The sequence below is a fragment of the Canis lupus genome, chromosome 14, assembly GCF_003254725.2.
Source record: "Canis lupus dingo isolate Sandy chromosome 14, ASM325472v2, whole genome shotgun sequence".
NCBI lineage: Eukaryota > Metazoa > Chordata > Mammalia > Carnivora > Canidae > Canis > Canis lupus.
In genome coordinates this window covers 40,658,176-41,145,762 of record NC_064256.1, presented here as the reverse complement: position 1 = coordinate 41,145,762, position 487,587 = coordinate 40,658,176, and the positions used below count along the sequence as shown (strand labels likewise).

The 487,587-nt window shown below is 40.9% G+C and overlaps 2 protein-coding genes and 1 non-coding gene across 12 annotated transcripts; 2 read left to right on the top strand and 1 right to left on the bottom strand.

Annotated features, from left to right (window-relative positions):
* The first annotated feature begins 550 nt into the window (after positions 1 to 550).
* On the top strand, positions 551 to 337,112 carry JAZF1 (JAZF zinc finger 1). 2 transcript variants are annotated; one of them, XM_025464472.3, is made up of 5 exons: positions 551 to 918; positions 192,830 to 192,902; positions 287,020 to 287,216; positions 327,171 to 327,340; positions 334,724 to 337,112. In XM_025464472.3, the coding sequence occupies exons 1-5, from the start codon at positions 804 to 806 to the stop codon at positions 334,898 to 334,900; spliced, it is 732 nt and encodes a 243-aa protein (XP_025320257.1). In that variant the 5' UTR covers positions 551 to 803; the 3' UTR covers positions 334,901 to 337,112. The 2 variants fall into 2 exon arrangements, with proteins under 2 accessions (XP_025320257.1, XP_035554548.1); XM_035698655.2 differs by lacking the exon at positions 551 to 918 and adding an exon at positions 73,953 to 73,989.
* On the top strand, positions 63,543 to 63,650 carry LOC112670930 (U6 spliceosomal RNA). The gene has a single exon (XR_003143308.1). It is a non-coding gene; the product is annotated as a U6 spliceosomal RNA (small nuclear RNA).
* Positions 337,113 to 337,619: 507 nt separating the features above from the next.
* TAX1BP1 (Tax1 binding protein 1) lies at positions 337,620 to 430,005 on the bottom strand. Of its 9 annotated transcripts, none has more exons than XM_035698648.2 (18): positions 429,801 to 430,005; positions 421,820 to 421,988; positions 409,642 to 409,744; positions 404,380 to 404,567; positions 400,337 to 400,495; positions 388,497 to 388,645; positions 388,319 to 388,409; positions 384,697 to 384,882; positions 378,588 to 378,812; positions 377,840 to 377,986; positions 376,773 to 376,893; positions 375,472 to 375,575; positions 371,920 to 372,045; positions 368,629 to 368,700; positions 353,571 to 353,754; positions 353,095 to 353,243; positions 339,349 to 339,431; positions 337,620 to 338,729 (listed from the first exon to the last, which is right to left on the bottom strand). In XM_035698648.2, the coding sequence occupies exons 2-18, from the start codon at positions 421,979 to 421,981 to the stop codon at positions 338,528 to 338,530; spliced, it is 2,451 nt and encodes an 816-aa protein (XP_035554541.2). In that variant the 5' UTR covers positions 421,982 to 421,988; positions 429,801 to 430,005; the 3' UTR covers positions 337,620 to 338,527. The 9 variants fall into 9 exon arrangements, 7 of the variants coding, with proteins under 7 accessions (XP_035554541.2, XP_035554544.2, XP_035554545.2 ...); XM_035698651.2 differs by having other exon boundaries at positions 353,095 to 353,255; positions 353,709 to 353,754; XM_035698652.2 differs by having other exon boundaries at positions 353,709 to 353,754.
* Positions 430,006 to 487,587: the final 57,582 nt, after the last annotated feature.

The following is a 487,587-nucleotide window of genomic DNA, read 5'->3' as shown; positions in this document are numbered from 1 at the left end:
TTTAAATAAAGCTAAGATTTTCTTTTGGCCTAGAGGGAAATTTCATTAAAATCAATTAGTTAGTACTAAACCTCCAGAGAAAATGACTAAAAAAAAAAAAAAAAAAAAAAAAAAAAAAAAAGAAAAGGTTTAAAGAGTAAGGTGCACACAATCACCTTTCCTGGGTCCCCTGTGAATGTCAGTGTCACACCTAGACAGGTGGCCAAGTGCAAACAAATGTCCCCGAGTGGTGCCCGGGTGACTCCCGGAGTTCTCAGGGCGGGATGCGCGTGTAATGAATAGATGTGTATGTATCACGAGTGTCATAGACAAGCGAGGGAGCTCCAAGCAGCTCGCATGTATCGCCAACTGTGGAGGGCAGGCCGAGGGGGATAAAGTTGGTGGCAGGAGCTCGCAGGTGAGGCCTCGGTCCGGGAGCCGCGGTCGGGGCCGCACAGCTGTTGCCGCGCGCCCTGGTCCCTCCTCCCAGCTGCGGCGGCCTCCCCGCCCGCGCCCGCGCCCGCGCCCGCCCCCGCCCCCGCGCTCCCGCCGCCGCCGCCGCCGCCGCCGCCGCCGCCCTCGCCCTCCGCCTCCCGCCTCCCGCCGCTCCCGGTCTCTCCTCGCTCTCCGCCGCCGCGCCGGCCCCTCTCCCTCCGTCCCGCTCTCTCCGCTCCCCTCACCCCGCCTCTCTCCCCCTCCCCCAGCCCCTCCTCTCCTCACCCCACCCTGCCTCCCTCCCTCCTCCCTCCTCCTCCTCCTCCTCCCTCCGCCCGCCGGCCCGGCGCTCGCAGAGCCGACACCAGGGGGGCTCTCGATGTAGCACCATGACAGGCATCGCCGCCGCCTCCTTCTTCTCCAATACCTGCCGATTCGGGGGCTGCGGACTCCACTTCCCCACCCTGGCCGACCTCATCGAGCACATCGAGGACAACCACATCGGTAAACGGCCCGGGGGTGGGCGGGGGTGCCCGGCGCGCGGAAACTCCTGCCCAGGCGAGAACCCCAGAATGGCCAGGGGCGGCGGGGAGGGAGGGCGTGTGCGGGCGCGGGGCGCGGGGCGCGGGGTGCGGGGGCGCCCCGAGGTGCGGGGCCGGCGGCCGGCGGGGCTGCGGGGTCCCGGGGGGCGTGCGCGCCGGCGGCGGCCAAGTGGTGGGAGCGGGGCTGCGCGGCGGCGGGGGCGGCGGGGGCGGCGGGGGGCTGCGGCGGGGCGGGGGCGCGGGGCGCGGGGCGCAGGGCGCGGCGGCCGGGCGCCGGGCGGGGGCGCGGAGTTAGTTGGCCCGGGGGGCGGGGGCGGGGGCGGGGGTCGGGGGTCGGGGGCGGGGGGGCGGGCGCTGCACGCCGCCCGCTGCTTCCGCCCGGGCTCGAGCTGTCAGGGCTCGGCGGCGGCTGCAGCGGCCGGGAGGTGGGAGCGGGGCGGGGGGCGGGGGTGGCTCCACCGCGGCAGCCATTCCGCTTCCTCCTCCCGCCGCCGCCGCCACTGCGTCCTGTCAGCGCGGGTTGCTAGGTGTGGTGCGTCGGGAGGGGGCGGGAGCCCGGGCCGCGGGCGGAGGACGCGGCTGCAGCCCCGTCTCCCCGCGCCGCGGGCTCGCTGGGCGCGGCGGGGGACGCCGGCCTGGGCAGCCGGGCACCCGCGCACCCTCCCCGGCCTGGCGCGGACGCCGGGGCGCGGCGGGCGGAGGTCCCGGGGGCGCCCGCGGGCCGCGCCCAACGCCCCGGGCCGGGCGTCCGCGGAGGCCCCCGCGGCTGTGTCTGCTGGAGAGCGATCCCCGGGGGCGGGGGCGGGGGCCGGGGCCGGGGCCGGGCATCCAGAGGCGCCCCGCTCGGAGATTTGCCTTTCAAATGGTGCTAGGCCCGAGGGGCGCCGGCTGCGCCCGGGAGCGGCGGCGGCGGCCTGCGCGGAGCCCGGGGCGCGGGGGACTCGCGGGCCGCGGGGGAGGGGCGCCGCCGCCTCCTCGCCCGGCCCGGGACCCCCCCCCGCCCCGCCCCGCCCCGCCCCGCCCGGGGCAGGGGGGCTTTCAACAAGTCCCTGAATTCTCTCGAGTCCCGGCACGCATTTACAGACTCCTCCTACCCGGAGTCCCTGCGAGGGGAGAGGGGTCGGGCTCCGCTGGCTCCGGCGGTCCAGCCACCTGCAGAAGGTGTGGCTGGCGCCCCCGAGTCGACTGTGCGGGCTGCAAGGTGCGGGGGCCGCGCGGTGCCCCATCGGGCCCGTCCGATCCCGAGGACCTGTAGATTAACCCCAGAAATTCATTCCCAAACGAATGCTGGGGAATTCATCCATGTGGATGCAACTCACGTTTCTGCAAAGTTGTGAGAATAAATCACGACTGCTGTGTATTTATGCAGGAATAAAATGAGGCCGAGCCTCCTGCCCCTTTGCTTAGGATAATGCTTTCTCTTTGCACACAGTGGGTGCCTAATAAGCGTTGATTGCTAGTTTAGCATAGGATAATGAAGGGCGGGGGCATCCGGAATGGGAAGGAATCATTGAAAATGTCTACCGAATGCCTTTCAACTGATAATCCTGATGAGTAAATTGTCCAGGTTTTGAGACCTAAAAAGTTTTAAGACGTCCGTACCCTCCATCTCCTCTGATAGAGGTGTGAGGGAAAACGAGGCAAGTTTTGGTCGTCTTGAAAGCAGGAATTTAATGGAGTAACAAATTTGCTGATTCATATCATCATTGAATAGCTGGAACCGAAGGTACTTACAGGATAAATCAGATTTTTCATGATGGGCAGTTTGAAGTAATACTAAAACCCCCGTAATGCAAAGCTCCAATGGAAATTTTGTCAGTTCAAGTTCCTTTCCTTTCAATAATAAATAGAAAATAATAAATACAAGCAAATAAATATGTCATTATATAAATATATAAATAAATAATGTTTCCCGACTTTGAGAGGGCTGCTATTGCATACCTCATTATTCACTTTCACTAAGAGTTACTTCAGGATAAACTATAATTAATGTAAGGTGAGTTCATAGTTTTTCCACATTGCCTGCCTACTTGGATGGGTGGTTAAAAGAAAATATCAGTTATATTTATTAAAATGTGTTAAAGGCAGTTATCCTTCTTGAGGATTTAGTTTGTAATCAATTAGATGATTTTAAATGGTTGGTGGTTCGAAAGAGCTTTTTAAGCTCGCAGGAATTGTCTTTAGCATTGGGTAAACATTTTTAAAGAGGGTTAAAGGTTCTGTAAATTTTCTGAAACTCAGCTTTTAAGTAATGGTCATCCCCAAAGGGCTACTCTTTTCTCTTAATTAAAATATTGAAGAATTAAGTTTATAACAATAGTTATGACTTCGGCACACTGTGTGGCAAGGCTAACAATGACTGTACTTTGGAATTAGTTTAAAACCAGCCAGCTTTATGGAAAATAAATGCTAAAATGGACAAGCACTTGAAATTCCCAGAGTGAAGAGACGAACTTAAAACTATTGAGCGCCTCTGCTGAGCAGAGGCCCTTTGCTTTTTAAAGATAGCCCCGAATGCACAAATAAGAATTGACCTCAAGAAGAGTAAAAACATCCTGATTAGTAGGCAGTGACACATAAATAAACTTGCTGAGGGGCATATGAGTGCAGATATATCAGACCAAGCATTTAGTGAAAGTTCTTTATGTGTGTTGTTAAGCGGTATTTATTGTTTGTGGTTCAGTCTGTAAAGTTTTGGAGGCAGATGGTTATTTTTCAGGTGTCCGTGTTATTGAGTGACCACATTAAAAAGGTGCATGCAAGGACCACTGAAAGATTTATTTTAATATTATCTTTGATTTTTTTCACAGAGCTTGTTATTTAGCAATCATAAAAGTATTAGAAATAATGCTTAGGTGGAAGTTCCATCTTGAGGACCATTCTGAGTTATTGCAACTTAACCACTAGTCAAAATCCTTAAGCCAGCAGTGACATGAAGGTCTGTGGGACTATGGCCTGTTTCTTGCTTGACAGATTTTTCAAGGCCTTTGGTGTGCAAGGCCCATAGTTTTCATTATAATTGTAAAGCTTAGTGCAGATTAATTAAGAACATCAAGTGGCAAATAGCTGCTGTCTGTTCTGTTAAAATGTGCATTTAGCTGTTTTTTACCTGTACCCATAGGAACAAGGATTTGGGGCTGTGGAGCCAAGGGAAGTGTGATTTTTTTTTTTTTACCCCTATTCTCTGTCTTTGCTCACTTCCTCCTAGAAGAGCACAGCACTTGCATTTCCGTGTTGGTCCTTGCCTTTCTTCTCTGGTCTAGTACTGGAGCACCTGTCTCCATGTACAACCCTGGTATCCCAGCTGAAGCCGTCCCCTCAACTTGAATTACCTAGAAATCCCATAGCCCTGCAATTGTGAAGTGTTTCTCAGTCAGCTTTGCTCTCCATTCATTCATAGCCCAGCTCCGTTTCCTGGAGACGGGAAAAGCTGATCAAGATTTGTTTGCTTCTTACTGTGAGTAGATACTTGAGTTTGTAGAAACACTCTTGACATGCACATCCTAGATAGGTAAAGCTAAACTGGTAACTAGGCATCACAGAAACACCAAGGGCACTAAATTTAGCACTGAAGGTCAATGTCACAGACTCATGAAATGCCTGCTCTGTCTGTGCATCTCAGTGCTGGGAAATCTTTTTTGGCTTTTGGTCTCAGAAAGGGAAGGATTCCTGGTAGATTTGATTGTCTGGTACATTTGTAAAAGTACCTCTGCTTATTAAGTTTATTTATGTAATAATACATATTTAAATACATATTTATCTGTTTTGTGCTAGGCATAGTTCTAGGCCCTTGGTATTTTTTGGTGAACAAAGATCCCAACTTTGGAGAATTTATGTTCTAGTGGTGGGAGATAGTAAATAATCACCATAAAAATAAATAGGATATTGAAAGGTGGTTATGGAAATAGATTAGAGCAAGGCTAAGGTGGATTGAGAGGAGGAAGTGTTACAATTTTTAATTGGTTGATCAGGGTATGGTCACTAATCCAAAGAAGCTAATCCAAAGGTGATCCAAAACTTTCACAGAAGGAAGTTATCCATAAGGACATACAGGGAACATCAGGATCCAGGTAGAGGGAACAGACAGCACAAAGGCCTGGAGGCAGACCACACCTCTTAAACTGAAACAGAGAATCTGACCTAATTCAGTTATTCTTGTGATGGTACTGAACTAAAAGGTCATATAGAACATTCCACAGATGTTGGGAGCCTCAGCTTTGCTATCATTGTCTCAGATTTTCCTGTAGAGGCCACGTTAGGAGATGAAATATTGTTGACCTACTATCTTGCAGTAGCTAAGACTTGGGTTTTGTTTTGCTTTTTGTTTTAAAATATTTTATTTATTTATTCATGAGAGACACAGAGAGCAGAGACACAGGCAGAGAGAGAAGCAGGCTCCCTGCGGGGAGCCCAATGGGGGGACTTGATCCCACTATCCTGGGATCACAACCTGAGCCAAAGGCAGACACTCAACCACTTAGCCACCCGGATGCCCCGATTTGGTGGTTTTTGACCTTGAACGTCAGCAGGTTTCTTGTGAGTTTCTATTCCTTAGTTTCCTCATTTCCAAAACCAAGGTGATAAATCCATGCAGCTTCATTTCAGAGGGTAGGTTTGTAAACCACCTAATTAGTAAAGATCAAATTCCCTGGGAAGAAAAGTAAGGTAGTTACTGTACTGCCAATAATGTAGAATTTGGCTCTAACAATAGTTTAGTAAATATTTGCATTATCTTCTTAAAGTAGCACCATAGTGTGCTAAATAGATGGCTATATATATAATAAGTAGCAGGTCCTTTTTATTCCCACTTTATAGGTGAGCAAACGGAGGCATAGAAAGGTTATCAAACTTGCTTTAAGTTTGGCCATGGCTGGCCAACTGTGGACTGGAATTTGGATTTCAGACTGGTAGCAGAGCTGGGCCTATGCCAAATTGCCAAATGAGTGATGAACTCTACTCTTCCTCTAGACACAATTGGTCTGTATTTCCACCTTCAGAAAGTAGCTCTGAGCTCTTGAAGTGAGGATCACCTGAGAGGCAGCATAGTGAACACAGCATGTTTGGGTTTGAATATACACCTCGGATAATTGCCGGTCATTTGACCAGGGACAAATGGCGTAACAACACTGTGCCTCAGTTTCTGCCTCTGTACAATGAGGATGGTAATAGCACCTCCCCCATGCAGTGGCTAGGAGGATTAAGTGAGCTAATAAGTGTAAAGTACTCAATTACAGTACAATCACCCAATTTATTGCCATTTTGTGTATTTACCTAATAAGTATGTTTGTAATCCTGCTATGAAAGTCTACAGTAGAGGTTAACAGAATGTGTGTTGTGTCCATCTACCGCTATGTGAAACCATCAGGCCCTTCCCAGGAAAGGTTGAGAATAGGAAATGAGAAACCCTTCTGCAGCATTGGGGTTGCAGACTCTGGTCACTTTCTGTTCTCTGTGGCCACAGGTACTTCAGATGCTGGCGGAGGCCTTTGCCACTGTGGACTGGAAAGTGGTGTCAGGGCCAGTGGCTTCCAACATGGCCTTTCCTGGTAGCCTGTATTTATTTGGAAAAACCCAGGATTAGAAAGAAGCACTGTGCTTTGAGCTTGTGGGCACATTCTTTATGAGGACATTTCCTGTGGGGAGAAGGAATGACTGAATGAGTAAATGAATGAATGAAAGGCTTGTCACTGCCTGCCCAGCTCTTTGCCTGCACCCTGTGGCTTGCCGGCAAGATGCCCTGCTGCTCCCTCCCACGGTTCACAAGAAGGGCCCAGGTACACAGCCACGCGAGGTTTCAAGTGCATGTGTGTGTGTGAGTGCATGTACAGACCATCCACGATGTGGGGGAACCCGAAATCTAAAACTTCGTAGCCTTCTCCAAAACAGTTTTCCATTTAGCCAGTTCTCAGCCGTAAACAGTCCTGTCCCCCTTTATGGAACATTGCTGGTGAACGTTCTGTCTCATAGATTTCACAAGCCTCTGATTTTTTTTTTCTTGTGATAGTGTCCATGTTTTCTGATGTGTGACTGAGATGCACAGACAGAAAAACTGCCTGCAACTGACTGACTGGGTTGGCCAAAGCCTCCATATTTGGAAAATAGCTTCCTTTAGATGGCTTGTACTTTGGAGACCTCTCCCACCGTGACAATACTAGAGATGCAAACTGATGGGCTGTTTGCAGGAAGCCTGATTCTTCCCCACTGATGACAGTGAAGAAGCCTCAAGGCTGGAGCAGGCTGGTGACACTTGATGAGAGGGCCTTTCCTAGCATTGTCTCGAAGCCAGAGGCCTTGTGTTTTAGACTGAGATCTGAGAGACAGGACAATGCTATCAACCCCCTTAAATATCCTCCCTTTTTTCCTGGCTTTTGCTTTTAGAACAAGAACCGTACCCCACATTTCTTTACATTTCTCTCCCTCCATCCCATCCTTACTCCTGCCTGCAGATTTTGACTGTGCTGACATGGACTGGATGCTTCTGAACTTGCTGGATTTAAAAGAACACATTTTGTTTCATGATGAAGTAATACATTTGTTCCATGTTGATCTTGCTCAAGTGTTGAATAGCACATGTTGTTTATTTAAAATCTGAAAATCAGAAACTGCAAATGTCAGAAATTTATTGAATGTTTGTTTGGAAATGAGCAAGCCTTTCAATTGTAAGATGCTAAATCGATTTAAAGAAAATTCTCTCTTCCCCCTTGCACTAAATGCTGCAATGTTGCAGTGGTTTTCACCTATTATTTATTTATTTTTTAAAGGCCAGCTGCAAGCAGGGACTGCATTAATGGATGTTCTCTTTGAGGATGAAGTCTTCCCAGTAGCTCTCTCTCCACTCTGGCAGGAGTCAAAGCGACTGTTCTTGGGTCACTAACTCCAGACTCTCTGTCCAGCATTGATAGTCTCCTAATGGCAGAGTGGCCCTTGCCTGGTTCAGCCGCTGGCCTCCCAAAGAAAGCCCTGTTCATTGTCTGCCAGGCTATAATGGTGACTTTCTTCTGAGATGGACCTCTTTGAAGGGACAAGATCCAGATGCCATGTTCTAATTATTAACATGGCACATCTCACTGTTTTGTTTTTTTTTTTTTGGTATTATATAGAGAATTAATATATAGATAACTACAGATAAATGACATATACAGTATATAAAATACATATGTGTGTATAATACATATCTAAATAATCTATTTTTACATGTATGAATATCTCTACACCCACATGGATATATGTGTGTACATATATGTGTGTGTGTGTATTTATATGTGTGTTTATAATACATATATACATTTATATCTTTACTTACTCTGTGTCCCCACTGAGCAGGGAGCCTGATGTAGGACTCTATCCCAGGACCCTGGGATCATGACCTGAGAAAAGGACAGACCCTTAACTGAATGAACCACCCGGTGCCCCTACCATACACATTTTTGAGTGTTTACTATATGCTAGTTCTTAAGACACTACTTCCTTGTTTCCAAGGAATTGAAATGTATTTGGAAAGATCAGATATATACAGACTGAGATAAATGATGAGTAATAGAGACCATAGAGGCAGATTTATTGTGAAGCTAATGAAGCTCAAGCCCTGAGGCCCCACACTTGTATAATCCATGTTTCACCATTGATGAATACTCGCCTAGGACCCACAGAGTCCTTTCCAAGGTCCTGGAGGAGCCCTAGCAGTATGTGCAGTCCTGTGTTCTTAAGATCATAACGTGTTGTAAAATTTGAAAAAGCAAGATTAACAGCAGTTGGCTAACAGTTTTCTTTTCTACTCTGACTTCCCTTCTGTATCATATCTCTTTGAGTTCAGTGACTTGGGAGTTGAGAGTATTTTTGAGATATAGCTAGGGAGAAGTTGAATTTGGGACATACTTAGTTTGGGTTTAGTGGTATACATTTCTATGATTCATGTCATTTCTGTGTCTGAGTTATTCATAGCCATCCAAATATGGGAATCACTTCCCAGGAACACCTGTCCACTGTGCTGGCTCACCTGGGGCCCTTACACAAAGGGGTGGGGCCGAGGTGGTATTGTAGTATAAATGTGTACTATATCTATCAGTAGGAATTAGTTTGAAATGTATGGAAGAAGCTAGTCTGGAAAATTCTTTTGTTTGTTAAATGTGTAAAATTCTAAGTAGGGAGTTCAGTTCTTATCTAAGTTACCACGGAAGTTCCTTCTGTTAGGAATATACTCAGTAATGCAATATAACATGTAATATATAATATCACATATTATATATTATGTTATTTATATATTATAAAATTATATATAATTATATACAATACAATGTGAGATATTAGTATACATTTATAAATGCACTATTGTTTTTCATAGAAATTCTGCTTTTAAGTTTCTTGCTCATTTGATACAAGTGTGTGTGTATCAACAACAAAAAATATTGGCAACAAAGTGGTTAATGAATGTCTTTATGTTGATAAAGAATATCTGAAGTCAGTCAAGTCTTTCATTTACAAGAAAGCTTGAAAATGCCCTGAATTCTTGTGGTTCATATATAAAAGAAAGTTAATAAAGGTGTTTACAAGTTTGCCAGTGATCCTAAAAACGTATACGGCTTTACCAAAAAGGAGCTGTGAGGCTAAAAGTAACTTTTCTGAATTATCAATAATTAAAAATAAGTACTGATCACCCACACTTGGGGAAAGACTGATTTATGTTTGCACCTTATAGAAAATTATATTAATAAAAATCATTGTCATATGAGAAGTAACCAAAGAATATGAAGCCCAAAAGAAGTATTTATAGCAGTGTATCAGGTGGTTAATTCACATACTGGTTTCTTATTCTGGATATTGATTTTGTGATGTTTTGGTAATGTTAGCTTTTAAAATTTTGTATTTTGTTGTGATTTCTTAATCTAAATAAATGATAATTGTTGTAATCATTTTGTATTTGTAACTTTTTTTTTTTTTTCCCATATAAAGTCTAAAGCTGCAGGCCTCACAAAACATGGATCCATTTCTTGGTACCAGTTAGGGAGTCACTACCTTGTGCTAGAGATTGTATTAACCAATTTTCATACAATATTTAATTCACCCTCATTTTAGTCTATGAAATAAACATTACCCTATCCTAGAAGTACTTCCAGTTTGGAGTTAAATATACTACTATAGTAGTTAAATACATTATCTAGTGAAATATGAACCAGAATGTTTATTTTGGTAAGGTTATAAAACAGAAATTTTTTCCTTCAGAACAAAAAGCCTCTCTTACCTCAGAAAATAGCATTATTATCATTGGCCCTTCCATGTTTGTCCTGTGGCACCTGCTCACCATACTTCCATGTAATCACTTGTATACTTTGCCTCCCACCAAAGTACAGCCCCTTCCTGGAGGATGGGCCTGGTCATGTTCATAGCCTCTTCCTCAAGAAATGTTTTCAGAAATGAAATGAAAATAAAAATTGAGAAATGCTTTGGATGTTGAGAACAGTAAGTTCCAAGGTAACTTTGGGTGGTGAAAAACATCTTTGAAGCTAATCTTCTTTGGAAGTGTGTATGTATATATATGAGGAATAATATGTTTATGTGCTCAGATGTATATATGTATGGCAGACACAAATAACAGTTATGCAGCTGGCCCAGGGGGTTTATATTAAGGGAATTTGAAGAAGACTTTCTTTTTTTTAGGGAGATATGAAAAAGAAATCCATGTCTTTATTTTCACAGTTGGGAATTGAACTTGTTTAGGCTTGTTCCATGTTGAGGATATTATAAAGCTTAAGTTAAATGATTTCTTGCCTTACCTACCATATGTGGTTGCCTAGAACATTCTAGGACTTAATGCTAGGACAAAAGCATATGTTGCTTCCTCTTCCCCTTTTTCCTGGGGCAGTTTGGTATAAAGGAGGCTGGGGGCTGGGGTCAGGAGAAGCTTGGACTGTGAAGCAGGACAGAACCAGATTTTTTTTTTAAGATTTTATTTATTCATGAAAAAGAGAGAGAGAGACAGAGAGAGAGAGAGGCAGGCAAAGACACAGGCAAAGGGAGAAGCAGGCTCCATGCAGGGAGCATGATGTGGGACTCGATCCCGGGTCCCCAGGGTCACACCCTGGGCAGAAGGCGGCACCAAACCGCTGAGCTATCTGGCTGCCCCAGAACCAGCTTTTTTTAAAAAAAAATTATTTACTTATTCATGAGAGACACAGAGGCAGAGGGAGAGGCAGGCTCTGTGCAGGGAGCCCAGTACAGGACTCCATCCCAGGAACCTGGGCTCACGCCGTGAACCGAAAGCAGACGCTCAACCACTGAGCCACCCAGGTGCCCCCAGAACTGGATTTTGAATCTTGAATCCAACTACCTTTTAGCTTTTTTAATTTGGACAGTTCTGACAGTCTTCTTGTTTGTATAGAATAGTAACAACAGCTACTGTTTATTAAGCACCTACTAGTGAGGTACAGGCAAATTGCTTTTTATGCATTGCTTAAGAATGCCACATTTGTCCCATTTGACATGAGACATAGGCTAAGACATAGAGCAAATAATGTAGCTTATAGTACACAGCCAGTAAAATGCTCAGGGAAGTAGGCTTTGCTCTCAAGTGTCCTCCTGTGCCTTAGTACCTGCTTATACAGCCTTAGTTGTGCCCCAGTACAAGATATTTACATTTTAATAAAAGGCTCTTGTATGCCTGAGTGTTACTCATACAGAAGAAACGTTGGATTTCCAAAGGCAGCAATTTGGATTGTTGGGGAGATACTTTGATGTGTTCTGGTAGAAATAGAAATGTTTACAAGGGCACTGGGCTGGCTCAGTCAGTTAAGCGCCTTTTGGATTTGGCTCAGGTCATGATCTCATGGTCATGAGATCGAGCCCCATTTCAGGCTCTGTGCTGAGCTGAGCTTTGGGATTGTCTCTCTTCTCCTTCTGCTGCTCCCTGCCCTCCCTCCCCCACCCTGCACATGCACATGCTCTCTCTCTCTCTCAAAAAAAAAAAAAAAAAAAAAAAAAAAGAAAGAAAGGAAGGAAAGAATGAAAGAAAGAAAAAATAGAAATGTTTCCAGACTACTGAAGAAGAGGTTTATGGTGATTGGGAGGGTCCATGAACATCCATCATCAATAACAGCAATGGAAAGAATAATTTGGCAGTTTTAAAGTGGTTGTAATTATCGAATTGTCTAAAGGTGCTAACTAGTTTTCCCTCCCTCCCGGATACTTAATTATCTGGGGATGGGAGACTCACCTCACGCTATCCCACACAAACTTCTCTTTTACTTTAGATTTCCAAATGAAAGTATTAGCATTATGTTTAGGTATGTTAATTAGAAAATTTGTTTGGACCAATGATAACTACCAGGACCCAGCTATAAGCAGTGTGACTGAAGAGCTGAAACCCGGACACTTCCCTAGTGTCCTTCATAGAAAGAGCATTTTTCAGGTCATAATACTTCATCACCAAGCCTTAAACAACTGGTGCAGGAGCACATCTGGACTTAAATTGAAGCACCATTTTTCTTACCTAAATCATTCAGCAAGAGTCTCTTGAATGCTAATTCAGCTGTCTGATTGTCAGTACAGGGTGTAATTATATAAGTAATGGCAAAAGCAGAGAAATCTGTAAAGACATTTGTACAGCTTACCATTAAGTAAACTGAACACCATGGTAAGAAGCATCAATGAGCATAAATTATTAAGCCCATGCTTCTTCAAGTATCAAACATCAAATGAAGGAAATGGGGTATTGAAGTTTCTTCATAAGCTAAGTACATATTACAGAAAGCCTTTACCCCAGAAATTCTAGATGAACTTCTCTAGGCCTCTCCTTTCTTCAGTTAATCTTACTTTATTGAGCCCACTGACAGGCCGGTGGACTGTGAACTAAAATTCTTCTTCAGGGCTCAGCAGATATTTCACAGGCATTTCATAGGCTCCAAGCAATCTATGGACAGTTTCAATTTTAAATCTGTACTGAGTAGATCTTTTGATAGGATATTTCTGACACTAGACATCTGGAGTTTGGCACCAACTCATTGGTTGACAGTGTATGCTTTAAATAATGTCTCAATGGTCTGCCTGAGTTGGAAACTCCCTTTTGTATGTTGGCCTCACTTCAGCCCTGAGCACTTTCAGCGGCCCACACCAAAATATCTGTTGTTTAAAGGGAACACCAGACAAGAAATTTGGTTAAGAGACATTAGATGTACATTTCACATCAGATGTTAGAATAAATAATATTTTGTCAAACCTGTAAAGATAATGGTACCTTAAGTACCATTTAATGTAATAAATATTGTAAAGTAATGAGGATTATTCTTATCTGTGGCTTGTGGCAGTCAGTCTTATTGATTTATAGGTCCCTGTATGGCAGTAGCTGACAACATGAGTTGTCATCAGAATCGCATGGGGGAGCCTGGAAAAGAGTAGGGTTACCTGGCTCCACCCCCAGAATTTATGATGTGATTGACCTGGGGTGGTCTGGGTCCAAGCACCTGTCAACGTTGATGCTAATTTGTTGTCAAAGTTGGGAACCCATTGGTTTACACTAATGGAATAACTAGTGGTGCAAAGATTATGGATTTTTTTTAAAAAGGGAATAATGCTTTTAAAAGTGTGTGACCTTTTTTTGGGTTTCAGTTCTGTAGGTGTTGTTTTTAGTTTTACTGGAGGCAAGTGTTCAGTGTAGAACAGTTTTGAAGATGTGATACTATCTCAGGTATGCACTCAGAGCAGAAATGCCCAAACTGGGAAACCTCTTTCCTAAACTTCTCAAAGTTGATGTACTCAGGATACAGTGTTTGTTTGTTAAAGATTTTATTTATTTATTCATGAGAGAGAGAGGCAGAGACATAGGCAGAGGGCGAAGCAGGCTCCCTGTGGGGAGCCCAATGTGGGACTTGATCCTGAGACCTCGGGATCACACCCTGAGCCGAAGGCAGATGGTCAACCACTGAGCCACCCAGGTGCCCCAGTGTTTTGAATGAAATGACCGTATTCATTCGATGTAATTGGGAGTGCTGGGGACTCTGGCAAACCAGAAAGAGACCTTGCTTTGCTTACAAAGGCAGCTGCTACTCACCTGCAGTCCAGTGTTATTAGGTTTGGAGTATAGGCATCTGTTAGCATATCCTTGTCCTTATTTGGGAGAGAGAAGCTAGGAACTAAGATTTTTACATAAAATCTAGCTTATAATTTTGTTTTGTTTTTATTTTTATTATTATTATTTTTTTAATTTTTATTTATTTATGGTAGTCACACAGAGAGAGAGAGAGAGAGAGGCAGAGACACAGGCAGAGGGAGAAGCAGGCTCCATGCACCGGGAGCCTGACGTGGGACTCGATCCCGGGTCTCCAGGATCGCGCCCTGGGCCAAAGGCAGGCGCCAAACCGCTGCGCCACCCAGGGTTCCCTTTGTTTTGTTTTTAAATTTCCACTTCTTTTCAGGAAATGATTAACTGTTTTTTTAAAATGAAAACTTTGTGATTTCAAACTCTTCCTTTATACAAAATTCTAAAAAATGAGCCTTAATCCTAAAAATATATTAGGATCATTATTGGGTACATTTTCTTCTGCTGAGGAAAAGAAACAGGACCATCCTGCAAGTGTTCTTCGTGGCAAATAGGTGATTTCGAACAGATGGATTTGAGCACTGTATCACTGAAAAGTCAGAAGGAAACTTCAAGGTGATCTAGTCGAACTAGCTAATTCCATAGAAGAGGCCAAGGAGGTTAAAGTCATGAATGGGTAAGAGTGCTTGGCCAAGAGGAGCAGAGAGAGCCACAGTAGAACAGGGATCCAGCCTGTGGCTGTTGGAGCCAACTTACCTCACTTGGGATCCTGGCTTTGATCCTTCTGTCGAGTTTATAACCTCTCTGTGCCCCCTCCTTTTTTTTCATCTCTAAAATGGGAATACTAGTATGTATCTCAAGGTTTTGTGAGACACCATATTTATTTGGTGTGTTGGCTTTTGGAACTCTGGTGAATTCTGAAGGGAAGAAAGCTTTCCAGTGGGGCCCCCTTCATTGCCTTCTGGAGGAAGCTGTGTGGGAGGCTTTCCTGTGGAGTGAGTAGCTGTACTGCCCTGAACCCTGCTGGCTGTGTGACCTTGGCCAATGTTATTTAACTCATCTGGACCTCAACTTCTGTCAGATGAAGATAGTATTTATCTCAGAGTGTTCTTATGAGAATTAAATACAAACATGCATATGAGGGGCCTGGCGGCTAAGGAAGCATCCTGTAAATATTAACGCTAATATTGTTGTACCATCTTCCTGTATCCGTGATGATGCTGCCAGTGCCACATTCCGCAGATTCTTGTCCTCTTTATGTTTCCATAATATGATGGAAGTAGAAGAATCAACATAACATTACACATTTCTGTTTTTTGTTAAGCATTTTTACTTTGAGATATTTGATGAAATTTGATTTTGCTGGTAAGAGTTTTGGTTTGTATTTGTATAAGTCATACTGAGTGGTCATAGGAATCCATGAGCTGTTAAAACATTCCACACGCAAATTCTTGCTGTTTCAAAATATACCAGCCTTAATTTAGTATTGTTTATCCAGATTTAAGTTTTTGAGATGTTAGATCATGTGATTAGAAAAATGACTTCCATATTTGATAAATACAATTTTCCATTTGGGATAAAAGGCATTTTAAGAGTCTAGAGAGGTTTATTAAACTATATAAACAGAAAACATAATTTTTTCACGTTGTACCAAGTAAGCAATGGAAAGACAGGAGATGACTTTGTATGTATTGTTTGTAAAGATTTATTGTGAATCATTCGAAAGGATTTGTGGGGCTTTTATATAGCAGTCCAAAAATATGCCTATAGGAACCTAACCAGATGCCATGCTCTCCTGGTTAAGTGGCTGTGCATCTCTTTAATAACAGTCCTTGCAATGTCACATACTCAAATGCTGGGAGCTTCTCTGGGAAGTTCCAGACTAGGCCTTGTTTTAGAAGGTCGAGTGGCAATAGTTGAGTTGTGTACTGATTGCAGAGAATATTGAACTTCTTTGTTTCTAAATGGTATTTGACAATGACTGAAATCATTTTCAGTCCTACAGAATATGCTGCCAGTGGTTTTCCCCCTTTAAGAGTGTGCTGAGATCTGATAGAGTTCACCAGCTGGTCCAGGCTTCTGGGACTTATCTGTAGTTGAATAAGAAAAGAGTTTTCAACTCTATCATTCAGGGTTCCTTTAGTTATTTTCTTTCTCCCTCCCTGTGGATTTTATGCATTGAAAGATTTTTTTTTTTTCTGACAATCTGATTTAATAAGTAAATGCTTTCTTTTTCTGTTTTTTTTTTTTCTTCCATGAAGCAATTTCTAAGACTCCCCTTTATATATTTAGTAAATATTTATTGAGTGCAAACTATGCAGACACTGTCCAGGAGCTGGGGTACTGTAGTGAACCATACAGAATCTGTGCTCAGGGAGCAGTAAGAAAAAACACAAATCCATAAGATAACTTCAGAGTCATAAGGTGAGGATGGGAAGACATGTTGAGAGGCCTATTTGAGAGGTTTGGGATGGCCTCTGAGAGGAAGGCATCTCTGAAGGGACCTGAACAAAGTAGGGGCATGAAGGAGCCATTTGGGTCTCAGAGGGAAGAGTGTTCCAGGCAGAAGGACCAGCAAGGACAAAGGGTCAGAGCAAGAGTGTCTGGTGTGTTTGAGGACCAGCAACAAGGCTGGCTGGTGTAGTGGGAGGAGATGGAGAAAGGAGGAAGTGGTAGGGGACAGAATGGGAGCCACCATCAGGGCCTCCACATGAAGACCTGTCAGCCAGAGTCACCAAATGGAGTTAAAATAATTCCAGCCACGGGGAGCCTGGCTTGTACAGTCTTGGAATATGTGACTCTTGATCTTGGGGGGGTGAGTTCAAGCCCCACATTGGGGGTAGATTGTACTTAAAATTTTAAAAATCTTTAAAAAATTAATTCCAGCCTCAATAATGATGTAAGATGTTGTACAGGTTTATTATGGTTATAGTTTCCACTATACTTTCTGTAACATTTAGGTCACTCAGGGACTCCATTACTTCCTGCAAAGCTCCTTAGGGATCTGAGAAATTAACCAGCTCTAGATTTCTTCAAATCCAGTTCACTTTTTGTTCAATCCTAATATTTCAAAATCTATACTGAAATATAAATTTTTGACTAATATAATTCATGAAGCATTTGCTATTTTATTTTGGAGTAAAGTGAAAACAAGGATTATCAATAATCATGATATGTTAGACAATAATGTTTGGTACAGTTCCTAAACTCTGGTCACCTATAGATTTCTTTAAAAATATTTTTCAGTAGCTTCATGAAATCTTGCATAGATTTTAGTGATGGGGGTATTGGCAGAATTGTTGGTGAGGGTAAGCTATGGGGAGAAGAGAGGAGAGGATGATCTTGGCAATAGTAACTTAAAACATATTCACAGAAGGGCAGAAAGGTTACTGAGGGAGATTATAGGGACCATGAGCCTAAAGGTATTATTTCACCATCAGTACCTTTTCTATTCTGAAATTTTAGTATTTTATAGGTCTCTTCCATGAAAAATAGATCCTGGTTTCTCTCCCACATCTGTATCATATGGGGAGACATTAGCATAAACATTTCACTGTCAAAATGAGCTTTTGTATTTATTGAGGATCTATGATCCTGTTCTCTACATTCTAACCTGCCAGTATCTTTTTTCAAGTAATTGAGAAATGGTGTGTTTTTGGTGACAGGATGCCAGTGCAGTCTGAGGGAATAATCACAGTGTGCTTTACCCAGAAATATATAGATTTGTACCTGTAATTTAGCCTTTTCCAGTTGATAGGAAATGATGATGCCATTAGTCAGCTATTGCCGCAGTAATATAGTATAACAAATTATCCCAAAACTCATTGGCTGTCAACAATAAGCAATTATTCCCATGTTCTATGGCCTACAGAGTGATTCAGCTGGGTGGCTCTGTCAACTTATCTATGCAGGTTGGGCACAAGCCAGCTGACATGTGTTCATTTTGGGGACCAGGCTGAAGGGCCAGCAGCTACTAGGGGCATGTTCTCATGGTGGACCACTGGAGCACAAGTGCAATACCAAACCAAGGAAGCTCAATAAAAGGCCTCTATTCATGTCATGTCCATAATGTTCCTTTAGCCAAATCAAGTCATGTGGCCAAGCCCAGAATTGATAGAGCAAGGGAGGGGGAGAGATGTGAGCAAACAGTAATCCATTATCACAGATACCGCTTATTAGAAATAGAAAAAGTCCAAAAGGATTTGAAATTTAATACAGAAATATAAATTTCCCCTTAAATGATTATAATACTGTGTAAACATTAGATTACTGTCCCTACACCTTCCTAGAGAATGTGGGAAGCATATATTGGGATTTCCCAGTAAGGAATGAATAAGCATTTCACACAGGGAAAGTAAGACTTAAAGAAAGTAACAACAAGGGTGCCTGCCTGGCTCAGTTGATAGACCATGTGACTCTTAATCTCAGGGTTGTGAGTTCAAGCCCCACAGTGAGTGTGGAGCCTACTTAAAAAAAATTTTTTTTAAAAGAAATTAAAAAGAAAAGTAACAAGCAGTTAAAATTATTTTTCCTTAGTCATAAAAAAACGGGGAATCTCCTCTGGTTAGGGATGAACCTTTTCCATTCTGAGGTTATGTAAGAATCCAAAGACTTAGGGTGACTTAGTCAGTTAAGTGTCTGCTTTCGGCTCAGGTCATGATCTCAGGGTCTCCTGGGATCCAGCCCCACATCGGGCTCCCAGTTCAGTGGGGAGCCTGCTTCTTCTTCTCCCTCTGCTGCTTCCTCTGCTTGTGCTCTCTCTATTGCTCTCAAATAAAATCTTAAAAAAAAAGAATCTAAAGACTTTAGGGGTGCTTGGGTGGCTTAGTTGGTTAAATCCAACCCTTGATTTCAGTTCAGGTCATGATCTCAGGGTGTGAGATTGAGCTTGTGTGGGGGCTCTGCACTGGGTGCGGAGTCTGCTGAAGATTTTCTCTCTCCCTCTGCCCTCCCCCCATCCCAGCACCTCCTCACCCTTCCCCCTGCTCTCTCTCTGTCTCTAAAAAAAAAGGAACGAATGAACAAAAGAATTCAAAGACTTTAATTTGGGTGGCCCCATATGCCTGTCTTCTAAGTTCCTGAGCTGTTTGGCAAGGCTGACCCTAACTATAATGCCTTTTCCCAGCACAGAATGCTTCAGAGAAGCTTTGGAACTGCCTTGTGGGCTGGATCTTAGGACACTTCTGTTCCCCAGTTCCAAACCATTGTCCCAGAGGATGGGAAAGGGCTGACCTGCCAGTCTGAGACCTTTCCAACTTTACTGTACATCACACCTTCTGGTGGCTGAGGGAATGGTCACTGGTATCAGACACTCCAGGTTCTGGGTGGGCTGCTCTGTGACATTGGGCAACTTACTAAAGTATAATTTTCTCATTTACAAAATGAGAAATGTGATACCTACCATAGAGGGCTGTTATGAGAGCTAAGTAAGTGGTGAGTCCTAGCACAGTGTCTGGCACATGTTAAACATTTAATAAATAATGAGCTGATGCTGTTAATGCTTTATTATTATGTGGTGTAACAGGTACTACAGACGACATTCCATTATTCTTTAAGTATGTCTGTGTTTCCTTACTGGATTGTAAGCCTCCAAAAGGCATGATTCATGGCTCTGTGTTTCATCTCCGTGTCCTCATTCTGCAATAGCACCAAGTTTATGATGTAGGAACGTAAACTGATATTGACTGAATTGTATCCAGACAAGTATCCTCTACCATAAAGCCTTTAGCTCCAAGGACTAGATTAGATTATTCCTAAAAACAGAGTTAGTCATTCTTTTTTTTTTTTTTTCCACTTTCACATTTTGCTTAGAAATAAAGAGTTCTGAAGCCATAGGAATGTAAAGGTTTTGAGTTAGTTCCATTCTTTGCCTTTAATCAGACACTTTGTACACACTAAAGGAAGCTGTGGCTTCTTTGTTATAACAGAGCAGTTGAAAACAGTATGGAGGCTGATCTTCATGGTGTGTCTACAAGATTTAAAGGGCATTTAAAGAATAGTGTGTTCTCCTAGTCTAACTCCTGTCCTAACCCCTGAATTGGCTCTCAAATTGCGTCTGTGATTTTTTTATCATCAACTTGTTCAAAAGTATTATAAATTTTCAGCTTAGTCATTTCTCCCAAGGAGTGGACATGCCAGGTTAAAGACTCAGCTATTGTTAGCAAATAGGCCTGACATTACATAGATGAAAGGTCCAGGGAATTTATTTTTCTTTCCCATAAGGATCTGGGCTTATGGATCTAGCTGGCAGGCCACTCAGCTCCATATAATCTTTAAGGGCTTCAAGTTCATTCCATCTTGTTTCTCTGCTCTCCTAAAGTCTACTCCTCTGCTATATGGTAAAAGCTGAGTTCTCTAGGGTCCTTCCCTGAGGATGAACCTTTGTATTCATTTTAGGAGAAAGGAAAAGAAGGTGGAGGATTGCACTTAAACAATGTGTTATGGACAGGGGCTTCGATGGTAACCCGTCATTCCACCCCTGTTCCATTGGTGAGAACTTAATCGCATGGCTGCTTGTAGCTGCAGAGACACTGGTGCTGTAGCCCCCAGTGAGGCCTAATGAGAATGGTTTACTGTGGGGAATGGAAGGGCCTAATTTGGGTTCCCACCTGAGACCAACAAGTAAGTTTGCTTTTGAGAATTTTGCTTTTGTTGATTAGCTAATATATATTCTAGTAGTTGAATGCAGAAAGAGGGCAGCCCCGGTGGCTCAGCAGTTTAAGCGCTGCCTTCAGTCCAGGGCGTGATCCTGGAGACCCGGGATCAAGTCCCACATCGGGCTCCCTGCATGGAGCCTGCTTCTCCCTCTGTGTCCCTGCTTCTCTCTCTTTCTCTGTGTCTCTCATGAATAAATAAATAAAATCTTAAAAAAAAAAAATGAATGCAGTAAGAGTGGGTGTTTATAATAATAATAGGATTTACAATACATTGAGCTCCAAATATAGGACTCACAATTGAATGTATTCTCTCATTTGACTCCCTCAGGAAGGCCTTGAGGGGTGTTCTGTTGTTAGCTGCATTTTTAGGTCAAGACATTAAACCTTGAGGAGGGTGAGTAACTGTCAGCATTACACAGCCAGGCCTGCTTAACTCCAAAGCCTTCATCATACCGTTCTGGCAATGGTAGAGTCCTTAGGAATAGAGGGTAGCTATATACTGCTTCTAATTCTGGCTGCTATAGCTAATCAGTAGCAAAGGCTATCAGGAAAGGCAGTGGGTTCTCTGGAAATATTCAAGCCAGCGGCTGTATTACCCTCTGTTAGGGATTCCACAGAAGGACTTTGCCTTGCACTGTGGGTCGTGGTGAACTTCCGTGATTCTCCGTGAATGTCAAGTGCACTGCTTTCTGCGCTCGGTTTCTGCATGTCACCCATGCTCCTTCATTCCTATGACAGCGGTGAAGTCCTGTTAGCACACACATTGTGTACTTAATTAATAATGAGGAGGCACCTGGTAGCATGACACAAGAGGGGTCAGTAGTTGAGATTGGAGTTCTAGTGTGATTTAGAACGGTCGCATCAATCTTGAGTCTCCATTTCCTGGGGAGTAAAATATTTGTATTGAGCTTAATTACAGGTTTCCCAGGAGTGCTTCTTGGGGCTCTAGGATTTCTATAGAACTAGATAGTAGTTCTAATCCCTTCCATCCAGAGATTTGGGGTGTTCTTTTCTTAGATTAAAAATTTTTCAAGTTTAAAAGAAGTAAAAACCAAAGTGCTAATTATAGTGATGGTGGCTAATATTGAATGCCTATAGTATACTAGGTATTACTATGATTCCAAGTCCTTTACATGAATTAATTCACATATAAGGGTAGACCTATTACTATTCCTAGTTTACAGATGAAAGAGATGAGCTACGCCATAGATAAATAACTTGCCCTCTGTCACTCACTAAACGTAACCAGTTACTTTGAGATCTACAGTTTGAGATCTACAGCTACACTCTCAAGCAAGAATGAATGCTTTCTGAGGTTTCCTTTAGGTTTAAAGATGCTGTGTTGCATACAGACAACTCAGGAATTTGTCTTCTCCAAGAAAGACTCCTAAACCCACTCCCTCCCCTTCACTTGATCATAGTCAAAAGGCCAAGAAGCCATCCTACCTCCCTCTTGATAGTTAGAAGCTGAGTGTGAGTCCGAAAGGTCCATATCTTGCTGATAATTTCAGAAATCCTCCTATCTGCTCATCACCACCTGATGCAGTGTGAGGTTCTGTTACAATGAAGTTTCTGCATGGAGCTGCTTTGATAAATACACCAAAGTCTTCCTAAAACACAGCTGGCCCTGGGTGGGGGTGGGGGTGTCACTGCCACCTTCTCATGAGATGCTTTTGGTATGCAAGGAATGGCCTCCTGGGATGGATCAAAAATGATACTTTGTGGCTGACATTGCTATTAAGGGCATCTTAGAATCACAGAACTTGACAGCAGGAGGAGCCTTTGAGGACATGTAAGCCAACAGCCTACTTTCACACAAGCAATGTGCCTGCACCACCCCGTGCCTGCACTGTTCTAACTGCTGCAGACACAGCGGTGAACAAAGCCTTGACTGTCATGAAGCCTGCCTTCTAGATGGGGGACCTAGATAAGCAGCAGCAACAAAATGGTTATGTCGGGTAGTGGTAAGTGCTGGAAAGAACAGGAAAGCAGAAGGGGGTAGAGAATAACGGTGGGAGTTCAGGCTGTTAAGTCTTAGATGAGGTATTTATGTAAATCAGTGTTGCTCAGCCCTTTCTTCATGAAGCCCCTCCCCAGGAACTACTGTAGACATTGTTCCGTATCTTCCCCCTACCCCCGTGAAATTGTAATACTACACATGTCCTGTGTGGTTTTGGACTGTATGTCTATCTGTGCTTTGTGTATAAAGAGAGAGAGATTCCACCTCAGAACGTTTTCACCACCTTGGAGGCAGTATCACCCCATCTTTGTTAAGTTCTTTTTGCTATGGTAAACAAAACTGAAGTAGCTGCTTTTAAAAGATCACAGTCTACGCTAAAAGAACATCTAAATCCTCCAATTAATTATGTTTTTATGAATGAGGAATATCAGGGCAAAAATTTGGGTAAAAATTTTTAAAAATTGTTTAGGCCTTAGGCGTGAAGTCTAATTCACTAGACTCCAGTTTGCATGCAATATCCATGATAACAGGCTCTATCTACACTTGGAAGGATGACATGGGCTCACAGGGCTCACCACCCGCACCCCTGCCTGTCACCCTTGATGGGCTCCTTGTCCTCCACCTCAGCTAACTGAGCAGCCTGCACTCCCTCCTCATGCTGTCATGTTACCCCGTTATATCTCTGCCTAGGACTGGCCTCTACTGGAACCGTATTACTTACATATTTGTTCAACTGTTCTCTGTCTCCCTCACCGGGTGTGAGTTCCTTGAAGCAGAGACTCGGTCAAGTGTACTATCATTTCCTGGGCCCAGGTTAGTACATTGGGATGCTCTGACCAGCTGGCTGTCAGCCATTAGTGGAGAGCCAAAATGAGGAGTGAAGTTCCTTGACATCTCTTTGAGGGCTTGACATCACTAGGCCTAATTCCAAGTGCACATCAAATTGAATGCTTAGCTGCAGTCACTGTAGGGCTGCAGGTATAGAGGAACAGTTGGGAGGTATAATAGGACCCGGGTAAGCCCATGGTGAGAGGACCTGCAGGCAAAACTGGCCTTCCCAGAATCCCCCCTTACAGGACATCATCTTGAGCCTGTGATTGTTGCTCCATTATAGCTGAGAATTCTGTCTCTTGAGTTATGCACTGTACTGATGCAGCTGTTATCTTTATTTAATTGTGCAAATAGGATCTAATCTGGGGCCACTTGATTCTTTTAGCTTAGGTTAAAGAATTCTGGCTTTAGCTTGTGGTTCTTCTGCAGTGACCCAGGATATTCATGCCAACTGAGATCCCTACCGTTCTCTTCCTCTTTACCTCAGGATCACGGGGGCTCTTAGTTGAGGCTCCTTGATTTCCAAGCTTAGAGGAAGACCAAAAGGGCTTTCTAGGAATCCTTGTGCTATGCCTACATTACGTTGGCTGCCAGTGGGAGGTAGACAATAGATCTGGATGGGGAGGGAGAGGCCTGAGCAGTATTAGGAAGTGTGTGTGTTGTGTGTGTGTGTGTGTGTATACACGCGCACGCGCTTGCACGTGCATGAGCATGTGCACACATGCACATGCACACATGTGTTCATTGTGGCCTCCTTTCTCCTAGGCCCAGGGATCCCACTCCCAACTAAGCTTGGGGAGGCTAAGAAGTGTTATCTTTAGGATCTATTGTCCGGGTTTAGTTATGCAATAATAATGAGAGAGTAGACAGACGTTAGGCAGTCTCTGTTTGCAGCAACCAAGATTGATGTTGACCTCTGTGGGTTCTGCTGCCTTAGAAGGTTAGCAAGAAACATGGGTTTGAAGCTTACATCAGAGATTTTAAAAAAGGACTCTTCCATTTCTTTACTTTTTGTTCATTTTGAACATTCCTAATATCTCAGACTATCTCACACCAAAATGTTAATTCATATATGTAGCTGCATGGTCTGTAGTTACACTGTAAGCTTTCTTCATAGGGACCCTGAAATGCCATTACTCAGAGTAGAAGCTTCTTTCTGCGTTGTTAACAGAAGCAGACTGTGGTTTGGGTGGATAGTACCTCTGTTCCATGAGGCTCTTTAAGGACAGCTTCCTTCTCTGTTGTTGCTCCATCATCCTCTAGGCCATGGTTGGCAAATTATGGCCCATGGGCCAAATTTGGCCTGTACTCTGTTTTTGTGTGGCTCACATACTAAGATTGGTTTTTACATTTTTAAATGGTTGGGAAAATATTTTCTAACATGTGAAAATTATATGCAACTCCAATTCTATGTCCATAAATAAAGTTTTATTGGAACACAGCCATACTCATTTATTTTCATCTTGTTTGTGGTTGCTTTTGTGCTACAATGGAAGAGTTGAATAGTTGCAACAGAGACCATATGGCCTGCAAAGCCAAAAAATGTGCTGTCTGACCCTTTACAGAAGTTTGCCAACCTTTGCTTTAGAGTATGGTCCTAGATTCTGGAATGATGCTGGCCTCCTCTTGCCTTGGGTAATCTTCAGCCTAGGACAAGAGGGACTTTGTTGTCATTGGGCACACGTGGCTACAGGGAGGTGGAGAAATCTAGTTTGCAAACAGGCAACCATTAACCATTTCTGTTAAAAGGAAGGAGAGTATAGATGTTGGGGAACATTTAGCAGATCATCACAGGATGTGTGTATGTGATATGATCTTTTTTCTGTTTAAAATCCACTGTGGTTGAAGGATAGTGATGACCATCTTGATTTATATACAGTGTTCAGTAGCTTTGATATAAATAAATGCAGGAAATGTATTGATGGAAGAGGACTTACTCATGTGCTTGTTTACTTGTACATTCATTCAACAAATATCTGATGAGAATGGTAACTCCTTCTTTACTTGGTAGTATACTCTGTTCTGGGATCTGAACTTAACTTTATTATAGCGAGTAGGTCTTCCTACTTATGCAGTGGTTCTCAAAAATGCAGTGATCCCCAGACCAGCAGCATCATTGTCTCTGGGTACTGTACAAGAATTGCAAATTCTCAGCACCAAGTCCCTTGTCCCAGACCTATTAAAGCAGAAACTATGGGAGTGGGACCCAGCAACTTATGTTTCAGCATTTGGAAACCACTGCTGTAGAAGATATAGCCTTAATCCATAATTATAATGAGCAAATGGCTTCCCTCCCTTCACTGAATGAACATTTTGTGCTTTCAGGGGAATCAACAAACATTTTTTCCTCTTACTTAGATTCCTTATCAATAGTCTCTTGTACTCAGAAAATGTACACAAGTCAAAATAGACAAATCATATTTTGGCTCCAGATTGATTCCAGCAGACAGTGGCAGGCTCTGCCAAAGCCACGAAGTGACTCCCCATGAAATTGGCCAGGCGACCACCACCACCACCACCACGACTGCACAGAGCGTTCTCAGTCTTTGACTGATTGCTCTGTGTGAAAAGGGGCCTTGACAGCCTTGACCCAGTGACTTTCAGATTCTGAGGAAAACAGACGCTTGATGCCTGGAAAGGAGACAGAGCCAACAGAACCTTTCGCAAGCAATACTTGGTTAAGGACTAATGGCTGTGGCTGAACAATTTAGGTGATTTGGTATTTAAGCATATGGTTGCATAGCTCCTGGCTGCCACAAAACGCCAGTGTGCTAGAGTGAGTGACAATTTGGGCTGAATGAATACTGTGTATACTAGGTACTGTACTTTGGACATTACCTGTATTAGCCTGTATAACTTCCCAGCCACTCTATGAGGTAGGTATCTTGTATTGTCACTTTACAGAGCAAAAGGCTGAGGCATCGCGAAGTTATTGTGCACAAGATCTTCTACCCAGTAAACGTCAGGGTGAGAATTTGAACCCAGGTAGTTGGGTTCTAGGGACTATATTCTTTACTGCCATAAAGCACAATCTCTAAAAGTAGTACTTGTGTTTGTACTTCTGTCGTTACACACATAAGTGCACGTGTACATGATACACATACTAGGCTATCCCAACCTGGATGTGGTTGTTTCTCCTGGTCTCCTTTGCTTGGGTCAGTGTGATAATTCAGAATTTGGGTGGAGGTTCTACTTGCTGCATGGCCACGAGTGGCCAAGCCCTGCTTTCTGTGTTCAGCACTTTTGCTGATTGACTCTGAAAGAGGAAGAAAGGATTACTTACTGCAGGCCAGAGAGCTGTAAGAGGTTCCCAAATTGCTCATTTCCCATCTGAATTTCTCCTCTTGCCTCATAACTAAAACACACTTTATTGGGGAAGGATGAAGACTGTATGACTCTTGGTGGCTTAGTTTGGTAATTAGTGAACTCGCACCTCTATCAGAAGAGTGATGCATTATTCCAGAGTCCTACAGAATGAGTTAAACCCAGAATGAATTATTTGGTTTGACTGATGTGTACAGTAACTGAAGACAGTTTATTACTAGGGTGGGATTTAATCTTCTTCCAAAATGAGTTCTCCTGGTATTCCGCACAAATACCCAGTCCCTTTAATGGGCCTGAAATTGAGTAAAATGAGAAGGTGCTAAAATAGTTGAAACAAGAAGTGATTCTGTTTCATCATCCATTCCAGAAAATATGCAGTATATTTTTACTATAGCCTCTCTTCCATCCCCCTCCCAGTCATTTTTATTAGTGATTGATGTGATTGCAGAGTGGTTTGGTGGGAAAAGCACTTGCAACCAAATTTAGTAAACCACAGGCCAATTTTATTTTTAGTTTTCTTGAACAAGGGCAGATAGCAGTTGCAAATAGATTACTGTATCTGCTTCTAAGCTCTTTCTTTCTTTCTTTTTTTTTTTTTTTTTTAATGTTTTGGCTCTTGTTCTCCTTAGTATGTTTTGTCTATCTTGAATATAATTTCCTTCGAGGAGAAAAGGCCATTCTTTTCTATCATAGGAACACAGGTTTTTATTTCAGTATGTAGATGTCACCTTAGTAATACTAGAAATTGAATACATTTGTAGTCATTGGTGTTACAGAAATTTTGAAATTGATTGTTAAGTACTGTAACTAGTAAATGATAGTTGGGAATGACAGATCATTAAATAATGGTTTAATATTGTCATCAGTATCCTAAAGCTGCCCAGTGATAGACTAATAAGGTACAAGCAGAATAATAAAGGATACAGTTTCACCTGGATAGACAATGACAGGCATCTAGGAAATAGTAAATGTGGTTTGGGTTGTTGGTTGATTATTAAGTGAATATTTGAATCCTGCATTTATTCTAGGGCGCCAGAATATTGGAAATGAGATTAAGTTTGCTCAGGGATCTTGAGGAGGCTCTATAATTATCAAATTTTAAATACTGGAAGGGTCCTAAGGTCTCAAACTCATCCAGCAATCTCACACAAGATTTCTTCTGTAAGAATCCTAACAAATGGCTCACTGCCATGCTTAAACATTGTGATGATTTTTTTTTTAAGATTTTTATTTTTAAGTAATCTTTACACATGGAGCTCAAACTTGAAACCCCAAGATCAGGAGTCACATGCTCCTCCAACTGAGCCAGCCAGGTGCCCCTAAACATTGTGATGATTAAGGGCACGTTAATTCTTTTCAGCTCCATTCTGGTCCATTCTATTGTTAGCTCTGATTGTGGGATTTTAGCAAAAACTGATCTGTGCTATGCAGGTTCTTCCTTATACAAGCCAGATATCCTCCTGAGTGGAGGGAAGTCAAGCAGGATAACAATCCCCCAAACCTTGGAAGCCAGTGTTAGGGACTGTCATTCATATACTTCCTTCATCCCATTATGAAAGGCCCAGATGCTCAGAATTCTCAGCATTTCCCAATGTTTTCCCTGGATTTTTCATTGTGAAGTTTTGACGGGGACTACTTTTAGATTCTCATGTTGACTGTTCCAGGGAAAATATGGGGTGGGGGTGGGGCAGAAGAGGATCTATGCTATGCAAAAAAAGTTATGGGTTTTCAGTTCCTCAAAAACTGAAAAGGCCCACAGGCCTCCAAAAGCCGACTTAGTAGAGGTATCATCATATCCTGACTATGGTGAGTGGTCACCCCACCATGGGCATTGCTAGACCACATCAATTCTGGTTGTGACATTTAGTGAAATAGGTATCTAGGGAAGGGCTGTCAAAAAATAAAAGCTCTGGAAACCTTGAACGAGGAAGAGTCCTATTGTCATAATGCTTAGCTTCATGAAGAGAACATAGCTACACATATGAGGAAGCCTGTCAAGGAAGAGAAAATTGATTTGTTCAATGTGGTCATGGAGGGTGAAGACAGACTCAGAATGGAAATTATGATGGCCCAAGTTTGCCTTAGACAGAATTTCCTGGTATCATCATCTGGAATGGACTCTTTCTCTTTCTTTCTTTCTTTCTTTCTTTCTTTCTTTCTTTCTTTCTTTCTTTCTTTCTTTCTTTCTTTCTTTCTCTTTCTTTCTTTCTTTCTTTCTTTCTTTCTTTCTTTCTTTCTTTCTTCTTTCTTTCTTCTTTCTTTCCCCTTGCCTTTTATTATGATTGAAAAAAAAGCTACAATCTGGATACTACTATTATTTTTTTAAAGATTTTATATATTTATTCATGAGAGACACAGAGAGAGAGAGAGAGAGAGGCAGAGACACAGGCAGAGGAAGAAGCAGGCTCCTCATAGGGAGCCTGATGTGGGACTCGATCCTGGAACTGGGATCATGCCCTGAGCCCAAGGAAGACACTCAACTGAACTGCTGAGCCACCCAGATGTCCCTACAATCTGGACATTAAATGAAAATTTCCCAACAGAAAAATTAAAACCATTTCTTTCTTACTTTTTTCTTTCTTTTTTAGATCACGATCTGAATGTAGAGTTTAGAAAAAAAGAGACTTTAAATAAATTGTTCTTTTTTTTTTTTAAGTGTAAAAGTGATGCTTTTAGTCTAGGCTTAATTCGTTTACAGAAGAGACAGATGCTTCCATTTAATTAATTTTTTTTCAGCAAACATTTTCTAAGAGGCTATTCCCTGGCCAACATTGTGTTGGGAACTGTGCTCAAACATGAGCCTACCAAGGTCTCTTTGGGGTTACTGGTGGCCCCACACTGCCCACACAGCTTCAGAGGAGGTGAGTGGGAGGGGCTGGAGCATGGGTATAAGGTAGTTACTGGAAGAAGGCCAAACTTAAGGGTGACCCTGGAACAGGGTCTAGGAGGAAGAGGGGTCTGAAGGTGAAGGGCAGATGTTTCCGAGCCGGTGACTGTGTGTGGGAAGGCATGGGTGGGGGAAGAGCAGGCTGCACTTGGCTCCCAGGGACTAGTGCTGTGTGGGACTCGGGGACCATGGGACAGGGAAGCGGAGAAGGGGAGCTAAGGCTTGTGTAGTTTTGGTTTTTCCTTCTCTTTTGTTAAACTAGAAAGTGGGGGTGGAGCTGCTGGCCTGGCAGTCCCAGGCTGTGTCCCAGGCTGTGTTGTTTGGTTGGAGACAATCCCAGGCTGTTCTCTGCCCAAGCATTTTTCTCTGTCTTTTCTTTTGAATCAAAGGGAAAATTGTCATAAACTGGAAATTGGCCCTTGGAAGTGGGAAGTTAGCCATAGCTCAACAAACCTTTATATGATACACATTTTTAATGTTCTGCGTAGAACTACCTATCCTCCTACATGCCTGTGGTTGTGAAAATGCAACACAGATTTACACAGGTTTAAAAAACTTTGTCATGATAGTTCTAAAAAACTTTTTATTTTAGTCATCTTTGCGTATCTCTATTTGTTTATCTGTGTATCTTCTTTGTGCTTCCTTGGTGTCATTTTTTCTCACGGTCTCTCCCCTTTTCACACCTTTGACCTTCCAGATACTTTTCCTGTATCTGTAACCCCTTCTCCAGTCACTGCTTCCCCAACTATTGTTCTTCATTAACTCAACATGTTACTCTTGTTCTTATTTCCTGAGTAGAATTTATTTTTATCTTTCTCTTCTTTAAAGGAAGACCAAATCAAGATTTATTTTACTTATGTGGCCTTTGATTTTTTTCCCCCTCTCTCTGAGTCAGTGGGAGGTAGACGAAATTAATATAATGTCTTACATGGAGTGTTTAATGTGCTGACAGGTGGTTAGTATAGTGGGTAATTGGTGAATGGGTTATTGGTGGGTCAGAGGGTCAACTTTTTTTTTTTTAAGATTTTATTTACTTATTCATGAGAGACACAGAGAGGCAGAGACATAGGCAGAGGGAGAAGCAATCTCTTTGTGGAGAGCCTGATGTGGGACTTGATCCCAGGACCCCAGGATTATATCCTGAGCCAAAGGCAGATGCTCAACCACTGAGCCACCCAGGTGCTCCAGAGGGTCAACTTATATCAGGAACTAGACTCAAGGTTTCATGAGTAATAAAGCAAGCCATTTTGGGATTCATACTTGTGGAATTTTATACTAAGTATAGAACTTTAGGGTACTTGAGTGGATCTTAGTAACTTGTTGGAGAGACGTGGTCAAATGTGGGAAAATTCTACACAGAAGAGATATGACAACTCTGTCATGACTTCATCAAAGCTACTTCATTTCCTTTTAAATCTATTTATCAGTAGCTGACCTGTAGCCTTTTTGTGTGTGAGTGGAAGAGAACATCATTAATCAATAGATCTGGCTAGATGTCACCTCTAGGTGATGAAATAATTAAGTCAAATTGAAACTCCTACTTCATGTCAGAATGGAACTTCATAAAGACATGAACCTGCTGATTTGTTTTGAGAAATTGGTGAGTTAAATGATAATGTGATAAATATTCTAAACAGAAATAAAAATAATAAGTGTATGTCAACATGAGCCGCAACTCTGTTTTTTACTGGTAATGAGTGTTACTGCGAAACTTTCACTGAATTGTGGCAAATTTATAACAATTTCAAAATGCAGAATTTTTAAAAATTTAAGTTTGACCCTCATGCTTGTAAAAGTAAACATATTTTATCCTCTGGTTTTATTTTTATTTATTTTTAAAGATTTTATTTATTTATTTGAGAGTAAGAAAGCAAGAGGAGAGAGCACGAGCAGAGTAAGGGGCAGAGGGAGAAGCAGACTCCGCGCTGAGCAAGGAGCCGGATGTGGGGCTCAATCCCAGGACCCCAGGATCCTGATCTGAGCTGAAGGCAGATGCCTAACCCACTGAGCCACCCACATGCCCCATCCTCTGGTTTTAAAAGTATTGTAGAAAATGAAGAAGATAAAGAAAAATATGAACATAAATTATAGAAACTTTAGAGAATATACAAAAAGCACATTCATAATATCTCCTCCCAGGGCCATGGCTGTAAACATTTGCAAGTATTTCTTTTCAGTCTTTATTTGCACAATTCGTTAAGTTACTATGTGTAATATATATCATACTTTTTCCATTAACCTTACAATGTAAACATTTTTACTTTTAGTACAAATTCTTTGTACATGAAAATTTTAACAGTCCCTTATATTGAATCTGTGCACTTGTGTTTTAAAACAGTTGATGAGTACACTTCACACACTTCAGGGTTCAGGGGCCTGCAACAAGAGAAGTATGTGCCCTTCCAGCCACATAGGCCTCCTTCCTGTCCCTTCCTGAGCACCTCCTGATCTCACTCCACTCTGAACCTTGAGAAAGCTTATTTGCCTCTTAGGAGAGAGAAGGTCCACCTAAGCTCTGTAGTAATCTGACTCAAATGTGTAGTACTCTCACTCAAATCTCACACCCATTTCCATTGGTCTGCAGCCAAGTGACAAAAAATACAGAGACACTGTCTCTTCAAGTTAGTACGTCATTTGCGTTCTTTATTCTGAGATGATGCCCTTTGGTGAGAGTGGGCACTAACCTGTGTTTCTTTTATGATAGGAAGATGATAGTAGTAAATAACTTTCTGGGCTCTTCTTTGGCACTTCACTTGTCTTTAAAGTCCTGCTTTCTGAAATCCTAGTCTGGGAGCAACTCTTGCCAGCCAGCTGTGCCAAATTGGTTGGCAGTTCCTCAGCTGTGCCTGACTATCTTTGCTCACCTCTCTTGCTCTTCCTGGGGTGCTCGTCCAACCATTGACAGGACAGAAAGTCTGGTAGGGTCCCTGTAAGGACCACCCTCTAAAGTCTCCAGACATGCTCTTCTGTCAGGTGGAGTGATCATCTCCTCTTTGTGTAATCCTCATTCTGCTTCCTCAGTTCTTTGACTGCTTTCTGGAAGAGTCTAGATGTTCCTTGAGACAGCTGAAAGACCTTTCTGAAGGAGCCAGGGAACATTCCTCGGGCTCTGGCCTGGGCACGGAGGTGCACAGCCAACAGCGCAGGGTCTCTCGTGAACATGTGCGTGCTCCATTTGCTCTGGTGTGAGTGTTGAGGGTGTTGCAGTCAAATTCAGACTGCTACAGTGTGCTTATTTCACCAGAGGAGGAGCATGGCAGGAGGAGAGTGGAAGAAGAAAATTAACAGTGTGAAGAAAACAAGATGATTCTGAAAAACAAGTGAATAATCTAGTAATTATTTAGCTCCTTGCCATATCAGATGCTTTTCAGCAAATACATTTGTTGAGGCAAATGTTGGGTTTAAAGACAAGTGAACTTTTTCTTTCCCACTGATTCAAATGGAAAAAAAAAATGTCACTTGTGTAGGAATTTATTTGAACTCACCGGTTTGGGCTTTCCCATTAGTTCTTTATTTCTGCTCTTACAACTAGATTCTCCTCCCAGTTTCTTACACTGAGAAATTCTCCAATAAGGGAGGCATGCCCAGGAGGGCTTGCCATAGACCACGAAAACAAGGCCCCATATGTCTGAGAGACTTGGGTGGGGTGGGGACCTGTGAACCCCCCTGTTCACATTTGATCTTCAGAGAAAAAGATAGATGAACCACTGCCCTTTCTTTCTCCGTAGACATTTTTCCTGACCCTGGTGACACACCTCTTTGGTACTGTTTCCAGTTTGAAGAGGCATGAAGAAAAAAAAAAGGCTTTTCATGCATTTGTTGACAGAGCAGGAGAGGGGATATGGTTGTCTGGTTCAGGTGGCTTAAATTGAGAGCTTGACCTGGGGAGCGGAGGCTGTTCATAGGCAACACAGCCTAGCTCATGTGTGAATGCTCCCTGACATCATAAGGTCTTGATTCCTTCACACAAATGGCAATTAATGTCAAGAAAGAAAACATTATCATTTTTGCTATGCATGACTTTGGATTGGAGAAAAGACTTGGATCTCATCTTTTCATTAATATTAGAACAGTATTGTACATGAAGCTGGTGTAAGTGGATGGGACAACCTTACCTATACTAAAGGCCCCTCACCTACCCCTCTCTGACCACATTAGCCAAGGAAGGTTTATCCTCCCACAGACTCCGAGATGCATGTATCATCAGTACAGTGCAGCTTAGCAGCAAATCTGTGACTCATGCCTGTTCCTTTGTTGCTCTAATTGTTCAAGTGCAACAAGTTTGTCCCCACAGCCAACTTGTGAACTTAGGGAGGGCAGGGAGTGTGTCTGACTCTTTTTAACTAAAAAAGATCTCTAACATCAACTGGGAACTTGGTTAAGTGTATTTTTTTTCTCATTAAACTTTTAATGGGTCTCAAAATTCTGTGACAAATTTTTGGTCAAGTTGTTTCCATTAAAAAGTACTGATTTTAAAAACTAATAGCTTAAAACTGACACACACACACCACATACACACACAAAACAAATGGTCCATGAAACATCCTCCTTTCCTTCTGAAGGTTTTATGATGCATTGTTATTAACCAGTCTTTTACTATTAAACTTAAATAACCAACTGACACAAACCGTTCATTTTTTTTTTTAAGATTTATTTATTTGAGAGACATAGCACGAGCTGAAGGGGCAGAAGGAGGTGGGAGAGAATCTCAAGCAGAGTCCACACTAAGCACAGAGCCTAATGTGGGGCTCAGTCTTGTGACCCTGAGATCATGACCTGAGCCAAAACCAAGAATTGGACGCTTAACTGACTGTGCCACCCAGGCGCCCCACAAACAGTCCTGAGACTATTGTTCCATCACTGATTAAGACCCAGGTGGCAGGTATCAGGAGTAATATTCATTTGCCATGGTGAGTGTTTGTTAAAAGAATGAATAGGTGAATGGATGAGTTAATGAGTGAAACCATTTCTTAGACTTCACCTTGATGATACCAAGGAGTTACTCTCAAGTCATATAATGCTCAGGTATGCTTTCTGAGAAGATTAAACATCAGGAAGTTAGACTTCTTGATGTGTAAAATGTTCTCTGAAGTCTATGTACAGCAGCAGGAAATTGGAAATATCCTAAATGACTAATGATGAGATAGGACTGGCCCTATTGCTGGTAGCCTCCAAAAAATGGTGGTTATGTAGCAAATTCAAGAAACGCATTTGGTAAGATGTGGTCCTAGGAGTGGCCAAATTATTGTATCCAAATTATATGTATCCTCCAAATATTTGGGAAACCCAGTTGCACAGGAAGAAAGAAAAGGAAATTCACCAAAATATGAAGACTGGTTGTTCAGATAGTATTTTATGAGGGATTTCTTTTTTCTGTTCTCCTTATGCCTCGGGAGGTAGCCAAACTGGTTTTAGAATGTAAAAAATTATATATATATTTTACTAGTAGAAAAAAATCTGAAAGAAATAGATCAGCTGTGAACAGTTTCTAAGTAAGTATCTATTTGGATACTTTCTAAACTTTTCTGAATCATGGGAATGTTTTTTGATTAATTTTTAAAGGGTAAACAGTAGTAGGTTAGCAGCAAGAACATAATAGTATCAAGACTGCAAGGTAATATTTTTGGAAGAAGACTGAAACTTCTACTTAAAAATGACGATTGTTGAGTTGCCTCAGTGGCTCAGTCAGTTAAGGGTCTGCTTTCAACTCAGGTCATGATCTTGGGGTCTTGGGATCAAGCCTTGCATCGGGCTCCCTGCTCAGTGGAGAGTCTACTTCTCCCTCTGCCCCTCCCCTGCTTGTGCTCTCTCTCTCTCTCTTTCTCTCTCTCTCTTCTCAAATAAATAAAATCTTTAAAAAAATAAATGAATAAATAAGAATGGCAATTGTTTTGGGCTATTTTGAATAGGAAGATACAAGTCTGCCAAACTTGATAAGCCCTGAGACCATCTCTGTTTAAGCGCTCAGCACAATAGCTAGACTGTTTGTAATGATGATTCTGCATCATCAAGTAAACGTTTAATTATGTTCAGTAGACTCTGTTTAATAAGGCATGGAATTAGTACCTTTTTAGTACTTAATTAGTACTTAACAGCATTTAATAAGATAAATTTCAGTTATCTGAAAACTCACTCATGCAAAACACCTGAAGACCCTGAATCATCAGGTATCATGGGGGTACCCCTCACACTGGATGGGTGGCAATCCGTCCAATATATGAATATTCTCTATAATGTAGAAATACTGTTCAATCAATAAGTGGGGGGAACGGCCTTCTCTAACTTAGTGTTGGTCTAATCTTTTATACATAAGTGATTTCATCAGCATGTTGGCTTCTTATTCTGGCTTTGTTTCCTCAGCTTACGTAGTCATTTCCAACTCTTTGCTTAAGTTCTTATTGACTTGCCCAGCATGACCCTCCCAAGAGGAGTCAAGTGACCAGCTAAAGCCATGTTGACATTTCTTTGGAGGACGGACTCAAGGAAAGTGAAGAAATAGCCTTTGGAGTGTTAGCACACTGTTCCACTAGGGCTTCTGTTAGGGCTTCTAGGAAGAATGTACACGTGACGTGAAGGAACAGAATACTACCCAGCAATGAAAAAGAAGGAACTCCTGAACCACTCGGCGACTTGCCTAAGTCTCAGAACCATTAAGTGAAAGACACAGGCTTTTACGGTGTGATTCTACTTATACGACATTCTAGAAAAGGCAAAGCTACAGGGGCAGAAAAATAGATGAGTGATTGCCTTGGGTCCTGGGATGGAGGAATGGGGTTTGGCTACATAATAGGCACCAGGGAATTTTTGGGGCTGATGCAAATGTTCTCTCTCTTTATTGTGGTGGGTTACACACTGTATACATTTGCCCAAACTCATCAAACTGTATACTCAAAAAATGGATGACTTTTATTTTGTACAAATTCTATCTCATTAAAGTGGTTTTAAAAAGTGAATACGGAGAGAGCTTCAGATCAGAGAGCTTCAGATCACTTTTTGTGCTCCTTTGAAGATGAATTCTTAGGAAACCATTTTCAGTATTGTTAACGTTTCTTGGGCGTCTACAAGAAACTCCTGTGCTCAGTGTTTAAAAATGCTTCACCAGGGACGCCTGGATGTCAGTTGAGCATCTGCCTTTGGCTCAGGTCCTGATCCCGGGATCCAGGATCGAGTCCCTCATTGGGCTCCCTGCAGGGAGCCTGCTTTTCCTCTGCCTATGTCTCTGCCTCTGTGTGTGTGTGTCTCTCATGAATAAATAAATAAAATCTTAAAAAAAAAAAAATGCTTCACCTGACATTACTTAGGGTTGAGTTTGAGTGATTGATTAAACTGCAAGGTCAGGGTAGAATTTATCCTCAGCTTTGAGTTTTCCTTGTCTCCATTTCAATATGTGCTCAGATGTGCTTTCATATTTGCTGGTAATGTGGACTAGGCTTGAGGAAGATGTCAAGGATGGGAGCTATCTTGTTTCGTGACACTCTTGGGTCCTTCATTCCCCACATGACACTACAGACTCACTATGGCCTCTGGCCTTCTTGTAATATTGAGTGTGTTGGTGTCTTTTAGTGGAAAATAATTTTTAAATCAGAAGAGAGGTGATTGGTCTCATTTCCCAAGCTCAATAAAAAGTGAATTGAAAAAGACCAATCAAAATTAATTTCTAGGTTTCATCAAAATTTATGTTTTATTCTCCCTTCTTGAAATTGAGTAATAATGTGGGGAAAGCAAGTATAATTTTTCAGCAAATTTAATTTTGATTTTAAAAACCTGAAGTAAATTAGGACTCTTTACATCTGTCCATTTTCCTTTATTTGGGGAGTATAATTTAAAGTCTCATTTGTAATATAAATGAGCATATTTCCTGCTAGATGATTATACTGTGACTAAACTGTGATTATATATATTTATTTTTGATGTTAATCCTATTGTTTGATTTAACTCTTTTCTTCTCTCTCTCTCTCTCTTTCTCTCTCTCTCTTTAAGGTAGGTGTTTTATTCTGTCTCCTTCCCGGCCATCCTCTGTAAGCTTGTCCCAGCCCGGGTGAGAGCCAGCCCCAAGCGCCCAGTGACAGTGGTGTCACTGCTGATTGGCAGGCTGGGCCTGAGACTCAAAGCGAGACTGCAGCTCCCATTGTTTCCTGCAAATGTCTGCCTCTCAGGGCCATGGAAATTGATGACTGAATAATGCAGTGTACACACACTGAGAACTTACGATTCCAGACAGAACAGTCTGTTTTTCTTTTGATGCAGTGTGTTGAGAATATGTGCAAATCGTTCTTGGTCCCATGCCTTCCGCTGTTTTATTTCCTCTAATATTTCAACCTTTTACAAATCAGCAGTATCTTTAATCTTGTTCTTATTACCAGCTAGGGGCTAAGCATTGAACTTGAAGCTGATTTGCCGCGTGACCTTGGGTTTGAATTCCCTTATCTTAAACTTGGGAGGATAGTACTGCCTGCATCCAAAGGGATGTGGTTTAGAAAAGCTAATTAGTGATTATAAAGCAATTTGTAAACATGCTTAGCAGTGCACAAGCTGTTCCAAGTTCTTTCCTTTCTCTTAGTCCTCCTACTCGGAACTTTATCTTCAGAGGTTCATTTGTTAGTTTGTTCATTCATTCATTCTTTCCTTCAACAGCTTTTTTTTTTTTTTTTTTAACAGAGCACCTTCTCCAGGTACTTTTTCTTTCTTTTTTTTTTTTTTTTTTTTTCTTTTTGGTAACAAGCCCATATAATGCTACACAACCACCCACCAAACTGCATGCCCATGGACTGTGCTCCCAGCCCACTGACCTGTGCCCACAAAGCCCAGGGCCACCCAGGGGGCCTGTCGGTCACCAGGCTGCACGCGGACTGCCTGGGACCATCTGCTGCATCCCCACCTGAGCTACAGCCTTAGGAACCCGACCCGAGCCACAGACCGCAACCATGTTGTGCAAACGGCCAGCTCCTCCTCGCACCTCTTAAGACCCTCGAAGGTTTCAAGCCAGTGTGACCCTAGGCAACCCTGAAATCCCCTCACTGCAAGGGTGGGCGGCGGCGCACCTCTGCGCTGGCACCCGGACCAAGAGCCCAGGAAGGCAGCTCCGCAGACCGACTCTGACCCAAACCACAAGGCACGTCCCTCTCCTCGCAGGTCTGCACACTGACCAGACCTGCAGAGTAAGAAAGCACGCTCGTCAGCATCCACCGGGCTCCATGCCCTGCAAACACCTGTGGAAGCACAGCCACCGGCATCTGCATTGAGGGGCCGAGAGCAGCCCCGCCCCGGGCTGGCTTTCACTGTGCGGGGTGCGTCGTGACCCCAACAGGGGCCTCATAGCATCCTTTCAGAGCACGAGGAAGCGTGAGGCCAGGGCCGCAAGGGCTAACATGCTTCTTTGGTGGTGGTCCTGCTGGAAGCCCCTCGTGCCTGCCTGGGCCCCACGTGTCCCACACACGTAGCCGTCGGGCTCCAGGTCTGGGGACACCGGCCACAGGAGAAGGCGGGCTGCCCGGGAGCCGCGGCCCTCCTACTGGAGGCCTGTGTTGTGTTTTCGGCCCTGGGGGGATTCAGCAGTGAATGAAGATGACTTTGCCCTTCTGGAGCTTTACATTTTAGCAGGAAAAGACAGATAATAGAATAATAAATAAGCTATGGCTTATGTCCTTAAGGGACCACTCTGGCCTCATTGATGAAACTGTACCATAGGTTCCTTTTACGGATGCTATCTTTTTCTCTCATACTTGGAGGATCCTTCTATAGTTCTTAAGACTGGGAGTAGGTAATGTTTCTTCTTGAAGCAGATGGGGGATCTTCAGTAATTGCTAGAGGGTAGAAGAAAGAGATCATCCACGCATTAGTTCCTTCAGTAAATAACAGCAAGTGACACACCTAGTACCTTGTGGTGAGTGGAGTATCATCATCAAAGGATGTGGTCTCTACCTGTTAACAGAGAGACAGACACGCTTGCCAAAATTTACGGTTCAGCAAGACACTTGTTCAAGATGTAATAGGTAGAAGCTGTACCTGGGGGAGTCGGGGAAGGCTGAACCAGAGAAATACATAGCCTTGAACTGGAACTAGAAGGATATGGATGAGTTAACGACATACACAAGGGTTGCTAGGGACTTTCCAAGCAAGAAACAGCACTGCAAAGGCCTAAGGCATCACAGAGCCTTGGCCTATGCCTGCTTATAATGAAGCCTCCAGTTCCTAAGGCATTCTTTGTTGGAAAAGTCTAGTTGGATCCTGGGACTGTAGATAACATAACAACATAAAAGTTAAATTGAGAGTCTTGTTGGAATTAATGTGATACTGCTCTAAATACAGCCCTTTTACCTAGGAAACTGGCCTGCTTTGAGTAGTGTTGGCTTCTTCCCAACACCTTACAGGAATTTTCTGGCATGCCATCACTGTGTACCTAAAGAACATAGGGTAAGTTCTTTGACTCCAACTCTACAGCTCAGAAAGCTGAGCCTTTAAAAAATTCTTTTCTTAAACCTTCTTTTCTGGTTGTCAGGCTATGTAGGAGCTGCTTGTTCATTTTGTTTGTTAACTTAAACTTTCTAGAAGTCACGTGTCTCCGAGTTGTGTCTAGATCAACTTTCTATTTAACATTTGGCTTGGGATTTCACTGGAACAGGATTCAGGCTGTGGCTGCATCTTCTGAGCCTGTGAATTTTTGTTCTACCTCAAATTAGAAGCTGGGATAACATAACCAACTGAGAGCTTCCTAAAACTACATGCTGGGAGTGGGTTTCACATGTGCTACCACATATCCATGGCTATAAAGTTCTTACTGTGGTAAAACATTTAATATTTCCTACAACCATTCAAAAAGCTATACCAATTCAAATCATATTTGAACCTCACTTGTATAGTTCCCTTTGTAAACTTCTTGCATTTAGCTATTTCAAAAGATTGTATTTGGAATATTTATCAAAACCCATTGTTTAATATCTTCCCTAGCATTTTATCATAATAATGTAATATAATAATCATAATAATGTAACATAATATCTTATAATAATGTAATAATTATTCTTATAATAGTGTAATTTAAAGAAAGAAAACTGATTTTTTTTCCTACCAGTCCGTACATAGGTGTTGCCAGTCACCTCTACGTTAATTCAATGGGTTATATAAATGTTATTGTTTGTATGTGCTTCTAGAAATATTGGAAGAACCAACAGAATCTGTTGGGGTTTGTATATTAAATATCTGTAGAACCTTTTAAGGGCATACATGTTCTCTCCCCACCTCAGGTCCTCTGAATCAGAATCTTGCTGGGGTTTGGGATGAGGGGCAGGCAGACAGGTTTCCCAGACTGCAGTAAAAATACCATAATAGCTATTTTTATCTCTCTTAGAGCTCCCTATTTTGACATCTCAGCACATTGCTGTCTGTGTATTTTCTGGGCAACTGGGGCTTATAGTGACATCATTCAGGCTTTTTTAGGGGTGCCCTTCCACTATTCCTAGTCTTGCTCCCCACCTCCTCCTCTTTTCCTGAAAGAACCATGGCTTCTATCTCTACCCTCCCCCACCCCCCTCAATTGCCAGCAGGCTCTCAGTACACCCGGGTTTACCCACAAGGCTGTTGCCTCCAGCTCCACAATAAGCTCCTGTCTTATCCTTGTGTCCAGGGCCTAGTCCCATAGTGAGTCCTCAGCAAATACATTGAATGAATGAGTAACTGAGTTCAGGGCAACAGAAGGAGTGATTGCTAAGTATTTCCTGGCCCTCCAGCAGGTGCATGGGATGGAATGAGCCTTTGCTCAGGATTTCCTCTGGTCTTTTCCTTGGAAGGGTTTGGCCCCTTCAGGGGCAGGCCCATGACCCTTCATGTCCTCAAAATGCTGACAGGGACAAACAAAAGCAGTACTTGTGGCAGAATGTGAATCAGAATGAGGTGTTACTCTAGTAACAGTGGAAATTTGCCTCTGATAGAGGTCATCAGACCTGGGCCACAGGGTAGTAATAACTCAGCCCTTCCACTTGAGGTTTACTAGGACCTAATTAATTAGTCAGTTAACTACTGAACTAGTCAATTATCTAGTCAACAAATTAGTTATCAGTGAATCAATTCACGCTTGTGTGGTTTATAGCTTGCAAACAACCTTCACGTGGGTTATCTCCTTTGCATCTCCTGCCGACCCTGGGAAGAAGTGTGGGTGCCTCTGTGTCATAGACATAGAGACTGAGGGCAGATTCACAGAGCCCCTAAGGAGTGAGCCTAGGCCTTTGCAATGCCAATCCAGTGCCCCTTTCCCTGTTCCCTTGAGGGATCCCTGTTCCCTTGGGATGTCCACAGTTCCCTTGAGGCCTGTCAGTCCCAACAGGTGTATGTATACTCAGCACAGCAATGAGACCCAGGACACTTCGGAGAAAACTGGAAACAAATATTCTTCAAAGACCAAGTTTGGATCAGAAGCCTGGTAGGATTTACGAATCAGATTTCCTTGTTCTCTTTGAAAAATGTCTTTAGTCTAGTCTAATCTGAAAGCTGTCATGCCTGTCAAAAGAAGCTACAGGTGAATGGTAAAGCATTCTGAGAATGAGAATAAAGGGGTTTTTTTTATTAGGGAAGGAAGGCATAGCAACTTAATAATTACTGTTGAAATAGTCACAGCAATGCTGAAGCTTCTCCATAATTTAATCTAACTTAATACTAACTGCCTCCTCCCTAGTGGCAATACATAAATTAATTAATAGTAGGTTGGATTTGAAGCTATGCTTTTGTATTTAGGCCATTATTAACTTGTTCTCTGTGCCTTTCTGAGTTGGCTGGATCTGTTCATAGAGTTGTAGAAATGAGAGTACCTTCTGGCTCTATTTCCATTAGGATGTCTTACCAGCATCAGGATTTTCAAAATGTATGCTGTTCTATTTGTATTTTACTCTCTCCTTTTAATAAACACGTAAACCCTACAGAAAGGCTACATCTACTTGCTTTGTGACATGAACTAGGTATGATTCTGGAATACGGATCTCCCCTCTTTAGTTTTCCTCCTAAGAGGTGGTTAGTCGAGGATAGTTGTTAGAACTGTGGCTCTGAGCAAGATCACCTAGAATTGAGTTTTGGCTCTACGACTTACCTACTGTGTGGCCTTAGGCAAGTTGTGTAACCTGCCTGTGCCTCAGTCTCCCTATCAGGAGAATGGGTAATAATTGTATCCACCCTATAAGGTTGTCATGACGGTTAGATGACTTGATACATGTAAAGTTCTTAGAAGAGTGCTCAATATGTTCTGAGTACCAGGAAATGTTAGCACTAGAAATGGTATCCCAGTTGCTCTTCATTTTAAAAATACTGCCATAGTATTCTTTTGCTTGTTACCAAGTCATTCCATTTGCCAGATGGTCTAAAAGGATCCAAGTTGGCCACTCTGAGTTCCTGGCTCTACTGCAGACACCACTCTCGCGATGAGTACTGAGAAACAGCACCTGTGGAGAGGGGGAGGTGCCATTCAGAAAGCACTGCCATCTACATCCTGGGGATGCACAAAGGCAAGTTATACATAATTCATCTGAGAGCTTACCATTCAGGGGCAGGAAAGGGACTTGCAAGGAAGTATTCCTGATGCTTGTGATAAATGCTGTGGAGGAGCTCAGAGCAGTGGGGAAAGGGGTATTTCTGGTTTACTGCAGATCAGTTTCCCCATGTAAATTTGACCCTCCTGTTTGGGAATGCCACAGCTTTGTGAAGAGCGGCTGGCAGTGGCACAGAGAAGATACCAATAAGGTGGAGAAGTTTGGCTGCAGAGAAAATGCTGCGTCTTAGCTTTGATTGGCCTTGTGCCTCTAGCCCACCTCTTTGCCCCTACTTTTCATATAGCTGGAAGAGTGGTTTTCTGAGTCACTCCCCTGTGTAAACCCCTCCTGCCCTCAAGAGCTTACTGGGCCCGAAAGGCCACATAGCACAGGGTCCACTGTGGGCTTTGGGATGGGATGTCCCAAGTTTCATTTCCAGCCCCACTGTTTTGCTGAGTCACTTAGTGCTAGGCGCTGCCCTCCTCTATGCCTTCGCTGCCTCCCTAGTAAAATGCATCAGGATGCCTAGTGGGGCACCTGGCTGGCTAAGCTGGAAGAGCATGCGACTCTCTTGATCTCAGGGCTGTGAGTTCAAGCCCCATATTGGGTGCAGAGATTACTTAAAAATAAAGTTTTTTTTTTTAAAGGGTACCCAACTTATAGGGTTGTTGTGCAGTTGAATGCTTTTGCACAGGACCTGGAACAGGGTCAGCATGCAGTATTCGTCATTGTTATTTTCCAGCTTTTGGCCTCACTCCTGCAGACTGCTGGTGTGGAGGGCCCATCCTAGCCTCTGGCCCTCCAGATAGCCTACTTCATTCTGTTGGCTCCCTCATGGCTTATCTCATGGCCCAGCGCCTCTGGGAGACCTTCCTGGTGGTCCCTCTGTCCTCCTCACCTGAAGGGATAACCCTGTGCCTGAATAATTGGTACTTACATCAGCATTGGGTCTGATCATGTGTTGTAACTGCTACTCCTGCTGGTCTTTCCCTCTAACTAGACTGCAAATCCGTGAAGACAAGGTCTCTGACCTCAGAAATTCTGGCATGGGTTGACGTGGTTGGTGTGGCTGGTGTGTGGCTGGTGCTCACCAAACACTAGTGGATTTGGGCTGTGCAGTCCTACCACAACTGGACTGCCTGCTTAAGGCCTCCAGCCTCCCCCACCTCAACTGAGGTGTGGTGCTCTGTCTCAATTCTAAACACACTACTGTTTCTGGTTTCATCTTTCTTGGAAAACACAGGCCATATCCTTGTCTGTATTCAAATTACTTCTCCTTACCCCCTGCCCCCTTTAGAGAGGCTGCCTTCCCACCTAAGAAATTCCAAGAGCAGACAAGAGTGAGTGTGGCAGATAAGGACTTGAGTTTAGAGTTAGAAAAACTGGGTTTGAATCCCAGTTCAGCCATGTGTTCTTAGCGGTACTACCTCACACGAGTCACTTAAACTGGCTGTGCCTCAGTTTCTTCACCGGTCAGATAAGAAGTGTATACCTCTTCACGGAGCTGGAAGGGTTATGTGTTATGTGACTGAGTAAATGCAGAAGGCCCAGCACGAGTCCTGCCCCTTGTGAACTTTCAATAATTAGTCCCTGCTATGATTGTCATCATCATTGTTGTTATGTTTTTGGCTTCCATAGCAGCATTATAGATTGGCAGTGCTACCCATACATTTCCGAAAAAAAGAGTATTTTTCCTGAGGTGAAACAGGGAGAATGGAAAAAAGGTATTTGTACGGTTGCCAATCTCAGCAGCTTGCAGAAACTTCATTACATGGTGTTGCTTACAAGAAGAGAGCCGGTCCAATAGCTCAAGACGCCAGTGCAGGAAGAGGACTAGAGATGAATCTGTTGATAACCTCCTTCTACCTAGATACATAGATACAAACAGAATTTTGTGCTGGTGCCACCTACTTAGCCAGAATAGCACCGAGTTGTTTAGAAGTGTTTTGTTCTCGCTGTTGCTGTAAATGTCACTTCGCCTCACCCTGAAAAGAGTTCAGAGGCGTTTAACAGTACATGTGCCTCACTATTGATCAGACTTAAAAAGGAAATTGCTTCTTTTGAAGCTCTCTCTTGCCCTTCGAAACCTCTCCTCCGTGTTCTCTCAGAGCAGTGCCTCAAAATGCCGTCCCCAGATGTCCACGTGTGGGGGGCGTTTATCAAGATAAGATTTTGGCAGAAAGTCCTAAGTAAAGTTATTTTGCTATAAATCCAAACCATTTCTTATGAAAATAGCCAAAGAGCATGTAGTTATGAGCACGAGGCAGGGTGCTGTTTGCTCTTAGAAGCAATTAACTGACAGAAGAACAATTGTAAAACTCATAGCATGTAGCAACCCCTACATCTTCAACAGTGTATTTTGTACCACATGGTGAAAGCTCTGTCTCACATCTGCCTTTTAGTTCATGTTTGTAGTAGCAACACAGTTCTGTTGTTAGGCACATAGCCTGTTGAGGAGAAAGGGCTCTCTGGTTTGGGGGAACACAAACATTAGGACTAGAATTTTCCATGCTTAATTTTCACTCGAGCCTGTGTCTCTGGGTGCATGCAGTGTAACATGTGCATGTTTGTGTTTCAAATAATCTGTTTCTCAAGTAATTGATGATGCTACTATATAGGGAATATATTAGTCATCCTCCCCCCTCCACCCCACTTACCTAGTTATCACTTAGGAAAGCTGCTGCTTGCAGGCAGGATAACTCAGAGTTTGCTTGCTTCATTTTGAATAATAGTGGGAATATCATCCATGCATTTATTTGGTGTTCATTAAGGGCCTGTCATATAGAAAGCGCAATGCTAGGGTGAATTCTGGGTCCTGAAAGTAAGTTGCTGCTAGATAAACAAAAATGGAGAATTTTCTTCCTTGGACCCTTCTGGCAGATTTTAAAAAGTAAACACAGCTTGTACATTGTCGTCTTCTCTCTTTATCTATGTCCTTTTATCGAGGCAGCAGGTGTTCTTATGATTCTTTAATTTTATTTCTCCATTGTGGTATCCTTTTCCTGCCATATCCCTATGGTACTTCATTTCCTAAACTTAATTTTACCTTTCTTCCCCATTTAACCCTTGCAATTCAAAATTCTCATTTCTTCAAGGCAGCCAATGTTAGCTGGTGGTAGGAAAGCAAATCTGATTCATGGTCTGAATAACTGACATGGTCTGGTCTGCTTATAAAATTATTTGCATTTTTAAGGGTATGAAGCCTCATGAATTTGCCATTTTAATGAATAAATGGTAAACTAGAGATGAGTGAACCATATGAGTCGTCTGGAGGATGATCTTTTTTGGACAGGGGAGATTCTTGCTTGGGAGTTTGCCTCTGGGGTTAAAGTAGTGTCTGCTTTTTATGGCTTCTTTCTTCCCTCTACTCACAGATCCTCTCAAGAGTTCCATGTATATCTTTAAAGATTCTTGTGTGGCATCAGCAGGAAGTTCCATGTTTGGGTGTAGTGTGAAGGATCAGAAATGGGTTGGGGTTGAGAGTGGGAGAGAGGGCTGGCTCTCTGGGCTCATTAATTGTTTGTAAATTAAATATAAATTGAAAGCTGACTGTATTCGGGTATTTTATTTGGAAAATTTCACCTGCAGTTGGAGGATTAAAAAAATTGATATAGTTGACCTTTCTTCCACGTCTATGTTTCATTTCCACGCTATGTTTATGCATGTAGAGGCAGGGTAATTCTGAATAATGGTAATGATGAAGGGCCATCATTACAAAGAAGATCATTCTGTGCTCCTAATTAAAATTATGGCTGGAAATTGCTTCCTTATGTGTGGCTCAAATTGCATTTGCAATAATTTCACTTTATAACTTCTAGTTAATCCTCTCCTTACCACCCTTAAGAATCTTTCCTTGTCCTTGAAGTTGACTCCTTTGAAAGCTTTATGGGGAGTCTTGGTTTCCCCTAAGCAATGAATATCCTGATCTTTGTTCCCACAAGTCTTCTAGCTTGTGGGCAAAACAGTCTTTACTCTCTTCTCTCCCATTGCACTGTTAATGAGTTCTGGTTCTGGAACACAAGTTGATTTCATGTTGTGGTCAATATTATAAGTTAGCTGAGCCTTGCTGATCCTCTGTCTCCCTAATGAATTCATTGCTGACGATCTTTCAGGCCAAGACTGCCACATACTGTTTACCCTAATTAGTATTCTCTAATGGTAATCAAGTGACCAATAACTTACATGTTTTCAAAATAAGCACTTATTACATTCCATTCCATCAGTTATAGCAGGAAAATTGCATATAATGATATTCTCCTTGGGATTTCAACTAAGAAATATTTTAGCCAAGAAACATCTGATCATGGGCCCAGTGTGATCAAAGAGTTTTTCATTTTAATCAATATTTTATGTAGTCAGTCTCTGACCTACATGTTGCAGGTGAGATTTTTGAATACACTTTTTTTTTAATCCCACTGGATTTCAAGAATCGCACCTAACAATAGTAAACAGAGAGAGCTGTGCTGTTGCTTTTCCCACAAAAGAGGAAAAGCTTTTGAGAAAGAATGCCCGTGGCAACATGACAGCCTGGTTTTCCAAGCCAGAGGTTAGAAAAATCAGGCAATATTTGACTCACTAAAAGAATGGTAACCGAACTTGATGCAAATTGTAGGATATGCCTCTGGAATAAGCTCTGCAGATTTGTGGTTGGTGCTGAGGAATGCTGGTTTTGGTCATTTGTTGAATGAATAAAAGAATGTTGTGTCCAGAGCTTTGTCAGTATGTTCAAAGAGCAGGTTGGAGGGGCCAAATGTCTGTCCCTTTTGTTTGTTTATAGGAAGAGATATGATAATTATGATTTTGAAGATATTTTTAAAATATCTACTCTTCTAGTGCACATTGTGGTTTATTTTTGTATGGAGAAAAGGTTGTGGTAAAATAAAAAATGTTTTGGAAGGGGATTGGCAGTCTTTTGCTATTGTCCTCTGTTAGATAGATAATAAGGGGAAAGTTCATTGCAGACCTTCAGGTGGTCATTTATATTAGTTTTTGTTGAAGTGACGGAGCACAGTTCTGAGGGCCTTCTGGCCTCGCAAATATACAAGTCACTGACATGCGGTTCAGTATGTTATCCATAGGGTTCCCAGTCTTCTGGAAACTAATGAGCAATTTTTAAAAAAGATTTATTCATTTATGATAGACAGAGAGAGAGAGAGAGAGAGAGGCAGAGACACAGGAGGAGGGTGAAGCAGGCTCCATGCCGGGAGCCCGACGTGGGACTCGATCTCGGGACTCCAGGATCGCGCCCTGGGCCAAAGGCAGGTGCTAAACCGCTGAGCCACCCAGGGATCCCCTAATGAGCAATTTTTAATGTCAGGAATAATTGACTGTGAAAGGTCAGGGCATCTTAAAATTTCATATGTAGTTTTGTTAAACACTCACCAGAATCTCTGATGTGGGGTCTGAGAGTCTTTGTTTCTAAATGCTCCCCAAGTACTGATGATGATAAGCCTGGGGTAGGACCATGCCCATAACTCTCAGAGAACAGTTGCTATGAAGAATATATCACTTGGACTTTTCGTGGTCATAGTATGGGACTGTTGGGTCTGATTTCATTGTAAGGCAGTTCTCAGGCCAAGTATTAAAAGGTTAAATTATTCCTGTTCTTTGGGCTAACACACGTAGATTTTGCATTCTATCTAATCTCTTGTTGTGTTTGAGAGATTGAAGGGTATGTTAGTAGGCTAAGAAATGGTGGATGAGCAGTATTTCAGAGAGCTAGATCCCAGCTAGACTCCAGGTAACACTGGCATAGTACTTTAGAACCTCACTTGTATTATCCCACTTGGTCCTCAGAAAACCCTTGGGAAACCAGTAACAGATATTATGTATTAGCATCCTCATTTTCCAGACAAGGACTGGAAGCACAGAAAAATCTAGTGGCTTACTTAAGTTCCCATATCTGAGTGTTAAATCCATTACAAGCGTTCTGCTACCAAGTGTTGCAGGAGAGTGTGAATGTGAGCTAGTCATACAAACTCCCATTCTTTCTGCCCTGTTTATAAAACATGCAAGAATTTACCTTTCAAGTTATGATGAGTGTATTCTGTGAAATGCATTCATGTTTTGGCCACTTCCCGGTTGAATAGAATTAAAGTTTATAGACTCCCAGGGCATGTTAAAAAAAAATTATTTATTTTCTTGGATTTCAATTTTGTTCCAGTAGAGTCTTTTGGCTCCTTTTGAATTTAATGAGAAAAACCTTGGTCTAATAAGTTTCATTAAAGTGAATACTTGTTGTGTTAATATATTATATATATATATATGTCTAGAGGCCTTTAAGTAATGTGTACACATTCATTAAAGTGAACTAAGGAGCTAATAAAAATTGCTAATAAACTCTATCAATGCTAAATCACTTAAAACGATGAGATTTCTAACATTCTTGTACAAATGACACAAATATTTGTATTTATGTGTTCATTGTGCATATTTATGTACTGGCCACAGAGAATATTAATTCCTTGACTATTTTTTTAAAAACTCATAACCAGTAGAGAGTTGATATTTAGACATTCTGTTCTATCTGAAAGAATCAAGGAGTGGTAGAAAGATGTTGACAGTGTTGTTAGATGTAAAAAAACATATAATAACTATACTCTGATCCTACTACTATAAATATACTCTGATCCTATTACTTTTTTTGAAAGATTATTTTATTCATTATTTGAGAGAGAGAGAGAGAGAGAGAGAGAACACAAGTGAAGGGGTAAGGGGAGAGGGAGAGGGAGAAGCAGACGCCTCGCTGAGCAGGGAGCCCGATGCAGGGCTCCATCCCAGGACCCCGGGATCATGACCTGAGCCAAAGGCAGATGCTTAACCAACTGAGCCACCCAAATGCCCCTGACCCTACTATTTTAAAAAAAAAGAGAGAGAGAGAGAAACGGAAAGTGTGTGTGTGTGTGTGTGTGTGTGTGTGTGTAGAACAAGTTATTTGGAAGACTATTAATATACCAAGTTATCTCAGAGGTGAGGTTATAACAAGTATTTTTGCTTTCTCCCTTTTGCTTTTTTAATATCTTTTTTACAATGAACATGAATAACTTTTGTAATCAGAAAAAAGTTACTTGCTAAAAAGTTACCTTAATGACAGATACATACAAACTTTTTCTCAGCTACAATTTTCCAACATTGGCACCCCCAGAGAGAAAAAAGGAATTTGTAGTTCTTTTGCTGTAGAACTGCTTTATTTTCCAAAAAACAAAAATCCCCTTTCTCAGTCCCCTTATTAATACCCCTTGCAAATTGGAGAAGTTATCATGCCAGTAATTTTTAAAATTTATTTTATTTTATTTTATTTTTATTTAAAGACATTTATTTCAGAGAGCAAGAGAGAACGGGGGTGGGTTGGGAGTAGGGGCAGAGGGAGAGAAAGACAGAACCTCAGGCAGAGTTCCCTTGAGCACAGAGCCTGCAGGGAGGTTGGTGTCAGCCTGATTTCAGGACCCTGAGATCCTGACCTGAGCTAAAACCAAGAGTGGGACACTCAACCGACTAAGCCTAAGCCTAAGCCATACAGGTGCCCCTCCATGTCAGTAATTTAAATACAAATCCCTGCATCAAAATCACCTGGGCAAAAAAAAAAAAAAAAAATCACCTGGGCATGCTTATTCAAAAGGCAGAATGCTGGACACCATCTCAAGTAAATTTGCTAATGGGGCCCAGAAGTCTGCATTTTTATCAGGCATTGCAAGTGATTCTGATGCACAATTAAATTTGAGATTCACCCTTCTGATTGTAGGCTTCCTCATGTATATTTACAATGATTAAAACATCTTCTAGGTTATTTTTCATCTTCAGTGTTTTTGATAAACATTTGCTGCATAACATCCATTTTATTGTCAGGAACCCTAAAAGGTTGAGTATTCTCTCTAAAATATAAGGATGAGAGGGAGTCCTCCATTCAGCAAGGGCTTTTGGAGTATTTACAGTGAGTCCTCCTGTAAGACTCTCTGTACCCCTAGGGAGCTCCCATTGTTGACGATGGAGCCCAGACAGTGTGTTGGGTCTGGAAAGGGAGGGGAGACAAGCATTAGATCAGAGAACTCAGTGATCATCAGAGATTCTCCCAGAAGCCTACACCAAACTTGGAGTTTCCTAAATAATAACTTTCTTTTTTTTCCATTTCTCTCTTTGCCAGAAAAATCGGTTATCTTTAAGAAATCAGTAAATCAGCATCTTGTGTTCTGAGTGGTACATTCTTTGGAAAAAGTTACTGTGTCAGGAATTCACACAATTAGTGTGTTTATTTTGAATGCATGCCACGTGCTGAAGGTACAGTGCAGCTATCCTTGGTTTCCTGTTGATTGAAATAATTTGCAGCAAGATGGTGCTAAGCATAAACTCAGAGACACGCCATCCTGCTGAACTGCCCTGGGAAACTGGATCTCAAATTTAGCATGCATAGAATCACCTGGAGGGCTTGTTACAAAGGATTTCTGGGCCCACTGCCAGATTGCTAATTCAGTAAGTATGGGGCTAGACCTGTGAATATGCATTTCTAATAAGGGCCCAGGCACTGCTCGTGCTGCTTCAAGAACCACTGGCCTAAAAGAAACAGCTCAGTGACCAGGACTACAGTCACATGTACAACCTGTTTGATCTGTCACTCAAAATTTATTATGGCCTCCTTGAACTGTCATTAGAAGTTGCAAATAGAGGGCTATCCTCCTAATTTTTCTTGCTTTTTGACGTTTAGCTCCACTTGGATGAAACTAAACTGCTCCCTTTTTTACCTCCTTTCTAGACTCCAGGCTAAATGAAGCACTAGTGGTGTTTCTTGTTAAGGCTCAACATGGATTAAGGCAAGACTGGTACAATGTTTGTATTGTACAGACCTGTATGGCATCTGGCAAACCATGCTGTTGACACCATTCCCAGAGCAAGTCCATTCTCTACCAACCAGGTAGATTAAGCCTCATCCCAGTTGTAGGTTCCTCTGGGGCATCTAGATGCTCAGCCTAAGCTCTTAGCCCACCCACTCTCAGGTGAACTGCAGGTAAGCTTTCACAAGTTTCTCTTAAGGTCATTTGCATTTAATACTAACTCTTAAAGCCTTCAAAGACTTAAGGCATGACCTATAAGGCCAGAGGGTGATGTGTTGGAAGAAGAATCTGCCCACCCTTAGCCCAACACTCCTAAGGTTAGTCTGGGGATCCTAGACTTGGTATGGAGCTATCCGTATCATCTTTGTCAATTCTCCTTATAAGGAAGCTTCAGGACTTGTAATATATGTCCTGAGTTTCTGACCACTGATTGGCTGGCATATCCTGGAGTCCTAACTGGGTGTCTGGAACGAACTTTCTAGCACCTAACCTTTGAAGGCTTGCAGGCAGAGGGCTTTGGCCAGAAAAACCCAACCCACTTCATCTAGGGGACATCAGTTCAAGATTGTACTTTCCAGTTGGCTCAGAAATTTCTCAGGGATCAGGAGAGCACTGAGACTTGACCCAGAGAGGAGAGACCTTTAGGGTTCAGGGGGACAGACCCTCCTTTAGCAGACTTAGGCTCTTTCAGTCCTGAAGAAAACTCCTAAGATGAACCTAGAGACAGCAGCATCCTGGAAATACTGTAAGGCTGGGGCTTAGGGATGCAGTCTTGTTGGAAGGTGGTCTAGGAACTTAGCTCAAAGCTGCACTTGTCACATCTCTCTCTCTCTCTGTCCTTGGCATTAACCACCTCAGCCTTCCTGTTGTTCCCAGCTCATTTCTGCTCCAGGAAGCATGCTTACTTACCCCCTCCTGGGCCTGGGTCCTCACTTTTCTTCTAAATCTGTACAGAAGTCACCTTGTGAAAGGCTACTGTGCTGTGGTCTGCTGAACCCTCCCTTCTCCCCTCCCCTCCTTAGCCAACTTTACTTCTCTGTTTTGTTTTGTGTTTTACCTGAAATGTTACTGTTTATGTGTTTCTTGATTTATCTGTGTCTCCCTGCACCAAGATAAGTGAAGATAAGGATTTTTTCCTATTCACTGCTGTCTCTCTAGCACGTAGATGACAAATTGTAATTATGTAATAAATATTTGTTGCATGAATAAATGAAAGCATGACAAGCACATTGCTTTAGCTTGAGTGATGTGTCATTGAGGTGGTGAGGACAGGGCTAGAGGCACCCCTTCTTGATGCCTATTGCTGGTGGAACGTGGTTGTTCCCAGGTGGCTCTTGAATGGCAGGACCAGGCTGAAGTCAAGAGCACCTCACTTGGCAGTTTTGAAAGGAATTTTACTCTGCAGACTCTGAAAGAGTCATCTGAAGGTCTGATTTTGTGTGCAAACCAAACTTTTGACCAATCTTGATCTTGGGTTGGCAAGCCCTTGTGTCACCTGATTGAACTGTATACTGAGAGCCTCGTCCACCCATCATTGAGCGCTGTGAGAAATCTCTGCAGTGTCACTCAGTAAGGCCCAGCAATATTTTGTCATTTCTAATACCAGTGGTAGGAGGAGGGCACCAGTAAGGTGAGATGGTGGGTAGGGAAGATGGTGTCCCAAGCTGCTTGCAGCCCTTCCAAAGGGAAAATCCTGAACTCTGGTGCTTTGAACACCAGAATGATGTTAATCAGGGCATTTTTTTTGGTCAGCATTGTCAACATTTACAGTCACTTTACACATTGGATTTGCATTTGAAAAGACCAACTATAATCAACATTTAAGGGATAACACTCATATTTGCATATGATTGAGCAGACATGTTAAGTCATTTTACCCTGGCTGTTGCTAGGAAACCAATTAATAATGCTCTACATTTCATTAAAAACTGGGTTCTATCTTTGCTTTCATTTAACTTCACAATTCAGCTGCTTGTGCTGCATTTTTTTCTTTCTTAGTAAATTGTGACAGAGAAATTATCGTTTTACTGAATTTATTTCTGTGATTACAGTTGTTAGTCACATCTGTCAATACAACTTCAAAGCTTTTTTTTTTTTAAATTCTGGGGAGCGGGTGGGGACTGAATTTTAACTGTAATCATTTTTCCCTTTATAAGACGGTGGGAACTTAAATCATATTTTCATGCAGGCCTCACAAATTGTGGGTTAACGACAACAACAAAAATTAAAGCAATCGTCCCTGTCTTCTAATTGCCCCTTCCCAGTGTGGTGACTAATAATTAGAATATTAGTCACTATTCAGAAAGTGACAGACAGCTGATGAAGCATTCAGCTGCATTTTGTTTCTTTTTGTTTTTCCATGGTTTGTGGGCTAGACCAGGTTCTGTCCTTGATGCAGTGAAATTAAAATTTTCATGACTTTATTTTACATAATAGACTCCTGCTCTTAAGAGGAGAAAATACAGTTTTAGCTGCTGTAAGTGCCTCAATCAACCGGGCAGGTGTATTTAAATTGTAATGACATTTTGCCGTTCAGCATTTTGTAGTATTGATCTGGTCAAAATGCTCATTAAAGAGCAAAATTAGTTCCTATTCACATCTGTTTCATAGTATTTCAATCGCTTTATTTGGGTGATGCATACAAATGCATCTGGTTCCTCAGCTTAGCTAAAATCGTGATCTTGCCCATTTTCTTCAAGCTAAATTAAGCAAACCAGGATCTGCTTTCATAAACTCCACTTTGGTCCTTTGGGTCTGAAGGTCTAGTGCAAAAAAGGATATGGAATTTGGAAGCAGATAGCCCTGGAGTCAAAATATGGCTCAGCCTCCTTTGTGACTCTGCCTCAGTGTCCTCATTTGTCAAATAAGAAGGAAGTACAGCAGCAGTGGGGAGAAGATGACCCATCACCTCAGATTGCCAAAGTTGAGGTGGGGAAGTAGATAACATTCTACTGACATGGCAAACATTCCTTCCCTTTCTCTCAAGGACTGCTGGGGCACTGTATTGGTTACCTCAGACTTCAACAATAGAAATGTATTTCCTCACAGCTCTGGAGGCTGGATGTACCAGATCAAGGTGTGGACAGGGTTGGTTTCTTCTGAGGCTGCTCACCTGGGCTTTGCAGATGGCCACATGCTCTTCCTTCTGTGTGTGTCTATGTCCCAATCTCCTCTTCTGTGATAAGGTCACTGTTGGATTACAGCCCACTGTAAGGGCCTCATTTAACATAAACACCTCTTTAAAAGCCCTGTCTCCAGATATAGTCATATTCTGAGGCACTGGGGGTTAGCACTTCAACATATGAATTTGTAGGGGGATGGGACACAATTTAGCTCATCACGGACACTAACCAAGAAGCTGCATATGGCATGTTGCTGTCTCCAGTTGCTCGGTTTGGGTCCTACTCAGTGGTCAAAACAGCTAAGACATCTACTGAAAAGGAGTCAGAAAGTGAGTTCTTTGGTTATGACTTTTCTGGTTAGATCAGAGTTGATCAGAAACACTCGATAATATTTAACACCCCCATCCATTCATTTTTGGTTCTAATATCAACCTTCAACCAAAAAGAATATATTCTTTTTTTTTTAATGTAAGTTCTACCCAACTCAAGTTGTTTTGTTTTGTTTTTTCCAACTCAAGTTGCAAGCTTGAACTCACAACCCTGAGTTTAAGAGTCACATGCTCTACCAACCAAGCCAGCCAGGCACCCCTTTTTTGGATATATTCTATGCCTGTTTTCATGATCTCAGTATACATGAGGATCTTCAACCTTAGGATCTTAAGATCCTAATTTTTATCTCCATTGTTGCTAAATGTGGATATACAAGGTGTAAGTGATAGGAATAAATGTTCATTTCCCTGGATAAATGTCCATTTAAAAAGGACATTGTAGAAAAGTATTTGGTTCTGGGGTGGCTGGCAGGAGCCTGGTTTTAGGGCCAATACACAAACAGGCAATTGGAATTCAGTGACACAAGTAGAGAAAGTCTCTCGTTCATTCAGCTAATACTCCCACCTATTATGTGCCACTGTGGTTACAGTGATGAATGAAAATAGTCATGGTCCCTGCTCTTATGGAATTTATAGTCTAATGAGGAAATAGACTTTAACCAAAGAGTATCAAAATTCTAACAATACAGCTCTGATTAGTGCATGTGAGGAAAGGCATTTGAGACTATGAGGGTGAATAATGGTGGGGCTCAGGGATGGCTTTCCTGATTCAACTGAGATCTGAAGGGTGGGGAGGCTTACTTAGATAAAGGTAGGGGAGCAGTAAGGACTGTGGTGCTGGGGGTTATGAGTTGGAATATGGACAAAAATATTTCAGCATCACAGACTGCATATGCAAAGGCCCTGGAACATAAAAGGAGTTAACATGATATTTCAGCATCACAGACTGCATATGCAAAGGCCCTGGGACATAAAAGGACTTAACATGGAAGGCAGGAAGTGAGAAAGCATCAGTATAGCTAGGAGAGTGAAGGAAAATGTGGTGGGAGATGTACCTGGAAGCCTTCTAAGAAGACCAGAAGAGTTGGGAAAGGCTTTCTAGGGAAGTGACATCTGTATCTTTCAGTATAAATATAGCTGAGTTCTTCTGGTAGAGAAGAGGGAGAGTTATTTTTAGACACACTATCAGTGACTTGGTATGTTCAGTGTGACTTGAATGTCGCTTCTATGAAGGAAACCCATCATTCCAGTTAATGGAAGTTCATACTTCAGTGGGTTCAGGCTAACTACTAATTTACTAGATTTGCAATTTTGAGATGTATCTTCCTACATCTATGCAGGGACTCATTAAATAGTGAAAGAATAAAGGAAGGAATGAATGAATAAACACATGCGGTGTACTGAGTAGGTGGTGCCAAGGTTGATATAACCTTAGAGGCAAGGATACACTGGTGTTTCACCTGCTTGAGTCTGGCTGATAGAAGTCTGGCTGCATTGACATGTCAGGCCCCCATCCTCTGTCTCTTCCTCCTCTGCAAGACCTGGGAAGACCTCTTGAATACTGATCACTGGCCCATCATCACCCTCATTGCCTGAATCAGTCCCAGCTTGAGACGGGAGACCAGAAAGACTTCCAACCCACGGTCTGGGTCAGCAGTTAATGTTAGGCCGACCTGGGTCATGGTGGCCCAGTTTTGGTAAGCGAGGTTCAGATAATCACATCAGCTGAGCTGCAGAGCATGTTCCGGATATGGTGGGCAGTCCAAACTGGATGGAAGATGTCCTGCCTGCAGAGGAGGAGTGGGAGGAAAAGCTGCAACAGGAAAGAGAAGAGGGGGCACATGAGTGAAAACTCTGGCAGCTGTATCTCTGATGGATTGATGTCATGTGGTCTGGGTTTAGGCATGAATCTTTGTTTCTTTCCCCCCAAGAAGCTAAAATCAGATAGAAGATGATTTTGGAGCTTAGAATATTTTTCTTTGTCAATTTTTAACAATTCATTTACATAGATAGAAACAAACAATGCTACTTGCTAGCTGTTGTTAGGTAGGTACCTCTATAGTTCAGAGGTTTGCATAAAGGTAAGGAATGTTCTTTGATCTTGAAAACCAGGACTTTCTTCCCACCAAACTATCCTTCCAGGTCCAGAGATAACTTGAGAAAGAACTATTGGTGACTTTCAAGGTTACGGGATTTGGCAATACCAAAAGACCGTGACATCGAGGGATTATTATAAATTGAGGGCACAGATTTTTACTTCTGAATAAAGGAACAGCTGCCTAAAACAACACGTGAAGGGCAATTACCTCCAGTCTAATTTGATGAACGTGGGCTTCATAATCTGTGGCCAATTAAGTACTGTCAGTCCTTCTGGGCCCCCAGAGAACATACAAACATGAGCCGTTCTTATCTACATTGGCCACATGTGCATGACTGCTTCTGTTAAATTTGACTTTTTTCAGCTCAAGCAAAGGGTAGATTTCACTTGTGGGAGATTCAGGAAACGTTATTGAGCACCATTGTCATTTCAGTAGGTAGGAGGAGTAGGAGAGGACCACACATGTCTCTGAATTCCGTATGAAGAGTGCAGAGGGAATGACCAGGTGATAGGGAATAGGAATGGGGCTCATGCTAAAAATCCTGGCATTTCTACATTATGCTACATCTCATTGTGCTTTGTAGATGACACCTGGACTCTACTAGCCCATTCCAAATTGTACTTCCCACAGGGCTACGCTGATTTTGCACCTGTAGATACTTTTAATTATGGCTCCATTAACCTCTCTCTGTGCGCTCCTGCTGTTACTAGCTCTCTCCTTCAGAGAGCTCTGGCTCCCAGCCGGGGCAGCCCCTGGCCAGTGCAGAAAGGTGAAGCATGATATGGCAGGCTAAAGGAAGCCTTGGATTTCATGGGTGCAGAGAGGGAGAGCAGTCTAGAATCTGGAAAATCTGTGTGCTTAGGGCCTCATTGTTTATCATCACTGAGATCTCCAGCTACCTGCTTGCAGTTAGATAATTGGAAAGAGGGCAACTGTATAGAACTAGGCAAATCCACCAGGGTGAGGTTAGTTAGGCCTCAGCTGGGCAGTAGCTCTCAGCAACTTGTCAGACAGCTTGGGAGCACATGTGTGGATTCCAGGAGGAAAGAACTGCACACAACCAGCAGTTCAGCCAGCTTCCCCCATCTCTAGGGACAAAGAAAAAGATGCCTGCCAGTCTGCAATTAATATTTATTCACTTTTTTTTTAAACACTTGATACTATGACTTAACCTCCCTAGGCCTCAGCTTTCTCAAGGGGCAAGATGGGTTTGATGAACTGGTGTCAGACATTTCTTTTGGCAGTAATGTTCTGTGATTAAGGAATCCTACTAGGAAGTGCAAAGAAGGGAAAAGTATCTAGTCTTCAGAGACCTCTGTTCTAATTAAAGAGTTTCGTTAAACCTATGAAAAGAAAACCCACACCCACATCCCAGAAGCACTGTATGAGATAAAGATGTCTCACACACACACACACAAAAGATGTCACACAAAGTACTAAGGACCCTTGCTGTGGGTGTAGGTGCCCAGGAAAAGCTTTAGGGAAGTTAGAGGGTTTGGATTGAGTGTTTGGGGGTGGGCAGGAGTTAGAGGGCAGGGAAAGGAGAAGGCATTCAGAGCAGAAAAGTGAAAAGAGGCCAGAGTGGGACATACAGAAAAGGCTGCTCTTGCTCATGACTGGATCCAACACGTAGTAGGGTTTTTTAAGGTATCATTGAATGTATAATTATGCCAGAATATAACTTCTGGTATAGATTTATTTATAGATAATGTTTATAATTATCTAGGAGGCTAGTGAGATGAAAGGCTGGAAAAAAATAGGTTAAAGTAAGATTAAATAGAAGTTTTATCTGTTCAATGATATGCCCCAAATGCCTAGAATTGTGCCTGGCCAAAAGGGGGATTCAGTAAATATTTGTCAAATGAATGAAATGATCAGTGATATGGTTCCAGGCTATCATGTAAGTAATGGGGAACACTGAAGGTTTTGGTACTATTTAAGAAAGGTACATGGCAATTGTTTGTAGAATTGTTTATAAATGGGGAGTGAAGCAAGAAGGAAATCAGTTAAAAGTATATGAGTTAGAAAAGACTGTCTTTTTTCTATTGGATATTCTTTCCTGCTTAGTCAAAGATTCGTTGACCATAGAGTTGAGGGTCCATTTCTTTGTTCTCTGTTCCTTGATCTGTGTGTCTGTTTTTGTGCCATTACCATACTGTCTTGATGAGTACAGCTTTGTAATAGAGGGTAAAGTCTGGAATTGTGATGCCCCCAGCTTTGGTTTTCTTTTACAACATTCCTTTGGCTATTTGGGGTCTTTTCTGGTTCCATACAAATTTTAGGATTATTTGTTCCAACTCTGTGAAATAAGTTGATGGTATTTTGATAGGGGTTACATTGAATGTATAGATTACTCTAGGTAGCATAGACATTTTAATAATATTTGTTCTTCCAATCCATGAGAATGGAACATTTTTCCATTTCTTTGTGTCTTCCCCAATTTCTCTCATGAGTGTTCTGTAGTTTTCGGAGTACAGATCTTTTGCCTCTTTGGTTAGGTCTATTCCTAAGTATTTTATGGTTTTGAGTGCAATTGTAAATGGGGTTAACTCCTTAATTTCTCTTTTTCCTATCTCATTGTTAGTGTTTAGAAATGCAACTTATTTCTGTGCATTGATTTTTTATATCCTGCCACTTTGCTGATTTCCTGTATGAGTTCTAGCAATTTTGGAGTCGAGTCTTTGGGGTTTTCCATATAGAGTATCATGTCATCTGCCAAGAGTGAGAATTTGACTTCTTTACTGATTCAGATGCCTTTTATTTCTTTTTGTTGTCTGATTGCTGAGTCTAGGACTTCTAAACTATGTTGAACAACAGTGGTGAGAGTGGACATCCCTGCTGTGTTCCTGACCTTAGGGAAAAAGCTCTCAGTTTTTCTCCATTGAGAATGGTATTCACTGTGGGCTTTTCATGTATGGCTTTTATGATATCAAGGTATATTCCCTCTATCCCTACACTGTGAAGAGTTTTAATCAGGAAAGGATGCTGTACTTTGTCAAATGCTTTTTCTGCATCTATTGAGAGGATCATATGGTTTTTGTCCTTTGTATTATTAACGTAGTATATCACATTGATTGATTTGCAGTTGTTGAACCACCCTTACATCCCAGGAATAAATCCCACTTGGTCTTGGTGAATAATCCGTTTAATGTACTGTTGGATTCTATTGGCCAGTATCTTTGTGAGAATTTTTATATCCATGTTCATCAGGGATATTGGTCTGTAAGTCTTCTTTTTTTTGGGGGGGGGGTGGTCTTTGTCTGGTTTTAAGATCAAGATAATGCTGGCCTCCTAGAAAGAGGACAACCACATGTAGAAGAATGAAACTGGACCATTTCCTCACATCATACATAAAAATAGACTCAAAATTGATGAAAGACCTACATGTGAGATAGGAATCCATCAGAATCCTTGAGGAGAACACAAGCAGAAACCTCTTTGACTTTGGCTGCAGCAACTTCTCATGAGACACGTCTCCAAAGGCAAAAATGAACTATTGGGACTTCATCAAGATAAAAAGCTTTTGCACAGCAAAGGAAACAGTTGACAAAACCAAAAGGCAGCCTACCGAATGGGAGATGATATTTGCAAATGACACATCAGATAAAGGCTACTATCCAAAATCCTATAAAGAACTCAAACTCAACACCCAGAGAACAAATAATCCAGTCAAGAAATAGGCAGAAGAAATGAACAGACATTTCTCAAAAAAAAAAAAAAAAAAGGCATACAAATGGCCAACAAACACATGAAAAATGCTCAACATCACTTGGCATCAGGGAAATACAAATCAAAACCGTAATGAGATACCACCTCACACCAGTCGGAATGGTTAAAATGAACACATCAGGCAATGATAGATGTTCGCGAGGATGCAGGGAAAGGGGAATCCTCTTACACTGTTGGTGGGAATGCAAACGGGTGCAGCTACTCTGGAAAACAGTATGGAAGTTCCTCAAGAAGTTGAAAATAGAGCTACCCTATGACCCAGCAATTGCACTACTGGGTATTTACCCCAAAGATATAAATGCAGTGACCCAAAGGGGTGCCTGCACCCCAATGTTTATAGCAGCAATGTCCACAATAGTCACACACACACACACACACACACACACACAATGGACTGCTACTTAGCCATCAAAAAAGTGAAATCTGGGCAGCCCGGCGGGAGGGGGGTGGGTGGAACTCAGCGGTTTAGCGCTGCCTTCAGCCCAGGGTGTGATCCTGGAGACCTGGGATCCAGTCGCATGTCAGGCTCCCTACATGGGAGCTAAAACCTACTCACCCTCTGCCTGTCTGTCTCTCTCTCTCTCTCTCTCATGAATAAATAAATATTTAAAAAAGAAAAAAAGTGAAATCTTGCTATTTGCAATTATGTGGATAGAACTAGAGGGTATTATGCTAGGCAAAATAAGTCAATCCGAGAAAGACAATTATCATATGATCTCACTTATATGTGGAATTTAAGAAACAAAACAGAAGATCATAGGGGAAGAAAGGAAAAAAATAAAAGAAGACGAAATCAGAGAGGGAGGCAAACCATAAGAGACTCTTAATCATAAGAAACAAATAGGGTTGCTGGAGGGGAGAAGGAGGAGGGGGGATGAGGTAACTGGGTGATGAGCATTAAGGAGGGCATGTGATATAAGGAACACTGGGCCTTATATAAGACTAATGAATCACTGACCTTTACCTCTGAAATCAATAATACATTATATGTTAATTAATTGAATGTAAGTAAAATTAAAAAAGCAAACAAACAGAGTATATGAAGTAGGCACAGACCTGGTCATGAAGACGGTCTGAAATTGGAAACAAAAGGGAAGGGCAAGATGGGGGATATCACAAAGAAATACTAGATAGGTGGCTGTCATAGGGTATGAAAAGAATCAGAGGATGCCTAAGGTGTAAGGTGGTATGAAGAAGGAGTTTGACTAAATTGGAATATAACAATATTATTGATACCGATAGGAAACAGAATTTTGTTGGGGGGGAGGACGATAGGCATTAATGGTTAGTTTTAAGTACTTAGGTATGATATGCGGGTGAATTGCCTTCACTAGACATTTGCGAATTAAAAAAAGTCGAAATTCAAGAACATCATCTCGGGGACAGAGATCAGGTTTGTGAGCCTTTCTCAAGAGTCTGCAGGCTGACGTGGGAAACAACAGCTTGAGGGGAGGAGGATATAGGGAGACAGGGAGGCCACCTCAGAAATATCAGGAGTACAGCCTCTGTGTTCACAGGTCTGTTGGCCTCTACTTCAGCTCTGTGTGTTTTAGAAGCATCACAGAGGTCAAGGTGCCTGGTGGCACAGTAGGTTAAGCACCCAACTCTTGGTTTTAGCTCAAGTCATGGGATCAAGCACCGCATCAGCCTCTGTGCTCCACTCAGAATCTGCTTAAGATTCTCTTTCCCTCTCCCTCAACTCCTACCTCCCCACTGCCCACCCCCTCAAATAAATAATTTTTTTTTTAAAAGAAACATCACAGAGCTCTCAGAAGCTATGTGTCGTTCCTGTCTGGGGAAGCTTTTACTCCATAGGATCCTCCTGACCCACTTCCTCAGCATTTCCTTTATTTCCTATGTGGGATCATTTTGTTGCTGTCATTATTTTCCTGGTACTATTATCCCCTATGTAAGATTTTATAGTTCATGTCTAATACATGAGCATCCCTGTAGGAACTGATCCTCTTGCTATTTTTGAAGGTTATGCTGCTTATAACTCTGTGTGTGTGTGTGTGTGTATGTGTGTGTGTGAATAAATCTCTTAGAAACTGAACTGTAATAACTAATTTTACAACCTCGAGAGGCAGGGAAATATGTGCAGTATGCATTGATTGGATAAAACTTGAAGGCTGGTGTACATGATATGAATTAATATTGGAGAAGGACTATAAATACATAAAATACTATACTTTTCTCATTTTACCTTAAAAATTCCAGTTTATTGGAAACTTTTGAATAGAAATAATTGGGACTGTTAAGTCTTTATTAAAGAATATTATTTGTCATGTTCATTTCAGTAGCACATATGCTAAAATTGGAACATTTCAGAGAAGATAAAATTACATGGCCCTTTGCAAGGATGACATGCAAATTTGTGAAGCATTCCGTATTTCTATTTACCTTTATGAAAACACACACACTTATATATATATAAAATCACTTTTCACTTTTCCAGATGAGGTGAATCAGATATTTTCTGAATTGCCTTTCTGGGTTTTTTTTCTCCTTTCTTTCTTTTTCATAAATCTTTTGGATGTCACATTGGTGAGCATATAAATGAACTTGGATAAACCAGAATTCTGTCATTGATGGCAGTTTTGTCAAACCTTTTAGAGATTTTAAGTTATCTCTACACACAATGTGGGGTGTCAGACTTAACACCCTGAGATCAAAAGTTACATGCTCTACCAAATGAGCCAGCCAGGCATCCTGAAAAATCTGATATTATATTGTTTTTACTTACTTACTAAGCTTTATACTCAGCATGGGGCTTGAACTCATAACCCTGAGATCAAGAGATACAGAGTTTTGCCAAACTTTAATTTTGGTGTACTACTTGCCTTTTAAACAAATTATTGTGAAAAATAATTTAGCAACTTCCAAATTGTAAACTTCTCAATGACAGTCTGCATCTGTATATCTCTTCAAGTCAAGCATCTGTTGAAAAGATACTGATGATGGGGGAGGAAGGATAGTGCTGTATAAGTGCAGTTTCATGAAACTTGGCAGTTTTCATAAATAAATTGAATAACATAAATTGTATTTACCTCTTTGGTGTCTAGACTAAAGAATTAGAACCATGAATTTATAAAAATTCAGGTTGCTATCTATACAAATAGAAAAGTATTTAAAAATTATGTTTCCAATGGGATGATGATGAAATATTTAGTATATGGTATTGGGCCAAGTGGGTAGGTATCTGGAGAAAGATGCATTTGGGGCAGTTCAGGTAGCTCAGCGGGTTAGCACTGCCTTCAGCCCCGGGTGTGATCCTGGAGACCTGGGATCAAGTCCCATGTCGGGCTCCCTGCATGGAGCCTGCTTCTCCCTCTGCCTGTGTCTATGTCTCTCATTAAATAAATAAAATCTTAAAAAAAAAAAAGAAAAAAGAAAGATGCAGTTGTTCTATATCTCATACCATTCAAATAAATTCCATCTTGATTTAGTTCATTTTATATGATGATTAATGTGGTATTCAAAAGAATGATGACAGAGAAAGGAACAAGAAATCAGGAAGGCAATTTATAAATTGTCTGGTCTACCTCAGTTGGAAAAAGTGAAAAATGATGTTTCTAATAAATATTTCAAAATATGAGTATATATTCATATCTGCTTAAAATCATAAAAGGATTAGAGGGGTGCCTGGGTGATTCAGTTGGTTAAGCATCTGACTCTTGATTTCAGTTCAGGTCACGATCTCAGGATTGTGAGATTGAGCCCTGTGTTGGTCTCTGCACTCAGTAAGCAATCTGCTTGAGATTCTCTCTCTCCCTTGTGTCCCCTTCTGGAGGTCATGCATGCTCTTTCCCCCTCAAATAAATAAATCTTTTTTAAAAAATCATAAAATGACTAGAAAAAACATAGGTAAATTCCTTTGTAACCTTAAATAAGGCCCTTTAACTATGACTTAAAATTCAGAAACCATTAAAGAAAACAATTGATAAATTTGGGTAAAAACTTTATCTGGTAAAAACCACAATAAGAACATTCAAAAGACAAATGACAGGGAAAAAAAAACATTTATAGTGGGCAAAAGACTAATCTGTATATAAAGAGTTCCTACAAATGAATAAGAAAATGACTGTCAGACCAATAGAAAAATGGGCATAGGACATGTTCACAGAACATGAAACATAGGTTGTCTTTAGACCAAAGAAAATATCTTCAAACTCCAACATAAGAGAAATGCAAATTTAGACTGTGTTGAAGTAGTACTTTTCACTTCATCAGATTGGCAAAAATTCTAAAGTGTGATAATTATATATTATTGACTAGATGTGGAAAAATTGTCAGTGTACTTCTCGTAAGATTACAAAATAGCACAGCCTTTATGAAGGCCAGTTTGGCAGTATCTATCGAGATTACAAATGCAATTACCCTTTGACCCAGCAGTTTGGCTCTGGTAATTTCTCCCTGCAGGTACATCTGAATACATATAAAGTGACGTATGTAGGAGGTTTTCATTAGACCATTGTTTGTAATAGAAGAGATTGGAAACAATTCAAATATCCATTAGTGGAAGGCTGGTGAAATAAACTGTGACCCATTCATACAATTGAATATTGTGTAGCATTTAAAGAAAACTTGGAAACTCTTTATGCAGTAATATGGAAAAATCTTCAAGATTGTGATTAAATGAAAAAAGCAAGGTACAGAACATTTTATGTAGTATGCTACCTTTGGTGTAGAAAGGGGATAAAATCGGAGTCTACAGTCATATCTGCTTGTATCTGCATGAAGAAACATTGAAAGGATAAACAAAGTCCATAGAAATGATTGCCTTTAATGGGTTGGTGGCAAATGAGGTGGACAGAAAAAGGGTGGGAACGGTATTATTTGTTAGATACCTGGTTGTGTTATTTTTACTTGTGAACCATGTGAATTATTGCCTATTCAAAACAAAAAGTGGGGCGCCTGGGTGGCTCAGTCGGTTGAGCAGCCAACTCTTAGTTCATGATCTTGGGATCCTGGAGCTCTTGGGATTGAGCTTGGTGTCAGGCTCTGCACTGAGTGGGAGTCTGCTTAAGGGTTCTCTCTCCCTTTGCCTCTCCCCCACTTAAATAAATAAATCTTTAAAAACAAAACAAAAAGTAAGTTTCATATTTGCAAAATGTCATTTCAGTGGCAGTTTACCTATGTTCAGGGACTGGAAATATCTGCTCAGAGCTTTATTACAAGTCCCTTGTTTGGACTCCTGGCTGCAGTATCCTCAGTGGGTCTTGCATTTTGGTTTATCTAGAGCTGTCTGTCTAAAATGGTAACCACTGGCCAGTTCTGGCTTCTGAGTACTTGAAGTGTGGCTCATTCAAATTGAGGTATCCTGTTAAGCCTGCCAGATCTAGAAGGCTTAGTACAAGAAAAAAAGAATGTAAACTATGTCATTAATAATTTTTAAATATACTGATTACATGTTAAATGATAGTAATTTGGATTTGGGGGTTAAAATATATTATTAAGTTAATTTCACTTTTTTTTCTTACCTTAGATGTGGCTGCTAAAAAAATTAAAATTATATATGTGGCCTGGCTCTGTGGCTTGCATTTTATTATTATTTTTTGCACAGCACTGACATAGACTCCTGTCTACACTTGGCATGTCTGCCAGAATTACTTTCTTAAAGAAAGAAAAACAAAAACAAAAAACCAACTGAACATGGTTTAAAACTTTCATTGACTCTGAGATGCCTATAGAGACCCTTTGTAATGATCTCTGAGATGCTTCCTTTACCAGCTCGCCACACATAAACACTGCTTCTCTTCACTGCTTGGACTGCAGGCTCCTTCATAAATGTGAGTCTTTGAATGCTCTGTCTCTTCTGCTTGCAATGTTCCCAAATCTCTAAATTCTTTGCTTTAAAATCTCAAAATCTTTAATTTTTTTTATTTGCTTTAAAATCTCAAAAATTCTTTGCTTTAAAAACTCTCTACTCATTTTGTAATGCTAGTTCACATGGCCCCTTCTTCTTTTTTTTTTAAGTTTGTTTATTTATTTATTTATTCATGAGAGATGCAGAGAGAAAGAGAGGCAGAAAAAGAAGCAGGCTCCATGCAGGGAGCTGGACGTGGGACTCGATCCCGGGTCTCCAGGATCAGGCCCTGGGCTGAAGGCAGCACTAAACTGCTGAGCCACTGGGACTGCCCCACATGGCCCCTTCTTTAATGAAATCTCCCCCTGGTTCCTCTCTCCTGTTTCCTTCTAACACTTGTCCTTCTGTGTTCTCACACCTATCACCTAATACTGCCATTAATTTTTTCAAGGTATTGTCTCCCTCACCAGACTTGTGAGCTCCTTAGGGACAGAACCCATCATCTCTGTATTCCCGGAACCTGAAACTGCCAGGAAATAAACTTCAAAAAATCACTAGGATAATGAGGTTGGTTGTGTTTCGTTGAGAGCACCCCATGCCCCGTTTGCCTGGCTGGTGCTTCTGTTTGTCTGGTCTGTATATTAACAAAATCAAGTTCAAACCTCGTTGGTCTTCTCTTAGTTAAGAATAGGCCTCTTTGGAATATTCTAGTTTTGAATTAACAGTCCAGCCTACCTATAGGCAGAAGATTACAAATTGCAGAGACATCAGTAGCACCAAACTCATAGTCAGTCTTGGTCTTCAGGGTTGTGTTCAGACTGGAAGCTGAGAGGTGTTTGTGTTCAGTCAGAGAGCAGAAATCTCCAGCCTGGCGGCATGCCCGTGTTTCCAGAAGGTAAAGGTAGCAGGTGGTTGCCAGGAGGTGAAAGCACTGGTGGAGCCTTGCCAGCCACAAGAAGGCTGCGAGCTGGGATAATGTTCTCCACGGTCTTGTCCACGGGCTCTTCAGTGACCATCTCTGTTCAAAGTCATTCCTGCTTGTCAAGATTTCCATTGTCTTTCTCTTCTACTTGTGGGGACTTGAGCTTTGGCCTGAAAGAGAAAAGAAGAGTAATAAATGGACTATTCAGGATCTGGGAAGCAAAGAGTTTTTAGAAGGAAAAAACTTTGCAAGAAACTTCTCTCCTTAGTGAAATACCTGAAAGGGCTCATGTTTACACCCAGATTTTAGAAGCTTCCTTCTCATTGTTCAGAATGTTTATTTCCTATATAATGATTCAGATATTTTCACTAGGCAGAGCTTCTTGTGCAGCTCTCATAAATCAGTTGAATGAGGAGTTCTTTCTTTTGCAAAACTTTGAGGGCTGGTAGGGTAGTAGAAAGCACAGTGTCTTCAAGGGACTAGGAAAACATGTCTGAACCCAGGATTGCCACTTACCTAGTGGTGTGAGCATAAGCAAGTTACGTCACCTCTTTTAGATGCATTTCCCGTAGAATGAGGTTATCAACACCTCCTGAGTTGTGAACATTACAAGAGGCGAATGAATGCTGGTGCCTAACGGGGTGTCTGGCCCAAAGTGCATTTTGGTAAATAGGATTTACAATTCCAATATGAATATAGATTTTTCTCTTGCTACTTGTCTGGTGTTGAGTGAGCACATGAGCATGCCCGAGGCAGAAGAAGACTGTATCTGTTCGTAACTGTGCCAGAATGCAGTGACCACTCCAAAGTGGCAGTCCTCACTAGCTGCTCTTCAGAGCCTCTCCATCACCTCAGGGAGTGAGCAGGTGGGTAAGGAGTCCTGGCTTTGCCGTTAGTTAGTCCCACAAGATTGCTGTCTATCTCCTTGGCCTTGAGTCTCTGTTTGTAAAATGAAGGTGTTGATCTTCTCCATGTCTAAAATGTTCCAGCCCTGTCTCCATAAAGCAATAGAAACGGGCAGCTCGTGGTTCTATCTACTACATTGTTTTTAGGGTAGCAGTTTACTGCATTGGACTCCATCCACGAACCTAGAAACTGCCCAGCAAGCTCTGACACTTCCCAACAGCCCCATACCGGAGGGTCATTCCCCTTTGTCTTCAGTTTGTATCTCAAGGCCACAGTCTTCTGGCTGGGCTCCGTTCCCCACAGTCTGCTCTCATCTTCTCCTGGGATCCACCTGGCTACAGACACTCACTTTTTTCCGGGGATGAGATCTGTTCCTCGTCATTCTTCTGACAACGGAAAGATTAATCTTTTCTAAGAGGAAGATCATCATCAGGCTTTTTTTCTAAAAAGTAACTTTTGTGCTTAGTAAACATTTTTATGAGCCTTCTGCTTTCTGTTTGGCGCTTACCAAACAGAGGTTGGCCTCCTCTGCTTTCTTCCCTGCCTCCCCATCTTATCTGACTGCACACCTTGAGGGGCCTATCCTTCATTCTTGCTTGAGATAGATGAACACAGCACTTTTTATGCCTAATGACCAGATGATTCGAGCTGGCAGTAATCAAGATTTGTGGCTGATTATCATTAAAGGGTAATTTCGTTGCTGTTCACAATTGGTCTTGCTTAAACTCACTATTGCATTTCTTTTGTCGTATGATTAAAAAAGACAAAAATGCTCTTGGCAATAAACTTTGGCAAACAGGCTTCCTACATTCAGTTCTTTTTCAGACCAACTTTACAAATTTCAAGTGTGCCTTTCTTAAAGTAATGATTTGCCTGCTTTATATTACATATTCAAAATAAAAGAGAATTGAAACAGTTCATCATGGAGATGAATATTACAAAAACAGCATCTGGTTTGAATAATGAATTTTTTTGTCCAAGTTGCGCTTCATTGAATGAAACTAATAAAACTGCCCTCAATTGTTGTATCATTGACTTCTCTGTCACTAGCATTTGGTTCTTTTCAGTTGCCCACTTGGAGGCCAGTAAGGTTTCTTTCAGAAAGTTTGTTCCTAGTGGTACTTGTTTTAAATAACTCTCAGACAGCCACTATTTCTGTCACCAGCTGGGTGGAGGTGATGATACACCAGGATCACAAAATCATAGGTTTGGGACATTTCAAGTATCTTCTCCACCAGTCAAGCTTTTGGAACAAGAGCAAAGTGGCAAAAAGGAGCTCTAGAGTTAGAATGATGAAAGATTAGATGTTGGCATAGCACCATGATTTCCATACAATTCATGGTTAGGTAGGCAGCTGTACCCAACTTGTTTCTACCTTGAATCCTAATGCTTGCAGAAATGTAGTGGTACCTGGTAATGATAATACTATGTGGAGGGTACAAAGCCACTATTGCTACTCTTACTGATAACACACAAGCATATAACATGCACAGAGACAAGCCTGGGAAGTCTCTGGAAAGCCAATACATTTTTTTAAAGATTTTATTTATTTATTCATGAAAGAGAGGCAGAGACACAGGTAGAGGAAGAAACAGGCTCCATGCAGGGAGCCTGATGTGGGACTCAATCCCTGAACTCCAGGATCACGCCCTGAGCTGAAGGCAGACACTCAACTGCTGAGCCACCCAGGCGTCCCAGCCAATACATTTTTTTTGCTACTAGGTTTTCTGATCCACGGGTATCAATGCTGAGTATATTTATAGAGCACTTTCAGATTCATCATTTGATTTGACTTTCAGAAAACCACTTTAAGATGGATAGGGTAGATCCTGTTATCCTTCTTTTACAAGTGAGGAACCTCCTCAAAGAAGTTCTGTGGCTGAGTCAAAACCTACAGCTGTCATATGGTAGGAAGAAATGATATTTTATAAAGGCCTAGTTTTACATTTTATCACAAAGCCTGTATGACATGTAAGGATAATCCTGTACTACACCTGCTTTTTAAAATTTTTAAAATTCAGTTTAATTAACATATAGTGTATTATTAGGTTCAGAGGTAATTTAGTGATTAATCAGTTGCATATAATACCCAGTGCTCATTACTTCATGTGCCCTCCTTAATGTCCATCCCCCAGTTACCCCATCCCCCACCCACTGCCCCTCTAGCAGCCCTCAGTTTGTTCCTTGTAGTTAAGTCTCTTAATGGTTTGTCTCCCTCACTGTACTACACATTCTACTTTAATAAAAAGCTGAATGAATGAGCGAATGAATGAACAAATGAAGAAACAAAATAAAATCCTAGCAAATAAAACACTAAAGAGAAATATCCTCAGGAGTCAGGTAGTAAAAACATGGAAGCAAAAAAGTATTTTTTCCTGTGTATTACTTCTTTGCCTGTATTTGGAGTTGGCAAGGATGCAGACAGGCTTGCAGTAGATTTGAAAGATATAATTGAATTTCATTGAATTGGCATTATTAGCTAAATAGAAAAGTAGGAGAATATTCTTTTACATAGGTAAATACTTTGTTACATGGATTGTTACCAAATATGAAACCAGTGGAGACAACCAATTTCCTACTTTCTTCAACCAGGTGTAGGTCCCTAGCAAGAGAGCCTTTGGGAAGCTGCTGGCAAAATCATGGTGGTTGTACCTCATGTCAAATAGATCTCAAGCATTCTCCCCACTCAGCTTTAGAAACAACAACGTATTACCAGTTGTGTTTCCATCTGTACTCTTTACAAGAATAAAGGGAAGACAGAAATTTGGGGTGGAACTGAAAGGCCCTGTGAGGCAAGGCTCATAGGTGAGGGAATGATCTCAGGTAGCTGTCTGGTAACCCTGTGGCCTGGCATGTGGGGGAACACCATCAAATATGAATCTTTCAGGATAGTGGGACAAAAACAAAAAGTACATCCCTTTCTCAACAGAATGCCACCTTTGAGAAATCCTGGAACCCTTGCTCTTAATTTTCTCTGAAGCTTTCTAATTATAGTTCCTTGTAGTTGGTTGTGCTTTCCTCTTGATCATGCTTTTTAAAATTCTAGCTCTTCAGGAGCCAAATGGATGTTTGCCTTTTTACTAATTAATGTGTGTAATATGCAAGAGTCCTTAAAAAGTATCTAGTATACTTTGTGATTTAACCTTTGTGGGCTTCATCTGAGGTTCTTTCCTGATGACACTTTGTTGGATCCTACTTGTAAAATTCACTTAGGACACTTAAGTTTCCAGACCTCAAACCCCTCTTTTGGGTTGGCCCATTCCTTCTTCACCTTTTGGCCCGGTTTGGCCATCAACAGATGATGCAAGGTAAGTACCCTCCCTCCCATGTTTCTCATGGCTGATTCCTAAGCAGGGCTTGGCAGAGACAGACTAATGAATGGAAAAGGTTCTGATTTAGTAGCTGATGGACAAGGTTTGGGTCCCAGTTCAGCCACTCGCTTGCTGTATTCTCTAGGACAAGTTGGTTAATTCGTACACACCTTGGTTTCCTTGTATGTAAAGTGAGTTAAGATCTATTTCATAGTGTTGTTGAGGATTGATTGAGATGGAATCGTTGGAAGTGCTTTACAACATATTTACTACTATTATTGCAGATGCTCTTTCAAGAAGAGTGGCTGATATACAAAGAAGGTGCTTAGATTATTATCAGATGAATCATGCAGGAAAGGTAGGATTTCAAGATTTGCCTGAATGAGGAAAGGAATAAGCCATTCCCTATCAAGGCACCTCGTGGGATGATCAGACCAATGAGCGGCTGAGTAAGTGCATGTTACAGGAACAAAGAGAACTGGCAAGAAAGAGGGAAGACATAGAACATGAGCTGGTTTGTTGATATCAGGGTGATGAGAGATGAGCTCCAAAACCAACAGTGCAGGCTCTCTTGTCACAAAATGTAAGAAAAAGGAGCATCATGGGCAGGCTCCTAGTTTGAAAGTAGGATGCTGGTGACCTTGGAGACTGAATGTATTTGGCATTGCTGGAAAGGTAAACATGAAGAGAGGTTGGAAAGTTAATCCAACCAAGAAATGAATTGGGCCCGGGTACAACTGTGTGCGCTAGGAGAAAAGCAAAGCTCAGAGCACAGTACCTGGCACAGAGTAAGTGCTGAGTAAATATTTGTCGAATTAGTAAAAGGGCACAATAAAGGTGGTATAGAGAACCAGTTGCAGAATTGAGGTGTAATCTCAGATTAACCTTCCCACTGCCTTCTGAAAAAGCCCTAAAGGAAGGAGTCCTTGCATCCCACCCGAGGGAGCCTCTATAGCCCAGGGAGGGCATTGTTTACCCTCTACAGAGCACATGGTTTGTTTTTTTGTTTTTGTTTTTTTTTCTCAGCCTAGTGAAGTGAGATGTGCTGGGGTAAGATGTGATATATAAGCCTTTAGTCTTATGTCTCTCTGTTTTAATTTGCAGGCCACTGTTCGCTAATAAATCATCCCTATGAAATTGTTTTAGTTCTATTTTAGGATCTGAAAAGTGGAGCTTTGTGTGCATCCTTTGACGGTAAACTTAGCATGTGTGTCCAGTGCTGGTAATGGTGACTTTGTATTCCTTCCTTTGAATCACTGTTGTAGTGGCATTTTGCTCTGATGGTGTCATAACCCCTGAGGTCATTCACGTCTGCCGTTCCTCCGTAGGGTTGCCTATGTTTTACTGAATCTTGTGTCTTGTCTTATTCCTGCTGGTCTGCCCTGGCAGCCTCTGGCTTCAACTCTACACTGGAATTTTTGGATTGAGAGGCTAGTCAAGCCCTAGATCCCCATATTCCTGGCTCCTTTGTGCTACACCTGACAAACCACATCTTCCAGTGAGGGTCTCATCAATCTGGAGTGAGGAGCACCGTGACTACAGGTATCCAGAACATTCTCTGCCCTCCACAGCTCTTTTCTTTCCTCTGGGTCATCTGGCACAAAGAGGACCACTATTCTTGGTTGCATTCTCGGCAGGTGACTCGGCTCGACTCCACTACAGTCTAACATAGTCTGTTAAATTAGACTGTGTAGTGTGTCTGTGGCTTTTAAAATATACAGAAGCGCTTCAAGAGACCGGTTGAAGAACTCAGCACATGAGGAGATATGCCTCAAGAGGCCTCACTCAGTAAGAGCTGGAAGCGTACTCTCCTGGGAGGGAGGTTTGTGGTTTCGTTGGTATTTAAGGGACAGATAAAAAAGCACACCTGTAAGACTGGGAGATTTAGGTGACAGATTAATTTGATGTTTGTAGCTTGAGTCATTTGGAATTGCTTCAGTTTAGATGCTTCTGCCGCAGTTAGAGATTTGTAGTCTCCTTTCCTGAGACAAAACAACTGGGGTATAATTTAAATGACTTTGCTAAACCCGAAACCCTATAACCCTCAGATTTCTCCAGTCCCAGTCTGTGCTAGCCCACTAGACCACTGGGCCTCTGCGGAAAATGGAAGTGCAAACATGTGTACTTGTATTTCCTGGGTTCGGGATAATTTTGTATCTCCTGCTCACATGGAGTACAGTATTTCATAATGGTATGTATAGTGTTCTGAGCTGAAAGAAGTATTTATATGGAGCCTCTCAGAGGTATGCCTGGTATGAAAACCATAAGTGATTTGCCTCACTGGTTTGTTTAAAATTTTCAAGCATAATGCTGAACTAACATGGATTTTATTCACTGGCTCTCTTTACAGTGGAGAGAAAATGACCATGTGGTAAATGAAATAAATATACTGGACTTGATCCTCATAGCAAGAGAGGCCTGTAATGTTTATGTTAAAAGGTGATCCTCTGTTCCTTCTGCTTGGCAGAGGGCCTGGATGTATAATGAGGTATTAACATGTGTCAGATCTTGTTTCTCCCTAGAAACTGGTGTTGTCTTATAACACTTGGGTTCTATTTATTGAAATGATGACACACTGCCATGGGTGCACCGATGCATACCTAGCCAGGTGCAAGTCTCCGTGAGAGGCTGATAAAGGGAGTGGCCATTGGAACATTAAGTCCAGATTTCCTGACTTGTGTGTGATGAAAATTTCAAATCCAGTGTGGAGTCAAAAGCAAGTGAGAAAAAAAAAATCATTGCTCTTTGGAAGAAAAACATGTCATGTCAGCAATATTAGAGGATTTCTGTGTGCTGATATAGATTCATTCATTTTCTCTAGTTTCACTATAATAAATAAAGTATTTCATATGCTGAAGTAGACTCTAAGACACCATCCAAGTGAAGATTATTCTTGATACCTGCTGAAAACCTCCACATATGCTTGGATTGGATCCTAGCAGAATGGATCATAGGCTTGCCTGTGTGTCCTTAAACATGTCCTTAAAACAATACTTCTGATTCTTCTTGGGAATGCATTGTTTGCCCTGGAAGAGAGTCCAGATGCAAAATAATTTGATTTTTTGTTTTGTGTCTAATGAAGAAGAAAAAGCCAAGCTTGATGAGGATGAGATAGTATTGTCAACTAATTAGTCACTTACATAAAGTGAGAAATGAAAGCTTTTTCTCTAGAAACTTGTTTAATTCTTTTTGGTTGAAACTATCTTCATCCTGCTTCTTAGGTAATGCAGTCTCAACATGATGAGAGGAGAGGAGCAAGTCAGGCTTGGTATGTTCCTGACAAGCAAAATCTTACAATTAAGCTGATTAAGTATTTAATTGGTCAGCTTTGAGGATAGGGTCTTTAATGGGATATAATTTTATAAGTTGCTTCTTTCTAAAAGGGGCTGGAGAGAAGATGATGGAAATCCTTTTCTAAAAGTCAAAGATGGAATGTGATGGAACTGCTTTACTTCATCTCTGTGCATTCCCTAACTGGAGCAGGCATTGTTGCTGGGCTCAGGTGTCCCAGAATGCAGTTTTACTCGCTTGAAAACCCTCACACGTTCAGCTCAATTAGATTAATTGCCTTCCTCACCAGAATTCACAATGCTTTGCAGTTTAGCTGCAGTAACTGTTAGTTCTGCAAGTAGAAGTTACTATTACTGGCCTCTAACAGGCCATGGTTTCTTTAGAACTCATGTAGAGGAATTTTTAACAGCCATTCTACCCAAGACAGAGTAGAGGTTAGTAAATCTGTCCTCAAGCTGAGTTTTCTACTGGCTGTGAAACATCTGCATGGAGAAGAGAGGTCTAACTCTGTATCATTTCTGTGTGGCACCACCATGAGTAATTAAGTAATTCCAGGGGTGTTATAATGAAACATGCTATTGTCTGTATCTCCTAGAGTTCATAGAGTATGTTCTATATTCTTGATTTCCTGATGGAGACCACTGAGCTGAACCCAGACTTTTGTCCATTGAGAATTTACACAGAAACTTACCATGGGTGAAATCTGATTATATCATCAAGGCCAAGCAAAAGTCAAGGACAGAGTCCTGTCCCCTTGAGTTGTGTTCAGCAGTATTTCTGACACAAAAGAGGGGGATTGGGCACTCTTAGTTTTTTTCCTCCTATTCCCCAAGGGAAGGCAAAAATCCCAGCCTATAAGATCATCATTTGTAGGGTTAGACATTGAGTGGATTTCTGAACCGAATTCTTTCCAGAATCCTAGCATTGTGGGAATTCTCAGTTACTAATCTCTGTCCTTGAAATAGATAAGTAAAAAGGGAGTTGGGGAAGCATTGTTCAAGCATGCCTAATTCAGGTCATTCTGATAGGATTGGGGTGTGTCTTCAACATAACAGTGATGATAATAACACCATTTACTTAGTTATCAAAGGGTCAAATTATTTTTTTAAGATTTCATTTATTTTTGAGAGAGAGAGCACGAATGGTGGGAGGGACAGAGGGAGAAGCAAACTCCCCACTGAGCAGGGAGCCTGATGCAGGGCTCGATCCCAGGACTCAGATAATGAACTGAGCTGAAGGTTGATACTTAACCAACTGAGTCACCCAGGCACCTGTTAAAGTGTCAGATTATTTAGTAGTTAGTTTGACATGCTTTAGTTCATGTGTTCCTCACATAACCCTGATGGAGGTGAGGATAGGAACCCTTTAATACTGCTTATTTATTCAAAAATATTTATTCAGTGCCTACTATGTGCCAGGCTCTGTTTTAGGTATTGAGGATACAATTAGGAGCAAAACAATAAAACAAATTCCCACTTTTGTGGAACTTCTATCCTCACTGTAGGGAGACCAAAAAATAAAGGAAGTTATGTTGGGCAATGGAAGTGCTATGGAGAAAGGTAAGACAGGACAGGGGGTTAGGGCATGTGTGGAGGCAGGGGGAGCTTTGTCACCAGACTTATATAGCCTGGTTGGGAAATCACTTTGGTGAGAAGACATTGAGGTAATGGCCTGAAGGAGATAAGAAGGTAGGGAGGGAGATCTGCAGGAAGGCCAGGGGGGTTGGAGTGAATGAAGAAGAAGGAAGTGGGAGACGAGGTGGGGGTGTGCACATGTGGGCCAGCGCAAGGATTCTGGCATTTTGTCTGTGGGAGATGGAGAGCCTTTGGGAGTTTGGGCAAGAGAATGACATGATGGACAGACACTTTAATAGCATTATTCCAGCTACTGGGTTCAGAATAGATTGGAGGGGACAAGGGTGGATGCAGGAGACTGACTGGGGAGGCGGGTGGCCGTTGCCATAACAGAACAAAGGTACTGGTTCTGGACTAGGATGGTAGCTTTGAAGGTGGTGTGGAGTGGTAAGGTTCTGGGTATATTTTAGAGGTAGAGTCAAAAGGTTTGGGTTTAAGGCATGAGACAAAGAAAGAAGTCAAGGATGACTCCAGGGTTTTTGACCTGAGCAACTGGAAGGACTTGGTTACCATTAATGTTGAGAGGGTGACTAGGAAATAGGTTGAGGGCTAGAGAGGCAGATGATGACCTTCATTTGGGCCATGCTATTGCATTTGCAATGCCCATGAGTCCTCTAAATGATTACCTCCAGTGGGCAGTTATTGATACTCCAGTCTGGAATTCAGGGGAAAGGTTGGAACTAAAGATAGACATTTAGGAATAGTTGGGGGTATAGGTGGAACTGAAACCACAGGGTGAACAGAGCTCCTCGGAGGTGAGACTCAACAGAATGGAGAAGAGGTCAGGGGTCGAATCCCAGATACTGGGACAGTAAGGAGCCAAGACTCTGGCTGAACCAGTAATGGAGACAGAGAAGGAGCAGCCAGGGAAGTGGGAGGAAAGCAAGAGGGGACCAGCTGGAAGCCAAGCCAGAGTGTTGCAAGGAGGAGGGATGATCATCCCCTGTCAGAGTTACTGCAGGTCAGATCTGATTCCATCTATCAGTCATAAACGGAGACCACAATAAATGACTCACCAGGGGCCATGGTGGGGAGACAGCTGGGCTAGGGCTCAAAGTCAAGTCCAGTTTCTTTCTGCCAGGAGAGGCCTCTGGCTGTACCTGACCTTTGTGTGCTTATTTGAGGTCATCATGCACTTGGTGTGTTGTATTGTCAACCCTGCACTAGTCCTGCACAGTTCTTTCGGCGCTGTAACCCAGGCTTAATATGAATATTCTGTTCTCTCAAATCTTTTATATAAATATGGAATGGATGTTCATTGTAGGAAGATTGGAAAAACAGATAAGCAAAAGGAAAAAAAAAGTTAATATAATTAATAATAATTGCACCACTCAGAAGTGACCATACTCACAAATTGGTGTATGTCCTTCTGTGCTTTTTTCCAGCCATAGATTGTGGACATACATGTTCTTTTCAAAGGATTGATTCTGTGCTAAATATATTACCTTTTTTAGAAGCTTTTAGAAACCCATAGTCTGTCATGAGTATCCATCATGGTATACATATTGTGTAGTTGTTTTATATCTTTTTTTAGTATCGTGGGGTGCTTGAGTGGCTCAGTCAGTTAAGTGTCTGCCTTTGGCTCAGTCATGATCCCAAGGTCCTGGGATGGAGCCCCGTGTCATGCTCTCCGCTCAGTGGAGAGTCTGCTTCTCCCTTTCCTTCTGTGATCTCTCCGGCTCTCTGTCAAATAAATTAATTAATTTAATTTTATATATATTTTGTGCCTAGATATCTATTATAGTTTGCCAGGGCTGTGGTGTTAAGATATGATCTAGATGTGATCTAGAGATCACCTATAGGAATTATTCAACCCAGATATGGGAAATGATGATCATGGGAATGCTCAGTGAGCCCTACCATGTGTTAGGCACTGCTACCAACCATTTTATTTGTAATGTGTCACTTATTTCTGACAACAGTCCTCTGAGGGGGAGATACTTTTATCTCTGTTACTGTAGTTGAGACACCAAGTGCGAGACCCTTGGTCATGGTTGGGATGCAGCAAGGATTGGAGCTGAGATGGGCTTGGGCCCAGTCCATCCAGCTCTAGGGCCTACAGCATTCTGCACTATCCATCTCTCATCCCTCACTGCATTTTCATATTTGACCCCCTGCTCAGCTAGGCCATTAGCTGCCTGCCTCTCTATTGCCTTCTCAGGGGAGCTGTGTAGGCAGGAGGGTTGGAGGAAGCACCTGCTGGAAGTGGGTTTGGTGACACCCGCTTCCCACCCAGAGTGGCACCACTGCCCACCCCAGTCACTGAGATATGTCTGCTGAGGTGCTGTTTGTCCATCTGTGGTTCATAAGACAGCATGTAGTAAATTAGGATTTTATCCCTTGAGGTTTACTATGCTAAAAAGTTCTATGTCTTGCAGCATCCCTAGTCTGTTGATTCCCTTAGGCCTTAAAAAAAAAGTGACATTTCATCTCATTAGTTAAATATGTGTTTGGTTTTTTTGCAGATTGTCAAATATACCAGGCACACACTTTGAGCGGGCTTGAACTTAAATTATGTCAATATCTTCTGTGATTTCTTTTTCAAACCTTCTTGTGCATCTCAATTTTGTTAGATATCCTTGTGGTGAAATAAACATAATATATAACATGTAATCTATGTAAATAAGTAATGCATAGGGTATGGATGGCATATAACCCTGTGTCTGTGATACAGATGTGATTCATATAGCATATAGCAGTAGTTAAAATGTTGACAAGCTGCAGTGGCAGGCATATCAGATTAATTGTGTTTGAAATCACAGTTCTGGTATTATTTGCAAAATTAATGTGGTACAGTGAGAATAAAAGGGGAACTCCTGTATTTCCAGTACCCCTGTTGTTACTTGCAAAATTGGGGGACTTGATTGTTCAGTTCATTAAGTCATTAAACATCACACTTCAAAGCAATACTGAAAATGCAAAATTTCATACAGATTACTTCAGTATTATTCTCTTTTTAGGTGCTCAGAATCTCTAAGGAACTACTACCACCAACTCTTATGGGTTCAGTTCATCCATTCCAGTTTTTCACCCAGCAGAGAACACAGTGCTTCCACACAGATGCCCCATACATACCTGCTTATTGGTGTACCTCTGATCACTTTGCACAAACTTGGTCTAGTTATTCTCGTAATTCTTCACTTCCAGGCAGACCTTTGCTTTTCAGAATATTGGCAGGATATTTTAAAAGGAGTCATGTTTGTGATGATCTTGTGACCCTGTTTTCTTTTCCATTCTCCTACTCCCTTAGGTTTGTGACCAGAGTGGTCAGAGAATAAAGGCACCTCTGTGGTGGATTTTTTTCTCTCTCTTTTTTTCTCTGTGGCAGATTAAGCTAAATTGAGCTCTTTGCTAGGAAACTAGTCATGCTGCTTATAGAACCTAACATGCCATCCCTAAAATATGGGCCAATAAATGAAAGTAAACTTGCAGAGTCATCCTTTGCATTTGGGTACTGAATGAGACCTAACTTCAATGCCTCTGAATGTTCATAAACCAGAAACCTCCTCATTCAGTAAGAAATATATCTTGCTAGTTACATGTACATGAGTTCCACTTTGACAATCAATAGTTTCAGAAAGAAAACATTTTTAATGTGGATTTGTAGAGTTTACTTTACAGAAGTTTTCAGCGAGCCCAAGATGCTAATCTAAAACCCAGAGTTCATGTAGGGATTGTAGTTTATAGCAGTGCTCTCATGTGTTGTTTTATAAGTCCTGGTTTATAGTTTATTTTGAACTTGATTTATGAACAGAAGTATTAACTCTCAGTTACTAATGCTGATGGGCTTCTCCACTCATCCTCTCTTTAGAACTTGACTTTCTCCCTTTTAGTAAATTGGGAGTATGGAACATACTGTCTATTTCTCTTCCTTCCAACATTGGATTTCAGACTAATTAACAGAATGAAGCAAACATCTTTCAAAAACTTGACTTTAAGTACTTGGATATATATCATCAGAACTATTAAAAAGAACAGGATGTTTAGTGTGCTTCTCCTCCCTTAGGGAGCACAGAAACTTCTCTTGGCTGTTCCCAATATTAAGGCCGGCCAAGTAGAGTTCTAAGCACCAAAATCTTGGAGACTAAAAAGCCGAGTCTCTTTGTAGGAAAGTGAAGACCCCTTTCTTATTCATCAGTTCTGTTTTTGTCACTGGGTGGCTTTTGAAAATATGTTAAAAAGCTGTTCCATCTTGTATACTCCCTCTCCCCCATTTTGGTACGATTCCAAAGCCTAGAAAATTTAACCTTTCTAAACTGGAATTTATTAGCTGTAAAAAATGCTTTTTAGTCTTGCTGAGGTTGTGAATAGACAGTGAAAATTACATAGAACTTTTTTCAGTCAGTCCAAATACAGGTTTTCTTTTTTTAAGTCCCAAATCTTTTAGCATTGAAATTTGGGTGTGAAGGTGTGTTGGCTGAATATAGGATAAAAACAAGATATTGGGGGCACCTGGGTGGCTCAGTCAGTTAAGCATCCAACTCTTGGTTTTAGCTCAGGTCCTGGTCTCATGGGTCATGGGATTGAGCCCTGCATTGGGCTCCATGCCCAGTGGGGAATCTGCGTGAGATTCTCTCTCTCTCTCTTCCTCTGCCCCTCCCCATGCTCATGAATGTATGCTCTCTCTCTCTCTCAAATAAATAAATCTTTAGGAAAAAAGAAATAAGACATTGGACATTGGACATTTGGATAAAGTATATAGTGTACTTTTTGAATAGAAGAGGAGAATTTCAGTTCCATCAATGCAGATAATTCCCATGTTATTCTAAGTCGTGTTGGCCAACATGTCAGCAGTAACCAAATCAGGGGAAAGTGGGGCTAGCAGCCCTCAGTTCTGGTCCTAACTTTGCCCTATTGCTTATTAGGAAAAGTTAGAGTGGTTCATGGCTGCTTACCATGGCCAAGACAGACAGAGCAAGAGTGAGATGGAGAGAGAGAGTCAGAGATTGGACATTTAGTTAAGAACATTTAGCTCTGGTTTGTGAACAATATCAAGAAAGGAATCTGGGCATGACTAGGGGATTTTCCTTTATGGACCTTCCAGAAGCACTGGGAACAGTAAGTGCTGCCCTCAGAGTTTCCTGATGATTAGGTGAAGTACTGTGTGGTATGCTTAGCATGATGGTGCTGGACGGGACGTAAATATGTAGTGTTAGCTTTTGCCAGGATCATCATCATTTTTTTACCATCAAATGCTATATCGTGAATCCTGGCATTTCCTTATCCAGTGGGACATAGTGTGAAGCATTCCCACGTTCAAAGGAACTAGAATCTAGGTAGAATCTAGGTATGCTTTAGTTAAAAGGGATCTTGAAATAAAAAGTGAACTCTGTTTTGTTACAAAATGGAATTTACATTCTACTAGAGAGATTATGGTTAGTGGAATTCATTTATTAATGTCAGTTGGTAATTCCCGAGAACCTTTTACAGGGCCGACATGTAGCTAAGTGCTCAACATAGGAAAATGAAGAAGATAGATCTGGTCCCACACTCAGGGAGCTTAGATTTGCCTGGCACTAAAGGTAGTAAAGAGGCAGTTGCAATTGCTGAGTAATTGCAAGGTACAGCATCCTCTGGTGCCTAATGGGTGCATTTAACTCAGTCTCAGAAAGTCAGGGAAAGCTTGCTGGACCTTTGGCTTTGACCTGAAGGAGGAAGCAGGAGAGAGGAGGAGGGTGGAATAGTCTAGCACAGAGGCAAGCGAGCTTTGGCCTACAGCTGAGAGAGCACAGTACATTGGAGGAATTAAAGGACCTCAGTAAGGCTGGAGTGTAAGGTCAGGGGCAGGGAGAGGTAGGAGAGGAGGGAGCACAGGAGTCTGGGAGCCTTTCTAAGGAGAGGGGAAGGTAAATACCTGTAAGTAGAGCCGTGCCACATTTAGGGTTGCATTTCAGAAAGATCATTTTGGCCACCCTGTGGAGGCTGGGTTGAAGGGAGGCAAACTGGAGGCAGAGAGACCAGTCAGAAGGTGTTTGAGTGCCTAGGTGAGAGGTTGATGAGAGCTTGAGCCAGGTGGGTGATGAATGATGAACACAGTAACCTCCAGGGTATCATCTGCCCTACATAGCATTTACTGTGCAGGCGTTGTTCTGAGTGCTCATATATATATTAACTCATTTCATCCTCCCAACTATCTTTGGGGGTGTGTACTATGAATATATAAAATATTTTATTCTATTGGGCAGATAGAAAACTGAGGGCCAGGAACTTGCCCAGTCACATAATTGGAAATAGCAAGAGACTGTTCTTGATTGGATTGGAGACACATTGGGAGGAAGAATGAATAGGGCTTGATGATCCTGACATGAAGATTGAGGGTGAACAAAAGTGATGCCTGGTCTCTGGCCTGGGCATCCAGGTAGATGGTGATGGCCTTGACTAAAATGGGGAATATACGATAGAGCAAACTTGTGATTGGAAATAATGAGAGATCATGTGGATTGTGACTTTCCAGTAGAATCCAAGCATAGCTTTGAGCAACAGCATCACACTGGTGGGAACTGACACTGTAGGAGCATATAAACTTGCCCAAAGGGAGAATCTGTGCACTCAGAAGAGCAGAGCCAACAGCTGAAAACCAGGAAGAAGAGGAAGGATACTGAGGAAGATGGCGGAGCTGAAGGGTGAAATGGTGGAGCATATGCACGAAGCTGAGGATAAATGGGGTTTCAGGACGGGTTGATGGATTCTCAGTGTACTGCACTCTGCTGAGAAGTTTAGTAAAAATGAGGTCATTTGGTGTCTTCCACTAGAGCACATTCAGTGGACTTGGAATCTGAAGTAGAAGGTGCAGTGGGTGTGGGGAGGACTGGGAGGCAGGCAGCCGTGTAGACCGTGCTCTCTGGAATTGAGGCTGGGAAGTAGAGAGATAGGGAAGGTTTTTGTTTGCTTATTTAAAGATGAGCTAGTAGGTGGGTTTAAATATGGATGGGAAAAGATGCTGATGGGGCCTCACCGCCCCCGAGGAAGTGGAAGGAGATGAGCATCTGAAGGACAGCAGGAAGAAGGAAGGCAGGGTGTAGATGCTGGAATGGTGCAAGCGTAGGGCAAAGAACTGAGGAACGTGCCATCTAGTGGCTTACTCTTCATGGTTGGTAGGCAGCAAGGTTGTCTGCTGAAGATAGAGTGAGGTCAGATTTTCGGGAGTGGAAGAGATTGCTAATACCTGCTGCCTAGAATGGGAAGCGGATCCAACCAAGAAGTGGAGGGATGTGGGCAGTATTATTAGAAGGAAGGCAACCTGATGGAACTACTTTAAACTAAGGTAGAGTTGATTGATTTGTTAACCCTTAAAAACCCCAAGGTTCTCCAGCCAATAAGGTATTATTGAACTTTACTTTCTTTAATTTCTATTATTAAAAGCATACCAAACAAAAAAATCCAGATTTATTAAAAATATAGGTTTTTTTTTTTAAACTGCTCCCCTTCCCTGAAGATTTTTTGTTTGTGTGTTTGTTTGTTTTTTTGTTTGTTTGAGAGAAAGAGAGGATGTACATGGCAGAGGGAGAGGGAGAGAATCTCAAGCAGTCTCCATACCCAGCACAGAGCCCGATGCAGGGCTTGGGGCTCAGGGCTCTTTGTTTGTTCTCACCACCCTGAGATCATGACCTGAGCCTAAACCAGGAGTTGAATGCTTAACCAACTAAGCCACAGGTGAGCTTCCCTGCAGATTCTTAAATACTTCCCTAAGAAACCTTGCCTGCCAGCCTCTATTCAGTATCTAACTGGTGCAGTATCACCCAGTACAAAGAAAATATTTTAGACAGGGAACCTGTAACTACCCAGAGAAGAAGTATATTCAGAAATAGAACTGGCTGCACGTGTACCCCTGAATTTTTGCCCCTTTAGCACTTCTCGTTTGCATAGGTCCCCATCCCAACACAGCTGATATCATGTCATGATTAAAAAAAACGAAAGCTAAAAAAAAAAAAAAAAAGAAAGAAAGAATTGCCATCTCCACTGTAACTCTGGGTTCCAGCTTAAAACCTTCATCTCTTTGCTCCCTCCACCTCTGCCAGGTGGGTGGTAACTCACCAGCTTGCCTTGACTTTGGTCTTCACTCAAAAGCCTTATCCCCAGACGCATTCCAGGAGGTATCCCATTTAGCCACAGACTCCCATCTCTGCAGGATTCTAAACTCCGAATCCCAAAGCTCAGACCCCTGCCCCACTCACTCCAACCTTTGGGGCATGTCAATGAGGAGAGAAGCTAGAAGGGGCAACACCCAGTGTATTTCTCACAGGCTTTCCTTAACTGAATCCTCTCGCAACTTGTTTGCGCATAAAACCAGTGTTTTACTTAAATGACAGTAAAAGATAGTTGTTCATGGCCTGTGAGTCTTGGGCAAAGGCTATAACAAGGAAAATTAGTCTGTATTTGGCAAATGAAAATGCAGCCTACGTAAATACGTATGCCATCTTATTTTAAAAAGAAAAAATACCATTGGTTGTGACCTGCTAACTTGATTGACCTAGTATTTGAAAAACACTAGCTTACCCTTGGTTTTTAACCTAATTGTTAAATGACACAATAGAAAATTTATGTTTTCTTGATACAAGAGGATTTAAAATAGAAGACACATAGTGGTCATTCCCACTCGTGCAAAATCTGGGGTTGTCAACACTTTTTTTTTTTAAAGATTTTATTTATTTATTCATAGAGACAGAGAGAGAGAGAGAGAAAGAAAGAGAGAGAGGCAGAGACACAGGCAGAGGGAGAAGCAGGCTCCATGCAGGGAGCCTGATGTGGGACTCGATCCAGGGTCTCCAGGATCACACCCTGGGCTGCAGGCAGCGCCAAACCGCTGTACCACCGGGGCTGCCCAGGTTGTCAACACTTTTGAAGTCAGCTTTGTCACATGTTTATTCACATTTACTGCCACCATTTAAGGTCACACTTAAGTTTACTTGGGAATAGTTGCATAATAGAGGAAAAAGCATAGAGCTAGTAATCAGGGGAGCTGGGTGCAAGTCCCCTCTGGTTCCGAATGAGCTGTGTGGCCTTGAACAGGTAAATTTTACCTCTCTGTGTTCACATTTTTCTCTAAGCTGTGTCCAGACTAGATTTTTGGTTTATATATATATATATTTTTAGTTACAGGATTCTTCAATTTATAAAATAGCTCAGAGACTTAAAGAAAAAAAAATGTCTACAAACCTAGCACTGCTCAAATATAAATATTTTTTTCCAAAATCTGAACCTTTCTGTGCTGGTTCTTTTCTAGTATGTGTTAAAATACATACTAGAAATTTTCTAGTTAAAAATTCAAATTTCATAATCAACTTTGAAAGGAGGCGGGGGGGGAATTTAATCTCCTATGGCAATATGATTTTATTTCATATTCAAGTGTCCAACATATTTCGTGAATTGACACATTGTTTCGTGAAAGCTTCCTTTTCAGGCAGCAGTTGTTGCATTTCACCAGTAAGTAGGTCAGTAGGTTGGTCGGTCTTAATGAAAACCTAAAAGGTTGAGGTTTAGTCCCAACTCTGTTAATTCAGTATTTTATAACATGGTGCTGGTGAGACAAGTTCATGAGACTAGCAGCCTTCATGTTGGCTTCTTTATTTCTCCAGCCATAGGGACACCATTTCTGAACAGTGCTCTCTCTAGGGAATGTTCTCTGCTCTAGGCCTACCAGCCAGCCTCTTTCTCCCTGCTCAGATGTTTGTCTGTGGTTCTGGGTTTCCATCATAAAAGCTGCATAAAGACTTATTTCCTTCAAAATGCATATTTCTTTCTGATTACTAATCTTTTCCCATGTGTGCATTATCTGTATTCAGTTAGAATCCTTATATGTTTGTTTGCTGTTATTATCAAGTGTTTGCACACTGTGTACATGTGGGCTTTCCCAGCAAGACTGAGTAGTACCACTTGGTAACTGCTTTTGGAATAGATGAGTGAATGTGTGAATGAGCTGATGTTGCTTGATTGGATGCCTAACTCCATGCAAATCCATTACTGGAAGTAGAAAAATGATTTGACATTTATGAGTGGGCGAATGATATCATCTTTGTTTACCAGAAATGTGACATTACTCTTGAAGTTGTCACTTGTTTTAGGGTAGTCTTTTATAGTAGTTTGCTCAATATTTCCATTTCTGTCTCCTTCTGGGCACATAGTAGGAACACACTTGGCTGGGATTGTATTATATGATTAGTTGAATCAAGGTGGCTGGGTTGGTATGATTGGTCCCAGCCAGTGAGTTAGGAAATGATGTGTACCCCATCTAGGCAAGAGCATATAATCACCAATATGAGGTTCTGTGGGGTCCCCTTCTCTCTCTTGTCTGGTAACTGACAACTCTCAGTGGTCAAGTAACGTGAGCAAGAAATAGCTAACCCTTGTGGGTTTGGGGATTGTTTCTTTGCCAAAACTTCTCCTGACTGTGCAGTATTCTTTTTTCTACTTGGAGATTATAACGTGTATTATGTTACATGACACAGCACAGTAGTTAAGAGCCCAAACACAGAATCAGAATCAGAGTGCCTGGGTTTGATTCTTGGCTCCACCATGTACTAATTGTGTGAACTGGGGGTAAAGCATTAACTGCTGTGTGCCTCAGTTTTCTCATATGTAAAATTGGGAATTTATTAATAATGCCTATAGTATGGAATGGTTATGAAATGTGATGTGTTAATGTTTGTAAAGAGGCTTGGGCTATGGTGAGTCGTTTGTTGAGTAAAACAAATTAATGTATCAGAGAGTCGTGGGAGAATGTAAGGAATTTGCCTATTTGCATGAAGGAAGGTTTAAACTTCCTTCAAAGATGGCCTGTAGGAGTATCTGGCTGGCTCAGTCAATAGAGCAGAGGACTCTTGATCTCAGGGTTGTGAGTTCAAGCTTTACATTGGGCTTAGAGCTTACTTTAAAAAAAAAAAGAAGGCCTGTAAAGCAGGTCAGTGACTAAGTCAGGCTTGTGACTTGGGACCAACTTTGCACCTGCATCTGGAACTCTGAACGCTTTGGAGCCCATGGCAGACTGGGGAGCCCATCATGCCTGTGCAGAAGCATTTGGTGCCCCAGCTCAGTTAAGGAAAGTTGCTATGTGGCCACTGGGGGGCATAGCATTTCTAAGCTTTACTTCCTTCATGTCATTGTCCCAGTCCTCTGGCCAGGAGACCTCTCAGACTTGTTCCCATCTCCCCACACCTTGCCTTCCTCCCTTTTCATTCAAGGTACCTGGAATTCCCCCCTCCTTCCAGAGCCATTCCTGTGCAAATTTTGGATACCTGTGATTTTCTCTGGCTCTATTCTCTATAAACATCCAGCTCACAGAACTCTCCCATTTTTTACTTCAGAACAAAATGTAGGTACATGCATGTAAGTTCATGTACCTGTGCTGTTTGTTCCATTGTGTCCATGTGCTTTAGTTCATCTATTTTAGGCAACAAGCTCTGAGGCAAGGATTTGGCTTAACTCATTTATACAGAGCTTAGTAAAATGCTCTGTGGAATGAGAGACACCTAATAAATGCTTTAGACTTTTGAATGATGCTGTAATCATTTTAATGGAGGCTGATGTGTGTGTGTTTAAACAAATGGCATGTTTTCCAGCAACATTCTGGCAAATTAGCAGCTTCTAAATGAAAAAAAAAGTCTATACTTAGAAAATGAATTTTGTAAACTGCAGTAACATGCAGTTATTTATTGCTAAGCTGATTTAAGCAGAGGCTGAAATGCGGTGGTGAAGCCAACATTTAATTTTTTTACTGACTTTGTTTTCTGAAGAGTTGGTTGGCATGACAGGGGTAGGTAGGAAAGCGGGGCAATTTAAAGGCGTTATTGTGAGTTTAATACATATTTTAAAGAGTTGGTTAAAAAAAACCCTTTATATTAGGTTAGCAGATGTGATTTGGCACCACCTCTTCCCACACATGTGCCCTTTTCATTAGGAATGTGTGCCTGATGTGGTGCAGATGGTATTTAAGCCACTTAGTAATATTTTCCACAACCTGTTTTTAGTAATTAGGCTTGAATTTGCTGGTTCAAAATACTGCAGTGCCTTTTGATAACTTTGTCAACTAAGGAACTTGAAATGTGGTCATCGTACCAGCAGAGGGCAGTGTAAGTCAGTGTTTTATTCGTAGTCCCCAACCTGCTGCTTGGTTTCCACACTGGAGAGCTAGAATGATCCGAATCTATTTGAGAGATGTGACTTGAGGATTTTTTTAAATGACTGATAATGACAAAGTTTTAAAAGTCTTTTGTTGACTGTCCTCTAGTAAGAAAATAAGTTGTCTAGAGCAGATGTGAGCTGTAATTTTATGAATTTAATTTTTTCCTGATTCTTCCATCAGCCAGTATGTGTGACTACGTGGAAGGTATAGTCCTTCTAGGGATCATTTCATTCATGCACTTAGAAAACATAATATTTGGTTTGATGAGAGTTTTTCTTCAGCAGACCGTTGGCTGACTGAGCCACCCAGACGCCTGTTCCACTGTTTTTATGACAAGGGAATAAAGTTAAAGGTCATTTTTGAGTTTTTTGGATAGACTTCTTCCTTCCTGGGACTTCAGATATATTTCTGGGTTTTTATTCCCTTCTGCCTTCTTTAGTCAATAGCAGTGGAGGAAACAGGGCTTTGTTAGAAGACCGTGAACAGAAACATGAAGAAAGGGAGGGTGGACGTGGTGTCCTTGCATGGAAGGAAAGGCTTTGGATCTGCTTGTCTCGATTTCCTTCTTCCAGAAAGTGCTCTGCGCTGAATGGTTCATTCTTCCCACATGGCTGTTAGGTGACTGCTTTTTAGCAGATGGTAATCTAGAAAGAGTTTATTAACATGTGTAGGCTCACAAACAAGGTAGCTATGTTTCTAGGACAGAACCCCAGGCCCAGGCCCAGCCTCTTCAGGCCTTTCAAGCTGCAGTGTTGTCTCTAGAGACAGTGGGCTAAGAGATGGGGCCTGGAAAGAGCGTGACCGCTGTGTTTGGCAACCTGGTCCTTCAGTTTCTGCCCTGCTGGTTACCAGCTAGGGAACCTTGAGACAAATGTGGCCTTTATTCTGGGCAAACATTAGGGATCTGTGTTAATGGAGAAAGGGCGGGATGGATAGTGAGTAACCAGACAGCTATTAGCTTTTAGATTCTTTCTTGATGAAAAAAGAAAAACATGAACATCTATTGCCACAATAGATGCAAATAAAAGTTTGACTTCTATTTCAAAGGACTATGGGCTGACTTTCACGTATCATCGTGTTTTCTCTTCTTGCCACATTTTGGATATTTACACAATTTTCCTACCTCCACAATGTGAGGACATTTATCATTGTCTGACATGATCTTATTTATGTGTTTACATGGTCTCCTGCTTTCATTGCACAAGAATGTAAGTTCCAGTAGGGAGGGGACCTTGGTTGGCCTTGCAGGTGTCTCCACATTTGTGACGTGTTTGTCGTGCTTGATAAATATTTGCGAATGAACGGATGGCATAGTGAAGAGGAAGGAGCAAGTTTTACTGGACACTGAATTCAATCTTTCCTCTCCTGCTTCTGCCACCCACTCCTTGCTGTGTTGTCAGGAACCCATTCTAAAAGGCGTCAGTGTTATTGGCTTCCTTGTAGGCATGACCATGGGGGCAAGAGGGGCATGGGGTGGGGTTACAGCACCCAAAAAGAAGGGAGCAGCATCTGTCGTTGGGGGTGTGCTCTGGGCTCAGAGAGAAGTAGAATATGCCACTGAGCTCCTCCATTTCCCCTGGAATATACTGGGGCCTGCTGACTTAACAACTCGCCAGCAAAACAACCCATGAACTCACAGCCTGGTAGACCTGATTGGATTTTAGCCATGTGAAAGGGTCATACACCAGGAGAAATTTTTAGCCAATTGGAAAGAAGATAGCTAAGTGATGACCAATAAAGAATCAGTTAAAAAAAAAAAAAAAAAGAAGAATCAGTTTTTTTCAAAGAGTTAGGTTTGAAGTTATTTAATCAGTTATTTAATCAGTTTTTTGTTTGCAACACCACCACCACTGATTCTAACTAGTGGTGGGAGCTGGGGGATAGGGGGCGGTGGTGATGTCAGATATCGAAACATCACATTAAAGAATGTTTTTGAAAGGATGTGCCCTTCTATCTTCCTCCTCAAATACATGTGGTAACTAGAACTAGAGCTACCTGGAACTAAAACATCCTATAGAAATCCTTCAAGAGACATTTTTTAATAAAGGGGTTAAAATGATGTGAATAAACATCGATTATTGGCCTAAGAATGGAAGTTTCCAGAGAGAAATTTCTTTTTTCTTTTTTTCTTTCTTTCTTTTTTTAAGATTTTATTTATTCATTCATGAGAGACACAGAGAAAGAGGCAGAGACATAGGCAGAGGAAGAAGCAGGCTGCATGCAGGGAGCCCGATGTGGAACTCGATCCCAGAACTCTCTGATCACGCCCCGAGCCAAAGGCAGATGCTCAACCACTGAGCCACCCAGGTGTCCCCAGAGAGAAATTTCTAAAAAAAAAGTTCTATGAGCTATTTTAAGTTGTCCCCCCACCTTTTATAATATTTTAATACACTTTCTGAACACACAATAGAATGGCAAAGTTCAAACTCCATATATTAACTAAGTGAAAGCTTAAATCAGCAGAATCATTTTTGAAAATGAGATCTTTTCATTTCCTTTTTTTCCTACTTTGGCAATGGTTGGTAGACTCAGCTTTCTTTTCCATAAAATGGGATATTAGAATTTATTTTTTTAAAGATTTGTTTAGTTCCTTTAGAATTTAGAGTATTGTTGCCAGATTAAAAAATATATATATTAGAAACTAAAATTGAGGGGTACCTGGGTGCTCAGCTGGTTAAGCATCTGCCTTCAGCTCAGGTCATGATCCCAGGGTCCTGAGATTGAGCCCCTTGTCTGGCTCTCTGCTCAGTGGGGAGCCTGCTTCTCCCTCTCCCTCTGCCTGCTTGTGCACTCTCTCAATCTCTCTCTCTCTCTCTCTCTCTCTGTCACATAAACAAATAAATTTTTTTTAAAAAGAAACTGAAGTTGATAGTTTAAATATTAACTCCAATCCACTGGATGTCCTTTATATGTGTGTAACTCAATATTTACTTATATACATAGGGCCACATAAAACACTCCACATATGCCCCTGAGGAGAGGACAAAGAAGTTCCTAAAATCTTAACTCCTTCTAACTGGAAATTGCATGTTGCTGTGTGTTCTTGTGTAATGAAGGCATTCTGGCAAAAAATTTCTTTCTTGCAGCAACAGCACTTGAACTTCATGAAACATTATTTTGCTAAACTGATTTTACAAGCTTTTTGCCTACTGGCATGCTGAGGTAAAAGATGAGTCCTTTCAAGTCCATCATCTAGGATCCAAGGACCCTTATAATCTAAAACAAGAGAATATTTTCTTGGTTGGGCCACACACACGCTGACAGATGTGGATGTTGCAGTATATTTCTGAATTTTAAAACCCCTTTTAAAATAAATTTTATATTAAGTGTATTTCCCTTTGATCTTATTATACGTGTGTTAAATCTTCATTTGGGATTCATTTTTTTCAGGTTAATATTACGATTTTAAGAGCATACAAGAAATTAAAACTTTATTTCCTTGTCTCTAAAAGTGGATTTAATGGGAATAATACCTACATTTAAAAAAAAATCTAAACTATTTTAAGAATGCTCTGAGTGGTGAAACTTGTTATGGTAGTACATTTGGGGCAAGGGAAAACGCTTCACGAATACCTCGTTTAACAACTGTGGTTTTTAATAATCGGGAAAAATAACATGACTGTTAGAGGGAAACATTAAATATTCATGGAAATATGGACTTGTGTTTGAGACATAATGAAAACTTAAAGTTTAGGGAGAGGGAATAAAGTACAACTCTCATAAGTATATATGAATACTAACTGTTATTTCACCTGATAAAATTAGAAAAATAATTCAAATTAATTTTTTTTCAAATTAATTTTTAAATAAAACAGATAAACATGCACACAAAAATCCATGAAATAGGAAAAAAAGAATGGCTTGAATAGGAAAAGAGGAAGACAAATAGGAGATGAGGAGGCGTGGTGAAAAGTCAGGCAACTTGGCTTCATTCCAGTTCCATCAGTGACTAGCCTTGTAGCCTTGGGTCCTAGGCCTTGTCTTCTCCTCTGTGGGAAGGGAGTAATAATACTTGTTTCAAAGGGTATTGTGATGCTCAGATGGGGTGATTCACATCTAGAGTTTTTATTAGTCTTTGCCTACATAGAATAGAAAATGTAAATGTTAAGAGTGCATTGCAACCCTGAAATAACCTTCCTTTTGGCGAGTAAATTGGCTTAGAATTTACATTAAAAGTCAACCGTAGATTCTTATGTCTTGATTTGGCAGTGTTTAAAGTCTGAACAATAAAATAAAGAATGGGCAAGTAAAGTAATTGTAGAAGAAACTAATTTGAGGAAACCCCAGTATTCACATTGCATTCCTATTGGACATAAGCATCTTTGATAAGTAGAGCAGTTTGTTTTCATCATGATGTAGATGATGGTGACATTGAAGGTCCACTGAGTTCATAAGGTGTGCTAGGCCCTGTAACCATATAGAGGCAGTGTCTTACTTAGTACTCACTAAAGCCTGATGAAGAAGGTTTCATCATTAAACGCACTGACAGTTGAGAGGTTGGGTAATTTACTCAGTATCCACAATGAATGTTGGACCTGAAGCCCTGGCAGGCTTACTTTGGAGCCCTAACTTATTTTATTTATTTTATTTTATTTTATTTTATTTTATTTTATTTTATTTTTATTTTTATTTTTATTTTTATCTTTATCTTTATTTTATTCTATTCTATTCTATTCTATTCTATTCTATTCTTTCTATTCTATTGATTCATGAGAGACACAGAGAGAGAAGCAGAGACATAGGCAGAGAGAGAAGCAAGCTCCACGCAGGGAGCCCAATATGGTACTCGATCCCAGGACCCCAGGATCATGACCTGAACCAAAGGCAGACACTCAACCGCTGAGCCACCCAGGTGTCCCCGGAGCCCTAACTCTTGATTGGCATTGGCACCACAATGGATTTGGGGGTGCCTGCCTGTGGTTATATTCTTGGGGACCCAAATCTAAAATGGGCTTTTTGGTCTGAATAGTATAATTAGAACATTGAATTTGTTTCTTTTACTACTATTTCTCCTCCTTCTCCTCGTTCTTCTTTTTCTTCGTCTTTTATAGGAGCATAGTTTTGACAACTGGTTGGTATGCGTGTAAGGAAGAGGCTGTAGCTGCTTAAATATGTGTTAAGCTTCCGTAAATATCCAATACTATTATTGCTTTAGTGTCTGTATTATTTTCTTCTCCACTGTTGCTCCCTGTAATGTATCCAAATGGGATCTATATCATGGATAGCATTTTCATTCTTGTTGAAAATTGGTGGTTGTTGACAACATGATGAATATACATAGTGCTAATAATTTGACAGATTTCCTAGTTCAGAGATGTTAAATTAAAATGACCTAAGAGAAAGGGATTAATATGGGAATCAAGCCCCTTAGTAGTTTAAGAAGGAGTTTGTCTGTAGATTATATAAACTCACGTAAACAACCATCCCTGCTAACAAAAGAAACACATGAGGCAAGAGGATGCAAATAGTGATTTAGTGGAATAATGATGGTCTGGCAGATGAAAATAACTGAGTGTTCCAGCAGAGGAGGATCAGAGGACCATTCCTCAGAAATAGGCCTTTAAGGGATGGTAGGGTAGGGTTCGGAAGTAGAGGGAAGAGACTCCCTTAAACAAATCTAGCTAGACTTCATCACACTCACCTCCAGCTTTGATCTCTGCAGCAGGAAGCACTCCTATTAAAACTGGGACTTGCTGAGGCTTCCTCGTGTAATTAGAGAACAGAAATACATGTTCCACAATGAAGCCTCCGCTCTAATTACTCACAACCTAGCTGTACCTTGATGGCAAGAGGTGAGCCACCAATAGCATTTCTTAACGAATTGCTGAATTTCCTTACAAGACATGGGGAAACTAGTTCCTAACAGAAAAATATCTCAGCATCATCAACAGCAACAACAACAAGATTTAGCAAGATGGAAGAGAGGTTTGTAGAAAAATGAAGAAATTGGGCTTTAAGAAGTGATGAAACTTTTGGAACACCATTTCATTTGGAGCTGCTCTTGGCTGCCGTGCTCCCACATTATTGCTCCTTGCACAGCAAATTGCAGCCCCTTTTGTAGCAAAGGATACCCTGTGTGTCCCTAAAAGTTCCATTAATGGGCACGTTTTGAACCCCCTCCTGGTTTTAAGGCTCTGTCTGTCACCATAAGGCATCTAACTTGTCTGAGGGGCTCTGGATAAAGTTCCACAGGTGGCAGGAAGATAGCTATCTGGAAACGAGCTTGTCGGGGTAACTGCCTGAATGGAGCAGAGATCTCCCTCCAATCCTCTGTTTACCTCCTCCATTCCCACTAGGAAAAAAATCAGGGAGGAGCAAAAGAATAGTTGAGAATACTGTTGATTTTTTTTTTCTTTTAAAACTGGCATTTTAAAAGTTCTTCCATGGGGGAGTAGTAGTTGATCAAGGAAAAGAAAAGAAAGGAAACATGACAAAGACATACTTCTTTTAAAAAAAATTTATTTATTTATTCATGAGAGACACAGAGAGAGAGGCAGAGACCTAGGCAGAGAGAGAAGCCAACCCCTTCCAGGGAGCCTGATGTGGGACTCAATCCCAGGACCCTGGGATCATGACCTGAGCTGAAGGCAGATGCTTAACCACTGAGCCACCAGGTGCCCCAAGACAAACTTCTTGTTTCGTGTAAACAATTGGCCTTCTCTCTGTTGGTAAGTTTTAAAAAACATGTAAGATGATTGCATTCTGAAACTTAATATCCTAAGTAAACAAGTCCTTGGTAAAATTTTCTCAGTTAAGAAGCAAGAAATGGTTAAATGTATGCAGAGGGTCTTCATTTTTTGTGGCTTTTCCCCCCCAGAAAATAGGGAAATGGGACATTAATGCCAACTAACTACAGTTCTGAGCCATGTTATTTTTTGAAATGGTGCTGAACTACTTTTTTTTACCCTGTTCTGGTAAATGTGGATTTTTCAAAAAAAACAATAAAACCAAACAAAAAAGAAAACCTGCAAAAAAGCCAAGAAAGGAAATTAGGGATCAGTTTATTTTTTATTATTAGTTTTTAAAGATTTATTTATTTGAGAGAGAGTGCACGAGCCCACATGTGCGCAGGAGCACCAGTGGAGGAGGGGGCAGAGGGAGAGGGTGAGAAGTAGACTCCCTGCTGAGTGCCCAGTGCCATGCCAGGCTTGATCCCACAATCCTGAGATCACGACCTGAGCCAGAATCAAGAATCTGCCCACTTAACCAACTGAGCACCTAAGAGCCCCTGGGATCACTTTTGAAGACTGTTCTTGTTCAGATTTGAGCATATCCATTTTGCCTTCTGAAATTAAATGGAATCTGATTGTATTTTGAAGGGGGGCCTTGGGACCAAGTCATCCCTCCAAGTTTGCTTCCTAGGATGGTTCTGGCTAGCGTATTCTTAAAATCAAAGCAAGACCCTGTCTCATTGTCAATAACAGGATTTATGCAGCTTTTCAGGATAATGTTGGTCCTTGGATTAACACAGCTGATACACAGTTACTTTCGTCCATTTGATCATTAACATATAACATATAGAAGATGCATGTAACTTGTTGAAACACAAAAGACAAAACCTCATTAAATCAAACATTTGGTGTCATAAACTGTTTATAACATTCAAGTATTTTTTTAAATGAATTAAATCAAACGGACTACTATGAATTACAGAGTAAAGAGAAGGAAATCATAAAAGGTTAGATGAAGAAATCTGTGTTTTCTACATGTCACACTGGCAGGCACATTTCCAAGGTCACATCACCCTTATAATAGGACCATGGGTAAGTTGTTAACTCTTTAAAATTCTACTTCTAAGGATAGTTGTCATCATCAGAGGTAACCTTTTCTCTTGCTTCAGATGTGTTAAGTCTTTACACTTATTAATTCTTTTATGTAGTGTTTGTAGTTTGTAGAAGGAAATTGATTTTCTTGTAATGGGAAAATCATCGCTCCTATTATGACATAAAACTTTAATTTGATGTCTCCTTCACTGACCCAAGCTAATTACAACAAAAACATGTTAACAAAGTGAGTAAAGTTCTTTCTTTCATGCATCAATTTTACTACATAGGGCTGCCCCAGAAAGTCTTAAAGGAAGGTGCTGCTCTGTTACCCTGGGACCGTGTGTGTGCGCGCGTGTAACCGCTCTGACAGGCTGTGAAATATTGATGCTCTGGGTGGAACCTGAACTCCTAAGATCATCGGCTTCTCAGAAGCAAAGAAATATTAAAGGGAGTTATCCGTCAGAACACACAACAGCTGAAAGCATGGCCGTAGCTTCCTCTTTAATTTGGGCAGATTGGAATGCACTCCCCTAAAATCAAACGGAAATAGTAAAATTTAAAAACTTTTATGAGTACCCAGCTCAGCTGCACCTGGCTTCCCTAATTGCCTTCAACCAAGTCATTACTGGGGAGGCAAGATGTTTAGCCACTAACAGCCCTTATTAATGTATAATAGGAATTTACTTGTAAAACAGAATTATTGGGATGGCATGATGTCATAAAGACAGAGTGCTGACATTTTAGATTGTTTTATATAGGAATGTTGAATTAGAATTTAGGAGTGGAATATTCCTTTGGTAATTAATCACAATTTGGTGTGGCCTCAGTGTAGGTTAGGCGCATGGCTGCTGAAAATTCATGATTGTAACAGCCCTGCATTAAAGGCCATGTTTGTGCATATGCATATCATTCTCATGAATTATCTATGGGAAAGAGAAGTGTTCTCCACTAGTTTGCAGATGTGCAAAAACTGACCATTGCAGGTGTAAATACAATGAAATGTTTCATCAAGGCTGCTTCTCTGATTTCTGTAAAAATGTCAGAGCCTTACAATTATAAAAATGCCTACCTATTTTCATCTTGGTCTCGATGATGCAAGAAAGGGATTACACTAATTTTGCTGGACCTCAAACTTAGAATCTGTCAATATGGCCCTGTGATTAATGGGCACAGACTTTTACCTGCCTCATAAATATAATGTGCCTTGATTACCGGGCTCTGTTTGCAGAGCAATAGTTAACATGATGTCAACACTTCCATTGTAAACCCTGTTTTTGGAGGGGTTTATAACGTGGTCATAAAAAATCACTCGGGATGACACTTTGAATATGAGGTCTTAGTCCTGGGGGATGAAGATATATAAAAGGATAGGTTTAAGTGTTCCATTTACCTAATTTTATAGGTTTATGAAGACCTAAGCTGCATATACAAATTTCAAGTTTTATATTCTTTAAAGAGAAAATATTTAAATAACAAAGAGGATTTCTTATTGCTCATTTTGTTCAATGTTTTCCTAAGGGAATAACTCCATACCTAGCTGTTGGGTCATTTATTTTGAACCAGGAAGGAATATTTTAAGCATGGTTATGACACATATCAGAAGACATTTAAAAATCATTCAGTATTGATGTCTTCAGGATTTCATGCCAGTTAGCCACATAAAGTCATAGTTTAGGTCAAAATCAATTAGAATTCCAAGACAAAGCTTGAACTGGGTGAGCCTTGGAAGGTATAGGATGAACTGGGTCACTTTGTGTAAGATTCAAACATCTCTCCTGAATTGGAACATACGTTTTCTCTTGTGTTAAAGTGAGAGGAAATTGCCAAGACCTGGTCCAAGGCCAGCCCCTTTTCACCTCCTGAAGCATGGTGATTGCATGGTGATGTTTACCCAGTATCATGAGGAGTGGGGTCACTCTCAGAAGTTCAGGATTTCTTTTTTTTTTTTTTTTTTAAGATTTTTACTTATCTATCTATCTATCATCTATTTATTTAAGAGATAATCTTAAATCTCTTAGAGAATCTCAAGCAGGCTGTGCTGAGTGCAGAGCCCAGTGTGGAACTCAGTCTCAGGACCCTAAGATCGTGACCTGAGCTGAAACCAAGAGTCCACACTTAACCGACTGAGCCACCAGGTGCCCCAGGAATTCAGGATTTCTTATGTCATATCAAGGAAGGACCAAAGGAGCCCTCTGGCTGTTACTGTGCCATACTTCTCTTCTAGTTTGTGAGTGCAGGCCAGGAAGCCAAGATTAACTTTGCTGGAATTTGGTGGTGAGGGGGGAGCGGTGGCGGAGGGTTGGATGGGAGGCTGTGGTTAGAATCCAAACTTTTGAAGTGGGTGTTCAGCTACCACAATGTACTTGACTTATTGGACAGCTTAAGAGTTTTAATTTAAAAAGTCATCTTACAGAATTTGTGATTGGTTCCAAATCCACTAGTTGACCTGACCAAAAGGGTTTTTTGTTGTTGTTGTTGTTAATTTGTTTTGTCTTGGGGCTTGGGGGAGGAGGATAGAAAGGCTTGGTTGTGCCATAAAGTCAGTAAAACAAGACTGTTGAATTCACAATGATGGGCAAGTTTTAGGTTTTCTTCCTGCCTCCCTTCTCTTCCCCATTCTCCCTCCTTCCTCCCACTTCTTCCCACCTTTCCTTTCTCCATTCCTCTTTCCCTCCTTTGGAAAATAGGATATGCCCTTTAAGGCATCAGTACCAAACCGTTAAAAGGACAAAAAGATCTTGTAGCCTGGAGCAGCAGGGGGCTTTTCCAGAATCTGGAACAGGCAGCGGAGAGGGTTGCAGTGTGGTGCTTATAGGACTGGCATGTGTTTCAGCACTCTGTGTAGTGCCCAATTTATTTTTCAGAATATGCTCTTGATTCTGCTCTCATTCGGTCATCCTGGGCAGGAACGAATCATTCTCTTTATATTTTTAGTCTTACTACTGTAACATGTAAAGTATAGACGCATTAGCATCATTCTTAGGCTCACAGGTGTTAGACTTAGTGGTTTGCTTGAGTTATAATGCAGGGCGCTGAATGAATGTACTGGGCCACTGGGCAAGCCTTACTGCTTGGAATAAGTGTAAATGTTCACATAAAGGCACTGGCAGCCTAAAGGTTAAGGCAGCAATAGTGTTAATTGATACAGTGATAAGTTGGTAGCACTGAGTTTTGGGAACAACATAATATGCTGCACTTGTTGCTTTATGTGATTGGTGTATTTAAATCCTCACAACAACCCTATGAAGTAAGTGGTTTATTCTGTCTCTGCAGGTTTGGATACTGGGCCTTAGAAGGCCCCTTTACACTTTCTAAGATCACATAACTTTTGTGAGCTGTGGAGCTAGATGGAAACCCAGGTCTGTCCCATTCTGAAGCTCATGGTGTTACCATTTTGCACAAACAACTCAGAGATCAAGTTCTCACGAGTGAAATAGGAACAAGTATTCATGAATTCATCGGTAAATATTGGTTGTACACCTCTCCTGAGATAAATAAACCTTGTGCTGCAGTCCAGGGGCATGATGTGAACAAGACAGCCTTAGAGAATTTAGAGCCTTCCAGAGTTTATAAACAAATGAGGTGGGGGTACGAAGGAGTAAATGAGGAGATTGCAGATTAGGCATAGGGCAACACTAAGGAAGCCCCTCCAAAGGGTACCTGATGTAGATTTAGGGCTTCAGGCAAAACTTCCCCAGAACCACAAAGCTGCAGGAGGGGTTGACATTAGCCAGATGGCAGGGATGTGGGAGAGGGGGGCAGAGAGATAGGGAAAGCATTTTAATCTGGGAGGACAGTAAATGCAAAGTAGGTAAGAAACATATTTAATTGGGGGAAAGGTTGGAACCCTCAGCAATAGTCAGGCCCTGAAGGGCCTATGAACAGAGTTTAAGGAAGTTTGACTCTCTTAAGAGCTATGGGAAGGAAGGCATTGGAGGGTTTTGAGCCAGGATTAGGTGATCACATTAGCATCTAGGAAGCTGGCCCTGACTGCCTTATAGAGCATGGAGTAGATTTGAGAGCACTGGAGCCAGAGCCCCAGTCACAATTGCTATGACTGAGATCTGGCACAGATGCCAGGGGTCCTCAGTGATTGGTGGGCAATGAGACCCTGATGGGCGGCTGGGTGGACAGCCATGCTTTTCACCAGAGAAAATCAGAGCCAGCAGCCGGGTGCAAGGGAGCAGGTGATGCCTACAATTTTGAACCTGTTGCAGCCTGGGGAGTCTCCAAGTACACACCTCTGATAGGCAGTTGAGGCTAGAGAAAGAGATGTGAGAGCCATTATTATACAGATACTAACTAAAACTATAGGAGAGGAAAGAATGGTGGAGTGAGAGGAGCACATGGGAAGATCCTCTAGGACAAGGACCCTCCAAGGTTGGACAAAGAAAGGGGAGCCTGCATAAGAACAAAACGAATGGCCAGAGGTCAGAGAATAATGGTGCTGTGGTCTGAATATTTGTGTCTCCCCTACCCAATTCATATGTTGAAATCCTCACCTTCAACATGATGGTATTAGGAGGTGGGAACTTTGAGGGTGATTAGGTCATGAGGGTGGAGCCCTCTATGTGAGATTAGTAGATTAGTGCCCTAATAAGAGGCCTACAGAGCTCCCTAGTCCCCTTTTGCCTTGTGAGGTGCTGGCTATCAACCAGGAAGTGGGCTCTCACCAGACACCAAGTCTGTTGGCACCTTGATCTGGGACTTCCCAGCCTCCAGATGGTGAGGAGTAAATTTCTCATGTTCGTAAGTCACCCAGCATGGCATTTTGTTAGAGCAACCCAAATGGACTAAGACAGATGGGGAAATCCAGAAAAAAGGACTTCAATGAGAAATGTTGGCTGGTGCAGTTGAATGCTGCAGAGAAGCCGAGAGTCCAAGGGCTGCCAAGGTGAGTGACATCTGCCACCTTCCCGCACACATCCACATGTGCACTTGTCTTGAAGGAGGCAGTCCTTTGGCATGCTTTTTTTTAAAAAAAAAGATTTTACCTATTTGACAGCACAATCAAGGGGAGCTGTCGGCTGAAGGAGAGGGTGAAGCAGCTCTCCACTGAGCAGGGAGCCTGATGTGATGTGGGACTCAATTCCAGGACCCTGAGATCATGACCTGAGCCAAAGGCAGATGCTTAACCATCTGAGCCACCCAGGTGCCCCCAGGATGCTTTTTCTGAAAAAATTCTATCATCTCATTTCATTTCGTCAGAGACCTAAAGAATACGTTAGTGGTACTTTAAGTTTTAGGTTTCCATATACTTTCTTATAATTATCAAACATACTCTATTCTAAAATAGCATAGGGACTTGTAAATAATAAACATATCTGCTATCTCAAAACGTACCATTTTTAGGTTGAAGGTAATTTCTAAAAAAAATTTTTTTAAGATTTTATTTGGGCAGCCCTGGTGGCTTGGCGGTTTAGTGCCACCTTCAGCCCAGGGCATGATCCTGGAGACCCGCGATTGAGTCCCATGTTGGGCTCCCTGCAGGGAGCCTGCTTCTCCCTCTGCCTGTGTCTCTGCCTCTCTCTCTCTCTCTCTCTCTCTCTCTCTGTGTCTCTCTCATGAATAGATAAATAAAATCTTTAAAAATTTAAAATAAAGATTTTATTTATTTATTTGAGAGAGAGCATGAGCAGGGGTGGGGTGGGGGTACAGAGGGAGAAGCAGGCTTCCTGCCTGACGTGGGGCTCGATTCCAGGACCCCAGGATCATGATCTGAGCTGAAAGCAGGCACTTAAACAACTGAGCCGTCTAGGTGCCCCTAAGGTTGAAAGTAATTTTTGAGATCAACTTGTCTAGGACCTTAATATTACCTTTAGTCATTGGTTTATTCAGTAAACATTTATTAAACTCTATTATTAGCCAGGTATATAGATTAATAGGAGTTTTACTGTACTGATTTTGTTAAGAAAGTATAGGAGTGCAGAGTTTTGTCATAGTAAGAATGTTATGTAAATGCATAGAAATACAAAAAGTTCGATCTGTGTTAAACTTTTGTTGTTTTGTTGTTTTTTTTTTGTTGTTGTTGTTTCCTTTTTGGGAAGAAGGAAAGACAAAATATAAATGCATATTGAATCTTTCTCTGTGGGGTTTTGATGAGTACCTCTCACTCCTTGACCTTTACGTTTTACCAAATTCCTGCATGTCACTGATGCCTCAGTTTATCCCACATCCCTCTCCAGGTGGGGTCAGGCTCCTGACCAAGTCTTGGGGGGTAGAGCAGAGGCCATGATAGTGCTCCAGGCCACACCAGTTTACCAAAGAGCATGGGCACTGCACTCTCCAGACTCAGGTCCCTTCTTACTCCCTAAAACCAACCACCATGGGCCAGTGTGGATGGGTAGTGACTTGCCTTGTTGGTGCTGGTTATGACCGGAGCTGTTGACTCTTCTCTTCATGCTCATCCTCTGCAGGTGTTGGCCACTCCCCCAAACTCCTTCCCTGACCTTCCTTTAAGTTGGAGCTAGACAACTTGCTCTGTCTTCTAGTTACTATTTATCCACATGCATCTTCTCTCATCATAAAGCCATTCTCATGTTCCAGGTTTACTGATGAGTGGGGACTCTCAGCTTAGTCTGTCCCCAAAACCTTAACCTGATCACATTCCAGCTGGTGTTCTCTACTGCATTGAGGTAAGAGGAATGCAAAGCATCCTTTAGCGCTTCTCGTTATTTCTCCATATGCTGCTCTCCACAGGGTTTGCTTGACTTTTCCCCCAATTACCAACTTACTCACAATTTCTTCTTGACATCTTCCTCCTCATTAATAGGTCATTTCTCTGATCTATGGTGCTCACTGTGGTTTGTAAACTGATGCTGTAGTTAATAAAGGTTGTTAACAGCATGCTGAGTGTTATGATGAGATTATAAGGAGCAAAGCATTTGAAGCTCAGGGCCTGCTGCATAGTGAGTATAATTAAATATTTCTTAATTAAACATTTTAGCGAGTAACTAGGTTCTCGAGTGCTCACTCCACCCATCCACAAGCATTTATTGATTTGCTTGTGAGCTGACTGTCCGTCGTCGGTGTTATTTTAATATTTGCTAACTCACAGATGAACTCTGAGGCAGTTTTTTTGTTTGGAGACTTGATACTTCCATGATTTCGCATAATGAGTTCTTTTAAATGATAGTATCGATATTTGATTTTGCTCCCTTTGGCTTAGTTTTTTCAGTATTTTTCAGTGTTTCTCGTTGCTCTATACCAGCATCACAGGAAAATGGGAATGAGGTGGTTTTTGAGCTGTGAATGAAGAGGTGATACACATGGCTCTGCCGTGGTTGGATTCAGCAGTCAGCCCAAGTGAGGCTGGTCTTTTAAATGATCTGGATCTTAGGTTCCTTAACTGTAGAGAAAGAAAGTGGAATGACATGGCATCTTAGGTCCCTACCATTTTGAAAAGTCGATTTTTCTAGTTCTAGAGTCCAGGCAAATGTGTGGTTGGCATTTTGGTCCTATAATTTGCAAATCATTCCACTGGCTTTTGAATATCTATGTTCAAGGAGGGAGGAGGGCAAGGCTTCCCACCAATGCTCAGCAGACCTCCTGAGACAAGCTCTCTTCTCATTCAGTGCTTTCTACTTCCCACAATTTTTTTATCATTATCTAATGGTTCCCAAAAAGTGGGTAGGAGCGCTGTATCTGGATTTACTGTTCACAGATTTAGGATTCTTTCCTTAAACTCTCTCCATCCTGTCACTGAAATTCAGGCTCGGTTATGGCATCAAGGTAAAAAAATAAATAAAACAGCTTGAATTTTATATTCCATATCAAGTGCCCCTTTGTCCACTAGCCTCACAATCAGGAGTTAGCTACATAAAAATAATCCAGCAGTCATATAATCATATCCTCCTTGGTTCACGAAATAACTTTACCTTTTGAGTAGCATTGTAGCTTTCTTACCACAAGAGGGCAGTGCAGGTGACTGAATGAAGGAAATGGCTCGTGCACCAGTAAGGACAGTGTTTGCTGTACTAGCATCCATTTTACAAAGCATCTTCGTGTGTGTGTGTGTGTGTGTGTGTGTGTGTGTGTGTGTGTGTGTGTGTGTGACGGTCTTAGTGGTTCTCTGTGATAGGGAAAGTAGGCATAATTATTCCCATTTAACAGATGGAGAAACAAGCCAGAAAGGCTTAGAGCATACAGTTGTACAGCTAATAGTATCCTCTAGAGCTTGAATCCAGCCAAGTCCTACCTGAATCTAGGTCTCTTTCCACCACACCTCTCTGCCCACAAATGGTCATTATCATCATCCCAGTGACCTCCTAAAGTAGAGCTGAGAGGTTGTCCAAAAGCTAGAAAACCATCTGTTCTGTGGCAGCGGTTCTCAGATTTTTTCCAGTGGACACAGCATCTTGTGGGAGACTTTCCAGACCCCTACGTGTCCTGCTGTCCCAGAAAGATGGGAAAGGCTGGGAATGTTAGCCTCGTGAGTACCGCCACGAGCAGCCGTCATTGCAGTGCCAGCTCTTTTGATCTATACTAGAAAGAGGGTCTTAACTAGATAGAAGATGGAGAGGATAATGAGAGAGGTCGAAGTGAAGGACAAACTGGGACCCGGATGTGCATGATCCAAATGACTGCTCAGTTTCCATGGTGAACTTGGAAATTCCCTTTGGACTCCCTGAGCTCCACCCCCTTAAGTAGTTTCAAAGGAGACAGCGGAACACAGGAAAGGCACAAGCCAGGCTAAATCAGCACTAAACCAAACACCCCATTATTGAACATGCAGATGAAGATTTTTCTAAGCTCCCAAATTCCAAAGCCTAATACTGAAGGGCCAGCAGGCAGTTACCCAAGTGGTCGCTTTGCTGGGCAGCTTACATACAGAATTTATCCTAAAGGGATTTTGCCTTTTTTTTTTTTTTTTTTTTTTTGGTAGTTAGAGTGATTCTATCAGGTAATTAATTTCAAGTGCATTTATTCATTTGTTGAAAAAAATAAAAGGCTCACATAGCAGCCTATGGTTATTCTAGTTGCCCGATGATTCATGCATTCAGATCTAAAACCTGGAGTAGGTATAATCAATATGTGAAAAATAGGTGCTGCCTAATTGCCTTTTTAAATCAGTAAAATAATTAAAGCCTTTATAGCCTGGCCAATTAATGTTTGCACATCTGTATGGTTGGCTTAATAAGGAAAAGCTTGAGAAAGATAAAATTACAATACCAAAAGCATCTAATAGCTGAAAAACATTTCCAAGTGTAGTTGATTAATTATCCTCCTCTCTTCCTCTTTTTTTCCTCCTCTTTTTCTCTTAACAGACTAAACATTCAGTAAATCCGAGAGTTCCAGTTAAGTCAGCATTCCTATTGTAAAATGCCAGTGTTATAATTTTTCCTTCATCATTTTCTTAGATTCCAATATGAGTGTCATTGTTGTGTTTAGTAAAAGAACACAAATATTTATTTTAAACATTTCTTTAAACAGATTCTTAGTGGAGGGTAGAGCTCACTAATGCTATGCAGCTGGGTTTTGGGGCTTTAAAATTGGTTGTCGTCTGCATACCAAGTCCTCTGCAAGTACTCAGCCGCAGAGAGCAAAATCCCACTTGACAAGAAGCCTCTAGATATGGATTTATGCAATAGGATGCAATGTTTACTTTGGACCCGCCGTGATCTACCTGGGAAATTTTTCCTATGATATTTTATTAAAAAGTTCTAAATACATATTTGCACAATATTTTCTTATGGAAAGATCTGTGTAAGGAATCTTTAACTTATTTCCAAAAGGGAATTTTTTTTTAAATGCAGAAATGCAGCAATTGTGTCAGCAAATCACAGAAAAAAAAGGTATGGACATAATACGTTTAGAACTAACACTCACTTCTGGCAGAATTTCCATTCCTTCTCATGTCGGTGCAGATAGACGAAGTGATTATTATCCTAACCAGAATCCAGAATCCAAATCTCATTCTGAAGTCCTTAAATTAAACATACGATCAGTCTTTTTAGCAAAGCCTGTCATGGGAGGAGTTGGGTATTGGCTTTTCTTCTTTTTCTTTCTGTTTAGCCTGCATTGAACCTTTGGCCTTACCCCAAGTGTATGGGTGGTATATGGTTTAAAATTGATATATTAATGTTGAATTTTTATTGTCACAGTTTCTGTTCGTGCTCCTTTCAAACCTTTCATTTATTTGTTTCTGAACCTTGGATATCTCATAAAAATGTCACCATTGTGGTTGAACATTAAGCACCTTCCCATTTTGCCCTGGGCCGTTGAAATAAATTTGGACCAGGTGCTCTGCTCATAATGGAGCCTCTTGAAGTGCTCTGATAATGAGCCGGGAGCGGAAGCTGTCAGCCTTCAGCTGGCTTGAAGAATGCAATTAGAGCAGTTTTAATACTGCGGAGGGACCCCATCCAATCAAGGCCATTTGAGTTAAACCAAGTCTAGAATCCTAAACATGTACATTTAAGCACGTGAGCTTTGTCTCTGCACTGCGTATAGGGAGAAGGCATTCCTCTACAATGGATCCATTTTGAGTCAAAGAGGGAAAAAAAAGCCCCGAATGCCGGTGGAAGTTCTCTATCTTTCATCCCTCCTGTTATGTTATTGTGACCTTATTTATGGTCTGATGTCATTGGGCTCATGATAGCTAGCATCAAATTAAACTTCACATCAGTCAAGGACTTAGTAAGACCACTTAGCTCAACTTCTGTTTAATAGCAAAGAAAAATTGGATTCTCCAAGACACCCATGAGTATGGGGAGTGCTAAAGTAAAGTATACTCACTATAGGAAACCATTAAAAGGAATAGTATTGTCTATATATATTACTGAGTAAAGTAAATCCTGCTTGGGGGAGGTGGGGGACCAACCAACTATAATATACATGTATAGGTACGTAGGAAAGATTTAGAAGAACACATACCAAATCAATAAGGGGAAGTGGGGCTGGGAAGATAGGTTAAGATTTTGACATTCTCGGGATCCCTGGGTGGCGCAGTGGTTTGGCGCCTGCCTTTGGCCCAGGGCGCGATCCTGGAGACCCGGGATCGAATCCCACATCGGGCTCCCGGTGCATGGAGCCTGCTTCTCCCTCTGCCTGTGTCTCTGCCTCTCTCTCTCTCTCTCTCTCTCTGTGACTGTCATGAATAAATAAATAAAATCTTTTAAAAAAAAAAAAAAAAAAAAAAGATTTTGACATTCTCTATATATGTATTTTTAAAATTATTTTCTCTTTTATTTAACCAATAATTTTTATATTCTTGGGGTAGCTCAGTTCACTATCAAGCCAATGGCTTATTGTAAGCAAATAAATTAGCTTCTGTGGAGTAGGAAGTTCTGTGAGGGAGAAGCACCCACTTCTCCTACTACTTGAGATGCTGGGTTATAGTAATGAGAGAAGGTATTTACCAAATAGCTTTACATTTGTCATTTCAAATACTCATTCCTCCACAGATACTCATTTGATACCTGAGGACATGCAGGTTTAAGGAGATTTCCGTGATTTGCCAGGCCACAAGTTTGAAGAGAGGTTTCAGGATTTGAACCCTTATCAGCCTGGCTCCAAAGGCTATATGCTCTTAATCCTCTCTCTTCCCTGCGCTTGGTTTCTGAGAAGAGTTTTTAAAAGCAGATTTTATTTCCAGGGTCACGCTATCCCTTCAGATTTGATTTCTTTTCAGAAAATGAAGACCTACTTCAGGAGTAGACGTTGTTGTATGGTAGTATTGTTGTTAATGGAAGACATTTCTGTAAACACTTGAACCAGTCATTAAAAAGTCATTCCGGGCCCATGGAATTCACAGTGGATACTCTAGTGAGTGGAAGCCTTTGCCCTAACATGATGCTGTGATAATAACATCAGTTCAATTGCAGCTGAAAAGTAAATAATTTCACAGAGTGGGCGAGGTGGGCGATGTCCTCATTAATAGCAAATAGTATGCATAATGTAAGGATTGTAGTAATTAAGTATTCTTTTATTAGCTCCTGATTGCTGAACAGTAGCTTACTTAGTCATTTCTTCTAACATTTATTATTTAATAAGCCATGAATCTTTTGTATTCCATAAAAATATGAAGCTTATTCCATAGGGTACAAATCTTTCTCTTTGAGTGTGTGTAGATAGGTGTATATGTACATATACGTATTTCCATTTCTTTTTTTTTCTTGTGAGCCCTACAAATTTTGGAATTACTCATTTAAAAGAAATAATCACTCTAAGATCGAAAGTAGAATGGTGGTTGCCAGAGGCTGGGGGAGTTATTGTTTAATGGGAATAGAGTTTCGGTTTACAAGATGAAAAGAGACCTGGAGGTGGATGGTGGTGATATTTGTCCAACATTATGAATGTATTTAGTATCACTAAACTGTACGCTTAAAAATGGTTAAGATGGTAAATTTTATGTTTTGTGTATTTCACCACAATAAAAAACACTGGAAAAAAATTACTAAATTTAGCCGCAAGTGAGCCTCATCCGGTGAACTAACATTTAATGGCCCTTCTTTTGACATCGTGACACTGCTTGTTAACTTATCTGGGGCAAAGTAATGTATTTAGGCCAAATAATTTAAACATCCTCTCCCAGAACCTGAGAAAAATATCACTGCATAGGTAAACATGAGGCACTTTGAAATGTTGCAGTGACACCTGTATAATACCATTACTTAACTATATTTTTATAAAGCATAGGAAATGATAGAATACATTGGAGGGGAAAAGCCTCACCTCTGATTTTTTTTTTTTTAACTGAAGAAATAACTATTCTTTTTGAGCATCTTTTCCAACTGAAGTGATTTTATTTGGCATTTGGGTTCCTTTCTCATACAATTTCTTCCCAATTGTGATTATTTTATCTGATTATGTTTCGTACCTTGCCAACCCCTTTGACCATGTACGTTGCCTTTCAACTTTTCTCCCTTTGTGGTTGAGAAGAATTCACCGACCTGGGCGACCTGGGCACTTCTGCTTGTGGAAGGTTAGTTACTTTGAAACCAGCCACAGCACAGCAGTTATCCCTCCTGGGGTTGCAGGCAGGGAGAATGATGCAGACATGAAGTCAGGGACATAAACAGGTATATTGTATATTCAGCGTGATGAGGCGTGAGGATTCGGTGTTCCTCAAAAGGGAGTAGACTTTGGTGGTTTTCAGGGCACCTTGTAAAATTGTCCACTGTGGAGGGGAGAATGCTTTAGGCAAAACCATCAAGAGACTGAGCCCAAATAAACTCCTTTGATTGGAAATGAAAATAAAGCAAAATGCAAAGATTCAGGCCCAAAGAGCCTTGTGGGGAGAATGTTTGTGACTTCAATTTGCAAACCTTGGGCGTTGCTACATTGCAAGGTGGGTATGGAGGCAGCCCAGAGTCACCACACTGTGGGGCACATCTGAGGACTGACCCTCCATCTCACAAATGAAACTGCATATATAAAAGCCCTACAACAGACAGCCACGCTGGAATAGGGTAGAGGGTGGGACACCAGGTCCCCAGCCCGGCTCTGGCATGACCAGCTCTGCGTACGTAACCTTTGTGGATACTGGTTGCTTGTTTAGAAATCTGGAGGACCCAACAGATCCTCTCTAACCCCTGTGAGTGAAATCTAGAAGACAATAGTGTTGGATTTTGTGTGAAAGAAGGATTGCAGATCCCATATTTCCCCTACCCCCAAAACAAACTACAGATAATGCCAATTATAAAAGTCATATTTCATACTGGGACAGAGCTAGAATTTCTTTTTCCCTGAGGTTGGGAAGGCGTGGGGAACAAGGTGAGAAAGGTTGTCTTTCTGTTTTTCTGAAATATAATTTTTTTTCTGTCATTTGCACAGCGCAATTGCCTTTTTAGCATATATATATATATATATATATATATATATATATATCCGCAGAGAAAAGTCTGGAAGGTATGTGCATGTGCATATAAACTAGTTTCAAAAAATTAAAATCATAATACATGCGTGTGATAAAATAATTTAGATGATACAAAGAAAGGTAAGTTCATCCTTCTGTGATCCCCGAACCCATTCCAACTTTGTCAAACAGGTTCTGTTAAAAGAGTTTATATCTTTACTTCTTAAACATTACCATTAGGTTTTCTGTGGGGTGGAAGGGAACTGAATGATGAGTGATATATATTTTTTCTTTGTTTTGTTTGTCTTTATTTTCTTGTTTCTACAAATTATTTCTGGGCTTTTTTTTCTTAAAGTTATATGCAAAAGTTTGTATGTTTGGGGATATTTCTCTCAAAGGTGAAGCAATGCCAATTTACATTGAAGACCAGACTGTAGGAGTGGTTTTATGCTATTTAATCATGGAGTTGCATATAGTCATATCCATAAGGAAATATGGTAACAATTATTTTAAATGAACTTTATTCTTCAGCTTGAACAGATTAAATTCTATAGTGGGCTCATGCCATTTCTTTAATTGCATTAATTATTTATTACATACTACCACGCATACAGTTCAGTTGGTCTGGGGGAAGTTGATTATAGCAGTTTGTTTCAAGTCAGTTTTACACCCTGGGTGGACAACATTATCGCACTTTCTCGCTGAAATGAAAGAGCCGGGATAGTGCTCCAGGGCAGTTATCACAGATGCAGGGTTAAGGTGCAAACTGTGTTTGAAGTGTATCCACCATATTCATAGTGGAACTCAGTTTTGCAAGCAATATGGATTTCCTTCATGCGTCTTCTCCGAAGTTCTTCATTTTGGCAGATTTTAGAACAGGAGACGTGTTTAATGCAGGTACTGTGTTCTCTCGTGATTTCAGATTGTTATGTTAAGGTTACAGGATCACTAATTCCTTCTTTAACGTACTCTGTCTTCTGACAAGAGAAAAGGTTGAAATCTGCTCCATTTTATTATTGGTGGTTCTGTTCTGTATTTTTGGAATGAGAACTGCTAAAAGCATATTAGGACACTGTGCCATGTGAGCATCTGGAACAGCCAGCCTCTCCTTTTGAAACCGGCGGTCAGAATGCAAATCGAAAGCAGCTTCCTCTGCAAACTTGTGCTGTTTCTGATCACAGATGTGCCCTTCCTTGCTGCCTGTTGTTGTCAACCACACGTATTTTTGTCATCACCTCCAAACCCTTTAATCAGCTCTAAGTGCCGTCCCTGGATGGAAGGTCCGTCTGGGGGGCTGCACGTGGGTGGCAAATTGTAAGTGAAAAGTTTGGCAGAAATCTTGGCAGGTTGGGAGCTGGGTTAAAAATACATTTATGGAAAGTATTAACATTTGTGTATTAATACGTTTATTGAAAAACCAAAAACCTTTCCAAATGGTCCAATTTGAAAGAAATGGACATTTAATTGTCAGAGTTTGGGAGGAGGATTAAAGATTTTTTCCGGGACAGTTGAGGCAGGATTTTTAGAATTTGAACTTAGTGATGAAACCATAGACTCTCCTGGTTGTGGTTGATCAAGGCATATTAGCTAGGAATTGTAGCTTTGTCCTGGTCATAAAAGCTGAAAAGAAGTATGCTGTGTGGGGCACCCGGGTGGCTCAGGCAGTTGAGTGTCCCACTCTTGATCTCAGCTCAGGTCGCGATCTCAGGGCCCTGGGATTGAGCCCTGCATTGGGCTCTGTGCTCAGCGGGGAGTCAGCTTGAGATTCTCTCTCTCTCCCTCCCCCTCTACCCCTCCCCCTACCTGCACGCTAGTGCTCTCTCTTTCTCTCTCTCGTGTGCTTGCTCTTCTCTAAAAAATAAATAAATCTTAAGAAGAAAGAAGAAGAATGCTGTGATTTGAACTTCTCAGAACATTTCAAAGGCCTTTCCTGCACCTTGTAACACACTTTGAGTCTCCTTGGTGTCAGGCCTTACCTGTGCACTCAAGTGCTTGATTTTGCAGGTCACTTGGAACCTGTAGTGTCATGGTGCTTTGCTTGTTGACATTGAGGATATTTCACTGCAGATGAGGAGGCTGGCTCTTCATACGCTGGGAAAACCAATTCCATATTAGACGACCGCATTTACCATGTAGGAATTCTCTGTTCATCTCACTTTTAGCTGGCAGCCAGTTGTGGCTAGGGTGCCTGCTGGTCATGGCCCTGTTCCCACAAAGCTATTCATAGCTTTAATTCTGGTTCATCAGATCTCTTGAGTGTCAGCTGTGTGTGTGCAGTATGCAAGTGTGCTGAGTGTGCAGAGATGGATAGAAAAACAGGTCTGTGCCCTCAAGGAGCTCATACTTTAACATGAGTTTGGGATGTCCTGTAAGAAGTAAGCATCGTACTTGTGAAATTTTAGGCTTTGCTGATGACTGCTGTGGAGAGAATCTGGTGTCTTGCTGTGTTGCCCCCACGCACTGCTCTGGCCTCCCGCTGTGGGAATGCCAGAGCCGCTCTCACCAGACAAGAGAAACAACGGGCTGGGAGGGGAAAGAGGCTTGTTCTAAACGTAAGAAAGGCAAGGTGATTTGGGACACTTCAGTTCCATTGCCACCGAGAGCTGGCCCAGGGGCTCTACATGGGGCAAAATCACACGGGGTGTGGGGGGCGGGGTGCAGCGACTGGACCGATGGAAAATTTTGCAAAAACATCTGTTCTGTTTGGATGGTCCAAATATTTTCAAAACCATCAGCTTAGCCAAAGCTCATATTTCATAAAACCTTTGCAAATATCTACAGTTTTTCTTCTTTTCCACATGGACATGGAAGCAAAGGAGAGGAAAAATGTGGCCACATGTATGTTTCCAACTTCTCATTTCCAAATGTTTGGCCTTTTCAGGCATGAACACCCATGGTATCATTTTCCTGAGGTGCGCAATGCCCTCTAGACTTTTCTCTTTCAGATAGATAGCCTGAATCTTTGAGGACAAAGCCCCCTAGATGCGATGTAGAGAGATGACGATAATGATACCAAGCTGTAGTTTTAATTGCTTGAAAATAAACGAAGAGAAAGGTTCACAGCTGTTTGAGGGTGAGGATCGGACAAGGACAGAGCAACAGAAAAGCTCCCCTTTCCCGGGATTACTGCCAGGGCTCCGCGCTCCACCTCCGAGCAGAGGGTCTCCCTGTGCAGTGAGCAGGGAGGGGGAAAGGCGCCCCGGGGAGGTGGCGCGGGGGTGTCTGTAGGTGAGAAGCCTCAGTGCTGGCTTCACTCCAGGCTTGCGGGCCTCAGGCTTAGGCCAGACAGACGGGGCCAGTGGGGACTTCTTTTGGGACCTGAGTGAGTTTGTTAAAATTTGAGGGGGATGAGGTTTCGAGCAAACCACTCGACTCCTAGCCCTGTGCATGCTGTGAACCCGGCGTCAAGCCGCTGCCCAGAGAAGACGGTGCCCCAATCTAAGGCCACAGGCCTCTGCACATGATTATCAGTGAACCAGCTGGGTTGAAAATAAGTTCATTTCCCTCTGTTTGTGTAGTTATGTACAGAAAGACGAAAACAATGCCTTGGAAAAGCCCCCAGGGATTTAAATTGGAAATTAATTGTAAGAGCATGTAGCTTTGGTTCCCTTGATTGGTTTGAGTTTAGATGCGATCCAGACGCCCAGGACTTGGGCCCCCTCTGTGGCGGCGTCATCAAAGGTGGTTGGGTCATCTGCAAGGTGGGTGGAACCGTGAGGTTTACAGTCTCCATAAGCCCTACGTCTGAGAGGAGACACCGAGGCACAGTTTTATTTCCTCCGTGATTCCAGTTCGGGCATGGAGAGAAGCTTTTTAGGTATTTTGAATGTGATCCAGACACAGGAAACCAGGCCTCTCCTGCAGTATAGGTCTCACCTTAGGTACATGGCTCAGGCTCCTCAACAACGCCACTACACTTTCCTTTGTTTTGTTAACACTACTTAGCAGGCGGGGAGCTAGAGGACCGGGGGGATGAGGCACTCGTCCTCAGCACCATCTTTGGGCAAGTGGAAAGTGGGATCCGCGGTGCTTCATGTCTCCTTAAAACAAGAAAACAATCCTGACTCAGCTCCTCCAGAAAAAAAAAATTTTTTTTTATTTAAAAGGTTAAAAATCAACAAGACAAAAAATCCATGTGACGCAGATATCCAATTTATGTGCAGTACTCAGGTCTCCAGATGAAAAAATAACGTAGTCATGAAGCATGAGTCTCCTTGTGAAAACAGCTGAGTGGTGAGCAATTTCAGTTTTCACTAAAACTGGAAAGATTGGGCAGGGAGAGGAGGGGGAAGGCGCTGAGCCAAGGAACCCCGAGAGCCCGGTTCTGTTCTCTGCTCCAACACTGACTGCGCTGGTGCCTCAGTTGCTGGGACTCTGTCCCCCACGTCTGCCTCGTACAAAAGCAGGTTGGGTGGTGGATAAGTTTACCCTGTTCTGAGAATCTGTGAGCTGAGGACCGGATTTCCAGAGCCCTGGAAACATCTTAGCAATGGAGTAAATCCCATGGGACTTCCCCAATGGAGGCCTTGATCACATTTTGTGCGACATTCATTGGTGTGCAGTTGCCATGATATCAGGCAGCATTTTGAAACCATATACAGGGATGACTCAGTTAATAGCTTGGGCCATCTGTCTTTGCTACCAGAGCCAGCTTCTCTGCAATTCCAAGGGAAAATATGGGCAATTGTTAATACCCCAAAACGCTTTGTATGGTTTAAAACAGAATTGTCAACAGATTGTTTATCGATGACTCATGTTTTCTTTTTCTCTCCACCTCTTTTTTTCTTAAAGTGACATTTCCTAGGCCTGCTTCTCTCTTTTACGTTGAGTAAATGTATAGATATCTTGAAACCTACATTTTCTGTACTTACCTTGTTCATGAGAATTTCATGTGGCCCTGGTTATAGTCAAGTTAAATCTCATTAATGGCATTGTAACAGTTGGGCACTGGGATCATTGGCAAAGCCTGTGGGGGAGGTTTGCCTTTATGTAATTTAGGAAAGATTTTATTAGTGAGGTAAATAGTATAATTAATATAAGAGGAATGTTTAACTTAAGCCAATTCATTTTGCATACATCACAAAATGTATAGGTGTTTACTGATCATCTGCATGCTGTTTAGAGAGCCTTCTTTTTTTTTTAGAATTTATTTATTTATTTATTTATTTATTTATTATTTATTTATTTATGAGAGAGAGAGAGAGAGAGAGAGGCAGAGACACAGGCAGAGGGAGAAGCAGGCTCCATGCAGGGAGCCTGACGTGGGACCCGATCCCGGGTCTCCACGGTCACACCCTGGACGGAAGGCGGCACTAAACCACTGAGCCACCCGGGCCATCCAGAGCCTTCTTTTTTTTAATGGAAGAACAGCCCATACCATTTATCTCCTAGCCCAGTTTCTAGCATACTTGAAAGTAATAGAGTGTGTCTTTAAGTAACAGAGGCAGAGTGAGGCAGGGGAGGGGCCGCTAGACTGGGCCACTGAGGCCAAAGCTGACCAGCAGGTGACAGAACGTCTCTTATCCCATCTGTGAAGTTTGTAGATTGGATAGAGCACTTCTAAATCCCTTCCAGCCCTTTTCCACACTGAGATTTCACCAATTGAAACTGATTTCCCCACTTGATTCCAATTCATTATGTTTGTCTAAGTGACCAAACTCCAATTTCCCTTTTTATTTTTTTCCATTTTGTTAAGCTAGGCAGAAAACAAAAGTTTGCTTGACCCATTCTCCATCACCTGTCCTCCAGAGTTCCCCAGGGAGCTAATGCCTGGCATAGTATGGGCAGCCCCCGCTGAGTTGCTGGCTGGTAGTCTCGGTGTTGAGGTCCCTAGGATTATGGGGAGGCCGAGGTGCCCCCCGGGAAAGGGCAGAAGCAGCAAGGGATTGTTTGGGGGATGTGAGCACAGCAGCATCTGTCATGTGAGGGAGCAGGGGTCCACAAGTTCAACGACCAGTAACAGTGGCATTCAGTCCTGTTCATGCCCAGGTCACCATCCCCTGGAAGCTTCCCTCCAGACAACACTAAAGGGGCAGGGAAACATTTTTAGTGACGACTCTCCCAATTCAATTTTGTCTGAACCCAGCCTTTTCTACCTCCCTCTGCCGTGGGCCTCATCCGTGATAAAGCTCTGCTTCGTTCGCTGAAGGGGACACAGACTCCAGCCTGTGATTATGTCTGGGTGGTCCCACCAGCTGAGGACGGATGGCAGCCGCTTGTCAGAGGCCCTCGTGTTCAAGGGTGAGGAGGCACAAAGGAGTTAACTGGCAGAAGTATGGGCCTGGAACGTGGTCTGGAGCCCTGCCAAGATTCTGTAGGTACTTGCTGCTTCTCTTGGCTCTGGATGAGTGGAGGCATCATTCGGATGGATTCTGTAGGGTTTGGGGGGAAAGCCTTTCGTAAAAAGGCCATTCATCTCTTCGGGTCATAAAATGGAATCACAAACTGGTTTTCCCAATTAGAATCTTAAAACAACAAGAGCAGAATCAGCCAAGCTCGGCCATCCTCTGGAGAGTATTGCGTGTGTGCTCAGAGAGTTAAGGACGGAAGAGCACAGGAATCCCGCAGGACTTTAAGGGGAGCAATCTTCTGCGGTCTGACATTTCCCATCATTTGCTGTCGATGCTTTCGCACTCCCAGCCCTGACCCAGCCTGTGTCAGAGCCTTTTTAGCATTCTTTTAGAAAGTATCCAGTCTGGGAAATACCTCTGGTGAAATTCTGTAGCCTCCGAAATTTGTTTCTGTAACTGTTTGTGTTAGAATACCACGCATCCAAGGTGTTAACACTTAGGTAATGTGCTAAGCAAGAGACTGAAGCTGCCTGGGGGTAATTTCCTCAGCATCGCTAAGCCCTTGGTTCTTGGCGGAATAAAAACAAAAACAGAGATAGAAGAACTAGCATGTTCTATGCTTATGCTAGCAGTCCTCCTGTGAACACTTAACTGTGCTCTTGGCAAGTGTGCAATCCATCTGGTCCAGTATTTTTTGTCACAAGTTAAAATTTGCCTGATGGAGCTCAACTTTTTTTCCCCCTTTCCGTCTTATTGTGTCAGATCTAAAAGGTACACTGTTTGGAAAGAACAGGAAAGAAAAAATAGCCCCAGGCTGTATAGCTAACACAAAAATAAAACATGTTGTAGTTTTATTTTCTCTGCTTTTTCCCCCCCATTTAAAAAGAGGGACAAATAAGAAGACCTATAAAATACAATTTCTTAGAAAAGAAAAGTCATGAGATGTTTTGGTGATTCTCCTTTTTCTTTCAGCTATCACATTAAACTGTTGTGATTTTACTAACCTAGTTAACAAGATTTTAAGAATTAAAACATCTTTGGTAATCTTTTTAACATAGTTGGAACATTTTTAAGTCATCTTGCACTGACTTAACAGCACATGTTGGGACAGGATAGTGACATTTACGGTCTGGCAGGGGAGGTCTGGGAAACATTGTGCAATAAACAAAGCGTGTTTCTTCCATTCCCTCATTTCACCTTCCAGAATGCTCTCTTGAGGGGCTTTCCCAGCTTCCCTCGCCCCTCCTCTACCTGGAGCTTTCACTCTGCTTACATTTGTGAGAATTCTAAGCTATGTCTCTTGAGGTTCCCTTCTAGTCCCTCCTACTATTAAAAACCACCTCTCCATACTCCTATTCCCAGAGGATTCTAAGTCAGTGCTCAGGGAGAAAGGCATCTGACCGATTCTTTGGCCATTTTCACCAACACTATAATCAATTTGTGCATTATTACAGTCTGCCAGGCTCTCTGGAGTTACAGAGGCCAAAGAACACAGTCATTTCCCTGAAAGAACTTGACCTAAATGTAATTCAGATAATGCTTCTTGAATGAGCTTAGACCAGTGATCTATACAGATGCCCTCATAACCTCTAGATTCTTAGATCTGACACATAATCCAGTAGAAGGAATCTTTAATGGGACCATTTCAGATATCCCATTAGGCTGGTCAAGAAATTGGAAAGGTACGGTCATCTCCTAGGTGGCCTAAGTAGGATGCCTCTCAAATGGCACTCTATTTCTTCCACCTGCGCATAAACCCAGTAACAGAGCAGTTTTTAGGAGAAAAAAACTATTTATTTGGTCTTTGATTTCATAATTTGTCAAAGGAGACTGAATTAGATGATAAGATCTCTTTCTGTTTTATCCCACATTTATGATATTTTGTTTGGCAAACATGAGGTATGGAGAAGCTCTGTGTGACTAGAGTGTTGCCGACAGTTTGTTTTCTCAACTGTCATTAGGTTTGTTTGAAAATTTACAGAATTTCCTTTGCAACCACTTTTTGGAATGCATTGCTTTATTTTTTCATTTTAAAGACTAGTTCTTTACCAAGTGGATGATGAGTAGGACTGTATCTCTTTTCATTCTTTTCTAGTTAATAATCGCTTACAGAAATGTTGCTTTCTGCTCACATGGTGGGATATGAATTGAAAAAGCATTTGCTTATATAATATTTTTTTATTATTTTAAAATTTCAGAGAGAGAGAGAGCATGAATGGAGGGAGACGGGGAGGGAAAGGGAGAGAGAAGCAGGCTCCCTGCTGAGCCCAGAGCCCAATGTGGGGCTTGATCCCAGGACCCCAAGATCATGACTTGACCCGAAGTCAGACACATAACCGACTGAGCCACCCAGGCGCCTTGCTTATACAGTATTTTTTACATAGTTTCCTTCTTTTAAATTTTATGTTGGTTTCCTGCTGGCTGTTTAAGGTAGAAAATGCTGCTGGTTGAAATATATTTATATTTTTGTGGGAAATAAAGTGACTTAAAAGATGGAAATAAGTGAATATATTGGCCAGATTTTTCTAGTCATTGAGGGGTGTTAGCTCTGTATCTTTAGTTTTTCTTGATGCATATAAATTTTGCTTGCCTCAGTCATTTCTATTTTTTAAAAATTATAATTTATAAGATTTCCTAATTTTAAAAAATTGTTGGCAGTTACTTATCACCATTAGACTGGTATGACCTTTGAGAATTATTTTTGGGGAGAAATAATAGAACATTTCTTGCAGCCCTGTTGAAGCTCTCTACATAGACACAAGATGCAGCTCATTACATTTGAAATTCCATTGTGATGACTTTCAGACGGTGGCATTTCTTGAGGCCTCCTTCACATGTCAAGGAGAGGCATATAGATTGGAAACTATTTACTGAGGGAATCTCAAATGTTACTGAAAATACAGCTGTAAAATGTCAAGTTATTTGCATGCTGGTGAATTGAGTGTCCTAAAAAATTTCGTAATCCTTAATATCTGCTTGTTTTCCTTACCAAGGAATATGGAGAAATACCACAAATGAAACACTTTTTTCCTTTTCCGTTTGTGTACAGTAACTGCTATGTTATAGGCAGTTTGTTGTTGTTGGTTTTTTTTTTAGTTTAATTCAGCTTCTTCATTTAAGAATCTGATTCCCAATGGATATGGTATAGAACTTTAAAATTTTCACTCTTGAAGATATTTGATCCTTTTCCCCCCTGAATATATGAGTATTCAGTAATACTTAAGAGGGATTTAATACTGTTTAACAGTGGGATTGCAAGGGTGATTCTTTGGGAGTACTTTTTAATCTTTCATTGTTATATCTCTCCTCTTTTTCATTCTCTTTTTCACCTATATTCTTTTTTTAAAAAAATTGATTTTTAAGTAATCTCTACACCCAATGTGGGGCTCACACCTACAACCCTGAGATCAAGAGTCATGTGCTCCACTGACTGAGCCAGTCGGGTGCCCCTTTGCACCATCTATGTTTTGGTCCTATTCCCATGAACACAAGGGACTGTGCCTCATTCATCTTTTTATGCCATAGTACCTGGTTTAGGACCTGTCTCATATTGGACCTTCAAAGAATGCTAAATAAATGGACAAATAGCCTGTACTTTTCAATAACTTTTAGTATCTTAGTTGCTTGTTGTTAGTTGCCCAGGAAGTGATTAGGATCTGCAAATTTCTGTCAAAATAAGATGCTTTAGAATAAGGCATGGTGTAATCTTCTATTTGTTATCTTGAAATTATGAACAAAAGACCATCCCTTCTTTGTGAGAGGAAGACCAGGGTGTATAAAGAGGATGAAATAAATAATTGGACTTGAAATCCTTGGGTAGGTGAGGTGCTAAGCTTGGAATTCTTTCATATGATATTAGAAAAGAATGAAATAAGCTTGGAAGATATTTCCTGTCATTATGCAGGGATTTTCAGAACATATAAGGAGTATGGGTGGCCCACATTTTAACTGTAATGCATATGAAAAGACAGTTTTTTGAATTGATAGAGGAAGTGGTATATGTTGAGAAAAGAATACATGACTATACAAATTTAGAAATGCAGTGTCAAGCACTGTATCAGTTTGGATCAACCAGGGACAGAAACCACACCATCATTCAAATAGGGAACGTTTAAAATAAAGAAATATTGGGGTGATTGGCTGGCTCAATCTGTAGAACATGCAACTCTTAGGGGATGAACTCTTGGGATCGTGAGTTTGAGTCCCACATCGGGTGTAGAGATCACTTTTTTAAAAAATCTAAAATAAAGAATTATTAAGCTAAGATAGGTGAGTGACCATAGGATATAAAGAGAACACCAAAGGATCCTTGGAAGCTAAAGAAGAGTACCTAAGGAAGGACAGGCTTGGAAGGGAGCCCTTCCTTATGACTAGGGTTCAGAGCTCACTGGCAAGGATGCAGACAAGCCCACTAGGATGGCAGGTTTATAGGTTACATGGGCCACTGCTCCACAGTTGCTGGACTAGCAGGAAAAAAACATTCTGAGCATGGGCAGGCTGAGGCTGATGGGCCAACATGCAAAGGGAGTTGGAGTACGGCTGTGGGTGGAACAGCTACAGTGTGCAGGGTGTAGCAGGGCTGTGAAGAGGTGGTTACTGGGCCCAGAACAGTCCTGCATGGTCACTGAGAGACTGCGTGCCCTGGACTCCTGCCTGGAGCACAGAACATCACCAGATGTTTTCTTATGCGTGCAGTGCTAAGGGACCAAGATGCAAAAACTGTACGCCGGAACCACTGCAGTGTCCCTGCAGTGCCCTCTACTGACAAAGCCTAATATTGAATTCCCTGCAAAGAAGAAATGCTGAGTCTGGTTCATTATCACAGAGCAGGTGTTAAAGGGTGAATTTGGAATTGAGCCATGATAAACTGATAATGGCACAGCCTCAAATTCCAATTTAGTCAAGGATGTTTTGTTTTGTTGTCGTTAAGAACAGTGATAAATCAAAAGTAGCTGATTTCTGTTTGAGGACTCTCTGTACTTTGTAACTGAAAGAACCCATCAATGCTGGCAGTGTAATAAGCTGGGTACTCAATTAAAAATTGAACTTATGATAGATTGATTTTGACACTTTATGTTCAAAATTAGCACCTACTAAAATCATGAAATATTTGTCTTATAAAATGATCTCTCTGATTATTAAAAGATCAAAGATTGCATAGTATGTGCCTTTTACATAATTTGTAATATAGTAGCTTTCCACCTCTAAACACAGTCACTCAGGGCCCCAAAACTCTTGTGACTCTTATTTGGGTATCTATATCTCATGAGGCTTAAGAAGAGCAAAGGATAACCATATTTAACAAGCTCCAGGCCACACTCATATCAACATAGCGTAGTTGCTCACCTTTACAGCTGATGGCAACAGCTGGCTCCATCCATTAGACACCATGAACATTACCCTTTAGGTATTTAAAATTTATGCCTTTTAATTTCATTGTGCTCTCTCTTTGTCTTAAATTACAAGAGTGGCTAAGTAGAAATGTTCAGTGAAATGTGTCTGCCATTCATTATTATATGTATTATATATTTTCTTAAATAGCAGTTTCATAAAAATGAAAGCATTGGCAAAAATGTTAATATAAAGTTACATTTTACAGAACTTGATTTTTTAAAGTGGTAGTATAAGGGAACAGTATTATGGAGTAGGAAGTCAGTATCTGTATTGTAGTGTCTCAGTATGGCACTAGCATGTAACCATAATGATAATGATAGCAATATTTCTCTTTTGAGTGCTGGTTCTGACCAGGCATTGTTGTAAGTGCTTTATATGTATTAATTCATTTAATCCTCATAAAAACCCTCATATGAGGCAAATACTGTTCTTATGCCCATTTAACAGGTGGGGCTACTAAGGCAAAGAACTGAAAAAACTTCCCAAGACTACCTATTTAATAAGTACTGTGCAGAAATTTGAATCTAGGCAGTTTGGTTTCAGAACTCTCATTCTGAACCCGTGTATATAATACTGCCCACAGGGCTGATGGAAGGGATTAGTTTTCAGTACGCTGCTGACCTGACAAGATAGGAAGACATGCTCAGATGTTAAATACCAAGTGAAATTTGGAAACCCAGAAAGTTAAGCTGAACACGGCAGGCTGACTTACCTTAAACCTGCTCTTAGGTTTTCATAACCTCCAGGGCCACAGAAGGCAAAAGCCTGGACCCACCCAAGTTCGTTGATGTTATTAGCAAAGGCTCCTCCTCTCTTTATGGAGCTAGAACCCTAAAGCTACATTCTCTTGGTAATGGTGAGCTAGGATAACAAAAGCCCAGGTTCTTCCAAGGAAAATTTTCTGTCTTGAACCTTAGAACTATGTGGTGGAGCAAACATAAAACCAGAAAATTTGTCACCTCAAGACAGTTCCTGGATTTACAGCTAGAATTTATACTAGCTGGATGGTCAGAAAAACATTAAACTAAAAATTAAAATGGTAGTAGGTTGGTAGTCCCTCCCAGCACTCAGTAGGAGCAAATAAAGATTCTTTGTGGAGGAACTCATGTTAATTTGATCATAAAAAACCCTTACAGAGTTCCTAAAATATGTTAACTCCCATTAAAAAGAAAAAAAATCACACAACACAAGAAAATACATCATCATGAAGGAGTCAGCAAAATCAAACGGCAAGGTTAGATATTGAATTTATCAGACACATATATAAAATAAGTATGTTTTCTGTGTTTAAAAATGGAAGAAGAGGGACGCCTGGGTGGCTCAGTGGTTGAGCCTCTGCCTTCGGCCCAGGGTGTGATCCTGGAGTCCTGGGATCAAGTTCCCATATCCGGCTCCCTGCACGGAGCATGCTTCTCCCTCTGCCTGTGTCTCTGTTTCTCTCCCTCTGTGTCTCTGATGAATAAATAAATAAAATCTTTAAAAAAAACGGAAGAAGAGATTGAAAGTATGTCTAAGGAGCAAGACTATTACTATGACAAAATTTGAGAAAGAGGCAAATATAATTTATATAAATAAAAAACACATAACTGAAATTAAAAGCCTAAAAGGCAGTTTATGATAAATTAGAATTGAAGAGAGAATTAATAAATTTGAAAAGAAGATTGAATTAGTGTTCAGAATATAGTACTATGGGCAAAGGAGAGAAAATACAGAAGAAAGGCTAAGAGACAAGGAGAACAGTGAACTTTGCAGAAATGAAAGAGATCAGGCCACAGATTGAGGACACCCAGCAAATTCCAAGCAAGATTAAACTTCTTAAAAAGAGGTCCATACCTGGATATGACATAGTAAAATTGCACAATGCCATGATAAAGATCTCAAGTAAGTCAGAAGTGATAGCTTTCAAAGGAACAATTCAGTTTAACAATGATAGAAGCATGAAATAGTGGAGCAATGTTTTCAGCATGCTATGAGAAAATCACGTCAATCTGTGATTCTCCCCAGCTAAATCTATTTCTCAAAAAGGAGGTGAAACAGCAATATTTAGATTGAGAAAAAAAAAAGTGAGAAAAGATCTGTCATCATCAGATCCTCACAAAAGGAATTTCTAAATTAGAGTATGAACTCTGCAAAAAAGGAAAGAGCTCCCAAATAAAAATATCAGAATCTTAAAAAGGAGCAAAACCAAAGAAAGTGGTAAATGTATGAGTAAATCTGAACCAACATTAACTGTCTTATGTTATGAGCTTAAAAATAAACGAAATATGTGTCAATATAGCGCTATCAGTTTTGAAGTGATTAAACATAACCTGTTATCTTGGAGGAAGGTAAAATAATGGATAAAATTTGAGTTTTAAATTTTGAAATTAGATTTAAAATTTAGATACATTATGTATACATTTCACGAATAATCAATAAATAAAGTGTTTAGCTTTCAAACCAGTAGAGGAAGCAAAAAGGAAATAAAAGAGTTGATCAATCCAAAACTTTTTAAAAACATAGTAATAGATAAAATAAATAGCACAAAATAAGATGGTAGAAGCAAATACAAATATAATCGTAATTATGTCGTGTAAATGGACAAATTATTATAGCCAAGGGATAAAGATTATGAGATTTTTAGAAACTCTAGCAATATGCTGTTTACTAAAAGAATCACATCTACATACATCGTAAAAGTATGTAAAATTATACACCAGATAGAATCCTATTAAAAGAAAGCTAGAAAAAAAAAAGAAAAAAGCTGGTATATTAGTAATAGAATTTAAGGCAAAAGTATTATTAGTGATAAAGACAGTCATAATAGGTACAATTTATTAGAAACATAAAACAATTCTAAACTTTTATACACTTAATACCCTAATATGATGATTTCAAAATATACAAAGTAGGGGATCCCTGGGTGGCTCAGTGGTTTAGCACCTGCCTTAGGCCCAGGGCGCCATCCTGAAGTCCTGGGATCGAGTCCCGCGTCGGGCTCCTGGCATGGAGCCTGCTTCTCCCTCTGCCTGTGTCTCTGCCTCTCTCTCTTTCTCTCTATGTCTATCATGAATAAATAAATAAAATCTTTAAAAATATATATACAAAGTAAAAGTAATTGAAACTAAAAAGGAAGAATAAAACAGTTCTTTATCATAAGGAGAGATTTTAACATGTTCTCTCTCTCTCACTTATTGGTAGATGAGGAGGCAAAAAATGGGAACACAATGAACACAGTATGTAGCTTGATGCAAAAGACATATAAAGAATCCCATGTCCAACATCTGAAGAGTACATACTTTTAAAGGACACATAAAATATTTAAGAAAATTGCACCAATTTACAACAAATTAAAAGGACTGGCATCATACAAACCAAATAGTCTGCAATACATTTAGAACCCAGTAACAAAAGTTAACTAGAAAAAAGCCTCGTGTTTGGAAATTATGAAACACGCATTCAAATACGTCACAGAACAAAGCAGGGAGCTCAGAAATTATAAAAGATTTAGAAATAACAATGAAAATATTTACATACCAAAACTTGTGGGATGCAGCTGAATGACACTTAGAAATGCGTAGCCTTACTTGCTTACTTAGAATTGAGAAAGGGCTGGAAATTCATGAGATGAAAGCATCTGTTCTACTTTGGTCTGTTGTCAGCTTGAGCTGCATTTCCTGAGTATCCTTCCTTGTATAGTTCTAGGTCAGTTGGCCCAAAGAAGAACTTGTGTGAGCCTGGGAGATGGAGTGAGGGAAGCAGGGGCCTTTATTCTCTACAGGCCTTCTGCTGAGACACAGTGGCAGGCAGAGGAGTGCTTCCTCTGTGCATCCAGTTCCTCTTCTCCTTGGGTGGCCACCTCCAGATTCTTCACTCTGGACCCACAGGGATCCAGAGGCCATGCCCCGTATTTTCCCCCACGTAGGTCCATGTGGGTGCAGAGTGAGCCTGGCCTCTGAGTTCTCTGCCCTCAGACTCAGGCTGGTCCTCCCACTCTGGGGCTTCAGAGGGAGGAGTGATGGCCGCCTTCACTTCCCCCAGCACCTTCCCCACTAGGAAGATCTACTTCTTTAAAAAAAAAAAAAAAAGATTTTATTTATTTATTCATGAGAGACAGAGAGAGAGAGAGGCAGAGGGAGAAGCAGGCCCTACGCAGGGAGACTCAATCCCGGGTCTCCACAGTCAGGCCCTGGGCCGAAGGTGGCACTAAACCACTGAGCCACCCGGGCTTCCCGGAAGATCTACTTCTTGTAGTGTATTCCTTCTCTCGTGGCTTTGAGCTTCTGTTTCCCTGACTGATAAGCATCCAATGTAAGTTAGGAAAAGAACCACATGTTAAACTCACAGAAAATAGAAGGAAGGAGATAGTGAAAGAAATTCAAGGATTAAGAGGAAATTTTAAAAATTTGTACACTAAACAGGATCAAGAAAGTAAAAAGTTGGTGGTGTTTTGGGGTTTTGTTTGTTTTTTTAAGATTTTATTTATTTATTCATGAGAGACACAGAGAGAGAGAGAGAGAGAGAGGCAGAGACACAGGCAGAGGGAGAAGCAGGCTCCATGCAGGGAGCCCAATGTGGGACTCCATCCCTGGTCTCCAGGATCAGGCCCTGGGCTGAAGGCAGCACTAAACCGCTAAGCCACCTGGGCTGCCCTGTTTGTTTGTTTTTAAGGTTGGTTCTTTAAAGAGATTCATAGAGTTGATAATCCTCTCCCAAGACTGATCAAGAAAAAACAAGAGAAAAGCCATAAACAGACACAGTGAAGGAAAAACTGCCTGTCTGCAGTTAGGCCAGAGCCTTAAATCTAATAAAAGAATATTTTGAACAAATTTGAAGCCAGTCAGTACATTTAAAAATCTTAGGTGAAATAGACAAATCCTTAACTTACTAAAACTAATTCAGGAAGCTACAAAAAACCTGAATAGCCTGTAAAGAGTAAAAACAGAAGTCTAAATCTTTTCATAGCAAACATACTAGACCAAGATGTTTTTACACCTAGGATGGCTAAGGAGTAAATGAGATAATACACATCGAGTGCTTTGATAGTACTTGGCACAGTGGTGCCAAGTGCTTAGCAAATGTTAGCTGTTGTCATTGTTACCAGCTTATCCAGAGGATCTCTGCTTAGCTTGGACTGAGGTCTAAAGGTAAAGTGTAGGGCAGCCTGGGTGGCTCAGTGGTTTAGCGCTACCTTCAGCCCAGGGCTTGATCCTGGGGCCCCGGGATCGAGTCCCACGTCGAGCTCCCTGCATGGAGCCTGCTTCTCCCTCTGCCTGTGTCTCTGCTGCGCTCTCTCTCTCTTTCTCTCTCTCTCTCTGATGAATAAATAAAATCTTTTTAAAATAAATAATAATAAATAAATAAATAAATAAATAAATAAATAAATAAATAAATAAAGGTAAAATGTAAAAATGTCCTAAAACCTCATAGAGCCAGACACGTAGGTTAAAGTCAAACATTTTTCTCTGCTGTACTTATGTAATAGGCTAAAAATCTCCTTATACTACCCATTCATTTATCTAGTGAAGTTTTCACCAAACCCTTGGTCACCAATAAAATTCACTGTCTCCCCACCAGAGGCAAACCCCTCTCTGATGTATGATAATCCCTGGACTTGAGGGTTACCTCAGTGGTGAGAGGCACAGCGCGGCGGTTTAATCTTACTTTCTACTGTTGAGAAATTGAGAAAAATGGCCAAATTAGTGTGATTTTTTTTTTTTTTCTTCAAGTGCTCCGGAATGAATTTAGTGTCTTAACATTTTGGCGTGTTCTAGAAGAGCAGCCTAAAATCTTATCCCTTTAAAGGCACAAAACTTTTTGTATACGTATTTTTTAATAGAGGGTGGTACAGGCACCACCACCCCCCCCCCCAAATTAGAGACAAGTGTGCTCCACAGTATCCTCGTAGGTGGGTTCCTGAGTCGTGGAGACGAGGGGGCCGCAGGCGGGAGAAGGGGCTTCAGGGCCTGGGAGGCAGGAGTGCGCAGCCCCGCGGGTCATGGCCACAAGGTAACCCGAGCCCCATCTGAGGCCAAAGCGGGAGAACGTCCTTGACTTCCTAAGCTGTGTTGGCTTTCAGTCTAATCCACTAGTTTAGCCCTTGTGATACGGTAGATGTGGTTCTTTACGGAGTGAAACGTTTGGAATGACTTTTTCTTCGGTGAAATTTCATGCTTACATTCAGATAATACTTTCAGTCCAGCCTAAACAGGTTTTTTTTTTTTTTTTTTCCAAAATAGTACAAGAAAATAAGCTGCCTTCAATGTACCGTTGCCCTTTGAGCCTTGCGGTTCACTTTTATACACGAAAGCTTTGCAGCCCCAGGAGCCCCATCCAACTCAGAGCTGTTCTCTGCTGTCCTGTCCACGTGCTGTGAACGGCCTCCTCTCCCTCATTAACTTCCTCCTTGTACTAATGAGTGCTCATGTAGGTGTTTGGTGAGCTCCCGCTTTTGAAAACAGTTTTTTTTTTTTTTTTTTTTTTTAGGGAGACTGTCTAAATCATACTCTCTCCACCCCCTTTATCATCTGCCATTCAGTGACTCACTGGGTATTTCTGGAGCCCCCTCCTTCATTATGGAGCTCCAGGCTGGGTGCGTCGGAGGAGCCTGGGATTGGTAAACCCTCCCTCTGCTCATAAAGCTTGGACACTTGCAGGAGAGGACAGGTTCTTCCGTAAATGCAGTCTCAGGCAGGGGATGCACACCACGGTGGGGGTACATCGTTTTCTGAGAATTCGAAGAAAGAGGATATCAAATCCAGACTGTTCTGAGCTGGGAGGCCTCAGGCAAGTTCATTGCCGTCTCTGAGCATTTAGTTCCCTCATCTAGATTGGAGGGTTTGTACTATATATATTGCAAGGGTGTTTTCAGGAATAGAACTATGTGTAAAGCACCATGTATGGGAAACAGGCTCTTATTCGTGAAAGTTATTATTAATAAAACAGTAAACAATTGTTTGTTATTATTATCAAATTGGTAAACATTTGTGCACCTACTACATGCCAGCCACTGTTCCAAGCCCACAGGATACACAAGTAGAAAAATGAGTCTTGTCTTTGTGGAGCTTATATCCTATGTGATAAAAAGTATTAAAGCGTTATTGACTAACAAACATAGTAAACAAGTATTTGTCGCTGTTACTTTTTTTTTTTTTTTTAAAGAATTTACTTATTTATTCACGAGAGACACACAGAGAGAGAGGCAGAGACACAGGCAGAGGGAGAAGCAGGCTCCATGCAGGGAGCCCGATGTGGGACCGGATCCCGGGACTCCAGAATCACACCCTGAGCCCAAGGCAGGTGCTTAAACCGCTGAGCCACCCAGGGATTCCCCCTGGTACTATTATTTTATCCATTTGGAGAAATCTGGAAAGAAATGGAGTTTTAACAGTCCAAGATGGAAATCTGGACAGGGATGGAAGTATGGGAGAAGGAATAACATGCACCAAAGTGTATGTTTGTGGAAAATTTGCAGAGGATATAGGCTCAGTGACAACCTCTGGGGAGTGTGTTGGGCCAGCACACCTGGCTGACCCTGGGTGAAGAGTGGGCAGCCTGAGTACCAGGCTGAGGAGTTTATAGACTGGAAGTAACCGAAATCAACAAAACAGGGATTTTTTTTTTTTTAAAAGCAAGTATGGAATTTGACCAGACCAGATCTGGACTTTAGGAAGTTTTAATATTTTAGTGCTGCATGAAGGATATTGGAAGGGAGAGAGACTGGAAGTGGAAAGGTCAGGTCACTGCAAAAGCTTTGTGAAGAAAAAACCCACAGGGAATGAATTGGTGCCATCCCTTGTTATTTATTAAGCCTATGTTGGGAACTTAGAAACCTTAATTTTCCCAAGTCTTATTGACATAAAATACAGAAATCCTAAGTGTACCCAATTAATTTTTTACAAATGTTTATTGCATATAGACTCATGTGGATTCCATGTATATTGAGATACAGAACATTGCCAGCACCTATAATAGGGACTATTAACTCAGAAGGCAGCGTGGGCACCATGTGCTGTAGCCAGTTTCAGGGAGGGATGGTGGGTGAGTCTGTGGGGTAAATCCTACCTCTAGCCAGCCAGCAGTCTTTTGGGCTCTGCTGTCCATCTCCCTCCCCTTCCTTCCTGAGCAGCCAGTTGCTACATTAACCAGACAGCAGGAAGAAAGGCAGACTGTGTCTACCCGAGTCTGCACCTCTTCCTGAGTTAACTTTTTTAGTGGGATACACGAAGCACGTTTACCCTAATGGCCCCAAGCATGAGAGAATCACATTTTATACCAAGCTTTGGGTTTCCCTAAAGGGAAACAGTAGAAATATTTACAGCTAGTTTTAGTGTGGCCAGAACATACCCAAACAAACCACAAATAGAGATCCTGTCAGCAGTGCGCTAAGGGGAGGGGTCCCAGAAGCTCAGGTGCGACCAAGGGACAGGGGGGCCCTCACCTCAGAGCCTTTGGCCATTCTTCCTCTCCAGGTGGGAGTACAGCCTTCTCTTTACCCACAGGAAGGAACCCATTTTTGTTCCATTGATGATTATGACATTGCAACTTAATAGTTAAAAAGCTTTGTATCAGTTGTTACAAAAGACACCCACCACCACCACCACCACCACCACCACCACCCTCACCCCCACCGCCACCCCCCCACCACCGAGTTTGGTCAAATTTTAAAGGATAGATTCTTTTAAATTGTAGTTCTTCAACTTTTATAACTATGATGTGGTCAGTTTTATGTCATTCTAGATAAATAGTATTGGTTATCAAAGTTGTATTTTGTGTGTTGAAGTATATTTAGGAATATCTACTTGAGGTAGATAGTATTTGAAACTTTTGTTTTCCCTTACTAACCAGTTGATGGCACGTATGCTTTTCACAATGGATTTGGGAAGGGGTGCCTGGCTGGCTCAGTTGGTAGAGCATGCGACTTTTGATCTCTGGGATTGTGAGTTCAAGCCCCACATGGGGTGTAGAGATTTTACTTAAAATCTTAAAAAAAAAAGGGATCCCTGGGAGGCACAGCGGTTTGGCGCCTGTCTTTGGCCCAGGGCGCAATCCTGGAGACCCGGGATCGAATCCCACGTCAGGCTCCCGGTGCATGGAGCCTGCTTCTCCCTCTGCCTGTGTCTCTGCCTCTCTCTCTCTCTGTGTGTGTGACTATCATAAATAAATAAAAATTTAAAAAAAAATCTTAAAAAAAAAAAGAACTCAAAATAGACTTGGCAAATTATTCTTGAGAAGGCATAATGAAAAGTTAGAGAAGAGCAGACAAAGAATTATATTGGTTCCTCTCTTAATTGAAGAAATTGAATTTTAATGCTGGGAGGGTCTCAAACATGAGTGATTTTCCTTTGTCCTTTTATTTCTACTTGATTCAATAGATTAAAAAACACTCTCCAGTTCTTTCCACTCCATTCTGCTCCTTTGCTTAAAACTCAGTTGGTAGTGTGATGAAAGTTAAAAAGCTGTTTGATTTCAAACTCTTATCTGTTACAATCTGTCATTTAGGGTTATAGCATATTTTGGATCTTTGGAATACTTTTGCCATTGATAGGAGATATGAAAGTACTGTTTTATGTACTATTTTATTTTGTTAGCTAGCAGAATGAACTTCTTTGATTATTTCCTGAATGCACCCCTGAAAAAGAGTGTTTTTTCCTAACTATAATTGTCATAGTCTTACCACATCAGTCCATCTAATTTAGAAACCTAGACCTGAAAGCATAATGAATGTCAGATGTAGTGAATTGATTCTCTCAGGAATGTGTTCTGATATCAGACAACATAATTTTTAGAGTTCCTTGTCTACCTTTAAAAATAACTCAAGTGTATTGAAGACCTAAAACTCCTAGAAGAAAACATAGGGAAAAGCTTTAAGATATTGGATTGGCAATGATTTCTTGGATATGACACCAAAGGTATAGGCCACAAAAGCAAAAATAGACAAGTGGGATTGCGTCAAACTTAAAAACTTCTGTATGTCAAAGGAAACAATCAACAGAATGAAAAGGCAGCCTATGGAATGGGAGAAAATAATTGCAAATTCAATAACAACAAAACCAAATAACCTGATTAATAGACAAAGGATTTGAATAGCCAGTTCCCCAAGAAGATATATTTACAGAAGGCCAATAAGCATCTGAAAAGATGCTCAATATCGCTAATCACTAATGAAAGAAATGTAAATCAGAACCACAGTGAGATGTCACCTCACACCCATTAGGATGGCAACGAAAGAAAGGAAAGAAAGAAAGAAAGAGAGAGAGAGAGAAAGAGAAAGAAAAGAAAGAAAGAAAGAAAGAAAGAAAGAAAGAAAGAAAGAAAGAAAGAAGGAAAGAAGGAAGAAAAGAAAGAAAAGAAAGAAAAGAAAGAAAAGAAAGAAAAGAAAGAAAGAAAGAAAGAAAGAAAGAAAGAAAGAAAGAAAGAAAGAAAGAAAGAAAGAAAGAAAGAAAGAAAGAAGAAAGCAACAAATGTTTGATGAGGGTGTGGAAAATTGGAACCATTGTACATTGTTGGTGGAAATGAAAAATGGTGCAGCCATTATGGAAAATAGTATGAATTTTCCTTAAAAACCTGCAAGTAGAATTTAACCACATGATCCAGCACTTCCATTCCTAGGAGAAAGAGTTGAAAGCTGGATTTTGAAGAGATGTTTGCACACCCATGTTCACTGGAGCATTATTCACAATAACCTAAAAGTAGAAGTAACCCAAATGTTCATTGACAGATGAATGGATAAAGCAAATGTGATTTATACATACAATGGAATATTATTAGGCCTTTCAAAATAAGGAATTCCAACATATGCTACAACATGGGTGAACTTTGAGGACATTATGCTAATGAAATAAACCAGTCACAAGTGGACAAAGATTGTGTCATTCAGGTGAGCTTCAGAAGTATTTAAAGTAACCAAAATCAGAGGCACCTGGGTGGCTCAGTGGTTGAGCATCTACTTTTGGCTCAGGTCATGATCCTGGGGTCCTGGGATCTGAGTCCTGCATCGGGCTCCCCGCTGGGAGCCTGCTTCTCCCTCTTGCCTATGTCTCTGCCTCTTTCTCTGTGTCTCTCATGAATAAATAAAATATTTAAAAATAAATAAGTAAATAAAGTAACCAAAAATCATAGAATCTGTTGCACAGCAATGGGAATATGCTTAACACAACTAAATGTACACTTAAAAATGGTTAAGATGATAAATTTAACGCTACATATTTTTTTACCACAATAAAAAGAAAATAGTCTCCATACTTGTTCTTTTCTCTTTGGATAAAAAATGATTTCTGATCTTTGTGAGTTTCCTTTATTCTAAGACTGGAAGCCTTAGCATGACTTTTGCAGGTTTGATTTTAACATCCTGACTGATCAGCATTTCAAGTAATCTCAAGTAACACAAAGCAAAGGTTACTTTGCTCCCCTTGTGAAATTGGAGAGATGACCGGGGAGTTTTTTCTTTGTATTTTTTTGTTAAAATACTTCTACGGTTCTTACTGGGCCAAATGGTTTCATCATTTTCAAACTAAAGAAGCTAAAGAAACTGCTTGTATGGTGAGGGCCTGGAGAGTAGATTACAAATCCGTGCAACACTCACCTCTCCTTTGCACTGATGTAAAGTGACAGTGTCAGTAGAAATTGTTTTCTTCCAAAAGTTTTTATGGTAGATTTTTATGCCTGTATTAAAATTATCAAATTATCAAATTGATTCCAGAAACTCAAGGAAAATGAAAATGATGCAGAGACAAAAAGGTACACAGTTTCCTTGGTGCTATTCATTTTAGGAGGGGGGGGGCACCCAATTTTTAATACGAGCAGTTTACAACCACTCATGGTTAAATGGTTTATAGGATTCTTTGTAACAAAAGGTGGTCTAATTACTAAGGAGGAGAGAATGATATAGCCAGGTTATTTACAATGTGTGACTTACTTAAATTATGATCCTGTTAACTATACAAAAATGACAGAAAGCAGAAACATCAGAGCAAATTAAACATTCTGGCTTTTCATTAATGATCTTGAATATAGGAGGTGTGCAGAAGGTTAATTTTTTTCCCCTTTAAACATCACATGAGGCCTGCCCTCAGAGTGAACCTGCAGTTTCAAAGATTCAGTACATCAGCTCCCACACGGGGAAAAAAAAAAAAAAATGACAGTAGTTTTTCTTTTCTACTAGGCCACACTAGAATGTTTAGTTTCTGTCACTAAATCACATGGTAGGGTTTCTAAATGCCCATCTGGATCAATTTTAGGTGTAATTTCTTTCCTTGTGGTTTTTGTTTTACTCTGAGTTACTTGTTGTTTTTAATTGTTCTTATTTGCAATCTTTAAATATTGATTGACTGTGCCACTTAAAACACTCTTTTGTGGCACTGATCTTTGTAGGGAGTTTGCATATGAATCTCAGGACATTTTTCTCCAGCAATAGTGTGAGGAGGGCCTTGTCAGGAAGATGTATTCCTTGGAAGTGGAACAGATGAAAAGTATACAAAAGGAGCTGGAAAAATTAGTATTCAGAAGCCGGTTTGCAGGAGAATATGTAGAATTTTACTATATTAGTGACTTTATTTATCCTAAGTAAATTATACTCATTTAAAATATTTCAGTAAGACTTGTAACTATAGAGAACAAACTGATGGTCATCAGAGGGGAGGTGGGGAGTGTGGGTGAAATTGGTGATGGTGATTAAGGTGCTCAACCAGTGATGAGCACCTGGTGTTGTATGGAAGTGTTGAATCACTCACTATACTGTACACCTGCAACTAATATTACACTGTATGTTAACTGATTGGAATTTAAATAAAAACATAAAAATAATAAAATATTACAGTAGTTTTTAAAAACATAGTCATAATGTCTCTCTCAGTATTTGTCCAGAGACTCAATAAGAAAAGAAAGTATATAGAAAATACTAGTAACTCAATTAATAAACTTGATTTAATGACACTAGTAATTCCAAACAGAAGGAAAGCACATACTCTTTCAAGGTACTCATGTGACACAAAAATTGAGTGGACCAGACCACCAAGAAGATTTGCACACATTATGAAAGTTGGATTCCGTGCATAGTTCAGGTTTTTTAAATGAGATATGCTAATACTGGATGTCAGCAACGAGGACAGCCTTCCCCCCATCTAACAACTTGGAAATTTAAAAATACTATTTTTTTTAACTATTGCTGTTATTTGAGATACAACTCATCTACCATAAAATTCACCCTTTTGAAGTATATAATTCTGTGGGGTTTTTTGTTTTGTTTTGTTTTATTTTGTTTTATGTAGGCTCCAGGTATGGGACTTGAACTCACGAACCTGAGATCAAGACCTGAGCTGAGATTTTAAAGAGTTGATGTTTAGCTGACTCAGCCACATAGGTGCCCCCAATTCAGTGTTTGTTTGTTTGTTTTTTTTTTAATAGCATATTCACAGAATTAGGCAACCATAAACACTGTATAATTTCAGGACATGTTTATCACCTCTAAAAGAGCCCTGAACCCACTAGGCCTCCCTTTCCATTCACTTCTGTCCCCAGCCCTTGGCAATAGCTAACCTATTTCCCTTCTTCATATATTTGCCTGTTGTTGACATTTCACATAAATGGAAGCATAGAATGCATGTCCTTTTGTATCTGGCTTCTTTCACTTAGCTTGTTTTCATGGTTCATACATGTTGTAACATGAATCAATATTTGATTTATTTTTATGGCTCAGTAATATTCCATCATGTAATGATGACACTTTCTCAAATCCATTCATCCATCAATCTACATTTGGGTTGTTGCCACCTTCTGGCCATCATGATCATAATGCTGCGAACATCCAGTTTTTTGTATGAACATCTTTCAAACTCTGAGTTAAAGAATAAAATCATAATTTAAATAAAGTCATAATTAGAATGAAAGACAATTTAGAAGTCACTGGGAATGAGAACACTTCACATAGAAACCTATAAGCTGTGGCCAAGGCAGCCCTTAAAGTATAAATGATGGTCTAAAGATTTTTATAAGAAACTTCGAATTGCTGAAAATAGATTAAGTACTTAAATCAATATTTGAGGAAAAAGAACAACAGAATTAACCCCAAATGTCAAACAACATAAGTAATAACTATAAATTCAGAAATTATATGAAACAAGAGTAAAGGAAAAAACCTAACAGATTTGATAAATAAAATTGAAAAAACTTTTCTTTGAAACCATTGATAAAATAAGGACACCTCTGGCAAGCTTAATCGGAGAAAGGAAGAAGACAACCAAAGGTTCACAAGCATTTTTATGCATCTCTATTTTTAACAATGAATTTGAAAAAATTCAAACAATTATTAAATTATCAAAATTGACTCAAGAGAGAGCACATGAATAGAAAACAACTGCAGGTGAAAATTACTCTTCTGGCCATCCATCTATATCCATTCTTTCATTTCCATCCTAGCCAACCATTCAGTTCCTTTATAAAAGTAGCCAGTCTCCTTCCTCCTAAATACCAGATGATACATTTTGAGATTGGCAGAGAGAAATGCCAAAGCATAAAGAAAGATAGTAAGCATCCAGGTTCATTCTACAGATCAGTGTAAGTCTCATTAAGTAAACCAGACGAGAATATGACCAAGAATATGTGGAATCCTCTCACCTGTTAGTACGATACACATCATTATCAGAATAATACTCCATGATTTTGTATGCTTAGTGTGGGAAGGTAAGGATAGTCCAATATTAGGAAACCAGTGTAATTTGCACTAAGTTAATAGGATAAAATACTAAAGCTCACATAATTCTCTATGTGTGATATACGTATCAGAAAAGAAAGATAGCTTCAACAAGATTGTTTCATCATTAGAATATGAATCAACAAGGACAGCCCAGGTGGTGCTGCGGTTTAGCGACGCCTGCAGCCCAGGGCGTGATCCTGGAGACCCTGGATCTAGTCCCATGTCAGGCTCTCTGTATGATGCCTGCTTCTCCCTCTGCCTGTGTCTCTGCCTCTCTCTCTCTCTGTTTCTATGAATAAATAAATAAAATCTTTAAAAAAAAAAGAATATGAATCAACAAAAATGAGTATTTTTCCTGTATGATGGCATTAACTACATCTACAGTATTATGGGGGAAAAAATGACACCTCTCACAATGATATCACAATCTGTAAAAAGAGGAAGATACAATTACCAAAAAAATGTATAAGAAACAAATGAAAACTTCACTGAAATGTATGAAGAGATGCTAATAAATGGATATATGTTCCACTTCTGACTAGGAATTATTACAAAGCAGGTTTTCTCCAAATTGATGGAATACTTATATGCAATTCCAATAAAACCCCAATAGAATTTTTTTAAAGCTTGACAAATTGCTTATAACGTTCATATAAAAGAATAAGCAAAAATCGCAAGGAAATATATCTAAAAAATCATTGTGGGCATTTGCCCTATGAGATTTTACAATATGCTAGGGAGAATCTACAAATAGGTCTGTGTGTACATAAGAATTTAGTATATGATAAAAATAAAACTTTCCAATCAGTAGGAAAGGATGGGCTATTTAACATCTATAGTTGACCCTTGAACAATATGGAGCTTAGGGGTGCCAACCTCTCTGCACAGTCAAAAATCTGCATATAACTTTTGATTCTCCCTATTAGCTTAACTACTAATAGGGAGAACCATGAGAGATCACTTTTTACTCTGATATGCAACTTGCTAGAGAGATGAACTGCTCACAGGGAGATGATTAGTATCACACAGTTTGAGGTTTTTCAAATTGTTGCAAATCTTTAAATACATTTACTGAAAAATCTGTGTATAAGTGAATCCATGCAGTTCAAACCCATGTTATCCAAGGGTCAACCCTTTCTTTGGGGAAATATGTATTTAGATCCCTATTTCATGCCACATACTACATTTCAAATCTATAAAATTCTAGAAGAAAATAAATCAATATATTTTTATAATTGTGGAGAAGGTCTATAGAAGCATGACAAGGGGCCCCGAAGTCTTAAAATGTTTAACAAATTCAGTTTCATGAAATTATGGTGAAAGAAAGTATAAACAAAATGAAAGTATAGATAGCCAAGTGGGAGAAAGTATATGAAACATAGCTAACAGGTGTAGTGTTGTATACAGAGCTCGCACGAATCAGTAAGGAAAGGTGGAATAGAAAAGTGTGGGGAGGGGATCCCTGGATGGCTCAGCAGCTTAGCGTCTGCCTTTGGCCCAGGGTGCGATCCTGGAGTCCTGGAATCGAGTTCCACATCAGGCTCCCGGCATGGAGCCTGCTTCTCCCTCAGCCTGTGTCTCTGCCTGCCCCTCTCTCTCCCTCTCTCTCTCTCTCTCTCTCTCTCTCATGAATTAAAAAAAATTATAGAAAAGTGTGGGGAGGTTATGAACAATCACGTAAGAAATACAAATGACTAATAAACATCAAAATGCCTCCATTTACCATCAAGGAAAGTGACTCTTGGATTCAATTTTCATCTATCAGATAGCCAAAAATTAAAATGACCGAGAATGTCTGAAATTAAAGTAACTGATCATGTCTTATTTTTTGGAAGGTATGGTGGGAAGAGCTTTCTCTTACACTCTTACTGAAAGTTTAGATTTATGCAGTCACACCTCTCCTAATGTAAAACATACCTACTTTTGACCCTTGACAGGTCCATCTGCTGCTATACTACAGAAATTCATCAGAGCAATATTTATGTACAGAAAACCTGGGGGCAGCTTAAGTTCCCTCAGTAAGGGAACAGGTGAAATAAAATTTGGAGGATTCATTATGTGTAATGCCATGCAGCCATTAAAAAGAACAAGCCAGTGGGCCACGTGGGTGGCTCAGTGGTTGAGCGCCTGTTCTTGGCTCAGGTCGTGATTCCAGGGTACCAGGAGTACCAGGATCGGGTCCCACATTGGGCTCCCTGCAGGGAGCCTGCTTCCCTCTGCCTGTGTCTCTGCCTCTCTCTCTCTGTGTCTTTCATGAATAAATTAATAAAATCTTTAAAATAAAACACAATAAGAACAACAAGCGAGTTTTCTATAATTTGACATGGATAGATGCCATATGTCAGCATAATGGTGAAGAGCCCAGGTCTGGAGCAGACTGGGTATCTACAAGGCTGAGTGACTGAGCAAGTTACTTAACTTCTCTAAGCATTAGTTTCCTCTCTGCATAAATGAGGCTCTTTATGATACCTCCTAAGAGTTTTGTGGGAGGTAATTGGGATACAATACCCCATGCATCATGCTGGGCACAGTAGTAAGCACTCACTAAAAAGTAGATATAAAATGTTTAGTACAAGCAATTTTGTATTTGATTGTGTGTTTGTTAGAAAAATTGGGGAAGGATAGCTGTCCCAGTGGTTGTAAGTAATTAATGTGGTGGGGAGGTGAATAAAATGGTAAAAAACAAACAAAAAACCCCACACACCTACTGCAAAGTGTTCCTGACAGCATCAGCCTCACCACTGGTTCTCATTCTATGTAACAATCCGTCTACACTGTGGTCACTACACTTACCGCTATTTCTTATTCTGAATGTAATCCCTTTCTGCACCCCTGAGTTTGGAATAGTCCAGAATGCAGGAGGAGGAGGAGGAGAGAAATCATTTAATCTCAGTTCAGCAGAGCTTTTCTTCAAAGAGTCCCTTAGGAAGTCTCTCCTTTCCTGGCAGTTCCCCTTCATCTCTTACACAGTATGGGTCTACTGAGGAAGAAAGGAAGCAGTGCAGATAGTGTCAGAAGAAAACATTTTAAATTTTAGGGAAGACGTGTTCTGAGGCACTTAGCCATCTAGAGGCACTTCTATGGACACACTCCTGCCACCCCCAGCCCCCCCTTCTTTGAGGAAGTGAAGCCAATTTCTTTTTTGCTTCCCTAATTTTCACCTTCTGTGTCCTCCTCCCAGCCTTTCTTCTTTCCTTCCTTCCTACTTACTCACCCCATGGGGGGAGACATCCATCTCACCTCATTCAGAGTTAAAGAGGCTGGGGACCCTTGGTGTCAAAATTTCATCTCTTTTGGACAGTTGAACTCCCTCCCCCTTGCTTTTCTGGTTGTTGGAAGCATTAAAGGAAAAACTGACACTAAAATTCCGAGAATTCCAAAATGGGTTTCAAATAAGGTTGGGTCAGCCCTTTGCTTGAGTGTGATTATAATGTCTCTCAATCTGTATCCCTCCCTACCAGCCCTCGCCCCAACAATTAGATGGTATGTAGAGACCTAGGAATTCTATGATGATTATAACCTTTTTCACTGTACTGCCACACTGTTAGTATCACCAGTAAATGACATCGTTTTTCATTACTATAGCTGCCTCAAGCCATAGATTCAGAAAGGTCAATTTTAATTAAAAACCAAAGAAAAATACGTTTTGTGGATTTTTTTTTTTACCTTAGAAGAATAGGTTATTAGCTTTCTTTATAACTACTGCTATCTTGCAGAACTTTGAGAGAACATGGACAGACTCTTAAAATTCTTTAGCACATCACCTCATCAGGTAGGATAGTGCAAACACTTCAGCAGAGGAAGGGGGACTCTCATTGCTGTGCCCACTCTCTGCTAGGGGCATCCCACACGCATAGGACCTACATCATTCCAATAAATTGTCCTTCAAACATTAGAGCAGGAAAAAATTGTACGACGATTGGGTTCATGCAAATCCCATTTTGCAGATGACATTGAGGACTGCAAGGTTTGCTTGACTTTGTCCAAAGTCCCTAGTAAGGTGAGAATAAAGAGAAGGAGGTGTGGGAAGGGGTGTGGGAGTAGAGGGAGGAAGGAAGGACAGATGGACACTCACACAGGCTTAGAAGGTTCGCTTATTTGGGTTAGGTGTGAGATTAAATTTACAAAGATGAAATTGTTTGAATTGAGGTAAAATTCACGTGACATAAAATTCACTGTTTTAACCACTTTAGAGTGTCTAATGCAGTGGTTTTTAGTGCATTCACGACATTGTACAACTATCAACGCTATCTAATTTTAGAACGTTTCATCAGTCCAGAAAGAAACCCCATCCAACTGCTTTAAGCAGCGCCTCCCAATTCCTCCTTCTTCCCGCCCCTGGAAACCACCTGTCTGCTTTCTGCGTCTATGGGTCTACTTAGTCTGGATATTTCAAGTAAGTGGAATCCTACAATATCTGGCCTTCTGTGACTGGCTTCTTTCACCTAACAATATTTTCGAGGTTCATTCGTGTTGTAGCATGTATCAGGACTTCATTCTTTTTCATGGGCAAATTGTAATCTGTTGTATGACTGTACCGCATTTTGTTTGTTCATCAGTTGAAGGACGTGTAGGTTGTTTCCACCTTTGGCTGTTATGGATAAGGCTGCTTTGAACATTTGTGTACAAGTTTTTGTTTGAACACTTGATTTCAGTTCTCTTGGGTATGTACTTAGGAGTGGAATTGCCAGTCATACAGTAAGTCTGTGGGTAACTTCTTGAGGGCCTGCCAGACTTTTTTATAGTGGCTGTGCAACATTTTTAAAGCAATGTTTAACTGACAGTGTTTCTTAAAGTAAACACTATGTTATGTGCCAGGCAGTGAGAACACAAAGATGAATAAAAAGCAGCCCTCCTCCATAAGCAAAGACGTGCATGGAAATATTGTTGGGCTGACCTGCTGAAGGTGGGCGGTGTGGGGCTGACGAGAGAGCAGTTCAAGCTCTGGCTCTCGGAGGAGGTGCCACGAGGTGCAAGTCAGAGGTGTTAGGTCACATGGGAAGAGATGCACTCACAACACTTGGATTCTTGCATGGAAAGAGCACATCTTCTGGGGGTAAGGACAGTCATGGTCTGCCATTAACAGCAGCCATCTTTTATAGAAGCCCATCTGCTGGCCAGATTGTTGGTTCCCTAATTTTATTCTTCACTGCCTTCGTTACCAAGTTAGCTCCCCTTCTTAGTGTGAACCTTCATTCACTGTTCCAGGCTACTTCCCAGTGGTACTCAGGGCCTTTGCAGCAGTTACACATGGATCTTATGTTCTTGCAGGATCATAGGACCCCAGGAGCCCCTGCCAGCTAAACAAACAGATATACTTAATAGTAGAATATGGTACAGGACACATGAACCAAGCAGGAAGAGTGTTAGCCAAGGAGGACCCCTGCCAAGCACAGGTGAAAGGGTGGTTGGTTTTTGTTTCTTTGTTTTTTACATAAATTAGTTACTTTGAGGCACCTGGGTGGCCCAGTCAGTTGCGTGTCTGCCTTCAGCTTGGGTCATGATCTAGATCTAGGGTCCTGGGATTGAGCCAGGTGTCAGGCTCCCTGCTCAGTGGAGAGCTTGCTTCTCCTCCCTCTCCCTCAACCCCTCCCCCGGGCTCATGTGCTCTCTTGTCTCTCTCTCTCTCCTCTCAAATAAATAAAATCATCTTTAAAAAAAATAAACAGGGACCCCTGGGTGGCTCAGTGGTTGAGCGTTTGCCTTAGGCTCAGGGCGTGATCCCAGGATTCGGGATCGAGTCCCACATCAGACTCCCTGCAGGGAGACTGCTTCTCCCTCTGCCAATGTCTCTGTCTCTCTGTCTCTGTCTCTGTGTGTGTGTGTGTGTGTGTGTGTCTCATGAATACATAAATCTTAAAAAATGAAAATAAATAAAGCAATTAGTTACTTTATCTTTGTTACTGTGTCTTGCCAGTCTTGGCATACTCCCAGCCCCCAGCCTTACCCAGATCCGTTCTCTAGCTCCTCCCAGGGCTATTTCTAAAATGTAAATTTGATCATGTCACACACTCTAAACTCATAATTCTTCAGTGTGTCGTTGTTTCCTTCTGGGTAATCATCACATTCTAGCAGGATCCCCTAAGGCTCCCTGGGAGTATGGCACTGACAGCAGTGTCTTCTCCAGCCTCAGTCTGTCCTCTCCCCTACCCCTCCCCTATGCTGTAATCCCAGGGGGCACCTTGTTCCCCAAATGTCACACTCCATCTTGCCTCCTACCGACACACTGTCAGCTCCTTCTCTGAGATGTTCTCGCCAACTCGCAACCCTCTTAACCTAACTCCTATTCATTCTTCAGAATCCATCCTGTGTGCCTTCAACACGCTCTTCTTCTTGACTGTAAAGGTTTACTTCTCTGCCCCCCAAGAGGACAATCTTTTTCATTCACCCAGGACCTTTTTTATTTTCATGGGGTGACCCCATCGTCTTTGACTGGACCAGTAAACATGATTAAAGGCAGCACTTCTAGGATGATCTAGATTTTTGAACCTAATTAGAGAGGCTTCATCTCCTATAGCACGGGAAAGGAGCCATTCCTTGAAAGTCCAACAGCTGTTAAAATTTCTCCTTAGCAGTTTCTCAGAGAACACAATCATTAGTAGCACTAGTCAGTATGAGAAATACTATTTCTGAGATGCTTATGAGTTTTTAGGCCCTATCCGTTGCCAGACAGCTATGTTACAGGGAAATTCACTCTTCTGAGGATTTGTTAATAAAGAGTAAGGCGGCCTTTTCCTAATTGTTGGCAAGGACACTCAGAATGAAAACTTTTGGCCCTTGTGTGTATGATAGTCATAATCTCTAAATTCAAATAATCTGAAGTATGTAGGTCTTGCCCTCAGACTGATGAAGCTCAGACACAAAAATGTCTTGGACTGTGGAGAGGCACGATGCAGTGAGATTTTACTGGCTCTGGAGAGCTGAGGCTTGGGAAGTAGATGTGGTCATGGAATTCTGTGCTGCCTCATAATTTGGTACTTTAGTGAGATGTCTAGTTTCATTTTTCCCATGTCTGTGTCACCTTTTTTTTTTTATAGATTATACCAAATCCATCTACATTCAAGCTCCTAGAATCCCAAGTAAGGAAGTATAATCATTTGGGACAGTCTGGCTTGGAAAGGAGGTGAATTTTCCTTCCTTCCACGGTCAGCCAACATCGACTCACCCTTGCAAACACACACGAACATGCTCTCACGCTGACGTGATCAGCAGAAACTTGTTCTTGGCATGTGAACCACAACCACATCTTCTACCTCTGTTTTCTACTACACAACTTCTGTTGCACGCATTTTCATTAAAAAAAAAAAAATTGCCACCTGGTCACTTTTCATTCTATAAAAGAATTTGTGGCTTTGAGAACATACTCTAGCTATAAAATAGAAACAATCTGTGTGGGGAATGCATGGGTGGCACAGTTGGTTCAGTGACTGACTCTTGGTTCAGGTCGTGATCTCGGGGTTGTGAGATCGAGACTTGTGTCCAGCTCTGAGTCCAGTGTGGAGTCAGCTTAAGTCTCTCTGTCCCTCTGCCCCCCACCAGAATAAGTAAAATCTTCAAAAAAAAGAAAAAAGAAGTAATCTGCGTGCTTTCTAAATAGTTGTTATGACCTATTGTATAGAATTTGGGGCATATGAAATTAAATATCACTTAATTAAAATGAGTATCTAAAGCAACTCATGGAATGGAACAAAGCTTACTAGAGAGCCACAGTCTTTTACCCAATGTGGCCATAAAAAGTGGCATCCGTTCCAAATTCTCCCTTGATGCTGGGTGATCGTGTAATTGCTATAATTTATTGTTTAATTAGAACCATTCTCTTAGGTGGGCATTTAAAACATTACATGTTCAAAATAAAACTCTTGATCCTCTTCCCCTGTACACACTCTCTCGCACACAGAGGCACTCATACACTCTCTCCCTCCCCCCCCCCCCTCTCTCTCTCACACACACACACACACACACACACACACACACCTGTTCTTCTCCCAGGCTTCCCTCTCAGTAGGTGACACCATCCCCTGCCTTGTGGCTCAGTCATTGTGACCTTCCAGCCCCTCACACCTGCCCAGCTAAGTCTGGCCTTCCCACAGTGGCAGCAGACATCTCTGTGTCTGAGCTGTTTTCCCCTAGATCCTTGTGTGGCAACTTAAGACTCAACATAAATGCTTGCTCCTCAGAGAAGGCCCTCCCCGCACTCTTGACCCTATTGCCCTTTTACTTTCATTATTGTTCTAACACTCTTAAAAACTGTTTTGTTCATTTGTTGTTTGTCATTTTCCCACCTAGACTGTAAGCAGCATGAAAACAGGACCTTCTTAGCCCCACTCAGAACAGTACCTGCCTGGTGTGTACTTGGCACTCAGTAGATATTTGTTTTGTTTTGTTTTGTTTTAAGAAATCACTTACTACATAACTTTATTTATTTATTTTTTAATTATTTTTAAGATTTTATTTATTTATTCATGAGAGACACAGAGAAAGAGAGAGAGAGAGAGGCAGAGACACAGGCAGAGGGAGAAGCAGGCTCCATGCAGGGAGCCCAATGTGGGACTCGATCCCCGGACTCCAGGATCATGCCCTGGGCTGAAGGCAGGCCCCAAGCCACTGAGCCGCCCAGGGATCCCTCAGTAGATATTTGAATGAGTGAATGAATAAAGGGAATGAAACTGTCTTTAGATTTTTCTTCAGAGGAGTTTGAAGAGCCCGGGTGGTATATAAAATGGAAGCTAAAAGTTAACATTCATTTTTAATGAAATTAAAGTTTTTCTTTCATGTGTAAAGAATACCCTTTAATAATACTTTAGATTTGCATTATCTGGACTCTCAGCATTTTTTTAATGTGTTAGAGGCTTCAGTTCGAGCACTTTCTGAAAGGCTAACTTTAATAACATCAGACCTGCCATTTCTACAGGGCTTAGAATAGATTCCAAAATGCCAGAGAAAATTAAATGCAAAAAAGCTCCAGTTAATTAATGTTTCAGAATAAATTAATGTTTTAGGTCTGACTTTAACTGACAAGATTGGTGAATTTCAAAGTTAAAACTGCCACCTTTTTCCCATGTCTGGATTTTGTGCAGGATTTAGTCTTTCTAGTTATTTATCTCCTTGGAGAAAAGGGGGAGACATGTACTTATTAAATTTTAAGTTAAAATAAAAAACACAATTGAACTCATTATTCTTAGGAGAATGGGTTTTAGCATTCTTCATAACTCTCTTTAGTATGTGATAATTACTGAATTTGCAAAGTTGGGAGCAGATCCCAAATACCTATGTTGATGCAGTGCTATAACATCCTGAGAGGAAGCTCACATGTATCACATGTATGTGTATAGTGTGTTCCAGGAGGGGCTGGCTTGGCTTACTACATATTTCTTAGTAAATTAGTTATGAAATGTTGGTGTGTGCAGTTGGCCACAGGGGAGGGGAGGCACATTTTCATCTTCTCTCATTTTTTCTGATTTATTTCTTATTTATCCTTGACTCTTAGGTCATCGGAAAAAAATTGGCAAAAACTTGTGACACTTTTTCTGATTTTCCTTCTGCTTCCTCATCTTCTTCTTTATTTTCTGAGCCTCAGTTTCCCTGTTTGCAAGATGTCTTCCTCATAAGAATATTCTGAGGTAATAAGGTGATTGTGTGTGTGTGTGTCCAGTATAGTGCTGGATACCAAACTATTTTTTTTAATATTGGAATGTTCTTGGAGGATTTCTGCACTAAGGAGGGCTAGATTGAGCTCTAAGTTCTCTTTAAACCTTAAGATTCTTCAGTCTTACATTCTTATACTGTACAATCATGAATCTTTTAAAATGTAATATGTCCTGCCTCCAATTCACCACTATTTATCCATTTGTTGGCGCAGATATTTCACTATGGAATTGTAATCAGTGTGCTAAGCAGTAGAGTTACAGAGATAAAAGATTTATATCCTATTTTGTTCCACAAAAGGATTTAAAGTAGACGTAGATGTTCATCATGAACATTTGTTCTTCTTGCACAATAAATACTTTAAGTGTATCAAGTAAAGACAGGGTAGGTATAAACTGACCTGTAAAATGTTCAAGAAGTCTTTTGTTTTAAATATGTATATGTATTTAAATATATATATATTTATTATTTATATATTTTTTGTAGTTTCCTGCTTTTTTTTTTTTAAGATTTTTTTTATTATTATTTATTCATGAGAGACACAGAGAGAGAGGCAGAGACACAGGCCGAGGGAGGAGCAGGCTCCATGCAGGGAGCCCGACGTGGGACTCGATCCTGGGTCTCCAGGATCATGCCCGGGCTGAAGGCGGCGCTAAACCGCTGAGCCACCAGGGCTGCCCAGTTTCCTGCTTTCTTATAAAATCATGTGCCAGGACAAGCTCCAGGAAATCTGGAATTCTGTGGTTGGGCTAGGGCTTTCAGTTAATCAAGAATTTATTGAACTTAGAGGTGTGCACATGTTTCTTTTTTTGGAATTTTAGTTGATATTTGCAAGTAATTCTTGGAAACAAGAATTTCAAACAGAGTTTCACAAGAAATAACAATATTATAAAAAGCAGATGTTAAACAGTTATGTTTTAAAAAATGAAGATTATCTACATTATTTATAAATGTTTGAAAGAAGCTAACAAATTCAATAGTACAGTTTTTATCTTTTCCTCTTTTCCTTCCTTCATCTAGTCCAGTTATGCAAATAAAATTTTATGAATCATTTGCTTAACAAGTTCAAATCTACATAGATTTCTCATGTTGGAACCATAAGTCCCTGAAAAATGTGTGTTTATCTATGAGTTATGTTAATTAACACAAGCACGTTAAGAAGTCCTCTGCTGGGAATTGTGTAGCCAGGGTGCTTCCCTTAAACTAGGCTGTTGATCTGGTGTTTAAAAGGACAGCTGCCAACCTCATTGGTGAGCCTATTTTTGGCCAGTGAAGTGAACATGGACACTAATAATATAGGAGTAGGTCAGTTGAAAGAAAACCTATAGCATATAAACTTGGGGGGTGGGGAATGATTATGGTCTTGAATTATCAATTTGGACAGTCCCACTGCATGGAAATTCCCATTCTCCCCACACTGTGTGTGACATTGACCTGATGGATCATTTCTGGTTGAGTTTTTTTTCCCCTGCTGTGTGGGGTACAATGTGTAAGGATTAGCTGAGTTTCAGGGTTTTTTCCACCGGAAGAAAAGAGCTTTTTTTTTTTTTTTTTTTTAGATTTTATTTATTTATTCATGGAAACAGAAAGAGAGAGGCAGGGACACAGGCAGAGGGAGAAGCAGACTCCACGCAGGGAGCCTGATGTAGGACTCAATCCCAGGTCTCCAGGATCAGGCCCTGGGCTGAAGGCAGGCACCAAACCACTGAGCCACCCAGGGATCCCCTTTTTTTTCTTTTTCTATTTAAGATTGTGACATCGTGATGTTGGAAGTTAAAATTCCCAAATCTCTGTCCATTCCTAGTCAAGCATCATAGATATGCATGTGCATGGAGGAGAGGGGAGGGAGGGACAGGCAGAGGTTACAGGGAGGCATATCATCAGAAGACCTCGGTGATAATTACGCTATCCAAAAAGGGAGTGAATTAGCTGGCAGAAAAGTTCTGCATTGCTGGAGGTGTCCTGGAGTTTGGGGAGTTCATTATTAATAAGAATTGAATTGAAGAAACCTCTTCATCCCACATAACTGTACACTCAAGCAGCCTGTGAATCAAAGTGTAGAAAGAGGATTCAGTTTGACCAAGTGTGTTTGACCAAGTGTGTTTGACTGACCTGAGCTCAGTCTCTAATGAAATTAAGATGCAAGGAATAGACACATGCCAACAAAAATGGAGAATTCCTTCCCTGTCTCTCAGATAAAGAAAATGAGCCCCCGAGAAGTGAAGCAACCTGTCCAAAGCCACATGACTAGTTCCTGAATTTGATAATAAGACTCTGATCTCATTCACGACCCTTCTTCCATTTTTATCTCACTGTGTCCCCCTTCTTTCCCTGAATCATTTTCAGAACACTTTACATAAATCACAAAACCCCACTGAGGTTAAAACGTGGAGGAGCTCTTGCAATGTTGCGCAGATCAATCAGGAAAGAACTGCTTGAGAATTAAATTAAAATTGGCTTCATTAGTCCTGCCTAGAAAACTGAAAAACAAAGTCACCAATTTTTTTCTAAGCAGATCTTTCAGGTATTTTCTTTAAATTCCTCAGCTTCTGTATCTCATTGTAGAGTTCACTTGCAAGAAAACATAATATTTGTTGCATCTGAGTACATCGAGTCTTGGTGCTTTATCTTTCCTTACGGTCATAATTACGTTGTAATTAATCTTAAGCAAGGTCTGCGTGTACCCAAATTAAATTCTCAGAAGACTGATTTTCTCTGTACCCTGCTAAGGATATACTCAGCTGTGTGCTCTTGTCTCACAAGTCTAGACTCTTCTTGAAGTCACATGAGCCACTGAACTGTGCACCTAGGCGAGTCAAAAGGAAGCTGTGTCTGTTGGTTTCCACTACACATAAAGAGAGTGTGTTCTTTAGGTATAGATGATCTGTTACGGGAGCTGCCAAAATGTTTGTTGTCTTTCATAGAGCTATGTATATTCTTTCCAGATGCTTCTCTCTACTCCTGACTCTACTGCCTTCCCCTCTCTGGGAGCATAGCCTCACCTCCAAAATTCCATAGTCCAGAGTGCCAAAGCAGAGTGAGAAACCTCTAGGTGTCTAATAAAGGAGAAAAGCCACTGGCCCACATTGGGAAGACAGTTCTCCTTCCTTCCCCCCGATTTGGGCAGGCCTTAGAATAAACTTGTATACCAAGAGAAAAGCAGAATGATCCTATTGTCTCTAAGCGACGGAGCCTTCCTCAAGGTGCCCTCAGAGTCCAAAGTCAACTTGCAGAGAGGGGTGCATTAATTTACTGCTTAGATTTGTATCCTGGTTGTTCCCCCCAAAATGAACCAGGACTGTGATAGCAGATGAGAAGTGAGCAAGAAGGAAAACTTTCAGTTACTAATATTCTTTAAAAAAAAAAAAAAAAAAAGATTTTATTTATTTATTCTTGAGAGACACAGAGAGAGAGGCAGAGACACAGGCAGAGGGAGAAGCAAGCTCCATGCAGGGAGCCCGACGCGGAACTCGATCCCAGGACTCCAGGATCGTGTCCTGGGCTTCTGAAGGCAGGTGCCAAACCGCTGAGCCACCCAGGGATCCCACTGATATTCTTTTAATAATATGAATGTCCCTGATAACAGTAGGAACCTTAAGAAGGTTAGATCTCTGTTTCAGTCTGTTACCATGTCAGTGGCCTGTTAATAAATATTTATCAAGTGGACTCTAATCTGCAGTTCATTCTGGGCTGGGCTGCTCTCCCAGTGAACTTAGTGTATAATGGAATTGTAATTATTGGCAAAGAGCAACATGTTAAAACGACTGGTTTGGGGAAGGTTTGATTGACTTTTTATTTTCCCTCACGTTTTACACACTAATGCGCATGGAGACAAAGAAAGGATTGTAATTTACTGAACGAAGTTGCAAAGGTCCTTAGTGATCATCTCACATATATTTACTTATAAGGAGGCTAGAGGGACTCTATTGGACTCTGAATGTTACACTGTTAGAAGAAAAGATGGTCTTCCTGCCAAATTGTTACATATACACCTCCACCTGGTTCAAGATGTGAGGTTTGACAACCACCTTTTTAAATTTTCCCATTTTTCTTTATTTTTATGTATTTTCTGTTGCATGTCTTTGGTCTTTTCTCAGAGTTTCAGTTGCTGTTACTTTAGAGTTGAATTCAAGCATTGCTCAGAACAATATTTGAAAGCTTCGGTAGAGTCTAAAACCCTGAAGGAAAGTGTATCCAGTTACATATTTTCTGACTTACATGTTGTCATTCTGTGGACTGTCTAATGAGCACATGCTAATGATGTCTAAGCAGCCAGTCATAATTTCTGCCTCTGTACTTTATCTTCTATTTTTTTCTTCCTGTACCCTCCTTCCCAAAGAGGAAACAAGAAACAAAATCAACAATTAGGGAAGAGGAACTCTATGCCTTAACTGAACAGCTCATTTGCTTTAAAGAGTTTATTTATTTTTTTTCTCAGAAAATGTTTTCTAAAAAAGTTTTGATGATGCTCTTTTTAATCTCTTAAATTTCTTGTTTCTTTCTTTTTTTCTGATTTCTTACTTTACTTGAGATTAATACCACCCTGATCTTTTTCAATTGTTTAACAGATAAATTGGGCCTGTCTCTTTTTTTAGATACATATATGTCTATGAGGACAGTAATTGTTCAGCCTTCACGTCGTCTGCTTCTTGTTGCATTGTTCCCGTCTTACTAGCTATGATATTTCATTAATACGCAGGCTAGTAAAAAAATCATTCTTTGTTTGCAGAGGCCATGGCATGTTTACCTTTTATTCAATAACAAATTCCTTTCTGAGTGAGTAGGGGAAGGACGATTTCTCTTTTGGTATTTCATCCAGTTCCGTGTTTCTGTTAAAGGGGCTATGGTGTCATTTGTGTACTGTTCTAGAAAGATGATGGCATTTGAATTCAGAAGCCTTGGGTCCAGATTCCCACTTGGCCATACACCTGGGCATGTGAGCAGAGGCAAATCACTTTCAAGGTTTGGCCTCAATTTTTTTTATCTGTGAAGTAAAGGCAAGAAGCCTGTCTCTTTTGTAAGTCTTTTTTGGAATTGGGCAAGATTAGGTATAATGAGAATATCTTCCTACAAGGATGTTGTGATTATTACATGCTACATTACATAAATCATAAATCACTGTGTATATGTTAGTTATCTTCTTTCAAATTCAGTTTTCAGTTGTAACTGACCACCCTCAAAGGCTGCCTACTAATATTAAAAATATCAAGCAGGGAGGCATACTTATTTGGTCACAAAAGAAACTGAAAGTATTTCTTTGTGCTTCAAAATGTTCTTCCCCCTGCTGTTTGTTTTAAAGGCAGTTGGGACCCTTGTGTGCAAAGGTCTTGGCTGAAAGGAGCAAAATCCCCCTTTAACCCAGAAGAGAATTCATCAACATTGCTCTGGGAGTGGACTTGGCTTTAGATGCTTTTTTAGTAAAAACAGAATTACAGTTTCTCAGTTCATGGAATCAGTCACTTAAAAAAGATCTATATCAACTTCGACTGCGTGTGTGGTTTGTTGGCTTGTGTTTTGCCATGAAACGATAGCACACAAACCAATTTGAAATTTATATAGTCATGTTTTATTTCAGAAAATTAAGTGAAAGAGAATCCTTTTATAGTGGGAGAGATACTGGTATTTTTTTATGTGTCAAGACTAGCTGATTTTAAAAAGAATTAAAAGTCCCTACAGAGCACCATAATTATAAATTCAGAAATCAGGACGATTTCAAAATCAGGAAGAAACGAGGGTAAATTACTGCAGTATGGCATTTGAACGAATTCCACCAAGCCCTGGGGACAGCATTAACCACGGAGCTGGTGTATTCTTGACTTCATCAGCTAAGTGGGTGGGGAGGAGGGGTGCCCTGTGGTCACATTACAGCACTTCTCCCCGTCTCAGTGCTCTAAACCCTCAGTGCTCGTTAGTAGGACACCCTCTTTTTTTCCAAGGCTTCTGCTCCCCTGCTAACTCTGTGAATGCCTGGCACGGCTTAATGTGTGTAGCCTTGTTGTCACCAACGCCAAGTCAGGTCTGGGTCCTAGGGTGTCTCGTAAATAATCAGAGCCCCCAGCTGCTCCTCCTCTGCCCCAGCATCTGCTGCTGCTACCAGCCCTCTTGCCACTGTCCTCTGCCATTTTGCGAGGTTTCATTCCCCACCGCACAGCAGTCTCCAAATCCAGAGTTTTTCTCCTCGGCTCTTTGGAAATGTTTTCAATTTTGTGAACTTTGATCCCATATTAGAAGTTCAGGGCAGCCTGGGTGGCTCAGCAGTTTAGCGCCACCTTTGGCCCAGGGTGTGATCCTGGAGTCCCGGGATCAAGTCCCACATCGGGCTCCCTGCATGGAGCCTGCTTCTCCCTCTGCCTGTGTCTCTGCCTCTCTCTCTGTGTCTCTCATGAATAAAATATTTTTTAAAAAGTTCAGTCAGTCTTTTCACTTCAGTCAACGTTTTATCAACTGCGTGCCAAGTACTTTCCTATGTTCTGGGGGTTAAGACTCCTAACTCTGGGAAATAAACAAGGGGTAGTGGAAGGGGAGGTGGGCAGGGGGTTGGGGTGACTGGGTGATGGGCAATGAGGGGGGCACTTGGCGGGATGAGCACTGGGTGTTATGCTATATGTTGACAAATTGAACTCCAATTAAAAATTAAAAAAAAAAAAAAGCAGGTGAGCTAGAAGCTCATCGTCTAGTGTGCTCAAGTGACTGTAATCAGGTGAGGGGCTGACGAGAGGTGCCAGGCATGGGGTGGGATGACACAGGGACATAGTAAGGACATACGTTTGGGTTGCAGAGAGTCAAAGAATAGGCCCTTTATGATGACCCTGCATCCTTACCTGGTAATGACACTTGCCAGGTCGTGGAGTCTCACCTTCATCAGAATTATCTTAACTCCAGTAAAGTTTCCATCTCCTTGAGTTGGCTCTTGGACCTCGCTTGAAATGCATGAAGTACAGAGACAGTTATGTTGCTCCAGGGATAGCCTTACCTCATGTTCTAAACATATCAGACAGATTCTCGTTAAAGCAAAGATCGGGTTTCACTTATCACAAACAGAAGAGGAAACCTGATCAGTGAATGAGGTAGTGGGTCAGACTCTCAAGCTGTGGCTCACTCGCACTAGCAAAGGAAAACGTGCTATTTACAAACACACCAGAGCAGAGAATGCTTTCAGCAGGGCACCCCAGAGCTTCATTTTTCCTTGCTCTTTCATCAGTTCCCAAACTTACGTGTTTATTTTCTGTGGTTCTTAACAAAGAATGCCCAATAACATTTTTTTTTTAATTTTCAAATTGCAGGCCTATGTATTTAGTTCCTATCTCGTTCTCTCAAGGAATACGTTTTCTTTCTTTGGTTTCTATCCAAAACGTGGAGACTCTTTATTGATTCTTACAGGGAATTCCCTGTGCCCATGTACAGGTTAAAGAAGACAGAAAGGAGAAGATAAACGTGTAAGCAAAGAGGTATGATCACACTGTAAATGATAGGTTTCACATAGTTTATTTTTACCGATCGAGGATAAACGTTGACATAGGCCAGCCCCAGAGCTTACTTTTAGATATGTTGTAAAGATTAGTTAGAGAACTAGCCCCCAGTCTTCACTTCTGGATATGTGAGATACTCAGAGCCTTCCCACATGCAGAACATCCTCCTGCTCCCCCTGAAAGCTCCCCCCATGTAACAAAGCTAAGTGCCTGCCTCTCCCCAGAAGATCTTTATCAGAGAAAAGAAGCCCAGGTCTAAATGGAAAAATTATGCACATGCAAACACACACACATAAATGGCAGACTCTACAGTACAGTGCTTGTGACCAGAGTAAGGTCTTACCTGGGTCACTATTCATCCAGCCCTCTGCTTCCCATCCTTAGAAGCTGTCAGGAGCTGACGGGTGGGGCATGGGGAGGGTGGGGCTGTCTTCCTGCAAAATGCCTTCTGTGGTCTTTCACTGTACGTGTGGCAGAGAAAGGCCATCACCAGGATTTTCCCCTCTTGCCCCTTTCAGCTTCTAAAGACTTCAGAAAGTGTGACTGACTTCAGCTTTAGGATCTAATGAATGAAGTTGCCATCAAGAGGGAAAGGATAGAAAGGAAAGTGGACCTGGGATGGGTGTCTTTATAGCTCTCGAAGGCTTCATACCTTATCCATTGGAGGAATTTTAGGAGATATTTATGGACTTGGTAGATGTAAATACCCTTCACATACAGTAGCCAAGCTCTACGAAGAATAGGTACCTTGGGTTATTAAAGAGGTGCCAGTCTGGAGCACCTGTGTGGTGCTGTCAGTTAAGTGTCTGACTCTTGGTTTCAGCTCAGCTCATGATCTCAGGATCCAGGGGTAGAGTCCCATGTCGGGCTCTGCACTCGATGGGGAGCTTGCTGGAGATTTTCTCTCCCTGCCTCTCTGCCCCTCCAGCTTGTGCTCTCTTTCTCTCAAATAAATCAATAGGTTGTTAAGAAAAAAAAAAAAAAGAGGTGTCAGTGAACTCTTGGTCACTTTTAATGATAACTTGCCCTTCTTGGTATGACTCATAAGACAAAAATGAAAATGACTAATACGTTCATCTGAATGTATTATAAGAAGGTTCGTATCTTTATCATGCGAGCAGTTTAGGTCAGATTTGACAGTCTTCTTAGTAAATATTTATGAAATACTTTTGGTCAAGACCAAAATAGAAATCAAAACTTTTGTTCTCTTCTCCCCCACCACCCCCCCAACCAGAAGAGAGGGAGACATTATTTAAAGTTAAAGTTTTAAAACCAGCACAAAGAGAAACAAGAACTATTTTAAAGTCAAGATGGTAACTGACGACCTGTACTTTACATTATAAATAGCAGAAAGGTTCATAGTAACTCATGCACTTTTTTTTAGCAGCGCAAGTCTCAAACTGACAAATAGACAATGTGAAATTTACAAGACCTCCCTAACCCCCTTCCAAAAAGAATGAAAGCCAGACCTTGCGAGTGTTACCAGCGTTGCCCTACTTAGGCAGCGCTGTCCGAGACCATCCACTCACCTTGGACATTTACCTGCACGAGGGCATCATTGCTTGTCTCAGGAAGGCACCGCTGTATCTCGTGTGGTGTCATAAAGCCCCGCTAACTGCAACAGCCAGACCTGAAATTATCCAAGTCTCTCCCTTTGGCAGCAAACCTGGCTGCAGAAACATCTTAGTTGTACAAGACCTTTAAAACTGTTTATCTCTCACTCCTGTCCGCATCGATTTGTTTGTGCTCCATGCCTGCCTTCCACAAGCCTGTGAAATTTCGGCTGTTGCACGAGTCAGCGCTGAGGCTGCACTCTGTGTATGTATATTTAAACTGATCACTCCTCCTCAGTTCTTTAAAAACATTCTCCACCCCTGCACCAACCGCTCAGAGGGATCTTGTTCTTCTGGTTTGCTCAGATCTGAATCTAGAGATGCAAACCCCCAAGGAGTCCTTGTCTAGTTTCTCCGAATCTCATGCTTTTACATCCTTTTGTAATGCAGCCAAGCTGCATTATGGTCTTGCTATTTGTTAGCTCTTGAAAGTAAAGGTGCTTGGCATCCCTGTGTGGCTCAGCGGTTTGGCACCTGCCTTTGGCCCAGGGCGTGATCCTGGAGTCCCAGGATCAGGCTCCCTGCATGGGGCCTGCTTCTCCTCTGTCTGTGTCTCTGCCTCTCTCTCTCTCTCTCTCTCTCTGGGTCTCTCATGAATAAACAAATAGAATCTGAAAGAAAGAAAGAAAGAAAGAAAGAAAGAAAGAAAGAAAGAAGGAAGGAAGGAAGGAAGGAAGGAAGGAAGGAAGGAAGGAAGGAAGGAAGGAAGAAAGAAAGAAAGAAAGAAAGAAAGAAAGAAAGAAAGAAAGAAAGAAAGAAAAAAGGAAAGGAAGGAAAGGAAGGAAAGGAAGAAAGAAAAGAAAAAAAGAAAGTAAAGGTGCTTTAAACTAGATAGAACCGGAGGTCGGCACTTCCACCAGGAAAGGCTCTGTCCCATTGCCACTATCCAACTTGCAAGGAACATGTGCTTTACTTAAGGATGAATCTTCCAACTGATTTTTATGATCTGCTCTCCACTTAGAAATGAACTCCAGTCAGTACTTGTGTAATCATATAAATCTTCACTTTGCCGGCAAATAAATAAATCTTCACCTGGCCAGCAAATTGATTACTTCAAAGTAATAATAATAATACTTGAAAATAATTACATATATAATAATAGTATTTGAAAATAAAAATAATTACTTGAAAATAATAAAAGTGACACTGCTTTCTGTTTTTTTAAGCATTTTCACAATTAGCTTGTAAAATGTAAGGAAAGATCTCAATGCAAGTTGAAAAATATTTTCTTTATGCCTCAAATTTTAAAAATGAGCTTCATTTCATATAGCAACTTACTTCCATGGAATTTCATGGATTTCCCCTCTGAAGCCTTTACTTAGGTGTTACCATGGTCTGCAGCCTTTTTTATCCACCAGGCGTCTGTTTGGGGTAATGAAAGTTACAGCTGCCTTTGTAGTGACTTCCCAGATGATCCCAGTACACTCTGTTGCATGTATGTGATAGATGATTATTTAAGAGGGGATTTTTAGAGGACTGACTTTTCATCTGTTAGCAATTCCTAACAACAAAAGAAGTATCGTGTATCATACACTCACTCTTGATTGTATTGCCTCATCGTCACTCTTTTGCCTTCATTCTTAGAATATTTCATAAGTTTCTGGGGTGTTTGGGTGGCTCAGTCAGTTGGGCGTCTAACTCTTGGTTTCGGCTCAGGTCATGATCTCATGGGTCATGGGATAGAGCCCTGTGTTGGGCCCCATGCTCAGCAGGGAGTCTGCTTGTGGATTCTCTCCCTCAGCCCCTCCTCCTACTCACACACGCACTCTCTCCTTCTCTAAAAATAAATAAATCTTATAAAAAAGGAATATTTCATAAGTTTCTGCCAAAGTTTTCTGAATAAGGCATTGCCATGTTATTTAACAGTCAAGCGTCAAAAAGAATGGTTAGTGTTATACGCATAACTTTGGCTTGGCAGGACATTGCAAGAGAGTCCTATGCTGGGAACTATTTTCCTCCGTGTAGCCATCCTCTCTCTAAAAGAATGCAGTAGGGGGGGAAAAAAAAAAAAAGAAAGAGAGAAAAAGAAAGAAAGAAAGAAAGAAAGAAAGAAAGAAAGAAAGAAAGAAAGAAAGAAAGAAAGAAAGAAAAAAAAAAATTAAAAATAAAAGGATTCAGCAATATCCCTTGAATCACTCCACTCCCCAGAAGTGAAAAAATGCAAGGAGGGTATTTCAGGAACATGGATATTAAGAGAAGATGTCTGCATTGATTGGCTTCAAGTTGGGTATATTGTTTAAAAATCCTTTGCAAAATAATTTTTTCTCTTAGTATGAAGAAATAAATTTGAGAGTCTGGCTCAGTCAGAAGGTCGTGACTCTTGATCCGGGTTGTGAGTCCGAGCCTCACAATGGATGTGGAGATTACTTAAATACGTAAACTTACCAAAGAAAAATAAAGAAATTTGAGCAACTCATACGGGTTTCTGTGTTACAGCTTGTTTTAAATTAAATTCTTGTTTTAAATTAAAATTTTCCCTTTTATTTTCAAGCAGTACAGTTTTCACAGTTTGTCATCATTCGCCTCCCTACTAGAACACAAAGTCCATAATGGCACAGATTTTTGTCTGTGTTTTAATTCACCTCTGCATCCTGTCGCCATGAACAATGGCTAGCATTTAATAGACACTCTACATATTTGTTGTAGGAATGAGTGCCAAGTATTATTCACCAACATTTGATACAGTTAAGGCAAAGGAGATTTTCCAAATGAGATGCCAAATCCCATCATTATTTGTGACCACAATGATATTCACTGAGGCTATTACACTAATACCAAATACTATATGAACCTTAAGAATGAAGCTATAGTGTGATTCCTACCATTTTGGAAAAGCAAACACATGGTTAAATTAAATCCACAGATAATATTCAAGTGAACCCTTTGGTCCTCATATTTGCAAAATCCTTCCACTTAAACTCGAATAGTTTAAAGGAACAATCATTTGAGCCCACCCTAGCCTTTTTTCTTTTCTTTTTCTATTTATTTATTTATTTATTTATTTATTTGTTTGTTTGTTTTTATTTATTTATTTATTTATTTATTTATTTATTTATTTATTTGGAGAAGACAGCAAGCAATAAAATACTCAAAGGTTAAGAAAAAAAGGATGAGTACTACTTGGGTAATTTAGATTTGGCTGAATAACATTACTTTGCAGAGTAACATCTGACATTAGGTTGTTTCATATTGTACTTGGGCCTGTTTTGATGAAGGTCCTTTCTAGCCAGGGCCTTTTGCAGTAATTTTCGAATAAACTGGCAAATACAGAGAGTAAACAAAATTCCATTGTAATGTCTTTGCCATCATCTGGATTTTATAATGCAACAGGCTCAATTTAGAAATAGGCTCCCCTCACTACTCAAAGATTAATCTGGAAGATTTATTGTGCTTGTTCAATCAAGGGCTGACAACCCTGCCTTCCTGCTTCACATCCCATACTGTAAGGGAAAGAAAACAGGCATTGGGGCTGAATCTCAGCCTCCCACCAATCCTGTAGCATCACCTTGGATGAGTCACTTGCATCGATGCCCATTTAAATCCTTAGCTATAAAATGGAAATGCAGTATTTGCTTTGCAGTTATGAGGATTAACTGAGATAATGTAAGTACAGAGTAGAGCCTGTTGTAGAGTAGGTGTTAACACATCCTTGTTTCCTGCCTTCCCCTACATGGTGTATGGTTTATGTTGCCTCAGACATTCTGAAGGAACAGTGTTCTTCCCCACCCCATCTACCCCCATTACCATTCCCCTATTCCTTTTTTTTTTAAGTTTATTTACTTAAACCATCCGTACACCCAAGTTGGGGCTTGAACTCACAGCCCTGGGATCAAGAGCCGCAAGCTCTACCCGCTGAGCCAGCCAGGCGCCCTGCCATTTCCCTCTTCAGGAGCTCTGGCATGCAGTCAAAGGCAGTGTTTCCTACACTTTTGCATTTCACGGGCCAGTAAAATTTTACCAAAAAAAACCTATCAACATACTGATGCTAACTTTTTACTTTGCCAGTTAAAGACTTTAGAAAGTAATGCCATCGACTGTCAACATCATTTCACAAAAGGCAGGATATTTTTATAACCTAAACAGAATATGACCTTCAAGCATAGGACTGTCCTTAAAATGTTTTGCCTCTTGCTAGAAAGCAGAGACAGTCTGGGGACAGGCATTTAGGAATAGGAACCTCTTTTCTCCTGACATTGACACAAAGAAAGATGATTTTCTTCTTTTTTTTTTTAAGATTATATTTATTCATGAGAGACACAGAGAGAGAGGCAGAGACATAGGCAGAGGGAGAAGCAGGCTCCCTTCAGGGAGCCCAATGCAGGACTTGACTCCAGGACCCTGGGATCACGACCTAAGCTGAAGGCAGATGCTCAACCACTGAGCCACCCAGGTACCCCGATGATTTCCTTTTTTAGCACAGAAGCACTGGGACTCTCTAAGTGAGGCCTACTTAGAGCAGCCCCTGAGACTGGCGTGGGGATGGGTCAGCCGGCCTGTCCATTGAGACTGCTTCTCCAGGGACAGGAGACAGGCCGTCACACCACATGCACACACGTGCACACACGCGAACATCCACATGAGCCCGCTCAGCTGTTACCATTTAGGGGCCTGAGTCTGTGCTGAGCCCGGGGCTTGGAGACTTTCACCAGCCCTAAATGCTCATAAATTAAAGAGTCTGTTTTTAAACATGGGTAATGGAAAAAGACACACTGGCAAATATGGGGGAAGGTGTGAAGCCCACTTGGAGCAGCAAATCACATCAGTTTCTGACCTGATGGAGTGGAAAACCGAGGTAAGGGGTGGATAGTAAGTCTTGCGACTTCAGCTACTCTGTAGGCATCTCTCTCTTTTTTAATTTTTTTAAAGATTTATTTATTTTATTCAGAGAAAGAGAGAGACTGAGAGGCAGAGACACAGGCAGAGGGAGAAGCACGCTCCATGCAGGGAGCCCGACGTGGGACTCGATCCCCGGTCTCCAGGATCACAGCCCGGGCTGCAGGCGGCGCCAAACCGCTGCACCACTGGGGCTGCCCGGCATCTCTCTTTAACCAGTCAGCAGTAAGGAGCAGCTTGTTCCCATTTCTAATGCTGATCCTTTGAAAAATACTTCATTTGGTTCTGTTCAGTTGAGGGGACATTTAGTAAATGACTACTAGGTATAGAGTTCTATGTTAGGGGCAGGATATTGGGTCTTCACATGCCTGCCAGTCTCCTTGAGAATTATTCTTTTTACAAATAGACAAGTGAGAAAGGACACTTACGTTTTTGTGCCTGAAAAAAAAATAGCATTTGCATGGTGCTGCCAATCATTACACTAATGATACCAGTGCTGTTGGTCAGGTTCCCCTGCAGTGAGAACTTGGCATGACCAGCACATTCTAGAAGGATACGTTATTCAGCATACATCCCGTGCATGTGTTGGAGGAATTCCAGTCTCTCGGAGGGGAAAAGTTGCTGATACAGGTTCTAAATCAGGACTCTCACTGGGCCCCGAGTGCCACGGACTGTCAGTTTGGCTCCCCAAAGGTTAGAAGTTTCTGTGTCGGCACTACAGCCTCCTACTTTTTTATCCCTCTCTGGGGGAAGATATTCTCTTGGCCTTCGGCCTAGATGTAGTGAGAAAAACAGACTGCTTCCACTACAATCCACCCGGCTCTCAGGCTTAGAGCAGGTGGTTTAGGCTGGCTCTGGGCTTCAGGGAAGAATGCTTTTTGTAGTTATTCCTCCCTTGGAGCACTTTTCCTTAGTTTCATCTTTAGAAGCCACTTGCTGCTATTGGCAACAGGATGAGGTTGTAGGCTTGGGACCAGACCCAACCTCTAGACTGGCTGTAATCTAGACCTTCAGCTAGACGGGAGAAGAGCTCCTCATGACCAGGGTGACCGTAAGTTCTGCTTTGCCCTGGCCTGACCTGGTTTACACATTTGTCCTGGCGTGATTATTAATAGTGTCCCCTTTCACTCTCAGAGGTGTCCCAGTGGTTTGGACAATAAATTATATGATCACTCTACTTATGAGTCACTGACATATAACCCACCCTGTCTTACCAGACCCGTGTGAAGTTTGGTGCCAAAGCTCAGAATAGTAACAGTGTGCCTTTGGCTAGAGTAACCCCAGCCCCACCCCGTCTCTCATGAACCTGTAGCCACTATGGAAGGCTGGTCTAGAATTTAGGATTTCAGAAACTTGGCCAGAAAACTTTCCATTTCACGTAAGTCCAACGTCTGGTGGTGTGAGGACCATACCAACAAGACTAAGTACGCCACCAAACCAGAAATGATGGCTTAGGAGTTGAGGGTATGATTTCAAAGTAGAATCTTAAACCCCAGATTGGGCTCTTGACCAATCTTCTCTAGCAAACAGTATCTTCCAACTTGCCAGAGTTTATACATTTTCAAATGACCTTTTTTAAAAAAAAAATAGTTTTAAATGATATAGTAGAATGAGTCTGTGGATGGGTTTGGACCCAGTGGGGCTTGATTATCCTTTTGCCCTCATCAGCCACGTGAACAACAGCAGGACAGTGTGCCTTTTCCAGTTTTCTCATCCATTTTATGAGGACAAGCATATCCTCACCAGTGGTTGTTGTAAGCGGTTTAGATATGATGCTGCTATACAGAGCCTGTTAGATATACTTTCCAGTTTTATTTTAGTTTCGTTTCTCCTCCTTAGTCACAGCTATGAGGGAATGGGGCTAACACTGCCCGGCTTAATGTTAAGAATGGGAATAAATGTCTAGAGAAAGGTTTCATTGTAAGTGGCATTTTTTTCAGCAATGAGGGGACAAAGTAGCTAAGTCCCAAGAGGTGAGGAGTGAAGTCAAGCCAAGAATAGCCCTGGACAGTTGTGGTGCCATGTGGACACTGTTGATGGGAGACCAGGGCAGCCCAATACAGCTAAAGGAAGGTGTAAGGGGACGGTCCTGTCATCCAGAGGTTGTCAGTTCTGGGGAAGTACTGAGGCCGTAGCTCTCATCACCCAGCCCACAGTCTGGACTCTCTTTTCCTGCCAGAAGCTTGGCCATCTTTTTGTTTTTTAATTATCTCTTAAATTTAAATTCAATTAAATAACATACAGTATATGGTTAGTTTCAGAGGTAGAGGTCAGTGATTCATCAGTCTTATTTTTTTTTAAGATTTTATTTATTTATTCATGAGAGACAGAGAGAGAGAGAGAGAGAGAAGCAGGCTCCATGCACGGAGCCCGATGTGGGACTCGATCCTGGGTCTCCAGGATCACGCCCTGGGCTGAAGGCGGTGTTAAACCACTGAGCCACCCAGGCTGCCCTCATCAGTCTTATACCCAGTGCCCTCCTTAATGTCCATCACCCAGTTACCCCATCCCCCCCACCCCCTCCCCTCCAGCAACCCTCCGTTTGTTTCCTATGACTAAAAGTCTCTATGGTTAATCTCCCTCTCTGGTTTCACCCTGTTTTATTTTCCCTCCCTTCCCCTATGATCTTCCATTTGTTTCTGAAATTCCATATATGAGTAAAATCATATAATTGTCTTTCTCTCATTGACTGATTTCACTTAGCATAATACCCTCTAGTTCTAACCCCGTTGTTGCAGATGGCAAGATTTCATTCTTTTTGATGGCTGGGTAATATTCCACTAAATATATATCCCACATCTTCTTCATCCATTCATTTGTCAATGGACATCTGGGCTTTTTCCGTAGTTGGGCTATGGTGGACATTCCTGCCATAAACATTGGGCATTGGGGTGCAGGTGCCCCTTTGGATCACTACATTTATATCTTTGGGATAAATACCCAGTAGTGTAATTGCTGGGTCATAAGGTAGCTCTATTTTTAACTCCCTGAGGAACCTCCACACTGTTTTTCGCAGCTGCACCAAGCTTGGCCATCTTACAAAGAAGGAAGGAACCCCAACCTGTGATTCAGGTGGGCTGTGGCATCTCCACCAAGGGCCATGGCCCCAACGTGTGTGTTAGCCCTATAGATTAGAAATCCTTGAGGACTAAGATTCTGTTTTATCTTAGAGTCTCTCAGGGTGGAAACTCAAAGCCTTATATGTCAGGTGAAAGAATGTGAGCCCTTCGTCTCTCCAGGAAGCTTGGTAAAGATTTCATCACCACTCCCTAACAGGCCTCTTTGACCTCTACTCTGTACCTCTCCAAAGCATCGACAGTACTTTTCCAATGACGAGGCATTCATCATGTCCCTCCCCTGTTCAGGATCTTTTGGCTACTTTATTGCTCATCATCAGGTAGTGCTCTGTTATGCCTCAATTTCCTCATCTGTAAAATGAGGCTAATCATGAGAGGGTTGTTTTGGGGTCTGAAGGAGTGTATATGTGTCTATATGCACCTGTATGTACAGATGGACGTACACGTGTACATACATCTTCCCCTCAAGCTTCATCTCTCACCAGAATCCTCCCTTTGCCACACTCTGACCCTGCCATTCTAAATGGATCATTTCCACAATTTCATCATGGTTCTTCCCTACACTAGCACTTTTAACATGCTAACCCTCTACCCGCCTCTTTGGCTGCCCCACCTCTTTCCTCTTCTTCCTTCAACTTAAATAACATCCCTTCTGAGAAGTCTTTACTAATTCTCCAAGCTTGTTTTAATATAGTGTATCTTCTACGGCCTCATCCTTCACCTATCCTTTATAAACAGCATTTGTGTTCTGTAGCCTAGCATTTATCACATGGGGTTATAGTTATCTGTTCACTTATCAGCCCTCTTCTACTCAACCATCAGCTCCAGGAGGGCAGGGACATTGTCAGTCTGGTTCCCTTCACCTTTGCATATCCAATGTCTATCCCTGTGCTGGAGTTATTAACCACCAGATACTTTACCAGTATTTTCTGAATGAATGGGTAAAGACAAGCTAAGCATTAAAGTCTCTCCCCAGGGGTTAAGTTTGGCTGATAAGTGGTTCCAAACTTGAAAATCATACATGGAATAGAGTTGTGTCTACCAAACAAATTTTATTCTTGCTAATATTGCATATATGATTTTTCACATCAGTTATTATTTAGACACTAGGAATCTGGGATTTCAGAATAATTTCAAAATTCTAATTCCTCAGGTAACTTCTTGATTTCCACTCGAAGGTCTGGTTTTCCTCATGAAGAAAAACATAATTTAAAAATTGCTTTAACTAAGTTGAATTTAGATAAAAATTCTTTTAAAATAAAAAATAAATAAACAAACGAACAAATAAATAAAATAAAAACTTATGGTGTATTAAGAAATAGCATTTGCAGGAACTCAGTTTTGTCCATAATGGCAGAGGCATAGCAATGGAAATGACTTCAGTGAAACTATATTTCTGTATTTTGGGGAAAGGGGGGGATAAATTAGTAGACTCATTAGCAATTTCAGATTATCTGTGAAATGGTAGTGCTTCATGGTTGGACTCAGGTCTTCCTCCATGACACCCCCTCAAGACCATGCTAGGCCATGGTAAGCTCATCTTGGTTTGAGCCCCTTACAGACATTCTTGTTTCCACTACTTCTGCGATCAGTACAGTAGATCGTTATTTATTTTTCCTTTGTGTTGTCATGTATCTTCAGCTAAAGCATAGGCTTTTGGTGAACACCAACTTCATCTCACATGCCTTATAATACCACTTAGCATTGAGCTCAGCTTTATGTACTAAATGGGTGCTCAGTAGTTTTTTTATGAATTAAATATTAAGCAAAATCTTTAGGTTATAATATGTGGAAAGATAAGATTGACCCCATATTGAAAAATATATATGCAAGGGGTGCCTGGATGGCTTAGTTGGTTAAGTGTCTGACTCTTGATTTCAGCTCAGGTCATGATCTCAGGATGGGGAGATCAAGCCCTGGGCCTGGCTCCACCCACAGTGCACAGTCTGCTTAAGATTCTTTCTCTCCCTCCCCACTCCCTCTGTGTGCTTGCTCTCTTTTTCTCTCTGAAATAAATCTTTTAATATATATATGTGTGTGTATATATATGATATATATATGCTGCAAGGAAAACTAGAAGGAAACACAGCAAAATGCACAAGTGGAACTATGTTTGGATAGTTGATTATGGGTAACTTTTATTTTCTATCATTTTCTACATTTCCCACTGTATCTAAGTCATATCATTAATTATGCACAAAAAAAATTTTTTTAGGGCAGCCCAAGTGGCTCAGCAGTTTAGCACCGTCTTCAGCCCAATGCGTGACCCTGGAGTCCCAGGATTGAATCCCACGTTGGGCTCCCTGCATGGAGCCTGCTTCTCCCTCTGCCTGTGTCTCTGCCTCTCTCTCTCTCTGTGTCTCTCATGAATAAATAAATAAAATCTTTTAAAAAATTTTTTTGTAAAGAAGATACTTTTCTGCCCTATTTATCAGTAGAACCTTGTTAGGAAAAGATTTGGGGCTAGACAATCTTATTGCAACATGATTTACCCACTTGTGAGGACGATTGGGATGAGGTGGTGCCAACCACATTCTTTTGGTAGAAATTTGCAAAGGTTTAGTCTGGAAAAGCAGTTAAGAGCAGTGCTGCCATGGTGTGTTTCTGGAGCTGTGCTTAAGAACTGAGAAGTTACATAATGCTGAGGATAAGATGATAACCCAATTTTCTTAACAACTCCTTTATAAATAAACATTTGTGTGGAGGTTTTGTGCCATTTCTCCCTGATTTATCCTAAGCATGTCCTTAGGTCTTTGGGACTGGATTTCATAGAAACTAACAGTGGCTATGAGGTGTGGCTCAGATAGCAGCTGTCTTATTTTGAGTCTGTCTCATGTCACTTCACTTCATTATCTGAATCTTCACAGTAAACAAAGGAGGCAGGTATTGTTCTTGACTCATATTTTACTGATGGGGAACCTGCAACCAAAAGAGGTTAGTTCATTTGCCCAAAGTGACCCAGCACAGTGAGGCTCCAGGCCAAATGGTCCTTGAGCATCTGCTGTGCACAGGGCCCTCTGCTGGGTGCTTTGTGACATGTGGCCCGTGCCCTCAGGAAGCCGAAACAACCTCTGGAGAGAGAGAACACAGAGATGAAAAGGCCGGGTGATGAAGTCAGGAGACACCTGGGGAGCACAGAGGAGGCAAGAGCTGGTCAGATGCCTTAGCCTGGTACTCAGTGACCTCCATCCCCTACCCTCCCCCTGCCTCCCACTCATGTCCTTGACCATCACACACCCTCTCTGCCTTTGCATCCATCTCTCTGCACGTGTGGCTCCCTCCAGCTGATAACAATGGTCATCTGCGTGTCCTTATTGTGTGCTGAGCCATCACTTTACATGTTATTTCATTCACTCCTCAAAGCTACAGTATGAAAGGAAGTAGCATCTCTGCTGTTCAGATGTGGAGAAGGTTTTTGTGAGCTTGGGGAACATGCACAGATGTATAGTTGGGAAGAAACAGGCCTAGGATTCCCATCGTGTCTGATTCCCCAGACCCGTGACTTCAGCCACTCTGCTGTGAACACCTACATGCCCATCTTTATTTGCCCCCAAATCTCATCCTATAGGATAAGGGCAGCACAAAAGCCTTTCCTGGTGTCTCCTACACCAGGGCTCTCCTGGCCCAGGTCGGCCTTTCTCCACTTCTTTGCTTTCTGGTACCAGGCCCCATGGCCGCCTCCTCCTGGGCCACGGGCTGTCTGAGAGCCCCCAGGTGCTTGAATGCAGCTAGACACTCTACAGTGTGTGATTCTGCAAGCGGGAGGAATGCTGGCGCACATCCACGACCGGGTTTGCTCCTTGGGTATGGTTGCGAAGAGAAATTTCATTTTGAAATTCCAAAGCACCAGGTTATTTTTCTGTTTCCTTCCTTCCTCTCTTGGACCTCATGGAGGTGAGAACGGGAAGGGCAGGGGAGATGGTATTTGAAAGCTCCAGCTGCCGTTTTCATTTCACTTTTAAAACAACCATTAAGTTTCAGGAACTCTCCTGCCCGAAGCCTCAGGTGCCAGATAAGAAGAAATGCTCAGCCAAGAGTTGCACGTGCTTGAAAACAGTGACATTTATTAGAAACACCGACACTGGGATCCCTGGGTGGCGCAGCGGTTTGGCGCCTGCCTTTGGCCCAGGGCGCGATCCTGGAGACCCGGGATCGAATCCCACATCAGGCTCCCGGTGCATGGAGCCTGCTTCTCCCTCTGCCTGTGTCTCTGCCTCTCTCTCTCTCTGTAACTATCATAAATAAATAAAAATTAAAAAAAAAAAAAAAAAAAAAAGAAACACCGACACTGACACAGTCGCAGCCCAAATGCCAACGTCTCCGGTATACGTGTTCCTTGGTACAGCAGCGGCTACCTTTCCTCACTGCTGTTTCCATGGTGTGAAAACAGTGAGCTTGCACTTGAGAAAACATTTGAAGTTTTTTAAATGCTGCAGAATTGACAGATGGTAGGAATATTACTATGTAGGCCCATTTTGCTTTGGGGCCACCTAAGTGTCATGATACTTGCAGCCACAAGATGTCAGTATGGTATCAGTCCTGGGTGTCAGAATGTCTATGGGGCTTCCCTCGGTTTATAAATCCTAAGAGGAAGACACACACCGTCGAGGCCCTGGGATTGCCTCACCCTTTTTTTTTCTCCTGCAGTATTAGCCTAAATACTGCCTTTCCTATTAATTTTCCCTGTGCAGTTTTCCATTGGCTCACACTTCATCAGGAGGCTTTTCTTAGCACTCGCTCTAAATTTAAATGCTTTCCTAACTCCTACTTAGGTCACAAATAACCTCAGGAATCCCCCCATTTTGATGTTCTCAGCACTTTAAAAAATTTCCAGAAAGATATAAGTGACAGTGTAGTTTTATCTCTTATCCAAGGAGGGTTTTTAAGTAAGTTCGGGATGGGAGAAAATGTAGTATCTCTCGTAATAGTACATTTGGGGTTGGATTTCTCTCCTTCCTCTCTCTCTTTTTGTCAAAGCTTAACCTAGAGAGAACAAGGTAGGAGCTTGTATCAGCTAAAGAAAAGAAGAGAATGGTGCTTGGTGCTTGGGGAAGAAGACATGTGCGGAGACCCAGGCATGCTTCCTTAACCTGCAGAGAGAAGTAGGTAGTTATCATAAAAAAACGAGTAGGAACCTTGAGAATCCATGTGTGCCTTGGACGGCAAATATCTGTTAAGTCCTGGCCCCACAGAAGGTACGTTGTGAAGAATACAAAGACCTATTAAATATGTTTTCTCCCCTCAAGATGCAAAATAATGCCAAGGAAGGAGACAGGAAAAGGCATGTATACACGGGTCAATTGAAAACAATCAGAGGGCAGTGACATTTCCTTCTAATAGTGGAGAGATGGCAAAGCAGAGGGCAGAGCTCCAGTCCAGAATGAGTTCCAGCCCTTCTGCGGGCTCTTTATTAGATCAACCTTAAGTAAATCTGATAAATGAAGAGAGGGTCGCTAAGATTGCCTCTATCCTGACATTCTGTGGTTCTAAGATGGAACATGAGAAGGGGGTGGATAATCCAAGCCAGCAGAGGTTGCCACCCATGCCTGCCTTTGTAAACCAGACACGGTAAGATTATACTTAATCCTCTCTCTAGGTGGTCTGGTCCAAGGAGGACAGGTGAAAGCAAGACAGGAGGGCTAGCATGGTATGGCTGGACCAGTTCCAGTTTCCCAGTCCATGGTTTGGATGCAGAGGAGAGCAGATCTGAAGCTTCTGGAAAGATTTGGTAGGGGAAATAGCAGAGTGCTTCTGGAATATAACTTTAGAAGTACTGTGTCAGTGTGAAGAGCTTGGCGAGGATAAACAGAGGAGCCGCAAGGATGACTGAACATTTGAAAAATAAGACCTGAGAGGAGAGGTTAGAGAAACAGCGGTTATGTAACCTGGAGCTGCTCAGAGGTGACTTTGGCAGGCTTCTTCGAGAACAGGACTCTCAGTATCTCAGTACAGAGAGCAGTGACTGGCCCTATTTGTCCATATCGAGTGAGTACAGACTCCAGCTGAGCCATGAAAATTGTTAGATTTGATCCGTGGAAAAGTTTTCCCTGTGCAGCAGCTGTGAAACATGGGCTACATCATGGAGAGAAGTTTATAGAATTTTCTTTTCTTCCTTTCTCGAAACAAACCAGAATACAGTAGACCCTTTTTATAATTATGTTGGCTGGAGGACAGGCTTAACTTGACACTATAGACTCTTCTGCATCCCCAGGCTGTGAATGTTTGGCTTGAGGGGACATGATTGGCCCAGAGAATATAGGGCTTCATCTAATACTCAGTCATACTCATTATAATAATGGGTTCTGGAGAGGATGGCCATATAGCTTTTTACAGTCTGCAACACTTTGGAGAATGAAACCGGGTGCTATTAATAATCTGCCGGGGCAATCCACATAAAATGACATTGTCCCCGACAGACTGTAACCTACAGTCACTCAGATTCTGAGGGTACCTTGTTAGAGTAATTTTCTTAACATATAAATCTCATGTTCTCTCCTGCTTCTGTGGCTTCCCATGGCACTTAGACGAAAACCCACACCCTCCTCAGCGTGCCATGAAGGGCCTGTGAAAACTGGCTCCTGCCCGCCTCCCTGCCCGGGTCCCGCACTCATCCAGTTCCTTGAGCACACTCAGCACATTCCCACCGCCGGGCCTTTGCCCGGGCTGTCCCCTCCGCCAGGAGCCTCGCTCTCACTGTCCCTGCTCTTTGCCGGGCTGGCTCCTTGTCATCCCTCACCTTCTTGGAACAACCGTCCCCGACCTCCTCGCTGTCGCTCTCATCATCTCCCATACTGTTGCCTTCAAAGAACTGGCCACACGTTGAAATTATTTCCAATTTGTTTATATCTTTTGGCTACTGTTCACCAAAACGTATACACACCATGAGGGCAGGAATCACGTCTGGCCAATTCAGTGGCAGCTCACCCTCGGCGAGTGCTGCACCCATACATCTGTGCAGCAGGAAGGACTCCCCACACCTCGTTCATCTCTGGACTTTCCTTTGCTGCCAGAAGTGCTAAGGTTCGAAAACAGGAATGAGCTGATTTATATAAATTCTTTCATTGAACAGAATGGGCTGAACATCTACTGAGTGCACAGCCCTGTGCTCACGGAAGCCCAACACAGCCCCCGTCCTTCTTGCATGTGGGGTATCCAGCTGAAGAGGCGACCCAGAAACATTAACCAGGATGAGTAATGATATATCCTAAGCGCCAGTTAAGAGACCAGAACTGTCCCTCCAGCCTCCCAACCTGTGTGCTAGATTTCTCCTGAGAGTATGCGTAGTAGTATATATGCACATATTTCCTCGTTGACAGTGTCCCTTCCCAGAATGTAAACTCCACACAGAAGGGATTTTCTCTTTTCTGTTCATGGCTCTATCTCGAGTGCCTAGAATGGGACCTGGCATATAGTAGGTGTTCAATAGATATTTGTGTAGAGAAAGAATGAGTTGGGTAAAAGAGAGCAGAGAAACCCTGGCTGCATTTAGGATTTTAATGGGCCCTCTAGGGATGGGTTGGATTTGACTCCACTGTGGGGTGAAGGGGGAAGAGCCCAGGATGAGATAATGGCACAGATAAGAGGAAGGAACAACCAGTAGGTAGAAATGCTGACTTGGTTGATGTAGAAAACAAACCAGTAAGCTTTCAAGTTTTATTTATGGAACTCCCAGGTGATGTCCCGTGGCCCCCCTTCCCCTCATCCTCACTCATTTGGTCTGGGCAAGACCCAAGACAGAGGTGTCGGGGGGAAGGCTGGCCGCCACACACATTCCTTGGTATTGGCGCTGAAACAGCCAAGCGAAAATAGCCAGCCTCAGGAACATGTGGGCAGCCATGAACGTCCATGATTCCAGGGATTAGAATTCAGCTTATGGGCTGTCCAGGCCTCTCAGCCCCCTTTCCCCTGCATTCCCATTCTGGTGGGCTCATCACCTGTTTCTAACTCCTTTGGAGGTTGGAAAATGCGAGGACCAGTGTGTTAATTAATTTCTGCGACATCAGGAGTTCTGGATTGGCATGGAAGCATTACTCAGTGAGACAGGCCCCTGGGGCCAGGGGGATGGGTTTTACCTCTGACCAGGCACGGTCCAGTCTGAAGCAAAGAAGACACATGGACAGTATCCATGCGGCTTGGTCTGAGGTGGCTCTCTGCTGTCACAGTGCCTTGAATTCCACCGCTCTCTTCCCTCCAGTGGCCCTCCTCTGCCCTCACTAAGCTGCCAGTGCTGTTGGAGGAGGGGCACTCCAGGGCAGTGCTCAGCTGACATTCGAACACTCTAGCTGGGCCGCAGGCCCCCGGGAACGTCAGTAGGAAAGAGAGGGACCAGCCGCAGTCGGGCTGAGAGGCGAGGCAGAGGCTGGAGTCCAGGGAGGACGCGGGCCCAAGCTCATGTCCTCCACAGTTTTCCTCCACGGGTAATCCTGAGGGGGTGTCCCCTCCATGGTGACAGGGCCAGCAGTGCCTGGGGACCTCGGACTGAAAGGATCCGTAGCGAACTATCTCATGAGGGTGTGCTTCAGGCCTGCTCCTGGCACAGCAGCTTGTCTGAACACAACACCAGTCCTTTTCTGGGGCCAAAACAGGGGTGTATATGTGTAATTTTTATAGTCTCGAACTGTAAAATATTTTAAATTATGAAATCTCTCAAAACTAGTTTAAACCTGCAGACCCCCCGCCTGTGTATTGGCCATCTTGCCGATGCTTCAGCGCCACGGTTCCTAATTTGTTTAAACACCCTTTTATTTTATTTTTTTTACATTTTATTTATTTGTTCATGAGAGACAACAGATAGAGAGGCAGAGACACAGGCAGAGGGAGAAGCAGGCTCCATGCGGGACCCGATCCTGGGACCCCAGGATCACACCCTGGGCCGAAGGCAGGCACTAAACCGCTGAGCCACCCGGGCTGCCCGATGCCCTTTTATTTTAGAATCGTCTTAGACCTGCAGAAGAGCTACAGATGGTGGAGAGCGTCCCTGTTACCACCATCCTACAGCGCTGTGGTATGTTTGTCGCAGCGATGAACCAAATTGACAACCTACTGCAGTCCACACTGGATTCACACCTCCTTCGTTCTTCCCTCCTGTTCCAGGACCAGCCTTTAGGTTGCCGTGGCTGCGGATGAATGTCAGGCCTTACAGTCGTGGTGTGGGTGAGCCCTCCATCTTCATGCCCCTCTTCCCATGACAGAGGGACAGAGGTCTTGTGCAGAAGCCACAGCTTCCTGTTTACTTGTGCTCTGGGACTCCTCGTGGATTAACTGTTTCACAACCCAGGCGTATGCGGTTTTCTAACCCCCAGATTCGGGACAGCCAGCTAGAGTCCGGAGCACTGATAACGAGATGTGGAGACAGAAGCCCTGCCTGGTTACTGTCACGATGCCATCTGTCCTCTGTGCAGTGGCTCGCGTGACTGGAGGGGAGTGGGGGCGGGGAGGGCTGGCAAGGAGTCTTCCTTCCCATTCCTGGGAACCCGGAACCAGGAACCAGTGCGGTCGTGGGAAAACCGAATGCGTGGGCATTTCCTTTATTCCTTACCTTTGTCTCTTAAGAAAGAAATTTCTGAACTGAGAGTAGTTGAAGAAAGCATTTTTTTTTTTTAAGTAATTCTAGTACAGCATCTATTTGGGTGGCTATTAGAAGCTTGGATTTTAAACCACTGTATTTTTACAGCTGTAGAATCTAGTGCTTGAGTTGATTTAACAAGCAGCCGTGGGTTTGTTTTCTGGCCTAAGTCTGCCACTGGTGCTCTGGGAAAATTTGATCTTGGGCCTATTTCTAGGAAAGTGTTCTGTACTTTTTATTTAAATGTTGATGGCTCCACCTTAATTCTGAGTGGTAGTGAGCACATGATGATTCAGATACTCAAGCCTTGAAAACTGAAGTCTGTCAATTGAATTGGGAGTCCCGAGGGGCAGTTTTCTTGCCCCTGATCTGTGGCCAGTAATCAAACAGGCTTACAGACCAGGGCCCATCCCTTCCTGTGACATTCCCCACAGTCCTGCTGTCCTTGGCCATGTGGTGAGATCCCTGCAGCCCGGGTTATCACGTGTTGCTGTGTGTTACCTCATTGGAGATTATGAGGCTGCTTTCGGGGTTTTCAGGGCAATGATTCTGGAAGTGGGGTCCTGAGATGAGCAGCATCCGCACCACCTGGGAAACCCATTAGAAATGCAGGTTCTCAGGCCCCAGCCCAAAGCTGCAGAATCAGAAGCCCTGGGAGTGGGGCCCAGAAGTCTGAGGTATAACAGGCCCTCCACTTGATTCTGACACGTACTAAACTTTGAGAAGTTCTGTTACTGTATAACCCATGCTGAATGCCCCTCCTGTTTTTATCCTCCACTTTTTTTTTTTTTTAAGATTTTATTTATTTATTCATGAGAGACACAGAGGCAGAAGCAGGCTCCAAGCAGGGAGCCCAATGTGGGACTTGATCCTGGGTCTTCAGGATCACACCCTGGGCTGAAGGCAGCGTTAAACCACTGAGCCACCCAGGCTGCCCCACTTTCTTTTCAATCATTGGGCAACCATCTTTTATTTAGTTAGTTAATATTCAGTGAGCAAGCTCCCGCGCTGGGTGTCGGGGTTGGGGTAGGGTGGTAGGCATCCAGGGTAAACCAGCCATGGTTCATGTCCTTTGGAGGCTGAATACAACAGTGATTCTCCGCGCTAGCTGCATATTAGATTCACCTGAGGAGCTTGTAAAAATCCAGGTGCCTTCACTTAGTGGGTCTTTCATCCCAAATCAATTAAATCAGAATTGCTGGGGTAGTACCCAGGTGTAAACTACTTCATAAAGCTCCCCAGTAAGAAACGCCCGCCTTGTGGGAGAGAATGGGCAGTTTCACACAATATGATGAGTTGTGGGGATGGGGGTAACCAGAGGGTGTGGTGGGAGCAAATGGAAGGATCACCCTCCCCACGTTTGGGTTGGGGGTAAAGAGGAAGAAGTATGTGCAAAGCTTTTGGCTCAGGTCAGGATCTCAGGGTCCTGGGATTGAGCCCCGCATCAGGCTCTCTGCTCCATTGGAAGTCTGCTTCTCCCTCTCCTTCTGTGATATCTCTTGCTCTCTCAAATAAAAATAAAACCCTAAAAAAAAAAGGAAGCAGCTCGGGGATATAACCCCATCTTTCACTGGCCTTCAGTGCCATTCTATCAACAAATTTTCTTTCCAAGAATTTTGATCTTTCCATGCTTTAAGAAACCCTTTTTTTTTTTTTTTAAGAAGTAAAAGGGAGGTTTATATTGCAATTCCTTATTCATGAGTCTCCATTTTTGATTCAGAAGGTCAGGTGGGGAGATTTAATTTGAAATATTAGCTGTCTTTACCAATTGCTATACCCTGTTACCATGCTGTAAGCCAGAAATAGAAGCGACCTGTTTTCAATGACAGATCAAAATTTAGTGCTATGTTGATGGTCCAGAATGAAGATTTTTTGACACAGTGAATGAAATACATACCGGTGCATTTCTGGTTGTGATTTAGCTGACCAAGTAGTTCAGTTATAATTATATTATTTTTACTCCTGGAGATCATTACTCTGAATGAAAAATGCTTTAGTGTCCAGACTATTAAGATGTGGATGGTGAACATTATTTAAAACAAAATTATTTTTTTCTTTCTGGACTGTTAAACAGCTTTATGAGCATGTGAAGGCTGGAATATGATTGTTAGCATTTAAAATCAAATGAAAACATGGAAATGTTTTGGGTTTTTTTTTTTTTTTTGGTTTAAAAAATAAACTTGACTGTCCATTATTGTGTGCTCCCTTCTGTGGCCTATCTCCTCTTAAGCCCCTGATAATGTAATGGGGAGACACGTCTAGTAAATATACAGTCGACATAAATCTGAGGACATGAATATTATAAAAGGGCATTGAAGAGAAGGACTGTGGGGAACAGGCTGGAGGGAGTTTGTTTCTCATTTTTTATGAGGGACAATGCTCTTTGGGATTGAAGTATCTTTTAATAGTAAGTGTAGGTTTGATCTGATCTTTGGATCACTGTGTTGTTGTTCGTTGCAAATATTTCCCTGGGCTCTGATTACCAAGGTGTTAGAAGAACTTAAAATGTCCTCTAACCCTCAGGTTTAAAAGACTCAGTGTTTATAAGGGACAAAGATGATGTAAATGCCCAACAAGCTGCATAGTGTTCTCATTAGGACACTTGCCTGCCTGCCTGTCATATAAGAAAACAGAGGTTGACATTTGTTGTGTTTAGAAATCCTTGAATGAACAAACATTTTAAAGAGACCAAGTAGGAGATGAGTGTTATCTCCTCTTTATTACACCTTTTCATACAATAAAGTGAGTAAATAATTCTATTGGGCAGGGAGTTTTAGAACCCGAAGCTAAAACCTAGACTTCATGAGGAGTCATTGGACTAAATCTGAAATGTAAACTTTCAAGAGACTGTAATTGAATAGACTTAACCTATATTTATGGAAAGGAGAAATCTCTAGATGATTATCTTTTTTTCTCTTTAAGGACCTTTCTTAAACTCTGCAGGTCTCTTGTCTGTTGACTTGATTAATGAATATTTTGCTCACTAAAATTGGCCATTAATTATTTCCTTGGGTTGCCACAATAATTACATCTTTCAAGTAAAATCTAATTAGCATAATAAGCAGAAAACACCCTGCCAGGTGATGGGGTATTGTGGGAGCTAGTTCGTCATCACCAGAGATAGCCAGTTCACCACACGGTAAGCAGCAATTGCCACGAGCTGCCTGCCAGCAGGTACAGTCGAAGAGATAGACCAGATCACCCCAAAAGAGGAATTTCGATGAAGTAGCTCTGTAGACACTATTACTAGAAAATATTACCTTATGACCTACAATCGCAGTGTCCTTAAATAATTAATCTTGTTACCTTTCATTCATTTATTGATCTTTTTAGTAATCACAGTTACTTGGGGACAAAGAGGTGCTGTGCTGGCTTTGAAGAAGTTGAGTCTGGTGGTGAGAACATGAACACATTCAAGTGTAATTCATTCTTTTCTTTTCTTTTTTTTTTTTTTTTAAAGATCTTACTTATTCATGCAAGATACAGAGAGAGAGAGAGAGAGAGAGAGAGAGATCGGCAGAGACACAGAGAGAGATGCAGTACAGGGAGCCCGATATGGGACTGGATCCTGGGTCTCCAGGATCACGCCCTGGGCTGAAGGCGGCGCTAAACTGCTGAGCCACCGGGCTGCCCCAATTCATCCTTTTAACAGATGTATGTGCCGAGGTGAATGCTACCAAGCAGATTCCCAGAGCACTTTCAAGGGGAAGTAGCCTTGGTAGTGGCCTTTGAAGGATAGATCTGAGGATGACAACAAAAGTGGGAAAGAGAAGGGGTTTCTAGTAGGGGAGGGGGCCAATGTGACAAAGTCTTCTCAGCAGAATACTTCTCTCTCCTCCCAACTTCCTAATCTCGTAAGGGTGCTTCCTGCTGGTGAGGCTGAACAGAGGGCGGAGTGTCTGGGTGAACCAGCTCGGGACACAGAACGGGAGGTAGGGACGGAGAAGGGCAGGCAGTGGATCTAGAGAGGGAAACAGATCATCAGAACAGCAGCTGTAAAGCATGAACCAGGTGTATACAGAGGCTGGGAAGGAGGTGGGGGTTGTTAGAAGGTAGAGAGCTTGAAAAGAGCTAAGGAAGATGAGTTTAGAGCCAAATTGTAAACAATCTTCTATACATTTTACCTAAGTCTTTTATCCTATAAGCAATAAAGAGCCATTTGTTTTTTTAATTTTTTAAGCTTTTATTTATTTATTCATGACCCAGAGAGAGAGAGAGGCAGAGACACAGGCAGAGGGAGAGGGAGAGAAGCAGGCTCCATGCAGGGAGCCTGATGCAGGACTCAATCCCGGGTCCCCAGGATCACACCCCAGGCCGAAGGTGGCGCCAAACCGCTGGGCCACCAGGGCTGCCCTAAAGAGCCATTTGTGCGGGTGGACTTAATACATTGATTTATTGATTTGTTATTTAGCAAGATTCACATTTTTAAAAATCACCATTTGGGACTCATCAGTGGGTCATAAAATCAATTTAATGGGTTTTCCCAACTTTTTAAAAAGATTTTATTTATGAGAGAGAGAGAGAGAGAAAAAGAGAGAGGCAGAGGGAGAAGCAGGCTCCACGCAGGGAGCCTGACAACGTGGGACTCAATCCTGGGTCTCCAGGATCACGCCCTGGGCCAAAGGCGGCGCTGAGCCACCCAGGCTGCCCCTTTCCCAACATTTTTAAAGAAATATTATCAGAGTGCATTGCATGTGGTGAGGTTGAGTGCTGTTTTGTGAAACTTTTGTATATTTCTGTGCAGGAGGTATACTGGTTATAATTTAAAATATATATGCTACTTTGTTTTGTGGTGCAAATGTTGAAAAAACACTGAGCTAGATTGTTGGCTAGAGTGGAGGTAGAACAAGGGAGGAGAGAAGGTCAAGCAGGCAGTGTGGCTGTAGATGTTCAGCAACTAACATACATATTTAAAAAGTATGTTATCTTGACATTCCTTTTTAAATATCTTTATGATATTGAGTCCATGTCTAGAGTATTAAACTTCATCTCATATAAGCCGAGAAAATCCATCAGTCTTTGCCTTCCATTTTTCTGAAGCTCAGCTGATAGTAATGTTTACCAAATCCCAAAAGTCTCCTGAGCCTCTCTGAGGAATCCAATGTCTTGCAGTCCCTTTGATAGCATCTATTTTCCTTAAGCATTAGAAAGTTTTGCATTTGGTTTGAATGTGTGATAAAATCACTTGAATGTGTCTTAGTTTATGAATTGAAAGGCTTTCCTTTTGTCTGTAGAGCAAGTTAATTGACCACACTCTTATTAGTTAATCACAATGGCTTTTAATAAACTCGGCTGAAAGCTAGCCAGAAAGTTCTATCTCTACTTGAAAAGACCTGTAGCTCTTTGGAAAAATAATTGGAGAACTTCCCGACTCTCCCAGGAGAAATTAACACAGGTGCATACGCACACTCGCTCTCAGAGCTCCAGGGTTGGCACAGGAAAACGAAATCTAAGTTCTTTATACAAATAACTCTGGTCATTGTTTTAATGTATAGTTTAAGCCTTCTCTACGAAGTATGTGCTAGAGGCACAAACAAGTAAATACATGGCTGCATGGAGTTATTAACTCCGAGACCACCTTAAGTTGGCCACTGGAAGCAGAGCCCTTGGAGTTTAGTTCAGTGCAGGATTCTCCTCTCCATCCTGTGAGGCTGATGGCTATCCTCTCCATTTCACAGGTAAAAGAACTTGCTAAAAGCTGTAGGTTAGAAATAAATTAAGACTAGACTCTGTACCTTCTAAAGATTAAGTTCTAAATCTGTGTTAAGGTCCGGCACCCAAAGGAGTAACTGAATAGGAGATGCAGGTGTAGTAATCACAGTTAATCCTGTATCACAGTTCTCATTTCTTTTTTTTTTTTTTAAGATTTTATTCATTCATGAGAGACACAGAGAGAGAGAGAGAGAGAGAGAGGCAGAGACACAAGGAGAGGGAGAAGCAGGCTCCATGTAGGAAGACCGATGTGGGACTCAATCCCAGGTCTCCAGGATCAGGCCCTGGGCTGAAGGCGGTGCTAAACCGCTGAGCCACCCGGGCTGCCCACGGTTCCAGTTTCCATCAGAATTTGTCCTAGTCTCATTCCAGTGTTTCCAAAGCATGCCAGTGCTTCTATCGATGAAGTGTTTTTTCTTTTCTTTCTTTCTTTCTTTTTTTTTTTTTTTTAATAGTAAGGGAAGAGAGGGAGAGCCACTTAGTGATTTACTTTGAGTGCATTGACATTAATAGCATGCTGGGACTAAGTGGTGGTTAGGGTTAGTGGCAGGCACTAGGAATTCAGACCTGGATCTAAGGCCTCATCCCCTAGCCGTGTGGCCTGGATGTTTTCTGAGCCTGATATTTTCCTTTGGGAAAGAGATGGGGGAGATACTTTCTTTGTAGGGTTCTCCTGAGGATTGCCCATTCCATACTGATGCATAGTAGGAATATGGTAAGTGGCAATGATACCTTTATGATCAGTTGTTACTGCCACTTAAAAGCAATTGTTCACAAATTTGTCCACAATGTAAACACTCAGTGCTTTCAGACATGACTGCCTAAGAGAATAATAGTAATTGCTATGATTTATTAAGTACTTAGCATGTACCAGCCACTGTGCTCTGGGATATATATGGCTTATCTCATATAATCCTTATAATAACCTCATAATGTGTAGGAACTATGAGTCACTGTCTTCCCTATCAGAAAACTGAGATGGGCTGAGAAAATTGCTCAAATTGCAGTCAGCAGTGAACTGCGCCTGTAGCTACCATATTATGTTGCCTCGCCTAAAGGAAGTAAGCCTTATTTAAAAAAAAAAAAAAAAAAAAAGGCAATGTCAAGTCCACAGTTGGTTCCCAGAAGTCCTTCCACAAAAGCTAGGGATGCCAAGAGCCATCTGCCAGGGCCCTCCCAGGAGCCCAGATTTACACAAGAGGGATCTGAGTTACAGCCCAGCACGCACCCCTACTCATTAGCAAGTAGAATGAAGGCAGAGCCTTCACAGAATGGCGGGGGGGAGGGTGAATACCCAACAACCCCATCACCCCTGTGGCCCGTGAGCCTGCACACCAAGCTCCTGGCTAAGCCTGGGCAAGGAGACCGTGGTGTACGTGATCCTATAGCCAGCCAGGCAGAGCTCTACAGATCTGACCTTGAGCCACGCACCGCTGTAACCGATATGCGTGTTCTGTTTGGTGACCTTTGGGCAGAACAATCAGGTCACTAGGTCTAGACTTTCAGCTTTTCAAAAAAAATTTTTTATAAGCACTGATTTGGCTTCTCTGGGAGATGAGAAGTAATGGCGATGATTCTTTTTGCCAAATCCTTGACTTAACTGGCTTCCAAAAATGCAAAACTAATATGCTTGGTTGTGACCTGGTTTGTAACTGAGGTGAATAATAACAGCACAGGAAAACCACACTGGTTCAGGCCAATCTGAATTATGGGAAAATCTGAGCCACAGAATAGTTCAAGTGATGTAGTCTTATTAATTTTAAGACCACACTGGGAAGAAAATCAGTGACCAAAAAAAAAGTTCCTGGTCAGAGGTCTTATCAGAATGTTCTCATGCATAGATGAAAATCACTCACGACTTAAGGATCATTGATAACTGGTTGGTTGTGATTTGGCTTTTAAAAAACTTGAAGACCTTAACCCGTTCCTATAATTATCAAGCTTAACACTTTCTGTACAGAAAGTAAAAGAGGGGAGAACAGAACTCCAAGTGAAGTCTGAATTTAAAAGGTTTTACTGGATGTTGGATTTATTTTTAAAACCTTTAAGTCACTTTCAATATTTCATTGCCAGTTTCACAATTGCCTTTTTAACTTGGAAAAAATACAAACTGTTTGGTTTAATGACTTTCCCAACCAGTTAATTCTCGATCCCTTTCCTGGTTTCTAAGCCTTCTCAAGTCCTATTAATAATTGTCAATCCTGGTGACATGTTAGAATTTTGGAGATGGGTCGTGGGCATCTGAATTTTTTTTTTAAGCTCCCCAGGTCCTACTAACATGCAGTTCTGGTGGAGAACCATTTATTTCTAGGTAATTGGTGTTATAGAAATGAAACAGATGATACCAAACCTGCTTATAGGATGCATAGGCAGCAGGTGTCAGAACACCAGGATGGGGATTTTTTTTCTCAGCTTGGAAAGACTTTTTCCTAACTGGCTCACTTCTGCATTTATTCCTGTCATTTCTCTAGAGCCCTTAAAAGTACTTAAATCACAAAACCTATGTAAGCAGTGTGTGATTCCTATGCTTAGCAGAAAAGCAGGTATTTTTTAATACTAGATCATTTTTATTACAGATCAATGTAAGTCAAGTCCTCTAAAGTCTGGTCTCCTTCACAACTGGGACCTTTTTTGGGGAAGGGAGAGGTCTTCAGTGCCTAGCACCAAACACTTGCCATATATTTGGCCTTCTGTAAATATCAGTTATTACTTTAATCTTGGTCTCTTAATTGGGTCTCTTCTTTATCAACTTTTTCTCCTATAGTATCTAAGCTTGTCCTAAATTTATAATTTGGTCAAGGGAGAAGGAAGGAAATTTCTTCAGGTGCAGATGGGAGAGATGTCACAGTAGATCTAGGCTTCAGGTGAATGCAATTCATGGTGTCAGAACTGCCCTTTAAAGAAGAAAAGTTTTGGCAGGTGGGGGTGGAATGGGTTACAGGGGGAAAAAAAGGAACAAATGGGAACAGATCGGCATTAATAAATATTCAGAGTGAGCCCCACTCTTGTGTCAGTGTTTGTAGGTGGTGTTATTACAAGTAGTATTGGGTGATGGGAGTTGTGCACACTCTCATTTTTCACTTTAATTGCTTGCCTGAAAAGATCCTGACAGCTTCAAAGGTTACTGGTGGTTGCATTGTTCATAACTCAGAAGTAATATGCATGTGCAATTTGCTTCATTATTGCCCACTAATAACCAATTCTGGAGGAAGTCCTAAAGCCACCAAAGGAGCTATAATTTGACATGATGGTTTCCTCCTCCTCTTTCCCCCATTCTTTATCCTATTTTAAGAAGGAGCCACAGATGTTGTGTTGATGCAGGTATGATTTTACTCTCATTTTCTTTCCATGGGGTTTGATAAATTCTTAGAGGTGTTTTTTTTCTTTTTTTTTTTTTTTTTTAGATCCAAAAAAAGGCAAGACAAAATATTTAAAGTTTCAGATTAGGACTTCAGGTCCAACAAAACAAACTGGCATTCCAGTTACTTTGTGTTCTGGTTGATTTAGTTTGGCAGCACATGACTCACTAAAACCCTTAAACATAAATGGCTTAAGTGGAAGAGTTTATTTCTCTCACTTTCCAGACCTCTGGAGGATGTCGGTGCAGGAGTGGTATGGGGCTTCACAGGATCAGGGATCCAGATTCTTATTGTGTTGCCCCGCCATGTATGATTTCCATTCCTAAGATTATCTCAATTCCAAAGTAGATGCAGGAGCTCCAGTTATTCTTCCAGCCTGCAGGAAGGAAAATGACCCCAAAGAAAGGTGCATGCTTTTAAGGAGGCTTCCCAGAAAGCTTACATCCTGCTGGCCAGGACTTGGCCACATGGCTGCACCTGGCACGAGGGGGATACGTAGACTTCTACCAGACAGCGAGGTGCCCGGTCCCTGGAGGAAGAACAGAAAATGGCTGTTGGATGGCAGCCAGCAGTTTCTGCCACACTGTGTGAATGATGAGTTCTTAGGTTTTCTCTGCATCATTCTGCCTCTGACTATAAAATGGAGATAATCCAGGACAGTGCGGAATTTAATTGCAAAACACTTCACAGGCTGAAGAATTGAGTAGTAGCTACATCGAACACTGCTCATTTAATCCCTCATTTCAGCCCCGGGGCAAAAGTACTATCTTTATCAACATTTTTTTAAAAATATGTATTTATTAGAAGCATGAGCTGGAGGAAGGGCAGAGGGAGAGAGACCATCTCAAGCAGACTCCCTACCCAGTGTGGAGCTGGATGTGGGGCTTCATCTCACCACGTGGAGATCACGACCTGAGCCAAAACCAAGAGTCAGGTGCTTAACCGACTGAGCCACCCGGGTGCCCCATATCTTTGTGTTTTACAGATGAAGAAAATGAAGACTTAAAGAGGTTGTATAGCTAGTATTGAACTGAGGCAGCTTGACTTGTGTGGGATCGCATTATAAATCCTAAGCAACACCAGGAAGTGGGAACAGGGCTTCCAATGACAGGGTAACTGCAAGAGTGAGCCTCAGAGACTCGGGTACCAGGTCGTGTAAATCACTGGACTCTAGGCCGTTTGTGACTCTGTACCCCCTACCCCTGCTAGTTTTTCCTGTGATACTTACCAACTACTCAGTTTCTAGTGCAGTCCAGCCTCTGCCTTTTCTACATACTGGGTAGGATCTCTTTATCCCTTGTGCTTACTACTTGGCTGAGTGACAGGATAACCAAGTTTTTAATCAGACTTGGGTTTTTACTATATATCATTGTTTTGAGTACTTGCTCTGGTTCGGGGGCCTGCTGGAATGTGTGGCTGTGTGATGGCATCTTCAACACTCCGTTTCCATGTGTATCATGGGTCCTTTATCTCTCCCTGCTTTGAGATCCAGGCTTTCTTGGTTCTGCAAAATGTCTCTCTACACCTCAGAAGCAGACCTCCCTTTCTTGGCTGTCAAACCCTTTTCACTTTCTAGATACTTCTTACTTTTGATAATGAGGCACTCAGCTCTATAACATAAGCAAAATTATGTCTCTTCATTTCTCCTTTCCTCAGATCTTCTATTTCTGTCTTCTACTTTCTCCCCCATTCTCCATCCCACCACTGGTTATTTTTCTAAAACACAGACCTGTTGGTTTACATCTTCAGCCCCTCTCCACTGTCTATGGAAGTAAGTCTGAATGCTCCTGAGCATTTCAAACCCTCCAAGATGTGGGCCCTCTGAACTGCAAGACTCGTCTTGCAGAGTTCCAGCCACCCTGGACATCTTGCTGGTCTCTGTTTCTGCTCATGTGCTCAAACTCTTTTCTATTCCAACTGACCATTTTCCTTCTTTTCCAACTGGAGATTTAGTTCAAAGCTCATGTAAAATTTGCTTTCGAGAAGTGTCTGATTCTCTAAGAATCCTGTTTTGTTTTTACGGCAGTTAGTAGGATTCTCTATATTGGCATCGTTACACCACAGTCCATCGTTAGATTATTATTAACGGTGAATGGTGTCATTTTTCTTGCTCAGTTGTGGATCTACTGACTTAGAATTTCCCTTGAGCAACTAGCATATGGCAAGAATTCAGTATGTCTTTCTTGAAACAAATTCCATTTCTCTGTTTCCATAAAGAAAAAGCTCTTCTCTAAGTGGAAACAACCTCTTGCATCCTTTTGCACCTTCCTCACAGCCTTTGGGCCTCCTGATTCAGAAAATAGAAAATAACAAAAATTATCATCTACAGGCAATCCAGGAGCAACAGCTCCATTTCTCATTCATGTAGCTCTGAAGCAGGGTTTCTCAATGTTGGCACTATAGACATTTTAGGCCAGGCAGTTCTTTGTTGGGGGGCAGAAAAGATGGGGGATGCTGTCCTGTGTGTGCATTGTAAGATGTTTCAAGCAGCATCCCTGGCTTCTACCCACTAGATACCAGTAGCACCCAAGAAAGTTTCTCCATAAATATTCTGTAATGGATTACTATTGGCCCTACTGCCTTTCCTAGTATCTACAGGCTTCTCGCCTATGCTTTCTGCTTCAAATTTAATGCCATTTTTAGATTCCCTAACCTTACTTTTAAACCCAGCTCCGTTCCTCTTCATCAGTAAGTCCTTCCCAAATTAACCCTATCTGGACTCCATTCTAATTTTGCATCATTTTATTGCCCTCTGAACATCTGTAGGTATATTTTTCATGTAACTATCTCTACACTGGTACAGTCGTTATACGTGGGTCTATTTTCCTCTCCTGTCTGATTCTATTAGTTGAATTGTCTGAACTGGATGCTTATCTTTGTGTCTTTTGTGTTATGCATGTCCAGGGTATGCATTTATGTGTACGTCATAACGCACAGTGATTATTTACAGAGCACTGGGCTTACGATATGTGGCATCTAAGGACTGGTCCCCCAAGGAGCTTCTCTTTTGATGGGGTGCTAAACAGTTTTGCAAATATGTATAGCACAACAGATGGTAGAGGTAGTATATAGGCCAATGCCTTGGAGGATGGGTAGGATTTCCTTTGGCAGACAATTTGAAGCAAAAGGAATGGAGGTGTCTTTGCATAAACAGCGTTCTCTCCCAGCCCTGAAGAGAGGTTCTCAGAGCCTCTTCTCCTTGCCTTTTCTTTTGTCATCTAGCCTTACCCACCAGCAGCTAGCTATCTTCTCTTCCAGATGCCTCCTTATTAAAGGCCCTTCCATTGGCCAGGAGTGACACAGATGCTCCTTTGTGCTCTTCTGTGTGGCATACTACTTGGATCCATCATCAGGTTCATTCCTGGGGAAAGTAGACATGTATGTTTATGTGTACATACACACACACACACATACACGAAGGATTAAATGGGACCAAATTTTGCCCTTACTCCTGTTTGAAAGAATTATGTAATCCCAGTATCCAGGCTGCCATATACAGAGATGTGGGTTGCGCACTTCACAAGCATACCTGGCAGCCATGATGGTCTCTGGCCAGTCCTCTTGTCCAAGGTAACAAAGTGAGAGCTCAGGTGGATAAATACTCTGTCACCATAAAAGAGTATGGATTGATGGTGTCCTAGATATAAAGCCTACATGTCTCATACTTAGGGAAAAATAGCTATGGCTCTCAAGCAGCCTTCAATGACCTTAGGAATTTGATGGGTTGGTAAAGCGTTAGAAAGCATCCTGGTCAGAACTGTCTATTTCTAATAACTTTGACCCTCTGGCCATGCCAGAAGCTGGGAAGGCTGCAACATGCCGTGTTTATGAATTGGCCTCATAGAGCCTTGCACAAATGGTTGAATAATGTTTATTCACTCACTTGTAGGAGAAAACTCCAGTTACAAATGTGAACATGAATGCTTTTTTTAATAGGTGGTGTTATTGTGCTGCACAGTGTCCCTGACTTTTAGATATTTAACTCATAAAATTTACAGCAACACTTAAGTGCATCTGGATTTTACATCGAATTTGGGAAGGCAAGAATCTCACTGTAATTTCCACTGACTGCCCTGTAATGGAAATTATGGCTTGGGAAAAGTTTCAAATGACGTGTCTATAAACTAAGGAAAAGTTGATCCATTCAAAGGCTGGTTATGTGCAATTGTAGGATTTTTTTTTTTTTTTGAAAGGCCCATTCCCAAAAAGAAATATTTATTTCAGCAGCTGAAGTAAACTAGCCAAGAATTAAAAGTTGGTCTTTGTAAGTTGTTGGTTCATCAAATTCAGTCCTGAACATGAAGAGAACATTGAAGTAGAATTATGCTGGGCTTTTTAGACCTCTAGAAAGGTCGTCTATACAGAGTCCAGTGTTACAACTGTTAGTCGCAATGAGTTGACCTCGGAGGATGAGCAGCCTTTTTAAAGGTCAGGATGCTGGCCTACTGGTGCTCAGGATGCCAGTCTTCTGATCCTCACCCTCTCATTGCCTGGGCTTGTGTGAGCAGGCATGGCACTTGACCTTCCAAGTCTGTGGCTCTCCTTTTCTCTCCATACCTCCCTCCCCCACCATTGTTACCGGTGTATCCCGTTCAATTTCACGACCTTCCCTCGAATGTCCAATGATCATTCGTTGACTGTTCTTGGCTCATATTTAAGACCAAGGCAATACAAAGCTGATGGGAGGCTGTGGATGGAGGTGTGGATGAGGCTTGTTGACCATGGACTTAACTGTGGAGAGAGGACTTAATGGGGAATTGCCAGATGTCAGCCTCTGGTGGGATCTTCTCTGCACCCACTTAATCAGAGGAATCCTCTAACTGGCTGCTGGTAGTGGCCTGGGGAGCAGTGGAGTAGGTTTATTTCTACGTTCATGCCCTTCTTAGCCCTGATCTCTCCCCTCTCCCCTGCATGCTTTCCTGGTTCACTGTCTCTGGATAATGAACCATTTTAAACAGGCCTCCATGTTTTTTGCTCTGAACTGCCCATTCCTTGTGTGTCATCACCTGGCACTTATGAGCCAGGGCTTCTCAGGGTTTACCGCCTAGCTCAGGGGTCTCCCCCAGTAGCAGACACCGGAGGATACAGCTGCTTCTACTCTCTGGGTCACTTTCCACTTATGCAGGGCTTTTCTATCTGCCAAAACCCTGGCTGAAATCACTGGTCTGCTGACATCTCGCCTATTTCTTCTATCCATAGGAGAGTTTTCTGTCACTTTATTTCTACTTTAGTGGGGCTCCAGATGGTGAAAGAAACAAATCCCCTTGGTCAGTTTGCCATGTTTGATCAAAAGTTCCACTTCTGGTCCTAAAATTAGTGTATCCATTTCATAAGTGTGCGTTCTCCTATCAGCCAGGCACTGAGCAGAGCAGAGCGCTGGAGAGGTGAGAAAAGAGGAGACAGTTCTTCACCTCAGAAGTGTGGAAGGGGGCAAGGATGTACCCAGAGGATGCCTCCCCGGGGACCAAAATACAGGGACAGTGCTGGCAGTGGAGCAGTGCAGAGAAAGGGATGTGGTAAATGTGGCCAGGGGCACGTTGTGGATGGCCACACTGGATAAACTAACACTCGGTGGTTTTATGAGTTGAGCTATTAGGAGAAGACTGAGAACAGACTGTGCCCATTAATTATTACTGAGTGAGTCCAAAGAAAAGTGGTGTATCCAGCCCGGATCTCCCAAATCCTGTGTCTGACCGGGTGGGCCTTTGCCTCTCCAGGGTCTTCCAGCACCGCAAGTCGCCTGCTGCCTCCCGACCCACATGCTCCCCACCTCCCACTGTGGCTGTTCACACTGAGAAAAGGGCCTGGTGTTAGGAAGACACAAAACTTGTAGGCCTTCTCAGGGGGCATGATTTCTCCCTCTTCCCATAGCACTCTCAGCCTGCAAATAGCTTGTGACCAATAGAGACCTCAGTAGTCTTGTTGTGAGGCAGGACAGTTGATTTCTCACTTTCTTAAATGTATAAGTAATTTGGGTCTATAAAATTGTAACAGTGGGCAGCCCGGGTGGCTCAGCAGTTTAGCGCCACCTTCAGTCCAGGGCCTGATCCTGGAGACCCCGGGATCGAGTCCCACATGCGGCTCCCTACATGGAGCCTGCTTCTCCCTCTGCCTGTGTCTCTGCCTCTCTCTCATGAATAAATAAATAAAAATTTTTAAAAATCCTAACAGTGTAGACTACCTAATGCAGAGCTTGATTAGCCTCAGTTAACCCAGCAAATGACCTTGATAGTTTTCACTTCGGCTTGAGAATAGCACGATGAAATGTTCAACATAAGTCACAGATCCCCTTAGCTGCCATTGCTTCCCAACGCCAGAGACAGCAGAGCCTCTGAGCATGAGCCTTACTGATTGAGCCTGTTCCTTGGTCATGTTGCAATTCCACTTCCTAATGAGAAGGGTCAGAGTGCTATCCTCTCTCTTACCTCTGCCATCGGTTCTGCCTCCCCCCCACACACACACACGCCCCACCCCCGCCACTTGAGAAGTAGTGGGAGCCAGTGCTGTGACATTGAGAAGCAGTGGGAGCCTTTGGCCTTCAGTTGAATCTGGGAAGCCACGAGTCACCAGGACCACATGACCTCTTCCACTTTGTGCCTGCGTCTAGGCCTTCATGTGCAACCGAGCATTCAAGCTGTCAGCCCGAGGTAGCAATGCCAGAAGAGGCGCATCGCCGTCTATTTTAGAAGATGTTTTAGAAACTGAAGCAAGCCAATAGGTTTCTATCACTGGGGTATTTATAAATCTTAGCATTTGAATCCTCTTAGCCTTCAGTCAACTTGAAATCTGTGAGCAAGCAAGGGGTGGCATGAGGCAGAAAACCAGAACCTCTCGGTGCTTTTCTTGGCTGTCGCCTGCCCTGCTAAAAAAGTTTGGGTTTATCTTCTTGTCACTTCTTAGTGCTATAAAAGCGGTTGAGTGCTGTTACATGTGGCCGTAGACAGCCACATTAGAGAAATGCTTGCCTTCTTGCCAGTCGCCAGCTTGAGGAGCATCCTGCGGCTATGAAAAAATCAAGTGTTCCTCTCCCACAGACTATTTACTGAGGTGGATTATATCTCTGCGCCGCGGTAGCTGATGTTCCAGTTTCGGATTTTTATTGGCACCGTAGACAAACCAGCCAGGGAACTATCTGGGAGATTGGGGCCATAGCCATTGGCGTTCATATCACATTTCTTTCTGTAGCAGCTCATCGTATGCAGAAAATTTCTCAGTGGCGTGGCACATTGTATAAGGAAATTCTTTTTATTGAATTCGGTAATATCCAGGGGATAGTGTTACTCTCTCCAGCCCATTCTGACAATGGACGCTCCGTGTTCCTGAGGAGCACGTCATCGTCCTGCTGTGCAAATCCTCGTCTCTTGTTGCTCTAATCCTTTCCTGTAGAGAGTTTCTAGCAGCAGGCAGTTACTTTTCTGTCAGGGAGGGAGAAATAATAAAGGCAGCTATTCTACTTTTACCGAATGTGAAGTGCTCAGCGGCGTAATTAAATCCATAAAATGGTGAGTCATGATCACGGCACACCAGTCAGCCAGGAAGCGAGTGACGGAGCTGATGTTTATTTGCGACCAGCAGCTGATGCAGTTCCTCCAGTAGCACTTGTGTAGGCCTCTCCTGATTTGTGGGCACCAAGTGCCTAATTTCATTTTTAAGAACTCCAGGCTTTAATGAATGTTCTAAAGGTTGCCCAAGGAAATGTTTAATCCAGAAAAGATCTTTAAAGCCTAGTGGATATCTGTCTGGAAGTTCTACTTTCTTGTGGTTGGCAGAGTCTACGTTCTAGAAAAGAGAATCCTGTCCGAGGTGCTTCCGGATGGTCTTTTTGTCATGGAGAGGATGACATTTGGAAGCTTCTGGAAGTCCATTTCACCACTAATAATTTGAGGGTATGCGACCATAAGTCTAGCATAGGCTATAGAAGGTGGTGAAACAAAGTAAGGAAACAGTATTTCAGTACCTTCCTTTGCAGCTGGAATGCAAACATTCTTGATTCTTTGTGGGAAAATTACAAGGTATAATTTGTGTGAATGTCAGTGGCCAACATCATTCATCTGAGCATCAGAGAACTGAAGGATTTTATATAAGGTACTTCCTACCCTTCCCCAAAGACATATTGGGGTGTCAAGAAGAAAAGAATAATATACACGTGTGTTTGTGTGCGTACCTACTCACACTACTACTCACTACTCACACACTAGTGAAAGAAAAGTAAAAGTCAAGGTAGCTTAGAGAAGCCATATTTAAAATAGCTGAACTTCTATAATGTGGAAACAAAGGAAAGCTTCAGAGGATGGTTGTGGGAAAACAGACTGAGCATCAGTTACAAGAAGAAAGGCAACAGTGGAAGATATAAAAATGTTTATTGGCCTCCTAACTCTTTTCCCCTTTAAATGGACATTTTAGACTCAGGATGGTGTTTCTTTCAAAATCATACACCTTATGTAATCGTGCACCAGATGGCTTGGAAGGAATGGGTTTTAGTGAGTCAAGCTCAGGCCCTTGTCTCAAAAGCTAAACACCTCGATCATCAGGCACTCCACTCGAGGTCAAAGTGTTTTGTGATCGTTTGAGAAATTTTCCACATAGACATTTGCAATCATTGCCTTGTGTGTTCTTACCTTCCTCTCCATTTTCATGGTTTTTGTTTCCAATCTCTTGTTTCTTACCTCGTTAAGCACCTACAAAGACCTTGCAGGATTGGTCTGTCAGTCACCATTTGCACACATGGCCTGCCCAGCATTCCAATGGACCATTTTGGAGATAAAACACCTTTCCCTGGTGAGCGTTGTCCTACTGACTCCTCTCTAGCAAACACAGGGAAAGGGCACAAGCATTCCTCAGAAACACAGGTATGCTTTGGGGTCACAGCAAACTTAGAGGAGCACAAGGAAAGGTATTTGAAAATGAAGTTTGCCTTGAACAGTGATTTCCAGTATGCAGAGAACCGTGGGTTGTATCTGTAGGCTAGTGATGTACAAACAGCCTCAGTTGCATATGTAATCATTGTAGCAGGGAGAGGAAATGCAGAGTTACTGATCTGTTCTCACTCGTGCTGCCAAAACCTTGAGACCCGACTTGATGGAGCCATTCAGAGAATCTTTGTCTCTTGTTTCAGAATTTGGCTTTCAAGGACCTGCGATGGCAAAGACCCAGGAAGCAGGATTTCTGAATAGTATGTCTCTGAAATTCTTGGCATAGGAGAAACAATAAAGTGAACATGAGATTTTTAACTTTAACACCAAGAATAAAATTGCTGCTACCGCCTAGTTTTAGTCTGGGAGTCAAGAGCATTGCAGATTGATTTTTATGCTATCATTTTTGCCACCCGTGCTCTGTGCCACTGTGTCTGCGCCCCCCCCACCCCCCCTCACCTGTTAATGTGCTTTGGGGTTAGCGTGTAGATCTTGCATCGACTCCGTGCAGTAAACGCTTCCTGTACAAAGGTGCTTGAAACAACATCTGTCATTACATCAAAGAAGGTGTTATTGCCAAGTGCAGCTGGAAGAGTTCTAATAATGAGATGCTTTTAAATGAGGTTATAATGAAAAGAAATCTGTGTGAAATGGCTGAGCCTTTTTCTAGGAAAATAAAAACGCGTGCAGTTTCCTCCCTTTATAGTCTTATTACATAAACCGTGTTTTGCATGTGTTTAGTGCAATCATTGCTCTATGTGAGAAGCTTGAGAATTTATTTCTAGTTGTGAAAAGTGCAATTTGTGTATGTGTGTGTGCGCACGCGCGCGCACGCCATGTTGGAAAGGCACCATTACAGAAGGTTGCTATGGTGTTGAATTCGCTCTCTTCAGGAGAAAAGCCCCTCTAATGAATGTGGTGTTTGTAGATTCTGAACCAGTATGAGAATTCCTGAATGAGAGTCTAGAAAAAGTTATAATAAACCCATTATACAATTAAAAAGGAGAAGAGCTGCCCTCCAGAATGTGAATCCAAACCCAGAAAAGTGTTCAGTGAACAAGAACAATACTCAGTGGGTTTTCAAATTGATGGAGCTTTCCAATGGCAACTAATTTGTTCCAGCATTCAAGTGAGCATAATTAACAGAGACTTTCTTTCTTAGGCCGATTACCCTCCAAAAACCATGCCAACATTGTAACTGTAAGCAGTGAAAACCAATATTTATGAGGGGGATTGTGCAAGAGTTTGTGTGACAGATGGACATTTTATCACTGTTGATGTTTGGAATTCCCTTGAAAAGTAATGTAATATCTTGTTATTTATGAATGAATGAACAAATGATTGTGCTTTGCTGCCTGGGTTTTCTTTAAAAAGAGCAATGTTAAATCTGTTTCTCTGTCTAGCCCCTATTTCTTTATGTTAGGCATCCTCATATATTCTAATGCAAAAGCTGAAAAATCATAATTGTGTTTTTATTACAGATACAGATCCACGTGTCTTAGAAAAACAAGAATTACAGCAGCCAACCTATGTTGCCCTCAGTTACATTAATAGGTAAGCCATTTTCAGAATTTATAGCAACTTTGTATCTGCCACATGTTTGTTTTTTAAATGTATCTTTTTAACAGTAGAAAAAATTGTTTTCAGTCTTAAAATATTTACTGGAGATTATTTAAGATCCACCTCTATACAGAATTTTGTTTCTCCGTTGCAGAGCTGTAGGATTGTAGTGTTCTGTGCATATGTCTGAAAATAGGACTGATTTATAAGCTCATTCTGGAAGTATTTTGTATGCAGAGTTAGAATATGCTCTTTTGACTTCATAGGGCAGTTTGAGAGATTAATGGATGTATGTTTGAGTGAAACTTTTAAACCCTGGGGTGAAGAGGTACTTTATGAATTCAGAACATTGTTGGAATATCAGAATATATCAGGATATAATAAATCGAAATAATTTAATATCAGAAGGTTATTTAGTAGCAGCTCATTTTTAGTAAAAACACTCTCAGCAACCATCCCATCTGTGCAGAGTAACATGAGTTTTTACTGTAACTGAAAGTGTGAGCATGACTTTAGAGAACACTTAGGACTTCATCTGTCAGATCTAAAAGGAGACTTGGTGTTTCAGCCAACTTAATTAAGGAGACAGTGATTTCTGGAGACAACCTAAAATCAACTTACATTAAGAAAACATACACCCCCAGAGAGAGAAAGGCAAAGCAAAAGCAAAACTAACTGGCTTTTAATGAGAATGAAAAACTCTGTTCGTAAGTCAGTGCATGAATTTCTATCAACTGTCCCTTTTTCATATGAGGCGAAGAGTGGTTTTCCTTCTCTTGGTACCAGAGCTGAAGTTCAGAGTCTGAAGTAGAAGACTGGGAATGAATTATCTGTACTGTTCCATTTCGAGGCATTTTTTGGGGGGAAAACTTACTAATCTTTAGAGAGCTTTGAGTTGGAGGTGCCTGTACTCCATTTCAAGTTATTTTAGAAAGCATGTTTTTAAAATGATTCATTAACATCAACCTCTATCTGCATATTATTGCCTTTGGATTTCTTGCTTACGAGCCTTGCCTAGAAGTGAGGTAAAGCATCTACAGGGTCTCACTGCCTATGATTTTTGAAATTTTAAGTAGAACACCTTCAAAACCACATCAGATACAAATGAAGGTTTACGTGCTTATCTGGATTTCTCACAAAACCGGTTTTTGATGATTAACCTACATTTTGAAAAGTCTTTTATACATTAGAATTATGTGTATGTGATATGTTAATTAGCCTAATATTGGGCAATAGGATCAATAGGCTTCTGGATTAACTGGCCTTGAATAAGATTTTTTAGTAGTGCAGCTGTTATGTTTCGGGTAAAACTTTACCTGTGTGTGGACAATTTCATAGAGTACCAAACCTTATTCTAGTAAGAATCTGAGCTTTTCACATTCATTCTTCTTCACATTGTCCAACCACGTTGGCAGCAGGGATCTACTCATTACATAGGTGTTCTATTCCCTGGAGAAATACTCTGAGAAATATTTGGTAGTCCCAAATACTCTGGTGTGATTTGGGACTATCAAAGAAGACACTGTCGACAAGGGCCACACACAACAAAGCTACCAGAGAACTTGAATCAAGTATGGTAGTTTAGCATAAACTGTGCAGTAGGAGAAGCTTGAATCTGAGTCTTCGCATAGGAAATACAATGACGTGAACATGTAGTTCTTGGAATTCGCCACATCCTGTCCCAGATGACACAGAGTTGACGTATGAGAGGATGGATGTGTTTGCTGGTCTTTAGGTGACGAGAAGGACTGTGTACAGAGGTTGCCCAGGTTACTAACAACTTTTCTCACTCGAGATCCCTTTGTGAACAGTGTCACATTGGTAACGTAGTACATTAACATATGACAGTCTGTGTATTTGTAGGTGATGGATAAACACTTAGTAAATGAGAAGACCAAGCCATGGATAACTGTGAGGAAGAAGTCAGGTCTGGCAACAAGGAGAGTTAGGTGAAAAGGAGTTGTAGGGCTCTTAGACCTAGAAGGGAAACCCTGGAATTCACATGAAGCCAGTAGAGGATTCAAGAAGAGAGTAATGAGTTTAACTGGAAAGAAAGTCTGCTTGACAGCAATCTCCTGCAGCAGAAAAGAGTGCTATTAGGGGGGAAAAAAATAATTTTTTTTTCTCTCCAACCTCAGGGGAAAATAAAGCTTAATTTTGCTGAACAGTGAAGACAGAAAAAGAATATTTCTCTGCTCATGTATCTGTTTATACAACCCTAATGTACTTTTGGACATCCCAAAATTGAGATGAAACTTTCTTTGGCAAGAACATTGCCAAAGAGTGAAAACAACAGACTTTGGGCCCTTCAAATGGAGCTAGCTTTTTGGATTCTAAAAAAGAAAAGAACTGAGTGGAAATTGGAGCCTATATTTATATGTTTTAAATTGCCTTACTCTCTTGAACCCAATGTGTTGAACAAACTTTTAATTCCTTGAAAAGCAGTTCTGTTACAACACCTGAGCAAATTTTAAAATCTAAATAGTGAGAATGAGACAGACTGAATGAATTAGGGTTCTGGGAACAGTTTGGGGCGAGGGAGATGGATATGAATTTTAAAGATAGGAAGCTCTGTTAATTTTGTGATGTGAGGAGCAAGAATAAGTCCATGTAATGGGAAGTTTAATTACTGCGTCTGTATAATATTCGTATACCTGGGAAGTATAAAGTGCAAGAAGAAAGGCTATAAGACTTTGAGAGCGAATATAGAAGAAATAATACTAGAAAGAGCAAATATAACATTTCTTATGCTCTGAGCTCTATGCTAAACATTCTTTTTACATGGCTTATTTCAGTCTTCACAATAACCCTATGAAGGAGGTACTGTGATGATCTCCACTATACAGGGAGGGATAGAAGTTAAGTGACTTGTCATAGGTCCCCAGGTGGTATGCTGGGGATTATTGGGTTCAAACCTACATCATTAGGCTCCAGAATCTGGGCTCCTGATCACTATACAACCTGATTTGTTGGGATATCAGAGTTACATGCTAGTTTACTTTAGAAAAGTAAGAAGAAAATTTGGAAAACTAATGTTAGAAAAATACAGTAGGACAGCTGGGCAGAGGGGCACAGAGAGACCTAAAAATCAGGGTATATTGCCAAGCTGTAGATAACCAGAGAGTAGCAACCTAGTAAAACAGCAGGAGACAGCAGGAGCTAAACCTGCCGTAAGTGAGGCAATCAGTAACTCCTAAATGATACATTGCTATGGGAAAAGCAAATTGAGTGTGCCAGGCACATCCTAGCAGAGCAAGCAGGCCTCTGCTGTCCTAGAGAGGGATGCCTTCCATTGCAGGCAGAAAGGGTGGAGCTCATGAGCGGGGTGCACAGGGGACAGGATGGGTCAGGACTATCTTCACTCCCCCTCTCACCAGTAGGCGCGTGATAGGTGAGCGGCAAGGTGAAGTCAGGTGAGCCTCCATCAAAAGGCTGATCAGGGGGATCCCTGGGTGGCTCAGCGGTTTAGCGCCTGCCTCCAGCCCAGTGTGTGATCCTGGAGTCCTGGGATTGAGTCCCGCATCAGGCTCCCTGCGTGGAGCCTGCTTCTCCCTCTGCCTGTGTTTCTGCCTCTCTCTCTCTCTCTCTCTCTCTCTCTCTCTCTCTGTCTCTCTCTCTGTATTTCTCATGAGTAAATGAATAAAATAGTTTAAAAAAAAAAAAGGCTGATCAGAAACACTAACCCATACCTGGAGGTTTCCTTCAGGTTATGGTGATGTGGTTCAGGTGGCTGCCTTGAGGTGATAAGATGGCTTATTAGTAACTTGTGACTCTGCAAAATAGGTACCTGAGAGGGGATCCCTGGGTGGTGCAGTGGTTTAGCGCCTGCCTTTGGCCCAGGGTGCGATCATGGAGACCCGGGATCGAATCCCACGTCGGGCTCCCGGTGCATGGAGCCTGCTTCTCCCTCTCCCTCTGCCTGTGTCTCTGTCTCTCTCTCTCTCTCTCTCTCTCTCTCTGTGACTATCATAAATAAATAAAAAATTAAAAAAAAAAGAACTTCATTCTAAAAAAAAAAAAAAAATAGGTACCTGAGATAACCTAAACCTAGTAGCCTACATGGCCATGGCTGCTAGTTAGACTATCTTTTCTACAAAATGTTTTTCTTAATTTAGAAATGTTATTTTAACCTCAATTTTTCAATTGTGTATATGATTTTGAGGTAAACTGTAAAGGAGTATCCTACCTAGGCCCAAATTGGTACCTTTCTTGCGGTCAATACCTTGTTGTTTACTACCTAATAAAGATCTAATAGTTCTCATACCTAAACTACAGCTCTACTCCAGTTCTCTTTGTAAGACTGCACTGCCACAAGAGTTAGGTTTCACCTCCTCTGAAAATGGCTTTTTATTTAGCTTCGTGTTTGCTATTAAATTGCAAATTCTAAAATGAGTTTCATAGAACACCAATTCCAAAGGGTATTTTCTTGTGTCTGTCTGTCTCTCTCTCTCACACACACCTCATTTACTCACAAAGGATTCTGTGGTCAATTAAATGTGGGGAAAATCTGAGTTAAATAAAATGGGTTTCTTTACTGCAGGATTTATCAGATCTTTTCCTTTGCTGCTATGCATTCTAAGTCTCTAGGAGAAATCTGTTTCTCATAGGGACCTGATCCCAGAGCACTTTTTCTTGAAGCATCTGATGGGACTTGTTCTGCATATACCGGCAGGGGGTTGCTAGAATTACATCACTTTCACCTTTATCCTCAACTTCCCCAAGGAACCCTGAAACCTTTTATTCAGGAAAGCGTTCTATTCTCTTCCTGGTTCAAAAATCAGAAGACTACTTTTTTCCTCATGGTCAGCTGGGACAAAGGAGAAAATTGTGCCCTTCTATGATAACCCAATCAACTTGTCTTGTGCCTTATTTATTTGAGAGAGTGGAGGGGCAGGAGGGAGAGGGAAAGAATGTCTTAAGCAGACTCCCTGCCCAATCTTAGGACCCTGAGATCATGACCTGAGCCAAAACCAAGAGTCTGACACTTAACCAACTTGTACCTCTTTTTATTATTTTTTTTTAATTTTTGAAAGTTTTGAGAGAGATTGAGAGCATGCATGAATAGGGGGGAGGAGCAGAGGGAGGAGAAGCAGACACCCCACTAAGCAGGCGGCCTGACCTCAGGACCCTGAGATCATGACCTGAGCTGGAGACAGACACTAAACCAACTGAGCCACCAAGGCACCCCTTCGTGCCTCTTTTAATAGTAATCCCTTTACTTCTCACAGCCTTCCCAGATACCTAGTTGGTTTCTATGAAAACAAAACTTACATTTTCTTATTTAGAAACTATCACAGTTGATTTCCCCCATCTCCAATGTCATTCTCTTCTCTCTTTGAGAAATAGGACAATGTAGTAGTTATGAGTATGGGAGGAGTGGGGTGCCTGGTTGGCTCAGTCAATGGGGCATGCATTCCTCGATCTTGGGGTTGTAAGGTCAAGCTCCACATTGGGTATAGAGCTCACTTAAAAATCTTTAAAACAAAAAAATGGACAAGTCAGGCTACTTAGATTTGAGTCCTTTTTCTGCTATTCATGAACTTTGTGAGCAAATTGACAAGTCTCAGTGTGTTTCCTTCTCTCTAATGACACATTCCTCATTTTGAGTATTGATTTGTGTACATAAAGCACATGCAACTGTGCTTATGACAGTATTACATAGGTCTAAGTCTTTATTTTTTTATATTCTACTCTTGCAAGTCACTGCTTTCTCTTTAAATCAGTAATTAGAGGAACAAGTGCAGAGGGGAAGCACTGCTTTGGCATGGAGCCAGAACACCTCTCACCAGGAAATATACTCCATGAGGACAGGGACATTTTTCTGTCTCCCACAACTGTGTCCCCACTCCCCAGAACAGTGTCTGGCACATAGTAGACTCTCAGTATTTACTGAATGAGTGAACGAATGCATTGTGACTTTGTGTCTGAGTCAAAGAGAGTGACTGCATGGGGGATTCCAGGAACTCTAGGGATGCTTATCTGAGAAATCAGGAGCCTCTGGTACTCACGTTGAGAGGGCTACGTGATAAAAAAAAAAAAAAGGCATGTTGTACATTTATTTAGCACTTATGTGGATTGCAGTACAAAAATCTGTTAAGTGGTGGCTATCAATAGTTCTCCTGCCATAAACAACTGGACAAACTTAGGAGATAATGGTTTGTAAGCTCTGGATAATAGACAGTAAAGACCGATCCCTGAGAGAAAGGAAGCATGATCACCTGGCTCACTCTGAGGACCATTTTCTTACTGCAGTGGAGTTCCCTAGAACTGTTCAAACCTGAGCACAGCACAACAGTCCCACTGCCCTAGGAAGAGAGAGGTTGATGGTTGGGGTAACTAAAGCTGCTGGAATCTGTAGCACAGGGGGACTATAGATGAGGATCTGTGTAGAAGAGGATCACAGAAGTCTGTATGAGGATCCTTCATGAGTCCATGACTGAGGTGGGCTGTGTATATTATTTGGTATAAGACTGTGGATCTTACCAAGGAGCAGCGAATACATGGGTGAGAATGAAACCATGAGACCAGAGGTGAGGTGTTGCTGGTAGGCATTGCATTCCAGCCCAGCCAGCGTGGAAATGACTGGTTAGCACCCTACTCTTCTACCTGAGATATTAGAAATAAGAACTTTGTCCTAGAGCGTGCCCTGCTTTAGAGCCACTCTAAAAACCTCTAAAACTGGGCAGCCCAGGTGGCTTAGCAGTAGCACCGCCTTCAGCCCAGGGTGTGATCCTGGAGACCAGGGATCGTGTCCCACATCAGGCTCCCCGTATGGAGCCTGCTTCTCCCTCTACCTCTACCTCTACCTCTCTCTCTCTCTCTCTCTCTCTCTCTCTCTCTCTGTGTGTCTCTCTCTAATAAATAAATGAAATCTTAAAAAAAAAAAACTTGCTCCACTAATGCTTTAAAAAAATAAATAAAATAAAAACCCCTAAAACCAAGCCTCTATAAGATCTTCAGAGGAGACAAAGTTCAGAAGTGAGTCCTGACAAGTTAGATATTCTTAGAAAACACTCTGGGCTTTCCACAGATTTGCCCTAAGAAGGTATACATTTAGGCCTATACAGGTTCAACATAATCAGCCTGAAATTGAACTGCCTGCTAGAACAAAAATCACTAGTCTTCATAGGAATGAATCTGATATGACAATGTCTAATATGCAATAAAAAATGACTAGACATGAAGGACAGAAAAATCTTATCCTTAGATGAGGGGGGAAAAAAAGCAGTCAACAAAGACTCTCCCTAACATCTGATATGGCCCAGATGTTAGTTTTGGGAAACAAAGACTTGAAAGCAGTCATTATAAATGTGTTCAAGAACTCAAAGGAAGAATACACTAAATAAGAGGTTGTTTTGAATGAAAATAAAATCAGTCTGGATGCTTTTTAAAAAATTCTACCAGAGTATAAACTGCTTCATGAAAGCTTTCTTCCTTTTCACCCCACTTTTATTCCCACTCCAAAACCTCACCTAATTCCCCCCAAACCATCACTCTGGCTGTTTCAGTTGGACTCATTTTTGCCAGATTATAGTCCGTCATAGCCTCATAAAGAAAGCTGTAATTAGCCAAGTGTGCACTGACCTTCTATTTTATACAAACAAGACTGAAACATTTGATTTTTTTTTAAATCTAAAGGCAGTAGGTTTTTTTTAATGAAACCACCTGTTTGTGGTCTTCTGAGAGCAGTCTGTATTTATTACAATACAAGACATGCTTTCCTATTTCCCTCCTTTGTCCACCAGATCTGAAGTTCTCTGTGCCCCAGCCCCATACTGAAGTTTGTGGCCTAATGCATGCCATAAACATGTTGCATGCTGTTAGATCTCAAACACCAGACGTTGTGCTACCATTTTCTCAACCTGTGTTTTTTATGAACATCAGTTGAAACAAAGCTGAGATGGCTGCCTGCCAGATTTTCCTTGTAATATCGCTAACCTGATTTGGCTTGCTCATTGTGTTTTGCAAAAACCATGTACTCTCAAGAGACACAGAGAAACTGGAAAAAACCCTTATGTGACATTTTGGCTTGCTTCAGCAGAATTCGCTTGTGCTGCTGGCATAAAACACATGGTGAGAGAGGGGAGTCCTGGCAGAACTTGGTGATATGATTTGCTTGTTAGAATCTGGGCTTCTTGCATAACTTACTTCTTTGCTGTCCAGTTTGTTCTTAGCTCAGTGTTTTAAAGCAGGTTGCTTATATAGTTACCTGTTAGGTCAATTTTTTTTAATGTTTCTTGTGTCTACCATCAGTATTTATGACTGGTCTTTTTTTTGATGCCAGTATACTTAGCATACAGTGATATATTAGATTCAGGTGTACAGTGTGGTGATTCAACAATTGCATATAACACCCAGTGCTCATCACAAGTGCACTCTTAATCCCCATCACCTATTTCACCCACCCACCCACTTGCCCTCTGGTAACTATCAGTCCTTTATATTTAAGAGTCTGGTTTTTGGTTTCTCCTTCTTTTTTTTCTTCGTTCATTTGTTTCTTAAATTCCATATGTGAGTGAAATCATACGGCATTTGTCTTTCTCTGACTAATTTCACGTAGCATTATACCCTCTAGATCCATCCATGTTGTTGGAAATGGCAAGAGTTCATTCTTTTCATGGGTGAGTAAGGTTCCATTGTATGTGTGTGTATTTATACATACCATTTTATCCATTCATCTATCAGTGGACACTTGGGCTGCTTCCAGAATTTGGCTGTCGTAAATCATGCTGCAATCAATCTAGAGATGTGTTTTTCAAATTAGTGTTTTCATATTTCTTGGGCAAATATCCAATAGTGGAATTGCTGGATCATATGGTAATTCTAGTTTACATTTTTAAGGAACCTCCATACTGTTTTCCACAGTGACTACACTAGTTTGCATTCCTACCAACATTGTATGGGGGTTCCTTTTTCTCCACATCCTCCCAACCCTTGTTGTTTCTTGTATTTTATATTTCACCCATTCTGGTAGGTGTGAGGTGTTATCTCATTATAGTTTTGTTTTGCATATCCCTGATGATGAGTGACGCTGAGCATCTTTTCATGTATATGTTGACCATTTTTATGTCTTCTGTGGAGACATGTCTGTTCGTATCTTCTGCTCATTTTGAGTATATAGTATATAACTGTACTGGAATTAATACCTCAACACAATACCTTGTTTTTGAGGTATTGAGCTGTAAAAGTTCTTTATCAGATATGTTATTTGTAAATATTTTTTCCCATTCAGTAGGTTTTCTTTTAGTTTTGTTGATTTCCTTTGCTGCGCAGAAGCTTTTTGTTTTGATGTAGTTTTAATAGTTTATTTTTGCTTTCATTTCTTTTGCCTCAAGAGATCTATCTAGGAAAACGTTGCTACAGCTGATGTCAGAAATTACTACCTGTGTTCTCAAGAACTTTTATGGTTTCAAGTCTCACATTTAGGTCTTTAATCCACTTTGAGTTTATTTTTGTGGACCATGTAAGAAAGTACTCTAGTTTCATTCTTTTGCATGTAGCTGTCCAGTTTTCCCAACACCATTTGTTAAAAAGATTTTTCCCATTGCATATTTTTATAGTTTTTTAAAATTATTCTTTATGCCCAATGTGGGGCTTGAACTCAGATTCTTGAAATCAAGAGTCATATGCTCTACCAACTGAGCTAGTCATGTGCTTCCCACCCCCATTGCCTATTCTTTCCTCCTTTGTCAAAGATTAATCCATAATCTTGGGTTTATTTCTGGGCGCTCTATTCCATTGATCTATGTGTCTATTTTATGCCAGTGCCATACTGTTTTAGATACTACAGCTTTGTAACATGAAGTTTGGAACTATGATACCTCCAGTTTGTTCTTTTCAAGATTGCTTTGGCTATTTGAGGTCTCTTGTGATTCTATACAAATTTTAGGATTGTTCTAGTTCTGTGAAAATGCTATTGATATTATTTTGATAGAGATTGCATTGAATCTGTAGATTGTTAAAATGTCCATATTACCAAAATCAATGTTATTGTTCCCAATCCATGAGCATAATAGATCATTTGTTTCATTTTATTTTATTTGTTTGTGTCCTCAGTTTCTTTCATCAATGTTTTATAGTTTTCAGAGTATAGGTATTTTACCTCTTTGACTAGGTTTATTCCTACATATTGTTTTTGGTGCAATTGTAAATGGAACCATTTTCATAATTTCTCTTTCTGCTACTTCATTATTAGTGTGTAGAAATGCAACAGATTTCTGTATATTGATTTTTGTATCTGGTGACCTCACTGAACTGATTTATAAGTTCTAGTAGTTTTTGGGTGGAGTCTTTAGGGTTTTCTATATAGAGTATTATTATGACTTATCTTTTTTATGCATCTTTGAGTACAGTTCAAAGCTGCATTACATTTTTTAAAAATCTTCAAACTTACTGGAATGAGATACCATGATATTGAAAGAATCTAATAATAGACTTAGATTTTCTTTTTTTTTTTTCCCTTTGTAGAAACCCATTCCCCAGACTTATCCTAAGTAAGAGCTGCTATACTTTCAGTGTTTCTGACTGTGACATTACTGTGTTGATCAGTGTCCAGTGCCACCTCTTCTCTCCCCCTATTCAGGCCAGTTGCTGGATATTAACTTGGAGTTTGTCAACTTGCACTAATTGCCTTGTGTCATTGACCCTGCTCACTCATTATCTCCACTCTGAGCCTCAGATAAAACTAACAAGTGCCTCTCTACTGAGGCTAGCTTTTGAGAGTCACTACAGAAAAGCACCTAGCAATGTGATTCATTTCACTGCAAACGCAACCTTTCCAACTTAGCTGGGCCCTCAAGACTGTCCCATAATCCTTTTTCATCTCATGTTAAAACCTGGCTAAACTTATCACAGTCAGTTTCTAGTGTACCTATTATACTAAAGTTCCTAAAGGAATTCCCAATCCCCTCATCAGCAGATATTCTCAGTTCCTGTACTGAGCAGATAAAGACTGTTTCTGTGTCCACTCTCAGCTTCCCTCTTCATCATCTCCAGATTCATCTGGATCCTTCATGCAGTTATACTCTACACCCATCTCTTATCCCAATGGCCTGGAAATCCCTCTCCTCTGGCTTCATTTAGTAACAGCACATATACCTGAAGGTTTTATCTGTCCTAAGAATTCCCTATCCATTTCCATTTTCTCTTCATGGATACCTATGGCATCTTCCTTGACACTTCACTTACTTGGTCTACCTGCATCGATGCCATTGGCTACTTTGTTTCTGAAAACTTTCTTCTCTTGTGCCCATTAACTTGTTCTGTCCTTGTGCTTCTTCTACTTCTTTTCAACACATGGCGGCTTCTTCCTAATTTGTGTCTCTAGTATTTTGCTTTTCTGTGTATATTTCCTCCATTCCATGAGTTTACCTCTATTGCCTCTGTGGAAAGGACTCCTCAACCCATAACCCCAGCTTCCTTCCAATCTTAATTTCTAAATGCCTTCTACTTCTTGGTACATGAATAGTCAGTATGGGCTCCACTTACCCAGTGCTAGGTCCATTACTTCACATCTCTCTTTGAAAATGATCCTCCTTTTTGGATTTATAATGTTGTTTAATGGTGCCTACTCATTCATTAATCTTGGAAGCTTGGAGTTAACTATCTGCTTGCCATCTCTTTTCCTCCCATTTCCAAATAACCAGACACCAAATTTGCAACATCTGCACTCTAATCATCTCTTAAATGCTTCCCCTGCTACTGTCTTTACTTGAGCCTCTAAATTCCTATTTTGATTATCCCAAGAACTCCCAAATCTCCATGCTTGCCCTGTTTTCTCCACTGCAGCCTACTAGCTGCCATCTAAAGATTTGTCAAAAGAATCAGCACCATGTACAAAAATCTTCTGTGTTTTGCCTTTAGCTTGCTATGTTCTCCCTCTTTTCTGGCTAGGACAACTCTACTTTTCAAAATCAACTTTTAATGCTACCTATTTTATGAATTTTCCTGACCCTCCCAGACAGAATTATTTACATCTTTATTTTCCAAAACCATTGTGTTAACACACTTTGCTATGACCATTGAATCATATAAAATTTAAGTTTGTGTACGTTTAAAAGGAGTAGCAGCTTCTTCCTTCTCTCCCTAAGTCCTCACTAAACCCCTACCCAAAGTCACCATGTAACATCATGGTGTAGGTATCCATCTACATTCTTCCTTAGGTGCAGACATGTATGTAGAGCTTCGGTTGTGGCATTTTTCTTTTAAGATTTTATTTATTTATGAGAGACACAGAGAGGCAGAGACATAAGCAAAGGGAAAAGCGGGCTCCCTGAGGGGAGCCTGATGGGGAACTTGAACCCAGGACCCCAGGATCATTACCTGAGCCAAAGGCAGACACTCAACGGCTGAGCCTCCCAGGCGTCCCTGGTTGTGGCATTTTTAAAAATGGGAGACTGAAACGTGAATAAATATATAAAATCTATAATATACAAACATTATAATGCACCTATTACTTTGTTTTCATTTAATATCTTTCCACATCAAAGAGGTAGATCTAACTCCCTTTTTAATAGTGACATACAATTCTAAGAAATGGACGTGTGGCACTTCAACTTCCCCCGTGCTAGTTGGACACTCAAGTTTCCAGATTTGTTTCTGTTTGTGTCTTTTGCTCCTAATAACAGTGCTATAATGTAGATTCATCCCTATTTATTCTACAGGTCTGTATTTTTTGCTTATATTTCTTCATTAGTAGAATTTCAGTCTGATCACCCTCCTCTCCTGACAGTGGCTTCTAGTCACCTCTGGAATAAAAGTAAAACTCCTCACCATGGCAAATAAGGTTTCTATGATCAGATGACCCCTACCTCTAACACCCTCCAGCAAGAGCCACCGTTCTTGTTCCTTGAGCACACTCAGCTCCTCCTGCTCCCAGCTCTTGGGCTGCCAGTACCTTTGATGGGATGCTCTTTCTCTGATCAGAGCTTCACACAATTCATTTCCTCCTCCCTTCAGGTATCCAGTCCAATGTTACCTGCACAGCAGGCTTCCCTGACCACCAAATGAAATAGTTCCCTATCCACTTTTGCCCTCATTCTGCTTTCTTGTTCTTTGTGGTACTTACTTATCACTACCTGAAATAATTGTTTCTGTTGAATGAATACCTGTCTTCCTCATTGAGACTATGAGCTTCTTGGGGGCAGGAACTTTGTCTATCTTGGTAATCACTATATCCCCAACTTCTAGAATAGTACCCATTACACATAGATTTTTCAATAAATACATTTTAAATAAATGTGGGAATAACAGTTTGTGTGTGTGTGTGCATGTGTAGTATTGTGTTGCCCTCTCATGTGTTTTACTCATCTTAATTCCTACCTCTTCACACCTGACTGTATGTTAACTGTTTGAAATCAAGGGATTGTTGTGAATAACGGCAAACTTTAACATAAGGGATGACCTTGGAGATTCTCCCCCCGACCCCCCTCCCTACCACCATACACATTTACAAAATGACTCAAGGCGCTATACCTCTTATTTCATTTGGAAATTCAGATCACTGGCAGTAATCTACTTGATTTATCGTTTTCCCCTTATGTGTAGCACCTCGGAGTTAATTAAGAAGGCCATGAATCTTCCCTCCATAGCTCTAGCACACTCCCATTTGCGAGATACTCTCATATTGCTGAGACTGTTGATTTGGGACTCAAGTTGAAACATTACTTAATTTTCTCACATTGAGCTTCATTATGCTGAGCCTAAAGACTAGTCTTGCCTTTGAAGGCCCCTTCACTGGCAAGCTTTAAAATAGCTCTGTGTTCCCAGTTTCTAAATAACTTGTTCTCATTTCCACCACCATGGCCAAGACCTTTCCCGCTGGCTCAAAGTAGTGCAGCTAGGTCAGCCTCATGTCCCCAGAAAGACCTCTCCCTCCTCAGCCAGAGTGTAGACTCTCACCTCTGGTCTGTGCATTGGCTGTCTTCAGCAATAGAAGTGTGGACATAGGACAGCTACACAGCTATGTGGTCTCAATACCAGAGCATCTCGCCTGAACAAGTGAAGAGTCCAGCTATAAGAAAGCATTAACCTTAATTCCTTAGAACACTGGTGCTAAATTTTATGGAAATCGTCATGCTAAGGAAGAATGAAATGTGTAGAGAAAATGACTGGGATGCCTGGGTAGCTCAGCAGTTGAGCGTCTGCCTTTGGCTCAGGGCGTGATCCTGGAGTCCTGGGATTGAGTTCCGCATCGGGCTCCCTGCATGGAGCCTGCTTCTCCCTCTGCCTGTGTCTCTGCCTCTCTCTCTGTGTCTCTCATGAATAAATAAATAGAATCTTTAAAAAAAAATAGAAAATGACTTTGTCTCATCATTTTCAATACAGAGTAGCTTGTGTTGAGCACCTACTCTGTGCAGGGCACTGGGCAGTGCACTTGGCTGTGTCATCTGTAATCTCATAGTGCCCTGTGTCTCAGCTCTTCTCTTTTAGATCTAATGAATTCCCAAGAAGGCTGTGGGAGCTCTTAACCTTTTTAATGCCTTATACCCCTTTGGAGAACTGATAAAACCTATGGACTATTTCCAAAATGTTTTTAAATTCAAAACCAAACTACATGGGATTATGGAGAAAATGAATTACATTAAAATGTGCTTTTCAAAATATTAAAATTATAAATTTGTAGTGTTGTAGCATGTGCTGCTTTATTGAGGCCTTTAAGGAAGCTTAGGTGCTGAGTTAATAGCCTCCATAATTTCAAATTAGTGATGAGTATAAATATCTTGAGACCTCTGTTAAAATTATACCATGATATCAAATTATCCATGACTTCTATGGATGCAGAGTCGTAGGTAGAGTGAAAATACTGTGGCTAGTTGTCTAAACTTGTTACTGAAAGAAATGCTATGTTTCAGTTAGAGTTCCAGTTTAGAGGTTACTGGAGGTTAAGATATCAGTTATTTTTTTTTTAATCCAAGTTCACAGATCTCCTGAATCCTACTAACAGCCCCTGTGGGTTCACAGACCCCAGGTTAAGGACACCTCAGTTAGGTGTCACAGTTACTAAGCAGCTTTTAGAGGTGGACTCAGACCCAAATGTATGCAACTCCAAGGTCTTTGCTTTTTCTTGTATGCCCTAGAAATTTTTCATCCTCTTGCTCTGCTTTCCATTAGAATTTCACACAGTTTACATGTCATAGGGCTGCTTTGTGTGGGGTAGGCCATGGCAAAAGCAAATAATAAAATTTAATATGTGGATAGCAACCCCTTTTATTTTACAAAGAACTTCACAAATATTTCCAAGTAAACTAGTTTCTTAGGAAATCACACATTTTCTCCATTGAGCCATGATTCCACTATAAAAGATTGTTCTTACCTTATTTTTGTCAAGGATCAGACAAATTTTGCAGTGACTTGTCCAAGTTCACACACAGCTTGTAAATGGCAGACTTGGGACTTGATCTCCTAAATCTTTTTGTTGTATAGCCCTCTTCTTGTCCTTCTTCACAATTGCCTAGACTCTAAGGTAAAAAGAAGTCAGGGGATTTCTCTCAAAGAATCATGGAATCCAGGCGTGTCCTGGATGAGGGCCAGGTCTCCTAATCTCCACCTCCATTGTCTCTCACACATTGCCTCTAAAAACCTACTACTCAGAATTTATGCACACAGAATTCTTTAATCGGATATGCAGACCAGGTGGGGTTACCAGACTTGAATAATTTAACTGCTAGCTTGTATTTTATGCCCTTGTCTTCATTTGCCGATAAAACCAAACAAGTGAGGAGAATTTTTCATTCCACCCTAAGCAGGTGATAATTTAGTCACTGGTCATTGCACTCATGTCATGCCTGTCCCAGGGGCTTTTTTCCCTTGCCTGATGCAAGTTAGTGCATTTTCCTTGACAACCAATTCACTCTGTACCGTTGCTAAGGCCATAAACGTGCTATTCGACAAGCAGAAAGATTTGCAGAGAAGCCTTCCCAGTGGCTTCCACCTTCCGTGATCACTGAAATTTCCCCACAGATTTAGGTGACAACGTGGGCCCTTGTAATTTACAGATGGCGAGGCTAGTGTGCAACCAGCTCTTGCCAAGTACCTTTCTCCTCAAACGAGATAAGCTTTGGTGTGCTGAGGCTAGAGATTGAATCTGGCTTTTGGAGTGGTCCCTGCCTTCTCAGCAGTGTCTGTGGACATCTTTTCTTGTCTGTGATTGACTAAGCCAACTCCATCTTTCATTTCAGGTTGAGAGGGTTGAGTAACAAAGCTATTCTCAGAAAGTACAGCATCACCTTGGCAACTCATGTGCTTGTCTCTTTCTATCAGATACTCCCCAAGTTTGCCATCTACCCAAAGTTTAGCAGAAAAGGATAAGTGGTGTCATAGTCCTTAAACCTAGAGAAAGTGCTATTGCACTCTTTGGCAGGTGTGTCAACCACAGATGCCTCTGTCCTGTAGACTTCCAGGAAAAATAGAATCCATTGTTGGTGCAAACTTGATTTATATTTTCATTTTCGTTATTGGGACAGATGAATTTGAAGCAGATAAGCTGCGAAGTTGCTTAGACTTCTTTTTGTGCCCATACAAACATTTGCTCTTTATTGCCCATTTTATTGTTGTGTTCAGCACCAACCAGATTCAGTGATGGACAATTCTCTTGGGTCAAACAAGTATGATGAAAAGCTGGTTTCTATATTGCATTAATCTTTGCTAGACAGCAGCCATATTTTTGAAAACTCAAAGCCAGAATGCTTTTAATGATAAATGTACACTATGCTCTTAGTTCATTACCCCTTAAAAAAAAAAAAAAAAAAAAACTTTTTTTCCTGGTCTTTAGCATAGATGTCTCTAGGGATAAGGTATCAAGGTCTTGCTTTCTAGATTTTTAAAGGGGCATGCATGTTTTTGTGTATAATATCAAATCTTAATTCAAAGTTGGTGAACTATTGTAACTCCTTCAATTTCTTTTTTTTTTTTTTTTTACCCCTTCAATTTCTAATTCCTTAGGTTACACAACACCCTGGTAGCTCCTAAAAAATGTCAAATTCAAAAAGACCAGGTCCTGGCTCTGGAATTCTACTTGCTATGTTTCTTTCTTTTTTTTTTTTTTTTTTCCAACTTCAAAATAACATAACTTTACCCATGGCGGTCATCTCTCCCATTTGTTATTAAGTTTATTATGTGAACGTGAATTATAGGACTCATTCTATTATGTATAAGATAATACTGTTTTGGCAAAGCAAATTAGGAATTTCAGGTGATCTTCTGTTTTAATTTTCACTTAATTGATTTCTTTTGCTTAACATGTTTTTGAGATTCATCCATATTATTGGATGTATTAGTACAAGTTTTGTTTTTGCTTGTTACATAGTATTCCATTGTATGACTTACTGAATTTATTTATTTCTTCATTCTTCTGTTGATGGTCTTTGACTATCATAAGTAGAGAGTCCATGAACATTCTTGTACCAGTCTTTTCGTGGGTGCAGCATTCATGTTTCATAGTTATATTACTAGAAGTGGAATTGCTGAAACATGGTATAATGTGTATTTGCTGTTAAAAACAGCCAGGTTTTTTTTTAAAGATTTTATTTATTTATTCATAGACACACAGAGAGAGAGGCAGAGACACAAGCAGGCTCCACACAGGGAGCCCGACGTGGGACTCGATCCCAGGTCCCCAGGATCACACCCCAGGCTGCAGGCGGTGCCAAACCACTGCGCCACCGGGGCTGCCCAAAACAGCCAGTTTTTGAAAGTAGTTGAACCACTCTACTCTCTACACCCAACATGGAGCTTACCTCACAACCCTGAGACCAAGAGTCATATGCTCTACTGATGAGCCATCAGGGGCCCCTAGATTCTTTTGAATCTTTCCCAGCTTCCTTTGTTATAATTTTCATCTATTTGATTCACTATCTTTTTAATGTATTTTTCTCTTTACAAAAGAAGTATCAGTGTGGAAATTTGGTAAAATAAAGATGATGAAGATAAATTTTTTCCATCCAGAGTTAATCATGGTTGATATTTTCTTCTAGTTTTTTTTTTCTTGTGCATATTTTTTCAGAATCCTACCATACATAGAATTTTGTCATCTACTTTTCTTAACTATATTGTGAGCATTTTTTTTTTGCCTCTAGATATTTTATTAAATAATCATTTGGCAGCATTAGTACCTGGAACTTAACCATTTCCTATCAGTCATTGGATTGTTTTCTATTTTTCACTGTTATAAAGAATGCCATGACTCCCTTTGACATGTTTCTAGAATGGATATGCAAGAGTGTGGACACTTCACCACTGATAGAGACTGTCCTATTATCACCATAAAGGATAGTAGTCAATTTTTATTCTTACCAGCAGTGAATGAGAATATTGTTTCACTCTTTCCTTGCTGGCATTAAGAATGACCATTTTTAAAACTTTACCAATTTAATATTAAAGAAAATGTCAGTACGTAGGGTTCGTAAATGACCAGTGAGATCTCAGTTTTTCATGTAAATAGGGCCATGACCGAGAATAGGGCTAGTAGATCTTTTCAACAACACATAAAGGAAGGCTGTAATTCCCAAGCTGTCTTCTGGAATTCCTTTCAAAAGGGTACTGAATATGAGATCCAGAGAGAAGCCAAAATTTATGCCCCAGTCCCTGTAGAATAATGATCAAATCATTCATATAAAATGATGGAGTCCCTTGTTTGAAACTGAATGACTAAACATTTGTATGATTCCCGAGGAATCAAAGATCATCTTGCACTCAGATATGTTCCTTCCTGTCCACCATTTGCGATCAGTCTGTGAAAATCACAAAGGCCCTAGATGAGGAGGGAACCAGATGTAAGGGGGTGGAAAAGGAGAAGGTGTGTTGGCTGATTTCTGTTCCCATCTCTTTAACAGCCCCTCCCTGCAGGCCCCCACTTCCCTTCCATCCTCCCCAAATGAGCAGAAGTCTAAGGTGAGAGAGTATAATAGGAAATGGTAATTGGGCCTTTCCAAATCCCTTGGCTTTCACAGGTAGACCCTGACTAGCCCGATTCCTTAGGCTCGTGAGATCCACACTATCTTGCAGTCAACCTGCATATCCCTCCAGTTTTCTTTTTTTGTCTGAACTTAAGCAGCTGGGAGGTGAAGCCATTACCTCCTCTTTGTTGCTTGCTCTGCTGCTTTGCAAGTTACCAGATCAGCATCCCAGACCTCTAAAGGAATTAAAGAACTGGAAAGAACTTTCTAAGCAGGGTACCACGGGAAGGTCAGACAGGATTATCCCTTGAGAGTTTCCTAAGAATTCTGTTTATATCCAAAAGGTTCAACTAATATGAAAGCATGAAAATAAACCTGCCTTTCCCACCAGAGAGATTTGGCCACCAGTAATGATTGTGGCAGCCCGTGTTATCCTGCTTCTCTGTATTTATAGAGGCTCAGAAAAGGGATAACACAGTGTATGGGCTTCATCTCATTCCAGGCATGGCCACATTCCATACACAAGCACCAGCAGTGTCCTTTGCCTTCCAGGGGTCTCCCCGCCCCCATGAACATGACTGTGTCGAGGGTCAACCTTGAACTATGTTTTTCTCACTTGTGACAGGAATAGAATTTTGCATCTCACTCTCCACCTCCATTCATCGCCAAACCACTGCAATTCCCTCGTCACCGCTTCAATCTGCACAAAGTGAGGTTTCATTACTATATTTGCAATAAAAATACTATAAATCATGTAAGGCTGGTGTAAGAAAGAGCGGGTGGGGATAAAAGAAAAACAGCGCTCTTCCCAAGTTAAACTCAAAGCCAGCATCTGTGCGAGGCACCTTCTCGGAAGAACCCGACCTTGTGCTAGCGGGAATCTTACCTTGCCATGCAGAGTTGCTGAATGCATTGTATGGTGTTAATGTGTTGAATACTTTTTCTTTTAGCCAATCTTCTAGAACTGAGAAGCCATGCCAGCATGTTGCTTAACTTTTCCTGATTACATTTCCACGTTTTGTAATAGCAGAGGAAGGAGGATTCAAATACTTTCAGTAGCTTTCCAATTGAACATTCATGACAAAATACAGAAACACATGTGTCCAAGTAATATGTCACTTGATGGTATTTTTCTGTCTCCTCTTGTTTTTGTGTGTATGTGGCCATGTTGGTCATGTGTTTTTATTCAGGTAGTCCTATCATTATCCCCCTGCCTCCTGACTTGTTCTAGGGATGGGACAAGACGAACTTCAGAAGTTAAATTCAAACAAGATGTGCAGGAATGAACTTCTTTTAGGGATAAGGGAGGAATGCCTTCTAGTCAAGAAGGATTTATGATTTTTGGCTTTGTTTTTCTCTTTCATTTTTTGTCAGTCTTGAGCACGTTAGATTTTGGTAAGTCTAAAGATTTATAAAATACAAGGCTCTTTCATTTCTTGTCAGGACTAAAGATCAAGAAGGGTTAATCAGCACTCAACTGAATATACTCAAATATACCCCCAAAAGATGTATCACATAGAAAGATAAATTTTTTTAAACAGAAAGACATTCAGCAGTCTTCATCATATAGTCAAATTTGGGGAAATTTAAGGATGTTGTGATCCATGGCCCTTATTCATCTCAAATAGTAATTTTAAGATGTCAAAAGACTTTTGAGTGATGGTCCTTGATGTATGTTAAATATTAGCCATAAGGAAAACTTATTTATGCTGTGTGAGACAACCTGACTATAACAATGAACATGTTCAGATCTACGTTATCTTGGACTTTGCATATAGAATGGATGCATTTTTCATTAGCTGCCTGACTTTTTGTTATTTGTGTTATAAAAAAAAATCACAGAACAAAGTTATCTTGGGTGTACAACGACTTGAAAAAGTAAATGCAACATTTTGGTACTGTCAGAGTTATGCTCTTTGCTTAGATTTCATGCTGAAGAACAATATGTACATATTTTAACCTTTGAATCTGATATGTACTGAAATGTGCAGTGTCAGTGTCTATAAATGAAAGCCTGTAGCTGCCACAGCTGTCTTGACTTCTGAAAAATCTACAGCACGTTTCTAGTCGTTCTCATGCTGATAATGTTAGAAAAAAGAAACACATGCAAACATACTCACACACTCATGGTCACAGATACCACAACAGATTCCAGACCACAAGATAGACTGGGAATGTCTCTATATCTGTCTATCCCTCTCTTTTTCTCTCTCTCTGATTTTTCCTGAAAATAGCTTGGGCATTTTAGCTGCTATTTCAAGGACTAACGGATTCATGAGTTACTATCACTGGCACATGCAGTGACCCAGCTAGCCATCAATAAGATTCACAACCACCAGAGTAGATTGGGTTCCTTTTTCTTCTGATTTCCTTAGTCATCTCCCATGCTTGACTCCTTTAAAAAAAAAAAAAATTTAAAATTAAAAAAAAAAAAACACTTTATACATACTCTGTGGGCCACAAAAAAAACATTTTTTTAAATTAAAGAAATCCTGGGGTGCCTAGGTGGCTCAGTAGGTTAAGCATCTGCCTTTGGCTCAGGTCATGAACCCTGGGTCCTGAGATCAAGCCCCATGTCAGGCTCCCTGCTTAGTGGGGAGCCTGCTTCTCCTCTGCCTCTGCCTGTCCTGCTTGGCTTGCTCTCTGTCAAATAAATAAAGTCTTAAAAAATTAAGGAAATCCTAAGGTATACTTTAAAGATGGTACCCTGGGAGTGGACCGTTTATGACTTCCTTTTGATTTTGACTCAGTCGAATTTATAGACATCTGTATAAGGGTATGATTGTGACATTTTAAGTCCTTTCATGAAGATCTTATTACCACATCTTCAAAATTACTATTTTTTAAAAAATGACCACATAATATCCCTTTGTAAGATACAGTTCACAGAGACATGGACTCTGTTGTCAGATGACTGCTTAAAAACTTTCATTATCAAAAAAAATAATAAGCTTTCATTATTAATAGATTACATTCAGTGTAACACAGCAGTTAACATGCCAGTAGGTTTTTTTTTTTTTTTCCTTTTAGGTTATTTTCATAGGACCTTTTCTCAGGAGTGGATACTATTTACCTTACCGATGAGTCTCCAACTTCTGCCACAATGTACATATTGGATGATATTATACAGTCCCCAAGGGAAAACAGATTTCTACTAAATCCCAAAACATTTGGAGGACAGAGAGTATGTAGGTGAAGCACTAGAGAAATTCACAATTGCCATTACTATATTACAGGTCCCTAAGTAAACAGTTCATATGTTAGCAGCATCCTCCACCATAAGAAATTTTGTTAGGATAAGAGAAAATACTGCTTAGTTAACCATAAGTCTGCCTTAGTTTGTTTAAAATGCAGTCATTTACAAACATGTATCTATGTGTTTTTAACCTGTGCAATTATTTATGGCGGCACCACAAATGTGTGCAAGACCCCTAGAATTGGCCATTCCCATACCACTGTTTTAATTTAATCTGAATAATTCCATGGAATAGGGACAGAAATTGAAATGAAGCAGTAATTTTTTTCTCTTCCAAAAATTAGCTTTGATTCTCTCCACAGGTGAGGTAGCCCAAAAGCTACACTGTTTCAAATTTAGAGTTCATTGAAACTTAGCTGTGATATAGATGATTATTTTTGTACTCCTAAAATTGCATTGACTTAACAACTAGAAAATGAGTTTGCAGAATGCTATATGCCAGACTATACATAGTATGTACGAGGATACATTCCCCAGAAAATCCTGTCTCATTATCTGTGTTCACCTTGATTTATAGAAAATCAATCTCAAGGAATTCCACTTCAAAGTGCAATATACTTGGGAATTTGAATTCCCTAATTCTGAAAGCTCTCTGTGTTCACTTTGTTGCTTTTATTAAATTAAAGGTAAATGTTAACCCTATACAGTGAGGATTTAAAAGAAAGGATGATGGGTGGAATCATTTATGTTAACCTTTGGAGAACTTTAGCCTATTGATTTAAAGGAGACAAGATTTGCAGTGTATTCTAGACAGGCATACGTAGGGTGGTTCTACAACCAGGGCCAAAGTTCAAATTCCCTTCAATATCAGGCGAAATTCTCTCTCCAGCATGTTACTGTTTTAAAAACAACTGCCTTTCTTGCTGATTAAAAGTGATTTTAACTCTAGTGCTAAATACCAAAATGAAAGCAGCAGATAGGGAAGTGCTTGCATGTCTATTTGCTTTTACCCTAAGCCTGGCCATTAAAGGTAATTAATTTATGGTCTGGCAAAGCCTTTCTGCCTTTCTTCTAAGGATTTGTTAGTTCTGCGTTCGGTATGGGATTCCACATCTAACTCATATCCACCATTTCTGATCCCTTTAGTTCTTGTCTCTTGGAGAGTCCAGGATTAGCATGAAAGCCTTCTGTTTTTAGAAAGGCAAATCTTGACTCTCGGGGATTGGAGAAGACTGTGAATCACCCAATCATTGGTGCAAGTTAGATAAACTTCATAAGCAGTGGGTATACACTGTGAGCTGGCTTCCTAACACTTAAGGCCATGGACCTTGTAGTAATTTTCCCAAATAATTATAAAGTTATAATAGTTATAATGATCATTCTTACCCTTTTCTAGCATAAAATCGACAAAGTTATGCACATCTACAGTCAGAAAAACTTGAAGAAAAGTTATTTGATACTTCTTATCTACATGCATTTCCTTTACTATGTAGCTAGTCTTGTGTATGGTAGATTCTCCATATGTTGAATGAAAACATGCATTTTGTGCTGAATTATAGAAGACTGTCAGGGATTCATGTCCACCAAAACTTGATGTGCAAAAAGCAAGAAGTTTTGTAGTTATTAAATATTGTGTCTGGAGCGTCATCATCATTTTCTACATGAGCAGAATGAAGCAGAAAGAAGTTGCTCATCAGTAGCAGAGCTGAGATTTGAATTTGGGTATCCCCGGTTCTAAAGCAGTGGACCAGCACAGCACTCTGCCTCTGGGTGATGACATACCTTTGACACCCATGACAGAAAGACCCCGAGAGCACCCCAAACCTTTAGATTCTTTTTTTTTAAGATTTTATTTATTTATTCATGAGAGACACAGAAAGAGACAGGCGGAGACACAGGCAGAGGGAGGAGAAGCAGGCTCCATGCAAGGAGCCCGATGTGGGACTCGATCCTGGGACTCCAGGATCACATCCTAAGCCAAAGGCAGGCGCTAAACCACTGAGCCACCGGGGCATCCCAAACCTTTAGATTCTCAAATTACATCGCATCGGCGCACAGTGGCAATGCAGAGTTCCTCTGGCTGGAGCTCCTACTGAAACTTTTAATGATGACATTTCCTCGTTTCCTATAAAATGTCTGGTGGACAGGTGTATATCATAGAGCTGATCAAAGCCAGCATTCCATTCTTGAATGTATCCAAGAACAAATTCCAACAAATCCTCTCCTTCCTGCCATCGCTAGCTCTCCCTATCTCTGTTTTGGGGTGGGAGTATGTGTGTGTGTGGGGGGGGGGGGGCGGTATTTTCTGAAACATTCACACTTGAACATTGTCACCAGCGTTCCAGGCATGCCTGTGGTGGCAAATAGGAGGCCGCTCCCGGTCGTGAGGCAGTGTGAGGTGGTCGGTGGGGCCAAGTCGCCCCTTGTGCTGCTCGCTCACGCACACCAGTCTTGGGCAGTAGTGAGGATTCAGAGTCCTGCCTGGGGGGGCAGGGGGGAGCCACAGCTCCTGAACAACTCCCGTAACCTAGGGGCTAGCTGCTTGCCATAGGCTGTGGCGGACGGTCTAGCTGAGCGGCTAAGCGCACGGCCCCTGGAGACAGACTGTTTCTCCTGTGTCCCGCTGGTAAACTGTGCAGCCTTGGGCAGGTCTCTCCACCTCTCTGTGCTCCCGTTTGCCCATTGGTATACTGTGGTAAATACTAAACGAGGTAGTACACGTAAAGCACTTAGGACAGTACCTGGTGACGCTGTGGTCCATAGCTGCTATCAGTTTGTCGCAGTTTGTCGCAGAAGCGTTAAACAGTAGCGTCAAATGCCAGGCTCCCTTTGCCATGAGCCTCTGTTTACCCAGGGGCTGCTCCGCTGGCCTCTCACACTGGCTCCCGCAGAGCGCCCCCGTGCTTCTTGCATTGCTTTGGTCCGCCCTGCTGGCGTGCGGCCTCTTGCGCCTCGCCGCGTCTGCCGTCCTGCTGCCCACCTTCGGCGTCTCGCCGCACGCCTCCCGTGTGCCCTCGTCCTTCCCGCTCACCTCCCAGCAGGCTTTGCAGCCAGGCCCGGAGCGGCGGGCCCAGGCGCAGTTAGTGTCGGCGAGGCGCAGGTGTTGCGCCCTCAGCAGCGATGGGAGGGGGGGGCTCCTGGGAGCTTTTCCCTCTGGGTGTCCTCCTCCCCCTCCTGGAGCCTCCCATCCTGCCAGACGACCCCTGGTCCCCCTGTGGACGTGCCAGCCCCGCTGTTGTCACTCACAGCCAGGCTGAGGGGCCGCCTCCGGCCACGCGCCACTTCCCTGGGCATCAAAGAGCAGACCAGCAGAGACCAGCCAGGCTCGTGAGAGCCTTGCCCACGCTTTTACACCACGTCTCTCCCAAGTTCCTGGCGCCAGGTTAACGTATCAAAGGTTATCCTGAAACGAATGTAACCTAAAGAAATTTCCTGCGCGAGGTAAGTGCACTGCCCCTGGGAAGAAAGATCACGCAAGTTAGGAACCAGCACTTAGAGGGCAGCCCGGTGGCTCAGCAGTTTAGTGCCCTGCCTTCGGCCCAGGGGTGACCCTGGAGACCCAGGATCCAGTCCCACAACGGGCTCCCTGCGTGGAGCCTGCTCCTCCCTCTGCCTGTGTCTCTGCCTCTCTCTCTCTCTCTATGTCTCCCATGAATAAATAAATAAAATTTAGAAAGAAAAAAAAAGCGGCACTGGAATTGTTCAGTGTATAACGTTTTCCAGTGAAAGGCCGTTCGGTTAAATAAACACAGTGGGTCTAATGAATTAGGAAGATTTCATGTTCTGAAATCTGCCTTGTTTCTGTTAGAAAGTTGCTTAGAGATGCATACCTTTTCCAAAGAGAAGAATCTAGGGAATGTGAGTGCATTTTTATGGCGAGTGAAGTTAAGTGGGAAGGTTACAGCATTTCACCCGATCCCCACTCTGGGCCCTCCTCACCTTGCTGTACTGATGGGCCTTCTCTTCTGTGGAATAGAGATAACGTATGCTAATGAGTGCCAGGTACCTAAGGAGAGACCGAAGATCTAACATTTGGTCCCTATGTTCAAGAGGATGCACCTGAAAACTTAAATAACGATGCAAAGTGTGTCCCAGGGGATTCGCTGAGTGTGTGAGCAGCTCAGATGGTCAGCGCAGTGACTTGGGAGGAACTGAAGCAATCAGAGAAGCTTCATCAGAGGAAGAGGAAAATGACTAGGCTTTGCAGTGTAAAGAGGAGTTGGCTACTTAGGAGTAAGAATGACATTCCATGCTAAAGGGATGGAAGAATGAATGGCTTAGAGATATTTGCTGAGATTTGTCCAGAGGACTTAGAGTGTGATGAGAAAACATCAGGAACATCCTAATTAAAATCTTAAGTCTATTGTTTGCCACTCCCCCCATATCCCTGTGAGATAACTAACCTGAGAGCCACCATTTTCTCATCTGTAAAATAAGCACAATAAAGAAAAATGAATAAAGAGTCTCAACAGCCTTGAACGCTTAGTAGGTTTTTCCCTGAATGGCCACTAGTATTATTGATGTCACTGCTACTGTCAGAATTCCACCAACCACCAGCACTATTGCTAAGCTTACCTCTCCTCTACTGTTACTATTACAACCACTATTACTCCTATTAGTACTATGCTCATTTCTATGAGCAGGTCCCATCTCCCCACCCCCTCTCCCCCCATGGTCATCCGTTATCTGCTCCCTAAGTTCTTTGTAAGGAGACCTGACCTGGACACAACAGAGTGGGGCTGATGTAGCCAGACTGGAAAAAAATCCCATTCCAAGACTGAATTCAAAGGTGTAAAACACTTGACCTCACTTTGCTCACGAGCTATGGTGAGCAAAGGTGAGTCATGTGGAACTGGACCCTTTGGTTCATAACAAGAACGAATTGGAGAACATGGGCTGGAGGCTTCAGGTTTCACTAGAGCCATTTGGCAGGGATGCTTCAGATGAGCAGTGAAGTCTAGCTTGCAGATTGTTGGGGGAGCAGCCATGTGCCTGATAACACACAGGCTAGGTAGGCCAACTGACAGGTGGGTCCTATAGCTCTGTTATCATTCTTCCCTCCCCTTGACTTAGAACTGGTTGTGTGGCATTTTAAAAATATGTTTTCTACCCCCTTGTCTTTGAAGACATTCCTACCCTTCAACATTTGAACTGCTCTTTAATAGAAACTATGCATCAATCACCTTAATGATGTTTATTTTGAGCATTTTCTTGTAGAGCCACCCTGAATATCATCAACTGCATCCTTTAGGAACAGGAAGAGATGTTAAAACGTACAGAATGGGTAAAAACCCATGCATCTCTTAAATAAGCCTCGTGTCACTGCAGAAAGATGTAAAGTAGTAGGAGGAGTCAGGAATGCATGAGTAAATTAATAAAGATGGCCTCCATTCCTTGTACCTGCTCTCTTAGTGATAAATAATAATTTTCCATTTTCATTCCTGATATATTAGACTGCTCTCAAGGTTCCTATGTGATGACCTATTCCCTCATTTCTTATTTCACTGACCAAGTTCTCCTACTGCACAGATCTGTAGAACTTGTCTGGTGGGCTGTTAGATATGTTTTATGGCCATATCTAGAGGTCTGGAGTATTTTACATGCTATTCTTGGAATTTTCAATTAGCAAATTTTAATTAACTAATTGAAGTTTCTTATTAAGAAGCTTTTATGATTTGTCATAGTAGTCTAGCCGTGCGTCTACCCTATTCTATTAAGAAGCCATTAAATCCTTAGAAACAGCCTGTGAATTCATTAATCTTACTGTAATATTACAGTAGTCTGAGTACAGAGGCAGGGCATTTGTTAAGCATGTCCTAAAATAGGATCTTCTAGATGATAAAATGTTGCAACAATGGAGCTGGGGCAAAGGAGGAAAATACAGTACTGCAGTACTCTGGATAACCTGAAGCACCCCATTTGGATTTATTTTTGAGTCCATTTTTATTTGCTTTTATGCCTCTATATTTGATGCTCTGGAAATGTATAATACTTCATACCAGGTGCAGAACTTGAAATCCTGCAGAAAGGTCTTTATAAGGTGGACCAGCCCAAGATGTCACTTTCTCTGAGACCGTCTTGAAAATGATCCCTTGTGTCACCATTCCCTAGAAAATAAGCACAAAATAGGCTTATCATATAAATAAGCACAATAGAAGCCATGGAAACCACTTCTAAAATGCCAGGCGAGGCCTAATACTTAGGATACAAAAAAAAAAAAAAAAAAGCTAGAAATTTCTGGAACAATGTGGCCAAGTGACATTAGGTATAAGCTCGTGTCCTCAAAGGTCTTTGAAGGAGTGCTTTGTAGACTCAAATGCAATTCACTTACCCAGGAAAGAACTGAGGGAGATTTGTACGTTAGATAATACAGGCCTTCATCACTAGAAGGGGAAAGGGGTTGGTGATTTCAGACTAGGGCAGAATAGAAATGCATCAGCAGCACAAACTTTCCATCAACAAATGGCCTTAGGAGTTACCACACTTGATTTTGAGTTTTAATAGAAAAAATAAGATTTGAAAAAAAAAAGAAAAGAAAATATAAGATTTGCCATTATTCATGTGGAGCCTTGACTCTGGGATCTCAAATACATAGACTCTTACTTCAGAGGTAGCACTTCAACAAAGTTAACTGGCCCTATGTCTTGGAGGCGGGTGTCTTGCAACAGCCAGGCCTGGCCTTCACCAAAATGGTGAGGTGGGGGAATTTTGACGTGGCTGCACTTTTCACCCGTCCTCCTTGGTATGACATTCCTGCTGTTCTGTGGATGTGTGCCCTTCCACATGCGCCCCCTTCTCCAGAAAGTAGTTCCTGGTATTGTGAGGAAAAAAACCTCTCCCCTCAGAAGCTTCAAGAGTCCTGGTTAGGGGTAGAGGATCGGGTACAAAATGACAATTCCAAGTAGAGGGGCATTAGGGAATCATGATGAGCTCTGCTCATGAGGTTCAAATACAGGGGTAATTGGCTAATCACAACCTAATACATTACCCTCCCTGGTAGCATTCCTATGTTAAACTATTTCTTGAATACCTGAGTCATAAACCTAAAGAGCTTGATCTTAACAGGGGTCTTTGGACACATGGCAGACTCAGTGAGACAGTAATCGAGTCAGGAGACACCTTGTTTTATATTACTAGTTGGTCACCTGCTCTCGTAGTAATGTGAAAGACGGGTAAAGGGTGGATCCAAATTAGATAGGTGTTAGCCCATCGGTATCACGTTCTACTCTGCTGCTTCATTGAAGCTCTCAGAGCTGAATAAAGGGTCCTGATCCCTGATCTTTAAGATTTTCTATGCCCTACTCGAGGATTTTGCTGGCCCTCCCACTACTACATCAGTGCTCCAGCCCCCCACCCCTATCCGAACATAAGCTCATCTCCTTGTTCCCCCAGTGCTCTGTTAATCTGCTAAATGGAATCCACATGTCCAAAAGTGAATTTGTCACAACATTCAGTCCATGAAGATGCTCTTCAGAAGGATTCTATGGTCAATATAAGTTTGGGAGTTACTATATATCATATATATAGTTGGAAAGATTCACAATGCAGATTAAAGCCTGTGAGAATTTTTATTTTTACTAAGATATCTGATTGGCTTGTTTAGCCTAGGGGTTCCCACCTGTATTTTGACTATAGACTCCCGCCTCCCTTTAGGAAATGCTATGTTAAGTCAAGATCATGACTAATCATGGCCTTCTATCTTACTACTACTCTTAGCTGACATATTTATGTAAAAACATGCCTTTTAGTGACACCCTCACGATCAGTTGTAAAATTAAAGGAAAGTAGTAGTCAAGTCACTGAACAGGCATGGGGGTTTGGGTGAGGGTGGAGAGGGGTCCACATGAATCCCTAGCAGTTGCAGTCAGGGTCGCCAAACAATTTGTTCTTGACCCACAGAAAATCTGAAATTCGAAGAATATGAGTCAACTTCTTGTTCATTTTTAGAAGCCAGGAAACTTACAGGGCTTTGGGGAGGTGATGTCCATCAGGAAAACACTCTAGAAAGCTAATTAAAAGTCTTTGAGTACTGAAAGTGTTTCACGGAAACAAATCATTGCAATCCGATTGGAAAGGTCGCTGTCAAAAGCAGCCAAGAGCATTAACTTAGCACTGTTATAAATGAAATGATATAAATTACACCTCTTTTTCTAAAAACACACTGAATTCAGGGAACGCATGTTGGCTTGATTTTCATAGGAGTTACAAAGGATGTTTCACTTATTACCACTTTTTTCTATTACTTCACAAATCTGGCAGAAATGAACATTGAATATGTAAAAGACTAATATATATCTTGAGAGGTATAGGTAGGCCAAACCACAGGAATTTATTGGCCAGCCTCCTTAATTGTCATGAAGTTAGAAGAAGTCAATTAAGACAGTCCCACTTGAGCCTGAAAAGTCTAGTGTGGTGCTTAGAGAGTGATCTTGCTCACAGATTGAGCTGAGCCTGTCCCCCACATGGACCTCAATTGTGGTACCTTTGATTTTTTACTAATCTCTTTTACAAATGACAGGTGGGCACCCTAAGCCACCTTTCTCTGAGTTCCTAATTTTGGCCTTCATATATGGGCTGACCAGTCATGATAGTGAAAAATTGCTAGATTATAAGGCTGGACTTCTTCTGGGGGTGGAGGAATGGGATTAATATTGCAAGTAGACATGAAGGTCCCACAAAAAACACCATTCTAACTAAGTGTTCCTGGACTCAGTGGTTACACTCACTGCCCACCAAGCCCCATTCCATGGTTAGCACTCCTCTGTAGGTAGCAGCAGGCACTGAGCATCCCGAGGGCCATCAGCCAGGCTGGGCAGGATAGTTAGAGAAAATTCAATGAAGGGAATCTGGGAAAAGAAACACTATGGCACCTGGGAACCCATTTGCATACCTTTAGAAACTATGAGGAGGGAGGTTACCCGCTATAAGGAGTAAAGGGTGTGTGTCCAAAGCCTCTAGGATGTCTGCAGTTAGGACTCTAAAGCCTCATTTTTGCTGGTTCCTGGACAGCCTACCTGGGAGGGGCCAGCTGAGGAATGAGCAGGTACATTGCAGGGAGGGGCCTGGCAAGACCCCAGTGGGGACAGGAGTCAGAGGTCACAGCACCCAGCACCAGGGTGTACTACCTCTTTCGCCATGCTGGAGTGATGGTAATATTGTCATTGTGGCTTCTCCGGTGAAATCTCCAGTGAGGAGCCAGCTGCATTCTGATTGTCCAGGATAAGCTGTTCATCTTTTCCCTGGGTTGTTGGCGCAACCTCGCTCATTCCTTTCTCTGAGTTGGCCCATAACTTACTATAGGTATATTTTTTCCAGATCTTTGGTCTGATCTTAAAGGAGTTCAAACATGATTTTCAGTCCATTTGTTTTCCAGTTGTTCAAGGGAAGTTGATCTTGTTTTACTCCTTCCCGTGACAAAAGAATGTGGGTGTGTACACACTGCAGGCCCAGGGCCCTGTTTAGAGATTCTGAGGATCTGGACCCTTCTAATCTGATTAGGTCAGTTCTGAGGTCACATACCCCAGCGAAACTCAGAGCTTTAGGAAGCCTGCTCCCTCAACCTCACCCTCTCAAAGCTGAGCTGGCAATAAACTGCTGGCACTTCAGCTAAGTACGGTGTCAAACAGCTGGATTTGTCATTTGCCCTGGTGACTAAAACAGCACATTTTAGATTCAGCATTAAGTTTGTAAATCCTTTTTATACACATAAATTTTATTCTCAAATGTTACCATACAGATGAATGCCAGAATTGGGTTTGGGCAGTTTTTACCTCTTGGCTGGAGTTAACACAAAGCCCACACCTCAAAATGTTGTTCAAGCTTAAAATTTATCCACCTGTACATTGGATTAGGGGCTTGAAAAATTGAGAAAGTGGAGAGAGTATTTTTAGTACATAGGGCCACATAGCCTTACATGACTTGACTTTTCAGATTATGCTTGCCAGCTGGAAAAACTTGAGTTTGGTAGAACTTAAGGCATCATCAAATATTTGTTCCATGCTTTTAAAATAAAGTAAGCTCAGGATTGTGCTAATACTGTAACTAATATTCCATGCTACTGCCTATAGAGTCGGGGGGAGTCCCCTTTTTTTCTCTGCTAAAGATGATTTTGTTTAATATATGAAACTCTTTAAAAATATATATATATATATGAAACTCTTTGTTGATCAGGATGTGGTTCCATTTGGTAACATTTAAGGGATCAAATAGGTAAGACTTTTTATATTGAATATTGATAGCAGGTGTCTTCAAATCCCTACCATGTTTATACTCTCATAAGAATAAGTATATCTTAATGTGTTTTTCCCGAACATGTTTTAAACATGTTTTAAATGCATTTCTGCATCTGTCCTTATAAAGAACAGAAAACAGACTAAAGTTGATAACATCTGATTTTAATGAAAAAGGAACATGCTTGTTTAGCTCTCCCAGCCCTGTAGCTGCTTACAGTTCACTTCAGTCCCTTTTCCTCAGTGATTCATAGTCTAGAGAGAAAAGACTGCACTCCCAGCTAAAGCTCAGCCACCTCGGGAAGGCCTAGTGGGATTTGATTTCTTTTAGCTAGATCTGTATTTCAGCAGTTGGTGTTACTTAGGAGACCTAAGAAAGAATGTAAATGGAGAATCGGTGGGTTAGACTGTAATTTTGTTCTCACGGCTGTGTCTGCATTGGCAAAGGGCCCCGTTTGGGTTGGGGGCACAGGTGAAACAAGGGAACCATTTCACTGTGTGCCAGGATCAATGACCTAATCCCCTTTTCTCTCTGATAAACTCCAACCGATCCCTCAAAAGCCAGCTTCTGCAGAAAAGACTTCCCTGACTCTTCCTACCCCTTACAGCTAATTACTCCTCTATGCTAAGTGTTGCCTTCATGTCATGCAGAAGTGGTTATGGTTCACTGTGTACCTGCCTTACCTATTAGACTACCAGCTCTTTGAAGGCAAGGGGTGGCTGTTTTTTTTTATGCCCCAGGAACTGAGCACAAACTTCTTGTTACATTGAATTGCTGGTAATACAGCTGTTCTGAGCACCCACCCCACTGGCCTCAGCATTAACCAGTTTTTCATCTGCCAAGTATTTACTGAGAATCCTCAATATCAGAATTTGAATGTTTGTGAATGAACGAATTCATCAGATAGGAATAGGCACATTTAGATTGGTGTAGCTACAAAGTGAGTATGGTTGCCTAGGAAAGATGACCAGAATCAGAAAAATAAACATAAAGTTTCTGCTTTAATATTTCAAATGCATGCTTTTACTGTTTATTTGCATATACTGTGGTAGCAAATGCTTTAGAACCTGGTAAAAATTGCATTATTAAATATCAGAGACTTGCAGATTGGATTAGGCTAGCAGTAGTATTCTTTTAGCCTAGCAGAATTAATGCATCCAGGAATACAGGGTAAGGACTGTTATAAGCCGTCAAAGGATGAGCTATAATATTATTCCTAAGGAAGTTATCAAACCCAAATTAAAATGAAAGAGCATACTTACATAGAGGAGATGGGCATAATAATAAGTGTTTCTTGAGCCTTCACTGTATGACAAGCATTGAGCCAAGCTTCCTGAGTGAGATGGGTGAGTAGAAATAGTAAGTCCAGTTTAAGTGGTTTACAGTCATAAAAGTATGGGCAAGATAATGGAATACATACAACCAGTTATTTAAATACCATTTTAAAAGGAAAATGTAATAGCCTTATTTTATATTTCCAGAAAATTAGAGAAAGATTAAGTCTTCCTGTGTACAAGGGGAATGTCTTTTTTATGATTGAAATTCAGATCATTTGAACCATCAGTGCGTTTTTAATAGAAACTTACTGGACTGATTTGTAATATTGTGTACTATGTTTGGCCTTGAAATAACCAGTAATTTATGGATGCTGTGACAACTACTTTGCATAGTTCTTTTTTTTTTTTTTTAAGATTTTATTTATTTATTCATGAGAGACCCAGAGAGAGAGACAGAGACACAGGCAGAGGAAGAAGCAGGCTCCATGCAGGGAGCCTGACGTGGGACTCGACCCTGGGTCTCCAGGATCAGGCCCTGGGCTGAAGGCTACACTAAACTGCTGAGCCACCCGGGCTGCCCACTTTGCGTAGTTCTATACAGCGCATTGTAGGCTAAGTATTGGATTAAATTAAATATCTAGTTCATAGCACATAGTCCTACTAAGTAGGACAACACAGAGTTCAAGTTTTGTTAACTAAGTTTGATTCAAAGTTAAAATGACTTCATATATTCATCCCAGTATTTGATCTATAGTTTTTAATTACTATGAGTTGACATCACTGGAATCATTATCATAAAAAGCTCATTTTTAAGTAAAATGTATGCCTGTCTAGAATTACTCAGAAGTCCCATGCTCATGATAGTTGGCCATTCATGGATTGTCTCCCATAATTGTGTGTCTCTTCATCACATTTGGATGGGGGTCACTGGACAATCCCAGCCCCTCTTGGGAGGGATAGCATTCTAAGCAGATGCTCTAAGTATACCTAAGGACACTGAACCACCTCGAAGATAAAGCAGCTTTGCCTATTTACTGTCAACCACCTAGGGTGGCCCTCAAGTGTCTTTCTGTAACTTCCAAATGCGTAGACTCAACAGCATTGCAAAGAAAAGGGGAAGTCTTCCACTGAGATCTGGCTGACCCACGTAATCACTTCTATATTACTTTGTAGATTACAAAACATTTTAGTAAGCATAATCTCATTTATTACATTCATGATGATGCTACAAAAGCTTGAACCTCGAAAATGTTAACATGTCTGTGTCTAACAGGGGTGGTGGACTGTGCAGTGAGGTACTATCAAGAGTACCATGAAGAACAGGGAAATATCTAATGGGTCTGATGCGAAGTATCCAGTAAATGGAAGGCACACTTGTGGTCAGGAGTCCTAGGAAAGTTTCTAAGTTGGAGTTGGGAGCCGGTGTGGGGAGTAGTTTTGCCTACATATATATAGGGGAAGCTTGAGGCTCCTGACATACATCCTATGAATCTGGAGACCTGTGAGATAGAGCTTCTTGAAGAATGGCATTGGCTGGGAGGTCAATTTTTAAATGACCACAGAGTTCATTTATATGGGTCAGGACCCATGTGGCAAAGCTGGTCTTCATGCCATGAGCATGGCAGTACTTGCCTGCATATAATCTGGATTCTGCGACTACACGTGCAGTCTGAAAACTGGCAGTGTGGGGACCTCAACTACAAGAGAGGGAAAGGAAAAAAACTGCTGTGTTGGTGGGCAGAACTACAGAAAGGATTATGGGAGGCAGGTGGTGCTCAAGGGTCAGCAAAATCAACCAGTCTGCTTCTGTTAGTATTGCCTCTTACCACAAACTCTTCCCTCTCTTCCCACCTCTCTGTAGTCACCCAAGATCCTGATATGGAACAGTATTGCTCTATAGAACATATCAGAATGACTGTTGAATTGGAGGATTCCTGGGGGGGAAAAAGGTGAAGAGTAACAATCTGGGTAGTGATGCAAAGCATGTACCTGATGGAGAGCAGCTTTTGGGGGGATATGTATGCAGCTGGTAACAGGGCCTGTTGAACACAGCCTCCTCTCTAGCCTTGTAAATTTGTGGGTGCACACTTTAGCATATGTTTTAGGCTTTCCAGATATTCAAAAATTGGGGGTCTCTTAAGGGCAAGTGGTAGTTAGTGATGTTAACTGCCAAGTTTTCTGATCACTGGCGTGGGGTAGAACACGGGCACAATTGGATGTAGGTCCAGGGGAGAAAGTTACCAAAATAGAACTCCAGAACTCAACCACTGGCCAAGAATGATAGTTTAAATCCTGCAATCTCCATTTTTTTTTAATCAAAAAGATGGGATATAGCCCTTGCAGGGAAGTTGTAGAACTATCCACAAGGCTTTGTAGATGGATTATCCTTATAGATTATAGACCATTGCTGTATTCCTGTTCCTTACGCCCTGGCCATAAATGCTCCTACATGCCTGAAGTTAATCTGCAGAATAGGAGGCTGTTGGGATTATTCCAACCCCTTGAAAATACATGGATGCACAAACACTAAGTCATCCACTGAAGTGGTAATGAGAGACTATTACTAAGGTTTCTACTGGGGTCCTTTTTCCTTAGGCACTGTAGTATAGTAGGAAAAATTAATGTAGGAAAAAAATACTTCATTTGGACCTAAAAGTCGTCTGTAATATTCATTGCCAGATTTTGTTTGATTAGATGAAACTCCTGGGGGGTGGGGGGGACATAAACCCACTGCCTTCTGTATAAATATTACCAAGTAGCAGCATGTAGTGTCTATTTGACCATCCTTGTGGTGATAAACTAGAGCATCTCATACAGTTTGTCTCTGTCCGACCTTCCTGGGTCCCTTGAGTCACCAGTTCTCCCATGTTAGTGAGCCACCTGTCACCCACCAACCAACTGAGCAGCCCTGGTCACTATCATCAGCACTGAGGCCTCTGCACATCATACCCACCCCCTAGTCTCTGGCATCCTCTCAGGCTTTTTGGCCTCCTTGGCAGCTTCTACTGCAAGTTGACCAAAGACGTAGGTAAAGTGAAGAAAGAGAATGAGGAAGGCAAGTGGAGGCCAGGTCTGGAGGAGGGAGGCAGGTTTGCTGTTGCTCATCAGTATCATCTCCAGGCCGCATTGGCAGTGGGTCCTGTCAGCAGCTAGGTAGGAATCTGTGGGCAGAGGCCTAATAAATTTTCATCAAGCATTCCTGGGCTTTGATCCACAGTGAGGAGTGGCTGGTGATGGCAATTTATTACCATATGTCACTATAGATGTAAATAACCAGAGAGAAATAGGAGGAGGGGAAGAGTAAACTTGATACATTCTGAATTTTACTTGATACATTCTGAATTTTACAGTTTTTTGGCTAGTTTACAGATCATCATAGATCCAGGGGGAATAACTAAGGAGTGTGGACTTAACTAAATTATGTGAAATGTAATAAATAAATGCTATATTAAAGCAGATTCATTTGGGGGCAGCTGGGTGGTTCAGTCGATTGAGCGCCTGACTTTCAGTTTTGGCTTGAGTCATGATCTGCAGGTCATGGGATCGAGCCCAGTGGTGGGCTCTGAGTTCAACATAGAGTGTGCTTGTCCTTCTCCCTACCTCTATGCACATGCTCACACTCTGTCTCAAATAAATGAACAAAAACCTTAAAAAAATTCATTTGAAAGAAGCAGAAGCTTTTATGAGCCACAAATGCTAAAAACAGAATTACTGAGTGCTAAATTCTTAGTAAACTAGTTCCTATTATATTGTTTATGGATGACTACTATTATGTAGTGGTTATAAATCTATTAGCAAAACTATGTCAGTGATGAACTTGACCTGTCAACGGAGAGCAAAATAAGACAAACTTTTTTTTTAATCTTGTAAGTATTTGAAAGCATTTAAAACTATTTTGTAAATATATGACATGAGTATCCTTGGGCGTGGTGAATAAATAATCTACCCTACTAGAAAGCAACAAAATGTAGACTCTCTGAAGATAATCAAAATGCATAGTATCACTTGCTTTATTAGGTAACATGACACATGGAACAGACATAAGGCTTTTATTTTCACCTCAAAGAGGAAAACAAATTATTTCATGCTCCTACTCTAAAATGATCTAGACTTTAGGCAAGTTTTCCTGCAAACAAACAATACAGAACCATTTCTGATTAAGTGCAGTGGGCACAAGATAACATAGCTATCTAGAAATGTTGAATTCTTCTTCTCCCCCTTAGGACAGTGGCACTTGTTGGTGGCTTCATTTCTATTTTGAGGCCTCACTGTCCTTCCAAGGGGCAGAAAGAAATTTTGGATCATTTGGCTCTGCAGGAAACCCCTCGCACCTAGCTTCTATTTCTCGAAGCTACACTCTTTCTAGAATCCTATCATCAGCTATGATGGGACTATTGATGCATTTTGGAATGCAAGAAATACTCTTTGACACTTCCCACTATGCATTTTTATCTCAAAACAATCACAAGACCTTAGAATCCTCCTTGGTACTTCTGGGGTACTAAACTAGGAGAGGGAGCGGGGAGAGCGGAAGCCTTTTAAAAATCTTTCAAGCCTAGGGACGCCTGGGAGTGTCTCAGTGGTTGAGCATCCGCTTCAGTTCAGGGCATGGATCCCAGAGTTCCCACATCAGGCTCCTCGCAGGGAACCTGCTTCTCCTGCCTATGTCTCTGCCTCTCTCTGTGTGTCTCTCATGAATAAATAAATAAAATCTTTTTTTTTATAAATAAAAATCTTTCAAGCCCAGAGCTTAAACACACAGCTGTTGGACACACTTCCCTTCTTAGGGCAGTGGCACTTGTTGGTGGCCATAGTCTGTCCTTGCTTATTGGAGTAAGGAATAGAGCGACATAGTTCACTAAGCACATAGGCACAACCTATGAGGTAGTCAGCAAAACCCTTCTTCACCTTTGGATTCACAAGCCTACTTAGTCTGAATCTCCATATAAATCTCTCTAAGGGCCATTAAATAGTGGCGACATTCAAGCCACCTTTGGAGCCACTCAGTGGCCTAGAACAAATGGCTCCTATTTATGGCCTTTCCCCCAACTCACCTAAGGAGATCTTAAAGACACAAACTCCTGGCTCCAACCTCTAAAGATTCTGGTCCAGAAGGAACGATGTACAGCCCGGGCATTTGTATTCTTATGTGCCCAGTTGTCTTTTGGAGCATTGAGTACTCCACATTATCAAAGAGATTTAGTTGGTTGTTAGGGGGACCATGGAGACTCTTTGACTCTTTTTATCCCCCCAGTAGAATGTTGAGTAACACAGAGGTCGCTTCATTCCTAGCCCCTGTCAGCTGGTGCTGAACATGAGGCCCTGAGAGATCCCAAAATACCTTCAAAATTGCGTATTAGATGGTCTTAGGTTAATTCTTCAAAAATGTTTATCCCTATTTGGTGTGTATGGTAACTAGAATATTTAATCCCCTCTCCCAGACTAAATAAACTGACTGCAGATTTAGACCTATCTCCTGGTTACCAAAGTAGGGTGAGCACTCCACCGATGAGATGTTGTAAAGTGGCTACAGTTGTCATTCTGAGGATTGTGTCAGATTCCTAGATCACTCATGAACTGTTGAGAAATTAGTTATTTTCAGGAAAGATCTATCAGTCCTAGACCAGTGCTACAAACAAATTACATAACTCTAGGGTAGAGTCCACTTCTGATAGGCGCACAGGCCATGCTGATGCTGCCGATCCTGAAAATACCTGGCAACAAGGGTACCGTGATGAACCAGACCCCTGATATATGTTGGTTACTGGTGTGGAGGGAATCAGATATCCATAAAAATCCGGTTGGTGTAATGAGACCTGGTGGGGGAAGTGGTGTGACTTGGCGGGAGGGGGGGCGGTGGGTAGGCATGGGGGTGTGGAGGAGGGTGGGAAGTGGGAACTGCCGGGAAGAGCTGACTTGTAGGGACCTATGGGCCCTGGGACTGAGAGAGGAGGTATAGAGGACTCTGATGGTCGACCTCAAAGTCAGAGATTGGAAGATGCCACCCAGAAACTCAGTCGGGATAATCAAGATTGCTTTTCATAGTCCAGAAAGTCAGTGCTGAGTATGGCTCACCACACTGTGCTTTACTGGATATTTTATGCACCAGCTGTGTCATAATTTTGTATAAAGGCAATACCTACACACCTAATTCTGTTTGAAACAATGGTTTCTTGTTTTACTTTGTTTAAAAGTGCGCCCAATAGCTGTGTGTTTAAACCTGAAAGGTTTTTTTCAAGACTCCCCCTGCCCAATTCAGTACCCCAGAAGTACCAAAGTGGATTCTCAAACACCTCCCCAAAGATTTGAGATGGAAGGTCTATTTTCTTGTAAGTCTTGTCATAGTTTTAAATGAAAATGCATAGTGGGGAGGTGTCAAAGATTATTTCTTATGTTCCAAAATGTATTAATAGTCACATCATAGCTGATGATGGGATTCCCAAAAGGGTGCGGTTTCAAGAAATAGAAGCTAGGCAAGGGGTTTCCTGCAGAGCCAAATGATCCAAAATCTTTTTCTGCCCCTTGGAAGGACAGTGAAGCCCTAAAATAGAAATGAAGCTCCCTAGGGCTGGCTTTACTCAGATTGCTGGAGTGCTAACTGCTGACATGTGTTTTTATGAATATTGTTGCTAATGGAAACAGCTTCGGGCAAATGACAGCACCCAAGATTCTCATGTGACCCCTGCATGATTTTTAGAAAAACGTGACTTTACCAAAAACAATAAATGAAATCCCGCATCCATATGTTTCAGGCGAGTTCAAGAAACTATTTTGTTGGCCTGAAACCAGGACTGTGAAATAAATAGCAGGCATAATTAATTTTTAAGATGTGGTCAACATTATAAAATGAAAAATCTGATAATAGCTGCTAAAATCTGGCATCCACATACAAAACAAATTATAGTCTACCACTTAAGTCACAGTTTATATTTCAGATTACTTGATTTTTTTTTAGTAGAAATGTGTCGACAGGCTTATTTTTCAAAATAGGAAGCCAAATGGCAAGTGATTGGATACTCGGAAAATTAAGGGTTTGGTCGGCAGGCAAGCATAGGCCTGTTAAAACCTAATGCTCTGTTGACTCTGCCTTTGAGCCACACGTTCTGTTGAAGTGGATTCACGCATAAGAACAACTTGGAATACAGAGGATACAAGTATGACGCTAATAGCACACCGAGCATATATATTGCATTCCTTATTACTAAAGCGTTTGGAAAGATTTAGTTCCCTTTGTAGTGCTCTGAGAGAGTTAAATGGTATCAGACCATTGAGCTCTGCCCAGTGGGGCAATAACTTGCATGCTAAACTTGTCTGTAGAGGATATGTTTCCATAGTTTTTGTGAAACCTTATGTGGAATTTGAATGTATGTTTAAGAACATGCCAAGGAGGGATGTGGTACAGAGCAATTTCCACATCAACATTGCATCGTGTCCTAGAAATCCAAGGAAATGTGAGAATCGGGACACAGACTTAAGCCTGTGAGGTTTCATTCCCAGACAAAAATCTGAGTTTACCTTCACAGAGCAAGGTGAGCAGAAGCTTGAAGACATGAGAAGCTGGACCACCAGGTATCTCTGTGGCACGCACTGAGGCTCTGCTCACTCCCCAGAGAAGCAGCTGTGTATCTTATGTCTTGTGACAGCAGCACTCGTGAAAGCAGATGCAGGCACATATACTTCATGGGGCAGCAATGAATGCTCACACAGGGGGATGACCCGAGCACCACTGGAAAGAAAATCAGCCCACACGGTGTTCATGAAACACTTGATTTATACCCTCGTGGCACTAACTTGGCATCAAATGGAGGGGAAAGATTGGTTCCCTAATTTGAGATTGTACGTGAAGGAAGTAATGAAGTAGGCCAGAGGTGTCAGGGAAGAGGGAACACATTATTTCAGAAGGAAATGACCACATTCCTTTCTTGTATCTCCCCGGATCTGTCGCGGGAGACCCTCATCTGGGTCTCATTAGCCATCCAGCCATGCAGCCTCCTGCTGGCAGTGGAGGCGTCTACCCTGCCTTCCTCTCCCCTGCATTTCCCACAGCCCTGAATCCTTCTTGCAAGCCATCTTGGGTGTGGCCACTGGGGAAACATCATTTGGCCTCTCACTGGACAGGGTGAGTTCTCAGTCCTTTCTGTATAGACTACATGGCCCAGATGGAGGGAATGTGAACATCTGTATTTTCATAGGGGCCCACTTGAGAGGAGACCCTTCCAATCTGGGAAAATTTAAAACCATTTTTTGAGGAGGTTGCTTCAAGTTAGGCTCAGAACCTCTTCACTGCTCCGAGTTCTTATCAGGCTGGCCTATGAAGGGCAGGTGGGTGAGGCAACAAGGTGGCCATGAGGCAGAACTGAAGAGTGGTGGTATTTCCACTTGAAAAAGCAAGGTTCCCAGGAGTCAAAAAAGGCAGTGGAGAGGAGGTTTGTGCCGCAAAATTACGACCTAAGGCTGAAAATGCTTGAGGTCACATGATGAAATTGTCCCAGAACCCCCAGCCCCCATGAAAAGATAGAGGCTGTTTCGGGCTTAGTCCTGCCGTGTTGTTTTGTGATTTGTCACAGCAAGAGAGCCAGAAAGGCACATTATTTATTGTTCCTTATAATTAAAATGCCACATAACAGTGTAGGGTAACATTCTCAGGCCAATGTCAGCCCCTCCCCTCCTCTCTACTAAAAGCATTTGTCAAAGTAAATAAAATACACAAAGGGGTCCCACCTGTTTAAGGAAGTAGGCGCTTTGCCTGGGCCCTGAGACATACCCATCATGGGATATTGGGCAAGTCCTTTCACTGCCTCTTAACCTATTTCCTGGTCTCCAAATGAAAGACGATAAAAAGGATGTTGTGTGGATTCAACAAAGGAAAGCACTCCCTACAGTGACTGGCCTGGAATAAATGCTCATTTCAGTAAATGCCACTCCATTGGCTGTGGTCCAAGCAAGTTGCCATGTTTGCCTTAGATCTTTCAGAAGAGTCTCATCTTTGGTTTTGAATAGTTTAGGGCATTTGTACCAGTCAGTAGGAGGCTGTAGTAAATGATCTGTGGGAGTAACTTTCAGCTCAGCTAGTCTCTTAAATTCTGACTAGGGTAAGGGAGAAAGATTGAGTGGCAGGATGCACGTAAGACACTGTGCAGGGCACAAAGCAGGCAGTTCGTAAACGTCCCTTGTGGCTGATCCTACCTTGATCATGGAAAGGGAAGCAGGGAGAAAGTAAATGGGTATTCACTCCCCACTGTGTGATGGCACCATGCTAAGTGTTTCTACACTTGTTACCTCTTAATCCTCACCCCAGGCCCGAGTCAGTGAGGGGATACTGTTGGCTCCATTCTTTAGTTGAAGCAATTTATTCCAAGTCACAGCAAGTAAGTGACAGAGCTGAAATTGAACTCAGATCTGATTCCAGATGCCCTGAGAAGTCCTAGAACTGTGCAATTGTATGCCTCCACCTCCCTAGCCTCCACTTTCCAGTAGCTTCCCTCCTGTGGGCCATGCCTAAGCGGGCATAAATTTCAAAAACAGCTAATTCTTCCTGCTGGACAGGCCATAAGTAAGATGCATCATAATTAGCTATGTCTGATTGACCTCCTGTTGTCCTAAGCTGTAGCCCCTAATTGTCTGGTGGTGGGGGTTTTGCTATGGCTAGTTTTATCATTTTGACAGTTTGCTAATAAAAGGTCACCACAGGTACAGAAGCACTCTGATTTACATATGGCAAGTAAAAGGGCATTATGGGAAGTCAGCATCTAAGGTAGGCCTGTGCATTTGTTGCTATTGACACCCATGCTGAGATTCCATAATTGACAAGAAATGCTATTATTAAGCAGGTCTGTTGAGATAATTAGCACTCGGGGTTGCATTTTTAATCGGACTTGAGTCAGATAATTTATCACAGCAGTAGCAAGCTGTCAGGGTCACACAATAAATACTCATTAAGGCTGAATAAAGATTAACTGCAGGCTGAAAGAAAATTAGGCCAAGTAGTAACATTTGATTTCAATATTTACAGTGCTAATTTGGACTGATATTGGCAAAAAGATCAGATACCCAAATTGAGCTCATTTATGAAGGAAGAAGGGATGTTGAGATGCCTGAGTGGGACTCTTTAAAACTTGAAATCTTATTCCTAACTGATTGCCAAAAGTATTAATTTTGAAAGGTTCATTTGGTGCGGCTGTTCTGGGAGCCTTGATATCTCTGCATTAATAAGTTGACAACTCCAAACAGAGAAATTGTGCATCTTGAAGGCATGCCTAATTTGTTAACATTAGTCAGATCCTGCACTTTTAATTTAATGCAACTAGCTTGTCTTTGGTTCATACATGGGCAGTTTATGGCACTTCAAGTTAATTAGAAACACCTACCATTAAAACATGCAACATCTTTAAAGGAAAAAGGAAGTCATTTCAGGCCACTATATTACCAGGCCAAGACATTTATGTACTTGCTGATAATTTACAGTATACTAAAGATAGGGAACCAAATGAGAACATTAGTATTTATGAATACAGTAAATTTTGTTGACAAAACCAGTGTAAAAGGTCAGACACAGAATCCACAGCAATGTGCAGTTTGTTTATCATACTGAAAGGCTTAGATTCTAATAGAAAATTAATTTCAAGGGCTGCTACATTGGTGTAAAACCCCACTGAAAACCCAGGACCCACGCAGCCTCTCCTGGAGCCTACAGGGACCAACAGTCAGTGGCTGGCATGGACCATTGTTGGCATCTTGCTGCTGTTATCAGACTTGAGGGATTTCAGCCAAATCGCTGTCATCATTGGAGAGCTTTTGTTAAAAGCCTAGTTCCGCTTGCAGTCTTTCTCTGTAGAAAGATGATGAGTGAACTCCTGAGACAGACAGGGCTTCTGGAGGAACATGTGCTGTGTGTTGGAAATGCAAGTTCTAGAAAGTCAATGGATTAGACTAAGGCAGGAACTCTGAGGTGGGTTTAGGACATAGAAAGGGCATCTGAGGGCATGAGGGGACCAGGCAGAGGGAGTTTTAGATGTCCCGAGGCCAGGAGCTGCTGTGTGAGAGATGGGAGTGTTTGGTGGCCACAGCAGAAAAGTGTTGCCTTTCTTACCAGCCCTTCCAGGGAACTTACCAGAAATAAACTGAAGAGGACTTTGTGTTCCGGGGTTCATTTCCAATGGTGGCACAATCAGGACTGGTGGGGTGTTGAGTGGCAAGCAGGTAAGAGGAGGACAGAGGACAGGTGGCAGAAGTTGGATGCTTCCCAGGAGACTGGATGCTGCTCACTGCCATCACCCTGGGGGGTCCTGATCCACACCCGAAGTCTGACCCCCTGCCTGCCGTTGCCCTCAGCGCCCTCTTCATTGGCCATGGCAGCCACAGAATAGGCTTTCAGCCTTAGCTGGAAAGAGACGTGTTTAATTATAGACGAATAGGAAAGCAGAGCCCCCGATTCCAGTTTATTCATCTCAATCAACAGTGTGTTGACCTTGCGATGGAAAGCCAGGGATGAAAGTAGATCTGAATCCTCAGAGCTTCTCATGGAGTTGGGAGGCACACCAGTGAGCAACCATAAAACCAGGCTCCTATTGGTGAGTGCCAAATGTAAGAAAAACAACATGTTAGGGTTGCTAATGGCAAGGTGACATTTAACCTAGTCTTACACTCAGGATCATCCCACTTCTAAAAAAGCCACTGTTACTTCTTGCTGAAACCTGCTCAATGCTAAACGGTAGCTTTCAGAGGGATATGAAGGAGGAAATAGGACTGAAGCTGTGGCTAGCTGACTGGGAGGACAGGGCACAGGACCACAGACGCCAGGGTTATACAACTCACCCTCTTCTCTCCAGATTTGGAGTCCTGTAAGCTGGGCTTGCTTTGCTGCTCTTCGAATGACAGGAGGTTGAGGCAGGTCTGTGACCTGCACCAGAGACAGTGAGGCTTTCCTTCCCAACCCACTTTCTCTTCTAGGCTACTTCTCACCCTCAGTCCTTCCCTACCCCAAGCCATTATTTCTACCTATCTTGGCTTAGCTCCCTGTCAGTTCATCTTTGCTAAGCTGTGAGCTGATAATGAGAATTTTCTTCCCAGGATCTTAGGATTTTAAGCAGTGAATTCCTGATAATCAAATCATTCCCGAAGTCCTGAATAATGAACCTCTAACTATAGCATTTTGTTAGTGTATTTTGGAGTGGAAAAGTGTGCTCTGTGCTCCTCAAACCACATTGCATGGCCAGCTGCTACTTCACTCTGCAACACCAGGGGTATTTTAGAGACCTGGCCCAAGCATCTGGTTTCTAGCTAAGTAGCGATGGAAGTGAAAGAGGCAGAATGTCTTTGCGGAAATAGGGGTGAGAAGTGCATTCTATGTGAGGGCAGAAATCAGAATTTTCAGGTCTTTAAAAAGAATCCTTAAAAACAACTACATACTGTTACCAATAATGGCTACTATATATTGACCACTTATTGCCACACCTGATCAAAGCACTCTACATTGTGTTAATTTATTCAGTCCTCATATGGGAATTCTGCCCATTTCACAGATGAGGTACTTGATGCACAGAGATAATAAGTAACTTGCCCAAAGCTGTAGCACCTGTGAGGGCTGAAGCTGAGATTAATACGCTCTGGAACTCCATGGAAATTGCTACAGAGCAAAGAGCTGCTGAACAGATGCTAGGACCAGGACAGAGAAACGGGTTTCCTCAGGATCTGAGCACAAACACGGATGTTTTGGGTTTTGTTTTTTTTTTTTTTCTGTTTGTATTTCAAGGAAAAGTTAATGTTGAAAAGATAAAAACAAAACAAGCCAGGACGCCTAGGTGTCTCAGAGGTTGAGCGTATGCCTTGAGCTCAGGTTGTGATCCCAAGATTGAGTCCTCCATTGGGCTCCCTGCAGGGAGCCTGCTTCTCCCTCTGCTTATGTCTCTGCCTCTGTCTGTGTCTCTCATGAATAAAAATAAATAAAATATTTCAAAACAGACTAAGTCATGTGCCTGTGTACAGTAGAACCTTAAATTTCCTCAAGAGAAAAATACCTAAAATAGCAGGGTTCACTTGAGGATTGCATATGGCCATTCATTCCAACAGATGATAATGACACTGGGAAGAACCTTTGTTAAATGTCTTGAGACTGGGTCAAGCCATGGATCTGTTAAGAATTGGGCTGTGGGATTGTGATAGAAAAAGAAAAAAACATGAAAATAACCAAAATGCTCTTCAGTTTGAGACTGGTTCAGTAAATTGAATATATTCATCCCATTTAAAACCATGAGGTTAAAAAAAAAAAAAGACCATGAGATAGATCCACATATACTGACCTAAGCATATGTCCAAGATACATTGCTAAGTTTAAAAGGAAAAAAGAATTTGCAAAGTGCTACAGTCTTTTATACATGTATATAGTAAAAGTTGGTAAAGAGTATACACTGAAAAATGTGTGTGGAGTAATCCCCAGCAATGACAGTGGTTGAGATGGGACTATTCAAACTTTCCCTTTTTACGTTGTAAATAATTCTATAACATTTGGATGTTTATGGTAAGATATGTTGCTTTTGAATTCCAAAGAAACAAAGAGATAAAAAGCGAGTTTTAATGGACTGTCCTAGTCAGGCAAATGAGATTTCTGAATGGGATATAAAGCTTTTTCATAGCATATTGATTCTATTGTTATATATCCATAAAAACAAGAGAGAACACAGATTGCTTAATTTTTTTCTTATTTGTTAAGCAATAAATCCATTCTGATAATTTTGAGTGTTTTTGAGTGAACAATTTATTTTCTACTCAGTAGATGTGCTCTTGGAAGAGAGAGGTCGTATTTTGGTTACCTGGGAGCAGATCAAGATAAGAGTACATCATAGAAACATCCAAAAGGCAAAGTTTAACAATAACAAAAATAGCCATTGCCTTTATTGAGTAACTGCTATGTATCTCATTTGCTCCTCACAAAAACCCTGGAGGAGTAGACTGGTCCCTGTTTCTCTGGAAAGGAAAGGCAGAGATCGATTAAGCGCTGTGCGCGGAGCTATGGAGCTAGCCAAGTGGTAGCGTGGGGCTTCAATCCTTAGGTCTGAGTTACTCTTCCGGAGGCCTCGTTAACCATTAAGCTTAACTGCTTCCCTGTGGAGTAAATGGTTGGAGTACCAGAGTTTGCTCTCTAATAGCCACGTCTCGTTAGTCTCTAAGAGCCATGCCCGGAAAGTAGCTGGCAAGACTTCAGCAGCTCTAGTTGACACCAAGTACGATAAGTACATGAGGACAACCCAACATTGTTGGCAAAGCCTCACATGAGGATTTAGGAATGAGTAAACTGCTTGTCTGGGGAAACAAGTAGAGCAAAACTAAACATTCGAATGTTAAAGCCCAGGCACCTATTTAACTTGCTGTGTAATGGGATCCTAAAACTTGGAGTTACCAAGCATGCCCGTGATGTCAAATATTTGGCTGTGATTAAAGCAGGAAATGGTTTGAAAATGTTGAAAGCATGCAGTTCATTCTGGAGGGGATAATAAATAGGGAATCTTTGACAACAGCAAATAAATCAGAACGTGTAAATAGAAAGGCTGGCCTTATGAGCCATTTTATGCCATCGACAGGCAAGATAGGTAATCAAGATAGACGTGGGAGAGCATTTTAATCTTTACCACCGTCATCTGTTATCAGTCATGGTAGAAGTAAACAAGTGGACAAAATAAAGCTGAAAGCCTACCCACTCTTTCAGGAATACTTCGTACCTGACTTTGTACTGGATAGAAGCCAAGCAACATGCAAAGGGTGTGCGCTGAGCTCACTTTAGAGAGAATGTGTAAATGTGCAAATAAAAAATAAAGGATTATTGAGCAGCAATAATTCAACATTTTTGCTGTCAACAGACTATGGCCACTGATAAGTTGAATTTTCCATAATGGAAATCTTTATTCATCGCACTCACGAAGAAGCTTGGCCAATGAAAAGAACGAAAGCCTGTTGGTGTAGACACAGATGAGTTGAGAGGGCTGGCAAATGATAGGTTGAGCTGGCAGCTGTAGTAGACACGTCGCAGAGGAAGACCGTGCTAAATGAAATAGTTAAAGTAAGCGGTGTTGTTCCTTCTGGTCACAAGAGAAAACATGTCCTCTTGGCAAGCATGTACTTTTTCTCACTTGGTTTTCCTTCCAAACTCTGCCTAACCTCTCATTCTTTGGGTCATCTCTGTTTTCCCTAAAGTAAAAGCAAAGAAAAACCTTTTCTTTTTCTTCGTGATACTTGCAGGAAAAACAAATGAGGAACGATGGTGGAAGCTTCAACAACGGTGTGCCTATTTACAGACGGTCTCGTTTTGAACTTCCCAGGGAGGGAACGTGGAAGGGATGTGCAGGATACCAAGGCCGGGCCGGGCCAGCAGGCCACGGAGTGTCACCTCCTTAAATGTGTGCTGGATGCTCTTGCATCACGCTGGTCCCCCAACCCGCATGGAACTTGGGCAGCCCAGGTTCTGGTCCTGCTTCTGCCACCTGCAGCCGTGTGACACCCGCCCCCCAAGTTATAGGGGTAGGGGCTTGGAAGGGGCAGCTGCTCCAAGGCCATGAAGATTTTGTTTTTTTCTTCTTTTTGAATAAATAATACCCTCCATCTTCCTGTTGATTAGCCATTGAAAACCTTTGACTGAATCTTTTTAGCAGCTTTATTGAGATAGAACTCACATATTGTGGGGATCCCTGGGTGGCTCAGTGGTTTAGCACCTCTGCCTTTGGCCCAGGGCGTGATCCTGGAGTCCCAGGATCAAGTCCCGCATCAGGCTCCCTGCATGGAGCCTGCTTCTCCCTCTGCCTGTGTCTCTGCCCCTCTCTCTCTCTCTCTCTCTCTCGATCTCTCATGAATAAATAAAATCTTTAAAAAAGAACGAAAAAAGAAATCTTTTAAAAATATATACACTTCAATGGTTTTAGTGTATTTGGAGTTGTGCAATCATTGCCACAATCTAATTGTATAACATTTTCATCACCCTCAAAAGGAACCACGCGCACCTCAGTTTCTCTTCATTCCCCTGCTTTCCCAGCCCAAGGCTACCATTAACCTACTTCCAGATTTGTCTCTTTTGGACATTATATATAAATGGAGTAACACAGGATGTGACCTCTAATGTCTCAGCTGCTTTCACTTAGCACCGAATTTTCAGAATGTATTCATGTGACAGCACATATCAGTACTTTTGCCAATGTTCCAGTATATGGATATGCCCTATTTTGTTTATGTGTTAATCAGCTGAGGTACAGTTCCATTTTGAGGATCTCCCAAAATAATTTCCAAAGCAGCTCCACTGTTTTTGCATTCCCACCAGCCATGTGTGAGGATTCCAATTTCTCTACATCCTCTCCAACACTTAGTATTGTCTGTCTGATTATAACCGTCTTTGTGGGTGTAAAATGGAGTCTAACTGTGATTTAGGTGTTCATTTCCCCAATGACTAATGATGAACCTTTTTTTCATATGCTTATTGGCTATTTGTATATCATCTTTGAAGAAATGTCTATTCACATCCTTGCTCATTTAAAAATTGGGTTATCTTATCATTGAGCTATAAGTGTTCTTCATATATTTTGGATACAAGTCTCTTATCAGATACAGATTTGCAAGTATTTCCCCCATTCTGTGGGTAGTGTTTTCACTTTCTTGATGGTGTTGTTTACAACACAAAGTTTTCAGTTTTATTGAAGTCCAATGATCTGTTTTTCCTTTTGGTGCTTGCGCTCTTGGCATCCTAGCTTAGGAACCATTGCCTAACCCAGGTCAGGAGGATTTACTCCTGTGTTTTCTTCTAGGGGTTTTATAGTTTTAGCTCCCACATTTAGATCTGCGAACCATTGGAGTTTATTCATCTGAGTTTGAACTTTACAAAATGATCTGCTCTGTGGATTGGATTGATTTTTGTCCAATTTTTCAGATGGGATGTAGGGCCAGAATATAACTGCTCCAGAGATGACCCCACGATGTACCATCTGGCAAACTACGTTTATCAGAGCAATCTTGCACACTGTACCTCAAGAGGCAACATGAAAAAGTCCTTACCGAGCTTTAACCTTTGTTTAGTTTTTATTGCCTTTAAATGCCCTTTAGGTGGTGCTATTGCATTTCCTCGTTTTTCTTTCTTTTGGGCTTTGAAAAGGAAAGGGTCCGCAAGCTGTTTGGTGCGCCACATAATTTACTAGAGGAGACCATTACACCAAAGTAAAAGACTGAAATCCTGCATTTGGAGGACATTTACCCGATTGTCCTTATCTAACCGAATTTCTTAAAGACGTTCTCCAGGAAATATACCTCTCCAACTCAGTGACTTTGAATGTGTGCCTTAACTATCAAGTGAACATGGCCGGCTTCTGAGAACTGGTGGTGCAATGGGTTAAGATCTCCATGTGGCATTAATGATGATTTCCAGCTCTTTCAACTTCCATGTGGCTAATTAAAAAGTAAAACTTTCAAGTGGTTGACTTCCTAAAGAGGTTTGCAAAATGCCTCTTCTGTTAGGGAACCTGTGTACGGAGTTTACATCTCATTTCCTGGATTATCTTCCCTGTGCCAACTCACAGTGTGGGACATTAGGACACGGTATGCCTTTTTTTTTTTTTTTTAACCACTTAAAAAATTCCCAGGAAGGTTTTTTTTCCACTCCAACTGCCTTCCCATTATGTTCTGCAGTCTGCCAAGCTTGCCAGAACTCAGCAGGTAGCCCACATGGTATGCGTGTCTGTGTGAGAAAGCTCCCCTGATGTGGACAAGATGTTGGTTGTAAAATGAAGCCAACATCTTGTCCACAAGTGTGCAAAAATACAGTATATCTGCAAGCACCAAGGCCATTAAGAACGTTTAGTCAAATATGGCTTGCTAGAACGACTCTATTGTTGTAAATGTGACTCAGAGATGAGAATTTCTAAACCTAGAGAAGAAAAAAATCTATAGTCAGACTGCCTGTTTTTCTTTGGACATTTCCTAACACAAAATATAATATTCGTGTGTTATTTTATAAACTGGAGAGTCCCAAAAGAGGGTCCAGAAGAGATTTTCCTGTAGATTGTTTTCTACTGTAGAGGCCACTCTGCTGGTTTTCTGGAGCTTACATTTCCATTGCTTCTTGCCTTCTCAGTGCTTGAAGTATTATTTTGGAAAAATACCTGGTTAGTAGTTATCAGTGAGCTGATGATTGATATTGGTGCCTTCTCTGTCTGAACTCAAAACCAATATGCTGCATGACAAGTCTGTTTAACTGTGGAGTGAATGCAATCATTATTAAACTTTCAACCACTGATTTTAGAGAATTATAAAAGGTATTGGATCCTCCTTGGCCTACTTTTACTGGGAACATTTTGAGCCACATGTAAAGACAAATTATAAGAGTGAGAATTTGAATATGTTTACTAAAAACAGTGAGATTTCAAAAGTGGAAGTGTTTGAAGGGAGCATTTAACAGCCCTGCTGTATTTATATATGCCTTGAGTTATATTGAGTTTTGCATGTATTGCCTCGGTTACACTGTAAACTCCTTGAGGGGACAGACTCCAATTTGTTTTAATATCTAACCTGTGATTACCCTAGAGCCAGCCCCGAGTAGGTACTCCTTTCGTGTTTGTGGCATGGAATTGTATCCAGAGCTCCTGGAGCTGAAGCTATAGCCAAGAACAGACAAGAAAAGATTGTGATGGCTTTCCTTTGGACATATTCCTTAGGAGTTTATGTGATGACGTTTCCCCATTATATTTCTTCCTCAAACTAAGGGCCTTCCTTGGAATTATAGCAGAAGCTTTTTTAGACAGCTGCCACCCCCAGTCAAAATTAAGGTGTGATATGAAAGAAAGAAGGTGGAGTTTTGAGGGATGGAGACAATATTTTATTAAAGGTGATTATATGGTCTCTGTTCTGCTTCTGTGCTCCTACTTTTTACCAAGCTAAAATGGACGTGTGGATTACTCTTGGCCCATACTGCGCCTTGAACTTGTTCCTGTGCCTGTGAATCCACTTACTGGCGTCGTCACCCAGAGGACTGGGAGGAGCTCTTCATGAGCACATGGGAACAATACCAGGACTGACCTCGGAGTGACTGTATGGGAAGCAGTTGAGTAGCATGACCTCAGAATGCTAAACCAATCAAAAATGCCGTCTTCTACTTCATGCACGTCCGGTTTATAGGCAGCCCCCAACTTGCCAGTAGATTGGATTGCAAATGTCCATATATAAATCAACCACAAAAAATAAAAAGACTTTCCATAGAAACAGTGGTCCAGGGTCACGGGTTAGCCTACCAAAGCTCATCTAGCCTTAATGTGGCTGGAGTTTTGTATGTGCGTGATAAACAACAACAAAATGCCAATTAATTGAGTAGAAGGAGGTGATTGTTTTTGTTGAGCATTATTATAGTCTGAGAACATTTTAATTAGAGAAGAGAGGGAAGTAAGTGGAAATACTCCTTATATTCCAGGAGTATTAAGGAAAGGAAAAGGGACAGAGATTCTGAATAGTTTAACCTAGGAAGCAGGAGGGGAAAAGAGGAAAGGAGTGAACAAAGATATAAATCTAAACATTAAAAAAAAAAAATCTCCCCAGAGAAGTTACCTGATTTCTAAAAAATAAGAGAACACACAGGGAAGCTTTTGAACACTTCCCTGGCTTTAACTGAATAAAGGCATTTCTCCCTAAGATTTCAGAGGCTCCCACAGTGTTCATTTATTCTTACACCAGCATAGGTGTAGGAGCTTTTGAAGGTTTCTGTGTATGAAGGGCATGGTATTATGAGTTTTAAAAAAATTCTGCCAAAAGATTAGATGTTTATAGCCTATCCCTTTCTCTAGTTGGTATGCACTCACTTTAGAATTTTTCACGTTTGTAGTAGGCAGAAGTATGGCTTCGTGGATTTTGGAGTCAGGCCCCAGTCTGACCCCCAGATCACCACCTATGGGACCTGGTTCACCGTGGACATCTTGACATCCCTGAACCCACTTTCTTTTATTAGAAAATAGAAATAATAATAACCGTATTACAAGGTTGTGAGGGTGTATGCCCTGCTAACATTTTTAAAGTGCTTCCTGGCCTGCCTGGTAAAATGCTTAGTGAATAACAGCCATCGTTACCAGATCTTCTAGATCAGATTTCTTTTTTTTTTTTTTTAAAGATTTTATTTATTCATGACAGGCACAGAGAGAGAGAGAGGCAGAGACACAGGCAGAGGGAGAAGCAGGCTTCATGCAGGGAACCTGACATAGGACTCAATTCCGGGACTCCAGGATCACGCCCTGGGCCGAAGGCAGGTGCTTAACTGCTGAACCACCCAGGAGTCCCAAAGATCAGATTTCTTATAGATTTCTGGCTTAGCCTGTTCATATTTATACAGAATATTAAAAACATCGTGGTGCCTAGGTGACTCAGTCGGCTAAGCGTCTGTTGTCGGCTGACGTCATCATCTCAGGGTCCTGGGATAGAGTCCCATGATCTCAGGGTCCTGGGATAGAGTCCTGGGATAGAGTCCTTGCTCAGCTGGGAACCTGCCACTCTGCCAGCTTGTGTGCTCGCACTCTCTCTCTCTCTCTCTCTCTCTCTCTCTCAAATAAATAAAATCTTTTGAAAAGATATATTTTAAAAAATTATGTGTATGTAATACCTGCTCAAAAAATAAATACTTAAAAAAAGAAATCAGCATAGAGGCACCAGGCTGGCTTAGTTGGTAGAGCGTGGGACTCTCTCACTGTCAAGGTTGTAAGTTCAAGCCTCACATTGGAGCCTACTGGAAAAATAAATAGCAGCAGCATAAAGAAGAGTGAAAAATGTTTAATTTAGGTTAATGTGTAAACTTCAAAGCTAGAAGAGAAGACTATTCTCAGTAGTGTATCAGCTCACCCTACACTTAAGTAGTTCTAAAGTCATTCAGCTATAGGCTTGCAGAAGGGCGGACGTGGAGTCTTGTTAAATATAACAAGTTCATTTTCACATCTTGAAAGATTTCATTTTTCATCTTTGGCCTTGCTTTAGTTCTAGCTGTAGCTGTTTAAAGAAAAGATGAGTTTGCCGTAAATAGATGCACATTAAAATGTTTTGGAATAAACCGTGTGTGACCAAAACACTTTTTAAGTCTGTGTTTAAAAAAAAAAAAAGTCTATATTCTACGCTAGGAATCAAATTTCCTTTAGTGTTTCAGGCTGATTTCAGAAATGAATAAGAGCACAGCATGTGCCTTCTCTCCCATCTGTACCTGCATCGTGGGTGATGGTGTCTGTGATTTTATGTAGCAGTAGTCACTGTAGAGTAGTACGTTATGATCTGGCCTGCGCAACACCACTGTTTTTCTCAACTGCGACTACCCACGGGCTGACACGACCCATGCATCACTGACCCAGGGTAGAATTTGAGAACTGAGGGAAATGCTTTATTTTTTTTTCCAAAGATTTTATTTATTCAAGAAACAGAGTGAAAGGGCAGCCCAGGTGGCTCAGCAGTTTAGCGCCGCCTTCAGTCCAGGGCGTGATCCCGGAGACCTGGGATCGAGTCCCACGTCGGGCTCCCTGCATGGAGCCTGCTTCTCCCTCTGCCTGTGTCTCTGCCCCTCTCTCTCTCTCTCTCTATGAATAAATAAATAAAATCAGAAGAAAGAAAGAAAGAAAGAAAGAAAGAAAGAAAGAAAGAAAGAAAGAAAGAAAGAAAGAAAGAAAGAAAGAAAGACGAGCAGGTGCAGAGGAAGAGAGAGAAGCAGACTCTTGGGGCTCAAACTCCCTTGTCCCTTCCAAACCTTGGGTTCCCTTTCTTTTCTCATTCTCCATACCCATGTAACTCTTCTCTGTCTTTGCCCCTTTTTTCCTAAGCTTATCACTCTCAGCCCCTTTTTAAGAAATCACAATAGCAAAAAAAAAAAAAAAAAAAAAAAAGAAATCACAATAGCCCATGTTTTTAGTACATCAAATGAGTTTCTATTCAGGACTCGGCCCATGATGACTCGGGGAATTCTTCCCAAGCACATCTAGGCAAGTCACCCAAACCTGAGTTTCGCCATCATGTACAAACCACACATATACTGCCCATAGCTACCTCAAATCTGTCTCACCCCACAGCAAAGTTTATTCTCATAATGTGATAGTCCTATGCTCTTAATTTTTAGGAAAAAAAAAGCCTTTAAAGAATGATTTTATAGGGATCCCTGGGTGGCGCAGCGGTTTGGCGCCTGCCTTTGGCCCAGGGCGCGATCCTGGAGACCCGGGATCGAGTCCCACATCGGGCTCCCGGTGCATGGAGCCTGCTTCTCCCTCTGCCTGTGTCTCTGCCTCTCTCTCTCTCTCTGTAACTATCATAAATAAATAAAAATTAAAAAAAAAAAAAGAAAGAAAATTCTAATCTTTAAAAAAAAAAAAAAAAAAGAATGATTTTATAATTTGTTTTGTTCCTATACACCAGGGACCAGCAAACTATGGCTTTTAGACCAAACCTAGCCCTCTCCTGTCTTTTGTAAATAAAGTTTTATTGGAAGACAGCCACACCCATCCGTTTAGGAATTCTCTATGACTCCTGTCATACTATCACGGCAGAGCTAACTAGTAACTGAGACCATTTGGCCCACAAAGCCTAAAATATGTACTGTCTGGCCCTTTATACAAGAAGTTTGCTGACCCATGCCCTCTATCTAATCTCATTGCAGATGGCCTTCCAGAAAAACAAAGATTTAGTACTCCACTGAGAAATTCTCCTTTGCCACAAATTTACCCAAGGGTCAGTAGCCACAGTCATTTAATCTCCTTAGGTCTGGTTTCACGTTCTGTAAAGATGTGATTGTTAACACCTGCTTTGTTTTTCTGAGAGCAAAGTGATAGACTGACTTCAAATTCCTGTTCATGTATATTTGAAGATTGAGATGCTGGCATTGGGTATAAGGCCACTGCCCTGGTTATGACTGTGTTCATATTTAGCATATACTTTTCTCAACATTTAGCATACTTTTTATATAATTTGCATTCAACTTCTAGTAGAATATTGGGTGGAATATATATATTGCAGTGGTAAGATATAAATATTTTCTTTTTTTAATTAAAAGAATATAGAACATAAATATATGAATATAAATTTAAAACATAAATTATATGAACATTTTCTTGGTGGTAGAGCAAATATATATATTTTGGGGTTCTTATGAAAGCATCTGAGGAAAACTATTACATCACGTTTTATTCCATGAAGAAAAATTATATATTTCCTTTTAAAAAAAAAAACTCAAAATCAAGTTATCAAAAAGTGAATAAGATACAGTTCAGTTATAATTTCATACTCAAAAAGTAATATGTGTTTATTATAGAAAATGTAGAAAATAAACGGGAAAAAAACCTATAATCTCACCACCCAGAGATAACCGCTGTTGACATTTTGGTGTAAGTCTTTCCAGACCTCGTTTCATACATATTATATGAGTTTTTTAAAATTGCTGTTCTTTCTGAGAAAAAAATAATACTGCCACTTATTAAATATCTGGTTTGACTGCATATTGTACTAACAGCTTTATACGCTTGGTCTCATTTCATCCTTACAGCATCCCTCTGGTACGCAAGTATTATAAACCTCATTTTGAGAAACTAAGACTCAGGAGGTTAAATCATTTGCCCAGGGTCACACAGCCCTCGCTTAAACTCACTCTTAAACACTGTACTCTCCTACCTGCAAACTTTTGTGTATAGTCAATAAGCTAGTGTTTGAATCTGGCAAGCTGAGGAACTTCTTTGTGGTTAATGTACTATTTAGTAAAAGTGGTCCTTCTGTAGTGCACCCTGTAGTGAGTGTTTTCATTGAAGATTCCAGAATGACCCTCACTTCCTGCTGCGAGTCTGGATCTCCTCCACATGGCTGCCGAGGACCTCCCTGGCCTGCCGGCCACCGGAGTTTTCAGAGTGGCTGGCACTTCTCCCTCCCCCTGCTGGCCACAACACACAATATGCTGGTCATCCCACAGGCCGGCAGGCAGTGCCTGGCTGCCCACTGGAGCCACCCTGCCCTAAATCATAGAGAAATACTTTAACCACTAAATAAATCATAAAACAGAATGTAGCAGCACTTGTAAAGGAGTCGGCTCCTAGAAGACTGTTTTATTTGTAAGTTTTGAAGAAGAGTCCAGAGGGAGAAGTTGCTTACAATCTTTTAGTTGCAAGAAAACCAAGCTGCCAATTTAAATCAAGTCTTGAACACTCCCCACCCTTGCCCATGCTTTTAGATTTAGAGCCTTTAGGTAAACACTGTCCCTGCCCTCCTGTTGCTGACTGCCCTGTGCTCTGTTTAAAAGGCTGTAACTCAAAGATGGTTAAGGAAGTTAGTTGCACAATACTGGGGAGGGCATTAGCGAAGAGTAAAGGAAAGAATCAGTGTACTTTAGAGCATACTAAATTAAAAGTTCACAAAAACAAGATTTTAACAATTGTTTTCTTCTGTGTTAGAGGGTAAATCTAAAATCAACTACAAAGTTCTTTCGTGAGAGTCATAAAAAGGCCTTGCCTGCAACTGGCTTTCCATTGGGAAACCTAATAAAAATTTGTTAATGCATTGTGATTGAAAATTACTATGAAAGTTAAGAATAATAAAGCAGAACCTAAATAAAGTGCTCTTAACTGTGTTTATATCTGCATTAGGCTTAAGCTGTGCTGGCAATTACATGTTTTTACTTTTCATTGTTCAACAGTTTCAAATGTACCAGAAAATGCTGGCCAAAGACTGTTGCCTAACTGAAACCAGATAGGTCCAGACTTCCAAAAGCTACAAGAAGAAAATAAATCCCTCTGTTCAAAATAACCTGAGCATTTTAAGTATAGCAATCACATACCATTTGACACAATCTGGTACAAGTCTGTGTTGCTTTTCAGTAAATATATGATTCAATAAATACAAATGAACTACTCAGATAATATACAAACATGCTGACACAAAGTTATACGACCTCATGTTGCCTATGGACCTCGTAGATTCAATTATTATTTCACTTTATCAGTAACCTGTAACATGAGAAGTCTTCATTGTAGGGTCCCTGAACATTGATTCCAGGGAAGAAATTCTTACTTCCAGAATTGGTTCTGACTGTCTTGTAGAATACTAATTAGCATTTGGGATGATTTAAAGGGCGCTGAGGATCCCTTACGCAAATAGTGCTCCCAAACCAACCGTTATGAATTATTCCTTTTTGTAACCTCTCTCCATAGTTCTATTTTAAAATGCAGATACTCTTGTGAGAGTCTTATTCCAACAAGAAATATGGATTGATGACTGGGTAGTAGACCCCATGGTCCCTGCCCTCGACAGGCATACAGCTGGAAGAAACAAGAAAAGCATTAAATTTTCAATACTTAGAAAAGGCAGTATGTGGTAGTATGATATTAAAAACACTGGAGTACATTTGTTGAGCAGACAGAGATATGTGTGTGTGTGTTCTGTGCATGTGCCAGACACTGTTCTAAGCTCTTCACATCTATTATATCAGCTAATGCTTACAACAATCCTCTGAGGAAGGTACTATTGCCCTCATTTTACAAATAAAGATACTTAGGTACAGAGACATTGAGTAACTTGCCCATGGTCACACAATAGATGGTCATGCTGGGATTCAAAACACCGCAGAGTGGTTTTGGAGCCCATGCTCTACTTAACATGTCTCTGAAGGACCCTCATCATAGTGAGAGCTTCGTAGTTCATTTCTATAGGAAATACTATAAATACAAATTCAGGGAAGAACATGGGAGTAGGGATTCCACAAGGAATTCTCAGATGAGCAGGAGAAAGCTGCAGCTGCTGCCTCTGAGAACCTGAAGCTCTGAAGGACAGGAAGCAGCTCTGGCCTCCTGGTGCAGCCCCAGCTACTCATCACCAATTCCTACTCTTTTGAGTATTGAGGGAGCAGGGGCTGTCAGGGTCAGATGGCTAGTTACTCCCCTTCTTCTCTTCCTCCACTTCTGGGAGCCCTTGGGAGTTATGTGAATCAGTTCACAGAAAAATCCATTCAACTCTGATCCCAGCAACACCATGGAGATGAAAGGGGGAAGTATGTCCATTACAAAATGAGAATCTCCCAGGGACACCTCCTGTTACCCAAGAACCCACAGGGTGTGGCCTGATATCCTAAAGAAGAGAACAAGGCTACTGTTCCCTTGGTAGGACTTGTACCCTCTTTGGGAAAACCTTCTTCTTTGTTGCCTCCTGCCACTAAGCCTGGGCTCTGGTGAATCTCTGGTTTTCATCATGGGATAGACTGGGAAGAGCCTATAGGGATTCTTGAACTTCTCCAAAAACACTGCCTGTTAGCCACTCTGTGCCTCGGTTTCCTTGTCTGTAAAATGGCTTTTGTGATACTTTTCCCATCTGTATCCCTTTGTTGTGAGGCTCTTCATCTATAAGACAATATCTATATAAGATCTTCATCTACATTGACAAGTATTTGTGGAATGCCTAATTTGGATAAGGGAATGAATAAAAGAGGACAACAAAATAAGAGGGGGTGCTGTTATGGTGACACACCTCAGTGTCGCAAGTTACTTGGTAGGGTATACCCACATGCTGTATTAGTGAAAGTCTGAGATTCTCTTCACGTATACAGATTATCCAAGAACCCAGCAGTGGTTCAGAGCAGAGGGGTCAGCCTCCCCTTTGGATGCCGAGGGGAAAGTGAAAGGCTCTCAGCAGGTCTGTCCCACTGTCTTTCTTGACCATGCTGCTGCGGGAGGTGTGTCCTGTCCGTTGCAAAGACAAATCTTTTGCTGTCAGGGCAAGCTTGCAGGTCCAGTCATGGCCCACAACAAGGTAGAGCTTCATGTGGGGTCTCTAGCTATTTTGTAATCCTGTTAGTCTCTGTTCCCCCCAAAACGAAGTGCTACACCCAGGACGCTGGATCCCGAGGTGCTTCTAAACAGTCACTGTTTCCAGACCAGCTTTCCTCTCTGTCTTGAGCCTGCGCCCTCTTGTCCACACTCTTCTTGCCTTGGGGGTGACCTCTTTCTCCTTGGGCACTCATCACATGCAGAATGGCTCAGTTCCTCACCAGTACGTGGTTCCATGTACCACAGGGGATTTTTCTAGTCTGGCTGTGGTGAGGTTCCCAAAGTTTCTAGTCCACTTTTTCCTCTTAAGTTCCATTTTATATGTCTGTGTGTGTGTGAACCCACATATTTAAGTTATAAAGATTCAAGTGCCTGCCCAGAAGAAAGACGCTCTGCATCTAGGTGACCTTGATAGAGGAAAGTCTACAGTGATTTGTAAGGATGCCTGTGATGGGCATTTTGCTGACTTTCTACCACACACATGCACCAGAATGACCCATCCAAACGAATATTGTCCTTTAAAGGTGTCACACTGGGAGACGTTTGCAGGTGTGTATTTCTGTGAAGTTCCCATTGCTCGAAACATGAAACATGTCTGCAGCTGTTCTTTTGGCATGGCCTTCAAAGCAACTTCAACCCACAGGAGAGGTTTAGACTCCTATTTTGCCACACCTTATTTTGGGTGAGTTGTGCTGGTTTGCATTTTACTCTTTAGGGACCTTGGGAGGCTGAATCCACCCATCTTATTCTCCAAACTTGATTATAAATGGCTTTTGGCTCCACAGTGACAAAGAGTTACCACCCTCAGTGATACTCCACAGAATTCCAAGCATTTTCCAAAGTTGTTTTCAGAAGGAAGTCTAAAACCTTTTTGAGGGCAGCCCGAGTGGCTCAGTGGTTTAGCACCGCCTTCAGCCCAGGGTGTGATCCTAGAGACCCGGGATCGAGTCCCACGTTGGGCTCCCTGCATGGAACCTGCTTCTCCCTCTGCCTGTGTCTGTGCCTCTCTCTCTCTCTCTCTCTCTCTCTCTCTCATGAATAAATAAAAAAATTAAACCTTTTTGAGTAATGAAATGGCAGCATAGTACAATAAGTGCATATGGCTGCTTAAGATGGCTGCATGAAAGAGGAGAGCCCTATCTTTTTATATGTGCTCTGGCATTTGTCTTAAAATAGTCTGATTACTTTATAGTTAGGCATACCACACTGGTAAAGTATTGTGTTTATGGTGGGTGGTGGTGGTGTTTTGTGTCCTAAGCAGTTCTAGGTTTGTGCTTCCTTAGAGCTGAACTCATCATCTTAGCAAAAAACAAGTTAAAGCAGCTTATGCAGATTTGCCCAGAGAATGCACGCAGTACCCTATTGGCTTCATAAAAATAAGAAGACATTTTTAATGGCATCTGTTTTTCTAGGTCCTTTAACACGACAGCAAATTGAAATATTAGCCACCTTCCATTGGATGACACAGTTGTCTAAATACTCATTAAAAAAAACTCCTCCTTTCCTGGCTTCCCAAAAAGAACAAGGTTTAGAAAGATGAAAATATACTTCATGGGCGCTAATTCATTCTTTATTCATTCACACGACTTTGTGAGAGATTTAAGATATGTCTTGATGCTCCTACTTACTATAGTGAAAAAAAATTCCAGAAAATGTTCAGTTTCTGATATACCTTCTTGTCAGACTGTTTCTGAACTTGGCTGCAGGCAAGTGGCAGGCCATGTGGCCAATGACCTCGCCAGGCTTTGCAAGTGCTACCTGCACAGATAGTGATAAGGACCCAGAACAGCACACACACAGACACACACCATCCAATAGGAATGAGGTGAAGGCGGCGTTTCTTGTATCCAAGAATAAAGCCCACTCGTACTCTGTGGCTAAATTTTAAACAGCACTTTGGACCCGAACTAGCTGACTTCTTTCTGTTTCTTCCATTAACCCTGGACTAGCCCATCCCTGCCAGATGTGTTGCATTTTAGATCTCCTTCCCTCAGTCGCCTGGTGTTCAGAAATTGGGCTAGGGCTGTCTGGGGTTTAAGTTCAGCCACTAAATCATGTCACTGTGGTGTGAATTTCCTTCCCTGTGCTGAGGATATGCAAATACGCTCGGCCTAATCCTCATCACCTGTCCACTCCTCGTGGGCCAAGCCTGCTGCAGGCCAGGCCCTGGTGGGACTGGGCTTGGGGGGCCGTGGGGAGCAGGGGTGGGAGGAATGACTGTAAATGTTGGCGGCGCCAGGCCCAGTCGCGCTCCCGTTGCTGGCAGCCCAACATCTGCTGAGAAGCGTGCGCTTCCATCAAGTCGGCTACAGCCTCCCGGTGGGAGATAAGCCCCCCAGTGAAGGAGGCTGAGCCTGGCGGCGGATTCCAGGCCTGGTGGAATAATGTCTGACATTCAACTCTGTGAGGTTGGGATGGGGTGTGTGGAGATGATTCCACAGGAACCAGCAGCTGCCCTATTTTAACTTTGGCTGTTGACAGTTCATGCTGAGAGCACTTGTTTCTGAACTCCACAGAGCTGGAAACTCAGCGTTTTAATTTGGGGTTTTCATTTGGAAGAGTCATTTTACTGGAACCAAAACGTCTGCTGACATTACCCTAAGAACATGCTGGTCTTGTCTACACCCCGGAGAAGAGGAGATGAGAAAACCCTCCAACACCGAACTCAAGTCCTTGGGAAAAGCAGCCAAGCCACCAGAGAATGTGCGGTTGGCTGGTTAGACTGTCCCCAGGGTCCCCAGGGAAACACTGAGATTCATCTACAGATTTACTGCAAACAATTGTAGCCTTGGTCCTTGCCCCAGACCACTGCCGCCTTTTGACTCCCTGAAGGTCTTTCAAAAAGATCGTGTTTACTGATTCAAAGTCCTGAGGAAGGAAGTTTTAATACCTACAATATCAAGTTCTTTTCCATCATCATATGACTTCCCATTTATTCCACTTATCCTGGCTTCCAGACGAATGTAAACCATGCATTTTCCTGCCAGAGAGAGGAACTTTGAGGAGCTCGCCCCAGCCCCTTTGAGAATTATTAAAAGCATGTATCTCTGGGTGCTCCAGGAACTATAGGAGTTACCTGGCACAGATTAAACTCAGTAAAAGGAAATATTGTGGTCAGATGCTTCCTCTTTTAAATTAATACTCCCTTGACTATTCTGGAAAAAAAAAAATCACCCACTATTAAAAGTTGTTAGTACTTTTGCTGACTTGAAAATATTATGAAAAAATTTCCTATTAAAAGTTGTTGGTTATTTTGCTGACTTTAAGAATATTTTATAACCAACATAAAATGTGGCTTGAAAGGTACCATCTAAATGAAAATGAGAGCTTGCCTTATTTTTTGTTCTGTCTTCAGTACACTTCCTCATATTTATCTTTACATACGGGTTTCTTTCAGTAATGATTTATATTTGCTTTATCCGAAAAGTTTATAATATGCCCTGTAAAAATTTACATTAAGTTCCCTAAAACACTTGAGAGGTTCACTGGATTTTGGTAGGCATATACTTCATTCACTAGAATGAAAACTTGGCTGAGGGAATCATGACGTTTGTCCACATAACTAACTTCTAGTTTCTTCTTCCTTGTATCCTGACCCTTAAAGCTCAGGTATGCTAGAAATTTTTTTCTTAAGTGAACTATTCAGGGCCCCATGGTCTTCATGGATAATCTTAAGAATTATTGTTGCGACAATAATAATACTAATATTTTGCAGTGCATTTTAGGAAGAGGTCCCAGCAGTGCACAGAAACTTTGTATGAAAGGCAGCTCGAAAAAAAAAAAAAGGCAGCTCGAATTAACAAAAGTGTTATTTTTTGTAAGTGAGTTTCTTGGAAGAGTCTTTGCTTGCCTGCCGTTATAGCAAACATCTTTCCAATGAGATCTGATGTATGAAGTTTTGACAACCATTCCCCTTTTATTGCAAATCTAAATCCGGGCTGGTAAGCGCCTTCAAAACTTCTGGCCTGCAGAGGGCTCTCTAATACCATGTTTTCTTAGCCCTCGCTTGGAAAAAGTAAAAAAAGCCATACTTGCTGGAAGGGGGAAGGGGAAGCCCAGAGGCTTCATAACGTTCCTGCAGTCAGCCTGGTGGCAGTCTGGTAAACAGACTAGGAATTGTGGGCAAAGTCCTTTTCCCTGAGTCTTTACCAAGCATGAGATCGGAGGACCCTGTCCGGATTCATTATTTTAATAGCCTAGAGCTAGTTCACGTAGCAGCAGGAGTCCACCAAAAAGGCATTTCATTATTGAAACCAAAACTGGTACGTTGTAACTGCCGATTAGTAGTAGTCAGGGTTTTTTTTTTTTCGGTATTTCAAGTAATTTATAAAGCGTTTACACACATAAATAGAAAGCTTTAAATGCTGATATTCCATAAAAAGTAAATAAAATATATTTTTGTGCATTAAGACTTAATTAAGTGGCATGATTTCATGTCACAAATTTAAAACAGGCGGGTGAGACTTGCCAACATTACTGCAGCTGTGTTTTACATTAGGAAATTAATTAAAACAGTCATTTATGCTTTTTTCCACTTACAGGTATTTAGACCTCTCTGTATTACACCATATATTTTCCCTTCAATCATTATATTATGGTAATCTATCTTAGCAGGCTATATCTTATTCTGTTAGTAGTAGAGGCATGTGGGGGGACATGAATCTAATGAAAAATTTGTCCTGTGCTGGTGAAGCAGATCAAACAGCCTGAAGACACTTCCTGCTGACTTCGAAAGAGGGGGTGCTCCGTATTTATGCACAAGTTCTTTCCTTTTTTCACATCTTAGCAGAATTTCATTTTACGTTTCATTAGAACAGGGTTTTTCTTTTTCCCCTGGTGTCAGGAAGGGGGAAGCAGGGGAAACAGAAAAAAAAGACTTGACGTGCCAGGTGACACATCATCATTTAGACTTAGCTGTTATGCGAGACCTTATTTTTGAAGCCGACCTGCTTATAAAGCTCAGTTATGGAATGTGCTAAACCTAAAACAAATTAAAACACGCCCAAGTGGATAGTTGATATGCAGTTTGCAATTCAAATAAATATTGTCCTGATTTTCTGTATCAGAGCTAAATAATGGCTAAATAATGACTCCCTTGAGCTATCAAGAACAAATCGATCACCCTGTACTTATTTACTGCAGTTATTTATGTTAACAACCATAATAAAATTATTACTTGATGAAGTTTTAATGATGTAAGTAATTTTGCTTCCCAAGAGGCATCAGTTGCCAAATGAGGCTGAAGTTTTGAAAAAGCTACAGACTCAGTATATAAAACGTTAACTATAAGATCTTTACTTTGGGGTGTAACATACAATAATATGGACTAGTCTTAGGTCGGGGTCAGAGACTTTTGTTTCCTCAAACACCAGAGGTATTTCCCGTAAGTTACTCACACCTGTGAGACATCCATTTGATTGATTTTAAGGGTGGCAATCAGGGAGGATTCTAACTAAGGCATAAGCAATTACACAGTTGCACACAGAAGTAAACAAGGAAGGAAACCAGGAACTACCAGAAACAAGGAAGGAGTTGTCATTAGTGGTAGTTAGACTTAGAGCCTATTTCCAACTTGTGCTTCTTGAATGGATTAGCTGCTTTTAATTATTTTTTAAAAAGGCATATGTAAAAAAGACATTGGTAAAATTCATAGCTCTGAATCTTCTTAGCTCTCTGAAATCAAATTCCTTGTTGAGTGCTCCTGTAATCAAACAGCACAAAATTAAGCCCATTCCTTCCTTTTTTTTTTTTTTTTTTAAGATTTTATTTATTTATTCATGAGAGAGATGCAGAGACACAGGCAGAGGAAGAAGCAGGCTCCACGCAGGGAGCCCGGCATGGGACTCGATCCCGGATCTCCAGGATCAGGCCCTGGGCTGTAGGCAGTGCTAAACCGCTCAGCCACCCGGACTGCCCCTCCTTTTGTAACCTTAAGTCCACCCCTTTTTTCTAAGACTTCACTCAAACCTATTGTGTGCTTTCCAGCAAATTTGGCACTATTTTACTTATTTCTGTGTTGTTGCCCTGTTATCTCAGAATACATCCTCTTGCTTGCTCTGTCTAGCACTGGTAGGTTACATTTTTGATAACAGAACATGCTCTTATAGTGCTTTCAGCCAGTATTGACATGCTTGCATCTTGAGTAGTCTAAACTTGGTGGTTCTCAAACCAATAGCATTAGCATCCACCTGGGGAACTTGTTAGAAATGCTCATTCTCAGATGCTACTCCAGACCTATTGAATCCATTTACCTTTGAAAAATTGATAAATGTTTTTTTAAAAACTCTCACCACAGGTTTGTGTATGATTGACTTATCATTATTCTTAACTGGTTTACACCCCAATTTTTCCCTTTTTAGATCCTGTTGACAACTTGGGGCCAGCCAGGTCCAAAGTGTTTCTCCTGTGAGGTCAAAAGTTGTAATTCTGCAAAGTATAATTTAATATCTCCTCCTAATGGGATAGTCCACCCAACCTGTGCTGAGTATTTAACATTGCCCCTTACTGGGTTCTGTTTTTTTGTTTTTGTTTTTTAAGATTTTATTTATTTATTCATGAGAGATACAGAGAGAGAGAGAAGCAGAGACCCAGACAAAGGGAGAAGCAGGCTCCATGCAGGGAGCCTGATGTGGGACTCAATCCCGGGACTCCAGGATCACGCCCTGGCTGAAGGCAGGCGCTAAACCACTGAGCCACCCAGGGATCCCTGGGTTCTGTTCTAATACTACCTCAATCGTTTATTAAGCAGGTGACCTTCAGTGGGCCTCTCACCATCTGCTCTTAAGAACTCTAATATTTCGCATGGTGTGAAAGCAAAAATCTTTACGCAGAGGGCTGGGCTAGTGACTTCACAAAGTCCCAAATCAGATTATTGATATTAATGAAATGTGTTAAAAAAAGAATCCATCTGAGTAAATCTGAAGATCTAATTGGCTTTATTCAGCAATTCGTGGATCAAGCAACATCCCACCCAGCAAATAGAAAGGAGCTTCAAGGACTTATACAGAATGAAAGGCTTTTATAGGCACCACTGTTTCTCTTCCACTCCTCAGTTCCTTTGGGAAAATATACAGTGAACAGTCCAATAGATTAGTCAAATTAGTTAGTATATAATCAATATTAGTCAATGTACAGTCAGAGAAATGGAAATTTAAAAAAAAAACACAACAGTAAATGAAGTGACTGCTTGCAACTCTGCTCACAAATGTTCAATGAAGCCATACAGGGAGAACATACTCAATAACTACCTGATTATCTGCAAAGAATGAATGGAAAAGTTCAAATACTATAAACTATTGACTGCTCTATTCTTGAGCTAGATTCTGTTTGTAAGCTGCTAATTCCCCTCCTTTGCTCAAAAGGATACAGCAATATCTGTGTCATGATCCCCTGCCTTGCAAATCAGTGAAGTGATATTACTACATATGAACAATTAGAAAATAACCAAGTACTGAACCTTGTGGTTTTCTGGTAGTTGGAATTGGTGTCCACATGACATACATGTTAGCCCGAATGATGATAAAATGTGAAGTGTAACATGAGCCAGGGCTTGAAGGATGATTAGGATTTTTTTAAAGGGGGTGTCTGAGCTAAAAGGGAAAAAATAATTTAAATGCAGCATTAAAGTTGTATATACTTTATATTAGGTAGGATGGGCTTGGTTATACTGCTTGAAAAAAATAATTTCCAGAACTCAATGACTTAATACTGCAAAGTTTATTTTTTGCCCACTGTGAATGTCCAGTGTGGCTGAGGAGGAATGCTCTGTTCATTTTAGTTATTCAGTAACCTAGAGTGATAAAGCTTGACTCACCATCTGTAATCACTACAGCAAGAGGAATCTCAGTGTAAGCCATCACTGCCATGCATTCCTCACTGGCCAAATCCAGTCACATGGCCTTGCCTGATCCTGGGCCCAGAAACTGGAGAGCCAGAGACACTTGGAGAGCCACATCAATAATCTTTAGAAAGAATGTAGCACTTGGTGTAGCTAGTAATTAAAATTCTGTACGTGCGTGCGTGTGTGTATGTGTGTGTGTAAGAGCAAGAGAGAGAAAGAGTGCGCATGCATGCATGGAGTGGGGGAGAGAATCCCAAGTAGGTTCCACACAGGGCTCTATCTCATGACCCTGAGATCATGACCTGAGCTGAAATCGAATAGGACGCTTAACCGACTGAGCCCCCTAGGAGCCCCAGTAATTAAAAGTCTTATTGCAAGGTTATCATACCTTGATAATTTCTAGTGTACCTTCTATGGATTTTAATAGTTTGCTAGGTGTTAGCTTCCATCTAGAAAACTGGGAATACAAGTTGCTAGTCTTCAAGCTCCCCACTTGAAAGTACCCTCACCAGTGTTTCGACAGACCACCTATGTTCCATAAAGAGTATATGTGGCTGCCATTGTTAGTGTCCACCCTAAATCTTCCCTCTTCTTATTTGCTGGAAGAGCTCAAGTTTGTTCAGGTGGTAAATCTTGAATAGTTTAAGCTTAGTGGTTCTCAAACCAACAACATTAGCACCACATGGAAACTTGTAAGAAATGTGAATTCTTAGGTTCCTCCCCAGACCTGAATCAGAAACTTAGGTCTGAGTTAATGGTAGTAATTCATACTCCTTGACACTGATTGATGGACAGTTAATATTGGGGTGCAAGTCTAGTCAATAAAATATGATGAGACCTACGCCGGGTTGGAGGGTGAAGGAAGGCTCTCTGGAAAAGGTCCTTTTTATCTTTAAAAGAGACTGCATCTCCATGAAAATATGTGCTAATGGGATATGATGCAACATTCTTGCAACCAGAGGAGCATCCAACATGCTTCGGATGATAAAAAGATGAAAGGAAGTAGAATCCTTGGTGCTACTGAATTAATTAGTCATCCTGGCACCACCCTTTTCCAACATTTTTGTAGGTAATAAATTCTGTGTTAATGAGATTCCTGGTGGCAAGAGTCATCCCAGCTGTGGAACAGAAGTGCTGCTGTATTCCTTCCCCACCCCGCCTCCCCGCAGTGTCATCCTTGCTTTGCCAGGGCTCTCAGGAGGCTGCTGCTGCTCTGGAGATTAGAAATACCTGAATTGCTGGTCCCCTGCTAGTCTGTTCTACAGTAAGACCCCCTTTGCCCTGCAAGGAGCCCTGTCCCTTACTTACTGATGTTTTTCAGCTGCGTACCAGTCACATATCAGGGTTCTCCTAGTTTGTACTCTACACAGTCAGCTGGGTGTTAGTTAAAGGATATTTAACAAGTTCCATATCAACTGGGCCCCACTGTCTCAGTCCTGGAGCTCAATGGATAGGTCTCTGCTCACACCTCTGCGTAGGCAGGCCCTCCCTAGAACTGGCGTAAGACTATGTCAGCTAACTCAACTGTGAAACCTAAGACAATGATACAGTCATTAGCTCATAAAGTGGCCCCTTTGCAGGTAGATCCGTAGGAGTTATGAGGGACATGTGACTCTTGAAGGACTATTTAAGACCTTCCAAAACCCATCACAGGTTCTTGGTATATTTTTTTTTTAAGATTTTATTTATTTACTTATTCATGAAAGACACACAGAGAGCGAGAGGCAAAGAACCAGGCAGAGGGAGAAGAAGGCTCCATGCAGGGAGCCCAATTTGGGACTCGATCCTGGGACTCCAGGATCACGCCGTGGGCTGAAGGCAGGTGCTAAACTGTTGAGCCACCCAGGGATCCCCTCTTGGTATATTGTAAAAGAAGACAGGTATGAAAGCAAGAAGCCTCTATGTCCAACTTTAAGAAAAGCCCTTCCCAAAGTGAATCCATTTCTTCCTAACCAATTACATTGACCCCTCATAGCCAACACATCCTACGTATACCATCTAATATCATGGCTTTTATTAACCTTATGTCTGCACCAATACACTCAGGTATATGAGCAGCTCCTCATGGAAAAATCTGATTTTTAGTGTCCCTTGCCAACTAAAATCTTTTTTACTTTCTTTCTTTCTTTGCCCATGCACACAAGGGGGGAGGGGCAAAGGGAGGGGGTGAAACGGACTCCCTACTGAGCCATGGCAAGGCGGTAGGGGAGTGGGGACATCTGATACAGGGCTCCATCAGGACCCTGAGATCATGACTGGAGCCAAAGGGAGATACTTAACCAACGGAGCCACCCAGGCAGCCCCTTTAGGCTCATTTTAAAATTTTGTTCTCCCCTTCCCTAAATAGGAATCACTAATTTAGGGACACCTGGCTGGCTCAGTCGGTAGAACATGTGACTTGATCTCAGAGTCGTGAGTGTGAGCCCCATGCTTGGTATGGAACCTTTAAAAAATAAAATAAAATAAAATCACTGATTTATTGATTGCTTTTTGTTTGTTTAGATACTGGTTCTTCAACCTAGTTCAAGTTCTCCAAATTGGAGGAGGAGCTTATTTGGCTATTCTCAGAAAGCAAGACCAAATGGCACATAGTAGACATCTAATAAATATTTACTGAATAAGTATCATTGAAGATGTGTATGTCTAAGCAAAGGGTGGGGAATTTGAGGGCTTAAGAATGTCGGACAAATGATGTAAATGAATGGAGCTGGCTGGTTGCTAGAAAAATAGGGAGTGACTTTGAGAGCTTATGAGAGGCAGATTGCTTCTCTGCTTTCAGCTCCTTGTTGCTGTGTAAGAATTGGGTCTCAGTGATGTCAGAGCTGCTCATTTTCCAAGGATCTGGAAGACTGGATTGTCCTGTAAAATCTCATTTTTATTTTTATTTTTTTAAAAGATTTTATTTATTTATTCATGAGAGGCACAGAGAGAGGCAGAGACACAGGCAGAGGGAGAAACAGGCTCCATGCAAGGAGCCCAATGCGGGACTCGATCTTGGGACTCCAGGACTGCACCCTGGGCCAAAGGCAGGCGCCAAACCTCTGAGCCACCCAGGGATCCCCAAAATCTCATTTTTAAATCTTGGGTCAGGGGCAGCCACTGTGGCACAGTGGTTTAGTGCCATCTGCAGCCTGGGGTGTGATCCTGGGGACCTGGGATCGAGTCCCATGTCGGGCTCCATGTGTGGACCCTGCTTCTCCCTCTGCCTGTGTCTCTGCCTCTGTGTGTGTGTGTGTGTCTCTATGAATAAATAAATAAAATCTAAAATAAATAAATAAATCTTGGGTCAGCCTTCCGTAGACCATCAATTTGTGAGCTCTGGGCTTTTCAGGCTTTATTAAATTTTTCTGGCTTTATAAATAAAGTAAGTATGGGATTCCAGGTGGCTCAGTCAGTTAAGCATCTGCCTTAGGCCCAGGTCATGATCCCGAGGTCCTGGTGTCAAGTGCCGCACCAGGCTCCCTGCTCAGTGTGAAGTCTGTTCCTCCTGTTCATGAGTTCTCTTTTTTCTCTCTCTCATGCTCTCTCTCTCTCTCTCAAATAAACAAAACCTTTTTTTTTTTTTTTTTAAGATTTAACTTATTTATTCATGAGAGAGGCAGAGACACAGGCAGAGGGAGAAGCAGGCTCTATGCAGGGAGCCCAATGTAGGACTCCATCCTGGGATTCCAGGATCACGCCCTGGGCCAAAGGCAGATGCTCAACCACTGAGCCACCCAGGGATCCCAACAAATAAAATCTTTAAAAATAAATTAAGTAGGTATGCTCTGGCCCATACCATTGGATGAAGGGCCTATCATAAGATGGAGATTCTTATAGTGAAAAAGATTTATAGTGGATAAGCAGATACAACATACAGATGAATGAGTAGTATAAGCCTGTGGCAGAAGGTACCATCGATCCCCATCATTAGCAGCTCCATTATTTGTGAATTCCACCAGCTAAAACTTCTTTGTAAACCCAGAATCAGTACCTGCAACACAGTGGTTCAGTATTCACTAATTCAGTGTTTGCAGCAACTTTATAAAACATATCTATTGTGCATAACTGAAGAATCAACCAATTCTATTTACAGGAGGAAAGAAAGTTCCATTAGTCCCCTTTACATTAATGAATTCTTTTTCCTTTTCCCTGAATAATCACTAACATGCTATTTTTTGAGACTGAGGCAGCAGACCACCTTTTAGGTATAATTAATGCCATCTTGGTATATTTTATCAACTCCTTTAAAAATAGCCAGAGCAATACTGATTCATCAGAGAATTACAGTTCATGAGGTTGTAGGGTGATATGGAAAGCTCTTAGGTTCCACCCACCTCTCTCCCTCTCTCTTCCCTCCCTCCCCCATCTACCTCTCACCCTCTCAGGTGGGCATACACACAACTAAAATGCTTTTAAGGAACATGTAAAGTACAGGGGAAAGAGGTTTGAGGTCAAATAGTTCTAATGTGAACTGAAATTTCAGTTAAATTCCAGTTTGTTTCATGATCAAATATTCTCACAAGAACCCTGGAATTTACTAGATAATATTTCACTGTTATCTTGAATAAGTCAATAAATCAAGTCCATCATGTTTCAGATTTAATAGCTGCCTTATTAACCAAAATTGAGTATTAATAATAAAGTCAACATATTTACTGCCCTTTTCAGTGGGATGGTTTTCATTATTCATTACTCAATTACTTTTGCAGTAAAAAGAAATGAGTTATGATTTGTTTTGGATGAGCCTGTTATTAAATTAATGGCTTGTTTCAAATGTTTTAACCTAAATGTTGTAGTTGAAAAACATTAGTAAAACTTTGCACTTTACCTTATTCAGGATAATAAACCTGTTCTGAACCAAATATTAAAACTCAACTCCATTTTTAATTACGACAATATCGTATTGTTACATGATACCTGGAATATGAAATTTTTAAAAAGTTGTAGTGATCAAATTATGCACCTCAATTAATTAGGCAATAACCCATGAAAGATCTATTGTTACCAGTGGGTGAAAACTAGTTTGCTATTTAATGACCCAAGCTGAAGTCAGGCTGAGCTAAGCTGAAAGAAGGCACTCGTTAACCACAGGAAGGATGAATTTTGAGAATTATAATTACCATATTAAATGGAATTTGGTGGTTTATTACAACCCCCTTTTGAAATGTAGCATTATAAAGAATTCCTGCCCTCAGCAAGGCAGGAAGCTTGACATCCTCCCCCAGTTTATTTTATAATTACTCAATAAAATCCAGACGAAATTAGTTGTTACCAGTAATTAATGACCAGTTTAATAAAAAAGAAGGGAGTCTAGCAGATGGTGATTATTTTTTTAATAGGGCCTGCTTGAAGGGATCATCCTGATAGTAAACCCTAAACGGTAATTTGTAGCTAAAATGGCTGGTGGTTGCCATCTCATTGGTTACCGAGGCAGAGTCTAATCCTTGCTTAAGAGCCGGGGCTCATTTCTCCATCAGCTAAAATTCTTGACTTAAAGGGAATGGTGCTCTGGTTACTACTACAAATAAAATGGGTCCCATTAGCACACCAGAAGGGGAGATTCTGAAAGACAGAGAAGCCTGATGCATGTCCTGGGAAATTCAGAGGCTCGTTTTCTAAGGGCACGTTGAGTGGGAGATGGAGACACAGTTGAATAGAGGCTACAAGAACCCTGTGTGAGCATCAAGTTAGTATCATCTAGTCCTTTCTGAGAAGTGGCTATCTATCTTGGGGGGCTAAGGAAGACTGGCGAGGTCAGCGCTGGCCCCACGCCCCTCTTGTCCTTGGCTGGTAAGCAGAATTTTCCATTTTTAGCAAGGGACGTGAGAGCTGCTGTCTGGCAGTCGTGCTGAATGCGTGAGAGTCAGAAATGCAGTCTGGAAACAAAAGGTACACAAAATTCCTGCAGACATAAACAGCAGGAGCCATGGGTGACGTGCACACACAGTTCTTCCGATCCAGGACTGCAGCCCTGCCATATACAGCGCTCTGCTGCTTTTTTAACCCTCACCCTGTTGCTGACCTGCTCAGAAGTAGCAGTGTTCCCCTCCCCAGGCTCTTCTCAGGCTCCCCTCAGACTCCCCAGAACCAGATCCCACAGCCTTGGAGGGCAGGGACCTGACTCCCTCAGCCCTGGTAGCTCAGAGATGCATGTGCACTGGAAGCACACACACGCCGTCCTCCTCCCAGTGACTGAAAACGTGGGGAGCCATCCCTTATGTCTGTTCAGAACCTTCCCTTTTCAGAACAGTCAATCCAGTCCAGTTTGTTTTAGTCCCATTCCTGCCTCTGTGCTATACCCCCACTTCCACCTCATTTTGCTTTATTTCTTCTACCTTTATCATTCTTTGTTTTTGATCATACTTCATGTATCCTGGAAAGCCATTTTTTATTCTTCCAGGACTGGTGGAAATAAACGAGAGGATAAAACTCCCATTTTACAGATCAGAAAACTGAGGCCCAGGGAGGGTTAAAATTTGATCACAGGCTATAAGAGCATCTGGTAGAGCGGGATACGTATCTTGCCTTGCAGTTCCCATCTTTGTTTTTCCGTTCACAGAATGAATGAATGAATGAATGCTAAGTAGCAACCTCACCAAGAATGAATGAGAGAAATTAAGCATCCATTCTAGCACAAGCAGTGTAGGTCAGAAACAAAGTGGCCAAAGTAGCTCTTTGCTTGCATTAGGAGAGGAATGTGGTGGCTGGAATTCCTTCATCTGGAAATTTCAGTCAGACAAGAGATGGAGGGGAAGGGAGCGATTTGAACTAAGCTCTGACCCAGCCTGAAAGAGAGCAAATTGTCTCCATCCTTAGCCTCCCAACAACCTCAGGGCCCCTTGGAGGCTGCCCGAGCCTGGCCCCCCAAGCTGTCTTCACAAGGGGTGAGTAGGGTCTCCACCTTCTCCCCTTCCTCTGCTCGTCCTTAAAAAGATAACCTTCTCCTCACCCATCCTGCTTGTCCTAACAATATGGCCTCCTCTAGTGTTTTCCTTTTTTCCTTAAATAATGCATTGCATTGTTATGGTTGAAAATTTAACATTAAAAAAGATCAGAAAAAGTCAATTTCGTTACTGAAAAAAAAATCATATAAACTATTCTGTAATGACCTCCCTTTGGTCCCATTAGGCCTGATGAAGCACATTCTTGGGGACCCTCAGAAGGTGAATTAACTCTTTCAAAGGCACTAGGGTTCCATTCGGTGAATTACCCACTAAATGGCTCCCAGGTATCCTGAAAGATATAATGTCTCCTTGCAAATTCCTCATGTCCTCCCAGGGAGTGATGCCAACACAGAGAAAATATGGTTAATTGCACAAATGGGGCAAAAGCTGACTGTATGTAAATTCAGCACCAGGATTAGGAACACTATCCACCAGGAGTGAGAGACAGCTACGGGAGGGGGGGTGCGGGGGGGGGGAGCTTAATTTTGGCATCCTCCGGTCTTTTCCCAGTATTAATGGGCAACGCTGGCCCTCCGTTTGCACGCTTCACACATTTTAACTCCCAGAATTCCTCTCTCCAGTGCTGCATTGTGCATTTAGCGCCGCGTGTACTGCGAGTGCCCACCAAAGCCCTGTTGTAAATTACGTAGGGAAAAAGTTGGAAATATTTTAATGGGCTTTTCAGAACTCTAAATTTCAAGGTTTTTGTTTTAACTCTAACCTAAATGCTAGCAGGCTCATTTATCACCTTGCTAATACCTTTCTCGCTCCCCCTCCTTCCTCTCTCATGCATCACCCACCTCCATTTATGGGGGTGGGTGACAAATTCTCTTTTGAAGTCAGTGGGAGTTCTAGACCCTACTCTTCTGTAGGATGAAAAGTATGGGGTAAACTGGCCCAAGATTTTTCTCACCCTCTCCAAGGGAAAGCAGTTTGGTCTCAGATCTTCCCAAATGAAAATTCCTTACCGCAAAGGCTTCACCAGTGGTCTTTTCACTGCCATTAAGGAAAAGGATTAGGCTTTTTTTCCGGGTGACTTTGGTTACACAGTAAGAAATACAGGATCAGATAACTTCATGAAGAATCCCCCAGGCAACTGAAAAGGAGGGTTTAAGCAAAAACCTTCCTATAAAGTACCCTTCACCACAGGGATCTGTGTCCGAGTTTTTATTTCAGTAAGTTTTGGGCATCTCCTTATTTAAGAGGGTTTGGGTACCTTTTGAAATTGAATTTAAACCACTTCCTAGGGATCCCTGGGTGGCGCAGCGGTTTGGCGCCTGCCTTTGGCCCAGGGCGCGATCCTGGAGACCTGGGATCGAATCCCACGTCGGGCTCCTGGTGCGTGGAGCCTGCTTCTCCCTCTGCCTGTGTCTCTGCCTCTCTCTCTTTCTCTCTGTGTGACTATCATAAATAAATAAAAATTAAAAAAAATAAATAAACCACTTCCTACACGTTACATCAAAGCCATGGGATGCAGTGCTCTATGCCAGGGTTCTACTGCACAAAGTGCTCTGGCTCTGAGCTAGAATGTGTAAATGCCCGTGCATTTCCAAGGGAGGCCATTTTTGCACAAAGCAATAGAATGAACAAACAAATATACTTTTTATCATTTAAAAAAGCAGATCTTCGGTCTCTGTATATTTGTTCCCTAAATTTCATCTAAAAATGTAATAGGAGGGAATCCCTGGGTGGCTCAGCAGTTTAGCACCTGCCTTCGGCCCAGGGCGTGATCCTGGAGTCCCGGGATTAAGTCCCACATCAGGCTCTGTGCATGCTGTGCATGGAGCCTGCTTCTCCCTCTGCCTGTGTCTCTGCCCCTCTCTCTGTGTCTTTCATGAATAAATAAATAAAATCTTTTAAAAAAAGTAATAGAAATTAATTATCAAGTCTGACAAAAGTACGAGAACTCTATTTCTTGGTAACTCTGGGGGCTCCTCTTCCTCCTACTGCCTAAAATGTGAATTTCCCCCAAGTTTCTTTTCTCAATCTTGGTCCCTTCTCTCCGAACATGCTCTCCTGCTTTCCTGCTCTGAGTAGATGAATCCTAATCTAGATTGCTGAGCTGTGTGCTTACATCCCTTGGATGTCCCACCACTATTTCAAATCCAACATATCCAGAAATGAAGCATGTCCACTGTAGCAGCACCATCCAATAGAGCTTTCTGTGATGATGAGAATGTTCTCTGTGCTTTCCAATATGGCAGCCACTAGCCACATGTGGCTATTTACATTTAAATTAATTTAAATGAAATTAGGGGCACCTGAGTGGCTCAGTCCACTAAGCTACTGACTTGTGCTCATGTCATACATGATTTTAGCATTCTGGGAGGGAGCCCCCATATAGAGCTCCCCCTCTCATCAGGGAGTCTGCTTGTTCTTCTCCCTCTCCCCCTGCTTCTGCTCGCTCTCTCTCAAATAAATAAAATCATTTTAAAAAATTAAGTTAGGAATACAGTGGCTCAGTTTCACTAGCCACATTTCAAGTGTTCAGTAGCCCCTCTTGGCTGATCACTATTGGATTGGATATCATATCTTTAGCACTTTTGTTTCTATCTTTTCTATGGCATTTTATTAGCTGTGAGTCCTTGGGCAAATAAGACTCAACTTTGTCAGCTGCAAAATGGGACTGATAGGGATGGCTGGATGGCTCAGTCAATAGAGCAGGTGACTTTTGATCTCAGGATCATGAGTTCAAGGCCCATATTAGGCGTAGAGATTGCTTAGAAAAAAAAAGAAAAGAAAAAACAGAGGGGACTGATAATAACCTCTGACAAATTAGTAATGAGGATTCAAGAAGGTAATAGTTACAGGGCATCTAGAATAGTACGTGCTGAAAAGGCTTTTTTGAATTGTTAAGATCCTTTTCCCCTTATCCATCTCTAATATTAATTTGCAAATATCCTTCTAGAACTTAGATAATGTGAACAATTACTAGAGCCATTTTAAGAATGGGTTGCTTTACATATTGTAAGAAACACCTTTAAAAAACCCTATGGGTTTAAGCTGCAGGTCTTGGTTATTGGACAAATTCTGAGCAATTCTGTGCAGGAGAGTTAATACAAGAGTGCTCTGCAGGATCTAACAAGATTCTCCTAGGTTGCTTGGAATTATTTTAGGGCATTAGGTTTGTTTTTCCAGAACATAACAACAGGAGAAAAACCCCCATGAGGCTCATATCTGTAGGACGGTTGAGAGGTGTCTCCTTAATGAAAATGCCCATTGCTTCAGTTAGACACTATGAGGGGCAGTTTGATTTGCCTGTGTGAACCTTATGAAGAAGCTCCTTGAGCATCAGAAATGGCCTGGGTGTTGGTGCAGGGGTGTCCAGGGCCTTCACTGCCTCAACAGGAAGCCCTCTGGCATGGACCAGTCCTGCACACTCAACACGTTTAAAAAGGGGGTTTGCATGGTTTATATCCTGGCTGCAATCCATTAAAGCTTTAATTACACTAATTAGGGATTTGGGATAATCAAGTTGGCCTGCTTGAAATGGGGGCCTGTGCTCTTTGTGAAGAAAAGGTTTGTGAAATAAACCAGCAGGATAAACAGGATTGTGGGGGCACATGTATTTCTGGGAACCAGCTGATGCTAAGGATTAGTGCTTGCTTTTGGCATGCAAATGAAGGCTGTTCTTTGTAAATCAGCAGAAGGGCTAGAGGCCCCCCTCCAAGAAACACTTCATTAGCAGTTAAATACAGTGACATTCCTGAAAATTTTAAACACACACACAAATATACCTGAATTTTTCCCCCCACGTAACCTGTAAATTCCCCATTTGGGGTGGAACTTGTGGAGGAAAGGTACCTAGGGGATCTTGTAAAATACAAATTCATTTCAAAGCAATATTGAACAGTAGTTTTGTGTTATTCTTCCGCCTACCCACACACAATCTAAGGGACACCAGAAAGAAATACCATTATGATAGTCAAAGCACACCATCTGACACTATATGGATGGGGTCCCCAGACCTGAAGGAGTTAGGAACCATTGGCTCACACCTTCCAAATTAATACACCTTCATCATGTCATACAGTAGCATGTGCTCCATATAATAGCACTCAAACTTTTCAAACAAAATAGCTTAGGGGTGGGTGAGTGAATGACAGACCAACCGACCCTGCAATTAATCACACTGTTAACCGTTGTATTTGATTTTGAATCCCCATTAAGTATTTCTTAGGAACTATGTTGAAAATTTTCTTGGGGCACCCATGTGGCTCAATCAATTGGGCATCTGCCTTCAGCTCAGGTCATGATCTCAGGGTCATGAGATCAAGCCCCACATGGCATTGGGCTCCCTGCTCAGTGGGGGGCTTGCTTCTCCCTCTCCCACTCCCCCTGCTTGTGCTTGCTCTCTGTCAAATAAATAAAATCTTAATTTTTTCTTTTTTCTCCCTTTTTTTTCCTTCTATTTTTTTAATCCCTATATATTTTTCAAGAGATTCTGTGAACCCAGATTGGGGTTCAATAATCAATAATCATGGCCCAAAAAGGAAGTAGGCAGGGAGAAAGCTTAAACAAGATGGCAAAATATTAATAATGAGACAGTTCATCATACTAATTTCTAGTTTTGAGTGCTTTTGAAATTATCTCTAATAAAAAGTATAAATTATCACCATCATCAACCTCCCTATCTTCTTCATCCGAAGTGTTTATCCACAGCTTATAGTTTACCAAGTATCCTGAGCATTCACAAATTTATTGCGTTTGCTCAAGCAGGAAGACCCAGAAGTTCACATCTTTGATTTTTTTTTAAATAATTTAGTACTCTGAGGCATGTGCTTATTTGAAGAACCATATATCTTAACACATTTATCAAGTGCCACCTCCTGAAAAACAGGGAAAATCAAACCAGAAGCAGCTTAGCTGAGCTCTTGGAACAGGAGGTGTAAAAAATCACTTTGAAAAAAATCAGCACCCAAGGCCCACCAAACTTGTGATGGCCTCAGATGTATACACTGTGAAGGACAACCCATGTATAAACTGACTTTGCCCCCAAAATTATTTCACTGCCTAAGTAGATAAATCCTTTTAAGAAAAGTTGCTGTTGACTCTGCTCTCCTCCCAAACAATGCTAATGTACTGACTGCTACTCTGTATATAAGTGAGTCACAGGATGCCTGGGTGGCTCAGCACCTGAGCCAGGGCCTGATCAGCTCAGGGCCTGATCTTGGAATCCGGGGATCAAGTCCCACATAGGGCTCCCTGCATGGAGCCTGCTTCTCCCTCCGTCTGTGTCTCTACCTCTCTCTGTGTCTCTCATGAATAAATAAATAAAATCTTTAAAAAAAAATAAGTGAGTCACATATATACAAAAATAAGTTTCAGTGAGCAACTGGCCTCATAATTGTATTCATGAATACATGCAATTATCTGAATGTGTATTTAACATGCTTGCCCTACTTTGGAGACAGCTCTTATCTTGGACATAACTTTCTCAAATATTTTTTTTTAAGTTGCATTTATTTAACTGATCTCTATGCCCAATGTGGGGCTCAGACTTACCACCCTGAGTTCAGGAGTCACATGCTCTCCCAACTGAGCCAGCCAGGTGCCCCACTCTCAGATCTGTTTATTGTCTGGCAGCCTTTGCTCCCCAATTCTCTAGAATGGATGCAGTATAGTTCAAATGAATTAGGCAATGCCTAGAATAAGATATTAGTAGAAATATCAATGTTTAGAGGGGAAAAGGTGTAAATCAGAGATGGCACAAACCATCATTTTAGGAGTTACCTTTATCAGTAGATAGTGGCCACGTCAGGCCTAGTGATGAAGAAGCTAAGGTGGAATGCAAAAGCAGCACAGGGAGGGTAACTCTGATCAATTAGGGATGCCTCTCATGGGCAGAGTAGGTTATAAATGGCTCCAAAGGAATGGTACATGCTACCCCTGGCATAAACAAATCCCATTTGAGATCTCCTCTGACATTGAGAGCCCTCTGCTATCTCCCTAACCTCTCTTCCCCTTTTTCAACCCAGGATTCCATTAACCAGAGCCTTCAAGTGTAACTCATCCCCTGGTGCTGAATTCATTTGGTGTCAGTTGGTCTGTGCTAAATGTTGACTGTCACCTGGTTAGAAGAGCTCACCTAAGTAAAAAGTCATGGCAGCATCAGAGAAGTACTTCTCAGGGCTGTCCCAGTGACTCAGCGGTTTAGCACCGCCTTCAGCCCAGGGCATGATCCTGGAGACCTGGGAACAAGTCCCAAGTCAGGCTCCCTGCATGGAGCCTGCATCTCCCTCTGCCTCTGCCTGTGCCTCTCTCTCTGTGTCTCTCATGAATAAATAAATAAAATCTTAAAAAAAAAAAAAAAAAAGTAGTACTTCTCTTTAGAAATGGAGACTTATGATCCCAGACTTAACATATCTAACTAAGCCCATCTATGGATTCCATGGCTCCCCCAGCCACCCCAGCAAGATGTCCTCTTATGTAGGGATTATACAGTCAAATGAGTATTAAATTTAGCAACAGTTACTCATAGTTTCTGGGTGAGAGTCAGGTGCATAGTGCTAACACCAATGGAAATACCAAGACTCTGAGTGGCCTCCTGATACATGTTGAGTATTGTGTTGGGCCAACTGCTTTCCATGCGTTTATGTAATGAGATCTTGACAGTAACCCTGATGAAGCAGGTATTCACGGTTACCTCTGTTTTATAAATTAGGGTCCCAAGTTTGAATACCTAGTAAATCAGACTAGGAGTTTGCCTCCAGAGCCTAGACTTTCAACCACTAAGCTGTGTTCACAACCATTAGTGATATTGGAACTAAAACTCCAGAGACCCTAAATCCAGTTTTTTTTTCTTTAGTTTTTAAACTTCTCTCTGCTTATAAGGAGAGTTATAAAAAATTAAAAAAGAGTTATGTATCATCTCATTAGCAGTTTACATGAAAACCTCAAATAACTCATTTAGTTTCCTTACCAGGGGAGCCAAACAAAAAAACTCAAGCCATTTGTAGTTTTGTAACACAAAACCTCATAAAATGCAACTTCTTTGTTTTGTTCATTGGTTTTGACACAGATGTCAAATTAGCAATGAAAACCATGTGTAAGTAACAGCCATAGTTATTCCCAGTTCGATGAAAGTGGAAAAGGAATGGAAAGGGTGATGGTGAGATGCTGCCAAGAGAGGATATTCCAGTTGGCCTCCAAACCAAAGATTTGTGCATGTCGTTTTCAGAAGTGGTTTTTATTCTTGGCATTGATGATGAAAAAGTCCATGGTTTACTCTATTCAGGCTGAAGTAAATCAAAATTAATTGCTTCGCTGATAATTTATACTGACCTGTGGCTTAAAATAGTGGTTGCTGGAACCAGAACCAGAGCTTTCATTAAGATAGATTGACTTTATTACTCCTTAGTTGTGAGAAAATACCCAATATTTATTGGGAATACACAGAGTAATGGTATGCACGAATGGGACTTTGTGCATTATTGCAGTTACTCGGCCTCAGTACATGAATTTCATTTGAGTGCTAAAATTCCAGAAGAGATTATTGGCTTAAAAAAAAAAAAAAAACACACAAGTAATTTCTAAGTGCTATTCACAGAACAGCTGCTAGTCTTTGAATGATGCCGTTCATGTGGATGTTTCCACTGGTGTACAGGGCCAGAGAACAAGGAGCCTCCAGCACCCCACGGGCCTCCTGTGTGCCCTGCCGTAAGAGGACACTCAGCTCTTTTCACCTTTTTCCCAGCTCTTAGAGAAGCTACTAGGTTTGGGTACTCTTAGATTTGGTACCCTTTCATTTTGTTCAGCGTATTACAAATGATTCCTCCCACATGTAGGAGTTTCATTTGGTCAGCAGTCCTAGAAAGAGAATTTTTAGCAATGGCAGTGATAGACTATAATAAAGTTGGATATTATAAATAACATGTCTATCCCCCCCCCAAAAAAAATAAATAAATAAATAAATAACATGTCTAGAGAATAATTATGAACAATATATTTTAAATACATTAAATGTATAGATGATGTAATTATAAAATGATGATAAGGGCAGCCCCAGTGGCTTAGCAGTTTAGTGCCATCTTCAGTCCAGGGCATGATCCTGGAGACCCAGGATCAAGTCCCACATCAGGCTCCCTGCATGGAGCCTGCTTCTTCCTCTGCCTGTGTCTCTGCATCTCTCTCTCTCTCTCTGTGTCTCTCATGAATAAATAAATAAAATCTTTAAAAATAAATAAATAAAATGATGATAAAATTACACTTAATATTGTAGTTTCTCTGCATCTCAAAAATTTTAAGTAAATTTTTCCTGTTTTTATTATTTATTAAATAATTTAATTAGATATTATCTTATGATTTATTATCGCAATTTCAGAATAAAGAGCAGTCTTTCTCAGGAAAGGGTTATTTTATTTAAGATTATGTGCTCCTTCTATCTATGTCAAAATGGCTTTTTCTTTTCAACAAGAGGCCAGTGACAGTAGATGGTAGGTAGATAAAGCAATATAAAAATTGGCACGTGGCAATATAAAAATTGGCAAGCCAAAGTTCTTATTAAATAAATATTTTTTAAAGATTTAGAATATCTAGGCTAGATGCCATAGAAAATATAAATTAACTGTAGCTGGCCTAAGGAAAAAAAAAAGAAAAGAAAAGAGGAAATATGATTGTTAAGAGTAGATTTTTTAAAAAATATGTTTATTTATAGGTGAGTAATCTCTACACCCAACGTGGGCCTCAAACTCACCACCCTAAGATAAAAAGTCACATGCTTTTCTGACTGAGCCAGCTAGGTGCCCGAGTATAAATTTTTTTTTTTTTTTAATCACCTCTTGGCTTTTTTTTTCCTCCTTACTCGCCATTCTTTTTCCTTCTTGCTGACCCAAAAATAAAGTGAAAATTTATAAGAAAATTGAGCTACAAAATCTCATAGGAAATTGGCTTGCCCTCAATGTTAATTTATTTTGTGCAGGTTAGGCCAGAACACCTTGGAGTCCAGGAACTAGATTTCTGTATGTTTCAGATATAAACTTAGTTAAAGAAAAGGGAAAAAGAGAGAGAAAAGTCTTACTTAGCGCAATAAATCTGTCAGCTTGGTTTGGTACCCAAGAACAAAATCTGATTCATTGGCTGTGTACTTCACAAATTATGCCCACAACCCATGTGAATATCAGATGAAAATCCCACTCAAGAGAACCCTCACAAGTGAATTGCCAAACTGATCTGATCAGATGGTGTGGGTTTTTCCTGGTGCTGCTTTTAGTTTTATTATTTAGCATTAAATCTTTAATAGCAGCATGTTAAAAGAGGCTCAGAGTTTTGGTGACATTGCAAAAAATTTTATGAAGCTTCAAAATCCACCCCATCGGCCTCAGATTGTGAAGTCAAAAATAGCTCTGGGATGAGAAGTGAAACACATGCCCATTCAAAACATTATTTGAAACCTTCTGAAATTAGCATTACTCAGGACTCTAAATTTTGTCTACTTTTGTCTACTGGAAAGAACAACATTTACTTATTAAGTTCCCACTGATCACCAGAAAAGGCCCCTCTGTTAATAAAGGGGCATAGACCAGCAATTACTCTGCTTGTTGCTTACAGGTTATGTTTCACTGGCCAGCTGTTTTAACCAAATACTCCTTCAACTGTGCTGTGGCTTTAAGCTGCTGCTAAACTATGAAGACCTGCCTCATGAATTTATTAGCAGATGTGTGTTCTGAAAGCCATAGTTACATGGAGACCTAGAGCAGCAGTCAGATCTTCTGACATGTGGGCCACACATGATCGTGTGCCGAAATGCACCCATTATTCCTGTGGTCATTTCCCACAGCCTGTATTCGAATGTCCTGTGGGTGGTTTTACTGCCTTACTGGCTTTCTGTCCATCTATGCCCTGGATTGCACATGGTAGTGGCCAGACAAAAGAAAAATCGGTAATGTACAATTTGGACTCTCCACTGGAAAACTGGATTGTGTTCCTTGTTTGGTCAGAAATCCCGTTGTCTGGAGCCATGAGTTACCAGATTTGGGGGTCCTTAGAATCTCCTGGTCTGCCTACCAACGCTTTGCAGCTTTCCTCAAAGGCTTTCTGGGTTTCACAAATTTGTTTTTGCTGGAAAATGGCAATGCCCAAAGGGCCATTGAAAAGGTAGGACAACGCTTTAGACTCCCAGTGAAGTAGTGGGATGCAGTGCTTTGTACAGCGGGTCTGGTTGTGGACCAGTCGGAGCCTTGTGCAACTTTATGAATCTCTCAAGGCGAGGGCAGGCTTAAAACTTCATAGAAAGACATCTTTCTGTCAGCTAGCTGTGAGTTTGGTCCCCTGTTGTTTGTCCTGCTAGAAGGACCTTTGAAGGTTTGTTTCTTCTCAAAGAAGTGAAGAAGAGGAAAGAAGTATGTGGGTTTTCAGAGAGTGCCTTACTCCCAGCATGTTGTCCCTCAAGAGAGGGATCTTCTGTTCAGATTCTAATTACTATAACCACCTTCTCAAATGTACCTGTGATCACAGCACTAGTGTAATGAATGTGTGCAGAATCACTAAGAGTGCCACTTTGCTTTCAGAATCAACAGAACTAATGATGGCAGTGCTTATCCTGTTATTCAGGAATTCAACTTGGAAATAATCAATTGCTGACCTAAGTGTCAGAGATGAAAGATTTGTGAATTAGGATTTCCAGAACAAATCTCATTCGTATCCATTGTGTACCAGAAACCTGACATTTGTCAAGGTCAAAGTGCCAGGCCCTGTTCCAAGTGCTTTACATGTATTAACTCAATCTTCACAAGGACTCTGTAGGACAAGACCTGTTACTAATGTGTCACTCTTTACAGAGAGAGAACTTGAGGCACAGAAAGGTAACAGGCCCAAGGTCACGCAGCTGGAGAACATAGGGCAGAGATTACAATCTAAATGGTCTACCTCCAAAGCCCATCACCCTCTTAACTGATCTTTTCAAATTCAGACTCTGTCTGACCCGTTAGTAGGTCAAGAAACCAGTGACCAGGACGTTTTGTTAAAATGAAATAGAATACGAAAATATCAGAGTATATCACATGTAAGAAGGATTGTTTAATAAATTCTTGTTTCAGACAAATTAGATAAAAATTCTTCACATCCAGTTATGTTTTATACTTTTTCTGATTTCAGCCAGGTAATACGGTGCAAATGGTGCATAGTACATAACACACCCTGCAGGGGCCTGTGGCGGGGGGGGGGGGGGGGGGGGTGGTGGTGGTGGTGGTGGTGGTGGTGCCTGGAATCAAACACATTAATACTTGTGCAGTGAGGCATGTGAATATTCACACTAAATACAATAAGTAGTGTAAGTAGCCTTTAAGCAGATCAATTTGGGGCTTGTCTCAATGAATTTTGCTGCCAAATTTATAAAAAAAGTTTTCCAGTTTTCAGAGCTTCAGATATTTCAAAATTGAGGATTGCAGACCTAATTATACATATGTATACAGGCTCCCAATAGGAGATACACTTCTTACAAGGAGTTGGGGTTTAAAAAAAAAAAAAGTTTGGAAAACACTACACAAGGCTATTGCTGAAATCATGGACTGTTGGAGCAGGGAAGTAACATAAGGATGATATATTACATATATCCCCAAAACCAGAACACTTCAATTTTAACAAGTAGACAAACCAAGGCCAGAACAGAGGGCATTGGGACTTCCGGAGGCCACCCGCTTCTTTGCCCCAGAACAAGCCTCCTGACACACAGCTCAGGCCTCTGGACCACACGCCCTCTCCAGAGTCCTATAATAACAACCAAACCACACCACGCATCTCGTAGTTTGGATTCTTTTCAGGTTTTTCCGAGAGCGACTCAAGTTTCGAGTGGTCACTTCCATCCCTGGGTTCTCCAGAGCCAGGGAAAGCCATGTGGTTTTTTCCCCAGCAGGACACTTAGGCTCAGGTGTTTGGCCATAGAGTAGGTGGCAGTAGGGTTTCTGCCCAGGTTCCAGGGAAATCTGTAAATTTCCTGAGTTTGTGGTTGAAACTGGTCTCCCTGGACCAGCAGTTTGACATTTTCCCCCTGTGGTGTTATATTCATGTTTCCACATTTAACATGTCAGACTGAATGAACATTGTGGTCTAAGGATTTAAAAGATTTATAATGGAGTCTTGAAAATTTACTTAAGGAATATGTACTTCCCCAAGCAATAACAAATATTACTACAAATGACCATATTAAATTAAAGTAACTGAGGCATTTCTGATTTGTAGGAAAGTTAAAATTAATCTTATGGCAGTTTCAGTTTCAAAATGAAAACATGGCTCTGCCTGGCCACAGATTTCCCGGCTGTTAGTCAACAGTGAATGAACTCTCAGGTGACTTTTTTTTTTCTTTAAGAAATATTCAGTTTTCTCTATGTGTAGAAAGGCAATACTTGAAGGAACATACCCTGAAAAATCAACCGTGCTTGTATCTGGAAACTTCAAAAGTTCTGGTAATATTTTTTTTTCGTGAACTGGGTGGTGAGTCTATAGACCGTCGTCATTTTATTATTATTCTTTAAACAGTAATATCGTAAACACATGCACTCATTTGTGTGTGTCTGTGTATAGGTATATTCCACAATTTGAAAAGCTGTTTTGAAATACAAGCCACAAATCCATAAAAATGTTTACATAAGTATATTTCAATGAGATGTGTTTTTATAATTTTTAAAAGGAAAGGAAGACTTAATTGAACACCAATAAAAAATAAATTTATTAAAAAAAAAAAAAAAAGGAAAGGAAGACTTTCTTATATATTCTTTATCCCTTCCCTGACTGGCTCTGTTGGTGAGTAGGCAAGGGGTCTGGTTCCAATGCTCTTTTCTACATTAAAAAATAATAATAACCACAAGGTGTTCTGATAAATGTTGAATAACTGACTTTTGGAAAGGAAAAAAGCCCTCATTGGTAATACTTGCCAATTTCCATGGTGTAAATATTCCCGTTGCCAACAATTTCAAGCTACCAACATAATGTCATTTAACAGAGTTGGAAAGAGGTGTATACAGTAGCACACCATATTATATGGTAATTATAATAAACAGGATATTAATGTAAATTGCCCCGAAATACACATAATAGTAAAATGAAATAAAATAATTAAGAATTGGTAAGCTTTGCATATTACCTTTTTAAAAATACACTTGTTTAATTATTAACTCACATAATTTAATTTTTAATAATGGGTATGTTTAACAACTGGCTCACAAGAATCCCTGAAAATTTAATGATCGGCTCTCACAAGCCAGTACAAACCCACAACAGCACACTACTACAAGATTAGAACAGTTCCCATTGCAAAGCAGAAAGAATTCAGGGAGGCAGGCACAGCCAGGCTTCCCCACATCACAGAGTCCTGAGGCTACAAATCCAGGACACCCCCATACCACCAGTCAAGCAACCCCACCCAGCAGAACATGGCTGACATGGAGAGAATGAAGCCTCCTTTCTCCCAATCACCCTACTTACAACATATAAATCCCCAGAGGGATTCCCTCTGCATTTCCCCAAGCCCTAAGCTCTGGTTCCTTAAGCCCTTTCAACTTTGAAGACCAGGACTCTGAAGCAAAAGCGAGAAGGCTCAGAGTTCTTTGACATGCCCATAGCAGCAAGGCAGAGTAGGAGCATTTGATTCCGCCCTGGCTGAAATTCTCTGATGCCAGCTCTGCCCCTTGCCAGCAAGGTGACCTTCAACAGGCCACTCTCCTCAGTTCCCAGTTAATGTGAAAAATGAGGGCATTAGACTAGATGATCTGTCTTAACTAGGTTTCTTCCAGCTCTAAACCGCCCCCCACCCCCTTGTTGGCTGCTGTGACTGAGGGCTTCAGAAAAGATGACCCATCAGGTCAAAACCCATCAAGAAAAACTCCTCAGACCACAGGGTGATATGACTTCCCAAGCCTGAATTCCTTTCCAGCCATGGGAATACATGGGAACATTTCTAAGATGGATGATGGAAAGATCTAGGCTGTGCTTCTTCAAGGCTGTGTCACGCAGCGCAGCTGCCTTTGAAGGTGGGAAGTAGATTTGCCTGGGTTTCTGGTCAAAACTACTCGAGTCTCTGGCTCCTGGCTGCATTCACGGCCTTCGTCTGCAGCATCTGGTTCTTTATGAACTTGTCTCCCCCAGTGATGCCTTGCCTTGGGAATCTACCCATCTTTTGACAAAGAGTTGTATTGGTGGAGCATTGCTTTAAAACTTTGGGGTTTAATAGGTCTCAAAAAATAGGTAAAGTCATGGTTGATAAGTGAAAGAGGAAGAGGAGCTGTACAATATTGCCAGTGAGAAACCAGTGAATTGTAACCACTGCTCCCAAGGCGTGTACACCCATGCATGTGTGTTGTCACCAGGAATTAAATCGTGCAGCTGTGTATCTTGGTACGGCACGGTTGCCGTGATTTATGAGTCTAGCTGCGAGCAAGTTCACAACCGGCAATCCAAGAGAGGAGGAGGGAGGGTGGAGAGAGAGGAAGGTTGGCAGAAGTGCTTTATGAGTTTCATATTTAATGCTTTTAACATGATGTCTCGTTCTCACTTCTAGAAAGCACTTAGCAGATATAAGCCAAAAATAGATTGCTGTCCATAGCTGACCAAACATGAAAGTGGGGGATGTGTGTGCACGTTGTTGTGGTTTTTTATGGTTGTTGTTTTATATCTGAGCTGTGGGAGAGTATTTTACAATAAAAGACATGAGCTACTGATACTGTTTAACTGGGGTGAAAGAAGACACAGAAGCCCATCCCCCACCCCCATTCCCCTGCCTGTCTCCCTCCTCTCCTACCACCCTCTTTTTTTTTTTTAAGATTTTATTTATTTATTCATGAGAGACACAGACAGAGGCAGAGACATAGGCAGAGGGAGAAGTAGGCTCTCTGCAGGGAGCCCGATGTGGGACTTGATCCCAGGACCCCAGGACCACAACCTGAGCCAAAGGCAGATGCTCAACCACTGAGCTACCCAGGTGCCCCCTACACCCTCTTTTTTTTTTTTTTTTTTAAGATTTTATTTATTCATTCACACACAGAGAGAGGCAAAGACATAGCAGAGGGAGAAGCAGGCTGTATGCAGGGAGCCCGACATGGGACTTGATCCCGGGACTCCAGGATCGTATCCTGAGCCAAAGGCAGATGCTTAACCGCTGAGCCACCCAGGTGTCTCTACACCCTCTTTTGATGAGTGTTTCCATCTGACACTATCTGTGTGCTCTCTGGGCTGATTCCCTGTCAGCCAAGCCACAGTCCATTCTATAGATGAGGCATGAACCCGCAGCTTTCAGAGCATGAACACACAGTGCGTTCCCAAGAAACTTAGAGTTAGGTAGGGTAGACAGGATATATAGATAAAACCATTATAAATAAAGTTTTATATAATCACAGCTTCCGTGTTTTGAGCCACTTCCTATGTAACAGACACTGCTACCTCATTTAATCCTTACAACCATCCTCTTATGTGAGTACTCTACTGTTCACTAGAGGGTGGTTTTCTTCGATCATGAACATTCAGACTCACAAGATGACCAGAAGCCACAGCGGGCACTGGGTCTCTTCAGAGCTTGCCAACAGGGCAGCATCAGGCCTTCTACAGAGTCCTCACTGGTGCATGGGAGTCTACATAGACTCACCAGGGCAAGATGCCCCACAGGCAAAAGTGGGAACTGCGCTGGTATAAGAGGAATCAAAGGTCCTGTAACATTCCACGGGCATACTCCTTGGTTCCCTGCTTGGGACATGCCTAGGGACAAGATCACCACATTTAGGAAGCCCAAGCTCTGACTTCCTATCAGGTGTGTATAAATGGTTTCTCACGGGGATCCCTGGGTGGCTCAGCGGTTTAGCGCCTGCCTTTGGCCCAGGGAGTGATCCTGGAGTCCTGGGATCGAGTCCCACATCAGGCTCCTTGCATGGAGCCTGCTTCTCCCTCTGCCTGTGTCTCTGCCTCTTTCTCTCTCCCTCTCTCTCTCTCTCTCTCTCTCTCTGCCTTATGAGTAAATAAATAAAATCTTAAAAAAAAAAATGGTTTCTCACTCTTCCCAGTCCAGAAGTGATTTGCCCATCAGGGGTCAGTGTGATCATAAGGAGTGTTGACTGTTAGTATAGTTGAAATACCATTTTAGCAGATTACCTGAGCTTAACTAAAGATCAAATTCTCTGGCAGAAAGGGAAACAATGGAGGATCCCTGGGTGGCTCAGCAGTTTAGTGCCTGCCTTCAGCCCAGGGTGTGATCCTGGAGTCCTGGGATCAAGTCCTGTGTCGGGCTCCCTGCATGGAGCCTGCTTCTCCCTCTGCCTGTGACTCTGCCTCTCTCGCTATCTCTGTGTCTCTCATTAATAAATAAATAAAATCTTAAAAAAAAAATAAACGGAAACTATGTTGACCCTTTGCCTACAGTCGTTAGTCCCATTTTACAGAGAATAAAGCTGAGGTTTAGAGAGACTTACCAGACTTGCCTCAAGTCACATAAGTAACACAGGCAGGGCTAGACCCTTGGTCTGCCTGGCTCCAAGTCCCGTATTCCTAACTAAGGTGCAAGATGCACATTTTACATTGTACTCCATAGAGTATCTGCTTTCTTTTACCATTTGAAAAAACTGACTTGAGGGGCACCTGTCTGGCTTAATCGATAGAGCATGCAACTCCAGATGTCAGGGTTGTGAGTTCAAGCCCCACATTGGGCAAAGAGCTTACTTTATGTTTTTTTTTTTTAAGATTATTTATTTATTTATTCCTGAGAGACATAGAGAGAAGCAGAGACACAGGCAGAGGGAGAAGCAGGCTCCATGCAGGGAGCCTGAATGTGGGACTCGATACCGATACCGGGACTCCAGGATCACGCCCTGGGCCAAAGGCAGGCGCTAAACCACTGAGCCACCCAGGGATCCCCAAAAGAGCTTACTTTAAAGCAAAACAAAAAAACTGACTTGAATTACCTATATTGAGAGCCCTTGGTTTTTCTGGAAAAAGCAATGTATCTATTCTGTGGTTTTACCCACTCCACATGTACCATGTAGCCCAATTGGAGAAGCTTGGTACTGTGCGAGTTAGTAATTCTACTTAAAATAATAGAAGAAAGCACTAGTTCTTTGCTTTTCTCTTAGATTCCATAATTTGAATAGAAGTTTGGAAGGGGTGGGGGTGGGGGAGCTGGGGAAGCAGTTTTAAGAACATAGAGCCAACTTTGCATCTGAAAGTAAATGAATACCTGGCTACCAGGTGCTAACAATTCTGTTTTGCATTGTTCTTTTCTTGTTTTTAAACCTTCACCATCTTGTAGCATAAAACCTAAGAGCCCAAGACAAAGCACCTAGCTTTATTACGGTTCAGTTCTTCATAAACATCTGGTTGATTATATATCTAGATCGTATTGCAGAAGCCATTCAAGAAATGTGCCATCCATGTTCCAAGTGTAAGAGTAGACATTTTAAGACACTGTAACAATATTGTAATATTGTTTCATTGGGTATTTGGCTAAGCTTTTTACCAGGCATTGGAACTATCTATTTATTGACTTCTAAAACTTCCTAGCATAATGAAGACAAATACTAGGAAATTTTTAGACAGAACATGAAATGTGTTGGGTCGTAACCATGTTTAAGTACAATGGAATTAATGAAGAGTTGTATTAAGATAGAATGTAATGATGGGGGTTAGGGACAAGGAAGAAGACTTGAGGGGCATGCTTATGACCTTTTAGCCAAGGCAGTGGGCATGGGTGCCTGTTTTATTCCCTAAATCCTTTCAGGCAACCTATTCACGCTTTCTGTCACAGTTTTCAAAAATGCAGCTGAAAAGCCTGCCTGTCAATAATACAAAAAAAAAGTTTGCTGGCCCCACTGGCTCAGTCAGTAGAACATGCGACTCTTGATTTTAGGCCTATGAGTTCAAGCCCCATGTTGGGCACGGAGCCTTCTTAAGAAAAAGATTGTATAATGTCTGAAAAAAAGATTTGCTCTTTAGGTGAAAGCTATCATGCCATGGATTATTTTGAATGTTATATTACACGAATTTATGACATGTTAAAACAGAAAAGAACAGATCAAATGTTACAAACATAAGAGAAGTGTTGAAGGGATAACTTTGAAGTTTCCAAAGTGAAATCATGAGGAAAAGTCGCTTTTCCCTTTAGGAGTTATAAAATCACAACATAAACCAGTCTTTAGCAATGATCTTTCTCCCTGTACTGCTCTCTTTCCTTCTTGAATCTGGGCAGATTTACTCATTCTGTAAATGTTTACTGAGATAGACTTGGCAGTGTGCTAGCAGCAATCATGGGGACTTGTGTCCTTTCCTTTTGGCTAATGGTTAGGGAGACAAGACCTTCGGTTTGCCAAGAAAAATTTTTAAGATCTCAATAACAATATGAGGATTGGGAGCAAGACAAAAAGGATCCGTTTTCAGGAGGCCATATATGTTAAGTGGCAGTGAAGCAGTACGAACAATAAATAGTACCAAGCCACAGATGAAGGAAGCTCTTTCCACCTGGGACTGCTGGGGAACTTTGAGAATGGGTGGGCTTTCTATGAATTGAAAGAAAAGAGAGGACCTTCCAAGAGAAAGGAAGTTGTCTTTTTTTTTTTTTTTTAAGATTTTATTTGTTTATTCATGAAAGACACAGAGAGGGGCAGAGACATAGGCAGAGAGAGAAGAAGGCTCCTGCAGGGAGCCTGATGCAGGACTTGATCCCAGGACCCCGGGATCACAACCTGAGCCCAAGGCAGATGCTCAGCCACTGAACCACCCAGGTGCCCCTAAAGAGGTCTTCTAACCCAAGGCACTCCAGAGGATATAAACATGGTCTCTGTGTGTACGAGGAGGGTTCGTGTCAGGAAGAAATGGGGCCTTACCTGTGAGGAACCTGAAGACGGTGAGCTAGAGGATAATTTATCCCAGAGGAAAAGGGAATCTGTTGTGAGTCTTTGAGATTGTGAACATGTCCCCTTCCCTGGGTGGGGTATCTGTCGAACTCGGGGTAAAGTCATCATCCCTCATGCTGCATAGATGGTCCCAGTTACTTACTTTCCTTTGTTGCTTCAGATTCATGACAGATGCCGCCCGTCGAGAGCAGGAGTCCCTGAAGAAGAAGATTCAGCCGAAGCTCTCGCTGACCTTGTCCAGCTCAGTGTCCCGAGGGAATGTGTCCACTCCACCACGCCACAGCAGTGGAAGCCTTACTCCTCCCGTGACCCCACCCATCACCCCCTCCTCATCATTCCGGAGCAGCACTCCCACAGGTAAGTGGCTCAGCCCCTTAGCATTTTCCAGGTGAGGGAGGGATAGCACCTGTGTGGGTGTGACATACTGGGGGTAGAAGGGGGCTGGGGACAGGTGATGGTTCAGACCCATCTTTGTTCCTTTACTGGTCTCTGTAGAGTTTGTCAATATAGTCATCTATCATTGAAGAAATATTTACAAATTATTGTATATAGTCTGTACGTGATAATAGTTTTATAGATATTTTTTGAGCCTTTACCATTTGTGAGCCTGGAGTGAATTCCCTTCAGTCAGATGGGAGAGTAGATGAAACAAGATTGCTATGTGTTGATTATCATTGGCTCTGGGTGATGAGTACATAGGGGTTCATTCTACCATTTTCCATAATGTCAAAAAAAATTCTGAGTGCCTCCTGTTTGCCTGAAAGAGGTTAGGCTTCGTGGAAGATGTTGGTATTCTAGGAGGACCAACATGCACACTCTTAAAAGAGTCTTCCCCTCCCAAATGTAGAAGCAACTGAAAAAGTAAACAGCAGCCAGAGGAAAGATCAAAATCAACTTTATTAGTGAATAAAGCCAAAATGCAGAATGGAACTTGGATTCATAACCATTGGGCTTCTTTTAGTATGTTTTCCCTGAATTCAGCTTATTTCCCAAACTGCCCTTTCACACAGATGCCAAGCAGATGCGAGTGCACCGCACGCCCTGAGATGAGCATGCACGGCCCCTTCTCCCCAGTTAAGTTGTTGCTCCTCCATGGGCAGGAATGAGTAAAGACAGTCAAAGGAGCCTGGAAAGATCCCTCTTCTTTCTGCCATCTGAGAAGCAGGGAATTTATTTCCCCTCCCCACAGTCGGGAGTTTAGACAGGCATTAAATAAAGGGAATCTTATAACCATGACAAGTGCTATATAGAACTCAGTGATAGGAGAGTATCCAGACGGAAATTCAGGAAAGGTTTTCCCCAGAAGATAAATAGGACTTAAGCAGGTAAAGAGGGGAAGGAGGAACATCCCACCAGGGGACATTTTGCAGAAGCTCTCTGAGGAGGAGCCTGGCAGGTCTCAGGTATAGAAAGAGGCCAGCTAACTAGTGTGAGGTGAGGCCAGGGCAGTCAGCAGAAACCAGGGCACCGTGGGTTGATCCTGAGAGCAAAGAAAAGCCATCTAGAATCACACCATCCTCTCTATAGGATCACTCCCGTGACTGTGGTTAAAAAGTTGATTTTCTCTGACAGTTTGTAGATCTCTCTTTCAGCCATCTCTCATCAAGGGAGAGGACGACAGTAGTATTTCTCAAGTTGTGTTTCAGAATATTTACTTCACAAAATCGTAGTTTGGAGGGAAAGGGATTCCCTAATAAGATGGGGAAAGTGATGGGTTAAATCAAAGTAAACTGATTTCTTTAATGCAGGGCTTTAATATGTATTGTTATTCTCCGAGGGAAGGATTTAGTAAGTTTCTCAAACTTAGTTGACTTTCATTAGGGGACCTGCTTTCTAAGGGCAGTTTGGGGGACTCAAGGCTGATAGACAGCCTATGTCTTGTCAGGATTAGGCACTTTGGAGATAGGACCGGTGTGCGAGACAAGCCGATCAGAGTTCTATCTGTACTTCTCCCTTTACAGATCACTAATGATACCCAATATATGGATTTTTCTGTGAGTTAAATGTGAGGGCATTTGTATACACCCAGCATTCAATAAATGTTCATCTCTGTGGTCTGTGGTTTTCAACTAGTTGCTTCAAGAAGAGAATCAGCGTCACTTGCCTGTAAATGGTGAATTGGCTCATTTGTGTTGGGCATTTGTCCATTCCTTTAGGTAGGCCACCATATTTCCCTTACATTTTATTCTGTGAAGATTTACTTTCCAGGATCTTTGTGTAATATTTGCTATGTAAATCTAAGGAGTGCTATGAGAACGTAGTGTAACTCTGTGGTCCTCTTTTCTGGGTATTTCTGTGATTATTTATCCATATATAATATGAATTATGGGGGCAGTTCTGTACTGGAGAGTGTTTTATACCGGACTTAATATGGACTGACTCATGGCCAAAACCAGATAACCATGACTGCCCCAATTAGTAACGGGTGCCATAGAACCCCATGAACACAGTTTAAAAGTGAGAGTTTATTATTTTTCATGTAAGAATGTTTGGAAGAAATGGAATCATTTCCTTTCCTTCAGACATAAAGAAATCGTTCTGACACCTTGCCTATTTTAACAATTTCCCACTGAGAGAATTAATTTATGTTGTGGGAAAGATGTATCATTTTCAGTCTGTCAGGATCATTGGTAACTTATTTGCTGCTTGAAGAACGTTCCATGTAAACATCAAAAATTAGGGGAAGTGGTTGCTTAAACCCCTACCCTGTACCATTTTGATTGTGTACATTTTTCAATGTTCGAAATGTTATTTTACCTGTAGTTAGAGAGATCAGCTTATTTTGCCTGACTAATGTGGTTTCGTTCACTTTTCATTGCCAAGTTATAAATAATATTCCAAGTTTCTACCTCCTAAATTCACTCTTCCAAGTTCCACATTTAAGGTATATTCCAAGTCCAGAAGTAATAGTCCTCTTGTAGAAAATCTCATTTATAAAATATTCTTTAAAATATACCATCTTGACTGACTTAGAGCTCCGCTTCCTCCTGGAGTTTCAAATATTTCTTAGGTCTTCTTGGACTTAATATTTACTTTGAAATTTCTAAATCCTAGGAGAATCTTCTTACCTTAGCTTTTTCATTTTCTATCCTAAGTAGTTTTGTTTTAAGTATATATGTATTTTTTATTATATATATTAAATATGTGTGTGTGTGTCTATGAAAGAAAGTATTCACTTAAGGAAAGATTAGAATGGTTTAAATCATGAGTTGGCAAACCTTTTCTGTAAAGGATCAAATAGTAAATATTTCATGCTTTGTAGGCCAGAGGGTCTCCGATTCAGCGACTCAATCCTGCCATTATAGCATGAAAGCAGCTGTAGAACTCCATAAATGAATAAGCATGGTGTGTTCCTTCAAAACTAAAAGTTTTTGTAAAACTTTATTTATAAAAATAGACCAGATTTGGCTCACAGGCCATAGTTTGCCATCCCCTGGTTTAATGATAAAGCTATGTAATTTAAAGATCAACCTCAGGGTGCCTGAGTGGCTCAGTCGTGTGGGGGTCTGCCTTCAGCTCCAGTCGTAATCCAGGGTCCTGGGATTGAGTCCTGTGTTGGGCTCCCTGCTCACTGAGGAGTTTGCTTCTCCCTCTCCCTCTGCCCTTCCACCCTCCTCTCTCTCTCTCTCTCAAATAAATAAATCTTTAAAATAAAATTTTAAAAAAGATCAACTTCATTAAATTCCCTGCAAACAAAATGTCAAAAGAATTCATACCCTTCTCTTCAGAAGTAGTAACATCTAGGGTATAATTCCTAAGGGGGAAAGACAACTAACGTTTGTAGAGTATTTACTATATTATATGCTTTCATATTCTGGACGTATAATGCTTTTAATCCCAACACCAGCTGCACTGAGACAACATTCTTATTTCCATATACAGATTAAAGAAATAGAGGCCTTTAATAAGGTTAACTTCACAAAGCCCCATGTCTGTCTATTCAAAAAAAAATGTGGTCTTCCAGTAGTGCAGTTTTCCTTGCACTTTCCACATTAGGACCTTTTTTAGAAAATTCTTATTAGACCTTCAGCCATCTAGCTGCTCCAGTTACCAATTAGACAACTCCAAACCCAAAATCCAACAGAATGTTAAGATAACTGGAACTCTGGTTCACTTCCATTCTCAGACTTCCCACCCTGCTGTCCAAATAGCATATTAGAAGTGGAGAGCCAACCACTTAGCCGAGGTTTTCTTTAAGGATGAGCTGGAGCTGATTCCTGAGAGCCAGTTATTAAATGCCCCTGTTTGCCAACCAGTTGTTAGAAGGATTACCTTGAAATTGGCCTTAGTGGGAGTCTTTACACCAATCGAATTGACAAATGCTACCTATCAGTACCCCCACCTTACCGCCCCCCCCCCCTCCGCTGCCTCTTTACCATTATACCAGGTTTATCCTTTCAGTAGTTAATGGATTAACATTACTTTGTTATTCAAGGGATCAGGGTCCTTCCTAACTGTGTCTGTGAATAAACCGAAAGCAAACCTCAGTCACCAATAAATAATGGCCATTTCGAATATTGGATTGCTTTGCAGTCATTCGCAGCAATGTTATAGGTGACTATGTAATGACACGGAAAGTTATTCACATTATTGGGTTACAAAACCACACGTGCAGCGTGATCCCAATTTTATTTTTTACTCCAAAAGAGCTAACTGTGGTTGCCTTAATATGATAGGGAAAAGGGCGTTATTTTCTCCATTCTCTTTTCTCCCATTTACTAAGATGAATCTGTTTTACTTTTATAACTGAAATTAGTGTTTAGTGCATATAACCAAAAGATCTAGACAGGATGGCCCCATGCCGTCCAAAAAAAACAGTTTAATGAATTTATTTTCTTCAAATTAATTTAATTATCTTTTCTGGAAGAGGAAGGATTATCCTCTAGGAAAGGCCTGGGTTAGCATATTATATTGGTTATCAGTGCCTGTAGATTAATTAGTTAAGAAAGTAATTCCTCCCCCCACTCTGATCCCCACACCTATATTTGCCAATGAATCTCTTAAAAGAGTGATTCTCCATCAGGCTGAAATCAAAATCACCTGGAAGTTCTGTTTTGATTTGTTTTAAGTGAACTCTACACCATACATGGGGCTCAAACTCACGACCCAGATATCAAGAGTTGCATGCAGGGACGCCTAGGTGGCTCAGCGGTTGAGGGTCTGCCTTTGGCTCAGGGCATGATCCCAGATTCCCAGGATCGAGTCCCACATTGGGCTCCTTGCATGGAGCCTGCTTCTCCTCCCTCTGCTTGTGTTTCTGCCTCTCTTTCTGTGTCTCTCATGAATAAATAAAATCTTAAAAAAAAAAAAAAGAGTTGCATGCTTTACCAACTGAGTCAGCTAGGCACCCCAACATGGAGGATTTTTTTTTAAAGATTTATTTATTTATTTATTTATTTGAGAGAGAGAAGAGAGCATGTGCATACGTGAGCACACAGAGGGAGGGGCAGAGGGAGAGAAAGAGAATGTTAAGCAGGCTCCATGCCCAGTGCAGGGCCTAATGCAGCACTCCATCACATGACCCTGAGATCATGACCTGAGCTGAAATCAAGAGTTGGATGTTTAACCCTTGAGCCCCAGGCACCACCACCCCAACCTGGAATATTTTTAAGCCACTTTTTGCTTGGGCTCCATCCCTGAAACTCTGATTCAGTTAGTGGATGGGGCTTAGGCACTGGGAGTTTTTAAAAACCAGATAATTCTAACCTATAGCCTGAGTTGGAAAAGCACTGTTTTAAAACGTGATCAGTCTAGTTGTCATAGCCATGTGTTTTCTTGCTTGGGTTAACATATTTCCACCTTACCTGGAGAAAGGTTACAGTAGTCTACTTGCTAGGACTCCAGAGATGGGTCCAATGGGACTGAACAGATGCTCACTTATGTCTTAATGGAGAAGCCACAGAAAGAGTTGGCTGGATTTCTGGTTATAATAGCATATTGCATAGTCTCTCCTGGAAAATATTTGTATATATATTTTTTGGCCCACTCAGAAGGGGAGAAATTCAAATATTAAACCAGAGAAAGGCACCCAAGGAAATTAAACCAATTTTTTTGTTTTCTTGTTTAGGTTCCCTATAATGACTGTGAAGTCACAGATAATATCTATTAATGCATAATTTGAGTTTTTATGTTGTGTTATTTCACTTCATATTGCTGTGTCTCCTGCTATTTGGCCTTACAGTAGACCCTTAACATTCCTTTATGGCTTTTGCAATAAGTTGTTCAGGTTATAAGATTTTGAAATTTCCAGGAGTTACTGATCCACAACAAGTCTTCTTAAAAGTATTAATTTTTCTACAATACAGACTTTATACAACTGATAAAATTTTGCTTGACATTTTGAAACTATCTAAATGGAGTTGAGGTGGACTCTCCCTACCCCCCCATGCCTTTTTTATTTTTAGAAGACAAAATAAACATAAGTAAGCTTAGTAGAAGTAGAAAATCTCAGAGAAAGATAACTAAGGTTAGGTCTAAACCAGCATACCTCCCCACACCCATCCAAGGCGGAGGATGAAATAGAAGGAGAAACCTCAAGGAGAGAAATCCTATTCTGTTTTATGGTGGAACATAAGAAAAGAAAAGCAAAATATTTCAGCATGACTGAATTTCATGACATATTTATAAATTCCTGAAGCCATGGTTTGTTTTTTCTCACAGGTTCTTCCCTCAAGAGTTCAATATTTAGACCATACCTAAGAAACATCCCCCAAAATCTTCCTATTAAGAAAATGGCCTCGATTTACATTTCCCTTTTCGCATAAAGGTACCTTCTTGTTGCTGGAGAATGACAAGATGTTGCTGTATTATCTGGCTTCCATTATGTTCGGAGTCACTAACACACCCTTTCCTGGTCCACGGTTTCTTTGCTTCTTTGTTTATATACTAATTTGCTCTAGTCATTGTTCTTTCATCTTCTTTTTTGATTGACTCGTAAAACCTTTGTCCTGCTTCCCAAGGGTCATGCTCCAATATTATGGCTAGTTCTGCTTCCTTCACCATCTTAGGTGGCTACTTGTTTTTCATCTCCTCTTGCCTCTCAAAATGTTGGTAGAGTAAGGATGGCAACAACAATGCAGCATTTCAATTATTTTTCTGTAACTGCACAACTTCTAAGAAACCTTCCTAAACAAAACTCTTTTCTTGACTGGAAGAAAACAATCAAATCAATGGTGATCTGTAATAATAATAGATTATATCTTCATAGCACTTAATGCACAAAAGCATTCACACTCACCATCATTAACCCCACTTGAAGACAAAATAAATTGAGCCTCACTTAAATGATAACTTGCCCAAGTTCAAGTGGTTTCCAAATGGCATAGCCACTGCTTTCCACAGCACTAGGATTGGGCATCTTTGCATTTGCCATAATTTACTGAGTATCCATTTTTTTATAGGTTCTGTGCCAGGTATTATGGGTAGTCTGCATAAGGCATAGCCCTTATGGATTAGAATTTATATCTTTTAGTAGAAGCCAGTTATACACATGTAGGACAGACACATAATGAATGTGACATAGACACAGATGGCCTACATTATCAGGATGGGTGATTAGTAAAACAAGAGAGATACATACAGCATCATTTCCTCTGTGCTGTTTTCGCACAGTTACAAGTTGTATATTCACACCTATAAAATGTCTTAGATATTGTAAGGCAAACATAAATTCCAAAGGAGTTGGAATAAGGTGAGACCAGTGGGAACGTGACTTGGGGCAGTTTTATATTCCATGATCGTTATGGAATGTCAGTTTAGGGAATTAGTAATCAGACCTGGATATTAACAAAAGATGTTAGTGAATCTGGGGTTTTCTGGGTCACCTTTCAAAACTCTGGGAGCATAGAAGTAAAGGGGGGTAGGGGAAGCCTTAAGCATCAGAAGGATCTGAATCCAAATCTTGATTCTGCTACTGGAGAGAGACTTGGCCTTAAATTCTTCCAAGTCTCAGTATCTTTTCTGCACATTGGAGGCAATCCTACCTCACCGTGAAGATGAACGAAATAGAGAGAGGGACAGAAAGAACCACTTGTGTTAACACCACCTCTACTGAAACCACCAGTTCAGAAAGGACATTGGCCTTGGAAGGGCTCTACTCTGCCTAAGACACTCTGCAGCGGTAAAGGAGCCCCGTATGTTCGGGAACTGTCGGCTGGCAGTGGTAGGAATGGCTGACGCTGGCAGGTTAGTTAGGGTTTCTTGAAGTAGCTGAGTAGCACGTTCAAAACAAAGAAAACACTTTTTGCTCTTAACTGAATCCTGCCCTTTCAGGCAGACAGAATTTTGCCAGCCCTGGCCAGGACCACTCGTGCGTGTTTATTTTTGGTCTGCACTAACCTCAGAAAAGGCTGGTTCCAGGAATGTGCATTACAGGTGGTATTTGCTAATGACCTGCTCTGGGTAGAGGCACATTTTCTAAAGAAAGGTTGGCGGGTGGCGGGGGAGGGGGTCCTATCTGAAAACAAAAATGACACTATGTGTTATTAATACGGGGACACATTTAAGATAACCACTTTGTGACCAGGGGTGGTAGGAGTATAGAGTTGGCCAGTTCACAGATCTTTATATCTTCTTTTGTTATTTTAGTAAATGTAATAATAACAACACTTTTAATTGTGGAAATTCAAAGCACTGTGAAAGTGAAAGATTGAATGTTTCTAACAAATACATGCGCTCCTTACAAGCTCTGTCCCCCTCGTTTTTGTGTTTTGGTTTTTTTTAAGATTTTATTTTGGGATCCCTGGGTGGCGCAGTGGTTTGGCGCCTGCCTTTGGCCCAGGGCGCGATCCTGGAGACCCGGGATTGAATCCCATGTCGGGCTCCCGGTGCATGGAGCCTGCTTCTCCCTCTGCCTGTGTCTCTGCCTCTCTCTCTCTGTGTGTGTGTGACTGTCATAAATAAATTTAAAAAATTAAAAAAAAAAGATTTTATTTCTTATTCATGAGAGACACACACAGAGAGAGGCAGAGACACAAGTGGAGGGAGAAGCAGGCTCCATGCAGGGAGCCCGAAGTGGGACTCGATCCCGGGGCCCCAGGATCACACCCTGGGCCGAAGGCAGGCGCTAAACCACTGAGCCACCCAAGGATCCCCTGTCCCCTCTCTTGTGAAGGGTGTGACCACACAGGCCCAACCACCACTGTGGTCGGAGGGAGGGGGCACTCCTTTGCCTCACCTACATTGAGGTTCTTTTATGTGTTCAGAGCCCGTTATGATGTAGCAGAACTAAACATTTCACTCATAAAATATATCTAGGTACTAGGGCCACATAAAGACCATCTCAAGGTTTTGAGGATCTGGTGAATTTTGACTGCCATATCTTGGAAACTCCAGCCCTCCTTCCTGTCAAGGGCCGAGGACACCCTCAAAGCTGCTCTGAGGAGGGCAGAAAGCATCAGATGTCGCTGCTCCTCCACCCAGACAAGGAGGGTTGAAACCTGCTGAGATCACAGAGCTTCTTCAGGGCTCCAAAAATCAGTGACATCAGTGTGGCAGTTCCATGTCAGGACTTTACCCAAGGGTAATGGAAACATGCCCACAAAAGACAAGTAGAAGGATGTACAGAGCCGCTGTATTCACAATAACTCTGAACTGTTAATTCTCTTGTTAGGTGAATGGATAAACAAATCATGATCTGTCCATACAGTGAAATACAGATTTAGCAATAAAAAGGAACAAAGTAATGGTTTGTTTTTTTGGTTTTTTTGGTTTTTTTTTGGAACAAAGTAATGTTATACCAGAAAATGTGGATGAATCTCAAAAAAAACAAAAAACAAAAAAAACCTTACACTGAGCAGAAGCAGACACAAAAGAGTTCATAGGAAATTCAAGTACAGGGGCACCTGGGTGGCTCTGTCAGTTAAGCACCTGCCTTCGGTTCAGGTCACGATCTCAAGGTCCTGGGATGGAGCCCCACGTCAGGCTCCCTGCTCAGCAGGGGGACCTGCTTCCCCTCTCCCTTTGGCTCCTCCCCTGCACTCCTTCCACTTGTTCTCCACCCCCCCCCTCAGATAAATGCTTCTCCCTCTCCTTTTGCCCTACCCTCTCACCCCCTCATGCTGTCTCTCTCAAATAAATAAAATCATAAAAAACAAAACAAGAAATGCAAGTACAGGCAAACCAATTTGTGTTGACAGAAATGAGAACACCAGTTGACTCAAGGAGAGTGGAGAGAGGGGAATGTACACAGAAGAACTTTCTGGCATGATATATTTCATATCTTGAGCGAGATGTCGGTTACACAAAGGGATACATTTATCAGACCTATCAGTTATACACTCGAGATCTGTGCGTTGCATTGTATATGTACTTGCCTCAGTTCAAAAAGAATTGGTGGCCAACGCAGAAATGAGGAACAGGAGGCCCCAACTTCCACCCATCCTTGAGTGAGCAAATAGTGTTTCCTCTGCTGTAAACAATCCATTTAAGAGCAAAGGAAGTAAATACATGCGGTCGTTCGAATACGAAAATCTCTGGAATTTCCTCTCCATTGAAGACAGATAGTAAGTGTAATCCTTATTCTCAGCTTTCTTAGGAACATTGAGGAATCAATAGTGTGGTCAAAAGAAACAATTGCAATACATCCTAAATGGAGAAATAAAAGGAGGGAGGAAGATAAGGACAAAGAAATGCTAGTTGCCAAATGCTTGGTCTTAGGCTGCAGTTAGAATTGATTAATGACTAAAAGGATCCGGGATAGAAAATTCTAGCATCCGGATCTTCCAATATCCAAAACATTTTGCTTCCCATGAGATAAAGAGTGAATGCTTCATTATGTTGAGAATTTTTCAGGAAAGAAAAAGCGGCTCAGTTTTATCCTCTGAAACTCCATAAACCCAGTTTCTATCATGGGCAGACACTCAATAGCAGCTTCTCTTCAGCTGTGGTATTTGCAGTGACAGAGATATCTATAATTTACCTTCTAATGAAAATAGTTTTGAGGCCTCCCATGTTAGCAATACCTTGCTGAACCATGCACACCTAGTTATAAACCTCAATTTCATCTCCGCTATTAACTGTGTTGTTTAATCAAGCTCAATAAAAATAATACGTCCACTGTTAAGAATTCCCACAAGAAATCTTAAAAGTCTTGACAGTCTGTTTCGCCTCGTGCTAGAAAGAGTTCGTGGCAAGGCTTTGGCTCTCCATCCGTGTTGCTTTTTCTTTGTCCCAGCAGGAGTCTCTGCACTGGCCAAAAAAATATCAGGAAAGATCACAAGATAAAGTTATTTTAAAGGGCACACGTTCAGACTGTGCTGCTCCCCCAGTCCCCCTACCCCACCCCCAAAAAGGAAGGCAGTCCAGAGCTCACTCGCAAGCCAGCACCCATCAGTGCACACCTCTCAATAATTTTTCTTTGAAAGCAAGTTTCAGAGCTGCAGTGTGAGTGCTAAAGAGAGCAACGGACAGTAAGCCTGGAAAACCGTGCAGATTTCCCTGGAAACATGGATAAACAAACAGACACGCAGTGCTCCCTTACCCCTCGACCGCGAAGGTGGTGGGGATTTAACACCTGATGAATTCGTAGCCCGGCCAAATGTCTGTTTCCAAAGAAGGCTTTTCTTTTCCCTCCCACCTAAAATATAGCATATTAAAATCAGAGAAGCCCTTTCATCTTCACAGGTATCACAGCAGCAAACTTATTTTAATGTCTTTTCCATGTGGGTCTAGTTTTCGGAATAAAAACCCCGGGCACATCCAGCTGCACAGCATTAAAGACAGAACCTGCAGAAAAATGTGAAAGCTTTAAGCTAATTTGTTCTTGCTAAAAAAGACAATCCAGGTACAGAATCTCCCCTGCTCCTGTCCCAGGGGTTTGTACAGACTTCTTGGAAATGCACTGAAAAGGAAGCAGTATCTGACAGGAAGGGAGAAAGTTAGGCAGTTGGATCCTCTGCGGTGCCAGAGATGGAGAGGTTTCTTGTTGGCCAGCGAGCTTACATAGTTCCTCCTTGGAAAACTGGTTGCTGGTGTTAAATTTATATCCATCAGACCAGCAATGAGTTGGCTTGATCTTATCAGATTGAAGATGTGTTTCCCACTCCACTGGGCTCAATAAGTTGTTTGTTAAAACCTAGCCAGTTCAGACCTTTTTTGGCATGGAAACATTTGGCATGAAACACACATCAAAAATCATCCCTAAGAAACTGAAGTTGGTTGAGGAACAACTGTGTAGGAATTTGAGATTTAACTATGCCATGATGTGCTATGTTTTCTACATAGTCACTCAATTATTACTTTTTTTTTTTCCTCTAAAGGCAAAATAGGCAGCCAAGGTGTTCCAGATGATTACAGGCCAGAGAACAAGTCACTCAGAGAAACTGTTTTTCCTCTCATCAGATAATTTGGAATAAAGTGGATAAAGTAGCTGGACAGTGCCTGCTATTGTCTACCTGCTAAGATGTCTCTGTACAGCCTGGGTCTGGGGGGAGTTTTTAGTTTCAAAATAGATACATTTGGGAATCCCTGGGTGGCTCAGCGGTTTGGCGTCTGCCTTTGGCCCAGGGTGTGATCCTGGAGTCCCACATCAGGCTCCCTGCATGGGGCCTGCTTCTCCCTCTGCCTGTGTCTCTGCCTCTCTCTCTCTCTCTTTCATGAATAAATAAATAAAATCTTTTAAAAAAATAGATAAATTTTGGGATCCCTGGGTGACTCAGCAGTTGAGCATCTGCCTTTGGCTCAGGGCTTGATTCCACAGTACTGGGATCGAGTCACACATCGGGCTCCCTGCATGGAGCCTGCTTCTCCCTCTGCCTGTGTCTCTGCCTCTCTCTCTGTTTCTCATGAATAAATAAATAAAATCTTAAAAAAAAAAAAACAAAATACATTTTTCAAAATCGTCATAATAAGAAAAAAACATGTGTAAAGCAGATTTCTCTTGTAGCAAATAGTGAAAAAGGTGTTTTATGTGTGAGAACTCTCAAGCTCTCTATAGGCTATGTAACTGCATAGTTAAAATGTCAGTGGCAAAGTTTGACTGGAAAACAATTGCATAGAACCTTAAATACGGGGGTGGAAAGGACCTCAATGTGCTTTTCATTGGCTGCTATGTTCAGGGCAGAACCCTGAGGCATTATTTTAGCTGAACTCCCAGGCACTCACAGACATGAAGACCAATGCCAGTCACTCCATTCTGGATGATGTTTTTGGGACACAATCATGATCCTGTATCTTGAACAGGCCCCCATTCCATCCCCTTAGATGACTACTTTCTAAAATTACATAAAGTTCTGGGCCATTATTGTGTTGAAACTCTCATGACATGAGGGAAAAAAATGTCTCCCTAAAATTCAACTTGATAAAGTTTATTTTGGCAGAGCACTCAGATGTGATGGACAGTATTTCACTGCCATTAAAGGGAAATGTCAGTGAAAAAAACTTTAAAAATTTTTTAAAGAAAAACTTTTTCTTAAGATTTTATTTATTCATGAGAGACACACAGAGAGAGAGAGGGAGAGTCAGAGACATAGGCAGAGGGAAGAGAAGCAGGCTCTCCATAGGGAGCCCAGTGCAGGACACTGTCCTGGGACTCTGGGATCATGCCCTGAGTCAAATGCAGATGCTCAACCACTGTGCCTGCCACCCAGGCATCCCAGGGAAATAGTCTTTGAAAAAAATTCTTGATTTAAAGCCGCTTGGTTTCAGTAATACATGTGTGTGATTTAGAATATCCTATGTTGCACCTAAAAGAAATTATTAAGACTAACAAAACTTGACAAATCATTAACTTTTAAAAGCATAAAATTAAAACATTGCAGCTCAGTTGCGAGTGAGCTGCCAAAGGGGCCTGGTCTGGGGTTGGTTGTGACAGGCTAGATGGGTTCCTACCACCACCTGTGAACAACGCACCACAGCCCCGAGGGCTGTGTGTTTTTTGTTTTTGTTTTTTTTTCGCCCTGGGAGATGAATAAGCCCCCTTTGGGAACTAACACCATAAAAATGAAACTATAAAGTAATTGCAAATATAAAAATTGGGATTTTAAAATTCTTTTCAGAATTTAAATCAGAGGTTCTGGGATAACTACATAAAGTTAGCATTACAGAAGCATACATACACCATTGGCAATTAATACGTGGTACTTGGCAAGTACACAGCAAATTAAAAGTTAGTAGAATCCAGTTAACACATGTGTAAAATGATCTATAAAGCCATGCTTCCTAAAATGAGTCAGTAATATTCCAAAATGGATTTATTTTTTTCTCCCTTTTTTCACTTCTCAACAAAGATCTGTTTCCTGGCATCATCAGAAGAGGAAGGCTTGCCAGGACTAGAAAGCTCATCCTTTGTCACGTGGAAGCCCTTGAGCTATCGATGTGGCAGTGAGAAGCCTCGTCCCTTTGATTCTGTCAAGCAAGGAGGGCAAACTGAAAAATGAATTATGCTATATATAAACTTGAAAGGAGCTTCATGTTCACGGTAGCGGTGACTCTTAAAAATAGCAGCTCACAGCCTCCCAGAATTTCTGTTCACTTTGTATTTTCTATTGTGATTGTATATTTTGGAAAGATGACAGGACTGAGAAGTGAGTGGATATTTTTCTCAGAACATTTTGCCTCTGTCATCTTCCAGAAGATGGCAATTTATGGCTCCCTCAGAGCGATGTCAGGTTCATGTCTAGAAAGCATTCTGAGTGGCCTGAATTTATTAACATAATAAACCATATTGTTACTTAGGGGCCCAATTAATAGTTGTCATTGGTTTTTCTCATTGACAGAGAAAGATATGAAACAGAATCAGCTCTGCATGCTGGTTCTTTCCAGTCTTGTAGTAAACTGTCTTCCCTTCGGTTCGTGATGCTTACCATATGGAACTCTGGCTTGAAGTTAGTTCAGGTGACCACAGCATAGTGTTACTAAGTCTCAGGTGTTGGGCCTCATTCCCATGTGGGCCAGACATCCTAGGACCATGACCCATGCCCTTGATGCTAGCTGAATGTCAAACAACAGGTAGCATAGTCCCCTTGAGATCTCTCAGGAAAGAGTTGGAGAAGCTGTGGTAAACACACAGGGCCAGATAAGGTTCTTAAAGATTTGCCTTATCCCTGGCTTGACCCAAGGGGATCGAGGTCAGTGGTAATACAATTATGAAGAAAACAGTTCACAGTGCCTGTCTCTGAAGTACTCTGAATGGCCTCACATATTCATCTTCCTGGTCTTTTGTGCTCAGTACAGATGTCTTTGGAATAGTCAAAAGAACTGGAGACTGACAAAGATGAATTGGTTAAAGTAAATGTCTTAAAATGGGGGCGGCCCCAAACCGTCAGTGCTTGTTGCTGAGAAAGGACAGAGATTCTAGAGCTTGGGTGGAAGAGGCTCCATTCCAGTTCTTGCTCCCTGTAAGATGATGGTCAGAGGGGCGCATGGTGGGCTCAGTCAGAAGAGCATGTAGCTCTTGACCTCGGGATCTTGAGTACCAGTCCCATGTTGAGTGTAGAGATTATTTAAATAAATAAACCTGGCATGCCTGGGTGGCTCAGTGGTTGAGTGTCTGCCTTAGGCTCAGGGCATGGTCCCAGAGTCCCGGGATCAAGTCCCACATCAGGCTCCCTGCGGGGGCCTGCTTCTTTCTCTGCCCATGTCTCTGCTTCTCTGTGTGTGTGTGTGTCTCTCATGAATAAATAAAATCTTTAAAATAAATAAATAAACAAACTTTACAAAAATAGTAAAATGATGGTCTAAGATGGGAGAGCAGCTCCATTCTCTCCTTCACCCCATGGGAGAGAGTTCTTGGAAGAGAGTGGCAGGTGAGTGATGCAATGATTTTATTATGTAAGTCGTTGTTCCTTGACACCCCTGAAATTAGGAGGTGCGCTTCTGCCCCAAACTCCGCCCGGCCGAGGAAAGCATAGGAGGCAGGCCAGCATGGCATAAAACACAGCATCAGACCTAGGCAGCCATCATCTCGGCTGTTGTAATTTTAAGTTTATCACAAGCATAAAAAAACAAAGAAAGAAAATAGGGTGCCTCCCATTCAGTCAGTGTACATATTGTCTGGGGGAAACTTTGTTTTGTGCTCACGTGTGTCGTTTTCTGTGTTGTGATGTAAAATGTCATTTTTCACTGGATCATGATCAGAAAATTTGAACGACAGTGTTACAGGCTCATGGAGTGTAGTGACAGGCTCAAGCTCCTGTAGCCAAATTGGGTCAAAACAAAATCCACACTTCCTGTTTCCACTCTTGTGCTTTCCCTCTCCGTCACACTCCAGCCACTACACAATACCAAGTGTGTGTTCATAGGCAGTTGTGTTAGATTCAGAGTCCTCCATTCATGAGACCTCATCAGACCGTGGCCGTGCAATTCCTTCCGGGCCTGCAGATCCCAGAACGTTCCCAGACTCCCATCCCCAGAACAAACACGAGCTTCTTTACCAGAGCCCAGCCACAGAGGAAGAAACAGGTTTTTTTCTCTATTTGTTTTATTTTGGGGCTGGGGGCAGGAGTGGTGCTAGAAGTTTCTCCTTGGTTTAATCAATGATCCGTCCTAGGGAGTAACTAAGCACTTAGTATGCAAGACCATCCTCGGGTCTGTGAAGATGAAGTCCTGGTGGGAAAGAAAGCGTCTTTACCCTAAGCAACTCAATGGGAAGGAAAAGAAAACGTGTCACAACAAATATGGTATCAGAAAACTGTATCTGTGCCAGATGACAGGAGGGCAGGGCAGGGAGGGGCCCAGAGAGCAGAGACGGCCCCTGAGTGGGGCAGACGTGGTCTGGAAGGACTTCTGGGGAAGATACTCTCCTACGAGAACTTGTTTGGGTCCAGGCCTGGATTTCGCTTCACAGAAGCCTGTTCTTCCCTCCCAGAGAGTTAGCTAACCAGAGTCCTAAGCTTTCTAGACAGGTGTTTTCTCTGGGCTCGGTCCTGGGGCAGGTGAAAATGATTTCTTGCAAGTATGGCAGGAGCACATCCAGCCCCTACCTCTACCGGTCCCGTAAAACCGGAGGTGAAAATAGTTGGGAGTTCCTCTGGGTGTTAGCACCACGGCTAAGGAATTTGGGTTAGCGTTTTACCCCCGTACCCCATCCAGACCACGGTGTCTTCACACACCCTCTTCCAAAGACCTGCAGATGTGGAGAAAGCGGACGTAACTCACGTGGAAGACGTAAAGCAGACAGAGGCTCGGTCCGTCATCCCCTGTTTCTTCCAGAAAGCCCCCCCTTCCCGTCAGGGCTCAGGGCAGCCTTCCTTCTCTGTCCTCCCTGGTTACCTTGAGTTGGTTTTTCTCACTAGGGCTCTTGTCCCGCTTTCCTGTCCTTGTTTTGACAGGGAAGAAAATAAACGTGGTCGGTGACAAAGCTGGGAGTACGGGCTTCCGCCGCAGCCCCTGCCGAAGGCCGGCGTCCTGGGGTAGCCTGCCCTCCCGAGCGGGAATTGGTCGTAGGGGAGCTTTCCCCGCAGCCTCCCCGAGGAGCGAGTTCACCAGAGTAACCCTCTTGTCTAGACCGTACGAACCCATAAAGTCATCACTCGCCGGGATTTCCAAGCTACAAAGCCGGAGTAGAACACAGTGCCTCAAGTCTTTAAGGGCCTTCGAGGATAGAGGCCCATTGTGGAGACCTGCCGTCCACACCCGCGCGGGGCCCTCCCTCCGGGAAGGGGAATGGGAACTCGCCCACCGACTCCGTCGGCCGAGGCAAGAGACCCCGGCTGGTGATTCCTGCTTCATTGGCATCTGCGACAGCCTTGCCATCTCCTTGCCTTTTCCACCCAGTACGCTACCTGGGATTTTCTGGTTCCAATTTGTTTCTAAGAGGGATCCAGCTGTGCCTCTCACTTTCTTGCTTGCCGAAGCTAATTATTAATTAGTGAGATAAAAGCAGTTTAATACCCGACGTGGCAAGACACCCTGAGAGAGAAAGAAGAAGGGTTCAGGCTTTTAATCGAGTGTTCCTTCCACTTCGGGTGCTCAGCGAAGTATTGGCAGTTGCGATGACAATACTGTTAGTGACCCTGGACGGTGGAAACGTGCCCGCTGCAGGGAGAAAGGGGAGAAAGTGTGTCCTGAGTCCCCTGTCAGAGTCCCCCCCTGAGTAGAGTGGCATCAGATGACTGAACTCTATTGCCTGTAGACTGTTCTTTTCAGAAATGATGTGGGGGTTTTTTGTTTTTGTTTTACATAATCTCTACACCAAATGTGAGACTCAAACTCATGACCCTAAGATCAAGAGCCACATGGTCTGGTAACTACACCAGCCAGGCGCCCCAGAAATTTCGTTGAAACAGAGATCATTTAAGGAGGAAAACAAATGAGGAGATATGACTTATGGAATAAAATAGTTCTGAAAATGGGCTGAAGAAACATCCCCTGGCCCCTAACCCAGCTTGGCAAGAAGCATTAGAGTTAGCCTGTGGTGCACCCACCTGGAAGAATGAAAATAACAGTGTTAGGTGCTCCTGGGGGGCTCGGTCAATTAAGCATCCGACTCTTGACCTCAGCTCAGGGTCGTGAGTTCAAGCCCTGTGTTGAGCTCCACGCTGGGCGTGGAGCCTACTTTCAAAAAAAAAAAAAGGGTGGGGGGAGAATAACAATGTTAGTCACTGTGTAGGGACACCTAAAATGTGCTGTGTTCTTTGCTAAGCACATTTTTCACATCCCCATTTTATATTTGAAAGGAAACTGAAAGGTCAGAGATGTTAAGTAACTTGTCCAAGGGCACACAGTTAGTAAATTTCAGCACCTGGATCTTGACCCAGGTCTGCCTTTCTCCAGAGCACGCTCCTGGTTGCTCTCCTCTGTGGATATGAAATGTGATTGATGGGTGTGCCCTTCAGGGTTTTCAGTACATCCTCTGCCTCGAGGATGACTATTTTCCAGGAATAACTAGGAGAGGTATTCTTGCTAATACACAGAGCAAACATTTGAGCACCTACCATGTGCCAGACATGTGTCCAGATAAAATCCATCACCCCCATCCTCAGGGAGCCCAGAGACAAGTGTGGAAGAGACAGATGATGAAGCCCACACAGGATGCTAAGTTCCTCCATAGAGCACATAGAAGGAAGGGACACCTAGCCCAACCTTGGAGGGAGGAGTCACAGAGGACTTCTTGGAGGCAGTGATTAGTGTCTCTGAGTTTTAAGAATCGGTACATCTCAGATGAAGAAAAAGAAAGAGGGTGTATGGTTCAGATGGGTAGGGAGGGGGAAAAATGCCCAGTTATCAGTAATTTGCCCTTTTTTCGAAGTACAACGGGAAGCCACAGGAGGATTTCACAACAGAGGAATGTCATGGTTTCCTTATATATTTTTTTTTTAAAGATTTTATTTATTTATTCATGAGAGACACGCGCACACAGAGAGAGAGAGAGAGAGGCAGAGACATAGGAAGAGGGAAAAGCAGGCTCCATGCAGGGAGCCCAACGTGGGACTTGACCCAGGACTCCAGGATCATACCCTGGGCCAAAGGCAGGCGCTAAACCGCTGAGCCACCCAGGGATTCCCCTCCCCTACATATATATATATTTTTCCCTCCCTTATATTTTTAAAAGAGGATTCTGACTGCTGAATGACTGTTGGGGCACAGGGTTAAGTATGGCGAAAGGGCAGTTTGGTATCTATTGCAGCCTTCCAGTAGAGGTGGCAGTGATAGAACCAGGGCACAGGGTAGATGTGCAGAGGGACTTGGGGTGTTTGGAGGTAAAGCCTACAGGAGTTAAAGGGGATGGAAAAGGAAAGGCAGGAGCAACTCCTAGGTTCTTTGCCACAGCAGCTGAGTGGGTGGTGGTGCCATTTCCTGGGCCTGGTGGGGGCAGAAACAGGTTTTCAGGGGCAATATACAGTCAAGGACTCTCTTTCTCAGAACCAAGACATGATCTTAAATCACTGACTACCTCTGTCATGAGAGACTATATTGCAGTAGTTCCCCCAAATTTCCCCAGTGACCCGGGAACACTCTAAAAATATGGATCCCTGGTTCCTGGGTGGCTCAGTGGTTTAGCGCCTGGCTTTGGCCCAGGGCACAATCCTGGAGTCCTGGGATCGAGTCCTGCATCGGGTTCCCGGCATGGAGCCTGCTTCTCCCGCTGCCTGTGTCTCTGCCTCTCTCTCTGTCTCTCTATATCTATCACGAATAGATAAATAAATCTTAAAAAAAAAAAAAAATGGATCCCTGGGATCCACTCTAAATTTAGTCAAATGTGAGGGGTAGAGCCAGGAATTGGGAGTTTCCAGCAATGCCCAGGTGATTCTAGCACCGCCAGCCCAGCATCAGGCCTTGGACTTGTTTCATATGTGCCGAGGCCAGTCGTGATGACTCGAAGGCTATTTGAGCAACCTTCCTGCCCCGATGCAAACCCCCATCATGCCACAGCATCTCTCGTTTGTTGTTGCCTGGTGAACCACTAGCAATTTTCAAAGATAAGTCATTCTCACTTGACAATAAAGGTTTGCTGACTGGCCTAGCCCAGGCTATCCCTCTTTGATGTTTTTTTTTTCCCCCTAGATGTCAGGCATATTCTAATACACAGGGAAGCTTGAAAGAATAGCCTTTTCCTAAGTGACAGGAATGTTCCCACATACTAATGTTTTTCATAAGGACTGAAGGCTCAGATGTCTGTCTGAATGATCTGATCCTCATAAATCGGCGGATTGGTCCTGGAAATCCCATGAGCCTTGGCTTTCTTGAGAGATTTATGGCACTTCCCGCTCTTGTGGAGGCCAGGAATAACATCATAGCTCCCTCAGCACTTGTGGTTCTTGTTCCTCAGGGGCCAGCAAAGGAAGGGAGAGGTGTGCTGAACCAGGACCACTTCGAAGGAAAACCATCTAGACTTCTTTTCCAAAACCTCAAAATAAGCCTCATGCTCTGCTGAGAGTCTGACCGTTCTGCCCCCTGGTCTCCTCTCCCTCGGGGTGTTCCCATCACCTTCACCCAATTGGGTTCCGTGGTGTGCGGTGGGGCCCAGAGCTGGCTGGAGCTCATGGGCACGTTCCAAGACGAGGCTGTGTTTTAAGATACTTCCAAGACAATGTTAATCGATGGGTAGCAATTAGTTCCTTCTTGGCTTGACCTAGCAGAGGGACTAATGAAGACTTCCCTTCCTAGTTAGAACCCACACCTGGCAAATCTCTTTAACCAAATTGCACATTATATTGGTGGAAGTGAGCCTGAGTGTTTTCAGCCTGCACAATAATGGCATCTAAGTATCTGCAGCTACCTTCAAAGCAGCATATGAGACAAGATTCAGAAAATGTCCCACCAGCGCTCTAGAAGATGGACAACCACAGGACTGGGTCTGATGACTCTCACTTGAAGACCCAGTTCTGAGAGCCGCAGGGAGGGGATGAAAGATGAGAAAAGAATCACTGCCCTCCAGGGGATGAGAATCTAGTTGCGGAGGAAGACAAGTGTGTAAAGAAAGCGCCTAGAAGACCCTGCCTAAAATCAGGCATTGTAATTGTCAAAGAAAGGAGCAGTCACTTCTACTTGGGAGCAATCCAATTCCTATTTAAGAGAAGTAGCATCCTAGAGAGGCCGTCAAGGACAAGGGCAGGTAAGGGCCATACCTCGGAGTAGACGTTGGACTATGGACTTCAAGCCCCAAAACGTTGCCAGACGTCAGGAAGATGGTGTGGGGACCAATCGTAGTAGACACACACCAGTTTGGTGTCGTGCGTTAGATTCACGAAGCGTACACACAGATATAACAGCCTGAAATGCTTGGCTGGGGAATTTGTGTTTCATAGAGTTGCCAGCGGGGAGGCATTTTTAATATGAGAGGTAACTAATGCAATCAGAGAAGAGCGATATTATGGACTGCAGCTATTTGGGAGAATATTTATCTGGCAGGGGAAGGAGGACGGGTTGGAGGCCGCGAGACTGGAAGCTACTGGTATATCAGTTAGGAGGTTGTTTCAATAGCCACGGTGCACGTATGGAAATAGATTTGATTTTCTTGATGAAATTTCTGCAGGTTGAAGGGGAAATGACTTGATGTGGAAGGCTTTTCAACGCCGGTCTGTGCAGCACACAAATCCCCCAAGTTGATAGAAACCTGCCCAGCTTGCTCAACATAAGTAAACCTCGTAGACATTGGAATGTTTATGTTCAGCCCAAAATGGCTCTGGTTTTTTACACAGCTGTAAAGCGTATTTAACTCCCAAATATAAAACACTTCTTGACTACTGTTTCATAGCTTCATAAAACGAGCCTCAATTGCGTAGGTGCTTTCTGTTGTCATCCCCTATCTTTCTACGCAAATCTGTTTCCTGATATTGTTATTCCAACGGGAAAAAATGCAGCCCCGCGTAAACTACCTTTTTTACAAGCAGCCATAAGAAGAAAGCCCCAAAGACAATAAGGAGCCTCTGCATTTATATTTTTAACCCAAGATTACAGATCTAACTAGCAGGGAAGCAAAATCGCTTTAATTATGAATGTTTTTCATTGTGGTTGTGAGTGTAAGTCAGTAACAGATGTTCATTTTCCCCAGCTCAACTGTTTTTAATTCTTTCTTGAACATGGAGAGAGAAATCTTTAAACGTTTGCCAAAGTTCAATTAACATCCCTGGCTAAAGGTGGAAAATGCCCTACTTTGTTTTTTCTCAGCCATATACCTGCTTTGGCTGCCTGTGCCACAGAGCACCGGGGAAAGGTTCCAGCTGGCACAGGTTTTATTACTGCAAAGTTAATTTGCAGAATAAGCTTTTGGCGGGAGGGGTCTGTTGGACTTTTTATATATTTATTTATTTACTCTTTTTCAGTTATAAATAAAATTACACTGTAAAACATTGCGGTTTAATTGCAGGAAACCCGGTGCATTTTTTTGTTGTTGTTCTGCAAGTGGTTAATAGCTTGTGTTTTGTTTATACGAAGCTGTAGAAATCTTGTGTAAGAATATGTTTACAGCCAAGGCTGTGTGACTTGGTTTATCATGTTTTTCCTGCACTCTGTGGAACAGACCTGGCTGTTCATTATTAAAAGGCCTTTTTCTGTTGGAGAGTGGAGTTTGGGGGTCGGCAGCCGGGGGTGGAGGGGAACATTTATGTAAGAATGCGGAATGAGTGCCAGAGACTAGGGCACTCTAGCTATAAAGCCGCAGCAGCACCTCATGTGATGACATTACAAGTTTGCTTTTGCACCTTAGAAGTAGTTCAACGGAATTTTCTGGAGTCCTCAGAACAAGGCACACATCGTGATAGCACCAGTCGACTTTTTTCCTCATCTCTGATCCCATGACATGTGTGACTGCATATCTAGTTCCTATTTGACAGTCCGCTGAGATAGAATCATGCCGAAAATTGCAGAACCCACTTCCAAAAGATTGGGACCATCATATAATTTGTATTTGAGGTTCGGCTTTCTGAACTTTGACTTTTCAGAAACACAGAGTCACAGAAAACATTGCTCATGGATGCCAAAACTTGAAAATTTTGCCTCCAAAATAGTGTGAAATTTACAAATGCCTACTGTGCAAGTTGCTTGGGCTTTGATGATAATGCCCATTCCAGAGATTTCCTTGTGTCTCCCCAAAGGTTTGCTGAATATCTGTTCATTAATCCTCATTTAGGCAACTGGAAAATACTTCCTTTTTGGTCTGTGACACACAGATTATGCCTTTAGGAAATCTGTGGATGACATATGACTTATAGGACTTGCAAAGGGTCATTGGGTTTGTCTTTGGATAAAGTGCATTCTCTTTACGGAGCAAAACAACGCAAGGGAGGAAATAGTAGACCCATGCTGGAAAATGGGAGGTTGGCTAAGGGTTGTAATAATCGAATTACAAATATCGCAACCCCTTTGGCACGCAGGATTGACTTTGCTTCTTCAAGGTCGACCTTTATGCCTCTGGGCCAGGATTGATTTGAAAAATGGACCATTTGGATTTAGTGCTGGCCACAAATCAAACATAGTGGAGGAGGAGGACTGGGTAGTAAAGTTACTCAGTGATGTGAGAACTTAGAATTAAGAATTATCACATTCATTTTCCCCTCAGGACCCAGTTTCTCCTTAACATTAGAGTTAGCAGTTTAAGAGAAAAGTTTAAACCTTTTATCCCTCGTATATGCATGAAGCTGCCTCTGTGTATGTAGCTCATGGCTGGGGGATACAAGGACTCAATCAAAACTACCTGGGAAGTATTGCTAACTAACTACCTGTAGTTTTGAAAAGAACATACTCTTTCAACATCACCTTCTGAAAAATAAATAAGCAGCTTGTTTGGATAGACACAGTATTGGAGGACCGAGTGTGTTTACTGAGCAAACTTCTCAGAATAAGTTTTAAACAGCTTTTAATCCTCAGGAGCTGTGAAGTGAGGGAAGTTTCTATTACCTGGCTTGCAAAGGCAGGGTTATCCACCTATTTGGCCCATGAAGCCACTGACAAGACATTAAGGGGGACGGTGGACACTCAGACCTGGGTGCCAGACTTCCACCCCTGCCTGGACTTTTGCAGAGTATGTGACCAGGGACAGGTTACCTCCCCAGGCGTTGATGTAGTCCTCTGTCAGAGGGGAGGTTGGCACAGAATATCTGAGGTCCTTTCCAGACTTGCAATGTTGTCATTTTATGATTCAGTGATAACATTCTATAAAGGTCAAGCTTGGGCATTTTAATATCCATCAGAAAGTATGTACTGATGGTGTGTGTACTCAGGACTTGTAGAAGAGAGGCATAAAACTGAGTCCAGGCTCCCCTGGAACTGTAAACAGAGATAAAAGAAGCTGGAGAGACGCAGGAGAGCAGGAGCCGTGAGAGATTTGAGGGTCAGATAGTGAAAACTACCTCCTAAGAGGTTCTGGAGGAGAGGAGCTAATTGAGCCAGAGGTGCTTTTTCTTCTTTTCTTCTTCTTCTTCTTTTTATTTTTATTTTTATTTTTTAAAGTAGGTTCCACACTCAGTGTGGAGTCTGGTGTGGGGCTTGAACTCACAACCCTGAGATCAAGACCCAAGCTGAGATCAAGAGTCAAGACACCCAACTGACTGAGCCACCCAGGTGTGGGGCAGGGGTGCTTTTTAGGTGAAATTTAAGAGGTGGGGCCAATTAGTGGAGGGTCTGGGAAAATGAGATCCAGCAGTTCAGATAAACATCCTATATTTTGCACAGAGTCAGATCTTGGTAGAAGTGCTATTTCCTATCTCTAAAAGAGAGAATGGTGAAAGGACCATGACATGGTGGCCTTTTGTCACTGTATTTCTATTTTTGTTTTTTTTATGGACAAAGCCAATTTCCTAGCACATGTTCAAGACAGTGGGTGCGGCATGCCCTTCCTGGCCTGCCCTCTCCTTGATAGGATTCTGGAAAAAGGCCAGAAAGCAGTCCATCAGGTCTCCTGTGGGATTACCACACAAGGAAGTGACCCAAACAGAAGCCCCTGTGCAGGTTTGATAACGTGTCTTGGAAGCAGGGAATGGGGGAGGAGCAGCTGACACCGCAGCGTTTACACCTCCACGTTGGCACCATCAAGCACAGCTGTCTAAAGTCTCAGGAATAGTCGGTTGGCCCTCATGTATTATAAGAAAACTTCCTAATCCAGAGTGGCCACAGGCAATTCAGGCAGAACAGAATGTAAGCACCTGGTGATTTTGGAATCAGACTTGTAAATACATCATCCGTCACATTAACATGTGAGGGTTTGAGCAGAATGACGGGTCTTTCCTTATTCCTGTTGCCACTTGTCTGGGGACCGATAGATGTGGTTTATTAGGGCCACAACTACGCATCTTTTTGGCCTTCAATGGATATCTAATCAGAACTATGATTAGAACCATTACTGAAGCATGGGAAAGCCTCTTGTTTATCACCATGTGGCATTTATATGGCATTGTTCAGTTAGACACGACTTTTCATAAACACACTGAGAAGAGACAGCCTAGGAATCAGGATTTCCAGTCTAATGATGCATGTGTCCAGGGAGACCTTGAACTTGAGGAGGGCACAAGGAGAAGAGTCCACCCACCACCTCTATTCTGGGCAAGGAAGAAAGACATCGTACTACCAGTGCATGTGAGCGTCAACCCTCGTTCTCTTCCAGGCTCTGTCCATACCAGCCATCGGGGAGACAGTGGTGCAGTTCTCCTTTTCCAGGTGGGGTAACAGAGTGAATAAGTTGCATAAGATCCCACACACAGGTTGTAAATTTTGGCATTGGACTCCAGGGGCAACCTCTCGTGGCCAGAGTTGACGCTCGTATGTCACAGCAATAGGGAAAGCTCAGAACCACTTTTGACATCAAATCCAACCTAGAGAAGAATGTAGATTCCTTCTTCTGAGGAAGGAGTGTTATGTCTTTGTCACATGACCCATATCCTCTGTCAGGGCAGTTGAGGGAGTCGGGCCAGAGCAAGCCATTCCACATTCTTGTCCAGGGTGGGAGGCGAGAAACCCCAGTGCAGTTGACCAGGGACAGTGCTCATGGTGGATGAACCTGGAAGTGGTGGCCCAGTGGCAGAGTCATGTAAGCAGCCTCCAGCTTGGGTAAAACACCAGCAGGCCTGGGGCAAGGCAAGAGGGACAAGTGAGGGCACAGGGGACAGAGGGGCCTGGAGCACGGGCGCTGAGCGAGGGAGCAGGAACCAGCCACAGCCATGCAGGTGCCATTGGGCTACTTTGCTGACCTCTGTGGCTCCTGGGGCCTGTCACTGGCCCTAGGTCTTCAAAAATAACTGAGCAACATCCATTGTCCTGATTGACCTTATAGTTTGTGACATCACCTGTCTGCTGAGCTGGTGAAAATGCTAACAACAGTGCTAAGTGGCAGGTGTATTTTTGTATATACTAAACTCATTTAATGCTCTGCTGTGGGTTCTGGGGCAAAGGGAACTTGGGCAAGCTGCCCGCCGTCACCGAGTAGTGCGTCAGTGAAGGAGCCAGCACTGGGACCCAGGCTGTCAGGTTCGCAAAGGTCTTCTAGCGAGCGTGAGATATTGCCAAAATAATATAAGGAAAGCACCGTCCAGGTCACTGGATGATCATACTAAGATCTGGGCCTTCAAGAACGTGCCACCCCCCAGGGGTGGTGGAGAATCTAGGCCAAAAAGCGTAGGGAAGAGGAGGTGGTGCTAGGAGCTGGAAAAGCCATGTCTGCTTCTCACCCGAGCCTTTATTATCATGCCTGGAGCGTAAAAAGTCTACCTCATTTTTATAACACGTTTCAAACGATCTCTTTGACTGGGAAGTTCTCTCCCTTGCAGTTTCTCCCAATAGCTTTTGTCAAGGTTTGTCACACGCATAATGTTTCAGTGGATTTTAACGCAGCCCCGGTGATCACGAAGCCAGCCTGATGTGTGCAGTATGTAAAGCCCACATTACTGGTGCTTTCAGGAAGCTGCCCTGTTATGAAGCCAAATAGCCTTCTTAAAAATCAGAAGTACTCTCATAAAACTTGTTTTTCATGCGGCCCAGGCTGTAGTTTCCACATGGGACGAAGTGTGAAACTCAGCTTTTATGGGAGATCTCTGAGATTGGTGTGAACTCTCAGTGACTCTCGTGACATGATTCCCCAGAGGAGCAACTTATTTTCTTTTGCGGTGCGTTTCCTTGTCAACTGCTATGTCTGGAAGGAGGATGTTACTCTGATGCAGGAGAAACTGGCACTTGCTGGTGGACCCTCATTAATTCTCAGCTTGATGATTGCGGCATTTTTCTCATATCCGCCATCCAAAGGAACTTTCTCTCGGCACAGATTCACCCTGTCTGTAGGTGTGCACTCTAAACACGGCACGTTGTACTTCAGTGTTAGGGGGGAACACACCACAGCAATAGCCAGCTGTGGCAGGTGCCTCACTGCAGAGGAGGCTGTGCTGGCGTCATGAGCAGACCCTCTGTCCACTCCCTTGCTTTTCAGAGTTTGAGTTTTTAAAAGCAGGGCATTCCTCCAGTGGAGGAGTCCACGGTGTGATAGTGACCCATCAGGGGTGCCCACGTCCTCACTGCACACCTCCAGGTCTTTTTTTTTTTTTTTTAAGATTTTATTTATTCATGAGAGAGAGAGGGACAGAGACACAGGCAGAGGGAGAAGCAGGCTCCATGCAGCGAGCCTGATGTGGGACTCGATCCTGGGTCTCCAGGATCACACCTTGGGCTGAAGGCAGTGCTAAACCACTGGGCCCCCAGGGCTGCCCTGAAACAAAAGGTTTATAAGCACATCTTACACTCTGACACTTTCTATTCCATTCCATCCTTATATTTTTAAGTGCTCCACCAAATTCATATTACGACCTGCTGATGGGTCACAGTCTGTGGTTTGGAAACACTACGACTCTGCACTGGAAGTAGGTCTCAAGAGCTACCCTATTGCCTCTGGAAACTTAGGTTAAATGTCCATGAATCCTAGCAGCCACTAGAAGACTCAGGGAAAACAAGCCATTTTGTTCTCCCCCAAAGGTGAAAGAGTGGAGCTCCTAACTGGAGCCGAGAAATGGGAGGGGGCGGATGTTGCTGAAATCCGTGCTGTACTGAAGAGACGTTGTCATTTCTTTTCTTTTTTCCTATGGTTGACACGTGGTGTTACGTTTATTTTAGGCGTACGAGACATCGTTTCTTATTGCTCATTTTTCCTGAAAAATAGCCAAGAGCTGGAGACAAGAAAGGAGATGGAATTTTTTTGATTTTGTTTTTAGAAGCAGTTTCTTTCTCCTCCAACCCAGAGGAGGAGCTGGGAGATTGGGTACCCAGAGAAGTCTGCCCAGCAGGAGCTCCAAATTGGCAAGAGGACTCCTCCGGGGTGGGCTGGGGGTTAGTGTGAATGATGAAAACGGAGCTAGGAACATGCAGGTAACAGAAAAGTGTACAGAATGCTTCTCTGAGGTCTCAAAGTAAATAGAAGAAAAGTATCCAGAGGGGTAACAATGAAGGGTTAACGAAAAGGGGCCAGTTTCTCTACATGTTTCTTTCTTTTCATCTTTTTCTGAGAATGTGCCTATTCAGATGCACACTTGCTTGCTCTTGCTTCATGGAATTGCTTTAAAATCTGAATTTCCAATTTTTAGAAGATGCTGATTGCAACAGCCCTTGATCTTGACCTCAAATTAAGGCACAGGCCATGGAGGTAGAGCGACATCCTCCCCACTCCCTGATGGAGGGTGAAGGAACCAGGGGGGAGTCACCACCTGCTCTGTGCACACCTTAGCCCTCTCGATGCTGGCAGTCACACCGCAGTGGCCAGGTGGCAGGTAGGGCTGTGCCCTCCTGGTGGAGTCTATGCTCTGTTTACAATGCTGGCAGGTGTTTTAGGGGGAGAACAGCCTGAGCATTTCTCCAGGGCTCCCCTTTTTGTCAGCATGTACTGGTGGGAAGTGCAGCTGCCTGTAACCCTTTCCACTTTGTCAAAAAACACAGAGAGGCGCCCCTGGCTGGCTCAGTCGGTGGACCACGTGACTCTTGATCTCAGGGTTGTAAGTTCAAGCCCCATGTTGAGTGCAGTGGTTACTTAAAAAATGAAATCTTAAAAAAAAAAAAAATCAACAGAGGCAGGTGACAGGGAATTGGGTTTGTGCATCTCATTTGCCATTAAGCAGCAGAACCTGCATCTCAGATCCCTAATTACTTTGTATCTTCACTTTGCCCCCATGCTTGAATCTCTACCCCCAACACCCCCCTCCATCCCAAGTAGGGTAGTTGGCAGCAGGGCTCGGGAAGCCTGATGTTGTTGCCCTTGCCTTTCATTTGTTTGTTCAGCAAATAGATCTAGAGTGCCTGCTGTGCCCCAGAGGCTTTTAAGGACTCCAGGCATTCAGGGGTGTGGTGCTTGCTTCTAGTGAGGAAGAAGGGTAATAAGGACAAGAAGAAGATCATTTAGAAAGTTAGATGTGTTGTGAGAAAGGCACTGGGGGGGGCGGTGGGCAGGACATTGTGCCTGCAGAAGTAGTCAAGGTGATCAGGGCTGGCCTCTCTGAGGTGGTGACATTTGAGCGGAGCTTGGGATGAATACAAGCAAGCAGCACAGCATACTGGTTAGGAACGCAGCCTCAGCCTCAGGATCCAGGTGGCCAGGGTGGCACCCCTGCTCTGCCAAGGAAAATCTTTGCAGCCTCAGACCAGGCACTCTGCCTCACCGAGCCTCTGTTTGATATAAAACGTAGATAATCACAGTAGCAGCCTCTTAGCGTTGTTGCAAGGGTTTATGTGAGCTAATGCACCTGGGGAAGCCCTGTGTCAGCTGCCCTTATGACGATGAGGATGGTGAGGAGGAGAATGAAGTTGAGAAAGAGGAGAGGAGAACCATAGGCTCCGGAAATGTGCTGAGTGACTCCTAGGGCAACAAAACTGTGGTCATAGTTCACTGAGGCCCAGTGTCATGATGATGCAAACACTGAACACTGATGAGACCTAGTGTCGTGATGCAGTCCTACTAGAAGAAGGGGAAGTGCAGGAGCAGGCTTGGACGTGTGTAAAAGACCAAAATTCGGGACGCCTGAGTGGCTCAGTGGTTGAGCGCCTGCCTTCGGCCCAGGGCGTGATCCTAGAGTCCTGGGATCGACTCCCACGTCGGGCTCCCTGCATGGAGCCTGCTTCTGCCTCTGCCTCTGTCTCTGCCTCTCTCTCTCTCTGTGTCTCTCATGAATAAATAAATAAAATCTTAAAAAATAAAAGACCAAACTTCTTTTTTTTCCAAAGATTTTACCTTCTCTCTCTCTCTCTCTCTCTCTTAAGATTTATTATTTATTAGAGAATGAGGCAGAGACACAGGCAGAGGGAGAAGCAGGCTCCCCGAGGGGAGTCCGATGCATGACTTGATCCCGGGACTCTGGGATCACATCTCAAACCAAAGGCAGACGCTCAACCGCTGAGCCACCCAGGTGTCCCCAAGATTTTACCTCTTTAAGTAACCTCTACACCCAACATGGAGCTCCAACTCACAATCCCTAGATCAAGAGTCACACACGGTCTACCAACTCAGCCAGCCAGGTGCCCTAAAGACCAAAATTCTTATCTTGCATAGTCAGTAGGGATCCAAGACGGAACATCAAAAAGAAGCAGTAGAGTCATGTTGTTTAGAAGCCACAAGGTGAATCCCAGGTAAAGAGGTATAAGCGTGGGGAGCAGGGAGGAGGGCGGAGGGAGGATGAGACAGAGGACTCCTCTTTTTCACTGCCAGTCACGAAGAACTATCCGACTACTTACTGTGTACAGTGATAACTTTGATCAAAGAGAAGAAAATGTTAATTAAAAACTAATAGCAGAGAAAATACCATAAAGTCTGGAGACCACCTCAAAGGGTTTCCAGCAGCCAAGTTGTAGTAATTTGAGCATCAAAGACTATGTTGATGACTGGTAATTAATTGGATCTGTGAAATGAGTCCAAGATGGTACTGACCATGGAGAAGTTAATGTCAAGTGTGTCTGAAAGTAGCTGTAATAGAAGAACGGTGGAAATAACAGGATGTGTTTTTGTTTCTCTACATTTTGCTCTCTCGGGGTGCATTGGCAGTTGTGTTCTGTAAAGTGGAGGTTGGTTTATGAAACGCAGGTGTTGTTTTTCTCCACCTCCGTTGGCAGATTGGCAGGGGGTTGTGAGTAAGCCCCAGAGTTGCAGGTAAAGTAGAACTGGGGCAGGCATAGGAGAGACCAGCCTGCAGCCTGTCACCAATGGTGGGAAGCGGGTGTGCGTGAAGGTGGTTTGCAAGATGGGGCAAGAGCCGTTTGCCCTGGGAGGGAATCCCTTATTCCCAGAAAATGCTATCTCCAGTGGCCCTAGTGATTATATTGAAGACATGATATGGCAAGAAAGACACAGGCTTTAAAAATGCTGTCTGCGGGATCCCTGGGTGGCTCAGTAGTTTGGCGCCTGCCTTTGGCCCGGGGCGCGATCCTGGAGTCCCAGGATCGAGTCCCGCGTCAGGCTCCTGGCATGGAGCCTGCTTTTCCCTCTCTGCCTGTATCTCCGCCTCTCTCTCTCTCTCTATCGTGAATAAATAAATAAAATTTTTTAAAATGCTGTCTGCTGAGCAAATGGAGCTTGAGTGAAGATGCCAGGTGTCTAGCCCAGGAAATGCATGCTCACCCTTGAACCTGACCGAGTGTCAGTTGGTCAGTAACCCCTGCCTTCCACTGGTCAAAATCAGCTTCTGGTTCTTTTAGGTCTTGCCTTGTAACCTCAGGAAGGTCAAAGCTAAGAATGAAAATCATGACAAAATAAATCTATAGGACCAACTTGTGTTCTAGGTTAAATGTAGGTTTTATAGTCATTGGGATTATGTATATGATTTGTCTGTTTTTAAGATATTTTAAACCTTAACTACTTAAATGGTGAAGTTGGCACAATGTTGAAATGTGTAGAATTTGAGTTTGTGATTAACACTTAGATGGATATATTAGAGCATTATATTTTTAAAAATTGTATTTTGGGGTGCCTAGCTGGCTCAGTTGGGAGAGCATGCAACTCTTGATCTTAGGGTCTTGAGTTTGAGCCTCATGTTGAGCATAGAGCTTACTTTAAAAAAATATTTTTTGATTTATTTAATAGTATTTGAGGATTTAGAAACATTTGTTAAATAGACTTATAGGTATAAAATTTAGCACTAAAAAAACACAAATATTTCTGAAGTTTTCTTATTTAAAAAAGAAGTCCTTCAGGTATTAAAGTTCCAAACAACTATGACATGGACTAAGCTCACGATAAGGCATTGAGTTGCTCCTTGATGGGGGAAGCCATTGGAGAGTTTTAAGCAGGCACGCAATATAATTTATTATCTTTTTTCTAAGACTGGGGGAGGTCAGGAGTACAAGCTGTGTAATCTTGGGTCCCCTTGTACTACTAGAACCCGTGAAATATGTTCCCTCATTAACTGATTCAGCAAATGCACATCGTTGGCTCCTTCCGTACAAGCACAGCACTGGGCACATAACCAAGGGCCTCCCAGTAAGTTAGAAAGTGTTGAGTCCTATAAGGAAGAGGGTACTTCTGGCTTGGAGAACTAGGACCATTTCCATGGTGAAGGAGCGGTGGGGGAGAATGACATTCCAGGAATGAGCTGAGACCAGGAGCAAGGAGGTCAAGCATTGTCGAGGCTCGTCACATGGTCCCTCGGAGCCAGTAGCGTGTCTTCCATCAGAACCGTAACGTTGCCAATTCATTTAGACCGTTGTCGCTGCAGCTCCTGTAAAGTGGGTCAGTACCAATTAAAGCTAATTTATAATGATAAATCCATAAGGCAGAGAGGCAACTCTTAGCTAATGTATTTGCCAGAATTTGACACCCCAGGAGAGTTTTAATTTGCTGTCACTGCAGTTACCACTTTTGCATGAATATTAATGATCTGCATTATAGGAAAAATGTGGTGTATTGGGTTTCTGGAAGAGGTTGACTTTTTTTTTTTTTTTTTAATCTACCTGTATGTCAGTGTTTTATGTTTGTGAATACAAGGAAGGAGAATACCAGAGGTGCTGAAATGGAGAGCAGGCCATGTGCCCGGGAGTGAAGGGGTGAGCACAGGGCAGGTGAGCAGAGGTTGGAGGGCAGTAGACAAGGTTTGAAGGGGCTCCGGGGGCGAGTGACCGGGAGCTCGCAGAGGCGCTCAGCGGGGCTCCCGGCCCGCGATGTGGGTCGGGGAGGGGTGCGAAGCTGCACGTGCGTGTCCGTACAGAGGCTCCAGGCCACCTCGTGTTTTCGCGTGGTTCAGGGGGCCAGCTCAGGTTTTTACTTCCTTTGCTGACAACCAGTAAGCTTTTCTCTGGCCATCCTCGGGATGTAATTGTCTTACCGTGGGATCCCGTGTGCTAGGTTGCGCTCGCTGCCCCGACTGAGACGCCGAGACGGGCTCCCGGGGCTGCCTGTCCGAGCTGCCGTCCCGCCCGCGACAGGCCCCACGTGGGGACCGTGTGGCTGTAGACGGTGACAGTAGAACGCTCGACCCGAGGAAGAGCGGTGGCAGTCGGCGTCGATGTGAGGCGGTGCCCGGTGAAATTACGTCTTCGTAGAGAAGCTCTGACATTGACGCATGTTATTTTAAAATTCATAATGACTAAGGCAAAGCGGAGCCCTGATGAAACAACTCGCGTAGCTCTGCTTTGAAAGACTGGCTGTGCCCACCCGGGAGGGCAGGTCCTGCCACTTGGGTCCGGGGCGCCGCTTCCCACCTGCTCACATGTCCACCCGCACACGGCTGCGAGTGACCCCGCACGATGCGTCCCTTTTAAGTCCTCTCTAGTATTTCCAGGGCTTGGTCTTGCATGTCACCTCTTTATCTCCCTCATATGGGGGATACTCACTTTGAAAACAAATCAGGGATCCCTGGGTGGCTCAGCAGTTGAGCACCTGCCTTCGGCCCAGGGCCTGATCCTGGAGACCCGGGATCGAGTCCCGCGTGGGGCTCCCTGCATGGAGCCTGCTTCCCCCTCTGCCAGTGTCTCTGCCTCTCTCTCTCTCTCTCTCTTTCTCCCTGTGTCTCTCATAAATAAAATGTTCAAAAAAAAAAAAAAAAGAGAGAAAACAAATCAAAGGAGCACAGACTTTTGGGACCGAACTGCCAGGTCCCGGTGCAGTCTGCCTGTTTCTGGCTGGGGGACCTTCAGCACCTCCATCACTTCCTGCAGCCCCCCCCTTCCCCGTGTTAGGTTGGGGAAACAAAGGTCGGTTACACGGAGAGCACCTCTCCCACCAGGCATACACGAGGCACCCCTACCCTAGATGGCAGAGGCAGCTCCCAACTCTTTCTGGTTCCAGAAGAGTGTGTGGAAAAACAAAACTTGCTTGTTCTTTAGCCACATTTTTCATTAAAGATCCAAGTAAACGCAGAGAGGTTTAGATATCTGGGCAAGTGCCAGAATTTGGGGAACAAACGGCTTAAAAGGAGGCTAACCAAAAGCAGGCAGTGTTATTGCATCATGAGTACATCCCTAAAATCTTCTCATTTTTTTTTAAAGATATTATTTATTTATTCGTGAGACACAGAGAGGCAGAGACATAGACAGAGGGAGAAGCAGGCTCCATGCAGGGAGCCTGATGTGGGACTCGATCCGGGGACTCCAGGATCACGCCCTGGGCTGAAGGTGGCGCTAAACCGCTGGGCCACCCAGGCTGCCCCCTAAAATCTTCCCTTGTTGCCCATTTTTGTGCCGAAATGAACAGGCCCTTGGGAGAACTGGTGTTGGGACAGACGCTTAGAGCCATGGAGAGTGGCAGCCAGAGCATCAGCAAAAGCAATGACCATCTTAATGGAAAGGCTGCTGGGGCTGAACTCCCCCAGCGTGCTCAGCGGCGCTGCCGGGCCTTTGGATCCTCCGTTCCTAGGGGCCTTTTGAGAGGGTGTACTGTCTTGTTTTGTGTGTGTGTGTGTGTGTGTGTGTGTGTGTGTGTTTTAAAGATTTTATTTATTTATTCATGAAAGACAGAGAGAGAGAGAGAGAGGCAGAGACACAGGCAGAGGGAGAAGCAGGCTCCATGCAGGGAGCCCAATGTGGGACTCGATCCCAGGTCTCCAGTTTCACACCCTGAGTCAAAGGCAGACGTGCAACCACTGAGCAACCCAGGAATCCCTTTTTTTTTTTTTTTTTTTTTAGATTTTATTTATTCATGAGAGACAGAGACACAGGCAGAGGGAGAAGCAGGCTCCACGCAGGAGCCTGATGTGGGACTCGATCCCGGGTCTCCAGGATCAAGCCCTGGGCCGAAGGCGGCCCCAAACCACTAAGCCACCAGGACTGCAGTGTACTGTCTTTTAAAAAGAGAATAGCGGGTTTGTGAAATATAGAAATCGGATCCAGGGACGCCTGTGGGGGCTCGGTGGTTTAGCTCCTGCCTTTGGCCCAGGGTGTGATCTTGGAGCCCGGGGATCGAGTCCTGCATCGGGCTCCTTACTGGGAGCCTGCTTCTCCCTCTGCCTGTGTCTCTGCCTCTCTCTCTCACTGTCTCTCATGAATAAATAAATAAAATCTTTTTTAAAAAATAAACTATTTTATCCTCTTCCTTTTAGTTACATATCTGTTTTATACAGTAACCTATTAGTGCACATATGCCATTTACAGTAAATGCATTCACACCATCATACTCACTATTTTTTATTGGGATGTAGGATCAGATTGTTGGGAGGCCACTGCTGGGGAAAACCAGCCTTGCTCCGTCCTGCTTTCCCATAATGGGTGGGCAAATTCTCTAGCAAGGGTCTGGAAACGACCAGGAATTAATTTATTCTGAAGTTAGTTTTGAAAACAGCAGATGAAGGGACACCTGGGTGGCTCAGCAGTTGAGCATCTGTCTTTGGCTCAGGTTGTGATCCCGGGATCAAGTCTCGCGTTGGGCTCCCTGCAGGGAGCCTGCTTCTCCCTCTGCCTGTGTCTCTGCCTCTGAGTGTCTCTCATGAATAAATAAATAAAATCTTTTGAGAAAAGAAAGAAAGAAAGAAAAGAAAAGAAAGAAAGAAAGAAAGAAAGAAAGAAAGAAAGAAAGAAAGAAAGAAAGAAAGAAAGAAGGAAGAAAGAGAAAGGAAGGAAGGAAGGAAGGAAGGAAGGAAGGAAGGAAGGAAGGAAGGAAGGAAGGAAGGAAAAGAAAAAGAAAGAAGAAAGAAAGAAAAAAAGAAAAAAAGAAAAAGAAGAAGGAAGGAAGAAAAGAAAAGAAAGAAAATAGATGAAGCAGATGCAGCAAACGAACCAGGTTAGGGTTTACTTTCGTCCTCGGACAAGACAGGCTCAGATGTTTTTGTAACTACAGAAGCAACTTTAGTTTCGGGTTAGCTCTTCCTAGAGTTCAAAGATGTTAGAAAGCAGACGAAGAGCAGTTGTTTGCAGATGTTTTCCGCAGGACACCACAGGCCCCACTGGCGAGTTTTCCAGATGTTAGCACCAAGCGGGCGCTGGCACGTGCGCATGTGTGGCTTTGGAGAACCATGTGGCCTGTCTCCACCTGCAGCGGGCCCTCCGGCTGCAGAGTGAACGACAGCAGCTGAGGAGCAGGCCTGGCCTCGCAGCTGCTCTCGGCTCCGTTTGATGACAGGGTGGCGTGGGGGGTACAGCTAAGATGAGCAACGGAGCTCCCCCACACGCTCTTCTGTTTGGAAAAAGTGAGCACCCTGAGAACAGGGGAACAGTGGGTGAAATATGGAAACTGCTCTTGTGACATTTTTACTTGTTTATGACCAAATACTCCTTTAATGCTTACCATATGCCAGGCGCTGTTCTAAGTACATTGATTTTATTATTATTTTATTTTATTTATTTATTTTTAAAGATTTTATTTATTCATTCATGAGAGACACACACAGAGAGAGAGAGAGAGAGAGAGAGAGAGGGAGAGAGACACAGGCAGAGGGAGAAGCAGGCTCCATGCAGGGACCCCGATGTGGGACTCGATCCTGGGTCTCCAGGATCATACCCCGGCTGAAGGCGGCGCCAAACTGCTGGGCCATCGGGGCTGCCCAGAGAACTCCGTATTCTTTACAACAACCTTAAGAGCTGGCTAGTACTGTTAGCCCATTTTACAGGTGAGGAGTCTAAAGATCAGAGAGGTGACATCACTTGCCTGGGGTCACACAGCTCACTGGTGGCAGATCAGTGCACACTCTGCACGGGTCTCGGTATAAAGTCCCACTTGTGTTTCTTCTAGTGGAGATTCCCGTGGCTTTCAGGATTATTTTTGGTTTTGTTTGGGTTCACAGGAGGCCTTTCTAAAAATTCTACATATAATACGTACATGTGATGTTATTACAAAAATGATGTTACAGTGTCTTCCATCTTTTGAGCACTTAACTGTGTGTGGATCCTCCCATGCCAGATGTTCTCTAGACATTAATTCAAATCCTGAAAGTGCAAGGAAGAGATTTGTGCCCATTTCATAGATGAGAACGTGGATGACAGTAGCTGGTCACTCAGCTGACATGCCCAGCCAGGTCATGAACCCGGGTCCGCACACAGTTCTTTGTTATAGGACAGAATTAAGTATAAACAGGTCTTTCTTGATCCCCTACCCAAGGAGATGGTGAGCTTCACAAGCACCCAGGGCACCTCATAGTGCACCAGTGCCTGGGGTGGGGTGGGAGGGCCCAGGTAGCCAGGGACAGTGCCGTGTTGTGCCTGTCGTCCCTGAGCTGGCGTTCACTCCCATGGGCGTCCCAACTTGGATGAACTGCGTGGTCCCCCTATCTGCCCCCCCTTGGGGCTGGGTGCCGCATGGTTTCCAGGCGACTATGTCCCCGGCACCAAGCCCTTAGGGTCCGGCTCCTTTTGATCCAGTGGAGTTTTGAAGTTTTATCTTCTGCTGGGCTTCATTAAGTCAGTGGGTCTGAGGCACCCTCCCCCCCCCCCCCCCCAGTTGTAAATGTTGCATGGTTCTTGGTATTCAGGTTAACAAATTAGCCCAATTAGATGGGTAAATTAGTCATTCTAACTTTCTGAAGTCCTGCTGGAGGAGCTTTGTGAAATAGCATTTATAGTTTTCTAACAAGCAATTTAAAGGACACCAGCATGTGGCATTTGTTTAAGAGTAAAATGTCCTAAACAATGCCCTACTTAAAAACAGATTTCGAAATTTGCTCACAGACCCAGAAACGTGGCAGGGTGCATGCGTCCCTGCGTTGTCTCGGACAGGCGTTTCCAAACTGGGTCTCTTCTTTCTGGGGGCTACAGCCAAGCACAAGAGAGTTGCTGAAACTCACATTTAATTCCACAACCTCCTTTTTTGCTGAACTGCTTTTTTTCTGCACCACCCAAGAGTTTCTTCCAAACTGACTGCTCTGATTTCCATCCGAGTAGGTAGATGGTGAAGGAGCGGCAGCTGCAAGGAGGTTGAAAGGGGCCCCCTCGGGTGGCTGCTGGCCCTGGCGGCCGGAAGCAGGGCAGGGGAGAAGCAACATCCCTCAATAGCTCAGTGAAAGTGCATAAGCTCTTGGACCTCTCTGGACTCGGTTTCCTCGTGTTCAGGGAAGTGCCTGTCCTCCCCACCTCACAGGGCCACTGGAGGATTCTGTGAGGATGATGCATCGAAGGTGCCTAAAACGCAAGAGGTCCCTGCCTTCCTTCTTGGCCCCTTTGAAGTGTTAGCTTCAGAAGCCGGCATCCTTGTGCCTGGCTCAATTGGCTCTTCAAACAATCTTATTAATGCCTATTAAAATGAAACCCAATAAAAATGCCAATATTTGGTGTTGAAATAATTGATGTAGCAGAGACAGACCATGGAGCACCCAGGCAGGCCCCTGGTGCAATTTAGCCTCACACCTGGGGGATGAATTTCACAACTGTAATTGCTACCATATAATTCTTATTAATGTTGTGCCATAATTCCTATTTATTCCACGGGGCTTGTAAATGCATTAAGACTTGTCAACATATTATTTTACACTGTTTATGATCTGTAGAATTATGTCCTTCGGGGTTGTATTGTGCAAAAGCTCAAAATAAATGGCTTTGGGCCTCATTAAAAAAAAAAAGAGCAAAAAGCGGCTGCCTGTGGAAGTGGTTCTGCATCCCCACCGTCCTGCACAGAAGTCCGTGAAGTAGATTTTTAACTCCGTTCTGAGCAGAGCTGGGAATACACGGGACTGGCCCTCCCCCCGTGAGCAGTCCGCCCTCCCAGGGAATGCTGTGGACAGCTAGGGAGCCCCAGGAGGGGTTCCTGGGACACCCCGGGTGTCCTCCCCTGGGGACAGAATGTGCTAGAGAATTCTTGGCTCTGCCACAAGCTGGAACCTTGCATGTTTTTTGTTTTTTGTTTTTTTTTTTAAAGATTTTATTTATTTATTCATGAGAGAGACAGAGAGAGGCAGAGACACAGGCAGAGGGAGAAGCAGGCTTCATGCAGGGAGCCTGACGTGGGACTCGATCCTGGGTCTCCAGGATCATGTCCCGGGCTGAAGGCAGCGCTAAACCGCTGAGCCAGCCGGGCTGCCCATCCTTGCATGTTCTTACAGTGAGTTTGGCTCCGAGCTTGAGGCGTTTCTGTCCTCCTGCTCCGTAGCCTGGGGTAAGCCCCTGGGCGTCTCAGCTCAAGCCATAAGGAAAAAGATTAGAAGTTCCAAGCGTAGAGGAACCTAGCCAGTGTAGACTGCAACCCCGTCCCACCGGTTTCGGCCTCTCCTAGGCCAGGAAGCGGGAAGGCGTGGGGACAGGCTTCTGTGCTCCGGAGCGTGGGCCGCAGCCGCGCGGGCACCTGCTGGGCCGGGGTGCCTGTGCCTCGGTCATTCCCGGCTCGGGCCTCAGAGCCCGCCCAGCGCCTCCGCAGAGTCCGGGTCAAGGGCTGCTCAGCCCATCTCCAGCCCCCCGCGGTTGGGGAGCCCTTAGTCTGGTCTCAGGTGCGAGCGGAGGTCTCGGCCTCGGCACAGCCTGGCGGCCCTGGTGCCTGGGGCGCCCGGCGGTCCGGCCACCGCCTTCCCCCGTCCCGTGGGCGGCCGGGCCACAGGCCGAGCGCGGCTGACCGTCCTTGCCCCCTTGGCCCTGCAGGCAGCGAGTACGACGAGGAGGAGGTGGACTACGAGGAGTCGGACAGCGATGAGTCCTGGACCACAGAGAGCGCCATCAGCTCCGAGGCCATCCTCAGCTCCATGTGCATGAACGGGGGGGAAGAGAAGCCCTTCGCCTGCCCGGTTCCTGGATGTAAAAAGAGATACAAGGTAAAGGCCCGAGCACCTGAGCCCTCGCCCGGGGGGGGGGGGGGTGGGGGGCAGCGGGGGGACCGGCCGCGTCAGTAGCAGCTCCTGGCGTCTGCGGGGCGCCCGGCCTCGTGGACTCACCTGCCCGGGGACGCGCGGGCTCCTGGCTTCGGGGCGCTTGCCGGGTTCCCCCTCGCTGCTCCGTGTGGGAGCAGAGGTCCAGAGGCGGTTTTTCTGGTGGGAGGATTGTGGGGGTTTTTTTATTATTATTATTCATGAGAGACAGAGAGAGAGAGAGAGAGAGAGAGAGGCAGAGACAGGCAGAGGGAGAAGCAGGCTCCACGCAGGGAGCCCGACGCGGGACTCGATCCCGGGTCTCCAGGATCACGCCCCGGGCTGAAGGCAGGTGCTAAACCGCTGGGCCACCCGGGCTGCCCAGAAGAGGGGCCTTTGCTCTTTTTCGGCGCAGGACCCGCGCCCCGGAGAGCCTGACTGGTGTCAGCAGCGGCCGGGGACAAAGGGACAAACAGGGAGAAACACCACGACGTTCAGGGCTCGGTCCAGAGGGCCCCGACACCCAAACTCGCCGACTTCCCCTGAAGCGGCCGTTAGCAGGCCCCTCACAAAGCCGCCTGTGAGCGGGGACAAGTCGCGGGGCCCCGCGCTACTCTGAGGACGTGCTGACCGGCCCGCGGCTCGGCACCTTGACTCCCGTTTGTAAAAAGGTGTAAAAGGTGTGTGAGGGCATAAGCACTTCTCACGTGGCTCCTAACTGTGTCCCTGAACACCAAACACACAACCCTATTTCAGTGATTTTTTTTTTTTAATTTTATTTATTTGGTACCAGCAGCCGATAGAAGTGGCTGCGGCTCCGCCTGTAGAAAGCGGGCGCCGGTGTCCGCGCGGACGGTCGGGGGCGCTTTGCATAAACCGCAGGCGCCGGCCGAGGCGAGCGAGCCCGAGCCCCACGGGCCGGAGCTGACTCCGGTGCACGCGCAGGTTTTCTGGGTCAGAGGCGCGGGGGGCGGAGGGAAGGCCAGGAGGTGGTCCCCTCAGGAGCCCAGGGAGCACAGGGCGGCCGCCCGAGCTCCTTCCCCCGGAGGCAGCCCTGGCACTGCAGCCCTTTCCTTCTGGCTTTTTTTTTTTTTTTTTTTTTTTTGGTTCAAAGTGGAGAAAGCTTAGCCGCCCCTCGGTGCTTGGCATCTGCTGCCTTCTCGCAAGCGCCCAAACGCTGCTTAGGGGGTGTCACGCACATCAACAGTGTTAAAAGGGGGACCAGACTGCGGCAACCCCAGAAAGGGCCGGGGGGAGCCCCAGCCTTTACTCTGGCTGGAGAGGGTGAGCGCCCCCCCCCCCCCCACCCGGCCACCTGTTAGCCTGTCATCATCCTGCTCTTACTGTCCTTGGGTTTCCAGCAGTTTCTCCTACAGTTGTCTACACCTGGGTCGATGGGACTTGAGTGCTCTTCCTGCCCCGAAGGCCGCAAGAGAACTGAGCGAGGCCTGGGCTGCGGTGCCACCACCCCCACAAATGACATGGGTGGCAGGGGGTGCTCTTGATTTCCACGAGGGGGCTGTGAGTTTCCGTTCCTGGGCCGGCACACCACGCCGTGGCACGAGGGACGAGAACACGCGCGTGTGGCCTCCCCGTGGGACCCCTGCCGCAGGCGCTGGTGCCCGCCGTGCGGCCGCTGCGTCTTACCCACCGCGCGGCTGTCGGCCTGGCCGTCGGCTCGGGGAGGCTCTAAGGGGCCGCAGCGCGGTGGGGTCAGGCTGCCGTGCCCTTGGTCCCCCGGGCTCACTTCCGACTGGTCGCCGCTTGCCCGCTGTTGGCCACGGACCCCGGACCAGCTCTCACCATTCCTTGGCATTTGCAGAATGGAAAGAGGAGGTGGCCAGCTTCCGGGCTTCCTCCTGAGTAGGGCAGGGCAGGGGGCCCCGGCAGGACAGCTGAGGCTCCATGTGGTTTCCCGTATTAATCCCTTTACCGCGGATGCCTCTTCCCCCCACTCTCCCCATCAGTACCTCTCATTTGAGTCCCCCTCGTTTCTCGAGGCACAGCTCAAGCGCCACCTCCTCTGGGAAGCCCTCACCAGTTTCCCAGACTGATCCCCCCACCCCAGACCGATGCTCTTGCCCCCGACCTTTCCATAGCTCTGTTCTTACCACTGGAGAGCACGTACCACCGTGGCACCAGGCGTCCGTACGGCTCCCAGACCCTTGCTCAGCCCCGGGCACGGGTGCTTCAGCATGAAGGCACAGAGATGAAGGGACGGAGGCCAAACGTGTGGGGAAGAGGACAGTGTGGCCGCCAGCGGGCCACCAGAACCCCAAAGCAGTGGCAGGACTCCTGTCGGCTTTGTCCCAGACACCTTCCAGGCTGAGCAACCGATCCCGTCCACCTGGGTGCTCCTCACTTTTCTTGTGGTTTCGGTCAAGAGAGAGAGGACTCCCCAAGCCTGGAATTGGCAATGGCTTGAAAAGATGGGTTGAAGTGCTTTGAGGTTTCTTTTCCTTTGGTGACGTTTAATATTAGAGTTGTCAGAACTAAAGGCATTTTGCTACTTCAAGAAACATAGAACATGTCCCCTAAAAAGTTTCCGTGAAAGGGTCCCTGGCACTACATGGAGAACACGGATGGTTTCAGCGCCACGAAGGAAGCTTGGCCTCCGAGGTCTAGATGCACAGGCAGCAGGCGTGTTGCTCACGGTTTTCTGAGGGCAGCTCAGCCCTTCTCCCCCCTCAGCGGATCTGAGCCTCCCTCCCTCTTCTCAGGGCCCCGTCGGAAGCCCCAGTAGACAGGCTTTCTGGGTTGTAACTTGGCAGCCAATAATCAGAACTTAAAAAAAAAGTCCATATATTCCTTACTCCATGATTCTCCTAAAAATGTATCCCAAGCACATCACCAGGGATGCAAACACTGATATACAAGCGTGTCCATCACATTAGTTACAGTCAGCACAAATTTGGGAATTACTAAATTTCTAACAATAGGGAAATGGAATAAAGTACTGCCATCAAAACCCTTCTTTCAAAAAAATACTTCATGGGAATCCAATTTCTTTTCTCTCGTGGGAAAATAAGGAAGGTACTTCAGATGTTACTGATTATACCTGTTTGCGTTTTTTTTAAGATTTTATTGATTTATTCATGAAAGACAGAGAGAGAGGCAGAGACACAGGCAGAGGGAGAAGCAGGCTTCATGCAGGGAGCCTGATGCGGGACTCGATCCCGGGACTCCAGGATCACGCCCCGGGCCAAAGGTGGCGCTAAACCCCTGAGCCACCGGGGCGGCCCAGTTCTGTCTTTATGTCCCTTTGTATTTTGTACATTTCGACAGCGGCCCATGCTGGGCACAGATGGCGTTAAGAGGGGGTTGAGGGATGCTGGTGCCCGCCTGACGCAGCCCGGATGTTGCAGGTGCGGCCGGGCCGGCGGGGTGGCGCCTGCACTTCACGCTGCTGCCAGCGGCTTTATTTTCCACGCTAACATTTCCACCCCTTCCAACCCCAGCTTCTGTGTTTTAATTTTTCATCAAACCCCGGGACTTCATCCTCTCCTTTAAGTAGGACATCAAGGCCTGCAGGGAATTTAAAGGTAACGGGTTTTATCTCAAGGGCACGTGTCCACATCTTGTACCTCCTCGGTCTCAGTACTGACAGAGATCAAATACCGTCCAGGACGCCGTGGCCCCCCTTGGCGTCCGGACTTTGTGATTTGATCTGGACTGGCATTTTGAGAAGCGCCTGGAAATGAGCCGCTGCCCTCCACCCACCCAGCCGGGCAGGCCCTCCCTCCGTCCACCTCCTGCCCGGCCCCTTCCTCCGCACGCATCCCCGGGCCTGCCCACTGGAGTCCACAGACCGTTTTCTCCAGCTGGAATGTCCCAATCCTTCCCAACTTGCAAGGTGGTTCAAAGACCACCCACTGGTTGTACTAAGTACCTAGCACATGAGGTACCTGGAATTCTGGCGGACATGTGGACTCTGGAACCAGGCATCCCAGGTCTGTCGTTTACCTGCTCACTCACCTTCTGGAGCATCTGTTCATCTCAAACAGGAGTATGGGGTTGGCCAGGCATCCGGCACTCAGCCCGAGCAGCTCTCGAGCCTGCCCTCCGTGACCCCCCTCTTGCCCTTTCAAAGCTCCATTCTCCTTTACTCAGAGACCAGAGGATTTAAGCATCTGGTTTTCAAAGTCACCTGCCATTTTTTTTGGTGGTGTTACTCATATTTCTGAAAGACCAAACTTCCATCAGGATGTCTGCAGTGATCAATGTCAGCAAATCTTTTAAAAACCTCAAGTGTTAGTAGAAAGTAAAAATCCGGGGATCCCTGGGTGGCTCGGCGGTTTAGCACCTGCCTTTGGCCCAGGGCGCAATCCTGGAGTCCCGGGATCGAGTCCCGCGTCAGGCTCCCAGCATGAAGCCTGCTTCTCCCTCTGCCTGTGTCTCTGCCTCTCTCTCTCTCTTCTCTGTGTATGCTCATGAATAAATAAATATTTAAAAAAAAAAGAAAGAAAGAATCCCCACCGCTATATGTGAATGAACAGACGGACAAACCCTGACTCTCAGAGGCGTACTAACATTTGCCCTGAGGGGAGGAGGGTGCCCCACTGACACTCGAGAACATTTTAAATCACAGCAACAGAGACAGTTAATGCAGGTTTTTTTTTTTTATCTTCTTCGGCCAACCCTGGACATGCCACAGTTTCCAAATGTGCACTTGGCTTACTGGTTTTCCCAGAGTAATAAAGCAAATGTATGGAGTGAGCTGTGTTTTCCTGACAGTCTCACAGCCAGACACACAACACGATGTTTACATTGAAGCTGGGAACAGACCACAGAACCTGCTGAAATCACCTCAACCTTGGGCTTGTCCTTCTGGTGAACTCCAGATCTGGTCACGTTGGATTGGCTTCTTGTGGCTTTAGCAATTTCTGGTTTCAGGTTTCCCCTCCCCTAATTTATGATAAAAGCTCAGCCCCGATGGAGTATTTAAGCCCTGTCCCTATTGGAGTTGCCATGCGTTTTGGCTTGCTAGTCAAATGTTTTTATTTTGGGTTTTCCCCTATTTTCTGACAAGTGATAGGGCTCTAGGGCATAGGGGTAGCTGGACATTTAGTGACCCATCTTTGCAACAAGTTCCTGTGAAAACAAGGACATGAAATGTTTGAATCACCCTTCATCTACAGAAAAGGACCCCACTAGGTGAAAATCTGTTGAGCTAATAAGTGGGATATTAGTAAGCAGACAAATGCAAATTTCTAGTATTGTATCCAGGAGGCTTCCTAATTTGTTATTTTGCAAGTTGATGGTGCTTCCTAATGGTCATAAGCCTTTATTTCAAGTAGCTTAAAACTGTCCTATTTTTCATGGTTCTTCGGGTTGCCTGGCACCAGCTAGGTGCTTCCTGCCTGGGCGTCCCATGCAGTTGCAGGAAGATGCCAGCTCAGGCTGGATACACGCTGGCTTTACTCAAACCCCTCAGCTGCTTCTGGGATGGCTGGAACAGCAGCAGGCTGGCAGGGGACCCATCATGGTAATGGGTCTGATTTTGCCACCGTCCCTTCTTTCCCTGTATCCCTCCACAGCAAATTCTCCCCACCATGCCTCTAGAACAAGAGTGAGGGGTTTCCTTGCCCTGCATGCAGGGACTGATGCAAGACAGACAGAAACACAGAAGGCCAAGAGCCAAGTTCAGGGTGGAAGGGGTATTTGTGTCCTTGTGCTTGGACTCAGTTGACAACTGTAGGTCCCACTCTGACCTGAACACAGCCAACTAGTTGCTATTTGGCCCCCTTGGGTTCAACTAAGTCAAATGGGATTCTCTACCAAAGGGCTTTTAAAAAGTACTAATGTGCATTACGAATCTCTAAAAGGGAAACGTAAATAGAAATAACCACTTAACACACTTTAATGGAAACTGTTAATTCCAGAAGAGCGAACCATGTTTAACCAATTCACTCACAAATGCTTACTGAGCATCTACCGTGGGCCAGGCAGTGGCAGATGCTGACACAAGAGCACTCGGTCCCTGTATCTGGGAGCTCAGTAAGAGCATCTTATGAATAAAGGTCAAGACCACTGTGATGGGGCAGCCCCGATGGTGCAGGGGTTTAGCCCGGGGTGCAATCCCTGCATGGAGCCTGCTTCTCCCTCTGCCTCCCTCTCTCTCTGTGTCTTTCATGAATAAATAAATGAAATCTTTAAAAAAAAACAAAAACAAAAAAATGACCATTGTGTTGGAATCCTTTAGCTGGTCTCAGGACTACGCTCAGTGAGACTAGATTCATATAATACTTTCGGAAACAGCCCACTCCTCTGGTGATCAGTTCTTAACAATTTTGTCTCAAGCCCTTTATTTTCTCCTCCCTTACTCCCAGATCTGGCAAGAGCTGACTTGGGAATTGATACCTATGCTCTAACATTACCGCTATTTATTCTTTTCTCATCTCTCATGTCTTCCATCAGTTACTTCAGTGCCTATTTTCTCACCATTTAATTGGGATGAACAACAGTAAAATAAGTCTGTAGAGTGATTTTAGGCAGGAGTCTTACATAGAATATTCTAGTGCAGTAGCAAAACCAGTTACTAGAAAACCAAAAAGCATTTTGATATTTTATGTATCACTTGGGATTTGTATGCCAATTTGAAGTTTGGAACTCTTATGTTGCGGACACTTCAATAACCTAAGATTTTTAACGTTTATTGTATGTTTGGAATGCAGTACATAAACATGAGGCCCAGTCTTGCCCATGTTGCTTATTTAACACACACACCTCTGCCAGCGCATGATTTAGGCAAGGAGCTCCCACAGTGAGACACACACTGGCTTAATGCAGAGTAGAAAATGGACAAAAATCCTAGGTAAGGTAGGTTATTCTCACAGCTGTCTGGAAACAAAATAATGTAAGCTGTGTTTCTATATCAAGGATTTATTTATGTCTTGAATTCTATTGCCCAGTGTTTTCTATCTTTAAAAAGACCATTTAAAAAATAAAAATAAAAAAATAAAAATAAAAAAATAAAAAGACCATTTTTTGGCCATCCCAAGGATATGATACTATAGTTGTTTATTGTTAACACTCTTTCAAGTAGAAAAGAAAATCCAGAGAGGAATCAAAGCTCTAGGCAAACTGTGCTTCCTTATACAGTCTTAAAAACATATTCTGCATAAAATTTGAGGAAGCCAGTACTTTCATTTTCGGAGTAACTGAGGCCTAGTTTGCAACCCAGTCTGTACAGCCTATTAGACTCCTTGAAACGGAGTTCACGCAATGCCTACTATGTACACACCTGCCATCCAGGAGATGTCCAATATTAATCCAGACCCACACCAAGCAAACGTCCCCGGTCTGACATTTTGATTGCATCTAATAGGTGATGTTTTGTCTTCTCCACAGAATGTGAATGGCATAAAGTACCACGCTAAGAATGGTCACAGAACACAGATTCGTGTCCGCAAACCATTCAAATGTCGTTGTGGTAAGAGTTACAAGACAGCTCAGGGCCTGCGGCACCACACAATCAATTTCCACCCCCCGGTGTCGGCTGAGATTATCAGGAAGATGCAGCAATAACATGCTGGTCATAACTGTGCCAAGAAATCCTCACCAGCAGTTGCTGATTTTGAAAACAGCCACCTTTTTTCAGGGGAAGCATTCAGCAACCCTTTAAAGAATTAAATGCATGCTTTAAATTTTTTCTGTAATTTTGGAATGATGTATCTTTGTAGAGTTAATGATTTTGTACATTTGCACATGTAATCATCATACCCATTTTCATTACTTTGATATAAGGTGCTAAACAAAAGAAGCTCTAGGTTCTTCAGCACATTTCCCCCAAAACAAAATAAAATTGAGGGCATGTTGCATATTGTTTAGTTGTATTGCAGTGATATCAATGGGGGGAGGAGGGGCTGGCACTGAGATTTTTTTTTCCAAGATTGTAATGTGATTGAAATTTTTCAACACATCAACTCACTATGTTCAAAACCAAAATAATACCTTCATTATCAAACTGGTTACCATGCCTTACATAATGGAGTTAGTATTTGTGAGTAGAAAGACTTTAGGTAATGGAAATATAAATAAGAATGTTTAACATAATATGCTAAAAATATTTTCATATTTAAATAACATACATAAAAGGTGTGCTTTCTGTGTTTTATATTATCTTGCAAATCCTTTTGCCCCTTAAAAAGCTGAAAATCTTGCCATCTGACTTACCAATCATTTTTAGTGTTATAAATGGCATTTTTGTACAAAATAGTCTATTCAGTTCACTCGTTAACACACATTCATTGAGTGCCTGCTGGGTGCAAGGGATTCGGTTTATGCCGATTGATATTTCTGGACCAAGATAAGTTTAGTGAAATACTTTTCCCTGAAATCTGTTAGGAAACACTTTGAAATACTTAAAGTGCAAATTTTGTGTGTGTGAAATTTAGTTCTATCTTCATCTTTAGGTGAAGTTTTAAAGCACTTTGTAGTTCTCTATTGCCAACAGATTTAATGTTTTATGTGTTGCCAATTCTTGCAACCACTGCCCTAACAAACCTGTGGGTTGCAAATAAGAATTAAAATTCCAAGCACGTTTCAAAGAGAACATTTTTGTTAAGACCCCCTTATTGCCTCTTCTTCATGCTCATTGTGTTTTTAGACTTTTTTTTAAAGGCACTTTTTCCATCACATCATAGAGGTCTCTATTCCCATTGGCAATGTCTGTTTAGCTTTATAACACATTTTGCTGAAATACGAAATTGAGCCTTATTGACAATTAAGTGCTTCTTGCAGCAGGTGGTCAAAGAGTGACTAGTATGACCCGTTAGAGTGACCTACATCTGGACCATTCCTGAAGTTTTTCTCACCAACAATACCATCATGCCTTGAGTGTTCTTTTCTCCCAAGTGCTTTTCCTTAAACATACAAGAGTTTACCAATTGCCTCATTATGCAATAAAAATTGCTCTGAGATGGCTAACTGCCCACAAAACTGGTGAAAAGCAAACATGAAGTGCTTACAACATAACTTTCTTCCCATGTTCCCATTTGATGAAAGTCTTACAGCTGGGAAGCAGGTGTCCCTCCTCAAATTTTCAGACAGTTCGAAAGGATGATATAGCCCTGCTGGCCAGATGGGTAAGCTTCTATATTCTTCAGTTGTGAATCCCTCATAATGAGAGATTTTTAAAGTAAAGTATTTATAAAGACACTGCCCTCTAAAAATTTCCTAGATCTCTGAAGAGTGGTCTTGGTCCTGAATATACAGTGTTCTGTGTTTAAAAGGGTGATCCAGACATGAGAAGCAACTAGTTGGTGCATAAGAAGGCCCTACCTGGATATTTCATATCTACCTACAATTGACCAAAATTTTTTAGGCCAGCAGTTATTATTTAGCTTTGCTCCTTCTAGTGCAAGAAACTGTAGGCTGGATCAGTAGTTCAACAGCTAAACAGTCATTAAATAGTCATTGTGCATGTTAAATTTCTTTCAACTATAAAACAAATTCAATTTCTATTTACTTATTCATTGTGACAGTATTACTAAACAGGTAAGGATGGGAATATTTTGTTATACCGTGTATAGTGAATGTATTGTACTGTGTCTGTGAAAATTGTGCTTTAAATTATATTTTCATATGTTTTGTTGGGGACAGAGCACATTAAGTTTGAAAGCAACAGAGGTTTGTTTTAGAACTGAAGGCAACTTAATCAAAATTGCTGTCAAGAAAAGCTGCTTATAAATGTAAATGAAATCACATTTAAAATAAACTGCCTCTGACCCAAAATAAACATGGCTCTTTATTTTTATTAGTGTCCATTACTGCTCTAATATTGGAAGGATACTTTTAGGTTGGCATGCCCCGTAATTAACTGATGCAACATGAAAATGCTACCACTGAACATATCCCAGGAAGGGAAGACATGGAGTCTTCAATACTACTGCTTTCCAGTCTGCCATATCTTGTTTTTGCCCTTCACTCAAAAATTTTAAAGGATTCCAGCAATACAAATTCTGCTTTCAGAAATAAACACAAGCAACATGTGTATGCAGTTCACACACAGTACACCATAATGCCACCGACTGAGTACTAGGTTAACATCCTAGCTAATTTGCTTAAGACAAGCTTAAATATTTTGATAACTACAAAAAGCAAACTCAAAGTCCATAAATTCTTAACGTTAAAAGAGAAAGAACCATTCAGAAATTTGCTTAAAGGCCCAGACCAAAAACAAATAAAAGTTTAGACTTAATGAAAAGCTACTGCAAATTTTCAAATAAATGTGACAATTAACATCTCCAAAAAAGTGTCCTCTTTAATGAGAATACTATACAGAGACATAATGAACACATTGATTTGCATTTATAATCACATTTTAATCAAGAAGATGTGAAAAAGATATGGGTACATTTTCTGTGATTTTATCCCACAAACACCACTGTTTAGTAGATCATTTAATATGAAACAACTGCACTATAACCTATCTTGTCCCATTTTCCTATTAGATAGAAATACAACTTCAAGATGGCTTAAAAATAATCAGATCGGTCTAAAATGTTTTAGTCATAAAATTAGCAAAATATGCCTTCTATTCCTAAAAGCAAACATTTCAAATATAAAAAGGTGTTTGCTATACTGCAAGCATGTGATCTCATTCTACATGCAGCTCCATTTCTAAAGAAGGCTAAAAAACCTCCTTTCATGGGCTATATTATGGAAGCTTCTATATTCAAAGAATTACTTTGCAAGACTGTAAATGATAAATTACTTTTATTACATAATATTTAGTAGTCATGCTCAATCAACAAGGTCAACAGAAACTTGTAAATATGCTAAATGACACACTCTACATACAGATATTTTCAGTGTGGCAACAATAAAGTAATCATTTTCTTTACTGATATAGTTTTGCAAACTGGGGAATAAATAAAGATACAAACACAGAAAAACTTTTCTTAAGCTGGTAAGATTTTTTTTGTTGTTATTAAGCTGGTAAGATTAACAAGGGTTACAATTATATTTTATTGATAAGCTGAAGACTGACTCTGACCCTAGTAACACAAAACTCAAAAGTAGCACTTGGTCAGAAAAGTGTGGTAGAGGGTGCACATAAGTGATACCTTGTGGTCTCCATAGTGGTCTATTTGAGGTGATTTTTTTTTTTTTAATTGCTAAATTGTATTCTTGACTCATAAGAAAAAGTAACTAGTCAAAATTTAAAACATTCTGGTCAAAATGGGTTTGCACATGCCTTTCAAAGCCCTGTTGGTCATAGTCAGGAGGGAACTGCTCGCTGCACATTGGACACACCTTCCAGTGACTTTCAACATGTTCTTCAAATTTGCTCTGATCATAGTTGGGAGGGAACATTAATTCACAGAGGGGACACTTCTTGTGAACATCAAAGCTTGAAGAAATAGGAAAAGGAAAGAATTACATATTTCTAATAAGTAAAATTTCTAACAGCATAATCTTCAGAATATGACAATGTTATATTTATCTAGTTAAGCTGATATTCACTCTGAATGACTTACCTTGAAAATCTTCAGTTATTTCAGAAACTTCTTTCTGCTTCTAAATACTTGCTACTAACAATTATGTAAACCACTCATAAAGCCTCTAAATTGAGTTTCACAGTGACAAAAAAAATTGTTAAAAATCCCAAAAATTCAACCATATTACATAAAATGAAGATTAACAAGAATTCCTCAATCTTTAATTATAGTTTAACAAACAGCATTTTCTGTTAAAAATTAATGAGCTTATAATTTCCCAACCGGATTCATCCACTTTACGAGTATTTATTAGCCCTGGTTCTCAAAGGACCGCATGCATGAGAATCACCTGGAGAAACACCTAGAAGCATGTTAAAACACATATTGCTGGGAGCCACACCAAGGGTTTTGGGTTCAGAAGGTGTGGAGTATAGCCTGATCATTTGCATTTCTAACAAGTTTCCAGGGACCACACTTTGAGAACCATTCATCTATATTATCCAAATTCTACAGAGGAAAGAGAAAAATTACCTGGAATCAAAGCAAAATCCTGTCCCATGCCCACGTAAATGCTGACTTGGAGGATCAGGAGCAGTGGGCACATTCTCATCTTCCTAGGCAAAAAATAATTTTGCAACTTTTGAGGAAAGTGAAACAACGTAAATTCCTTAATTCAAGCATAGTAGAAAGGAATTAAGATTACCCTTTTTAAAATTTTACTTGTTATCAATTAGAATTTCACATAAATACAGATTTAAAAGTCAATTTTTACAAAGCATTTCACTATAAACTAAGTCTTACCTTTTAGAAATAAGCAGTACTTAGTGGAACAGAGAACAAACATATCACACCTCTATGTGTGAATAAAGTATGAATCCATAGACTTTTTTGAATCAATATGCAGGTAACCTTTTATCATTCCATACACTAGGTTACTGAATTCATAAAAATCTTAAGACTACATTATTTTTCCTATTATTCTCATTCAATAAATCTGTAAGACAGTACCCTCTTTGACAACATACATCCCACTGCATGATACATAGAAATTATAGAACTAGTAAAATACAAGTTTGCAAGTGCATGTTCTTGGGTACACACACAAGCTAATCGAACTGGAAAACTATGTTAAAGATGTACCAAACCACCGGCTTCAAAATCCTGTCGTGAAAGAATGAAATTCAGTATTAAATATCTAAGAGACTGTCAAGGAAGATTCCTAAAAATCTATATATAAATCTGAAAGACAACACTGGTTTGGAGTTCTATGCCCATACATCCCTGTGATTATTATTTTTTTTAAGTGGGCTCCATACCCAGTGTGGAGCCCAACATGGGGCTTGAACTCACAACCCTGAGATCAAGACCAGAACTGAGATCAAGAGTCGGACACTTAACTGAGCCACCCATGTGCCCACACCACAGTGGTCAATTTTTAGAGATCTGTATGCTCTGAATCAACAGCCAAAAACAGACCCACTTCATATCAAAAGCAATAACATCTCCCACATGCCCATTTACTTTCTTCTGAGCAGTTCTGTTAATTGTTCTCATGTTATGAACTAACAGTATATGAACAAGTATAGCAGACAACGATGAAAGTCTTTAGATTATATTGCTGGGTAGTTACACTTGTTCCACAGCTGCCATTAACGGGCTAAGTAGTCAAGTCTGTCATGGTAAGAGGCACCAAGAAAGTGTGTATGGTGTGAAACCCAAAGGAAACAAAAGACAAACTGACTTATCTTTTTGGGAGAGTAAGAGGTAGGGGAAGTTACTTGGCTATTATTCTGGTAATTATCCCTTCCTGAAAGGTCCAAGAAAGGATAGGGGGCTCTTTTTTTTTTTTTTTTTAAAGGGTTTGTTTATTTATTCATGAGAGACAGAGAGAGAGAGGCAGAGACACAGGCAGAGGGAGAAGCAGGCTCCATGCAGGGAGCCCGATGTGGGACTCAATCCTGGGACTCCAGGATCACGCCCTGGGCTGAAGGCAGGTGCTAAACCACTGAGCCACCCAGGGATCCCGCAGGGGGCTCTTTTTTATTTTATATTAATCACATGAGAAAATATTTCGTTTACACAATTCCTCACTAAATAACCCACTATGTACATATTTTCCCAGTGTGGTAACATTAAAATAATCCCTGTTTCCTTCCTTTGTATAGTTTTGCAAAGTGGGAAATAGATACAAAACAGAAAAACAACTTCTAATCTTTAGTAAGATTGAAAGAGGTTATATTTATTGATAAACTGAAGACTGACCCTGGCCCTCCTAACACCAAACTCAAAGTAGCTCTTCATGAGAAAAGAGGGTGCACGGAAGTGATACCTTGTATAGTCTCCATTATGGCCTGTTTGAGGTGATTTTTTAACTGCTAAACTGCATTACTAACTTCACAATAAAAAGCAGTCAAAATTTAAAACATAAAACTCAACTTTCTAGGAACCAAAAATATAGCCTATACCAATCTACTGCTTCTGTGAATCAGCTAACAATAGAGTTTATTGCTAAAGTGCTAGACTTATGTCAACCTATCTGACATGTTAACCATGGGATGATGGAGCAATTTTTTTACTTTTATACTTTCTAAGCCATATATAATTTGGTAATGATAGACCCCCATTATTCTGTCTTTATCTTCTACCACATATTACCTAATAAAAGGGGAGAGGGACTCAACAGAAGAATTCCAGAAGTTGTAAAGAGACATAGTGCTCATGAAATAAGAAATCACCTACTCAGAGAACAGTTAGAAACCAGAAACTGTGTCATAAGTTCTCTGAATAGCCAATTCATATAAGATCTCTTGACCCTAACATGCAAACTGACCAAATTTTCACTCATAAATACATTTATTCTATTTTACTCATCAAGCTTGGCTAATTAACTTTCAAAATCATACTGGATTAAATACAACAAATGAGATTGGGAAGTAAGGTTACTCAGGCAGGCCTACTGTCAGCAACAAAAAATGGCTAACTAGTAAAAAGAAACGCAGACAAGAACTCAGAATATCCAGTATTTTAGCACTGGATCACAAAGCTTTACTAACAAAACATGGAGATACTGTTTAATGCTCATTTTTAAATTAATAAGCTTAAATCATCAAGGTTATATTAGGTATTCTTTAAGAAGGCAGAGAATCGGGCATCTGGATGACTCAGTTGGTTAAGCGTATGCCTTCAGCTCAGCTCATGATCCCAGGGTCCTGGGATTGAGCCCCGCATTGGGGTCCCTGCGCAGCAGTCTGCTTCTCTCTCTCCTTCCTTGTGCTCTCAAATGAATAAAATCTTCTAAAAAATAAAAATTAAAAAGAGAATCTTATTTTTTAAGATTTTATATTTATTTATTCCTGAGAGACACAAGAGAACCAAATACACAGACAAGAGGGAGAAGCAGGTTCCTCACCAGGAGCCTGATATGGGACTCGATCCCTGGACCGGGATCATGCCCTGAGCCAAAGGCAGACGCTCAACCACTGAGCCACTCAGGAATCCCAGAATCATGTAATCTATTTGAGAAGGATTTCTGTCCCAAACTGCCAAAATAATTACATTTTAGTACTGAAAATAGTCAATGCAAAAATATTTTTGAATAGGTTTTAAGGTGTAAGTACCCAGTCTGTTAGCTAAACTGCTAAAATAATTTTGTAAGCATATTTTATTGGGAATACCAAACTGGAATGTATTTATGAACAATCTCAAATAATTAAATCTTAAGAAAACATTTTTAGCAGGATCTTAACTCTCCACAAAGATCTAAACCACTTTATGTTGTTTATCCACTTGGAAACCCATGATCACAATACTATTTCTACGACAAAACAAAGGAAACAATCTACAATAAACTGAAGCTCTATATGAAACTCAAAAACTTATGAGATACTAATTTAAAATCTAGTCTATAAAAATTCTTGGGGCATCTGGCTGCCTCAATCGGAAGAACATGCAACTCTTGATCTCAGGGATTAGGAATCTGTGCCCAATGCTGGGGTGTAGAGATTACTTAAAAAATTAAAAGTAACCAAGAAACAGAATAAAACAGTATTTTAAAAAATTCTTATTTTCCGGGCAGCCCAGGTGGCTCAGCGGTTTAGCACCTGCCTTCGGCCCAGGTCCTGATCCTGGAGATCCCGGGATCAAGTCCCACGTCGGGCTCCCTGCATGGAGCCTGCTTCTCCCTCTGCCTGTGACTCTGCCTCCCTCTCTCTCTCTCTCTGTCTCTCATGAATAAATAACAAAATAAGTTAAAAATTCTTAGTTTCTTCTCAAAGTACATAACCAACTTGAACTTCTGAAATAGTGTTAAAATAGGTTGATCTCTTAGACAATAAAAGAAATTGATAAGGTTAATAATATTAAATTCAAAATAAGGTTTTCAAGGCACCTGGGTGGTTCAGTTGGTAAGGATCCCAACTCTTGATTTCAGCTCAGGTCAATCGAGCTCCATGTTGTGGAATCGAGCTCCATGTAGAACTCCACACTCAGCACAGAGTCTGCTCCAGATTCTCTTTCTGCCTCTGCCCCTCCCACACACTCTCTCTTGCTGTCTCAAGTAAAATTTTCAAAATAAGGTTTCATACTAAATTAAGATTACTAAAATTATTATACTAAATAGCATTAATTATACTAAATTCAAAATGTAATCATGATTGTAAAAATATAATTGCCATATGATATAGCAATTCCATTTCTGGATATACAGGCAAAAGAACTGAAAGCAGAAACTCGAACAGATATATTTGTATATCTATGGTTGTAGCAGCATTAGTCACAATAACCAAAAAATGGAAACAACCCAAATGTCTTATTAATGGATGAATGGATAAACAAAATGTGCTATATACAATGGAATATTATTTAGCCTTAAAAAGGAAATTCGGGGGCAGCCTGGGTGGCTCAGTGGTTTAATGCTGCCTTCAGCCCAGGGCCTGATCCTGGAAACCTGGGATCGGGTCCCACGTCAGGCTCCCAGCATGGAGCCTGCTTCTCCCTCTGCCTGTGTCTCTGCATCTCTCTCTCTCTCTCTCTCTGACTCTCATGAATAAATTAAATTTAAAAAAAAATTCTGACACGTATTACAAAATGGATGAATCTTGAGGACATTATGCTAAGTGAAAAAAAAACAGTCATAAAGAATGAATTCTGTATGATCCTACTTATATGAGGGATCAATAATAGTCACATTCATAGAGACAAAGTAGAATGGTGGTTGCCAGGCTGCAAAGAGTTGAGAAGAAAAAAGTTCTGGAGATTGGTTGCACAACAATGTAAATGTAACTTAGCACTACAGAAATGGTTAAACTTACTTTTTTTTAAAGATTTTATTTATTTATTCATGAGACACAGAGAGAGAGACACACACACACACAGGCAGAGAAAGAAGCACACTCCATGCAGGGAGCCCGGTGTGGGACTCGATCCTGAGTCTCCAGGATCAGGCCCTGGGCAGAAGGCAGGCACTAAACCATTGAGCCACCCGGTATGCCCAAGATGGTAAACTTATTATGTGTATTCTATAACTATAAAAAAAAAAAAATGCAATCATGATTAAACTAGCAATATACATTGAGGAGCTAATGACTGAGTTACACACCTGAATCATTAAGATCTAGACAACAGAACTATATAATCAGCATATCTCAGACTGTGCTTTAATTCTGCCTTTGCTAAGAATTATTAATGGGAATATTTAGATATCACTCAGGAGTTAATAATGTCAAGGAAGAAAGGTCCACCACTTAGTAAAGCTTTTACTAAGCTGGTAAGAATTACTTTAGTTCAATAGCATACAAAACATTTGCTAAGGCCAAAGTTAATATGTAAGAGAAAAGAGTTGGGCAGCCTGGGTAGCTCAGCGGTCTGGCGTTGCCTTCAGCCCAGGGCATGATCCTGGAGACCCGGATTGAGTTCCACATTAGGCTCTCTGCATGGAGCCTGCTTCTCTCTCTGTCTCTCTCATGAATAAAATAAATCTTAAAAAAAAAAAAAAGAAAAAAGGAAAGAGTAACAATGACTGTTTAACTTTTATATAAAACTATAGTTTATCTGTATCCCTGAAACTTTGCATTATTACATAGTATTAGTCAACATTCTCCTTTTTATGAGATGTTACTGTTTAAGTTCTGCCAAATATCCAATTTTAGTAATAGAGCATGTCAATGAAGGGTGTCACTAAATTCTAACTACATAAAGATATTTAAAAATGAGAAAGCAGACTTCCAGGAAAGAAAGTAGTAGGACCCTCTATTTACCTCGCCCCAGGCTAGATAACTTATCAGTGCAAATAACCCAAAAAGCAACTTGAAGACTGGCAGAACAAAACTCCAAAACAAAATGTAGAGAAAGGCTACAAAGAAGAGGGTAGGAAGAGCAGAGATGTGGTGGGGAGCTAAACCCTTCAAGTGTGTCTACCAGAGGGAGCCAGAGGGGCATACACGTGTAAGAAGCAACTATCAACACCAGGAGCCTACAAGGAAAAGACAAATCCCCATAGTATTTGGCTTTGAATACTGGATGGGCCAAATTTCATGAGTTCTTAAAACCAGCTGGGACTTAAATCCTCTAGAACTTTAAAAATCAGCAGGCTCAATCTGAGAAAGCCCAGAGGACAATGGGAAGCTGAGCCATCCTTACTGAGACAGCCCAGCAAACAGCCCACAGAGATACAGGTAAAAGCAGCAGCCTGAACAGGGCTTGGGGCATACAGGAGGGAGAGTTAGTTACTGAAGTCAGAGTTCCCTGAATAACTTCTCTAGAAGCAAAGAATCTGGCAGGTGCCATTTCTCTCCCGAGCCACTGTCCCCAGCATAATCACATGGTCACCATGTGACTGGGAACCAGCAGGGCATCAGCAGACACTAACTTGCTTACACCATGCCCCACACCCCTCCAGCCAAGTCTGCCTTAGTCCCAGTACTCTGGGTCCCCTCCCTGAGACAACCTGCACAAACCTTGCCTACATTTTCTCCCCTCAACTTCCAGTGGAGGACACATATACACTGTTGAAACTACACCAACCCCACCCATACACTTTGCACAGCAGCCTCAGCCAGCCGAGTCTCCATACTGCCGAGTCTCCATACTATACCTTCTCTGTGGAAGAGGACCAGCACATACAACTTGTAAACCTGCCTGCGTTTTGGGAAGCAGCCATAGCCAGCCCTATTTTGGCAGTGGCTGCTCATCTCCTATGGAAGAGGACCAGGCCAACTAGTTAAAAGAGCCCACTACTTTCTTTTTCTTTTTTTTAAACATTTTATTTATTTATTCATGAGAGATGAGAGGCAGAGATATAGGCAGAGGGAAAAGCAGGCTCCCTGCAGGGAGCCTGATGCAGATCCCAGGACCCCAGGATCACGACCTGAGCCAAAGGCAGATGCTCGACCACTAAGCCACCCAGGCACCCCAAGCCCACTACTTTCAAGACCAAGAGACATAACTGACTTTTCTAACACACAGAAACAGAGTTCGGCAACATGAGGAGACAGAAGAATATGTCTCAAATGAAAGAACAGGACAAAAATCACAGCAAGAGACCTAAGTGAAGCAGAGAAAAGTAAAATGCCTGATAAAGAATCTAAAGTAATGATCATTAAGATACTCAATGGACTTCAGAAAAGAATAGAAAACATCAGTTAGACCCTTAACACAGAGATAAAAATAAGAACCAATCAGAGATGAAAAACACAATCATTGAAATTAAAAATACATGTGATAGAATAAATAGCAGGGTGAAGGAAGCAGAGGAACAAATTAATGACCTGGAAGACTGAAGTAATGGAAAGTAATCGAGCTGCGCAAGTGAGAAAAAGAAAAAAATCACACAAAGTAAGAACAGATTTAGGGAACATGACACCACTAAGCATAACAGTGTTCACTTTACAGGGATCCCAGAAAAAAGGAGAGAAAAGGGAACATAAATTTATTTGAAGAAATAATAATTAATCTGAATGTAAATGGACTAAAGGGTCCAATCAAAAGATATAAGGTAACAGTGGGGGAAAAAAAAAAAAACCCAAGATCTATCTATATGCTGTCTACAAGAGACTAACTTTATTTTTTTTTTTTATATTTTATTTATTCATGAAAGACATTGAAAGAGAAAGAGAGCTAGAGACACAGGCAGAGGGAGAAGCAGGCTCCATGCAGGGAGTCTGATGTGGGACTTGATCACACCCTGGGCTGAGGGTGGCACTAAACCGCTGAGCCATCCAGGCTACACCTGAGACTCACCTTAGATCTAAAGGCACCCGTAGACTGAAAATGAGGGGATGGAGAAACATTTGTCATATCATGCAAATGGATATGAAAAGAAAAGGTTGGAGTAGAAATATTTATATTGGAACCAAAAAGTCTTTAAAACAAATCCTATCAGTTAAGTGTCTGCCTTGGCTCAGGTCATGTTCTCAGGGTCCTGTACAGAGCCCCATGGTGGGGGGGGTCCCCTGCCCAGCGGGGAGTCTGCTTCTCCCTCTCCCTTTGCCCCTCTCCTTCATTTGTGCTCACTTTCTCTCAAATAAATAAAATCTAAAAACAAAACAAAGCAAAAATAGACTAACGAGACAAAGAAACTATATAATAATAAAGGGGATAATCCAATAAGAAGATACAATATTGTAATTTATACATCCAACACAAGAGCACTTAAATACATAAAACAGTTAATAACAAATATAAAGGAACTAACTGATAGTAATGCAATACTAGAAAGGGACTTTAACACCCCACTTACATCAGTGGGCAAATCATTCAAACAGAAACAAGCAAACAGTGGCTCTGAATGACACATTGGACCAGATGGATTTAACAGATATATTCAGAGCATTCCATCCTAAAATAGCTGAATACATATTCTTTTCAAGTATACATGGAACATTCTCCAGAGTAGACAACATATTAGTCTACAAAACAAGTCTCATATAACTCAAAAAGACTGAACTCATACCAGGAATCTTTTCTGACTACACCACTATGAAACTAAACATTAACCACAAGAAAAAAAAAATCTGAAAATAGCACAAATACTAAACAACAAACAGACCAAGAAATCAAAGAATAAGAAATTACAAGGAAACAAATGAAAATGACAACACAACAGACAGACCAAAATCTTTGGGATGCAAAAAAAGCAGTTCTAACAGGGAAGTTTATAGCAATACAGGCTTGCCTTAAGAAGCAAGAAAAAACTCAAATAAACCTCACCTTACAACTAAATGAGCTAGGAAAAAAACAAAAAACCAAAAGGAAGGAAATAATAAAGATTAGAGCAGAAATGAATGATAAAGAAACTAAAACAAAACACAACAAAAAACAAACAAACAAACAAAAATCAGTGAAACCAGAACCTGGTTCTTTGAACAACAAAAGCACCACACATACCAAAAAACACTCAAAACCCAGGAAGGACTCAAATAAAATCACAAATGAAAAGAGGAGAAATAACAACCAACACCACAGAAATACAAACAGTTGTAAGAGATTATTATGAAAAATTATATGCCAACAAATTGGGACAACCTAGAAGAAATGGATAAAGTCCTAGAAACATAAAACCTACTAAAAACTAAAATCAGAAAAAACAAAACAAAACAAACAAACAAAAAAAAAAAACAGAAAATGTGAACAGACCAATCATCAGCAGTGGCATTGAATGAATAACAGAAAACTACCAACAAACAAAATCCAGGACCCAACAGCTTCATAGGCGAATTCTATCAAACATTTAAAGAGGATTTATTTTTTTTTTTTAATTTTTATTTATTTATGAGAGAGAGAGAGAGAGAGAGAGAGGCAGAGACATAGGCAGAGGGAGAAGCAGGCTCCATGCACCGGGAGCCCGACGTGGGATTCGATCCCGGGTCTCCAGGATCCCGCCCTGGGCCAAAGGCAGGCGCTAAACCACTGCGCCACCCAGGGATCCCTAAAGAGGATTTAATACCTATTCTTCTCAAACTATTCCAAAAACTAAAAGAGGAAGGAAAACTTTCAAATTTATTCTGAGGCCAGAATTATCCTGATAACAAAACCAGATAAAGACATCATAAAAAAGAAAAGTACATGGGACACAGAAACAATGCAATCTTTATCAAAATACCAACAGAATTTTTCAGAAAACTAGAACAAAGAATCCTAAAATTTGTATAAGATGACAAAAGACCTCAAATAGCCGAAGAAATCTTGAAAAAGAAAAATAAAACTGGAGGTGTATCACAACTCCAGACTTCAAGTTATATTACAAAGCTAGGGTAATCAAAACAGTATAGTACTGGCATAGAAACAGACACATCAATGGAACAGAACGGAAAATAAACCCACAAAAAAAAGAAAGAAAGAAAGAAAGAAAGAAAAGAAACCCACAATTATATGGCCAATTAATCTTTGATAAAGCAGGAAAGAGCATGCAAGGGGGCAAAAAGATCATCTCTTCACAAATGGTATTGGGAAAATGGGACGGCCACATGCAAAAGAATGAAACTGGACCACGTTCTTACAACATACACAAAAGTAAACTTAAAATGGATGAAAGTCCTATATGTGAGAAATAAAACCAGAAAAGTCCTAGAAGGGAGCACAGGCAGTAATTTCACTGACACTGTCTGTAGCAACATTTTTCTAGACTGGTCTCCTGAAACAAGAGAAACAAAAGCAAAATCAAACCACTGGGAAAATGTTGTGGGATGACCCTCTCTCTGTCTCTCTCTGTGTCGCTCATGAATAAATGAATAAAATCTTTTTTTTTAAAGATTTTATTCATTTATTCATGAGCGACACAGAGAGAAAGAGGCAGAGACACAGGCAGAGGAAGAAGCAGGCTCCATGCAGGGAGCTCAACGTGGGACTCCATCCTGGGTCTTCTAGGATCACACCCTGGGCCGAAGGTGGCACCAAACCGTGAGCCACCCGGGCTGGGCTGCCCTCCATTATTTTTTTCCATATTCAGAAATTGACTCAAAATAGAAAAAAAAAAAAAAAAAAAACAACTAAATATAAGAGCAAAACTAGAGAAAATTCAGGGACAAATCTTCCTACCTATGGGGATTAGGCTATGGATTAGGCAGTGGTTTCTGAGATCTGACAACAAAAGTACAAGCAAAAAAAAAAAAAAAGGATAAATTCAACTTCATCAAAATTTTAAAAATTGGGGGTGAGAGCCTGGAAAGGTCAATCAGTTGAGTGTCTGACTCTTGATTTCAGCTCAGGTCATGACCTCAGGGTCATGTGATAAAGCCCTGTGTCAGGCTCCATGCTAGGCATGGAGCCTGCTTAAGATTCTCTCATTCTCCTTCCCTCCCTTTCAATAAAAAGAAAAAGAAAAAGAAATCTGTTGGTGCATATACTGTATTTTTGAGTAGCAAGGGTTCAGAGCCATGGTTCCCACTGCTAGGGCACAATAACAAATTCACAGGGTACTATGGGACAGTTTTAATTTTCTAAGTTGATGAAATATGCAGAAACACTTCACTTTGTCAAATATCACTGTGAACAGCTAGTTCAACATAGCTCAGAGTTTCAACATTAGACAGTGCTACATTCCTTTCACTGACACCGTATCTTTGAGAAGCAGCTAGGATTTTGGCAGCTGCTGAAATATAAAGCATGTGCTTCGTGAAAATCAATGTGAATCAGGAAATGAAGGTAGTTTGTCCAATCAAATTCCCAAGGTTTGAGAAGCTGTACATTGGTCAATAACTACATATATCCCATTAGTAACTGCTTATTAATTTAAGAATGAAAAGTAAGAATTTTTCAACTCAGTATACACTTTTTTTCAAATGGTTACTACATTTGTTAGGAAATTGCTAAGTATTTCTTTGGCTTATAGAGTATCATAAAAAAAAATTTTTTTTACTTAGTAGTAGAAGCCAAAAATGCCATGAACTGGAAGTTTGGGAACCTCTGGTTTAGTCTATTTGATAGACTGGTAAGTGGTTAGGATCAGAGCTCCTATAGCCAAACCAATGAGGTTCATATCCTCATCTGACTGTACCCTTACCAGCTGTGTGTGATGAAACAAGCCAGTTAATCTTTGTTTCCTCCATTATAAAAGAAAGGATTGTAAGAGTTCCTACCTCACAGGACTCCTCTAAAGAACAAATGAGTTAATATGTTTAAAGAGCCATGCACTAGCTGGATAGAGAAATGTTTGGTGCATGAGCATCATCATAATTAGGATGCTATAGCTATTGCTATTGCAATTATTAGGAAAAAAGGAGTCACAAAAAGCTTTTGATCTGATTGCTGACCAGTATCTGGTGCAAAAGGGAGGAGATGTGGCAAATATATGACTGGAGTAGGTTGGAGAACAGGCAGCCTCAACCCTGACTCTGAGGTCCTATGGCTGTTAATTACTCCCAGAGCAGGGACCAGAGAAAATGAAGAAGTCAAACTCAAATCTGCTTTCTACATTCTAAAAATTACTCATTAAAATACTTCACTTGCAAGTGATTTTTGTTGCAATGACAAGGATTTTTTTTTAAAGACTAAATGTACATAAAAATTAGTTTCTGTCCAAAGTGAAAAAATCTTCTGATTGCAAAATACAATTATCCAAGGTGTGCCTATTAAGAATCCTTCCATCTCATTACCAAATCTAAGCATGTCAGCAAATGAGCACAAGACTCTAACACTGCTTCTCATGGGTTTGCAGGAGGGCAAAGCACACAGATCAGAAAGAACATTCTGCTAATTAAACTGAAGCAGATGACTACAGAAGAGAAGGGCTTGTCACATGTAACATCTGTGCCAAGAATGATCAGATTAAATATGCAAAATCTGAAGTAAAGGTGTGAAAAAGCAGTAAGATTATACTCTAGACCTTAAATAGGCTACAAAAGTTCTGACAGTTTCCCTAATTATTCCCAGTAATGGACATAGGAGGCCAAAAGGCAGGAGGGAGAAATACATTTTTCTCCATTATGGGTGTTGAGCACTAGGGCTAAAATCATGCCTGTCTGAACACTGATCAGTTTCTGCAAAGGTTAATAGCAATTAAATGCAGCAAACTAGATTAAATGAGAAACAGGTCATGCTACTGCTGTACTTGCAAAGAGCACGATAAAGCATTTCTTTTAAATTCATCTTAATGCACAGGAAATCCAAAAGAAAAAAGTGCTATGAGGAAAAGAATTTATTTATTATATGGTGAATAAATCTTAAATGAAATAAAAATAAAAATGACATGCTACACAAAGGAACTCAAATTATCTGTATTGGGTTGCTGAAAGATTATTAAATACTAATGATGCCTAAAAGACTATTTCTCGGTGGGGGGGCTGATAATACACCTCTTTTCTAGCTAAAGATAATATAGTCTACCTTAAAATTTAAAGTGAGGTATAAATGCTAAAATGAAAAGATGCATATTGAAGAAGCATTACATGTCTTTAATACTGCTTCTTCCAACCTAGTACATCTACAAAAGAATATAGTAAATTACTTAGTAATAATCTGGGACTATAGCCAATAATAATGTATCATATACTTGAAAGTTGCTGAGACTAAATCTTAAAAGTTCTCATTACAATAGAAAAAACTTGTAACTATGTGTGATAATAGATGTTAACTATTAACTAGACTTGTAGCGATCATTTCATGGTACAAATAGTCAATCATTATGTTGTACATCTCAACTAATGTTATTTATCAATTATATCTCAAAAAGGATTCTTTTTAAAGATTTTATTTATTTATTCATAGATACATAGAGAGAGAGGCAGAGACACAGGCAGAGGGAGAAGCAGGCTCCATGCAGGAAGCCCGATGTGGGACTCGATCCCGGGTCTCCAGGATCACACCCCAGGCTGCAGGCGGCGCCAAACCACTGCACCACCAGGGCTGCCCTCAAAAAGGAAATTTTTTAGGGACTCCGGAGTGGCTCAGTGGTTGAGCGTCTGCCTTTGGCTCAGAGCGTGATCCTGGAGTCCCGGAATCAAGTTCTGCATCAGGCTCCCCGCATGGAGCCTGCTTCTCCGTCTGCCTGTGTCTCTCATAAATAAATAAATAAAATCTTTAAAAATATTTTTTGAAGATTAAACTGATAATTATTATATTGAGGTCATTCTCTGAACTTATTCTTATATTTTAGTATAAACCCTAAAGTGTAAGTCTCAAGCATATTAATGGTTGGTTTTTCAAATTTAAATACAAGCAGGTTTTTCCAAGAATTAAGAAATCACATGTATATACAAACACATACACTCTCTTTTCTATAAATATAATTCTCTACATGAAACAAAAATAAAAGGAACAGGTTCAGAAAATAGAAATGCAATTTACTTTGCTATCTTCAGGGTCTTCTAAACCATCAGGCCGACTAAGGTTTCTAGCAGGCTGGCTGCAGACTACATTATCTTCCAGTCCCCAGGAAGGTACTCTCACAGGTGGCCTTTGGATTTCATCTGGGTAAAAAGCACCATCTGCTCCATCTGAAATAAAAACTTTGGAAGTGAAACCCAGTACTATAATTAGAATCTCTGGGTATAGCTATGATAAACAGGATATAAAGAACCATTTTTGTGCATCACAAAAATGATCTTTTTAACCCAACTCATTTTTAGAAATAAGAAGCCAATCAACTACTCATTTGTGTTGAAGCACTCCTAGATGAACCTAGTTACTGTTAAACACTAAAACTACTGGTTATAAGATGTTTCTATTAGAGTTAACTGTACTAGTAGTTCTCTAATCCCATGAAGATACAAACCAAAAAACTCCATATTCAGTTAACCTCAAGTCAAAAATATTTTAATAACCTCTGGTTTCCTGTGTTGCATAAGGATTACCATACTGCAGAACTGGCTGTATATGTGGCACTGTAGCAACATGACCACTTTGCTCTGAGCATGTGTGGAGACACTGTGAGATCTTTTGAGGACTCTGGGAATTCTGACCTTCCATTTTCCTTTCTGCTTGATCTTCTAGATTCCTTTTAAGTTCCTAAAATTAACAAAAACAAAGGTAGAGAGCATTCAAATATTTTACAATAAGAGCAGCATTAAGTGTTTAGCTAAAATATAATAAAATTACTTCCCTATTATGTTTGAAGAATACAACTGAAAAGGCTGGCTCTCAACCCATTAAATATCCCTTCCACATGTAACAGCATCGGAAGGTAGAATAAGGCCCAATGTATTTTCAAATTTATCTATGCCAAGAAGCTGCCCTTTTATTGAGCTAGGAGGAAACTGTGAATCTTCTTGCAACTTAGCTATTCATAAAAGACAAAAAGCAATCCACACTGATTCTCCAGTAAATTCTATCAAACATTTAAGAAACTTTTTTTTAAAAATATTTTATTTATTCATTTGAGAGAGCACATGCATAAGCACAAACAGGGAGAGCACCAGAGGGAGAGGGAGAAGCAGGCTCCCCACCATGCAGAGTGTCCAATGTGGAGCTCAATCCCAGGACCCTGGGGTCATGACCTGAGCTGAAGGCAGAGGCTTAACCAACTGAGCCATCCAGGCACCCAAGACACTTATTTAAAAATACTAATCCCACATAAAGTCTTTCAAAAACTAGAGGAAAAAAACACCTCTGAACTTACTTTATAAAACCAATACTATCCTAATACCAAAGTTAAACAATGACATCACAGGAAAACTGCAGGCCTGATCCCTCATAAATATTGATGCAAAAATCTTTAAGAAATTAAATCCACCAATACTTAAAAAGAATATAATATAACCAAGTGGTTTTACCATAAGCAAGCAAATTTAGTTTAACATCCAAAAATCAATATAATTCACTATGTTCACAGATTAATGGAAAAAACAGTATGATCATTTCAAAAGATGAAGAAATATTTTACAAAATTCAACAGGCGTTCATATATGTTTTTTAAATCTCAGCTAACTAGAAATAGAAAGGAACATCCTTAATGTGAAAAAGACACTTCAAAACCCTACAGTGAATGTTAATGGTAGAAAAACTAAATGATTCTACCTAAGAGCAATAATAAGCCAATGTCTGCTTTCCCCACTTCTATTCAACATCATACTGGAGATTCTAAACAGTGAATTAAGGCAAGATTAAGGCAGATTAAAAAGGAAGACGTAAAATCGTCTTTATATAGAGGATCTGATCATATATGTAGAAAATCCTAAGGAATCTACAGAACTAGGAGAATGAGTAGATTTAGCAAAGTGGCAATATACAAGATCAATATATAAAATCGATTTTCTATATATAAGCAACAGAATTGAAAAATGAAAATTTTAAACACACCATTTATAGTAGAGTCAATATTAAAATACTTAGGAAAAAATTTCATAAAAGATATTGAAGGTCTGTACACTAAAAACAAGCACCCTGAGAAAAATTAAAGAGAACTTCAACAAGTAGAAAAATATACCACATTCATGGGTTAGAAAACTTAGCATTTTTATAAATTCCTCCCAAATTAATCTATACATTCAATACAACCCAATAAAAATCCCAGCAGGCTTTTGTATAAATTGACAAGCTGAAACAATGACTGAAATACAAATGTCCTGTAATAGCCCATTTTTAAAAAGAACAAAGTTGGAAGACTTACACCTGATTTCAAGGCCTCTATTAAAGCTATAAAATCGAGAGAACAGAATGTAAATAGATCATAAATGGATGAACACACAGATTAGGAGCTGACAAATTTTTTCCTTTATAGGGTCTGATAGTAGATACTTTCAGCTTTGTAAGACAGTCTGTCACAACTACTCAAATCTGCCTCTGTTGTTTTAGCCACAGGTAATGCCTAAATGAATGGCATTGTCATATGCTAATAAAACTTTATTTACAAAATAGATCATGAGTCATATTTGGCTTGTAGATGTTAGCCAGCAGACCCCTGATATAAATCTATAAAACAGGGATGCCTGGATGGTTCAGTGGTTGAGTGCCTCCCTTCAGCTCAGGGCATGATCCCAGGGTCCTGGGATCAAGTCCCAACATTGGGCTCCCTATATGGAGTCTGCTTCTCCCTCTGCCTATGTCTCTGCCTCTCTCTCATGTGTCTCTCATGAATAAATAAATAAAACCTTTAAAAATTAAAAATAAAAATAAATCTATAAAACAAAAGACAGAGTCCAAAAATATATCCATATTCAATTTTCAACAAAGATGTAGTCAGTGAAGGAAAAGGATAGTCTTTTAAACATTAACTTAAAAAACTGGGTATCTAGGGGCACCTGGGTGACTCAGTCGGTTAAGTGTCTATCTTCAGCTCAGGTCATGATCCCAGGGTCCTGGGACAGGGCCCCTCATGGAGGCTTCCTGTTCAGCGGGAGTTTGCTTCTCCCTCTCCCCGTGCCCCTGCCCTGCTCATGCTCTCTCAAATAAATCTTTAAAGAAAAAACAAAACAAAAAAAAAAAAAAGACATGGCTATTTATACATTTTGACTATATATCATACCATACAAAAAATTTATTTTAGTATTTTAAAGTTCACAAGGCTTGAACTCAACAACCCTGAGATCAAGACCTGAGCTGAGATCAAGAGTTGAATGCTTAACAGACTGAGCCACCCAGGTGCCCCCCCACCAAAAAAATTTTAAGTAGATCATAAATCTAAACATAAGAGCTAAAGCTATAAATCTAGTGAAAGAAAAAATAGGGGAAAATCTTTATAGTCTTGGATTAGTCAAAAATCTGTTAAGATAGGGCACAAACAGCATGAACCATTAAGAAAAATACTGCTAAATTAGACTCTTCAATATTAGAAGCTTCTGCTCTTCAAAGATATTTTTAAAAATGAAAAGGCACTGGAAAACAGTATGGAGGTTCCTCCAAAAGTTATAAACAGAGCTACACTATGACCCAGCTATTGCACTACTAAGTATTTACCCAAAGGATATAAATGTAGTGATCTGAAGGGGAACCTGCACCCCAATGCTTATAGCAGCATTGTCCACAATAGTCAATTACGGAAAGAGCCCAGATGTCCATCAACAGATGGGTGGATAAAGAAGATGTGGTGTGTATACACACATACACACTGGAATATTATTACTTGGCCATCAAAAAACAAAAAATCTTACCATTTCCAATGATGTGGAAGGAATTAGAGGGTATCATGCTAAGAGAAGTCAATCAGAAAGACAATTACATGATTTCACTCATATACAGAATTTAAGAAACAAAACAGCATCATAGGGGAAGGTAGGGAAAAATAAGACAAAATCAGAGAGGGAGACAAACCACAAGAGATTCCTAACTATAGGAAACAAACTGAGGGTTGTTGGAGGGGAGGGGCTTGAGGAGTGGGGGAGATGGAAAGGTAGAGTAAGTGGATGATGGGCATTAAGGAGGGCACATGATGTTACGAGCACTGGGTGTTACACTCAAGTGATGAGCCACTGAACTTTACTTCTGTAACTAATAATAATTCTATGTTAATTAACTGAATTTAAATAAAATTTAATCACAAATAAATAAAAATGAAAAGGCAGACTACATATTGGAAGAAAATATTTCCAAGACATATGAAAAAGGAATTGTATTTAGAATATATAAAGAACTCCTAAAACCAAATACAACCAACAAAGATAATCCAATTAAAAATAAGTAAAAATCTCAACACTTCACAAAAGAATATATATGAATGGGGGTACCTGACTGGCTCAGTTGGTAGAACATAAAACTCCCTCTCAGAGTCATGAGTTTAAGCCCCACATTGGACTACTTAAAAATAAAGTATATATGTGAATGGCCTATAAGCACATGAGAAGATGCCCAGCACCATTAGTCATCAGGGAAATTAAAACTTCAACACTGCACACCCACCAGCATGACTAAAATTAAAACTCAATAATACCAAGTACTAATGAGGCTATAGAGCAACTGGAATGCTCACACACTGCTAGTGGGAATGCAAAATGCTACAGCTACTTTGAAAAACAATGTAGCTGCTTGTTAAAAACATACTCATCATGTAAGAAAGCAATTCTATTCCTAGGCATCTACTTGAGAAAAATGAAAACACAGGTCTACAAAAAGACATGAGAATGTTCAAAGCATTATACATAGCAAAACACTAGAAATAATCCACATGTCCATCAGCTGGTTAAAGGATTCATGTCCAACTAGTGAATGGGTAAATTCTGCCTGACTGCATTTATATGAAATGCTTAGAAAAGGTCAAACTATATAGTAGAAGGTAGATCAGTGATTGTCTGGGACTGAGGACAGCTGAAGGAGTTGACTAAAAAGCATGAAGAAACTTTGTACAGTACTAGAAACATTCTACAGTCTGAACATAATGGTATTTACAGAACTATAGAGAGTCACCATAATCCATCAAACTGCACTTAAAATAGGTGGGTTTTATTACATGTAAACTGCACCTCAAAAAAGCTGTTTAAAAAAAAAACAAATTTTAACAAAGGATGAGAAAATGGAAAATTTCATCTGTAAAACTCAGCTGGTTTTGCTGAATGTCATCCCAAGAGAATAGAGATGAGATTCTGGTCAGCAAATTTTTACCTATATAAACGACCATCAAATGAAGTAACCTTAAAACAGAATAAGTCATTATCACTAAAAGCAAAACTGATAAACATGAAAAATTCAAATCAATTTAGGTTTGAGAAGAGATACAGCAATTAGAAGTTCCTCCTAAGCATGTGAAAAGAGTACAGAAGATATGTGAACATTATTATTGCAGGATTGGTTAAATGACTGATATGGCTAGAGCATAGGCTTCATGTGAAGAACGAAAGAAAAGACAAGTTGCAAGCCAGATATGCCATATCTATATCATAGTTTACTACAATGGGCCTATCAGTGTCTGAACAGTCATAAGATGGTTCTTTAGTGAGGTTATTGTAGCAAAACTATACTGGGCACACTTGAAATTGGTTATACTTGAAATCATAAATAGGGGGATGGTATGACAATGGAAAGACTGGAGTCAACTACCTGGGTTTGCTCATCAGCCCCAACAATAATAACCCTGAAGAACTTACTTTCTCCAGCCCTAGAGGAATACTGAGAAATTAGAGTGTTTTTAACACAGCAGGTCCTCAATGGAGGTTCCTTCATCTCCTGCCATGACTCAAGAAGTGCTGTCATGTAATTCACAATTGTGAAAGTGCAATGTGAGTAGAGAAAAAGTGAGAGTAAATTTAAAAAATATTTCAAAGAAGCGTCAAGAAGAAAAGGGCATGAAAGTAGCAAAAGATGTAGATAGGATAAACTGCTAAAAAAAATTTTTAAACTAACTTGAAAGAATATGGTAAAATTCTTCTCTAAGCAAACTACTTAAATTGAGTCAAGGGTTTCATCAAAAGATTTATGGTACAGTCAAGCAACTTCATAGAGATTCCAACATAATAAAGAGTTCCCTCTAAGTTAATACTCCTCTCTTCTACCATGAGAGATGCAATAAATCTCCTGCAAATAGGATACAGGGTAAGAAAAGGACCAGTAACAAGCAGCTTTGATTCCTCATTAGGGAAACTGGAGGTGGGGTAAACAGAACACAGGGACATGAACAAGACAGCTATAAGTAGGTTGTTTGGTAAATTGGAACACTGAGCTGTTGACTTAGTGAATATTCTGAAATTTGCATTCACAACACTCCCTAAAGGGTCCACATTTAGAATTCAGAAAATAAATGAACTTATATGGGGAAAATAAATTTTTATCTTTTCACTAACTTCTAACTGAAATTTAGCATTTTCTTCAATTACCAATGTAGGCAAAATAGCACAGCCATAGTTGTAGTACCTTTAACTTTTTCACCTACAGAATCACCAATATATTCACTTCATATTATAGTCATTGCAAGCATCTCAAAACAACCTTTATACTTCACTACCTTGAACTTATGGTAATTATTAGACAAGCTAAATCTTATTTAACATTTTTAAATAAGCACATATACTACTGTCACATAGATCATAAATTTGGGCTTTTTAAAAAAGATTTTATTTAAGGGGGACAAGCAGGTGAGAGGCAGAGGGAGAAGCATCCTTACTGAGCAGGGAACCCAACGTGGGGCTCAATCCCAGGACCCTGAGATCATGACCTAAGTCAAAGGTCTGAGCCACAACAGGCTGAGCCACCCAGGCACTCCATAAATTGTTTAAATATTTTGACGAAGGATACCTGGGTGGCTCAGGGGTTGAGCAACTTCCTTTGGCTCAGGGTGTGATCTGGGATCGAGTCCCACATTGGGCTCCTTGCCGGGAGCCTGATTCTCCTCCCTCTGCCTGTGTCTCTGCTTCTCTGTCTCTCTCATGAATAAATAAAATCTTTAAAAAAAAAAATTGTTGATGACTTTCTTATAACTCGTTTCCTTTGTGATTCTATATGTTTTGCTTTATTCATTTAAAAATATTTCTGGGGTACCTAGGTGGCTCAGTCAGTTGAGTGGCCAACTCCTGATTTCAGCTCAGGTCATGATCTTGGGGTCCTGGAACCAAGCCCCACATCTGGTTCTACACTTAGCAATGACTCTCCTTGAGATTCTCTCTCTGCCTCCCCCCCCGCCCCCCAACACTGTCACTCTTTAAAATAAATAAATCTTTTAAATGATATATATTTTTCTGAAAACAGACCTAACCAGACTATCAAAAGGCCCATAGAATAATAATGGTCAAGAAATCCTTTAAGACCTCCTCTACCTTCAAAAACATGCATGACATGAGTATGGCTAATTTACCTGAGCATAGTATTAATAATGGCTATTTATAATTCTCCTAAAATAAAAAGCCTCCACAATTTAAGAAATAGATTTTGTTAGAAGTCCTCTCTTATATAGTTCCAGTGCACTTAAGTTTGATTCGCTGGTTTTGCCTTTGCTAGAGTGCCAAAAACTTTTTTGTTTCAAGGCCCCAGGATGGCCCACAATAGCACTGGTTTTATAAATAAACCCACAAACAAGGATATCTCTGGTACTCCAACTGTTAAATAGGAGGAGTAATATATTTCTCTTTTTTGGGGGGAAAAATTTTATTTATTCATGAGAGACACACAGAGAAAGGCAGAGATATAGGCAGAGGGAGAAGTAGGCTCTCCAGAGAGGAGTCCGATGTGGGACTCGATCCCAGGACCTGGATCCTGTCCTAAGCCAAAGGCAGATGCTCAACTGCTGTGCCACCCAGGCGTCCCAATTTATTTCTCTTACTGTCACATGAGGATGCAGTAAGAGTAATGGAGAAGAACAGACATTAAGTGTTTTGAAATCATTACAACTCAGAACAAGTTGTTCAAAGTATTATAGAATTCTCATAACCTCCTTTTATCACTCCCAGATAGCCTCTAAGTTACAGCTAAAGAGGTAAACATATGGCAGTCTGTATGACTTTTATTATAAGATCAGTTGTTGGGGTCATGATTATTTAATCACCATGCTATTGCTATAACACTTCATTAGAGATAGCTCCCACTAATCATTTCTAAGTATATATATTACTTTTCCATCCTCAGGTGGTAGGCAGATCCAGGGGGGAAAAAAAAAAATCACTAGTCAAGTATCTGATGTTAACAAATATTCTGAAATAGTCTTTAAAACATTTTTTGGGCAGCCCAGGTGGCTCAGCGGTTTAGCGCTGCCTTCAGCCCAGGGCCTGATCCTGGAGACCTAGGATGGGAGTCCCACGTCAGGCTCCTGCATGGAACCTGTTTCTCCCTCTACCTGTGTCTCTGCCTCTCTGCGTCTCTCTCTCTCTCTGTGTCTCTCATGAATAAATAAAATCTTTAAAAAAATAAATAAAACATTCTTAATTTTATTATTTAATAAAGTATTTCCTACAATGTTTTTTTAAATCATTTTTTGTCATTTTTCTCTTGCTTCATTATTTTCTTTATTCTCCCACTTTCAAGTATCTACTTAGGGATTTATGCACAATATCTGAAATAGTATAAAGATATGAAAATGTTAATCCTAAATAGTAGTTTTGGAATGACATGAAAACATAAGATATTTTAAGCTATTAAGTTTCTAAAGGAATTTAAATCAGTAGGGTTTTTAATCCTAGGAGATATACTACTTCATACTACTAGTTATTTTACTCAAACACATGTTCAACAAATATTTACTGAATACAATGAAGCAGGCACTAGAGATTCCAGGATAACCAAAACACACAAAAATTCCTTAGCCCAAATGGAGCTTATATTCTAAAGGAAGGAGGACAATAAACAAATAAAATATATATTCTTAGTGATAATCCTTTACTCACTCATAGATCTATGTCTGGATCTAGGTTTTAGTGATAAACAAAAGGGGCTTAATCCTACTAACTCTAGAATACTGGGGTAGGGGTGAGGGTTCTGAGACAACACTGGGGGAGATAAACATTAAGCAAGTTGTTAAAACAGCAAATAGAAATTCTTATAAATACAGACTTTTGAAGTAATATAAAACTATAGTGGTAACAGAAAATCAAGAGAAACTCAAGAAGACAGGAAGTAGAAAGCAAACTGCCCTACTTTATTGTACCCTGACAGGACAGGGTATTAACTGACAATGAAACTGTTGGTCCCAGTACATTTCTTTTACCAAATGTTTTTACAAGCAAATGCTATACAGTATGTATATTTGCCCCATTAATTCAACTAATATTTATAACTTTAAATATCAGGCACTCTATTAGGAGCTAAAAAGACCATGGTGAATAAAATAGGTACAATTCCTATCTTCATGGATTTTACAATTAAGCAGAGAAGGCAGATGTTGAATAATCAGAAATAAGTATTAATTAGAAATTATGGTAAACGCCATATAATAAAAGTACAGGTCCCAGATTTGAGTTTAATAGAGGCACTACATCAGAGTGGAAGGTCAAAGAAGGCCTTACTGAAGAAAAAATCAATATGGGACTTGAAGGATGAGTCAACAGTTGTGTTACAGGTGGGGTGCCTGGGTAGCTCAGTCGATTAAGTGTCTGACTCTTGGTTTTGTCTGAGGTACTGATCTCATGGTTGCGGGATCAAGCCCTATGCCGAGCTCCATGCTCTGTGCGGAGTCTGCCTAAGATTCTCTCCTCCCACCACATTCTTTAAATAAAAAAATAAATTTTTAAGAAGTAGTTACAAATAAATATTTAGAGGGAAATAATAAAAATTCTGGGATATACTTGAAAAAATATCAGAGGGGGGAGAGGAGGAATGCACAGATAAGACAGCCATAAAATATAACAATTATCAATGTTGGGTGAGGAGTACACAAAGTTTATTATTCTCTCTACATAAACATATGTCTCATATATTTAAACTCTTCTTTAAAAGAAAGTCCAACTAAGTAACAAAAAAAATTATAAGCAGGAATATTCCTAGCAAAAGAAAAGAATGAGAGCCCTTGAGAAAATAAAGCAGTTGGTGAGCTGTAAAGCCTGGGTGACTAGAACCAATTCTTTTAGTGTGGTTCCCAGGCAGCAGCATGGAACTTAGAAATGCAAATCTTCAGCTCCACTACAAACCTACTAAATTAGAAACTTTGGGAATGGACCCAGGAATCTATGTTTTAACAAGCAAACAGGTGATTCTGATGCAAGCTCAGGTTTGAGAACTATGGGGACTGACTCTACAACACAGGATAGTGAAACAGAACACTGTAACTTAAGACAAGAATAGAGAGATAAATGAAGGCTGTCATACAAAGTATCATAGGCTATGTTAAGATTTTGGGGTTTTATCTTAAGTACAGAGGAAGCCCATTTTGGAGCTTTAAGCAAGGGAGTGATCAGTTTTTACATTGTTAAAGGTTACGTTATGAATAATCTTTCTTTACTTGAGGCAAGAGAAGGGGAATGACCTCATGGAAGATGGCAGAGGGAGACATGTGTCTGTTCCCTGTTCTAATAACTGCCAAGGAACTGAATCGTAACATCACGTGAGTGAACTTGGAAGTTTCATGAGATGACTGAATCCCATTTGATACCCTAGTTGCAGTCCTTTAAGAGGTCTAAAGCCAGAGGACCCAGTTAAGCCACACCCAAATTCCCCACTCACAGAACCTGTGAGATAACAAATGTTTTAAGTCATTAAATTTTGGGGAAATTTGTTAATGCAGCATAATACAGCCACTATATTATTGTACGTGATTTCAGCCATTTATTTATATAATAACTTATAAATGGTCATAATCATTCAGGACTCTCTGGTTCTATCCTGTATAAAACTTCAAAATAAATATATATGTATATACAAAACATAACATTTTACATATAAATATGAATTGCAAGGTATGTAATTACATAAATTTTATACACTCATGTATAAATTATACATATAAAACTTTCAGATATAAAATTTGTTTTATATATGTAAAATATAAAAGTATCTTGACTGCTTCTCTCTAGCATTAATCTCTCTAAGCAAAATACCACTTAGAGCTGGATTTCTTAGTTAACAATACTGAAAGTAAATCCACATTTTAACAAGTCTGAAGCATTTATTTATTTTTAAAAGACTTTATTTATTCATTAGAGACACAGAGAGGGAGACATAGGCAGAGGGAGGAGAAACAGGCTCTATACAGGGAGCCTGATGCAGGACTCAATCCTGGGATCCCAGGATCACGCCCTGAGCCGAAGGCAGAGACTCAACCACTAAGCCACCCAGGCATTCCTATCTGAAGCATTTAGAAAATATATTTATATTTTTTGCCAACTTGTCAGATCTGATTAGAGAATCATGGTTTGCAATACACCTAATCAAAACTTATACCAAAAATTTTTTAAATAATTTTCTTACTCTTAATTTGTGTTATTATTTTAATTATCTTCATTCCATTGTTTATTTGCAGGAATCTTTTTTTTTTTTTTTTTTTTTTAAGATTTTTATTTAGTTATTCATGAGAGACAGAGAGAGAGAGAAGTAGAGACACAGGCAGAGGGAGAAGCAGGCTCCATGCAGGGAGCCCGACAGGGGACTTGATCCCACGACTCCAGGATCACACCCTGGGCCAAAGGCAGGCGCTAAACAGCTGAGCCATTCCGGGATCCCCCGCAGGAATCTTTTTAACCCACTTGCCATTTTGTGTTACCGAAAATAAAAAACTATTTGAACATAATATGCAAAAGTAGAGGAGGAAGAAAAAAAAAAAAGAACTTCAAACAATCACCAATTCTATTCCTAACAGGTTTCTTTCTCATGGTGTTATAATGCTAGCAATTCTGAAATTATTTTATGTAGATTACTGGATTTAGCAAATGAATACATGTGTTGGTATTATTGGATGCCAGGATTCTGGAAAGAATACAAATAGGAAATGAGGAAGACAAGGAAGAACCATGTGGAGTTCAACTAGAACGCATATCTGAAAAGTTTCTTAGTTCTGCCCACTGAAAAGATCTAGAAGCAATGATCATCAGTAATCATGGACAAACCTAGAGCCCATATTTTGGTTTCTAAATACCATGTCCCACTAATAATGAACCATAAACTCGTTGGAGAAAGAATTCAAGGGTTGGATGAGGGCTTCTTTCTTACTTAAGAAAAAAAAAAAAGGACAATTCCAAAGATGAATAAAGAAGGAGGATATAAGACAAGCTAGAATATCTTGCAATGCTGGAAAGGTATTAAGTGTTCAAAAACATCAACAATACCTCCTTTAGATACAGAGCATATCAGGAACCTCCTTGAAAATGCTCCCACTGACCAAATCTAGGGTTGCAGGAACATCAAAATAAGAACAGTAATAAATTCTGATCTACTAAGGAGTTCATACTGATGACTGTCAGGTAAAAAGGTAAGTAGACAGATGGACAGAGACATCAAAATATACATCAAAAGACAACTGGGTGGCTCAGTGGTTGAGCATCTGCCTTCAGCTGGGGGCATGATCCTGGGGTACAGGGATCAAGTTCCACACATCAGGCTCCCTGGGGAGGGCGGGGGGCGGCGGTCAGTGGCCCTGCATCGCCCTCTGCCTATCCTTCTCTGTGTCTCTCATGAATAAATAAAATCTTAAAAAAATATATATAAATCAAAAATACACTCATACATACACGGATATAAAAAATGTATTTGGCTTTGTCCCTGGTTCCTAGAATTCTAAAACTCCTAGAATTTTCTAAATAATAGGAGTGTCTTGTCATGTATAATAAAACTCCGTTAGGCTAATTTATGTTAACAAGGTTCCACCAGAATGACCAAGCACATGACTACAGAGAGTTGGAAATTTAGTGCCATGTCCTCACTCCACACCACTTCTACACTTTAAGGGATAGGAGTTAAAACTCTTGGTCAATGATTTAGTCAATCATGCTGTTATACTGAAACCCCAGATTTGAAACTCTTAAAGTTTGGAGAGCTTCCAGTTGGTAAATATATCACTGTGCTAAGACAGTGCCAGGCTAAAGAGGGTAGGAAAGCTCTGTAGTACCTCCCACCTTGCCCTATATATCTCCTCCATATGGTTTTCCTGAGTTGTACCCTTTTATAATAAAACTTTAGTGCTCACTTCAGCAGCACATATAATAATAAAACTTTATAATAAAACCTAATTTTAATAATAGTGCCTTCTTGAATTATGTTAAGTCATTCTAGCAAAATAACAAACCTTCTGGGAGGGTACAGGAGGGGAGGAAAGTTGTGGATCTGAGCCCTTAATGTAGATCTGCACTAACTCCCAAACGGCTGATGTAAGATTTCAACTGAATTGTAGTATACCAGGCTGATGTCAGATAACTGTTCCTGCAAAATAAATGAGGATAAAGGAAGGTTCTTCTTCTTCCTTATACTAGAAAGCCATGGGGCAATAGGGAGGAAATGATGGATTTGAAAAGTCAGAATTCTATTAACTATTACACAGCAATGTCACCCAACCTGCAGATCTGAATGGTCATCCTCTTACCATGTATTATTTCATAGTATCACTGATCACTTGGAAAGTTATTGACTGGTTCACTGAGTTACACAGATCTGCCAAATGCTGACACACTTCACTGAAGAATTTTTAATTTTTCCAATTTTTAATTTTAATCAGTCTTAATATTACCACTCCTCTCATTAGAAAAGTAAGTAAGCATTGGAAGGGCGCCTGGATAGCTCAGTAGGTTAAGCTGCTGACTCTTGATTTCAGTTCAGGTCACGATCTCAGGGTCATGGGATCTACCCACATGTCAGGCTACCTGCTCAGTAAACAGTATGCCTGAGGATTCTCTCTCTGTCCGACCCCCCGCCCCCCCTTGCATGCACACACACTCTCTCAAATAAACCTTTTTTTAAAAAAAAGAAATTTTGGGAATTATCAAGTTCATGGTAGCAGATACAAGGTTCCCAAAACTGTAGTTTTTGCTTAGAAGTTTGAATTTTATCATTGGCAACAAATACTACCAACTGTTTTTCCATAAGGTAACAGACTCACTTCATTTCTTTTCAAGAAAATATCTGCCAAATATCCTACTTTCAATAACCAAATTTTGTCTATTAGCCATTCTTTAATACAGAAATGATATACTAGTTCAGCTCACACCCAAACAACTCACAAGTTCTTCACCTTAAGATAACCATACTTCATTAGGTAGAAGTACCTGGTTGGGGGGTGGGGGGTATTTCCCATTTCATCACACAGAATATTAAGATGTGCACCCCCAAGGTCAAGCTTCAATAAGATTATTATTTTACTGTTTCATCATAAGTGAAATCGGCTTTTTCTTTTTTTTTTTTAAACTGTGAATGCAACAGTTAAGATGAAGATGATAACTACACTAATGTACTTTGGTTCAACTGCCTTGATTCAAAACTAACTCACCAATACTTACACACCAGCATGTAACTGTAACACAGTGAGGGGAGGAGAATATACATATTCATTCATATTTATATAATATATATTTATATATTACTATATTTATATATAAACACAATGGGGAATAAATTTTAAAATATAGTATTGTGAAAATAGTTTATTTTGTAGACCTCTGAAAGGGGATGCGGACCTCCTAAAAGACCTTACACCACACTCTGAGAAATGTACTACAGCATGTTTTACATTATAGATGTATGCTCAGTTTCAATGTCAGGGGACACTATAAATCATTAAACAACTTGAAAATGTTTCCTATCACAAAAGAAAACCAGATAAAGACAATAGCATATATAATTTTTAAATTTTTTACTCTTCCTAAATTTAAAATTTAAAAATGCTTATTGTTACATATAAAATACGTAACAAAGACCAAGTTAAATTTCAACACTTAAGCATTTTTCTCATATTATGAAGTAAAATATTTAAAATTATTATTTAAGGATGGCTGGATGGCTCTGTCCATTAAGTGTTCCACTTGATTTTGGCTCAGATCATGATTTCATGACACTGAGATCAAGCCCTGCATTGGGCTCTGTGCTGGGCGTGGAACCTACTTAAGATATTCTCTCTCTCTCTCTCTCCCCCCTACCCTCCCCAACTCTGTTGCATCATCTCTAAAATTAAAAGTTTTTAAAATAAAAATTTTTCACTAAAAACATTCTCTAAAACATTTGCTATTAGTTAAATACAAGCTAACAAAAATATTCTCTACTCTGTTTCAGTCTTTAACTTTTTTTCTTTTTTTTTTTTTTTTTTTTTTTTTAGTCTTTAACTTTTTTTCAAAGCCACCCTCACATGACTGTAAGATGGGTCTTCATAAGGCTGTGGTATCATTCACTATCATATGAAGATTTTTTTAAAGATTTTTTTATTTTTTTTGAGAGTGAGTGCATGCGAGAGCACAAAAGAAGAAACAAGAATCTCAAGCAGACTCCATGCTGAGAGCAAAGGCCCAAAGAGAGCTCAATCGCATGACCCTGAGACTATGAGCCAAAACTAAGAGTTAGACACTTAACTGACCGAGCCACCTAGGCACCCCGGCAAGATTTTTTAAGTACACTGTTCAATACCTTTTCCCTGGACAGGTTTTCCAAACGTGAAGTCAGACCATTTATTTCTTTGTCTTTCTCTGCCAATTGAAGCTGGAAAAAAGAAAATCATCATTAATCTTTTTCATTATCTACTCTCTCCTTATGTGCCAAGAGCTAGTCTATAATACTCTATCAAAATAAAACCTATTACCATACCCGCGTATTTTCCTTGGTGTATGTCTTTGGACATCTCTGAATTACTTGTTATTCCTGACCAACTTCCCTTACTCGTACAACTTCTCCCATAGTTTATGTAAAATTTCGCCCACGGTGTCATCTTCTCTTGCTCTTTTTTGTGTCCACTTCTTCACAATTAGAAATATGAGTGTTCTCCAAAGTTTTTTCTTTGGCTTCTCTATTCCCCCTGAAAACTCCCTTTTTCCTATGCCTTCACAACTATGATCCTCATGGGAATAAAGCACTAATATTAATTCACATGGCATACATCTTTCTTTCCCAAGTTTCAAACCCGTCTTTTCAATCTATCGGTGGCATCTTTTCATTTCTTTCTGCGTTCTAAGGGCAAAAGGTCCCAAAGCTACTTTAATAATTTTGTTAAAGAATATTATCAGTATCAGAGCCACTGTGACTGAAGCTAGAAAGCTATGTTACAATATTTTCTCCTCTTCTTCCACTCAACATTTTCAATTTCTTAAGTCATTCATTCACTTAACAATCACATTATAGATACAAACACAAATAAACCTATTTTTCAATAATTTTTCCCTAAGGATCCCTTTCAGAGCTTTACTTGATAGACTCATGTCCTATTCAGTAATAAGTGATCAGGGACGGTACCCAAGAGGGTAGTCTTTACCAAGTAATTCTGAAAATACTTCAGATTTTCTTATCCTCAAAACCCTCCCCACCTGTAAGTCCGCTCAGGATTACCAAATTGTTTTCAAAAAGACCTACTATAGTTAGGTCCCTTTACTTCTAGAAAAAAAAATTTTTTTAAGATTTTATTTATTTATTCATGAGAGAGAGAGAGAGAAAGAGAGAGAGAGAGAGAGAGGAGGCAGAGACACAGGCAGAGGAAGAAGCAGGCTCCATGCAGGGAGCCCGACGTGGGACTCGATCCCGGGTCTCCAGGATCACACTCTGGGCTGCAGGCGGTGCTAAACCACTGCGCCACTGGGGCTGCCCTACTTCTAGGAAATTTTTAATAGCAAATAGCACTCAAATTCCATTTTAGGCCTTCCGAAACATGGCTTCAATCTCTTTCAAGTCGAATCTACTCCATCATAGACATTAAAGTCCTATTACTCAAGATTGCTCAAATTTTCCAGGCTACGCTCTCTACTTTTCACTTCCAAACCTGTATAAATGTTTTTCCTGTTTAGAATGCTGCTTCTTTCTTTTCCCAGCTCTGCTTCTCCTCCCTCCAGTTTGGTCTTTCAAAGGTCGGGTTTCTCCATGTTTAACTCCTAAATATTCCACTGGAAACAGCCCTAAGATACTTCATTAGACTTATTATTCATGTAGAACTTCCTCCTACTTTGTCTTGTCTAGTGAGTAACTGTGTCTAAATAGTAGAAAATACGGGAAAGGACACTAAACAAAAAAAAAAAAACAAAACAAAACAAAAAAAAAAGCTAAGCACCTTTACCAGATACATAATCTATGTTAACTCAGATGCTCACTATTATGAACCAAATGAACTAAACTAGTCAGCTTCCCACAGGTTTGATAGATGATTGCCTGGGTCATGAATGTCAAGGAGTTATGATTATCATCATTATACTTGTAGCAATCCCTACTATAGACTCCTTATGCATAAATAGCAGTCGCCCTTACTTGTATGATCACCACCATGACAGCTAACATAATGCTCTTTCATGCTCTCTCTATATGTAGTAGCCTTTAATTTTACTAAATTATTTTTTTCTGGTCAATATGCAAAGACAAAAGTTCATATAAATTCAGTATTCACACTTTATAAATAATAAGTTGCCAGCCTTTGAAAACAAAATCCAGGGATCCCTGGGTGGCGCAGCGGTTTGGCGCCTGCCTTTGGCCCAGGGCGCGATCCTGGAGACCCAGGATCGAGTCCCACGTCAGGCTCCCGGTGCATGGAGCCTGCTTCTCCCTCTGCCTGTGTCTCTGCCTCTCTCTCTCTCTCTCTCTCTGTGTGTGACTATCATAAATAAATAAAATTAAAAAAAAAAAAAATCCACAGGGATCTCATAAATAATAATCTCATGAGTATGAAATTTTCATTCTGACAACAGATGAAGATAAAAAAGAACCACCAGTAAAATTACTATAATGTGCCACCTTCTCCACCCCACCCCTGGGGGGAGGCACCTAAATTCTTGTTGTCTTTAAAAATACTACATTTAAAAATTAGATTATAAGTATAATTAGCTATAATACAGCAAAGTTAAATAATTTAGAGCTTTTTGGTCTTCACTCACACACACATATGCAAATCATGTGTACGTATATATTCCAAAATATGTAAGATTATTCTTTAAAGTGAAAATATCTTCCCATTTATAATTAAACAGCCTGTTGATCTTTTTCTCTAACATTCTTAAAAATATCATTTACCATTTGGGCTTATTTGTTGCCTAATATTACACTGACGAAAAACATTTGTTAATTAAAATTGTATCACTTTGCAGTATTTTTCAGGATCACAGGTAACACATTTTGGTGATTCACTTAATAACTGATACACAAATTTTTAAATTTCTGATCATATATTATTATGCTCCCACAAAAATGTGAAGGCCCTAAAATAATTTTACACTCACAGTCATGTTTGTTTCTAAGTGAATAGGAAAATGAAATGATCATTTTTCATCTTAAAAACTAAGAATGATTTAAAAATAGAATTTTTCTTAAAGATTTTACTTATTTATTCATGAGAGACACAGAGAGAGGCAGAGACATAGGCAGAGGGAGAAGCAGGTTACATGCAGGGAGCCTGATGAGGGACTTGATCCCAGGACCCTGGGATCACGACCTGAGCCAAAAGCAGATGCTCAAACCACTGGGCCACCCAGGTGCCCCTAAAAATATTATTTTAATGAGTTAATTGAGTGCACAGAACTAAAGCCACAATGGCAATGCAAAGGAGTATTTATTTTCTCAGTTCATAGTTATATTCAACTATAACATAGCTGTACCTTTTTGTTTAATATATAAATACTATCCCAATTTCTTACATTAAAATTGCACATTAGATTGATAAAAATTATAGCTAAAATACTTGCAAAAGTACCAGCTACACTATGTCTCAAGTTATACAAATACCAAACTTACTTTGTAATTGTCTTCTACTTCAGCTAGTGCTAGTTTTACATTTTCAGCAATCTTCACCTGTTCTTTCCATTTCAGTTCCATTTTTGCAAGTTCATCAGCATACTTATTGCATTTTGTTTTCTCATCCTAAATGAAATTAGCATGATTACCAAAAGATTTTAAATCCAGAAAGAGCCAATCTCTATAAACATATTTAGATACGTGCTGAATGTCTCATTGTAACAATTATAACAGTATAAATATTAAAATAACCAAATGTCAAAAACAAAAAAACAGAAAACCCAACCCAAATGTTGGTCAGTGGAAGATAGGACAAATCATTTTAAACCCATACAATGGAGTAAAATATATTTAAAAGAACAAATTAGATCTACAAAGTACCACGGAAAAATGTCAAATTACATTAAGTTGAAAATAGCAAGCTGCAAAAAAAAAAAAAAAAACCAGAATAGTACTCCTATTTTTAAAAGTTAACACACTTTTATATGATCTCTATACAGTGCTGTGTAGGGAAATATAAACAAAATATGAATAGCTTTTATCTTTTGGAATCAGGATCATGAAGGTAACTTTTACCATCTTTATTCTTTATTTCCATAATGCCAAAAGATTTCACAATAAGCATATGTTACTTTTGCAAAGGGAGATAATAAAAAATATGATTATAATGACATTGCTTCCAGTCATTGGGATGTCCTGAACAAGATAATCTCTAGGTTGACTTCTCATACATTGCTTCTTCTCTACAACTCAGAATGTTAAAAGGAAGGAGTTACAAATAATAACAAAAGGATACAATGGACAACTTCATTTTGAATGCCTTACATTCCTTTTCTTTTTTAAGATTTTGTTTACTTATTCACGAAAGACACAGAAAGGCAGAGACAAAGGCAGAGGCAGAAGCAGGCTCCATGCAGGGAGCCCGATGTGGGACTCGATCCCAGGACCCCGGAATCATGCCAAGCCACCCAGGCGTCCCTTGAATGCCTTATATTCAAGGTAAAAGTTTAAAACTATGCTTCAAGCAACTCAAGAAAAAGTCTTTAACAAATAATGCTAGATTAACTTAATATTCATTCCTATATATATACCTTTCACATCACACACAAAAATAAGCTTAAAATGAAAAGAGACCTAAATGTAAAACCTAAGAGTATAAACCTTATAGAAGATATGAGAACATCTTTACAAGTTGGATTAGGTAAATATTTCTTAGAACATAAAAAGCATACATAGAATGGAACCTACTTAAGATTCTCTCTTTTGGGATCCCTGGGTGGCTAAGAAGTTTAGCACCTGCTTTCGGTCCAGGACACGATCCTGGAGACCCAGGATCAAGTCCCACATCAGGCTCCCTGCATGGAGCCTGCTTCTCCCTCTGCCTGTGTCTCTGCCTCTCTCTCCTTTGTCTCTCTCATGAATAAATAAATAAAATATTTTTAAAAGTTTCTCTCTTCCTCCCCTCCCTCTACCCCCCCACACTCTCTCTCAAATAAATCTTTTTTTAAAAAAGAGCAAACTAATAAATCTGTATTTAATCAAACTTGAAATTTTTTTCCTAAAAACCACCATTAAGGAAAGGGCAAGTCACAGACTGGGGGAAAATATTCACACATGTATCAGACAAAAGACATGCATCTAGAATAAAGAACACTTACAACTCAATAATAAGATAATTTTTAAAATAGCAAAAGATCTGAACTCTAATAAAAAGGAATGAGCTACCAATAAAAGCAACATGGATAAATCTCTAATTATTCTGAAAAAGGATAGAAAAAAAGTATAAACCATATGATTACACTTATAAAACCTGTACAAAAGGCACGCTAATCTGTAGCGGCAGAGGGCAAGCCAATAGTTTCCTGGGGATGGGGACAGAGGGAGGAATGAGTTGCAAATGGGTACATAAAAACTTTGGCAGGTAATGGAAATGTTATCTTGACATTGTAATAGTTTCACAACTATATAAATGGCAAACTGATCAAAATGAAGACTTTCAATGTAAGCCGTTTATTAGATTTCAACGCAGGGGGCATTTAGCTTAGGAACATTCTATCTTCCTTTCAATAATACTATATTAAGGACATTTTAAAAAATTCATCCAGAATTGTCCCAGACCTGATGAAAAAAGCTTAGTCCCTTATAAACAACTATTTGGAACCCAAGGGTAATAAAACCGTTCTAATCAATCCTTCTACAGAAGGAGGATCCTCTGAAGCAGCAAAAATGTTCAGCTTAAAGTTTAAAAAATTTCGGGCACTTGGGTGGTTCAGTCCATTAAGCAGGTGCTTTCAACTCAGGTCATGATCTCAGGGTCCTGGGACTGAGCCCAGGGCCAGCTTCTCCCTCTGCCCATCCCCTGCTCATGGGTGTGTGCGCGCTCTTTCTCTTTCTCTCAAATAAAATCTTTTTAAAAGAGTTTACAAATTCAGGACACCTGGGCGGCTCAGCAGTTGAGCATCTGGCTTCAGTTCAGGGTGTGATCCTAGAGTCTGGGATCGAGTCCCGCATTGGGCTCCCTTTTAGAAGCCTGCTTCTTCCTCTGCCTATGTCTCTGCCTCTCTGTGTCTCTCATGAATAAATACATAAAATCTTTAAAAAAAAAAAAAAAAGTTTAAACATTATTTAGAAGACAGTGACAAAATGTTAATTACTACACTAACATGAACTAATGTATGAACCTCATCATTCTATAGTTCTAAATATCCTTGCCCTCTCTACACACACGGAGAAACATAAACCAAAAAATTAACAAAACTCACACATACAAACACAAAACACTTTTGCTTCCCTTCTCCAAATCAGGTATAAATGAGAAGCATTTTCCTTCTGTCCTTTTTTTTTTTTTTAAGATTTTATTTATTTGAGAGAGAGAGAGAGAACGCGCAAGCATAAGCGGGGGGAGCAGCAGGGAGAGGGAGAGGGAGAAGCAGGTCCCTGGATGACCAAGAAGTAGGACGTGGGGCTCAATCCCAGAACCTTGGGATCACAACCTGAGCCAAAGGCGGGTGCTTAACCAACAGAGCCACCAGGTGCCCCACCAACCCCTCGTTCTTTAAATACTCTACGAGTGAATCCTACCAAGACAGCTGTAAAACTGAAATGTATGAAGAATTCCGTTTACAACAGTCAAAATAAGTAACACCATAAAGGCAATAGTTCATCTGGTTAACAGTCTCTTTTTCCACTTTGTAAATTTGGTTAAAGATGTGGTAAAATCCTTTGCTACTCTTACAGTAAATGTAAAAAGAATACTTCCTTTTTATGATGTTCAATAGCAAGAAGAAAGACAAAAATAATCAACTTCAATTAATCACTTGCCCATTATTGAGAAAGGACATTAGAGTTGATAGAAAATTTTAAGAGCATGAGTTTACATACAGGCCTACATGAACAGGTGCATAGAACCCCTTTTCATCACCTCAAAAATGAAACTAAATGTCAGTAAATGGGTATGAAAAAGAAACCCCAGAATTTAAAAAAATCCAAAAACAAAGATAAGCTAAGACACTTTACCTAATCCATCTTTCACTTACAAAACAGCTAGCTTACCTGCAAGAGTTGTCTACATTTATTGTATTTTTCTGTTTTGTCAGCAATTTCTTTGGTCATTTCACAGACTTGTCCCTTTGTTACAATGTCAGAATCTGTCTCAGCTATTACAAGGCAGAAACAGTATTATTAAAAATTACTTTGCCCCTTAAATTATCTTCTTGCTCAGAATAACAAAGGTCAGTATACTGTGAAATAAATGAAATACTAAAGGAGAGAAATATCTGAAAACATCTATTCATACACTCAATAAAAATAAGATAAATTCAACATGAGAATTTAAATGTTAGTTTGTCCAGAAACAAGCTCACATTCAATAATGAAAAGGACTATTTTTTTTAACTAACTAAAAATAGTTTTTAAATGGCACACTTGTTCTCTTCATATAACTAAACAGGATAAATAGAAAGCCATACTCTGATAAAACACCTAAGTCATTTTTCTAGTCCTTCATTACTATTCTTCATGTCTTATTAAGTAAATAATTTACACAACACCACTCTAGATACGAGAGAGGATGTACAGAAATGGAAGTCAGGATCCTGTTCAACAGTGGCTGAACCTAATTAAATATTTAGTAACATGGGAAATTTATAATACATTTAAAAAGTCTACAACAGCAACTACTCCAAACACTACACAAGGAAATGTATTTTTATATACTCTAGTGCCGATTTTCATAATTGTCAAATCTCTTCACATAAGGTGAAAAAAATTAGGCCAAGTGAAAACCTAGAGTTAATTCATATTTTCATTTCATATATTCACTAGATCTTTCTAATCTGTTCTATAAATTAATAAACTAATAAAAATTTAACTGATCTACCAACAGGTACACTAACCAGAAAGTACCCTAATGATCTCAAGAAGTCAGACACACACAAAAGAAGAAAACCATGAGCAGAACAGGGGATTTATTTTTCCCCCAACAGAATTATACAATTAAAGCTCCCATAAACGCTTCAAAATTCCATAGATTTAGTGGAATAGTAATTAAAAATTCAACACTGGCTTTTTGTCCTATAGCCTAAGGGCTATCAGCATTTAAGCTTATAAACTACAGCTCATTTAATACTTATGAATTCTCTCATGAAGATAAATACTAGGTTCACATATTTTGTATATTTCACATGCATGACTTTCTTACTTTTAGGCCCCTACTTTATTTTTGCCTTAATTCTCTCACTTGTAAGAATTTTTAGAAGCTCCCTTAAATTCATATACCTGGAACAAGGAAGTATAAAGTAAGTATCAATATTGTCAAGGCAGGACAGTATGCAAAAGGTCTAAACAATTTTTACCTGCTGAAGGTGCTGGCTTTACATCTATAGTAGAGGCAATAGTAGCTGGGTCTGTGTTTATTGAGGCATCATTCACTTTTTGCTGATTCCCAATTTTCTTTAAGACACTGTTGCTATTGGCCTATTCAAAATGTTAACAATAAATTATTATAGGAGTTTTATGTCCTTCCTTCAGTAACTGCCATATAAAGAAATTCTGAGAAGTTGACAAAGCTGCTACTGCATTTTAAAGGCCAACAAAGACTAAAGGTAACAACATATATCATTCTCTACTAAGTGACCGAAGTATTATAAAAGAGAAAAATTTTACTTTGGTTTTCATTGACAAACCATCAAAATACCACCAAAACAAGACACAGAAAACTCCTAAGTCATCTACTGCAAAATCATAATATACTTACAGACCCCAAACCAAAAGACATACATGTGGGTCATACTTAAGATATTTTTTCACAAAAGCCTTCCTAGCTTAACACATGCATTTCTATGAAAAAATCTGTACCAGTCAGCCCAAGTGGCTCAGTTGGCTAACTGTTTTGCCTTCAGCTCATATCATGATCGTAGAGTCCTGGAATCGAGCTCATCAGGCTCCCTGCTCAGCAGGAGTCTGATTTTTCCCTCTTCTTTTCCCTCTGCCTCTTTCCCCAATTTGTGCTCTAATACATTTTTTAAAAAGGGGGGATTTAGAGGGAAATGGTCAAGAAAAGAGGACCCTCCTTCCTATCTTTTTTTCCTGCTGCTGCCCTGTTTTCCTCTGCTGGTTTTCCAGCAAATAAGAATTCTAGATTAAAAAAGGTATGAATCACTACAATATTAGACCAATGACTTCAAAGCAGACCACTAACTTCAAATCAGCAGAGATAAATAATATTAAAAAGGTTGATATTTAGAATATTATAAATCTGGGGGCACTTGGCTGGCTCAGTTGGAAGAGTATATGACTCGATCTCAGGGTCATGAATTCGAGCCCCATGTGGGATGCAGAGATTACTTAAATAAATCAAAGCTTTAGAATATAAATTTGATTTGTAAAGAAAAATATTAGATATGTGTTCAATTGTCCTTACTGATTGGTCTGAAAGTTTGTTTATTTGTTTCTGGAGCCTCTGGCATTCCTTGAATTTTTCTTTATAATGATCTGCTGCCATCTGAAGACGAAGTTTCAAATCATCAACTTCTCTTCTCAGTTCGTGTTCCAGTGTATCAGTCTTTTCCTATGACAAAAATACACATACACTTCCTCTCAAAAAAAAAAAAAAGGTTAAAAATCTCCGATCTCATAATGTAATAGTAAATTCCAACTTCATTTTCACTTTTTTCTTTCTGGCTTTTAATTTTTATTTGTTTTGGAGTTTTGGCAACAGAGCCACAATTAGCTCCTAATAAATTCAGCTTTATATTCTTAGGATCAAGGTTCATTAAAAAACTAGAGAAGAACAATCCACCTCCTGAGGAGTAAGTATTACCCTGTTAAATAACCATAATACCACTTTATGAAGCTAATAAATAAGAAATTCCAAATAAAGCAATATACAACTGACATCAGAAAGTTTAACAATAAAACAATAATAGAGCAGCTTAAAAAAATAATAATAATAATAGAGCAGCTTACTAACCATTAGGCATTTGCCTGCATAAGTTTTTCTTAAAGCTTACATAAATTTCAACCCAAGGAGTTACAATGACTAAATGAAATGAATGGAAATTTAAATTTCTGTGATAAGGAATCTGACCTTATTTTGATATACTTGTTCTCTTCTGTAAGCTTGTAGTGAGTTTTTGATCAAAATGAAAATTCAAAATTAACCACTTTACCTGGTCTTTTTTCACAGCATTCAGTTTAAGTTCTGCCAGTGCATCAGCTAACTGCTTTTTTACTTTCTCATTTTCCAAGCGTGCAGTATGCAGATCTGCCATTGTTTTATCTCGCACATTTACAGCATCACTAAGTTCTTTTGCCAGAAAGACAACTTCTTGCCGAGTTGCCTGGACCTGTTCCTCTGCTTTACGAAGTTGCTCCTTCAAAAAAAAGGTATCTTCCTGAAGAAAAGCAGATAAATATATTTGTAATAAAGCTATTAAAATAAAAACAGGAGAAACAATTTTTATTCATATTTCAAAAGATCTAAAACTTCAAATTAACTATTTTTTATTCCTTAGATGAAAGTACATAAATCTATAAAAAACTTAAGATATGACTCTGTTAGAGTCCATGTAACAACCCAATGCACTCAGTATCTCTATTACTTTAAATACATGTAAACTGAAGTTCAGAAGTCAAGCAACGTGCCCAGTACTTAAAAGCCCTAGCTTAAATGGGAATTCAAATGAAAGCTCCTGTCCCCAGGGACGCCTGGGGTGGCTCAGCGGTTGAGTGTCTGCCTTTTGGCTCAGGACATGATCCCAAAGTCCCGGGATCGAGTCCCACATCGGGGTTCCTGCATGGAGCCTGCTTCTCCCTCTGCCTATCTCTCTGAGTCTCTCTCTCTCATATGAATAAATAGGAAGGGAGGAGAGGGGAGGGGAGGGGAGGGGAGGGGAGGGAGGGAGGGAGGGGAGGGAGGGAAAGGAAGGGAAAGAAGAAAGAAAGAAGAAAGAAAGAAGAAAGAAAGAGAAAGAAAGAAAGAAAGAAAGAAAGAAAGAAAGAAAGAAAGAAAGAAAAAGAAAGAAAGAAAGAAGAAAAGAAAGAAAAGAGGAAAGAGAGAAAAGAAAAGGAAAGAAAAAGAAAGAAAAAGCTCCTGTCTCCAAGAACCTTTAATGACTGGAAATACTGACCCTCATTTTTTAAATAATTACCAACAAGAATAATTTCAAAAACTTGTCATTCCAAAAATTATGGTTAAAATAAATCTATTAACTAACTTAAAACATTTCCAATGTAACATTAATATACTATTACATATCATTCATTATGAAAACACAGAACAGATTTAGAACTTAATTCTAAAAACAAAGTATTGATATGCAAATAGCAAAGATGAAGCACTAGGAAAGTAAAAATTAACACTGCTTAACCTAAAAGTATCTTTATTTTTTTAGGATCTTATTAGAGAGAGAGAGTGTGCACATGCAGGGTTAAGGTCAGAAAGGAAGGAGGAGAAATAAGACTTCCTCCTGAGCAGGGAACATGATGTGGGGCTCGATTCTAGGACCCTATGATTGTGACCTGGGCTGAACACAGATGCTTAACCGACTGAGCCACCTATGTTCCTCTAAAAAGTATCTTTTAAAAAAGTTAAAATTGCTGGTAAGAAAAAGGGAAAAAAAGTGAAAATTGCCATGATAAAATTATTTCCTTTAATATTATAAGCCCAACAAATCCACTTTAACTTTCCTATTTTTATCTCTGTACTAAAAGTTACAAACTCAAGAAAAGTGCAACTCATTCTTCGTTTTTAAATTCTTAGCTCCTGGAACACCTAGGTGGCTCAGTGGTTGAGCGCCTGCCTTTGGCCCAGGGTGTGACCCTGGAGCCCTGGGATCGAGTCCCACATCAGGCTCCTTGCATGGAGCCTGCTTCTCCTTCTGCCTGTGTCTCTGCCTCTGTGTGTGTGTGTGTGTGTGTGTGTGTGTGTGTGTGTGTGTCTCTCATGAACAAATACATAAAATCTTTTTAAAAATCAAATGAATGAATGAATGAATGAATGAATGAATGAATGAATGAATTCTTAGCTCCTGAAGCACCAAGCTGGCTTAACTGTGGAGCATGTGACTCTTGGTCTCAGGGTTATAAGCTCAAGCCCCATGCTGGGCACAAAGTCTATTTAAATAAATGAATAAATAAATAGCTCCTTAGAAGAAAATAAATGATTATGTACTGTTAGGTAGAGAAAATCTTTACAGATATTACATTAATAGATCTATGTAAATATCACTAGCTTCTATATGTCAAAAGGAAAAAAAGAAACAACAAAAAACTCGAAATTGTTTGGAATATATTCAGAAAAAGACACAATAATACTGATATAAACATATTTTCTAGTCAACAAGAAAAAAACTCTCCCCCCTCCCCCAAAAAAATTCATTTCATGGAATGACCATGAAATTTTTTTTAAAAGAAAAGGCCATTATGCAGATTAAAAAAAAAAAACTCCTCAACAAAGAAGTTAAAACAAATACCATTTTCTTTCAACTGACAAAGATTCAAAAACAGGAATACTCCAATATTTTGATGACATTAGGGAAATTAGCACATTTATAAACCGATGGGCTATGTATCTGTAAGTAGTATAAAGTTTCTCATCAGATTTTTACAACATTCACAACACCGTTAAAAAGCACATAACAACAACAATAAAAAGCACTTAACTTCTGATCTAGCAGTTTTATTTTCATGAGTTTCAAGAAAATAAAAAGTATGTACATAAGTTTAGCTTCACAGGGATTCAGTATCATTACTAAAATAATGAAAAATTATTAAAAATTGAAAATACGTAATAGGAGAATTTACTATAAATTCTACAATATATCCTTCACACAATGAAAGTCTGTGCTGCCATTACAAACTGGAGTATATATATACAATGGGGTATTTTTTTAAAGCAATTTGAAAATAACTATGAAATTATTCTGGTATGTATGTGAGCCTACATATCTGTAGGAGGAGGTTTACCTCAGCATGCTTATAAAAGCTAAAGATTGTACACAACAAAAAACAATCACATACTACAACACAGCTATTAAATAAAACAAGGGATTCTATGCAGCTGTTATAGCAACTGCAGAAGACCTATATGGGTACTCATACTGTAAGATGTCCAGATACTCTATAAAAAAATTTTTATGCCTTTTTTTTAAAAAAAAACATTTTCGTTATCTATTCACGCAAGACACACAGAGAGAAGCAGAGACACAGGCAGAGGGAGAAGCAGACTCCATGCGGGAGCCGGATTCAGGAGTCAATCCAGGACTCCAGGATCATGCCCCAGGGCTGAAGGCAGACACTCAACCACTGAGCCACCCACCCAGGTGTCCCTCTATAAAATTTTCTTAAAAGGTTTTAGAACATTATATATATTCTTAGTTTATATAAAAATGTAAATTCTATATGTATATTCATAGATTTCTAGAAAAATTTAAAATTCTCTAAGACCTATCTGGGAAGGGATAAGGGTTATTTTTACTTTATATCCTTTATATTTTACAGATTTATTTGAATTATGATATAACCATGACCTTGTACTGCTTTACAAAAAAAACTTTAAGTTGTAACAATTAAAAAAAAAAAAAAAAAAAAGTTGTAACAATTAATGGGGCTCCTGGCTGATTCACTTGACTCTTGATCTCAGGGTCATGGGTTCAAAGCCCTACATTGGGCATAGAATTTTTTTTAAAAAAAGTTTCACAAGAGTCTATTTTCTCAGGTATTTTTAAACCTGTTGTTTTCCTTACCGAGGTCTTGTTTTCATAGGAAAGAGATGTTAGAGAAAATTTTAGCATTTTAATGAATTAAATACACTTTTCACCTCTGTACTTCCAATGTGCTATATTAAATATCCTGAAAAGTAACTTGGGTGTTAATCATAAATTCTAAATGTCATGCAGAACTGACGTTTTAGGTGTTATATTAGTTACACCTGAGTATATTTAATAGCAAACTACTGAAAATGAAATAATACTCATTCATAAAAGAAATATATCAGGGTAAACCTGCCCAATCTAGTATTGTGAAGCCATTTAAAAAAATTCGAAGATATCTCCCTGAACAGATATGGAGTAATTTTTTTCAGTTTATATTATTCTATTTTAAAAAGGTGCAAAAAGTATATCATGGCAATTTTTTTTTAAGAGAGAAGGCAATAGACAAAAGTTTGTGCACATACACATGCTTATTTTTGCAGTAAGAAACAGGAGGGGGGTACCTGCATGGCTCAGTCATTAAGCGTCTGCCTAAGGATCAGGTCATGATCCCAGGGTCCTGGGATAAAGCCCCACATCAGGATCCTGGGCTGGAGCACAATATCAGCCTCCCTGCTCAGCGGGGAGTCTGCTTCTCCCTCTTCCTCTGCCCCTCCCCTTGCTCATTCTCTCCCAAGTAAATAAATCTTCTAAAAATTTTTACAAAACTAAACAGGAGGATAAACTGGAAACTAATGAAAATGTTTTTTAAAGATTTTTATTTATTTTTTCATGAGAGACACACAGAGGGAGAGAGGCAGAGACACAGGCAGAAGGAGAAGCAGGCTCCATACAGGGAGCCCAACGTGGGACTCGATCCCGGGACTCCAGGATCACGACCTGAGCCAAAGGTAGACACTCAACCACTGAGCCACCCAGGCGTCCCAAAAATGTTTTTAAATATGGGTATAAGGGCTTTTTAGGGAAGACAGACATCAGAGTAAATTTTTTTATAATTGTTTTTACTTTTGAATGATGCAACTATTTAATATATTCAAAACAAAATTCAATCAAAAGGTTCAGAGAGTAAAATCTAATCTTAGAATTATTGCAAATAAAAGTTAAGCTGTATAAATATTCACTGTCCATAAATGTTAAAAAGTTAATTCAAATAACTGTTGAACACAGTACTCTGTACATCCTTACTGAAATAAAATCTAAGAAAAAGGCTTGAAAGAATTTTATTTAGAAGACATAGTTGGGAGTGGTTCAACACTTCTGAAACTATTGGTGTGTGTAACAGGGTAGACTACTTGAATAAATATAATGATATGTTGGAAACAAGGGCTCTCACAGAGAGAAGAGATAAATATGGAATGGAGGAAGAGAAGGAAGAATCATAAAGTACTGAATCTGAATTGGAGAGAACTATACAAAGACTTTAAATGTTTGTCCAACGAAAGTGCAAAGAAGCAAAGGCCCCTAGTAGCAACAGGATCCAATATGAAAATACCAAAATACTATTAATTTCACAATATTCCACCCTCTTCCTCTGTCCTTCCCCCTGCTCACGTTCCAAAATAAAATCTTAAAAAAAAAAAAAGTCTAGAACAGCTCCCTGGCTAAATATGAGACAATCTGGGTATGAAAAAGAATAATGATGATGTATGATACACTGAACAAAAAAGAATCCCTAAGTCCACAGTGATATGAAAAGAAGGGAGAGGGCAACAGAGAACCTCACTATAAAAGAACACCTACTAATAAATGTAAAATAGTAATTTTTTTTAAATCACCATTTTGTAATCATTAATGTAATAGTAACTGATGCAGGTGAAAATCATCAAGGAATAAAAACCATTAGGTGAAAGGCTACTGGGGACAAGGATGTTCGTATCATCTCCAAGTATTGTCCTACATATTACTCAATAATCATAAAGAAGGAAAAAGCACCAATATAATAGATTCAGGCAGACATAACTTTAAACAAATTATTAAACCTAATGTCAAGAACAGAATTGACATTATGTGACTTTTGATAACACTTCAACAGAATTTATAAAAATCATTTATGCCTTTTCTTGACAAAAAAAAAAATGTTTGACCTGAATCTAATCATAAAGAAATGATATATAAATACAGATTACAGACCATTTTCTCACACAAGCCTGAATTCTTCAAAATTATCAATGTCATTAAAAAATAACAAGGATAGGGTCTCTGTTCTAGATTAGAGCAAACCAAGAACACAATAATCAAATTAATGTGTGATCTTTACCCCTGGGTCAAGAAATTTTAAAGGTTATATAGAAACATTTGGGACAATTTGAATATACTAAAACTATATACAGGAATGAATATTATCTTATGAATGTTGTATTTCTTAAATATGTTAATGGTTTTGGTGGTTATACGGAATAATGTACTTGTTGACAAGGAAGACATGCTAACATACTTAAGATGTAATGTCATAATCCCTCTAAATTTGAAATTTTTCAAGAGAAAAGGTTGAGGACAGATTAAAAACCACTATATTTAATAGACATAGGTTTTACAATCTTCAAATACATATTGCAAAAGTATTTACCTTACTTGAGGTTGTAAGCAAGAAAGCCCTTTGCAGATTTTCCTTTTCAGCCAAACAGAACTGCAGCCTGCCAATCTCTTCTTTGAAATGAGTAATCATGCTTTCTTTGTTCCCATCTAAATTCTTCAAAGTCTGGACCTCTGACACCAGTTTGGTATTTTCTATTTCGGTATTCTTCAGATGTACCTGTAACAGTGCTTGAAAATGTCAAGAAAACTCTAGTTCCAAAACTAAATTTCTCAAACTTCAAAATACCAATGTTTCTCTCTAACCTAAGTATGATCAAGGAATTGGAAGACTTACTAGACAGGGAGTCAAGAGACTCAAGGTGTATCAAATGACTAATATACAGGAACAGAACATAGCCTAAGTTTGAGTTTTTGTTTTTAATTTTTCATAGAGGTTATATATCTAAGGTCTAACAACATTACCTGACCTCTTAAGTCTTTTCCATTGATTTAATAAATTTAAGTTCTCTTTAAAAATGCAAACCGATTTGGTTGTTCTTTTGGAGGAACAAATTATTTTATAGGTATAATCAGAAAGGCATGGTGAGATTCTGGAACACTGAAGAGGTACATTCAAGAACATCTTAGGGGTGGCTGAGTGGCTAAACGGTTGAACAGCTGTCTTCGGCTCAGGACATGATCCTGCACCAAGCTCCCTGCAGGGAGCCTGCTTCTCCCTCTGCCTAGGTCTCTGCCTCTTCTCTGTGTCTCTCATGAATAAATAAATAAAATCTTTTTTTAAAAAAAAGTGTTTTATCAATTCCTCTAAATTCTGACAGGACAGGGACAGGTCATATGATCTCATAGGGGCTAGAGGAGAGAAACAAAAGGAATCGCCCTGGTTATTTATATAAGCCACCTGAAAGGGAAAGCCTGTTTCTGAGATGAACAATATAATGAGGTCTTATCATAGTAAGTATAGTCTCCTTGCCATTAAAAAAAAAGAAAGAGGGCAGCCCCGGTGGCGCAGCGGTTTAGCGCCGCCTGCAGCCCGGGGTGTGATCCTGGAGACCCGGGATCGAGTCCCACATCGGGCTTGCTGCGTGGAGCCTGCTTCTCCCTCTGCCTGTGTCTCTGCCTGTCTCTCTCTCTCTCTATGTGTCTCTATGAATAAATAAATAAAATCTTTTAAAAAAACAAATAAAAATAAAAATAAAAATAAAAATAAAAATAAAAATAAAAAAAGAAAGAAAAAAACCCACAAAACAAAAATCTCTAAGGAAGTTTTACTTCCAATTTTTGCGGATACACACATACAAATGAAATACTGCTTGGAACACTGGGAGGCTGGGGGAAAGTATATGCAAATGGAAATTCTGATGTCACTTTGATCCCAAGTGATAAGCTTATGGAAAACTAGAGATATTACCATACTATAAAAGAATAAATCCCTAAGGCACCTCATTCTTTCCCTTCCTTCCTTACTGCCCAGTCTTTTGCAAAGGACTCATCATTCAGATGTAAAACACACACAAGTCTGCAGAAGGTGAAAAAAAGCAAAGTATAAGGGATAATTTAGAGCAGTAAAGGAAAAATGCTGAATTTACCTTAAAATGTGCTTGTTAACCCTCTACAAAACATCAGAAGTCCTAGTCTCAGGACAGAAAGAAAAAGCAGGATGGAAATAACATCTTTAAGGATAGATCTTTCTCTTTCCAAAATAACTCTCCTAGTTGTCATTCATTACACCTCTTCAGCATCACTGTTTTAACTTAAGGACCTTCCTAAACCCTTCCCAATACTAAAGAGAAGGCCTTCAGAATTCATCTCATTATTGAATTGAAATGACTGAAGACATACACATTCAATCTTATTTATTATCTCCCACTGTGCTAAGAAAAAATAAAAGCAATTATCCACAGAGAAATAATGCTAAGGTCTTTTCCTGGCAACAAAACTGAAATATTCTCAGTGAAATTCATTGAGTAAAAAATTATTCAAGATGCCAAATTTTCGCTTAAGAAGTGCTTTACAACTTTAAAAATAAACTGCATTTGGAGGAGGTTTGCAAAAACACTGTATAAACAGTAATCCAATTGTATCAATTTTTCTAGATGTATTTATTATTTCCCCTTTTCACAAAATGTGTTCAAAAACCAAACATTATTTTGGGGCATATTTTCTTAAAGGGTCAAATCGTAAAATCGTAAAATCACCCACCAGTGAATCATGTTTTGGGAGTGACAAACATACATGCATGCATGTACGCACACCCTGGGGATAAGCTATTCAAGAAATAAAATGAGTTTAACACAGTATGTAAAATGTCCCCATCCATCCTTTCTGTCCTAAGGTGTATGGTGTATTCAAGACCTACCTTCTAAAATAACAAAAACAAAAACAAAACCAAACCACCTTGACTTGAAAAATAAAAAGGAAGGGGACACCTGGGTGGCTCAGTGGTTGAGCATCTTGGGGTGTGATTCCAGAGTTGCAGGATCTAGTCCCACATTAGGCTAGTCCCACATTCTCCCTCTGCCTATGTCTCTGCCTCTCTCTCATGAATGAATAAAATCTTTAAAAAAATTTCCTCATCTGGAAATGCCTTCAAGAACTGCTGTTAGCTACTTAAGATAAATGTCTCAATTTATATTTACATTATTGGTAATTAAGCTAACCATTCTATTTCCAAATCATTCAAAAAAGAAAAACTTCAGAAGGTGAGGATTAGAACATTTTTTTAAATGACATTTTCTGAAGAATATTCTCAAAGTCAAACTTTAAAACATGACAATTGTCACTGAAATTAATGCTCTAAAACATATGGTGTTCCTAAAAGGGGAAACATTTGGTTTTATAAATTCTGATAAACATTAGGTAACTTGTTACTTTGACTTATTATGTATCACCTGCTAAGTAACTAAAATACCAGCAATTCCCTGAAAACTTTTAGGGACTACACACTTGAGAGGTAGTTTTCAAATAGATCCCCAAATCCTCTGATACTTCTCTGCAAGAAGGGAAGCCCAACTCCCCTCTCCTTAAGTAGTGGCTTGAGCCAAGTGACTGGGCTTCTAATGAGCAAGATAAAGTAAAAGAAATAACATTCAACTTTGGTGACTAGGTCATAAAGTGCACTAGGACTTCCTATTTGCTCTCTTGGAGAGCTCACTCCAAGGGAAACTGGCTGCCATGCTGTGAAAACATTCAAGCAGCCACTGAAGATGCCACATAGCCCACACAGCAAGAAACTGAAGGGCATCCTGTCAAGAGTCATTTGTGTGAGCCACCTTGACTGCAGATCCTCCAGTTCCAATTAAGCCTGTAGCTGACTATAGCCCTAGTCAACATCCTAAATGCAAATGACCAAGACATCCTAAGCCAAAACCATGTAGCTAAGCTCCTTCCAAGCTCCTAACCACTGAATTTCAGAGTAATTTGTTACACAGCAATAGATAACAAATAAAAATGAAATTAAGGGCAGCCCGGGTGGCTCAGTGGTTTAGTGCCACCTTCAGCCCAGGGTGTGATCCTGGAGACTCGGATCGAGTTCCACGTCAGGCTCCCTGCATGGAGCCTGCTTCTCTCTCTGCCTATGTCTCTGCCTCTCTCTGTCTCTGTCTCTGATGAATAAATAAATAAAATCTTTTTAAAAAATGAAAGTAATAAAGTACCTTATAAAGTTCCTTCTCATCCTTTTCTGTCTTCAATTGACATTCCAGTTGTTCTCTTTCATACTGTGCTTTCCTGAGTTTATCCTTTAAACTGAGTTAAAGTAACATTAATATAGACCAAAAAAATTCATTGAAACATTTCTGAAACAAAAGTATTGTTGAAAACCATCAGAAATACCTGTCTAATTCAGTTTCTTTTTCAATTGCTTTATGTGTCACTGACACAATATCTTCTTCAAGTTGGAGAGCTTTGGATGTAGCATCATTGTATCTCTTCTTAAACTCTTCATTTTCTGTTTTTAAGCTTTGTGATACTTCAATAAGATCCTTAGAAACAACAAAGTATTTTGAGAAATGTAACTTCTAAAACAAATGTGCATATCTTGCAATATCCCATATTTGTCCCCTCTAAAGTCTATAAACTAAGATTAAAAAACTAAACCTGAGACTGAAGGTTACATTCTACTTTTCGTATACCAAATTAAACATTTATTAATTTTTTTCAGACTTCCCATATACCCTGTTTGTTGATTCCACAAGCTTCTCCACCAGAGGGCAGGCAAAAATGAGAAAAAAAAATTTTAGTCACTTTCATTTTTGACATCATACTTTTCAATGCTACTCTAGTGATAAATCAGTTTCATATGATACTATCACAGTTAACACCTTCTCAAAAAAACGAAAAACAAAATATCCTTCTCTTCTAGCACAGATTCATTAAGTGCCACCAATAATTATACCAAAATACTAATTTAAGGTATGTGCCTGAAGCGACGTTACTAATGATCTGATCACTCTGGGACTCAGAGGCCTGAATATGCAAAGAAACAGAAATATAAAAGTAGTAAATGCAATAAAAAAGTTTCTATTTAAAATATATTCCACCACAAACAATTTAAAAGTTATAAAAATTTTAACACAGTAAGACAATTAAGGAACTTACAAGAACCTGATCAAGCTCCTCTCTAAATTCATTTCATGATCTGTAACATGAAGATAAAGCTTTTTCTCCCTAGCTAATAAAATCATGAGAATCAAATTTAACAATGTATATGGAGGTACTTTGTTATGAAAACCTATACATCAAAGAACTGATAAGACAAATTATTTTGTTAAAAAATGATTTTAAAACTTCCCATAATGAAAGTGCCACCCACCTAGGCAACAGAAGCTAAAGTAAAGCACCATGTTTATAATTGAAACATAAGAAACGTTATATAGTATTTATAAGCCACTTTGATTTTCATAAAGTGAAATATCACTTAAAATATATTGCTAGAATATGAAAATTACTGTGTTGCATCTACACTTCATTTAAAAACTCGTCACAATAATGGTCAGATATATTCTGCTGGTTTTATTTTTGCTCAGCAAATGTTTCCTTACTAAATTTGCAATATTAAAGATTGTTACATAAAACTAAATGCTTATCATGCTGAGTAAAGTAAACGTCAATGGGAGAAAGACAACCATATGGTTTCACTCATAATGTGAAAAATAAGAAATAGTCAAAAGATCATAAGGGAAAGGAGGAAAACTGAGTGGGGAAAAATTAGAAAGGAAGACAAACCATGACAAACTCCTAACTCTGGGAAACGAAGGGCTGCAGAAGGGGAGGTGGTGGGTGGGGGAATAGAGTAACTGGATGACAGGCATTAAGGAGGGCACATGATGAGATGAGCAATGGGGGTTATACTATATGTTGGCAAACTGAATTTAAATAAAGTAAAAAAAAACTAAGTGCCTTTCTGATTCCAATGACAACACCATAGAAATAAGTAACATTCCCTCTGCTGTAAACTGTTGTCAATATCCAATGATTCTTGCAAATCTTAAAAAATGTGATAGAGAGCAAATGGGGGCCCACAGCAGACTCCAGAGGTGGGGCTCCATCCCAGGACCCTGGAATCATGACCTGAGCCAAAGGCAAACACAATAGACTGAGCCATCCAGACGCCCCAATTCTGCAAATCTGACACATTTTTCAGTTATCTGTCTTGCTGATTTATAAAGAGAGCCAAAGAGGTTTCTAAACAGTTTTTTGTTTTTGTTTTTTAATTTTGTATTGTTAGTTTTGCCACATGCTCTCTTGGCACTGCAAATAGGCTACAGATTTTATCCAGGTATCTCTTCTTTCAAGAAGACCACACTGCCTAGAATCTATAATTATTGAAGTTCCATAACAGGTAAACAACATTCTAAAAGTGTATGGGGGCAAAACTAGAGAAGATTCATAAGCAACTAAATGCAAAACAAGAACTTAATCCTTTATCTAGGAGCCAGTTAACTTTACAGTGAGTCACAAATTAATTCTAATGTAACTTAACAGTCTTAGAATCTTTTCCTGTTACCCATAAAAGCACCTAAGCTTCTCAGCATCCATACCTATTTTCTAATGGCATGAAAATGCTAAAGATTATTCTTCAGGCTACTAGTTTTCTTGTATGAGTGAAGCATTACATCTCAATTTGGCTAAGTCTTTTCACAGCATGAAAATGACATACAACTAAAAATCCTGCTTTCTTTAAAAGCTGACTTTAAAAAAAATAAAATTTAGAATACAATTTTTGAAAAACACTTGAAATTTGAGAGATCCATTCAGTCAATATTTGCAAATCATGCCCCAAAACTAATTCTATTAAAGTAACACTTAGACTAAGTCTGCTACACTGTGCATCAAGATAAAAATAAGGCAAAAGGAGACTAAGAGACGGGCATCTCAAATTCATGTAGTGGATTTCTTCCCCTTCTCAAATGTTAAAGAATCCCTACCATGAATCCACTATTGACAATTCTTTCAAGTTGTAATTCTCAAATATGAACGAGAGAAAAAAAATTAGTCACTTATCTGTGTGGATAAACATGCACTAAAAATATCTAAAGTCACAATACACTTATTCTCATGATTGAAAAATAAATTCTGATTACAAATGAATACATTTGGAAAAAACATAGTATCATGGACAACTACTTAAAAAGTATGGTATTCTGGATTCAAATGTATACAGTGGTAAAATTTAGTAAATTAGTAACTGAATACTCTAAACAGCAAATTACTGGCCAAGAGATTATGTTATTTATGGAAGTTGTGAGATTTTAAAGATTTTATTTATTCTAGAGAGAGAAAGAGCATGAGCAAGTGAGGGGAGGGGCAGAAGCAGAGGAAGAGAGAATCGCAAGCAAACTGCACTAAACTCTGGAGCCCGACCAGGGAGCTCAACACAGGGCTCAATCTCACGACCTTGAGATCATAACTTGAGTCAAAATCAAGAATCAGATGTTTAACCAACTCACTGAGCCACCCAAGTGTCCTGGAAATTGCATCATTTTAAAATAAACCTTACTCATCTGATTTAATCTGGCTTTTCTCAAACACTCTGCATCTTGAAACCAACTAAAATACTAAGCTATGCAGATACCTACATAGAATGTAAGTGTACCTTACATTCTATGTAAGGCCAATGCTCAACAAGGCAGATTTTTGAAAAATAGGGATGCCTGGGTGGCTCAGTGGTTGAGGGTCTGCCTTTGGCTCAGGGCATGATCCCATGGTCCCAGAATCAAGTCTCTCATCGGGCTCCCTGTGGGGATCCTGATCCTCCCTCTGCCTATGTCTCTGATTCTCTCTCTCTCTCTCATGAATAAATAAATAAAATCTTAAAAAAAAAAAAAAAGTCACACAACTGATGCCTTGCTGGCTCAGTTGGGCATGCAACTCAATCTCAGGGTGGAGAGTTCAAGTACCACATTGTGGGTAGAGAAATTTAAAATTTTTTAATTTTAAAAAGTTAAAAATCACAAAACTCATCAGGAAAACAAACATGGGAAGAGGAACTGAATAAACATTTTTTCATAAACAATATACAAATGGACAATAGGTACATGAAAAAGGTACTCAACATCACTAAACATCAGGGAAATGCAAATCAAAACCACAGTGAGCTATCTCCTCATATCCGTCAGGATGGCCATCATAAAAAAGTCAAGACAGGGATCCCTGGGTGGCGCAGCGGTTTGGCGCCTGCCTTTGTCCCAGGGCGCGATCCTGGAGACCCGGGATCGAATCCCACGTCAGGCTCCCGGTGCATGGAGCCTGCTTCTCCCTCTGCCTGTGTCTCTGCTTCTCTCTCTCTCTCTCTCTCTCTATCATAAATTAAAAAAAAAAAAAAAAAAGTCAAGACATAACCAACTCTTGGTGAAGACGTGGAGAAAAGGGAACCTTTGTACACTTTTGGTGTGAGTACTATCGAAAACAATATGGAGGTTCCTCAAAAAATTAAAACTACCATATGATCCAGCAATCTCACTTCTGGGTACATATTGAAAGGAGATAAAACCAGGATACAGAAGAGATCCACACTCCCATTTACTGCAATTTACTGACAATGGTCAAGATACAATCTAAGTGTCTATTAACAGATAAAAGGATAAAGAAGATATGGTACATATATACAATGGAGTACTATTCAACCATGAGAAAGAAAATCCTGTCATCTGCAACAATACATGTGGACCCTGAGTGCACTCTGTTAAATGAAATAAGCCAGACAGAGAAAGACAAACACTGCATAGCACCACTTATATGTAGATTCACTTATATGTACTTAAATTCATACAGAAAAAAGGGGGGAGGGGGCCTCCCACGGCTACCAGATAGAAGAAACAGGGAGAGGCTGGTAAAAAGGTACAAAGTTTCACTTATAAGATGAATAAGGTCTAAGGTTCTAATGTATAAAATAGTGACTATACTTAACACTGTACTATTTAACAGAAATTTACTAAGAAAACAGAACTTAAATGCTCTTTAAAAAAAAATAAAAAACATAAATGTGGGACGCCTGGGTGGCTCAGCAATTATTCATCTACCTTGGCTCAGGGAGTGATCCTGGAGTCCCAGGATTGAATCCCACATCAGGCTCCCTGCATGGAGCCTGCTTCTCCCTCTGCCTATGTCTCTGCCCCTTTTTCTGTCTCTCATGAATAAATTAAAAAATCTTAAAATAAATAAAAACTTAAAAAGAGAAATGTGAGTTGACAGATGTGTTAATTAACTAGATAAGAATCCTTTCACAATGTATATGTGTATGTATAGCAAAGCTGAAAAAAATAAACTAGAAAATATCAAAGATACAAGTCTTATAAAACCATAAAAATGCATTATCTTACACTTCTGTATCAATCTATACAAAGATTACGAGCTAGTTTAAACTATACAAATATATTTTAGGAGCAAAGTATTATAAGTTTCCTGAAATTATTACTTAGCAAATCAGGTATAAAATGAAAATTGGCCTTAAAGAAATTTATTGATAGGGGGATCCCTGGGTGGCGCAGCGGTTTAGCGCCTGCCTTTGGCCCAGGGCGCGATCCTGGAGACCCGGGATCGAGTCCCACGTCGGGCTCCCGGTGCATGGAGCCTGCTTCTCCCTCTGCCTATGTCTCTGCCTCTCTCTCTCTCTCTGTGTGACTATCATAAATAAATTAAAATCTTAAAAAAAAAAAAGAAATTTATTGATATACACACCTAAGTTATAAGGATCACTCCTACAACATTAAAATGAAGCCTCTATAGGGCAGCACCTGGGTGGCTCAGTTGGTTAAGCATCCAACACCTGATTTTGGCTCAGGTCATACTCTCAGGGTTGTAAGACTGGGCCCCTCACTGGACTCTCTCTGTGCTGAGCCTGGAGCCTCCTTTAAGATTCCCTCTCCCGGGGATCACTGGATGGCTCAGCGGTTTAGCTCCTGCCTTTGGCCCAGGGCATGGTCCTGGAGTTCCAGGATCGAGTCCCACATCAGGCTCCTTGCCTAGAGTCTGCTTCTCCCTCTGCCTCTCTCTCTCTCTCTGTCACTCATGAATAAATAAATAAAATCTTAAAAAAAAAAAAAAAAGATTCCCTCTCCCTCTGCTCCTCCCTAATAAAAAATAATATAAAAATAATTTTAAAAAATAAAAGTCTGTGTTTTTTTTTTCCTCAATGATAATCCATTTAAAAAAAAAGTTAGAAAGTCAGTGGTTATCATAGCTTCAAAACTGGTTTTCGGCAATTCTAACATATAAGGATATATATGTACACACACACACATACTCAAGTGTGTGTGTGTGTGTGTGTGTGTGTACTTGAGCCAATTCCTATACTAAGCAGTTTAAGTGTCTTAAATTACCTCTGTCCAAAACTCATTATCCAATACAGTAATAAATACAGCTTTAGAAAAGAGAAACCCAAAAATATAAAGAGAAGTCTGCACTAGCCAGAGCCAGCATGAGAAATCTTTCATGCCCTCTCTCCTATACCTCTGATAACTCCCAAATGCCTCACAGTACCTCAAAGTATCCTACCTAGTTGATGAAACTTAAGATGAAAACAATATGAATATATACAACAGTTTATAACATGCTCCTTGCATTACTTAAGCAATACTGCTTTTGTTTTCTCAAAAATAATTTAGTTTAAAAATATCCTGAAGTACATCTTATATTAACAACATTCGAGTTAGGAATGTAATTTATTTTATGGGGGAAAAAACCTCAACTCATAGTTTAGACTCCAAAACATAATACACCAAACTCTAAAACTTAACAAGGTGACAGTTCATTTTAGTCCTATTCAAAAAACAAGACTCAAGATCATTGGTTTCCTGTGCCTTAATCTTCTGATTTTCAAATATGTATCTAGCACTCCAAAACAGAAAGAACACAATGATTATACCTACAAACAGTTAATCTTATGACTAAAAAAATGTAAAGATTGGGTTAAGAAAAAGACTAACCAATACAATGGAATATCATTTGACAGTGAATAAACTACTGATACATACTATACCATACATGAGCCCTGAAAACATTATCCTAAGTGAAAGAAGCCAGTCACAAAGGCCACACATAATTTCATTTATATACAATGCCCAAAATACACAATCCATAGAGATAGAAACTTAGCTTCGTGGTTGCCTAGGACTGAGGGGGAAGGAAATGGAAAATGACCACTAACAAGTACAGGTTTCTACCAGGGTGATGAAAATGCTCTAAAATTAATTATGGGGGAAAACTGGGTAGCTCAGTCAGTTGGCTGGCTGCCTTCAGCTCAGGTCATGATCCCAAAGAGCCCCATGGCAGGTTCCCTGCTCAGTGGGAGTCTGCTTCTGCTTCTCCCTCTCCCCCTGCTTGTGCTCTTACTCTCACTCTCTCTCTCAAATAAAAAAATCTATAAATAAATTTAAAAAATTAGATTATGCTAATGGATTCACAATTCCATAAATGTAAGAACCACTAAATTGCATACTGTAAAGTGCTAGACTTTAATGATATGTAAATTATACATTAGATCTCAATAAAGATTTTTTTTAAAAAAAGATCAATTAGGGGCACTTAGGTGCATCAGTCAGTTAAGCATCTGCCTTCTGCTCAGGTCATGATCTCTGGTTTCAGGAGCAAGCCCCAGATCCAGGGATCAAGCCCCTTACCAAGCTTCCTGCTCAGCAGGGAGTCTGCTTCTCTCTCCCACACTCTTGAGCTTGCACCCGCACCCTCTCTCCCCTCTCCACCGCTCTTTTTTTTAAAAATCTTGTTAAAAAATCAATTAGATAAGTTCACATCTTTAGTCCCTATGGGCAGAAGTACAGAGTGTCATTAAGAGCAATGGAAGGAGCCAGACTGCCTGCCTCTACCATTTTACATACTGTTCGACCATAGGCAGGTTAAACAACCTCTCTGTGCTACCTTTGTAAAATTCATATTTTAAAATGTCTATTTAATAGAATTAAGTTAACATAAGTCAACACTCAGAACAGCACCTGGCTTATATTAAGTATTCTATGGGTTAATTCTTATTAATCAGTCTTTTATAGTAGTGAAAAAACACAAAGTTGAACTAGAAATGAATGTAAAAATTATCCTTAATAAAGCAAATAGTTACTTTTTAAAATCTAGGGTATACATGAATAATGGAACATACACATCACATTAAAATATAGGCAAAATACAATATGTAACTTATGAGCTCTCAATTTATACATGGTATTTGGTTTCAGTTTTTTTTTTTTTTTAAGATTTTATTTATTTATTCATGATAGTCACAGAGAGAGAGAGGGGGGCAGAGACACAAGGCAGAGGGAGAAGCAGGCTCCATGCATCGGAAGCCCGACGTGGGATTCGATCCCGGGTCTCCAGGATCGCGCCCTGGGACAAAGGCAGGCGCCAAACCGCTGTGCCACCCAGGGATCCCTGGTTTCAGTTTTAATCTACTTTGTAATCCTACTTTATTCCTTCAAGCAGCCAATTACACAATATAACCTAAAATATAATTTAAAAAATAATAATAAAATAAAATATAATTAAATGTAACACTTAAACCAATCTGTTTTTGATAACCTTCACACATCCAATTCTTTTCATTTACAAAATAGGAGTGTTCTCTCTATTGGCATTTTTTTTTTTAATTTTTATTTATTTATGATAGTCACACAGAGAGAGAGAGAGGCAGAGACACAGGCAGAGGGAGAAGCAGGCTCCATGCACCGGGAGCCCGACGTGGGATTCGATCCCGGGTCTCCAGGATCGCGCCCTGGGCCAAAGGCAGGCGCCAAACTGCTGCGCCACCCAGGGATCCCCTCTATTGGCATTTTACAATAAAAAGTATTTATAAAAGATAAAAGATTTATAAATAATTATTATAAACATTTAACTTAGTATGTGTCAAGTATTGAATGGATAACAAGCTAATCTTATTTTATATAACAATGAAAAATGCAACTATGTCTTATACCATTAAGAAACTGAAGGTTGCTCCAGAACGTTCCTAGTAAACTGTCCATTATAAAATTTTAAGTGAAATTGTAGATGATATATCATAACAGTCCTTCAGGTATTCAGTAGTATACATACCCAAAGAGAAGACATTTAGAATTACTGTATCAAAAAGTGTTTAGAATTCACACTATGGAAGAGATTTAAAACCAGTGCCAAGATATGTAATGGATTTTATAAGCCACCCAATTTAAGACAAGCAAGGTGTTCTATCTGACAGGAAAGCCTGCCTGATTAGATAGGTAAAAAAGAATTTCTTTTTAAAAAAAGCCCAGGGGACAAATGGGTGGCTCAGTGGTTGAACATCTGCCTCTGGTTCAGGGCATGATCCTAGGGTGCTGGGGATCAAGTCCCGCATCAGGCTCCCTAGAAGCCTGCTTCTCCCTCTGCCTATGCCTCTGCCTCTTTGTGTCTCTCATGAATAAAGAAATAAAATCTTAAAAAAAAAAAAAATACTAGTAATGAAAAGAACTATTTCTCCTAGCAAGCACATTTTATTCCCAGAAATAAGCAGGCAACCTATAACTCAGGTTTTTTTTTAACATATGTAAGTATCACTTCTAGGATCTGAGAAAAATGGTATGAATGTCATATTCATATTTTACTCATACATTTTTAAACATTTTAATTGAGAGAGTGAGCAAGCATGAGCAAGGAGAGGGGCAGAGGGAGAAGCAGCAGACTCCCCATAGAGCAGGAAACCTGACATGTGGTTCAACTCCAGGACCCTGGGATCATGACCAAAGCCAAGGCAGATGCTTAATTGACTGAGCCTCTCAGGTGTCCTTTTATTCCTATTTTAGTTCATCATTATGAAAACTAGTAAAATAATACTTATATTTAGTGGGAATCTATAATGTAACAAACACCATTCTAGGTCTTTTTTTGTTGTTGTTAAAAGATTTTATTTATTTACTTGAGAGAAAGAGAGAGAACGCACAAACTGGGGGGAAAAGCAAAGAGAGAACAAGAAGACTTCACACTAAGCATGGAGCCCAACATGAGGCTCAAACCCATGACCCCAAGATCACAACCTGCGCCGAAATCAAGAGTCTGATGCCACCCAGGCACCGCAGGTCTTTTTTTAATCACCATTTTAATAGCATGGAATAGCATTTTAAAAGCCACTTCCAAATACCTCATCTTCCCAGATTATAAACCCAACACAAGAATAGCAGCAGGGAAGAAGTCCCCTCTAAGATTAGTGCCTGTCATCAATATTTATGAGTTGCCATAAAAACTGTTGTTGACCTCTTCTGGGTACAACAGCTACAATCTTCTACAAATTTTGCTTCACTAATCCCCTGACCTCAATCTACCAACTTTCTTAATCTATGTATGTCAGAATAAGCTCTCTTCAGAATGGTCTTTTCTATAGTGTTTAACTCTAGTCACCTGGACAGCAAAGAGTACCTGAGACTTTAAATCTCCGCTAATACTCGACTAGACCAGAGGCAAGGCCTCACACATATGAGTAATTTCACACAATCAAAGCCCTACTAATTCTGCCATTTCTATTCTTCCAATCATCCATTCTTCCCTTGGATTTCAAGATGATCAGAATTGAAACCTCAAAGGCCACATTTCAAGGCATTCTTGATCTTATTGGCTAAGTATATGCTGTAATAGGCCATTGTTATGAGTATTCTATCTTCTCACCTCCATCCCAGGCTGTAACAGAGTGAAAGAAAAAAAGACTGGCATTCCACTCTGGAAAACTGCCAAATTCAGGTATAAAATGAGATAGAAGTGTAAAGAATAGAGAGAACAGAGTAATAACTATACAGAATAGCCAGTGAGTTAAAACAATGGAATAAGCCATTTATCTGAATGTCCTAACAATCAAGGAAAGCACATATAGTATATTTTAATATTTGGTATACTTGCTTATACTATAGGATATTCTCACTGCAGGATCCTAAGTGTTCCCCTCAAGAGTAAAATGGGGGAGTAACTGCATATTTTAAACAAAATAGGCTAATGGCACTAAAAACAGATGTTTCAGATGTTTATAAGGAGATTTATTATTATAAACATTGCTTGATATTATGTTTCTAATGCAAAAGAGTAGTCCTCAAATTCACAAGTCAAAAGAAATCTTTCCAGATTTTCAGCCTTATTTATGTATCATCTCTGTTCAGGTGTACAATTTACAACCATTCTACTGGAGTATAAAAATTAGTGAAAATCACTGCACTACTGGTTCAAGTGACAACTAGTAATTAATTGCTCTAGGCCTTGTTGAACAAAAAAAAAAAAAAAAAAATGTAACACCCACCCTTAGGGAGCAACAGGTTAATCCTGTAAAAAAGACACAAAATATCCAACTAGTTATAATGAGATTGTGAAAGGTATCATCATAATCTGTGTTTGTCAAAACTAACAAATTACTTACTGAGGGGGGCACTTGACAGGATGAGCACTGGTGTTATACTGTATGTTGGCAAACAGAACTTCAAAAAAAAAAAAAAAAAAACTAACAAATTACTTTTCTTGTGAAAATAAGTCCATGACTAGGTGACTGTTTTCATCTACTAAAGTTAAATCCATTTGCATCTCTAATGAAACAGGGCAGCCTGGGTGGCTCAGCAGTTTAGCGCTGCCTTCAGCCCAGGGCCTGATCCTGGAGACCCAGGATCGAGGCCCACGTTGGGCTCCCTGCATAGAGCCTGCTTCTTCCTCTGCCTGTGTCTCTGCCTCTCTGTCTCTCATGAATAAATAAATAAAATATTAAAAAAAAAAAAAAAGAAACTACACTATTTCAAAGGTATACCTCTTTATATGTATTTTTAGAATAATTTATAGCATTTCTCACATTTTGTCTAATATTACCTCTTATTTCACTGAATTCCTTTTGGAAAGGTAATTTTAACTACTTTGTTCTGTCATTCTGTTATTCAATATTTATCACTCCTAATTATATTTCCAACCCCTACTCCCAAGCCAATTATTCTACAATTAGATGGAAAGCATATAGAAAGTTGTCAGGAACTAACTCATCAAGACTGGCACCAAAAAAATCTGCAAGTATTTTAACCATTTATAACAAGAAGTAGCAGCAGCAAATTGATAGGAACTGACCTATTCTTTATGTATCTAAGTGCTATTTTTTAAGAACAGTTTTTACTCATGTTAACGGGCTCAGCTCTTAAAAAAGTGGGCTTCAGACAATATACTACCAACTACAATCAGTTACATAAAACACAACTAACCTTTTGCTCTGTTTGCAGTTGGTCACATCTTTCTTTCTCATGGTTAAGTTCTCTTTCCAATCTTCCAACTTGTTCTCGAAGTTGTGTTGTTTCTTTTTCCAGAACACCAATTAACTTCAACAGTTCTTCTTTTTCTTTCATGGTTTTCTCAATTTTCAACTGTAAAACAAAAAACTCAAATTGATTTTTATGATCCTAAAATGTTACTCAGTTTTCCACTTCAAAAAAAATAGTGAAGAAATGCATAAAAAGAACTCCTACAATCTACTTCATGAATCATACATGTAAATAAAAATTCATGAATCATAAATTTAAACTTCCTTTTGGTTGGGCAAAAAGAACATTAAAAGAAGGTATAAAATCAAGGGTGCCTGAGTGGCTCAGTTAAAGCGGCTGCCCTCGGCTCAGTTCATGATCCCGAGATCCTGGGATCAAGCCTCGCATTGAGCTCCCTGCTCAGTGGGCAGCCTGCTTCTCCCTCTTACTCTCCTTGTTGTCTCTCAAATAAACTCTTTTTTTTTTTTTTTTAAAGGAACTCCATTATATGTTACATAAGGCCTTCATCTATGGCATTACTCTTAAAGTTTTATTTATTAAGTAATACCAGTTGATATTTTTTAATGGTCTCTGGCTAAATTAAAACAAACTTAAAGGAACTGCAAATTTTAGGACAAAAATGCATACTGTAACAATAAATTAACAATGTAATTGATTCTTATACGAACACAAATAGTAACTCAATTCAGGAAAACCTAAACTCCAACAGTCTAAAAGATCACTAATTAAAGGACCTAAAATAGTAAATAAAATGGTTAATATTTCTCTTAGAACAAGAAGTCTCTGACTCAAACAGGAGAATAATGAAGACTCAAAGGGAAAATTTCACAAAGTAAGCATCATACATTTAACTAAAATAAAATATTTTCCTGGTACAGTCTAAGTTGGTGCTCCAGGGTCTTGGAATCAAAGTGATTAAACTCTATGATGGGGGGGCAGGGGGAGGGGCAGGGGTACGGCTCCTGGGTGGCTTAATTGGTTAAGCATCTGTCTGCCTCAGGTCATGACTAGGATCCTGGGATCAAGTACCGAATCAGGTTCCTTGCTCAGCGAAGAGCCTGGCTCTCCCATTCCCTCTGCTGCTCCCCCTGCTTGTGCTCTTAATTCTCATTCTCTGTCAAATAAATAAATATTTTAAAAGAATAAAAAACGCTAAAATGAGTCTTACAAAAGTTGAAGAACTGCAAAATTTTAATATGACTCTTCTAACAGACCAAATGAAAACATTATGAGAAAAAATGCCCTCAAAAAAGAAAACTTTATTCATTAAACTTCTTCTATACCTTATTTTTTAAAAAACACCTTTCGGCTCTTAACTTTCTGGCAGCTTAACAGTAAAAATATATCTTGACATAGTGCAATGGAAACATTATGAAAGAACCTATTTTTCCTAGTGATTCATTTAATTGGCACATACTTTCTGAAGAGTTTACTAAATCTTAAGGAGGAATTTTAAAAAGGAATTCAAATTAGATAAAAATGTATACAAATCTAATTCCTGCCTCCGATTGTGTAATTTGAAATCTTTTAAGCACTCAAAAGTTAAAATTTTATAATTAGCACTCATCATCTAACCTCACTGATTAAATTAATATTTCACCCTGTTTATCTCCCTTTATCACTTCTTTGTTTTTGTTGTTTTTTGCTAAACCGACTGCAGCTACACACACTTCATCCCTAAATACTTACAGCAAGCATCTCCTAGTAAGGAGACTCTCCTTTTCAACCACTACTCTCACAAATAAGAAAATTCACAATAGGGGATCCCTGGGTGGCGCAGCGGTTTGGCGCCTGTCTTTGGCCCAGGGCGTGATCCTGGGGACCCGGGATCGAATCCCACGTCGGGCTCCCAGAGCATGGAGCTTGCTTCTCCCTCTGCCTGTGTCTCTGCCTCTCTCAATCTGTGTGGCTATCATGAATAAATAAAAATTTAAAAAAATATTTAAAAAAAAAAAAGAAAATTCACAATAGTTTAACATCCAATGGATAGTTCATAGTTCTGTATATTCCCACTATCCTCAAAATACCTATTTTCTTAAATTCTAAGATCCAATCAAGGTTCACACATAAAATAATAAGACATAACCCTTCAATGTCAGTGCCACAAATGTCTTATACTTGTACTAATTTTGTGCAGTTTTAGATAAAATCATTAAAGAATTTGATGAATGTGGAAAATTTTAGACACATCAAAAAGTTGTTCAATATATAAAAATATTTTATCTCAGCACCTAAGAGACAGCACCTAAATTTTCCTTATGAAGTACCTCTTATGAATAGGAAGAAGTGCAATGAATTACGCAACGTCCCGAATTAACTTAGAGAAGAAATATAAGAAAGATATTATAGATGCCTAAATGTTGTTTTCTGGTTTCTTTTTTTTGGTTGGAGGCCCTGAAATCAGGGTGGTCTAATAAGTATTTAAAATGCTTGCAATAGGGGATCCCTGGGTGGCGCAGCGGTTTGGCGCCTGCCTTTGGCCCAGGGCGCGATCCTGGAGACCCGGGATCGAATCCCACATCGGGCTCCCGGTGCATGGAGCCTGCTTCTCCCTCTGCCTGTGTCTCTGCCTCTCTCTCTCTTTCTCTCTCTCTCTGTGACTATCATAAATAAATAAAAATTTAAAAAAAAAAAAAAAAAATGCTGCAATATAAATGCTAACTGGATTCTTTTTAAGAGATGGGCTTGTTTCACTGTCTTTGACTAGCATTCAAATACCAGGCTAAAAACCTTGATCATCAGGCAGTTGTCACCACAAAATGCTTTAGTCACCCTATAAAAGTTACATTTCTTTATTTAAGATAAGAAAGGAATTTCTAGAAGGGGAAGGGAAGATACAGAAGAATTCACAAAAAATGATTGGTTCCTTCTAACCTTCTTAGTTCGACTATCTAATAAAAGTATTAGATCTATGACCTTATCTTTTTTCTCTAGGCTCATTTTGAAGATAAATAAAATCAAAGCTATAAAATATTTATGTATAAAAAAATCCACCTATTAAATACAAATGTAAATTAACCAAAAATATATACTGAACCAATTAAGCTGTTTTTCACAGAAATTCAAATGTAACATTCTACTTTTTTAAGTTTAAAAATACTGAAATCTTGAAAAAAGAATGTCGTTCTATTTTTTCCCCTCAAAAATCACTAAAATTTAAAACATAAGGCATTATTCGACCATCTATACTGTAAATTTCTATTAGAGCCAATGCAAAGCCTCCCAAACAGCCAATTAAAAAAATATAGAAGAAGCTTTTCACCTTTCCTCTTTAAATTATGGCTAATCCAGGATATTCACTTGATAAATTGAACAAGGAAATCATTCTAAAAATGCTCAACCTAAAATGAGACTGGAAAGTTCCCTGATTCACTGCCATACTTGGGATAGCGCATGCTTAGTGAAATGAAGTTCATATCCAATTACGGTTAGATTTATTACTTTACACCACCTTCAGCCCCCCCTCCCCCAAAATCTGTACTACTTTACAATCAATGGATTAGGGACCCCTGGGTGGCTCAGCGGTTGGTTGTCTGCCTTTAGCTCAGGGCCTGATACCCGGGATCAGGGACTGAGCCTTACATCCGACTCCCTGCAGGGAGCCTGCTTCTTCCTCTGTGTCTCTGCCTCTCTCTCTCTCTCTCTCTGTCTCTCATGAATAAATAGATAAATCTTTAAAAAAACAAAAACAATCAATGGATTAGGCAACCACTAAAGAAGAAAAGTTAGGGTAAGGTAACATTAGGAAAATTTAACTCAAAGCTATTTACTACACATCTGCTATGCACAAAATACCGACAGGCCCTAGGGACAGTCCCTGCCAGTGAAATCAATAACCTGACAAGAAGAAATTTAAAACACTCTAAGTTTACCATCTTAGTTAAAAACCACTTGATGTTCGGGTTATTTTCTTGAATTTTTTAAATGCCAACATAAGCTCTGTTCTTAAATTATCTATAAATCATTAGCTCACTATTGGTACCAACCTCAAGAAGGCCAGCTTTTGTGGTAACCACCAACATGTCAGAATTTCCTTCATCTTCCATAGTAAGTAACTCTTCAACCGGAGAAGCAGCTCGAAACTGGAAAGGTGTACTTGCTCCACGAATCTCACCCTTATGGGTAACATAGCAGAACTGATAAAATTCTCCATCATCATTTGGAAGGTAATAACCTAGAAGGAAGTTAAAAAAAATTATTAAACTTAAAAAGACAATTAAATGCCATATGGGATTTTGGATTGGATTCAGGAACAGGGAGGAAAAAAAAATCACTGGAAACAATAAAATTTTAATAAGGTTTTTTTTTTTAATTTTTATTTATTTATGATAGTCACAGAGATAGAGATAGAGAGAGAGAGAGAGAGAGAGAGAGAGGGAGAGGCAGAGACATAGGCAGAGGGAGAAGCAGGCTCCATGCACCGGGAGCCCGACATGGGATTCGATCCCGGGTCTCCAGGATAGCGCCTGGGCCAAAGACAGGCGCTACACCGCTGCGCCACCCAGGGATCCCCTTTAAGGTTTATACTTTATTTATTTATTTTTTTTTTATTTTTTTATTTTTTTAAGGTTTATACTTTAGTCACTACTATTGTACCAATGTTAAATTGCTGGTTTTTTAAATAATGTACTATGTAAAATGTTAACATTAAGGAAAGCTGAGCAATGGGTATACAAAAATTCTGTGTACTATTTTTGCAACTTTACATCCAAAATTATTTCAAAATATAAAGTTTTATAAGAGTAACACAGGGGCACCTAGGTGGCTTAGTCATTTAAGTATCTGATGATTCTTGATCTCAGGGTGGTGAGATAAAAGCCCTACAGTAGGTATGGAGTTGGCTTGGGGTTCTCTCTCCCTCTCTCCTTACTGCCCCCTCCCTGTGGCCATCCTACCCCTTCTGTTCTTTTAAAAAAAAGTAGGGGGAAGGCACCTGGGTGGCTCAGTGGGCTCAGGTCATGATCCCAGAGTCCTGGGATCAAGTCCCACATCAGGATCCCCGCTCAGTGGGGAGCCTGCCTGCTGCTCCCCAGGCTTGTGTTCTCTAATAAATAAAATCTTAAAAAAAAAATGACATGGGGTAGATTTGGTAACATACTTTTAAGTTTTTAAAACCCCATCCTATCATGTACAACTAAATTTATTAAGCCATGGCTGAGTGTAACTTCGTAAATGGCCACTAGACTTATTTTTAAATAAGTAGAAAAAATACATATGCTCTGACTAATCGGCTCTGGTATCATGACATTAAAAATTCTACAAACTAGGGATCCCTGGGTGGCGCAGCGGTTTGGCGCCTGCCTTTGGCCCAGGGCGTGATCCTGGAGACCCGGGATCGAATCCCACATCAGGCTCCCGGTGCATGGAGCCTGCTTCTCCCTCTGCCTGTGTCTCTGCCTCTCTCTCTCTCTCTCTGTGACTATCATAAAAAATAAATAAATAAATATTAAAAAAAAAAATTCTACAAAATAGATATTCAAGGTCTGATAAATCTCACAAAAATAATCCAATAAAAAGGGACACCTGGGTGGCTCAGCAGTTGAGCATCTGCCTTCAGTTCAGGTCATCATCCCAGAAGCCCAGGATCAAGTCCTGGATCAGGTTCCATGCAGGGAGCCTGCTTCTCCTTCTGCCTATGTCTCTGTGTCTCTCATGAATAAATTTAAATAAAATCTTAAAAAATAATCCACTAAGAAATCGTTCAAATTCCATTTGAGATACAAGACATAGTTATTCAAAGTTGCAATTTAAAGCTATCTAGAGGGGATCCCTGAGTGGCGCAGCGCTTTAGTGCCTGCCTTTGGCCCAGGGCGCGATCCTGGAGACCTGGGATCGAGTCCCACATCGGGCTCCCAGTGCATGGAGCCTGCTTCTCCCTCTGCCTGTGTCTCTGCCTCTCTCTGACTATCATAAATAAATAATTTTTTTAAAAAATTTAAAAAAATAAAGCTATCTAGAAAAATCTCTCATCAGAGTAATAGCATTGAAAATAAAATAGAAAAACAACCAAATTACAAAGGTCTATATAGGAGAATTACATGTAGGTATTTTTGTTAGTTGCTCTGAGTTTTGCATTTCAAGACTCGTGACTCATAACAAAATGAGCAAAGCAATTCTGGATTATGCTTATAATCTCTTCTAGCTCTAATACTGTATAACTAAGTTTTTCAAGACTCTTTGTTTTTTTAAGATTTTATTTATTCATGAGACACAGAGATACAGGCAGAGAGAGGCAGGCTTCCTGCAGTGAGCCTGATGCAGGACTCGATCCCAGGACTCCAGGATCAAAACCTGAGCCAAGCACACAGGCGCTCAACCACTGAGCCATCCAGGTGCCTCCTGACCTCTTTATATAACAAATGAGTTCTAGGCAGGCAGAAGTGTTTATCTCTGAATTTCAAAGTAAAAACTAACATGAATTTTTTAAAACTTAGAAAAGTTATTGCATTTATATTTAGCTGCCAGGAAAATATTCTTAAAGTATAAACAAACTGGATGCTTTTTATTTATAAAGATTTTATTTATTCATGAGAGACACACAGAGAGAGAGGCAGAGACACAGGCAGAGGGAGAAGCAGGTTTCATGCAGGAAGCCCGATGCAGGACTTGATCCCGGGGGGTCTCCAGGATCACTCCCCGGGCTGAAGACAGCACTAAACCGCTGAGCCACCCCCCAGGCTGCCCGCCCTTTTTTTTAACTGCTTTTAAACTTCTCGGTAAATCACTAGTGAAGCCTATAAAACACTATAAAACACTATAAAAAATTCAGTAAGTTAATTTAAGAAAATTGGGATCCCTGGGTGGCGCAGCGGTTTGGCGCCTGCCTTTGGCCCAGGGCGCGATCCTGGAGACCCGGGATCGAATCCCACGTCGGCTCCCTGCGTGGAGCCTGCTTCTCCCTCTGCCTATGTCTCTGCCTCTCTCTCTCTCTGTGTGACTGTCATGAATAAATAAATAAAATCTTTAAAAAAAAAAAAAAGTTAATTTAAGAAAATTAATCACATTAAAAATGATTGGAAATAAACCCACAAGTTTTAAGAAAGAAATATCTGGAGCACCTGGATGGATCTGTCAGTCAAGCATCCTGACTTCCAGCTCAGGTCATGATCTCAGGGTCCTGAAGTCCTGAGATCTAAGTCGGGCTCTCCTCAACAGGGAGTCTAGTCTGCTTGTCCCTCCACCTCTCTCCCACCCCCTGGTTCATGCACACGTTTGTACACTTTCTTTCAAATATTTTTTTAAAAAATATCTTAACAAAATCATTTCAAATATATACATTTGAATTTGATTATCTTTTAACTCATAGCCTTTTTTTTAGATAAACTATATAATTTACATCATTTCTTAATCCATAGAACATTATGAGGACCTAAATCTTGGCCTATATTACAGTATAAATTTTATCCTCTGAATGTTTCTTGACATAGTACATTATAGAATTTTTTTTATATGCTAGTTCCACGTGGTCACATTGCCAACTGATTTTCACATCAAACATATATAAACCTCAGAATAAAGTTTTTTGGAAAAACAAACCACCAAAATCCAAAACACTGCCAACACCAAATGCTGGCAAAGATGCAGAGGAATAAGAACTCTCACTCAAAACTGATGGGAATGCCAAATGGTATTATCACTTTGGAAAACAGTTTGGTGGTCTCTTACAAAACTAAACATACCAGGACGCCTGGGTGGCTCAGCAGTTGAGCATCTGCCTTTGGCTCAGGGCATGATCCTGGAGTCCCAGGACTGAGTCCCACATCAGGCTCCCTGCATGAAGCCTGCTTCTCCCTCTATGTCTCTCATGAATAAATAAGTAAAATCTTTAAAAAAAAAAAAAAACCCTAAACATACCATACCATCCAGCAATTATACTCATTGGTATTTACCCAAATGAGTGGAAACTCTACATGCATACAAAAACCTGTGAATGAATGTTTATAGCTTTATTCACAATTAACAAAACTTCTTTTAATATACAAACGAACAAACTATTAAACTATTCAATAGGGGGATCCCTGGGTGGCTCAGTGGTTGAGCGCCTGCCTTTGGCGCAGGGCGCGATCCTGGAGTCCCGGGATCGAGTCCCACGTCGGGCTCCCGGCATGGAGCCTGCTTCTCCCTCCTCCTGTGTCTCTGCCTCTCTCTCTGTCTACCATAAATAAATAAATCTTTTAAAAATAAATAAATAAACTATTCAATAGAGTATTACTGCTTCCTCTGCAGTTTTCTGCATTTTATGTGCATTACAATATCATACTCAGATAGCATTCACTGGCTTCAACAGACCAAAAAGAATCCACAGAATAAACAAGGCTAAGAATTTCCTTTAATACAATCCAAAATCAGTGCAATTATAATAGAAAGATCACTCTGAAGCAAATTCTGTGATAGATATAAAGCATTTTTTTTTTAACTTTGTATATCATGCCAAGCTAAGAACAAATTTTATATTTACTGACTTACACCTATTTTAAAAGCAATTGCTCAGGATCCCTGGGTGGCTCAGTGGTTGAGTACCTGCCTTCAGCCCAGGACGTGATCCCAGAGACCCTGGATCAAATCCCACGTCAGGCTCCCTGCATGGAGCCTGCTTCTCCCTCTGCCTGTGTCTCTGCCCCTCCCCCCTCTCTCATAAATAAAATATAAATAAATAAATAAATAAATAAATAAATACATACATACATGCAACTGCTCTATAAATTCAATAATCATTGTGGTTTTCATACTGAATTATTTTTCTCACTCTAATTTGTTACATTATTCTAATATCAGTAACAGTTTTCTCATTTGAAAAAAAAATAATAATCCACAGTAAGGATCTGGAATGAAACTAACTTTTCAATGAAAAGCAAAAAGCCGGGATCCCTGGGTGGCGCAGCGGTTTGGCGCCTGCCTTTGGCCCAGGGCGCGATCCTGGAGACCCAGGATCGAATCCCACGTCGGTCTCCCGGTGCATGGAGCCTGCTTCTCCCTCTGCCTGTGTCTCTGCCTCTCTCTCTCTCTCTCTCTCTCTGTGACTATCATAAATAAATAAAAATTAAAAAAAAAAAAAGCCTTTTAATGTCCACAAAAAATATGTATCGTACACTACATATTTACATTCTTGTGACTTCTGCTAAACAAACATACGAATTAATTCAACTTTGGTATGTTGGACATGCCTAAGTAGACCATCACGATGGAGAGCAACATTTTTAATGGCAAGAAAACATCAAATTTCATCAAGTTGTTTTCAGTTCTCTCACCTTGAAAAGCTAATACACAATTAACTGTTGATCCTTCTACGTAATGTTCAGGCATAGGAGACCATAAAAATGTGTAATAATCACGAGCAGTACTCCATCCAACCTAAAGGAAGATACCAAAAACACAGAGATTCTAAGTATTTTAATATTTAGAATCTTATAGCGTATTTTTTTACTGCATCCTAAAGTTAAAACATGTGTTACTATGTTTACAAATCATTGCGTATCTTAACAAGCATGTCAAATTTTTATTATTTTTATTAAGCTATAACCTAATGTTATAAAAATCTATGAATTGAACAGTAGAATTTCTATTATGTATTAAAAATACAATCTGATACCCAATTTCTGAAGGAAAATCTTAGTATGTACATGATCAAATAACAACTTATATTTCTTAAATTTCCCTTAAAATCTGATTTCACTAAGCATAAGGGTTTTTTTTTCTTTTTTAAGCATGGCTCAAACTCATGACCCAGTCCTAAGCTGAGATCAAGAGTTGGACACTTAACTGAGCCACCCAAGTGCCCCCTCACTAAACGTAAGTTTCTAAAACTTACTATTTTAGTCTCAAAATTCAGTGTATTTAGATTTTCCTCTCCACCTTAAATGTGGTAACTAACCTTCACTAATCTCTCATACCAATTCTTACCTGCAGCCAATTGATATTTTGTAAAAAGTCCTTTGTTACCAAGATATTTATATATACAAATAGAAAACCTATGCTCCACCTATATCTAAAACATTTTCAACTTGGAGCACCTGCGTGGCTCAGTCAGTTAAGCATCTGCCTTTGGCTCAGGTCATGATCTCCTGGTCCTGGGATTGAGCCCCACGTTGGGCTCCCTACTCAGCGGGGAGTCTGCTTCTCGCCCTCTCTCCCACTGCCCCTCCCCACTGCTGGTTTCCTCAAAAAAAAAAAAATTTTCAACTTACTATACATACAGATTCAGCCTGTATTTTCTAGATGGACTATACTGTGTTAAATACTGAACATTAGAGATGTTTAAAACAGGTACACACAAAATTCGTTTTACTGTGCTTCACAGATACTGATTTTGTTTCATTTTGTTTTACAAAGTGAAGGTTTGGGATAACCTAGAATCAAGTCTATCAGAACCATGTTCCCAACAGCATTTGCTCACCTCACAACTCTATCACATTTTGGTAATTCTCTGAATATTTCAAACTTTTTCAATATTATTATAATTGCTATGGTGATCTATAACCAGTGATCTTGGATGTTACTATTATTATAATTGTTTTGGAGGTTCACAAAACCACACCCATATAAGATGATGAACTTAATATATATGCTTTGCTCCACCAACTGGCCATTACCTTATCTTTCTCCTCAGGCCTCCCTATTCTCTGACACCCAACAAAATTGAAATTAGGCCTCAAAGTCTTCCCAAAGGAAAAGTCATACCTCTCACTCTTAAAATCTAGAGTTTTAATGTAACCTCTCAATCTTAAAATCTTAAAAGCTAGAAATGAATGATTAAGCTTAATGAGGAAGGGATATCAAAAGCCAAGAAAAGCTGAAAGCTAAGTGTCTTGCACCCAACAGCCAAATTAAAAATGCAAAGGAAAGGTTCTTGAAGGAAATAAAAGTGCTACTCCAATGAACACATGAATGATAAAAAGCAAAACAGTCTTATTGCTGATATGAATAAAGTCTTAGTGGTCTGAAGAGATCAAATCAGTCACAACACTCTCTCAAGCCAAAGCCTAATCCAGGAAAGGCCCTAACCTATCTTCAATTCTATTAAGCCTGAGAAAAGTGAAGAAGCTGCAGAAAAGTTTGAAGCTAGCAAAGGTTGGTTTGTGAGATTTATACAAAAAAGCATGTCCATAATATAAAAGTGCAAAGCGAAACAGCAAGTATTAATGTAAAAGCTGTGGTAGCAAGTTACCAAGAAGATCTAGATAATAAATGAAGGTGGCTACACTAGAAACAATAGATTTTCAATGTAGATAAAACAGCCTTATATTGGAAGAAGAAGCCATCTAAGACTTCATAACTAGAGGGAAAAGTCAATGCCTGGCTTAAAAGGACAGGCTGACTCTCGCTAAAGGGCCAATGCAGCTGGCAATTTTAAGTTGAAGCCAAAGCTCATTTACCATCTCAAAAATCCCAGGTCCCTTAAGAATTATGCTAAATCTACTCTGACTGTGCTCTATAAATGGAACAAAGCCTGTATGACGGCACATCTGTCTACAACATAGTTTACTAAATATTTTAAGCCCACTGTTGAGATCTACCACTCAGAAAAAAAGATTCCTTTCAAAATCCTACTGCTCATTCACAAAGCAGCTGTTTACTCAAGACCGCTGATGGAGAGATACAACTTTAATGCTGTTTTCATGCCTGCTAACACAATATCCATTCTGCAGCCCACAGATCAAGAGTAATTACGACCTGCAAGTCTTACTATTTAAGAAATACATTTTGTAAGGCTATAGCTGCCATAGGCAGTGATTCCTCAGATGGCTCTAGCCAAAGCTAAAAACCATCTGGAAAGAATCACCATTCTAGATGCCATTAAGAACATTCACAATTCATGGGAATAGATCAAAACATCATCAACAGAAGTTGTAAGAAGCTGATTCCAGACTTCATGGATGACTTGAAGGGGGTTCAAGACTTCGGTGGAGGGAAGGAACTCCAGAGGTGGTAGAAACAGCAAGAGAACTAGAATTAGAAGTGAAGCCTGAAGCTGTAACTGAATTGTTGCAGTCTCACGATAAAACATTAAGCACATGAAAAGTTGCTTCTTATGGATGAGCAAAGATTCCTTGAGATGGAATCTACCCCTGGTGAAAATGCTATGAAAATTCTTGAAATGACAACAAAAGATTTGAAATATTATAGAAACTTCATTTACAAAACAGCAGCAGGGTATGAGAGGACTAACTCCAATTTTGAAAAAAGTTCTGTGTGTAAAATGTTATGGAAAAATCATTCATGAAAGAGTCAATGGATATGACAAACTTCATTATTGTCCTATTTCTCGCTTTTTTCTTTTTAAGTAAACTCTACCCCAATGTGAGGCTCAAACTCATAACCCTGAAATCAAAAGTCACATGCTCCACTGACTGAGCCAACCAGACAGTCATTTTGTGGTCTTATTTTAAGAAAATGCCACAACCAACTCAACTTTCAGCAACCAGCACCCTGACCAGTCAGCAGCTATCAACCATCAAGGCATGACCACTAAAAAGATTATAAATTGCTGAAAGCTCAGATGATGGTTAGCATTTTTTAGCAATAAAGTATTTTTTTGTTTTTAATAAAGTATTTTTTAATTAAGGAATATACACTGGGGATCCCTGGGTGGCGCAGCGGTTTGGCGCCTGCCTTTGGCCCAGGGCGCGATCCTGGAGACCCGGGATCGAATCCCACATCGGGCTCCCGGTGCATGGAGCCTGCTTCTCCCTCTGCCTGTGTCTCTGCCTCTCTCTCTCTCACTGTGTGCCTATCATAAATAAATAAATAAATAAATAAATAAATAAATAAATAAATAAATAAATGGAATATACACTGGTTTTTATAAGCATACTGCTATTACACACTTAATAGACTACAATAAGTGTGAACTTTATATGCACTGGGTAACCAAAAAAATCATGCTCACTTCACTGTGGTGGTCTGGAACCCAACCTGTAATATCTCCAAGGTATGCCTGTACTAGATATCCATTTGCAGATAAGAAAGATGTAGAAGAAAATTATGCATCATCCACAGGTTTAGATTATACATACATTCTACAACTCTAATAAGCCTAGGATCAGATTACAGAACGTTGAAACTAAAAGAATATTGGCAATCTTTATTCTCTAAAGGAGTGCTTTCAAACTGTAGGTCACAACCCAATAGGAAGTAGTAATATCGGGGCAGGCGGAGTGGCTCAAAGGTTTAGCACCACCTTCGGCCCAGGGTGTGATCCTGGAGACCCGGGATTGTGTTCATTGGGCTCCCTGCATGGGGCCGACTTCTCCCCCTGCCTGTGTCTCTGTCTCTTTCTCTCTGGTGCACTCTCATGAATAAATAAAGTCTTAAAAAAAAAAAAAAAAAAAGGAAGTGGCAATATCAATTTTGTGGTTCTCACCCTTATTTTTTAATTATAGAATTAGAGAATATCAGTGCATGAAGGGTAAATAATGCTTCTTGAAAATCTGCTTCAGGAATACTTGTGCACGACTTCCTGCTAGGTCAAATCACAGAATTTTTCTTTCTTTCTGTTGGTCAGCTAAAACCATCTGAAAACATATGAAAGACACTATTCATCTCTTTATAGATGAGAAGCTTGAGGAACCCATGATGCAATCTACCTCACTTAAGGCTGTTATTTTTTTCTCTCAGAATTGTTAAAAGGATTAAATTAGATGATGAACATAAAAGCAATACCCAGCAGAGTGCCTGACCCACAGTAAGCACTCCATAAACAGTTTTTGCAAGCACAGTATATTATAGTGATTAAGAGCATAGGAAGTAAGGTCAGACCGCCAGAAAAGATCACTTACTAGCTATATGACTTCAGAAGTTATTTCTGTTCCTTCCTCCTTAAAATGGAGATAACAATCTCAAAGGGCTGTCTAATAAATATGATAATCGCTATAAAGAAATCAGCAGTGCTGAAGCACATTAGTATTCATTAAATGTTACCATTAACACCCAAGGACATGCAGCCTATTAGGAATAGTGATCTTGATTCTATGATGTTCTCTCCCTCATTTCAGATCCCACCAATGCTTCACCATCTCCTGAAAAAAAGTCCATCTGAAGTCTTTCCCCCAACATATGCAACTGGTACAAATCATAGCTTGTATTCTTTGTGCCTGAATATATACTGATATTGAAAGAGGTAACTATCCAGAGGTACCAGGGAGGCTGAGTCAATTAAGCATCTGCCTTTGGCTCAGGTCATGATCCCAGGGTCCTGGGATCAAGCCCAGCATTGACCTCCCTGCTCAGCCGGGAGTCTGCTTCTCCCTCTCCTCCTCCCTCTGCCCCTTCCCACCACTCGAGCACTAGCTCTCTCAATTCTTTTAAAAATTAAAAATTTTAAAAAACATACATTGAAAAATGTACTATCTAGAGCTACATCTTTTTTTTTTTTTTTTTTTTTTTTGCTACATCACTTAAAAAAAAAAATCTCCCTAAGTGAATAGGCTCTCTCTGGACTAAATAGTCAAGAGAAGGGCTAAGTGTGCCATTTATTTTTGACGGCTGACACATAAAACCGCAAACATCACAATTACAGATATCTGACTCAAGTGGTACTGGGAATAGCAGTTAATATAGATTTACTGAATGTTTGTTTTGTATAAATATTATCATCTAAAAAATAAATAAATAAAAAAATAAAAAAATAAAATAAAATAAATAAATAAAATAAATAAATATTATCATCTTACAAATTAAGAAATTAGTAAAAGGCTAGGAAATGAGAGAGTCAAGATCTGAACCTAAAGTTTAAGCTCTTCACCACCAGGACACTACTTACTCCTCTATTAGCAAGATATATAATTTCCTACCTTCTGAAATTCTACCACTTTCCTTCCAACGCTGCGTCAGACTACATAATTCTTAAAACAACTGCAGTTGACAAAAGACAGAACAGTAAATAGGGGAAGCTCTATATTTATGTATCACACTCAAACAAAATGGAGAAATACAAGAAAAATACGTCTAAGAAAAGAGAAATGTTGAGGGGTGCCCGGGTGGCTCAGGTCATGATCCCAGGGTCATGGGATACAACCTTGCCTTAGGCTCCCTGCTGCTCCCCTGCATGTGCTCTCACTCTTTCTCAAATAAAATCTTTTAAAAAAGAGTGAAAGAAAGAGATGTTAAATGATTTGGTCCTTGCTGTGTTTTCTCTAAGTGAATCACAACAGCTCAGAGCTTATCAGTTGCCTACAATGGCAAACTACAAAGTATGCCTTTCCTTCATTGCCAAGTCTGAGCAATCTTCTCAAAGTGGTTGACAGTGCTATGAGATGTCACAGGTATCTCACGCTGAGCACACTGAGGGGCAAGATGAAGCCCAATCTAAGTGTAAAATATAAAATTATGCTTTAAGGGGCACCTGGGTGGCTCAGTGGTTGAACATCTGCCTTTGGCTCAGGTCGTGATTCTCGCTGGAGTCCTGAAATTGAGTCCCACAGGGCTGCTCGCAGGGAACGTGCTTCTCCCTCTGCCTATGTCTCTGCCTCTGTGTCTCTCAACAAATAAGTAAAATCTTTAAAAAAATAAATAAAACTGGGATCCCTGGGTGGCGCAGCGGTTTGGCGCCTGCCTTTGGCCCAGGGCGCGATCCTGGAGATCTGGGATCGAATTCCACGTCGGGCTCCCGATGCATGGAGCCTGCTTCTCCCTCTGCCTGTGTCTCTGCCTCTCTCTCTCTCTCTGTGTGACTATCATAAATAAATTAAAAATAAATAAATAAATAAAAATAAAAATAAATAAATAAATAAATAAATAAATAAAACTATGCTTTAAATTCCTTAAGAAACACTGAACAATGGATCTTGAACAATGGATCTTGAACAATGGATCTAAGTCACTATGGAAGGGATATGTCAGACATACATAAAAAAAATAAATGTAGGGGTACCTGGGTGGCTCAGTCACCAGTTGGAAACCTGGGTATCCAACTCTTGGTTTCAGCTCAGGTCATGATCTCATGGGTCGTGGGATCAAGCCCTATATGGACTCTGCACTTAACTGGGAATCTGCTTCAGATGCTCTCCCTCTGCCCCTCCAAACCTCCCCCTCAAATAAATCTTTAAAATAAATGTAAAAGCCTCTCAATTTGGGAAGATACAAAGTACTGGATCCTTTAAGAAAAGTATGGCTAAACTATCACATAAAAATATAAATCGGGAAAAAAAATATATATATATAGTAGATCGGGATGCCTGGGTGGCTCAGTGGTTGAGCATCTGCCTTTGGCTCAGGGCATGATCCCAGTTCAGGGATCAAGTCCCACGTCGGGCTCCCTGTGAGGAGCCTGCTTCTCCCTCTGCCTGTGACTCTGCCTCTCTGTCTCTCTCATGAATAAATAAATAAAACCTTAAAAAAAAAAATAGGGGATCCCTGGGTGGCGCAGCGGTTTGGCGCCTGCCTTTGGCCCAGGGCGCGATCCTGGAGACCCGGGATCGAATACCACATTGGTCTCCCGGTGCATGGGGCCTGCTTCTCCCTCTGCCTATGTCTCTGCCTCTCTCTCTGTGACTATCATAAATAAATAAAAATGAAAATAAAAATAAATATATATATACACACACACACACACAGTGGAGCAAGTCATAATGGAAGAAAGAGTAGATATCTGAAAATTACATAGGAAGATTTGGTAAGAATAATAAACAATTTAAAAAGTCAACAACACAGTATCCAAGTCACAGCTATTTCTCTATTTTCCCAATCACCTGGTTAGAACTTGACTGGAATTCAGATTTCAGAATTCAAACAGATATCCATCCCTTAATATACAAGGAATCTTCCTTTTAGGGTACTGGCAGCAAATTGAAAGAAAATTATTAAATTTGGAATAACAATTTTAAAACAATGAAAAATGGCAGGGAGAAATGACAACACTTAGTACAATGGAACAGTCAAAATTACCTATGACTGTTATATTTGAACCCAATTAAGAGAGTATATCTGGGATGCCTGGATGGCTCAGCGGTTGCACACCTGCCTTCAGCCCAGGGCATGATCCTGGAGACCCCGCATCGAGTCCCGCATCGGGCTCCCTGCATGGAGCCTGTTTCTCCCTCTGCCTCTCTCTCTCTCTCTGTGTTTCTCATGAATAAATAAAATCTTAAAAAAAAAAAAAAAAAAAAGTATACGTATATTAAAGAAGAAACCAAAGTCAACAATTATTAAATTGTTTAATTTGGGAAATCACAATAGTACTGGGGATCATTCTTCTGTTACTAATGCAATAGCAAAACGAGCAAAAAAGGAAATGACTGAAATAAAGAAAAAACCACCAATGTGTTCCACCCCCCCCCTTTTTTTTTAGAGGGAGGAGGGGGAGTGGGAGAATCTCAAGCAGACTCTACACCCAGTGCAGACTCACATGGGGCTCCCATCTCACAAACCTGAGATTACAACCTGAGTCAAAATCAAAGTTGAACTCTTAACAGACTGAACCACCCAAATGCCCCAATGTTCCCTTTAAATAAGATTAACATTTTAGAAAAACATGTTGGATGAGAAATATTGATCATACAGGAAATTCTGAGAAGGAATGAAAGAAAAGAAGGATATCAAGATTACCTCATAAAACTAAAATATTAATAAATTCTGCAGACACCTTGACAGAAAGAAACATTAGGATGAGCACACAAAGAACACTTGTAAAGAGAAAACCAGAGTTCCAGAGGGGACTGATTTGGGGGGGAGGGGCAAAAGGAGAGAGACCTAAGACCTGGAAGTAGGAAAGGCACTGAAAATAAATTTGCTGGTTCTAGGGGTGCCTGGGTGGCTCATTCAGTTAAGTGTTTGCCTGCAGCTCAGTTCATGGTTCCAGGATCCTGGGATCAAGTCCAGCATTGGGCTCCCTGCTTAGCAAGGAATCTGTTTCTCCTTCTCTCCTGTGCTTGTGATCTCTCCTTTGAGAAGAGAAGAGAAGAGAAGAGAAGAGAAGAGAAGAGAAGAGAAGAGAAGAGAAGAGAAGAGAAGAGAAGAGAAGAGAAGAGAGAAGAGAAGAGAGAAGAGATTTGCTGGTTATATATGGATAAACACAAAACCTATAAAATACTATAAAATTAGCCTATGGATTTTTAAATCTAGAAAAATATATACCACACTTCTTCACTCACAATTCTGGGTGCTCAACCTTTCTGCTCAACCTAAAACCAATTCTCAGAAATCTCTAATTCCCTATGACATTCTTCCACAATAGCAAAACCAAATCGGCATACTCAAGCCCTCCTCAACTCTTAACACATGATCTTATTCCTCCTTACTGAATATAATAAAGCCATGAGTGAGTTCCAGTCCAAATTCATTCAACTAATTGTGACAAATTCACAATGATTCTACTTATGGATGATAATCCACAACTGACTCCCTTTTCTACTTTAGGCGTTATCTCACCTAGAAAATTAGGATAGTCTAAAACATTTTCTGTCTCCATTCTCTTCTAATTTCAATTTAAATTTATCTTACTCAACCCTCCAAGATAAAGACTCACTTCTAAAATTACTCTCTGCTGTACTTCATTCCTCAGCCAAATATCCAAACCAAGCTTTTCCATTCATCTTCTAAAACTGATGATCTGTCCCAAACAAGTCAAATTCCTTTAACATTTTCACAAACATACCACACACACTTTCCCTTCATTCCTTCCCCCTTATAGCTACCATCCTGCACTTTCTCTTGCTTCCCTAAAATATTGTATCCATCAAAATCATCCTAGAGGGCAATTTGCAGTACACCTAAATGTTTTAAAACGTGCAATGCAATAAGCATGGCAATTCCACTCTATTAAACATGATTTATTTTCTTGAGACTTCCCGCACGTATTCTGAAATTTTTACCACATACCTGAAATTCCTATCAAGTTTAAAAGTATTATCCAGGCAATTCTATAATCCAAGCGCATTCCATACCACTGTATTCATTTATGTAAGTATTATTTCTTAGAGAAAAGTTACAGCACTTGAAGTGCACGTGAGATAAGAGTTTGGCATTACCAAAGTAAAAAATAAGGCAATTCCCGGGATCAAGTCCCATATCGGGCTCCCTGCATGGAACCTGCTTCTCCCTCTGCTTGTGTCTCTGTCTCTCTCTCTCTCTCTCTCTCAGTCTCTCATGAATAAATAAAATCTTTGAAAAAATAATAATAAGCAGGCTATGACCAAAAAAAAATGAAGTTACATATACAGAAGCTTTATATGGGGAACCTGGGTAGCTCAGTTAAGCGTCTGTCTGCAGCTCAGATCATAATCCCAGGATCCTGTGATCAAGCCCCACTTTAGGCTCCCTACTCAGCATGGGGAGTCCGTTTTTGTTTCTCCCTCTGCCTCTCCCCCAGCTCATGCTCACAAGCTCCCAAATAAATAAAATCTTAAAAAAAAAAAAAAAAAAAAAGGAAGCCTTATATGGCACACTGGTAAAGTTATTTGGTCTTGGCGTTATTCTACAGATAATGAAAAACTAAGAGTTTGAAACAAAAAGAAGATATGTTCAGATTTTCATTTTATAATATAGTTTATATACAGTACTTTGAAGAACAGATAAGGTAGGGGGACAAGAATGAAAACAGGGAAAACAAGTGCAATAATTTTGGAAAGGGCATAAAACTAGAGCACTGATATCACAGATACAAAAATACATATGCAATAAAATGTAAAGAAATGGTGTTTGAATAGATTTGAAAGGAAAGTAATTAGCTTTTGGCTTAGGCAATAGGCCATTAACTAAAAATTGAGGGGAAAAAAAAACTTCAAAGGAAAAAGGTAAAGATTCATCTTGAAATGCAATTTATCATACATCAGCCTACATACCTACATATGCAAAGACATCCCATTGCCCAAAATAGAAACCTACATTTTAATTTTAGCCTATAACTAAAGGTCTCCATAGATAGTCTGAAGCTTAATTCCAACATTACCTCCCTCTACTTTCCTAAATGAAGGTCATTTTCTAGTCAAACTAACTTGTCTCAATAACATTCTCAACTCTGTGGCTCTGCTTATACCATTTTCCTGCCAGAAATGCCCCTCCTTTCCCTCAATCTTATTTCCTTGCTCTACTTTTGTCTGACCAATTCCTATACAAAACACCAATTTTCACTCAGCTTCTTTAACTTGATAACCCATACTTCACATAAAATCAAACCAGTACTAACTTCATAAAAATGCTTACAATGAATGTATCCCCATTTTGGAATTTGACTCAAACAATAAATAGATTAAAAAATAGTAAATGATTCCTCTATCATCAAAATCAAGGAAGGGATTCAAAAAAGAAATGAAACGTCATTAGATGCCAAAACTTTCTTTGTCCAATAGTTTTTCGGCCCTCCTCACTCTAAAAGGCTGACTTTCACTTCTAGATACCTGTGTTTCATTCTGGCAGCTGTTCTTTCTTTCTACTTTGCTGTAACTTATACACACCATGCAATCAAAATTTCAAGACCCTTAAAATCATATCTAAAACTCATTCTGAGGGAGAATCTAGAGGAACTGAGGAGAAAAGTTTTATTATTTGGACATTTACGACATTTTGATTGTTGAAAGGACACTTTTTAATTTTATTTAAGTAATCTCTACACCCAATGTGGGGCTCAAACTCACAAACCCAAGATCGAGAGTCACATGTTCTTCCAACTGAGCCAGCCAGGCACCCTAAGGACTCACCTCACGTTTTAGTTATCCACTACATTCTTAAGAGTTGAAATTGCCAGTAAATTTCTAGCACAGAGAAGCACCACCATAAAGATCACCTCAAAGTAATTCTCAAGCAACTACTATACAAAATGACTAGCAAAAGGTAAGAACTGGGATTCCTGTCATCAGAGAGTTTACTATTTAGTCATGTAAAAACAGAATACTCTTAATAAAATGGGGCAGCCCGGGTGGCTCAGCAGTTTAGCACTGTCGTCAGCCCTGGGCCTGATCCTGGAGACCCAGGATCAAGTCCCATGTCGGGCTCCCTGCATGAAGCCTGCTTCTTCCTCTGCCTGTGTTTCTGCCTCATGAATAAATAAAATTTAGAAAAAAAAAAAAAAAAGCATAAAATGACATGAGCAATAATTAATCAACGTAGAATAGAAAAATAACACGGCTGTAGAGTTGTATAAAATTAATTATAAATGACTGAAGAGATAGTAAATGATAAAGCAACTCAAAGGAAAAGACCTTTTTTCAAATAAGGAATGGAAAAAATGGAAGGGAAAGAAAGGTTCCAAAAAGTGTTTCACAGACCTTTTGATCAGAGAGACGGGCAAAACTGGTGAACTTTAGTTCCCAGTATCGTATACCACCCTGCACTATTACCTGTTTCATGTTTATAAAGCATTTAAGTTTACAAATGTAAAAAGACCCTTATCGCAGAGTGAAGACAAGGCTAATACAAGCTACTTATCAACCTGCTTAAAAAGAAAATAGAGTACCTATACCTACATGGAAGAAACATGCAACAAACTGTTCTTACCTTGAATATACCAACCCAATCTTTTGGATGTGGATGGATATATGGAGTTAAGGTGTAATGACATTCCAGGTGTGCATTAGGAAGATAACTCTTGGCCACATTTTGAAAGATGACATGGGCAAAGTTGGAAGTCTGCAAGGGGACTTCTTGAAAGGATGTCATTGTGAATCTGAAACAAGCAAATCATACAAGTTGAATGATACCAACTAACACAAAGTTTATACCTTCAGAAAATACACAAAACTAAATGCAAATTACAAGAGCATCTGCATGCCATAATTATTGAGAAGACACACACTTGGAATTCCTCCTTAAAAACATGATTGAGGGCAGACCCGGTAGCTTAGCGGTTTTGCACCGCCTTCCGCCCAGGGCGCGATCCTGGAGATCTGGGATTAAGACCAACGCCAGGCTCCCTGCATGGAGCCTGCTTCTCCCTCTGCCTGTTTGTGTGTGTCTCTCTATCTCTAATAAATAAATAATTAAAAAAAAACATGATTGAATATATAAAAATACAAACTGATGGAATGCCTGGGTGGCTAAGTGGTTGGATGCATCTGCCTTTGGCTCAGGGTGTAATCCCAGAGTACCTGAGTCAAGTCCCACATCAGGCTCCCTGCATGGAGCCTGCTTCTCCCTCTGCCTATGTCCCTGCCTGTGTCCCTCATGAATAAACAAAATCTTTTTAAGAAATAAAACTACAGGGGATCCCTGGGTGGCGCAGCGGTTTGGCGCCTGCCTTTGGCCCAGGGCGCGATCCTGGAGACCCGGGATCGAGTCCCACGTCGGGCTCTCGGTGCATGGAGCCTGCTTCTCCTTCTGCCTGTGTCTCTGCCTCTCTCTCTCTCTCTCTGTGTGACTATCATAAATAAATAAAAATTTAAAAAAAAATTAAAAAAAAAAAGAAATAAAACTACATCTGCAAGACATAAATGTTTCCCATATTTTGTGCTCTACTTTTGAGAAAAAGGATACAACTGAGGATTTACTCAAAAAATCTATACAGTATCACAGACTCAGTACAATTATTGATTGTATACTACATATAAGAAACTATGACAATGTCCCTATAGTACTTGCTCCTGTATCATCATAAAAATCCCCATAATGTGACAGGAAAACCTGGGCAAGCTTTTTGCTAACCAAATGAATCTAATTTACTTTATAAATCAATAAAGTCTCTATAGGGCAAGCACAGCAGTTAGTCTCTATTCATATTTTAACTATTAAAATCTTAATTGTTAAGATTGAAGACAACATGCTTATACGTTTCTTTTGCTGACCTGTTTGAAACACTAAGGCAAATTTTCAAAATTTCAAGATAAATACTTCAGAAAATATCCACTTTTCTTCTTGTATCTTCTCTGCTTCTGTTAAAGTACTGCTTTACTGGAACAGTATATTAGACATCTCATAAAGAGACTATCAATGGTGAGCCTGGGAGCCACCATGGTAGAGTACCAGTCTAGTTGTCAGTTAGCCTCTCCACAACCTGAGCTTTGCCAGGATTCCAATGCAAGGAGAGTGCATCCAGTAGCAATCCTCCTGTCCATGGCTTATTACCAGCAGCCCTATTTTACAGAAGGATTTGACTATCACTATTATGCCAAAGCCATCAATAAAACGAAAAGATAGCACTTACATACAAACACTGGGAAAGCTGTCTAAAATAAATGAAGAGTTTTATTACTTTCTTTGAATTGTCTGAGCTAATTTGGGCTCAGGGGGATGTCATGATGCTAATAAAATCACTAATGATAATCGCTTTTCAAGTCAATGGTTATACTAGTTAAGAGAAACAATAGCTAAAAATCAATGAAACCAACTTCTAGCAGATCCAACTACCAAAACTGAGACAAATGAATGAATCAGTAATATATTTCTAGGGAGAAAATAAGTATTTAGGATTCTCTGAGGAAAACATTTAGTAAGGAAAAAATAAGGTTAGCTTAGACTGAGTTGCCAATGTTTTTTGCTAAAAGTAATTTAAGAATGAAACTTTTTCTTAAGACTTAACATATTTCCTTTTTTTTTTTTTAAGATTTATTTATTTATTCACGAGAGACACAGAGAGAGAGAGGCAGAGACAGGCAGAGGGAGAGGCAGGCTCCATGCAGGTCTCCAGGATCACACCCTGAGCTGCAGGCGGTGCTAAACCGCTGTGCCACGCCACCGGGGCTGCCCTTAAGACTTAACATATTTCCTAAAGTAAACTAAATCAACAAAGCTGTAATTGTTATAAAACAAGTCAGTGAAGTTTAAACTTTTGTTTAACCTCAACTACACTGTTTTAAAAATCTATAATCCAATCTTACACTTTCGCTTCACTGAAAAAGTAGAAAGTAGGAAGGTATACTTCCTACTATGTATTTATGTATTTATGTATATGTATTTATTTATGTGTATGTGTGTATATACACTTACAAATGCATCAAAAAGGACTAAAAAATACAAGAGTTAATAACAAATGCATCAAAAAGGACTTAAAATAAAGTTAATAGTCTTTACTCATGAGGGACTATGTGTGAAGACTTTTAATGGATTTTTTATCAGTATGTATAAACTCATCTTCATTTTAAATCAAGATATTGACATGAAATTTCATTTTAAACCTTCCCCCATTCAAGTTTTTAATAGAAGACTCTAACATCAGACTTTAAATATATTCATGATTATAAATCTTTTTTTTTTTTAATTTTTATTTATTTATTTATGATAGTCACAGAGAGAGAGAGAGAGGCAGAGACATAGGCAGAGGGAGAAGCAGGCTCCATGCACCGGGAGCCTGACGTGGGATTCGATCCCGGGTCTCCAGGATCACGCCCTGGGCCAAAGGCAGGCGCCAAACCACTGCGCCACCCAGGGATCCCCATGATTATAAATCTTAAGAGTAAAATAATTTGTGACCATTCTATTAACCTTATTATCTCTCCCCAACACTCCAATCTAAAAATTTCAGTGCAACTATAGAATTGTTTCACAAGTCATTCCATTCTCACGTTTTAAAAACTTTTTTTAAAAATTAAATTTTTTTATTTATTTATTTATTTATTTATTTATGATAGTCACACAGAGAGAGAGAGAGGAAGAGACATAGGCAGAGGGAGAAGCAGGCTCCATGCACCGGGAGCCTGACGTGGGATTCGATCCCGGGTCTCCAGGATCGCGCCCTGGGCCAAAGGCAGGCGCTAAACCGCTGCGCCACCCAGGGATCCCTAAAAATTAAATTCCAATATTATCTTCTAGTCATAAAAGGTAACAAGGGATAATGTAATCTGAATGCAATTACCACATGAATCAACCCATTTTAAATAGTAAAATAAAATTTCCCATATAATTCCTGTTTTATACGTATGCAGATAAAGAGGGCAAGCTTATAAAAATGCTAAAATTTATTGAGAATGTCAATTTATCAAGATGATTCACACAGATTTATACAATATCCATGCTCATGCGCACGCGCACGCACACACACACACACACACACAGCCCAGTGGGGAAGTAATGTGCAGTCACTGCATCACCTTGTGGTAATGCTTGGGAAGTGTAGCTTCACTAACATCCTGAGAAAAGACACTGCACCTTAGCTGAAGAGGAAACATAGCCCCTTTACACACAAAGGGAAGTAGAAGCTGCTGTACTATACCAAATTTTGCTTCCCATTCTCTTAACGTACATCTCCAGAAACACAGGTACATTAAGATGCAAGCCAAAGGCTAAACAAAAATTTTCCACTCAAGGGCAGCCCGGGTGGCTCAGCAGTTTAGCACTGCCTTCAGCTCAGGGCATGATCCTGGAGACCCCGGATCGAGTCCCACGTCAGGCTCCCTGCATGGAGCCTGCTTCTCCCTCTGCCTGTGTCTCTGCCTCTCTCTCTCTCTCCTGTGTCTCTCATGAATAAATAAATAAAATCTTAAAAAAAAATCCACTCAAGAATTAAAGAACCAAATACATTAGCTGAGAAACAAAGTCTGAAATGCATATATATATATATATATATATAAATGTCTGCAAGTGCCCTCTTCCATGTTTTCTACCATATTCCCCAAAGGTCCAAAATGTCTAGAGTTCCTTAGTATGTGCTATACTGTAAACTTTATAAAGTCTTTGATCTAAATTCCAATTTTGATATTTGGGGGGATTCATCAATATCTAAGGAAAAGATAAATACTATGCAGCCAGTGGGCACTTAATTAAGTAGCTAAAAGAAAGAGAGGGGTCGAAGCACTTTAATGTTATGTTTAATTCTTCCTCCTGGAACTTTTTCAAGCCCAAAACAAATCTAGCTTTTGTGGTAGTATTTTTCCAGTGGCTTCTGATAGTCATTTACTGGACTAGCCCTTAGTCAACTAAACTAGAAAATATACATACTAATTTTGTTCTGTGTGATATGACTGGTGATTGTATTTTTTTTTCAAAGTACTTATCAAGTTAAATACACTAAAGGTAAATTAAATATCCTGATGTCCAGGATTTGCTTGAAAAATTCCAAGGGGAGGGCAGCCGGGATGGCTCGGCGGTTTGGCACCTGCCTTCGGCCCAGGGCATGATCCTGGAGACCCGGGATCTGGTCCCACACCGGGCTCCCTGTGTGGAGCCTGCTTCTCCCTCTGCCTGTGTCTCTGCCTCTCTTTCTCTCTCCGTGTCTTTTATGAATAAATAAATAAAATCTTAAAAAAAAAGGGGGGAGGTGGGGACGCCTGGGTGGCTCAGCAGTTGAGTATCTGCCTTTGGCTCAGGGCATGATCCCAGAGTTCCGGGATCAGGTCGCACATGGCTCCCTGCATGGAGCCTGCTTCTGCCTCTGCCTATGTCCCTGCCTCTCTCTGTGTGTCTCTCATGAATAAATAAAATCTTAAAAAAAAAAAAAAAAACTCCAAGAAAAAAAATATACTGGGAAAGGTAATAAAACAAGATTAGTAAAATGGTAGTTCCTTTTACTGTTTGTTCTCCCTTTGTGTATATGAGTAAAAATTAGTAATAAAAACTCCATGTAAGACCTACTGCAATAGGAACACATTATATGTAGTGGATGGCAAACAGCAAAAAGTTTTTAAAATCTTCAGTTAAAAATACATGAACTTTTAAAATTATGTTTAAACTTCAGTCCCGCTGAGTGAAGTAAGTCAGTTGGAGAAGGACAAACATTATATGTTCTCATTCATTTGGGGAATATAAATAATAGTGAAAGGGAAAATAAGGGAAGGGAGAAGAAATGTGTGGGAAATATCAGAAAGGGAGACAGAACGTAAAGACTGCTAACTCTGGGAAACGAACTAGGGGTGGTAGAAGGGGAGGAGGGCGGGGGGTGGGAGTGAATGGGTGACGGGCACTGGGTGTTATTCTGTATGTTAGTAAATTGAACACCAATAAAAAAAAAAAAAACAAAAAACAAAAAAAAAAAATAAATAAATAAACTTCAGTCCCATCACACAAATATCTGAAGAAAAAACTGTTTTACATTCTAGAGCAAAAAAAATGTTATCTGCAATCTTTCTGGGATGCAGAAACAAACCCAACACTTAATTTGCACTCTTACCAACATCTGTATCTCTAGAACTCTTTTTTTTTTTTAAGATTTAGAAGCTGAACCGCTAAGCCACCCAGGTGTTCCCAATCTCTAGAATTCTTCACAATGGAGTGCCACTTCATTCTGCCCAGGTTTTATTCATACTACTCTTATTTCCTCTACAGATTGTTTTAAAAAGTAGTTTCTAAAAGCTATAATAACGGCCCATATTTTTTCTTAAGATTTTATTTATTTATTCATGAGAGACAGAGAGACATAGGCAGAGAGAGAAGCAGGCTCCATGCCGGAAGCTTGATGTAGGACTCCATCCTGGGACTCTGGGATCATGCCCTGAGCCAAAGGCAGACACTCAACCGCTGAGCCACCCAGGCATCCCAATATTGGCCCATATAAAGAGGGAGTTTTTATCTTTTTGTAAGGGTTTATCTGGGCCATAATAAACTTTAAAAAGCCAGCAGAGCATACAGCCAAAATTTTACTCATGGTAATATCCAAATTCCAACCGAATAAAATCCAATAAATTTCACACATGGTATCCCCCAAAATACTCTCCCAAAGAAGTACACGAGTATCAATCCTTAGGATGTTTCATAGTTAACATCAAAAGGCTGAATGAAGCCATAAATGGTATGCAACTTAAGAATGTGATGATGAGGGACGCCTGGGTGGCTCAGCAGCTGAGCGTTTGCCTTTGGCTAGGGGGGTGATCCTGGAGTCCTAGGATGGAGTCCCACATCCGGCTCCCTGCACGGAGCCTGCTTCTCCCTCTGCCTGTGTCTCTGCCTCTCTCTCTCTCTGTCTCTCATGAATAAACAAAAATCTTAAAAAATAAAAAAATATAAAAAAAATTTTTTAAAAATGTGATGAGAAAAACTATGATAGGATGTCCTTTGAAGCAGCAGCAAAAAAAAAAATTAAAATTAAAGATGTAATAAGCCATTTCAAACGTAATCAAGTAATTCTTCCAGAAATCAAGCCTATTCTAAGTAAGAACGAAACAAAGGCCTAGCCTCAAACCCTTCTCTATACCTGAACTGCACTTTGAGGGGCAATTAGCCCACTTTCCTATTAACATGTTACTCAAATAATCTTTTCATATGCTTTGGAACTCAGCACCAAAACTATAGTTAGTGCTCCATCCGTGCTCAGGCTGTAGAAATCTTACGCTGAGGGTAAAGCAGAGTTGAAAAAAAAAAAAGTAAACTTTTCGGGGGTGCCTAAATGGCTCAGTCCGTTAAGCGTCTGCCTCAGCTCGAGGTCATGATCCCAGAGTCCTGGAATCCAGCCTCAGGTCGGGCTCCCTGCTCAGCGAGGAGTCCGCTTCTCCCTCGGCTCCTGCGCTCGCTCGCTCGCTCGCTCTCTCTCAAATAAATAAATGAAAATAAATTAATTAAATAAATAAATAAGCAAACCTTCCCATCTAAATCCTTCTATTACAGCGTAACAGCAATGCGTGACCAAACGGTGGAGCCTAAAACCTAACACACGTAGAAAGCCGAATGCCATCGTGTTTTTCAAACAGAACTATCACAGAAAAGGTTAACAACACGCGTACCAACAGTCACACACGACCCCACCCCCACCCACCTCAAAGACCGCCCCAGGCGAAGAGCGTAGGTTCGGACTAGCCCGCAGCCTGCGGACTCGCAGGGCGCCGGGCGGGGGGTGGGGGGAGGGAGAGTTGTTGTGAAATCAAGAAAAGTTGCTTAAGCAAAGGAAGACGTGACTCTCCTCAGAGGACTTTTAAGATTCCTCGGAACACTGAGCAGAGGAGCCGTCCATAAACAGACCGAGAGAAACGTTTACCAGACCCGCCGCCCAGGTAAAGTACGCGGTCGGGCCGCCACAGCTAACCCCGCCCCCCCGCCCCCCCGCCGCCCATCAAACGTCGCCGGCGCAGCCGAGTCTCCGCCCCTCGCTCCGCCAGCGACACAAACCAAAACACCTGGGTTTCACCCCACCCGGGCCGACTCGGACTTGACCTGCTTTCCCGAGCTAGCCCACCCCGGCAGCCCACACACAAACTGCCCTCAAAACACACCCTAGAACGGGGCCTCGGGCAACACACGTTCCTCCTCAGGGGGTCCCCCGCGTCACTCGCCCGCTGCCCCAGCGCCCCCACGTCCCCCACGGCTCCCCCCAAACGGCGAAGGCCTATCCCGGGGCCTCCCGGCCGTGTGGGGCGGCCACCCGTCGTTTTTCCCAGACCCGCTGTTACCAGAAGTTGCCACACACACACCCCACCGTCACAATCGTAGTCCAGGAGCAAAAGTTTGTCCTCGGAAAGGAAAGCATCGTCATCTGGCTGCATCGTCACCAGGAGAGCACTCCCGACACTGGCCAGGCCCCTAGACTCTAAGGGCTGAGGAGCGTATCACGAGCCCCCGCAAAGAGCTCCAGCTGGGGACCGCCCCACTAAAGGCGCTGGAGCCGGCCGGAGAAGCCGCTTACCTTGCGAGGGGCTCCGGGACGGAGGGAGCGTTACAGAAGCTTCCGAGCCCGTGCCGCCATCAGCCGCTGAACCTCTTCCGCCACCACAACCTCCCTCCACCGACCAGCCCCACCTCCCCTCAGGGCCAAGAAGCCGGCGTGGCGTCACTTCCGGCTGAGGGACCTCCCCTTCCGCCGCCGCCGCCGCCGCCCCAGCCACCGCGCGGAGGGGGCGGGGCGGAGGGGGCGGGGCCATCCACTGAAACACCGCCTCCGCCTCTGCGACCTTTCCTGGGTCCCGCGGACAGAGCCAAGCAAGCCCGGGCCTGCCTTTGACCTCTTCTTGGGGCCTCGCAGTAATGATTCACAAGCCTAGTCAAACAGGGTCCATTTGGGTTTGCATTTTTCTTTTTTTTTTTTTTTTAATTTTTACTTGAACCGAGGGATCCCTGGGTGGCTCAGCGGTTTAGCGCCTGCCTTCAGCCCAGGGCGTGATTCTGGAGTCCCAGGATCGAGTCCCACATCGGGCTCCCTGCATGGAGCCTGCCTCTCCCTCCTCCTGTGTCTCTGCCTCTCTGTCTCTCTGTGTCTCTCATGAATGAATAAATAAAATCTTTAAAAAAATTTTTTTTTTTACTTGAACCGAAAAGTTAGGTACCTTACCAGTTAGGTAGAAAGGGCAGTCTAGAGGCATGGGAACTATTACCATGTCATTACCTGGATCTGAAAAATCTAAGAGAAGCCACTTATTTTATAGATCAGAAAAGAAGTAAAGGAGCGACCTCGTGGTTAGGGCTGTGAGATTTTGGTCCCTGGAAGACCTGGGTTCCAGGAGCGTCTGGGTTCCAAAGCTCTATGATTCTATTTCCTCTTGCTCCCGCGGTGGCCTCTTTCTGCCTGCACTTCTATGAGTGGTCACCTACTTTTATTATCTGTGTTCTCTCGTGTGTGTGTGTGTGTGTGTGTGTGTGTGAATTTTGTCCTGTAGTCTCTCCAGTTATGTTTTCCAAGATCACTTTGGGCTGTGACGGGTCTTGCCTTCCTAGAGTAGGCATTCAGTTTGCATCCTAACTCCACGGAAGTAAGTGTATTCTGTTCTAAAGCATCACATTCCTATGTTTATCAAGACCCTGATAAAAATCTTCAATATCTCCAGTAGAGGAAAGGCAATTAGACCACATTAAACGTGCTCAGTACAGAACATACAAAATCTTCTCACTCTTTCATTTTCACTTCCACATAGTTAAGACTACAATCCCTTTGGTAATATAGGTTCTCAGTGTTTGCTCATTTGTTCCCTATATATTGAAATTCTTTTGAACTTGGTTCTGTTCTGTATAGCATACTTGGTAGAATTTCGGAAGAACTTTATGGGTCATTTAGTATCAACCTCCATATTTGACAGTTGATGAAAATGGTATGATAATATCAGTAATCACTAGTGTTTACTAATAGCAAGTCTTCCAGTAGCAGAAATATCTGTGTTCTTTTAGAAATGTGAATGTAGAGCAACCCTGGTGGCTCAGCCGTTTAGTGCCGCCTTCAGCCTAGGGCCTGGTCCTGGAGACCCAGGATCGAGTCCCATGTCGGGCTCCCTGCATGGAGCCTGCTTCTCCCTCTGCCTCTGTCTCTAATTAATAAATAAATAAAATCTTTTTTAAAAATGTGAATGTAGTAGTGAACTTTAAAAGCACAATTTTTCAGAGGTATCACTCTGTATGTTTTAACCACATTATTTATTTACATGTAACAAATCAGAATGATTTAATGAAATTTTTTATTTTTAATGAAATCAGAAAAACTATATGCTTAATAAAGCCATAATTGCAAAACACTTTTTGTGCAGGTATTTTTATTTTGTTATTTTTTATAATATTTTGAATTTTCAGACCTTAGTTTCCCCCCAAGAAGGTATTTGTTTAGAAACTTTAACTTGCTTTAATCCATTTTGCAATGATCCCTTGAATTTTCATACGATGTTTCTCACAAGATAAATATATGTCCTTTCAGTATTTGATTTTTTTTTTTTTTTTTTTTTTTAGATTTTATTTGAGGGAAAAGAAGAGAGAGCACAGAAGGAGAGGGAGAAGGAGAAGCAGACTCCTTGCTAAGCAGGGAGCCTGATGCAGGGCTTGATCCTAGGACTCTGAGATCATGATCTGAGATAAAGGTAGCCACTTAACCGACTGAGCCACCCAGGTGCCCCTGATTTTTTTTTATTATTTTGTCTATTGTATGTATAGCAGTGTCTTAGAGTCATAAAGAATGTGGATCCACACATAAATCCTTTAGGCCAGATGAATTTCAGAATTAAGAATTTTTTAGACTTTAGAAAAGGATACTTACTTTACATTACTTGACATCCCATGAGGCTTATAGCAGCACTTCATAATCAACATTTTTTAAGAAAAATAATGATTATCACACTACTAAGTGGGATAAACAAAGCATACATATTACTTTAGTTCAAATCAGGTTTTTCAGATAGATAGGTTTTGCCATTTTGCTACAATCAGTTCAGGTCAAGTTTTTTTTTTTTTTTTTTTTTTAATTTTTATTTATTAATGATAGTCACACAGAGAGAGAGAGAGAGAGAGGCAGAGTCACAGGCAGAGGGAGAAGCAGGCTCCATGCACCAGGAGCCCGACATGGGATTCAATCCCGGGTCTCCAGGATTGTGCCCTGGGCCAAAGGCAGGCGCTAAACCACTGCGCCACCCAGGGATCCCAGTTCAGGTCAAGTTTTACTGTCAAATGAAAGTCTAGGTCAATATAGGTTTTGCCACCAAATGTTAAGAAAACATTTTATTTAAGTTTTTTGGATTTCAAAATAGTGAATAAGGGATTGTAGACCTGTTCAATAAACTATTGGAAAGTAAATCCCTCAGCATCCCATCATATTTCTGGAGCAATTATAATTTCAAGTAGTTTCTAGTTACTTGTCCTAACCTATCACATACCACCTGTCCCATGTTTTGACTGAGCAAATACCTGAAAGACACCCTTCCTCTATTAGAAGAACCTACGATAACAAAGGGAAGAAAATAAATGAATCTGTGAAAATAAGGGTGATTAAAATGTAAAATACAGTATAAAAATGAGGTATAAAATAAGATATTCAGAGATCAGATAACTCAGTACAGGCTTGTGTGAGCAGTTACCTTTTCTTGGAGAGGCAGGCTTCCTCATTAAAGTTAAGTAAGGTTTTGGTGAAGAGATGGAAGGAAGAAGACTTCAAGTCAGGGTATAAGGGCTTGGGCAAAGGACTTTGGTAGAGAGAAGATCCTTAACAAAAAATAATTCTCATCTGTGGAGTACACAGTGCTTAGTTAAAACTAAGTGTTTTGGTACTCAAGTGTCAATTGACAGGTGAATTAGTAAGGAAGATGTGGCATACACACACAATGGAATATTACTCAGCCATCAGAAAAGATGAGAGCTTGCCACTTGTGACAATAGAGATGGACCTAGGGGATTTTGTGCCAAGTGAACTAAGCCAGAGAAAAACAAATAACATGATTCTGCTTATAGGTGGAATCTAAAAAACCCAACAGAATTAAAAAACAAAAAGCAGAAACAGACACATAAATACAGAGAACAAACTAATGGTTGCCAAAGGGGCTTGGGGTAGGAGGATGAACAAAATGGGTAAAAGGAAATGGGAGATACAGTTATGGAATGAGTAAGTTACCAGGATGAAAGATACAGCATAGGGAATGTAGTCAAAGGTGCTGTAAAGCCTATATGGTGACAGATGGTAGTAATGCTTGTGAGTATAGCATAATGTATAAACTTGTCAAATCACTATATTGTACACCTGAAACATTGTATGTCAGCTATATTTCATTGTATGTCAGCTATATTTCCTTCCTTTTTTTAAAAAAAAACCACAACTTAAAAAAATTAAGCACCTGAAACTAGGCACCTGAAACTGCTTTACCATTTTTTAGGTATAACATTGTAACCTTTATAACATTATCGTTCTCAAAATTTCTTGACAATTATTTTGTAAATAATTTTACTTAGAATTTATTTTCTAGAATTGTAGTCTTCAGAGTTTCTGTGCAACCTAAGCAACACTTAGAGAGAAATTTGTTATTAAAGTTTTTTTAAAGATTTATTTATTTATTTGACACAGAGAGAGAGAGAGAAAGCACAAGGAGGGGGGGCAGCAGAGGGAGAGGGAGAAGCAGGCTTCCTACTAAACCGGGAGCCTGATGTGGGGCTCAATCCCAGGACCCCAGGATTATGACCTGAGCTGAAGGCAGACACTTAACCGAGACACCCAGGTACCCCTATTATTTAAGTTTCAGACAAAATTATATATGATGTAACACGTACAAGTTGTCTTTCAATAAATAAAATAAAAGCATTTATCATTAAAAATTTTTAAATTAAAGAAATAAAATTGAGTGTCTTGGGAAGTTTCTTGTACTATAAAGAGAGAAAGTATATAATCTATGATATTAAGAAACAGAGCCTGCAGCGATGTATACTTTAGTAAGACCTTTGCCCCACCTGACTCCTAACAGTGTTCTTGTTCCTTATGCAATCACAAGGTCACTGGAATGTAAATACTCTCTCACCTTTCTTCCTAAGCTAAGAGGAGTAACACCAGCACAGTGCTTTGAATTCTTAACATACTTAGGTCATGAAGGTTCTTTCTTCTCAGCGTTTTAAATCACATACCTTAATCTTATGAGTCACTGCATTTCAGTGGTAATTAAAGTTAAAAGTTATTTTTTTATGTAATCTCTACCCACAATGTAGGGCTCGAACTCACCACCTCAAGATCAAGAGTTCCATGCTCTACTGACGGAGCCAGCCAGGTGCCCCAGTAAAAGTTATTTTAAGAAAATGTTATTAAGATAATCTTCTGAACTTTTAAATTTTAACAAAAGCCAAATCAAAATTTTAGGTTGAAAGATGTTTTATTTCTTCAGGTCCCCTCTCTTCCCACCTTCTCAGGAACTCAACATTTTCTCTTTTATATTCAAGATTTCCATCTCCAGGGCAGTCCAGGTAGCTCAGCGGTTTAGTGCCGCCTTCAACCCAGGGCGTAATCCTGGAGACCTGGGATCAAGTCCCACATTGGGCTTCCCTGCATGGCACCTGCCTCTCCCTCTACCCGTGTCTCTGCCTCTCTCTCTCTCTCTGTCTCCCATGAATAAATAAATAACTTAAAAAAAAAAAAAAGATTTCCATCTCCACTGGATCTTTCCCATTGTCTTCTCCATTGGCTCAAGTCTATTCTATTTAATATTTTAAATACTTCCTGGCTCCAGGTGTGCCTGGCTGGCTTGGTCAGTGGAGCATGCGACTCTTTGTCTCTGGGTGGTGAGTTTAGGCCCCATGTTGGGTATAGAGATTATTTGAAAAAATAAAATCTTAAAAAAAAAATTCCTGGCTTCATATTTCCCTTCAACTGCTACTGCCTCTTGTCATCACCTTCACAGCCAAACTCCTCACTATTAAAAAGAATTGTCTATATTCCACTCCACCATTTCCCACTCTTTCTTACCCCACTTCCTTCTGCATGCTGCACCCATCACACCAAAATAGATTGCATTAATACCATAATGTACATGATGTGCTCTAGACAGGCAAGTCCATCTTTTTTTTTTTTTAATTTTTTTTTTTAATTTATTTATGATAGGCACACAGTGAGAGAGAGAGAGGCAGAGACACAGGCAGAAGGAGAAGCAGGCTCCATGCACCGGGAGCCCGATGTGGGATTCGATCCCGGGTCTCCAGGATCGCGCTCTGGGCCAAAGGCAGGCACCAAACCGCTGCGCCACCCAGGGATCCCCAGGCAAGTCCATCTTAATACCATGCATATTACATGGATGCCAACCTGGTTTCTGACCACATCCCATGATTTGCCTGGGACTCAAGACATCCATGAGAAAGAATTTGAATTTTATCTGTATTGGAGAGTGGTACCCATCCTACTCATAAAACATCAAAGATTTTTCAGGGGCTTAAAATTAGGAGTCGAGGAAAGAATTTTTTGTAGATTATTGTCATGCCGGTAACCAACTTGTTGCTTCTCCATTCTAAATTCACCCTTATTGCCTCCTCTTTGAAAATGCATCTAGGTCCTTTAAATTTGACTTTTTCTTTGCCAGCTGGCACAATATTAAGCTTGGTCAGTAGAAAGTGTTGGACGGACGCTGAAGTAGAAAAGGATTCTGCTTCCTGGTTCCTGTATGCTCATTCAACAGACTCCTACAGTGCCTGTGACTTCTCCAGTGTCTAGCTAGTACAGGCTACTCAGGCTTCCAAGTGTCCATACCTCCTGCAGATCAGGGAGCTTAAGCTTCTGATTCCACTGCATGGTAGCTAGCAGCCCCAGCGCCCAGCGACTTTACCCCCAATGTTCCCTTCTAAGCGGTTTTGTGGCAGAGGGCCTGTACAGTATAGGTACTTCTCCATGAACATTTTTCTCTAAAACCCTACAGAGCAGATTTCCAACAAGTTCCAGAAAGTAGATTTCTGGCAAGTACCAGAGGATAGCTCTCCAGCAAGTTCCATGTACTCAACAACTCAGATATTCTTTGTGAAACTTCTTCCTTCAATGACTCATAGCCATGTCCTCTCCAAGGTCTGGATCTCTTGGTTGGGCATGTGTCTTGGCCACAGGGATAATATCTGTTCCTTATAACTGTTATTCTTAATGGTCTTTTGAGTTCCTTTCACTCCTTACCAGGCTGGTTACTTCAATCCCTTTTTATAGCTAAGAATTCTTTCTATTAAACTTTCCCTCTTCAAATCAGCGAGTAAAAAAAAAAAAAAAAACAAATCAGCGAGTAGTCTTTCATTAACTGGACCTAGACTGATACAACCACTATGCCCCTTCCCTTAGCTTCATAGGAGGAACCTGTCTTGTTTATTTTTCCTTCTTCCCCTTCAGTAATTGCTCAATGAGTTAATTTAGTTCTGACCAGCCAGGGTTATTGCCATGTAGCTCTTTGTTGCAATCTTGTACTGCTTTTTGATGTTAATTATGATGCATAGGGGCTAGAATTTCTTCTGTAACATATAGTTTAGGTTGTAGAATTCAATGAGCAATGATTTATTGCCATTTAGCACTGGGTTTCCTAGATGAAAGAAATGCCTTTATTCCCAGAAGAGACCATAGCTATGCTGATCCTGCCATGAGGACAAAGGGAAAAATGAAATTATTACTAAGTACTCATGTTGAGAGCATCTTTAGAAAGTGATTTATAGTACATTTTATTGGTTAATTGTGAAAATTGACTCTTGAGTTTGGTTAGTATAATACAGCAAGTTCTAAGAAGCTGAGAGTAGATAAAATTCCTCCCCTTGAGTCTTTCTTTTTCGACACTTTTCCCTCCTGTTCAGGTATTCTTTCCCAGGTTCAATAGCCCCTACCCCTCAAGCAGCAAGCAGTCTTGTGCAGGGAAACGAAAGAAACCTAGTCTCAATATTAACCTCTGTGACCATGAGGGACTTAACATAAGTATAAGGATCTCAAAACCGTGAGCATGAAGCAATCAATCAATGTAGGTTTCCATGCATCTGTGGGGAAAATCTCTGTGGGAAGGGACCTTATTTTGCTTTTTATTTTTATTTAAAGATTTTGCTTATTTATTCGTGAGAGGCAGAGACACAGGTAGAGGGAGAAGCAGACTCCACGCAGGGAGCCAGACATGGGACTCAATCCCGGGTCTCCAGGATCAGGCCCTGGGCTGAAGGCGGCGCTAAACCTCTGAGCCACCCAGGCTGCCCTACTTTTGCTTTTTAAAATCACAATTGCTGGGGTACCTGGGTGGTTCAGTTGGTTAAGCTTCTGCTTTCGACCTCATCCCAGAGTCCTGGGATTAAGCCCTTCATATCAAGCCCTGCATATCGAGCTCAGTGGGGGTCTGCTTCTCCCTCTCCCTCTGCCCCTCCCCCTGCTCTTGCTCTCTCCCTCTCTCTCTCTCTCTCTCAAATAAAATCTTTTTAAAAAATAAAATAAAGTAAAATAAAAAATAAAACCATAATTGCTGTCATTCCAGGAGAACTTTTTTTTTTACCCCATGTCCAACTATCAAGCTATTTGTCTTCTTTCCTTCCTAATTCATGTTTATTTTTAAATATTTTATTTATTTATTCATGAGAGACACAGAAAGAGAGGCAGAGTCATACCAGAGGGAGAAGTAGGCTTCATGCAGGGAGCCAGAGGGGGGCCTTGATCCCAGGTCTCCAGGATCAGGCCTTGGGCTGAAGGTGGCGCTAAACAGCTGAGCCACGCAGGCTGCCCTATTACATATTTTCAACTGCCAAATATACTAATACTCATGTTAATAACTACTACATCTCCAGTCCAGGCTTTTCTCCCGACATCAACCCTACGTGCACATTGCCACTTGTATGTCACACACATGAACATCATAAACTCAATATTCTGGCAGGAAACAGATAACACACTAAAGAAGACATTGAAGAAAGGGTTTGGGAGATTTACTAAGGATTCTCCAGCAACAGAAGGGAAGCAATTACTCTCTAGGCCTAAAGGCACTAGGTACCCACCTACAGGTGGAGGGTAACATCTCCTTCCTGACAGAAGCTGTAGTCACATGATGAAACTATGGCCTGTTTCCATGATCTCTTACTGATACTGCCCACTGACCAACCCAACTTGAAGTCAGAGGTCAAAGAAGCCCAGGTGACTCAGCCCATAGACATCAGCTTCCTGAGGCACAAAGCAATGAGGTAAAGGATGAAGAAGAGCTCTGGTGGGGCAAATGGAGGCTCATTAGTATATCACTTCAGGGAATGGCATCACCAGTGATTCAGTCTGTCTGAGAATCTTTCTCAACTCCTCTGTTTTACTTTCTCTACTATATGCAATCAGTCACCAAATCATGAGACTCGGAGAGAGAAAGAGAGAGGCAGAGACACAGGCAGAGGGAGAAGCAGGCTCCATGTATGGAGCCCGATGTGGGACTTGATCCTGGGACTCCAGGATCATGCCCTGGGCCGTAGGCAAGCGTTAAACCGCTGAGCCACCCAGGGATACCCCTTACTTTTTATTTAGAAATAACTATAGACTCTGAGGAAGTTGAAAAGAATAGTATAGAATCCTATGTACACTTCACCCAGTGTGGTGAGTTGAATTGTGCCCCCACCAAATATGAGCTAAAGTCCTAATCCTGAATACCCTGCAAACTTATTTGGAAAAGGGACCTTATTAGATATGATCAGGTTAAAATGAAGTCTTACTGGATTAGGATTTATCCTAATTAGGGTAAATCCTAATCCAGTAACCGTCATCCTTATAACAGAGGCAGACATTGGAATGATATCTGTATAAGCCTAGGAACACCAAGAATTACTGACAACCCCTAGAAGCTGAGGAAGAGGCCAGGAAGAATTCTCCTCTCAAGTCTTCAGAGAGAGTGGCCCTATCAGCACCTTGATTTCATGTTTCTAGCCTCCAGAAATGTGAGAGTGAATTTCTGTTGCTTTAAGTCACCCGGTTTGTGGTGATTTATTACAGCAGCCTTAGCAAACTAAAATACCCAACTCCCCCCAAAGGTAATATTTAATTTACTATAACACAATATTAAAGGAAGGAAATTGACATTTACATGATACCATTAACTAGACTATAGACCTTGTTCAGATTATACCCTAGATTGATTGTTTTAATTATAGAAAAGCATGCGCACATGCATGCACACACACAAACATGCACACACAGCATTTCCACTGCTTTCTGAGTTCCTTAGTTCTCTGGTTAAATGAAGTGTTTTTTTTGTTTTTTGGGGGGTTAAATGAAGTTTAATCACTGGTATCATTCATGACAAAAGAAGGATTTTTATATGAAGTACACCCTCGAATCAAGAAAAAAGACTAACCAACAGAGAAAACTAGTTAAAAGATATAAATAGGCAAGCCATAGAAGGAGAAATATTGGCCAATGAACACATGAAAAGATTCCAAGTCTTACTAATGATCAGGGAAATAGAAATTACAATCACAATGGAATCTTTTTCACCATTAAATTGTCACAAATGTAGAGACTGATAAAAGGAAGAGATACTCATACTCTGTCAGAAAGGTGAGATGTAAAATAGTACAATTTTTTTTAGAAGACAATTTGACATTATCTATAAAATTTAAGGTGTTTATACAATTTGACCCAGCAATGCACTTCTGGGACTCGTGGAGATACACATATGCAGAAAGATAATATCTAAGGAACATTTACTGAAATATTGTTTTCAATAGGGGAAAATCAGGACAACCTAAATGTTGATCCATAGGGGAATGGTTACATTCATTTTATATGCCCATATTATGCAACCTTTAACAGAATGAAGTCAACAAACAATGATATATTGATATGTGAATAAAGAAAACAATACAACAATACATATCAGAGGGCTATATTTAAAGAGCATAGGCTCTATTTGGATTCATAGAGCTCTACCATGTACTAGATCAGGGAACATGGATAATTTAAATATTTACTTAATCTTTGGAACTCCAGTTTCTTCACAAGAAACTGAAAATAGTAGTATTTATATCTATCTCATAGAGTTATTATAAGCATTAAATTAGTTAATTCATTTATGTATATACTAAAATGGTATCTGGCATACAGAGATTGCTATGTAAATGTTAACTACTACCATTATTATCATTTATATAAAAAAATCTGTATATATTATCAATCCTTTAGATAGATATATACACACATACATGCCTGCATATCAAATTTTGACTTCCTCTGAGAAGTAATATAACTTTCTTTTTTAATAATATAGACTTCTGGGATCCCTGGGTGGCACAGCGGTTTGGCGCCTGCCTTTGGCCCTGGGCGCGATCCTGGAGACCCGGTATCAAGTCCCACGTCGGGCTCCCGGTGCGTGGAGCCTGCTTCTCCCTCTGCTGTGTCTCTGCCTCTCTCTCTCTCTCTCTGTGTGACTATCATAAATAAATAAATAATTTTAAAAAATAATATAGACTTCTATATCAGTTGCAGAAGCAGTTGACTTTTACGGTTATTCTTGGCCAATCAACATCTGAACTACCTTGCTATTTCTGGAGAGTCCCCTACCTTAGAAACTGAATCTACTCTAGAAACTGAAATGCAAGCTACATGCTTTCCCATACACTCCTGCGGTCAGCGAATGCACTATACCAGTTGGAAGCTTACAGAATCCATTCTGCCCCAGGAGAGGCATCAGCTTGGTTGCAGCTACATTCTGTCTCCAGAGGAAGACATGGCAGTATAGTAGCATCGGAGGGTTAGCAGAACAAGCTATGAGGTTGGTGGGGACAGTGAGAAACTCTTCATGGGGTACATTAGACATATGATTTACAAGCTTTCCCAAAGGATCTGTGAATACTCTTGATCTTTTATTTTATTTTACTTTTATTTTTTTTAAAGATATTTATTTATTTATTTATTTATTTATTCAAGACACAGAGAGGGAGAGGCAGAGACACAGGCAGAGGGAGAAGCAGGCTCCATACAGGAGCCCAACGTGGGACTTGACCCCGGGTCTCCAGGATCAGGCCCTGGACTGACGGCGGTGCTAAACCGCTGAGCCAACGGGGCTGCCCACTCTTGATCTTTTAAATAAAAACCTTTCCCCTAAATTAACCAGAGTTGGTTTTTTTTTTTCTAGAAACTAAGAACCCTGACTGATGGAACATATTTCTGAAATTAAAAAAACCTTCCTGTATGCCTGGGTGGCTCAGTCAGCTAAGTGTCTGACTTTGGCTTAGGTCATGATCTCAGGGTCTTGAAACAGAGCCCCAGGTAGGCTTCCTACTCAGCAGGGACTCTGCTTATCCCTCTTCCTCTCCCTCTGCCCCTCTTGCTCAGGAGCTGTCTCTCAAGTAAATACATAAAATCTTTAAAAAAAAAAAAAAAAAAAAAAAGGTCCCTCTCTGCCTGCCTGCCTGAATGAATGAACGAATGAATACTTTATTTACTGGAGCGCCTGGGTAGCTCAGTTGGTTAAGCATCCAATCTTTTTTGTGTGTGTGTAATGACAATAGACATTTTATTTATTCATTTTTAAATACTTTATTTATTTATCCATGAGAGACACAGACAGAGAGAGAGAGAGGCAGAGATATAGGCAGAGGGAGAAGCAGGCTCCACGCAGGAAGCCAGATGTGGGACTCAATCCCAGGAGTCCGGGATCATGCCCTGAGCCAAAGGCAGACGCTCAACCGCTGAGCCACCCAGGTGTTCCAAAGCATCCAGTTCTTGATCTCAGCTCAGGTCTTAAGTTCAGGGTAATGAGTTCAAGCCCTGCATTAGGCTTGACACACAGCCTGGAGCCTCCTCAAGAAAACAAAAACTTGGGATCCCTGGGTGGTGCAGCGGTTTGGCGCCTGCCTTTGGCCCAGGGCGCGATCCTGGAGACCCGGGATCGAATCCCACATCGGGCTCCCGGTGCATGGAGCCTGCTTCTCCCTCTGCCTATGTCTCTGCCTCTCTCTCTCTCTCTCTGTGACTATCATAAATAAATAAAAATTAAAAAAAAAATTTAAAAAAAAAAAAAAAAAAAAAGAAAACAAAAACTTTCCTGAGTTTTTATTTACAAACAATTTGAAACATAAAGAAAAGTTAAAAGAGCAGTAAAGATAACTACTTGCATACCGTCCAACTAGGCTCAACAATTAGTTGTTTTCATATATTTTCTTTATCTGTGTAAATAATTTTTGCTTAACATTTTTATAAAGATTTTATTTATTTGAGAGGCAGACAGCATGAACAGCGGGAGGAGAAGAGGGAGTAGCAGACTCCTCACTGAGCAGGAAGCCTGACAGGGGGCTGATCCCAGGACCCTGAGGTCATGACCTAGGCCAAAGGCAGAGGTTTAATCAACTGAGCCACCCAGGTGTCCCTTTGCTGAACTTTGAAAGTTAGTTGCAGGCACCTAAGAAAATGATTAATAATTCCATAATATCTTCATATAACTGGGCTGTATTCAAATTTTCCAAAATGTCCCCTGTTGCACCTATTTTTCTTTCAAGCCAATGTAACATATTATATTTGATTATGTCTGTTCAGTGTCCTTTTGTAATATAACAAAATATAATTTTTTAAAAAGGGGAATATATGGGCTTTGGTTTTTCTTTTATTAATTTCTACCAAATGATTGACAAGATAAACATCAGAACTAACAGTTATTAAGCAGCAATCACATGCCAAGTTTGGTGCAAGGCATATCAATATATATAGGACAAGGTCTGGCGGCCCAGGTGCCTCAGCGGTTTAGCGCTGCCTTTGGCCCAGGCATGATCCTGGAGATTGAGTCCCACGTGGGGCTCTCTGCATGGAGCCTGCTTCTCCCTCTCCCTGTGTCTTTGCCTCTTTCTCTGTGTGAATGAATAAATAAATTAATTAATTAAATTAAAAAAAAATAGGACAAGGTCCCTGATCTCAAGGATAGAGGTTGTGTTTCTCCAAATACACACAATTTGTTCCTCCCACTTTTAACCAGCTCAAGAAACACAAACACAGGAAATATGAATTAATTATTTGCATGGCTCAGATCCACACCATAGAGTGGGCGAACTGAGCGAGGCTGGTTGCACACATCTAATAATTTACCTTCTGCTACTTCCTGAATCCTACATGAACTTCTCAGCCCAAGAGTCAAGGATATCACAGCTTGATTCCAGTCTAACTTTCCATCCTCAACCCTTACCACTTCCTCTTACAAACTCAGACTGGACCCAGACTTTCTGGAATATGTTGCATGTTTTCCCATCTGTACATTCCTCTGACCTACTTTCCCCTCTATGTATTTCTTCAAACTTCTACCTATATCGCAAGACTCAAAGCATATGCCTCACCTTCAGTGAAAATATTCTAGCCTATTTTTAAAAATATTTTTTCATATATGTGTATATATGTACATTATCTAAGTGATATTTATGTAATACACACACAAGCCTCTCTATTTGGTTTATTAAAAGCTGTTCCAAATTTGTAAGAAAATTACCTTGTAGTCTAGATCAATAATTGAAAGTGTGTCTAATCTGAAGAAAGTAAGGTAGAGATTTAGCAATTATCTGCTCATGGGATAAAGACATACAATTGCAAATATAAACAAAAATATAAAAGTGTCTAAATTACCAGCTTATTTACATTGATTATATCTTCAGGGTGATTTGTAAATCTTTTTTTTTTTTTAAGATTTTATTTATTTATTCATGAGAGACACAGAGAGAGATGAGAGGTAGAGACACAGGCAGAGGGAGAAGCAGTCTCATGCAGGGAGCCCGACGTGGGACTCGATCCCAGGTCTCCAGGATCAGGCCCTGGGCTGAAGGCGGCACTAAAACCACTGAGCCACCCAGTCTGCCCTAAATCTTCATTTTCATTATAAAGAGAGTAAGCATAGTTATAGATTTTTTTAATTCAATTTGCTTAAACTAAAAAACCAAAAAAACAATAACAGTTTACCCATTTCTCCTACCTGCTTAAAGCTTATCATTAAAAATAATGAAGTTGCCTTTTCAGAACACTTTTAATACTCTCCAAAATAGTCCAACACCTCAGACTGCAGTACAAATACTGTCTTTGTCACACAGCTAAGGTCACATGTTGTTAAAATTCCTTATTAAGGAAAACCCTCTCTGTGTGTTTTCGATTTTCATTTCTGACCCTTAATTAGAATTAATGAAGTTACCTCACATACAGATCACGAAAGCTGCCAGGACTCCTGAAATTACTGCATAGAGTGCTGAAATTTGTGACTACATTCACATGAGGTCAAGTGGTTACAGACCCATAATTCTACACGTATGTTGAGAATTTGTGTGCTTCCTTGTATGTGAGGCAGAGGCTAAGTGCATCTAAGGTGTGATCTTTGGCAACTTTATACGCAACATAACGGCTTGAAAAATGTTTATAAAAGAATACATTCCAATCCCTGGTATTTAAGAAATGCTTAAATACAAATAAATAATACTTTCCTTGAATGAAGTCTCTTCTCTTGGTATAATTACTGGATATATGCTTGAGAGTTCCAAGTTTGACTGAGTGTTTCATTTCTTACTTATGGGATTCAGCTCACCTCTTGGCACCCATGACGCAGTAAACAACAGATTCCAGATATCAGAAGTACACTCCTGCCAGCAGCCAGCAGATGGCTATGCAGATGACAGACACGATGCCTTCAGACATGGCTCCATCCTGAGCTGGCTTGTTTGATTTATTTACTTATTTGATATCTGATACATACAAAGGAAGTCACATAATTTATATCTAAGCCTTGAAGCATTATAGTAAGGTATAAACACACCACACAGACTTAAGGACAACTAGAACTTTATCAGTTTTTTGCATCTACCTACCCTCTTCCTCTGCCTTCTCTTCAGAAGTAACCCAATCTTGAACCATGTTTATTTTTCCTGTTAAAAAAAGGTGGAGGGAAGAGGGGGTACCTAGGTGGCACAGTGGGTTACACCTCTGACTCAGGTCCCGATCTCAGGGTCATTGGATCAAGCCTCTCATTGGGCTCCACACTTGGCTCAGAGTCAGCTTGAGATTCTTTCCTTCTCCCTCTCTCTGCCCCTCTTCCACTGCCTCCTTCTGTAGATGCACTCTCATTCTCTCTCTCTCTCTCAAATAAATAAATGAAATAAAAAAAAAAGATTTAGCCCAGATGTATATACCTTTAAACTTTGTATTGTTTCATTATTCTTGTTTTAGGCTTTATAAAAATGATATAATATTTACTCTGGTCTACTGCAACTTGATTTTTTTTTTCTTTCGAGGGTATGTTTCTAAGCTTCATCTGTGTTGTTCCCTGCAGCTATAGTTCAAACATTCATTTTCGCTATTGTATAAAAACATTTTTAACCATAGCACTACTTATGAAGTTGTTCTAAAGTCTCTGGATGTTTGGGTTGCTCAGTTTAGATTGGAGGATGGGGACAGAGGGTTGATTGGTTGGTTGGTTGGTTTTTGCCTTTATGAATGAAATTGTTGAGAATGTGTCTTCTGGTGAAAAGGTACAAGGAATTTAGAAATAAGGCCAAAGAGAAGCACTGTTGAGTCTTAGAGTATGCAGAAGTTCAATTTTACAAGTCACTGCCAACATTTTTTAAAGTGATTCTATCATATTCTCACCAGGGATTTGTAAGAATTCCTGTTAATCCATATTCTCATCAATACTTGGTATTAGAAGAACTTCCTTTTTTTTTTTTTCATTCCTTGTTTTTTTATCAACCTAGTAGGTAAAATAATAATCTCATTTGGGATCAATCCTGAGTTTTCTTCACCTTGTGCAACACTGACAACATTCCAAGTCAGCTAGTTCCAGACCTGTGGATCTAAAAGGAATTGAAAGAGGTGGGGAAGGATGGAAAGTTGCATGTTGAATCACAAAGACATTGACATTTGTAGAATTGATTCCTGCAAGAGCATGTCCTGTGAGACTCAAGGTTATATAACATGTACATCATTCTCTGAATTAATATTTTTAGTTTCATATAAGTGAAGTACCAGATGCTTTCCTGGGCCCAGGGAAATCAAATGAATGACAGACAAGTTCCCTGCCTCTTTGAGCTAACACTCTCATCAGGGAGGAAACAGACAATAAGCAAATAAATATATGACATAATATTTATGTCATAAGAAAGTAAAGGCCAGCTTTAGAGACACATAGGCCAGGGCTCAAGTCCATTTTCCATACTGCACCTCACAGTCGACCTCTCTGAGCCTTGGTTTCATTTCATGTAAACAACAGTTATTATCTTCCAGGATTATTGTGAGAATTGAGAGCTGGTGTATATAATGCTTTTTAGTTTAGTGCTGAGCAGAAAGGCCATTCTCTCCTTTCTGGCCACTTTGAAAAGAGCCTGGGGGAGGAATTCCAGGACTTCAAGGGTGGGGCGATCTTGTCTCCTAGCTGCCTGGAGGTTAAGCTCCCAGGACTACACTCCTCCTAAATGGAAACAAAAGCCTAAAGATCTCTGCCAGTCAGCAGCTGACTGTTCATTTTATCCAGTTAACCACTGATCACCTTCCCTCACTCACTTGAACTGATATTTTTTTATTTTTTTATTTTTTAAAGATTTTATTTATTTATTTATTTATTTATTTATTATTATTATTTTTAGATTTTATTTATTTATTCATGAGATATACACACACACACACACACACACACACACACAGAGGCAGAGGCAGAGACACAGGCAGAGGGAGAAGCAGACTCCCTGCAGGGAGCCTGACATGGGGACTGGATCCTGGGTCTCCAGGATCAGGCCCTGGGCTGAAGGCGGAGTTAAACCTCTTGAGCCACCCAGGCTGCCAGATCTGATAATTTAATTCTAATTCTGCTTTTGTCACCGTCTGTGAAGCTGCAAAATTTACCATTGAGTTCTATTCTCTCCAGCCACACAATCTTCCTTGCTATTTTTTGGACATTCTGCTAATCTAATTTAAAACTTGAGTTTGATTTTAACAAACCAACTAGAAAGAATATATGAACCAATTTGGAAAGGTTGAATACTAGAGACTATTGGATAATATTAATGAATTTTTAAGTATGATAGTGATATTGTAGCATGTCAAAGAAAAGTGCTCTTAACTTTGGATATATGTTCTCAATATTTATATGATGTCTTAAATTTGCTTTCAAATAATCCAATATTTGGGGATCCCTGGGTGGCGCAGCGGTTTGGCGCCTGCCTTTGGCCCAGGGCGCGATCCTGGACACCCGGGATCGAATCCCACGTCGGGCTCCCGGTGCATGGAGCCTGCTTCTCCCTCTGCCTGTGTCTCTGCCTCTCTCTCTCTCTGTGACTATCATAAATAAATAAAAATTAAAAAAAAAATAAAAAGGGGATCCCTGGGTGGCGCAGCGGTTTGGCGCCTGCCTTTGGCCTGGGGCGTGATCCTGGGGACCCGGGATCGAATCCCACATCGGGCTCCCTGCATGGAGCCCGCTTCTCCCTCTGCCTGTGTCTCTGCCTCTCTCTCTCTCTGTGTGACTATCATGAATAAATAAATAAAATCTTTAAAAAAAAAATAAAAATAAAAAAAATTAAAAAATAAAAAAAACAAATAATCCAATATTTGATCCAGGGATCCCTGGGTGGTGCAGCGGTTTGGCGCCTGCCTTTGGCTCAGGGCGTGATCCTGGAGACCCAGGATCGAATCCCACGTCGGGCTCCCGGTGCATGGAGCCTGCTTCTCCCTCTGCCTGTGTCTCTGCCTCTCTCTCTCTCTCTCTCTCTCTCTCTGTGACTATCGTAAATAAATAAATTTAAAAAAAAATGTTTCAAATAATCCAATATGGCGAGGTGGAGTCTGGTAAATTGGTTGAAAGTATAGAAGCAAAGTAATGGATACATGGGGTTTATTGCACAATTTGTCCACTTTTGTGTATGTTTAAATTTTTCTATAATAAGAAGCAAAAATGATGTGAAAATGCTTCTACCTCAGAACAAGCTTTGCATGTGCTGTTACCTCTGCCTAGAACCTCTGCCTAGATAGCTGTGTAGCAACTTCCTTAATTTATTCCAGTCCCTGCTCAAATGTTACCTCCTTAGAAGGGCTTTCTCTTACTACCTTAGCAAAACAGCATCCCTCTTCTGCTTTACTTTTCTAGCCCTTTATCCTGTTTTGTTTTCCTTTACAGCATTTTCCGCTTGCCATTATTTGCCATATTTTCATTTGCAAAAATGTAGGTTCCATTAGGATAAGGACTTGGTTTCATTTATGGCAATGCTTCTATGCCTTGAACAGTGCCTGGCACATAAGGGAAACTCAAAAAATATTAATTATTTTTTTAAAGATTTTATTTATTTATTCATGAAAGACACACACACACAGAGAGAGAGAGAGAGAGAGAGAGAGGCAGAGACACAGGCAGAGGGAGAATCAAGGTCCACTCAGGGAGCCGGATGCGGCACTCGATCCCAGGTCGCCGGGGTCACGCCCTGGGCGGAACGCAGATGCTAAACCCCTGAGCCACCAGGGCTGCCCAAAAAATATTAATTAAATAAATGAATGCACACAGCTTAGAATGCCATCAAAACCAGATCAGAACTCCTGCTACATTGAGTACCTTTATCTACACAGATTGATCCTCAGTCCAGAGTTCTATTCATTCAAGGATGAGAGAAAGTGCTTTGTAAATGCTAAGGTGCTACATAGGTTTCTTATCATCATTCTCAATCCAGTTTGGGGCACTAAAAAGAGATGATCAGATTACTACACTGAGGTCACCGGGTCAGCAATGTCTTAGAGAAGCTTCCATTGTAAAATCAGCTCTTTTCAAGGACATTGCCTAGAAGCAAATGTACTCAGGCTAATTTCACCTTAGAAACATAGACCATTATGTTATCCCACAATTGAACACTGGAGTTTCCTTTTCCTGGAGATAATATAACCAGCTTACCATTCAAAGAACGTAATTTCAAATTACTTTTCCAATAGAAGTGAATTTACTCTGGGTTCCTTACAGCTGTAGGCTGGACCTTCTCCTATCTAGTACTGCAGATCCACAAAACACTGATCAGGCCTCAGCCCATGGAACCAAGAAAACCAGGGTCCTGGCTTCATTCATCAAAACCAAAACCTTGTAGGACCCATGACTGGTTTTCTTTCTCTCTCCTTTACCCTGTTTAAAGTGAAAACAGGGATTTCTGGACATTCTTACTAGACTTTGACTTCTTTTTCTTTCCTGGTTCTGCTGCTGGTGTTCTCCACACCTGATTTATTTATTTATTTATTTTAGATCTTTCTTTCTTTCTTTCTTTCTTTCTTTCTTTCTTTCTTTCTTTCTTTCTTTTTTATTTATTTATTTTTTCTTTCTTTCTTTTTTAAAATTTTATTTATTTATTTGATACAGAGGGAAACAGCATGAACAGGGTAAAGGAGACAGAGGGAAAGGGAGAAGCAGACTCCCTGCTGAGCAGAGAGCCTGATGCAAGGCTCGATCCCAGACTGCCAAGATCATAACCCGAGTAGAAGGCAGACTCTTAACCAACCAAGCCACCCAGGTGCCCCCCAAACACCTCTTTTGAGGGGATTAATAGCAGAGGCAGCCACTGAGCCAGAAGACCTTAGAACTGCACCTTCCCCAAAGACCAGCCTAGAAACAAAGGGTAAGCATTTCCAACAAAACCTAGGTATCCTCTTCATGAAGTAACAAATTTTGGAAATTATAAATTTATTTGAGGATTTCAAATTTAGCATATTTTACTTTAGAGAAATAAATGTACATTTTCAAGATTCTAAGAGCAATCAGACTGTAAACATACATAATACATGTGTACATGATATCAAAGACTTTCTTGGATCTGAACTACCCTCGTAATAGAGTATTACATAATCACTGGGATGATATCTAAAAGGTGAGCAAAATTTTAATACAAAGGGTGCCTGGGTGGCTCTGTTGGTTGGGTGGCTGCCTTCGCTCCGGTCATGATCCAAGGGTCCTGGGATAGAGCCCCATATTGGGCTCCCGGCTCAACGGGGAGTCGGCTTCTCCCTCTCCCTCTGTAACTCCCCCTGCAGCTCCCCCTGCTTGCGCTGTTTCACACAAACATTCTCTCTGTCAAATAAATGGGTAAAATCTTTTAAAAAAAAATTAATAAGAGAAACTTAAATATACTAACACTACATAAACAATGTTAAATAAGCATTTTCAGGGGGTTCCTGGGTGGCTCAGTGGTTTAGTGCCTGCCTTCCACCCAGGGTGTGATCCTGGAGTTCAGGGCTCGAGTCCCATGTTGGGGTCCCTGCATGGAGCCTGTTTCTCCCTCTGCCTCTCTCTCTCTGTGTCTCTCATGAATAAATAAATAAATAAATCTTTAAAAATAAATAAATAAATAAGCATTTTCATAATGTTTGCTTAACATTTGCTTTCAAGATTTTTCTGCCTATAAAATAGGACCATGATTAGATTCTTATATCCTGTTAAGGCTGACTGATGGGGACTCTGGCTCTTTTGCATATGAATTTTTATGGGAAAAAAGTCTGGGATTCTGGGAAAGACCACGCCCCTGTTATAATGGAGACTAATTTTCAATGGCTTTCATGAGAAAGGAAGCACACGACAAAAAACATGGATAGCATGACAAAAGACCAAGTTCTGCATCACATCACACTCCTAGCCTTACATAAGGCTACATAAGGCTAGGAGGAGACATGTAAGAGCAGACTGAGGGAGGGGCACCTGGGTGGCTCAGTAGGTTAAGCATTTGCCTTCCACTCAAGTCATTATCCCGAGATCCAGGGATCAATCTCCGTGTTGGGTTCCCTGCTCAGTGGGGAATCTGCTTCTCCCTCTCCCTCTCCCGCCCCTTCCCCCCGGCTGTGCATGCAGGCTCTCTCTCTCTCTTTCTCTTTCTCTTTCTCTTTCTCTTTCTCTTTCTCTTTCTCTTTCTCTTTCTCTTTCTCTCTCTCTCTATCTCAAATAAATAAATTTTTATTTATTTATTTTTTAATTTTTATTTATTTATGATAGTCACAGAGAGAGAGAGAGAGAGGCAGAGACACAGGCAGAGGGAGAAGCAGGCTCCATGCACCTGGAGCCCGACGTGGGATTCGATCCTGGGTCTCCAGGATCACGCCCTGGGCCAAAGGCAGGCGCCAAACCGCTGCGCCACCCAGGGATCCCCCAAATAAATAAATTTTTAAAAATTAAAAAAAGAAAGAGCCAACTGAGGGGCAGAAATGTGATACAGTGGGCTTTGGAGGAGGCCAGGAGTTCCTCTGCTACTTTCAATCTCCCTAATGATAAAATGTCACACTTCACATTCAAAATTGAATTATTTGGGGATCCCTGGAAGGCTCAGCAGTTAAGCACCTGCCTTTGGCCCAGGGTGTGGTCCTGGAGTCCTGGGATCAAGTCCCCACATCAGGCTCCCTGCATGGAGCCTGCTTCTCTCTCTGCCTATATCTCTGCCTCTCTTTCTCTCTGTGTCTCTCATGAATAAGTAAATACAATCTTAAAAAAAAAAATTGAATTATTTTCCATGGATGCTTCCCTTTGTCTACAAACTAATTCCTATAAAGAATTCATAGCATGGAGGGCATTCAATGATCAAGAAACATTGAAGGACATAGGAAGGAAATCCACAGAAGGATGGCTGAATAGTGAATAGTTCATCACTACCAAGATATTTGACACAGGAGTCTATTTTATGCTTTTCTTGTCCTAGCCTGGATGAATCAATGCAAATCATACATATATATTTAATTTATCATGAAATATTTCAGACATCGAAAAAAGTATAAAGAATTATAAATACCCATATACCCTTAATCCAATTTAAAGAATAAAATTTTATCCATGCAGTTGTAGGCCTCTATGTACTTCTCAGAGATTGCATTCCCTTCCCTACAGAGATAATTAGTATTCTGAATTGAGTGTTTGTCATCCCATACATTTCTTGAAAATTATATTTCAGCCAATCCTGTGGAAGTTATGAATACACTCTTTCAATCCTAAAGCGCTAGGGCACTTTTTAAATTGTGCTAAAAATATCTCTCTTATTGCTCTAATAAGTTAATACTAAAAATATTTTTAGCATAACATGAAGCTTTCTACAGCATATTATTTTTAAACGAGTCAATTAATTGGTAGTAAATATCTCAAGTTAACTATAAATTTAAGTAATCTGGGGACTCTGTGGATTAATAGCTTTTATTCTACCTTTTTTAGAACTTAAAAAAAAAAGCAGGCATTCAAAAGTAGAAGGAATCCTTGGTTGCCAGGAGCTTGGCCATGGTCCATGACACTTATTATCAACGGACGGTAGCCAGAATGTAAATCTTTAAAGGAACTAGTAACTAGGAGGTATGCTCTGTACTCTTTAAGGTGGGTAAAATTCCCAACAAACTCAGCCTTTTCCTGACACTTCCTAATAATAATAATCAGGTGTGTCTCAGAGTTGTATGAACGCTAGTTAACGAGCAGTCCCCATGGCTCAGCAGTTTAGCGCTGTCTTCAGCTCAGGGCATGATCCTGGAGACCCAGAATCGAGTCCCACGTTGGGCTCCCTACATGGAGCCTGCTTCTCCCTCTGCCTGTGTCTCTCTGTGTCTCTTGTGAATAAATAAGTAAAATCTTAAAAAAAAAAAAATGCTGGTTAACCAGCAGCGTTTACCATTTAGTAAATCTGGGCACCACTATAGTCAAGAGGCCTGTTAGACACCAAGTACTTTTGCCAGAGTGGTGGAACAGCTGATGCACTTGAAAGGGCATTGTTTCAGGCTAGCTCAGTAAACATGAATGGGTCAAATGAAGCACAGTTTATTTTGTAAAGGGCCAGATTAATGGAGCTTTGTTGGGAATCAGCAGTGACGATAAGCTATAGTCCAATGGTTTGGTTTGTTGGTTTTTGGTTCCTAGGACAATGACCTAGTATTAATTCAAGCTCATAGTCATATCTAAAACTGAAATTAAAAACAAAAACAAAAACCTGAAATCTAAGGAACTATGGAAGCTGACAATTTGTTCAAAACTCAGCTGATACCAAAACCATATGCTGGTCTGAAACCATTTAGTGACAAAACATCACTTGAACTGACACTAGACTACTTAAAGTCTTCATTTAAACCAGTTACTGAAAAAAAATAAAAAAAAATAAAAAAAATAAAAAAAACCAGTTACTGGGGCAACCCTGGTGGCAGAGCAGTTTAGTGCCACCTGCAGCCTGGGGTGTGATCTAGGGGACCCGGAATCGAGTCCCACATCCGGCTCCCTGCATGGAGCCTGCTTCTCCCTCTGCCTGTGCCTCTGCCTCTCTCTCTGAGTCTCTCATGAATAAATAAGTAAAATCTTTTTAAAAAATAAAATAATTAATTAATAGACCAGCTACTGTGACCATATGTTTTACTGAAGAAATATTAAGGAGCACCTGAGTGGCTTGCTGGTTGAGCACCTGACTCTTGGTTTTGGCTCAGGTCATGATCTTAGGGTCTTGGGATGAGCTCTGCATCGGGCTCTGCACTGGGTGTGGAATCTGCTTGATGAGTCTCTCCTCCTCTCTCCTTTCCCTGCTCTTGTATGCTCTCTCTCAAATAAATAAATATATATTTTTTAAGATTTTAAAAATTTGTTTATTTGAGAGAGAGAGAGCAGAACAAGTGAGATTTGCTACTCCACCTATCACCCCAACACCAGCAGCTTATATACAAAAACCAAAATTATAGAAGAAATACCAGAACTGTGAGTTCCCTCCCTCCCACTATTGCTTTTTTTTTTTTTTTTAACCCCTGCTTTTTCCTTTCCCATCTCCCACTGAGACCAAGTGAGAAGGACACTAAGAGAACCACTGGTAGATTCATAAATTTGGGACGTACCTGCAAGAAGAGAGCATTTTACAGCTGAAGTTATAATCATGCCCTGGAATTGCTTCTCTACTTTCTGTGCCTATCTGAACAGAGGGAAAAGGAACTAGGGAATGATGACAAGGAGACAGGGGACATTTAAAGAGCAGCCTGTCCTTTGCTAAAGAATGGTTGATGCACTCAGAGATGGCACTGTTTTAACATTAGCTGGTAAAACATGAATGTGTCCATTGAAGTGCAGTTGTTTTTTAACTAGTCAGATTCTAATTAGACATGGCAAAAATGTGGGAATTTCTCTGGTCAAGTGTACAATGGCAAAGTGAGCCAGGCTGGAGCTGTCTTGTGGACACCCCACCCAAGAGAGCTACCTCCTGGGAAGGATAGCGTCAAGGGGGTTTAGTAGGGTTATATGGGGGAGAGAAGGAGTTGATGCACTTGAAAATGCACCAGGCTGGTTTATCCCAAATCAGAGGAAAAAAACAATGGAGACCCCGACTATAGGGCCCCCAAATAACCTCTACATATACTCTACTGGATACCTGTTTCACAGAGAGCATCTATAGTCAAGAGACAACACAGCACAAGTTAAGTAACGAGTCATTTGCCCCTTTTCACTGCCTTTGCCTTTGTCACAATCCACAGAGAAGAAAAAGACCAAGGAGTGTGTGTGTATGTGGTCTCCCTTTTAGGCTTCTTTCACTTTGATATCCACAGTTAATCCCCTACCACTCTCCATCCCATTCCATCCTTTCCTCCAACCCTGACAGAGAAATTGTTCTTGGGTCTCTGGCTCAAGCATGAACAAAAGAGCATTGTTTCTCTCAGTACAGCAAAGCAGACTGGAATTTTCCAAAAGAAACTGAAGACAAAGAAATGCAAGCAAAGAAAACACAAAGTTCATAAGTATAGTCAAGCTATCAACAGCTACAATAACTAAACAGTGCCAAGTTCTCAACTGTTCTGTCCCACACCCTCTCTGACAGTCCTGTCCAGAGAAACCCTATATCACATCTTCTACAAACCTTCTCTCCACACCTTTCTTTGTTTCCAAAGCCTCCTTAGAGGAGAGTTTGAAAGACTCTTGGCTGAACAGTAGGTGATACATACACAGATTAAGAAATACCACACTTTCTAAGCTTTTGAATCAGACAGACCTGACTGCCTTTATGAGAGTACTTCACCTCTCTGAATCTTATTTTTTCTCATCTAGGTAGCACCTACCTGGTGCTCACATAAATGCTGCATATGGTAAGTACTCAAAAAATGTTTGCCAGCATAGGAAATACAATGAACGAAATTGTACTAGTGTTGTAGGGTGATAGATGGTAGCCATACTTATGGTGAGCATAGCATAATGTGTAGACTTGTTGACATCACTATGCTGTACACCTGAAACTGTTACATTGTATGTCAACTGTACTTCAATTTAAAAAAATGTTTGCTATTATTATCATTATTCAGTGTAAGAAGACAAAGCTGGATGGTTTCAAAACCACCCTGCATTGTCTTCCTTCTTCTTCCTATATATTATGTCTCCATCTCCCCACTCTTTCTCATATTCCTCCTACACTCATGGATAGGTAAAGTTTATTTCTTCATGCCTGGATATATCAACAGGTTGCCCTATTGATTTGAACAAACCATATTATAGGTTTATGAGAATAAACCATCTAAAACTCATCAATCCACACATAGGAGAAGCTTGGCATCTGGACTAAAGAAATTTTATACCATGACAGATTACTACATCCAAAGACTAGCTGGACATGTCTGTCTGTTTCACCTCCGTAGGTCATCTTCATTTATAAAATCTAGAGGGTGAACGTCAAGGTCAACCACTCATCATCACATTTTTCCCAACTCATATGGTTCATGTTTAAGCAAGTGAACCACACCCTTCTCATCCCCATACAAGGATCAAACAGACCCAGGCTGAAACCTTGGCTCAGTGTTAAATTACTGACATTAAGTGCCTAATCTTTCTAAGCTTCAGTTCACTCTTTGTGGACTTGTGATTAGGGTATTTCCCTGACAGAGCCTTTGAAGATTAAATGAAAAAATGAATGGCAGGCACTGAAGACATAGTAAATGGTGGCTGACGTCATCACTACATGTTTATCAAGTTACAATTACATTATCTGAACAATCAAGTGGATAATTTATATCCAAAGATTAAAAAAGGACTTTCTTTTACATAATCTCTCATTCACATAGAACCTAGTCAGTAAACCAGTGATTGTCAACACTGAGGTTCGTAAGAGTCACTTGTTTACCTCTGAATCCTGATAGATGTCCTACTCACCTTTGACAGAAGTACAAATGACACATTTATGAACCTGGGTACTATTGATTTTCTAATTAGGTAGAAGCTTTATTGCCAAGTCCAATCACATGATTAAACAAAATTTCCCTACATTTATTGTTTTTGGAAGCCTGTCAATAAGATAAAGAATTTGACCGAGTACTAGTATGTCAACATTTCACACTGACATTTAGCAAGTGGGGCCCCCATGCTCCCAGTCTTTGTTTCTATCCAAAGTCCCTTCTGCAAAATGCAGCCATTTCTGTTCCATAGTAAGAAATAAAGATGTCTTGTTTTTTGTATTTTGTTTTTTGTTTTTTTTTGTATTTTGGGTTTTTAAAAAATATTTGTTAAATAAGTGAATCCACAAGCAGAGGATGGCTGCATAGCCTTCGTATTGCCATCTTGTCTGAAAAATGAAAGGGTTATGGAGAGCAGATGTGGCATACTGTCTTTGAAATATGTCAGTGGGAGGCAGAGCTGTGATTCTGAGTTAGATACACCTGAACTGGAGGTTTGGCTCTGTGTGACCCTAGGAAGGAAGATAAGTTAATCTCTCTGAGCCTCTTAAAGCACCTGCTTCCTAGATTGTTGAGGATTAAATGAATTAATGAGAAGTGGATAGTTTTTAAGAGTCTCCTGGGTATGGACCTCACATCTGTCCTTGAGGTTGCTCAGCCTCTTTTAGTTTTCTTCACCATTCAATTTCTGACCAGAGATCTGCCCCAGCCAATCATATATGGAGAATCGTGTTTATTTCTGAGCATTTAAAGAGGACTTTGACCAGGATTAGAAAACTGACATTTGAAAAATAGACTTCTAGGGACACCTGGGTGGTTCAGTGGTTGAGCATCTGCCTTTGGCTTAGAGCATGATCCTGGAGTCCGGATGGAGTCCCACATGGAGTTCCCTGTGGGGAGCCTGCTTCTCCCTCTGCCTATATCTCTGCCTCTCTCTCTGTGTCTCTCATGAATAAATAAATAAATCTTAAAAAAAAAAAAGAAAAATAGACTTCTAGACATTCGATAAAAACTTTAAAAATGAGTAAACTGTGGACTTTAGTTAATAATATTGGCTCACTAGCTCTGACAAATGTACATTAGTCATGTTAACAACAGGAGAAATGAGGTAAGAGGTAATATTAACTTTCTCATCAATCTAAAACTATTCTAAAGTAAAAAGTTTATTAGCTATTAAAATTATCTATTAATATCAAAGCTATAAGAAGTCAAAATTATATGTATGTTTATAATTTGTTCCTATATGTATGTAATATTTCCATATGTACAAAATATCAGAATAAAAATGGAAAGGAATTTTTTAAATAGACTTTAGCCAACACTGAGGAACATGTTGGTGACATGACAATATTATTACTTTCTTCAAAAACATGAGTTTCCCATGTGGTTCAGTCCAAGTGACTTTTAATTTTGTCTCAGGTTATGACCTTGGGGTCATGAAATAGATGCCCTAAGTTGGGCTCTATGCTGAGCAGGAAGTCTGCTAGAGATTCTCTCTCTCCCTCCACTCTTGCTCTTCCCCCTGCTTGCATTCTCTCTCTCTCTCTCTAAATAAATAAATTTAAAAAAAATCTTTAAAAAACAAAACAACATGTAGTCCTTTTGTGTGAAACATAGATATATGCTGTATAGTCCCCAAAGCAGAAAAAAATTAGCAGAAATTACAGATGATACAGTTTCACCTCAGATAATGATTAGAATTGTCCATACAGGGCAGCCTGCGTGCTCAGTGATTTAGCGCCGCCTTCAGCCCAGGACCTGATCCTGGAGACCTGGGATCGAGTCCCACGTCAGGTTCCCTGCATGGAGCCTGCTTCCCCCTCTGCCTGGGTCTCTGCCTCTTCCTCTCTCTTTCTCTGTGTCTCTCATGAATAAATAAATAAAATCTTAAAAAAAAAAGATGGACACTCAAAAAAAAAAAAAAAAAGAATTGTCCACACACACATATAAGTGGACACATCCTGAAGGTGTATGTGACCTCTTTCAAAGTTGTTGATAGAGGGGCATCTGTTTAAGCGTCTGACTCTTGATCTCAGCTCAGGTCTTGATCTCAGGGTTGTGAGTTTAAGCCCTGCTTTGGGCTCCACATTGGGCAAGGAGCCTACTTAAAAATAAAAAAAAGTTGTTCATAAAGGGAGTAGGTGACCACCCATCAGGGGATGTTGCAATGAGTGTGTATCAAGAGGCGTTTGATAAAATTTTATATATATATATATAAAATATATATGTATATATATGTAATACATATGTATGTATATGTAAAATATATATGTGTATATATGTAATATACATATATACACATATATATTTTTAAAAGATTTTATTTATTTATTTGAGGGAGAGAGAGAGCCAGAGAGCACAGTAGGGGGAATGGGAGAGGAATAAGGAGAAGCAGGCTCCCCACTGAGCAGGGAGCCTGATGTGGGGCTTAATCCCAGGATCCCGGGATCATTACCTGAGCTGAAGGCAGATACTTAACCAACTGAGCCACCTAGGCCCTCCAAAATTTTATATATTTTATGACCATCTCTTTATCCTTATGTCCATCTGTTCTATCTTGCCCTTTTCTAACTTTATGCTTTTCTTCTCTACCTTTATGGTTTTGGTACATTAAGTTCCCCATGCATTGGGTTCAGACTTTCATTAGCTTTTCTCTCACTATATGTAGTGTATTTATATTCTTTTATGTATGTCTATCCAATCTTTCCACTTGTCCTTGGGGGCAAGATCACTTTTTTTTTTTTTTTTTTTAGAGACAAAGAGAGAAGAGAGAGTGTGCAAGCAGGATGGGAGAGGGGCAGAGTTTGAAAGAAAATCTTAAGCAGGCTCCACACTAGGGCAAGCCTGATGTGGGAATGGATCTCATGACCCTGAGGTCATGACCTAAACCAAAATCAAGAGTTGGACACTCAACAGACTGAGCCACCCAGGTGCCCTGGGGCAAGATCATATTTATGTATCTTTGTATATCCAGTGTCTACTATGGTCCTGGCGCAGAATAGACATTGACCAAATAATTGTTACTTAAATACAGATTATTCTCAACAAAACTGCAAACAGAGCCTTAAGAGATATGTGTGTTGGGGCAGCCCCCGGGGCGCAGCGGTTTAGCGCCCCCTGCAGCCAGGGGCGTGATCCTGGGGACCTGGGATCGAGTCCCACTTCGGGCTCTCTGCATGGTGCCTGCTTCTCCCTCTGCCTGTGTCTCTGCCTCTCTCTCTAGCTGTGTCTCTATGAATAAATAAATTAAAAAAAAAGAGATATGTGTGTTAATTATTCTTTCTCAGCCAACATCTATGTATGGGGGACCCTTATTTAGAACAAATCTCTATAATGCCCATTCCTTTGTAATGAAAGGAGTCTACATAATTATGCACTAGATGACCAGATCATAAATACGGATGTAGGATTACAAGGAGGGACCCAGATGATGGGCATGACAAGCTGTTAGCAATTCTGTTTTGCAAAGAAGAAAATCAATCACATTGAAATTTTTCATTTTGGGGGCACCTGGGTGGCTCAGTGGCTGAGCATCTGCCTTGGGCTCAGGTTGTGATCCCAGGGTCCTGGGATCAAGTCCCCCATCGGGCTCCCGGTGGGGAGCCTGCTTCTGCCTTTGCCTATGTCTCTGCCTCTCTCTGTGTCTCTCATGAATAAATAAAATCTTTAAAAACAAAAAAATTAAATTGTATGTGGTATCCCATAATTCATGCATCATAACTTACGCAAGTGTTTGTACCTTATTCTTACCAGGACAGTAACAACATTGCACAAAATTAAATCAACTGTTTTTATTTCATTTCTTGATATACACACCTTCTACAACACTCTCTACCTTCAGCTTACTGATGATAAGAAGTACTAAAAGGAAAAGGAACCATGGGTTGCCCATCTTTCATTTTCCTTCTATGTCATCATTTCCAGGGTACATTGTTGACCACTACAGGGAAATAATATGTGCCAGAAATGATACAGCAGGGTTCCTTGATTGTCATGTTTCTAGAAATGCAATTGCCTTCTTTCTGCATAGCAAGTTCTAGTTGAAATAGAAAGTGTAGCCTCTCAGGGCTGTTAGAGACCCAACTCAATCAGTTGTAAATGTAACAAGCTTTCCTTGAACTCACCGAGTATTGCTGAACTCCAGCTTATGGTGGGACCACAGGAATTCTGAGCTTTGAGGCTGTGTGCAAATGCAACAACAAGGAACAGCAAATAAGCATATTGCACACACTTTCTTCTCACGCACATGCTCTGTTGCTCTATCAGACTTTGCTTACAAAACACAGCTTCAAAGATAAAATGATCAAGAATTTCAAGATAGTGATAATAGAGCATTAGGCCAGGCTGAAGGCCTCCTAAGCAGGGGTCCTGCTATGACTGCACAGCTTGCATGCCTATGAAGCTGGCATGTTCCACCAAGTCTTCAAGGACACAGATTCCTTTTATCTTTTCGCTCCTTTACACTCCGTGTGGGGCTTCCACCCTCAAGGTTAGTTCATGATCTAAGTAGGCTGCTGGAGTTCAAGATCAGCAGAAAGACGAAGGAGAGAAGTGCAAAAAGCCATTCTCCAGGCTGAATGCCCTTAAGGGGCCTTCTCAGAAGCCCAGCTCTGCTTGCATCTTATTAGCCTAGAGCTTAGTCTAGGGCTTTGCTAACTCTAAGGGCTGCTGGAAAATGGAGTCTTTTTGTTGGATACACTGCCACCCTGAATGAAATCACGGTGTTACTAAGAAGTAAAGGTTAATTGATATGGATAGGCAAGTAATTGTCCCACCACGCCAACATGAAGATGTAATTTATTTCATCAAGCCTTCATTTTTATTATGGGGGTTGTTTTTGATTTTTCACCATTACCAACATCATCTATAAACGTTTAAATTGTATATTACTCTAAATTTTTAAAAACTTATTCCTAAACAACTAGCACATCTTTCCAGGCCGCCCTGGTGGCGCAGTGGTTTAGTGCCGCCTGCAGCCTGGGGTGTGGTCCTGGAGACTAGGGATCAAGTCCCACACTGGGCTTCCTGCGTGGTGCCTGCTTCTCTCTCTGCCTGTGTCTCTGCCTCTCTCTCGCTCTCTCTGAATGAATAAATAAATAAATCTTTTAAAAAAGCAAACAACTAGCATGTCTTTGGAAGAATCTTTCCATTTATTAAATCAAACTAAACAACATGTACTTACTTAAATTTGCAACAGTAACAGTTAAAAAGAAGTTTGTTTTTTTAAACAAAAAAAAAAAAACAAAAAACAATTAAATGCTTGTATTGATGTTTAGTCCTGGCATAAACACTGCATGAGGCAAGGTATAGCTAGCTAAAGATAAAGACATGTTAAATTGGGATGCCTGGGTGGCTCAGTTGGTCAAGTGTGTCTGCCTTTGGCTCGGGTCATGATCCCAAGGTCCTGGGATTGAGCCCCAGTGGGGCTCCCTGCTGAGTGGAGAGCCTGTTTCTTCCTTTGCCCATCCCCTTGGTCCTGCTTTCTCTCTCTCTCTCTCTCTCTCAAATAAATAAAATATTTTTTAAAAGACATGTTAAATTATGTGGCTTTTTTTTTTTTTTTTAATTATGTGGCTTTTATGATCCTCTACTCCTGTATAGTACTGGTAATTTATCCATGACTAGATGACAAAAAGCAAAGATGATACAAGCAAGTCCTGAAAGTTGCTGATTTTTTTTGAAGACAACTTACTTCTACCTGAATCAATCTCCTGTCAATATCAGGATCCTCTGGATCATCTTATGCTGATTCTATTTCTAATATTGAGTATCAGGATGCTTTCCATAATCTTATGCTAATGTTATCTAATTTCCAATATTGAGTACCTGGATGTGTCATCTTAAATTAATGTTATCTAGTTGAAGCACAGCAGAATACCAAACCTAAGTGAGAAGGAGTCATTGCTCATTTCTACATTAGCATTTGCATAGCATTTAATCAGGCTGTTCTTTCATTGGTGAACTCATTCTCTGCTCCGTGCTAGTAACTCAAGACTAAAATAGCTTAAATGTTCTTAGCTCATTTGTTTTGTCACATCTTTGCCAAGCTTATCAAATTATTTCCATATGAAATGAAAAAGAGATTTTATTAGCCTCCAAAACACTTTTATTTGAAGTAAATAACTATGAAAGAATGTACTTATCCTAACTATTTTTAACCAATTCTTAAATGACAAGAATTTGTAATTTATTAAACAGAATGGTATCTACATATTCAGATTCTAATGTGTGAAGTTTTTCTGAATGAATTTTGATGCAATTCGATTTCAATTCGAGCCATTAAAATCCGAGGATTATGAGCAAACTATTATTTATAGAGTATAGTTCTACATACTCTAACATTTTGTCCTTCACATATAAATATCTGGGTACATGCACCATCTGAGTGTATAAAATTAAACTACCCAAACACCTTTAAAAAATTAAAGTAAAACGTAAAAATGTCTATAAAAAGAAATTCATTAGAGATTTCAAAATATCCGTAAGTGCTAAATAAGGTTTCCAGAAATCAGTGATTACGCTGAAACGTGTCACAAGGGGAACTGTTAACAAGTGTTACTTTGCCAATGGTAGGAAGATTGCCAACCTTTAATTGGCTTTAAAGTTGGTGTTCTATCAATGGTGTATTGTAAAAGGCAATAATGCCCACATTTATGATCTAAGTCTGAAATCTGAACTCTAGATTTGACCATAACTGTGGCACTATGCACTAGTCCTTCTAATTAAAAATATTCAAATGCCTGCCTTTTAAATTTGATCAGGATGTTTATTATCATGTTTTTATTAACAACAACAGCAACAAACAAAAGATGTTTGTCCACACTTTACAATATACAATGACCAGTCAACACCCCCGCCCCTTGTTTTGCTATGCATTAACTATTTTGCTCTAATGAAAATAGCTCTAATGAGAATAGCTCTTTCTTGGTGGCTGGGATGATGGGGATTCTACTGAATGAAACAAAAAAATCTGGCATGGCATCATTCTTTGCATTCTGTAAGGGAGGGTGTCCTCATTAATAAATGCAAAAGAGAAATCATATTATCTTTAATAAGCAGAGTCAAAAATGCTCTGCCCATTGGCTTCTGGATTTCTTTTCTTTCTTTCTTTCTTTCTTTCTTTTTTTTTTTTTTTTTTTTTTTTTTTTGGCTTTTGGATTTCTAACTGTGAATTCCTAACTGCCTACTGATGCTGATGCTAGGGCAATGTGACAGGACTCTTGAATAACAACACAAACAAACAAATACAAAGTCAACTTCCAGTCAAATCATGAAGAGGGGAAACCCCACCAGAAAGATCACTTTCCATATGTGTGAGGCTTCATAGTGGGAAAAAGATCCAGAGAGGATTTCTGAGGAGCTCTGAGTGTTTGGTATTCAGTATTCAGCTGACTAACCTGGCAGCTTTGTCTAGCCAACTTGAATAGCTTTGCAGATTAGGCATAGTTTACAGCTTTTCTGACTCTTGCAGGTTCCTGATTCATCAGACTGCTTTTCTATACCAGCTACTTGTTTTCCACTCTCTAATCTTACTCCTACTCCATGTGACAGCACACACTTCATATTTTAGCCCATTGGCCATAAGAAATCAGAAAATCACATGCAATAACCGTAGCTACAAGCCCCTGTGGCAGACACTGTTGGCTGCCTTCCCAAGGCAAAACCTCCTCTTCTATCTTCCTCTTTGGCAGGGCTGCCTCCCACAGTAGAGGCAGACAATGCCAAGTATATGCATTCTCAGCCTCTCTTCTGGCCTTAGTCCTGGCCTGTGAAATAAGGCCAATTCTGCTGGGAATTTCTGGGAAAGAAAAGAAAGAAAAGTTTCCCTATACATCCCACCCTAGCCTTTTGGTTTTGATATGACTGGACAGAAGGGATGATGCTTAGAGTCCAGGAGGCCATCTTGTGACAATGATCAAGAAATTTCAGAAAAGCCAGCTTAAAGCTCTCTGGACTTCCATTGTGTGATAAAAATAAGCTATTCTTTTTTTTTTTTTTTTTTTAAATAAGCTATTCTTATGGTCACTTTGATTTTTATTTTTTGTTTTACTTCCACCCAAAAGCATTACTAATATTTGCTCTTTTTAAAAAATTTATTTTATTTTAAAGGAAACTTTACACCCAACATGGGGCTTGAAATCACAACCTCTAGATCAAGAGTCGCAGGCTCCACTGACTGAGCCAGCCAGGTACTCCCAATATTTATTCTTTTTTTTTTTTTAAGATTTATATATTTATTCATGAGAGACACACACAGAGAGAGGGATAGACACAGGCAGAGGGAGAAGCTGGCTACCCACCTCTTGTTCTTTCTCTCTAAAATGGATAAATAGAGGTGCCTGGGTGGCTCAGTTGGTTAAGCACCTGCCTTTGGCTCAGGTCATGATCTCAGGATCCTGAGCCCCACATTAGGCTCTCTGCTCAGCGGGGAGTCTGCTGCTCCTTCTCCCTCTGCCCTTACCCGGGCTCATGCATGCGCTCTAATTAATAAAAAAAAAAATCTTTAAAAAAATAAAATAAAATGGATAAATAAATCTTTTTTTTAAGTTGAGACTCCCCAAAAGTGACCCCCTCGAGGTGTGTATTTTTTTAAAAGGTTTCTGAGAGGAACCCGATGTGGGACTCTATCCTGGATCCTGGGATTAGGTCCTGAGCCAAAGGCAGGTGCTCAACCACTGAGCCACCCAGGTGTCCCCTAATATTTATTCTTAATATCAATATAGTTTGCCAACATGAACAGACATTCTATGGTGGTTTGAGCTGCCTTTCAGACAGTTCATAGTATTAATCAGGTTACTTTGATGTTATAGAAAAGGCATACATGCCATTTATTTATTTTTTTTTAAGATTTTATTTATTTGACAAAGAAAGAGGGAGGGAGCACAAGCAGGAGGAGTAGCAGAGGGAGAGGGAGAAGCAGGCTCCTTACTGAGCAATGTGCCTGCTTTGGGGCTGGATCCCAGGACCCTGGAATCATGACCTGAGCCAAAGGCAGGTGTTTAACCAACTGAGCCACCCTGGTGCCCTGCCATTTATTGAGATTTAAGTAAAATCTGAGCAGAAAAACAGTTTGTGGAATAATTGCTTATCCTTCATATCAAAATTCACCCACCCCAACACTATTTCAATTTTTGTCTTTAATACTTCTGTAAACATAAGGCAGAATGCCTGTGGACATAAAAATATTTCTCAGAAAAGATATATATATATAATTTATCATGGATAAAATGGTTTGTGGAATGTAAAATGTAAAAGATGAGGATCATAGCTATTAAGAGCTAAAAGCAGTGATAAAAATTCAAAAAGAAAAACAATTGATTCCATATTTTGTTCATGCAACTCATTCTCATATAACCACAAACTATAGGTAAAAAATGCAAGTATTTAAACCTGGAGTTTGTGTTCATCTTAGGAACATTAGCAAAATAAATCTTTCACAACTATTCTCAGCTAGAAAACTTGGCAAAAACTTACTGTCCCCTATAAGCATCACGATTATTTGTTTAGTCAGAAGAATAAAATATGGAAAAGATTTTAAATGTGTTTGCAAATTTGCTTCAGAGTCAGAGCTATCTATCCTGAGGTTATCACTGAAGTAATTTGGAGTTCAAATATAAAATCTTTTTTTTGTTTTGTTTTAAAAATTGTTATTTATTTATTCATGAGAGACACACACAGAGAGAGAGGCAGAGACACAGGCAGAGAGAGAAGCAAGCTCCATGCAGGAGCCCAACATGGGACTCAATCCCAGGTCTCCAGGATCAGGCCCTGGGCTGAAGGCAGACGCTCAACCACTGAGCCACCCAGGGATCCCTCAAATATAAAATCTTGATTAAATCCCTTGTGTGTGTTTTTTAAAGACTTTATTTATTTATTCATGAGAGACACAGAGAAAGTCAGAGACATAGGCAGAAGGAGAAGTAGGTTTCCTGCAGGGAACCTGATACAGGACTCCATGCCAGGACTCTGGAATCATGACCTGAGCTGAAGGCAAACGTTTAATCACTATGCCACCCAGGCACCCCTAAATCACTCATTTTGTAGTCTCTCCTATCAAAGCCTGTTCCTTAATACAGAGTCAATATTATTATTATTTTTTAAGTAAACGCTACCCCCAACATGTGGCTGGAACTCACAATCCCAAGATCAAGAGTCACATGCTCTCCTGAATGAGCTACCCAGACACTCTGGAGTAAATATTTTTCACAGCACTTGAATCTCCTGTGAGCTTGGAAAATTTGAGTTAACCTCAAGCAGTCTATGAGCTTATATCACTAAGGATTAGACTCAGCTGTTGGCAGCAGAGATTCTAGTGGCTTGTCTATTATCTCTTATATTAATGGTCTATTATCTCTTATAAAATACATCCCAAGAGTAAAAAATCCCCATGACAATAAAAATAGAGTTGAAGCAAGGAAACTTTCTCCTCTAGGGAGCAAGAGCATCACATTTGTAGTTTATCTGAAACCTGTATTTGGTATTACCTCTGCTACTTATTAGCTACATGGCCTCAGGCAAACTGTTGTCTGAGACCTAATTTTCTCTTGAATAAATGAGAAGACTAAAATGTGCTTGGCAAGATTACTGTAAAGATTAAATGAGATAGGGATCCCTGAGTGGCGCAGCGGTTTAGTGCCTGCCTTTGGCCCAGGGCGCGATCCTGGAGACCCAGGATTGAATCCCACGTCGGGCTCCCTGCATGGAGCCTGCTTCTCCCTCTGCCTGTGTCTCTGCCTCTCTCTCTTTCTCTCTGTGTGACTATCATAAATAAATAAAATTAAAAAAAAAAAAGATTAAATGAGATAATAAGTGGGGCTTTTTTATAATATAGCTGCTGGAAAATTATTTTAAAAAGACAAGTCCAGGGCTGGAACTCTACTTAGATGAGCTTCTCAGGACCAGTAGACTTCATGTCGAGAGCAAAAGCTAATTGGTTCCATGGATCTCAAAATTACGTCCAATGCACTGTTGACTAGTAAGCACCAGGTGCTCTTGCTTCTTTCTGGGAGGCTCCAGAGCTTTTTCTGCCATAGTGGTCACATTCTCTATGATAGTTCATTTTATGTCAACTTGTCTAGGCCATAGTGCTCAGACATGTAATCAAACATTGTTCTGGATGTTTCTGTGAGGGTGTTTCTGGATGAGATTAACATTTAAATTGGTGGATTTTGCATAAAGAGACTGCTTTCCATTATGCGGGTGGGCCTCATTCAATCGGTTGAATGCCTTCATAGAACAAAAGACCGACCTCTACGCAAGAGGGAATTCTGGCAAGAGATGGCCTTTGGATTTGAACTGCAACATTGGCTCTTTTCTGGACAATCAGCCTGGTGATCTTTGGACTTGAACTGCAGATTTTGAATTTGCCAGTCTCCATAAGTGCTTGAGATAATTCCTTAAAATAAATTTCTTTCTCTCTCTGTCATATATATATGTCATACATAAATATTGTGTATATATATATTGTACATATATATGTCATATATGTGTGTGTGTGTGTATATGTGTGTGTGTGTATGTGTGTGTATACACACCCTATTGTTTCTGTTTTTCTGGAGAAGCCTGATTAACACATTCTTTTTTTTTTTAATATTTTATTTATTTATTCATGAGAGACTAAGAGAGAGAGAGAGGCAGAGACACAGGCAGAGAGAAGCAGGCCCCATGCAGGGAGCCCGACGTGGGACTCAATCCTGGGACTCCAGGATCACGCCCTGTGGGCTGAAGGCAGGTGTTTAACCACTGAGCCACCCAGGTGTCCCAACACATTCTTTTACAAAAAAACTATGAACTTCTCTGTAGTCTCTTCCAGTCTAATTTCACCATTAGTAAAAATCACCCCTCTTGAGATATATCATTAAAACATTACTGTATTTGATATCACAGGATAGTGACTCAATAGCAAGAATATTGATTACAATAAACCTCTGATAGGATGGTTAAGTGGGGAAAGAATGAACTTTTATATTTATTTATTTATTTATTCATTCATTCATTCATTCATTCATTTATAAATGAAGAGATGTAAGTTTCTTTTTCTTTTTTAAAATTTTCTTTATTTGAGAGAGAACAAGTGAGGGGAGGGGCAGAAGGAGTGAGAGAGAGAAGCAGACTCCCTACTGAGCAGGGAGCCTGATGTGGGGCTCTATCCCAGGACCCTGGGACCATGACCTGAGCTGAAGACAGATGCTTACCTAACTAAGCCACCCAGACACCCAGGAATGAAATTTTATCTGGGTATAAATGCAACTTGCCTATTCCAGCCTTGTTTAGGACAGACAATGCCTTCACACATAAGGTAGGGGCTATATAAGTAAAGTATAATATTGACTATATGTTTTATTCATATACTTTTCAGTATTGAGCTGGTGATTTCCTGGAATGCTCATTAATGTGCATATTAATTGCATTTCTAAAAGTTTTTTTGCAGATTTTAAAACAATTTATTAGCAAATACAGTCTACAACCACAAATGCTCACTACTTTCCAACTGTGAATGCATCAATTCATCATTCCTTGATACTTTTTCATCACACATTTTAGAACTGTATTCTCAGTGTTTGGTTGGAAAAACTTTAAGTTGGCTCTAAATTAAAATTATTGAGCATGGGGATCCCTGGGTGGCGCAGCAGTTTGGCGCCTGCCTTTGGCCCAGGGCGTGATCCTGGAGACCCCGGATCGAGTCCCACGTCGGGCTCCCGGTGCATGGAGCCTGCTTCTCCCTCTGCCTGTGTCTCTGCCTCTCTCTCTCTGTGTGTGACTATCATAAATAAAAAATAAATAAAAAATAAATAAAAAATTAAAAAAAATTAAAAAAAATTAAAAAAAAATTATTGAGCATGAATGTGATTTTCCTATTAAAAGTATAAAATTATACATGTAATGATGACCCATTTACACAGGCACACTAGAGTTTTCTATGGAAAACAGAGAAAGAAGTGATATTTTCTTTTTTTTTTTTTTTTTAAAGATTTTATTTATTTATTCAATGTACAATGATAGTCACACAGAGAGAGAGAGGGGCAGAGACACAGGCAGAGGGAGAAGCAGGCTCCATGCACCGGGAGCCCGACGTGGGATTCAATCCCGGGTCTCCAGGATCGCGCCCCGGGCCAAAGGCAGGCGCCAAACCGCTGCGCCACCCAGGGATCCCAGAAGTGATATTTTCATTTATTATTTCTCTACTGTTGAATAAGTATTTTATGACCACATGCAGGCCTTTAGATTATAAAATAATAATTAATTCTCCATTAGAAATAGCAGATGGCTTTTATGCATTTAGGTGTTTTTGATCACTAAAAGCTTACTGCTTAATTTTTAGCTTTAGTATTCTAAACAGCTGAAATAGTTTTATGAATTATCTTATTAATCTTCACAACACTGTCCTGAGCAATACTGGGAATCAGTTATAATTTTTGGGGAACATAAGGTTAATGTAACGTATGTTTATATTTATTAATACAAGTATTTATATAGTATATGTAAAATACATATCCCTCTACTTTTGCATTTAAATCACTGTTATTTTATTATAGTCAAATCTAATGCTAAGTGACACTTGTAGAATACTATGTGGCCACTAAATCACTGCTAAAAAAGGATATTTGATTGTTGGAAAACTTGCTTTTGTTAAGTTTTTAATAAGTGGGTTGTGCAGGGTGTGTGTGGGTGGCTCAGTAGGTTAAGCATCTGCATTTGGCTCAGGTCATGATTCTGGGGTCCTGAGATCAAGAGCCCCAGGCTAGGGCTTCTTGCTCAGTGGAGAGTCTGCTTCTCCCTCTCCTGTTCCCCTGCTTGTGCTCTCTTTCTTTCTCTCTGTCAAATAAATAAATAAAGTCTTTAAAAAGATAAAAGGTGAGTTATGCACAGTATGTAACTTAAAACACACAAATACATAGACATACAAATAGAAAGAAAAAAAAAGACCAGAAATAACTATATGAAAAGTGTTTGTAGAGTTTATGTTTAGGATTTGGGATTATTAATTATATTTATTCTGTGTGTGTGTGCATGTGCATGATTTTCTATATTTTCCAGTCTTCCTAAAATGAATATTGATTACTTTTTTAATTAGATAAAATTTAGAAAATTTACAAATGACTCCTGAACTAGAAACTATATAAAACTGAGCCTCATGTAATTTTCTATAGTTTCCTTAATTTGAGGTTTTTCGAATTATAAAAATGGTACAGTCTGGTTGTAACAATTGAGATAATACAAAGTTATATAAAGAAAAAATCAATTTCATCTCTCTATTCTATACCTGCTATCTAAGGTAAACAGATTAGAAAATTAATACATATCTTTTCACAAATTATGTAGTATAATCAAACCTATATAATTCCTTCATCACAACACACACACACACACAGAAAAAGGGAAAAATTGAATGATTTTTAGGTTTACCTGTCTTCTGTGAAATATAATCCTATTATACACACTGCTCCGCAACTTACTATTTTTACTTAATGTATTATGAACTTCTCTACAAGCCAAAAGATATAAATTTAACTTTATCATTTTTTCTTATTTCTCTACACGTGCATAGAGACACATCATTTTATATTTTGTATTCCACTATACCCATCTCATTTTGGAGCTTGGAGGTATCCTTTAAATAAAATTTACTAAATGTTCTGTTATGTTGTGGAGGGCAGGACGTGGTATGTAACAGTGGGATGTTCTACTGGTGAACTCACTCTGCCAATCTTGATTTTGAAGTTCATCAAAGGGGCTGCTTGAAATTTGTATTTCCAAACAGATCTATTCCCCCAGCCATCTGTTTTCTCTTGCCCTCTACTTTCTTATTCCATATTTCATCTTGTATCATACTAAAATGTTCAGTCAGTGCTCTGGGTTGCAATTTGCTTTTTAATGCATTATCCTCTCCTTTTTTAAAGGGAAACTAGATTTTGTTCCTTGAAGAAGTAAGCAAGAATATAACTTGATGTTTATTAGTTTAACCTCAAAAGGCTAGGGAAAACACAGCTTTCAATAATATACCTGCAGTACCAATAGTTGTACCTGAGGAGGGATTGAGGGAATCTTCTTAGGGCTGCAGAAGCATTACAAAATAGACCATGTTGATATTTAAAAATTAAGGTTATGCCTACATGATACCACAAACAGATTTCTAAGTCATTGTCTCAAAACTGACCAATTTGAGGCTTTGTGTAGGCAGTCTCAGTGAGTTCTCAGTGACCTCAATGTTCTTATTAGTATGAGATGGTTAAAAAATTGTCTATTCTCAAGTGCATGTGCATGCACTTAACTGCACTTAAATCTTCATTTAATCTGAGCCGGCAAAGAGTTGCTCTACAAACCGATAGTTCTCTTATCATTTTAAAATATATTACCTGAATAATTAAGTTGTTTCTTCTCCGTAACAAGTTCACCATTTCATCATCGACTGATAATGAATCCACACCTTCTTAATGTTGCTTATTTATGGCTGTGTCATCATTACCAATTATTCACTGTGCACTGACTGTGCTCAGCAGTCTCTGCTGATGAGACTAGAAACTGTTTCTATCACCCCCAGGAAACATATAAGTACCCTTTGGGGATTATTTTCTTGAAAAAAAATTTTTTTGAAGATTTCATTTTTTTTTAAATTTTTTTCTTTTTAAATTTATTTATTCATGATAGTCACACAGGGAGAGAGAGAGAGAGAGGCAGAGACACAGGCAGAGGGAGAAGCAGGCTCCAAGCACCGGGAGCCCGATGTGGGATTCGATCCTGGGTCTCCAGGATCGCGCCCTGGGCCAAAGGCAGGCGTCAAACCGCTGCGCCACCCAGGGATCCCGAAGATTTCATTTTTATATTCATGAGAGACACAGGGAGAGAGAGGGAGAGGTGGAGACATAGAGAGGATAGCAGCCTCCCTGATGCCAGACTCTGTCCAGGGACCCCAAGATCACTACCTAAGCCAAAGGCAGACCCTCAACCACTGAGCCATCCAGGTACCCCTTGAAAAAAAATTGATAGAGTTTTTCTTCCCCAAATAAGTGGACGGGATAATATTTACAGGTTACAAATGCAAAATGTAGGTGGAACAGCCATAACATTGAATGTATTGTGAAAACAAGAGGAAGTAAGAGAAAGTCCTCAAATCCTATAGCCAGGGTATCTTCCTGAAAGCTAGATTTTGGTACCCAAAGATCAGGTTGGGCCAATTTGTTACTTTAAGGGCTTTCCCCATAATGCAGATAGAAGATAAAAATTAAGCAAATAAAATTAGAGTGAATCCTCTGCTCCAAATGCATATCAAGAAATGACTACTTCTCCCCAAACCAAGGTTATGCCAGGCTAAATGTGGTAACTAAAGAAAGCCTTGCCCTCTAGGACTGGCCTGGCCAGAGGCAAGCTTGTGCAATAGGAAGTGTGTCCCTGGAACACTCACCCTCTCTCCAAACAGTTCCCTTGCCCCTGTAGTCACCTCCCCTCCTCCCTCTCTCTAGCTTTCAGGGTCTTTCTGTCCCTGGCTAAATTTTGCTCTCAGTTGGCAGCTAATTAATGGATAAGCGGGTACATACATTTGTGGAGAAAACTGGCCTGCCAAGGATTTACAATGTCTTTATAAGTTTCAGAGTTTTTCAGTTATTAGAAACAGAAAGGAAAATTCGAGTTAGTAGAAAAACCAGTTTGGCTCTAGGTCAGTAAACCCATCTGGCAATTTAATAGAATCAAACCTCGGTAATTAATTTGCATCGTATTGTGTTAAATGACCCTAAGGATATCTAAGCAGCAGAGATAGAAGAGGGAAGGTGAAAGTTAGTAGTGCTTTGCCATTTTCTTTTCCGTAGGGTCAAAAAAGTCGTGGGATCTACCAGAGTCTGGAAAAATTGCTATTTTCTTCTTTGATAGTTAGCGTGTGGGGAGGACCACCATCAGGAGAACTGTAATCGGAAAGTTTTGGTCTTGTGGGGGTTCAAATATAGGCTTCATAGGCTTAAATATCAGGAAAATAGAGTTTAAGCACCAGTCACTTCCCACCTAGCATAAACAAACAGGCTGAAAGATGGTGGGATGGAAAGCTTTAGTATGTCCTCTGGCCAAATTCTATATTTAACAGGGTGAAACCCACATTTGATTAGACTCAAGGGTAAAAAAAATTAAGTCAACATAAGAAAAATGTTAGCTTCGTTAAGTATGAATTTTTACTAAGATGTTATATTCTTTTACATCCTTCTTTTAAACGGGACATTTTTCATAGTTAATTATAGCTGTAAGTTATATGGTTCTATTTTCCTAATGAAGAGTTTAAATTGCTGAGGTAGTTTCCGTTCTTTAGACCAGGGATCTTCAAAATTCTTTGCATATGTAATCCTGAAAGAATTTTGAAAAATAGAGTCCTTTTAATATTTTACGTTGATATCTAAAAATGTTTCACCTTAAGTTTAAATTATTGTAAAGAATGTATTTTAATTTGAATATATATTTTCACTTTTTATCAAATCCTTGGAGCTGTAGGTTTAGTTCATTTGGTTTACAGAATAAGTCATATATATATAAACATATACATATGTATCGATCTCACTTTTGAACCCAGTCTTCATTGGCAAAGCAATCAGCTAAATCAGACTTACTATCTATCATTTTAAAACTTAAATGATTAGGACCACATCATTTCGAATCTTAATTCCACATAACAGAGACAGAGGAGACATAGAGAAGGCATGGAAACTTGCCAAGAGCTTGTTGCCTAGATAAAAGAAGACTTCAGTGCTTTTTCCTGAGGCTTTCTTCGCTTATTTTGGGGTGGGGAAGGGGAGGATGGCCCCTCAGAGGCAGTACATGTTTCATTATCCACTTAGGAGGTTCCTCCTAGATTTTTACAGCCTGGAGCAATGCACCAAAAGAAGACTCAGGTTGAGAAAGAAATATGTCTTCTGTGAGGCGGGAAAAGGGTGAACATGGAAAGGTCTGGCAGTCCTCTGGACAGCTGTTGAAGAAAGAGATGTGAACAGATAGATAGAGATAGAGATAGAGATAGAGATAGAGATAGAGATAGAGATAGAGATAGATAGAGATAGAGAGATAGAGAGAGAGAGAGAGATTGAGAGAGGCAGAGACATAGGCAGCAGAAGCAGGCTCCACGCAGGAAGCCCAATGCAGGACCTGATCCAGGACCCCAGGATCACGCCCTGAGCCAAAGGCAGACGTTCAATTGCTGAGTCACCCAGGCGTCCCACTGTGTGTTTTTAAAGGAGAATCTTCGTGTAGGCCAGGAGTATGAGTACCCAGTTTGCAGTCTGTTGCGTTAAACCCTTCCTGGAAGAGAAGTGTGTATGCTACAAAGATAAAAGCTACAAGATAGCCTTCCAGCAATGAGACACTCAAACAGCAGAGGGCATTCCAGAAACTCAGTAGGACAAAGGGAACTACTTTAATGCTTCCCATTATCAGAATAGTTCACATTCCATGGCCCATGTCTCATATTTTGATACAGAATTTCTAGAGATGAAGAAGCCTATAAGACACAACATTATAAAACTGTAATAGTGGGAGTGAGGGAACAGCAATGAGATTATTTAATTATTAAAAATTTTTGCCTTCTCAGCTTAAGTAGCATAAGGCATCTTCTGATTTGATGTTTCCACTGAAGGTACTAATTTATTCTATCATATTAAGTGAAAACAACCCCCCGCCATGCTTTACATGCTTTCTTACATTTAATCTTCATAATCACAACAAATATATGAAGTATATGTTATCATATTAATTCTACACATAAGCTTGTTAGGGAGGTCAGAGAGCTTAAGTGATTGGCCCATGGTTCCACAATTAGCAAGCAGTAGAGGCAGGTTTTAGATCATAAATGATTCACAGGCCTTAATTCTTTAACATAACTCTACATCACAGTTGTTGATTTCTTTTTTTAAAATTTCATTTTCTTTGAATTCAATTAATTAACATATGGACATTAAGTAAAAACTTAAGGTAACACTACATGTCAGAGAGGTTGAATGTGCACAAAAATTGTGCCCCACTTTGAAAATACCAGTTACATAAAAATCTAAGCTTCATAATAGACAAGCAATTATGTTAAAGGAATACTCCAAAGGACATCCTTTGGCATTACTTTATGTTAAATATGTGTTCACTTACAATTCTTTTTCACAAAGCATTACTTTCCCTATTATTCTCCAGGTACGATAAAAAACGCCAAAAAGAAAGAGCTTGTCCTGAGGAAGGGCAGGAAGGGCCAGATCTCGACTGGTAGCAGATGATTGTTGCTTTTTTGCCCATTTCCTCTGGCATATTCCATTTGATGTAGGGAAGATGTTAGGATTCCAAGCCACTGGCGAAGAGAGAATTCTTGAGACATTTCTGGTGCAAAATGGTGGTTTTATTAAAACACGAGGACAGGACCTATGGGCATAAAGAGCTGCACCAGGGTCATGAGGAGTGGCCTAATATAGACTTTCAAGTTGGGAGGGGGTCAGGGATAGTGTAAGACTCTAAGGAATTTGGAAGCAAGGTTTCCAGGACTAGCTATTATTGGGAGAGATCATTTATTACTGTCTAATAAACCCTGAGTCACGAGACCCTTCAGGTGTATATTGATGGGTCATATGCTTGGGGAGTAGAGATAAAGAAAGTTTCCAAAGGAATTTTTATATGTTAAAGTAGACCTACAGAATCCTGGAGGGTTGGTCCTAAGATTGCCTTTTGCCCTTAGCAAAGTATTAGCATTGTGGCAGCTGAGTCTCTAGAGGAATGTCACTCTGCCTGTTTCAAGGATTTGTCAATAGGCTGTAGGTAGTAAGGAAATTTAATAATTTCTCTTCTGCCTTTGTTTCCCACATCATACTTCCCTCACTCCACAGAGTTCTGGGCTGCCACTTATGCTCCCCCCGTCATAGAAATATGCATGTCTAGTCAGTTATCCTATCCCATCCGCCTGACCATACATGACTCATGGTTGGCACATGCCCAAGCTGGGCCAATCAGAGTCCTTCTCTGGGACATTTACATGAAATTGGGACCACTTTAGTGATGTTGCCCAAACACAAAAGTGGTGAGTTTGTTGATTTCTTATGGAAGGTGATAAAAAAAAGGCATTTTTTCACTGAAATCTAATATAGACCAAAATCTAGCAGGCCACATGGATACGGTAGACAGGAAAAGATAGAAAGGCACATAAATTATTTAAAGGGCTTGAGCTTCTTCAGGCCTTGGACTGGTATTCAAGTATTTACTTTTATCACAGGTAAATCTGAGACAGAGAGGCTCCCAGTGACATATAAATGATGAAGTCTAAAAACCAGTGGTCAAGAAGTCAATTAGCTGGGACAAATGAAACAGGAAAGTCCTGTTATATCACTTTTAGGCAAGTAGCATGCCCATGGGCTTGTTTGCATTGATGGAATTTCCTGTGCTGAAAGAAACTGTGTATGCAAGGGGAGAAGGTTACCAGGTTTTTAGAAGAGATGTAGATTGGTTCACTGTTAGGGTTTGTAAGGCTCCGAGCAAGCTGGGGGATGGGATCAGTATGAGGAGGGGTACTGAGGCAGCCATGATACCTGTGTTTCAATAGTGCCACCATGTGGCTGTGATACCAGCAACAGCCTAGCCCTAGCCCAATATACCTTGATGGACCAGCTGAATTTCTAGTTTTTTTTTTTTTTCTGAAAAGTAGCCCTAAGTAGGGCTAACCACCCAGTCCCTGAGGTATGGATTGCTCAAGGTAAGAGATGGGGAATGGTTACAGAGCAGAAAGATATTTTCAGTAATCTTGAAAGTTAGTTATTAAGCAAAGCTGTCATGAAAATTGACTGCATAAGTCAGATATAATGACAATGGATTTATTAGGAAAAGAGACTGAGGGCAGCCTGGGTGGGGCAGTGGTTTGGTACTGCCTTCAGTCCAGGGCGTGATCCTGGAGACTTGGGATCGAGTTCCACGTCGGGCTCCCTGCATGGAGCCTGCTTCTCCCTCTGCCTCTCACTATCTCTCTCTTTGTTTCTCACGAATAAACAAATAAAATATTTTTTTAAAAAAGGAAAAGAGACTGAGATGCAACTCCATTGTCAAATCATAGTCCAATTGCAACCATATGTTGGCGACAGACACAAAAATTCAGCAAAAGTCAACATAAGCATTCTTTAAGAATCCATTGGCTATATGCAAGTTACAAGTTTTTGTCATTTATTATTTTATCATTATTTGTAAATTGTATGCTACACATCCTTCATATTATACAAATTTATAATAAACATATATTTATACACATTTTTTCCTGAAGAGTTGGCTGTTAAATATTTACTAGCACACCACTGCTTACAGTTATATGTTTATAATGGATTGTTTATAATAACAAAATAGAAATAATTTAAATAACTTCACGCTACTCATCCACTTAGTTCCAGACTAATATGACTTCATCCCAAGTCATACTCTATCAATGCTACAAAAAGTTCAGGCTGTTATCAATGCTTAGTAGCAATACCCATTCAGGAGTACCTGGGTGGCTCAGTGGTTGAGGGTCTGCCTCTGGCTTAGGGCATAGTCAATCCCAGGACTGAGTCCCACATTGGGCTCCCCTTGAGGAGCCTGCTTCTCCCTCTGCCTATGTCTCTGCCTTTCTCTGTATCTCTCATGAATAAATAAAGTCTTTTTTAAAAAAGGGAATAACCATTCAGTTATTTCCTTAAATGTTGTGATAGTAAACATGTAAGTGAATTCATATGACATCTATGATAATACTTTAAAACCATTCTGAAATGCTAAGGGCCTAATATTTCTGGAAGAAGACATTTTATTCTCATCCATATAGTTCTACTTTATATAACTACATAAGTGGTTAGATCTCACCATGAGATACTTTTCCATGGAAAAATTAGACAGGTGAGGGGCACCTGGGTGGCACAGTCAGTTAACCATCTAACTCTTGGTTTTGGCTCAGATGGTGATCTCAGGATCATGAGACTGAGCCCCACATCTGGCTCCATGCTCAGCACAGAGCCTGCTTGAGATTCTCTCTTCCTCTCCTTCAGCCCCTCCCATTTGTGTTCTCTCTCTTTCTAAAATAAATAAATAAATCTTAAAAAAAAAAAAAAAAAAAGCAAGTAGGTGAATCCTTATCCATGATGACAACCAACGCAATTATTTTGAGACTAGAAAATCAGAAAAATTAGAGAAAGGCTTTCCATTTGAATGTCAAACTGTGCTGTTTGATCTGAACACAATATGGTAGTAAAGAGGTGCCTCAGTTGGTTAAGCTGCTGTCTTGGGTTCAGGACTTGACCTCAGGGTCCTAGGATAGAGAGCTCCATATCATCTCTGCTCAGCGGGGAGCCTGCTTTTCCTCTCCTTCTGCCTACCACTCTGCCTACTTATGCTCTCTCTCTCTGTCAAATAAATTAATTAAATTAAATTAATATGATAGTAAGGGAAAAAATCAAAAAAAGGAAGCAAAATCATAAGACTGGATAGGATAAGAATTACCAACAGATGAAAGGTTTTTTGGTTTTTGTTTTTGTTTTTTAATTTATGGAAGTCAGAAAAGAGAAGAAATTGTGATGGATTAAACAGAGGGAAAGAAGCCACAACCCAGATACAATCAGTGGCAGTAGGAGTAAGTCTGTCCAAGTAGAAACCTCAGAGATGTTCTGGAATTGAAAACTTGAAGTCAAACTGTCAGGTAAGCAAAGGAACAAGATAAAGATATTCAAGGACTCAGAGCTCCCTTTTGTGGGAAGTTATTTGTTGTACTTGAGAAAAAACAAGGAGAGAAAGCAGAGAGAAAATGACCTGGAATACAGAAAACATGAAACTAACATGTCTTCAATCAATAGAAATCCCAAATGATTGCTAATGCCAAACGTCTAGAAATAAGCCATTTCAAATTAGAGCAAGTATTTAGTGGAAACTAAAAATAAGCAAATAAGTAAATAAATTCTGTGCTACACATAGAATAAATAAGTTGTTGGAAGGTATTTGGATGTGGTAAAGAAGGCATGTTCCATTTCTCAAAGGAAAAAAACAGAAACAGAAAGAAAAGAAAGACAATTAGAAACTCCAGGAAAACAAATAAAACTCAAAGCTGCAGTCCAAATATTAATCAGTCTAAAATACAGTATAATTTTGAGCAATTGGAATAGTATAAGGAAAAACAATCTATTTGACTACGATGTAAAAAAGTGTCTGCATCTGGCTCAGTGGGAGGATTTGTGTTGTGTTGGTCATGTGGTGCCCTTTCTCACATGGGGAGCTGAGTCCTAGAAGCAGTTGTCCACCACTAAGCAACTAGCTAACATTGGCTCAAGCCCTTGTCTGCCTCCATGATGCTCCTCACTGTGTATGGGGATTATCTCTGCATATTTTCATCTGTGCAGCTCCCAGCACCAAGCTGCAGAAGAACAGGGTCCTGAGACCCTGTACCTCAGGGTCCTGTAGAACAGGAGGCTATTTCCCTAGAGCAGAGAGGCCTAAGGCATGCTGTGGGATGATCTCGCCTGCAATCATTTCCAAGCCGAGAGAACTAGGCTTAATCGTTTTCAAATCCTGTTAAGAGGGCAGCCTGGGTGGCTTAGCAGTTTAGCGCCACCTTCAGCCCGGAGTGTGATCCTGGGGACCCGGGATTGAGTCCCACATCGGGCTCCCTGCATGGAGCCTGCTTCTCCCTCTGCCTGTGTCTCTGCCTCTCTCTGTGTGTCTCTCATGAATAAATAAACAAAATCTTTAAAAAAAAGAAAAAACAAACAAACAAAACTTGCTGAGAAAAAGTGCCCATGTTTTCTCTGGTGCTGCCAGTTTGGGGAGACTGTTAAATCAAAACAGGAATGGGAGGATGAGGCACATCTGACATTAAATATTTTGCCATGTCCAAAAAAAGTGTATGCATCTTTTATTTTATTTTTTTAAAGATTTATTTGTTTATTTTAGAGAGAGAGAGAGAGAGGGCACACGGGTGAGGGGAGTAGAAAAGGGAGAGGGAGAGAGGGAATCTCCAGCAGGGAGCTGAGGGCAGAGCCAGACATGGGGCTCAATCCCTTTACCCCAAGATCAGGACCTGAGCTGAAATCAAGAGCCAGACACTCAGCCAGCTGAGCCACCCAGCACCCCTATGTGTCCTTTATTTTTTATTTTATTTTTATTTATTTATTTTTAAAGATTTTATTTATTTATTCATGAAAGACACAGAGGAGAGAGAGAGGCAGAGACACAGGCAGAGGAAGAAGCAGGCTCCATGCAGGGAGCCCAATGTGGGACTTGATCCCAGGTCTCCAGGATCAGGCCCTGGGCTGATGGCAGACACTAAACCGCTGAGCCACCCAGGGATTCCCTTTATTTTTATTTTTTAAAAATTGTATTTATTTATTTGAGAAAGCATGAGGGAGAGGGAGAAGCAGACTCCCTCCTTTCTAAATAAATAAATAAAATCTTAAAAAATAAAAAGAATGAGATAAATCTATATGTATGATTCGAAATGATTTCCAAGATTCACAAAATACAAAAGAAAGATGTTAGAACAATGAGTATATTGTGCTTCTATTTGAATAGAAACATGGACATACACATATATGCCAAGTTATTCTGTGGTTGACTCTAGAGAGGTAGATAATATCCGAAACAAGATGGACACTTACTTTGATTGTCCTTTTACACTGATTGAATTTCACCATATGCTTGTAAAAAATTTTATGAAGTTTTAAAATATTTTAAAAGTAGGGGTGCCTGGATGGCTCATTTGGAAGAAAAACATGACTCTCCATCTTGGAGTCATGAGTTTGAGTTCCACATTGAGTGTAGAGACTATTTTAAAAAAGAAAAAATATTTTAAAAGTGAAATAAAATTAAAACAAACTCACCTTTTCAATTAGGATACTTTTGCCTGAGAATAACAAAACCAGACTTCACCTAGTTTCTATTGGCTCATGTAACTGGGAATTCATTGGTCCACATAATGGAAATCTAAACGAGGGCAGGTTTCAGGATCAACTTAGTCGAGCCTGCCACGACTGTTATTCACTTGTTGTCTGAATTCACCCTCCCACTGACTTTTCTCATGGTAAAATGCTGCCTTCAAATCTGCTCTCCCTATTGTCCAGAGAAAGAGAGTATTTCTTTCTGTGATTCTCTTGTAGGAACACGGACAACTCTCATTCATGTCTCTTCCCATTTCTTATTGGCCCAAACTGGTTTATATGCTGTTTCTAAACCAGTCCATGGGACCAGAGGAACACCATAGGCAGATCAGCTTAGGTCTGGTTTCTAGCACCAGTCAATGTACTGAGGGAGATGGCATTACCCTTAGTTCAAAACAGTCTTGCTCTGGAGCTGGGTGTGATAGTTTCCCCTGACACACATCTGAAGAGTCATACTGGTTACCTGCCAAAAGTGGAGATGGATGTGGGTATCAACCAACAACGACCATTTTCCCCACCCTAGTCTTCTTCAAGAAGACTGCTGTTATGAAAGACTTTTCACTGTTGCCTGCACAAAGTCATCTTAGTTCATCAAACTATTGTTAAAGAAAACCAATTAATTTCTCTTCTGCAGCAACAGAGTAAATAAAGCCTGACAATGATAATCAGGATATGTGTCAAAGAGATATGACTTCTAGGAAGCCCTCTCATTTGATATAGAATAGGTCATTTGTTAGATCATCCTATCACCTAGAATACAACCATGGGAGGAATAGAACTATATCCTTCAAGAGTATCAGGCTTGGAGAGACTGTAGAATAATGATCATTATGATTAATGACAATACTTTACAAACTTCAAGGTGGAATTAGTTTATTACACCTAACTTCTTCTCATTAGTGACTGGCTACAAAGACACAATGTAAAAATTATAGAAAGAAGCCCACAAAAAGCCTGGCAAATAAACAACAGAATATTTCCTTGCTAGTAACAGGATCAAGTTAAAATTACTATGGACATTCTGTCTCTTCTAAATCTAGTCCTATTTAGAGTAAGTATTGGTACTCTCAAGGGAAGGAAGAGCAACTCTGAACTCTTTGACTTATCTGTTTTTCACAGTATGCCCAGCAAGAGATGATACTCCTATTTTTTAAAAAAGATTTTATCCATTTATTCATGAGAGACACAGAGACATAGGCAGAGGGAGAAGCTGGCTCCCTGCGGGTGCCTGATGTGGGACTGGATCCCAGGACCTGAGGATCACAATCTGAGCCGAAGGCAGACACTCAACCACTGAGCCACCCAGGTGCCCCAAGAGATGATATTCCTGAAGGACCACATAATACAAACAAAGCTGAAAGTTCCATGTGTGCTGCCTACAAGACAATTATTGTTTGACTATATTTCAGACTTCAGAGTCTAATCATTTAGGTCTCAAAAAGCCTCAAGTTTCTCCTGGACTACATGGAATTCTTCTATGTAGGTTGCTGGGGTGGTGACTGAAGTGAGTAACGGAGAATTATGTGGAGTGAAACCCATAATTGTAATGGATATTTTAAATGCTGGCTGAATGGACTCATAGAAAAATTCCATAGTGTTAAGGTTGCTCTACTAAGGGCAACTGTCCTATTAAGAAGATGGCCTGAATCTGAAATATTCTAGCACTAAATTCATAGATTCTTGGCCATGAATTTACAGGTGAGGGGAAGTAGACTTGGACTTGGATTTAAAATGCCTTACAGGTATGGGCTACAAGTATGGGGCCTTGTAAAGGTTCTGTAGGAAAGGAAACCATTTGGTAGTTTGTAGTCTTCCAGCACATTTGCAGGTACATGGTTGCAGATGATTTTGCAGGTGCATGGTTGAGTGTTCGGCGCCAAGTGTGAGCAGGAACAGATGACACATAAACTATCTTTATCAGTAGCCCCATCACGCCTTAGATAGACCCAGAGGAAAAAAAAGATGGTTTATGATTAAACTGTACGACACTATCCGCTAGCAGGCTTAGGGGACAGGAAAAGGAATAAGAGCTCCTTGGGAATCACTGACTTATCTTTTGGCCAAGAGTATCCTTTATTTGTCTGACTAATGAAAAAAGTTATGTTGCATATGGGACTATTAGATTCCCTAATGAGTCAAATTAGTTCTCTTGAAAGGGTCCCAGTGGCCCTCTCAGTTTGCATCCTGGCACAGCAGAAAGGCCTGGATCCAACTTTGTCTGCTGGGACATATAACTGGCTATAGTTGCATGGGAGGGCTTCCTTTCTCCCAGATCACACTACTGTCAGAGTTTTCCAGAGCTCTGCCAAGCATGGACAGATGTAGGAACAGTTGGCTATATATTGTGGGAATACTTTCCACAGAAGTCAGCCTCTGTGACACTCTGAAAGGTTGCTTAGGTATATGTCAGACACCATAGAGACATTAGATTCTTGCTGGTACCAAAGGCAAGGCCCAGAAAGCTGGCATGGCCCTAGCTTTCTAAGACCAAAACTCCCCTCAATGAGCAGTCTCAGGCTTGCTTCCCTCAGGTGTCTTTGCCATGTGTGGGGGTATCCGGAGAGCATTTGCCAGGCCTGACTCTATAGTTTCAAGCAGTTGATTCAGCTGCGCACCAGGAGCAGTACCCTAGGCACCCAGCAGTATTTGGAATCAGTCATCTCTGAATAAAACCCTCAGTGGGCTTTAATTCAATCAAGTTCCTGCTTTGCTTTCCCATTTTCGCTTTTCTTTCTCATTCACTGTCTGGCTGCAAATTTTGGGGCTTGACAATATGTCTGGGAGCTCCAGATTCAGACTCTTGGCTCTCCCTCAAGGACTTTGCCTTAGACTTGTTCTGCTAGAACTCCTTTACTTGTAGTTCCTCAGGTATTCAAAAAAGAGTTACCTGGGTAGACCAAATGCTATCCTTTGAAAGGTCTCCTGACAAGGTTAGCCCTTGGCTAGGGTCTGGGAACTTGGATTTGGGAGGGGTTCTCATCACCCTAAACTAGTAAGAATGGCTCACTGCTCCTAAACTGCTTGTACCAATGATGCAGTTAATGCCCAACACCTGCTTTCCTTCTGGAGTCTGGAATTCCGTGCTAGGCAGAGGGTACCTGTGTGATCAGCTCCCAGTAAAAACTTTGGGCACTGAGGGGTGCCTGAGTGGATCAGTCTGTTAAGCATCTGCCTTTGGCTCAGGTTCTGGGATCAAGCCCCACACCGCCTCCCTCACTCTCTCGCCCTGGCTCCCCTTCCCCTCCCTCGTGCACTCTCTCGCAAATAAATAAAATCTTTAAAAACAACAACAACAACAACAACAACAGCTTTGGGCACTGAGTCTCTAATGAGTTTCCCTGATAGACATTCTACATATCAGAACTGGGGAATTAAGTATGTTCTAGGTGACTCCATTGAGAGAGGATTCTTAGCTTACATGTGGCTTCCTCTGGATTTTGCCCCCTGTACCTTTTACCTTTGCTACTTTTGCTTTGTATCTTTTTGCTGTAATGAGTCATAGTCATGAGTATGACTATATGCTGAGTCTTGAGTCCTTCTAATGAACCCTTAAACCTAGGGGTGGTCTTGGGGACTCTTGACACATTAGGTAACATACAGAATCCATTAAAGGAAGACTTGAATGTGAATGATTTTTAGTTTGATTGTCTTTCTTAAAGAGTTAGGAGTTGGAAACCCTGGCTAGACCTGACATTACACAATATGGTTAGGAGACCTAAAGCACTAAAGCTGAAACTAACATATATGGAAAATTGGTAGATGATGTGGCTTTCTCAAAAGACACCTGTTAGGAAAGGTTACAGAGTACACTCAAGAGAGGTCAGTGTGGGGAAGGCCAAGGAAGGTTTGGAGGATTCAGTATGGGAGAAAAACACATAGTTAAGAAGCAAGATCCTCCTTAAACAGAATTCAAGACCACGTTCCCAGAAAAGGAAATAGAGAGACAAAGTCTTATCTCCGTTGTAATGACAGAGTAGGTTAAAACCTGAAAAGTCTGGGATGCCTGGGTGGCTCAGTGGTTGGGTGCCTGCCTTCGGCTCAGGTTGTGATCGTGGGATTCGGGATCTAGTCCTGCATCAGGCTCCCTGTGAGGAGCCTGCTTCTCCCACTGCCTGTGTCTCCGCCTTTCTCTCTCAGTCTGTGTCTCTCATGAATAAATAAATAAATCTTAAAAAGAAAACTAGTGTTAATGCAAGGGAAAATTCTTAAAAAATACCTTTTTTTTTTTTTTAAAAGATTGTATTTATTTTACAGTGAGAGAGAGCACAAGCAGGGAGAGCAGGAGAGGGAGAAGCAGGCTCCCTGCTACTCAGCAGGGAACCCAATGTGGGGCTCCATCCCAGGACCCTGGGATCATGACCTGAGCCAAACACAGATACTTAACCAACTAAGCCACCCAGACATCCCAAGAAATACCATTCTTTTTTTTTTTTTTTGAAATACCATTCTTGATAAAGCTGCAGTCATGAATTATTTTAGGAACAAAATGGTCACAAAGAGAAAGTAAAAAAAGATGGAGGGAGTTATTGAGGAGTATTTTCATTTTTCTATCCTAGAAAATCCAAGTTGTTCATGTATTTCTATGGATAGGATGATTAGATTTAGCGTCGAATATTTTTTAAGTATCAAGTATTCAAAAAAAATATTTTGAATACTACACAAAGCCCTACTAGGCCTCGTCAGATTGCTGTCTCATGGAAAAGTAGGGTTTTATTTGTCAATGAGAAGGCGATCTGATTTATTTATTTATTATTTTTTTTGAGACATAAAATGAGCATGGACTTTGGAATCAGATTGCCTAGTTTTGAGTTTCAGGTCCAGTTATCAGCCATGTGATCTTAGACAAATTAATAATCTCTTTACGCTCCAATCATCTCATCTTAAAATGCAAATAATAATAATATTAACTTCCTAGGGTTGTTGAAAGGACAGCCTGAATTAATCCATGTAAAGAATTTATAGTGCCTGGCATATGGCACACGCTCAAGAGATTGTAGATGTTATTATTACTTTTATAAGACATGATTACTGTGCTCTTAGATAGTGGATTCATTGGATGTTCTAAATACTTTGGGGCTATCATGATATGCCCTGATAACTTGTAAAGGAGATAAAATAAAACATCTAGGAGTTTAGCTATAAAACAAACCAAAATGGATCACCTGAAGGATAGCCTGAAGTCTCAGAAAACTTCAGAGTAACCAGTTTGAAATATCATATCTTAGGAATGTCAATCGAAAAAGTGGTTGTTCATCTACAGGAGGGTAAAACAGTAGGCTTTTAGGATTATGACTCTTTAAAAAAAATTGGAGGACCTGATGAAGTGCTGCCAACTTTTCAATTTACCAGAGTGACACGAAAAAAATCTATCAACTACTCCCATCATCATGTCATATGAGAAAAGATGTTTTACCACCACAAAAAATAAGAAAGAGCATATTCTCAGAACAAAGGCAGTCATTCCCAGAAAGTCTACTATCTAGGGAGATTATTTTTTTCTTTTCTCCCAAAACAGGCGAAAATCTCATTAAAGCAACACACTCTTGGACCAGCCCTCGGGATAAAAAAGAAGAGTCACAGGCAAACATTGGAAATGTCTGTTGTTCATGGAAAAGGAAGGGTTAGGGTTGGGGTTGGGGTCAGGAAAAGTAAGGCTTACCTTCTGCCATTGACCTATTTTTGCTCTCAGCTGTAATGACATTTCAGATGTGAAGATAAAGATAGGAAATTTTAGCTTTTGATTTTGATTCTGTCACTATGGTTACAAAAGTAAGAGGATAATCACTATACATTTAACTCATGTTTTCCCTTATTTTGATTTTATGATCATGAAGCAACCTTCTAAGTTCCATGCAGGTCTCCCTATTGGGGGAGAGTGAATTTACCACATGAACTTTAAAATTTTCTGGCAAGTCACTGAAACAGCCTCTGATGAATTAGCTTCCTATGTAGCTTTATTATCAAGGGAATAGAATATGTTAATTATGTCTGCAAGGGTGTTGCTGTTTTTTCATTTTTAAAAAGATTTTATTTACTTATTCACAAGAGACACAGAGAGAGGCAGAGGCATAGGCAGAGGGAGAAGCAGGCTCCTTAGGAGAGCCTGATGCGGGACTCGATTTCAGGATCCCGAGATCACAATCTGAATCAAAGGCAGACACTCAACCACTGAGCCACCCAGGAGCCCCACTGTTTTAAATCTCCTGGTAAATGAATCAGTTCGAATTCTGGTGTCAACTTTGGTCTCGTAATTTTTAGCCATCTTGTCCCAGTGTGTCAAGGCCTGAAAGTCCTAGGAAGTAGAAAAT

Excerpts from the sequence above, each read along its gene's own strand:
- JAZF1 (XM_025464472.3), top strand. The coding sequence starts at position 804 with ATGACAGGCATCGCCGCCGCCTCCTTCTTCTCCAATACCTGCCGATTC. Across the intron at positions 919-192,829 it reads CATCGAGGACAACCACATCG|ATACAGATCCACGTGTCTTA; the intron begins GTAAACGGCCCG and ends TTTTTATTACAG. Across the intron at positions 327,341-334,723 it reads GATGTAAAAAGAGATACAAG|AATGTGAATGGCATAAAGTA; the intron begins GTAAAGGCCCGA and ends TCTTCTCCACAG.
- TAX1BP1 (XM_035698648.2), bottom strand. The coding sequence starts at position 421,981 with ATGACATCCTTTCAAGAAGTCCCCTTGCAGACTTCCAACTTTGCCCAT. Across the intron at positions 378,813-384,696 it reads TGCTTACAACCTCAAGTAAG|GAAGATACCTTTTTTTTGAA; the intron begins GTAAATACTTTT and ends GCTTTTCTTCAG. Across the intron at positions 339,432-353,094 it reads AAGACCCTGAAGATAGCAAA|GAAGATGAGAATGTGCCCAC; the intron begins GTAAATTGCATT and ends TTTTTTGCCTAG.